The 491,671-nt window shown below is 40.5% G+C and overlaps 48 protein-coding genes, 6 long non-coding RNA genes and 2 other non-coding genes across 131 annotated transcripts; 29 read left to right on the forward strand and 27 right to left on the reverse strand.

Annotated features, from left to right (window-relative positions):
- Nucleotides 1-7,867: 7,867 nt before the first annotated feature.
- LOC143184175 (uncharacterized) lies at nucleotides 7,868-19,929 on the reverse strand. The gene is made up of 3 exons (XM_076386220.1): nucleotides 19,794-19,929; nucleotides 13,102-13,266; nucleotides 7,868-12,287 (listed from the first exon to the last, which is right to left on the reverse strand). The coding sequence occupies exons 2-3, from the start codon at nucleotides 13,242-13,244 to the stop codon at nucleotides 9,788-9,790; spliced, it is 2,643 nt and encodes an 880-aa protein (XP_076242335.1). The 5' UTR covers nucleotides 13,245-13,266; nucleotides 19,794-19,929; the 3' UTR covers nucleotides 7,868-9,787.
- On the reverse strand, nucleotides 19,747-21,448 carry LOC143184203 (uncharacterized). Of its 2 annotated transcripts, none has more exons than XR_013002738.1 (3): nucleotides 21,309-21,448; nucleotides 20,735-20,879; nucleotides 19,747-20,030 (listed from the first exon to the last, which is right to left on the reverse strand). It is a non-coding gene; the product is annotated as an uncharacterized LOC143184203 (long non-coding RNA). The 2 variants fall into 2 exon arrangements; XR_013002737.1 differs by having other exon boundaries at nucleotides 20,726-20,879.
- Cpsf5 (cleavage and polyadenylation specificity factor subunit 5) lies at nucleotides 21,376-25,801 on the forward strand. Of its 2 annotated transcripts, XM_076386238.1 has the most exons (6): nucleotides 21,378-21,564; nucleotides 23,650-23,850; nucleotides 23,939-24,002; nucleotides 24,873-25,038; nucleotides 25,117-25,231; nucleotides 25,310-25,801. In XM_076386238.1, exons 1-6 carry the CDS (start codon nucleotides 21,446-21,448, stop codon nucleotides 25,329-25,331), a joined length of 687 nt encoding a protein of 228 aa, XP_076242353.1. In that variant the 5' UTR covers nucleotides 21,378-21,445; the 3' UTR covers nucleotides 25,332-25,801. The 2 variants fall into 2 exon arrangements, with proteins under 2 accessions (XP_076242346.1, XP_076242353.1); XM_076386231.1 differs by having other exon boundaries at nucleotides 21,376-21,564; nucleotides 24,873-25,231.
- Nucleotides 25,794-26,591, forward strand: LOC143184194 (uncharacterized). The gene is made up of 2 exons (XM_076386249.1): nucleotides 25,794-26,123; nucleotides 26,228-26,591. The coding sequence occupies exons 1-2, from the start codon at nucleotides 26,094-26,096 to the stop codon at nucleotides 26,492-26,494; spliced, it is 297 nt and encodes a 98-aa protein (XP_076242364.1). The 5' UTR covers nucleotides 25,794-26,093; the 3' UTR covers nucleotides 26,495-26,591.
- A 5,212-nt stretch (nucleotides 26,592-31,803) lies between these two features.
- Ets65a (DNA-binding protein D-ETS-3) lies at nucleotides 31,804-79,936 on the reverse strand. Of its 2 annotated transcripts, none has more exons than XM_076388517.1 (6): nucleotides 79,755-79,936; nucleotides 72,348-72,643; nucleotides 48,591-48,650; nucleotides 36,367-36,426; nucleotides 33,352-33,589; nucleotides 31,804-32,272 (listed from the first exon to the last, which is right to left on the reverse strand). In XM_076388517.1, the coding sequence occupies exons 2-6, from the start codon at nucleotides 72,628-72,630 to the stop codon at nucleotides 31,936-31,938; spliced, it is 978 nt and encodes a 325-aa protein (XP_076244632.1). In that variant the 5' UTR covers nucleotides 72,631-72,643; nucleotides 79,755-79,936; the 3' UTR covers nucleotides 31,804-31,935. The 2 variants fall into 2 exon arrangements, with proteins under 2 accessions (XP_076244632.1, XP_076244623.1); XM_076388508.1 differs by lacking the exon at nucleotides 79,755-79,936 and adding an exon at nucleotides 75,525-75,622.
- An 8,820-nt stretch (nucleotides 79,937-88,756) lies between these two features.
- On the forward strand, nucleotides 88,757-101,586 carry LOC143185465 (protein SCAI). 2 transcript variants are annotated; one of them, XM_076388499.1, is made up of 4 exons: nucleotides 88,757-89,039; nucleotides 91,640-92,490; nucleotides 97,272-97,685; nucleotides 100,895-101,586. In XM_076388499.1, the coding sequence occupies exons 1-4, from the start codon at nucleotides 88,846-88,848 to the stop codon at nucleotides 101,137-101,139; spliced, it is 1,704 nt and encodes a 567-aa protein (XP_076244614.1). In that variant the 5' UTR covers nucleotides 88,757-88,845; the 3' UTR covers nucleotides 101,140-101,586. The 2 variants fall into 2 exon arrangements, with proteins under 2 accessions (XP_076244614.1, XP_076244618.1); XM_076388503.1 differs by having other exon boundaries at nucleotides 100,995-101,586.
- Nucleotides 101,587-107,426: 5,840 nt separating this feature from the next.
- On the forward strand, nucleotides 107,427-118,297 carry LOC143188164 (uncharacterized). Of its 2 annotated transcripts, none has more exons than XM_076392250.1 (3): nucleotides 107,427-107,602; nucleotides 109,295-109,646; nucleotides 112,618-118,297. In XM_076392250.1, the coding sequence occupies exons 1-3, from the start codon at nucleotides 107,427-107,429 to the stop codon at nucleotides 116,854-116,856; spliced, it is 4,767 nt and encodes a 1,588-aa protein (XP_076248365.1). In that variant the 3' UTR covers nucleotides 116,857-118,297. The 2 variants fall into 2 exon arrangements, with proteins under 2 accessions (XP_076248365.1, XP_076248366.1); XM_076392251.1 differs by lacking the exon at nucleotides 107,427-107,602 and adding an exon at nucleotides 108,237-108,262.
- Nucleotides 117,490-119,206, reverse strand: Nelf-e (negative elongation factor E). The gene is made up of 3 exons (XM_076392253.1): nucleotides 118,999-119,206; nucleotides 118,310-118,803; nucleotides 117,490-118,235 (listed from the first exon to the last, which is right to left on the reverse strand). Exons 1-3 carry the CDS (start codon nucleotides 119,086-119,088, stop codon nucleotides 117,992-117,994), a joined length of 828 nt encoding a protein of 275 aa, XP_076248368.1. The 5' UTR covers nucleotides 119,089-119,206; the 3' UTR covers nucleotides 117,490-117,991.
- A 57-nt stretch (nucleotides 119,207-119,263) lies between these two features.
- On the forward strand, nucleotides 119,264-125,623 carry LOC143188168 (uncharacterized). Its single transcript, XR_013003498.1, has 2 exons — nucleotides 119,264-119,536; nucleotides 125,441-125,623. It is a non-coding gene; the product is annotated as an uncharacterized LOC143188168 (long non-coding RNA).
- Nucleotides 120,046-126,013, reverse strand: Man1 (LEM domain-containing inner nuclear membrane protein MAN1). The gene is made up of 11 exons (XM_076392252.1): nucleotides 125,344-126,013; nucleotides 124,273-124,949; nucleotides 124,084-124,186; nucleotides 123,809-124,011; nucleotides 122,856-123,070; nucleotides 122,647-122,775; nucleotides 122,424-122,553; nucleotides 121,853-122,126; nucleotides 121,533-121,754; nucleotides 121,280-121,464; nucleotides 120,046-121,176 (listed from the first exon to the last, which is right to left on the reverse strand). Exons 1-11 carry the CDS (start codon nucleotides 125,508-125,510, stop codon nucleotides 121,049-121,051), a joined length of 2,433 nt encoding a protein of 810 aa, XP_076248367.1. The 5' UTR covers nucleotides 125,511-126,013; the 3' UTR covers nucleotides 120,046-121,048.
- A 295-nt stretch (nucleotides 126,014-126,308) lies between these two features.
- Nucleotides 126,309-128,918, reverse strand: LOC143186437 (mitochondrial-processing peptidase subunit beta). Its single transcript, XM_076390113.1, has 9 exons — nucleotides 128,819-128,918; nucleotides 128,486-128,740; nucleotides 128,246-128,417; nucleotides 128,016-128,172; nucleotides 127,741-127,940; nucleotides 127,530-127,673; nucleotides 127,313-127,458; nucleotides 127,029-127,232; nucleotides 126,309-126,966 (listed from the first exon to the last, which is right to left on the reverse strand). Exons 1-9 carry the CDS (start codon nucleotides 128,882-128,884, stop codon nucleotides 126,826-126,828), a joined length of 1,485 nt encoding a protein of 494 aa, XP_076246228.1. The 5' UTR covers nucleotides 128,885-128,918; the 3' UTR covers nucleotides 126,309-126,825.
- A 142-nt stretch (nucleotides 128,919-129,060) lies between these two features.
- On the reverse strand, nucleotides 129,061-132,993 carry LOC143183719 (uncharacterized). Of its 3 annotated transcripts, none has more exons than XM_076385399.1 (9): nucleotides 132,949-132,993; nucleotides 131,932-132,755; nucleotides 131,351-131,557; nucleotides 131,014-131,275; nucleotides 130,814-130,936; nucleotides 130,576-130,737; nucleotides 130,308-130,493; nucleotides 130,051-130,232; nucleotides 129,061-129,977 (listed from the first exon to the last, which is right to left on the reverse strand). In XM_076385399.1, the coding sequence occupies exons 3-9, from the start codon at nucleotides 131,536-131,538 to the stop codon at nucleotides 129,812-129,814; spliced, it is 1,269 nt and encodes a 422-aa protein (XP_076241514.1). In that variant the 5' UTR covers nucleotides 131,539-131,557; nucleotides 131,932-132,755; nucleotides 132,949-132,993; the 3' UTR covers nucleotides 129,061-129,811. The 3 variants fall into 3 exon arrangements, with proteins under 3 accessions (XP_076241514.1, XP_076241521.1, XP_076241529.1); XM_076385406.1 differs by lacking the exon at nucleotides 132,949-132,993 and having other exon boundaries at nucleotides 131,932-132,417; nucleotides 132,496-132,811; XM_076385414.1 differs by lacking the exons at nucleotides 130,814-130,936; nucleotides 132,949-132,993 and having other exon boundaries at nucleotides 131,932-132,811.
- A 2,072-nt stretch (nucleotides 132,994-135,065) lies between these two features.
- LOC143183680 (uncharacterized) lies at nucleotides 135,066-138,599 on the reverse strand. Of its 3 annotated transcripts, none has more exons than XM_076385360.1 (4): nucleotides 138,479-138,599; nucleotides 137,668-137,767; nucleotides 136,966-137,343; nucleotides 135,066-136,907 (listed from the first exon to the last, which is right to left on the reverse strand). In XM_076385360.1, the coding sequence occupies exons 2-4, from the start codon at nucleotides 137,737-137,739 to the stop codon at nucleotides 135,195-135,197; spliced, it is 2,163 nt and encodes a 720-aa protein (XP_076241475.1). In that variant the 5' UTR covers nucleotides 137,740-137,767; nucleotides 138,479-138,599; the 3' UTR covers nucleotides 135,066-135,194. The 3 variants fall into 3 exon arrangements, with proteins under 3 accessions (XP_076241475.1, XP_076241484.1, XP_076241467.1); XM_076385369.1 differs by lacking the exon at nucleotides 138,479-138,599 and having other exon boundaries at nucleotides 135,066-135,936; nucleotides 136,024-136,907; nucleotides 137,668-137,964; XM_076385352.1 differs by lacking the exon at nucleotides 138,479-138,599 and having other exon boundaries at nucleotides 137,668-137,964.
- Nucleotides 138,491-143,222, forward strand: LOC143183699 (uncharacterized). Of its 4 annotated transcripts, none has more exons than XR_013002643.1 (8): nucleotides 138,491-138,809; nucleotides 139,231-139,511; nucleotides 139,600-139,893; nucleotides 139,970-140,297; nucleotides 140,368-140,745; nucleotides 140,820-141,076; nucleotides 141,171-141,384; nucleotides 141,607-143,222. XR_013002643.1 is itself a non-coding variant. In XM_076385379.1 (7 exons), exons 1-6 carry the CDS (start codon nucleotides 138,714-138,716, stop codon nucleotides 141,069-141,071), a joined length of 1,629 nt encoding a protein of 542 aa, XP_076241494.1. In that variant the 5' UTR covers nucleotides 138,491-138,713; the 3' UTR covers nucleotides 141,072-141,076; nucleotides 141,171-143,222. The 4 variants fall into 4 exon arrangements, 1 of the variants encoding a protein (XP_076241494.1); XR_013002645.1 differs by having other exon boundaries at nucleotides 142,114-143,222; XR_013002646.1 differs by having other exon boundaries at nucleotides 142,865-143,222.
- Nucleotides 143,223-144,003: 781 nt separating this feature from the next.
- LOC143183734 (ninjurin-A) lies at nucleotides 144,004-145,078 on the reverse strand. The gene is made up of 2 exons (XM_076385425.1): nucleotides 144,676-145,078; nucleotides 144,004-144,594 (listed from the first exon to the last, which is right to left on the reverse strand). The coding sequence occupies exons 1-2, from the start codon at nucleotides 144,955-144,957 to the stop codon at nucleotides 144,388-144,390; spliced, it is 489 nt and encodes a 162-aa protein (XP_076241540.1). The 5' UTR covers nucleotides 144,958-145,078; the 3' UTR covers nucleotides 144,004-144,387.
- Nucleotides 145,079-146,135: 1,057 nt separating this feature from the next.
- Argl (Argininosuccinate lyase) lies at nucleotides 146,136-149,328 on the forward strand. The gene is made up of 11 exons (XM_076387202.1): nucleotides 146,136-146,156; nucleotides 146,281-146,391; nucleotides 146,600-146,686; nucleotides 146,796-146,879; nucleotides 147,493-147,624; nucleotides 147,693-147,793; nucleotides 147,969-148,162; nucleotides 148,270-148,469; nucleotides 148,565-148,789; nucleotides 148,896-149,002; nucleotides 149,082-149,328. Exons 1-11 carry the CDS (start codon nucleotides 146,151-146,153, stop codon nucleotides 149,227-149,229), a joined length of 1,395 nt encoding a protein of 464 aa, XP_076243317.1. The 5' UTR covers nucleotides 146,136-146,150; the 3' UTR covers nucleotides 149,230-149,328.
- A 191-nt stretch (nucleotides 149,329-149,519) lies between these two features.
- LOC143185571 (very-long-chain 3-oxoacyl-CoA reductase-like) lies at nucleotides 149,520-150,462 on the forward strand. Its single transcript, XM_076388695.1, has one exon. The coding sequence runs from the start codon at nucleotides 149,529-149,531 to the stop codon at nucleotides 150,453-150,455; it is 927 nt and encodes a 308-aa protein (XP_076244810.1). The 5' UTR covers nucleotides 149,520-149,528; the 3' UTR covers nucleotides 150,456-150,462.
- A 197-nt stretch (nucleotides 150,463-150,659) lies between these two features.
- LOC143185563 (glutathione S-transferase LANCL1) lies at nucleotides 150,660-153,089 on the forward strand. Its single transcript, XM_076388683.1, has 10 exons — nucleotides 150,660-150,881; nucleotides 151,027-151,206; nucleotides 151,285-151,464; nucleotides 151,538-151,689; nucleotides 151,755-151,902; nucleotides 151,978-152,118; nucleotides 152,201-152,383; nucleotides 152,459-152,605; nucleotides 152,674-152,776; nucleotides 152,852-153,089. The coding sequence occupies exons 1-10, from the start codon at nucleotides 150,843-150,845 to the stop codon at nucleotides 152,926-152,928; spliced, it is 1,350 nt and encodes a 449-aa protein (XP_076244798.1). The 5' UTR covers nucleotides 150,660-150,842; the 3' UTR covers nucleotides 152,929-153,089.
- Nucleotides 153,090-155,011: 1,922 nt separating this feature from the next.
- Nucleotides 155,012-155,448, forward strand: LOC143188038 (uncharacterized). The gene has a single exon (XM_076392067.1). The coding sequence runs from the start codon at nucleotides 155,012-155,014 to the stop codon at nucleotides 155,303-155,305; it is 294 nt and encodes a 97-aa protein (XP_076248182.1). The 3' UTR covers nucleotides 155,306-155,448.
- Nucleotides 155,449-156,933: 1,485 nt separating this feature from the next.
- On the reverse strand, nucleotides 156,934-162,216 carry Dre4 (SPT16 homolog, facilitates chromatin remodeling subunit dre4). Of its 3 annotated transcripts, none has more exons than XM_076392064.1 (17): nucleotides 161,939-162,216; nucleotides 161,743-161,847; nucleotides 161,249-161,413; nucleotides 161,012-161,164; nucleotides 160,794-160,940; nucleotides 160,443-160,709; nucleotides 160,032-160,367; nucleotides 159,582-159,951; nucleotides 159,295-159,493; nucleotides 158,335-159,201; nucleotides 158,073-158,256; nucleotides 157,919-157,997; nucleotides 157,675-157,837; nucleotides 157,515-157,613; nucleotides 157,345-157,410; nucleotides 157,157-157,219; nucleotides 156,934-157,072 (listed from the first exon to the last, which is right to left on the reverse strand). In XM_076392064.1, the coding sequence occupies exons 1-17, from the start codon at nucleotides 162,005-162,007 to the stop codon at nucleotides 157,066-157,068; spliced, it is 3,339 nt and encodes a 1,112-aa protein (XP_076248179.1). In that variant the 5' UTR covers nucleotides 162,008-162,216; the 3' UTR covers nucleotides 156,934-157,065. The 3 variants fall into 3 exon arrangements, with proteins under 3 accessions (XP_076248179.1, XP_076248178.1, XP_076248181.1); XM_076392063.1 differs by having other exon boundaries at nucleotides 157,157-157,282; XM_076392066.1 differs by lacking the exon at nucleotides 157,345-157,410 and having other exon boundaries at nucleotides 157,157-157,282.
- A 605-nt stretch (nucleotides 162,217-162,821) lies between these two features.
- On the forward strand, nucleotides 162,822-171,761 carry Ptpmeg (protein tyrosine phosphatase Meg). 5 transcript variants are annotated; one of them, XM_076387829.1, is made up of 19 exons: nucleotides 162,822-163,266; nucleotides 164,071-164,282; nucleotides 164,365-164,511; nucleotides 164,576-164,624; nucleotides 164,711-164,878; nucleotides 164,958-165,078; nucleotides 165,160-165,247; nucleotides 165,326-165,478; nucleotides 165,560-165,792; nucleotides 165,863-166,033; nucleotides 166,112-166,289; nucleotides 166,361-166,528; nucleotides 166,608-166,783; nucleotides 166,863-167,062; nucleotides 167,141-167,484; nucleotides 167,563-167,847; nucleotides 167,943-168,022; nucleotides 171,245-171,387; nucleotides 171,609-171,761. In XM_076387829.1, the coding sequence occupies exons 2-18, from the start codon at nucleotides 164,133-164,135 to the stop codon at nucleotides 171,348-171,350; spliced, it is 2,817 nt and encodes a 938-aa protein (XP_076243944.1). In that variant the 5' UTR covers nucleotides 162,822-163,266; nucleotides 164,071-164,132; the 3' UTR covers nucleotides 171,351-171,387; nucleotides 171,609-171,761. The 5 variants fall into 5 exon arrangements, with proteins under 5 accessions (XP_076243944.1, XP_076243912.1, XP_076243918.1 ...); XM_076387797.1 differs by lacking the exon at nucleotides 162,822-163,266 and adding an exon at nucleotides 163,573-163,709; XM_076387803.1 differs by lacking the exon at nucleotides 162,822-163,266 and adding an exon at nucleotides 163,573-163,709 and having other exon boundaries at nucleotides 164,365-164,493.
- A 918-nt stretch (nucleotides 171,762-172,679) lies between these two features.
- LOC143185101 (calpain-7) lies at nucleotides 172,680-174,877 on the reverse strand. Of its 2 annotated transcripts, none has more exons than XM_076387839.1 (8): nucleotides 174,750-174,877; nucleotides 174,408-174,634; nucleotides 174,172-174,335; nucleotides 173,893-174,106; nucleotides 173,493-173,815; nucleotides 173,292-173,424; nucleotides 172,976-173,164; nucleotides 172,680-172,892 (listed from the first exon to the last, which is right to left on the reverse strand). In XM_076387839.1, exons 2-8 carry the CDS (start codon nucleotides 174,589-174,591, stop codon nucleotides 172,816-172,818), a joined length of 1,284 nt encoding a protein of 427 aa, XP_076243954.1. In that variant the 5' UTR covers nucleotides 174,592-174,634; nucleotides 174,750-174,877; the 3' UTR covers nucleotides 172,680-172,815. The 2 variants fall into 2 exon arrangements, with proteins under 2 accessions (XP_076243954.1, XP_076243961.1); XM_076387846.1 differs by having other exon boundaries at nucleotides 172,757-172,892; nucleotides 172,974-173,058.
- Nucleotides 174,878-175,001: 124 nt separating this feature from the next.
- On the forward strand, nucleotides 175,002-176,637 carry LOC143187277 (THUMP domain-containing protein 1). The gene is made up of 6 exons (XM_076391376.1): nucleotides 175,002-175,077; nucleotides 175,263-175,481; nucleotides 175,551-175,709; nucleotides 175,795-176,039; nucleotides 176,115-176,346; nucleotides 176,414-176,637. Exons 2-6 carry the CDS (start codon nucleotides 175,284-175,286, stop codon nucleotides 176,516-176,518), a joined length of 939 nt encoding a protein of 312 aa, XP_076247491.1. The 5' UTR covers nucleotides 175,002-175,077; nucleotides 175,263-175,283; the 3' UTR covers nucleotides 176,519-176,637.
- A 138-nt stretch (nucleotides 176,638-176,775) lies between these two features.
- Trnaq-cug (transfer RNA glutamine (anticodon CUG)) lies at nucleotides 176,776-176,847 on the forward strand. The gene has a single exon. It is a non-coding gene; the product is annotated as a tRNA-Gln (tRNA).
- A 232-nt stretch (nucleotides 176,848-177,079) lies between these two features.
- On the forward strand, nucleotides 177,080-178,140 carry Pfdn4 (prefoldin subunit 4). Its single transcript, XM_076392695.1, has 4 exons — nucleotides 177,080-177,206; nucleotides 177,282-177,386; nucleotides 177,474-177,590; nucleotides 177,777-178,140. Exons 1-4 carry the CDS (start codon nucleotides 177,168-177,170, stop codon nucleotides 177,927-177,929), a joined length of 414 nt encoding a protein of 137 aa, XP_076248810.1. The 5' UTR covers nucleotides 177,080-177,167; the 3' UTR covers nucleotides 177,930-178,140.
- Nucleotides 178,141-178,879: 739 nt separating this feature from the next.
- LOC143188433 (protein-lysine N-methyltransferase SMYD4) lies at nucleotides 178,880-181,986 on the forward strand. 4 transcript variants are annotated; one of them, XM_076392681.1, is made up of 7 exons: nucleotides 178,880-179,307; nucleotides 179,385-180,042; nucleotides 180,104-180,390; nucleotides 180,546-180,829; nucleotides 180,966-181,443; nucleotides 181,629-181,693; nucleotides 181,765-181,986. In XM_076392681.1, the coding sequence occupies exons 1-7, from the start codon at nucleotides 179,121-179,123 to the stop codon at nucleotides 181,771-181,773; spliced, it is 1,968 nt and encodes a 655-aa protein (XP_076248796.1). In that variant the 5' UTR covers nucleotides 178,880-179,120; the 3' UTR covers nucleotides 181,774-181,986. The 4 variants fall into 4 exon arrangements, with proteins under 4 accessions (XP_076248796.1, XP_076248797.1, XP_076248794.1 ...); XM_076392679.1 differs by lacking the exon at nucleotides 181,765-181,986 and having other exon boundaries at nucleotides 178,891-179,016; nucleotides 179,093-179,307; nucleotides 181,629-181,763; XM_076392680.1 differs by lacking the exon at nucleotides 181,765-181,986 and having other exon boundaries at nucleotides 178,891-179,016; nucleotides 179,103-179,307; nucleotides 181,629-181,763.
- Nucleotides 181,987-182,101: 115 nt separating this feature from the next.
- Neos (nuclear receptor coactivator protein neosin) lies at nucleotides 182,102-192,429 on the reverse strand. Of its 2 annotated transcripts, none has more exons than XM_076392684.1 (7): nucleotides 192,328-192,429; nucleotides 186,524-186,775; nucleotides 185,620-186,379; nucleotides 185,458-185,541; nucleotides 185,188-185,387; nucleotides 183,899-184,327; nucleotides 182,102-183,091 (listed from the first exon to the last, which is right to left on the reverse strand). In XM_076392684.1, the coding sequence occupies exons 2-7, from the start codon at nucleotides 186,756-186,758 to the stop codon at nucleotides 182,892-182,894; spliced, it is 1,908 nt and encodes a 635-aa protein (XP_076248799.1). In that variant the 5' UTR covers nucleotides 186,759-186,775; nucleotides 192,328-192,429; the 3' UTR covers nucleotides 182,102-182,891. The 2 variants fall into 2 exon arrangements, with proteins under 2 accessions (XP_076248799.1, XP_076248798.1); XM_076392683.1 differs by lacking the exon at nucleotides 192,328-192,429 and adding an exon at nucleotides 186,870-187,076 and having other exon boundaries at nucleotides 182,103-183,091.
- Lqf (epsin homolog lqf) lies at nucleotides 187,698-197,252 on the forward strand. Of its 8 annotated transcripts, none has more exons than XM_076392692.1 (15): nucleotides 187,698-187,783; nucleotides 189,426-189,477; nucleotides 190,397-190,490; nucleotides 191,651-191,743; nucleotides 191,807-192,065; nucleotides 192,142-192,341; nucleotides 192,416-192,464; nucleotides 192,557-192,719; nucleotides 192,828-192,957; nucleotides 193,181-193,268; nucleotides 193,338-193,459; nucleotides 193,543-193,837; nucleotides 193,916-194,092; nucleotides 194,436-194,460; nucleotides 194,680-194,802. In XM_076392692.1, the coding sequence occupies exons 3-14, from the start codon at nucleotides 190,467-190,469 to the stop codon at nucleotides 194,450-194,452; spliced, it is 1,617 nt and encodes a 538-aa protein (XP_076248807.1). In that variant the 5' UTR covers nucleotides 187,698-187,783; nucleotides 189,426-189,477; nucleotides 190,397-190,466; the 3' UTR covers nucleotides 194,453-194,460; nucleotides 194,680-194,802. The 8 variants fall into 8 exon arrangements, with proteins under 8 accessions (XP_076248807.1, XP_076248808.1, XP_076248800.1 ...); XM_076392693.1 differs by having other exon boundaries at nucleotides 194,436-194,456; nucleotides 194,680-194,796; XM_076392685.1 differs by lacking the exon at nucleotides 194,436-194,460 and having other exon boundaries at nucleotides 194,680-197,252.
- A 116-nt stretch (nucleotides 197,253-197,368) lies between these two features.
- On the reverse strand, nucleotides 197,369-198,169 carry LOC143188438 (protein C10). The gene is made up of 3 exons (XM_076392697.1): nucleotides 197,855-198,169; nucleotides 197,607-197,783; nucleotides 197,369-197,525 (listed from the first exon to the last, which is right to left on the reverse strand). The coding sequence occupies exons 1-3, from the start codon at nucleotides 197,892-197,894 to the stop codon at nucleotides 197,392-197,394; spliced, it is 351 nt and encodes a 116-aa protein (XP_076248812.1). The 5' UTR covers nucleotides 197,895-198,169; the 3' UTR covers nucleotides 197,369-197,391.
- A 54-nt stretch (nucleotides 198,170-198,223) lies between these two features.
- Nucleotides 198,224-199,961, forward strand: LOC143188436 (nudC domain-containing protein 3). Its single transcript, XM_076392694.1, has 4 exons — nucleotides 198,224-198,605; nucleotides 198,678-199,269; nucleotides 199,367-199,555; nucleotides 199,637-199,961. Exons 1-4 carry the CDS (start codon nucleotides 198,508-198,510, stop codon nucleotides 199,727-199,729), a joined length of 972 nt encoding a protein of 323 aa, XP_076248809.1. The 5' UTR covers nucleotides 198,224-198,507; the 3' UTR covers nucleotides 199,730-199,961.
- A 1,083-nt stretch (nucleotides 199,962-201,044) lies between these two features.
- Nucleotides 201,045-221,049, forward strand: LOC143185237 (uncharacterized). Of its 3 annotated transcripts, none has more exons than XM_076388068.1 (7): nucleotides 201,045-201,508; nucleotides 211,665-211,788; nucleotides 217,245-217,355; nucleotides 217,432-217,569; nucleotides 217,644-217,741; nucleotides 218,997-219,162; nucleotides 220,904-221,049. In XM_076388068.1, the coding sequence occupies exons 1-7, from the start codon at nucleotides 201,383-201,385 to the stop codon at nucleotides 221,005-221,007; spliced, it is 867 nt and encodes a 288-aa protein (XP_076244183.1). In that variant the 5' UTR covers nucleotides 201,045-201,382; the 3' UTR covers nucleotides 221,008-221,049. The 3 variants fall into 3 exon arrangements, with proteins under 3 accessions (XP_076244183.1, XP_076244198.1, XP_076244191.1); XM_076388083.1 differs by lacking the exon at nucleotides 220,904-221,049 and adding an exon at nucleotides 218,757-218,782 and having other exon boundaries at nucleotides 218,997-219,113; XM_076388076.1 differs by lacking the exon at nucleotides 220,904-221,049 and having other exon boundaries at nucleotides 218,757-219,055.
- A 2,116-nt stretch (nucleotides 221,050-223,165) lies between these two features.
- On the forward strand, nucleotides 223,166-224,868 carry LOC143186039 (glutaminyl-peptide cyclotransferase). 2 transcript variants are annotated; one of them, XM_076389416.1, is made up of 6 exons: nucleotides 223,166-223,323; nucleotides 223,489-223,632; nucleotides 223,721-223,990; nucleotides 224,051-224,212; nucleotides 224,299-224,524; nucleotides 224,594-224,868. In XM_076389416.1, exons 1-6 carry the CDS (start codon nucleotides 223,207-223,209, stop codon nucleotides 224,743-224,745), a joined length of 1,071 nt encoding a protein of 356 aa, XP_076245531.1. In that variant the 5' UTR covers nucleotides 223,166-223,206; the 3' UTR covers nucleotides 224,746-224,868. The 2 variants fall into 2 exon arrangements, with proteins under 2 accessions (XP_076245531.1, XP_076245540.1); XM_076389425.1 differs by having other exon boundaries at nucleotides 223,196-223,323; nucleotides 223,466-223,632.
- A 1,768-nt stretch (nucleotides 224,869-226,636) lies between these two features.
- On the forward strand, nucleotides 226,637-247,074 carry L(2)gl (LLGL domain-containing protein l(2)gl). Of its 12 annotated transcripts, none has more exons than XR_013003153.1 (16): nucleotides 226,637-226,866; nucleotides 233,282-233,379; nucleotides 236,456-236,546; nucleotides 238,967-239,208; nucleotides 239,530-239,668; nucleotides 240,268-240,482; nucleotides 240,557-240,845; nucleotides 241,030-241,786; nucleotides 241,875-242,031; nucleotides 242,122-242,267; nucleotides 242,343-242,859; nucleotides 242,937-243,208; nucleotides 243,500-243,635; nucleotides 243,933-244,150; nucleotides 244,269-244,382; nucleotides 244,475-244,557. XR_013003153.1 is itself a non-coding variant. In XM_076391148.1 (16 exons), exons 1-16 carry the CDS (start codon nucleotides 226,783-226,785, stop codon nucleotides 244,993-244,995), a joined length of 3,546 nt encoding a protein of 1,181 aa, XP_076247263.1. In that variant the 5' UTR covers nucleotides 226,637-226,782; the 3' UTR covers nucleotides 244,996-247,074. The 12 variants fall into 12 exon arrangements, 11 of the variants coding, with proteins under 11 accessions (XP_076247263.1, XP_076247283.1, XP_076247272.1 ...); XM_076391148.1 differs by lacking the exon at nucleotides 244,269-244,382 and adding an exon at nucleotides 244,894-247,074; XM_076391168.1 differs by lacking the exon at nucleotides 244,269-244,382 and adding an exon at nucleotides 244,894-247,074 and having other exon boundaries at nucleotides 243,951-244,150.
- Nucleotides 247,075-248,601: 1,527 nt separating this feature from the next.
- Nucleotides 248,602-279,692, forward strand: LOC143187186 (casein kinase I-like). Of its 4 annotated transcripts, none has more exons than XM_076391259.1 (11): nucleotides 248,602-248,815; nucleotides 249,090-249,200; nucleotides 249,951-250,099; nucleotides 250,915-251,111; nucleotides 251,199-251,401; nucleotides 251,536-251,797; nucleotides 252,248-252,399; nucleotides 261,624-261,717; nucleotides 279,123-279,264; nucleotides 279,339-279,404; nucleotides 279,473-279,692. In XM_076391259.1, exons 1-11 carry the CDS (start codon nucleotides 248,740-248,742, stop codon nucleotides 279,569-279,571), a joined length of 1,551 nt encoding a protein of 516 aa, XP_076247374.1. In that variant the 5' UTR covers nucleotides 248,602-248,739; the 3' UTR covers nucleotides 279,572-279,692. The 4 variants fall into 4 exon arrangements, with proteins under 4 accessions (XP_076247374.1, XP_076247369.1, XP_076247381.1 ...); XM_076391254.1 differs by having other exon boundaries at nucleotides 279,478-279,692; XM_076391266.1 differs by lacking the exons at nucleotides 279,123-279,264; nucleotides 279,339-279,404; nucleotides 279,473-279,692 and adding an exon at nucleotides 271,843-272,005.
- On the forward strand, nucleotides 252,459-254,134 carry LOC143188250 (uncharacterized). The gene has a single exon (XM_076392409.1). It carries the CDS (start codon nucleotides 252,459-252,461, stop codon nucleotides 254,010-254,012), a length of 1,554 nt encoding a protein of 517 aa, XP_076248524.1. The 3' UTR covers nucleotides 254,013-254,134.
- On the reverse strand, nucleotides 273,971-276,639 carry LOC143187206 (L-xylulose reductase). The gene is made up of 4 exons (XM_076391289.1): nucleotides 276,503-276,639; nucleotides 275,289-275,718; nucleotides 274,374-274,522; nucleotides 273,971-274,160 (listed from the first exon to the last, which is right to left on the reverse strand). Exons 1-4 carry the CDS (start codon nucleotides 276,552-276,554, stop codon nucleotides 274,057-274,059), a joined length of 735 nt encoding a protein of 244 aa, XP_076247404.1. The 5' UTR covers nucleotides 276,555-276,639; the 3' UTR covers nucleotides 273,971-274,056.
- A 340-nt stretch (nucleotides 279,693-280,032) lies between the features above and the next one.
- Nucleotides 280,033-281,802, forward strand: LOC143187033 (UPF0764 protein C16orf89 homolog). Its single transcript, XM_076390970.1, has 7 exons — nucleotides 280,033-280,129; nucleotides 280,265-280,363; nucleotides 280,567-280,716; nucleotides 280,790-281,088; nucleotides 281,159-281,294; nucleotides 281,400-281,502; nucleotides 281,563-281,802. Exons 1-7 carry the CDS (start codon nucleotides 280,033-280,035, stop codon nucleotides 281,702-281,704), a joined length of 1,026 nt encoding a protein of 341 aa, XP_076247085.1. The 3' UTR covers nucleotides 281,705-281,802.
- Nucleotides 281,803-281,906: 104 nt separating this feature from the next.
- LOC143187042 (uncharacterized) lies at nucleotides 281,907-288,594 on the reverse strand. Of its 2 annotated transcripts, none has more exons than XM_076390980.1 (5): nucleotides 288,461-288,594; nucleotides 283,630-283,702; nucleotides 283,368-283,526; nucleotides 283,095-283,248; nucleotides 281,907-282,934 (listed from the first exon to the last, which is right to left on the reverse strand). In XM_076390980.1, exons 2-5 carry the CDS (start codon nucleotides 283,699-283,701, stop codon nucleotides 282,819-282,821), a joined length of 501 nt encoding a protein of 166 aa, XP_076247095.1. In that variant the 5' UTR covers nucleotide 283,702; nucleotides 288,461-288,594; the 3' UTR covers nucleotides 281,907-282,818. The 2 variants fall into 2 exon arrangements, with proteins under 2 accessions (XP_076247095.1, XP_076247105.1); XM_076390990.1 differs by lacking the exon at nucleotides 288,461-288,594 and adding an exon at nucleotides 283,777-283,905.
- On the reverse strand, nucleotides 286,429-287,584 carry LOC143187054 (uncharacterized). Its single transcript, XR_013003138.1, has 2 exons — nucleotides 287,201-287,584; nucleotides 286,429-287,038 (listed from the first exon to the last, which is right to left on the reverse strand). It is a non-coding gene; the product is annotated as an uncharacterized LOC143187054 (long non-coding RNA).
- Nucleotides 288,595-290,814: 2,220 nt separating the features above from the next.
- On the reverse strand, nucleotides 290,815-291,715 carry LOC143188249 (uncharacterized). The gene is made up of 2 exons (XR_013003505.1): nucleotides 291,575-291,715; nucleotides 290,815-291,341 (listed from the first exon to the last, which is right to left on the reverse strand). It is a non-coding gene; the product is annotated as an uncharacterized LOC143188249 (long non-coding RNA).
- A 695-nt stretch (nucleotides 291,716-292,410) lies between these two features.
- LOC143188177 (rho guanine nucleotide exchange factor 10) lies at nucleotides 292,411-331,949 on the forward strand. 6 transcript variants are annotated; one of them, XM_076392262.1, is made up of 15 exons: nucleotides 292,411-292,669; nucleotides 298,357-298,517; nucleotides 299,360-299,625; nucleotides 300,601-300,888; nucleotides 301,373-301,527; nucleotides 325,768-325,981; nucleotides 326,076-326,313; nucleotides 326,644-326,826; nucleotides 326,929-327,225; nucleotides 327,401-327,493; nucleotides 327,563-327,787; nucleotides 327,868-328,029; nucleotides 328,103-328,309; nucleotides 328,386-328,700; nucleotides 328,778-331,949. In XM_076392262.1, the coding sequence occupies exons 2-15, from the start codon at nucleotides 298,410-298,412 to the stop codon at nucleotides 330,647-330,649; spliced, it is 4,623 nt and encodes a 1,540-aa protein (XP_076248377.1). In that variant the 5' UTR covers nucleotides 292,411-292,669; nucleotides 298,357-298,409; the 3' UTR covers nucleotides 330,650-331,949. The 6 variants fall into 6 exon arrangements, with proteins under 6 accessions (XP_076248377.1, XP_076248378.1, XP_076248379.1 ...); XM_076392263.1 differs by having other exon boundaries at nucleotides 300,604-300,888; XM_076392266.1 differs by lacking the exons at nucleotides 292,411-292,669; nucleotides 298,357-298,517; nucleotides 299,360-299,625; nucleotides 300,601-300,888; nucleotides 301,373-301,527 and adding exons at nucleotides 317,979-318,097; nucleotides 318,187-318,595.
- LOC143188179 (uncharacterized) lies at nucleotides 304,490-309,245 on the reverse strand. 5 transcript variants are annotated; one of them, XM_076392283.1, is made up of 5 exons: nucleotides 309,106-309,245; nucleotides 307,739-307,832; nucleotides 305,804-305,906; nucleotides 305,081-305,394; nucleotides 304,490-304,995 (listed from the first exon to the last, which is right to left on the reverse strand). In XM_076392283.1, the coding sequence occupies exons 1-5, from the start codon at nucleotides 309,137-309,139 to the stop codon at nucleotides 304,626-304,628; spliced, it is 915 nt and encodes a 304-aa protein (XP_076248398.1). In that variant the 5' UTR covers nucleotides 309,140-309,245; the 3' UTR covers nucleotides 304,490-304,625. The 5 variants fall into 5 exon arrangements, with proteins under 5 accessions (XP_076248398.1, XP_076248399.1, XP_076248400.1 ...); XM_076392284.1 differs by having other exon boundaries at nucleotides 307,739-307,890; nucleotides 309,106-309,173; XM_076392285.1 differs by lacking the exon at nucleotides 305,804-305,906.
- Nucleotides 331,950-333,355: 1,406 nt separating the features above from the next.
- On the reverse strand, nucleotides 333,356-342,813 carry LOC143188181 (transmembrane protein 47). Of its 5 annotated transcripts, XM_076392289.1 has the most exons (6): nucleotides 339,949-340,056; nucleotides 339,223-339,283; nucleotides 337,409-337,595; nucleotides 337,187-337,336; nucleotides 337,047-337,109; nucleotides 333,356-336,929 (listed from the first exon to the last, which is right to left on the reverse strand). In XM_076392289.1, the coding sequence occupies exons 2-6, from the start codon at nucleotides 339,271-339,273 to the stop codon at nucleotides 336,715-336,717; spliced, it is 666 nt and encodes a 221-aa protein (XP_076248404.1). In that variant the 5' UTR covers nucleotides 339,274-339,283; nucleotides 339,949-340,056; the 3' UTR covers nucleotides 333,356-336,714. The 5 variants fall into 5 exon arrangements, with proteins under 5 accessions (XP_076248404.1, XP_076248406.1, XP_076248408.1 ...); XM_076392291.1 differs by lacking the exons at nucleotides 339,223-339,283; nucleotides 339,949-340,056 and adding an exon at nucleotides 342,562-342,813; XM_076392293.1 differs by lacking the exon at nucleotides 339,223-339,283 and having other exon boundaries at nucleotides 339,949-340,017.
- On the forward strand, nucleotides 342,378-348,565 carry Crebb (Cyclic-AMP response element binding protein B). 13 transcript variants are annotated; one of them, XM_076392269.1, is made up of 8 exons: nucleotides 342,378-342,508; nucleotides 343,190-343,400; nucleotides 343,850-343,999; nucleotides 344,071-344,200; nucleotides 345,194-345,283; nucleotides 345,696-345,839; nucleotides 345,942-346,029; nucleotides 346,155-348,565. In XM_076392269.1, exons 2-8 carry the CDS (start codon nucleotides 343,209-343,211, stop codon nucleotides 346,297-346,299), a joined length of 939 nt encoding a protein of 312 aa, XP_076248384.1. In that variant the 5' UTR covers nucleotides 342,378-342,508; nucleotides 343,190-343,208; the 3' UTR covers nucleotides 346,300-348,565. The 13 variants fall into 13 exon arrangements, with proteins under 13 accessions (XP_076248384.1, XP_076248386.1, XP_076248387.1 ...); XM_076392271.1 differs by having other exon boundaries at nucleotides 345,960-346,029; XM_076392272.1 differs by having other exon boundaries at nucleotides 345,969-346,029.
- An 82-nt stretch (nucleotides 348,566-348,647) lies between these two features.
- LOC143188182 (uncharacterized) lies at nucleotides 348,648-349,857 on the reverse strand. Its single transcript, XR_013003499.1, has 4 exons — nucleotides 349,649-349,857; nucleotides 349,368-349,418; nucleotides 349,137-349,179; nucleotides 348,648-348,951 (listed from the first exon to the last, which is right to left on the reverse strand). It is a non-coding gene; the product is annotated as an uncharacterized LOC143188182 (long non-coding RNA).
- On the reverse strand, nucleotides 349,018-349,093 carry LOC143188562 (small nucleolar RNA Z195/SNORD33/SNORD32 family). The gene has a single exon (XR_013003544.1). It is a non-coding gene; the product is annotated as a small nucleolar RNA Z195/SNORD33/SNORD32 family (small nucleolar RNA).
- Nucleotides 349,858-350,913: 1,056 nt separating the features above from the next.
- Hyccin (PI4KA lipid kinase complex subunit hyccin) lies at nucleotides 350,914-354,757 on the forward strand. Its single transcript, XM_076388670.1, has 9 exons — nucleotides 350,914-351,075; nucleotides 351,421-351,555; nucleotides 351,857-351,982; nucleotides 352,066-352,283; nucleotides 352,351-352,497; nucleotides 352,575-352,705; nucleotides 352,784-352,900; nucleotides 353,416-353,917; nucleotides 354,637-354,757. Coding segments are annotated over exons 1-9 (1,527 nt in total). The 5' UTR covers nucleotides 350,914-350,925; the 3' UTR covers nucleotides 354,638-354,757.
- A 3,668-nt stretch (nucleotides 354,758-358,425) lies between these two features.
- Nucleotides 358,426-360,302, reverse strand: LOC143188117 (uncharacterized). Its single transcript, XM_076392187.1, has 8 exons — nucleotides 360,147-360,302; nucleotides 359,899-360,040; nucleotides 359,623-359,831; nucleotides 359,410-359,556; nucleotides 359,109-359,344; nucleotides 358,843-359,028; nucleotides 358,611-358,773; nucleotides 358,426-358,532 (listed from the first exon to the last, which is right to left on the reverse strand). The coding sequence occupies exons 1-8, from the start codon at nucleotides 360,300-360,302 to the stop codon at nucleotides 358,497-358,499; spliced, it is 1,275 nt and encodes a 424-aa protein (XP_076248302.1). The 3' UTR covers nucleotides 358,426-358,496.
- A 418-nt stretch (nucleotides 360,303-360,720) lies between these two features.
- Grasp65 (Golgi reassembly-stacking protein 2) lies at nucleotides 360,721-363,375 on the forward strand. 2 transcript variants are annotated; one of them, XM_076392101.1, is made up of 7 exons: nucleotides 360,721-360,910; nucleotides 361,150-361,230; nucleotides 361,297-361,500; nucleotides 361,628-361,845; nucleotides 361,945-362,029; nucleotides 362,107-362,404; nucleotides 362,551-363,375. In XM_076392101.1, exons 1-7 carry the CDS (start codon nucleotides 360,848-360,850, stop codon nucleotides 362,895-362,897), a joined length of 1,296 nt encoding a protein of 431 aa, XP_076248216.1. In that variant the 5' UTR covers nucleotides 360,721-360,847; the 3' UTR covers nucleotides 362,898-363,375. The 2 variants fall into 2 exon arrangements, with proteins under 2 accessions (XP_076248216.1, XP_076248217.1); XM_076392102.1 differs by having other exon boundaries at nucleotides 360,775-360,910; nucleotides 361,150-361,180.
- Nucleotides 363,376-363,551: 176 nt separating this feature from the next.
- Np15.6 (NADH dehydrogenase [ubiquinone] 1 beta subcomplex subunit NP15.6) lies at nucleotides 363,552-364,293 on the reverse strand. Its single transcript, XM_076392103.1, has one exon. The coding sequence runs from the start codon at nucleotides 364,105-364,107 to the stop codon at nucleotides 363,673-363,675; it is 435 nt and encodes a 144-aa protein (XP_076248218.1). The 5' UTR covers nucleotides 364,108-364,293; the 3' UTR covers nucleotides 363,552-363,672.
- Nucleotides 364,294-364,499: 206 nt separating this feature from the next.
- LOC143188171 (uncharacterized) lies at nucleotides 364,500-365,496 on the reverse strand. The gene is made up of 5 exons (XM_076392257.1): nucleotides 365,335-365,496; nucleotides 365,142-365,263; nucleotides 364,940-365,061; nucleotides 364,779-364,855; nucleotides 364,500-364,688 (listed from the first exon to the last, which is right to left on the reverse strand). The coding sequence occupies exons 1-5, from the start codon at nucleotides 365,459-365,461 to the stop codon at nucleotides 364,534-364,536; spliced, it is 603 nt and encodes a 200-aa protein (XP_076248372.1). The 5' UTR covers nucleotides 365,462-365,496; the 3' UTR covers nucleotides 364,500-364,533.
- A 462-nt stretch (nucleotides 365,497-365,958) lies between these two features.
- Nucleotides 365,959-371,173, reverse strand: LOC143186495 (uncharacterized). Of its 2 annotated transcripts, XR_013003055.1 has the most exons (8): nucleotides 371,040-371,173; nucleotides 368,465-368,634; nucleotides 368,285-368,361; nucleotides 368,077-368,190; nucleotides 367,905-367,985; nucleotides 367,127-367,358; nucleotides 366,714-367,050; nucleotides 365,959-366,627 (listed from the first exon to the last, which is right to left on the reverse strand). XR_013003055.1 is itself a non-coding variant. In XM_076390180.1 (7 exons), exons 1-7 carry the CDS (start codon nucleotides 371,040-371,042, stop codon nucleotides 366,774-366,776), a joined length of 954 nt encoding a protein of 317 aa, XP_076246295.1. In that variant the 5' UTR covers nucleotides 371,043-371,173; the 3' UTR covers nucleotides 365,959-366,773. The 2 variants fall into 2 exon arrangements, 1 of the variants encoding a protein (XP_076246295.1); XM_076390180.1 differs by having other exon boundaries at nucleotides 365,959-367,050.
- On the forward strand, nucleotides 368,859-370,438 carry LOC143188275 (uncharacterized). Its single transcript, XR_013003510.1, has 2 exons — nucleotides 368,859-369,492; nucleotides 370,212-370,438. It is a non-coding gene; the product is annotated as an uncharacterized LOC143188275 (long non-coding RNA).
- Nucleotides 371,174-372,279: 1,106 nt separating the features above from the next.
- On the reverse strand, nucleotides 372,280-374,131 carry Asf1 (histone chaperone asf1). The gene is made up of 3 exons (XM_076388591.1): nucleotides 373,839-374,131; nucleotides 373,431-373,546; nucleotides 372,280-373,305 (listed from the first exon to the last, which is right to left on the reverse strand). The coding sequence occupies exons 1-3, from the start codon at nucleotides 373,945-373,947 to the stop codon at nucleotides 372,934-372,936; spliced, it is 597 nt and encodes a 198-aa protein (XP_076244706.1). The 5' UTR covers nucleotides 373,948-374,131; the 3' UTR covers nucleotides 372,280-372,933.
- Nucleotides 374,132-377,690: 3,559 nt separating this feature from the next.
- Nucleotides 377,691-381,581, reverse strand: LOC143188429 (uncharacterized). Its single transcript, XM_076392675.1, has 3 exons — nucleotides 379,290-381,581; nucleotides 378,436-378,919; nucleotides 377,691-377,891 (listed from the first exon to the last, which is right to left on the reverse strand). Exons 1-2 carry the CDS (start codon nucleotides 381,385-381,387, stop codon nucleotides 378,492-378,494), a joined length of 2,526 nt encoding a protein of 841 aa, XP_076248790.1. The 5' UTR covers nucleotides 381,388-381,581; the 3' UTR covers nucleotides 377,691-377,891; nucleotides 378,436-378,491.
- A 104,873-nt stretch (nucleotides 381,582-486,454) lies between these two features.
- On the forward strand, nucleotides 486,455-488,200 carry Dpit47 (DNA polymerase interacting tpr containing protein of 47kD). The gene is made up of 6 exons (XM_076392676.1): nucleotides 486,455-486,848; nucleotides 486,926-487,097; nucleotides 487,177-487,369; nucleotides 487,439-487,719; nucleotides 487,791-487,955; nucleotides 488,031-488,200. The coding sequence occupies exons 1-6, from the start codon at nucleotides 486,578-486,580 to the stop codon at nucleotides 488,113-488,115; spliced, it is 1,167 nt and encodes a 388-aa protein (XP_076248791.1). The 5' UTR covers nucleotides 486,455-486,577; the 3' UTR covers nucleotides 488,116-488,200.
- The last annotated feature ends 3,471 nt before the right edge of the window (nucleotides 488,201-491,671 follow it).

Below are 491,671 nucleotides of genomic sequence, written 5' to 3' on the forward strand. Positions count from 1 at the left end.
TAATCAAAGGCTTCTCCTTCCAAGCCCTCTGATGACATTGCTATTCCATCGCAGAAACATCGCGCGTAATTGAGGATCATGTTCGTCGGTGATCGAGTAGATGTAGCTATGAATTTTGACATTCAATAGAGAATTATACGTGTTTACAAGAATTATGATATTATGTGGTGTTAAAGGTTGTGAGGGGATTAATAACTAGAATGATTTGTTGCTTGAGTCTTTGCTCTGCGACTACCAACATCTAGTTGTCAATTACCAACTACCAGCTGCCAGCAACCAACTACCAATTGCCAACTTCCAGCTGCCAACAACCAACTGCCAACTGCCAGTTGCCAACAACCAACTTCCAATTGCCAACTACCAACTGCCAACTGCCAACTGCCAACTGCCAACTGCCAACTGCCAACTGCCAACTGCCAACTGCCAACTGCCAACTGCCAACTGCCAACTGCCAACTTTTTCCTCTAATTCCTGTGAAACTTTTCTGATACCTCTTATGCTTTTTAAGGGAATATCTTTACCATTATTATTTTCGGCGGTTCATATCTCTATAACCCAGCAAGGATGGTCCAGTAGAAGAATATTTATCTATGCAGAAGAAAGGCTCGTCAAGAAGGAATGGGTTGTTGGGTGGAGGGAACCTGGTGTAAAAATGTTCCATAGATAGCTGGTTCTATTCATCGTTCCAGGTAAAGGAGGCCGAACGAAGGAAAAAGAACGGGGCCGTTACCTTCGTGACCCGTTATCGCATTGTCACGAAACAGCTGTGCGTCACATGCGGTACAATACAGGTGCAGGGGAACTGAGAACAAAAGAATGCTTAACGAAAGAGAAAGTATTAACATACTGGGTCACCGTCTCTTAACTAGTTTGCGATTAGAACTCGAGGAAACAATTCAGGTCAGATTGATTTTCAACGTACGTAACTTGAAGCTTCAAATCTAGACTTCTAATGTGTCTCGGCGATGTTTCGCTGGTTTGGAAAGGGACACGGAGAGAATAAATGAAATACTCGATAGTAGGAGTTATCAGAGGTCAGTAGCAAGTAAAAATCCTACTCCTCTGCGACCTTTTATTACGTACAAAGCTCCAGTAAATGGTACGAGCCTACCATTCAAGTAGGACTATCCTCGTAACATCTCAATTCCATAATATTAACCGAGATGACCGCCTGAGATTAAAGTTTGCGCGTCTGACTTCCCGCATAGAAGAAAATTTATTGACCTTATTGCTTGAACGGATGGTAGCAGCGGTCTATTCAATCAAAGGGCCCGTCAATTGATAGCGTTTAACGTCGTTAGTTCGGCGTGTGTCAAAGATGAAGGAAAAAGTGTGGCGCCGTTCAATTATTCCATTAAATAGCGACTATACTTTTTTTAGTAGAACCTCGTATTCTGGCTAAAATCTCTAGGATAATCTTCAGACTCTTGCCATCTTGTTTTACCACGGACAGAACGGCAGTCGACGATTAATTTCAATGAAAACTGTAACAAGAAGTCTCAACATCTTACGTAGTCATTAGATGATGATTAATAATAGCGATGACTGTGTCTGATAAACAAAGGCAATTTTAATCGTCGGTTGGCAACCCTGGGTGAAGCCTCACTGTCAATGGGTATCATAGTTGTCGCATTAATATCAATTTTTTTCAGCCACGAGTTATTCACGGTCGACAGTGGATGATCGTCTCGATCTTTCGCCAACACTTTCGTCTGTGATCAATCCGATTATACCGATAACTGGAATCGCTTCTCCACGGGGTGTCCTTGTGAATCACGGCGCCTCCTGGCCACGAATGAAAACTCTGGGAATGGAACGCGAAGTGAAAGGGGATTCGGAGAGGGATGCGAGACAGCATTGCTTTCTACGATTCAATTTTTAAATATGAAATGTGAACGCTAGACTCACGTGGGTGAAGAAGAATATTTTTAGCGACTGGTCAAGTGGGCTTTAGAAGAAAGATAGAAATTAAAATTTATGATGCTTTAATCTTTGGAATGCTGATCTAAAAGAGGCTTCATTAAATCCACAGTATGCTCTAACAAAAATCCCTATAAGAGCGGTTCCCTTTTCCCAAATCTTCCTCAAGAATCCCCCAAGCCTAGTAATTTTTTAAAGCCTCTGGTGTCCCCAGAAGAGGCAAGACAAGATCCCATGGATTCCCCCTGGGGATAAGGTTACTAGAAAACTATCAGATCTTCTCATCCTCGTGGGAGGAGAAACCGTGTGTGCATCGATGCATAATCAATTAGGCGAGGTCATCTCACCGTGTTCCTTCGTCTGGAGGTGGCGAGCACGAAACCGAGTCCTTTCTCTCTCGTCTCTCCGTGGCCCTTGTAGCTTCGCTGGCCTTCTTTCTCTCTCTCTGTGTCAGCCAACAAATCAATCTATCCTCCTTCTTCGGCCCCTTTCCGCGATCACCGCGTATCCATCGCGAGATTCCTCCTCACAAGCGACGATGCAACGATAACCAACGCTGACCTACATGATACAGCGACACTGCGATCCACCAGTAAAATCGCCTTTTTTCCCTAGGGCACGCTCCCAGCGGGACGAAAGTGATCTGGCTGGTCGTTTCGAAATCCCTGCGAGTCGATAGCTCGTTTCGTTCGAGAGAATCTTCGAAAAGCACAGCGTTCCGAAGGTACACGCCGGGGGGCCCCATGGGGAATAAATTTATTAATTTGTATGCGTCCTGCTGGTTGAGGAGGGATTGGCTGGCTTGAAAGGGAATTTTTCTTCTCACATTTCTCCGTCAGGAATAGTATGTACTTTTGATTGTATAGAATTTTGTTAAAATTTGTTTATGAATAATGTATCTAGCTATCTACTATGTTTCTCTTTCCTAAGATCCTCGTTTTTTATCAGTCGAATTAGTAGTGGTCTAGAGATTAGATTCAATTAAATTATTTTCATTTCAAGTCCATTCATTTTCCTACATTCTTCCTCGGTAGAATAATAAGAGGCCATAGACAGAGGGATCAAGTAGTCCAAACATCGACTTACTCCCATCCTTCTGCAATTTGATTTCAATTTAACATAAACCAAATATTGTCACAGCAAGTGGGCTTATCTAGCTTCGACAGTAATCCCATCGTTCCTCGGAGATGCTCAACAAGGCTTAGGGTGTATTCTTCGAGGATTAATGAGATGAGCTGGTACTCGAAGTCTGGATTTCTCTGGGGTTCTATTAATAGCCTCGGTTTCACGGATTAAATCGTGATCGCAGATTCCGCGAGTGAATCGTGCATTCTTGTACATAAGTGGTAACGGAACATTCGTTCACCCTGGTGGAAGCGGCGAGTTAGCTGTAATTAGCTCTAATGAAATTAGAATCTAATTTCTTCGGAAGTGACTTGCTTCTTTATTAAGATTAGTGTCCAACGCAAATGAATTTATTTTAAGATCCCTCTGAGAATCAATCTATAACAGGTACCATTTTTGTAAATTGTCAAGTAAATTATCAATAGTTTGTCTGAACTTAAAATATACACATATTTTGTATGACTGTGCTTTGCTGGTTTGAGGATTTCTTTACACATTGCCACTCACTTCTTTAGAATAAAATATCCATATACTTTGTTTCCTGTTAGTCATCCTTACTTCATGCTTGTTCATCTTAGCATACATTGAAAAGATTAGTATTCAATATTATTCAATTGCCATGAATGACAATTTTATTTCCTTCTCTAAAGTCTCGTGAAACATCAAGGTTTCAATATTCCAACTTCTCTGTTCGGAAGATGAATTTTGTACACATGTGATCCAATGGCGACCTTCGTTCTACTTCTGAAGCCTCTTTTTATCCTCGATACGTATATGGAACGCACATGGATCGTGCACCCATCGAGATTCCTCTTCTTCTGTACAAGGTACCGATTCAATGGCAAACAAGCGCAAAAATTGCGATCTTTGTAAAAAGCAGAGCAGCTTTTTTGGTATCATCCCGAGAATCTGTTGTTTCCATCAACGTCTACAGAATCTCAGTCAGTCGTTGCGAAGTTTTTTCAACCTTGACCTTCATCGAGCACTGCTTCTTTTTGGAAATGACGAAAGAAGCATCGTGGGTGGAACTGTTTGATTATATTTGCTTATTTTATGTTAACTTTAGTTTCTTTGACTCTGAGAAGTCACTAGAATGTGAATACGATTATTCTAATTGGCTTTAGGCTTAGGAATTTATGCAAAGTACGTATATGAATTTTTTTACATCCTACTTAAAACTTGTATTCATTGTTTAAAGATGACTGAACACAGTCTGTTTCGTAAAATAATACGAAATTCGATTGCATTCTTTTCGAAATTAGCACGGCGAACGAAGGAGGTCGGCGAATCGATGTGAAAGGTAAATACAAATCGATTTCTCGTTTATACGGTGCGAACGCGTTCTTGCGCAAGCCTGACAATGGCCTGGCCACAAATAGCAATCACGCGGTGTTGATAAATTATCTTGATCTAAGTAAAAAATATTTCGTTTCCTTCGCTAAGCTGCAAGCAGTTTCTGTGATTAATCGTAGCTGTGATCAGTTAACTTCTCTGTATCAAACGCGTAAAATTCAATTTTACTCCTGAACAGGATCGATCACTTTAATTATTTCTGCAGATAGTAGCTCAATACGAAAGTTCAACAAGTAATTAATTTTCTTCAAAAATAAAAGAAAATCTTAAAAAATGAAGAATTAACGCATTTTCAAAAACCTTTAAACACAAATCACACTTAATCACCAAATCATATCTCAAGAAAATTACAACTCGACCAGTTTTCTCAATCACAGACTCTGAACCCATGACGCCAGCTAAAGATAACAATATTAACAACACCTTCTTAACACCGAACAAGTCACGTCTTCTTAATCCAATCCTGCGATGACTCAGAAACGATGAGTCTTCCGCCCAGAATCACACTACATAGAATAAAGGAACAAGATCACCGTCCTTTATTCCTTTTGGCAAAGGGAAGGGCACACGAAAGTGGCTCGTTGGCTCCGTAGGGTAATTACGCTAGTGAAAAGTCGAAAAGCTCACTAGGCCCGCTTTCAGGCCGCGGAACGTGTTCGTTCGTCACGGCTTGCGAGACTTCCGTTCTTTGTTCGCAGCCTCTATTCGAGCCTCGTCCTCGAGCGCTCCACAAAGGAGGACCCTTGTTCCCCAACGACGTTGTACAACCATAATTCCCGTGTATTACCACGTAGCTGCGTTTACGTCGCCGACAGTCGCGCGAATAAACAACTAGGAGGCGACGACACGTGTGGAAAATAAAGATGAGTCGATTTCCTCCTCGCCTTGCGGAAAAATCTTGTGAATCGTGGCACGTGCCTTTTGATCTCCAAATTCGATACGAGTTGCTTAGGTGTCTGATCGACTCCACAATAGCGATTAAGGGGAGTTGTGAGGCAGACATAATTTTATTATTAAATTCTCAACAAAAGTATAGTATACGAAATTATAGTAACTTTCCTCTTAAAAGGCAAGGATATTTTTCAATTTTGAATATCAATTTTCTCGAAATAAAGGCACACGCGTGCCTTATGCTGTTTAGTCTTACAACTAAGGTTATTTTTGCAAACGCAAAGATGACTGCAATGTTTAGAGGCGGGCTGGTCCCTGACAGTGCAAACAATGACTGCGATACGTCAATCGGCGACCGTGAGCGACTGCCTGAACTGCTCTAATTCAGTGAGCGAAACGTAAACATGCAAACAATGAGAACGAGAGCGTTTCGGAAACGCCGTGTTTTGGTTTCCTGCGATCGAAGGCAAATCGAACAAGGTTAATGGCCAGCTTCCTCTGTCGATCGTATAATTATGATGGAAACCATGGCGATGCACGCCCTGCACGCTCGTGGCTAATGCATTCAGAGGAATATGTATCGTTCGTTTGCCGCAGCAGTAACGCAATTCTAGATTTTACCTTTCTCAAATTTAATTATTAGTGAATATGTAGGTTATAATAAAAGGCGCATGCCAGAATCCAAAAAAGGCACTACTACTATTATAACATGTAGGTTCTTGCACTGAATGACAGGTTATGAATAATTTAAAAAACTGGTAACTGAATTTTTGAGGTTACAGAAGATGGAATTTACGAATCGAGATTTAGTTAATCTAGATCTACAATAATTCGATAATTATTATGAATGACACTATCACTCTCTTAAGATATCGAAACCTATACAACTGTATACCGTAACACAACACTGATTCAATAATTAACAATTTCCTTGAAAAGAGTTTGCAAAGGCCACGCGAATAACCTCAAATTGCACAAGAGACTTAAAGTCAGCGAAATAGTTCACTTTCATAACTTTCCGCTACTAAGAATGCGGCAGTCTCTGACTTGAAGCTTTGTCACTTATCGGGCGTTTATTGATCCCTTAATGATGTTTTATGGGGCACGTTTCTCGGTAAAGAAGAAACTTGGGCACTCGCCGGCTGCTTGTATGAATTTATGTTTGATGTTAAATGATGTGTTTATGCAACGCAGCCGAGAATGGCCAGCGCTTGGCAGAAAACGCCCTCTGTCAATTCAGCCTCCTATAAAATATTCGGTTGTTCACGTTCAGATAAACAGAAGCTAAAGCTGAGCTTTATTCGAAGGGAAAATGTGAAAAGAATTTTGTATATCTTTAAATTTACAGTCTACCATAATTACATTGATCAAATAATTGAGCTACTCAACCGAAGCACTCGATCATTGAAAAAACTTTGACAAGCAGCTCCTCCCTTAATCGCAATCTCTCTCCGTAGGTGTTACAAGACTCTAGATCTCAGATATCAATCAAGCAAAGTAGCCTGAGCCGTAGCTCAGCCTTTTTATTGTCTATTCACTCTTTCCCACCGAGACTCGTTAGCGAGTTGTATCTCCAAGCCCACACTCCATCTGTGTATTACACGCTCGCGAAATCCCTGGAGCTGAACGCTCGCGATCGCGAGCCTAGGTGCGGGGAATATACAGAAATAGCCCGTGACTCAATATTTAGGCAGCAGTGATTTGCCACAGCACATTTAGCACGAACAGCCTCCCGCGAGATCGCAGCCGTCGGGATCGAGAATCGATGATCCAACGCATGATGACTCCAGTTTCACTCGCGGTGTTTCATCGCGTTCACCGATTTCCTCTCGTGCACTTTTTGGCACCGATCAACGTAGCATCGCTTTCACCGCTGCTTGGAAATTGACTGATCCAAATCTGTCTCCAAACCTGTTCGCGGCTCTAGTTTGCATCAGAGCATCTTTGCTTTTCACGTGCAAGGCTTCTAATGATGTGGAACGAAGGTTTCGCTTATCTTTTATCGGTGCAAAATGAACGCTTGGAATAGTGTTGATGTTGAGATAATTGAAGGTGAAAGTTAGAATACTCATGATGTCTTGAAAATAGATCGTGAATTAGGATCGTTGTGGAACTTGTTTCAAGGTTTGCAGAACATCATTGATATTTTTGTTCTTCCTCTTCTGGGGTCTGATGTGTTTTAAATTCAACTTCTCGGCTTGTAATTTAACGTAAACAGTCTTTCTTTTATTCTGAACCGGAAGTTGCAGTACGAAGTTGAGGAAGCTAGTAATTCGAGGTTACAGATCGATCAAATTTGTTGGATATGTTTGTTCCCATGGAGTTTGTTACGGTTCGATGGAATTCTTCGGATGATTTATTGTATGTAAATTTAGTTGGGCAATAAAAGAACGATCAATCTGCTTTGCATGGAAAATGACAGAACTCGGTGGGCAGGTTACGTGACGCTAATAACCGAGACAGAGAACACTTGCCTCATTTGCATGATTTTGACATAATTTCGACAGCAGTATATCAATTACATAATTACACTGCACTGGAATCGCGACGCTTCGTCTTATCCTGACACAATTTCTATGATTTTGAAGCTTTCTTTTTCGGTATACTTTTGGTTAGCACGCTATGTATATGGTGTCCCTTTTGAACTGGTAAACAAATTTATTTTCAGTAACAAGTATACACGTGGAATTGAGAAAAACATAGGAAATAGTAATGACCTAGGTTTTTCATACATACTAAATTATAATCTTAGGTTATCTAATGTTTTGTATATCGAAACATAAGGAGTATTAGTGAACCAAATTTTTTTATATATATTAAATTATAACTAGGTTATTTAGTATTCTATATACAGAGTGTCTCATTACAACGTGTACAAAAATTTATTTCCACCGAGAAATACAGAATTTAATAAAACATAGGAACTAGTACTGGCCTAGTAATCAATCGCAATTTTAGACTACATATTTAATACTCTATATACAAGGTGTTCCATTTCAACAAGTACAAAAATCGATTTTTACTGAGAACTATTATAGAAAAATGGAAGGAAAATCTCTGATGTAAATACAAATTTATTGAAGTCTGCAAGTACTGAACTGAAACGTACAGTGGAACGAATAATTAAGTACACCTAGATTTTTTTGTCGGTACACTTTTTTTTGTATAAATATTGGTATCTTACATTCATGCGGAGCGTAGTGTTTAACTGTATCCTATATTTATACGTCACTGTATACATATATCGTCTCTATATACAAACCGATGAAACACGGTATATGTAATGTACATACATAATTATTGGTAGAAAAAACGGCGAATTGTTCCCCCTGATTTCCGCCACAATCGACTTCATTTCGTTAATGAAGTCACATTAACGCTGAAACGATCATAAATTGAGTACAGTGCAAAATTCTCGTTGACGCTCAGACTTTGTACTTTTTTTCATTACGCCTGTCTCGCTTATTTATAACTATTTTTTATTGTTCTTCGTGACAACGACTTCGTGATATGAGTGTCTTTCTTAACTGAAAATTAAGTCTGTTATGGGTAAACTTAAGTTCAATCGGTCTTCTCCTTTTTCATCGATTCATACAGTTTTTCATGATTATTCTTTATTGTACTTTTTATTGCGATTGAAATAAAAAGGCAAATGAAAGCTAGACGCTAACGTGACGTGAATTTCGCAATGAAAGAATATGATACACATTTGGAACTGGAGGTGATTCGTATCATATGTACAAGCCTTAAGGCGTAATTAATGGATATGGGACATATTACAATTGTGTCGATCAATGGGATAGAACACAGGGTTATCCCTATTTTAATACAATAAAAAAAGTGAACAGTCGATACAGTTCGTATTAAACAATAATAAGAAAAAAAAGATGAAAATAGAATCTAAATTCATCTCTTAGTCTCGAAAAAAGAAACTCTCTCGAGAAGAAAATGGCACCATCTTTGCCATTTTCTAATGCCTTCTAAAGGAACATTTCCACATGAGCAGTGCGAAACTGTCCTTTCAACAAATATCTGGTCACTGCGCAGGTGGAAACGGGACATAATCCTCAAAATAACGTCAAGTGTTCATCGAACGACAAACATTCTAAATGGTGTCAATGGACAACGATTACTGAACTCGAATGAAATCGAACATCGATGCAAATCGAAGTAGTTCTACTAAAGAAAATTCTCTATGTACAAAATAAAAAGAGGAAACTGAGAGATGCAAATCATGACGAATGACGAACATCTCATTAAACGAATATGGTACAACGAACGACCCTCCTCTTCGTTACGCATCGAAGCAACCTATCCTCCTACTTCCAATGTGCCGAACTACAGCGTCTATCTACAATTGTTCCCGTACAAAAACCATAGATCACTAAATACAATCAATCCGAGTCTCTGTATCCATATGAGCCAAGTAAACAGTCACCACAAAAGGTCATCTCAATGCCTCTCAAAAAGTCTTCTGATAGTCTTCATCTAAACCACTTCACGCAAGCTTCATGTAAATAGTGCGGTCCCTCATCTTGCAATGTTTCAAGTCCCGCAGCGCCCTCTGGGCCTCGCTGGGCGATGAGAAAGCCACCTTTGCATCCCCTGTTGGCATCCCTCTCTCATTGTATCTCCGTATAACATTCTCTCTCTTAACCTCAAAATCACCGAAGAACTCGATGATCTCATTAATATCAGCTTTGAAGGGCACGTTCTCCAGAGACAGAACACAGCCAGGCTTACCGAAGCCCTCCACGTAGTCCATGGAGCCTGGGTGTCGACCTAGCAGGTGTCTGGGCATGCCCATCAACCCTGGAGGACACCTGGGCCCAAAGCCTGTGTTGCCAAAGCGGGGTATGTGGTTCATAGGCCCAGTGAACCGTGGTCGCTGCTCCTGCAGAGGGGGGAAGTGCTGCTGCTGCGTCTCCATGACCTGTGGGTCCACCATGCCCAGCGTTTCCAGCATCTTCGCTCGTGGGACTAGCTCTATGGTGGGCACGTTCTTACCAAATGGTAAACCGTTCTTGGCGGTGGCTCTGAGGGCCTCGTCTGTCGTGTCGAACTCGCAGAAACACTCGCCAGCGGGTTTCCCGTTCTGATTGAGCAGCATGTGTATTCTATGAGGCACGATGCCGATGTCTGAGAAGAAGTCGAGGATGTCACGGTCAATCGTTTGGAAGGGCAGGCCACGCATGATCACGCAGTCAGACGTGGCTGTTTGGTTCATGCTGTTCTGCTCGTGGTCACGTTTCGCTTGGGCGAACTTCTCCTCGGTGATCGCAGTCGCGGTCACTGGTTTACTGCCAATCTTCAGGGTCGCGTTCACCGACGCCTTGGCGTCCTCTATCCTGGCGAACTGCACGTACGCCATGCATTGTGAGGAGTCCTTGCCACTGGTGATGAACAGGTCGTTGATCTTCCAGTCGTGAAAGAGTTTGGCGATATCCATTTCCTTGGTGAAAGACGGCAAGTCAGTTAACACGATGCAAGCTGAAGATCTGACGTCCTCTCCGTCTTCTCTTTCCTTCTCTGGCGAGTAAGAATCCACTGCTTTGTCGAAGAGGCTCTCTTCTAAATGAAGCACCTCTACTTCGGACCCCCGGACGTATCTGGGCATGCTCAGAGCGAGTTCCTTGCCCTCAGCTTTGCTGAACTTTACGTAGGCTATACCGACACGGTTCCCATGGTTATCGTTGATTAACTTCAGTCCATCCTTCCTGATGTAGATACCCGGAAAAGCGTGGCGAACATCTTGGTAAGTGGCGCTCAGTGGCATGTTGCGAACCTCTACGCAATGGCCTCCGCTATTACTTTTGTTCTCGTTGGAGAATCTTGAAGAGATGTTACTGGAACTACGGTTCGTTTGTCTGTCGTTCTCGAAATTGAACTGAGAGCTGTTTGCTTGGAAGGCATGAGGATTACGACGACCCTCCAGCTCTTGCACTTTATTCATAAACGGATTGCTTGGTCTGATACCAGGCCTGTAATTCATGGAGCCATTTGGACCATAGACATCTGTTCCAAACTGTCCAGACCGACCAGGGAACCTGACCTGATCCATTCTCCCTTGTTCAGTCTGGTTCCAGGGCTCCTTGGGTCTGTTCAGTGTAGCCACTCCTGTGCTTAAATTGGGCAGAGCCGGGCTGCCTATGTTCTGAGCCAGCGGGGTCATGCCTACAGTGGTGCCGAGTGTCTGCACGTGTGGCTGCATCAAGCTACCAACTCCATTTATCCCATTTATCGGGAACTGGCCTTGTTGCAGTATCGACTGCTGGCTGATCACAGAGCTACTGAAAGTCATGGAACGTTGCTCGCCGTCTTGCGACAGGGCAGCGACTCCAGCGCCGAGGATCCCGGGAGCTAACATGGCTGCCTGCATTTGTGTCTGCGGAGGGACTTCCCAGATCCCGTTCTCCAATGGCTTCTTGGCACCTGTCACTGGCTTATCTTTATGGAACTGGCCTACGCAGACCACGTCATTATTATCGTCGTCATTGCTGTCTTTGCGTCTCTCCCCTGTCGAGCTCCTCTTGGCGTCTCTGTCTCTGGACCGTGTGCGATCTCGTGACCTGGATCGATCACGTCGACGACGCCTGTCCCGTCTATCGCGTTCCCTGTCCCGCGACCTGCTCCTGTCCCGACGTCTACGGTCCCGTCCTCTGTCTCTGTCTCGCCTGTCCCTGTCCCTGTCGCGGTCTCGGGACCTAGACCTGTCTCTGGACCGCGACCTGTCGCGTCTGTCCTTGCGATCCTTGCTAGATTCGCTGTCGTTGTCCTTCTCCTTGTCCCGTCTGTCGTTCGGGGAGCCAGGCTTCTGAACCACCTGGGGGACAGCTACTGGGGCTGTCTGCATGAAGGATTGCAGGCTCAGAGTCTGCTGTCTAGCGGCCTCGATCACTTTCTGCATCTCCGTACGTGAGCTTAAGAGTAGTTTAATCTTCATCTCCTTGATCTTGCCGCCATCGTGCATCATCGCCTGGCGGGCGTCCTCGTCGGTGCTGCAAGATCCAGCGAATTGCGGTTGTAGAAAGCGGAATTTTTATTGGAGGAAATTTGGGACGGATTTTGGGATGGAATTTAGAGGAAGTGGGAATTTTTTTTCTTGTTTTAAGATAGAGTGATCCTACTTTTTTGTAACTTATAGAATTTAGAGAATCTAATAGGGGTGAGATTCCTTTTGTGACCTAGGTTATTCCTCGCCCCTTTTTTTATCATGGCATCAGGGAATTCCCTGAGACGAAGCAGTAGTACCAACATACGTAAAATTTATGACAGAACAGTAGTACCAACATGACAACCAAAATGTAGAATTATATTAACTAGGTTTTTGACTACTACTGTACATGAACGTCTTAACCACTACCACTATTTTGAATGGCGCTAAATAATGAATTAAAATAAAACGCGGGTGTTGAAGGATTGACCAAACTTTGGATCAGGAAAGCTGGACTTCCCAGAAGCCAGTGCATTGCTCTCTATTTCTACGAAGCTAGCGTTGTCCTGCGCATAAAACACTCAGCCCTGTCGCGACAGTGTCAAACACGAGAGCACAGCGCTGACTACAGAGTGTTCGCACAGGCTATAAATACGAAATCGCAGTGGCAACCACTTGTTGCACTGGAGCGCGGTGCAACGAACTCTAAAACGAGCATCTGAACGTCTCTCGTGGATTTAATGATTGAGATAAGGGATACTTGTTCACCTTTTGCTTCTTCGAGGTGACAAATGAAAAATGCAGAGTTCTTTATTTCTTTTTTATCAGAGTTGTAGGAGTAGGAGTACTGTTTCTTCAATTAGTGGATGGTTGGTTACCTGAAGGCTATGAAAGCATCTCCCAGCTCACCGCCGACAATGTGGACACCTCCTTCCGGTATGCTGAGGCCTCTGAAAAATTGGCGTATGTCCAGAGCGTTGGCGGACCATGCCAAGTTCTGTAGTCTGATTATCACACTCATTTTTGACTGTTAGTCGGGGGATCTGCAACCGAGCCGAAGGATTCGAGTTATAAACGAGGGTGGAATGACTCCAATTTTCGAATAGATTTATTTGCCCGCGAAATTACAGGAATTCAAAATACGAGTAGCTCGAGAGGAATGTATAGTTGGAGAATGGAATTGAGACTTCGTAAATTTTTAGTTTTTTGTTTATTTTTTTAGACGTGTTTACAGACAGATTTATATATTTTTTATTTATGTTTCGTTTTACAATTTTCTCGGGTGTTTTAATTTTTTTTAATTTATTTTTAATTAGAGTTCCATTTGTGGTAATAATCACGCACGTGTATATAGCAAACTGAACAGGAACTTGTTTTAGATTTAAGTTTAAATTACTTTCAAGATTATCGCTTTGTTTCCTTGGGCTTTATTTTTAAACCCACCGTCACGATAAAACGAAAACTTATTCAAAATAATCGTAGCTAGCATTTCAAGGAGGTCAGCTAATCTTTTAACAAAAACCATGTATTCCTAATTTTTTCAGATAAGACCGGTTCCCTAGCAAGTAGTGACCTCATATGTAATAATTCCAAATAAAGAAATGTTACTACACTAAACCATTCTTCAAACTCATCAAATATGATAAACTCGAGTTATAGCGAATATAGAACGAGCTTGTAATAAGGTCTTTATGACTCACTTAATCGCGATCATACTGTGTCAGTCATACTGTGTAGCAAAGTAACTACCATCTACATTTCACTGTTACTCTACCAATTGTTATCAAAAAGATATCCCAAAAAAAAGTAAAAAAGTTTTAATCTACTTATGTTTTCCATAATTGGAATTAATCTCCAAAGAAATTAGTCTTTTTCCATCTGAATTAGATAGAAATAAATCTCTGTGCAAATAAAATGGTCGTAAGCTATCCATTTGCAGGGATTACGCGCTTTTAAGCGCCTATCTCGATACCGGAAGCCGCAAAGCGTTCCTTAACGACGCCGATGCTCATCGACGCGCGCAAATCATGGTAAACACGCGACCTCGATCGCAAGATTGTTCCAGGTACTTTGCTGCGTAGCCTGTTATCACGATGCGTGTCCACGGTGGATGACGTAACGATGTCTCGCAGGACTTTCTCCGTGGATCGATTAAACCGTGGATAATTATGCGAACGAGGCGGTTGGACGACAATTAGTCGCGTTAATTGGTCGAGACGTCTCGTCTGATGAATAAAATATCAACAGGCCGCTGAAGAACCATTAGAAACTTGTTCGAAGTTTTGAAACAGTTGTGAGCTGAATATCCACCACATTAAATCAATTTTAGTTTGAATTTTAATTTAAGTCTGTTTTCTTCTGCATTAATTAACTAAAATAATACTCCTAGTACTCCTAGTTAAATTAAAGTAAATACTCTAAAGTCTCATTTATGGACTTAATTTTTTTTCCTCCAATTTGCACATAATAGTAGTAGAAAATTGAAGATTGAGTAAACGTATACTTTTCTGTGTTACGAAAATAGTTAGACGTTAAATAAGTAAAGAAATCGTGTGATCGTAGCTCTTCCTCTCGTCGAACACCTGTTTAGACCGTCCAAGTTTAATCGAGCTTAGAAAAGGGAGCGAGTGGAGTGATAGATGATCTAACAGAGGGCTATTTCCGGTTGGCTGCGCACTTTTTCACTATTCGCTGTTTGTAAAACGTTCGAAATCAGGCATCTCTGAGGAGTATCGTCGGTCTAGCACGTGTATCGCGAATCATTTATTGTTTCAGCAGACTCTGCATGCTCCAACGATCGATCTAACGTCGTGATCAATTTGAGAAACGATGTACATCTGTTAGATATCTCGCTAATAACTTAACGTTCAAAGATACGAATGTTCTTGCTTTGAATTTATGCTCGAAAGTTCATTCAACCTTAAGTTCAATTGATGTATATAAGTTTGTCTAAGTTTGAGGAGTTAAAAGTTAGTGCAGGACCTCGATTAACTGAGAAAAATTATTCTGCAGAAATGAAGAAGTATTAGTTTCAGATGTGAATATAATCAAGCCAGCTGATCGAGGTCTATATTTCAGAATTAAAGGAACGTGAAAAATCTAGAAAAATCATTTATCCTTAAATGTGTCAAAGACTACCCATTGAACCACCTGAACCGCCATCAGCACCGTCGCCAAAATGACTCAATTAACACGTCTCCAGTTTTCGCAACCTCGAGGCACAGTGCGCGGTGTCACAGTTCAAAATCACCCTAAACGTCGACCAATTTACTCGTAGATGAAATGATGATGAAACTTAATCGGCGATTTAAGCCCGTTTTCTCCAAACTTCCATCATCCAAACGTTGCATCCACAACGTACTGTTGTGGACGGTGAGAAACGATAACGATTCCGCAGATTTATTACTCTTTACCTTTCCCCTCTTATCTGACTTTCACTGTGACGCGTCGCTTGAGAAAGAAGTAGTCAAAATTGTTCGACAGCAAAGTGTGCACGATTTCAACCTGAGGTCTCTGAGGTTCCAGAGACAATCAGGCTCGTGGTGCTTTCGAGTGTTCAAGGTCAAGGTCCAGGTGAACAGTAGTCGAAGGATCGAGCCTCTCTGTGTGCTCTATAATCTTGTTTAGATTCAGAGGTACAGCGATACCCCTGACTTATATGCTAATTATTGAATACTATGCGAGTCGAATGGGACCGATGTAGGTATGCATGTTAATTAATATCTATTACATAAATTTGAGGTTGCTCAAGGCAGGCATGAATATAACTTTCTTTTCTTTTCATTGCCTTGGGAATGATTCTATGGTAAAGTTAGACAGAACCGAGGACTCAATATTTTTAAGTTACTCATTTCGATGGAGTGTTTTATTGTTTGGTGTCCATATTTTTGGTGTCCATATATATATATATATATATATATATATATATATGCACAGAATAATCCTGAGATTAGATACTACTATAACTGGACTATTACAAAATAAAATAAGATCAGCACTGTAAACGTAATTCATTTCATAAGTTACTCCCATTGTTTTAATGAATATTTATAGCATCGAGGAATTAACGTAAGTCAGGGGATTGCTGTAAAACACTGGTTCTCTGATTTCATCTTCTGCACTCCTTCATGTAGCTATCGAAAGCCTTGTGCTATCACTTCCTCTTTTTCTTACAGATTACTTCTCCATAATTTTAGTTTTATTCCAAGTTAAAGAACTTATTAGGTAAAACTGCGCCACTCTGATTTTTCTGCGTCCATCCTCCAAGCTTGAGAACCAGTGTCCACAAAAAGGAACGCTAAAATTCTACGAGCGTATTAATTCAGGCGTTTCATTCTATTATTCCACAGGTTTTCGCTAGCGAAACTAAAGGTGTCACATCAAAACCTGTTCTAATCGTCGCGAGGAGAATGGGAGGGGGAGATATCAAACCAGACTTAGCTACTTTGAGACCCTACAAGAGGGGATCGCTCTATAAAACTACAGAGCCAGAATATCTCCATCGCTAAAGGTTCTCCCTCCAATTGAAATCCTCATTCCCATCAGTCTCTCTTTTATTCTTTAGCCATTTGAAGCAAGTTCGTCGAACTATAACCCTCTGCTCACGTAACGAAACGAAACGTTTCCTCTGATTACAGTTGATCGTGGGCCACCACCTTCCATTCCCGAACGACGCACTTCCCTTCTGCTAAGATCGATGGAGAAGGGAGGAGAGGGATGGGAGGGTAGTCGATGTATCGGTCCGAAATCGCTGTAATTCGAGGCTGGCTGCACGTTCAGGCTCGAACAGAAATGAGATGATAAAAGCACAACGCCGAGCGAGACACAAGGGGGGAGAAGGTTCCAGTTCACCAGGCTTTTATGCCGCCAATCTGAACCTGTAGCTCCATCAACTTACAAGCAGTCGCGACGACCAAGACATCGCACACTCGTCTCTCTGTCTCTCTCCCTGATGATTGACAATCTCAGATTCTTAGATCAGACTTTGAGCCAGGGACTCGTACCACAGTATAAAATACCGGTATTTTTCGGTTAGACTCGTGGAAACTGAAGTACAGAAATACTGGTATGACGTCATACATCACTTTTCGGGTTTCTTTTTTATTAGTATATTTTTAAATAAGACCTTGAGCTAAAGACGGACTTATACTACAATGTAAAATACCGGTATTTTTAACGGTTTCCCTATTTCATCAAATTTTTTAAGATCTCTTAAATAGAGACCTAAAACTAGTATTAACCAATGTAGTACTGAATATCGCTGTAGTACCGAAACCAAAATAATTACCACCTCTAGAATATATTACATGTGGCAGTGTAAGGAAAAGAACACTCCACTCTACGTTTAGTTTATCTTATACTAGAATGGGACAGCAGATTCAGCAATAAAGGAGACGTGATGAGAGCGTGAAGACTCGTCAGACTATTTCCACAACCAGAATACTGAAATAAATATCTATATTATTTTTGGTATTGTAATGGTATCGGTATTTCGGTGATAATCGATTGTAGTACTTAGCTAGCATAATACTAATGTTAAGTCCCCGTGTTGATCAGACTCGACAGAGTTCCAAACATCTTCTGAGGCGCGAATTTTTGAGCAGATTTAAGTCTGGAATTTCGAAAGCTTACGGAAAGCAAAAGATGCTTGGAACTACGGCTCCGAGTAACGATTCTAGGATTTCTAGGTCAACCTACGTGGCTACGACAGTACGTGATCGCTAATAGTATTGATTGCGCGTAAGTGACTTGTAGCTAAACGAACAAAAACGTGTTGTATCTGTTCTCAGAACAATAAGGTTTCGTGTTACACGCCAACGATCTACGTGATACGCGTTGTCAGACTGCATCGAGGTGTGTGCGATGATGGGAGTAAAAGGGTGTACCATGTAGGCAGAAAGTGATTTGATTGCCGTCGTCCATCCGTTTCCCCGTCGCTCTGCACCAGTATTAAAATGTTTCTTCTAACGCGAAGCAACGACTTATCCTAATAAAATATAGAGCTATTGTATAACATGAACGTTTGAACAAGTCTGCACGAAGAGCTGAACGAGGTTCTTTTTGTTTAAAGTTTGATATTTAAAGGCTCCATTTTATAAGATGCTATTTTACGTCGTTTTATGAGTAATTGTTTAATGTTTTTTATAAACTCGTAGACATTAGTATTTTGTTAGATACAGTGAGCTGAATAGAGTATCTCGTATATAGAGATTTATGCATCGGCAATGCATTTTTGGTTTAATGCTTGTATGCTTTAGAGTTGTTATATTCTTGTCGCAACGAGACCGAAGGAAAGGACACTGCACTTCGTATGTGTCAGTGCATTGTATGTAACGGGAAGAAATGTGCATTTGGAAAAGTTTGTAGAGTAATTCGATGACCACTGTATCCACGCAGAACATGCAACGAGAATGCACTTGAATGAGAAGGCGATGACTCCCAGCTCTCAAGGACCTCGTAAGAAAAATGCGCTTCACGGCAAAGAAGAGTTGTGAGATCGAGACGCAGCAAATATCTCACTTCAGCCTTCTTTTTTTTTAGGTCTCTTAACTTATCTATCTCGTTTATCAATGTACTCTATGAAAGCTATACCTACACAACCGTCCTTTGTATCTTTTACTTAGAGTTTTTTCAAATAATTTTTTTTATGATGAAAAAAAAAATCGTAAAACTTAGCTTATCTACTTAAAATAGGAGATATGTTAACATTTAATCATTTTCTGTATTTCAGGAATTGCTTTAGCGACTAATCTGTTGAAACTATGTACTAATTTAGAGGTGTATATTTCAGAACTGTCTGCAAAATACTTTCAACCACTAATAAACTTACCTTCTTTTCAAATAAAATAAATGGATCAAGTAATCATAGTTGCTGCATTCTAAAGTATTCAAGCATGGAAGAAAAATAAAGGTCTAACATAAAGTTTAGTTGATGTGTTTGAAAATGACTAATATATATATACATAATTTTTAAACATTAATCTTATGCAATTATGAGCAGTATCCATGATTACAATTATCTAAATTAATTTTAATCTTTTAACTCAAATTAAACATAAAAAAGATAATAATTCAGATACTTAAGTAAGGAATATTATGTCCCAAGAATAGTTACGATTTTCCCGAAAAAATGCGTTCACCCGCTTTATGTTTCTGAACAGAATATGCATTTTCATAAAAAAAAATTGTGAACTGTTCAGTTATACTAAGGTAAGTTTATGATGTTGGGGTAAATGTGATAATTAATATTTTTAATAAAATGAAGAAAATACAGGATCATCACTTAAATATGAAGAATGTTCTCCATTTCTGTATCTTCTTCTTAGTTTCTTTATTATTTGGATTTATCCATTTTATTTCTTACTTACCATTCCTTTTTTAATGAGAATATATAACGAAAAGAAAGAAAAATATTTCGCATGAAATGTAGAATGTAAGACGGTGCTTAAATATCAACCATCTTGGAGCATTCCAAGATAACGAAGGACTAAATATGAGCCTGTAGTAAAATCACAACACTTCCCTCCAGAATTATGAGCTAAGTTTTATTACGTTACTTATGAAGCATTACCTTCGGCCTTAGACACGTGAGAAATTTCTTCCTTCTTCACCCTCAGTTAAAACGTACGATGAAAGATAAGAAGTCGATGTGAATAAAGACGACCGAGCAGCAAACAGTCCATCAGCGAAGGACAATAAAACGGAGAAGCAGAAAAGGAGTTAACTGCACCGTGTCATTGTATAAAAGTCCACTGATGAGGCTGATACCTGATCTTGACACCTAACACACACCAACTTGCCTATGTTCCTGCAACACACACCATTTTTTCCATACTGTACCTATAACCTCTTACAACAATCGAAGACTGTAACTATAAAACACATTAAGAATCACCTTTATTAAATCTTAATTAAGTACAATATAATTCACACCGTGATTAAACTATATATGTAACAACGCGTGCTGCTTCTTAAGTTATACTCGTTTAAACATTCAAAACTTTAATTTTTCAAACTCTACAAAATTACGCAACTTTTCTTTCGATTAATCGCACTCAGCACACAAGGAATATTTACTCTTTTTGTTCGAGAAAGTTGGAAGTAAAACAAGAAATCTGTATAGTGAAAGTAAATATAATTAGATCGGAAATAAAAATCTTCGCGAACCCTTGAGTGTATTTACGTTTACGAACTTCATTGATACGCGCACGGAAGCATCGTAGTCGATACGCGGAAGTATTGACTCCTAACGCCACGTACTCATCACGAAAGAAATATCCGAAACAAAATTTTGTCGACGATAATGCTATCAATGATATCACGAAAAGTTGCATGAACCAAGGAACTTCGTACACGAGAAAATCTACGTATCGAGGACGCTAAGCAAGCTTCCAAGGCAAAGAGGAAGAATTATACGTTGCGTTACTCCAATTCGCCATTTTCAATGGCATTAGAAACATTCGTCGGAAATATTTCAGAATCACACCAGAATATTTGACTCACCGAACTTACTATGTAAAAACGGCGGGTCTCATAAGGAGAATGCTGAGTATGGATGCCGTAAACAAATTAGAACGCGACGACGAAGGTATTTTCTGTCGAATGAACGCCAAACAGTTCCTCTTGTGAGCGTATCCCGGAATGGCTGACGGAGTCCCTGCGATTCGTCATGAAAACCCCGTGCAATTACTCGCGTCATTACTGCCAACATCAATGCAGCTAATTTTGAAGAAATTTTCTATATTCTACATGGCATTCAAGAAATCTAAGATTAATTCTTAATAAAGATAAATGAAAAGCTTAAAATAAGTTGTTTCATTACTTGCTTAGTTTTTTAGAATAATAGTTTTGAATATATATAAATAGCGTGCGAAACACGTGGATAGTTTGAGACACTTGTTCTTAGAGAACTCATAGTTCTACGATATGAGTTTTATTTTTTTCAGAAAAGTAGCTATTAATTAGTAATAAAAAATTCTGTGCAGCAGAATTTAAGTTTAATTGAATTTCATTTGTTTCAGGTTTTATTGCGTATTTTCTACTAGTAATTATATGGTACTATTAGTTTATGTGGTTGAATAATTACCTAGATTAGGAATTTGCATGTCGATACCAGCGCCAATCTACTTGAGGAACTTCGAGAGATTCGAGAAGGCACGTAGTGATTCGGTTGCGCGGGTAGAAGTTGGATTGTGAGGTTGTGCAGTGTAGCAGGCGAGGAAAATGGCGATGGCAACAACTCAAGTTAAGGGAAGCGGGTGGCCGAGGAGAGCGAGTAACAGTTCGTTTGAGGGAAAAGTGGTACAGAATCAGTCTGTAACTATCAACAGGACAGTTAATTTGTAAGTGATGAAGCCAGTACGGGACTTAATTACATTATTTTTTAGAGTTTAATGTTTTGACTGCCTCTCCTGTAGAACAACTATGGCCGGTTTAAGAGACGCTAGCAATTAAAAATTATGTTCCTAACACCTTTCGATGCATCTTATACGGTACAACCATGAGACGGCTGTTCATCTTTTCGTTAAGTAACGATGGAAATTTGAAGCAGCGACTCGATTGAATTTTATGATAATCGATAATTCGATGAACTAATAATTGTTCCTATTTATGTTCTAATATAAAAAGCATTTGCTTTAAACAATTTTGAGAGTAGTAATATATTTTTAATGCTGAATTAAGAATGTTTATGTTTGCTTGAAATTTCCATGCATAGATTAAAATTATACCTTTCGTGCTTCATTTGCGCAAGGTATATTATATTTGAGCTATACTAAGTTCTGATTATTAAGAGACTTAAGAGAATTTGATTTTCATTGCAACATTATATTTGTACGTATCATTACTGATGAATTTATAAAAGTTGTAGTCAATATACTCGAAGTATATTGGCCTCTTTTATACATCAAGTGTATATTTGCGTACAAAATACCTTTTATTATTTCTTTCAGTCACAGAAATAGTGTGACTGTGAATTTGTAATGCGTACACACCTGAAGATAGTTGTATTGTCATTGTTCATGGCTTTTACTTGTACAACACGAATCACTTTGATGCCTTGTATAAAATAGAAAATGTATAAAATAATTGTGCAAGTCCGAACTACTATGCCCTAAGTTGTATAATCTGTAATTTTTAAACCTAAAGAATACATGTATTCTTTTTATCGGTAATAGGACATGTTTTTATTGGCAATATAAAATACTTTTGTATTTACATTATTATGAACATACTTGTCTTATGCCTTGTAGTTCATAAGAAATAATTATTGTCCATTGGATAAAACAATATTTTGAATATTTTTTTATGAAATTATAAGTGGATTGTCAGAAAACTAATATTAGAGGACATAAGAGCTAACATGTATTATAATCTGAGACTTAACCTTTTGTTGATGCGACTTCAAGTGTGTTCTACATATGCAACAGAACACTGAAAAATGTAACAGATGTACTATATATCTAGAAACATTACAAAGCATCATTTGGCACTTATGAGTGAATTGTACTCTTAATTTGTATAATGTAATGAATCAATTAATTATAAGTATTTCAATGAATTAATCACACTTGAATATGCAAGTATTTACAACTATATAACACATAAACATTAAAAAAGAAACTCGAAAATTATATTACATACAAGCTGTTAAGCTGTTATGAATTTGATAAATATGCAAAATGTATTGTGTTTCAATATCACATTACCATGTGTTATAAGAAAGTATTGCAAAGTTATAACAGTAGCACTAATATGTGTATTATGTACTTCCAACCAAATAACATGAGTAGAGTTGATAAAATTAGTTTATGACCAATGCTGTTGAATGTGAAATGTAATATTATCAACTATAATTGATATTTTGTACTCTACACTTAAGCAACCACAATGTATGTGGTTTCTTTTTAAATAGAAACTTACAGATATAGAAAATGAATCGGAACCAGATTTATTATGTGGTATTTTGTTGAAGATTGTTCAATACTATATTTGTACACAAGCTCTGTAAATCTCACAGGTATAAATTTTATTGATTGCTACTTATCCATAATTTCCTGACATAGATGTTCATTTGTTCACTGTACATACATTTTTATATATTATATACTTTTTATATATAAAAAGTGTTGGACATAAAGTACTTATTTTTATACTATGAATTTGTATGTTATTCTTCTTGCTTGCATGAAAAACAATATTTTTTTGTTTTATTGTATCGAATGTGAAAATTAATATAAGATTATTGGGGAGAAAACATACATGCTCAAATTATCTAATGCATTGTGAGTACCCTGTATAAATTTTTATGATTATGTATATTGTAATATTGTTTGTGGAAATAGTATTCAAGAGACTGGATTTAGTTACTGAAGGATTATATTGAACATACAAGAGCCTAACACAAAAATACAACTCATTTATCATAGATATCCTTTGACAAACTATACATTTGGAACAAAAGAGCCACTCTTCGAGAAAGATCCATCAGTACCTGCGAGGTTTCAGCGCATGAGAGATGAATTTGACAAAATTGGAATGCGACGCAGCGTAGAAGGGGTTTTATTGGTGCACGAACACGGATTGCCGCACGTTCTCCTTCTTCAATTGGGAACAACATTCTTCAAGTTGTAAGTATTAATTTTACGCGAATCGTATAAAATGTTAATTCTTTGTCCTATCCAAAGGCTTATCTTTTTTATCTGTTTCATTTTATAGACCTGGAGGAGAACTAAATGCAGGAGAAGACGAGGTAGAGGGCCTAAAACGGCTCCTTACAGAGGTAACAGTTAGCACGAAGCCTTAAGCTACCTTACAAGGTAGCTAGGAGTGGCACTTTGATATGTTAGATTGTAACACTGTCTATAAACCTATTGTACCAATCCTGAAGACGTTTGTAGAATTTATGTAACCGGGCCTGTAGCTCAAAATAGGGATTTTTCTAATTTTTCATACTAGGACACACATGCTTTTAGTGTGCTGCATGCCCGGACACTTCAATGTTTATAGTGATAAAATTATAATTTATTATGCTATAAGTATCATGGTTAGCTAAGAACATTGTTCTTATTTCGTTCATTATATGTATTAGTTGAAACAAAAGGAACAAACCAAGAAGATTGTAATAGTAAGAAGACTGTATTGTATAGTACCGTTAACTTTTATAACCGCGAAGGAGAAAGATGGGAATGGACAATTGTAATCAGTCATAGATAGTTCTAAAAATTTATAGTAGAAAATAATCGAGATATGTAAGATATCAGTTTTCCCTCGTGTGATCAATAGGCAGTCCTCTTATGCAATTATGCATTCATCAAGGTTCTCATTAAAATGAACTTATGTACAACAGCTGTTTCATTTGATTAGGTATCTGTAAGTAAAGGAAGCCGAAAGTATTTTAAGAAATACTTCTGGCCTGCAACAATGATCATGTAGAAGTTATAGGAACATATTAGGAAACCATTGAAATTAATGAAACTAATAAAACTACAGCCGTTTTAAATATGTAATAAAGATTGTGTAACCATGTTCTTAGTGGACTGAACGAAGAAGATTGTATTTTAAACACACACATATATATATATTAAACATGAACGAATGAAGTGTTGACTGATTAAAATAATGGATGATATAACGTTGACGTAATTTTTAGACCTTCGGACGTCAAGATGGAGTCAAACAGGAATGGGTGATAGAAGATACCATCGGAAATTGGTGGAGACCGAATTTTGAGCCACCTCAGTATCCTTATGTACCACCACACATTACCAAACCAAAAGAACACAAAAGGCTATTTCTTGTTCAGTTACAAGAGAAAGGTAATTTCATTTTATGCTATTTCAAAAATCCACTAGTTCAAGTTCAATTTAACGATACAAGTAATTTAAAATTTGCAGCTCTATTCGCAGTACCGAAAAATTATAAATTAGTTGCAGCACCGTTATTTGAGTTGTACGATAATTCACAAGGATATGGACCCATTATTTCCTCTCTACCACAGTCACTTTGCAGGTAATTAAAATTGATCAAATTGTTAATCTAAAATATCTGCTAGTTGTTTTCTAACTTCTATTTAATCTTATATTTCAGATTTAATTTTATCTATATGTGAAAGAAATGTTAAGTGAAAAAGTGAAGTAATTTTATTTAAGTTAATAAAAGAAGGAAGAACTATTATAAATACTATGTATGTATGAGATGACGAGTGAAACGGCAAAAAAAGACTTCTGTTCTGTGTATAATATATGACGTGCACTAAAAGATTAAATCATTTTTTAAGTAGTACTTATACAATTCATTCGCACTTTTAATCTCTAATCCTTGTAATTTATGTCATTTCTCCACTACGTGCTTAATGATAGAGGTCATTATTATATTGACATATTTAGTCTAAGGTGTATATATATTGTTAAACTTTATCGTTTATATGTATAATTGCGAAGCGTTTTAGTTTTATGTTACAAATCCTCTAGTGAAAAGATAAAGGCCATTTACTATGCATATAATTTTGTGACAGATATAATTTTGTAAAGTTATAATAAAATTCACGAACTTCGATATTAGAATTAAATTTGATATTAAGAGAAAGAATCGTGTTCATTACTATAAATTTCCTTCAATTCTTTCCACTTTTGTAATAACTGTATTCAAGCGTACGCAAATATATTTTTGGAAAAAAAAACAATTATAAAACGATAGGAAGTCGTGCGAAGTACTTCCGGTTTCTCAATCCCGCGGCTTCTGTCGCCATTTTGTATCGATAAGGTGTCTCAACACGTGTATCTGACATCCAGAAACGTCAAAACGCCAGCTTGGAATGTTATCACAGGTTTTTCTTTAGTTTAACTGGAAGTTACAGATATTTGTAAGAAAAATGACGCAGGAAGAAACCATAATGACAAAGGTATAATGAAAATAATGATTCTACTTAGTTTTTCATTGATACACGAAATATCTTATCTAACCTGCTCTTGAAATTTTTTCCATGCCCGACTCTGTGAACATCAGATGCAAAAGGTGGAGGACTCGTTGAGAGACTCTTTGCACAGAGTCGACGTTCTCGAGAAAAGATTAAAAACAAAACTGTTCACGATGGAGACCCGTGAACGACTAGAGACAGAGCTGGAGGACCTTAAGGAGGTACTTAAAAGAAACGAGGAAAAGTTGATGGGCTTGAGAAAGCAAAATACAAAGTCGTTCATGGTCGCAGCGTGCTTGGTTTTCGCATGTTTCCTGCTCTATGGATTGTATTTAATGATTTTTGGGGAAATATAATATTTGGTTAGAAATATTCTGACAATGAATGTTATCTCATATTTATTGAAATACTGTAACTGTGTGTGGGATTATTGAATGATTCTATGATCAATGACTGCCGTGAGTAAGAATGTGTACTATAAGATAATTTCTTTTTTTGTATTATACATTATTTTATACGCATTGTATATTGAACTCCACTGGACCAAATAATATAAATGTGTGAGTTATACTACAAATTTAGTTCTGTGACATTGAGGATTACTTGAATACCCTAGCAGAACTTTTTTATTCTAGCAAATATAGATTTAATTAATATAATACTGTATATATAAGGAACAATAGATTCTTAATGGATGTCACATTTATATAAAAAATTATTATGCGTATAAACTCTTAAAAAATAAGAAACTAGATACTTTCTCTCTATACAGAATCCTAGATTCTCTCTACATTTCAAATAGAATGATAATTACTTTTCCGAATAATAAAGAATTTTCCAAATAGTTTTGAAAAGATTTGAAAAAGTGCGCTCGATCATGGCAAATGGTTGGTGGCGGGAAAAATTTCAGTAACTAATGGAGAGCATACTAGATGTCGCTTATGTGAGGTCATTTTGTTCGTAGGTTACCCTTACTCGATTGGATGGTGGCGACACCATAGTGCTCTCGAAAATTTAAAAGTGTTACGTGCTAGTGTGTGCTGCTGCAATTTTTGCCCATAAAAGGTATTTAAAAACTCTTCTACTATTTATACGATATGTCAATAGTTGATTCAAGGAATAATAATTCAGTGGGAATAAATGTGAGAGGAATTAGTAGCTGTAAATATATTTCTGAGAGAATTTTAAGTAGCTTCATAAGAGGGTTACCTCTGCTCTGTCATTTGCGCGGGAATCAGGACGAAATTGTGTTTTTTTCAAATATATTACAAAAAAATTGAAGATGATTAATTTCATTAGTGACTGAATATTGAAGGGTTCTTGTAACCTATAATGATAGAATTTGGGATACGATATCTAGAGAACATAAATATAGTTATATAAATTAGCGTTTCTCCACAACTCATCGCTTCGCTCACACTCATTCTCTCTTTTTCTCTCGCCCAAATCTTGAAAAACCACCTGTCCATATAATCGTCCGCCTATATCCCAGACACCCAGACAATAAACCGAGCATCAAGTATTCACCACCCCAAAAAATTCGAACTTTCCCGAAGGTAGATACCAATCGTTTCCAACTCCGAGCAATTTTCTCTCTATCAAAAAAACCGAAAAGATAAAGAGTGGTGGGGGTTAAAGCGTCGATTGGTCGCTACTCAACCTCTCTATCGAGACCCAACTTCTATCCAGTGGTAATAATCGTACACACGGAGGATCAGACGGTCGGGTGGGTAAGTGGTAGCGTGAAGGACACGCGTAGGTGGAGATACAGTGGTAGGGGGGCTGGAGGGACGCAGGGTTGCAGGGTTAGAGGGTTGAGGAGGGTGGCAGGGTGGTTGCCCACGGCCTAGGGGCGAGGTGGACGGGGCTGAGGGTGAGGAGGAACGGCGCGGGCGCTGATTGGTAGTAGAATCGATTAGCCGAGGCGAGCTAAACCTCCGGCAGCTTTGGCGACGCCACGAATTTCCCGAATGGGGGTTTCCCGTTGGGGCGGGCCCGAATCCAGGGAATACCCCTGCGTTCTCCATGGCAACCCGACCAATTCGCCAACCGCCGACAACCGACGCTGACCTACCGTGCGTTCCTCCTTTTTCCCTTCTTTTCCCTCTTCTTTCTTTTCTCCTCGCTTCACACCCCTCTCGCCCCTCGCCCTTTCTGCGTCTACGCTTCGTTCCCCCTTTGTCTGCTTCCTATTTTTCCGGCATTCGTTTACGTCCCACGGTGGGGGAGGAGATATTCTGAGGTTTTTGCATCCTTGGTGCTTGCAGCGTTTCGAAATGGTTGTCTGGTGGCGAGAAAAATGAAGTTTCTACTGCTTTCGATTTTTTCTTCTTCTAAGGTCCTTCAGTTTCTAGCTCCTTTAGAGTCTGAGTTAGGTCTGGAGAAATTTTTATCACTAGTGTGATTGAGTAAACCTGAGTATTCAACTTGTGACGAGGTTATAGAGTGTTGCTAGTACCTGTGAAAGCGAAACGTGATTTTTCACGAGCAGACACTCATTTAGAAACACCGTGCACCCTCGTCGGAGGGACAGAGAAGATAGAGAGTCACATCGATTTTGCCGACGACTGATACAACCCCGTCGGCACGTTTAATTAGAACATGGCGACTTTAATACAAGCGCACGACAACAAGAACAACAACAGCGCCCCTTCACCCACCCTTCTGCTGTGCTCTCCTCGCCCGCCTTCCAGTCCTCTCGCCTCGACGATGTTCCACGCAGTTCGACTCGTTCAGCTCCTTCGAAAGTCCGTCTCGTCGCGAGCTCGAAGGGGTCGCTTATCTATACCTAGCCTAACGCAATCTACGCTAGTGCCACACACCCTCTCATCCGTCATCCTCGACGTCATCGCTATTACTACTGTTCATCCCTCGAAAAAATGTTCCCAGACACGCTCGGACTCGCTCCACGATCATCTTCACTCTTTCTCTCCCTCCCACGCACAGAGGTACATTCTCGCGCTAAGACTATGGTTCTCTACACGCCTAGGTCGCTACACATGAAAACACCCTATCTACATTAGAGCCCTTCGACGTTCCATGGAACCAGCTTGGAAAATTTCTCTTGGATCTCCAATCCCTCGCACCTTTCGTTCTCCTCGAGTGCATTTTGTTCCGTGGACCGCTGGAGGGGTTTACGCTAATCGTTAGAGTAATTCTAGGGATGCTTAGATCTTACGAATGGTATGATACAGTATACGACTTAAGGAGTTACGCTTCTTCGACAGAGGTACACCTTCTTCCGCTGCGGGGCGGGCCGCCGTCGCGATTAGAGATTCAAGATGGCCGATTCTCGGTGGCCTACCCCGCGTCTCGCGCGCAGATAGAGCGACCTTGCCTTGTTTGGGTGGTCGATGTGCACGGGGAACGACGGTGAACGCGGATCTCGCGCTCGGCTTTTGATATGACTCGACGTTGTACTCTTTTCATCTCGATGCTCGTAGGTGGGACTCTAGGTAGTCTTCTGCTTCCAATTGATTTGGATTTTTCAGGGTTTCTTCGTATTTTAATGTACGGGGTGTGGGGATGTTTTGAGGAGTGGGTGGATTCGACTTTCGTGGGGGAGTTTCAAAATTACATTAATAGAATGACGCTGATGATAACTCAGAATGAAATATTTTCAGAACAGAGAAACGCTAGGGACATCTGTTCGATGAATTAAATTTGTATCACTTTAGTGTCACTTTTGAGTGTCAAATAATCCAGCATTTCACATCCTGCGGAAGTATTTCATAAAATTCGTCATGCAACACCACTGAACGAGTTATGGACCTAATTTTGTGTTTGAAAAGTTATCCGGATGTTACGTGAGCACGCGTGCCTAGAGCCATCGCGAACCTCGAAACGCATGCCTCGCGACGATTTTCACGGCCCCTCTATCTGCGCCTCGTTACGTAACAAATAAGTTAAAAGGGTTTATAATACACGCATTGCACTTGGACCCGAATCGAACGTGGACACATTCTCAAGAGTCTTTCATTAGCGATTTCTTTAGCTCCTCATTTTGGAGTCTTCTAATTCTCATCTCTGCCTTCTTCCCCCGTTCGATGATTTAGTAAACGATATAAAATGATTTTATTGGTTCTCCATTAACGGGGATGCTTCCCTTAAAGTGTGCACGCTCGATTCCATCCAGTCGGAAGTGGCGACGTCTCTCTACCGGAAGTACGCCGGTTTGTTGCTTCTGTACAAGGCGACGTCCTTCTGGACAGGACGATTCTCAGCAACTGGTTCATCCTTGGCTTAGAGAATCGTTAGTTTTTATGATTTTGAAAAATGGAGAACGAGATCCTCTGTTTCTTTAAGTTTTTGAGAAAGATGCATGGAAAAGGTTCCGAGAACCTACTAATTTTTAACAGTTTGTGATTTTTTGTGTATTAATTATCAGTAGCAGAGAATAATTTGATTTTTTTTCTATTGCAGAGTGCACAGTCTGTGGTGATAACAAAAATTAGGAACAGAATTCGAGGAACCTTTCTAATGTGAATGGATGTAAAAGAGTATGATCGCTTTTGCGGTAAGAATTTTTATGCAATTTTGATTTGGTGCTGGATGAGTATTTTACTAGCTAGGATGAAACATTTGACGAGAATCCTTCTGTGAACGTACCCTGTACTTACGTAATCCATTATATTGTATGTACAATGTTCTTACAATAATTCGAGCGTACCGTCGGCCGTGATCAAGTGTTCTTGAAACGATGCTCGCGTGTGATCGTCGTTTCGCGTTGGCGATCCACGTTGATCACTGTTTCATTGTCAAGGTAGTCGATCGAGTGATGAAATCGACACGGTTGTTGTATATCTGTTCACTCGCTTTCTTGAACTTCAATAATATCTCAGACTTTCAAGAAGGGGAGCACTATAGAATGAATATGAATGTTAATTAAAAATACTTAATAGGTATTTCTTGAATGATGTCTCTGAGTCACTATCCATGTGATAAAATTTTTATTAAATTCAGTGTGATACTGTGATAGGATTCTATGACACTATCCAGATAGCAGCTGTTTATATGGTAGAGTTTCAGACGAATTTTGCCAACTTTCAATCCTTTTAGTGCCAACCCCCTGACATAGATATGGTGAGAATTTATCTAGTTTTCATGCATCAAGGAAAAATTATGTACTCACCATACATGTTACCGTTGAAGAAAATTTGTTTTCACACGTTGATAAATTCCTCCAGAGTACACGAAGCAAAGGAAGTTGTATTTTTCCCACACATTTAGCAGTAAAAAAAGTTAGAAGAGTTTCAAAGTAGGTGTCAGTATATCAGTACCTTGGCACTAAAAGGGTCTAATGCTCGCAATAATTAACAAAGACTCAACCACAATTTCATCAATCTCCACTTCCATCTTAAGCTGCATACAGACTGGGACACAACCACTGGATCGTATACCGACTGCCATCGTTACAGCGATCGTATCCCACTCTGTACCAACCTCCATATCACCAAACACGAAATCAACGTTCTAGAGAACAGCCACGGTTGCCATACGAATTTCCTTCTTGAGAATAGTGGGAGAAAATTAGAAGTTGGGGGAAACAACAGCTGTCCTAACTAGAGTCTAGGCCCAAGACCTAGGGCCTAGACTTTTATCAATAGATCACCCGCTACTTCTCCTTTCCCCGCCCAAATGTTCCCACTACACCTACAGAGGGACTTGGTATGGCAACCCTGAGAACAGCACAAGCCGACGGGCCGCCTGGACCGCAGTGTTTCGGCCTTCGAATTCTCGCGGGGTATAAAGTGTTTTAACGTGGCGTACCCAGGGCGCCCCAGTGCTCGGCGGTGGGTCATGCGTAGTGGGGGTAGGTGCCCAGATGAGGCGGCACGTGGCCAGAGGCCGTGTGGTGGCCCGCGTAGAGGTTCGCGCCCGGGCTGGTGGACCAATAGCTGGACGCCGATTGGAACAGGCCGCCTGGGACCGACACGGAGACCGAGGCGGCGGGCGGCGGCATCAGGTTCAGCTTCGCGTGACCGTAGCCAGACATGAACAGCTCGCTCTGGTACTTGTACGCGGCTGGGTCCGCCGCGGCGGGCTGCGTCGCCGCCGCCAGGCCCTGGAAGTCGAATTTGTACGCGTACCTCTTCCCGTGGACCTTCGTCATGATGTTCTTGTCGTAGTAGTACCTGCGAACAGGGGAACCACTCGTTGCTAGGGGTATCTTTGGGCCTCAGCCTTTAAAGGGCCACATTTCTTTGTATCTTCTCTAAAAACACCAAAGCTACTCTGTTCTATAAAAAGTTTCGTCAATCGTTCCGAAACCTCCATTTTGTTCCCACTTAGGCGACGAAAGACTAACCCATTACCTATTTCACGATTTCACAGTTTGTCTCTTCCCTCGGTTTCACGCTCGTCGAGATACGATCTAGCCAGGTTTCGCCATAAACCCGCGATTTACGAAGGCTGCGGCGCGAAATGGCCGCGAAGGTAGGGGCGGCAGTAAAAATGCGCGGAGGTTAGTTCGGCCGAGTCTTATTTAATAAATTCTATTTGCCAGGGCCGATAACGACGCTGCTTCCGCGGCGACGGAAACGCGGCTTTTTTCGTCGAGTTACGGTCGCCCCAGAGCTCGAAACTTTCTCGCGAACGAGGAGAGAAGGCAAAGAGAGAGAGAAAGAGAGAGGAGGGGGGAGGGCGATGGTGAGGGGTGAGCAGTCGCGTAATATAATCAGTCGATCTGATCGAAAAATAATAGCCGCGTCTGCCGTCGGTCTGACTGTCGGTGATTGAAATTTCTCTCTCCCCTGCCCTCGCCCCCACCCCCGCTCCAACAACGAATTTACTTTCTCTCTCTCTCGCCCTGGATCCTCGACGTTTGCCCATTAAATGTTGGCGTTTGATGGATTTTTCTTCGCTTTCTTTTTCCTCCCTTTTTTTTTCGCTCGTCGCTGGACGAGCGTTATCCTCGTGTTGTTCGAACAGCATAGATTTAGGGGTGGGTCGAAAGAAGCAGGAATATGGGGAGGAGAGGGTAGGGCCAGTTGTGAATTGGTGTTTGGGGAGATCTGAGGTAAACAAAAATTCTCTAGGGACTTTTTTCTGTAGACTTTAAGCGTGATAATAGTGACGAGTTAAGAAGGACATTGACCAGTTTCACAATTTCTATGGAATTTCCATTCTTTTAGTTGAAGTATGAATTTGCAATATCCACAGTGATCAGTTAATTCTTTTTTATGATCTTCTGTATGGTGTTAGTGTCACTCACCTCAAGGCCCTCGACAATTTGTCATAATTCATGTTAGGCTTGGACTTCCTTTCGCCCCAACGTCTCGCCACCTCGTCAGGGTCAGTCAACTTGAATTCACCGTTGGTTCCTTCCCACGTAATGCACGCAGCGTTACTCGAATCCGACAGTAGCTCAAGCAGGAATTGCCAGAGTTGTATCTGACCGGAACCGGAGCTCGCGAGCCGACTGCTCGTCGCTCCGAACATTTGGTATGGATCTAGAAAGCAGTAACAAAATTCCAACATTTTTATTTCGAACTCCATTCAATTTCATCTATATTAATCTACTTCTGTCTCACTTTGATTCTTTACAATTGAACTTGATTCGATTCCAAGTACAAGTCCAAATTTTTTTTACATTTTGTCTCAGAAATTGCTTTTTTCTAAAAGTGAAATAACCTGAAGAGTATAGAATAACAGAAATCATTGAGCAACGCGAGAAATGTATTTTATTGGTTCGTGAAATTCGCAAATTTTTATTCCCTCGCACTCGAGCAGACTCGAACGTAATTTTTTTCCTTTTTTCTTAGTATTCCCCCCTCCTCGAACATATATACCTATCCATTACACGGTTGTTTCCCGGTGCTCCCTGTATCGCCCTTTAAAAGCCTTACAATGCGTCATCACGGTCGTTCGCTACTGCTCAGACCTGGAGTGCCCTACAACCCGTACAAAAGGATATAATCGCAACCCTACAATAGAATAGGAGTTCGTTTGGATCATAATAATTTCAATTGAAGAAACGACAGACCGAGTGGTTCAGAGGGCGGGCACGAATGTCTTCTGAAAGAGCGAACACTGAGAAACTGAGCATCGCGTTTTTATCCTCAAGCGAGCTCGGATAAAGTGAAAAACGAAAATAGTTATTTTGCACAGCCACTTTGCAAACCTATGTTACAAACTTTTTACTCCAGTCACTTTGGAAATATATATTAGTGTTGGGAGTGTTTCAAAATATTCAGTATTTGAAATTTGGAGATGCTCATTTTGTAGCTATTTTATCAAAAAATTAAGATTCTGTAATTTGAGGTGGTTTGACTTGGTTCAAGCTGGCTTCATATGGACAGAACTGTCTGGATCTCCTATTAAATCTGTATTTAATATACCTTCTCAATATTCTCAACCTCTAAAATTATCCAACTCTCTCAATCCTCCTAAAAAAACTGAGGATCTCTCACATTGAAAGTCTCTAATCTCAAAAATCTCCGAAAATACGCAAGTTCCCCAACCTTCAGGATCTCCAAAAGAGCAAATCGTGGGAGATGAAATCTCGGCCGAGCCAAGACGTCTCCCATAAAAATACATTTGGCCGATTATGACATAGGGTCAGAAGCACGCTGGACGAAGGGGGATGGGTCGTGAATTGCTGGACCTCAAAGGTCGTTTCGCCCGATGAATCCCCTGAAATGCGTGGCGGAGTGATCGCCTTTCGATCGAACGGTAATTCACTTACAAGTTAATAATGGGAAAGGGCGCGGTACGCCCATTTATCTGTCGGCCATGGGGAACCGGAATCGGCAAGAGAGACACTGAAAGCGCCACTGTTCCCTGCTTTTCCCGTTTGCCACATGCAAGAAAATGGAAAACTCGATACTGGTGACCCTGTTCCCGAACTTTTACGATTCGAGCTCAGTTTCTCGCCGCCCCGACGAAAATTCACGCCAATTTGCATGGGGCAACGTGGCGTTTCCGCGAGCTTGCTATTCACCCTTTATTTCATGCAAATCCCAGCTGCTGAATTTTCGATCGTGATTCGATGATAATGGTATGCTGATTTCGTGAAAGGGACAGAATAAGCGGGATATCTCTGCTATCAATGGCTTCTCTTCTATTTTCTGCTGGAGACTTAGAGACCTCGATTGTTGTGAATGAGAGAAGCGAAGGTACCAGCAGGTATCGAGGTTTGAGCTTTGGTCAGACTTAAAGTTCAAGTATTATTCTTGGGGTTCGTGAACTAGGGTACCTTGATTTTTCGAGACAGTCTTTTTATTCAATCCTTGGTTTCTCGACCTCTTGGTAAGGAGACAGCTCTAACAGCTTCATCTAAATCACTTTTTTTATTTTAAAGTACTTATAAGAGTATGGAGAACCCGAGGAATTATGAAAATACTTAAATACAGAAAATTCTTTTATAATGAAATATCTATGACTTCTGTTCTGTATTCCCATTTTCATTTTATGACTACCTCTTAGTAATTCCATTTCCTCCCCTTTCTGGGAGGCCTCAGAAAATAACTGAGAACATAAAACCCTGAAATCCACCATTCCTGAGGGGTCACTTCGAAACTAGTCCACCGTTTTTTTCCACAAAATTAACAGGTATCGAGGTTCAATCGTACGTAGTCATGCGAAACCGCCGAAAGAATGGTGATGTAAGAAGTTTATATTTTTTACGATCCTATGGTAGGTTATTTTGGCTAGATTAGATTAACCTCTAGGCCTCACGTTTTATTTTATAATGCTTCTAATGACAGGGGGAGGCGAGCAGAGGGGCCTGCTGCCCGGGGCACTTATTTAAAGCTATTGATCAAGTCGGGAGGAGTAATTTTCGGGCGTGGCGCTAAAAAGTCAGGCCAGGAACCGGGAGGTTTGCGTGATTAGTGACGAACATAATAATCGTAAAGGTCATTCCGTGCAATTGCTTTGGCAAAATCATCGTCGATTGGGTCACGCATCGTTGCTCGCCTCTGTATAGCCAGTGGTAATTCCTCGTGCCCCTTCGTACCCCCGATTGTCCTCCTAACTGCGCAGCTATTGTCGCATTATCACCCTAACTATTGATAATCCAATTTTTCCTTCATAAAAAGAAAATATGAGAGTAATCTGTTACGCGATACAAATTTAATGCAGAAACTAGGTACTGTTTAGCACTAAAACTACCAGAGCAGTGGGATTATTTGTTTCTTTTTTCATTTTCCACTGTCTTCCCAGAATTTCAAGTTAAAGAGAGAGGTGTAGTGCTTTAACTTCTAAAAAATATCTACCTACTACATACCAGGCTGCCTGAGGTGGGTGTGCGTGTCCAGTGCTGACTTGGATAAGCTGCTTCCGTATCCTGGAAAAGAAAGAGTGGTCAAAGATTTATGGGCTGCTCTTCCTGTTACACTTTCTCGTGTAACCGCGGCTTAATGCTCAACCGTTACACAGCAGTTCTTCATTAGCTACCGGTTTAGCCATTTATTTTCAGATTACAATATTTTTCCCCATCCCTCTTTAACAAGAACACAGATATCCTTTTTTGAACGTCTTAAGCCACGTTTCCACATGTGATATTTAGAGAGTATACTGTAGAATCTAGAGTAGTTTTAAAATTCAAGTTTTTATACCTTTACGATTTACAATTTTACACATGAAGCTACTCTAGAAATTTAGTTACTCATATAGATTACTGAATAGTATAGTTTTATTTCCATTTTCCACCCATTTCAACCCCCAAAATCCACCACCCTTTCTCCTGAACGCCAACTTCTCTCGCAAAAAAGCTCCAAAGTCCCTGAAAAAGTTTTTCATCACAATGGACCCATCCTCTGGCGTCCAAACTCCGTCGAACACCAAACGACGGCCGACGGAATCAGTCGTAGACCGTCGGGTCCATCGAAGATGAAAAAGTGCGAGCTCGGTCGAGCGTTAGAATCCGTTAGAGAGGATTTCCGTGTAAGCAAACACGGGGCTGAGTGCTCCGTATACGTTCCCTCCCCTGCCTCGCCCCCTCGCCGAGGTTTTCGTTGGCCTTCGCCGTCTTATCAGGCTCTTCCTCGAGCGACGGGGAACCATCGCCCGTCGGTCACGTTCGCACGAGTGTGCAATCTGTTTAAGGCACAATGCCCCTTAATTTCGCCTCGTTATATGCTCTCGTTACGGGAAATCCCTTCTGCCGATCGGTTTGATCCTCGACGCCCTCGGGACCGACGGGATTCTAATCGCTGGGAAATTGAGCTGATCTCCAAGACGGTGGCGCATTGAATCCAGGATTCGCGTTTTTGTGGAGGGACTGGGAGATGAGTTGAGCTTTGGGAGGCTGAAGTTAAGGTGGATGGAGCTTGGAGGGGGTGTGTAGTTGTGGAGGTATGATTTCTTTCCTTTTTTTTCCTTTCTGATTCCAGGGAATTTTATGAACTGATCTGGAGGAGACTAGATCAAGCGTTGGACTAGATGTAGAATATTTGCTAAGTCCACAGGCTAAAGTGACATCAGAAGTGACACTGTTTTCTTTTTCAGCTCAGGGGCAGCCCAGGAATCCAGCAGCGAGATTGCAGGAGGCAGATGCTACCTCTAAATAGCAGTTGGTGTCCGCTGTGTTAAACAATTTGATTTCGTCTCTGATTGGGACGCCTTGGACGAGGGTCCTGGTCGTGGGGTCCTCCGCAATCAGCGTAGCCGCGGGGCTATGTCTGCGACAACCTTTGTCCGAGGGCGAACTCTGACACCGTGATAACAATTGGTCTACTGTTTTGGGAGCTGAGCTTCTGTTTTCGTGAGTAGATGAATTAATAGATTCAAATATTTTCTTTATATGGAAACCTTCATGTGACTGAGATGTGAAGGAGGCTATAATTATGAAACTATATCTTGTTATCACATATTTTAAAGTAAGATATAACAATAGTAAACTATTATAGTTTCAATTTGTTCGATATAAATGAACAAATCCTAGTTGCTACTGCAGAAACTGAGAGAGAATATTCAGTGAACCCTTCTCATGGTTTACCGCACTAAAATCAAACTCACACCTGTCTACTGCAACTTCATTTGCATTGTCCCTGCAGCTGTGTTGTCCCCTTGCAACTACTCTACCCAGCTTGCCCCCCTCTCATGCTGACGTGCTCTTGCAGGATAGTACTGTAGAGGTCTCTCCTGCTATTAATACAATATTAGGTGCAAATAGTCATTGTCAGTCACCTTGTTAAGATAAACTACATACTGATACCCTAATATATATAGATATGTTTCTCCATGCACCACAAATCTGGATTAGAGATCAGTGATTAAGCACTAGAAAAAGTGAAAGAATATTTCTAACAATAAGAAAAAGTACCGTGGGCATTTCATCTAACTTTTATCCAGCCACCCCTATTCTGCTTCACAAGAGACTCGTGTTGAACACCAGTCAAAGATAAAAGGAGTCGATCAGTCTCCCAGCAAAGGACACAGTGTCCTTGTTTTCCCACTCGAGTGACGATTCGAAGGTCAGTGGCGGAAGAGGAACCGACGACGCGTTCCCAAACACGCATGGATCAGCACTCACATACGTCAGACGTCGTCGTGTCGCCTCGATTCGACGTGCTCCCATTGTCGCGCGTATATCTGCGCATTCACGAGCAATTACTCGGGGCGGGGTAATCCCGTTAGGTGCAGCTTCCTCGGGGGAGGATCAAAGGGCGCCGCTGTTCCAAGCTGCTGCACTCTTTGCCTGTTCCAAGGTACAGTGCTGTGACAGAGGGGGTAGGGAATCAGACGACTCTAAGAACATTGGGCAACTTCCAAAACGCAGTCCTCTGTGCTTCGATAGGCGACTTTGCATAATCGTCGTTAGGACTGATGGCATTGATAGGCTTTGACATTACTCCTAGTGTCTTATTATGGAGGTGGTTTATGGATTTTTGTAGAATTTTTTGAATTTTTTAGTTAAAGGGTGGATTGGAGTATCGAGTTGTGTTCGTTAAATTATGTTCACGTCATAAGAAATCACTTACACGAAAGTCAAGCTTCCATTCTGTGGCATAAGGCCTTGGAACACCCCTAAAATAAATGTCAAAGGAAAGTAGCTTATTAGTATGAAAAACCTAACGACTCACCATAATTTTAATTCTACCAATAAAGTTATTTTTCAAGCACCCCATAAGGGGAGGTTTCAGCTGTTATCGTGGAAGAATCTCTGGTCCCTGATCGTGAAAATCGTCGAGATATCAAAGGCCCTGGTTGATAAGGTGCGTAAAGGGGAGGGAAACGAGAGCTGCACGCAACTCGCTCTTTAAACTCGCACCAGCGAATCGCGTAATCGCGTTGCACGTTACGTGGCGATCTTTCTCTCGGTGAAGCCGCGATTAATCATAATTAAGCGTTCCCACTTCCGTGCCGTGCGTCACAATTTTTCCACTACTTCGAGAAATATACAGAATCTCGCGTGTCGTCCATCAAGCTTCACGAAAACAATTAAAAATCACGTTCGAGGAACTTCACGAGATTTGCAATGACGTTTGACGAGAAAAATTATAGTGGATCTTGTGAAAGTATCTTAGAAGAAATGCTCCTCTATATAATTCTGATAAAACCTCCTCTTCATGAAGTTCTCATGGAACCTCCTCACTAAAACCCTCTCGAGCCTCTCTAACCATACGCGAAATCCTCAAGAAAGCCCTAAGAAATCGAAATTCCCTCCCCATAACTATCAGCTATCGCCAGGCAGAGTGTCGAAACAAGCCCAATGGAATAATTGAATCTCGCACGGCACCACGGGCCAAAACGCTCGCGTCTAATCGGGTCTGAACGAGGTTGAGCCAGCGACACCCGCCGCTCTTATTTACCGTCCGGCAATAAGTCAATTCATCGCTGCCGATTTGCTCTTAAGTGGTATCACTGACTCATACGCGCGGCCGTCTAGACGGGCGAGCCTATTTCGGGCATAAATCACTGTTGCGCCGCGGTATCCCTCGGGCCCGTGGCTGGTGCGTAATAACGAGCGAAGCACGCGACCCTTTCGGGGGCGGCTCTGCTCGACGAGTGGCCCGCTCGTCAGGTAGCGGGGGATTAGCGTGCTTGCTGCGCGTCCCTACTTAATCCCGAGAGTGCTCCGCCACTTTCAGCGATACTCGCCGGCGTATCGAGCCGAGCGATGCAAAAAAACGCGACCTGGCCTTTGCTTCGGGCTTTGTCGGTGTTCTTACGTGCTGGGGCCACTCCTTCGGCGCCGCGCCGCGCCGTTTGTATTTTGGCCCGAGCCTCTTTTCTTCGCCTTTGATACGCGGCGATCAAGGTGGCGGGCGAATCGAGGGAATGGCGAATCTTTGTTGGAGTCTGAAGTTTCAGGTCTGAGGTAAAAGGATCGTCGCGATGGAGGTTTTTGATGGAGAGGAGCGATGGAGGCTTTTTGTTGTTTGGCGATGAGGACCTGTGTGATGTGGGCACCTGGATGGGGGATTTCATGATGCTTGGGGGGATATGTGGATGCTTTTTAGAGACGAGGGAGGGCAAGGTTCACGTCTTCTTACTGGGGAACTTCATACACAGTCAAATCTTCGTAGCTATTTAGGGCTGGAAAATTCTCGATATTTGAGCAGCTGTGGCTTTGTGAAAAAGAACGATCCAGAGCTGAGCCTAGGCTCGTTCTAAAGGGCAAAGTCTTTACTTTAACACTTCTGAGTTGAATTTTTGTCGGTATCCCCTGCATAGTTGGCTGTGAGGCGAGAAGCAGAAGGTGGTTTTTTCCAAACATTCTCTAAGTTCAAACCTCTGTGCAGAACTTAATAAATTTTTTTTGCAATCCATTTTAAGATGAGATTAAAGGTGGATGCCTTTTCTTTCGAAAAAGCCCTTAGTGAGTAATGTACGATTTTTTTTCGCCAAGTTATAGCACTTTGAATGAGATGTATACTTTAGATATCCTTCATTCGAAGTGTACTTAGGGTATCAGTTCACTTAGAGCGCGATAACTCGGCGAAAAAAAATTGTAAAGCATTCGCTAAAGACTCATTCGATAGGGGAGGCTTTATACTTGAAATCTGTTGTAAAATGAAACCCGAAAAAAATTCATCAAGTTTCTGAGAGTCGTCTAAAGTTGGGATAGTTTCGGGAGGAAACCACCCTCTCTTTCTCGGCGTGTCATGGCGTGAAGAATTTTTTTCGAACAAGTTCAACTCAGGGATGTGAAAGTAGAGGCTTTGCCCTTTAGAATGCGACCAGGCTCATCTCTTTGCGATTTTTTTTAACAAAGTTACAGCAGCTCAAATATTGGCTACTTTTTTGGACTCTGGATTGGTGCATGATTCCAAGCCTGGAAGCTCACTTTTCACTCAGAGCGGGATATCTCGGCGAAAAAAAATCGCAGAGCACTCGCTAAGGTCCCATTCGAAAGGAGAGGGTTCCATCTTCAATATCCCTGTAAAAATTGTGTCGAAAAAAATTCATCTGTTCCCTGACAATCGTCTGAATTTGGAGAACTTTCAGGGGAAAACAACCTTCTCTCTCTCGGCGTGTCATGAAGTTGAGGATTTTTTTCGGACAAATTCAACTCAGGGATGCGAAAGTAGAGGCTTTGACCTGTAAAATGAGACCAGGCTCATCTCTCTGCGATTTTTTTTGACAGAGTTACAGCATCTCAAATATCGGTTCCTTCTTCGATCCTTGGATCACTCCGCTACTCTGACTCCAGAGTCCTATTCTTCACTTAAACTGCCATAACTCAGCGAAAAAAAATCGCAGAGCCCTCGTTAAGGTCTCGTTCGACAGAAGAGGGTCCCAGCTTCAATATCCTCCCAAAAAATATCGCGAAAAAAATTGATTAAACTCTGCACCGACGTTTGAACTTACAAAACATTCAGAGAAAACATTCTACAAAATATTCCATAAAATTCCTATAAAAAACACCTATTAAAAAACGTGCAAGCACTCGTATAAACCCAAGCCTATCCTATATCGCCCCCCTGAAAAATGTCCATTGCACCCCCCAAATGCAAGCAACATTCCCAGGGCCAGCAACAATGCGATCGCGACTTTCTGGTATTGCGGTGGCATAGGGTGGTCTGGAAATCGCGGGGGCAGGAAGTGCGGGAGAACCGACCGGATCTAGCCGAGTTCTGGCACGGGTTTCGTTCGCAGGGTCGTGGCCCGACGGCCACGAAAACCGGGGGACACGGATCCGTGGGCAACAAGTCACCGGGAAACGGCGCGTGACCGACGCATTCGCGTTGCAGATTTACGACAATAAAAATGGGGTGCGTCGGGACCGACGATTCCTCTTTCGCCCGGTAAACAATGCCTTTGATGGAGTTATGGCCTCCTTCGATTCCCGATGCAACGGTTTCCTTGAGCAACCCTATTGTTCCCTTGGCGCGCGCTCGCCGATCGATATTTCGCTCGACCGGAATCGTCAGTCCACTAACCTTGCTCTGGGATACGCTGCCTTGGAATGGGGATCTGTGTTTGTTATTATTTTTTGCTCTGCCTGCACCCTGCTGGAGTTTTGATGCACCTATGTGTGGCGAGAGATTTATGATTGGGAAGTGTAGGTACTAGTACAGTGGATACGTATTGGCGGAGGAGGAATTCTTTGGAAATTTCTTGTGAATCGGGAGAGAAAGCTTGGCAGTATTTCTGTGACTCGTATTTTTGTCTTCGAGTTCCTGTGGAGCCACGATTATCAGTGGGAATTTCTGTTACCTACGACTGCGAATATTGGGTACATGTATTAATATATTTATAGAGGGGAATGGAAACTTAAACCAGGATTGTATTGTACTCTACTGAAAATAATAAAACTAGATATCAGAAGAGCTGCCTCAGGGTTGAATCTCGACTAACTTTAGGAAGGTACTCGACTCCCGAGACATTTACCTAACCACTGTCTCGCATTCCCACTTCCACAGACCCATCTCTCTCTCTTCCTCCAAGGGTCAACGCTGGGTCAAAGTAGTCAGAGTAGTCAGAGTCCCGTGGGGCGGTCTCAGTCGTCTCCTGGCCGCAATATTATTCTTCGTACTCGATACAACAGCGCGTAGAATGGGCGTCGGTGAAAGGAAACGTCCGTAGCATATTGGAGGGGTCGTCGCGGGACACGTCCAAGTCGCATGTCGCAGCTCGTATTATTGTCCTCTCGGTGGTACATACACGCCGCCACGTGCCTATGCGTGACACGTTCACGCATCGCTGCCCGCGTTTCCACCCTCTCCCTGGCTCGCCTCGCTCGCATCAGTATCGCCGTGTATTCATCTCTGATTCGTTGTCAGAGGGGAGAGAGAGTGAGAGAGAGGGCTGCGCAGGGATTGCGTTTCCACTTTAACTGTTCGACGTCCATCCACGGGGGTTGCCAGGCACGTTACTTAATCTGGATGGACTTGATAAACTTGTCGACTGAGATTACTCTTTTTTCGGGGGGCGGTCTTGGGTGTTAACACTTGCTCACGTTTTTTGGTGGAAGTCAGAACAGGGGGAAGAAGTTGGAAAATGGTAAATAGAGCGGGAGAGTGTGGGGGGATCGGGGGAGGATAGTGTTTTTTTTTAAACCTTTGGTTTCTTTAATGTTTAAGGAAATTTCTAGACTTCTTGAGATTTGTTTTTTTTTAACAAGAGTTTAAAACTAAGAGTAGTGCAGACTTACAATTTAAAATTCTAGGAAATTCCCAGATACCTATTCTTTTCAATAGATCCTATTTTTCTATTTTTTTCTCAGCGAATCAATCTCATTTTATTACCTCATTTTCTACAATCTCGTTTCCTCAGCCACCATTTCACAAAATATCCGTCTTCCTTTTCTCCGATAAGAGATACGGCCGAGCATGTTGCAAAGCGCGATATCATAATTTCGCAAACTGCACCATTCAGAACATGAAATGTCGCGTTTCTCTTTCCATAAGCGTTGAAAGGATCGCCGCGCAGTAAGGATATTATTTCGAGCGAATTTGTAAGCGCGCTGCTTTCGTGTTGGTATTAATTGAACCTCGGATTATCGAAGCCGAGATTTCGTGCGACGGGAAATCCTCGGCGCGTTAAGATTCGCGAACGAGACAAGCATCCTTTCTCGCCGCGACTGGATTCGCTGTGTCGCGTTCACGCTATACGATAATTAGGAAACGATTAATTTACCTCCGCGTAACACGTTGTTACCACCGAGATTTGCTACAGCTCGCTTTTATCTGATGAACAAACACGAATTGCCGCTGCGAGGCGGAGAAAACAGTGAATGGTGGTTGGAACGAAACGATAAGAAAGGGTTCCTGAGCGAGTTTTGATAATAATTAAAATTAAGAGGCTTATCGGTGTTTTAATTACAATTTACTTGCATATTATAGAGGCACTGTGCTTTGAATTCTATTATTTCGCCTGAGGACTTCATTTTCTGTTTAACAGATTTCTTTGTTATTTGTAATATGTTGGTAGAATTATGGTGAGTTTGATTTAAGGGAATTAAGATTTCAAGTTTAATTATTTTTATATAACAGTGTAGATACAAATCCTTCGTTCATTTTCTATACTTATTGGACCTATAGTATTCGAAAAATCCGATCACCTTTGACTCTCAAAACGAGCTCTCTTCTTCCTCACTTTTCCTTGAAGAATGTGAAACCCCTAAACCATTAGCACACCCTCACTTCAGAGTCCCACCGAAACAAAGCAATTTCCCCGTGACTCGACAAGCTCAAGAGCCACAAATCCTCGACAAGCAACACACCAACAAAGATAAAGATCGTTTCCCCCCGCTACCAGTTGCCATAAGAATCGTCGAATACTGGCGTCCAATCGTGGAAACACGCGAAACGTCGTTACCGCGGGAGAAGCAGCCCTTGCATCGGTGGTGGTACCATCGGTGAAAGCTCGGCTGGTCGACCAGCCGAGATATCGACCCTAGTTTTCAGCGGTTCTGCCCAGTGGCCAGGAAAAGCGACTCTAAGACAACTCGTAGAACAATAAAAGTGGCTCCTCTAGCCCCGACCCCCTTTCCACGTCCGCCCCCGCGTGTCCGCCTCGCGTGACTTCCTGACCCGAGAGACTCGACCGACCCCTGGATCTCCTAGCCTGTGTCTGAGGGCAACCCTAACTTCCCTATGATAATTACGTGCTCTGGGACGGCGCGTGCCTTGGCAGTTCGCTCACGCGTCCGATCACGTATGCCGTGACTATCGTGCACCTCGACACCCTGGCCAACGATCGCGCCAACCCTCGCCTGACCCCTCTATCCTCGAGGAGATCCAGGGTAATGGGCGTTTGAAAAAGTACAATCGACGGCCCTGTTACCGTGATTCACCGGTCAATGGGAATTAGCCCTCGATTTTAGGGGCAAATGTGTGAGGGGGTGGAGAGACTGTGGAGGTCTTGGGCCTTAACCCTTAGATTAAGGTATGGTTATCTGAAATACAGATTTATGGAAATTGGGGTACAGAAAATTTGAGAAAAATAGATGTAGGAAAAGATTCTGGAAATTTGTAAAAGGAGGGAAGGTTTAAAAATAGTTCAATTCTAAAACGAAGAGAGTTTGAAAATTTGAAAATTTAAAAATTTGAAAATTTAAAAATTTAAAATTTTGAAAATTTGAAAATTCATAGAAGGGAGGGTTTAAAAATCTAACGCGACTCCACTTAATATGCTAAGAATTAATTTTATCCTATAGCTTACTCATAAAAGTTCGCTTATTCTATCTCCAATAAACTAATCTCCATTTTCTGAATCCTGACAATGTTTCCCAATCTCTAATCACTAGTATACCTTCACACATGCAAATCTCCCTCTGAATTTTCTACTAACCCACCTCTATTTTTTCAGGATTCCCAAAACCGTGAAACTCAGATCCAACATGGCGACCCCCTGAATGGCTAAACCGTCTGAAGGAGCCAGAAGCCTCGTTCCCTGAATCACGCGAGGAACATTAATGACGCTGCTCGAATTACCACCTCCCGTATATACCTCGAACGTGTTAATTCATAGCTGGTCCGTGCATCGGTTTGTCACTGTCTCGCTATGACAGTGCCGCTGAAATACCGTCGCTGTCTCATCGTTAATTCGGCCAGTGGCATAAATCTGGTCTCGCTGATCGGAAGAAACGGACACAGGACCGCTCAGGATCGCCGTTGCCGCAGGTAAGAGAGAATTAATTCGCTGTCGCCGTTAGAGCGGCCTGTAATTTCAATTTCACGGCGCGGGAGAGCCGCAAAGTGGCCCTGGGGGCCAACACGCGTCGCCGCGTAATTTCGCCAACTTCGTGACAGCCAGCAGCCTCTCCCTTTTGTGTTATCCCGTCGGGCGTAAACCGAGTGGAGAAGCGACGCGGGTTGGCTCGCTCCAGAAGTTAAAGGCGAGTTTATGGAGACGGTGTACGTGGAATGGTAAAAATGGCCCTTGTTGGAAGTGGTTCCATTGGGCGGAGAAAGTTTTCATGGGTCGTCTCTGAAGTTACCGGCTTTTTCAGATAATTTCTTGAATCCTGACTATGCTTAATTTCAATTTATTTGTTATACGAGGGTGACAAGTATTAAGTTATTTCAAATCGAATTTATTTCGAGACCTTTTTTAGTGCCTCTATATTTTTAGGTATCAATCTTTTTAATTCGCCTCTTACATAAATTTACCTATAATTTTTTTTCGATGTACGTCCAAAGTTAAAGAAAAAGTAGAATAAAATTGATTGAAAGACGGCAGCCAGTTTAAAACAAAGCATTGATATTCCGTGGAGGGTTGGCGATGCTGTCACAGATACTTCGAGACTTTACATTAGGAAGGTTAACACGCACTGACACAATCATTTCGCGGAGATCACAGAGAGCTGCCCCGGGGGTGGCTTGACGTAAACGGCTTGCGGTCTCGATGCCTCGTTAGATTGCGATCGCCACGGATCAGCTATCAAAGAGGGTATCACTGATTTAGTTCACGCGTGCATGTCGCCCGTATTGCACCACTGTTTGAGAACGGAGATCCAACGAAAGGAGGGGGAACAATTTCCTCCATGAAACAACAATATTCTTAACACATTACCCTATGGAAACTTTAGTACCATTTCGTTTCTGAGTAACGTCGAAATTATGGGTTTCTATTTTTAGAAAATAGAGTTTCTTACCATTGCAAAAGTTTCAGGATTTTTTAAACGTGTTCCTTATCTTGGAATTATTTTTAATTTGTCATGTAATGACAATTTCAATGAACCACTCATGAAATACTTTGATTAAGAGATTACTCTGTAATCTAAATACAGAAAATACTGAGAATAGTAGTAATCTAGTAGTATGAACCCGTATCAGATCAGACGTATCACAATTTCGACTTACGGAGTACCTTCTATGACAATAGGTACTGTCAACAACTCATCACATATAAAACACTTTCGAACATTAATAATCCAGTAGTACGAACCCATAGCAAGTCAGCCATAAAAAAGTTTCCCCTTTTCCTACCATTTTCCATGCATTACAACTTCAAAATTGCCTGATAAAGGATTCTATTGGGTCGATGCAAAAGCTCGTTCCATTCTTTTGCCAATACCTCAAGAAAAATTACATATAATCAGTATAGCTTGCTCTATCCGACGATCTTTCTCCATCTCTCCAGTATCTGCATAGTTCGACGTTCATAGAAGTTCTGAGATTTCTTTTACGTCGAAGTTGAACTTTTGCACCAGCCCAATATACGAGTCCTCTTCCTCATCCTCTCTCAATAACAAAATCCTTGGTCTGGCGCAAACATAACTGCTCGAGAATAGTGGTTCTAGAACCGAGTAAATTTCGCTGGTGGAAACGGGCGATTCGTGTGAGGCGAACCGTGGCGTTAATTCCCTCTTTGCTAGCCGATCCATGGCGGTGGTGGCCGGGCAGGCATCGAGGGCTTCTGCCCGTTTATAACAACCTGCCCGCGGGCAGGGCTCTCTGATCTCCGCGAGATGATTGTGCCAGCTCGTCGTCCGCAGGGTGGGGCCTCTCTTCGGTGTTGCCGCGCGGCCAAGCGTCTCTACACAGCCCCCGGGGCTTGCTCTCTCTGCCGACGACAAAGGGGCCGCGGTTCAACGCGCCACAAAGCGCCGGGACGCCCGCCCACACCTCCCTGCTCACCCACACCAGCGAGGCTCGTGCACAGACGGAGAGACACGTATAGACGTGGGACACTCGGTCTCGTTCGAACAAGCCCAGAGTCGCGACGCGTGAACTTGCACCCAACGCCGCCTCAATCCACCCCTTTTGCCCCGGGTGTGTGTAGCGAATCGAGAACGAGAAGGAAAATTCAGCGACGAGAGCAAGGTGCCCCGATAAGGTGGCATCGATCCACTAGGGAAGCTTATTTTCTGATGCTCCTTTTTCTGAGGGTCTACAGACGGGCTTGGGCTGATTTTGGAGGGAATTTTGGGGATGAATTCAGGTGGAGTCAGCTAGTGACTAGGCGAAACATAGTGTTCCAAGTTTCTCTATTATACTAAATGTTTAGTTCTCGATATATAAGATATCAAAGATCAAGAAGTTAAAAAGGCTCCCAGAAAATTTCACTTTCCAATACTACTGAAAAAAGAGAATTAAAATTCTGGAGACTCACCCTGTCCAGGAGCCGGCGACGTGGCGTGGCTCCAGCCTCCTTTGTACGAGCTGCTGGCATCTGTAATAAAAAAAGACAAAATTTACATAAATTCATTTAAACACAGACTCTTCCTCACATTAAAATATTTGATAAGTCTATTCACGAAGCTCTTACAATTATTAGCTTCACAGTTTTGGAGCTGAACATTAATCGAGTTGAAGGAAGTAATGAGGCACGCGTTACGGGTACTTCGTGATGCCTGAGTAAAGATTACACTCTTTTTTTAGGTCACGTTATTAGAAGACGTTGCACCGTCTGCAATTGCGAGTTAATCGGTTCTGGGAATCGCGGCTGCCCATAAAATATATATCTGATCGTTGGGTTTTAAGTTAAACCACCCCCTCGTTGGGAAACGATCCTTTGGGAAAATCTTTACGACGCCTTAATGACATTGCCTCTGCGTGATCGCTGTTTCGAAATATAGTTTACGCTAGAGGTAGCTCTATGACTGAAACTTTAGCTAGAACAATTGTTCTTTTTACGTTTTCCTGCGCTGTCTCCCTAATTTCGGACTTTCAAAATTTATAGACTTTCATCATGTCGTTTATGTCATGATTACTTTAAAACCATTTAATATCTATTTTTCGTAAAGAGATATAATATTTAACAAATATCCAAAACTTAGCTAAAACAAGTCACTTTTCAAATAACATTAATCAAGAACATAGAGATTGCAATTATCAAATTTCTATCGTATAATCAGTCCAATCACCAAATATCAAGAGAATCATTTCTCCCCTCTATTTCACAAAGTAAAAAAAAAACAACTCCCCCAAAGTTTATATCACTTTTTTGATCCTTAGTGTATACCTCGCGAAAATATTTGCACGCAAAGGCATCCATCGCGATCACGGAGTCACGCTGGCGAGTATTGGTTTCAAGGAACGAGGTATTCACCGCGGTTCACTCGAGTCCCGTCGCTGTGTGTTTGCGGACAGATATATTTTCATTTGGCAGTTATTGGCACGAGGGTGGGCCCCTGTGTACATACGTAGAGCGGTACATCACGCCGAAACTCCGTCTTTCTGTGCAAACAACGACTTAGATGCACACGACCTTTCGTCTTCACCGCCAACCCCTCATTTCATCCAGAGACGGGAGTCCATTAATGGGGCTTCGGATTTCACGTTCTCCCGAAACGCGGAAGGGACTCCAGTCGGCTAATGTGTCGGTTCTAGACGCGAATTATCTACTTTCGGGTACTCCCTTTGATCTTTGGGAGGGTAAAAGTGGGGGAGATTGAGGGGATGACTGAAAATAGGGAATTCTTTCGATGCTGAGAAAATGGACTGGAGATAGGTGGAGGAATTTAAAAGTGTTTTGAGTGTTTTATGTTTGTTTTTAATGTTGAGAATATGGGGGAGTTATGATTAGGTTTTTGGAGTGTGGTTAGAGATTGAGGTATTAGTGATGTAGATTAGTAATAATTATAATAGAGAAATAGTTAATTAGGTAGGAATTTAAAAGTACTGTTATCACAGGAAGTGAATTTAGAGGCAGAATGGAGGCAAAATGGTTCCTAAAGTGGACATACTGTTGGCTACAGTGGTACCATAAACATAGAGCTAAATAAACCCAAATACTGGTAGAGGAAATCTAGTGAGGTATTTGGGAAAGCGTTTAGATGAAGTATAAAGGGACACCTTAAGTAGTACTAGCCACCAAACGTGCCTTAGTCAGTCATTAGAAGCCCACGCAGACCTGAATGATCTGTTCACTCTGAAGCATCCAAGAACTACTTACCAAAGTTAACCCTGGGGTCCTCTATCAATGTACTATTCATTCACAGTCCATTTATACTACTGTGTATTTCACATTTTTTCGTCCTACTCAATTCTATACTTATATCAGTCATTATTTTGTATCTTTACTGAAGCTACAGCACTACATGTGCTTTTCAGACTAAAATTAACTCAGAAATATTATGAATTTCATTATCACATGTATTTGTAAATCATCACGTGAGTCACTGAAACTAACTCTTCAAATGTTGCAATCACCTATACCTACGCTTCTAGCAAATGATATGTCAGTAATAGAGTAGTACGATCTTCATGATAACACAGTCCATAGTTACAAGACCTAGTGATATGAATATGCCCAAGTCTCGTGACTCACTGAAGTGGCATACTATAGCCAAGTAAGTAGTCCTTTTCTACTTGCTGCGACCTCCATTTTATTCATTTCTATTTCTGGGCTTTTACGAAATTCTCATTTCGGCACTCTTGTTTTTCATTCGCACTTATATACACCCAGTTGTTCGCTGCGGCAGTAAGAACCTAGTGATAGACACGGCGGTGTTCAGGCAACGACACTTCTCCGTACTCTAGCAACAAAATCACCCTGTATAAGTTATAAAGAGTAAATTGCACGACAAGATCTTTGCCTACAAGGGAGAATTTTCTAACGAAAATGAAGAATACCAAATCTGTAACCATCACTCTCCATAGCCTAACCACGAGCTTGGAACAAAGTACCAATTTCCAGTCGAATTCGAAGAACCTCAACTTTCCTTTCACCCCCCTGCCTAGAATCAACCCTCAACCTTTGAAAGCATAAAGGTACTTCACCCTCGTCTTCCTAGGGACCCAAATCTAAAACCCAACCGCCTGAAATTCTCTCCCACTCGTATCCAACCACCCCCATAACCCTCCAACCTATCCAACTTCTCATCTCCTCACAGCACACCCATCTCCGAAAAGCCACAGTCTTGAAATTGAACACACGTGACCCCGTGCCCTTTGCGCCGTTGAGGGTCCACGTACCGGCGAACAGCATCGATAGATTGGTGAACGCCGTGGTGCGTGGCAGTTCCGCGGCGGTGGTCCCGCTGCTCTTGAGGTCCAGCATCGCGCGGATTCCCGTGCGGTGTCGGCCGCTGGTACACGCGGCACCCTTTCACGCGGGATGACGTCGTCGTCTGTCCTCTCTGCGGTCACGGCACTGTCAACGTCCTCGGGGTCGGTGGTGGCCGCGTGGACGATGGGAGCCTGGTCATATCTCGCTTAACCGCGCACGACCGCGAACGTAACCTGGATCGCGGCACAGCGGACGATCGCGACGGTTCCCTCGGATCTGCGACTCGTGTTATGCACTATGAGGCCGCCGATCATCTTGGCGACCCGCTCTGAGTGACACTGGCCGTCGGGAGCAGGCGATGGGGGCTGACCACCCTGGCCCGCCCCTAGCGCCCGAGGGCTCGCTCGACGCTCGATGCTGCTCCAGAGGGTTGATTCGACGGCTGTCTAGGGCTGGGCGGGGACTCCGCTCGAGCTCGACACCCAGTTTCCTCGGGGGCGGAGGAACGCCTGCGCGACGCGGCGCGACCGACGGGAGGATGCCCTACTGCTGTGTTGACTCTGGAGGAGAAGAGGCCTCGAGGGGTTGCCAACCCCCGGGTAGAGGCGCGGGGCAGGTTGCTAGGTGGCTGGCCACGAACGTACCGGACCTCCTGCACTTACCGACCGGCGTTGTCGACGACGTAGTTTGCCCCGGTAACGACGTGCCACCGGTCCCCTTCCGGAACAAACCCTCTGTGGTAACCGTGCCCCGTTTAGAGAGAATGGTCAGGGAATTTTGGCGGTAATGGGCCAAGGTGTTTCTCCATTACTCTGACGACAGGTTTAAGGCGATCTTTGCCTCTTTCTCTGGCCTTTCTTGCGGGAATTTGCTTCTTTCCAGCGGGGTGCAGCTGCTGATGGTTCATAATAGATTTCCTTCAAATTAGGAAAACTACTTCTGATACCATAGTCTTCTTGTAAAACACACCCTCCCACTGAAGTTTATCACAATACGCCTCTTAGAGTCTTTTCAATAATATCAGTTCACAGTACCCTAAAAACAGTACTGTTCCAGTCTTGGATTTTAAATCTACGAAAAACTTGAAAGAAAGTTTCTAGAGTCCTGAGTACACATACACGGATCAATATTTTATGATATCATTAATTAATCCCAGTAACTCCAATATCAGTATCGCCTCTTTCCCTTCGATTTCATTAATCAATCACCTCTCGACGCATTCGAAAAATCCTACACGTGTACTCGAATAAAAACAAGATTGTAAAGCGGCGAGAATTCCATTATCGGAAAGAGGCGGTGATATTTAACCCAGACGTGGAATTACGTTTTAATTTGCCACATTGGCCACCGATCAACGGCTACAGATTCCCTCTGTCAATGAATATCGTTTAATAGCCGAGCCCCCGAGAGGGGGGTGTATTTTCAACCGGGGAAAATTATAATAATTACACGCTGCACAGTGCACCAACCGCGCTCGGCGTATTTCAGGAGAATTACGCGATGACCCCGTTATTAAACCCGATTTGCATTTCGTTGCAATTACTCCGTTGTCTCGTGCCACTCGTGCTGGTGCACCAGGGGGTCAGGGGCGTGCAGAGGGGGCGGTATAACGCTACGTCCCGTTTATTTCCATAAAATCTGCTTCGGCTGGCGAAAACATGAGGTTGTCTTAATTAATTGATTATTTACCGCGATTATAATCCTGACAAAGAATGTTTACGATAACGCCCGTAACGGCAGTGGAAACAGGTGCTGCGGTGTGTTTTATATTCGCGACGGCAGCGGGCCACTTTGCATTTGCAAACGAGGTGACTCTGTCAACGTCCGCGAATGTTTTGCTCTATGCAAATTCGCTTCTGTTTGTTTTTCTGTGACGGCCACCTTTCAGAGTTATTGATCGTTTTGTTTAGGATCTCCTGTAATATTCTGTTATAAGAGGGTTTTTTCGTTTACTTTAACTGCAAAGTGTTAGTATTTGTCTTTGCTATAGATATGTTCTAACTATAAAGCAAATATACCAATACCTAAACACTGAAGATATCAAGGATGTCTAAAATTATATGTCTCGATACTTAAATGATGAGGTCTCAGTAACTGGAAAATACTATTTCATGACACTAATTTTTAATTAGGTATACTAAATACATTACCTTATTTTCCAACACTATCCTACCATATTTCTCAATATTCACACAATATTCCACATTTTCACATTTCCTCCCTCTTGACGAAAAATCCCCAAATCACCTCCTCCCTCATTAGCCTCCTGCGACTCATCCTCCTCGACCCATGCCCCCTCCAAAACCCTCGAAACCTTCTCCCACTGCCTCTCCCATCGGAGGCAGCAAAGTGGCCAGCGAGCCCAACACGGTTACGGCTCCCATTAACCGTTTATGCCCGTGATTCACGCTACCGAGACACCCTGGACTTCCAGATGAGCCTCCATACACGCGCACACACGCACAGCATTTCGTGGGTCACCTCGGGCATCCTTTCCAATAGGAACCCCTGATAGGAAGGCACGCGCGCGACACGCGACCGCGTACGCCTGGCGGCGCATTTAACGCGCGATCGCTCTCGAGTGTCCGCGTGTACGATCGAGCCACGGGGGTTAAAGCGCGCCCAGAGGGGGGTGCCCCGCCACGATACCCTCCCTGCCACATCGACGTCCCCCCTCGATGATTTTGCTTTCGCACACGGCGTACCTTCTTAGGGGCCCACCTGGACGCCGGCGCCCGTCAGTCTTCTGTGAGCGGACTTTAGGGCTGTGGGGTTTGTTGGGGAAGGGTGGGGGAAAGGGAACTGGGGTTTGTTATGAGTGGACCAAGGATTTTTATGTGCTTTTGAAGAAATTTCGGTATGCAAAAAATGCAGTATTCATATTATATGCAAAGACATAGAAAATATAGAAAGATAGGATTTTGAGAGTGAGATAAATTTGTTATTACATTCCACTTGTGTAGGTGTTGAATTTTCTAGTCACTGGAAATGAGAAATTGCATAGACATTCGTAGTATAGTTATACTTGAGTGTTTTCATTGCTGGAAGCAGGGGTTATCGAATACTGAAATTTTTTAGAGGTGAATTGTTGGTAATTTTAGAGTCTAGGGCTGCTGGATCTTGCTTTGAAGAGTACAGTGTTTTTTAAGGCTCCTAATGGAGCTGCTTCCTGATTGTAATTTTAGAGGTAGCTTCATCATTGTATAACAGTAACCTTTGCCAACTGTTCACGCACCTTATCATCTCTGAATTTGAGTTATTGAGACCCTAGCGCAAAAAGGCCAAGGGCTGGCGTGCTTGGTGTCTATTGACCACCACCCTTCTCACCCACCGAAGAGAATTTGAATAATGAATATATTAGCACGTTCAGCATGTCGCATGATTTCGATACGAACCCTTGAAAGGTAGCGTTACAGTGCTCATAGTGAGTCATTTATGAAATACTAACAAAATTAATTCAGCTCCAGTGTGACAGACTCTAGGATTGCCACTTTCAAACGTAAACTCGATTTACTCGATTCATAAACAGAGAAATAACCAAAAACCTTGCCCTCATACATTCATATAATTAACCTTAAAATAATTGATTAATTATCCCTGTTCTTTTTCCCCAATACTCTTCCACTATTCAATTTCCTTCAACATTCTTCTCTTCTAAATACCCCCAGCATAGCTGAAAACCCACTGTCCTCCTTACCCCTATTCCTCCCTTCCCCTGAAAAAATCTCCACAGCGATTACCCCAATCAGGACGCCCCGTAGTGGTCGAAACGATACAGCATTCGAAGTACCATCATGGTCGCAATCACGGTGCTCCTTCGGGGTCACTTCGCCAGGCCCTCGACGCGGGGCGAGAGGGTGTGGGCACCGCGATTCCCCGCGTGCATTATCTCGAGATACCGAAACGGCATTACCGCGGCACTTCGGGGGCTGCAGCAGCGACGAGTATCATTGTGCGCCATGAAACGTGACAGGCCCTGGGCTATTGTGTCTCAGAGACGGCGATGAGAGCAACGAGGAGCCGAGGGGACGACGAGGGAGCCAGTTACCCCCCAGACCAGCTTCCGTCCGCGGCCAAGGCACCCTCCCAACCCTCTGGATGCTCCTTCTGGGCCCCGTAACACGATAAGAAGCGTGTCAATTCGTTATGTCCCGCGAAACGGGAGGGAGAAATCGTGCGATGATAGATACATTCGACCCCAGGCCAGATAATTCCATGTATTCAATTTGTACAATATGCTGAGCGACGAGATAGCTGGAGATAGCTCGCTTAGGGAGAAGTGGCAATCGGGAGGATCCTTCCGAGAGATAAGAGCCTCTCGGAAATGGGTTTCGTTTCGGCTGTACCTGTTCTTTCGGAGGATTTTCGGGGGTTTTGGGAGGTTTCGGGGTTGAGGGAGAGGGTCATTAGGGGCTGTGTTTTTGGTCTGGAAAGAGAGTGTTTGTGGGGGGAGGAAGTTTAATCAGCTGGGATGGTGTTATTGGAGCAGGGTATCTAGTAAGGTCACTGTCACTTAATTAGAAGGGCTAAGTTACTGTTTATTGGGTTTGAGAAGAGCACAGTAGTTTTGGTTGTAGGTGTCTTCTATTACTGATGCTTTGACAGCTTTGTAGTTAACATATGTACCTACTGAGCTATGTATTTTCTAATCATTTCGAAGTTTCTAAAGATCCCACTTGCCAGTAAAAGGTTCACTGGGAGCTCCTATTGAGTAACTGAATCGAATTCGTGGGGACTATTCTGTCAGATTCAAAATGAAATGTCAGTGCACCCGGTTAGGATATATGGAACCTTTTATTGAGTATCTTTGCATAGCATTTTAAAGTCCAAAGCATCCGTAAGCATGTTCCTGTGGCATGTTTACTGACCTGCACCCGGCATTGGCACAAAGCCGAACGTTTACGTTTACAGATACCCCTGTTTCGATCGAAGCCCCTACAATCCGGACGGGATAATGACTCCTTTCGATTGTGGGAGGTGCAGGCTTGCATTCTCGCCTAAGTGGATTCGATGCACTGAATTTCTGCTACGTAGTGTCTGACAAACTTTCAGCGAGAGTATTAATCGAGATAATTAAACTCCAATTTTGGAATTAAAAATAGAGGGTTAAAGATTTTCACTTACAATTAGTTTTAAGAGGGTTGAAAAGTTAGCTTTGGGTTTTAGATCTTGGTATCAATCTCCAAAAGTTATCTACACCTACACTGCCTAATTGTGGAAAAAATCAGTATTTAAAAATCAGTAGATTCTGTTTCCACTGACCTACCTTGTAAGTTGAAAACAACATAAATCTAGTTGGTGTACAAAAGAAGGAAATCTACGATACCCTCGAAAAGCAGATCTCGCGAGGCTCGTCCTGCGTGAATCCTCAGGACTCATCGGTCGAATCGACAAAATCGGTGGAGGAGTTTCGCAAGAGCTGGGGCGCGGTTGCAGCGGCAAAGGCCATTAATTACGTTACGGAAGAACGCAGACGTTGGCTCAAACAAAGGGCCCCGCTTACATTCCCCCGCCGCCGAAGTTACCAATGCGAACGTGCTCGTCGTTCGTGCACGCTTCATATATTCCAGCCTAATTATGGCGGATTTGCATATCTCCAGTCGCGCTGGACCGAACAACTTCGAGCTTTTGTTCCTGCCAACAGGACATCCGTTTCCATCCGCCTCGTTGTTGCCCTCGGAAGCGGACGCTAAGAGATTATTCCGATGGCGTCGTGGCTCGAGGGGGCGAACGATGTGGAAGCTATGAAACAGGAGATCTTTCGCTTCTTCTTTCTTTTTTTTACCCCACTTCTCATTAAACGCTTGAGCCAAAACGCGAAATGAGAAACGGGGACGCGGGAAATTTGAAGGTTTTGGGTAGAAAAGGGGCGGAAATGTTGAGTGTTCCTGAATTGGTTTTTGGGGAGAAGATTTGTTTGAAGCTCTAGTTCTAGAACGAGTTCTGAAACTAAAATCTATTAATTTTCCAATATTTAAACCTGCGAAAATTACTTACAGGGTGTTTCATAAGAGGTGTCGAAAATTTTGAGGTGATTCTACATCTCATAGTAGAACGAAAATCAAAATTGTGTTTAAAGATTCCTTTTCGAGTTACTAATTGCAGAGACAAAGCCAGAATCTAGGAATGCAGGAAATGTGTCTGACTTGTGACTTATTCTACTGACTTCGCTGTATCTGATTTGGGACATATTCTACTACCTGTGCTACGTCTGACTTTCAACTAATTCTCCTGACATTGCTATGTCTAACTCGATACATATTCCACTGTCTTCTCTCCATCTAATCTAATACACATCAGCAGTAGAATGAGTCCCAAGTCAGACATACTTTGCGCATACTTTACACACGAATTAAACTGAATCGATATGAATGATTATACACATTTTAAACCACCTAATTCCCTCAGCCAGACGTCCCAGTGTACCTCCAGAGTTCCACATTCCAATTACTCCGCTGTCTATCTCAGCGACCCGCAACGATTCACGAATTCCCCCCGGTCCGCGGAAAATAATCGTTGCCTCGTGTCGGTGGGGCGGCCGAGGCGGGGTGGAGCGGTTGGTAGCGAGTATCTGGATACCGCGTAGGAGCTTTCGCGCACCGACGCCTCGCGTCATCCGCGCCAGGGACAGGAAGCGGCGCGGAGGCGCGGAGGCGCGGAGGACGCCGTGCAAGACCGAGAGCCGGATAAACGGCGGCCGAAAGGATAGAGTTGGCGAGGCAGCGAGAGAGAGGGGCTGAAGTCAGAGTCAGAGGGACGGAGACAGGAACGGAGAAACGACAGCGTGGGTGGAGGGTGGAGGGTGGAGGGGGGGCGGTGGAAAGACGATAGGAGAGCGGAGAACCGAGAGAGCAGAGGCATCCGCGCGCTCATTTCCGTTTCAGGGCCGTCGAGGGGGACGAAAAGGGGGCGCTAACTCGCGAGATATTAATTCCGTGTTAGCGCTAGGAGGGTTGCAGGGGCGAAAACTACGTGCCGAGGGGGTGGCCAGCCCTCCAGCGTCTCTCGTCCTCCTCCTGCCACCCTCGCAGTCACCGCCGTCGCACCCCTCCTTCCCTCCCCCGTTGGCAGTCGCGCATCAGCCTCCACAGGCCTGCCACCCCTGCGATTCCGGCGCGGCCACCCTCCCCCCTGCCCCCTCGAACGTGGCAGAGCCGCGACCGGGGGAGGCGTTACAAATCGGAGATTAGCCATAGTTAACTCGACTTGCGCAGTCAAACAGTTAATCAATAAACGATTATTTACATCGCCCGCCCGACCGTTCTGTCGCGTTGCCCAGTTCACGCGCTCTCACGCTGGAGCATATTTTCTTTCTGGGAGAAATAACCAACGCACGGCCGATAACGGGACACCGCTGGCCGCGCGCTTGCTGATAAACGACAGCGGGGGTGAATTTGGCTCGCTGAGCTGGGATCCATGGTTGATGGAATCGGTTGGATCCATGATGAGCGGTCGTGATTTTTCAAACGCGCTTGCTAATTTTGGATCCCTGGGACTGAGGGGTGGTGAATGGTCGGGGTTAATATTGTTAATTAGGTGATTTAATAGGTAGGAGAGAGATGGAGGAATTGTTGGAATTGAGAATTTTTGGTTTTGAGTTATAGTTTGGTGTCTTTGGGGTGGTTGGGGTAAACTACTAGTATATCAAAGGGTCTAATATAGCAGTCTAATTTCCTAAATAATAAACAATTCATAATCCTTCAGGATTACGTTTTCTCTGCCCATTACGTGTCCTACCCATTTATCCAATAAACGCTAACTAATAATTTTCCACTTTAAAAAAGAAAGAACGATGAACCTCGCAATATTTTCTAACCAGCCTAATAATATATCCAGTTTACTTTCCTCGTTCATTTGCGCGCGACGAAAGTAATAGAGTAACCCCTTGCCAGCCGTTGAAGTGGCGAGTAGAAAGGGGTGGCAGGGGGTGGGAGTGGGTGACTATGTAGAAATTACTACCATCGATCCCCGTTATACATTCGAGCATACGCTGATCGGCGTTTCGTATCTGCTCCATAATCGAAATGACATATTCGCAGATTTTACATTCAATCTCCATTTGGAGGTAACTCGTGCCCACTCGAACTCTCGTTATCTGTGACTCGTGAAATGAGCGACGAGCCGAACTTTGACGAGAAACGAGCATCGATCAGCTGCACGAGGTCATTTTTCCCTGACAGTATCACATTTCACAGCGCGGTCTCTAGCGCCCCGCTATCTTATCTCGCCTCTCTGACGATCTTCTAGTATCTTTTAAATACGCTACTGTGGGACAAGGGTGGATATACACATTAACAATGAGAATGGGGCGATTTTAGTGTCTATGATTACGGGGCTAAACGAAGCAAGTCATATTTTTTAGAAATTTAGTCTATGGCTGAAGTGAAGACTACAAGATGGTAGTTACATATGGTTTTATGAAAAGAGGAATTTTTTTTTAAAGAACTACGGAATAGAATACAAGCCTATGACAAGCAATAAAGATCTAAACACTGGTTTTCTAGAAGACTCTGTTCCAAAAGAGTATCCGCTAAATTCTAGCTTCAAGGAACGATATTCCATCAAAACACCTATGTTAGATCATGCCAGAGTCAAATACTCAATTTTAAACAAGTCATCATTTCCCATCCTCTACCTCAATTCCTTAAACGCACCGAAGCCAAACACCTCTCCTCCCCTAGGTGCAAGGTCCCATGTCACCCCCACGAGGCTCGACCCAAGCCCACGTCTTCACCCCACCCCTAAGAAGGTACTCTTGGGTAACGTTGATGGCCCAGGACCATCACACGGATATGTCGTCAGCGATCTCGCGGTTCTCGTCGTCGGGGAAGCATAGGTGACTAGCGGAGGCCTCTGTGATGGTAACAAACGACGACGAGTAGGGTTTGGGGTGCAAGGGGCTAGGGGGTGGAGGTAGCTGGATGACTGGCGGCGGAAGCGTCGTCATGGCGACGCATCGATCAGCCACCGCCACGCGAATCGAGTCGAGCCGAGGCCACATCACACACTCTGCTGTTCGCCACACTGGGCTCTGCGCGTGTGGCGCATTCACCGACGCCCACGCACACAACACTCGCGGGGGACGACACGAAGAGCGCATCACACCGCATTGTGTGCCCGCGCCAGGTCTTAATTCGCGAAATCCTCCAGTCCTGTAATCCATGCCCGCCCCCCGCCACCTGGGAAGGGGCAGAGGCTGATGAAGCCGCGCTTAGGACCCTGGCCGAGGTCAGGGTTCTCTTCCACGATGGTCAATGAGCGCTGCGTGCACCGGGGACGTTCATTTCCTCGCGACATTACACCGTGTCACCGGTAACAGTCGCCACTGATTACTTCCTCGCTGTTTGGTCCCGTGGAACCTGGAGTATCATGACTCCTTGGATTCAGGATCGAGGACAGTGGGTTCTTGAGAGTGGCTGGCAAGAATTTGTAAACAGAGGAGGAGTATTGAAGTGGTTATCGAATTGTTTTCTTATGGCAGATGGTGGTAGCTGAGAGAGCCAGGTGAGGAATCAAGATTGATGGGCCTTGTTGAGACAGAGGTCGTAGGAGGATTCCTGTATGAGAGGTTAGGAGTCTGAGGGATTGGTAGCGTTTGTTGGGTGAATGGGAGTGTCTTGCTGATGGAGTCCTATTGGTTTGGGATAGCTTTGTGAGGGTTAGGGAACCTTGAACCTTGAATACTGCAAGAATAGAGGACTGAGGATGTGTACAATTATCGAGGTAATTTGGAGATCGGATCAGATGATCTCTGATCGACATACAGTGCTGCCTTGGAAATTGACTGAAACTAGAGACCATATTCGACCAATTTGTAAGGGTTCTAAATATTCTAGAAAACTCTCTGAAAGTAGTACCTATGTTTTTCTCGATTGGAGTACCTGACCAGCCAAAATCTGACTGACCAGCTGATCTCAGACCTTCACAAAAACGCTTCCCCCTCGTATACCTCTTGCACACAAGGACAAAAGTCAGTATGAAATGGGCAAAAAATCCATACCCCAAAGTGGCTAACCCTAACAGGTAAAACAATACCCATCATCATGTGTAAGTATCCACTCATGGAGACAACATAGTACACTTTCCAAAGTCCCAGACTCAATCTGCAAGGCATTGAAGCAGGTTCCCCAGGTTCCATCGACCATAGACAGCACCTGACCCTCCAGGAGCTTGATCTGGGTCTGTGAAAGAAAAGGTGTACCGGGTCCGTTCGACTGCCACAGTTCAGCAGCTTCCGGTGGGCAGCCGTTCCGGGTGTTACGTCGAAGCGGGCGGTCGATCGATCCTCCAGAGCTCGGTGGAGCAGCCGTCGTCGTCGACGTCGTTCCTACCCGGGTTCTCTCCCTGGCCTTCCCAGCTTGGACTGAATACCGCTGATTGTCCTCCGCTTTCTCGCTCTGTCGCCCTCTTTCCCTTTCCTTCGCGCCGCTCGCCGTCTCCCTCCGCCACCCCCCGCCACCCCCCGCCTGGCCGCCCCCTTGCTCGACGAACCTCGGGCTCTCCACTCGTAACCACCCTCCTCGTCCTCCACTCCAGGCAGAAACCCACCCCGTGGCACCCTATCCTCCACGGTGCCGCGCTACTCCTACCCACTCCACGATAATGATGGCAATCAGACCCTCAGAAAGGATTTCAGGAAATTCTCTCGCCTTTTTGTCGGCTGCCGGGGCGGAGGCGGACGCCACAAACACCGGTCGTCGTCGTCCTGCGACTCTGTGGTAGTTACTGTCGTCGTTCCGCTTTCTGGTTGAGCTCCTTCCTCTGGTGTATGATGCTCGATCGAGATTTTTCTTTGGGATTCATGGGTGCTATGGATTTCGGGTGCGTGGGAGAGATTTGGGGTGGACGTGTGGAGAGTGCAGAGGGAGAGTGAATTGGTGAGGTGAGGAGTAGAGAAGTGAAAAATTAGTGGTTTTTAAGTAATGTCTGAGCTGTGTCTGAATCCCAGAGCTAAGGTTTATTAAGTCATAGAGAAGACGAGTGGATTTAATAGAGATTGGCTTCGTGGTACAGGGAATGCGGTTTGTAGACTTGCACTGTTCTTTGATACATTCGTTTATGTAGAATAGTCGTTGAGTCTTTCTGGCAGTCTGTGTCACAATCTACTACTTCTACTGTAACCTACTTGAACTGATTATAGTCATTAGTCAGCCCACTATTGTTGCCAATTGTGCTGGAGTTGGTCAGTCTTTAACGAGGTTTACATTCTACATTCCATTCTAATGTTTGTTTACTATCTTCTATGTCATATTCGAAGTAATTTTCACTCTAGAACCTTTTTTGATATAATCATACACTTATCATTCATCAAAGTTCTTTGTCTCTAATGAATAGACTGCGATCTTTATGCATTTATCAAAAATTTTAATATACAGAAAAGTAGAGAATCTATATAATATGCAGAAAATCTATCATCTCTACACTTGGCTGATATAGAGCTTTTAGTCATCACGATCCCCAGAATTATACCTTAGGCGAGATTCTTTGTCGCTCCGCTGAACGAAATTCGAGGGGCAGACCTCGTTAGGCCGCGGTCTTTCTCGGTAATTGTACCCGTTCCACTTTTAACAGGTTTAAAAAGGATTTTTGAGAGGGAAGTTGGATTTCTTAGGACGGACGCATTTTTCAGCGCTATAGTGTGCTTCTCCTTGGAGTGGCGTTTCGTTGATCTCCGTTTTAAGAAATTCCTCAAGAGTTCGTGGACCTAGGCTTCGATCTAGACCACATTTTTTTTTATTTGTTATTATCACTTCACAAAATAATTTTTAGAAGGTGACAAATTTTTGAAAATATATCTAATTCCAATTCTTTTTTATTCGTCGATTTCTATATCTTCATATATTAGTTCATTTTTTGTGAACTTATTTTTAATGGGCTGATCAGTAATAATTTCTCATTTGGAGTTTTCCTCCTCACGACACAACATGCTCGATAAATCAGCAACACCTATTTTTCCGAATTCGAAGTTTGCGAAGTCTACGCGACAATTTCGCGAGTTTCCTCGTCGGTAATTTCCTTATCTCGCCCCTTATCGAGTGTTCCAGGAAGACTTACTTACCGGGCGATAAAGCGTACGATAATTAGTTGCACCCCCCTGAAGAAATTAATCACTCGACGGTGGGCAACGACTCAGCTGTGGTCGCAGTTCTTTAGCTGAATGCGAATGGGGAGTTTCGTAGCTCGTTACACGCTAATTCTGAGTCTATTCTCACGAGCGTTGTGTGAAAATGTATAACAACGTACTGGAAAAAAGTTAATGGGGAAAGAAAAGAGAAGGAATCAGAAATAGTTATTTACTTTCCACCTACTTGCAAATATTCCATATGAAAATTCTACATATTCCAAAGTTATACGCACCCCCAAATCCTAAATATCTTATAATTCCAAATATCTTAAAGATGAAAATTTCCTAAAAATTCCTAACCTGAAACCACCTCTATTTTCCTAACTGACAGGAACCATGTACCTTCACTCTTTATTTAAACAATAAATTGATCTACTATTATTACTATTGCCTCCTTTCAAGAGTAAGATGGATGGAGCCAAAGTCTTTGAAAGGTGAGGGTGGAGGACAGTGTGATCTGTTGCTCACGCTGCGGTGGACGCCGACAATATTGACTGGGAGCCAAGAAAAGCCCGAAAAAAAGGGGCTGTTCTCCCTTTACCCTAGGCCCTCACTCCCTCGTCACTCCTTCGTCGACGGAACATTAAGCACACACGATAACGCATGATTAACTGGCTAATGACTTTCTCTATGCCGCTCTCCCGCTGACTCTTCTCGGGGGTGGATCGACGACTTTGGCAGAATCATCGCCACGGGGGTGGAGCGCACCCCTCGTAGAAGAACATTTTCACCGATAAGTGATAGACGTTTTTCGTCGTTAATCGGTTGAATAATTTGTCGTTGACAAATATACGCCGTGTCCTTCGAAGCTATGACGATGCAATGGGGGGTGAATGCCCTATTCGGAAGCTTTTTGCCTTTTTTTGTCTTTTATGAGATTCGGAGAGAGTAGAAGCTGCAGCTTTTTTACTGGATTTGAGAGAACTCTGATTTTTTAGTTTTTGGGTTGCGAGATTTTCAGGGGGTGAAGTTTGAGGGTATCTCCTTGATAAGCCATTTTTGGAATATGAATAATACCAACTTCTCTTCTTTTTATTTAAGTAATAAAGTGTTTCTTTTACTAAATAATTTTTTTTTATTTGAGTATACTTCCCTCTTGAGCTGCTTCCACTATCAGTTTTAAACCCATTTGAAAGTTTCTCCAGAGGGTTAGTCCAAGGTAGTCTATATTTCATCTCCCTGAAATATAGGGGTAGTTACGAGCGTCGAGACATCTGTCGAGGTTCGTGGTGACTAAAATAAGGGATGATTTCTGGAAGACACTGCCATCTATCTGAGGGTTCTCTCAATTTAGAGATAGTTAGACGCCAGACGTCGGTTTTGGTATTGATTTGAACCACTTGCAGGGAAATGCCAGCACTCAAAGGCTCTACTACCGAGGGGTGGCCTCCCTGTGATCTTCTTAACCGATGATCGTTAACTACCACTATTACTCTACCAGGATAAAGTCATAAAGTACTTTGCAACTCCATATAAGCGTGTATAATGACACAGGATTGTGATTTCTAATGGAACCTTAGTATTGTAGAATACTATCTCTAATTATCTTTTAACTATAGAAATTCGTTTTATTATTCTCAATAATAGAGACTCAGGTTGTTAATAATTTGTGTTTTAAGGATTTTAAAATTGAAGAAAAAGTGTGTGGCCTGCAATATAAAAATGTGTTCGAAGAAATATGAGTACAGAATATGTCACTATCCTTCACAATAATTTGTCAATTTTTTGTATATTTTTTTGAGTGTCTTTTACCAGTGAGTTCCAAATAATCTCTAAATTTCCCAAGCCACCATCGCATTTTTCTCCAGCAAACCACCCTCATAAACAAAAGCTCAAAGCACCTGAAAACAACTAAATATCGTCGCTCCAAAACTTATCAATATTCATCGCCTCCGATACGACTGCACCCAGCTCGAATCAGCACAATCCAACCCCGAACCTCCGACGCTTGGTCACTGCACGAAAGCAGCTGGAACCACCCCCCGATAAAATACAAGATTTACTATAATGGTGGGCCGGGGAGCGAACGCGAAACGGGCGAGCGTTCTCACTCGAACTTCCGTCGAGTCACGTGGACTGTCGGTTCTCCTTTTTCTCGCCCCTTTTCTTCGCCGTTCCACCCCTCCCTCATTTTTTCCTCTCCTCGTCGGTTGGCCTCCCGTTCCACCTAGGCCGACTCGCGCCGTGGCGCGGCGAGTTAGCGGCTTAACGAGGTTATTTCACGACGTCGGAGCTGGGTGGGCCATAGGTCGTGCTAGGATGAATAATGATTCCGCTCGGGGTTGGTTGCCCTGTCCGTGCCGTGTACGTTGCATAAGCTGCAGCTCGCCGTGGACACGTGTAAAACTCGGATCCCTTTCGGATAACGTACGGAGATGGATGGCTCGAGGAAACTCCGCGGATAGGTGGATGTCTTTGCGGCCAGGGACTACCGGAAGTCGTCTGTAGAGAGAGGTGGGGGGCTGGGGTTCTTCAGAGTTCCTAATAGTTGAATTTTCGAGTTTCCAAATATGGAAACTGTAAACTTCCAGGTTTATGAATGTTCAGGAGTTCGAGTATTCGAGTTTTCGGAATGATAAATTTCTGAAATTCTTGAATTTTTGGTGTTCAATTGAAAAAGCAAACACTATAACCCTCTCACTTTTTCAAACTTAATCCACTTCAATCTAAAAGCACAATTCTCCACCCCATCACAGTCGCCAACCACCACCTACCAAAACCCTCCCACAAATCCAAAACCAAAACACCCTAAAACATATCGTCCCCCAACCCACCCGCCTAGTTCCCTCTCTCCACCCCTTCTCTCCTCCCTCGAACCTCCTCCACAGACAGAAACCCTCCCCAAGATGTAGAAAAAAAGAACCCAGCATCAGCCTCGATAATGCCTCCCCCCCACGAAAACTCGATCCCAATGTATCCAGGGAGGAACACCGTCGAAGGAAGCTCCGTGGAAGATAGCGGTAATGGGAGGGTAGTGTTGCGCGGCGGGCCGGTGACAGGAGAAGAAAGCCTCGAGGGCTGGAGGGAGGGGGTGCGAGGTGAGCCAGCCAGGAGGAAGATGTAGCAGGAAGATAAGGCAGCGGCGGGCACAGGCCCTTCGATCCCGCGCCACGCTCTTTGTTGCGAAGCGCAATAATTGCGCCGGAGGGTGGCCTGCGAGCCGCGGGGGGTGGCTGGCTTGGGAAAGAGGGCGAGGGGGAGGGAGGGGGTGCGCGCGGCAGCACGCGCCGGAAACGGAACCGAGAGTCGTGTGTCCCCGGCGTTCCCGGGCGGAACTATCATGATTAGTCACGGGGCCTGCAACGAGCCGTAGGAGAACAGAAAGACACGACCACCGTCGCCACGCCACCCCTCCCCCTCGTCAGGGATTCGTTCGAGGGCGATCGACCTGAACGCGACACGGAGAGACGCAATCGATCATTGCTGTTTGAGCGCCGACTGGGATTCCCTTGCCACAGGGATTCTTAATTGCTGGACTTTTTGTCGGTTGCCAGGGGGGGATGGTGGGAACGTAAGAAGTGAGATTGGTTTTGGTGGGAGGGTGGAAGTGAGGGATTCAGCGAGATTTCAGGTTTTTGCTCTTCTCCGGTACTTCGGGGGGTTTTGAGTCTGTGTTAATGCGTTGACTGCTTATGCTAAATTCAGGAGAAACTGTGTCACTTTAGCAGCGACTGCTACTTGAGAAGGAAGTATTTTTTATACTCTTTTTTGTATGTATTCTATGGAGAAAGTGAGCAAGTTTGGAAAGAATCTAAAGAATTCATAGAATGCATGTGGATCATGTCAACTCACTCAGCTACTAATTACAGACCACATTCCCCCAACACTGAAAGCCATCTCCTCCCAAACTCAGCCACCCTCAGTCTCTTCACCATCGACACCCACCACCGAATTCGATAATCCCAACAAGAATTCGCACTCGAGATTCACAGGGGTGTCCCTGGCGCAGGGATCCAGAGCGGATATCCGGGGTCATCCGACCGGTCTCCCCGAATTTCTTTAATGTATTCTTTCCATTTTTTAGAGGCAAGACAGTTACGATCCTCCGAGCCTTAGTCACCCCTGAAGCTGGGAACGAGGGGTGAACCAGTCGCAGTTGCTGGTGGCGGAAGCGAAGGGGCGCGCAAAGGTCCCCGGATGGAGGGCAAAAGGGATCACACCGTGGGGGGTTGGCCGAGCGCGGGGCCGCTGCTCGAGACCCCATAACCACCCCCCACCCCAAGGGTTAACCGATACCGGCAATTATCAACGCGTCTTGGTCACTGTGATCCCTTCTCGAGGAGAACGCACACACAGGGTGAGTCCTAGCAGACGATTAATTGATCCTACCCCCGTGACTCGTTACTTGCGCCAGGAAATATTAACTGTGCCAGTGTCACTGGTCTTTTTAATGGGGTTCTTGCTTCACGTTTTTCTGAGGGTTTGCGCGTTCTGTGAAAGTCTCGATTCAAATATGAGACGATTACGAATTATCAAGATATTTATTTTTCTGCGTTTTTGAGAAATTTAAGTGGACAGAAAATTGCAAAATGCATACTTGGAAGACGAAACAAATCTCTATCTATTTCTTATTATTTTTCAAATTTGCGATATTTATATTTTCGTGGAAAAAGACACGAGTGAATTTCACACCCTAAATAATACCTACGTGCTCTACAGAAAATTGCTCCACTTTTCACGTCAGATCGTAGGTGTGATTCGACCCACTCGATACAAGTGAAATTGGTGTAAAGGGTGTGAGGCTCTTTTATGCCGCATCGTTTGTCTCGGTAGCTGCCCCATTCCGTGCAATTAGACAGAGAAGAGGTGACGTTACCCCTGGCTACATAAAGCGTAGGCGTTCTAACGTTTTCCGCTCGAAAGGCGTTTATGAAACCATCCCAGGCGATACTTTTCTGAGCTTTAATTGCCCGATTTCGATGCTACAGGAAGAATCATCTTTGAGATCTCTGATGAGCGTCGAGATTTTGGCTCGGGGTTTGGGTTACATTAAATTGCTCGTATTTAAGTGGTCACGATCGTTTCTAAGGGTTGGCACTTGTCAGTATTTGTCACAATCATTGTCAGGGTTCGATGGAAAATATTTAAGCTGTAAGTGAAATATGTCTGACCATAGACTTATTCTACTTACATTATTGTGTCTGGATTTTTACATATTCTACTTATTCCAGAATATTTGACCAGGTTAGTACACGCAGTAAGTAGAATAAGTCCACAGGCCAGACATCGCGAAGTGGTTATCATAGTGTTTCAATATTTTCAACATATTTTAGAGTCAACAAATTTTATTTATTTATTTTTTTTGTAGAAGATCAAAGAGACTTTCCTATGAATACAAGCTAGCATATTTAATTTTCAAAATTGTACTATTTTAATTGGCAATATTTTCGCGCGTGACCCCAATAGACGGTATCATAATTCAGAGACACCCCGCGCAAGCATCCCCCCTGGCTTGAGGCCTGGTTCAGTCGAGCGTGCACGATCGAACGCTAGCCCTGCGAACCTTAAAAGGGCTAACTGCCGCCGCTGTGCCCTGGCAAACAGCACGCTGTCGGCATGCGCGTCACCTCATTTTGTCAAACATCAATTACCAGTGCAAACAAGGCGGGATGGTGCTCGACCGACAAACGTTAAATACATGCACCGCCCTCCAGCACGCTGACACAATATCCGACATGTAATGGACCGATGTGGAAAACGAAGTTAAGTAATTTCAATACCTTCTCGTCGACGTGTCGTGACAGTTTCTATAAAAAATCATGAAGTTAGAAATTTGTTCATCTATTGACTTTGGGATAAAGAGATAAAACTTTGAAACTCTGAAAAATTTGGAAGTTTTCAAGGGGTGAAATGGTGAAATGGTATGCTAAGGGTGTTCCATAAGTCTCCTGAGACGCCACTTAAAAACTGCATAGCTGTTTTTTACTCAAACTTAGATCACTTTTTAAACTCAGTAAATTGAATTTCTATAATCCTCTATTTTCTCTCTCTTACCTCACCCCTGTAACTTCCCAAAACCCCCTAAAACCAGCACAGAACATTCATCCCTTCAGTTATATTTCCCCGAAAATTCAGGAAGGCTACAGTTTCCACCACAGAGCAGGAGGATTTCCCCCATTGTCAGGGGCTCTGAAACTCCAGCAAAATTATAGCCAGGTGGGCGCATATATCCATATCTATATACGCCGCGTATATAGAGGCAAGGCACGAAACGGTCCGACTTAAAATCTAAGTAGCTCGAGGGAGCGTCGTCCCCTCGGAGGGCCGCAGATATTCGCAGCGAGATAGAGCGAACCTCAACTGTGGTGGAGGGCTTGCAGAGAGGGCTGAAGACCCAAGGGATGCTGGGTAGCCGAGGGGTGCATCCGGGATCTCGGGAGGGTGGCGATTCGTGGGGCGGTCGGTCGTCATGGATACGTTCCCGGCTAACCCCTAACCGCTCCTCCTCCCTCGTCATCCGCGTTTTCGCGACTACGCCGCCATCATCGACCCACCATCTTGCCAGGGGACCCAACCGCGATCGCTAGCAAAATTTTTCGGCTGCTCGACGACGCTTTCCACGGCGTCTCGAGACTGCCGATGATGACTCGCGATCGATGGGAATATTCTTGAGGAGTTGAAAAGGGGAGGCGGAGGAAGCTATGGTTTCTTGTTCATCAGAGTGTTTTATGATTTTTTTGTTTCTTAGTTGACGGTTGATGTGGAATATTTGTATGTCTTTGGGTGGAATATTGTGATTTTAAGTAGAATTTTAATTAATTAATATTCTTAAGGAGGTGAAAACCTAGGGTTTTCATAGGGTTTTAAATTCTTCTTCTTCTAGAAACTTCTCTCAAAAACTCCTAACTCCAACCTCAAAAATTCCTCCCAGACCACAGCTCCCATTAAATTAACCACCCGAAAAATTTCCATCCCCAAAACTCAGCATTCCCACCAGATTCTATTCACTCTTAAGTCCCTTTGTCCGACCATTCAATTTGGCTCGCGTTCCAAGATACACCTCATCGACTTTTCCCAGTAAAATAGCGAAGGAAACAAGCTGATAAAAAAAGGAAAAGAAGGAAAGGAAGAATGTATAAAGGAAAATCTCGGGCACGATAATTTGTCAGGCCACACCGGCCACGATACCAGCAGAGCCTCACTGTTGCTCTTCGTTGTCGCCGATTTCCGATTGTTTTTTTAAAGCGCCGCCCGCCAGAGGACATTAATTACCCGAGCCAGTGTAAATCACGTTATCTGCCGCCCACGCCCCCGCGCCACAGCGACAACGACGGGGTGGCAGCGAGGGGGTGGGTCGGGTGGCGAGCGTTGCACGAGGGGTTGCACCGCTGCCAACTGAGCAAAACGGTCGTCGACTGTTCTCCACGACCGCACCAATATCCTGCTCGCTCCTCGGTAATTTATCGGCCGTTCCTCCTGTGAAAACTTTACGCGCCACGCTCGAGCGTTTTCCATCTTATCCAATGGTCGCTGGAAATCCGCCTCTCCCGTGAGGAAAGATGTTCATGATTTATTTTTGGTGCAGGATCGTTGGGAGGTGTTTCGGGAGTTACGTGTATTTGTAGTGCAGTAGGACATCGATTAACTAGTTTAATAAGAGAAGCTTTCTCTTCATGAGGAATATTTGAGAATTTGGAAAATTTGAATATTTGAATATTTGAATATTTGAATATTTGAATATTTGAATATTTGAATATTTGAATATTTAAATATTTGAATATTTGAATATTTGAATATTTGAATATTTGAATATTTGAAAATTCGAATATTTGAATATTTGAATATTCAAAAATTCGAAAACTTGTCTTTCTCCAGACTTGCGTCTGCACATGCACTACAATCGCAAGTAAATCACCTACCCGCAACTTCTTACCATCCACTTATAATCAGGCAAACGAGAGCATGTAGGTTTTAATTGCCAGCGAAGAGCAACGTGTGGGAAAGCTTCTAAACCTCCATCGTACACGAACGATCGCGAGAGCCGTCAAGATGGAAAGGTTCGATTAGATCCCCGAATTCGTTAAAGTCGTGAGAAAGGTAGTGACTCAGGGTAACGCGCCCCCGTGGCGTCGAATGACGTTCGCCTTTTCGATCGCGATCAATTTCGAGCACCTACGTATAGAGCAGCACACGTAAAAGGAAAAAAGGGAGCAATCTCCAGGTGGGAACCTTCAAGGGAAAATAACTAATACGAATCAGATAAGAACTCCCATTTGAATAATCATTCGAACGAAGGTTTATCTCCGTAACGACCGCCTCTGCTCTGTACCATTTGCACCGACACGAGCTTGCACGTTAATCGACTCGCGTGTGCTTTTCGACGCGTACTTGCGTGACCCAGGATCAACGTCGGAACAACCACGTTCTGCTGAGTAACTCGTTCAACTTCGATGCGTGCCTAACACTACGAAACATTGCGCATGGAGAAATCATTCTTTCACGCTGGCTGCTACCTACATTCGGGAAAAGCTCGCGTGATGCTAGGCCGAGAGGAAACTCATTATTCCAGTTGGGGTTGAGAGTGGTAAATTCTTGGTACACTCACATGGCTAGGTTACTTTTTCCCTTACACGTTCCACTCCACAGAAATAAAAACATTACACTAAACACATTATCCAATTAGTTAACGTATGAGTAACATGACACTCAAGGATCTCAAGTAAAGAACCTCCCACATAAAAATGCAGTAAACCCTCCTATAAAATGTCTCTATTCGTTGCGTTATAGGAGGGTTGGCTGTAATGCAAAATACGTTGATCTTAAGACGAAAAGCTCATACTGCAAGGACTCACCTGTGATGGAGGCAGTTGGCGAAATGGCGGATGGGTTGGCACGTGGCGGGGGCGAGAACGCTCCAGACAAGTATCCTCCGCGATCAGCGAGCGCCTGTTTCGCTTTATCGACGCTCTCCTTGAGCCTTTGGAAGGTGCTACCGCAGGTCAGGCCGCGATACGGCCAGTTCTCCTGCTTGACACCGGCCGCGGTTACACCTGCGGCCGCGGCCGCGGCTCCTGCCCCGGAGGCTCCCTTTAATTCGAGCGCACCTGCGTACGAACAGCTAGCGCTGTCGTACATCACCAAAGAGCCCCTGAAAATTCCATACAATTCCTTCAGATTCTCCTCAGAAGCTTCTGTGAACTTCAGTCCATAGCAAATGAAAAGCATAGTAATATTTCAGAGTCAAACTTCTGATTGGGCATCTGTGATGAGCTTATAACGTGCTGTGAGTTCGGTCATGAGTTTAGGGTCTGTGAGACGAAGGAAAATATTATAGGAAGTATGATATTGAGGTACTGTATTAAAAATTGTAATTGATTGATAATTTGTGACAAGTGTAGGTGAGCAAATGTGATTGTCCAGCGTCTGACGAGTTTGTAAGGGGTTGTGATTGCTCATTCATGAGTTTACAGCACGTAATAGTGATGTTTCTAGAGGAAAATTGTGATCAATTTTCTGTAGATTGTTTGTCACAAATGTGATTGGTGAGGCATGATTGACACAACTTATGGTGAACTTAATATCGTGTTGTAGACACCTACACTATTATATATACATATGTATATATATTAAAACTGACACTCCCAAGGCAAATTGTGATCGATGAGTTCTTATCTGTGAGCAAGGAAGCGTGAAAGTCAAATATATGAGAAGCTTGTATGTAGCATGTCACACGTGCCCAGTTACGAGTTTATAGCGTGTACGAGAAACCAGGGTAGTTTGTGATTGAAATCTGACTTGTCAGAGAAGCGTGGAAATTCAGCTCATTTTTCGAACATTGAATTAGAAAGAATAACATTTAAGTAATTATGAGTACTCATATATCGAAGTAGAATGATACATCATTAGACAGACATTACACAGTATAAATTTTCACACTTTACATAAATTAACTATGCAGAGCAAGATCTATAAAGACTAACACTAGCTAAAAATAATTGTACAAAATATCTTCAGTCCTCGAAATAAAAAATCCCATGAAAAAGTAAAAAATAACAAGCGAAGAAAAATCAGAAAAAGAGTGAAGACACAAGCATACGAGAGAGAGAGAAGCAGAAGCTACATGTATACAAAGGGCAGCAAGCAGGGTCAGGAAGGAACGAGAGCGTGATCCGTAACAGAGTCCCTGCCGAGCTATTGAAACGCTAAACTTTTATCTCTCAGATTAAATATAGGACTACGATGAATGGATATTCCACTTCGCGCGTCGAATTTTATTTCATTGTTTCTAGCTAATACTTGTCACCGTGAAAGTGGTGCAGGAAAATGGAACGAAGCGTACCACACTGGTAGATCCTAAATTATTTCTGATCAACCCGAAGCGTCATCGTTCCTCTAAAAGAAAAACGCAATCCGTAGACAATGAACGGCGTTAATAGAGTAAGTGTGAGTTACTTGAACCTCTTGACGGCACTTGCATACAGTAGGCAGTGTCGTTAAGGATCATTAAAGGACCCTTGAAGCATCCGGTAAAGTCACGATCGAATTAAATCGAATGGGCATGCGCGCGAGAGGTCTACTTGTTCGTGAATAGAACGGCGAGGGCACCGGAAAAGGGTTCCTTATGCACTCAGTGCAGTCATCGAGGAAGAAAAAAAAAATATTCCTTCTCTGAGCGACCCAGAAACATTCAGTCCCACAAATTCCTAATACTTCTACCAATCTGTTCATTCTTCAGCCTTCTCCAGCTAAGTGATCACAAATCCAAGCCTCTAACAATTTCCATCGTTTTTGAAACACTCAAAACTTTGAGAAGCTTCCTGCCTCCACAGATTTTTATTGAAATTCGATCAGTGAGATTACTTGAAAATATCTATGTTTGGACTTATACAGTTCTTCAACTCGCCGATTCAATTATTGCTGACGATTCCAGCAACTCGGAAGTTTGCAGAATCCCAAACGCGACAGAGAGGAAGCTCCGAAGCGATAGCAGGGTATTAACGACCGTGCCACCTAGATTACGTGCACGTAACAGCCAGGAACTCGTAATCGATCTATCGTAATTCAGCCCTGCCGTCGTGCATCTTCCCAGTGATCTACGTTGCATCGACGCCGCTTATCGCCACGTCGATCCGCATCCGCGAAAGCGATACAGGCCCATGGTAATTTGCATGGCTCTCTATCGATGCGATCTCTACGCGAGATCAATTTTGGAAAACCCACAAACCTACACCACCTTCTACATGTTGATCGGGTTCGCCATTACTTTGCATACTCATCAGAGAGCGTTGCCACGTTGCCAGTTTGACGTAGGGCTGGAAGGAATGATGATGATAGTAGGTTTCTCTTCCAGAGCAATTTTCTATGCATATTGAGAATCGATGGATCAGAGTTTCTGGGTAAATGTGTCGGGTTGAGATAATTGGGAGAGATTGTGGAGAGTTTCGTTGATGAGAAGAAATTGACACGCTGACTGTCATTGTTATTGATATAAGGATGAATATATTTTTACAGAATAAAAATAAATATGTTTCTTTGCAAGTTGGCGTGACAGTCAACGTCTTAAAGAGCTTTTATCTGGTTGTAGAAGGTTAATAGTTAAAAGACAGTTTAGAAATGAAGACAGCTTTTAGTTAGTCGAGAAACAGAGGGAACTTGAGGAGGCAGTCAAATTAAATGAAATTATTCCCAGACAAGGCTACTTGGACACCCTCTATTAACACCTGAGTACCCCTTAGTAACCCTAAAAACCAATTTCTCCAACAAAAAAGAAGAAATATCCAGCAGCAGTTCTCCAAAAAATAATCTCCACCTCGATTACACAAATGAATCTGCTCATTACCTCCTCTCCTCCCCTCTCCTCCGCCCCCAAGAAGAGAATATCTCCATTCGCTGAATATACCATCTCGTTTCGCGAAATCTCTAGCTTCCTCTCCCGCGGCATGAATTATTTTAGCCAGCCGGAAGCGGACAATGACCAGCGCGAAGACGCAGGCACGAACCCGCTCGCGCTCGCTTGCGCTCGCATTTACCTACTGCTGTCGCTGCGACGATTTCCACGATGTGCGGGGGCCTGCGTGCCGAACAGGCCGATCATCGATCGTCCCTCGATACCCTCGACACGCGTCGACCAAGCCCAGGATCCGCCTCGGGACCGCGCGGATCGCGCGCGCTGCACCGTCGCCGCGACGTGCGCATTCACTCGAAACAAGCAAACACCGACGAGTATACGCGCCGCCAGATACCGGCCGCGGATGTCCACAACGTATCGAGGTCAATTTAATCACGTTCACAAAACTGTCACATAATCACGGTGCACCTCCGGCGGCCCGCAAGTATACGGTTTCCGCGTCCCGTCAACGAGACCTCGCTTAATGGCCTCTCCTCGTGATCGCTGCAGACTCGCCGATTGCTTTTCCACCCACTTTTTCCTTTTCGTTAGCTTTCGGCCAGAGGACACTCGGAATTTAGAGAGGTCTTTTCGAGAGAGCTCTTTTCTAGAGGCTGAAGGTAGTGGAGGTTTCTGGAGATTGAACTTCAGGTGAAATTACTTTGGTTTTGGTTCGAGGTATTTCTGGGGCTTGTAGGTGTTCTTGATCTCTATGAACCCCTTGGTCAGAGATCACCTGGATGGTGCTGTGAAGGCTGAATTAGGGTTGGAGGATTGGATCTTGTTGGGTGATTTAGGAGGTGTTCATGTTGAGGATAATAATACTCAGGTGATTTGAGCGGTGGTTTGGAGTCCTCGGCAGATGTCAGAGAGTATTTTGAGGTCTTTAGTAAATGTGAAACAGTGTTTTGTGGTCCTCAGTAGATGTGGACAGTGTCTGAAAATCCTCAGTAGATATAAAACAGTAATTTAAGGCTTGTCACTGCTCTGAAAGCCTCAGATCTAAGGTCTCAACAAACACGCATCTCACTTAAAGTTCTCAGCAGCTTTGGACACTGCCTTCAAGCGTCCAATAAAGTCTATCACACAGTCCTCAATGAATTAGCACAATATCCCAAAATTCTCAGTAGATACGGTCAGTATTCCACAGCCTTCATAGAAGCGTATACGTACTTCTTCAAATCCTCAACATCTGAGTACACTCAGTACACTATTCAAATTTCTCATCCACACCTCCATTACTTAGAGTCCCACCATATAACTTCAGTCCTCGAAAATCTTCAAAGCCCGTGTCTCAGAACTCCTGATCCACGCAAACACCATCCACTGTCCTCAGCAAATCTCTCCCACATCCTCCAGTCTCAATACCATCTCCACCAATACCTCTTCCATCTCAACACAGTCTTCCATCTCAGCCTTCCTCTTCCCTCTGGAACCTCACAATTAAACAACTCTCTGATTCGTCACCTCTCCAATAGAGCACATCAAATACCTCGTACTCCTCCCGTGAAGCAGTCGTCACAGAATCGTCTGTGGCCAGTCGAATAACGTCAGCAGCAAGTTGGTGTCGCGCAGGGTGTCAGAGGCAAGGACTCGCCGACGCGTCGGCTAGCTCGCGACGGACGCTGAACGAGACGTGTATCGTCGGATATATCCGATCCAGAAGAGGCTGGACCCGATATCAAGAAGAAGGTACTCCGGGCAGGTTGTCTCGCGCAACTGCGGCCGCCGCGGCCAGCAAATTGCCTGCTTCCGGGCCTCATTACATCACTCTGTTACTCTGTTAACGCTCGCCGGAAACCCCTCTGCCTACCTCGTCTAAACTCTCTCTCTCGAGCGCGCGCGCCCGTGTACCTACACACACTATTTAAATGCGCTGTCGCGGACGACGCGGCCCCGTGCGAAAGAGGGAGAACGAGCTTGACGAAGCGCGGCGGCTGCATCTTTTCTGATGGATTTTGGATGGAGATATGTGGGCCTCTTCTGGGACTCGGTTTCGAGGGAAAAGGGAGAGGATTGTGTCTCTGTTGAGTTGAATGTTGGAAGGAGTAGTTTTCAGAGAATTTCTCTGTGCGCTATTGCCAAGAGGAGGAGGTTGATATGTTTACTGTGAGTTGAGGAGAGGATTCACTTTCTCTTCCATTTTCAGTTTTGGAAATGTGAAGAGCAGAAATTTACTTCTGTGATCCTCGTTCTTGTAAGTATAAATAATGTGAAGAAATATAAAGCAGAGTGCTTCACAGCTATGTGGCTATAGGAGAAAATTTATTCGTTTAAAATTTTAACATTTCTGTTAAATCAATGGATACTTAAATGAATGAAAATAGAGAGTGTGGAAGAATCGGAAGGATTTGTGCCTTTTTGTAGAGTACTGAGGTAAGGAGAAAGGGAATGTAATCGTCAGACAATGTATCCTTCCCAGTAGTGAAGATTTATGATGATTGCTATAACCTCTGTAGGTCAATAGGCGATTGAACGGATGAATGAAATTCCTTGAAAAGGGAATAAAAATGAAAATCGAACGATAGGAAGGATTAAAAATGAAGGATATTGAAAAGTATCCTTTATGATCCAGAAAGAGATTGGAATTTTACGCAACACTTCGTGATTCCCTTATCATTTTCCTGTTTCCAATAAAAACTTGTAAGACTTAAACGAAGTACAGAATAAAATAAAATATGCACATTTTTCTTCGAACCTATATTAAAAAAATATCTTAAATCTTCCACTAAAAATATTTTTCTTCCACTATTTTACTGTTTTCTTTTTATTAATTTACTATAACCAAATATTTTTAAATATTACCCAAAGAAAAATTCTTCACATTCTTCAGACTCTCCTCGCATCCCTAGAAATCAGCTATCACACTTCACAAGCGGATACCGAAATCGTTTAAGTCGAGAAAACGGAAGTACAAACGTGCCTGCAAAAAGAGCATCAACTAATCGTTAGACACGTCTCCATCCTGTATGGACGACAAAATTATTCTCACTCACAAAACGACGATCGCGAAGAAATCGCCGACATTACCTGAACGAGGCGCTCTTCCTTCTTAAACAGGATGCTTAGCAAAAATCGAAGCAGAAGCTGTCCAGCTAATTCCACGAAGAGCAACGAAAGAAGATATTTAATAAGACTCTTCTAAACGATCCTCTTTGCTTGTAGCTTCTCTCACGCGTTCAACAAGAACAACTGGAAGGAAAAGGTATGATGGAAAACGATGGGAAAATGAATTTTAAGAAACCGTGATCGCGTCGATTACGCTTGCACGAGGAACAAGGATGCGCGGGATTTACGAGGCGTTGAAAAAATGAATAACGACAATGTAGAACGCGGGGAGCAATAAAAGAGGCTGGCGGGAAAAAATTGCTGAGCGCGGGTGGTAATTTAGCGTTGAAGATACGTCCTGGCGTGGTTAATTCGCGAAACATGCGTGTTGCACAGGTGAGAACGCTGTGTGCGACGTGGGTGTGAATCGGCAAAACGCGTGGGAGAAAAAGGACAATGATAACGGCGGCTGGTTTTATTTCGTGGTTATTGGAATGTTGGTCACAATGTGATAAATGGTGGGATAGTTTGGCTATCGATACTTTAAATCATCGTCGCGATTTTTCGCGATACACGCGCGAGAATTTAATCGTGACTAGGTGTTAATGTGCCCTGCCATGCGAGATTGTGCTTTTTTGGAGGTGAATAGAGATATTGCGGCTTTTTCAATGAGAACGTGGTTTTATGATGAAATCTAGGAAGGGTGGTATTGGAGTTCAGCTTTTTTGGTTTGGTTATTGAATTCATGATAGAATTTAGAGCTTTTAGTTGAAGTTTTCCATTTAAATTCTATTCTATTCTATTCTAAGCATTCTTATTTTTCAATGCTATTATCTTAGATTAAATATCTCACACTTAAATGAAATATTTTTGGTTCAGACAGTCCACAAATCTTGAAATTCTAACATATTACAAACATTCTCGCAATATTACATTTGATGCAATAATGACAACCCAAACAATAACCATTTTTTAGTTATTATTCTAAAAAACTGATTTCAGCTTGAAATAACAGTACTACATAAAAATACTGAAAAATTATGATCTTTGAGTTACATCATTATTACATCAAATAAGTAACATTATCCACAGTCATCTTTACCACACGCAATTACTTCAATATCAAATCACCAGCTGAAGCTTAACACACAAAACCTAATACCACCATGCTTCAAAATCCCACAAAATCCACCTCAATCCTTAAACAAAATTAACCACCCCCAAATACCACCCTCTTTGACCCCAAACTCAACTCGCACACACCAAACTCACAAAGCAAACTCCCCAAAAAACGAAATAAAAATCCACATGATCCCAAACTCACCGTCAGTGCGGGGAATCTTACATGGAGCCTTATCCACCACTAGCTCCAGTTCGTCCCTCGGTCCTTGCAAGCTGTCTCTTCAGGTACCTCCTCACCCTTCACTTCGCGTTCGTTCAACCCTTCGAACCGATCCCTTCACACCGTCTCGCGATCGAAGCAAGTACAAGAATCCCGCGAACCACCTCGAGATGAGGGCACCCACGACGCTGGAGCCTGACCGCCGAGGGAAACAAAGGAAACTCGCGTGAGACTCGCCGGCTTATCCAGCCAGGATCCTAGGCTGGGATGTAACGATGTAGCGTGTCGGCGCGTGGACCACCGTGGCGAACTCGGCCGCGATGCGACGGACGCACATTTGGCAGCGTCGTTATCAGTCGCGGTCCGACGATTGGCTGTATCGGAGCCTGCGCCGGAGAGGGTGGAGATGGCGGCGGAGGAGGGTTGGTCGCTAACCCCCGTCCAGGGGGCTCGTGCTCCCGCATGGAGCGGCTCCTTAGAGGCGGGATCATCCACCAGGGTGGATCTTTCCTCTCCCTTTCGCGTCCCTCTCTAACCTGCTCTTCCTTCCTCTACCCCACGGACCCCCCGTCGAGATCCCTCTGTTCGCCCTGGGCTTCCTCTTCCTCTCTCGCGCCCTCTCTCGCGCCCTCTCTCGCGCCCTCCTTCGACCCTCCACTCTACGTGTCCCGTGAGAAGTCCCGTGGAAAGCGTTGCTCTTAATGCACTCCAGGGGACTTCTCGCGGAACACGAATAGTACACGGTTGCACAGTGTCCTTGTCTGGCTGAGCCGTACCTCTTTCCTGTTGCGTTTACGCCACCCCCGACGTTCCTACCCTCTCGACTTCTTCTGGAGCCCTCTCCTTCCGTCGGATGGATGTTCTGCTATCCTCGTTCGCTGTAGAGCTGCTCCCTCGCTGCCACACTCGATGGCCCTTTGTGCAGGTGGCGGAAAGCTTTCCGTCGGAACGTCACACGCTGTTCCGCTGGGTGTTGCTTTCTTTTCAGGATTTCGCGAGCTTCTTTTTTGTTTTCATTTCTTTGGACTATTGGGGATATAGAAATTACGGGGGCGAGGGTGGAGGGGGTGAAGAATAGAGGTGTTTTGGGGGTTTAGAGTTTAGAGGGGTTTTTGCGTGTAAGTGAAAGAGAGTTCCTTAGGTTGTTGAGGTTTAGAGGGATCAGAAAGAGTTTCGCGGTGGGTTTTAAAGAAGAATTGAACTTTGGTGGTGGGTGGTGAAAGTTTCAATTTGCAAAAATTTCATCTAACAATAATCTTCGTTTACCATCTGGTATGAAGTAATAGTATTACAGAATAACACAGGAATTTTTGAGCCAAGAAATTAGAGACTATCTATACCTTCCGCGAGTAATTAAGGGTTGATCGTCAGTTCTCTGTGAACTTAATTTCTCTGACATAACGTCTTCGTTCTCCGAAACCTTCGATTGTTAAGATACTAAGATTGCATTTTGATGGAACCAAAGAGCGTTCGGGGAATATTGGCATCGATTCAAGATGATGGGAGCGATTAAGATTCTGATTGTGGCTCGGATCCGGTGCATGCACCGAAACGATACCGGTCGCGGAATTTATTTGTTACTGAGACTTGTGGCTTTGCTGTTTTTGGACGAGAGCCAGGGGTAAATTACATTTGGGAGTGTTTATTTTTTAGAGGAAAAGTCTCTGGGTGAGATGTGGACTGTGGGGGAGGGATTGAGATAAGATCGAATTTTGAATGAATTTTGGGAGAACATAAAAGATGAAAAATAGAATTCCTTAAAAACAAAACTATAATTCACATTCATTGATACTCAACTTTTCCATACAGTGATGCAAAGCATTAATTAATTAATTCTGAAAACTGCTGTAGGACATTTTCTCTTTCATCTAATCCACTTCTGTTGAAGACTAAAATATCTTTGGAAGTTTTACACTAAAAAATGTTTCTTACATTCTATATACCTATAAAAATAGTTGACCTGGAAACAGTGACCTCCCCATAAATTTGTCAAATGAATTCTGAATCTGTAACCAAGAAACACTGTACAGAAAAAAGGGGAAGAATAAACCCAGTTCCGGGAAGGTCCTGCAATAGTAATAATCCCCTCCCAAAAGCTTCTAGTCTCGATCCTCAAGAAGGTCATAGAGTTCCATGAATAATCGATTAAAGCGATCAGTGTCGGGGGACCAGTCGAACAGTTCTTCTCGCTCGGGACGTTCCCCTCGGTCAGTTCGTTTCCGGTGGAAGTCATGAGCCATGTCTGGCCCATGGCTCCTCTCGTTCATGCGTGAAACTTCCGATCGTGGATCAAGGAACCGGTGTCAATCGTGCGAGAAACATCGAACCTTTTGTACGCCACTAGTGAGTGAGTTCTCATGTCTGAAGTCAGTGGAACCGTGCTGCTTCCGCTCCCAACAATCGTGGAGCCTTCCCCCTGGGCACAGAATCATTTTATTATCTGCTGATCATTATCATTTACTGGTAAGTGAAAGTGAAAATGGAAAAGGAATGTTTGCATGTGAGTGAACAAGAGATTATCAAAGGTGGGGGTGGCCAGTTACCTTCTTGTGCTTAGATATTTGTAGAGGAACAAATTGGACCATTTACAAGTGCAAAAATTTGAATCAGAAACTCTAGTTAATTCTAAAATTGTCAATGGTGAATTTTCTGTGAAGTAGTTTTTTTTCTTCCAAAATTTCTCAAGAGTTTTTGTTAGTTTTATTATTTTCGTTGAAAAAATGTACTCGAGTCTACTTTTCTACGTTTCCATTGCTTGTCCCAGAAATATATCTTGCCTCTTGATCTAACAACGAATAGAAACAATGGAATCTAAGCACTCGACAGGGTTCCACAATAGAATAACATTCTGAACGATGGATACTGCCCTCTCTGGCTATCGATGACACGCGAATTCATGTCGATCGGCTCGTTTAAACGAATGCCACGATAACGATATATCGTTATCGCGAAGCGTATGAATATATACACCGCCTGGTTGCCACCCCTTTGAAATTCGTACCCCCGGGCCACGTGTCCGACGTGTCGCGCCCCCGTTGTTACCGCGTAGCTCGTGGATCAGATAATTTTCGGTATGGGCAAGATACCCGGACATACACGCACCCCGTGACCTTGCATAAAGATCGACCGATACCATTGATATATTAATCGAATTGTACGAGACATGTTCTGGGAATGTCATTAGTCGCGCCACCATAACTTCGAATTTCTGCGCACTATTTCCCTTTCCCCTTCGCTACACTGATTATATCGACACTTTACTTTTGGGAACTTTCGAAAAAGGTGGAATTAATAATTTGGGGTGGGTAGAATTAATTGTAATATTGCTTAAGGTGTCAGAGTACACAGTTCTTGAAAATTTGTTTAAGCTTCGATACTTGGATCAATCTCGATTTTGAATCAGTCTCGATACTCGTTCAACCTCTCAACTTTTCTCCACACAGCGATCGAGTTCCAAGTTTCCAGTCTAGCCCTAAATGTCTCCTTTCGACTTTTGAAAGATCCTGAATCTTTTCTCTTGAACTTCTCACCCCTTTCCTTAAAACAAGGAGTCTTCCCTAACTCAGACACCACTGATGAGCGTGTAAAAAGTTTTACTGCTATTCTACATCGTTAAAACGTTATCAGAAACGTCAGACGCCCACGGTCGTATGCTCCGAAAACGAGTCTATCGGCATTTAGCCCCGGTTTCGTGAATGTAAACTAGGCGTTTCCTGCACGTATCGTACAAAGTGCTCGATTCGCTGGTCTTTTTTCACCAGCGGCAGCGGCCGATCGATAATGCCATTGCAAACACCCTGTATGTGCTCGGTTAATGTTAATGGCAGGGGCTGGCTCGGTTGAACGGGGTGGGCTGCCCCTTTTGCCCGTGAGTTAGAGCTTCCTGAGGCTTTCCTCGCATCCACCCGAACCACCCTCGCGCGGCTCGAGTCCCGTGCTTGGCTAATGGTAACGCCAGGAAATATCAAAAGTCGTCCCAGCTACCATACTTTTCAGACTCACCACCCTCAACCAGCCCCCGTGCACCCCCTTTCTTACTTCTCAGTCTTTTTTCGAGTGTCTCGCGACTTTTCGAACTTCTTGTCGTCTTTCTTTTTCTTTGAGAGTAAGAGGAGGTGTTCTTGGACATTCGAGGGTGTGGGGGCAGTATATGGGGTAGAGAATATTGGTCCTTCGTTGTAAAAAAAATAAATAAAAAGCGTACATATGAATCGATAGATTTTCAATAACATTTTGTATCTTTTTATAGAAATAGTGATGATTTCTTTTTCTTCTAGTGTATTTTTGTTAAATTTTGACAATAATCCTTCAGATTTGTCAACACTACTCGCATTATTTTTTATAATAAAATTACTGTCGCTGTGTTTGACTAATTATAAGCAAAGCTACTTGTAAATAGAGAGAAATTATTTTATCCTATCTTTAGGAAAAGGTAAGATCGATTTGCTTTCACTTTTGGTTTTTATTTTCAATGAAGAGTAAAAGAATAGCGCAATCGCTCGATTGGCGCAATAAATATCAGGGTTTCTCCCTTTTCGTTATTCTTTCCGATCGCGCGCTGCCGGGGTAGCTAGCCGCGGGACCAGAAAGCAATATATTAAGGCGACCTTGATCTACAACGATCCATAGCAGAGGTTTAACGCGGCTATCATCGGTAACACGATCGTTGAAATGATAAAAAATGTATCTAACTCCGGTAGAACAAATGTAATCACTGCTTGTCACGAACACACAATGCATTCAACAGGTTAGAGGCTGCATATTAAAAAGAGTTTATTCGCATGCTTATAAATCCCCCGCGACGTACCACTGGAGAAGTTTCCTCTGTCGCGATGAGGGCTCGTTGACCTTGCGCAACATTTGCAAAACGAGAAGTTCAAAGGGTTACTTAAAATAGCCCTTTAAAACAGAAGTCCTTGTTTGGGTAAATTGCTTTAAAGAAAGACGACGCTATTTTTTCACATTTTTGGGGGACACTTTTTAGAAAAATTACGTACAATAAAACAGTCAAATTTTTAATGTAGTCTCTTATGATCATTGTGTATATAGTTCTCAATTTACTCGCAATTTTTCATTGGTACTTTACCAAAAATCCTAGAATTTGACAAGGGCTGCTCCTTTAGTAACTCCAAAATTTTTCATAGAACACAATATTAAACACTGACAGGAAAAAACATAAAAAAGTTGGGGCACCGATTCAGTGGCCATTCATATACCACTCTCCTTCAAAAGAAAAGGGGTCCCAAGGTAGGAAAGTTCCCGTGGCCCTTAATTGGAAACAATAGTCGCCGAAGATAGATTAAAGCGTTGAAAAGGCGTGCACAATCGCGGCACGCTTCTGCCGCGCGCGTAGATTTCACCCGAGGGAATCGTCGATATCGCGTGATTTAATTTGTTACAATTAGGGCAAAGGGTCCCTTAGGTGGAACAGGCCGAGAAAGAGACAGAGTCGGACGTGGTCGTTAGAGAAGGGGCAGGTGGCGAGAGGGAGAAAGAGAACGAGAGAGGAGGAGAGGGAGTAGGAGCGTGCACCGCGCCCTGCTATTAATATCAGTTAACGACCCGATATGATCGCTCGTCTATACTCAGACAGGCCGCACGACCGGCTGCCAATGGTGGCTTCGAGTCATGGACTCGGACCATGCGCTCGACCCATGGATCCGACCACGATTCAGCGACCATCGATCGAATCTCCACTTTAGGGTGAGTCACTGATTTCAATTTATGCGGTTGGCTGCTGATTTTCATCGGGTTGGGCTTTCTGATTATACAATATTTGGAGTTTACTTATGTGAGTATGTGACCCACCCCCTTTTTACAATAACTAAACTTATCACCCTTCCCGAAAGTGCTTGCTACTCGATTCCAAATACAGTCCCAATGAAATCGAGCCTACCTTCCAATCCACCTCGTCCAAAGACTCCTCCTGCCCCGTCACAATCCAATACCATTGACCGTATCAGGCTCAGCTCTCTGAAATTCGTTCGAGGCGAAAAAGTCGTGGCTCAGAAACGGTGATCAAGCGCGGCCCCGTGGCCGATAGGAAAGGCGACGTCGGGCGCACGTTACCGATAACAATAGGCGGCGACGTGCACCAACCGAGAGGGGGTTAGTGCCCAGGGGTGGAAGGGGGATGGAGGGAGGGCACGGTCTATCTAGCAGGGCATCCGGGCCAGCGTCGAAACGAGGCTGCCGCGCGCGGATTACCATAAGCATTCATATATGCAGCGGCGCATTATACTTGCATACCCGGCATAAAGGTGGCCGTGTCGGCGGTCGTATTAGACAGAGAGGCACGCAGGTATATGTACGGCGGATGGCTGGCTACTTACTTACGTGTACTGGCCGCCTTCACGAGTCGCTGGCACGCGAGCCTGATTGACTTGTAGATGAGGCGACACAGTCGATATACGCCAGGAGTCGACCGTCCGCGATATGGAACCCCTTGTCATGGCTACCGCTGCCCCTTTGCTTCTCGCCTTCAGTCTTCATTCCTGGGGGTGCTTGTGTCTCTGTTTTCAGAGCTGATGAGGTGTCTCTGAGATCCTAAGGCTCGCTTTTTTGAGAGGGGTGCTGGCTTTTGGAAAGTTGCTAGATACATCTGTATTGGGATGAGTAGTGAGGGTGGATAGGGAAATTGAATATAGGATAGGGTCTCTAGTGAGTTGAGTATCTAGAAGATTGTGGATTATTTTTAAAGAAGGTGAAGAATAATTGAAAACCTGATTTATTGCACTTCAGGGGTAGAATTGTACTAATTAATTATCTATTATCGAGTACGTACGACAACCTCTATTTAAACAGGACATCGTTCCTCATCAAAGCATCTCTCAACCCTCCAGCGGGTTCCAAAACTTCGTCGCAAGAGGCGTCTTGAGGTCCCTTGGATAGGGTTCCATGCGATTTCACCCCCAATGAGGATCTTCTGTCCTCCCCCACAGACGTTCGCCGTCCTTTTTCAATCTTCCTCGCAGCCACCGACTGTTATCTAGTTAATTAATCTCCGCCGACGGCGACGACCGACTAGCAGGGCGGCAAAACTCCCACCGCTTCTGCAGCTGTAACGAGCCCCGACAACGAAAGTGTCGACCGCCACCCTCTACGTTTGCTTCAGATACACGACCAATACCCGTTGGGCTGCTCTAAGGCTTTTAAGTGTAGAATATTAATTATTGAAAAGGGGAACGTAAGTTGGGGGCATAAGAGTGTTAGATATTGAGAAAAAGAATCGCACAGCAACGAGTCTGGGCTCATTTTAAACGAGTCTAGGCTTCTTTCGTCAAAGTTGTGGCGGCTCAAACGTGGAGTTTATTCAATTTTCTGACCGAAAATTAGTATTCTTTTAATTTTGTTGCGAAGTCGATTGGAAGTATTTTCCATTAAATTCTGTAACCCCTCGTACTATCATCCTTCTCGATGTCTTGAATCCAGTTGTCAGTGGCGACCTCTCAGCACTTCAACCCTTAACCACTTCGTGAACGCACCCCAGCGCTACGTTCAATAATCGTCCTTGGATAACCCAGTATCAAACTTTAATCACAGTATACAAGATAGACTGGACTGTAAGCAATGCTTTTTTCTCTCCCATGTTTTTGGGGTGCTAAAGCCCCATTATCATTCTTGTATCACGCTCAACATTAACGGTTGTACGTGAAATAAGAGTACAGCGCTATGAGTGGCAAGAATTAAAATTATAATACTGACACAAAATTAAATACAAGGGTGTTCTATTAAGTTAGTAATCAGGGAGGGGGCGGAGGGCATAAAAAAATGAAAAAACAGAAAAGAGGGGCAACAGTAGAAATAAATTCCATATTGGAGCAAAAACTCGCTTATTGTCCAAGATGACCACTGGTCATCGGCCAGCTGACCACTGGTCAGTGGTGTCCAGGGGTCCAGGTGGTCCAAGGCCCAGGGCTGGCCAGGGCCCAGGAGTCCCTCCAGGATCCCCAGGGAGGTCCGCACCCGCCGGAGGACCCGCGGCGAGTGAGACACTCTTGCTCCCGCAGGGGTATTTATACTGCCTCGGGGAAGAAAAACCAATCAGAGAAATTGTTCGGCTGATTAGAACTTCGAGATTGATCTAACGGATAATATTTTGCGAAAAATCGATATTTTTCATAAAATAATCATCTCAGCAACAATTTCTGATACACATATTATTAGGAACAATCACACACAGTGTGCGCTTGTGTAAATTATTGGTATTTGTAAGTGTTAGTTAATAAACGTGGAAATTATTAACTTTTCATACATTATTCTTCGTTCGATTAATCTCGCAATTCAGTGATCGGTTTCCCCTGTTCTGTTCACTTACTTCGGAGCCTCCGAAGAGCGCGGATCATCTTGGCGATCCTCTGGAGGAACTTCCTGGATTATCCTGGACTATCTTAAGCTCCCATGAACCACACTGTCTAGTGACAGCTTGACCTTTGGTCAGATGTCTTTATCTCACTAAAATATCATCACTCTGGGGTAACTTTTCGCTTATAACTTGAAATTACAGGGATAAGTAAAGAGCACAGTCTAGTGGGACACCCTGTACATTAAACGGTACGGTAGAAATATTGTCTCGTTTACTATCATTACATCCACCGCTCGAAAATCGCAGAGCGTGCTCGAGAGCCTCTGCTGTCTCGAGAAGTCGGTATTTCAGAACGCGAGACACGATGCTCCAGCAGCTGTCCAGTCTGTCCCGTGTAATCTTCCCGTCTGTGACATCCCCTGGCTTCGTATTGAGCAGTTACCCTGCCATCGAACCTCATCGATCGCTCCCGAGCGCAGGCAGCCTAGCAGCAGGGCGCACAGATGTCCCGCGGGTCCGTTGCGACGGTCCGTGACGGCGTGTTTCTCGTCGAAGGTTGGTGGCGTGGACGTGCACGCACGCTGCGCCCCCTGATGCGGGGTGGGCAAGTATTGATTGGGTCGTCCGCGTATCGTCGGCGTGCCGTGGTGGTAGTCGGAGGCGCAAGAGGGTGGCGGAATCGGCAGGCGCCATCACGCGGGGCCACCGCGACCGTCGTCGTCTGAAGGGCCGTCCAGCCAGTGGCCGCGATCTCGATTCACCGAAAAGATGGTCATGATGGCTGGCATGGACGACCACGAGCGCAAAGTCGTCCTCGAGTTCTGCCACCTGCTCGAGAAGAGCAAGCAGCTGTTCAACGGGCTACGGGATCTGCCACAGTACGGGCACAAGCAGTGGCAGGGCTACTTCGGGCGGACCTTTGACATCTACACGAAGCTCTGGAAGTTCCAGCAGCAGCACAGGTGAGTGGAACAGAGGCAGGGGCGCGTAACGAGGGACGCTGAGTCGGTGAGTCATCGTCGGGACTGCGCCCCTGACGCCTGTGCTCGCTTCCGCCACGAGGTCCTCCTGTGAGGCCACTCGACCACCTCGACGGAGGACTCTCGTTCTCCTCCGGAAAACGCCGACGGACGGCGAAGCCCGCCTCCGCTGGGAAACGTGGCCCGCTGCCCATTTCTCTTCTTCGGGACACCATGTGACGAGTGGACGAACACTTCTGTGCGCGCGAGTGAACCTTCTTTCGTTCGTGTTGACCCTCTGCTCCTGACTCTGTGGGACAGGGGATATTTATAGTGAAGGGGCTTACTTTATCTTCCTCCTTGATTCTGCTTTTTTCTTCCAATTTTTTTCGGGGCCTACCCCCCACCCTTTCGACGATGTCTGTCGCCCATTCACGGTGAGTCTGCTTACTCGAATTGTACGCTCGGATAGTACGCTAGCTTCAATGTCGGTGTGCCGAATCGCGGCCCGCCTCTGGTCGATCGCTCTTGCATGATCACTGACATGTCTCTATCGCTGCCGGATGTGGCGGGGTACTCGAGGCACATTCGAGTGCCATGTAAAACGACGTACTTGGGATTACGGGCCGCCGAATGTGTTCCTTGTTAGTTGGGATCAACCCCTTGGCGGTTGATAGTGTCTTGGAAAATGCTTTTGGAGATGTCTGATTAGATGTAATGGTTTACCTGTTCTACTGAAATATTTTTACTGTGGTAAGATTGTAGGTATTCCGTTTTGGTTTTAAAGATACTCAATGTTATGTAGATGGAAAATTTCTTTTCATTTCATTTTGGGGGATTAAGGGATTGAACTGAGGGGTGCTTTTTGAAATGTAGTGGTATTATTAGAGAGTCTTGAGAAGCTTTGAGAAGAATTTGGATAAATCCCTATAAACTCTCAGTAATTCTTTAAAGCATTAATCAAGCGCTTTGGCATCCAAATTTTAATATATTCAAAAATTAATCACTTTGGCCTCTGAATGACTCATATGAGAGTCTTCTCAAATACTTCTACTGGTACATAATAGTCCCACCTAAACCTATCCACCCCTAGAACCAAGAATCTACAATCACCAACAAACTCAAAAAAAGTATAATTTTCCTAAATAGCAAAACGCAAAGCTTTCAAAGCACCCCTTGTATTCTCCAGCCACAGTCCACCAAGGAGCACGTGACCAAGCCCTCGTGTATCCTCCGGATGCCACGTCTCGATCTAGCCCTTACTTCCGGTAATTCCACGAAACCTCCCTCGTCCCTCGAACACTTACACCTCACCCCGTTCCCTCCAACCCCTTCTAGCCTCCCTCCAAGCCTTCACCCTCCTTACAGCCCTTTCTTCAGCGTTTACCCCGTCCCGGTTACTTCGTTAGCCCTCTTGCGCGAACGTCGCCCACGTATCTTTATTTACCCCGTCGATTCTGTTGGCCAGCGATGCCCCAGACCCCCTTTGTCCCTTTCCTTTGATCGCAAAGTGGTATCGGGTGCGACTCGACAAAGAATCAATTGTCTGTCTCGGCTATTCACGCGACACCTAAACCGAGTACACGTGCACTGACGTGCACGCCAGTTAATAAATATATCGGTGGGGGAAGCTCTTCCAGGATCGGTTCCGCGCGCACAGACAATGGGAGGGAAAAGTTTTCCTCGACACTCGACGCCGGCGTGTCTCAAAAGTATCGCGACTCGGAGATCGCTGGATTTTTTTTCCCCTCCTCCCTCGTCGCCATTGTCTCCGCGCGCATTCAGCTTCTGTCGCCCCTTTGAGGCTTCTTGCGGGGAACAATCGCGACGAGTGGATCGTCGCGTTTTAGATGCGTTTCTAAAGCTAGCGGGGAATCGACGCCGCGAGGTAATTGAGAGACTGAAGGCTGAGGTAGAGGAGAGGTAATGGGATTTGAGGAGAAGCTGGGATGGTAACCTTGACCTAGACAGAACCAACCGAAATGCGACCCTGATGGAGGCGTGACCTGGGATCGGGCGACCTAGAGCTGGGATGGAGCTTGTTGCAGTAGGGGCAGTTGGGATGGTTGTTATTGTAGGATTTACTCGGTATAGAGTTGGGAGATTATGGAGCTGGGTTTTTCAGAGTTTGTTTATGAGGTGATAGGGGGTTTTAGGGGAAGATTAATGTGGAGGAGGATGGGGGAGTGATTCTGGGGGATGAGGGCAGAGTGATGAGTTTATGGCGAGATTTATGGTGAGCTTAAGCGTAGATGTGTTTGAAGTTAGGAATTTTGGAAACCGCTTCGCAGTGGGTAATCTATTCTACATCTAGTAATTTATGTTTGCCAGTTCTTAATATATCCATACTGTCTAAGTATAACAGTTTTGAAAACAATTTTATATTGGATATTTCTCCCTCCAGAAATGAAAAAAATCTGAAACCCTGTCACGAGAATAACCCAACACAAACTATCCAAAAACTCGAGTCTTTCTCCTAAACACAATACCCCAAACCACCCTATACCCCCAATCCCCAAAGTCCAGACACAACAGTCTGAACCCAGCCCCCAAGCAGCCCACTTTCGCTCTCGGCCAGCCCTCTGACTTCTCTCCTGTTGCAGGACGATACTGGACACGAAGTACGGCCTGAAGAGGTGGCAGATCGGCGAGATAGCAAGCAAGATCGGGCAGCTGTACTACCACTACTACCTTCGCACGAGCGAGACCAGCTACCTGCACGAGGCCTACTCCTTCTACGCCGCGATCAGGGGTCGCGCGTACTACAGCCGCGCGGCGAAGGAGGACAGGAGCGACTTGATGGTGAAGAAGCTGAGGTACTACGCCCGCTTCATCGTTGTCTGCCTGCTCCTGAACCGCATGAAGCTGGTCCGCGAGCTGGTGCAGGAGCTGGACGCTCAGATCGCTGACTACACGAGCACCTACGAGCCAGACGACCAGCTCGAGTGGAACCTGGTCCTGGACGAGATCAAGGCGTTCGTGAAGGCCGAGTCGGCGGTGGGCGTGGTGCACTCGGACTCGAACCCCGTGATACTGACCCACAGGCTGGGCCCGCAGACCTCGCCGCCAGTCGAACGTACGCCACCCATGTGCCTATCCCTGCAGGAGATCCTGATCGTCGGCAACTGCGCCGACCAGGTGAAGTTCAGTGAGTTGTCGATGGACATGTTCAGGATGCTGCAGACCCTCGAGAGGGAGCCCCGCGACGACCCCAACCACCTGCACGACGCCTCGCCGGCGGGCAGGATGCCCTTCAGGCCAGGACCGTACCCCGGCGCGGAGAACGGGGCGCCGAGACGCGACAATCCACACAAGTACCTGTTGTACAAGCCGACCTACAGCCAGGTACAGGTATTCCTAGCGAGCGGGTTCAAGGAGCTGCCAGCGAACGGGGCGCTGCTGCTCTACCTGTCCGCGGACGGATGCTTCTCGACCATCAAGCATCCAGAAGAAAGTGAGTATCTTGTTTGATTGCTGATCTGCTTTGCTAGAGCCTTGGCTGAGTTGTTGCTGATGCTAGCGGTGGATGGGGTTGGATTTGGGACGCTTTTGGATCGGTTTCAGAGAGTTTGAGGGGTTTTGGGTGGCTAGAGTTACTTGGGAGAGGGTTAGGAAGGGTTAGGAAAGAATTGAAAGGTACAAAATGGGTTTTAGGGAATTAGAAAGGGTTGTGTAGGAGTTTGAGCGCATTGAAATAAGTTTGCATAAGTTACGGTAAATTGTGGAGACATTGGACTTAGTTTGTAAAAGTTTGAGCAAGTGTAAGAGAGTCTGAATGATAAAGAACTCAGGAAAAAATTAAAATATAGAGTAAAAATGACCCAAGCACTGCTTTTCATATGTCAGGGATCTAGGATCACTTTTTCTGCCACCTGCTCAAAGCGATCCAAAGCGTTTCGAAGCCCACCACTAGCTGTATGTCCTAGCTCCATGGAAGATAGTATTCTCGCGCGCTCGAGAGCTTCTGTTGCGTTGTTGCTCCTTGCGTTAACTTACTATTGTTCAGTCAAAGAATATCTGTTAACAGAAGTGCTGAACGCTTTATCTAGCCATTGCATTTGGTGTTCCCAAGAGACTCATAGGCCGCAGAAAATGCTAGTGAATATTGAGAATAGATAGAACTTCCTAAATCTTTAGAAGAGCAATTTCTCGATCAGACATAGAACAGAAGTAGTAGCAGCTTACATCAGACTTATTCATAAATTAGTATTACCAAAATCTGGACACTAAAATTGCTGTACATATCAGCCTATCAGCTCTAATAGAAAAAATATTCCTCTTACTAGTCCTACAATATAGTTAAGAAAAGGAACTCTTCCACAAGTGCCAGACAAATACGCAGCACATTCTACTTCCATCTACCTACTGTCAATCTCCTCTAACTCTGAGTACCTATCAAAACTACCCTCCGCGCCACTAAAACGTCAAATCACCAACAAATATTCGTAATCCCCAGGAAAAATCCAAAAGCACTTGCCACGAAAAATAACCCAAAAGCTTCCCTTAAAAAACCTTCAAACCTTCAGACCTTAAAATCCCGAATACTCAACTCCCTTTGCAACCCCTAAAGCGCCAAAGCCCCAAAGCATTCTCCAACCCCTTTATTGCCTTTATCTCCAAAAATAATTCACAGAGACCGCAAAAAAAGAGGGAAGTCCAGTATTGGCTTCAGTATCGGGTCAAAAAAATGACTTATCGCGGTGCAGGCCAGGCGTCGATGGGCGGTTAAAGCGAATCACTCGCTCGACGAAGCCGAAGACGAACGCGTGTCCGTGTTTTCGGTCAGTTTCCTCGGTCGAGCTAATCCGTCGCTTTGGCCGCCGATCTGGGGAGGGGTTTCCCCCTGAATCGGAACAAGCGAACAGATAAGCCGGTGTCGCGGATCGGTGTTACGTGCGCTCGCCACAGCGCGCGTATTCGAAACCGCGATCTAGGCTGGATCCAGCTGTTGTTAATTGGATCAAGGCGGGAGCCTGACTATCGTCTTTCTTCCATTCCCAAGGGCTTCGTGATCGCCCTTCGAACGCTCAACTTTTGGTAGGTGCCTGTTTCTTAAAACCCCTTTCGTAGAACTGTGGATGATTATGTAAAGGAGGGAGAAGACTCAAAAGTGTGTCTCGGAATTGAGGATAGAGAACTGAAAATTTCAGAACCGTAAACCTTGAAAATTTAGTCATGTAAAATATGAGAAGTTTGAATTTTTAATATTTAAACATTTGAATATTTGAAAGTTTGAATATTTGAATATTTGAATATTTGAATATTTGAATATTTGAATATTTGAATATTTGAATATAGTAGAAAAAAATAGCTTGAGAGCTGAAAAGTCAGCCCAAGGTGTTGGATGTGAAAAGGAAGAACAAGAGCATGGTACTTTCTCCTTTTTAGTTTTCCTCTTTAATTAGTGGCCATCCTCGCGAAAGTTTCACGCGAATCGAAAGAAGACATCTCAAGAGGACGCTAGCGAGATGCATGCCGCGGCCGTGACCTCTTATCACGGTGACCGCTGTATTAACTAAATAGAAAATCCAGGTCGTTTAGATGGTTTCCGAATATTCCACGTGCGTATTGACGTTCATCTGTTCTCCAAAAGTAATCGTTTCTAACCATTCTCTCTTTCATTTTACACGTTACCACTTCGTTCCACTCTTCAATCATTCAATTTATTAATTTTTTGGGAACACTTCCAATCTTTGCTATGCTTTTGTGTAAATGTTTTACAATTCCCTTTAAATGTTCTTTTATTACCTGTGGATCATGGTTTTTTATTGTTTGCATGGTGGGTCAGTATGGATGTGTACTGTTGTACATGTGTTTTCCAGTTTTTATTTTCTTTTCAACAATCTTTCATGTCACACAGAATTGAAATAATTTCTGAATCTACTCTGATCCCAAACAATCATAGACCACAAAGGGACGATACGTATTTAGAGCTCTGATTCAGCCAGAATACCGTAAATTTTGGGTTCCTTTGGTCCCACCGATGCACCGCGATACGTGGCTCGCCAAACGTTAGCACAAAGGGGCGCTCGAGAAAGGGGAAAAAAGAAGAAAATCGGAATTGAAGGCCGAGGGTGGTGAAAAATTCACTATCTGACCACCAAAAAGGGGCCGCTATTCAGAGCTCTAAGGTTACAACCGAGCCGAGAAGGCGAAAACGGTCTTTCAACGAAAGTAGAGTAGCGCAACCGTGTCAAGGTCATACCGCGATAGAGATTCTGACCCGCTACTGGATTCTAAAGTTTTCAATCGATATCGAAACACGGGACGGGACGTCGATATTCGCGAGGTCCAGGTGGGAGATTCTTTAACGAACGTTTAGCCTCGTTAAGGACGCGACACATTTCCGAAAAAGGCCACGAGTAAAGTCGTTTGTGAAATAAAGTCGAAAGGTCAGTGAAAAAAGGTAGCATTGGTCAGGCACTAGGCAGTTGCCAAAAGAGATAAAAAAAGATGTTTATTGAGAGGTAGAAAAACTGAAGCGAAATATCTGTAAGCTGTTCAGTAGCTGGGCAATGAGAACTGAAGTGATTTGTATGTCAAGTAGAAAGAGACAGCATTTATCAGACAAGATGATATTAAATATATTCAGTTTCTAAGTTTAAGAAAAAGAAGGTTGCCTTGTGAAATGCATAAAAATTGAAGTAGCAGGAAATTAAGAAGATTGAAGAGCCAGTAGAAAGGGTCTGTCTGTTGTCAGACAACAATCAAAGCACTGTTCAAGGTAGCTATAAGTTAAATCTGAATTGTTTTATTGTCATTTGGGTAACATGAACGCAAAACTATGTTTGAATAATTGTATAAAAATATAACACAATGAGATAAGCGTAAATAATTAAAAAAGTATCATGATACTAGAATTTTGTCTAGAACTGATACTCTTGCAGCCTAAGTAAAAAAAAAAAAAAAAAAATTAATGAGGTCTACTTATTCTTAAAATGTTAGAATCGCATGGTATAAGGAGCATTCTGAACATCAACTTGACCTCTTTATTACGCTCTCCGTGGACCTAATTAACCCTTTCACACCTTTGAACGTGATATTTCGCAGACTTGGTCTTGTCCATCCAATTCTTTGGACGAGCGCCTGGACGTTGTTTGTCTGAGGCCTTGAAAGAGATTTCACGTATATATTTATCAGTGCTCCGTCTCCCACCTTCATTGTAGTTCGTCGAGCGTAATGCATCTTCATCTTCAAATTTTCAAACATACATATTTTAACACTTCAAGCCCCAAATCTTTAATTTTAGCTTTCTGAATGCATAGTTCAGTCAACAAATTTTGCCCTTTTATTTTCTATTTAGAAAGAAATATATTCTCTCTCAGTTGATAGCATTTCGTAATACCTCCTTCTATTCTATTCCTAGCTTTTCTGTCGATACTCCTAACAGAACAGGTTGGGTCAATATTTTTTTCCTAAAGAGAGGAGTTCACATTCTTCTTCCGATAGGTCCATTTTCGATTCTGGGCATTCCTATAAACAGCGATCAGTCGCATCGGTGTCACGCTCGGACGAGCCGAAAGCCGAGGTTCGTTTCGTCGAAACAATGAGAAGCCCATCGGAGCGTGTCAGTTTTCGGAGACGGCGCTAGCCGCTCCGATTTGGAGAGCTACCAAAATCGCTCGCGTCATCCTTACAAGATTTATTTGCGCGCGAATCTGCTCACCGGCGACATTGTAATTTCGTATCGTGTTTGTTGCTTTGGGACTGGCACCGATTTTGAGAATCGAGTATTCGCTGTAGGCAATGGACTCTTGATAAAATAATCGAAGAAAAATAGAGATAGAACATTTGATCATACATCAGTATTTTCTATTGTATTCTACCTATATGTAATTAATCCTGTGATATTATTTAAGGAGATCTAGATGAGGTAAAAAGAGGATCTAGGATTATCTGTCTATCTTCAGGTATGACATGGCTACTCTAAAGATAACTCAGACTACTCCTAGGCATAATTGAAACCTAACCCAAACTCACCTTCCACATAATTCAAATCGATTCCTTCTTCTGAAATAACTTCTCCCTACCCCCGAATACCCTACTTAAATCAAAAGACACCCTTGACTTCTTCTAATCTCCCCAAAACCCTACCCAAAGAAGACACACCCCTTGTCCCCATACCGCCCACTCCTCAGAGAAATCGCAACAAAGCCAAGGTGGGGTCCAGCAGCCAGCCATCCTCGCCAACGAGGCCAGAATTGCACGATGTTGATAAACCTCGCGATCTTGCAGTGGGGTACGACCTGGGCGGCGTGTCGACGTGCAGCAAGAGGGACCCGGAGCACGGGAAGAGGCCGACAGGTGGCAAGGAGCCCCACTGCCTCTACCCGGGTGACCTCTACCCCTTCACCAGGAAGCCACTGTTCGTGGTGGTCGACTCGGACAACAGCTTCGTGTTCCAGCAGATCCCGCGGTACTTCGGCCAGCCTCTGATGGTCCTGATGTCGCCGCAGGACACCCCGCCGACCCTGCGCGACGTCAGACACGGCGGCAGCCTTTTCACCCTGTTCCTCCACGCCCCACTCGCCGCCTTCTGCCTTATATGCAACATCGGTAGCCTGGCTGTGCACCACTGGGAGCGGTGCCAGCGTTACATCGAGCGATTCCTCATCGAGGCCTGTCAGCTCGTCACGCGCTCCAGATGCGGTAAGGATTCGGGGACCGTTGTTTTTCTCATCTCCATGTACCACGGGGAGTCTGCTTTCTAATTGGATCACGACCAACTGACGGGTGGGCTTCTAGAGAGGTCAGAGGGGAAGGGCGGATCTGTGTCGGTGAAACTTTCTTGGCTGGGACGGTTTCCAAGGACCGCTGCCACTAGACGGGGACCAGTTTTTCAACGGCGACGAAAATCGAGACGAAGGATGCCACTGTGTTAACGGGTTTCTTGCTCCCGATACGGATCGAGAGATTTATTGCCGACTCTTCGGGGGTGTAGATTACGGGCTGCTGGAATGGAAGTGGTTCTGAGGGGATTTTGGGGGCTTCAAGAGGTCACAGATGAAATGGGTTTTTGGGTTTAGGGAGAATGGGCTGGTGATGTCTGCGAGGAGTTATTTTGGACATGGTGGAATAGATATTGCGTTGTGAAGAGGAAATTTTTAGAAATTTGAAAGATATATGCCGCAACAAAATCGAAGGTTCACTTATTTTGGACTGGAGAATTGTCGATATTTGAGTTGCTGTAACTTTGTGAAAAAAAATCGTACGGCAGTCAGCATAGTCTCATTTTAAAGGGTGAAGTTTCTACTTTATAACACCCGAATTGAATTTTCTTAAAAAAATTTTTGTAGTCGGCTACAGGCTGAAAAAGGAAAGGTTGTTTATCCACAAATATTTTCCAAATTCAATCCACTCTGCAGGCTTGAATAAATTTTTTTCTGAAGTCATTCCACAGCAGATTGCAAGCCTGAAGTCTCTTCTTTCGAATGAGACCTTAGCGAGTGACCTACGATTTTTTTTCGCTGAGTTATAGCAATTTGAATGAAAAGTGGGAATCTGGCATTAGAATAGCGCAGTGGTTCAGAGGTCCAAAAAATAGACGATATTTGAGCTACTGTCATTTTGTGAAAAAAAATCGTACGGCAGTCAGCCAGGTCTCATTTTAAAGAACAAAGTTTCTACTTTATCAGCCCTGAATTGAATTTTCTCAGAAAAATTTATGTAGTTGGCTGTAAGCCGAGAAAGGAAAGGTTATTTTTCCAAAAATATTTTCCAAATTCAATCCCCTCTCCAGATTTGAATAAATTTTTCTCGGGACTCATTTTACAGTAGATTACAAGTATGAAGCCTCCTCTTTCGAATGAGACCTCAGCGAGTGACTTACGATTTTTTTCCGCCGAGTTATCGCACTTTCAATAGAAAATGTACCTTGAGTACCATTTCATTCAAAGTGTACCTTGAGTATTACTTCATTTGAAGTGCTATAACTCGGCGAAAAAAAATCGCAGATCGCTCGTTAAGGTCTCATTCGAAAGGGGAAGGTTCTAGTTGTAATCTCGCTTAAAAAGAGATCGCCAAAAAAATTTATTAAGCTCTGCACAGCTATCTAAACTCGAAATATGTTCTGAGAAAAACCACTCTCTGTTTCTCGACCTGCAGCCGAGTGAACAGAGATGTCTGAAAAAGTTCAATTCAGGGATGTGAAAGTAGAAACTTTTCCCTTTAAAATGAGCCTAGGCTCATCTCTCTCCGATTTCTTTTAACAAAGTTACTGCAGTAGAAATATCGAGAATTTCTCTGCCCAAAATTAGTAATTCTCTATTCTTGCTTCAAAGCGTAAAATAGACAAAATTTTTATTTCTGCTATTACTTAACCCTTTTACAGTATTAAAAACTCGAAACTCACCAAAAGAATTGAGATTCTAACATCCCCCAAAGAGACATCACTTCCATTCAACAACAATAAAAGACAACTATTTCCCCTGGGGATCGAAGAGGCATTCGAAACAGGTTTCTCTTGTGCACGTCAGACACCTCTTGCACAAAGAAAAAGGCAAAAGAGATAGCAAAAGAGAAAGCAAAAGAGAAATCGATCTCTGTCTAGGAAGCAAGAATCGACAGCGAAGCTCGCTGAAAGGGGGATCCACGATTGCGTTACAACGATAAACAGAGCTGGCCTAAATCCAGCCCGTGTTTATCGCTGAACTAGCAATCTTGGCCTCTCCTAGACGCGTGATCTAGAGTGTCTAGAGCCACAAAGGGCCTTCCCTCTATTGTTCCTACCCGCGACAGCGATATGTCGTGCGAGTTTTCAACCGGTCACGAGTGGCTTCCTTTGTCGACGATCTGATAGCGTACGTAAGCCAGTCGGGGGACGAAGGGGGGGTGTATAAGTAAGGCGCCCACCCTCGCCCCCTTCAAACTTCTCGGGACAGGTTTAATTCGTTCAGCAACGAGGAAGTCTCACCGACATCGATATCGGCTGGCAAACGCGATAATTCGCTCTTGGAAAGTTCGAACAACAGGTCTGTGTACAGAGAACAGCAAATAACAGCAGCAACAGTAATATGCAAATTTGTCTGCCATGCGTCTGGGATCTCAGAGTCTTTCTCGACGAGCAATCGCGGGACGTCAGTGCTGGATGAATGGCAACAATTTCCTTGGGAAACTCGGACGAACGTTTCCTCCCGATTTTCGAAAGTTTCGCGCGCGTACTCCGTCTCTCCTTCCACCCTCTCGCACCCCCTTGACAGAGGGACGAGATTCGCGCCTTCCCAGAGCGTATCTGGAACAAGGGTTATCAACGCTTACGTAATCTCGCGGAGAAGTTTCTTAACCCCTCTGCGCCTGCTGCATCGAGGCCGAGTCGACGTCACGTTTCAGCATTTATGTCGGGCTAAATATGACGCTGAGTTTCGGGAATTCTAGTTTTCTTCGCTGCTTCTGGGGTTAGTCATTCCAGGGCTGGGATTTGGTAATCGGGGGTGATCTTCATTGTGGCAATTTTAACCCTTCGCGTTGAGTTTCAGAGGGCTCGAAGATTTCCATTTTTCTTTTCAATTTTTTCGTCGTTTCCGTGCCTTTTTCTGTACGTTTTTGCTTAGTAAAATTTCCCATAAATGTATGAAAGTTCGCGGTCCCCCCACAGCATACAAAAATGCAAAACAGCAGGAGGCAAAGTCGAATTCGAAGAGCGAATAATTGGTATTTGAAGAGTGACTGTAAAAAACTGACGTTCCCGATTGCCGATCGACCTAGACCTGGCTGCGAATCGCTCACACGCCGCAATCAACTTAGAAAATCACATTGAAATCAAATCCAAAAAAGAACCTAAAAAAAAACAAAAAAAAAACCAAAAAAGAGCAAAATATCACAACCTCGACTGACGAGCGACGTTTTACGGTCCACGGCAGAGACCAGCGTGTTGCAATTCTTCGGCGACGATTTCCTACGACTGTTGCTGGTGCGCTACGTGTTCTGCGACGTGGTGTTGAATCTGCACCGGTCGTTCAGGGGTCGACAGCAGAGGCCCCGCTGCCATCCTCCCCTGCCGGACGCGGAGGTCCTCGAGCACCCGACCCTCCACCACCTGGTGCTCGACCTGGCCGCCTGCCTCGACTGCCGCGACCACTTCCCCGACAGCAACGAGCTCGCCTGACCCAGGCATCTACCCTGCCCGGGCCCCGTCGAGTCGACGTCCCTGATGCCGCCGTACGCCCACGACTACGATGACTACGATTACTGTAACTACAACTGCAACAATAAAATCGTTACGCTGAGACCTCACTAAGAGCCGCGCTCCTCCGCGCGGATTGGAACGCGTGGCGGCCACTGTCGTGGCTCATGGTCGACGACGTCTCAGGGTACACGGCCCAGGGTTTATGGGCGCCGCGCCGCGCCGCGTCTGTCCGCGTCGAGACGCGGAGGAAGGAGGAACGAAGAGAGCAGGGACTGTTCTCTGAAACAAGTTCTATGTAACCGCGATACATACACGTACACGCTGACACTTGGTACACGCGACAGACAGGGGATGAAGCGGGTGGAGGTACGGGGTGTTCTGTGGCGTTCTGTGTGGATTTTGGGGCGGTGGGTTTTCAGGGAAAACGGCCAGTGAAGGGTGATGAGGAGGGAGGGGGTGGGTTAGGTTTTTGGGGAGATTCTGTTGGTGCTTGCTTCGGGGTTCTTCACAGGGTGTTAATATTTTGGTTTGCTTGAGTATTTTCTATGGGGTGTGGAAGTACAGGTATCGGGAGTTTTAAGGGATGATTTTATGTGTTAAGATAGGACGAAATTGTAATTGGGGCTTCGTGTCTGATTAGTGAATGCATTCTACTGATTTCGTTGTGTCTGACTTGAGTCTTATTCTAGTGATTCCTTCTGTCTGACTTATGGCTTGTTGTATTGATCGTACTATGTCTGATTTGGAACATATTCTACTGATTTCCCGATATCTGGGCAGGTAATCTCATCCTCTTTTATGGATACAGTTTTAATATCGGGATACCACAAGGTTCATACAGAAAACTGTAGGACACCCATTCAACACAAAAACAGACACACACGGATACACCGCTGCCAGTTTTTTGCTACGGACTAGTAACGAAACACAAAAATAAAAAGAAAAGAAGTCTATATATATATACTTGAAAAATATATATATAATATATTCTGTCACCGCGTCGATGGTAATATTATTAACGTATGAAAGGGATATATATATATATATGAAAAAGACTATTGTGATTCTGCATGTGGAAGATGAGTGATTTGTACGCACTGGTGCTTTGTACGACTTTAAGCTTTAGCGTGGCGGTTCGGTTCGGATACAGGCTACGTGCACGCTCGCGAGATCGCTCTGACCTACCCTCCGTTCGTGTTCCGTTCACGGCGATCGCTCGATCACTCGTCCAGGGTGCGACGGTAACTGTGAAACTTGGGTAGACTGATTCTTTAGGCAACAAATAGTCGAAAGTATAGAAGAGGATTTCTTCGAGCACTGCTGCGTTTTGGGGAAAATTGAGATGTAAAGATTTAGATAGATAAAATGTGAATGCAAAAGGTTACGAGTACTTTATTCTATTTTATGCCAGGGAGCAGCTTCGTGGGCAACTTAAACGCCATTGCAACTATTTTCATAAAAGTAGATATTAAAAAGCAACACACCTCTTCAGTAGTCTAGTCCCCGGTTTAATGAAACAGAAACGAGGTCCCTCGGTGTCCGTAATCCGGGGAGATCTGTCGGTAATGTAGAAACTACTGTGCATTTACTCGCACTGTTCACGTTGGCAAAGATTGCTCGTCCCATATAAAAGTTTGCACATTTTTGAACAGAGCTCTCTGCGCAATGTATGGTTATTTGCACGACGAGCAATTTCGGTGCATTATTAAAAACAGGAAATACTTGAGAAAATGCATCTGGCCGGGAGCTGCTATCAAGTGGTGGCAAAGAGCCAACACGTGCCAATAAATGGCAGCGTGGAGGGGAATATTGGCCTTCAATATGCCTACGAAGCTGCTGCCTTGTATAATGATTCTGTAGGGTGACAGAAAGGGTGTAACAAGGGTGTAACAAGGGTGTAACAAGAGTTTTTTCTTTTCTAACAAAAATGCATAATAATTGATATATTTTTCAAATATGTGCTTGAATATTTAGATCCAAATTTCATCTTCAGAATCCAAGTTCTGTAATTAAAAAAATCAATTAATCAGCATACTGAAGATACGTAGAATTTCATTTAAAAAATTGTGAATATGACTCCACGTTGGAATTCCATACAAATGAAGCACTCTATATAATTCTAACAATACTGAATCAGTTTTTTCCAAGACAAAATGTTGTTCAAGCAAAAATATTCTTTACTATTTCGACTTACTTCTGCTCAAAGAATGGCCCTACGTACAGTTTCATCATATTTACTGCTGCATCCTGTCGATTCTCGAAAGGAGAGGTCACAGCCTGAACAAGTGTTTCTCGGATGGATTCTTAGTTGAAGCTTACGAGTTGACAAGTATCGATAATTCCTAGAATATTAACTACCAGTCAACTCGAACTCAAGCGTGATACCATCCACCAAGCGCTTGTCTGGGTCACGACTTCCTCTTATTCACTTAAGTGCACACGTACTCAAGGAATCTTCAAAACCGATCTCGAAAATGGAGCCTCGTTTGCAAACCATTTATTCTACGATCTCATTTCACTATTGCCAAATCAATCATCCCTTTTTAACACGTTGACTGTCGGGTTATATTCCATTTTAGGAAATTTTAAATAACCATATTTTTCTTCAATTTTTACTATACGTAAGTGTTCCGAGTTTAATATTTTTCGGTTTGGTGTTATAAGTAAGTAGTATAGAGTCATAAAAGGGCAGTCAAAGTGTTAACGCGTTAACTGGATCATCAACATCAATTAGACATATTTCTAGTGCATTAAGAAAGTTAAAAATCAATGACGAATTAATTCTGAATTTTTAAGAAATATCAATGAATCAATTCGTCTTCGCCAGTTAACGAGTTTAATTATACTATTGTTACGTGGGTCGCAGACGTGGAATATTCTCGACTACTACATTCTGTAACTTCTTAGAAAAATTCGCGGGAGATTCAAAAAGCGCGCGAGGAATTGAAAACACAGGCGCGGGAGATTCAAAAACCCTCGCGCGGGGAATTGAAAAATTTCAGCAGTTTACCATCGCCAAGACCTCTAGAAGAAAATCAAGCGCCTCTTAAAAGTCGAAAAATATTGAAGAAACAATAACTCCACTCTCTGCCACGTCTGCGACGGGATGCATCGCGAAGGAAAGTTGGTCAGCTCCGATCGCCCCCCATTCCACGTTTATATTATCCCGCGTGTCAGACTTGCGTTGGATTCTATTTTCGTTGACGTGTCCGAGGCGCAGATTTTCCGGCTCCTTCGCCCTCCCCTGTCGTTCTCGCTTGTAATCGGCCAAACGTCACCCACGCACGCGACACACCCTCCCCTCCGCTCGATTTTCCCGAGGAAACGCTTCACTCCCCCTCCATCCCGCGATTCTTCTTCCTCCTCCGCCTTTTCCGCCACTCTCTCCTCTCCCCGCCCCCTTAGCCCTCTTAGCCCCCCCTCCTCTCACCCCCAGTCGGTTCGTCGAAAGGCCCGAGGCTTCGTTTATTTATAAGCAAAAAGTGGAACGCGAGCCCCCCAGTTCCCTCGAGTCCGACACACCGGATGACGATTCGCCGAATTGAACGAACCTCTCCTCTCCCCCCGGCCACCCTCGCGAGGGGGAGGCAGGAGGATTTTTGGTGGAACGAGAGGTGTAAGGAGACAGGAGATCCAGAGGAGAAGGATTGAAAAGGGGAAAAGAGTTCAACTGTGTTCGTGTGTATATACAATACTTATTGTAAAATCTAGTCTTTATAAGGGAGAAAACGAGGAATAAGAGGAGAGGGATGAGAGTGTGAGAGAGAGAGAGAGATATAGAAAGTAAGAAGAGAGGGTAGAAGGCAGTGCTTCGGTGATGTCGAGCATTGCCACGTGAACAGAGATCACACGTGTCGCGGCGGCACAGCGTATTATAACGCCCACACACTGTACATTCTCTATGTTTTATAAAATGCCCCACGACCGTCGATACGCGATTATAATGACGATGTGTATAGTACGCTGTGCGCGACCACCAACGGAACGCGGACCGCGTCGATTCAGAGAAGATTCTATATTTACTGTTTATAATGTCCAGCGAACATTAAACGAGAAGATACTGAGACTGTCTCTGTGATATCGGAGGCCATGGCTTTGTGGTTCTGGGAGATAGTCTGAGGAGCTTCGAGGACGTGAGTTGGGAATTTGTTGTTCTGAGGGGTGCTCCTTTGCGTGACTCTTTTGGGATGAGCGTGGGGGTGGCTGAGGCTTCGGGACCCTCTTTGATATTGAACCTCGTGATATTGTTATTATGCACGCTACCAACTGCAAGTACTTGGGTACTTGGTCAAAACTGATTGAAATGTCTGAATTTTTATTTTAATTCTTATTGTGTCGAGCCACTCAAAATTTAAATACAGATTTTGTATAATTAGAATTGAGGAAACTAGAAAAAATGCAGACTTCTTAGAATTTGGGGACTTAAAAATGTGAAGAATTTGAAAGTTTCATAAATTTCTTTTTTTAATTAAAAATATAGATATTTCAATTAGGTTTGATTAGGTGTCGAAGTACTTATGGATGATAGTGTACTTTGTGGTACTGGTACTGCCACTGTTATAGGATTGCGTTACTTTATTGGTACTTTGTGGTACTCTATCTACATATATTCCTCTAAACAGTACAATTCTTGAAAAATGTGAAATTAGTAGTTGCGTTGTTACCATTTCTGTAGTACTACTTTCTTTGCTGGACCACTGTGATCGTGATCAGTACTTTGCAGATAATTAGTATTACATGTGTTACTACCTTTTGATGTATTGTACTCCACTGGTGTACTTCAGTAGCTTGCATATAGATACAGCAGATACAGTGTTATTTCTTAAATATTAAATTTTTTACCATACTATATTGTTTCAATACCTACGTATCGATAGCGCAGAAATCATTAATATTACTACTGCCATTGTCATCGTATTTTTTGGACTGTCATCCAGTGAACTGTAGAAGAGATCACACAGTACTATCAATAATACATTTTCCAAAAATTTCATACAGAGTTATCATAATCAGATACATATTACCAAGCCTCGAAGCCTCTGATAAGAAATCACGAACGCAACAGTAGACGAAATATAAGACAGACCTAAGACTATCGACTAGAAGCACAAGCTATGATCAGCCCTGAAACCACCTCGATCATCCTTCATGACTTCATTCCATTTCCATGATGGAAAGAAGCAAATTTCAACGGTAGGTACAACGTCATTGAATGCTCGTTACACTGTCGAGTGCCAAGACGTGACACAATCGACGAATCTGTCAGTGACGGCAGTCGAAATGCATCAAATAGCTCTTTTGATACGTCATAGTCCAAAAATTGCAAGAATCACCGTGAAACAGACTTCGAGTAAAATTGACAAATTTAGCGAAGATCCATAACGATTCACATTCTGGAAGAAATAATTTCTTTAGCATTTCGTTCCTTGTTTACGAAATTTAGAGCATCAAATTTGGATGATTTTCTGGAATTATGTATACTGTAGAGATAAAAAAAGAGATTTAACTTTGACCCCGGATAACAGACCACAGAGTGCCCCTTTCATCAGGGGTGCCTTTAAACGAACACCCCTCGCAAATTCAAGAATAAAAACCGACAAATCAGAACTTCCAGAGATTGAAAAATACACACGAGCCACTGCACTTGAAAATCCTCTCTACTTGAACGTCCCTCGCGAACTCCAGAATAGAAAAAAAAATAAAATAACACCCTCTCGAAAGAAACTTAAAACCACCTGAAAAGGTCTCCTCAAGAAAGCGCCCCAGTAAACGAAATTCCCGCGTCGCGACGCCTCGCGCCCTATTCCCGAATCGTCCCGCCAGGTGGTACTCTGAGTGCACTGTTCCATCGGTCGCACAGGTGAGAGAAAATTCTGGCGATCGGTCTCGATGCTAGCTCGTCCACCGCGCGAACCTTCTAAAAATACTCGTACGCGTCTGGCCCGCGATCGGGAGCAGGCAGAAGGTACAGAGTCGCCTAGGAGCCGCTGCAGCGGGCTGCAGCTCTCTCCTCTCCCATTCTCTTCTTTCTCTCTCTCTGCATCTCTCCCCCCTTTCTCTGTCCCCATACGTCGAAGGGTCGTCGCGACCTCGGTCGGTGCAGCGGCGACAACCGAGTTCAGCGACGGGAGGCATCGTCAGGAGAGAGGAGTTGAGCGACGAGAAGCTGGAGGAGGAAACGATCGTGAATAGCCCCCAGGCGACGTCGCAGGTAGGCAGAGGAAGAGGAGGCTGGAGGTGGACAAGTGGAATCTAGGGGGGTGGGGATGGAGTCGGAGCAACGAGGACGCGCCTCGCGAGCGTCGTCGACGTCGAGCCTCGGCCGCGAGGTACGTTGCGGCTGTCAGTACTACCAGAGCGACTCGCTTCTGCCGGAACGACGTGCTCTCGTCGGTAGACCGCCGTCCAGGACGATGCAGCAGCCACCTGCGGTCCGCTGCAGGTCAGTAATCACCCCTCGCCTCCTCTCGCCCGCCCCTCTCGCCCCTCCTCTCGCCCACACCCCTCGACTATTCGCGTCTAGAGACGGAGCAAGTTCGCGGTCACGGTGGCCAATGGAACGCTATCTGCTCTGGTATCTGGGCCACCGTTTTCACGATCCTCCCCCGTCCAGAAGCCGAGAGGAGCGTACAGGCTCCTTTAGTTACGCGTACGCTCGAGCACGCTCGCGAAACGCCGCGGCTATTTAAGGTGCGCCCGGCTGGCTATAGATAGAATCCTCGGTCAGCTCGGTTCCGCGTCCAAACTCTGCGAAATCGAGTTCTCGGAGGATTAGAATGTGGGTAGGTTTTCGTGTTTGCTAATGTTTGCGAGTGTTTCTGTCGGTTTGGGAGCGTGTCAGAGAGTTTGTGTAGGTTTGATTAAGCTCGTGGCTGTTTCATACGAGTGGATGTGGAAGCCTGTGTGTGTGGATATGAGGAGAGAGTGGGAATGGGGTGGGGGTAGACGAGCGTGGCACTCGTTCGCGCGCTGACCCCAAACGAGGGGAAGGGGTGGGTAGACGCGACGCGATTAAGTGGGTATCGGGTTGTTGTATCGCGATAATGGAAACATTGGTATCGATGATCGGATGGCCGCGATAATGGTCGACCATGCGGTTCAGGTAATGAAGGGTGGGAGAGGGAGGATTTGGATGACAGGCGGGAGTGGTGAGTGTTTCTGTTGGCTTGCTTGGAGGGGTGCAAGAGAGGGTGAGAGGATTTTAAGGATGCGTAGTAATGGGTATACGAAGATTTGAGGGTGATGGTGTTCTTTCTGCGTGAAGTAGTCTTCTTACCTCATCCTTTTTGTCTCTAAAGGTACGTCCACACCAGCGTTCACGAACGATATAGAAATTAAATTTTAAAAATCGAGTAAGGGTGATAAAAAGTTTGCGAATTGTTTGCAAATATTGCTTGCCAGGAATGTTCGCGAACTGTTCGCTGGTGTAGACCCAGCTTTAGACACCCAAAGACCCTCCAGGATCCCCTCGCTAACAAATTTTCACTGCCTCAGTACTCCTGCGGGACTGACCGAACCACGTACCTGAACAGGCCCACAGAAGCCAAACACAAGCTCAACTAGTGTCTTCCCGCACCACTGCCATCCGAATCATCGATTTAATCCAAAGCACTCAAGACTAACCAGTCCTCATCGCCAGCGCTGGAACCCCCGTCCGACCAATGCACGTTTTTTCTACTGATTCATCGGGCTCCAGTGAAACGAGCGCAAATTGACACGCCTCGTCCCACAGCTCACGTGGAGACTACCTCTAAGACTGATCTAACAGTATTACCTAAGTCACTGCCATTATAATATAAGACTAGTTCTTAAGACAACCAAGCCACACAAAAAACGCACACCATTACCATATTACGAACATGGCAACACATCAGAAACTGAAACCATCCAGCAAGAAACTCTGAATGGACTAAACCCCTTTCATTAAAAGGACTAACTCTGAAGACTCGCAGACACTAACACCGTCCACCAGTAAGACAACCCAAATGTCCTAGAAGGGCATCGACCAAGCTTGCTGTAATCTCGCCACTAACGCTCCAAGGAGTCGCAGGGATATAAAGTGTAAAAGGGATCGTATAAAGGCGGGGAAAATGTCAGTAAAAAGGAGAAAGAAACGGGTGACTTTTTACAATAGCGAGCACGAGTACGAACCGATCGCGCCGCCGTCGGCGTCGCCGAGGCCAGCCCTGGCGCCCGTCGTGCGAATCACCGACACGGATGTGGTGCCCGTCGCGGACAGCGACGACAGCATCGACGACAGGGCCCGGCTGCCCCCGGAGCTGACGCGGGCTGGCGATGTCAGGGTGCCCCTGGACGGGAAGATCGAGGACACGGCGATGGAGGGCAGGGAGCTCGTCGAGACGGGGGACACGTCCGAGGAGCAGGAGACGCCGCAGCAGCTCCAGGATAGGCTCGAGGAGCGGTTCCTGAGCGCCCCGACGCCGGGCGCCGAGTCTAGGACCGACGGCGAGGTCAACACTAGTCAGGTCAGTGGGGGATTGCGTTTTGGGAGTCTACACACATCTTAGTTCTATCATTTTATTTAGTTATAGGGATCTCTGCTCTATAGCATTAGCAGTAGAATAAGTCTCTGGTCAGACACGTCTCACAGATATCTTAAGCAATTTTTAAACGTTGACTCATATGACTTCCATCTTTTACAAGCTCTTGTAGACCTACAATTTTAGACGAATTCAGACAAGTTCCTCTCCGATGCTCATTACTCCAATATATTCGTTCTTAAACAAATATTATTTCTAAGTATTTGTAGATTATCGTGCATAATTGTATCTAAAAAGCAATTTTTATTCATTCTTTTTTATTCGAGATTGTCTTCCAAAAGAATGCTTCCCCCTCTCAGGGCACAAAGGAAATATTAACCAAGGTGCAAATAGATAATCGCGAACGGTATCAAAAGTGCAGAAGCTCAGACAGACGTTTATCGAGAAAGTACGTCGGCATTCAAAAAGAAACAGCAGAGAACGGATGCTCGAGGAGAGAGCTCGAAGAATGTCGCTCTCGAGCGTTTTCCGTTTGTTGCTCACGGGGGACTATATTTAGCGAAACACGCGTATAAAAAGACATTTGGGAGCCAACGTGTCACTGTCCGCGAGGCATTGTGCAATCTCGTCGCAACGTTCCAGAAAGCTCGCCGGTTTTCCCCGCCGATCGATTGCGCAACCTTTTCAAAAATACCCATAACATTAAGGCGACGCAAACGAGGGGAAACGATCGATGGAAATTCATCATGGTTGATTCCACGACGCGCGTTCGTTCGTTATGTAAGATGCTAAATGCCTCCATCTGTGGAAAAATGACACAGTACTGGCATAATCAATGGACAGCGATTCGTGCCTTCTATTTCTGGACCGCGACGTTCTCGACACGCTCGGTCGAGCGCAAAAGTGTCTGTGGTCCATTTAACATTAGTCTGCGCGCTCGAAACCTTCTCCCTTGAGCGTCAAAATCTCTGGATAGCACGTGGCATTAGCAATTATTACAGAAAATTTTGTTGTTGATGAGAAATTGTGAGTAGATGGAACTGGTAGGAATTAAAAAGTTGGTCAACTTTCACTAACGATAACTCCGCGAAAAATCATCGTACGATGATAATCTTTTTTTTAAATTAAAGCCTGAAATCTGTACTTTAAGGTACTGTATCTTAATGTTAAGTTTGATGCCCATTAATTACTGTAACTCCTAAAATCTGAAGGCATGTTCGCCACATTGAAAATTGCAAAGTTCGACGGGGTGCAGGGACTCGCTAAAATTTTTTTCGGCAATGCCGTTTACAGGAGCATAAAGATGGATCTTTCCCCTTTACTTTAAAAAAAAGATCAAGTCGCTGCGATTTTTTTTCGCAAAGTTACAGCACCTTAAAGTAACCCTCGCAATTTTACAGCACATCGGGTAGTGTCAATACATGACAGAAATGCAAGGGTTTCTTTAAAGTGCTGTAACTCTGCGAAAAAAAATCGCAGCGACTTCATCTTTTTTTTAAAATAAAGGAGAAGGTTCCAACTTTATGTCTCTGTAAACGATATGTTCGAAAAAAATTTTAGTGAGTCCCTGCATTTTATCAAACTTTGCAATTTTCAATATGACAAACAGCAAACTTTGACGGGATGCCAGGACTTGCTACAATTTTTTTCCGGGATTCTGTTACAGGTGCCATAAAGGTGGAATCTTCCCCTCTAATGTAAAAAAAAGATCAAGTCGATACGATTTTTTTTCGCAAAGTTACAACACTTTAAGGTAAACCTTGCATTTTGGTCATCTATTGGCACCACCGCGTGTACCTGAAAAATGCAAGGGCTACTTTAAAGTGCTGTAACTTTGCGAAAAAAAAGCGTAGCGACCTCATCTTTTTTTTAAAATAAAGGGGAAAGATCCATCTTTATGATCCTGCAAACGGCATTGCTGAAAAAAATTTTAGCGAGTCCCTGTACCCCGTCGAACTTTGCAATTTTCAATGTGACGAACATGCTTACAGATTTTAGAAGTTACAGTAACTAATGGGCATCAAAATTAAAATCAAGACATAGTACCTTAAAGTACAGATTCCAGGCTTTAATTTGAAGAAAGAATCACAATCCTACGACAATTTTTCGCGGAGTTATCGTCAATTAAATTTAACCAATTTTTTACCTAAAATTTGTCTATGCCATGCTTTTTTCGAACAGTGTATGTTTATTTAATGCAACGTAAATTAGTAGCCTGTCTTTAGAACTACACATGACCACTCTTTTTGTCACAGAAGTCTCAACATCCTCCTCTTATTTTTACCTTTTCCCATTTTCACACCCAAGGGTGCCTATTTCTGAACCAGATAGCATCTCCCCTCTAGCGTTCCCATTACCTTTTTCGAAGCATCTTCGATCAACACCTCCTCCATGCAAGGAAGAGAATTCGACGTGTCGAAGATTCAGATCGACGTCACTTGGCATCGATAATAGCTCATAGTAACTTCATCACGCGAAGTCTGCGCCTTAATCTGTCGAGGCAGTGTATCAAGGCGTACATAGTAGCCATTCTATGAATACGATCTAAATTCCTAAGGCAGTGATATACATACGCGATTAAATCGACATCGCATCGACAATAGCTCACGATAGCCACAAGCATCCTACGAACGCTGCATCGAAACCCTTAAGAGGCACAAAGCGAGTCATGCACGAGTCTTTAGCCACAAATATAATATACAGAATGTTTTGTTTTTCTTGGATACTTTAAACATTTCCATAGTTCATACCTACGCTATATCATAGAAAATGTTATAAAAGAAAGGACTGAAGAAAATGGTATCTGACTAAGAACTTATTCTACTGCGGCATGTACTAGCCAGGTCAGGCGCAGCGATATAAGTAGAATGCGTCCTCGAGTCAGACACTTTATTTTAGGCTTTCTCTAGGCTTGTTAACCTAAAGCTCGTATCTGACGATGACTCCTCGATTCCAGGTAGACTCGTTGGCCCTGGAGGAGCTGCCCCTCCGTCGCGGTGCCCGTGGCCTGCCTCAGAAGCTAAAAACACAGGCTGGCAAGCTACGCACGCGACTAAAGAACATCCAACGACCCACCTTCGCGTTCACGGAACGACAGAAATCCGAGAAGCCTCGATCTACGAGCAGCGGCCGTTCAGACAGATCCAGAAGCGAGAAGAGGCCGAGTCGCATGGATAGGATAAGATCCTCCATCTCAGAGCACTCTAAATTCAGCCTGCCCAATCGTCCTCGGTTCTCCCTGCCTGATCGGTCCAAGTTCCACCTGCCAGAGCGACCGAAGTTCAATCTCCCAGAGAGGCCGAAGTTCCACCTGCCAGAACGACCCAAGTTCAACATCAAGAAGCCCAACATACGGCTACCGAACTCCCTGACCCGCGCCAAGAAGTCTCCCGTGCACGACCAACCCTCCACTGACTCCACCGTCGGCTCCACTCGCAGGAACATCTTCGATTTCTCCACCTATCCACGCATATTCGATAGGAAGTCGAAGATACGAGGTGAATACGCGACCTCCACGCCGAAGGACTCGAGGGCGCAGTCAGCGGAGAGCTCGACCTTCCCCAGGACCCGCAAAGGAGTGCCCATGAACGAGAGATGGGCACAGAGGTATGAAGAGCCACCTTATATAGACGAGGACCGCTCTGACGCTGAGCCCAGAGTGCCTACAGAGGTGGAGGAAGAGGCTGAGATTCCTTGGGAAGAGAAACGACGCCAGCAGCATCTGCAGTATATGGACTACGAGCAAGAATCTACAGAGATGTCGGCCTCGGATCGCCAGCCTCATCCTGACGCGTCTAGGACAGAGGAAGAGTTTGATCAGAAGGAGAGGACTGATGTGGACCCCAAAGTGTATGGGGTGAAGGAGACAGAGGATATGGAGGAAGATGCAGAGGAATGGGTGGAGAAGCGAGAGGACTTCAGGCCTATTCAAAGGTCCAGGTCCTTGGAGGAGGTGCTGAGAAGCAGGGAGGAAGAGGGCTATGATGGGCCATTTGGTATGGTGGACCCTAGGATGTATGGAGTCCACAAGACGCCTTCAGAGGAGGAGGAGTATGAAGAGGAGATGGAGGAAGAGGAGGAGCCTCTCTCTGGCCAGTCTGATAAGGAGCAACAGCACTCTAGTGGGAGCTCCTGTGATCGAAGACGCAGAGGGGTGATCGAGGAGATCGATTCTGACGAGTTCTTCCTGCGAGAGAGTGGGCTGAGTCAGGATGACATGAACCTGGGGAAGTACCTCACCCATGAGATCAGAGACGCCCTGAGGGCTGACATGACCAACGCCCTGGCTGACGAGGACATGGTGCCCATCCCCCCGAAGCGTCCCATGAGGAAGAGGGTTTTGAGGAAGCAGAAGGAGGATTCGATTGAGTCCTACGACATGATACCGCCAGTGAGACCCAAGAGGGACCCCAACAGAGCCCGACGCAGCGAATCCATAGAGGAGCAGTTTCGAGAGCGCACTAGGAGCGACTCTAGACACCGTGTGGTTTATCAGACTGAGGGAGAACCTCAAGACCTGCCGCAGGAGCCGCTGGACGACATCGTTGTCGTGAAGCCTGTGCGCAGGAAGTCGAGGTCCTCTCTGCGGAGCCAATCTCTGGTACCCCAGGATGCTCCTCGGCCACCCTCTCCCACGCCACCCCCGCCAATGGTTCCCACTCGCAGGAAACGCCTTCGCAAAGGAACGCCCGCGCCAAGGAGCTCTGACGTGGCGCCTATTTGCAATGGCCACAGCGATTGGGCTGACTCAGCGCCCGAGAAGCCTCTGCCACTGACTCCCACAGAGCTCGACCAGCTGCCAGACGAAGTCTACACTGCCGAGGAGATCATGGCTGTTAGTGAAGAGAACCTTCAGAAGCGTCTGCAGGACGAGGAGTATATGGAGCCAGCCCCAGTTCCACCGAAGAGGAGGTCCAGGTCCAGAGGGACCTCTGTGGCTCAGGACGAGGACAGGACCTCCCATGGGGCTGAGTCCCTGCCAGAGGCTGGCTACGTGGAGGAGGACATTCCTCGAGATGACATGGACTTTGGCAGAGACCTTTCTGGCTACGCTATCATTGAGAAACGTGAGAAACCACCTAGACCTCCTCCGCCAAGAAGGAAAAGGGACAAGTTCGCCACGACGCCTAGGCAGGTCCCACCCAAACGCCCCCAGCGGGCCTACAGCACCCTGGGCCCTGGGAAGACTACAGACAGTTTTATAACAGAGACGTTTGTTACTGCTTTAGAACCAGCTGAGTCCACGCCTTACATAGAGATAGACTCTGACGACGGGGAGCACAAGGACCTCCGCAGCAGCGAGGTCCTCAGCAAGATGCAGAGGCGTCCGCTACCAGCGCCACCTAGACCACCCAGAGCGAGGAAAGACCAGTCCTTGGATCGTTCTGTCACTACCACGCAAGAACTTATGCAGGAATACTCCATGCAAGAGACCACAACTGCCACGCAAACTGATCCCCTGCCTGATGACATGGTTATAGAAGAGGAGGTGACCCAGGCCAAGCTAGTAGTGGCGCCGTCCAGATCAGGCTCACAGATCATGATCTCTACTGAGAGAATACCCACCCCCTCGAGCATGCCCACTCCTCCTGTGCCTCCTCTGCCCTTGACACGTCTGAGGAAGGAAGACCAGCCAGAACCCCCTTACGACACTGTCTCCTTAAAATCACCCTCGCCAACTCGGGAACTAGAGGCACTAGAAGACAGACACCTGTCCGCGCCGCATTTGGAGGAACCCAGAGACGAGGACGCGCGTTTGAGGTCCATCAGGTCTGCCTTGATGTCCGAGGAGCCTGTAAGAATCAGTAACTTAGAGGTTGGAGACCTCAGAGTGGATCGACTAAGCGTGTCGCAGATCGAGGCAGGAAAGATCGTCGCTTCTGAGGTGGACGCTCTGGTCATCACTGCGTCCGAGCTGAAGAACATGGGAGCACTTGAGGAAAGCCTGAGTCCTTCTATCATCAGAGAGCTGATGGCCATCAGGAGCCACCTGGAGACTGTGGCGCTGTCTCGGGCCCAGGAGAGCCGCGAGGCAGAGAGAAAAGCTAAGGAGGATAGGAAGACAGACATTCCCGTTACAGAGAGCCAGAGCGTAGAAGAGAAGCCGCTCGAGGAGGTCCAACGAAGCACCGCGGAAGAGAAATCAGAGGACCAAAAGGTTGTTAGCAAAGTAATCGAACCGACGGACAGAGAACTCCCTAAACCAACCCCACACACACTAACCGTATCACAAGTAGAGATCGAGGAACCGCCAGTAACCCTGTCGGTATCTCGGATAGAACCCAGCGACAGAGATATTCCAAGCACACATTCACTCGAAGTCGTTGAAGCTACTGAAGATAAGTCGTTACGAATTTTAGATTCAGAATCCCCCCTTTGTTTGAGCCTGGCTAAGGAGCTCACGCTGGAAGACCCCCTAACTACCCCACCCGTAGCGACGACAGAGGAGAGCACTGTGGAACCGAGACTGTCCCCAGATCCCGCCACGGAAGCTGCCAGCGAGCAAACCGAGGGGGCCGACTCGCAGCCGCCCCCCGAGTTCTCGAAGCTGGCTGCAGAACGCAGGGAAGAGGAGAGCTCGGCGGATGGGGCGGAGCAGAAGCCCAAGCGAAAGTCGAGGTCCAGGTCGCCCTCGCCTATAGACATCCCTAGAACTAGACAAACCGCCTCCCCTGTGCGCTCGTTGCCTCCAGCCATCTCCGTGACCCCGGACACACCAGACAGTGTCGCGAGTCACACCACCAGCGAGGTGCAGCCGCAAAGGGCAGTCATATCATACTCCTCGTACGCGGAGCAATACGAAGGAGAGAGCCTGAGAGAATCCTCGCAGTCGCCTATGCCCACCTTCCCTCTGGGAGGCACCCATCTCATAGCGTTCCCAGCCTCCCAGGTACCGTCCCAGTTCCTCTCGTTGGCTGCGCAGACAGGCCAACGCCTAGACAGTGACCCCAGCGTGGTAGAGAGCGCAAGAGAGTTGCTCAGGGTTCTCAGATTGGCTGGCATCAAGGCTATGAGGCATTTCGTTGGGTATATGTCCTCCGTGGTGGGCGAGGACTCCAGGGAGAAGATCAGAGAGGTGGAACTGACACTGTGCGCCCTGCTGCTGCTGGTCATCGGCTTGCTAATATTCTTCTTCACCCACCCGCGGACGGTGACCCACCATCATCACTGGGATTATTTCAATCCGCCTAAATAGCAGGTGGAAGCTGGGTAGATCTGGAGAGTCAGCAGCTCGATGCTACAAGTTTCAATTCCTTGGTCTTGTGAAACGATTTTGTATGCATTGAGGTTGAAGTTGTGAAGAGAGATTACGTGCATGAGTAGAGCTTGAAGAATATAGTGCAGAAATGAGAAATCCAGGGGATGGCATAAGAGGAAAAGGGTATTTCGGTGACTTTAGATGATCCTGTCTGTGTCATTCTACCTAGGAATTGATAAAGGGTCCTTTAACTTGTAAGTATACACGCAGACTCGACTATCAGGATAGAAAAACACTCTGGAGTGTCCGATTCAGGAGAAGATGGACTCTAAGAAAATTATAGCTCCTAATTATTGAATAATTCCTCTCGCTGGACCTTTTCTCATCTCTGCGCAATAGACACCTTGCAACAGTATATGAGGTGTTCTAAAAATAATTTGTGAAGGAAGTTTTGATAGACATACGCTCTTGAAATCCTTTGTACGATGAAGTAGAAGTATGGAGAGTCATGAGAATATCTTGCTACTTGAACGGAGTCAAACCTATCTTCTAATAAATGAGCCAATTATCGGTCAATTACTGAATACTACGTTTAAGTAAGGATACAAATAACATTAGACGAACAACAAATTGAACAATGACGAATTTTATTTTCCGAAAATTCTTAATAAACAATGAGCGACTGATACTTGTGAGAAAATGATAATTGCACATAATTTGTTATGAGAATACTTGTACTTAATGACTAAGCGCTAAATATGTATCGAAAAAGTACATATTAATTACAGATATCTATTTACCAAAGTAATATGTCATTAGAACAGTTTCTTCTTTTGTACAGATTACAAAACCTTTACGGTAAAAATGAAACATTATCGAGAAGCCAGTGATTGTCGAAAAATACGTGGAGACACGAAGTAACGTGACTCTTTATTGTTCGACAGGTTGACTAGATACGAATTTACACTACCAATATGGTATCACAAAACTTCAGATGTACAAAATGAGAAAAATATTTTTTGATGCCTTGAGAAACATCGAAGGCTACGTACAATTTTATTCTGAACATTTTCGATATTGTAACTTGCATAAGGAGAGACTCTAAGAGATTGATAAATTAAAGGTACTCTATTCATATGAAAAGATCTTCCTCGTACACTTTCAGATCTCTCCTATCTTTGTGCGCACTTTTCTGCGAGTAATTAGCTGCGATCGGTGACCACATAGAACTCGAGGTAACGTCGGTCATAGGTTCTATTATAGGCTGTCTCCGCGCTAATGATACTTTTAATTGAATGGAAGACACCATGCTACCATCCATTTCACTTATCGCCCTTTCAGCTGCTTCTGATTTGTCAAATGTCACGAATCCTCGACTAAATAATAAAAATATACATTAATATAATCTCATAATTTGTGGTGTAGTCAGATATCTGGACTTAAGACTTACTTCTTTTCAGCCTCCATCGAAATGTTGATAATATTTCCGAATGTTTGAAAATGTTTCTTCAGGAAATCTTCTGATATTTTATAGCCACATACAAATATAGTATTCCCAGCGCGTGGTTTCGTTTCTTGCTTTACGGGTGACTGTGTATCATTGCTGGTACGATCCTCTGGATCTTGAGCACTCACAAAACTGTCGTACAAATCTTTTACTCTTGGCCGGGCAGTTTCTGTTTCTTCTTCTTCCATCTGCGTAGCTGAGAATGGTTGATAAGAACTTATTGTCTTTTCTGTGCTATTCAATTTCCTCACTAAGCCACGTGGCCTTTTAAATGAATGCTCTGGTCGCTTAGGAGTCTTTGGAGCAGTAATTACTCCAGATTTGATCAATTTTTTGGCAACCTCCCTTGCATCCCTTGCTTCTGTTGGTCGTTTCGGTGTTTGAGGTACGCGTTCAACTTCCTGTTTCGGAGCTTTTAAATCTTGCAATGCCTTTTTCTTCAAAAAAAAGGGGAAAAAAGCATGTAAAATTAGTATTGGTAATTTTATACTGTGGAAAATAGTTTTGAACCCATTCGAATTAAAAAAGTGTCTGATTTTAATAGGACACCTTGAGAAGCATAGATAAATAATCAATTTATTTTATAAACAAACTTAGATTCGACCAAAATATAAACATAACCTATCTCGTACCTTTCTTTTAAGTTTGTTATATTTCGCCTGTAACATTAATTCCTCTTCCGTGAGGTTCGAAGGGAAATGTAAATACACCATATTTTGCATGTAATAGCAAATAAAAATTTCCTTTTTTTAGCACAAATGATTTAACGAAACATTCGAATTCGGTATTTATGTTTTACTTGCTGCTTAAACCATGAAAGATATGTGTACATAGACAGTAGTGATAATTAATAATTATTTTCTTAATACATTTGATACTCTAACATTGAAACGGGACACTTCATATGTTATTAATTTCATAATGGTAATAATTCATTGTGCAAAAATTTCAAATAAAAAAATATTAATTTTGCATATTGATAAGGAGGCGACGCCACTGGATTGCCGAATTTTCAGTGGCGACGCCTATGTCGGCCCCCCCGTATCAGACCCTTGGCAAGGGACGCGCGGGGGTAAACTCAAAAAATTTCTCGATTCTAGATGGCGCCACTTCTACAAGAAGTAACAGCAAAAAAACTGTTACTCAGCTTACCGCTAGATGGCGCTAAAGGTACGTAAATGCACAGAAAAGATAAAGTGGAATATATAGATAAAGATTTATCATTTTATGCATTAAGTAGTATTATCCTGAATATGATCAGGCATCCAGTTAGTATAAGAATCAAAGATAGGAATATAGTTTATATAGTACAAAGTGTTGATAGAAATTAGTTTATTTATTTAACAAACATAGTTATGGTATATATATATATTAAAATATAACGAATACATAATTTGAAGAGAAAATTATAAAACCTATCGAACAGTTCGATTTTTATAAGTGCCTAAAATGAAGTTAATTTCTATTGACCCCAATTTGTACTTGTACATTTTATTACTACTAAGGAGATCAGTATTCTTTAGAAAATGTTTTTTAAGAATAACTTAATTTAAAATTGTCAAACGTTAAAAAGAATTATCCCCATTATCGATACACTTTCAAGAACACGTTCCAAAATGCTTTCTTTAACATTAATAAAATAAGTTCGGACATAAAAAGTTATTCAGAGGTATGCAAAATACAAAAAATTTATTTTATTTATTATTTTAAGTAGCAATATACGATACTATATGTTAATGTGCATAAAATAAAGTACATAGTCAAATATCAGTACTACAAAATATAGAATAAACTGTATTTTACAATACTCATGTACTGAAATACAATAAATAAAAGTTATGAGTAAGGCGTATCAATACTTTAAACGTATTAAGATCATTTCTGGTTTTGTGCCGCCTGTTTATAAAACGCATATTTTATTAATTTATTACCTACACGTTAACTATAGTTATTAAATTCAAATAGTACAAACTACGTTATAAACTACAATAAGACGCCTGTATAACATTACAAATTTTCAATATTGTACTTTGTACACTTTACACTCCAATTTTCTTGGTACATTTTATGAAACTGTCTGAAAGTTAGGAAAACTGATCTCCAGTAAATAGATATTAACAAAATGTAAGCGAATTTTATCAGTTCACGCAACAGCTAGTAATATGTAACACTGATTAGTCAAATGCTTTTTCAATTTCCAAAAAAGTTATATTACAGTATACAAATTTAGATATGCATAGTTTCGGCTTGTATATTGCTACTTGGAAACTTCATAAAATGCATCACTGAAACAATGTCTTTACACTTACTTTACAATAGTTTTATAAATAGTGTTATCGTTGAGTCTTGTTTGCAATTTTTTTCTCCTCAGAAAAGAAAAGAGAAGAAGACATAACAATAATAATATACATGTTATAAAATCAAAATGAAAATGCTCATTAAAAAAAAGTTTCCACTTCTTCGGTTCTTACAGTATTATCATTATAATTACAAATCTTTTAGATTCTGCGTTTCCGCGCGAAAATATGAAATTCTACTCTCTTCTAGAGCAAAAAGTAGAAGTTATCTCGCAAAGTCTGGTCCGCAAACAATCATTCAGCGGCAAAAATTCAAATTCTGCTTGTTACCATGTATATGTACAAGCAAAGAGGTATTTTGTCGATTTATATTCAAATGCGATCCTTAATAGTCCGCTTGCATGGATAATCGTTGATTGTTGCTTGGCTTCAAAGGTATTGTACAAGAACGTGCGTCTGGGAATCTCTCGTGATATCTTTCCAATCTCAGGTACTTTACAGTCACTAAATGGCCTGTAAAAATTAGACACAGTACTTGCATTAACGAATGCAAAACTTGCATAAACGATAAAGAGCGCTTACAATTCCATTAAGATATAATTAAATAAAAACTCACCATCGAACCAACATCCGTGCAAAGCCCTGTAAGCTTTCCCTGCATCTTCTTGCGACATACATTTCATGTAAACACAGCCTTCTCGACTGCCACGATCTACACGAATATGAAGTATTTTCACACCTTCTCCACACTTCTCTAGAATAGCATCCTGTACCTTTGTTTCCCAATCATCCTCAAACTCTCTAGAATAGGTACACAAATAATTAATAATAGAATATGGTGAACATCGATTATTCGTTGAGGAACTTACACGTCTGCATCAAACATGTGTCTTATCTTCAAGCAAGGTGTTGGTGAACAAGTTAAACTGTTAACCGAGCCTTCCATTGTTTCGAATGCTTGACCCTGCCATACTTTAGACTTTTTATTCAATACGAAATTCTGTGTACTTGACTTGTTAAGGTTATTATTAGGCAACCAGCGCCATACGTGGAATTCCTCTCCTGCGACCTGTTGCACTTCTCTTCGAATCCTAGACATTCACATTTTGTTAAGTCAATTTCATATAAAACTGCATAGAAATCAGCAATCTAATATTTCAGTAGTGGAATATAGAAAGATTTGTCTCACCTAGATTCATTTTCATCTAAAAATTTGACTGCCTTTTCCCAAAGTCCAGCCATCTTCTTGCGATCCTTTGGGGGTATGAGATTATCACGGACGTGATTTATAGCAAGAAAACTTTCTTGCGTGCCACCAGGCGAAGCCACAGCTGCATTTTGATGATGCATTTCAACCATGTTAATGATCTCGCTAACAAGTTTAAAAACTTCTCTCTCTGTACTTTTCTTGTACTTTATATACCAAACGAACAATTTCTGCACCCCTATAGCTGCTAGAATGCCTGAGAATATATTGCAATATTATTTATATACATTATTTGCTAAGATATATATACACAATGTATTCTCAGTTGAATGATATCATGCAACATGCATTTCTTAGTACATTACATGCAGAAAAAAATCGCATAACAAATATTGTGGCAACGAAGAAATAATTTACTAATGCAACATAGTTACATCGTTAAACTTTTAACAAAACGCAATTTAATATTAATAAAGGAACAGTACTGCGTTATATAGAAGCTTATTATACTTTCAACAAATTTCTTCCCATAATAAGTCGGTTAAAAATTTACCAAGTGACACGATTAGAAGAGAAGAGACTATGTTGAAAAGCTTGTTTTTAATCAGACATTGCATCGGTACGTCCGGGTTTGCGATCATCATTCCTACTTTTCCATTTAAGCGAGTAGAAAATAATTTATCCTGCAAGAAAAAATATGCCTTTTTCTCTAATTTATATGCATTAAGTGTATACAATAGTATAATTATTACGATTGAAAAACTCTTTTACAATACCAAAGAGTCCAGAACTTCGCCAGGGGTTCCATTATCGTCGCTTATATCTATGAGGGAAATACCCCATTTAGGATTCTTTATAATGAGTAATTGTGCATTCTGTAAGTCCTCCTTCACTTCCAGGCTCGTCTGTAAAATGATACATTAGAATAACTATGATGATATCCAATATGGCAATTGTAATTCTGTTGTAACTTGTTCGAACATACCACTTTAGTGCTAGTAAACATTTGCATGATCTCAGAATCGGTCAAGTAAGGAGTTTCACTGGAATTGTCGCATATCATAGACACAGCTTTTTTCGTTAAAATTGGTTGAAGCTGCTTTAACAGTTGCAGTACCGAATCTACGTTTTCTTTCATTACACAATTAACTCCAGGTGCTTTAAGGTCGGCTCCAAGAAAACAGAGTGGTATGTTGCTATCTACAAATTGAAATAGAAGACTAGAATTGATTATCAATGTTCATAAAATAGTCAATGTAATTTAAATCGTAAAAAAATCCATATTATATATTTCTATATTTATAATGCACATAAAGCAGGCAGACAATTTCAATCTGAACTGAATAAATAATAGGAAAAATCATTATAATGGGAAAGGAAATAAAACATAAAAATTAATACATTGTTAATACTTATCATTTTATTGTACATGTTTAAAAAAAAGGAATAATACACATATCAAATACTTTTATGCAACTGATTACACATTGCTCAATTTTTAAAACTTTATATAAAAGATTATCGAATATTTTACTATAAGACTATTAAATTAGTGAAACAACTTCTATTGCCATTCTCTAATTCTAACTAATAATCCTAATACAATATTATGCAATGTGATGATTATAATGAATTAATGAAACGTGAAATATAAAATCTGAGTACGATTGTTATTATAAAATTATTGTTATAAAATACAAATTCATAAGTAATGTTTGCTAAAAGTTAATCATTGCTACATTTTTTAATACACGAAGAAATTTAAGACCATAAGGCACATTACATACTTTGTAAAATGCTCATTAACATTATGTATAAATTCATATAAAGAACTTTCCAACAAACTATTAATTAAAACATGTACTTTCCATGGTATTTTTTTTTTAAACATTTCCCCATGTATGTATTTTAAACAATACTACAATTTTGAATACCTACCCGTTGAAAGTGATGGAAAAGTTTCCGATTTTCCACCAAGTCCCACGTATATAAAAGCAAGAATGCCAAAAAATAAAACGAGCACTGCTACCAAAATCATGGACACCATATTTTGGCTGTTGCGTATGTCTTCTCTCGTGTTTGATGGTTTGAACGTTCTACTTATGGTTTCTCGCGGTCGGTCGATAGAAGACGGTACATGTCTAAAAATAAACGTAATTCATTTACATCTTGCTATAGTATCTAATGTTTACTTTAATCAAATTTGTACATACCTTGGACTTGTTGTAGAATACAGTGATCTCAGAGAAGAGAAGTGACCATTTGAATCTTTTTCCTTGAATTCCGGCAAATTTGATACATGACGCGATGGTAGATCTAAAAAATATGCATTAATGGAGTGTTAACGTCCTAGTATCATTAATATTCATTCATATATTTCCTATTCACATTCAACAACTTACTTTTCAAGCTGGATGAAGTAGATGGTATATTTATTGATGACCGTGAACTAAGTCTTCTAGTAAACTCTGATAAAAAAGGTGTCTCATAATTTGCCAGAATATCTCTTTGACTTAAGTTGTCCTTTGCACTATTATCTTCTTTTGGAGACTGTATTGGAGAAATATTCAAGTCAAATAATGATTCACTGTACTGGTTGTCTTTCACTGTGTGAACAGATCTTGATTTTGGATCATATGACTTTGGAACATGCTCCTGATCCGGCACATCTCGTTCATATGATTTAGAATCATGGGATTTTCCAACACTGGACAAGTATTTAGGTGGAGAATACGATTTGGTTGGCTCTTCAACAATGTCAGAATCTGAACCAGTTTCCAAACCATCGGTCATATTAGATTTACTAGTCTTCATATATTTCTTCTGCGTAGTTTTTATTAATGTATGTGTTGTGTAAGATGAAGAATTATCATAATCTGGTGCTATAGGGTCCTTAAACTCAGATTGCGTTACTTTATCTTTAGTTGGACTCTTCGATATATTTACATCAGATGGTCCTAGAACTGGCAAAGGTGGGGGCATTGGATTTGCCAAAGTTTGTCTTCTAGTATTCATTGGTACTTTTTTCTTCTTTCCAGTTATCGTACTTGTGTCATCATCTGTGTCCTCGCTACTGTATCTAATACACAAACAATTTATAGTAGAATTACGACAGTGAGTAATACCAAGACTCGAGAACTATTGGTGCTTGTAGCAGTAAACTGTGAAACTTCTCTTCTCATCTCAGCATGATACCATTTCTCATACTTAACCCTTATTATAGACAGGGTTACTCAAAATTCAAACACAAATTTCCAAGAATTAGAGTTCAAAAAATGAAAAAGTGTACGTAAAAAGGCTTCCAAAATTCGTAAACTAGAAATCTAAAGAATTGAAAATGAAAAAACTCGAACTCGATCGTGTTCCCGAGTGACCCCACCTCGGTACACTAAGGGTTAAATACGACAAAATCCAAAGAATCCTCAGTATCCTCAAAAAGTGACAAACTTAAGCAGACAAGAAATTAGAAATACCTGGCAGCCAATGAATGTCGTGACCCTGTGCCGCCTCGAGTATCAATGAGATTTTTCAACTTTTTCACAAGAATTTTCCTCGTACTTTGTGTTACAGGGCCGACTGGATAGCCATACTGCATCAATTTGCTCCGTAATTCGGAGTCGCTCAAAGTGTCCACTGACATTTTGATAGCAGGAGAAAAAGGGCGCCTTTCTCAAAAGAACCCGGTAAGAAAGCCCCTCGTGCCGAAGCGTTCCGCCAGGACTCCTGTGAAGCGCAATTAGAATTTCCCTCGGCCAGTCGGTCGCCTCGCCAGCTATTTGACACTGCCTATCAATTTTCGCGCGTGCCACTCGTCCCGACGTCAGAAACGGTCGGCGTTAGTGCCGTAACACTTGGAAAATAATCGTGGTTATAACTAAAAAATGGCGCAATTTTCTAACGGTCGCGATCACGCGCATACTCGTTCACACTGTTTCACGCTACTCAACCCTGTCATCCTATGGTCATGGAATAGGGTTAATCGAGATAATCCAACCGGTGGACGAACTTCAGACCGCACTATCGTTCGCTTTTTTCTTTCATTTTTCCTTTTAAAATACTTTCGTGGGAAAATATTTACTTTTCCGATCGGTTCAGATGTTAGTATGAACGAAAAGAGTTTTTAATTTGTGTGCATTGGAAGAGAGAATGGATGAGATGGTAGCGTCATTGAAAACTCGTGTGAGTTACACATCATTGATTTGTGATTTTCGGAACGACGTTTTGGAATGTGCTTGGACAGTCAATGCTCATACGCTAATTATAGAATAATTATATAGTTGATATAGCTATATAGGTAGACCGTGCAAACTTGAGGGTTCTGATCAACTTTATCCAAAGGGACGATCACGTGGTAGTGGTCACGTGACAGTCATTAATTGGGTTCTCATTCGATTCGATTTAGAATTCTATAGTTGCAACCTAAGTTATGTTTTTTTAATCGTATATAGTTTGTTGAATTGTACGTACTATGTTTATGTTCATACTGTTTTATCATAGATTCTATCATTTTTCGGTTATATTTCATAGTTTAAGGTATTGAGTATCGAGTGCTCATAATCATGAGAACCCCTGTGGAGCAGAATATGCGTGGCGGGGGTTGATTCTTGTAACTCTCATTTGCGCAGTCTCATACAAATCCTCAAGTTTACATGATCTACCTATATGTAGCAATATCATTGAAATTTCTTATACATTTTGAAAATAACTGCAAATATCACGGTTCTGAATGATAGAAATATATTTCATTTTATTCACCTGTTTCTGTTTATACTTTTGCTACTGAAACAAAGTTATTTTCGATCCTTACTAATCTTTTAAGTTACATCTTGTTCAAAATATTCATAATTCTTATTCCGTCTTAAGTTCATTGAAAGCTCGTGATCCTTATCACGTTTATTGATCATTCATTCATTATTGCTTCATTCTTAGAGGTTTCTAATGATGTAAAATTATATTCAGTATCGTAATGAGTACGTTCCGCTTCTTATTCGATTATAATCCGGCAGATTTTCAATTCGGCCAATGGCTACAATAGCTGGGCTTTGATCGTAGATATATTTCAGAGATACATCCCGTATTTTACTTGCTGTTATCTTCTGTAATCATCATAAAACTTATATAGCTTTCTTTAGACATCAAAGGATTGATTAAAAATTACCTCGTATGCTAAAATTCTTTGCTGAATCGGACAATAACGTCCATATCTAAAAAGGTTTTTAGCGATGTCGAGGAAACGACATAGTGGATCATTTAATATCATTAATTCTTTTGTTATACATTGATTTACAGCCCGTGATACTTCTTTTTGCGTGATAGTTGTACATAATCTCACCCAATCTCGGTATAGTAATTTAATCATATACTAAACAGATGTTTCAATGATAATAATCGCTATTAGAAACAAATAGGCTACTTATTGGTTATTAAATACTGAAAATGTACCTCAAGATTTAATTTGTAACTAACAAAATAACATCCCCAAATACTGGTAGACTGAGACCACTCGTGAAAAAATGATTTATATTTCTCACACAAATCTGTATTGTATGCAATATGTGCAAGGTACGGTGCATTATGATTTATTCCACCTGAAAATATGGATAATCATTGAGTAATCTTTACTTGCTTACTGTTACAAATATTTAGGATATTTGCTTACTGTAACTTCTGTCCCAGGCACCCACAAATTCCTTTGCTACATTAAGAGCAAAGTAATCTTCAGGTTCCTTGTGACCTGGACCTTCAATTCCTAATGCAACATACCCTAATTCTTCGTCATCGTCTCTTAGACGTAAATCAGCACCTAGGATACATTATTTGAAATACTCATGCACTCGAAAGTGTTGCATTCTATTTGAAATTTTCTTCACCTGAGAAGCGATACTCAAGCGACTCCGTACACGGACTGATTTTGTCGGCAAATGACTCTGGTCTTATACCGTCAGCAAAATATTTCTCAACACATTTTTCTAATTCATGTAGATAAACAGATCCAACGCAAATCATGGTCATAAGAGAGGGTTTGAACAATCGATTTCGAAAGTCAATCAATTTGTCTGTACAAAAGTTTCTAAGAATTTCATATTGTAATTATCAAACAAATACCTATTAAATTTCTGAAGTTTCTTCATATCTTAACACTTACTTTATTACATCAGTTTCAGGAAATATGCTATTTTCAAGAGCAGTATCCTGATACGCAATAGTTGGTAAATAATCCATTACAACTAATTCTTTATTAGATTCCATTTTATTAAGTTCATGCAAAATAATACCCTTCTCTCTTTTAACATCATTGTCGCCTGAAATGGTTAAAACGAAGTATATTAATAACCATAGAGATATTAAATTATTTACATATTTTATTCGACTTACATATGACACCACACAAGATCACTTCTGCAAAGAATTGAATTAATTTATCTACTCTGTAGCAAGGTACTGTCCCATAGAAAAGAAAGATATCTCGTGTAGCAATAGCAGCGACGTTTGCGCCGATTTCTTCTAAAGCTATTTCTAATTGCTCTTGATCTTTATGTTCTGTTCTCTATATTAAAGAAAACTCTTTTATATGCACATATGCTCATAAGTTTGCTGAATAAAAAGTATTCTTACCCTGAAAAGCAAATGTTCTAAAAACAAGGCGCTACCACGTTCTTCACAAGTTTCATACATCGAACCAGCTGGAACGAAACATCCTATGGTAGCAGTAAAAGAACTGTTGTAATCGCATACGAGACGCATGCCATTGCATGCAATGCCAGACTCTACTGAATCCTCCAAATTCAAACAATCTAAACCTTTAGTTTTTCTAGCACCTCCGCAGTCTTGAAACTTTTTGTAATGATTGTTTAAGACAGAAACATATCCCTTGAGGATGAGATTATAATAAAGATTGAGTTAATCTTCTTTCTAGAATCGACTTAAGAAAATCAAAGTAACACTCACTCTTTGAATATATTTAAATACAGAATTACTTTTTACACCACATAAATATTTCGAGATTACTACCATTTTTATTCTAAATTATTCATTCAGCAAATAGTTCAGACTATTCATATTGAATACATTTAAAAACTATTCATTTTTATGTACGTAACAATTGAAGATAAAAATGTTCTTCTTTTTTTTCAGTTTACTATCGACTGTATCATTAAGTTTACTTCCAATGGTGTTTCTGTTTACATAATTAAAAAATGTCGAAACTAAAAATTAAAAAACGTATATTTTAATGTATAAATCGGATAAAATTATAAATATTCTTCTACATGTACAATATTCTTTTAATGAAAACAGATGTTTCGTTAATTTAATGAAATAGAAGTTTTATTATAATACGATGAAATCATTAACAATATGAAAAAGTTGTTGAAAACGGAATGATTTCCTACAGCAGAAAATTAGTAAAATAATATTTTATGATACATCTTCCCATTCCTTCAAGTAATGCATACGAAACATTTTATGTATATTTGTATCTTTGTCTTAATAATGACGTTCTATTACGTCTAGCGTAAAGAGACCTAGTGTATTTGTTTAGTTATACTAATGAATGTCAGCATAAAATGTAATATGTTATTAAATTGCACACAAATACTTATTTATAATATTATGGAACTGTAATACTTGCGAATAAATATACTGAACACAGTTACACTAAGATCGTAAAATTCAGATATAAATTTCGAATATTATTCTATGATCCGCTTTATTCTTTGCATTTACTACTTACTGAAACGAAAGAAATTGTTCGTATTTTAATTTTTATACTTATTCAACCTCAGCGGAAAATAGAACTATTCAACTATAAAAGTATCATGTCATCAAAATCCTCAGAATGACTTCGTACTTTTCAGACATTGCTAGTCAATGCTCAAACATTGATTAAACATATATTCAAACCACGTAATTAAATTCACGATTCGTTACAGTCTCTTACAATTATGTCTCGTCAAAAGAAGAAACTATTTTGACATTTGGCTTCTGCGATTTGAAAGTTTCAACGCCTTGTCTTGTGACGGAAGTACCAGTTACATCCAAATATTCAAGACTGGGTACGTTTAAAGCCAAATGTACAAGGCTTGAATTCGTGACGTATGGGTACCTCCTGAAACATTTTTTAAATCGTCATTTTTTTTAGTTCACTTACTGAAAAGTTAAGAATCGATATTAAATCGTACCTTACGACCAATGTTTTCAAATTTGGTTTATTAAATACTAGTATGTTTTCCTTTAATTCTAAAAGACCATCTTCTACATTGTGAATGCATGCACTACTTCCAAAAGTACAAATTGCTCTATCGGTTACTAAGCCGCGTCCTAGAACGTAGTTTGCCCAACGAAATTCATCTGAAACCAGAAACTAAAACCAAAAGAGTAGATGTAGTAATTATGACTTATGTGTTTAATATTATTGTTATTATCAGTGAGTACTCACTTCTGCAAGACTTCCATCTTCATAGACAGGTTCATCCAAATCTTCTCTTTGTAAAGGTTGTGCCTCATGTTCAACTGGAAACTGTAAACTAGAAGGATACTCCAGATATAAATGTGTCAAAGTTTTGGTGTAATTAAAGAACCCTACTTCACTGTCACTTAGTGCTGTGTCTCGTAAATCGAGAATCTGAAACAAGTAGCAATCTATAAATATCTTTTAAAATACACAAATACAAAAGTTAATAATAGAAATATACGAAACGACTTACCTCCAATTTCTTAAATCCAAATCTTGTTGCCAGACCAGCATAAGCAACACATTCACCCAAACTGTGACAAGAATTTAATCTCAGTTCTTTTAAGTTTGGCATTTTACTGATACCCAGTAATGAGTGTGGAGTGAGCCACTGACAATTGCTTAAAATTAAACACTGAAAAATATTAATAAACTTTGCATTGCAGGAAACAAGTTAAAAATGTATACAATTATTAAATAAAATATCTTACTGTTAGATCAAACATATGAAAATTCATATTAAAAAAATATGATTTATTACTGCGTAAAAAACCCATTTTACATCCCTTCAATGAAAATTTTTTAATAGTACGAGGAAAGTCAGTTATATGTATCTGTAAACAGTCATTTTTATGTTTTTCAATAAGGTTTACTTGTATTTATATAAACATAACTGTGTATTTAAATTTACCTTGTCTGCATTAATATAATATTCTTCAATAATCAATTCTTTGAGTTGAGTGCATGTACTTTTAATAGAATTAAAGAACCACGGGCTGAGACCTGCATCTTTTTCAGAATATGAATTCGCACGAATGGCAAGAGTGGTTGTCATTGGTTGAAGAAATTTCATATATTTCTTTAAATCATTCAGTACCATAGGAGATCCACGAAAATCTACTATTCTCCATAAAGTTTTATCTCGTGCTATTTGACTTAATCGTTGACAACACCTAATAATGTATTAAACACAAAGAATATACGTGAATATTCCTAAGTTATAATCATAGCAATGTATTAAAACTTACAAGCTTATTGCCATCAGATCCTGAGGACTTAAATATTTAAAAATATTTAGCAAAACATCATCAGAAAAATCTAATATATGTGGATGAGATACTGTATCATCTGCTTTTGCATTATCTCCAAGCTTTATATGCTTCATGTCTTCTTCACTGCTTGAAGACTTAGGAGACAAAGATCTACTGCGTTTCATTTTTATTTTTTTCTTACACCTGCAAAAAATAAAACAAAAATTTCTATAAAAATTCTATCTCATTAAAAAACATAAGATCTTATTCTCCAAAACGTAAAACCTGAACTGAAAGTTAGCATTCATGATACAAAAGATTTGTTATGCACTAAGTATAACTTTCAAAGAGCACCAGATTAGATTATTAAGTATTTGTTAAGATCTAAAAATTAGTACCACAATATTTCATCAAAACCTAATAGATACAAGAACTGATACCAAAACCCTCCTCTGTTGTAAATAAAAAAATGTTTTCTCAAGACAGGTTACAAAAATTTATAATAATATTGACAAAAATCAACAAGTAACAACATAACCTTATGTCAAAGTACTGTCATTCTAATACTCGATGCTTACCTGACTTTACTTTTTAATATTACACCCGCGTATTGTTATATCTGTTGAATTATTATCTCGAATATTAATTGTCTCAACATAATGCAACGAATATATACAAATGTTTAAAGGGATGCATGTAAAACGATTACACACTATACCGATCAAACTTTGCGACTTACTGTAAGCTTGACTTTAGATAATCTACCAGATAATAATCACGATAGTCTTCCCCAATAAAAACTTTTATTGAACGTATCGTCTGCGAGCAACCTTGCAAGAAATACGCGGTGCATATATTTGAGAAGGTTGAGGACAAATTTTGTATTATTAAATCCTCATTATCAGGAAGCATTCGATACAACTCTGAATATTTTTCAGGCGCGGTATAATGAATGAGAAAAGAAGAGTATTTCTGATATTAAGTTATCATTAATACTTTATTCACATTTTTTTCAATACTGTCCCCAAAATATTGTCAGTACTATATGTGTGGCTGTGTGGTTCCTAAAGCAGTCATTTAATTAAAAAAAAGAGAGAGAAAGAGAGAAAGTTTCCATAATCTCTGACACGTAGACATCTTACACGTAGCAGCATCAAACATATGAGGCCAACAGATGTAGCAGCGACCCTTCGCTCCTAAATTTAAACGCGACGATTTATAACATTTTTGAAGTTCCTCGCAAGCATGGTTTCTAGATCCATAGACCTCTTGATTTTATTGCGTATGTATAGAATCAAATCTCACGCCAGATCTAAGAATGCACCCCCAGATAGTCCCCATCCACTTTTGCACTGAGGTGCAAGGAGGGGCCATCACCAGCCAGATCCACCAATCAGTTTTCCTGAAATCCCACCATCAATGTTAAACACTGCTATCGAAGCATAAATAATGTATTTACATATCATAAAACTCAATGAAAAATATGTGTAAAACACTACATATTCATAACCCAAACAAGTACTATGCACTATCAAAGAGAAACAAATGCACTTGTGTGCATTCTTGTATGCATTATAGCTATAATATTTACTTACATACAGTAATTTATATCCCAGAAAAGATGCAGATCAATGAATTATAGAGAGGAACATTTATATAAAAAGTGTATTATGTACTTATAATATTCTTTAATTTATTATAATATATTTAAATATATCATTGATTGGGAAATATGTACAATGCAATGGGTAAAAATAAATGGTATAAATTTCAAAAATAATTATGTTGGGGCTGATTAGCTAATGTCACTTTGCTGTAAATGTTGCACATATTAAAAGATCACTAACAATTAAAATATTTGTATTCTTCCTGAAATAAATCTTTAAAATATCTGCTCTCCATGATTTTTAAATGTAAACACAAACAATGTAATTGAGAAAAAACACTGTATCTTTGGATTTAATGTCCACTTTACAAGAGTTCAGTATGAATTACAGGCATTCTCGTGCTTCGCAGAAAATACCATCTTTTTAGGAACAGTGCACTAACAGTTTTTTGTCTTATTCATTGGACCATGTTATATACAATATTATCACTATAAATCTATGTACCTTCAATGTACACCTAGCACTAGGTGATATAGAAACACAGTCTTAAATTCATTATTTCTGTTTCAATATATATGTACAAGACTTTATGATAAAATAAAGTCTGACCAGTAATTAAAATAAATTTTTTGTACTATGGAAAGTTTTCTTACATCTTAACAGTTTTAGTCGGTAAAAACAAAATTTTGTTATTATACATACAATAAAAAATCTCTGTTTAAAACATAAATGAAAACTGTAGACTTATCTTAGTAAATAATATGTATTATTGCATAGCATAATATACAACATAAAATTGTGCAATTTAAACTTGTCACCAATGCTTGTTCTGTAACACTGAACGCTGTGAAAAAAGTGTATGCAAACGAAATACCTTGAAAAACAATTTGTAACGTACTTTGTGTGTAATATAAATCTTTTATAATAGAAATCGTATATAAATGTAAAATTTAGTAAGTATATGGCTAAAATCTGAATATGATATCATGGGGATGTCTCGTTTGAAGATATAATTGCCCTGGTTTCAGATTATTCCGTGAAGGGAATAAAACGAAATAGTAACTCAATTAATGATCTTCTCATGATCTTTCGAGTTTTTCTTAACAATTTTGTGAATATAGATTATAAATATAAGAAATTTTAGATAATCATAATTTTACGTACACTTATTCTCAAAGTTCACTGTATGGCACGCTGTCATTTGTCAGAAAACGACTTATGGTACATATTATAAAGTATGTACTATACAATACATACGTATATTATTTACGCTTAACCGAAACTATAATTATAATGGAGTTAATCAGGTCTAATCCTGCCTGACGATATTTCGTATTTAATATCTCTACTTTGATATTATTTACCCAATTTATACATAATATATTATTTCTTTGGTCTTAGATTTTGTTTTGCATTCTAAGTTTGCATACAAACCACATAATTCTAAAATACTTTGTAAAATGGTCATAGATTGTTACAATCACTGGTGAAAAAAATTCGTTAATCTCGATATTTTATACAAAAATTCATTAATCTTGTCTATATATCTAATATATTACAACTATATAGACATATTGCACAAAACCAAATAAAACACTTTGTATCCGATTTTATCGTTTACAACAAAAACAAATCAATTTTTTCATAATTCCATTCATTGTAAATAGAAGTATACTTTCTGTATATACAATAACTAAAGAACTCTAGCTGTTCTAATTTCATCTTAATCTATTTTTATGACTAAAAACAATTAAAATAATACATGATTCTTTGTAAATAATATTCTGGCTTCATATGGATCTAACATTTTCATGTCTCAAATAAATGGAATCGATTATTGGAACAACCTTATGACTATCTACACACATTTAAATTTTGTAGCTCATGTTTTCTTTTTAAACGTTAAATAATAATGTGCATCGTATAAAACATAGCATGCATCATGAATATATATAATACTTTAGTGGTAAAATATATATACAACATATTTTCTGTTAAGCTTTCAAATCACTGAAGATATTACTTTTTCTCTAAATAAGATGACTTATTCAATTTGATGAAAATAAAATCCGTTTTATACGTTATTAAAGTACAAAAATTTTCGTTTCAAGTAACGGTACATGGAATTAAGAAAATATTCTGGCGCGTCATAAAATTTCCCTTGCTTACATAACGACAATCTTGTGATTGTTACCATTTGGCAAGAGAACATAATAGACACGCTTCCCGTTATCTCATTGGAACTCTTGTATATTATTGTGATACTGATTATTAAACGAACCATTTGGTTCTTCAGTTTTCTCAATAACACTCTGCATTTCAACTGTCGACCCATTACTAGACTGTCCATTGCTACTATTTAAATTCCCAGAATTAGTAACACTATTCCCCACTATGTTAACACTATTCGTAGTATTAGATTGCTGCATTGGTTGTTGCTGCTGTTGCTGCTGCTGCTGCTGCTGTTGCTGCTGCTGCTGCTGCTGTTGCTGTTGCTGGTCATTCACGCTATTCTGGCCAGAGTTACTATTATTCTTTGGTCTATGCCTAAGTTTATGAGTTGTAAGATACTGTTTTACGGAAAATGCCTTATGGCAAATATCACACTTATATGGTAGCGGATCTTGACAATTTACACCATCCCCAGTAGCAGTCGATGCATGAGTCGTCAAATGTATTAAGTAATAATGCTTTACTACGAACGATTTTCCACAAGTTTCACAAGTATATGGACCCGATACACCATGCGTTTTACGATGCTTGTGAAGATTATCTTTCCGTGAAAAACTTTTACCACACATTTCACACTCATGCATCTTTTCACCTGTATGGGACACTGAGTGTCTAACCAAATGTTCCTTTCGGCTGAATGCTTTTCCACACGTAGTACATACATACGGACGTTCACCAGTATGCAATTTTCTATGTTGATAAAGGTGCTCTTTTCGCTTGAACGGCTTGCCACAAACATCACAACTAAAAGAATTATTATTAGTTTGCAAAGGATCTTCCTTATCACTACTATCAGAAGTTTCAGTTAAAAACGCTCGAAGCAAACTAGACCTTGAATTGAATGTTGAACTGGAGCATGTGTGACCGTTCAGTTGATTTGGGGAGGAGAAAGTTTTACCACAATCCTTGCAAGTGTTACTTCGACTGTTCTGCGAAATAACTTGTGGATTCACGGTGATTAACGACGTTGGTTCGGGGCCTGACTTGATTCTTAAAAATTCTGAAATTTGCCCGATAGAGTTCCGGGCTATTGCGTCATCTTTATACTCCTTCGTGTCTTCTCGAATAGTCTGTGTGACCAATGGGCCTTCCTTGAATCCCAAATTTAAAAACACTTCGGGTGCAGCCTGCACAGTTGTGTAAGTTTGTACATTCTGTGCTGCACTATCTTCTTTTGGAGCCTCAGATTGTACTTTCTGTATAATTGGCTGGGTTTGTTTAGAATCTGGGTCTGTCTTTAAAATAATATTATTGTTCTGATGCACCACTTGTGGCTGAGGTTCTTGTTTTATAGAGAATTCTTGTTGCGTGGTAATTTGTGCTTGTTGCTTCTCAATTTGCTGAAGCTGTCTGTGTTGCTTCTCAAACTCTCTCTGCTGCCTTTGCAACTGTTGAATCTGTTGAGTTATCTGTGACTGATTCTGTTGTTGCTGACCAACTTGTGTTTGATTTTGTTGCTGAGTAATTTGGGCTGGCTGATTTATTTGTTGAGGAATTGGTCTCTGTGACTGTATTTGCTGACTTATTTGACCATGATTTTGAATTTGATTTTGCACCTGTTGAATCTGTGAGGTAGGACTTTGTTGTTCATTAATTTGATTTTGTGCTTCATTTGATTGCTGAGGTGATACTTGCTGAGAAGTTTGTTGCTGATAACTATAATGTGTTTCTGCTGTTGCTTCTACAACAGCAGCTGCCATACCACCTGGTTGCATCTAAAACAATAATTATTATTAAGTATATAATTGATTTTTTTGTCAATTATCAACAAACCTGCATTGCACATTTGTACTGTTGAACTCTTGCTTGCACTCCACTAATAATTTGAATATTCGAAGCATTTAAATTACTAACAACAACAGGCTGTTGTATTTGTTGATCTGTATTAACTATTTGACTCGTTGTAGAAGGAGTTACCCTCTCTATCGATTTCAATATTTCATTCTCAGGTGTTGTTGGTCTATCCTTCTCTGTGCTCTTCACATATACCTTACCCTCTTTTAGAAAATCTTCAGAAAACCGTAATGAAGTAAAGTAAGATTCTAACATACCCTCTGCACTTACAACTGTTTCTCTAAATTCTATGAAATTCTCCAATTTCATAATACACTCATGACAGACAATCTTGGGTAATGAATCCTCTTCTAAAACCTTGAAATAATGAACAAAACATTAGTGTTTTCCCTTTCCTGAATAAATCACAATTATGTCTTGAACTACAGTGAGGATAATAAAATATACTCCTTCTTATGTTTTTCCTACGAGCATCAGTAGACCTTGCACAACTAGTGCTCGCAACAACACTATTTCTCCACATAATGTTATACTCAAACTGAGCACACAAATACTTTTCTGACTCACTGTACATCAATGAAACAGAATTCACATTGTAAATATTGGAGTAAAGAATAGCCTGTCTGCAGTTCGAATTCCAAGAAATCTTTCCTGATGGCAATGAAAATACACGTTCCTCACCTGTATAGGCAGACAGGTCTGTATTTTCGTCTGGAGCTGCCGTCTACGGCCTTCCTCTAGAAAAATATTCATTTTGCTACCCTCGCTGCTGGTACACAATCTGCACAGTTCGTAGTAATTCACTCTTCGATATCCAGACATTGTTTTCCCGCGGAAAACTCAATAACGCGACCGTAAGGAAATCGCGAGCCACTGTACTATCGAAGGAAATACAGACGTGACAACGATCACTGTCGCGCTATCATCGTTGACGGTGTTGTTTCGCATGCAAAACGAGATTTCCCTTGATATCGCATCTCTGAGTCTACGTGAATTGCACCCGTGGCCATTTGCAGATTTCTGATTATGGCGACCGACGGAGGATAACGAGACGCGCTAAAAATTTAAACTCACTTTTGAGTTACGAAACATGACAATAAAGTTTTGAGACTGATTCACTTAAAAACGTTACAGAGGAGGACGAAAATGCCTTCTTAAGTCTCCTTTTACTTACTTGAAGAAATAGGAAGTCAATCAGGAGGAGAGAATAGAAAAATGAGGCGAATGTAGATCTGTTGCAACGTATTGTGATCGATTTTGGAGAAGAGATAGAGATTTTATATATTAAACGAATACGTGTAACTACTATATGCGCTTACAATAAGAAAACCATAGTTAATTAAGCATTATTAGTAGGAAAGGTCGCCAAAGATACAGTCTCTGTAACGATACTTCATGGTTCCGCGAAGCCCAATCTGATTTAAGAGCAAGGAGATATCGAATGAGGAAACGCGGAACATTGAACCGGATAGATGAAAATGTCATCACCAACTCGTTGAGTTTCCTGTGAGGATAGTATCGAAGACAGCTTCGGTGGGTGGTGTTTTGGGCTTTTTTATTCTACGGATTTCACGGTCGATGTGCACGTTCGACATGTAGGGACGCACGAAAACGGGGCGAGTTGATTTTGAGAATTATGATAGAGCACCTATCGATCGGGAGACTGCGTGCTGTGAGAAATATATGAGTAAGGTGCGACAGGGCGACTATCCTAACCTCGTTTGAAGATGAAGTCAGGCACCATGGACAAACATAGAGGCTCGACACTTTTGAAACCGGAAGAAAATGAGCAGGTCTTCCAATTGATAGGGAATAGATGCCAGGTAAATCATTGGGTCCGTGATAAATGTGGTTTAGAATTCTTGAAAGTGATACGTTAATTGCATCGATTTTGACCTAAATTTTTCGTCGATCAACAGATATAGATAAATACTGTCATTGCGATTTTAATGGTATTTAACTAGTCTTTCTAACACTGCTTGCGTTATTACTGAACTTCAGTTTATCTTGACTCATGTTTCTTCTATATTTATACTAACTTTTAATTGAGAATGTAATGTTAAGTGAACTGACATATTTAATAGTGTAATAAGATATTCATGATAGTGAGATCATTGAGTTACTCATTTTGTGCAAGAATTTAATGACATCATGTATTTGAGTATACAGGTTTTATTCTTTTTATTAGTTTCTTGGTTTTGTTTTGCAGTTTTTAATAGGAGTTATGTGTTTTTATTCTTGTAGTGCTTAGCAGCTGGCGTAATTCAATTGTATTTAACTGAACCTCCTTTGCATAAGGACTGGATAAAGAAAACTACAGGTATTATAACATTGATAAGGGATAATCCTAGGCGTAGTTTCTTTTTTCGTTTATATTGTTTGCAAAGAAAAGCAATGTTATGGGAACACGAAGTGTATAATGCAATGGATTATAAAGCACCATTAGCATACTTCCATACATTTGAAGCTGAAGATTGTATGGCTGCTTTTAATTTTGCAAGCACAACAGATGCTGTTACATTAAGGTAAAGAAATATTTTTGATTTTATAAATATTAAAATTGTAAGAAGCTGTAGTAAAATAAGAGATTAAGCAATTGCTTACTGTTTCTAGAAATATTCTTCTTGGGAAACTGAATGCTAAACGTCAAAGAAGACAACAAAGGCGGTCTAAAATGGAAACAGAAGGTCAACATGGTGCAACATTACCTTGGAGAAATCAGAGTAACACATCACCTATTGCATTCAGTACTGGGTCAACTTCTAATTTGTTAAATGGAACTCCAGCTACAATAGGTGTTAACAGAAGTGCTTCGAGTAGTTCTATGTACAAACCTAAAAAGAAAAAGCGAGATAAAGCTAAACGGAAATTAAAAAAAGAAGATATAGGACCCCCATCCAACTTCAGGTTCAAAGTTTATTAAAATATTATATTGTTTTAATTATTAGTGGCAAATTTTTGACGTTTATCTTAATATTTCTAGACATTTAACGCATTTAGCGTTTAATGCTAATAACAAGGAACTAGAAGTAGAACCAGATGATCCACATTTAAAAATGTTCCTTGATAAAGTGGGTGTATCGGAGCACCAATTTAGGAATCAAGAAACGCGCAATTTTATATATGATTTTATCGAGAAGAACGGAGGAATGAACGCTATTCGAGAAGACATTTCATCGTCTCTCTCAAAATCTAATGTACAGTTGCAGCCAATACAACAACAGCAACAGCAGCTGCAGCAACAGCCACCTCCTCCCACAGCACCTCAAAGGCAGGAATATCCCCCTCCAGTTCCTGCACGAACGATACCTGTTCGTATTTTCTACATAATCTCGCATCAGGCTGTTTCAGAATGTATTACTGTAATTAATTTTATTATAGCAACAGACGAGAAGCGCTCCGCCACTACCTCCAAATCGATTTAACGCGCCATCAACGCCGCCAAGTGCACCAGCTAGTGCACCACCAGTGCACAGAACGTTACCATCACGACCACCACCACCTTCTTCAACTTCTGCACCGACATTACCACCGCCTCCACCTCCACCTCCACCAGCTCCAGCCTTACCTTCCAGAAACAATTCAACCGCGCCCGTTCCACCTCCCCCTCCATTGCCTAATTTAGTAAACACGGACGAAGGAACTATCAATACAAGTGCTACCAACAACAATAATACTAATAGTAATAATAATAACGAAGAAAATCCTGACCCTAGGTCGATGCTCATGGAATCTATCAGAAGTGGTACCACGCTTAGAGTTAGTATTAAGATTGATGAATTTATGACAACTGTATCGTATAATTTTACTGAGTTTTTGCATTTTTATTGTAGAAGGTTGATAGATCTGAACCAAAACCACCTCCTCCTGTTGGAGATTCTAGAAATGCTTTACTGGAACAAATTCGTCAGGGAATTGAATTGAGGCCTGTTTCTAATGAAGTCAAATCGAAGACATTACCAGCCTTTCAGGGAGGTTTAGCTAGTGCTTTATCGAGAGCCCTTGCTGAGCGGTCAAGTGCAATCCATAGTGAAAGTGATGAATCAACTAGTGAAACCAGCGACGATGATGAATGGGATGATTAACTCAGGTCAGTTGTAGACCAGGTCGAATAGAAAAATTGCTTCAGTCTAACAGTGTAATAAAGAAGAATGGTTTACTGATGAAAGCAAATATTATTACAGATAAAATATACAACTTGAGGAATACAATAATACACCACTGTGATAAATCTATTATTGATAAACATTTAAACAGATTAGTTACTGTAAATGTATAATGTAACGATTTTGAATTTGACATCCAAAGAAGAATGAAATTCATATATAAATGTTCCGAAGAAAGGAATCAGTTGAATGTGTTAACAGAAAGTAAAGCACAATCACATGAATAGGGCAGGTAAGGGCAGAATGAAGGTTCTAGTATCGTCCTGGGAATATTATTACGTACAACTATCTAAGGAAATGTATGATACAAAGTAAACGCGATGCTATAAAGCACAATAGACGCCTAAAAGTCAATACTTCATTCGACATTATTTATTTGTTCAATTGAAAATATTGATGTTTGCCAAATGAAGCAAGTATTAGAAAGTAAAGATACTTGTTCACACTGTTTCAGTGAATATCATTAGGAATATAGTGAAGAATGTTATTAAATTATAAGTGATATAACTACATTCTACAGTTAATGCTATTATAAACTTTAAGTAAGTTTACAACTCAAGTGTAATAGTATTGTTTTATAATTGAACATAATTTATGTAATTATACATATGAAAATTTTGCCCTGGTTTGGCCTGCCCAATACGTGCGATTCAAAGTTCGCGTAATAATGTTAAGTTAGCAATAACGTTAATACAAAGAATACTTTTACGATGGAACTAACGTAAACATATGTATGAATTAATTGGAATAGTTTATCAATTGTATTAGAAAAAAAAGGGTACGAAGTATTAGAAATGTTATTAGATTCCTTTTCAGTTTCATACACTGTGAAACTGCAATAATTTCGTTAACAAACTAATATATAAAAGATGCATCGAAACAGTACTAATTCGTAGAAATTATACTTAACAATTTCACAGACGTATATACATAATAATGTATTATACCTGCTGTTGTACAGGTCGACTTTAAAAAGCCAACTCTTGTGTATTATAAAATCTGTTGCATTGAGAAATTAAGGTCGACTTGCCTGATTAAGAGAAACAAATATAATAAACAAAACTGGGAATCGATCTATATGAAAACATATAAGGTAGACGAAAATTCATCGATATATGAAATTTTTATCATGAGAAGCTCTATTTCGTTTATCATTCGTTCAATGACGCGGAAATAATTTTGAAGATGATGTGTTTAGTCTTTTACTCTACTAAGACTACATCCTCTAAATGTTCGTTTTTTCGCTCTTTTATTAATGTGCACTAGTTTGTGTTCATTTAAGGCAGATATGGATTTTGAAGATATCTAAATTACGGCTTTGTATCTAGTCGCTTATAAAGCCAAAGCAGATATCCTGAATTGACTTTAAATGTAATATTTCAAAAGTGTTTCCGAGTCTATTGAACAGCTCAATATGTTACGAGTTGAACATTTTTTTTATATTGCTTTCATGATTCTATATTTTCCTGTCTATATCAATCTATTGTGTGAATTCTATCATTTGTTAACCCTGGTCATCGAAGGAAAAAGCACAGAGATTAGATTATTATACATTCATTATAATGCTAATTTTCTACTGTTGGATAATATAATATAACTGGTTCGTTTGACCAAAACTGCACATCAAATGTCTTAGATATCCTATTAAAATATGTTATAAGGTACGATTAACAATGTAGTAAGAATTGTATATTTTCACGTGTGTGATATAGGTGTCGAGCCCGTGGAAGTGAAGCGCAAACAAAGAAATTGTCTATGGGAAAGTATCACAATCTAGACACAAGCTAGAGTTATGCCACTACGGAGAAATCCTAGTCACACCCAGAAAAAAAATGATGAACATGTTAATTATTAATTATTGTATTTTATTATATTCTATATGATATTATCTAACGTAAAAAACCGTTTCTCGTCGTTCAAACTTCATTCGACCGATATGCAATCATACGTTGCAGGACCTGTTCAACTGCCTCGATCTATATCAACTTGACATGAGCGTAATCAAGATGGTGAACTATAACTGTTTGTTAATTGTAATAAAGAGAAAATAGTGACAAATGTTTTAACAAAGACTTGTTATAAATGAGTAAATGTATGAGAATCAGACTTGAGAAGATACAGAATTATAAATTTGAATGCATTAGAAATATTGTTGCATTTAAAAGAAGGAGAAGAAGAAGAGTGAACAGGAGAAAGTATGTATGTGTGTGAGAAAGAGAGAATGGAGATGAATTTTTAGTTTAATGACTAGAAATACATTCTCTTTCTGAATGTATACTGTAGACATGTTACAAATCGTATTCGATTTGTATTATGACTACCAAATATGACGAACTATAAAAGAACAATTGTAAAAATGAATTTGCTGTAATATGTATCTTCCTTTACCATGTCTTTTTTATATTACCTAAGATAAACTTATATCACGGTTAATTTATAGCGCAATTTGTATGAGTTAACATAGCATGAATGTTTTCTTTTTGTTATTGTAACAACAAAACATGGCACATCTCTAGGAGGAGTAACTTGGATTTGTTATGTGTACATAGTTCTAAAAGATACGTTGAATATACGTTAAAGTAGTGTTAATATTATTTATTTAACTATTATCTTTTATATTGTATATGTACATAGAGAAGTAAATTACACGATCAAAATTTATCGAATTCAATATTTTTGCTATAAATATAAACTGAATGTATAGGAGCTTGAAACTAACTTAAGAACAGAAGTGAAACTGAGGATTTCTAAGCTTATCTTATCTGGTAATTATCAAACGCATGAAATAAAAACATATCAAAGTTTTAAGAATAATAAAAAAACATTGTATAAAAGACAATAGAAAGGAGCTTAGAAAAAATAAAACTGACCTTTAAAATACCTATAATATTTTAAAAAGATATTACTTGTGTTTTTGCAATCATTGGATGAAATCAAGTAAGATAAAAGACTTCTATTTTATTATCCTTATTGGGTACTTAAAACTGCGAATAAAGGCAGACACCATGAAATTTTTCCGCGCAATAAAAACTGACTAATTAATTATCGATCATAATTTATTTGTATATCAAATTGATCGTATATTTTCATAGCAAAGTAGAAATGACACTGTACATTTATTGTTAAACTAAATAGATTCATTTTTGTCTCCTCGGTTAACAATGTCCTAGCATTGTTATAAAAAAACAGAGAGCTATTACAATAATCCTGACTAATCCATACAAAAGATTCGTCACTAGGTAGTATCTGGTCTTTGTTCCACTTGCATTAAAGGTTGTGCAGAAGGAACAGTTATACTAAATGCAGCTATGAAAACATTTATAATCGTTATAAGAAAAACCCCGACGACAACATAATTATTAATCTTCCGTGCTTGCACTGACTTCGATTGCCCTTTTATGTCAAATCGGCCTTTGAAAACTAGACTAATACCCACGGCGATCTAGATCAAAATCAGAACAATGAAAACAAGACAGAAACTTTTTGTTACTTATCTTTTCGTAGAATCAACACGAGTACGTACCTGAAGCAGCAAGCTCACAATAATTAAACTCAGAGTTACGAAGAACGTAGGGCTGTTTCTTTGATACTCAATTAGGTACCTCAACTGATTTGCATTGGCGGTAATGAGGGCAACATCCATCATACCTTGAGCCACAGTTTTCTTCGCCGCATAGGTGCTATTTTGTTTATACTGTTGGCTCTTTTTATCCGTAGTATCAATGGACACAGTGGCATCCTTCACCACAACTTCCTCCACAGCCTCCGAAGTTATTGATTCCTTTTTTTCATCCATGGTTTCCATCGCGCATCGAGGTCACTTTTCTTCTCATTTAAAGAAATCTTTGATCTTCGAAATCTTGGCTCTACCTGAGAGGATCTTCGATCTTGATATTTGGTCCCAAATTGGAGCACGTGTAGGTGGATACACTCGAACAGGTGGACTTAGCGTTTGGTTTTGCAGACTTAATTAATATCCAGAAATGAACTAATTGCCCGGTTCACGCGAGAGTATCGGTAGCAACGGCAGCTAGTAGAACAGTAACGTTTAATTTTATTGTGCTCCCTATCTTGAAAGAGAATTCCAATGTGGTTTAATGAAACCACAAGTGACGTGTGCGCGAAGGATAGCGTTTAAGTAAAATGAATGTGTACATTTGTGTATGTCAATGAAAATATCGCAACTATATTAGACTGTATCAGCTTATCGTTGAGGGCTGCCGTTTAGACGATAACAAAAGAAAGCATCAGCAACAACAGCGATCGTGAGACCAACTATACTAGTTTGAACCTCGTGTCTGAAACTCTGTACATAAGAAAGATAAACCTTAGAGGGAAGAGAATATATCTGTAACTGTAAGGCATGAAGGTCTCTATTCCAATTTCTTAAAAATGTGACATAAGTATAGCCACATATTTCAAGATATTTCAGCTCCAAACATCGATGGCGTGAAATTTCAACTTTTTTCGCAACAGATACAGAGAAATCAATCCGCAACGCATTACTTTAATGATTGCATTCTGAACTGATTAATAACATCTGATAATTGATAAAGATGATTCATTAAATCGAATGCAACTCTCCTGTTTCACTTAACAGATATGCGTGCATCACTATAAATAATTATAGTAGCAATCAACGTAGAAACCTATACGAAAGCTGATAGGAATATACATAAATAAGCTGTAAAAAATGATAATAATAAGAATAATACTGACTGATAATAAAGATGCACTTCGTGCGACAAAAACTGATAGTAATTTATATTTTATTCTATTTACAAAAAAATGCAGTTCTCACTGGTCACTCGTGTTTATTTCATGTAATTTATACATGCATCATCGTTATCTAAGAACGATAGCGCACTGTTTTTCTTAGCATTACCGAGGAACTTGCCAAACTTTCATCATATGGATTTTGGGGCTGGAAGTTTTACGTCTTGAAGTGACAATTCGTACGAGGAGAACGTGTCGTCGCAATTAACTTATCAAAGTGCAATGCAAGTAAGTTCGCCACCTGCAAAGTTGTGCATTTCTCACGGTGATTCGATCTGATATTAAGTCTCAAGCAACTAATCGGTGCAATAGAAGTACAGTACACTAATCCAATGATGATTTCTACGAATAGGGTTGCGAAAAGTTATGGGGTGGCCGTTTTCTCAATGGTGTTGATCCAAAATTTCACGATTTCAACCAATCGATCAGTATCGATAAACGAATGTACGCGGAAGATATAGAGGTTTGTAAAAATTTGAATTTTATATCGTTTCAGTGTCACTAGAAAATTTGAGAAACATTTATACAGTGTCCCACCTAAATTGTACATCTTAATTCCGTTTTCGTAGATCACAGACTCAAATTTATTAGTTGCGACACCTTGTATATTAATATCCTTAACAGTATCTAGTAGAGCTATTCACTACTGCAATTTGTCTTCTTATCTTTAGGGAAGCATAGCGTACGCGAAAGCGATACGGAAAGCTAATCTCCTCTCGGATGAAGAACTACGAGTCATAGTATGCGGTCTTGAACAGGTATTGCAAAAAAATCGACATGCAATAATTCTGTCGCTTAATTGAAGTAAGGAGTATAATTATGCTCGTGAAGAAGATCATATATAAAAAAGAGTGACGTTTCATGCAGGTGAAAGTCGAATGGGAAAAGGGTCAGTTCGCCATACGTGCTGAAGACGAGGACATCCACAGTGCAAATGAACGTCGACTGTCGGTGCATACAAAGCTGATCAAGTTTGACTAACACTTCGAGACTTTTGAGTCTCTTAAGAGATAATGTTGATAATTCCATTCATTAATTAGGGAACCGACTAATATTCAATGATAATCCACAGACACGAATTTATTGACTTCTTACCTAACAGCTATGTGAACTCTTTATCCTGTTGTATTACATTGGCTACAGTTAATGCTATAAGCAACGTACAATGCATTGCTTCAGAATTAATCAAGAGAACTGTGCTAGTATTACGTTTTAGAAAAATTAGTCACTCTGATTAATCACTGCGATACTATTACTTAGCACTTAGTACAATAGGCTCTGTAGTAATCCTTAACACTCCAAAGTGGGACACTTGGGGATTCTATTATAATATTATTTCTTCAACTCCGATTCTGGGAAATCTGTATTTGAACTCTGAGTGACCCCATTTTGGTACGATAAAAATTAATTCATAATTAAATTCTCTCCAATTACAATATTATTGGATTTCCTGCAATAATTATATTCGTATTCGCAACGCGGATTTTCCATTGTGTCATCCTTTGCCATCTTCTTTTAAATATATAACTTCTGACACATATCTAATCCGCAACTTGATCGACAGGAAATAATCGGTAGCGTAGCGAAGAAATTGCACGTAGGAAGAAGTCGTAACGATCAAACGATAACAGATACCAAACTATGGCTTCGAAAATCGATAGATGTACTTATAGCAAGACTACTTAGACTTGTCGAGGTATGAAGATCAAGGATATCATCCGTAAAAAGAAACTACTGGGATTCAAATAATCGATATGCTAATAGGTTCTCCTTAATCGAGCGAAGAAAGATGTGAACATCCTCATGCCTGGTTACACTCATATGCAAAGGGCGCAACCGGTTAAATGGAGCCAATGGTTGCTCAGGTAAATACATCACTGAAGAACAGAACAAGTCCAAAAGCACATTTTAAGATAAATATCTGAAATAATAGCTATCATGGTTTTTATCCTAGTACTTATTCTTCACCTCACCGATTCAATCACTGTTGGGATTCGTCATCCCAAGATACAATTATATCTCAATTCTGAACGTTTGTAGCTACGCCTGGTATGCGAAAGCTGACGTCGAGAGGCTGCAAGAAATTCGTAAACGGGTAAACGTGCTGCCTTTAGGCAGTGGAGCAATAGCAGGCAATCCTTTCCAAATCGATAGGCGTTCTTTGGCCACCGAACTCGATTTTTACGAAATCACCGAGAACAGTATGCAGGCGGTGGGGGATAGAGATTTCGTTGGTAAGCGAAGAATGTCGTTTGGCTCACCCAAGGGAAACACTTATAAAATCTAACAGAGGATACTTCTCCAACTTGCAATATATTTTTTAATATAAATTCCTTTCAAGCTGAGTTCCTATTCTGGTCAGCCTTAACGGCGATCCACCTCAGCCGCCTGTCCGAGGACTTAATAATTTACAGCAGCGAAGAATTCGGCTTCGTGAGATTCGCCGATGAATTTTCAACAGGAAGCAGCCTGATGCCCCAGAAACGTAATCCCGATTGCATGGAGCTGATACGCGGCAAGTCTGGCACTCTCCTAGGAAAAGTTCGTTTAATGAAAATCCTAATCCTCTAATCGAAGACACGTGTCATCGAATCTGTTTAACGAACGATTACGCTGTTTGATACTGAACATTTCAGTGCGTGGGCTTCATGACTACACTGAAAGGAATCCCATCCACGTACAACAAGGACCTTCAGGAAGATAAGGAAGCGTTGTTCTCTACGTTCGATACGTTAGACAGTGCTCTGATTATCGTTACAAGAGCATTAGACACTGTCGAAGTAAATAAAAGGAAATGCAAGCGAGCACTGGCACCGAGCATGTTGACGACTGATATGGCCTACTATCTTGTTCGAAAAGGAGTCGGTATTTGAGGAAGAAGACGTTAATCATTATTGTGACTCGTTATTGAAGTTCTATTCATAGATCAGAATAACTTTGAAGTGACGCAAGTTTCTTTTATTGTAGATCCCATTTAGAGATGCTCACTATTTGACTGGGAAAGTTGTTGCCCTCTCGGAGTCACTTCACGTACCTCTCTGCGATTTGTCTCTCGAACAATTGCAAACAGTGAGGTAAATTTAACTTTGCTAGAATTTCTCATAAATGCACGAAGGCCATTGTCTACCCATCATTAAACCTTCTACTCTTTAGTGAAGCATTTGAAGAAGACGTGCTGCAAATCTGGAACTTTGACAGTAGCGTGGAGCAATACAAAGTCATCGGAGGGACCAGCACAACAGCTGTAGAAGAGCAGATAAAAGACCTCCGAATATGGTTACAACAATGTAATCTCTCTTAATGGGCATCGAGCAGTGATAAAACTGATAATTGAAAATAAATACAGGAATAATTTGGGAAATAAAAGGCGGGAAAATTGTATTTAAAACGGAGCCACTTCCATTCGACTGTTTCACGCTCCTGAAATATGTCATCCCTTTCTCTATCATAACCATATTGCATGAAGAGTCCCTTTCAACCCTTCCCGAGCGAGACGGCGAACGAATAACGTGAGATGATATATAAAAACAGCTGCCTCAGTGTACAGCGCAACGTCCCTTGATATGCACTGAAAGTAGACCGGAAGGCTCGTTATCGCAAATGATGTTGGTCGAGAAAATAGGTTACGCGGCGATTATATACTGGGGATACAGGTTCTCCCGAGATGTACTGTACAAAATATACAGAAGTTTTTTCTCAGCTGCGAGTGTCGATCTGTGCTCGATGGGCAAATGGGCGGTGATCACTGGATGCTCACACGGCATAGGAAGATCTTATGCTGAGGCACTCGCGAAAATAGGTTTAAACGTGGTCCTGGTCAGTCCAGACACGGAGAATCTGAAAACGATCGCCAGCAACATCGAGATGATCTATAACGTGAAGACGAAAGTGATCAAGCTGGATTTCTCTGAAGGTCTGGAGACCTATAACGAAATCGAGAAGGAGATGTTCGGTCTGGAGATCGGTGTACTGATCAACAACCTTGGCATGTCTTATCCCCATCCAGAGTACTTTCTCGATCTTCCACATAAAGAGAAAATCTATATGAGCATAGTACACTGTAACATCGTTGTTGTTACGAACATGTGTCGCATTTTGCTGCCACAAATGGTTGTTAGAGGAAAAGGAGTGATCGTGAACGTTGCCTCTATGGTGGCTGTCTTACCGAGCCCTCTTTTGACCGTGTTCGCAGCCACCAAGGCGTACATCGTGAAATTCAGCAAGGATCTGCAAATTGAGTATGCAAAGCACGGTATTGTCGTGCAGTGTTTGTTACCTGGTACGGTGACGAATCACACAACAGATTCGCCGAGGCCAGGATGGATCGTACCGACCCCTGAGAAATATGTGCAAAGCGCTATAAGAACGATAGGGAAAGAAAACGTGACGACTGGCTTTTTACAGCATTCTATATTAATTGGAATTATCAAATTGATTTATCGAATATCGCCTAATACAGTTATCGTCTGGATGATCAATATTATGGAAGGGAACCGGAATAACGCGTTGCGACGGTACATCGGATGATTTTGTAGAAAACTTTATAATATATTTAATTTAATTTAAGAAATGGTTTGTGTGTTTTTGCGGCTTATCGAGTTTGAAGTTACTATTTTATTTGAATGGGTTTGAAGAAGGGAAGATATATATATGCATGAAATATTATACGTTTACACGTGTTCTCTTAACACATATTCCAAATCCTGATCTCTAGTAATTGTGCTTTAGCTTAATTAGTAACCCTCCTATTTGAATTAGTTCGATATCTCGAATTCGATTTAAAGCGATTCGATACTGCGTTCGTATCATGTACATGGCGTGCATACAATGACAGTTTACCATTAAATCTGTGACGTAAATTGCGAGTTTTTATTCGATATTTTATGTATATTGGAGAATAGAATCAGCTGTTTTATGTTAAAGCAGATTTCTCTAAAATTATTCGAGGGACAGGTTGGTTTCTAATTTGGTTACCACTAGATGTTTTTATAGGCTAAGCCGGCAAATTTACATACGTTGCGTGTTTCGATTTTAAATAAACACTGATTTTGTACGATTAGTTAACCTGTTTTTAAAAACATAATCGACATTATTTCAGGCAAAATTTAAACATAAATTTAAGAAAGAAAAGATATTTGTCATACAGTATATAAACATTATTAAACAAATTAAGAGATTATTTCATACCAGAATGAATAGCTCTCGACATTATGAAAATACTTTTGAAGATTATCCTGCTTCAGCAGCTAATTTGATATTGAATAATAATACAAAAGAGGTAACATCACATATTTCACATAAAAATAATATATTACAAGCTAGAAAGATATGTATTCAATTTATGAATACTTCTTAGCTGAATGAAGACTACAAGGGAACTCTAAAAACATCCATAAAAAGACTAATAGAACATTTGGAAAGTAAGAAAAGTCATTGGACATATAACGATGATTATTCTGTGTATACTGGAACGCCTGGGATTGCATACACATTTTATCATTATGGAAAGTGTTTCAATGAACCTGGATATATTGATGTAGGTACCCTTAAACATGTCTACACCAATTAGAAAGTATTCATTGAAAATTTATGTATACTTTGCTTTGCAGAAAGCAACTGAATTATTAAGAATGAGCATAAATAAATTCAGGAGTAGAAGAGAAGTTACTTTCTTAACTGGCATTGCAGGCCCATTAGCTCTAGGAGCTGTTGTTCTCTATTCACGAGGTAATCAAGAGGAGGCACATACTCTGATTTCTAAGTATGTATACTTGATTACTGTTTCATAATAATTATCTATGAATACTAATTGATACTGTATTTTAGACTGAAATCTTTATCATCTCATGTTCTGGATGAGACCAGCGATCTGCCTGATGAATTACTTTATGGAAGGGCTGGATATTTATATTCTCTTCTTTTTTTAAATGCCAATATATCTCCTCCTCCTATAGAGGATGATCTTATTAAGCAGGTATTATTGTATTACTAAAAACAATAGTACATTAATGTAGAGTCAGTCACATTTACTAAGAGACTATTATGTCAGGTCATTGCACTTATAATTAAATCTGGAAATATATACTCTGCATCAAGAAAGTACAAAACACCATTAATGTATGCTTGGCATGATACAGAATACATTGGTGGAGCACACGGTTTGGCTGGAATACTCTATTTATTGTTGCAAGTATGAAAACTTTTATTTTAGAAAATATGTCTGAAATTCATTTTTTAAAACGTTTCAGTACGTAAATGTATTCTTATTGTAGGCATACAAATATTTGACACCAACTCAACTACAAAAAGAAATAAAACCAGCACTGGATTTTCTGCTCAGTATACGGTATCCTTCTGGAAATTTTCCATCATCAATTGGAAGTCATACTGACAAATTAGTGCATTGGTGCCATGGAGCACCTGGAATGGCTATGTTATACTGTTTAGCCTATGAGGTTATTATTTTTCTATCTAAGTATATATAATTCTCAGTTTTATATGTATAACCAACAGTGTACTCAAATATATAGATATACAAAGATGATGAATATCTGAAAGCTGCTCTACAATGTGGAGAAGTGATTTGGGAAAGAGGTTTGCTTAAAAAAGGCTATGGATTATGCCATGGAGTAGCTGGAAATGCTTATACGTTCTTGACGCTCTTTCAACAAACAAAAGTAATTGATGAAACTTAATATTTGAATAAAGTTATACGTATTAATGGTGTATTGCTTTTCTTGTCTAGGATATGAAATATTTGTATAGAGCTTGTAAGTTCACGGATTGGTGCATGGATTATGGGATACATCAAACCAGGTCTCCTGATAGGCCATATTCATTATTCGAAGGTAATATACATGCTACGGATTGTGTACTTTCTTTCATACTAATATTATACTAATATCTATGTATTATTGTTTTAGGTCTTGCTGGTACCATTTACTTTTTGATTGATATGCAACACCCACTTTCAGCAAAATTTCCTGCATATACAGTGTGAACTTAAAATATTGGAGTAATTCACTACTTTTCATACAGTTCAAATCAACTATTATGCAAAACTTCAATTTTCAATATTCATCTATCCACTACTACGTATTTAAAATATGTAATTAAATGTAGACTTTTTTAATAAATAATAAACCATTACTTCCATCAATTTACAAACTTATGTTTTGAGTGTTTTCCCATAAAAAATTACTTCTATAGTAATAGTAAAAGTGGAACGTCAACCACGCTGTAGTAATAAATCCAACGTCCATCGCAACATGTTGGTCAATGAGCTACTAACATTCATGGCGAGTCGTGCGTTGGTATTTTTAATAGCCTGAAGAGAAATGCTCATAACAATAGCGCCGCTGAAAGTTTGAGCGATCAAGTTACTCTTTAATCGTGCCTTTTTCAACAAAAAGGGCAAATGTAAGCAATTGCAAAGAGTTGAAAGAACATTAATAAAACTAAAAGTTATAGTTCAGCTGTGATTAATAAATAAATCACGATATCACGATTGGGAAACTCGAGAGAACAACAGTTCTCATGGCGAACGAAAGTAATGTGATCATCGAGTGCTTCTTCCTGTACCTTTTAACAAATTGGAAGGAGGATCCTCGGTGGTCGGACAGGAGTGGCATGCTACCACCGTCCAGGTGACCATCTCGAGTATAAAAGCCGCTTCTGCCGGCGCCGCGCTTAGTCTCGCTCGGTGGCGACCGATTGTGAAACGACAACTCTCAACGTGAGTACCATTCACAACACCGATCGCTTTTACGATCTTCTTCCTTTTACCTGTTAGGCTGCCATGTCTGAGAAGCGAGTCAGTCTCTGGGCGCCGCAAATATTCACGTTGAAATTATGTATTTGGGGCCACGCGACATCGCGTAGGCGGATATTTAGCCCTGAAAATCAAGCTCGCGATATCGCGTATTCGGCAACGAACGTATTAACTTTGGAGCACCGAGTGTTACGCGTGGAGTAGAGACGAAAAATAGTTATTATCTTATGACTTCCTATTTATTTTATACGTTTTACTGTGAGAAACCATCCGTGGCTTCGCTCGCGTCGCATTGTTTCGTACCAGTTTATTGCTTGCGAGAGCCCACAGTGAAAGTGCTCACGTATCTTTTCAGAGAACGAAATTACTGATACGAGTCAATAAACATACGAAGAAGCAAGTTAATGACCAAATTAATAACAAAACGTCTAGACACAAGTAATTCAAGTTTACATAATTCCTTTCTATTTTTCTATGGTCCTGCGGGATTATTTGAAGTTGCGCAAACACAAGAATTAACTAGAGATCATTTCATAGCTGTTACCGCATTTCATGATTAAGGGAAAGTAAATTACGGAAAACATTAACCAAAATCACTTTTAAGCTATGGTCGTAATTGTTATCGAAAAGCTTACGAGAAGTTTGAAAATGACGCTAGTCCTTGTGCAAATAAGAAAATATGAAACAAGCAATATAAATATATTTTCAATTTTAATTTTCCAGCTTTTTTTATTAGCTACCTCATCTTAGAAATTTTGAAAGAACTTTTTATTTCGTAAAAATATTCAAACGCATAACAAGAAGCACAAATCTCTAATAATTGTAACTAATGATAACCAAAGTTTCCCGAGTTTCCACAAATATTATTCCTTCGTTAAAACGTAAGAATCTTACAAGATCATGCTCACGTGTCGTTTCCATTGCGTCAGAAGAGTAGTCACAAGAAATCGGATCGAGCATCCCTCTTGCACCATGACGAGACACTCGATAAACATCGCTCTAGATTCCAACCTGTCCCTGAGTAAGGAGAAACGCGGGAACGTTCTCCATGTGCGCGCACTTTTCATTCAAACAAAACGGCTAACGATTCCATACCGAATAATGGAACTTCCTGTATTTAATACGTATTTCTAATAACGAAATTTTCGAAGTTTTAATTAAATAATTGAAAAAATAATTTTTTAGTGAATATAAAAAGTACTGCTTGCTGATTAAAAATCGTACTTTTTAAAATTAAAATTGACACTAGAAATAATTGATTAAACAAACTTATTCACACGATATAATAGAAACAATCGATTACACTTTGCAGATGGAGATTCGTGCAATATTATTAGCGACCTTGCTGATGGTGGGAGTAGCACTGGCGTTTCCGCAAAAGGATGGACAAATTTTTAGTAATGAGGCCATAAAGCAGGCACAGAACACCTACCTTATTCCAAAAGATGCGACGATACAAAAAGTACAAGAAGGAATAGAACTGGCCGCCTACGAGTCGATTCCTGGAGATCAGAAGATCAATCTGTTCGAGATCCTAGGGGAACACGTTCCACCGGAAGTCGTCAACAACCTTCAAGCTCAAATTGATCAAATAGGACGAAATTAGACGATTCCGTTTCCGTATCATCTTTGTGTTCCCTTCTGTAAAAAGATGTTCTAGTTCTAAGTTTTATAACAAGTATTTATGAAATGTGATAATTTTTTTTACCGATGTAGACTTTTGCACTTTTCGTAAATAAATGAATGGAAAATGTAATTACAGTCGTGTAATTTTTCGTTAGACTACGCAGGATTTCCGGTTATCCACGTGGGTTGGTACAAGTTATAGAAAAGATATAAAGTTTATTTGTAATACATCAAACTTTTTTCACGATATTATTTATATTTATACAAAACCAGATAAATATATGAGAAATAAAAAAGATTATATAATTGTGCCAAAAATTGAGTTTTGTAAAGCTTACGTTAGGTTCTCAACTGTTTTCAGAAAAAGGTAAAAGCATTATGACATCAATTCTGGATAACATCCGGTAACAGTGAAAAAAGGTAGTGTCATTGGTGAATTGTGAAACGCTGAACTAAGTCACCTGCCGGAATTATGTATGTAGTTAGTGATGTCGTGGAGAAAGCTGTAGAACCACTAACCAAAGGTTTACTTTCACTTCTCCTACATTTACAGTGTTATTGAAGCAGTCCTTCTTCGGCATTTACTATATAGCCTTAAGGGATTCAAGCCTAACATCACCTTGTAAATTTTATTCTATTTCTCTTCGTTACCAGATGTGTTCATGAAAAATGAAAAAGAAAAAAAAATAAGCCAAGGGTATGAAAAATTTCGCATAGTTACACTTTCATTTTACTTTCACCTTCATCCAGACCTATCGACATTCCCTTCCTCTTCTCTTGAATTTAATAAGAAAGTAATTACGTAAGATTAGATTTCAATTCTGCGACTCATAGTGTAAACGGAGACGAGGTGTTGCGTTTTGGATAAAAATGAATGAAAACGTAATGACAGTGTTACTATTGCCTACATAACTGTAAATGTACATGCGGAATGGCAACGATTCCATTCATAGTCTCGTAACGAGTAACAATATTTGTACATTAGTGATAAATAACTTAAAAAGTATTTATTTTGTTTACCAAGGTACAAATTTTCAGAACTATGCAAACAAAATTATCAAAGATTTTGATCCGTTTCAGATTTCTTTCACTTAGTAAATTAATATCTATGACCTGGATGTACCTTATGTACGATAGTTATCGCTAGTGCATTGTCTTGCATTGAGAGCGTATCATAATTGTATATCTATGAACCTGTCTATATTGTTTATTACAGTCACGAATCAATTCTCATGTTCGTTCACGTTCGACGTTTCCTGTATTTCCTGTTACGTACTATCTGTACAATGAATATTTTCATTTATGAACTTAAATTACGCGTATGTTCAGACACTACTAGCAAACGAATAATGGAATGAAATGTGTTAGTAACTATAGTAAATTAAACTTGATTCTTTTTTTTTCTTTCTCAGTTAAATGAGTGTTTTATATACAAGTTACAAATGATTAAAAAAAGTGTGTTCGTACATAAGTTTACAATTACTCGCGCACACAAGTTCACACATATTACGTTACTATCACCGTACTGCCAAGCTGCTTACCGTTCCTGGTAGTACACTATCGAACTTGATAAATAATATCGACGAACCGTTTGCTAACAGTTTGTAAGTAAATCAATGCAAGAAAATGTACCGTTGTTGTAACTTAATCGATGTACCACGAGTGAGAAAGCTCCGCGTAGAATCAACATTGATGTTCGAGTTTTCATGTGCTTCAGCTCCAATTTCTGACTGACCCTTCTCATTTCCTGTAACATTGTACAAATATATTGTGATTAATCGTAAATCTTAATACCAATATAAACATAAATCTGATGTGTATTTAAACTTACTTGGATTTTTTCGACCCCCTATCGTTTCTTTCTGAGCTGTCTTCACGTGATCGTTTCTTACTGCTAGACGAAGAATGAGATGATTTATGTTTATCATGCTTATCGTGCTTGTCACTCTTCTTGGGACTACACAGAAAAATAAAATAACATGTAAGCTTGTCAAAAGAATAAATATTTATATTAATCACCTGTGTTTGGACGATTTGGAAGGAGACACTTTCTTGTGTGATCCCCCACTCCGTGATCGATCCGATCTTTAATTAATAAAGCATATATTTAATACAATTGTATAGCAAAATTATACTTTTTCTCTATATTTAAGGACTGAGAATATGCTTATAAAATTGTAATTTCTCACCTGTGCTTATCTGATGATGAAGATTTTTTGTCTTTACTACTGGACGAGGATTTGTGTTTGTCTTTACTATTGGAAGAACTCTTGTGCTTTGAATTGTGTCTATAAAATAAAATACGCCGATTAGTTCTGAACTTGGAGGAATTAAAGATAATGGACTTACCTGTCTTTTGATGGCGAAGGTGAATGTTTTCGACTCGATTTCTTCTTTTTGGTGGAATTGTAATCGTCATGATATTCTCCTCTTTCTTTGTCTTCCTCTGCTGCTTCTCGTTCCAAATCCGACCAGTCTTTGCCAGATTCTTCAGAACTACCTAATTCTTCTTCTAAAATGTGAACAAAATAATCAGAAAATTAAGTATAACAAATATTTTTTTTAGTTTTCAAGTACAATTTTCAAAAACTACCTTCGCTATCACTATCTTCAGAGGCTTCAGAGTATTCAGAATCATCATCAGACTCTTCCTCGCTGTCCAAATCAGAAGGCTGAACAAATAAGACAAATATAAGCATTTCTAGTGTTTAGTAATTATTTTATACATCATTAAATATATTTTATACCTCATAAGCGTCATCTTCCTCTTCTTCTTCGTCCTCTACTTCATCATTTTCTGCATCACTTTCTGGATCCAAGAAGGTCCAGCCACCATTATCGAAGAATCCTTCTGGGTCGTCCGTAATTGTTTTCATGATCTTCGTCCAATTTAAAGACTGCACACCTTCCGTGTATCTGATGTCGCAAGAACTAAAAGCAGAAATTCACCGTATATTTTCTTTATTACGAAAATTGATAAAAAATAATGGAAAATATAATTGAACTTACTTCAACCACTCCTTCACATGATCCAGCATGTTCATAGGAATGGCATTTAACATCGCGACTTTTCTATGATAATCTTTGAAAACAAAAATCATATCAAAGTTCTTCAAATGAAATTGTACTCTCTCAAAATGAACAAGTTCAACGTCTTCCAACGTGATAACAAATGGTGGCCATTCAGTAAGGTTAACTAAACATCCACTAGTTGGCTGTAACAAAACGGTGCTTCTAAATGGTGCACCAGGGAATCCTAGCTCTCGGAACGGTGTATCGAATTCGATTTCTTGTTTCGTCATGCTTTCAACTTTCTCGCAGAAGCTCTTAAACGCAGTTTTCAACTTGTGCCTGAGCTCTCGTTCGGACTGCTCAGCAGCAAGATCGTCACGATCGTGCATATGTTGATGCTTCCCCAAGTCTGTCGTTATTTCACCAACTTCTGTATAAAACTGTACATCCACGTGCTTCTTCTTGCCGAACATTATCGCGTGCTTCAAGTGGAAGTGAAGCAATATTATCATTTCACCATCACATGGTTGGAAAAAGGCATTTTTAATATTATTGTAAAGAATATCGACTTTGTCTCCTCTGACCGACGTGTAACGGAAACCGTTTACGTGAGCTTCTAAGCCTCCTGTCATTCTTTTCGAAACTATATTCGGTCGAATGTATAAGTCTTTCAATTTCGGGTTACCCTTATTTTGAGATAATATTAAAGTATCTTGTTTTACAAGGTCTTCTTTTTCTCTTTCTTCCGCTTCTCTGTTTTTGAATTTCTTCTGAACTTCTTTTATCAATCTGAAGGCTGTGTTAAGGTTGGACGACGGTGCAGAAATTTCGCCAGGTTCTTTGGTGTTTGTACTTCGATATGTCCTAAAAAAGTAAAGCGCAACAAATTTGTTATGCATTAGATAATTCTAGAAACAGGAAATTGATGCATTAGACAACTGTAATTAAAATACTAACACTTCTTTAACAAATGTAGCATCAGGCTGGGGATAAGTTCCACCTTCGTTGCGGCCCATTGTGGCACCAGGATGGAAAAAGTTTATTCTAAGGTAGGTATAATCTCCTTCCACAGATTGAGAAATATTTTTGATGGTAGATATGTGGAAAGGTACAGGAATTCCAAAAATTGGTAAAATTACAGTCTCATATTTTTTATCTGGAACACGAGCAAACATGTTAATACAAAATTACGCACATGACTAATGCTTTAATTTTTACAATAGAGAGTTATTAGTTACACTTACCTACGTATAATTTGAGTTCTTTTACTTCTGGTTCTCGTGGCATATGGCTCAGACTTTTGTAGGATACAGTTGACTTTCGTATCTTCTCTTGTTCTTTTCCACCAGATTGTTGAGCTAATCGAGCTTTTGCAACTTCGTTTAGTTGCTGTGCAAGCTCCTTCTGATGCTGCTTCCTTTTTTCTTCTGAACTATGTTCCGTTCTTAGTTTGGATTCTATTACCGCTGTTCTTTTGCCACGACCAAGGATTTCTGGCTTAGGTTCATTCTCCTTTCCACTCCCTTCGTCCTCTTCCTCTTCTTCATCCTTCACAAATATTCCGATATTCTTTAGTTTCTTCTTCGATGGAGTTAAATTCGTAGCAGGTTGGGCCTAAAAATAAATTAGTGCAGGCTTTAGTTTTCAGTACAATTAAACAGAGCTATAAAATTCGACTGGAGAGAAATTAGTACCTCATTAACCATAACAGTATCGCCAACAAAAAGAGCATAGTTCTTTCCTTCTTTGTCAGTGGCTTCTGTATTTGTAAGGTTTGATAGACCAACATTGACATTGAATACCATGCCTTTCCGTACCACTGCATGAGTCTTGGGGCCAATAAGCAATGAGCTTTCTCGGAATTCGATGCCCATCGCAAATCCAAAATTCTTAGTCAAATGGTCTAACATATTTGGTTTCTCATCTTTCACGTACTTAACGCCCGTTTCATAGACTTCGCTTATTTTTACTCCAGCCACTAACTTTTTCAATATTTCCTCTTCTAATTGTAGAAGAAAATTATAATTGTCCTAAAATAAAAAATGTATCATTGTCATATGCGAACGTATCACACAATTTTCAACAGATTTTTATATTAAATTTACCTCAATTGTTTTAGTCGGGTTCACCAGTAATGTTCTTACTATATTAGAACAATAAGATTTGTAACGTGCTCCGAGGGAACAAACGATCACACCAAAATGCAAAGTATTCTTATCGCTAACGACACTGAATTTCAGAGAATAATTTCCACCACTTTGTATTATTGCGGGATAGCACATATCTACTTGAGTGACATCAACGCCAGTTACATATTTTTTGTTTGTTATAGCTGCATCTACACCTTCTGCAAGCTTTGAATGCTTAACTTTCTGAAAGGTAATAGTTAAAAATCAGTATCACAGTTTCCATATGAACAACAAATTAGTTAAAGAAGTTTTTGTGCATTCCTCTACCTTATCAGAGTCTATAATTTCCATGATCTGATCTTTAAGATATTTTGTAAAAACATCCACAGATACTAAACATGCTTTTTTTATTGTGAGAATCTCAGCATCCTCTTTTGGGCACATTACATATGCAGCTGCTGCACTCACATCAACCTGAAAAATTAATATAGTGTAGGGAAGCAACAGAGCTTTAGTATATTGCACCATAAAAATTCATATCATACTGTATCAAAAGATTCTGATTTTAAAGCAGCTCTCCATGCATCCATAAAGGCACCTGGATAATTTTCCTTTGAAAAAACGCCCAATGTTTTACCCTTTTTACTTTGCTTTATAACCTCAATAAGTTTGGCAAAATTGGATTTGTCTTCATCATTCTGTAAAATGAAACAAATGAATAACTTATAGCAAACTGAAATTTTACCTCACAGAAGAGAACACAAACTATACAAAATACATACCCTGTCTCTCACAAGTAATTTTACAGGAGGTACACCAGTATCTTCCATCTTTTGGTTTTCAAGTTTCCTCAAAAATTCAATCTTCTTCTTGCTAGCCAAGAAGTTGATGGACTCTTCTGCCAAGATCATTATGGTATCGGTAAGTTCGTAACTAAGGAGCCATGTCTAAAATAAAACATTCATAATTTCACCATTTTCAACCACAAATGTAAGAGTCAAAAACACAAGTAACACATTAAAGAAAATACAACAGTTTTATGTTACATAATTAAAGCCCAATTTAGAAATAAAACTTTTAATGATTACTTTATGCCTCGTTTATGCACTATATTAAAGAAATATACGAAGTCATTATAAGAGGCATCGAACTTCATAAAATTCTATTTTCAAAAGGCTTAAAAATTAGGTTAAACAATAATTTTTAGGTACAAAACATATCACACAAAATGCAAACAAAGAATTTGAATGCAAGGAATGAAGTACAAATCACTAACCTGCAATGCTGTGGATTTACTATAGACGATATCTTCGTCTGTACCCACAGCAGAGACAAGACAATCCATTCTACTGAAACTGTCATCCGTACCGACTTCTCCATCCTGTTCAACAAATAAAATTTATAAACTGTTTCATCGATATACGATCGAAACGACATTCGTGCAAGAACATAAATAATCGTTAATATCTTACGTTCCATGCAGCATAAAGACGCTTCATACGCCGAAAGAATGTGTCTTTGTCAACCGATACGTTTGCCATAGCTTCTTGTTTTCAACACGTTCAAGTATAGCACGCAACACGCTGTTGCAAAATCAACCCGACATAAAATTATAATAAATCTGTTCGGCGTAAAGGATAACGAACAAAACATTCAGACGATGCGAAACCCTTATGTATTATATCACATTTTCCTTGGTATTCCTTATAAAATACGTAATACTATCGAAATTCGTCGCTCGATGCGGAGATGGCGGGATTTATAACCAAACCGCAACTGTAATCCACAAACTACGAGCCACGCGGCGGGAACAATTTCATGAGGCGTAATTACACGCTCAAAAAATTTACTAGCGCCTCAAACGGTCAATTACGGAACTAATCTAACTTTTCAAGCTCTGTTGGACCAAAGTTATTCAAAATAACGATATAAGACGATTATGATTAGTATTTTACATATTTTGTATAATTAAAATTCTAAAAAAAGATATTAATTATGTTTAGGAAAATAAAAATGTATTCGAATAGTATCCCAAAGCGATTTCAAGCATGTTCACATGTGACGACGAATCTCGTGTGTGTAGATCGTTTTGCATCTGCGTTCTAAAAAAGAAAACCGACTACAGCATCTTAATTCTACATACTCTATGATTGATATTAATACTCACACACGTATAGTTATACGCATGTTTAATCGTTATATATATATGTATACACTGAAGTTCTATCAGGGCGTCAAACAATTTTACGGCAAATAAACCTGCGATCTTTACAATCTGATATCACAAAGTCTAATTATTTCGAAACGATAATACTCTGTACAACATATGTGCACGTGTCCTAACAATGATTATCATCGAGTTGTGAAAGAACATCGGCGGTACTTCATTGACATCGTTGTTTGTTCCGTGCCGATTTATTAGAATGTTACCTTATATGAAACCGAGAGAGTGAAAGAAGTGCAGTTTTACGCGATCGAATATGTTTCGTTGAAAGTGATAGCGAAATGATCGAACTATTGATGTTTTGTAATTTCGATGAATCCCATTTCCGTCGGGATATCGGTCTCGGGCGTCGAAGAGTGTTAATATGCTGATAATAGGAAATAATGAAAAGGGTTTTGAAGAGAAAAAAACTTTCCAATAGAAAATTCCAACACAATCAAAGGGAATTACTTCCTTTGATGGTTTGAAAGGACTTAGCCAGCGAAAGTGCTAACGAACGTTAGCGGTTTTTCCTCTGTCAACTGTGAAAGAACACCTGTGAAAGCGGCATTGGAAGCACTGCAACGGATCATGAATGTAAGTGCTGATTTTATGCTCGTCGTTTAATGTAATTGTGAGACGATCGCTTCGATGCATACAAATAACTATTTAGTGCAACGTACTCGGTTCACATATGCACTGACTGATACTGCAAATATTCACGTCCTAAATTCCAATATAATTTTTCGAAAAGTTTATCGATTCGAATATTATGTGCGTTGAATAACTGCAATTTGTAACGTGTGTTTAAAAAAGAGCGCCTTGAGAAAGCCAGTTCTGTGAAAATGTATATAGTATTCGTTTTTTTACGTTTAATCCCATTTATAAGTATTTTCGTTATATTTTTGATATGATTATATCGTTAGAAATTGAATGAACGTATTTTTGTGTTTATTCAAATGAATTTGAAGGAGGAACTATGTTTTTAGACTGTATTGAAGTTCTATATGCTGCAAAGTATTTGAGGATATTGATGTTCAGTGGGTTCCTTTTGCTTCTTTTATGTAAACTATTTTCAGAATGCCCTGTTCTACATTATTCTGGCACGCAGTAGACATGAACTTGCTTATGTAACTGACGTTAGATTACTGACCCAATAAATTTATTGTCAATGACATCGTCTGGATGTAATTATAATTTTACAGTGATTTATATTTTAAATAATATGTGTGATTGTATAGGAGAAATTTTTCTGTTGCTATTCTTTTCTGAAAATGACAGCATGAGTTTTAACATAACCTTCTTACTGTAATAACAGAATTAGTGATTTTTAAGCAATCATTTTTAATAAATGTTGAGTGTCTAAAACAAGTAAATAAAGCTATGATCTTTTTTGCTTAGGTGGTCAGCATAGCGGAGAGGTGGTGTCGGGAAGGTGGTTGACACGCCTTCAGATCTTTGAGATGATTGAAAGTGTATCACGCAGAGCGTTGAGTGGCTCCAGTGGGAGCTACCACGTTCGTGGTGCAGAACTGGCAAGAAATCGGAGGCTGAAATCATTGTCTGCTGTTGTTGTTTTTCTTGATGACACACAGCATACATTTCAATTAGATGTAAGCTCATAAAACATTAATTTATCATAAAAAAATTGTTTTCTTGAGTATTAATCACATATATCTTCAACATGTGTTTTAGAAAAGAGCAAAGGGCCAAGCATTGTTGGATTTGGTATTTCAGCATTTAGAACTAGTTGAGAAGGATTACTTTGGTTTGCAGTATGCTGAAAATGGTGCTACAGCATGTACACACTCACCTGATGTAATGGTAAAATCACCAATAAAAGTTAGTGATATTTTACTTATAAAATTTTGTATCCTACAATAATATAATTACATCAATATTTTAGAGATGGTTGGATCCCACTAAACCAGTGAAGAAGCAGATAAGAAGTAAGGGTAAAGATCGCGTTCAATTGATCCTTTAATATTCATAAAAGTAAACATTTTTTTTTTATTGAGTTTAATAAACTCTATAATTCCAGGTGGACAGTTTTACTTTAAAGTGAAGTTTTATGTTTCTGATCCTAGTAAATTGCAAGAGGAATATACTAGATATCAATTTTACTTGCAAATACGAAGAGATATTCTTCAAGGAAAACTTCAATTACCACCAAGTACAGCATGTCTTATTGCTAGCTATACAGTTCAATGTAAGTACCTGATGCATGATGACTTACTTTATTGTGGACTTAATTTACCCTATTATGTTTTGCTTTAATGTAATTGCAGCTGAATTGGGTGATTATCATCCTGAGGAACATGGTCCAGGATATCTTTCTAGATTACAGTTAATACCAGGTCAGACTGAAGAAATGGAGAAAAAGATAGCCGAATTACATAAACTTCATAAGTAAGTTAATAAGCTGATCTAATATTAGTAATTCATATATCACTTCATTTAAAATATTATAAATTATTTATATATTCTCAGGGGTCAATTGCCAGCAGATGCAGAATTTAATTTTCTAGATCATGCAAAGAGATTGGATATGTATGGAGTAGAATTGCACAAAGCTAGGGTATATATCAGTATTCCTACTTTTTTGCAGATCTAAACTGCTATAAATCAACAGTAATTTCCCTTATTTCGTTTACAGGATTCAACAAATAAGGAAATACAATTAGGTGTAACATCTATAGGTTTAGTAGTATTCCAAAATGGAATAAAAATTAATGTGTTCTCATGGTCAAAAATAGTCAAAATTTCTTTCAAACGGAAACAATTTTTCATTCAACTTAGGAGAGAACAGGTATTTCAAATATCTAATATTTAAAATTTAAATCACTTACTATACTGCTTTTGTTCTGATGCGGTATAAATTCTGTTGCAGTCGGAGAACTACGACACATTATTGGGATTCAACATGCAAACATATCGCAGTTCTAAAAATTTATGGAAAGCGTGTGTGGAACATCATACATTTTTCAGACTTCATAGCCCTAAAATGAGGCCGAGACGTTTTCCTCTAACATTAAGCAGTAGGTTTACATATTCAGGACGCACAGAGTTTCAAACCGTGGAAGATGGAAAAAATAGAGCAAGAGTCGAAAGAACATTTATAAGGTGACATTTCTTTACTTTATTTCTTTACGTTTGATACCTTAGCGTGTTATCATTGAAATAGTTTACTTAGGTCTCCGAGTAAGAGATTAGTACACGGAGTCACAACAGCTCCAATGATAGAGGACAAAGGCAAGCTAGCAATGCCTCCTGGAAGACCTCCTAGGCCATACGATAACAAAGTCCAATCTCTTGGTGCTCGCGAACCCCGTCAAGCGTGGGGTGAAGGCAACCCCAGTGATGAGTTAGTTGAAAATAATTTACCAATATTTAATACTATATTCTTTTCAAACTGTTATTATACATATAATCTTTTTTATAGCGAAGGCGGTTTTCTGTCCCTTCGAGAAGAAATAACAAGCTCCCATACACAAGGCAATGCATTTTCGCCCGTCTTAGGTTCTAGAGTTTTAAGTTACGCAGACGATGACACGACTGCTGAAAGAAATATTTACGATCTGCCTGACTATAGCGAACCTACGAGTTCACCTGCTCCACAAGTATGCTTCAAGCTTTTATTTCCACGTGTAATTCTTTGAAAAATTCTAATGAAAAATATTGTGACTTACAGATAGTAGAAGATGGATTAGTAACGATAACTCTAACGCCAGACGAACAAGGTCGATTCGGGTTCAACGTGAAAGGTGGTTTAGATCTTGATATGCCTATTTTGGTATCAAGGGTAGCTCCGAACACGCCAGCCGATCGTTGTTATCCAAAGTTAAACGAAGGAGATCAAGTGTGTATTTCACGTAATTACAGAGCTAAGTCAATAACAGTGAGAAATACATTTCTTTTCTGTATACTTACACAAATAGGTGGTGTACATAAATGGTATCGATGTGAGTGGTTTATTGCACGAACACGTAGTAAATCTGATTCGTCAGTCCCGAGATTCTGGTTCTGGTGAATTGACATTGACTGTTCGGCCAAATGCCTTATACAATGCATTAGCTGGTACAGATGAAACGTCTGAAGAAGAACCTCCCTATAGGTATTACACTAAAACGATATTAACGATATTAATAATTACCAAAGGATAAAATTAACGTCTACTTTTTAAAAATTATAAGATATGTACCGGATGCACCTCACGCAACGATTGGATCCGATGCATTGGCACAGTCGATGCTGCTTCTTGCTGATGGTCTAGCAAGTGGTGCTTTAATCGCACAGTATGAACAGTTATATAGAAAGAATCCTGAACTTACGTCTCTCGAATCTAAGAAGCCAGAGAATCAGAGCAAAAATCGTTATCGAGATATTTCACCATGTGTGTATTATGAAATAAAAAATCTATATATTCAATATATAGTAATACAAATAAAAAATTTTTACCTAATATTTTTAGATGACGTTACTCGAGTAATATTAATGGGTTCCACCAATGGCGATTACATCAACGCCAATTACGTAAACATGGAAATTCCAGGATCTGGTATCATCAATAGATACATCGCTACTCAAGGACCACTGTCTTCTACTGTCGCTGATTTCTGGCAGATGGTTTTAGAGGCAGGTAGTACTCTCGTTGTGATGCTGACGACGTTAGTCGAACGTGGCCGAGCAAAATGCCATCAATACTGGCCAGCATTGAATGAAACCCTTACGTTGCGGAATCTTACGCTGACGTCTACGTCTGAAAATGTTGAAGACACCTTTATATTTCGGGAATTCATTCTTCGTGATATTAACGTGAGCAACATTTTGTTTAGTCTTTGATTTTTTATACGTAGTAAGCTTTGAAATATTGATCAGTTTTGTGTGTTTTAGACTGGAGAAGAAAGAGATATAACGCATATGCAATACTGTAGTTGGCCAGATCACGGTGTTCCCAGTGATTGGCGACAATTTACAACTTTTACCGAGAAAGTGAGAGCAGCTCGAACAGGGATAGTTGAGCCTGCTGTTGTACATTGCTCTGCTGGAATAGGCAGAACAGGTGTCTTAGTGTTAATGGAGACGGCTCTGTGCCTCATCGAAGCTAATCAACCAGTGTATCCATTAGACATTGTACGCTCTATGAGAGATCAAAGGGCAATGATGATACAAAATGCTGTGAGTACAAATCTGATGTAATATTATACTGAAGTCTAATACAAATTCATTGATGTAATTCATAAGATCTAAAAGTGGCTAATATATGTTTTCAGAGTCAGTATAGATTCGTGTGCGAGGCTGTCCACAAGGCTTACAGCGAAGGAATAGCCAAACCACTTCCCGAATTTAGCAGGTGAAAAAAATACAAACTGAAATGCATTGTAATTACCATTCTTCTTACATTTTAACTAAAAGCATCACAACGGTAGAGAATAATTTTGTACTCTGACAATAATATACGAGTATTAGCGGTATTACTACGAATTAGAATGGATATACTATTCAAAATAGGTATTTTCTATTCTTTTGGAAATCTATATTTCGTTTAGAAATTTAATTAACAGAAAAATATAACTTTTCGCCCCTTTGATATGATAAAGGTTCTTTAAATTTACTTTTCTAATTTATACGAATGTTTGTAAATAACGAAGTTTTGATAAGTTCACTAATTAATGTTTAAGCGAAAAAATGTAAACGTCAAAGTATTATTTCAAATTACTTTCTACTCTAGTTTTACTATGCATACTAGTAGTATTACTAATTTTGATTTCCATATTATAAAATAAGGAACAGAAGAACGAAAAGTTAAAATTTCAAATGCTATTGATAATCTTTTAAGATCGTAGCACTTAATTCCTTCAATTAAATGCAAGTATCATTATTTTATGAAATAAATGCAGCGCCTTAAAATTTACAAACGAGGTGTCTATACGAAAATATTGCCTTGAAGAAAGCCGCATTGAAAAGTTACAAAATCATAAACTAGCACGTAGTTAAAAATGACTGATGAAAGTTTGAAATAAGTAAACCATTCATAGCTTTATTTGTTTATAAAACAGCTGAACATTTTTGTGTCCTTTTTTAAATTAGATTTAAATAATCTGTAATCACACTGAAAATTGTTATCTGTCTCGTCCTCACTTTTAAACTCACAATTAGAAATAATATTCTATTCATAGCAACTGTAATAATTTCTATCATATACAAAGTGTACAGTTTAGATTTTATTGAAAAATGCTGATAATAACAAATAGAATATATTAGTTAATTATCAAAATGAATGCTCGTCATACGAGAGAAATGCAAGTCTAAATATTACATAGTAAAAATACCGTTCAAATAAAAACATACTGCGATGTTTTAAAGTTGAATGAAATTCAAATTATTTTGAAATAAGACTAATATAAATTTGAAAACATTGAAAAATTTGATGTTCTCGTTTTAGTAACTGTTTAACAATTCAACGAAGAACAAAAAAGTGATTAAATCAAAAGGAGTGATGTTTAATGTACTGTAAAGTACTCTACCTTACAAAGATGCCTCTTTCAGAATCATTAACGTCCTTTAAACCCTCTAATAATGTTAACAAAAGCGTACTATTTTTTATAAATATACCATGTGTTCTACTTTCCGCCCATTTTTGCAATGTAAAAGTATTTTTATGTTCTGTCTATGTAATTCTCGTATCGAATCAAAGAGTTACATATTCTTTATTTTATAACATTTAAGATGTTACATAAGATTAGCTTTCACGCACAAAAAGCATGATCTTTAGATTGTCCAAATGAATTCAAAAATCCGTACTCTAACATAATTCTATTGACAAATATAAATCATTGTATGCACAAAGGAAACGAAATATTGAAAATTGAAGAATCTTAATTATTTGTTTATAAGTCTAATGATGTAATGCATAAGTTATTTACTTATGTAAAGAACTATTCAGATACAATACTATGTACATATATTGTAATCCTTTGCGGTTCTTCAAGGTACTAATTACTACATACTTTTTATTAAATTTTCATTGCATTAATTATTATCAATTAGGATTCATTAAGAACTATGTGTAGATTAGAAATATTTCTCATTCATGATTTTTTTATACAGAAGACTGAACTGCAAAGGATCATCGCTTTATTGTTAAATATTTTCAAGAATAAGTAATTAAGAATTGGGTGAATCTGTTAGGCATATCATAACAGTAAACAGAATAACACAATATCATTTTGATATTTTCCATGTTAATAATAACATTTACCTAAATTATTGACAATAGTGCCTTCTACTATGTGCATCCAAATCATAGTTACAAAGCAAGAATGTATATTCTTAACAACTGTTACATTTTGACAGTTTCACTTGATACAGTTTTCTTTACAATCCCATTCTAAAGTTAATATTGAGTTTCTGTACATTTTTTGTATAATTGTCCATAATTCTTTTTTTATATAATTTATCTATCAACAGTTATGTAAATATATTTACGTTTCATTCAATTCCTATCTCATAAATCAAGATTTCATATAAATTACGTAATTATTTATTTACAAGTACTATTAACATATGTATAATCTTGTAATTAATAGTAATTTTCAACCTAATTACTAATTTGTAATTCAAAATAACACCATACTTTGGATTTTAAACGAAAGGCTATAACAATGCAGTATGTCTGAAAATCAGAATATGTATGTTAAATGTAAACTAATTGACCAATATCTTTATCATTACATCACAATGTATATATCTGCAATATAAAGCATTGAACTTATTTTGAACACAGATGGAAAAGTAGAAGAAGAATATGTAATCAAAAGTAATAGAAGATGAATTGTACAATTTAGAATTAATATTTTATAGTTTTTATAAAGTAGATGCTAAAAAGTGATACATGAAACGAAATTTTTAACATGTTTCATTACATCTGTCACGATTTCTCGTGCAAAACATTAATAACACACTTGTATAAAAATAATTATTGTATTTACATTGCATTTTCAAAGAACATTTACACATGTTACATATATTTATTTAACATCGTGAAAAGCATCATTTGAACTCTTTGTTTAAATACATACATGTAGATAAAAACAGTACAAAGAGCATTAAACGGTGAATTAAAATATTGAGAAGAATTCGTTAATATTCGGCTGCAAATGTGCCAAATGATAGCACATGAAGCGAATGCTATAATTATAAATAAAGTGCCACAAATCTTTAATAATACAGTCAGTAGTTATCTAGTCTCGATACTAATTTGTACTTCTAAAAATATAAAATAAAACATTTTATAACATTTCGCTATTTGATCTCTGTCCCTTAATCATTCATTTCATCAGCAACTGTTAATTAATAATTTCATTATAATTCGTTAGAGGATTTAATATTAACAACATCGATTAATCAATTCACAACAATATAAATTATTTTAAGCTTAATTATTTTGATTTGTTAGTAAGCATGTATAAATATTACATTTTTTTTACATATCACAATTGGTGCGTAGAAATCCAACAGCCGTGTATTGTGTTCCTCATTAAATTGTATGTTGCACTAATATTTTTGTGTCTAGAAAAATGAATTTCATCATTGAAGTCGTTGGAGTTGTATTTTACAAGACGATTTGCAAATTAAAAAGAAGGGACCCTCTTGTCCAGGTATATACGTTGATGGAATAATATTGTACGTTCCAGCTGGCACATCTTCTAATTCCAGGTAAACAAATCCTGACCTACATATAATAGAGTAATTAATAATTTTTTTATTGACACATACACTGTAACTTAATACCTGAATGGGCCAGAACTCTTCATTTTGAATGCACCAGGTGCATCAGTGTCATTTAACACAACCGATACAACATCGAATCCTATTTGATACTGTTTAGGACCTTTCAGAATAATCAATAAATAATTATTATTATTTGAACTTTCCAGTGTTAATTGATATCGCGGATTATTCTGATATGTTGGGTGATTACTACAGCCGCCAGCTGTAACTCCTTTCCACTGGTCATCGGTAATCTGAAGGAAATGATTTATTGTAAGCTCTATGTATTAAGTTGTACGTATAATAAAATTGTTCATAAAAGAAAAAGAATATACCTCCTTTTCGTATTTATAAAAGTTGGGTATCTTTCGTAAAGTGAATGGGCATGTCCCATATGCGCGTAAGGTGTAATATATTGTATTCGTTTTTTCGTATTGCGATACAACTAGAGTATACCGAGAGTCACTTTGAGTGTCGAATTTTATTTTACAGAGGTAATGAGGGCTATTTATTCTCACACCATCAATGTATGGTGGCGGATCGTCTATAAAATTAAATTAGACAATTATAAATAAAGTATGTAAGTATCTACACGAGGCTAATATAATTAAGTCATATTACTTACGCGGATAATACACTTTTTTACCATTGTTTCGATAAACTAATACTGTTATATATTCTTGATTCTGTCGAAAGTCTGCTATGTCTGTAATGTGTCTTGTAAGAAGAATCCATATTGCTCCTGGAACATTATTCTGCACTTCTAGTAAAAACTGAGGATTATCGCCAATATTGTAAGCATCTTTCACAGGGCCTATTCCTGCATTCCACATTCTGCAACAAAATTATTTTAGATACGTAAAAAGAAATAAGAAAAATATACGCATATTAACAACTTACTGGTGAATGCAATATGTATAGTTAAATAGTCCAGGATTCCAGTTCAAATAAAACACATCGAAAAAACGGCATATACTATCGTAATCGATCCAAAACACGCCATTGTCAAATTGAGATGCAGAATCGGGATCGTAATTTAATGTTTCCTTCAATTCTTTGGTCCAGTGTACCGTGTCAAGTTCGGAATAATTTCCTTTCCATCGTAAATGTGACCAAGGATTTTTGAGTTGTAGCAATCTTTCTCCCTATTAAAGTATTTTAGAAAATCAGACTTCCCTTCACTTTATTATTAAAACGTGTATAAATTCGTAAAAAATAATCACGTTTATTTGTCTGACGTCAAGTACAGCGTATGCATGAGTAGGCACAAGACCTGTTCTATCAGCATCCAAATCAGATAGTTCTCCAGTGGCTACTGTCACTAATACATTCCCTTTGTGTAACCGTGACAATAAAATGTTGAATAAGTTATCTTTATTGAAATCTGGTTCTCCTGGTCTTATTGCCCATCGTTCGGGTATCCAACCAGTTAAAGCATGTAAATCTATATTCTAAAAATGAACGGTTCATTGATAAACAAATATTTCGTGATTTTATTATATTAATAATGCATTAAGTAAAAGTGAATTTACACTGTTCGAGCCAGGAAAATCATAACCACCCATCACTTTCATATAAGCTTTCTCAAGTAATGAAATCCACAGCTCTCCTTGATTGCTAGAGTAGGAACAAAGTAATTGGTTGTATCGACTTACAGGCAACAAGTCATCTATTATGACTTTGCGTGGAACACCATTAATGTGTAGTTTCACCATGTATTTTCCTAACATAGAATACTCGCAATTTAATCTCTATTGAAATATGAAGCTCTGCAGAAGTGACAATTGAACTACTAAGCTTTACAATTCAGAAACTTTAAATAACTTGAATAAACATGAAGAAACTCTTACCAAATGGATTATAAATTGGTTCCTTATTTCTATTTTGTGGATAAATAATAGACGTGATTAATCTACGCCCAAATCTCTTTTCATACTGAGCACTCACAGCAAGTGAAGCAACAAAAGAGCAATCAGAGACCACCTAAAATTGAACACTACATTAAAGTAACGAAAAGCCATAGGAAAAAGACATCACTAGTTTTTACTAACTGTTTGTTTTATGCTGTAGTAATCGACATGGTGATTCATAAGCATTTTTGGTTCAGAGAACAATTCTTCTGGCCGACACCATCTTCCAAAATCAGGCTTTTGCTTTGGTGCTAATTCTAGTAAACCATCTTTATCAGTAAATGGGATAGCATACTGAAATTTTTCTCCGAGATCAATGTGCATAAAGGGTACAAATTCGTGGTCATTAATATGAGAACTATGAAGTAGAACTTTCTTCTCCTCTTCCGTGTAATTAGCACTACCGCCGCTCACTTTCAGATGTGCACTACTTCCGCGATGAAGAGGTGGACGAGCTTGTTGCCCTAAAACAGATTAATTGATAAGTAAAATTAATTAAAGAAAATAATATAGTAACTGTAAAATTAAAAATTCCTGTTACCTGCACTGCTAGAAGTTGTTGTAGTTGTTGTTTTAGGTGGTGCATCATCTACATCCACATCCAAATTTGTTTCTGGTACAGAAGGTAATTTAGAAAGTGTTTCGATAATATCATGGCTCTCTTTTGGTTTTAGACCTTTTAAAGATTCTGCTCTGTCAAGAGCAAGTCGAATGAGAGCTGTTAATTTTTCTTTAAACTCTGCATCAGTAGTTTTCTGCAATTACAAAGTGAAATGAAGTTACTTTGCAATGTTTGGAATTAAAAAATGATATCACATACAATTTTAAGTCCCTGTTCAGCAGCATCTGTATATAATTTCACAGCTATATCTTTCAAGCCAGCTTCATCTGCATCTTGTGCTTGATTCAAAAGAAACTTGCATCTTTGTAATTCTGACTGATGTACAGGTTGAGCTTTGTGACTCTTCTGTTCCTCTTCAGTGACTATAAAGTATTAAAACAATATATTACTGATTTGTACACACATACTGTTACATGTATTAACAATATACTTACTAAGATGTTGTATTGTTGTTATCCTGTCCTGATACTCTAAAATTTTTTGATCATATACAGGATCTTGTAATCTTGTAAGACATTTCACAGCAATATTATAATAATACAGAGCTTGCTTATACTGATTGTTACTGTCAAACTGTACAGCTTTTCGTGCTGCACTTTGTGCATCCGCTAAGGTCATTGTTATAAATTCTTATTGTCCAAATTATGCTACAATTAATACTCTGAAACAAATAAATGCTTTTAATATTTAGCAAAATGATTCATTTGCTTCTAATTTTATTCAATTTAAACTGAGTGCTCTCATTGTTTACTTAGCATTACATTTTATCAACCTACCGTGCTTTTTATGTTACAATATTTCATATCACATACATAATTATGTGAATTTTGATATATTTTACAATACCTACGCCTAAAAATTTCATTAATTACGGAATTCCTTGATAATTATCACTGTTTCATGACAAATTGGGTTGGTTAGGTACCACACTACGATACTACTGACTACACTATATTCTATATATATTTATACAAGTATTGGTAGCGTGTCACCTACACGTTTAGCAGTGTCATATACGATATTATCGTAAACAGTACCAAGGAATTCTACGAAAAGAAAAATTTACGAATTCTGAATCACACGAGACGTCTGAATATACAGAGTGTAAGTAATTTTGCAAAAGCATTTAATTTTGCAATTACAAAATGAAATTAAGGTTTGCAGTACTGCTTACATTTGATACAAACTTGTATGAATATTGGTTAATTGTGAAACACATGGCATTGACATAGCATTAAGCAAGGAATCCTTAAGTTTCTCTTTTTGTAAAAAACATAAAATTCTTGTAGAGCTAGTGGTTCACAACAAAAATGGACATTCAGAAAAGAAAGAAGAACTATTACCAAAATAATGGAAATACACAGAAAAAACGTAAGCAGTTTATTCTGGAACCAGGCATTACAGGATTTTTATGCACCTGCAATTTCCATGAGAAAGATTGCGTCCGTGATGCTTATAAATTACTCAATGAATTTGCTGATGAGATTTATGGATCAGATGCCATAAAGGTATGGTGGAATTGAATGACATAAGAATGAAAGGAGGCAGAGAGACATCAAATTTCTTTTTAATTCAAGGATTCTGATAATGAGAATGCTAAAGTAAAAAAAGAAGATGATTCTGCTGCTGAGGCAGAGGAAGATAATAAAGAAGATGATATATCAATAGCTTTAAACAAAGAAATTAATGAATTGAAAGCAGAATATGCAAAACCAGTGAATGCCAGAAGATTTCAGGTAAATATCTTGTGAAGAGCCTTATTTTTCATTTTGAGAATTAAATATAACTTAAGATATAATCTCTTCATGATTCTTTTATCAGGCAGTTGATACAGGTGTGAAAAATGTAGTTTTCATAAGGAGTACCTTGCCTAATCCATTGGAACTAGTCACTAAAATTATTACAGAATTAGATAGGACTAAGCAACAACGTACAAGGTTTTTATTAAGACTACTTCCTATTGAAATTGTATGCAAAGCATACATGAGTGACATAAAACAGAAAGCAAATGCAATGCTTGAAAAATATTTTGCACAAGAACCAAAAACCTTTAGTATAGTATTTAAGTAAGTTTTCCTTAAATATGAGTGCAAATTTTGATACTAAAAATGATGTATTAAAATATGTGGTATGATTTACAGTCGTCACAGTAACAATAGCATACAAAGAGAGGAGATTATTGAAGACCTGGCAGAAATAATAAACAAAAAGAATCCTGGAAACAAGGCTGACTTAAAGAATCCAGAACTTGCTGTGATAGTTGAAGTGATACGTGGTATATGTCTTATGTCTGTTGCACCAAATTATTATAAGTTCAAGAAATACAATTTATTAGAAATATGTAATACAAAGGAACCTTCAAACACTGCAAAGGTAATAAGAAATAGTTTCTTGAAGAGGAAATTTTTGTATCATGAAAATTAATGCCTCTGATTTCTAGAAAAAGGATAAAGAAGAAAGCAAAGATTCTTCAAAATTGACTGAAGAAGGGAATACAAGCGTATCAGAAAAGACAACTGAGAATACCAAGGAATCCAGTGATTAACATATGTAATGAACTTAATAACTGCACATACAGTAACTTTTCTACTGTAATTGTTTTCTTTTCACAGTCATAAAAATGTATGTAACATACAATTCTTTTTTTAATAAACGTTTTATACTCTAAAACGATAAAATATTTTATGACCAAACCTATATCAATTCAGAAGTGTTATAAATGAAGAAAATAATAAAATTAATTAAATTTAATTTTGTTATCATCCGCAAAATAAATAAATTGTATCAAAACTATCATTACAAGGTCCCATGGTGTAATGGTTAGCACTCTGGACTCTGAATCCAGCGATCCGAGTTCAAATCTCGGTGGGACCTATCTTTTTAAAAAAAAAGATTTTTTTCTTTTACTTTTGCTTTCTTTATACTACAGATAAAGATATTAATAATGAGCTTTAGTTAAAAACACTAACAATCCTGTAAAAAGATGTTGAAAACAAAAAAGAAATGCCACAAAATGTTTTCAGTACCACTAATGCCGTGTTCTCAATCAACGATATAACGCCAAGCTTTATTTCATTCTCAAAATTAATTCCAGCTACTGGTGTCATGAAAATACGTCACTTTGTTTTGAAAATTGTCTGGAGCAGTGTTAAATCGTAAATTGTGTAATTAGAATACAAAACAAGAACGTAAGCATGTCAGATCGAAAAAATAATTCTGGGCAATTTCAGCCGGTGATTAGAAATATCAATTACTTCTTCTGTATCTTATATCTTTAAAATCTGTATTTAACCTCCCTCACATTACAGGATTGTGATGTTCATATTACGTATGAAGATCAACAGAAAATAAATAAGTTTGCAGGCTTAAACGTTGAAATGCAACAATTGAAGGATGAATTAAAAATTAAGCAAGTATGAATGAACGATTTAGTAACGAATAATTCTTCCTTGTAACCTTATTTGGTCATGCACTGGACTGTATTGTACTGCTTTTTACAGAATGACTTAAAGAATTTGGAAGACGCTTGCGACGAAATCATCTTGCTGGATAATGACACGAAAGTACCATGTTACATAGGGGAAATTTTCATCTATGAAGATGTGGAAAAGACACAGGTATTCTTTATGGTCTACTATCCCATTTAGTATCTGTATTTATGAATGAAATTGAAGGATTTAGTCTCTCTATGAAACTTAGTATTAAGTAACATGATATAACTTTGAAGAAGTATGTTAAAAAAAATAATGTTTTATAAACTGCAAAGCAATAATAGTTTCTAGTTATTCTGTTTCTGTTTGTAGAGTTACCTCAATGAGATTAAAGACAAAAAACAGAAAGAAATCTTAAGTTTAGAGAGAAAATGTGAAGATTTGAAGAATACCATGAGTGACTTAAAAACACAGCTCTATGTAAAGTTTGGAAATCGTATAAATCTGGAGACAGATGAAGATTAATCTAGTCAAATGTGCATATGATTTGTTTATAATTCAGAATAAATTTTTCATACATTTATTGTCTTACAACTTTCCTGACTTATGTTCTGCATAATACACAACTGCATTTGGTAAATCATTTTTTATTGTATTCACATTAGGTCTTTAACATTTATGAATGTTAATTAATTGTTATAGTGTGATAAAATCTTAATAAAGTTATATTTTTTTCCATATACTTTTCATTAATCTTATTTTACTTTCTAATGTTAACTTTGCTTTTTTTACAAAATAATGTGATCTTTCTAAACATATAAAAATACATTATTGTATTGTGTACAGAAGTCAGTGACTGTATTATTACATTTACTCATTTAATTAAAGGTTGATTTCAAGACTGCAGTAACTGTACTCTTAAATTTGGATACCTGCCAAATTGTTCTCATTGCAAAGTGGTCATGCGATGTGACTGAAAAAGTTACCTCTAAAGTCTATATTTAATGAATACTTCTAATTTTTAAACCTCTAAGACTTGTTTTAGTATCCCCCTTATGCTTTCATTTAATCTGTAAATTATGAATTGTATCCACACTATTTTTATACAAATATTTGATAAGTACATAAATTTTTACGCAATTAAAATGTACAATGAAAACAAGCACGTGGATATTGAATACTAAGTAGCATTAGATGTTAAATTAGTTTATGAACTAACGAGTTAACACGCGTTCGACCGGCATTTTTTGCGCTGCTATCGCCTAAAGACCGTAATTTCTTTTACTACGCGAAATAAATGATGAAGTTGAGAATTGGCAATGAAATTACAAATTTTGTAAATTGTCGAGTTTTCGCCACCTGGTAAAATGTGTATTAATGAATGGTTTCTAACTTAGTTACACAGTCATAGAGTTTCTGCTTCCCTCTATCATCTTACTTGAGGTAATTTTAGTTTCACCTCTCAGTTTGCTTTTGCCAGTACATAGCTAACTACACTCCCTTCAGCATCTCCTTATCTACTGCACCAGAATTATGAGAACAATTCTTTCTTCAAACTATTGAAAACATTTTATTTACCAACATAAAAAATCAGTGAACCAAACTAAATAAGGTATGCTTATATTCTGTTTCAAATGTATTTAATTATTTGTAATGAAACATACGAATTTAAAGACTTTTTATGCAAGATCTCTTTAGGAAAAGTTTGCAGGAGATATGGATATAGCCAGAGAACTAGTACTGACTTTAAAACAAGCCAATCAATCAAATGTGGGATATGGTTTACAGAAAGAGTGTGAAGCACTTATTGGGCACATTTTGCAAAATATGGTACAATCCCAGTTACCCATTTTAATTCCTGAAATGAAAAATGAAGAAGATTCAATCAGATACCGAGAAGAAGGTGAGAAATGAATATTAGCAAATTTAATTTTTGTTTAAAATGAGTATTAGCAAATTATTATGCTTTAAAACTCATAGGAAATCAGCATTTCGTAATGGGTGACGACGTCGAAGCTATAAAATCTTATACGATGAGTTTAGCTTATGCAAGTGATAAAGAACTTATGTCCTATGCTCACGCTAATCGATCGGCGGCATTATATAGAAAACAATACTATAAACAATGTTTAATAGACGTCGATACCGCTCTGAATCTTGGGTATCCAGAAGAAAAACGGAAGAAATTAAGAGAAAGAGGAGCAAAAGCTGTAGATGAAATTAAAAAACAATTGAAGCTTAAAAAGGGTGTTGCAATAGATATACAAAAAGTATTAAACATGTGTCTATCAGAGAAGGTCATAGATATACCACCGACTGTGAAGTACAGAAATGGGAAAATCGAACTTAAAGATGAGATAAAGAAGAATACTGAAATCAATGAAAATAAAAAGGAAGTAACTAATGGTCACAGTGAAGTACCTATGAATATTGAAGAAAAAACACCAAGGTATTTAGCCCACGAAGGTCCTTTAAAATTAATTTATGGGCCAAGTAAAGAGGCTCCTGCTGTTAGCGATGGTATCAGCATTGTGTATTCTGAAAAATTTGGACGCCACTTGGAAGCTACAAGGGAATTTCAGCCAGGAGATGTAGTTAGTTTTGAAGATCCATTATCACACGTTATTTATACACACAGGTAAGAAATATTTAAAAAGTGAGGCATTCATTGACTTGTAACACTTTTATGTGAATTTCAGATATTATACACATTGTCATCATTGTTTAACAAGAAGCTATAACTTAATTCCATGCCCAAAATGTCCGATGGCAATGTATTGTTCCGAAAAATGTAGATTAATTGCTTGGGATACAGCTCATCAAATAGAATGTCCAATTTTGTCAATACTAGGAAACTTATTCGATGTTGACAAAGATAAGGTGCGAATGCTTACCAAAATTGTTCGGTTTTTGATTGTAGTAACAGCAAAAGGCAAAAAGATTGCAGAGTTGCGTGAAGACATGAAAAAAGCTGAATGTAATCCAGGTAAAGCTCTCAAACTTCAATTCTGAAAAGAAAAATATACAATATATGTAAATTATTTCCAAAAATATAGGAAACTACAGAGTGTATCATAAGAAATATTGAATTATAACATACTGTGCATTAATAGATTTTATAAATTATTTCTGTTCTTGCAGATAAGAGAACTGCAGGCTTTACAGACGAAGGTATACTGGATAGCAATAGCGCGCGATCTGCTTTGAGCCTTGCTACCAATATGTCAACAAGACCACTCCTTGGAATTAGTGCCTTTGCGTGCATCTCAGCTCTTGCAACCATCCTTCTAGCCACGCAAACTGATTTCTTCTGCAAGAAATATGAAATGGAGCAATTAAAAGATATCGATAATTTCTCTGAGCTTACGTTCTGTGGCACCCTTATGTTTCGTGCTTGTCTTATAACATCTTCCAATTGTTTCACAGTAATTTCTTTTAATGAGCATTATAAGTTACAATCAGGAAAAAGCAATAACAATTCCTACTAGCTATATACATTCATAATCCTCATAAAATATAATTGTTACAAAACTTTTTGCAATACATCAGATTTATTTTCAGGTGCAGCAAGAACCAGGAATTCAAACTGGATCGGGTCTCTACGTGACGCACAGTTTATACAATCATTCTTGCGCACCAAACACGTTCCGTCATTTTGAAGGATTGACAATGATTACTCGCGCTCTGGAGCCCATATATCCTGGTAATCAAATATTCACAGGATATGGCCCTGCGTATGCACACCAGCCGCGAACTGAAAGAAGAGAGAAGATAATGGAAGACTACTTTTTTGAGTGTGATTGTCCCGCCTGTGCAGCCAATTGGCCAATGTATAATGAGATTCTTCAAGATCACATTGGTTCCATTACTAAGAATAAGGAGCTCGTAGAGAAACTGAAACCCTACAAACAGAGATTGAGAAAAAATATGTATGACATTGATGCTGTAAAATCTGTCCTTGGTATATTATATAAGGAAGTCTCCCAGCCTTGCGAAGAAATTGTACACGCGGAGCAATACCTGAAGAGTTTCTATTTAGGTAAATTTCATTTACAATAGATCTTAAGGAACATGTTTATGCTTATATGCTTACACTTATGCTATACTTATATGCTTACCTGCCATTGCTTTTAAAAATATGCTTACTGATATCCTGCAAATCACTTTCATTTGTATAATTCACATTGTGCACTGGTTTATTTGTTGCTTATTAATATAATAAAGCTGCTTCTAAATCTATGGCTTCAGTTGCTTCATGCAAACATATGCTTAATCACTTCACTGCGAAGGTATGTAAATGCTTTATACATATGATTCAAATTGAAGTTTGATTCTATGAATGATATTTTCTTCTTTTTAGATCCGGTAGAAGATCCGTAAAAATGAGACCTCAGCATATTGTATCCAGTTATCAATAAAAGACACGATGTATTCCTAGAAACGTTTTATTGAAGTTATACATGATATTTATTTAATTCCCTAAAAAATGTGTATGGCTTCTCACGTATATTTGTACAGATATTCAAACGGGGTAATGTTTAAATTAAAATATAAATCTGAAAAAATATGGAATAACTATAATAAATTCTTTTATCTCTACACCTCTTAAAAAACGTAAAATTTGTAGCGATACACTAAAAAAATCAACATTTTATATCATGAATTTATTATAAAAATGAAATGCTTTATAATCAGATGTATATTGTATTTTTTACATTGGACAAGGTTTACAAGGCTTATAAATTCACTCAAGTGTTTCTTAATAATTTGAACTGAAATTACAATTATGTGTCGTATTATCATCATTGGTGGCATAATTTTATGAGATTAATAAAAGCTATAAAAGTGATAGAAGCAACCGCAGCAATTCATTAAAACGACAGTATGATAAATTCTACACTCTAAGTAGAAAATAATGTGTTATTACACTAAACAATGGATTTAATCAAATGATTGATTACTAAGTCAATATGTCACATATTGAAATATTTTTCATCACAACTACTCAGGTTCCAACAAAGCATAGTGTACCATTACACTTTAAACCTCTGTTAAGTTCATAGCAATAAGAAGAAAAGGAATAAAGGAATATCTAATTTCATTTTTTCTTCGTTTACACCACCTATACAAGCTTCACTAAAGCTAAAATATTCCTATTCTAGGAATGAAAGGATCGGACAAACATATAGACAAATATCATTACGAAATGATACAAATAACATCTATAGAACTTACAAATTGTTATAAACCTTATGTTGAAGAGTGTACTATATTATACATACAGAAGCATGATAGACACTTTATCAGAGGTAAATATAAAAATCATTTCTTAAATTTCACTTTGCTAACACTTTGATTCCCTATCCAATACCATTGTATTTCCACTTTATACGCGTGAATCAATGAAGAAAGAATGAAATAGTTTCTTTTATCAGATGAAGTAAGGGAGAATTGTCATAATAAAAAAAGGTAAAGGCTGAAAATGAATTAAAATCGACCGATATTCGAAAAAGCGGCAAACAGAGGTGTCGTGGTTGTAGCCGGTTGCTGATCGCCGATGCTTTTGAGCAAATTGCCTTGCAACAGACTGTCAAGTGCCTTTTGAACGGTCGGATCGTTTAGTAGAGGTGACGGCGAAACTCCCGTAGTGGTAGTAGTTGTGGATGCTGTTGTGGCAGTTGATGCTGCTGGCATAACATGATGTACTCATGTAGTTAGCAGTTGTGATACCAGCAATAAATATTTTCGAAGTTCGTTCGCTTTGATCACTGGCGTCGTGTCGGAACAGTCACAGTAACACTACACGCGCGAGAAACTTACAAAATAAAACCCAAAGCGTACGAAGTTCGTTTTATGATCAATCACTCGTATTCAATGTTTGCATTAGAACATTCTGTACCTATTCGTCTAAACAATTGTTCAGACGACTCTCTGTATCTTTTCTCGCAAACCAGTTCATACGATTCTCATAAAAAAGTCCAGAAAGTAATATAAAAAAATAGGTGATCCAAAGTTCGTAAGATGCACCCAATTATGACCCTTTCAAATGTGCAATTCAGTGCATCAGGTCCATTGAACCGTTTCTTGTATTAAGAACACCCTATGTTTTTGATACTGCTCTTTTGATGTAGCGAATAAATCAATAGCAGTATTTTTTACAATGGACGAAAATATGCACCGCAATTATGGCATATAATTATAATATCATGCAGTAAAAGAAGCTTTGAAATACTGTACTTATGGTAAGCACGTTTTTTCAATTCCTTATTACAGGAATTCTATATTTTTCATTGCTTAGTAATTACTTACGATAATGTACACAATTAATTTTGATATAGCTATGTACTGTAAACACATTTAAATGATACGTCTGCTGCCCCGATTAATTAATCACTTTTTAATAATAGAAATATAATTATTAATAAATAATTAATTACTACTATTGTATACATTTCCCTAGATAAATTGAAAAAGTAAAGTAAGATAAGTTTTACCTGTTCCCCAAGTAGCTGGTGGTACAGGAGTTGGAGCTGCAGTTGGAGCAGGCACTGGACTAGGCGCTGGTGCAGACGAACTCGTTTTATTACTATTTAGAATATTAAGTATCCTGGACTGTAATTCAGCTTGCTTCGGGTCGCTGACTGTTAACGTCGTCGTCGTGGTTGGTAAATCTTTCACGTCTCCTAATTCTACTTGTACTTGTTCTTCGCGTTTGATTTCAAGGTATTTTATAACACGATCATATTGTAATACTGTTAGCTGATGATTATCCGCTAACATATTTAAAAGAACTTGAATGGCATCGGGATGTCGTTCATTCGCAAAAGGTGTATTTAATGGAACCGATCGACCACCAGCTTTATAATTCGCAAAATCTCGTGATATTAAGTTGATAGCATCTTCAACGAGCATGTTTCTGTGTTCTACGCAGAAGAAAAAAATTGTATTAATAATACTTGAAATACTAACATTACTACTTCGCTTCAAAATTAAAGAATCGCTAATTCTCAGCCAAACAATTGTTCGTGTTTCAATTACTGTAACTTTGTCAAAAAAAATCGCAGAGAAGTGAGCCTGGTCTCATTTTAAAGGGTAAAGCTTCTACTTTCAGACCCTTGAGTTGCACTTGGTCGAAACAAATTCTCCCCTCCACGACTCGCCGAAAGAGAGAAGGTTGTTTTCCCCTGAATGTTCTCCAATTTCAGACAACTGTCAGGGAGCAGATGAATTTTTTTCGCCACAATTTTTGTAGGGATATTGAAGTTGGAACCCTCCCTTTTCTAATGAGACCTTGGCGAGTGCTCTGCGATTTTTTTTCGCCGAGATATGGCAGTCAGAGTGAAAAGTGAGCCGCCAGTGTCGGAGTCACGCACTGATCCAAAGTCCAAAAAGGTGGCCAAACTTTGAGCTGCTGTAACTTTGTCAAAAAAAATCGCAGGGAAGTGGGCCTGGTCTCATTTTAAAGGGCAAACCTTCTACTTTCAGACCCTTGAGTTGAACTTAGTCGAAAAAAATTCTCCCCTCCACGACGCGCCGAGAGAGAGAAGGTTGTTTTCCCCTGAATGTTCTCCAATTTCAGACGACTGTCAGGGAGCAGATGAATTTTTTTCGAGACAACTTTTGTAGGGATATCGAAGTTGGAACCCTCCCCTTTCGAATGAGACCTTAACGAGTGCTCTGCGATTTTTTTTCACAAAATTACGCCGGTTCAAAGACTGACAGTATCTTGGCCCAGAATTAGTGATCCTTTAATTTTGTTGCGAAGTGTATTATAAATAAATACCTTGTGGTAAACCATGAAGAATGTTTAATGTGAGGGAATGATGTTCTTGGTTGATAGGTGTAACTACAACTGCATACAAACAGCCACGGCTTGCTATGTTTCCCAGAACTCTACTAAGTAGTACATCTTCATTTGGAAATAGTAAGTCTACGGTTAATCCAATTTTTTTCAGTCGCGTTTCAATACTTTCTGCATACTCCCTATTGTAACAGACAATAGTTACAAAGACTTTCATAATCATAAAGATGTAAATATTATATTTATACATACGTTAATGCTTTATTGACAACAATAATTTCGCAATCATTCTTTTCAGTTGCTGTAGCTGGATACTCGTTCGTTGTATTTGTGTTACTAAAACAAGATTTAATTAATATTAAATATTATTGCTACAGAAGAGTGAATTTACAAAATAGCAACAATTTATCTTACTTAAAACTCATGGTCATATCTCTAGGACCAGAATTCTTGAAATCTTCGTAGCGGTTATTATTATCGTTAAACGATTCTCTGCCGAAACTATTCCCTCTTAGTCTATTATCGCCTTGTTTATGATCCCAATCCCCTCGGCCGCCTTTGTCCTCCAAACGACCACCTCTGTTAATAGGACTGCGATCTCTGAAGTTGTTTGCCGAATTGTCTCTGTTTTTATTTCGACCTTTCCCACCTCTACTGCCTCTTTGCCTACCACCACCTTGATTCCCTCCCCCTCCCCCACCACCACCTTGATTGTTCTGATTAATCGTGTTGCGATTTTGGTTTCCTCCGGGCCTATTTTGATTCCCACCTGGCCCAAATTGATTGGGACCTCTGTTCTGATTATTCAAGTTAAACTGGTTATTTCCTTTATTCTGCATATTATTGAATTGATCATTTCCATTATTTCGGTTCTGGTTTCCGAACTGATCATTCTCCCTGTTCTGATTTCCATCACCAAATTGATCATTTCCTCGATTTGGCATGTTATTTCCCTTTTGACTATCATTCAACGGTGGATCACAGTTAAAACTTTGGTTTGCATTAAAACTTGAGTTCCCTCCAAAACTTTGATTTCCACTACTGAAAGAATCGTTTCCAGGATTGAAGTGATTATTCCCAGGATTAAATTGATTGTTGGGGCCTCCTTGTGGAGGCTTTCCTGGACCCCCAACTCCTCCGCCAGATTGATTGTCCTTTTTTGCAGGTCTAACATCTGTTTCAAAACGATATATCATAACTGAACTGACTATGCATCAACAAAATGTTGATGTGACAATTGATTTGAATAACTCAATTATTAAATATACATTGAGAGTATATACAAACTTGAAAAGAGGATTAGAAGAAATCTGTGTACCTATTCGTCTTCCTTTGAACATAGCACCATCTTCATTCTGAATAGCCTTTTGAGCCGACTGCTCATCTTCGAACTGTACAAAACCGAATCCTCGATTTATTGCTGAACCAACAACAGTTCCATATTTCGAGAAATGTTCCTCCAATTCATGTTTAGTCATATCATCAGTCTGTAAGTGGCCGACAAATATACGGCTGCTTACAGTAGCAGGATCCTTCAAGAGTCTCACGCTCATTTTGCTGTAACTTGCTCCTAAGAAACAGTTTTCAACGATAAATATTTATCGTACAGACAACGTTTCTATCGAAAACAATAAAAAGAATAGAGGTTATATTACAGTACTGACGTTTACTTTTCCAATCAACTTCACTCGAAAATGTTTCGTTGGGCACGAAAATAAATGCGGCGCACAACGCTAAAAATGCCCTCAAACTTTTCCTATTTCATCCCTGGCCGTTGTGAGACAGGAATATTGTTAAAATAATACGAGCTTGGAAACAGGAACCGTCAATCAACAATTGAAAGCTAAACGGATCACTGATGATGGCGCGTATATGTGTAGTATGAAAATTACGTGCCAAATGTGTTCTGTTTCAACACTTGCGAGGAAACATTAAACCTACTTCGCGTTTACAATCAACTACTCATATACAGGGTGTCCCAGATACATGCACACATAGGGTGGCGCATAAGTCACTTCCCCATTTAAAAATTGAATAACTTTCTTGTTTTTTCAATTAATTGAAGTCTACAAAAAATGGATTTCTTTTTGTTAAGATCCTCTCGAAAACGAAACAGTAACATAACCTCATTTTATAATTCTATGAATTACCTTCTCAAATAGTACTACTATTTATCCGACATCCTGTATAAGAATACACACGGACGGAAATTTCACTTGTAAACGCGCTCTTAGATTACATAAAGGGAGACAACCCTTCATTGACAAATTCCTTGTTTCTCCAAGAAAAGTCACGTCACAAATTGACTCGTTCGAAATACTCTCGTGAGCCCCGCGTGCACATTAATTACCGAACGGCCTCAAATCTTTCGATTTCACGACCCTAAATCGAACGTTAAACTCTTCCTATCGCGAACAACGAAACGAGAGGAGGAGGAAATACTTTTCAGCGCCATCTTGCCTCGCAGCTCCTAATTCGTCAGTGCCTGTGAATGGACTTGTCATAAGTGTTTTATGTTATTTTGTTCCTTGTTTCTCGGTTGAAACTTATCCTATTAAATTTCGAGTACACGCCACGGGTGAGTAGACCCTTCCCCGTTCATTCGCAAACGAATTAACTGCCACGAGCAGTGGTTAATACGCGCGAACTACGAGTGATCCCTAGAATGAAAGAGCGTAAGCTCGATCCCGTTCCAACGATAGAATAGTGTCCTCTTCAACGTTCTAATCACGCGTTTTTTTTTCTCCTTCGTCGACTCCATCTCCTCGACTTTATTTAACCTTCATTCAGATTCGAAAAGAATCGAAATAGCGCGGGGTTAAGGAGTCACGCCCGAACAGGGGAAAACATAGGTAGAGTTTCGAAATTGACATATCACATATTTTCATGGACTAGCCTTGCAGCTAAGATCGTATGCGTGTGAGTGTCTGGTGCCTCTAAAAAGTCGGAATACGGAGCGTGTGTGTTTTGACGGTGTTGTTTTTTTTTCTTTTTTGAGACCATTTAAAGGCATTGTTCCATGTCCTCTGATTGCTGTTAATGGACGTTTGGTACGTTAATATATTAAAATTTGTTTTCAAGTTTGAAGTGGTACGAGGAAACGTACAGTAACAGGTTCTGATTATTCTTCGTGCGTGACGGAGAAACGGTGTGTGCGCGGTTTTTCAGATTGAAAATGTGCTGAGCTGTCACGCTAAGTAAGGTTAATTGCTGGGAAGGAAGCGAGTTTATAGGTTTTTTGGATGCAGTATTGTGACGGCGGATGTTTATGCGGATTCCTGTTTTTATACACAAAGTTAGGGAAATGAAATCTCGTTAGAAATTTCAAATATTATAAACTGTGTTTCTTTCACAGAAGCACCTTTCTGTTTATTTGAATTTCCCATAAATGCATAGAGGTCTACAATCTAATTGACAGCTTCTTGTTTTTGATTATTGACTGTTTTGTAGTCTCTTTTGAAGAGCAGTGGTTTTTTAGTGTGAATGATATAATTGGCAATGTTGTGATTTGTATGCGTTGTCTATGCCTGTGCCAAGTTTGTTAAATAGAAAGTGATATCGATAAAACTAAATAGAGACCAGTAATTTCAGTTTCAATAGTTATCTGTGGCTATAATACCTTTTAACTGTATTTTTTGAGGCAATCCTATGATGACAATTCTTGGACAAAGTAATATATAAATATTCTGTTTATCTATTGTGATAGTAATGCCTTGTTTTTGAGGTATATTTACTCATAGAAGCTTGAGAGAGATTAATAAATCTGTATTTGAGATAGTTAATTGAACAAATATTTGAGGACTTCTGACAAATATGAATTTGTATGTTATCTCTCACAGTACTCAATGAAGGCCAAGGACAAAGTTATGAAGTATAATTAAATCTATTTCATAAAAAAAGATCAATGATTTAACTCAATTTAAGTAGTAACAGATATTGTAGATTCCACTAAGTAGGTTAACTTTTTGTATTATATTGAAATTAAATATTTTTATTATATAATATATGTTTTAAATTTTGTATTAAACTCCTCTGTTAAATATTTTGCATTTGTTACATCTTTATAAAAAAGAATTTTACTATTTATTTGAAAATTTCAAAAAATGTGTATCATAGAAATTTTAGTAAACAATGCTATATTGTACATGTATCATGATAAGATAAGATATAAGTATAGTGTCATTATATGTCAGATAATAAAAGTTTTTTTCATATTTCAGTTTAATAACGCTGCTTCCTTGAAGAAAAATTGAAATTCACTATTTGATCGATGTAAGTACATTTATTTTTTTTATTGTTGCATGAAAACCTATTGATTTTCAAGATAGTAGTTTGGTTCAGATTACTTTTCTTTTTAAATAAAATCTACTACTTTTTCCATTTCTTCTTATCTTATCCTAATTTCTATTTAAATTTTGATTAAAAGTGCTTGCAACAGATTCTATCATGAATAAAAGTAGTTTTTTTGAATAATTTGACTTCAAATAATTTTAATAAATTAATTATATTGCTGACTCAAGGCACAATATTGCACAAAAACTGCAACATTGATTTTTTCCATTAATACAGAGTCATGTTTCTTTTACAATTGTATTTGCATATAAAGGAACTAAGTAAGTTCATAGGTTTTCTTTTGCAAAGTTGCTTTCTACAGAATAATACACAGTTTAAAAGTATGTAGATGGTAATATATTCTACTCCAATTAAGAGTATTTGCTTTAAATGTACTCTATTTGTCATATATAGTTTATGTATATTTCAAAATGTTGGTAGTGTTAAATAATTGCAATTTTACTAACATATTAAGCAAAATGTTGTTATTATTTTGAAACCAATATTTTTGTAAGATGTCAGCCAAATACCTTGTATATAATACTTAAGAATTAGTATTCACAGCTAAAATAATAGCATAAATTATGTATTTATGAAACATGAGTTGTGCCTATCTATGTTTTAGACATTTTCCATGTACAGCATATGTATAAGCATTATGCAGTATTCTGTGCAATATTTATTTGCATAATAATTAGTAGGATTATTGAAATCATACACACAAAATGTCCTCATTTAGTTGTATTATCATTTATAAATTAAATAAAGAATCATTCATCATTAATAGGTAAAAGTAACAAATATTTCTTGCTTATTTAGTGAACCATCTAATAGTTTAGGATTTTATTCTGATTTGAAGAGTATTCTGGAGTTTTCTCTATATTTGTGGACAAGAAGTAGCTTCATCAACGACGCCAGCGATATTTCATATGCCAACAATGGCGATGCAAAAGGTAAATTTTATAACTGGCCACAGTCAACAAAATAACGGGAGTTATTACCTTACTAATCAATGAAAGTATCAGGAAATGTTTAAAAAAAAAAAAAGAATGTAGATGTCAATTCTTAATGTAGAAAAAAATTACGAATATTTTGCAAGTTACCTCATTAAATAATAATATACAGGGTGTAATTTGAGATCACCTGCATTTTATGATGAAAATAGAAAACCATTAAATTAAATTCTAATACATGCATTTTGACTGTTAAAAAAACGTCAAATATATTTTATTAAAGCATCCTGTATATGTAAAAAATAAAAAAAGTTAGCATTCAAATTGTTGCACATACTTAAAATCATTTGTGTTTCATTTTCACGTTATATTGTGCACATTATGCAAGTCAGTATTGCAACAAATGTTTTTTAAAAGATCTTCAATATCAACTTTGTAGAATAAATTTAATTACATATGATAAAGAAACCTGGCAAGTTATGACAAAAAGAAATTTTCTCATAACGAATACATCCATTATAATTTGATATATATGAATTTGGATTCTATATAAAGTTAAATCCATTAGTTTGGTTGCAATTCTTCATTCAGGGTGTACATATAGGCACATCTCAAAAAAGAATTATTCTGTTATCATGCTTTTTGTATTAGATGTGAAATAATTGTATTTACCCTGTTAACTTATTGCACTTTGTTATATAATAATTATAAATTGCAAATTATGCAGTAATATACAGTACATAGAGTAAAAAGTCATTATTACAAGTGGTTCTTTATGTTTACATCAACTGTGTTTACTTTAGCTACTTTCATTCATCTTACTATTAACCAAATAGAAAATAGTAGCAACATATTAATTTGGTATAAGTAGACTAGCATCAAAAGTTCACAATGAGTTTTTCGCTTTTTTTTTCACTAACGCATAATTAGTCGCATGGCTTTGGTATGAAACAATTGCCCATATTTATTACCAGTATTTCTTAAAGTAACATTTTTTCTATATAAATATCACTGAACTTATGTTTCAGTCACATTGGAAATTATAAACGCGTATCGAGTCTAATTGAGAAAAGAGTGAATGTATATGATGATAAGTATGGGCTTCTAGAAGGAGTATGAATATTACTATCTGCTTGTAATATACAGTGGTAATCTTTTAGATGAGAAGACAAGGTCAAGACGTCATGCAAGTGAATTTGGCAGGTATAAGGCGAGATATTGTTAATCTTGCCCACAACTACAGCAATGCACAGGTAAATGAGTAGTATTTAACTTGATTACTTACTTAGAACTAAAACAAACTTTTATATAAACAGAAAGCTGTACGAAAAGCCACCAGCAATGATCCTTGGGGTCCAAGCAGCACACTTATGGCGGAAATTGCTGACTTAACATATAATGTTGTGGCTTTTACCGAGATCATGCAGATATTATGGAAGAGATTGAACGATCACGGTAAAAATTGGCGGCATGTGTACAAAGCTTTAGTTCTTCTAGAATATCTAATTAAAACAGGATCAGAAAAAGTTGCGCAACAATGTAAAGAGAATATTTTTGCCATTCAAACGTTAAAAGGTAAATAGTTTTACATATTAATACAAAAATTCGGCAAGAAATTTTTCCGATTACAATTCGTTTTTATCAATTTTAGATTTCCAGTATATGGAAGGATTTAAAGATCAAGGAGTAAATGTACGAGAGAAAGCAAAGCAACTAGTGGCCTTATTAAAAGATGATGAAAGATTAAGGAACGAAAGAGCTAGAGCACTGAAAGCAAAAGAAAGATTTGCACAATCCGTTAGTGGCTTCGGAAGTGACGGACTAGACACTATGTCACCTGTGAGCAGCGACGTATGTGGTGCCAAAAATTTTAACGAAAAAATCGATTATCCTCCCTTTTAGAAAATAAATCTTCTTTGGTACAGTTTCAGGATTGGGAGCCATGTCGCTTGGGATCTGAAGCTGCAACTAGACGTACGAATAACTATTTACTAATGTCTAAATATAGCATGAACATGCTATATATTATACACAAAATGATTAATTTTAACTATTGCATTGTTTAGCTGAATTGGAAGCTGCAAGACCACAGACAGTAGGAGAAGAAGAACTGCAATTGCAGTTGGCCCTCGCGATGTCTAGAGAAGAGGCAGAACAAGAAGAACAGAGGCGACGTAGCGACGATGTTAGATTGCAGTTAGCTCTTAGTCAAAGTCAGCAAGATTTTAAGTTAGTATTCATTATTTTATATCCTTTGATTCCAAAGTCTGTGCATCATAATCGTTGAAGCAAGGTGTCTCTTTTCATTTCTGGCCTAAGAAATCAAACAAATTTCAGAGCGCCACAATCGGAGAAACAGAGTCACATGCTGGATCTACTGGATGTAAACTTAGGAGAAGCGAGTGGATCTAGTGTACAAACTGATCCTTGGGGTGTACCAATTACAGCGCCTCCGCCTAGACCACAGGTATGTAATTTTTAATTGAGTGAAAATCACGTGCTCGCTTATTGCATGTTAATACGATATTGCGAACTCTTTGCATGTTGCATAACAGTCATTGGATTTATCTTTGTTTTATACGTTCAAGGTATGTTTTATCAATGCACTGAAGAGCACAAAAATATTGTGTGTCTGTAGCTCAAAATATTTGGAAAATTATTATTTTGATACAGTGACTTTTCATTTACAGCCTCAAAATGATCCATGGAGCGTGCCCTCAGCGAGCAGTACATCTCCTGCAATTGATCCTTGGACTCCAGTTCCGCCGCAAAGACCAGGTACTACTATTTTTATTTTGTTATATTCTAATGCGTAAAATCTCGATTATCTAATTGATTTAACTCCAGCTACTACGATTGATCCATGGCAAGCATCTGCACCATCGCCTGTACCAGTTACGTCTCCGCCTACGGCGGATCCTTGGTCACCGATACCTTCTACTACCGAAGCAGATACAAGTAAAAAGCAGGTGAAGTATCTTAAAACGAGTTATGCGCGTGCAAGAAGTTTCAGTCAAGATATTTAATTCAATTATTTTAATCTGTTGTCTAGGTCGGCCGAGAAGGTGCAACATCCGTTTCTCCGTCTTTTAACAATTCTACTTTAACACAGAATATTGGTTTCGCGCCCCAAACGCCACAAAACATAGGCTTTAATCTGCCAACAACTTCGAGCGCGACTTTCAATAATACAAGTAACGGTTTCAATGGTACCGGGCCTAGTTTTAATAATTTTTCCATGGGAAATCAGAACAGTTCAGGGGCTAGTCCATTGAGTGATTTAGATGAATTCGATTTGATCACTAACAGAAATAAGCCTGGGTCTAGTCCACAAACAGCAAATAACGGTACTTCATAATGATTCGATGATTTTAATTGTAACATCTAGAATCTGTTAGAATCTTATATTTCTGATGGAATTATAGGAGGTACGCTATCACCAGATCCATTCGATTTGGGAGGTATGGCTGAAACTCTACCTACAAGTACGGGGGCAGTCAAGAAAACACCGCAGTCGTTCCTGGGGGAGAACTCTGCTCTTGTTAATCTTGACAACCTTGTTAGTGCGTCAGCAATTAAGTCAGCAACATCGACGCCTGCAGGTAACGATATTTATGGATACGAAACTTGGCAAATATTTTTAAATTTTGAATTGAAGCGTACTTGTGAAAAATAGCGTAACTGTCAAAATTTGAAATTTTGAAAATTTAAAAATTTGAAATTTTGAATTTTTGAAAATTTGAAATTTTGAATATTTAAAAATTTGAAATTTTGACACTTGCACTATTTTCTACAAGAACGCTTCAATTCTAAAGTTCATGAAATCTGCTGTTTACACAGTTTCATAAATTTGGAATACGAAATTATTGTCAAAAAATTATTCTATTCTAAAATACTTCACGGTAAATGGAAATTTATTTGTAACGCATTCTGTCTACGACATAGCATTTCATTGGGAGTAAATTCGTGAGTATGTACAAATTGGGTTGCAGTATTGCATGAATGCATGATTCGAATGTTATAGTAATTTGACGAAAGTATCAAAATTGTACATATTTCTTCACCATCCTTCTACAGCAAAGACTGATGGTATACTAAAGAAATGTTGATGATTGTTTTGGTGAAACGTAATATTTGATATCGAGATAGTTCTAAAATGTGCAAATAAATATTGGTAATAAATTTTCAGCAACCATGTCATATTCAGCAAACCCATTCGCGACGGCAACACCACCACCACCCCGTCCTTCGATTAATCAGATTCGGCAAGATCCTTGGGCAGCGAACACAACTACTACAGCGAACCCGTTCCTCTCGTAGCTTGGTGATAATCGTTGAAGGCGTCAATCGAAAATCAAGAGCACTGTGGTCTAAAAAGTATTCGAGGTTTTTAGCGGTAACCCTGTACGGTATAAGTTTCTTGCGCGTTATAAAATAGCTTTCTTTCTAAACATAGACGACAAAAACCATTGAAAAATAGTTGGTTCAACATTTCAAAGTAGCGACTACTAATTAAGTGATCTCTTTGGTCTTCAAAAGAGAACGAAAGAACGGAAAAATATACAACGGTAGAATTAAGAGGACACAGCTAATATTAACATTTATTTCTATATTAAACCAAGAAAAAATCTATGTTTCTTTTTATACAAAAATTCGTGTGTCCGCTAAAATTTAATCGCTTGTACTTTATCGCGTGATGATGATGGTGGATGAAAAAATATCTTATTAAGGAGGAAAATAAAAAGAAAAAAGAGACGTAATATCATGTTTCAACTTTGAACGCTTACGAGCTCCCAAGGTGTAACTAGATTTTATAAGCACTTTTTTCATATATATACATATATAGTATATTTTTTAAGTGCGAATCGATTTGGTAATAGGATATAGATCATTGATCGATACTTTCAGTGGGCTAAAGAGTTAAACTAAAAGTGTAACAGATTTGACGTCTGAATTATTTTCGTTGTCTCCTGTATTTATAAATATACGCGTTTTTCTACGGCAAACGAGATCGTGAGACTGTAACCGTGATTTGCAAAAGGTATATTATATCGAACAGGGTTCTTCAATTTGTGTTGTACACTTAACGTGACCTGCATCGACTGTGGTTCGTAAAATATTCATGTAATAGCATGCTCTTTTTAACCGAGAGAATCAACGATAATGTGACACGTTAAACATTCATCTTGTCGAATGAAAAATAAGTTAGGTAACGTCGTTTTACTGATTTACTATGTTTATATTATTAACACCTCGGAGTACTTGCGGACGGAACAGTTAAGCAGTTTTATGATTGCAAAAGTAACTTATAACCATCTTCGCTGTGGAAGATAACACGCGTATGTATGTACAAGATGAATTTAGTTTCGACAATTCGCATATATATTTAATTATTGGTGAATGTTCAATATGCATAAGCTTCGTGCACTGCTGAGATGCAAACGTAAGCGTAACCGATGTGCATTTTTTCCTATCGGCGGAGTCGCTATTTGTTTCAATTGAAGCGTTCTATTACTTTTACGGACACTTGCAATTAACGCGACGATTATGTTGGTTTCTATCAAAAATTCAATGTTCGAGGAGTTTCACTGGAATATTTTCCAAGATATGTAAAATATTTTTATTCGTTCGACTATGAGATTTAATAAACCAACATGATCTTAGAAGGGTAACGAAGCGCGTTAGCTTTCTTTGTACGCGAAACAATTTACAACTGTACCTTGATTTATATAAAGAAAAAAGAAGAATTGTAAATATGTTACAGCATATCGTTCCCCAATTGTCGAGTGTTTTTCCTCTATGCTCATTCGACGTATAGAATATTCCAACGAAACTTGAAAGTGTCTAATCTTTGATTCGTCATTTTTGATTTTCTTCGTTAGAGCAAAATGTTGCTGAGTCCGTTATTTTATATCATGCATTTAAACGAATATAACTGTCCTTGGTGACTACTTTTTATGGAGCATCAATAAGACATTCAATTTTTCAAGATGGTAATCGATAATCAAAATGCATTAACGACCTATTTTAGTGCTACTTTGCTCACAGGTCAATATCCAACTCGGCATTTCCTTTTTTTTATGATATCAACGTATTTTACAATTTTATACGAGATAACGGTTTCGTGCGTTTAGCGATTGGCAAACGGGGAACTGTATTTGCCTGCTTACCTCTAAGTGAATTGGGAAAGATAAGTTGCACGATTATAAATTTTGTTATAAGTAAATATCGCTTGAATAATTCCATTGTATTATTCTTCATTAAATTAACAATATCTGTTTCTTTAAGCATTTTCCAAAACGTACTTTGCTTATACAAATTGGAATTGTATATTTAATGCGTATTTATCCATAACGTTCGCGAAAATATGAAGTTAGTATTATAAGACGATAATGATATTTTGTATTGATTTAACTATTTTTATGATGAGCTCTGTTCTTCAACTATCTTTGCGAATAAGTCACTCAATATTGTTTCCATTCAGTTTGTTAAAAAATTAATAGATTTCTTATTTGTTTATGTAAAAAAGGATATTTTTCTGTACATGCAGGCTATGATGCACGAGCTTCATTTTTACGCGAACAATGGAACACTGTTTAGTTTTTAGAGTTGGTGTAAGTGCAGAGAAAATTCAAAGGACATTTATAAACAAATATTATATATTTTAGTAGATTATTATTATATTATTATTATTATTATTATTATTATTACTATTATTATTATTATTACTATACAAATAAATGTAAAAATTTTTAATTTTTCTGATTAAATATTTAATTTAGAATTCCCTTGTATGTCTTTTTTCTACAATAAATTATTAATAGAAGACTCAAATATTAATATTCAAGAGAGGAAAAATGAAAGATAAAGCAAACTGCTATCATATGCAACTCACTTTATTTTAAAGAGATGCTTCAGTTGAAGAACTTATAGTAACTGGAGGAAGGAAATATGAGCGTACTTGACTATGTAATTGTGCTACTTCAGGGTCATCTCTTTCTAAAACTCTGAGTAACTGTGCAAACTGAACTGTACCTATGAATGGAAAATAACTATAAAGATAATTATACTATGCGTACATTTGATCACTAATGAAAAATATATCAGATGCTAAACCTTCTCTTCCTTCTGGAAAACCATAGTTTTTAATAACATCCATTTGAATTTGTACTACAATTGGAAAGACAAATTGCATCATCTTTAGCATTTCATTTCCCGAATTCTCCTTTGCTTCAGAAAGCTTCTGAATATTCTCTGGAGTGTTTAATGCTGTTAAAATGTCTGTTAGAACCGCTAAAAAGAATTCATTGGTTCAACATTCAAATAGGTATGTAAATTGTAGATTTATAACAAATTTTAAATACCTTTAGCAATCTCTGGAGTAAAATTGGGCATAGTGCTCATTGTATTAGCAAATCTGCACAATTTAAATTGACGAAAAAGTTGTTTACAAGCTACTGAAAAACTGTCAGACAAAGTAGGTTAAGACTATTAAATTACTATTTGGAGATTCTTCACTGTGTTCACATAATCTTATTTTATAAAAAAGCACACTTGCAAAGCCTTTTCGTAACGGCGATCATTTTTATTCCTTATATATTTATTTTATTTAAACTTTGTCACTGCTTTCAGAGCACGTCAAAATATGTAAACAAACTGTTCATTCGAGAGGGCGCTAGTCATAAATAAAATTCCATTTTTCAGTCGGGTTCAATGAATTCGTACAATACGAACTGCATTAAAAGCGAAAAAAGTGTGGATCCTGCCTACCCAAAAAATATCAACATATAGAGTTTAAATTTTTCTTAATTTTTTTTAATAAGTCGTAGTGACTTCATTTGTTTTTTAAACAGTGTTTCTTAAAACAGTTTGCTCTTGCGCAACCTTCGTAAACAGACGATTGTTTATCGTAAAGCGACGTGCAGATCAGCTGTCAACAAATTCCGTGTGATATTTTACAGCAGAGTGTATGTAAACAAAACCAGTACTTGGATTGAATAACGTTTGGAAGTTTACAATGAATTCTGATCACGACCAGGCATTCTTACAAATTTTACGGGAAGAGAAGAATATTACTAACTTCCTGGATGCATTTTTTGGATTTCTGTACAGATGGTATGTTATAAGATTGTGCATGTGATATCAAAGTATGTGTTCTTAAATTTATAAGTTTCTATTCAATTACAGCACAGATTTTTATGTTGAATCAGCACCGGATAAGAAGCTAGGATTTCCTCCTGGTATAACAGAGAAACTTGTTTTGAATAGCTTTCGAAAGTGGAAAAATATTTCTAAACTTTGCAGTCAGACAGATGAGTCAAAAGATTTTAGTACTAATACTAAGGCTAATGCTAAGGAACAAGATAAGTCTGTGGTAGTAGAACAAGATTTACCCGTTCCTCAAGTTATAAAGGAAGTGGAAGTTGAAGCAAGCAATAAAAATGAAACTTCAGATAAACAGACTCAGCCAGTTGAGAAGGATAAATCATCAGATAGTTACAATGGAGCAGTGAGAGAAAATTACACATGGTCGCAAACTATTAGTGATCTGGATGTGTTGGTAAAACTACCTAGTAGCATAAAAACATCAAAGGACTTGAGGGTTCACCTAGATTTTAAAGAAATTAAAATAGAAGCAAAAACATTAGTACTTGCACAAGGTCAGAGTACAGTAGAACCATGTGATTCTGAATGGACCACAATTTTTATGGGTGAATTTTGTTTCAAAACCCGTAAAGATGAGTCAGTATGGAGTATAGTACCTGGACAACACATTAGTGTGCGTTGAGGCAAGATAAGAAGTAGAAGATACAATATTCTGAAACAGTGTGGCTAGCACATAAGTACAATATAGTATATTTCTCATTTCGTTGTAGATCCATCTTGAAAAAGCCTCAGAGAGATGGTGGGAAGCTTTGATCGTTGGGGAGCCAAAGATCGAATTGAGTAAAATCGATTGCTCAAGAAATTTAGATGACATGGGTGCAGAGGAGCAAATGAAAGTTCAAGAATTGATGTGGAATCATCAGCAGAAGCTTCTTGGCAAGCCAACCTCGGAACAGCTTGTAAGGACACAGATAAAATGAAATATATAAAGTAAAATTTATAGTAAGAAATGCCTGAAAAATGGAAAATCTTATTTTCAGAAAATGGAGGAAATCTTAAAGAAGGCGTGGAATGCAGAAGGGTCCCCCTTTGAGGGCACACCATACGATCCTTCCGTAGTAAAGTTCAGTTAACGTATTTGCTAATAAATAAAACTGTACATTAAGATAAGAATGCATGTAAATATATGAGTTTCTTAATTGAATCGTAATTGTATATTAAAAATTACAATTTGTACATAAAGATCCAAACATTAAAAATTATTTGTTCATTTAAAAATATATATTTTAATATTTTCGACAGTTTATTCAAATTTGTCAAGGCGTAATATCAGGGTAACGGTTGTGAAATAAACAAATATTTTGAAATTTTTTTCTAAATCGTTTCACTTCAGTAATTTTCATTACTACCAAATTTTATAAATTAAAACATCTACAGATTAATTAACGATGGTTTCTCAAAGACAGATAATTAAGGTCACAGTTCCATTATCCTTGCAAAAATTTCCCTCACACCTGCATGTGTCCGCGATTTCACGAACCCGCAGGTACGCAGGTGGATAATCCATCATCTGTAGGTATCCAATGGATTAACTTATGGCTCAAAATTAATCAATCCCATAGAAACCTGTGCCCCCGCCAAGGTTGCCGCATCAAGTGGTCAGAGATCTGCGGAGGCACGTAGAATGCAAGGAATTCCTCGCTTTTCCCCGGCGTTTGCATCGACCTTATCTCTCTCATAGTGGGATTGTTTGGTAAAGGAACAAGGAAGGAACGCTTCATGGAAGCAAGTAGACAACTACACTGAGAAACTGTTCTCATTTCGTGATGCCACCATCTTCACTGTCTATGACTCACAAAAAACTGGTGTACTTTAGTAGTATGAATACCTGAATTTTCTCAATTTTCAAAACGTTATACAACCAGGACCAGAGAGGAGAAATATTAACGAAAAAAATATGAAGCTAATCTTAGGGATCCCCTTTCACAACGCTAACATAAAGAACCAAAATTCAATAATGTGAACTCAGTAAAAAAAAATAGCGAGTGAAGTATTGCCTTTACACAAGTTTGGACCTCAACGCGGACAGTGACGTAGCCCAAGACCCACAGGAAAAGAATCCTTTCTATGCAAGCGTCAAAGTCTCCACTCCTAGGACCCCGAGAGAGTCCCAGGGTGCGTGGAAACACTTGTCGCGTCGGTCGACGAAAGGTAAATCCATTCGTAGGGAACCACCCACGGTTTCATTGTTAGCTGGAGGCCGATCAGACCCAGTGGAACGTGAGAAGAGGGGCGTTGAGCACCGCTGAAGGTAAAACAGAGGTAATATACCTGCTCGGGGCTACATCCATCCCCACCTGGGGTCCGGTTCTCTCTCCTTGGGTCCCAGCTTTCCTCCGAGGTGAGTCGGGCCGTTAGTGTCGTTGTCGTAGGAGAGAATGGTGGTAATGTGTATCGCGGAGTACCGGGGACCCTGAAGGACGTCGAAATCGCCGAGTTAGCAGAAGTCTCTTCTTTTTTCCTCGTTCCAACGCAGTGTGTTCTTAACAGCGACTCGATACAACAACGAATACCCTGGCGATTCCTTCTGGGATCGATTCGTGAACGGTTCGTGACCTGTTTCGTGCGAGATCCCTTTTTTCACGGATGCTACGGCGCCTCGAGGACACGACGACGATCTGTTCTTCGCCAGTAACGTAGCCTGAGGTGCTAGGTGGAACGCTGAGAGTGGAGCTGAAGAAAATCGAGGGGATTTAGACGAAGAAGACGAAGCAGAGAATACCAAGATGCCCTGTTCCGCGGTGACGCTGTCCCTCGCGACCATAACCGGTATCATCGCCACTGGTCTCTTGGCGATCGCCTTTTCTACGGACAACTGGCTCTACACCGAGGTCAAGCGCGCCCAAATCCAGGTTCGTACATCGTTCAATCGACTATCAGTGATTTTTAAGAGGGGACCGGTTACGGAGGAGAGAATCCCAGAGTGCCACGTTGTGCTCGAGAGACCAGCCTCCAGGCTCGCCACTTATTGGTCACTGCGTATCGTTCCTTTCCTTGTTTCTCGTTTTACCAGAGGTGGAAATGCGTCTTTTCATCGCGTGCCTTCGGGCTGATGGATTGGATGGTTTAATTTGCTCTTGCGTTTCCACGAAGATGAAGGTTGGCTGGTATTCATGGAGTTACGCGGAAAGAATGGCTTCGTGATATTTTCGTAGTAGAAAAACTGGTTTTCATGTATCATGTATTGTGTCATCCCGGATGCTTGCAGTGAGCTTGTGCGTACATGGATTTTCGTGGCGAACAGTCTTGGGATTCGAAAACGCTTTGGAGATCTTGGAGTACTTTCTACTCTCGGTTTCACATTGGAAAGGGTATCGAAATAAAAATAGTTGAAACATCGTTCAGTTGCATTAACAATGCGTTGCATGGGCAAAGTATGGTCAAGTGCGTTCGAAAGCTTGCAGCATGCTTGGTGCACTGTTGCGTGCTCCTTCGATTTTCCAACTTCTTCGGAAAATGCAATTCGAAGGAGTATCTAGTGAACTGATTTCATAATTGGGTCATTCACCCTATCTCTGCTATTTTTTCCATTTTCAATCCCTTTCTTTAAAATCCATCGATTCAAAGAGATAGAAACAGAGAATCGAATTTAGACAAAATTTCGAGTGTCTGGAGAATTGTCTAGCACGTCGCGAAGCGTGGACGGAAGTGGAATCTCCAAGGCTTCCGTCGTCCTTGTCACATGTGAACGTTCGGGTCGAAGGTCAAGTTCAGTCACGAGGACGGTGAGAGCGTCGAAGACGGAAGAAGTTCTCACGGAGAAGCTTTCATGAAATATTCCACAAGGAAGCCGTATTGCATTTATAGCGAGCGATACCGTTCTTCCGTGGTAGTTGAGTGGGTGAGAGCTCCATTAATCCTGAGTCTCGCGAAATTTTCAACGGAGCTACTTTTCAAGGGTACCTCGATGCTCTCACGAATTCTGATTCTCGGCTCATTAGAGCTCAGCCTGGAATTTTTTCACACTTCCTTCTCTCTACACGCCCTCTTGGATTGAATTAACAATTCTGGGCTCCAGAGTGTACTAAACAAGTCTATTAAGACCACTTTTTTTGAAAATAACATTTCATTTGTTCTCCACGTCAGATGTCAAAGTTTGGAATCACTTTCTATATGAAGGAATCGAAGGTTCCTTTGCTACACACATTATTCAGGTAACAATGAATGACACAAAGAGTGCTTTCAGCTGTTCATCCATCTTTCGATCATCTTCCAAGATCAAACAGTGATTAAAGTCTCTTGGAATTCCAGCTGAGATCAGGTCTCAATCTTGCCTCGAGTGATATCACTAAAAAAAACACAATTTCATTTTATTACCTCTACCTTAAAATACAAGGTCGTAATAAACTTTGCAGCACATAAAGTTCCTTTTAATGAGTCATAAATTGCATAAATTGCATAGCTTTCTTCCTAAACTATCAATTACACTTTCTACTTTAATGTCTCCAAGCTCTGCTAAGATTTTACAACGTTGCGATAGAATTTGAAATAAAAAAACTCTTCTCTCAGATTTCTCTAGGTGCTCAGAAAATAATCTTCCAATTAAAAGTCTCGAAATTTCTGATCGAACCTTGCCCCATCGACGAACCGTTAATTCTTTCGAGCCTCTGACGAGGATTCCTCCACGAGGAGCTTCCATCGACCCCGCATCGTTTCGTTATGCTAGAAAGCGCGCAAGAACCGTAAAAATTTCTGTGTCACCGATAGTCGTCCAGGGAATCCGATTTGCCTCGAGTCCTTCATTTCGGACGCGTTTCGCTCGTGCTCAGTCTCCTAAGTCCCTTGGAGTCTGTGGAACGATCGACATTCCGAGCCGCGCCCATTTTCAGCCCGTTGACTCGACGAGTTTTGCGTTTAGCCGCTACGAGTTACACGGTGCACCGCAATCGTATGCACTTCTCTTTTATGGGAATCGACGAGGCTCGAGAGAACGCGAGACTTTTCTCTGAAACGCGCGGTTTCGTCGTCGCACAGTTTTCTTTCGACTCTTTATTTGGGATGTCGCGAGGCAATGACCAAACCTATGTTTTTGCTGGGACGAGGTGTCTTAAAGGAGCGCGAAAGAAAGAAAGGACTTTTCAGAGTGATACTAGTAGTCTAATTAGGGGAATAAAAAATTAGGCTTAATAATCTTTGGGTTAGTTATAATCACTCTCTGATTCTAAACGAAACAAAGTCGAAAGTCATTTGTACCTGTTCCTCTACTCTTCCTCCGTTCATACCACAAACGCATCGCGAGTACGATCGCTCCCAGGGAGGAGATGGTGCAAGTAACATAACTGTACGTACGAGGATTCTCTGGCTGGATCGACGACGACGGGGGAGCCGACATTTTTATTCTAATGCGTACTCGCACCGGCTGCGATCGCCAAGGTAAACGCGCCACAGAGGCTCGCGCTAGTGAAAATAACAGAGGGGAGTACGTAATGCGTTCTATCGATACCTTGCTCACGCTAAGATCAAGAAATGCCGTGTTTTCTCGTTAGAGGCTCAAGGTTCACTCGCGATGAACTTGTTGAAAGACAGATATTAGTTGTTAATCGAGCGTTTCCAATTTATATCTAATGTTAAGTGAGTCCTAATCATACGAATTAGGTGGAATTTGTATTCCTGTGTATTGGTAGAGATAAAATATGCAGTTGTTTCTATTCTCCTTTATTATCAATCCTCAAAAAACACTTGCTCAGGTTTGCATGAGGCTCTACTAAAAGGTTCTTGGCACAACAGTGATTAACACGTGCACAGTCCCATGACCCACAAGTGGGTCAGGAGAATTCCTCACAATACCTGTTTTTTAGATCTCTGCTGCATTTCTCTTTAAAAAAAATAAACTATTCTCGACTATAGAAATGAATTCGTTCTCTAATTTCAATACTTTCTCAAGTATGGCAAGGGACGATGCATTGAAGTAGAAACGTTTCTTTCTTTTGGAAGAACTTTGAATCGCTCCGTGCGCCGACGAGCATACAGGAAGAAGTGTATAACTTGAAACCACGGTAAAAATAGCTTGAAGAATGAAGATCAGAGGGCTCGTGTTCCAGCTCCAGCTGTATCGCGAAAGAAGCCACGCGTCGAGGCAACAAAATAGAACGGAATTCGCGCGTCCGCGCCTGAAAGCCTTGAATCCTGAGAACGAGCCTTGGCTCTCGCTCGTCGACGTTCCATGTCGTTCGGTCACGCTCTGGAGAACCGAGTAACATCAGAAGGGTTATTCGCGATCGTAGTGCCCGTGTGATAGGAGCTTCATTAATTAAAGTGTCACTTCTTAGGTCTTCCTTGGACATTTTTTTCCAGAGAATCCATAGAACATTCTTCATTGAGCTTTTGCAGGCATGTTTCTTCATACTTCAGAAATATGGACAATTTTTTTGAGGTGTAAATAGGTAATCAAAGTTGCGAGAAGTATAGGTGGGAGTTGAATGCTCTTCTGATCCTTCGAGAACTTTAATTGCTGTTTGTACAGCCAACAAACTAAAGAAGCCAATCGCTGGACTGCCTCGGTGTCATTAGTTGATGCACAAAACAGGAATCGCAAGGCGAGTCGATTCTTCGGCTGATAAAAAGGTCGCTGTGACACGGATTCAGCTGTTGCGAAATCGCTTGTCCTCGGCAGCACGCACTGCTGGAATTCCGTACGATTTGTTGCGCCAGAGTATGTGTCGAGAAAATTGGTGTTGGAATTTTGATTAGTCATTGAACTCTGTCGTGATAGAGAGAATCAGTGATGAGGGTGAAAGCATTGGAATGCTGATCATAAATGAAACTATTTTTTTGTCTACAAAAGAGTCTAGGATTTCTGCCCACTGAATTTCAAGCGAAAACAAAAAATATTCAGCCAGTCTCCAGTTTGCAGAAATAAAATCTGTATAAGTATCCCATATCTTACTCTGACTATTCATAATTTATGTTTTATGTCGATTCACATACAGAATAAGAATGAAGTTGCAAGGGTAGCCAGTATATTAGGAACGATTGGAACGTCGTTTTCCACGTCAAACATTGTGCTGTGTACTTTCGTTATTACGCAAGTCGCGTGTCTCTCTATTCAAACGAGACTGTGCCTCAGACAGTGTCCTTTCGCGTATTTATCATCCACTTCTCGCTGTTGGGCGTGAAATAATTTTGCGCGTGGGCTCCTGTGTGCTCGGCGATCCATCATCCTTGCAAAGTGGTTGCAATCTTTTTTACATATATGCTTCGAGCGTGAGAGTCACCATGAGCAAATCATTCTTTGAGTCAATCAGATGAAAAGGTATCTCATTAAGTATTCCAGAAAGTGAAGATGATTAAACTCATTGATAAAAACGGATAACAACAGGTGAATCTGAAGGCGCTGCACAAACCTACTGCAGCGTGTATAAATTGTACAGAACCATGTGTTTATGTCGACAGACACCAATTGAATTGCAATCGTAAGGCGTATAATTGCGCTTCCATTGAAGAAATCGTGACATAACCGGAAGATCGATTCAGGCCACGAATCGTAAAGGAACAGATAGCGTGCAAGGTCCTCGCAGTTTATTATAATACAAAACGGACCGACTGCACTTCCTTTTCTTTTTTGGCGAGGTGGATCATCAATTAACACCCTGATTAACGCGTGGGCTATAACGTTTACGGAGAAGTGGAACGAGGAACTAAAAATTGAAGCTCCGACGAATGTAACTTTCTCGGGACTTTCTCGTAGGCAAATACTAGAACCTAACACTTGGATCTATTCTCGAAATTGAATATTCCAAAATTATAAAAATATTTTACTGCGAAAAAATTTGTATAAGAGTTAATCTAGGGTTATGAGAGATTTGCTAAGTTTCTAATTTCTTAGCTGCCCAAAGGCAACACTGATAGTTAAACAAACATTAGGATTTCCTGAGTACTCGAAAATTGCAGGAATTTCCGGTCGCGTGATCCTTGAACAGTCATAAGATGTGATTAGGCAGGAGGAACTCTAAGAACAGCTGAGAAATTATACCCTCGTGTTTTCCTGATGGATGCACAAAATTATATTCCCTAGGATAACGGAATCCTCTCGTCCTGCGTCTGGAATACGCAGTGGCATGAGCTTTCTCTAAGAATTTGTATGGAACTGCTCAGACACAAATACAGTATTTTATCTGTAGAAACTTACTGCTGTCTAACGACGAGTTTACAGCGTACAGTGCTTCTGAAACGAATTTCTTTTAGTAATTCACTTTAAAGTGAGCAACCTTGTATCTATAACCATTTTTATAGGTAGAAGTCCAGTTTTCTTGTGCAGAGACACAAAAACATGATAATAATAATAATTGCTAATAGTTCTGGGGTTGTTGGAAGTGCGTAATGATACTATAACGATTAAAAGAAGATGTTGAAGCGGAATATTGTGTAATTACCAGCACTACAGAAACTCGATGGTTGGTTCGCTACGCAAGGGTGTCGAAAAATCGAAATGAAAGTTGCCCGAGGTTTGCAAAAGTGAGATATTACTCGAGGAACGAGTTTCAACGGTAAATGGTTTCATGCTATGACTTTTTCAGTCGCAAGTTTACCGCCGATAAGGCAGCTTAATTAATACGGAGACAGGACACTGAACCGAGTTTGATTGCTTTTAGAAATTTACCTATCGGTATTAGCCGACGGAAAAAGAAGAAATCGGAGGCTTTTATTTGCCCCTGTTATTTCTTGCTCTAAGTCGATTTGCAAGCCTGATTTGGAACTGCATTAAGAACTATAACTTTTTCTTCATACAAGAATGGAGAAATAAAAGTATTTAATATATCGAAGGTGAATAATTATGGTGGCAAAACCTATGAGCCAAGATAAGAAAAGAGTCTTTCGCAAGACAAACTGATCAATTCTAGTTTTTGTAAAAATTGTGATTTTATAATCCAAGCAATTATTCCGAGTAATTATTATAATAATTGATCAAAAAAGAAAACGTTTCCATGTATAATTATCTAGGTAACTACTATCGTAGAATAATGGTCAACATCTGAGCTAACAGTTCCCACAATGAACCTATCCTTATATCCAATAATCAAACCTGAAGGAAAATCTTGAAAAAAATCTGGCAGCAGTGATTTTCCAGAAAAACCAAAAAGTGGACCCACGAGGCAATCGATGCACTTTCATCGCGATATCACGCGTTTTCACGCTGAGAAAAAAAAAAGAGAAACGGAGATTTAATCACCGCGGGATCGTTTCACCAGAAGTCAAAGAGTCTCGAACTCCTGGCTGTGTCTAATCGTCAGTTCGACGACAATCAGCTCCTCGATGCAGAAGATAGACGATGTTTCTGTTCGAGCAGCGATATTCCCATTGACTCGCGCGCACGCCGCGTTTTCCTTTCTATGTCAAAGAAATCGCCGAGGCTCGACGATGTTCCCGCGCTCGAGGCGAACGACGGTGGCGAAACGACGATGTGAAAGCAGATCGGAATCGACCTGGACAGGCCTCGACACAGCCCTCTTCGAGTCTCTTCTCTTTTTCCACGCACGTGACAAACGATTAAGCTTCGTGCACGAACGTTATGCACGCCTGACGACTCACGTGCTCGCTGCACGCGTGCCTCCTGCTCTGTTTTCGTTTAACAATCACCTGCGTCCTACAGGAAGTTCGATAACAGGTGTGATCAATTTTGAGGATTGTTTTAGAGTTATTAATCTCCTTAGGACAGTCTTTGTATTTTATATGGATTCCTAATTTTTTCTCGATCATTTTTAGATAACTTACACTTCATTGAACCTATGCTGAATGTGTATTCAGAAGAAACGAAAGGAAAGTTATTCAACTCTCCACTGTCTGGACAGTGTAGTCGAAAGTTTAGAGATCAATCATTTCTCCTCGGTGAAGTTGTTCCCGGAAAGGAACAATTTTCGAGATAATAAATATAGAATTCGTTCCCAGCAATTTTATGGACAGGATTCAAGCGTTACTGGCAGTGCAGCAATAAAAACGAGAAAGTAAGATTCTCACCCACTTTGCATGCATCTCTACTAGCGCAATCTGTTTAGCAATGATCATACAAGTAGGTAGAGAAAAAAAGGATACAGGCAACGTGATTCATCGACGATTATCAAGCTGTACTAATTTTCCATAAACACCTAACATTGATAAAATAATAAGAACATACAAGTGCCGGAGTGAGAAGCCTGCTCCAATTTGCAAGGGACAAGAAGATAACGCCTGAAATCGTGAAATCTTGGCAAGGAGAGTTCATCAGGCTCATTGTAACATTCCCTGCAAAGAATGCAGCGGGAGGTATGGGCGTCCAAGGTTAAGAAGATCTTGTAACTCGCGACTATTCAACGTCCGATTATCGCGTGGTAATCAAGGAAAAACGTGGGACGCGGAATTTCTCGGGTTTCCTGCGTGGCGAGAGTGGCTCTCTTGCATCTTCTTGAAGGTGCCTGTAATCGATGCACCTAGTCCTCGTGCGTGCATATTATTACGTGAAAATGTTGAAGGAAATTCTGTTTTCTAGTTCCATTGAAAAATCATCACCCTGTCATCTGGAGATAATAATTCCCTCAGCTGTCAGCAAGACCCAGAGCTTGTTACGCGAATGGAGTTAATTATCGACTATCACCAGTCTTAGCATTAACTAGATGAGAACGTTCATGGCTGACAATGAAACCTCTGTGGCCGTGAAACAGTGAAAACAGCTGGAAAGGGATCAGTCGGAATAAGTCACGCACGAAAGTACGCGTTTGGGTGTCGTCTGTTGGAATAGTGGATGTCTCGTTTCTTTCTGTTTACACGCGATTCATATGGTTGAAGATTTCCCGCGTGACCTCGGGCTCATTGCACTTTCTACACGAGAAAGATACATGGTATATCAGAAAATCGACTTTCTAGAAAATGGCCCGTTGGATGGGTGTCCTGGAAATTAGCGGCTCGTTCCCCTTACAAGGAATTCGTCGTGAAAAGGAAAGAGAGAATTACACATTTCACTTGATCCTTAATCCATTAAGGTTCAAAGTTGCATAAGAGCAAAATTATTAAAAAATATATAAAAAACAGTAGACAATATAAGATACTAAGATGAGTCAAAAAATGTTATCAGACTCTTTAATGAAAATGAGATGATTTACCAAGGAATGAAAATAGGGGCAGAGCTGGAAGTGTGTCACATTTGTGACACTGGAATTTTGATACCCCAGTGACATAGAGTACGAAGATGTGGCACGCTCAAAGTCGTTTATACTACTTATTCACGGTAGATTTAAGTAACATCGTTGTCCCCGTTCCGCCACATCGGTAATATTAGAAATAACAGTGGTTAGGACGTTAGTCAACCATTGGTACAGGGTCGATAGTTAGGGCAAGTGGACCAATCTCATTACGTAGAGATATTCTAGGTCCTACCATTAATGGAGATGGATGAATGGGAACGAGATAAATTGTAAAATTTGGAGAAATGTAGATAGAAGGAAAATTCAGAGAACAAACGAGATATAATTGGGTACTGCACAATGAATCACATTGCACTTCTCAGGTCAAGTTTCACTAGCTTCTTGTCACACGATCCTTAATTAACCTTTCCTCAAACTCTCACTCATTCCCATAAATTAAACAAATCCATTTAACTCTAAAAGTAGGCAAGCGCTATATCTTGAAGGAAAACACTTTTCTAAATAATTCCACTCTCTAATATTATCTCGACATCTTAATAGCATACTAACTCACTCTTGTATGCAGGAAAGTGATGCGAATTTCATAAAATTGTTACAAGTGTCAAAGGAAGAAAAAAGCAGACGGAACTATTGGTCAAATTGGCCTGACCCATGTGTGGACCATGGGACTATGAATGTTTCGACAATCTTCTACACTAATATACAAATTAATTCGATGAGCTTAGATTGAACCATTTGTTTTTCTATTTCTATCGATAATCAATAGAGCCAGAAAAATAATTTCTCAGGGCAGCGTGCATGGGAAAGGAATGACGAGAGTCTGAGAATGGACAGTAGGAAAAGAAACCAAGAAACTAGTCGCCATGTTGGAGCGCAGTTGTAAAGAGATCCTCATAGTTGAGCGACGATGCAGAAGAACGGTTTTGCTGTCATAAGATCTGAAATTACATTTAATTTCGAGGGCGGCATGCGAGGCGCATCCTCGATCGCAAGAAAGTCCGGAACTTGAGCCGCCATGGCTGAGTAAACACGCTCTCTAAGCCTCCTTCTCTGTTGGTCGTTTCTTCAGGAAGCGTTTCAGCGAACGCGACTGGAAAATTCGTAACGCGCCTCGTACCATTTCCTTTCTTTCCGCAATTTCCTGCGATCGTGCACCGTGGATCATGCTAGCTCTGTGTCTTCGATAATCTCAGTTTTTTTTAAGACCCATTCCAGTGGATGCACCACAGTCTGAACTCTTGTTCAATGAAATTAATTTCGTCACAAGTTAAAGTCTTTTATTGCTTGAGGAAATCCAACAGGAGTCCGTAAGAATCCTTGTTATGGGAATAGGAAATTCCTGAAGATTTCACGAGGTAATTCTTTCAATACTGCTTCACGCTTCCAGAGATGTTGAAGGGTTTCCCAAGTCACCATTAACAAGTAGCTCCATTAAAGAGCCAATCTCAAGAAAGGTGGAATACAAGCGGTAGGTTCTCCGAAGTTGGGAAACAGCTTCCTGAAGTCGACTGGGAACGTTTTACGAACAATTTCCTGCAATTCACTCGGCGATGCTTTTCCAGCTCCTTTGAAAGGCGCCTGGACGAGCCACGAAGGCTGTTCCCTGAATTAACCATCTGGGGGAAGGATCGAGGTCCTTACTTTCTTACTTTCTAACGATCATAGCATTACCATATTGCCAGTCAGCTCATCTGGATTCGAGACCAAACCGTCCAATTTATTCCCTCGATGGAGTCGTTTCCCTTCTATCGTTTTCATTGATTCTCACGTGATCCACCGATTTACAGTTCGATCATCCGGAATGATCAATTAAGAAAACAGCGGTTGCGTAAGCACGAAAGGAAAGGGACTCGTGGATAGCGTGAATCATTCGGTTAAATTGTTTTTGTTGCAGCAATATGCAGCCAAGCATGCCGAGCAGAGCCACTTGGTGGAGCAAATGAACACGAAGTACTATTACTACACAAGGACGCAGGGTCTCTTCAGGATATGCTATCCCAAAGAAAGGCCACCGACTGGTAAGCTAGGAAATGTTCCTGTAGTAATTAAATTGCTAGTTCTAACACACTAGAGACTAATGACCCACTCTTTGGATCATGATAGCTCAGGTCATTATCCGAGAGCACAACATCTGAGTCATTTTTATATACTTCTTGTTAGAAAACTTATCGGATGCTGAGTAACAAGGTTTTACTATATTATTAGCAGCAAATCCCACTTTTTAATTCTTTTACTTATGGATTCAGTTACCTCTTAGAATCAAAGAACTCTAGCCAAGAGACACTCCAGCCAACAAAAAGCAAGATTAACTTCAACAACCGCAAAACTGTCATTTCCTGGTTCTGCCATTTAACCATGGCCAGTTCCACGTCTCACTTTCGACGATTAATCAACATTAATGGCGCGACGAAATCAAGCATCGCTCCTAATCGCCAGAACCGTGTCTCGAATAGCGGACAAGCGTCGTTCCAGCGTCGACTGATTCGCGAGTTTTTGGGGAAACCGGCGTGACAGGTTCTCGAAAGCGGTTGGATTTCTCACAAGTGCCCTGGCTCCCCTATGGCTACTACCTCCGTCTTTACGAGACTTTCTACGTTACGATGCCGTGGTGTCGTGGGTTACCTGATCCCTACGTAATAGGTTAAGAGTTTATAATCCGTGGCTCGATTGCACGCAGGGAGAAAGGAAACGTTCCTTGGATAGGAGCATCGCGAAATTACTTGCGTACGTGATGGTCCAGTCTTCCGAGTTCCTAGGGTCCCTACGTGTTCACTTGCTGTAGACTCAGGTGCACCATGGGAGTTAGGATGAGTTTAGGTAGATGTTTCTAGTAAACGGGATTCACTTTCCAGGTCTCAGCGTGACGTAACTTTTTGCCTACTTCGAGTATTAAGGCTCGTTTAGATTAGCCAAGTTACTCGAGTCCAAGTGGTTTTAGGCAAAAAGAATTTGCTGAATGGTGATAGAAAGAGGATAAAAAAATGACTCAAATGAGAGGTAAAGACCGCAAGGATACGTGAGACATGAATGAATCTGAAGGAAAATTTCCTCTGCTCTCACGGAATGTCCCACTTCCCTCGCGTCATCGTCTGGAAAATGGACTAACCATGCTATCGATTTGCAAACGTAAGAAACTATAAATATATCTCGTACAGTAATCACAAATGTTCTCAATCTTTTTGCCGGCACCTAACTCGAGGCATAACATTAAAGTCACATTTACCTGAGGCTCGACAACCGTTAGACCGTGAACGCTCTGAAACACTTAATTCACAATGAGACTAGCTCGTCCGAAGAACCTCTGGACGCTGTTTTTTCAGAGCGAAACTCGACGCCTCGACCCGACTGTTGTCGATATTAATTGAATAAGTGGACCGTTGCGATTGCAATTGCTTTCCTAACGGCGACCAATGTGGCAACCTTTTTTGCATATCGTGGAAAATTATGCCAAGGGAAAATATTTCGATGTTCAGTGACTCACGTTTTCAGAGTTTCCTGCTGGAAAAAAAAGTTATTCAATTACACAAATGGCCAGTAAAGAATTCTCGATAAGCCCTGCTGTGCGGAATTATCCATTGCGTGAAATGAGACGAATGAAAAAATGTGTAATACGGTAGATGGTTTCTTAGCAGCTCAGCGAGCCGAAACGCATCGGGGAACGATGAAAATCTGTCGTGAAAAATTCCTGGTTAATTTCACGTGATAATATCTATCAGTTACAACGCCTTTTCTTTCGTTTAACTTTCTACGGTAATGATGCGTGGTGAAGCCGTGTCTATCTGCTTTCAATGAGGCAATTGGGGAGCTTGTAAGAAATTCAAAGGAACAATTAAGTTCGAGCTTAAAAATTAACGAAGAATGATTCTTAGATAGACTTCGTCTCACGATCGACTCTGAGATGCGTGACGAAGGAATTTCATGAATCTTATTACAATATTAGCCAATAGTTTACCGTTACGTGTGTTAACGAAATTATGTAAACCATTCAGTTAATTAAAGAGTTAAGCCAGGAGTTCGTAATAGGCTTCGCGAAATTTCGAATTCCTTAGTACATATCACGCCATTCCTTTATGTTTTCTAAAAAATCCTCGTACAATGGTTGGACAAGTGGAAAGTTCGTTTGCATAATAAAAGAAACCAGGCTCGTGAAGGGGAGCAATGTTCAGTAAGCACTCGTTTGCCAATTTTCGTGGTCTATGTAATTCAAATTGTCGCTTTTTCTGCATGGTTACACGTTAAACTGCTTCGTTGATTAAGTCTGTCGAAGATTAGACGAAGATCATCACCTCCCGAGTCTAGAGATAATAACTTTATGGTTGGAGTTATGCGTGCCACGTAATACAATTGGTTTGAACCTAGGAGCCGCACCTGACGTATGCAATCAACTTGGGTTTAGCTATTCATAGTTGCATATATTCATGACTATTGTATATGAAGTAGAAGAATTTGAATTATGTAGGTAAAATGCAATAGTATTCAACGCTTTGACTCGACAAGAGATTGCTTTTCTCTTGCAGATAGGAAGGAATGTTACTGATATGCTAATGGCCTCAAAGCTGAGTGTTAAGAATTGAACGTTGAACTTTGGTCAATTACAATTAGCACCTGGAAGACAACAGTTAATTAGTAACTGGTAATTGACAGCCAAGGGTTAAAATGTTAACACCAAAAGTGGGCAATCGACAGCTGGAAATTGGTAGTCTCGCCAAATTACATTGCCAGAGTTGCAGTCTCAACTTAGCCGAGCAAGCCACGATGGAATTTCTACATACTACATATTTCACTGTACAACTGAATTGCATGTTAACTGTAACCAAGAAATAAGGTACAAGATTTATGCAGCTACTGTTCACTTGTACCATTTATCAACACGGACCACATTCCCTTGTACTAGAGCCCACCTCGGAATCATGATTGGTTATAACCTCCTGATTCCAAAAGGTTCGCATTTTCTCACGTGAAGACACATATTCTAAAACATCATTACCTTCCAACAGTTCCAGTTTATCCGGAAGTCTCGAGTTTCGTGAAGAACCTGTATGCTTTCGAGGATCAACTGTCCCACCTCAATTCAAAAGACCTAGCCAAGTCTTCACTATATCGTGCCATTCATATTATTCAAAACGATTAAATTACAAATCGGAAGAAAAAGGTAGTAATGTAATAGATTCGTTGCGATTCTTTCGCACGAGATTATCAAGAGGAATGCAAATGAGGCTCAGGGGACAGACAGTTAAATAGAAAGTACCGAGAAGCTCTTCAGGATTTGGAACAATGTCGTTGTTCCCATCGTTCGGACGGGAAACAATCGAAATGATCGATACATCGCAAGTACCGCTATATACCGTTCTTCGACCGCCAGGGCCTTATCGGTCTCGACGTTCCGTTTGCTTCCGGCGTTCCACTTCCGGCTGTGGATTTGATTTACTTGTCGTACGTGAGCGTACGCGGTCCTCGACAGACGAAGAGGAGGGTAACACGTCATGAAAGGAACAGATATTTAATTATCAATATTTTCGAACAACTTGGACAAACAATGATCGTAGAAGTATTCAATGAATGAAATGATGGCACACCTCAGAATATTACCTATTCTTTCGTAACTTGCTTCAGAGCGTTTGAACATTTCAACCGTTCAGAACAGCAGAAGACCAACCAGGCACGCTCTAATACGGAGGAAATATTTGGATTTAATGCAGATTCGAGGTCGTTCGGCAGCGATGCAGAATATTCGTCGATATTCCCACCTTCGGGCAGAAATCGTCCTACAAAATGGAGGTCAGGCGTACAGCTTGAACATCGTCGCTGCACGCGTGAAAAATTTCGAAGAAACCAGACAGTGACCGGTTCCAGGGTGGAATTTTTATTTCATCCTAGATTTTCCTGCTTTTCCCTCTTTTCATTCATAGTCACTACGTCATGGTGTCGATTAGACATACCGAGGATTCTGTCCTACGAACGATCGTGGTTCCTGTTCCCCAACAGTGAGGTGTTGTTTTAACTGGTGTACAGTTAGCCACAAGTCAACGATCTTGGCATGGCGCCTCGTTTAGGAGACTAGGTTCGAAGAAGGTCGAGGAAACGGGCCCATCGCCGACTGAATTCCAAATATTTCAAACGGCATGTGCGTTTGTACGCATCCCATACGCTCCAACGATACTGTATGCTTGAGCAATGATAGGAAATTAGTAGACAGCATTACAAAGTTTTGGAGTTAGAGACGTTCCGAAGAATGACAGTAACAGAGACCACGAAGACATAGAAAATTCCAAGAATCCTTCTCCATCATTCTGATCGATGAGAGGTAGAGAAGAGAAGAATAGCATCGAAAGCATTGTGGAGGGGTTAATACTGTGCAATTAATCTGATTGCACTTTTCTCCATTGGGATTCCTGGAAAGACAGGAAACCGTGAAAGCCTCGTGACACCAGACCAGCTCTTTCTTTTCACCGCGCGTGAAATGTGTTTCGAAAGTAGTAGGTATTTGGTAGATTAGGAATGGCCAAAGAGTACCGTTGCCCATGAAAAGGCAAGCGAGCGGGTTGTTCGGACGCGAGACGGCTCGAGTCTGTACACAGACACCGTATTACTTTGCAGCCGGTGATAGCGCGTTGCATTCTGGGTCACGTGCTTTTCGATACGCGTGTGCACGATATGCCAGGGCTGTATCGTATGCCGACACTTTCTGCAATCTAGGATCCTTGCGATACGAGTTTATACTAAGACATATTTGGACAACGATTAAACGGAATGACAGTTAGAAATAACGAGTTTGATTTGAAAAAGGAGTTATGATTGAGCCAATGTTAGTGATGTTACTAGTTTATTGAAAATACTCATTTTTCAGAGGTGTTAGGCACTCGAAACCCGCTACTAGGTACTACTAGGTACTCAATAACCGCTACTAGGGACTACTAGGCGCCCTTAGACACTCGGTGATCGCTACTAGGCACTACTAGGTACTGCTAGGTGATCAATTCCAGCTACTAGGTACTAATAATCCAAGTACCTGGTGTGATACATCGCAAATCACATACTTGCATTATACCTGAATTATTAGGTACTAGATAAAGAGATCCTAGACTATAGTATATTCTTAAAGTATAAAGGGTGAGGTTCAACTACAAACGAGTCGATTACAACACCTACATATCTCTATTAATCAGCGAATTGGAGAACGTTTTTAATGTTTGCTAAACTATCAATTTCGCTCAGTCGACCTACTCTACGTTTAATCAAACGCAGACGTTCAGCGCGAGCCGATTTTGCAATCACACACGTGCACGCTTTACTTGGCTGAAATTGGTACGTCTCTATGCCAGACATCTATGACTACCTAATTAGCAGTTAACAGCCATGAAATTTCCTAATTTGGCCACATCGATTTTCGCAAGTTACACAGATTCTAAGCCTAAGCAGACGTGAACCAGTTAAATGCGAGTGAATAACTCTTGTCTCTTGTCATTTGTTACAGTTCAAACGTACCTAAGTCCAGTGGAGACCCATTGTATGAACATCAACTACTTCATCCCTGACGAGGAGAATCTCACTAGGGGCTTCTCTGACGATGCTATGACTCGACTTCGTACGTAGAATTGCCAATAGAACTATTTACTCGACTCGAATGGTACTGTTCATTATTGCTTGTTGCTCTGTTTCAGATATGGGCAGATCTGTGATAGCTCTGTTTATAGTGGGATTCGTGGCGATCTTCACTGCGTTCTGGACAGGCGTGGTGGGTTGCTGGAAAAGGTCGCCTGGGAATATCACAGCAACTGCAATTCTGATGTTGCTAGCGTGTTAGTATATGTTATCAATACAACGTAAATTTCTTGATTCCTTTTACGTATAAAATTTGTTTAACACAATTTAGGCTTACTGAGTGCTAGCGCTATGGGACTCTGGCACGGGGTGGAGTACTACGAGAAGGAGAAGATCGTCGGAGAAGAGTATTACCAACAATGGAGCAACGTGAGTAACTTTCCACAATTTGTCGAACATTATTTTTGCACAAGAACGTTCGATTTCCAACTGTTCGACGCCTGTTACCACAGTAAACTCGTTTACCACACGGAAGAACTACCATTGACATTCACTGACATTTTCACTTGGAGTCGGCTGCGGGCTTCTAAGCAATCTAATATGAAAATTGTTACATCATTGTTTATGGACTTCCGGCGTCGATACGGTATTCATTAATGTGTTCATCAAGACGCGATAAGCGGTTGCAACCACATTGGACTTGTGTAATTTAGAAAGTGCCAGGTCGTTTTAAATACCATATGAAAAGCTTCCTATCTATTTGTGAGGAGGCGAGATCTGGATTGGTAACTTAATCGAGCAGTAAACTTAGGAGTCGAACATTATTGTAGATTTGATGCTTTTTGAATTTGGGTGAAAGCAAAATGAACCAATATGCTTACACTAATCTTCAAGTTTAAATTGTACCACTTGATCAATATTGTCACTTAATATTCAGTGGTTTTCTGAAGTAAAAATAGACGTATGAAATTCTTGTTATTGGAAAATTAGAGTAAAAGATATAGATTTGTGTTCATTTTGCTTGTTAGTAGAAAGAAGTCTTATTCAGCTGCCTGGAGACTTCTTAAAATGTGAAGATGTTGTAGAAGAGAAAAGGCCATGAAATGCCTCCAATCAAGGAGCTAAGGGAAGACAGTCCACGGATACTGAGAACTCCAAACCAAAAAAACCATAAATATTTACAGATTCTAATTAAGGTGTTCTAATCGTAGAAGACAGCCCACGGACATTGAGGATTCCAGACCGAAAAACTATAAATATTTACAGGCTTTACTCAAAGAGATTCAGACAGAGGAGACAGTCCACAGACACTGAGGACTCCAGAGCCAAACTATAAATACTTTCAGACTCTACTTAAGGTGTCCCAGAAGGAGAAGACAGTCCACAGACACGGAGACCTCCAGATCAAAAACCTCTAAATGTTCACAAAAATGTTTGCTCACAGGTTTTAAGGGACAACGCGGTGCAGTGGTACGGCTGGTCGTTTTACCTCGCCTGGCTCGGTGTGGCGACGTGTTTAGGCACGATGACGCTATTCCTAATCGCGGCATCCTGCCTACGGCGGGAGCATGCTCGCGAGCAGGCACAGAACGTTCAGTACATCATGCCAGGTGACAAGATAACCCTGAAACGACTGGACTAACTTCCCCCGTGTCTCTTTTTTTTTCTCGGGACGCGGCTCTAGGTCCTAAAGGACAACTCACTAATCTCGTACGACTGGTCGTACGTGGTCGCTTGGGTCGGCGTCGGTTGGTCGTTGGTCAGCGCGATCTTGTTTAGCGCCGCGGCGATATGCTTGAGGGGCGAGAGAATGCGCGAGGAGGCGATGAACATGCAGTACCTCATGCCTGGTACAGAATTTAACACCTTTTGCTTTTGCAACGTGACCTGTTCGCGCAGACTCCTCACTGGGCTCCAAACATCCAAATTTTCCAATAAAATCGAATTTCATTCCTTATTCAAACTAAGTATCCTCTTTGGGACGAATTTTTCTTTTTACTTTGCTATCAGTCTTCCATAAAAAAAATCAAACATCTAATGACCATAAAAAAGGAGTTTGCACGTGCATCGCGTTCCACTAACTATAGTTTATAGTTATGGTTGGTCCAGAAATATAGGATGGTCGTAAAATTAATTAAATAGTGAAATGATCATGTTTGAAGCAAAGAACAAGTGAAAGGATAGGAATATTGGACGATGAGAGTTTCAGCCTCTGGCAGAACCACTTAGGCGGTATTTCCACGCTATAATTCTGGGCAAACTATACTGGGTCGACCCCGAAGACGATGTTCCACTAACTCAAATCAATTTGGATAATGATAGAAATCCATACATATACACTGATTCAAAAAAAAAATTAAACAAAGCATAAATAAGATTACACAAAATGGAAATTGGTAGTATAAATAGAAGACTCCCACACTAATCGATAATGGTGCCGAACGAGGGTACTGACACCCCAAAGAAGAGATGAAACTCGCTTGTTTAACATCTTAAGTAGAGATACTACCCTTATACAGAAGTAATATATTGTATATAGAGTATTAGTCCATAGTCCAGGTGGAATAACGCTTATCGATTAAGATAGAATCGATAATCGAGCAGTGGCAATATCGTGGGAAGCTTTGCTCGATATTCGTCCCCGTGAAACTCTTACTGTTTCGAATCACGCTCTGTTTACAACGCGGATTAGAGCGAAGTCACGCTCTGATCCTGAGGAAAACTTTCTAGACAGAATGGCCTTCGTCCATCATCGATAATCTCGTTTTACATCTTCTTGGAACATCACTTTATACTCCATGATTTAAATCGGTTTCATTAAGCTTTTTTTCTCTTGTAGGGAAAGATATCAATTAAGGTAGTCTCATAAACATTCGCAGCAAAAAGAAATAGCTTCAATAAATATTCTTTGCTTTCTCAAGGAGTCTCACTTTGCATTTAAAGTGTTAGAAAAGAAACTCATTTCCAAGGATCAGACTAAGATATGTATAGAAATAGAAAACATTTATTGAGTAGAATTACTAAAACCCGGAAAAAACTAGTGGAACTGTAACAAATCCAGGCTGCGTTTTAAGCAGCCTATTGGAAAGCGGCACACTTGCCTAAGTTTACGCTCCATCCCTCCAAGAATTTCCAATTTTCCACACGCATTTAGTAGATACGCATAGAATTCAATTTGTATTCGTTCCATCCTCACGAGGACAAATAATCGAGTACGTGTTCCCTCTCGAAAGGGTATAATCAGCTTATCTCGATTCTCTCGAACGCTCACGAGTAGAGGTCATTTCATTTTTAACTTCCCGCGGGATGCATTATTTAACTGATAGATTACTCGATTCTAATCTTTACGAGAGAGGAAATTATCGATCGAGGCTTTAGAGCAAACGATTGAATGCCAGGGAATTGAGTTGACTTCAAAGAGAGCAGAATTATCCTCGTTTATCCGATAATTCTCAACTCGTAAATAAATGAACAATAATTTAGTTCGGGATGAAAGAAGATAGGAATGGAACACGTGGGGAGAAATTAGCGCTAAGAACCATCAGCAAAATGAAACAACTAAAGTAACCTTCTTTTTTTCCATATTTCCAGTGTATCCTCAGAAGCAACAGTACGCGTACGCTGGGTATCCAGCGCCAGCAGCCTATCCAGGACCTTATTACCATGGATCGCAATACGGGCCGTACAATTATTGACAAAGGATAATCAACGAGGAGAAGAGTTTCATTGAGCGCGACGTTTCCCATGGGGAAACGATAAAAAAATACATAACGAACTATACGAAGGACTACGAAGCTGATCGTAAATCCACAGTGGTGCCTGCGCGAACAGAGAAATAGAAGATGGACGAAAGGCGATCTTGGGCCCCGCCCTAGACAATTTATCATTTACTTTAGGCTTATTGTTAGTTATGGACGTTCTGGTGCACACTCGTGGGACCCACGGTCTCTGCGAGGTCCGTTTCTCTTTCGGCAGGTACCCGTTTGGTCACATCATCGTTCGAACCGAGACTCAGTTCGACTCGCGAGAAAGACAGTTGCTCAAAAAGCCCGCGTATTTACTTAGAACTGATGATCTTATATAGGAGGATCCTGTAATTCGTGGCCAGACTCGAAACGACTTAAGGAGGGAATCTCGTGCGACAGTAATAAAAGTGAGTGATTTTTGTGACATTTTCTTCAAGAAGAGTTCACAAAAGTCTCTTATTTCTGGAACACTATTACAAGAGAACCTCTCCTTAATTCCCTGCCCAAAAATAAGTCGAAAGTGTGTTTTAGGGCTAGGCATTCTTTTTTTTTTTCGGAGATGATGACCACGCAGACTTGGCGCGATGGACTAACCTAATCTAAAGTAGAAACTAGATACCTTCAAAAGTAATAAAAAAAGTAGATCTAATACTTACGAAATTATGTAAAATTGTTTTATAGTATTTACCAGAAACCTATGCATATAAGGACGACGATAACCCTATTTTCCAATTACTCAAGCGCGATGATCGCGCCAAGTTTGCGTGGTGCGCCAGTACCTTGAATTGCGGGACAACCTGTATATGTACATTTTTCTCAATCTTCTTTTGTACCGTATCATTTTACGTGCTGACCGTGTTAGGACAATAATAATAAGAATAGTAATAATAATAACATTAATAATGTGTTTCGAGCGTGGGAGAGTTATGTACTTGATCGCCTGTTGTGCGTTTGATTGACTACGTGATCTTTCTTAGGGGAATGAGGAACGTATGACGTTTTTCTTTCAATATTCAGGCATAATCATGTAAAACAATCATGGTACTTTAGAATTAAAAAATACAATGTTCAGTAAAAATGAAATACTGAATATGTTTAAGATATGTCGAACGAATAATGACAAACTTTCGTTTGCTCGCGTTTTCGAGAAAAACTTCGAGAAAAATTCAGCAATATGGTGCAAGAGAAATATCTGTCAGTCAGAGTGATGTATGTAAATGGGCAGAAAGCGTAAAACGGATGCGTCGTTTCATTTGCAAATACATATCTCGTTTCGTATAAGAACGATTCGCATCATCGACTTGCTAGACTTTCTAACGCGTAGATTCCCTCTCGTTCTCTGTACTTCGTTTTCTAATAACGTCGATTGTAAGACTTCCCATTGCGCTATTTTTTTATATAAGGTATTAAGATGCGAAAGATATTCCAGTTACTTTATATATATACACATACTTCTTTAAACAAATAAATTAAATCGGAATCACATCACTCTCTACTTTTCGTGTCACAGTAATTTTACTACTTTTCTTATGGTTACACAAATGCTACTTTAATGAAATGAATTAAGTGCTCAATCCCTATAAAAGCGTCTCAAATAACGAGTTCACAAGGAACAGAAAATAACCTAAGATCAATTTATGTGTCGATCCACTTCTGTCTCCTCTGAGACGAGAATGAATTCAATAAATTTGAATTATGAATACAGTAAGAACATAACTAAAAAACAAATGATTTTCTTCGACTCACCCGAATTTCACTTTCTTCTGTCTCTCCTCTCATTCAAAACGGGATGAGGTCCGTGAAAGTAAACCAGTTCGAAGATCAGGGATACGCTGTACTTTCTATTCACCATAAATTATTTAAATTAATCCTGCCGCGTTTACGAGGGAGAAAAAAAATTATATGAATTACGCGAAAGAGAACTGTCAAGGAAACGCGGTCACTAATCCTTTTGACAATTGTAACCGTTACGCGTTGCGAAGATTTTGAAGGATAATGGCGAGAGATCGACCAATGAAAGTGCGTCGTTCGACGTCCGACCAATCAGAAGTAAGATTCTCTCCAGTGATCACGTGGACAACGTTTCAAAATGGCGATATTATTTTAACCACAATATGATGCTGCGGGCTGCGGCGACATCAGTTCACGATGCGTTTCCCACGAGACGTGACGATGTTTGTCCTTTTAAAAATTTTTCTGATTTTTATCGGGCCTTTTATAATTGACGTAAATGCATTGTCGCAAACATTCTTTAAAAATGCAAAAGTATGTAATACACATAAATGTTTTGTTCTCTACTTTTCCTACTTTTCGTTGTTAAAATACTTTCACTTCTTTATTCATGCGCTCATTTCGTGTCATCTTCCACAAGACATGTTCCTCATTGACAGTCATTGACATACGTTAGTTACAGTCATGCAATGATTCCAGTATCATCACACGCCACTTATACTGTCGAAAAGTCAAATGCGCGGGTTGTCAGATCTGACAAACGTCGATCATATGAACGAAGTTTTAGATAACATATGTGTGGTGAGAATCGTCGGCACACCAGAGCATACGAGTGTAAAAAATGTGAGTAAGAACAGTGAATTATTATTCAAAAGTATTCAATAGTATTGATTTGTTATAATGTTAAATTATCAAATCCTGTTTTTTTTAGTACATCAAGAAGTCAATGCAAGAGCTCAATTGGACAGTTGAGTCTGATGTTTTCGAAGAGCGTACTCCAAACTTTGGTATCTTACAGTTTGAAAATATAATTGCAAAGTTAAATCCTAATGCTAAAAGGTACTTGGCATTAGCTTGCCATTATGATTCAAAGTATACCAGGGAAAGGAATTTTGTTGGAGCTACGGATAGTGCTGTACCGTGTGCTCAAATGATTAATTTAGCTAAAGTTATGAAGGATCATTTAGATTCTATAAGAAATGTGAGTAATAGGTTATTACTGAATTGTATTCAGTTTTTTATAATAAAATTTTTTTTTCAGAATGAAGTTAGTTTAATGCTTATATTCTTTGATGGAGAAGAAGCTTTTAGAGAATGGAATGCAAAAGACTCTATCTATGGAGCAAGACATTTAGCCAAAGTTTGGAATAATAATTATACTGTTTATGAACAGGGAGAAAATATTTCTGAATTGGATAAACTTGTGAGTATTTTTTAATGGAAATAAAATTCATGTGTGTTCTTGTTCAATATATTAAGTAAAATAATTTTTTTTTTCTTTTGTTACAGGATATACTGATTCTCCTAGACTTGTTAGGTGCACCAGATCCAACTTTTTATAACTATTTTAGTAATACAGAGAAATGGTACTCCTTATTGATGGCTATTGAAAATAAATTGTCTTCCTTAAAGAAATTTGAATCGTATTCTTATGGACAGCCTGCACAAAGATATTTTCAACCTTATTCCATGGAAGCTGGGATAGAGGATGATCACATTCCATTTTTACGAAGAGGTAAGTATCTGTTTTACCACACTTTCTAATTCTATGTACTATAGTCTTATTATTAAATTTGTATTTCAGATACTCCTATATTGCATATAATACCATATCCTTTTCCAACAGTGTGGCATAAACCAAGTGATAATCGCAATAATATTGACTTAAAGACTACAGAAAATATTAATAAAATTTTAAGGATTTTTGTAGCCTCATATTTGCATATTAACGTTTAATTATCAACTGTATTACTCTTTTTAACAAAGATGACAGAGTATTAAACAAGATCAAAGAAATTTGATATAATTCAGTGCTTAATACTTTTTAATAGAATATAGTTTTAGAAAGTTGTAGTACAACCAAGTACTCAAACATGACTATAGAATATAATATACATTTTTGTAACATCTATACAATTTTTGTAAGATAAATTATTTTTTAATGAAACAGGGTAATTTCGATTGTACTTAGATTTCTTTACACATTGATGTACATATATTGAAGGTAAAATATACATACATTCATACATACATACATACGTATTTTAACATTCCATATAAATTATTTTTTGTAATCAACATAATTTTAATAAAAGACACGAATACCATATCAATACAATCAGAATTACAAACATTTCATCGACGAACATATGCAAACAAAAGCAACACGGAAAAGGTATACTGCGCAGGAAATCGCTTCGACACGTGACTTCCTGATACACGCGTAGAATAAGAATTCCAATAGCTAAACTACAATCAAATTCATTAGGAAACATACTTCTCCAATGTCGAACTTCCTCAGTAAGTACTCAAACATTTACTTCTATTGCAGCAATCGTAATATTATTCATCAAACTTTTTAATTTAGGAATTAAAGTTTTACGCACAGTACTATCGAATTTAAATCCATTTATTCCCGCCGTTGCATTTACATGAAGAAAAAAAAGAAATAATTCTCAATGTCTGACACTAGTTCATTTACGTAACTCAATAATTTGCAGATCTTACTGGATCCAATTAAGTTTCAGCGTAAATACAGACTTAAGAATACCATCGTAAAATATATTCATGATCTTACGGTCGTGTGTACTCCCACGTTTCAAACCATGTAACTTGTGCGTATATGTACACGTATTACACAAACACGCAGCGCACTGCACTGTAACCGCGGCCTAAAGGCTCGTCCAGATTAGTCACCCTATTTGAATTCGTCTCTTGGATTCAAGTAGCTTCACATCAAGTTTGTATTCGCACAAATTACTTGAATCCACGTGCAATAGTACACATCACAAATGTATATTCGAAGGTAAGCAAAAACGAAGAGGACCTCAGCTTCACTCTAACCTCACGGTGCTAACCTCGAAAAGGCATTTCCAGTAAAATAAAATAACACGTTCACATCGATGAAGTAGCACAAAAGCACTCGAATCGAAGTAACAGAAGCAGTCTGGACGAGCCTTAACAGTCGATCGAATCGAGTGAAAGTGGGTATTCGATCGGCAGCATTGGCAGGCCTGATCGAGGTCATTGTTCGTGCGGGCGCGCCCGAGCAGGCTTTCCTCCCCGACTTGTCCCGAAGCTGCCCGACGTTAGCCGACCGTGGTCGAACCCCTCCGACCGCCGTGATTGGCCGAGAGCCGACGCGACGGCTAGAGACACGAGAGACGCGAGCGACAGACGTGGAATGACTTCACGCCTCTGTCGTGCCATTTCGATGGTTTTTCCGTGTCCGTTCGTATCGTGAGCGGGACAGCGCGTCAGGCAATCCCACAGTCCGTCGTCCGACACTGTTTCCGCGGGCCAGCGAGCCGATTCTCGCGGTACATCGTCGAAAAACGCGTAGCGGCTGACACATCGGTCAGGCTGGATTGGGTGAGCGGCGAAAGAGACGGCGAGAGAGACGGCGATACAGCGTGCGCGCGTGTGCAGGAGAGAGAGGGACGGAAGGAAGGAAGGAGGAGGATACGGCAGCGTGAAAGACGGGAAAGACGGAGGGACTGACGTGTTGCAGGCGTATCAGACGGTGGACGTGGTGGCGGTGCCGAGTTTGCCGACCGAAATATTGTGCGGTGGTTGGCGCGCGCGCGCTCTCCAGAGGACAGGTATCGCCAGTTCCATTCAAGAATGTTTTAATCACGGGAGGTGCCGCGGTCTTAGCCCCCTAGACGGGAGTGGATGAATACGCGTCGTGTTAGTGCCTCGCACCCGGCCCCGAGTGGATTAACCGTCTTTTAACGGACGCGTGTCGCGCCGAGAGGAAGCAAACGCCAGGAGATGCTCAAGTTCATCAGGGGGAAGGGCCAGCAACCCACGGCCGAGCGGCAGAAGCTGCAGAAGGATCTCTTCGCCTTTCGAAAGGTGAGTCCTGTTCCTCTTGGAAAACAAGGCTCGCCCACACCGGCGAAACGCCGCCACTTTCTTCCGTCGAGTTCACCTCGACTATCCAGCCACTCTTCCTTTCTTTCATTTTCGGCTCTTGTTCGACGTACACGTCGCGATGTAGAGATTAGCTTCCTCTCGTGAGAAAACAGCGTTATCGGGGCGTTTGAACGATAACGCTGTCCCAATTCTGCCGTGAAGGTGAGCACACGATAGGGGAAAATTCTGCTCTGCAGGCGATCTGAGCGTCACAGGATGTTCTGAGATGATTGATCAAGAAACAAAACAAATTTTCAGTATGTTCAGCATCAAATTTTCTTGAGGATACTTGGTTGAAGTGGTATTTGTCTGGGAAAGTTGTTTAAATGGAGTCATTTTTGCCCAGAAGTCTAGTCAATGCGAAATGGGTGAATTTTCTGCGAAGAAAATATTTCTTCTACAATCTTGTTGTTTAGTTCAATATCTTAGTCTTTTCTTCGCACACTTTTAAAATTAAATATCTATTCTTTCGCGCTCAAGCAGCCGTTTCGGAATACTGTGCATCGCAGAGGAAAGTGAGAGTGGAAATCGAGAGGAACTTGTTTTCTTTTGCTGTCGGCTGAGAAAGACGTGGAATGTAGAATGATTTTCGGTTTTCAGGTCTCGGTGATACAATTCTGATGCGTTTAAGTAGTCTCGGCAGTGTTTAATTCAGAGGACGGGACAGCAGATAAAAGTTGGACGTTAGAGCTTTATCAGCCGGTATCGGCTCTCGGGATCCGTCTTTTTTCCTGCGTTTTATTTGCACGTTCGTTATTTAGAAGTCGACGAGCTCGCGATCGAAAGTTTGTTCTGTTACCAGCTCAGATAGCGATCTGTTGCTTCGCGATATCGTGATGTTGACACGCGATGCATTTTACGGGAACACGGGTTTCCTCGCGTATGTGCATTTCTCGATTGGTTCGAGGATGAATCTTTGAACGGAGAGTGAGAGAACTCGAATATCGAGCCTTCGAGTGGGTCCATAAATACGCGTCCCGTGCGATACGATTCCATGCATAATCGAAGAAAAAACCTGTCCCGAATTAACTCGCGATAAAGGGGAATCGAACGAATCCGTCGCTATTTCCTTCCACCTCTGTTGTATGTGGCTAATAATAGGCGATAAGGTACGTGGATTTGACGTTTTTTTATGATTCGTTGATGGTTACGAGAAACTGCGACGGAGAAAATATGTACTACTAGTTGTATATGTATACTGGGTGTTCCACGAATCGGTCGCCACGATATTTAAGCTAGATTTACTTGCATAAAGTGTTTCAGTTTCGTTTGAAAATTATTTACTACTAATGAGTGTAATTATTATAACTCTTGGATCATCGAGAGAAGGGTAACTTTTCACTCCAAAGTTTAGATCTTTTTTTCTTCAGATTTTTTTTTCTCCCGTATATATCACCTGCACATTTATCACGTTAACGTAAACACATCCGGTTACTCCTCGTTGTACCGCTGTGCATGGAAGTAATAAAAGTCATTCGGTTACAAAGCGCCTAATATTTTACGCCGAGAACACAACGGTGAGCGTTGTGTCAATACGGATTAGGTTAGGTTCGCTCGCCACGCAGCGCGCGCGTATCACGCATTCATCTTCAACTCGAAAACGAAGGCTACACGCCCTACGTATTTATAATACATTCTCATCTCTTTTCTCTTATTTCTATGGTTAACCGAAAATTGGTCTGATTTACCCTAACATTTTTTTAAACTGTTCGAGATTCAAAGCTTCAAACTTCACCGTCTTAAAAATAAAAAAAATATGATTTATACAGGCTGCCTTGCGACCACAGATTCGACCCATTATGAATCGTCCTGTATAATGAAATCGCGTCGTGGAGAACACGATACAGCGCGCCTTAAGAAAGAACTAGCGCGGAATCAACAGGTCGATACCCGAACGTAATCGATACCGAAAGTCTAGACGACGACTGGCCCCGAGACGCACGGTGTATCCACAGTCAGGATTATTGTGGTCGCGTCGTGTGGTGTGTGGCGGCGCGTTTCCTCGCCGGTTCTGCCGTCTCGGGTACGATTGTCATCGTCGCCGACCATTCGAGTCTCCCCGTCGCGAAACCCTACCGCGATTTAATTCTCCGCTCTGCGGATTCGAAGTTTGACGACACGTCGATTACGAAAACGATCGGGCGCGCGAATCAGGTCGTGCCGAGCACTGATCGATCCGTGATTTTTCAACTGTCGATCGGCTGCTGAACTGAAATCGCAAATTTTTCTACTTTCGATACCTCGGTTTTTTCACTAATCTCCATTACGAATTATGCATGAAGGAGATAGAGGGTTTTCGAAATTTTGCCATAACCAAAAAGGTTATGTATGGGCAGGAGTAAGAAATTGAAGAACATTTTTTAAGAAATTTTTGACTGGAATTTTTTGCCCTTCCTTTTTTATTTTCCCTGGTATTATGTTTGTACTGTGTTTGTTTCAATTCGAAACGATTTGAATCTTTGAGAAATTGAATAGCGTTGAATTATTTCAACATAGAGGTTCGAACGCCCACCATGTTAGTCTCGAATTTCGTAACTAGTGGAGAACGTTCTGTAGTTGTTGAGTACGAGGTACGTACCTCCATTAGGTCAGAAAATGAAATAGGAAATGTGGGTTAATTTCTTTGTCGGGCAATTAGAAGCGGAAGTAGCGCGGGTTGAACATTAAGACGCACTCCCATGTAAAGGGACTGCATAATTATAAACCCCTCCAACTAGAGGGCACTATGACCATTAATTAAACTCGTTTTTTTAAACCCACGATGCTCTTGCCCCACTTTAAAGCGACGAAGGACATACAGTTACATAATTAATTGTTACTATTTTGTTGCTGAACCGGAAAAGGTGTGGAATACTTATTTACGACAAAAAAAATAAGAAACAAAAAAACATCGAGGTGACCCTAGTGACATTGGAAGCTGATGGAAGTTTTCGAAATAGATATTAACTCGATAGTTTACCAAGAAATAATACTTTCATATCAATAACATGCTTTAGAAAAATTTCCAGTTTTTTATTCTTGGCTCAGGTGTAATTAGATATAACGCTGTATAAGGTACACTGATTAGATATTAATCGTGTTCTGTGATTATTTCGATATTCTGTGCCCCACCTTAGCTGTCCGTTTCATCGATAATATTACGAACTTCCTGTGCCAAAAAGGAAAGGAATATCGGGGAACCGATATTATCGGGTCTATGTGCAAACATTAAGTACGATAAGGTTGCCTAGCCCTTTTTACGTTTGCTATAATATGCGCTTGACTATGTACCGTTAGATACTATGAGTTGTACCAACTTGTAGTGACAAGCCTGCCAAGTGTCCCGAAAGTTCTATCGCGATCCCGCATCTCGATCGTTGACTTCAGCTCCATTTTATAATCGGCTGTTTTTTTATTCATTCTTAAGCGTGGGTGAAATGAATATTTGCAATTCAATTGATATACGACATATTGTTTCTCTACGTGATTTTAATAATAAATCAAATAAAATGTGTAACAAGCAGTTACACGAACTTCATTTATCCGCGTCAGAGAATTCAATGGCGTCTTGAAAGTTCTAGAAAGCTAGTTATACATAGTACCAACATGAAATATTCATGTTCGTTCGGCAATGTCAGTGATATCGATCGAGGAACAATTTTTAACATTTCAGTGTACCTAAAATAGCATCTTTCTTATTTCAAGCTCATTGGTTCATAAATCTGGACTCCATAGTCAGAATCCATTAAGTCCACTTTTCTCAAAAGTGATTTTTTTATATTCTAAGTTAAAATTATTACATTTTCAATTGTTCCAAATTCTAATTAGAAATTATTTCTTGGGGGGATCTTAGATTTCTTTCCCTGGGCCTCAGTTATTTTTTCTAGCTAAAATTTAAACCAACTGAAAGAGGGTACGTTTGATCGATATTCGGTTCACGCGATTCTCGAGGTTAGGGTAATCGAGATTAAGTTAAGGTTAGTCCAGATTAAGACTTTCTAGGGAATCCTTTGTTGTGCACTCATGTAGGCTCGTGCCAGTCTTTTTGCCTCTAATTATTGCGAGATTCCTAAAACTAGGAAGCAGTGACACCCTTTCTCATGGAAATTACCTGGGCCAAGGTCTTACCCCTCTTTCCTTCCCCGACAGTGGACCTTGTTGCCACACCAACCGTTAACCGTTTTTCTGATCGCATGATGGGAACATACGCCAAATCGATATTGTGGACAGCCTCAAATTTGAGGTTACCACTGTACGCTTATGGCTCTAGCAAGAATCTTCTGAATTCAGGTAGAAAGGTGCTTTGAAGTTTGTTCAGTCTTTCCTGCGACTCATCACCTGCCCTGTTCAAATATTTTACCAAGAAGCACTTTCCGAGCTAAAAGAATTCACATTATTGAAATAAAGACCATTCCTCCTTTAACCTAGTTCTTGTTTAAGTAGGCAAGTCTTGTATGTAAGAATCGACGAATATTGTAAGTGTACTCGTTTTCTAGATCACAAGATTGGCTAATCCACTTTTAACGACCTTACGCAGTATCTATACTGATATTATACAAAGAAATTTGATAACTTGTATTAACACAATCATGCTATCTTTAAATACGAACACTGATTATACCCGTATTATAGTTACGAAACAGACGAATCACTGATTTCAAGGTTTCGACATTGTATCAATATTGACATTACGTATTTTAAATATCCTTGTTATACGATTTCTTAATGGGAGCAGGCATTCATTAAGAAAGAAAAGGAATTTTTTATTTTAACCTTCGATAAAGAACTTTAAAAAACCTTAACTTCAACAATGAAATTAGGTATTCTATTTAATATTTAAAAAATTCCTCTCTCAAAAGGTTAACTTTCTGATACATCGAAAAACTTCCAAAACTTTGTTGAAAGTTGATTAGAAGAAAGTAGTTTGAGCGACCTCTATCGGGAGCCTCGTCTCTGCTTACGAGGGTACGAATGTTAGAAAGGGTATCAGAAGGTTGTAATTGCTGCTCGTTAATGAGATCTTGATGACCCCATGTGAGTACGCGTGTACCATTGGCTGATAAAACCGCTCGATTAACGGAGACTCGAACGTATCTGACTCATCGATGACTAATGTCGCGCAACTTTCGCCCAAAATCATTGCCGTGGCGAGCAGACGTCACCGAGTCGAGAAAGCCGGAAACGGTTGACGCGCGTAATTACCGTTAATTGCATCCGAAACGAGTCGCGGAAGGGAGGCGTAGGATCGTTAGTCCAACTGTTTAATTTAATTGAATCAGCTTTACTTTGTATTCTGTGTAAATACGACACCCACGGAGTTTCATGTACTTACAAGATTAATTTAATTGAGAGCTGTAGATGTTTTTTTTATCATACAGAATAATATTATTTGTCGATTTTTTTAATATTCTGTATTGGTATTATTCTTTGTATTCTTATCATTTGGAGGTATAAAATACAAGGTGGATAAAAATGAACCGGAAGTTTAGAAATTTCTAACCTTAATTACGCCTTCTCATAGCGCTTGAGAGAAAGCATTTTAAAAATTTAATAAATTATATTTCTTTGGGGAAAAAATCTTTTTTTTTTTATTTCAATACATAAATTTTTTAATTTAAAACGCTTGTATCATTTTTGTATCTACGTTAAGTTTATTTAGGTTAATTCTAAGTAATTGCGTGCACGTAGAAAGCGAAAACCGGATGTGAAACAGAGTTTCCAGATCTTTTTCACTCTCGATTTAGTATTTTTTTCCCACATGAGTCGATTATTCGTGTAAATTGATACGCATCGTGGATATTTTTCTTTCATTCGCTCGCAACCAGCGGCTGTAGATAACGCTGCCACTATCTTTAGCGACTTTCTTGTATAAATAGTCCACTGATTACGGTGGCCAGTGCAATTATTGCAACAAGAGTCGATTCATGAATCGTAGAACATTGTAACTTAATTCATTAAGAAGAAGGAGTTTCGTTCGTGGAACATGAAACTGGGAGGCGTGCAGACTGACGCATGAAATGAAAATAAAATTTGTTTCTCTCTATAAATAGAGTGTTGGCGTTTTATTGTTTCAGGTCTGAAAGTTCGTTTCAAAAGGAACTATACACCGAAATTTTATTTTGGTTTTTATAGAGTTATCTTGCCCCGTGTTTATGGTGATTTATTTTTTCAACCCTTTTAGAGGTTATTTTTGAGGTTATATAGCGAAACACCATAAGTCGCATGGGCAAAAAGAGGGTATATTTTATTGTTAGTTAAGACGTACAAGATATAATTAATATTTCGAGAAAATAAAAGATTAAAAGATCTAACATTCTATTACGTAGTTCGACGTGGTACCATCAGCTCAGACTAAACTATTTCCTGTTCTTTCCAGACGGTGCAGCATGGGTTTCCAAACAAACCCACGGCCCTCGCATGGGATCCAAGCCTGCGGCTGATGATCATCGGCACGGCATCCGGCGCCATCAAGGTGTATCCTTTTGCTTTTCTTGCTCCTTCTTTCGCCTTCTTTCTCTTCCTCTCTATTTCTTTTTTTCGTCGTTCAGGTATTTATAATCTGGTCTCAAGGCATCGCGGCGGTTCTCGATGACGTTCGTATCTGCTGATAAATCCTCGAAAACCTTCGATGCAGTCCCAAGCCAAGAGAAGAGAGAAGTGATTGACGCAGATTTCCTCTGGGTCCATCTTCCTCTCTCTGTTTATTTGCTCATTTTAAATATTTTGCGATTCCTTGAGGCCACTGTTTCTCATGTCGATCCTAAAATTATTGTAGAATGTGACGACAGGTTTCATTGAAAACTCTCAGAGGTCCAAGTTCAGTTGAGAATTTTCGTAGTTTAGCAACTCGGGCTTGACAGAAGCTTATCATTAAATAGAACTCAATTTCTCTAAGCCATGTTGAAGAAGAACACAGATGTTTCCAGGAGACACTTATTACAATATTTTTTTACCATTTCTGCGTGTTTTAGCGGGGTTTCCCTTGGACGAATTCGTCATAGTTGCTGCGTAAGCCCATTTTCCTGGTGTAAATCGTATTGGAAAGGATTTTCCTATTTGACTGGAATCGAGTTAGAGGTATTCCGATTGCGAGTTGGGAATATTGGGTGATGCAAGCGGCTGGGGATTAATTGAAGGTTAATTGAATAATTAGGTTTAAGGGTGTAGATCTATTGAGACACATAGAAGTGAAGAAATGTGAGAATGTGAAATCTAGGCTTTAGATGAATTAAGAGTTAGGATTCGACCATTGTTGGTCCACTTAGTTGAGTTCCTTCGCGACCGAAACAAGGCGTAAAACTGGAAACAGTAATGCAGCATCTCGTTGTCCTCATAACCGGTTCGAGTACCACAGAATCGTTAAATCATTCTGGGAACACGTAGGACGTATTAACTTAATATCACATGAACGTCTTCGTTACTTCTCTACACTTTTGTTTTCAGAAGAAAAAGAAAGTGTCTTTTAGATTTAAGTAACAATGAATGTAGTAACTGAGCCCCTTGTCAAGCTCCCTTTTTTTAATAAATTACATATGTGCAGTTGTAGAATACCTAATATTGAGCATGAACTGTTGATAATTAATATTTATCATTATTTATTTCTGACTTGGATGAGAATACTTGGTGTATTAGAATATTGTTATTCAGCTTTGATTACGAAGTTACATATTTTACTGTTTCTTATCGTAGTAGTGTATTGTTATTCAATGTTATTCAAAGATGTTTCTGGTTGTAGTAAGCTCTTATCAAGTTACCAAACAAACGTTTGGAGATCAATTAACGTCGTAAAGAGACTCGAGGGTGTTGGAGTACACCTCGTACTTATTGGGTACGTGTTGCTGTTACCTCGTTACCCAGTTTGTGCCTGGTCAGTTATCGATTCAGCAAAAGGACTCGTGTCAGAGGACACCCTCGTTTATATCGGTGAAACCGTGTCAAGTGTCATCGATTCGAGAATATAGTCTGTTGACGGAGAAAGAAAACACGATAAGAGAGAAGTATTGTAAATTTGCAGTGTCGGTAGGTCCATACAACAGAAGTCACTTTGATGAAAAATTATTTTTCGTAAATAGGTGCTTTTTATTGATTTTTATATTCAAAATTTTTTAGCTCTAGTTCACAATATCCTTACTCAATGTAAGAACCACTCTTTCCACAGTAAAATTTAGCATTGTGTAACTATTGCAGCAAATGACCAGAGCGCAAAAAATAATTCAGGAAAGCAATTCGCATCGTCGAGTGGATAAGTTTGTACATCCGTAGGGTTCATCGAATTCTTCCTGAGCGTATCGAGCACACGTCATCGCGCTTGAAAAATGTTAATTACGAGTGTGCAAAAGGTCTGATCCCCGATGCAGCGACGCGCGTTTCATTGGCGTGCTGCTCATTTTATTCAGGCAATGGGCAACGATGGCAGATGTTCCAGCGGCTACGTAATCAGTAGACGATCATTATCATTTCGCAAGGCGAATGCCAGGCATCTTATATTGAAGAAAACTCTGTTCCATGTTGGGAGAATTCAAGTTGTTACGCTTTTTAAACTCTTCGCTGAAAATTGGATCTTTGTATAGGGTGATTCATATAAACAGTTATAAGTTATTATCTGCAGATATAGAAATAAAAGCGGAGCATTAGAGAGAATAACAATATACAAAGCTTCGCAAATCTAAATAGCACTTTTGAAAGTACCTGCAAATTACCTTTTCTCTCTTGGCGTGTCGTGGAGTGGAGAATTTTTTTCGAGCAAGTTCAACTCAGGGGTCTGAGAGTAGAAGGTTTGCCCTTTAAAATGAGACCAGGCCCACTTCCGTGCGATTTTTTTTGACAAAGTTACAGCAGCTCAAAGATTGGCAACTTTTTTGGACTCTGGATCGGTGCACGATTCCAAGCCTGGAAGCTCACTTTTCACTCAGAGCGTGATATCTCGGCGAAAAAAAATCGCAGAGCACTCGTTAAGATCTCATTCGACAGAGGAGGGTTCCAACTTCGATATCCCTACAAAAGTTGTCTCGAAAAAAATTCATCTGCTCCCTGACAGTCGTCTGAAATTGGAGGACATTTAGGGGAAAACAACCTTCTCTCTCTCGGCGCGTCGTGGAGGGGAGAATTTTTTTCGGCCAAGTTCAACTCAGAGGTCTGAAAGTAGAAGCTTTGTCCTTTAAAATGAGTCTAGGCTCGCCACTTTACGATTTTTTGTCACGAAGATACAGCAGCTTAAACATGGACAATTTTTGGGTCCAAAAATTGGGTCCCGAAAAGTCTTCAAGGTTTTAATCCTTATTTTACTGGGGGCTGTGAGATGCCTGGCACTGAAAGTAACCGTGAACTGTTGCATGGAGGATCTGCACAGAATTTGACGACGGTGCAAGAACTTCGCGTGCATTCCGCAGATCGCTGGCCGAGCACAATCCTTCTTGGTCAGCGCATTAAGTCGGTCATTTTCGAAACAAGAGCACCGTTTGTTTCACGCTAGAAACAGGTCGCGCCTCGTTTTTAGAACACGTATACACGTTCTGGCCTCCTGTTTTCCTTGACTGATCCACCCTCACAGATTCGGCAGACCAGGTGTCGAGTTCTACGGGCAACACACCATCGAGAGCGGAGAAAATGCTGTCACGAAGATCGTCGCACTTCCTAACGAGGTAAGTCTCATCTTTCTTGCAGAGTACTCTTTTCATTGCAGACATTTTACTTCCAACAGTTTGTTTAACATATTTTAATCCTCTGCTGAGTATGGGATTGTTGTATAGGTGCATTTTATTATCTCTGGTGAAATAGGATAGTCAGAGGTACAGAGGAAGTTAGATACATAGTGAGAAAGAAAGGAAGTGTTAAGTATGACTTTAGGAACATAATTCAGTAACTAAAGAGACGAAAACACTATTTGGAGGAGCAGTTCATTATACTTAATTCATGTAATACACTATACTTTATCTATTGGATGCTCTTGATATTGCTAGACAGGAAATCGCTCCAGTTATCTATTTTTCATCAATTCAGTTATCATTGCAAGGATTTCAGTATTCCTGAGGATTTGTAGGAAGAGAAAAATAGGAGTTAGTGGCAGTATTCGAGAGAACTCGGTAACATTGTAATCAAAGGGACCTGAGGTGCGAAGTTATGGTTGTTTTAAGAGTCACACACGTTGCACAGGTAACGCGACACCGTGTTCGGCTTATACGGTCGCCGTTGCTGAGTTGTTGCATAACTGTGAGCGCGACACGCGCAATGCTCTTTCGCACGTGTGTTTGCGAATAAATAATACATATGAACACATCGTGGCGAACACCATTGTGGTCTGCTTCGACCGTAAAAGTCTTTTCTGTCGCTTCGTGACCTTAGGCGAGGCTCTTCAATCAATTTTTATTAGATACAGAATGTACTTGCGTCAAAATAGGTACTTTTTAAGACCACCAAATTACATATATTATAAAGATTAATATGAATCCTTTTCATTGGGAATAGGCCAGGTTTTTCTCAAGTTCTTCTAAAATAAGTAGCAGAGTGTTTTTAAAGAAGGGAGATCCTCTTGAAGAAGCGAGTAAAAATGGAAGTAGAGGCGCTCTTTCAACCTCCACACGTTTGTATGCAAATCGTATAAAGTTACGGCGTAATTTAATCCTTAATCTGTTTTTTATTTGGTTAATTGGAGATCCAACGAGTCGTGTTTCAGACGAGTAGGAGGGTGTCTACCGGTTTTCAAAATTGTTCATCTTTAAAGAGGAAGCTTCCATGAACATCTCTCCTTCCATATTTGATAAATTCAAATTTTATAATTAAAGGCACAATTATCAGAAGGAATTCGTGGGCAGAATTTTTGCCACAGCCCTTGAATGATCACTCGAAAATTCTGAAAGCAGCACGCGAGCGCCGCGAAGAACTCTAGAGATAATTAATTACACGCTCGGAAGGCAGGAGAAGTAATAAGGAAAAGCGGTATATAATTACAGACAAGGAAAATAGTGCGAGATTACTTCATCGCGAACGCGGGTAACGATGAATCTTTTCACGTTCGTCTACCCTAGCGGTAAACCGTCTTTTAATAACTCCTTCCCGTGTTGGAACGTAAGATAACCAGCGGTGATAATTATCGTATATCGTGGAATAGGGCGTGTTTGATTCTGAAATCGTGAACTCACGTTATCGCGATAATTGTTCAAACGAATCCCTAAACCGATAAGATACCAAACGCACGATTGTAATCTATCGAAGTTATAAATTATTTCTTCTTTATATTAGTCACTTCAATGTCTAAAGATACAAACTGTGTAATAGAAATTAGCATTTGTAATTGGAGGTCTAATAGTATCATTATCTGAACACTATTATCTAACAATAAGTCACTATTCACGGTAATACTTGTTCAATTATAATCTTCTTACAAGCTTATGTTAGTTTCTTATCTCCTAAGGATGAGTCATATTTAGTGGCGTTGATTAGGTATCAGAGCAAATTCAGGTCTTAGAAAGTAGATTCAGAGGCGAGGCACTCTCTGAAAAATATGGCACGTAACAATGCCAATTATTCAATTGCCCACGTTAATAACACGCTCTCGATTACACAAAAGGCGTTTTCCACGAAGTGACGGTTCGTGAAAAACACGCTACCGGCTAGATTCGCGTGAAAGTAAGGAACAGTTGTAGACCAGCTCAACCTTGCGTTTTCCTTGAGTTTTCACTTTGCCCGCTGCGAAGAATCGTCTTAGGGAAAAAGGGACGCGGGAGCTGGCCCGTGAGAGACGATAGAATTGCGAAAGTTGGTTAATACAATAGATATGATTTTCCTGTTTGCCTTATGGGCTACGAGCCTTGCGAAATTTCACGTTTTTATGCATCCACATAATCGGCGATAGAATTCTAAACAGACTTTTTATTTCAAGTCTTTTCTTGTAACTTTTCGTGATACAATTTTGAACGATATTAAAATTAGGGAACTCTGAAGGATTAGAAAATGCAAAAATGATTTTTAGTTCTTGTTAAGTATAGTACTCTGCAAGCATTGATCGCAAAAGTCTTGAAAAAAGACTATGAAAACGATATTCAATATTGTTTCAATTTTGCAGGGTCGTCTGGTGTCCCTTTGCGACGACAACTCCCTTCACCTATGGGAAATCAACGAGAGTTCAGTGGTGGAGACGAAGTCACTTTCGTTGGAGGGTAAATTGAAGAAGATCTCAGCGATGTGTCTCGAATCGAGCGGCGAGCACCTTCTCCTGGGCACAGAGGGTGGCAATATTTACCTCCTGAACCTGAAAACCTTTGTAATGCCTGACAATATCATCTATCAGGACGTCGTGATGCAGAAGTAAGAATAACTAACTGTTTCTGTTTTTATTTCAAGGCGACAGGTGAATACTACGTGGATATTTTGCAGTAAAACGGAGATAGACTTCCTTGAACAACGTTTCGAGTGATCTATCGTTGGTAACTTATCTTGAATTTGTAGTAGTGAGTTGGTTGGACATGTTCGAGTAACCTTGGAGACATAAGGATCTTGCAGTCGTGCTAATATCTCGATTTTCATTGTATCGAATTACCCTTGAGGGATAATTTATTGTCATCTTTTATCTCGAATATTTAGCACCGAGGTTTATATGTTAGCTATAGTAGACTGATGTTGTTACAGCGTGCCAGATGATTATAAGAAGAATCCAGGAGCGGTTGAAGCCATAGCGGAACAACCTGGTCACCCAGACAATATTCTGATAGGCTACAATCGTGGCTTAATGGTACTGTGGAACAAAGCGACTCCTGGGGCTCAACAGGTGAGCCTTCGTCTCATTGTCTCTGTAGTTTCTTACACTCGTCGCTGTCTACACAAGACCATATGCTATGACACACTTACAGAACACTTAAAACATACATGCTTCTGACATATATATTTGTGAGAAAATGCTTAATCCATTGGTGCTGCAAAATTGATATTCTGTGAACACTTGGGACAGGAGGCATCAACCATTTGCTAAAACAAATTAATTAAAATGATATATTAGGTTATCCCATAAATAATGCTTCTAAGAATCATTTTATTTGTAAAGAACACTATTTCGTACTTATCGGATCACTTTTGAGGCTCTTTGGTAGGAGATGATCTTAGAAAAGTGGAGAAAATGTTTTTTTTTTGATACAAGTTCTAAGTAGAGAGAAACCTAGGAATAATTTTCCGATATAAAAATCTCATGTAAGATACTTTCCATGCTTTTCATGAAATATTGATGCTTCTTAGTGAGTAATGAATCCCTTGTTAAGACTGTTTATGTGGACCAATGGGTTAAGATCGATAAAACCAATTGTGAGATGTGGTACCTGCTCGTTCTGATTGTCGTTTGTGTCTTTGGTGGTTTTGGCGGACGTGTGCGTGCAGCTGATGGGTTTGTTTTCGCGTACGCAGACATTCATCTCCACGCAACAGCTGGAATCGGTCCACTGGGTCTCCGAGACCCGTTTCGTTTCGTCGCACAACGACGGATCGTATGCTTTCTGGAGTCCAGGCAGCGATAGTATGCTGGAATCGACCACCGTCTATGGTCCCTTCCCCTGTAAAGCAGTAACTAAGATTTTTGTCTATCCCACCGCAGAGTAAGTAAGAATTTACAAGAACCACGTACAATTGCTGTCGAAGACATCGAGTTTCCAAAACGTACTTCTTCTAGGCATGGAGAATTGGTACTGTTTTCGGGGGGAATGCCACGATCGACCTACGGCGATCGTCACACCATCACTGTTATGGCGAAGGAGAACGAGAAACATGTGGTCTTTGACTTTACTTCGAAAGTGATCGACTTCTTCACTGTTTTCCCTAAGCAAGAGGATGGCAAAGACGCTGATAGTCCAGAAGCACTGGTGGTACTAGCGGAAGAAGAAGTTGTAGCCATCGATTTGACTAATCCTGAATGGAAGATGATGGCGTTGCCTTATTTAGTTTCCCTTCATGCCAGCGCGGTAATTACCATCTTAATAAATAAAGCAGATATTCAGGGTAAGATCGAAAGAAGTGATGCCAAGGATGGAAGATTCTTATAGAATATGCTAACAAAATGGGAGCACTTATTTCCTTGTTACTCAGCAGAATATCTTCTTCATTCTCCTTTCTTTGATATTAACTTTGTTCATATTACTGGCTCAGGTCACCTGTTCACAACACGTTCCAAATGTCCCTGAAGAACTCTGGGACAACATAGTTGCCGCAGGGAAAGCGCAAACCGAGCACCTGTATTCGGACAAACCATGGCCTATAGACGGCGGAATCATCCTCTGTCAGAAGCCAGGTAGCGATAAACCCAAAGCCAGGGAATTACTGCTCACTGGTCACGAGGATGGAACCGTTAGATTCTGGAACGCATCTGACGTCGCTCTGACGCCCCTGTACAAATACAACTCATCTGTTCTATTCACTGGCGAGCATTTAGATGTCCTTGAGCAGCCACCCGAAGACAACGAGGACGAGTGGCCACCGTTCAGGAAAGTTGGAACTTTCGACCCGTATTCGGATGATCCTCGACTCGCTGTGAAGAAAGTTTTACTTTGTCCTCTCTCCTCGACGTTGGTTGTCGCTGGCACTGCTGGTCACATAATCACAGCTACCATATCGTCTGAGCCAGTAAACAAAGAGATCAAGGCCGTCACGATGAACATCGTGAACGATCGTGATGGATTCGTTTGGAAAGGTCATGATCATCTACCAGCTAGAACAGCCAGCATATCGTTCGCGGTTGGCTTCCAACCGCAGAATCTTCTTCAATTATACCCACCAGCTGCGGTTACCGCGCTGGCTATTCACAGCGAGTGGGGCTTGCTAGCTGCTGGCACTGCTCACGGTCTCGCTGTTTTCGATTACACGAGGTCGAAGGCTGTTAGCGTCAAGTGCACACTTAATCCAAATGGTACTTGCAATTTTATACAGCACTGATGACTGTTACACATCTCTCGCCTGTAGAGATTTAGTATGGATTAGTGTATCGTATTTTACAGATCTTTCTGGATCGGGAGACACACCTATTTCCAGAAGGAAGTCGTTTAAGAAATCGTTGAGAGAGTCTTTCAGGAGATTAAGGAAAGGGAGGTCTCAGCGCCGGACAAATGCTAGCAGTCCAACGAGAAATACGGTGCCAGAGAAGAAGAAGGAAACGTGAGTGTTCTTTAAATTTTAGGTTTTATTTATTGAGTTTAGAATAATTCGGTTCTTAAGGGGTTAAGAATTTATTCCTGAATTCAATAGTTCCAGTGTCGCTTCTTCTCCGAGTGGCGATCTTTCACCAGTGGAATTGAAACCTGTGGAGAGGCAAGTTGAAGCGAGACCCGTGGACGATGCTTTAGGTTCAATGGTCCGATGTTTATATTTCGCTAGGAGTTATATTATAAGCAGTAAGCATCTTCCTCAATAAAAAGATACAAATTGTACTATGTACTGAATATACTAACACTCGTCTCCTGTTCCAGTGCAAAACACCACACCCACGCTTTGGGCAGGCACCAACAACGGCACGGTATACGTCTTCACGTTAGCGATACCCGCGGGTGTTAGAAGAACAGAGGAGGATGTAAATTGTACATTAGGGAAAGAGATTCAATTAAAACACAGAGCACCCGTAATCGCGATAACGATTCTCGATGGATCCAGTGTACCCCTACCAGAACCATTCGAAGCCGAAAAGGGCGTGAGTCCTGGCCCAGACATGGCATCTCCACATAGAGTCGTAATCGCCAGCGAAGAGCAGTTCAAAATCTTCAATCTTCCATCCTTGAAGCCATATTGTAAATACAAACTCACCGCGCACGAGGGCTCTCGAGTAAGGAAAACAGGTTTCGCGAAGTTTACTTGCCCCATGGAACCAGCAGGCACACACGAGGAGACCTGTTTGCTTTGCTTGACCAACCTCGGAGATTGTTTAGTGCTCAGTATTCCGGAATTGAGGAGGCAACTCAACGCTGCCGCCATTAAAAGGGAAGACATCAAGTGAGTATCACTAGTTAACTGATCGTAAGTAGTTACTAGGTTAAATTACTGATTTACCAATCCACTCTTCCTTTCAGTGGCATTTCTTCATTGACATTCACGAAGGCAGGCGAAGCTTTATACTTGCACTCGAGTTCAGAACTCCAACGAATTTCATTATCGGCCAGCAAAGTTACGAAAGCGCATTGCGCGTTGAATTTGCCGCCAAATGCTAGATCCTCCGAGACGAACACCGAAGAAACTCAAGAGGAAATCGTGGAAGGTACGGCTGAAACGGAAGGAGAGACACAAGCGAGTCAACAGACTTCTGTGCAGAGGACAATCACGGAAAACGGTGTGGTGGGTTCCAGTGAGTATGTCGCATCTTTACGATGAATTTCTTTCAGTTCTGTGTTTAATATAAGGATCGAATAATTTTTAAAAATGAGAAGTCACCATAGAATGTTTAAACGTGCTACAATTAAGATATGCGTAATTGCTTGGCATATTCTGTAATAAGTGTTGCTTTGCTACGATCATCTGTGAGTCATTAAACAAGCTAGCCGCTAAATCGTAATTTAAGCCAATTAACAACTTCATCGGGGAACACTTGTGTGCTAACGTACCCTCTAGTACCAATTCCTGAATACATGTCTTTTAGCCGGTGGCGAAGAGTCTCCGAAAGAACCTTCCCTACGACCAGCTGCGAGCACCACTGACGTGAACGGAGAGGACGATCGTCAGGACTTGAGTTCTATCGGAGATATAACGATCGATAGCGTAAAGGATCATTTACTGTAAGTAAAGACGCTGTTCATCGTTGCAAAGCTTCTTATCGTTTTATTTTATACCCGCTCCTTGCTTACATATTCATAATCGATAATTCTGTCTAGCGTTGAGACCAAAAAGTAGCTTGCAATTGAAAGGAAAGTAGACTTTGAATTGCTCGAGTTTTTCTATAGACGAATCTGATCTCAACGCTACTTATTTCAGGAGAAGAGTAAATTAACTTCCGCGCAAAAGCTGGCTTTGTAACAACTTTGTTTTGCTGTGCTAATGGACATGTTTTCGTGTACTGGCCATGTTCTTGGCAGTAACAGTTCACTTTTCAGAAATGCAACGTCTTCCGAAGAACTTCACAGTCGTCTTGCAGGACTTAAAATGGAGGTGACCTCGCGAACCTCGGAGATCTCGACGCAGAATCAGTCGATGGTCGTGAAAACTACGACCGTCGTGTCGCAGACAACCAACAACACCACTGTTAACGGAGAAGTCGAGACAAGTCAGACAAACGAAACGCAACAAATGAACAGTGAGTCGATGCTATTTCTACTTCGAATCAGTGAAATGTTTTTTGATTTTTGAAACGTTTTTTGTATTCTTTTCGAAGGCACTTTTAAATCCACGTTTTTTAATTGAATCTTTTCTAGGTCGTCCGATCTTACAGTTCTCGCAGACTGTAAATAATCGAAGTATATCCCCGTAAAATATTTGAATAATAGTTTACAATTCATTGCTTAAGAGTTTTCGTCTTCCATTGCTTTGTAATTTTCATTTCCTTTCATCTTCACATCTCCTTGTTTTCTTTGTATTTCTTTTGTTATTGTTTTGTTTTGTGCTTTTTATTATTGCGCAGGCACTACGGTAGAGAGAGAGATACGCAGCGGTACTGAGACAACAACGACACATGCTACCATCACTCTACCCCCAAACGTCGAGGTCAGCAAACGGCACTGAGCGTATACTGATATAATTGGTGTCGGACCTTACCTCGATATTAAGCCTATGATTAACGCTTAGCATATTGTGCGCTATTAATACACTAAACAATGCGATTCGCGTAGTTCTTGTTCATTAAAAGATTGGGTATTCGGTTTATTGGCTTCAAACGATAAATGAATATTTTTCATATTATAGTTTCTTTTTTTAATATACTAACAACTTGCCTTTTTTCTAAACGAAGGCTTTCTCTAACCAAAAGTGTGTCGGTAGTTATTGCAAAACATTGATGAAGCAATATAAAGTTTAGAGTAACGTTGCATGTTGGTATTACAGATTAGTGCGGCTGACTTGGCGAATCTGGAGGTAACAACTACCACAGTAACCACAGAGAAGTCCAAAGCTCCGTTGGCCAGGCCTGAAGAAGTTGGTTCTTAGGAATATTCCGAATCGTCCTTATCCCCTAATCATGGATTTTGTTGCTCTAAGTACGGAGCCACAAATAATTAGATATTTTTACTTAACGGACTCACGTGTACACAGCGGCGATAGGTAGAGTTTATATATCGTAGATTTTTTAAAAAATCTAGATTTGTACGCGGCATTAGCGTTAGCCATATAAACGATAAGCGAGAAAATTGAATTTCGAATACTATGAACGACGAAACCGTTTCAGTTTCAACTGCCAAGATCGTTAATGCATTTTATTCTTTGTCCAACGTTATTGTATTTCACTTGATCAAAAACTTCGCATCGTAACGAAATTCGAGACGCATCCAAGTTCATTCAGTGGGACTAGGCCTAGGTAATTTTAATCGGAGATGCATTTTATTTGCAAGCGAGCATGAAAAATCTTTCGACTAAAAAGATTCCAAATGTTTCATATTGTTTTAACCGAAAATCGATTTTACTGAAGTAATATTCAGTTTTTATGGAAGGAATTTTAAGTATATCATTACAAAAAGTGTAATAGATTTAATGAACTGCTTAGAGAAATTTCTAAAATATCAGAATTTGTAAAATTTAAGGTCGGAGTAATTAAGAAATTGATAGTTTTTTGTACAGAGAACCAAGATACAGAAATCGTGAACATGGCAGCCATATTGTAACGCATCGCGTATGTTACGTGATAATATCGTATTTCTAAATAATAAAAGTAATAAAGAGGCGACTTAAACCATTTATAGTATTTCATATGTTATGGGCGTGTCATTGTGCAGAAGATGAAATGGAAAGTTAAGTATGAAATTGATACGCCTAACGAATACAAACATAGCTACTTAAGTAGTTTTACGTTATAAGGAACGTTACAGAGATTAAGTGAGGGAAACTTAAGACCCGACTATCAATGGCCATGACGTAGAGAGCCGTTAAAAAATATATTTTTTATTGACGTTGGTTAATCGTTAAGTTTCCTTGTTTCATCCGCGGACGACCATGGTACAATGAGAAACTTTCTCTATCGGAAAGCATCGAAAGACGTCGAATCGTATTAACTTAATATACGAACAAAAAAAGTATAATACGTAACTACGTTACAGCACCGCACGTATATTCGATCTTTTAGATAAAAGAACTACTACTGTTGATTATTCTTTTCTTTCTTGGTGGAGGACAATTGCTACATATTACTCTTTACGCGGCTAATTTGTAAAATTCCATGAATCTACTATCATATTCATTATGTAGTGAAGTACTACGTAGTTTGTGTTGCGAGAGTACGGATCGTATTTTAAAGCATTGCCATTTTGGATCTCACAAACGTTTTAAACCGAGTAGAACTCCATTTTCTGGAGCAATTTTGCATTTAAATTTGTATTTTATAAGATATCACCGATTTTCTATAGGAAAAAAGTAAAAGTGTCATAAAAATAATTTTATCGAAAACAACAGACTGACGAGTGAAAGGCATATCCGTTTCTTTTGCATTGAACCGATAGCAGTTTACAGAAATTCGAGTAAAGTTCTTTCTCATCGATCATCTGTCTCTCGGGACCCATACACGCGCTGAGGTAACTGTCGATTTTATTATTCATCAATGCGATTTACGCGAGGCCTTTGTAGATAGATTTTAATCTTCCTCAAATTCCGCAATTTCCTGTGGCCATTTTACTCTTTTTTTTAATTGATCGCTTTGCAGAAAGTATGTTTCTTGTATGCGGTTTACCAGGAAGTAATGTTATACATGGTGTTCCCAGGATAGAACGTGCACACTTCCTATTAATTATGGATGAAGGTCCAAATCTTGTTTTTGATGGACAATTGTCAGGAAACAATTTCTATTTCAAACAAATCGAATTCTAATTTCTTTATTTTAATTCAACGTCATAGGAAAACTACCACAGTAGTATTGTGTGTCGTGCTTCTGGAGCATCCTGTACGTTAATTTTATTGTAATTGTAAAATACGTTCACGAAGTGATCGCGCTAAGTAAGATACAAATGTACGAAAAACGAACGTGCTTCTGCCACTGTAAAATTATTGGTTTTTTACCTTGATAAAACATTGACCACTGTACTCACAGTGAATTATCCAAACACTGCCCCCTTAAACTTTCCCTACTTGTTATTTTTTCAACTATCAATTACAATGATACCTATACACAGAATGTCTATTTCTTAAATATATACAAATGATTATTAATGTTCTGTTTTGTGAGAAACTTTATATTTATCTTATTTCATATGGTATTTAAACTTCATAGGACACTGTAACATATATTTAACTTGCTTCTAAATAAATAACGTTTATATTTATAAAAAACCGAGTACATAAATAGAATAGAGATAGCAAAATGTACAATCTGATTTTTTTTTAAAAGAATTGTTTTTAGTTCTAGAAAAAATTCAGAGTACTGTACATGAAAAAATAAGTATAAAATCTAGAGGTGCATCTTTTTCCCTAAGTTTCGTTTCTTAAATAAAATTACAAATTTTCCGTTAATTATAAAAAAAAGGATAACTCTACCTGAATGAATTTATTTGAAATAGGTAAACATACATGATTTTTACTTAAAATACTCTGCAACTTTAAAACGGTAATATTATTACCTTTCACTTGACCAACAAGCGCAAATGCTCTCAAACTCGAAGTGAATTTAACATCATCTGAAGATTTCCTCGCCTCTAATCCAAGCGAGGAAAATCGAAGTTGGTGAATAAATCCTGAATCCAGCTGGCCCTGCGATCCCCATGGATCCCCGTTATCACTCGTAATTTCCCCTCCGTTCACCAGATGCCGCGAAATATTCCAGGCGTGTCGGACTCGCTCCTTGGTCCTTCTCGTCGTGCCTGTTCGTGTTCAGTCGTCGACAGTCGTCGATCGTCGCGGTGGTCGGGAGTGGTGTCTCGCTGCTCGCACGCTCGCTCGCTCGCGGAACGGTACTCGGTCGAGTAACGGCGTCGTAGAAAGTGAACGAAAGTGATAGCAGTGTTATGATAAATCCGAAGGTTCCCCCGTCGATCCATCGATCGTTATTCCCCTCCTCGGCAGGGTCGGCCTAAAACGCGTCGCGACGCGTCTCGGAGAGAAGACAGCATCGAGGGGCTTAGGAAGCAGTGGACGGCCATAACTGTGCCTGGCATTCGGTCCTCGTCGCGCATCGAGTTCGCGAGGGGGCAGATGCCCTTACGCGGTTCGCGCTCCCATTGGCGGGTACTTGGCGCTGCTCCGTCCGGATCCGGCCCCGTTCGCCGCGGCTCGCTCTGGGGCTCGCTCTCGGGCTCGGTAGACCCGCGGGACACGAGTAGTTGTCACACAAGGACGAGCGGTCAGCCGCCCCCCGTGGGGGGCTCTTTCGGTGGTCATAGTCTCCTGGTGGTAGCTCCCCGTCTGGCAGCAACAGCGGCGCAGCCAGCGCAGCCAGCGCCGTCAACAATAACGGCGAGAGCGACAGCAGCGACAGCAGCGCCAGCAGCGCCATCAGCAGCGCGGCCGCCATCGCAGCGAGACGAACCAGCAGCGATTCCTTCTTCGAGGAGAGACAGAGGAAATGCCCGTAGGTCCGCGAACGGCGACGCGTACGAAAATGGAGGCCTCGTCCAGTTTCTAACACGGCGGCCAGGTCTCGTTTAAACGCGCACCACCAACGGAGCCCTCGGAGCGCGACGAGGACTCGGCTGCCGTAAAAGTCGTCTTTTCCTTTGCCCCGTGCCACTTTTCTTCGCGAGGCCCGCGAGGAGGATGGAGCTGCGCGTTGGTAATAAGTACCGGCTCGGACGGAAAATCGGGAGCGGATCGTTCGGCGACATTTACCTAGGTAACGACCATTTTTTCCGATACTTCCTTTTCGACGTTTACCTTTTACTTCTGCCCTCTTCTCCTCCGCTCCTCCCCTCTCCACTCTCTTTGCTTATCCACCCACCTACCCATACACAGCAAACGGTTACATATTTGCCCTACGGCACGCATGAACGCGCCAACTCCCTCGTGCACATGCACACTTCATTTTTTTTCCTTTCCTCCAAGTTTCTCGATTCTCACTCTGTTTCTTTTGCTTCGAAACCTCATGGCCCTTTTTCTCCTGTCCTCAGGTACCAACATCTCCACCGGCGAGGAAGTCGCCATCAAGCTAGAATGCATAAAAACGCGGCACCCGCAGTTGCATATAGAGTCGAAGTTCTACAAAATGATGCAGGGAGGCGGTGAGTGAAGTTTCGTTTAACTTGCGTTTCAGTTGCGTTTCAGTTGCGTTTGTGCTTGAGAGTGTGAGCGATTGAAGTTTTTCGAGACTTTCCGACGGCCGAGAACTGTCAGAATTTTGTGTTTGTTTGTTGTACAGCTGGCTGAGGCCTGGCCACTGAACCTTCTCTTATTCTCTTTCTCTGTCTTCTTGCCTCTCCCCTCTCTTGCTCTCTCCCTGCTCTGCCTCTCCCCTTCTCTTTCCTTGTATAACTCCTTTCTTCCCCTCCTTAGAGTGTGCTCTTTGTGACAATATTATGCGTAAAATTTACTGGTTCAACAATGGCATGTTTATGCTTTGGCCTCCTCACTTTAATAATTTAGGTCTTTGCTACTTCTTGTTCTCTAATTTTAACAGTTTATACATTTCAAATGAAACGCACAATTTTGTTGCACGGGTTGAGTTCAGTGTTTACATTGGTTCTATTTATTCCTTTGTTACTTAATAGAGTCAAGGTCTTTGCTGTAGATACCTTGTCATTTTATCTGCAACATGCAAATTATGATGTTTTGTAGGACGTGTTCTGATGCTTTTTTATGCGTGTGTTCTTTTTTTAGTCCAGTAAACATTTTTTTTAAACATTATTATTAAGCTAAATAAAAAAAGTGGCAGTGATATTGTCATTTTTAGTTTTATTATAGAAATGTCTAGTTTCAGTGAATTTTCAATATTTTATTTGTAAATGGTAACGTAATTTGTTGTAACTTTTCAGTTGGTATACCTACTATAAAATGGTGTGGCTCAGAAGGTGACTATAATGTAATGGTAATGGAGCTACTTGGTCCATCTTTAGAGGATCTCTTCAATTTCTGTTCACGAAGATTTTCTTTAAAAACAGTTTTGCTTCTCGCCGATCAACTGGTAAATAATAATTTTTATTGAAATACAATTCTATTTATTGTAATTGTAGCATGTCTGTTCAATTTTTTTAAGTAATCTTTTTGTCATTCAAATATTATCTCTTGTAATCATTTGATAAGTTATCATTGTACATATCTGCTGTATACATAGAGTAACTTTGTTTAATCTTGAGCTATAGTTTGCCTTGTTAACTAAATAATAAATGTTTCTTATATTTAAATAACTATACAGTAAGTTATCTGAATGTTTTCCAAATTAATGATAGAGCATTGAAGTTTTAGAAAGAGTGCTTATTTAGTATGCAGTTGTCCTTGAAATCTGTTGCTATATGTGTTAATAAGAGTTGTACAAATTTATCCTTTAATCAAGAATAAGAGTTTGAGTGTGTAACTTCATCTCATTGTTTTCTTGGGATCTTTTATTCTTTTCGTGTTTCTGTAATATCATTGTAAGCACAAAGCTTACATTGTGCTGTTCAAAGTTCATGTTGTGATTGTGTGTTAGTATTTATTATTCTGGTTTCTGTTGGTGAAATAAATTACAATATGAGTAACATGCTTATCAGCCAACGACCGTGTTGACTGATAATAAGGCTTTACAATCTCAATAAAAACAGTGTTCTAAAAGGAATTAAAGCTAGTGCATAAAGCTCTGGTTGTAAGCAAAATGCATTAAGCAAGGAACTATTTTGGTATTGGTCTAAATACAGAACAAGCGTGGAGTTTCTTAGTAAACAATTTCAATGATCTAATAAATCTTCAAGTTCTGTGTTATAATAAACAAATTAATATTTCTTTGCACTCTCCTTCCCACAGATATGTAGAACAGATTATATTCATAGCCGCAACTTTATTCATCGAGACATCAAGCCGGATAATTTTCTGATGGGACTAGGAAAGAAAGGAAATCTCGTGTATATTATAGACTTCGGGTTGGCTAAGAAGTATCGCGATGGTCGTACTCACAAGCACATACCCTATCGAGAGAACAAGAATCTAACAGGAACAGCCAGGTTTGTCGATTAATCTACTGCATTTCCTCGAATACTGCTGTTTTGTTTACATATCCCTGACGAAACATCTCATGTTCACATAAACAGATACGCGAGCATTAATACACATCTGGGAATTGAGCAATCACGGCGAGATGACCTTGAATCCCTAGGATACGTTCTCATGTACTTCAACAGAGGTAGCTTACCCTGGCAAGGCTTGAAAGCAGCGACTAAGAGACAAAAGTATGAACGTATCTCCGAGAAGAAAATGTCCACACCCGTCGAAGAACTGTGCAAGGGTTATCCTGGTAAATATCTTTACAATTAATATGAATATTAATCCTTACCCTGTAAACGATTTTTCGGTTCTCTTGGAGTACGGGTTAAAATAGTCGTCATCCCAGTGTTTCACAATTCAATTGAAAATTTTCTGTTATTGCAGTAGAGTTCGCGTCGTATCTAAGGTATTGTCGAGCGCTACGTTTCGAGGAGAGGCCGGATTACTCATATCTGCGACAATTATTCCGGACGCTGTTCCACGGACAAGGCTTCACGTACGACTATGTCTTCGACTGGAATATGTTGAAGTTCGGTAACGTCAGGCAACCGACGTTACCCTCGACGCAGCAGGCACCTATGCACTCGCAGCAGACGAACGCGGCGCTACCGTCTGGGACCAATAACGATCAGGAACATCGATCAAGGTTGGTGTTCGGTCTGAATTAAGCAGGACATCCGTGGAAACAGCTAGCGCACGAAATCAGACGTGAAAATGTTTGCGATAGCGCGTGTCTCCACCATACCGTCCTTTCATGTGTATAAATAGCATGGTCATTTCATTACCCAGTACGTTCTATTCTCGGCGGCTGGGTCAATGAATCGGGAAACGTACGCGTTTAACAACAGGATAAATCAAATACAATCCCTTTCTTTGGAGCCTTCATATTTTTCTTGGAGGACCTTGGACAGTTCTTTAGACTAGGAGAGAGGGAAAAAGTCAAAGTTATAATGTAGAAAGCTTCTAGTAGTTGAAGGATCATTTGATAGGTTGACAAGACTCCCTAAAACTAACTCCCTAGTAGTAAATTGGAACCAAATTTCAATTATTCAATGTAGTCAAGTATTCAGTATCTTAAAACTAATTTTCCTTACAGGCCCTACGCAAGGCAGTGTCTAGCGAACGCGTCAGTGGCAACAGTGGGCCCGACGGTAGGAACTACCTCAAATCTGAGAAGCATGCGGCAGAAACGCGAGGCGATGGACGCTCTCCGCGACCAGGACAATCAGGACAAGAGCGATCTCCAAGGTAAAATCCAGTTCTACCAAAAATTATGTTTTACCCAGCAGCCTATAACCGAGCATAGAATGCGACTGTTAGTCGGCCACACGCAAGCTGGCGACCTCGAGACGCCACGCGCGAATCCCTGTCAGTTTAGCACGTTCAAATCGTCGCCGTCTGGTCGAGCAGCGGCCGACGTAGCGTCCCTAGACCTAACAGGTCTAAACCTAGGGCATCGGGACACGGTGGCGGCTAACCGTGCCACCGAGCTCAACTCTAGCACCTCTCGCGACTATTATCAGCCGATGAATAGGCTTAGAGAGAGGAGCCCGAACGCGTCGTCTCGTCAGCTAGATAAGCAGAGTTATTTTTTTCATGGGCATAAAACTGAGAAAGACATAGATCGCGAGGCGGTGTTGTTCGATTGCAACACTCCCGATGAGATCAAGTTCGATTATACGGTCGACGATGTCGCGGCTTCCGTTGGCTCAATGAATTGCTTCGGCGGCGGCGAGAAGGAAAAGAGCGCTGACCACGAGGAGAAGAAGCAGAAAAGCTCTGCTTTGGGCAGTCGTCGACTCGCTGGCCACGATTCTCGTCGTGACTCGGGAAACGTGGAGTTTCTTGAGAAGGAAGGGGAGATCTTCAAGAAGAGCAGCAATGAATTATTGCAAGAGACGTCCACCAAAAAGAAGAGAAATTTTTCTTTTAATAATAAGGAGAAGACTCACAGAAGCTTGGAGTCTTTGGAGAGAAGCGTAGATCTGTCTGTGGTGGATTGTAAGAGCTTGGTCTTGTTAGATGATCAGCCGAAAACGTTCTTCTATGGGAGACAGAAGACCCTGGACTTTTCCCAGAAGTCGAAGAAGTCCATGGACTCCTCCGCGAACAAGGCACGGAAGCGGCCAAACTTCTTCCAACGTGTACGCAGGAGGTGGCATTTTTTACTCAAGCAGCGAAGGATCAGAAGACGGAATAAATACGAGAGGCCTCAGAGCGCTCAGGAGAAGTGCGAGTATTTTTTACAGAAGTACCAGAAAAACGATTTTTTTGAGCGCATTCCGAGCCTTCCTCGTTCTTCCACTGTTTCGGAGCTCCGTTTTTTCTATGTGTCTCAGTTTTTTCGCCATGAGAGCAAAGATTCGAAGAGTCAGAAAGAGGTCACAGCTCAACTGGAAGATAGTACGTTTCGTGTGAAGGCCGAGGAGAACAAGTCTTCCAGTGCTTCGGAGAAGCAGGAGCAACCAGTTGCTCCAGCCAGCGACTCTCACTCGGAAAATACTCCAACTAACGTGGAATCGACTGATAAGAAGCTATTGGAGACTGTCACGAGCGTCACCACGCAAGAGTCTGCGAGTTGCAATAAAGAGAGTGTAGAGATTGGATATTCCATCAGCCAGCTTAGCAAGCTGTGCTTGCAGAACTTGCAAAACGTGAACCGTACCGACGCGCTACACCCTCAGGAAGTAGCTAACACTGATAAAAAGGAGCAATTCATGGAGTGGATAGTCAGAACTGATTTAGACACCTTGAGCTACTGTACCAACTCGAGCGATTCTTTGGGCAACGGCAAGCTGCAGGGTAACCTTGACATTCTAAAGGGTATCCTGCTCGACATCTTCCTCTGTACTTGTATTTAAGTCTTTCACGCGTATTTTCGTTTATATTTATAGAGAGCAAGTTTTTTGTACCACTGATAGTTGTTCTTTGTATGTTGTTACGTCCAGAACTTTTCGTTTTCTTGATTGTCGAAGAATTATTTATTATGCTTTCTGGTGTGGCCTAATTGTAGTTTTGGAGAAGAGATTTAGAAGCTATGACTGAAAATCTCTAAAAATTCTTTGGAATTTTGTTGAATTTAGGTTTCTTTGGGAAGATTCATGAATGGCTATTTTTGTAATATTAAGTGGGATCTGTCTTATGATGGGACTTTGTAGAATTAGAAGCATAGTGAACTGAGATGAGGCGGAAGGATTGCAGTGAACTAATTGTTAAACTACTGACTATTTTGTGTTATTGTTGGAGCTTTGAATTTTGAGTTTGCTAAAAAATAGCACCGAGGTTTTATTAATGATTCTGAGTGGTAAAGTGTAAAATTTCTTTCTATAAAAATCATTATATGGAAATGGACCACAATTTTCTCATTAAAAGAAACAAGAATAATAAGATCCACAGCACAAAATATGCTGGATTCTTCTTCTAATTTACTTCATGACTGTGAAAATGTAAATAGAGGTTCTATTGTATCTCTGTACCACAAAGTTCTTTCCTGTTTCCCCTATTACTACAATTTCATTGCAATTCTTCCATGAAGTACACAGCCACTGGCATATCAACATACATTTCCGCCCAGGATTTCAGTGTTCAACCACTCGAAGCATAGCTCATGGAAAGGGTGATTCCCCTAGCGAACGAGACCACGCGTTTCGCACGCGTATTTTCATACAATCGTGTTACGCAACAGTACCAAATACCAGGCGTCCCTGCGTTTCGTAGCGAAACATCTCGGACCTTGAAGTGCAGAAAAGGAAACGGGTTGCCTTAGAATATAAACACGCACAGATTGCTGAAGAACGAACGATCGAGCTAGATCGAATCGTGCACACGTCCATATGATCCTCTCAGGAGACAAACTGATCGACTCTAATTTCTTTCCATATTCCATTTTTGTCGTCAAAGTATGTGACTGATAGTCAACTTTCCATAAACTTCACATAAACTCGGAATAATTCATTACAAAACCTACCACATTTTCCTAAAAATCACGATTTGTTCTGACTGAAGAATTTAGTATCTTAGGAACAAGACCAGTCATCTCTTAAATTAAACAATTCACTGTAATATTATAAATCACATTGATTCTTCGTTTCTAGCTGAATTTGATTTTAAAATACATTCCTTTGCTTTCTGTTCTACAGAGTCGATCAGTTTGGCATCTGAGAGTCTCATGTAACGCCTAAGTTAGACACTTTCCTCTAACTATACGCATTTATCCGCCTCTCTATATATAATACGCATATATAAGCGTACGTATGCGCCTGCACTCGTCCCGACGTGCACGTGCATACACGTTGACAAATATATTACACTTTGTATGCTACGGCCGCGCTGATGTATCGTGGCCGAGAGCTGGAGATGTCCGAGACACGCGATAAGAGTCGTTTTATTAAGCTGGATGTATTATTCGATAAGGGAAAGTTGAGTTGCTCGAAAGCTGTTCGACTATCGAGAACACTTCGAGTGTACCGTCGCATATACCAAACCACAGTAACCAACGTATGTTAAGGAACCTATCAGTGTATATAGGAATTGAGTAAGAAAGACATGTGGCGATTTGGTTGATATTAATGGACGATTTCGTGATCAATGGCGATGGTGCGTGAAGTCCAGACCTAAAGCTATGTCTTCATTGAAGTAACAGGGAGAGAAGGATCCTGTTTTTTCTTGCTGTATGTTTTAAAATGCTTTCAACAATCACTGATTCATGGAAAGATTTTGTTGACATTGTAGGAATATTTGAGTTTTTAGTTTTTTATTTGGCAAAAACGTGCAGAAGCACTTGGCAACAAGTGGCGACTTTCTTAAGATATAAATGGGGAACAGTAATAGAAAGCTTCTTGTTGCTTCGATGGAGATATGGCTTAAGTTAAGGGTGTCCACTTGAGAGTAGGATTATCTGGAATTGCTCTTGGGAGTCAGATTTACTAATTTATATAGTATTGCCTAGTCTCAAGTGAACATGAACTTCAACCCTTATCATACCAGAGTAGGGTCATTCAGAGTTTGAATGCAGATTCCCAAGAATTGAAGTTCATAAAATTGAAACAGATACGTAAAGAGGCTTTACATTTTATACTTGGTGAATTAATATCAGACTTTCTGAGTGGCTCTGCCTCGGTATATCAAGATTTAACGAGCGACTATAAAAGAGTGTGAACGAGCACAAACCAGCACTTGGTTTGTCTTCACAAATCAAAGAGATCCATTAGCATTCGTCTTATCTCGGCTCGCTGGTGCTCGTTCAATCTCCCTCGTTATCTCTGGAGTCGGTCACTCTTCTCTGTCCACGGGGAAGCACCTGTCGCACAAATCACGCGCGTTCCCCCCTAATTTTTGATACTCGCGATTATTGAATAGGAAATGAGATATTTTTTTAATCATGCACAGAGGACACTTTTTACCGCTCTCGCCTTGACGCGGCGTTCGACTTTGTTTTACTTAATTTTCTCGGTAGAATTAGAAGGGATAAGGGACTATTGATCGCGAGCTGTTTAAACGATCGTTCAGCGAAGCCAGCTCGTCGCAGACCGGAAGCGTTCCGCCTCGACGACACGGCGAAAGTCCCGCGGCGCTGGTCGATGAAGTGATAAAAAATTGAGTGAAACTTACACGAGAGTTCCTCCTATATTTTTTTGCTGTCTTTTCGAGTACTGCAATAGCGTCTCGCGAGAACCAAGAACTGATATATACGTATATATTCGTCAGACTGATTTTTATATCGCAATTACTGAGGAAATTACTAAGCAAGCATTTTTATACGGAACTGTAATTCGTTCTGTTTTTTATCTCCTTTTATTCTTCTCTTTTCGATTATATAAGTTATACGAATTTCGTTCATTTTGTTATCTTTTCGAGTCCCTTTTTTTAAGCGATGTGATTCAAGGACGCGTTCATTCAATCAAGTCATGTTCACTTCATTTTTACCAATACGTTCGCACGTTGAATCGTCAAGCAAGCCGTTCACTCTCTCAGAATACAAAGAAGATTCGTTTTTTGTCGCGAGTTTAGGCAAATTTCGTGGGAAAGTATGTGCTAGGGAATGAGAACGGCTGGTATCAACTTTCGAGGCGACACCGGAAGTTGAAGCTGAAGGTCGAGTTCCGTCGCACATGGAGTGATTCTTAATTTTATGTCGATAGTGAAGGGTGCATCAGGATCCAAGAAACTACAGGAAACACTCAGTAGATCATAAAACCAGGAATACAATATCTTAAGAAAAGAATTACTTACAGTCGAGATGAAATTAAATTACAGATGAAGTATTTATTTGAATTTTTATTCAAGTAGATATGATAATTTACCTTTTGTGGACTATTTAATTATTTCAAAGAGTAATCAAGCAAAGAGTTAATAAAATAGTGACAGACTAATTTTTTCAGATCTTAAATTTTGAATCATTTTTTCTCTTCGTCTATGCCCTAGATTCACTCTTTCCCAGCCATCATATTTTGCAATTAAGAATCACTCTGTACCGCCGTTTCCTCAATAGCCCACAATGAGCAGTTTCGACCTAATTTTTCTAGCGATCGAGACTTAGTTCTCTAAGGTATCGTTTTTTTCACGAACGCACCGATGGAAGCTCGAAACGCACAGAAGTCGTTTGTCATCGACTCGACTGTCACCGGAGCCAGGGTGTTCGTGTTTGTTGCTTCGCGAATGCTATGAAATCGCCATTGTCTTACTCTTGAATGCAGCGAGTCTCTAGAACTCTGTTTCGCCGAGAGAAATGACGGCTAATCGATATCATTCTTGGACTTTAAATAACACCACGGTTCAAAATGGCATTCTACAGGTGGTCCAAAATCTGCTGGCCCTAGAGACTCCCCTGTCTCCATTTCTAAACAATTCTATCCATCTTCGTGCTATATTATAGTAAAATGGGAACGAAAGAGGGTCTCCAGCTTTCAAACTAAAGATTTGGTATCTAGAAATTGGAAATTTTCTAAATTACAGATATCTAAGTTTCTATAAAGATCTGAGGAATATTTTCAGACAGGTTCATACCTCGTAGGACCCTTGACCCATCTGATTTTGGACCAGCTGTAGACGAAGCTGAAGCACGAACCTCAGAGCTCATTTCACTCGCATCATGAGCAATAGTTAGCTAGCTTTACGAGATAACACTGTCATTATTCGTTTTTATTTAATCGTTGACGGTTTCGATTATTTCGCCGCGATACTTATCGTACATTGTAATTATCCCCCAGCGCTTTATCGTCGATTCACTCGCTCAACAAAATCCCTAGCCGCGGTTTCTTCGACACCATCGACTGTCATTGGTCATTCGCTAGGGTATCTCATTCCATCGGTTATAAATCAGTATTATATTAATTTCTCTAGGAAAAAAAGAAAAGACTAAAATTGTGTTAGCTCCGTGACAGTGGACGAGTCGAAGGAAGCTCAAAAATAAAATTCCGCGGCTGCGAGCGTGTGTCAACTCTTTTGAGGTAGGATCAAACGAGGAAAGGCCGATTTATTGTTCGATGGTCATGATAGAGAGTTTGAGCCTCATAGAGTTGAGCGTTTGATTCCAGGGATTCTAGTGCGATGGAAGAAGCAAGGGTCATTTAAAAGCGAGAGAATTTATAATTTAAGAGGGCAGATCTTTCGATTATGAATAATATCCAGGGTTGCATTTACATTTTTGGCGGCCCTAGGTGCAGTACTGTTATGAGGTCTCAGAAGAATGAACTTGTTTAATCTTCCGTTAATCTTCAGTTAAGTTTTGAACTGCAACCCCATAAAAAATGAGGTCCCAGTTTGCGCCTAAATTGCCTCATATTAAATGCGGCCTTGATATTAATCTCTCATCCAAGGATTGTTGCAAAAATCAAACGAATCCAATGTTGAAAGCACTTTCATAAGACGAAAGAAGATATTGTTTAATTTTTGCAAGAAACCCCATCGATTCGCATTGTTCCTCGCGAACACAATGGCTCGTCACACGTAGAAGCCTCTCACGTATCTTTTGTCCGCGGAGAACGAACGAGTCCTCGGCGACCGAAGAATCGTGGCCAACCTCCGTTCACGGCGATTTCGATCGCGACGAACAGAAGCTCCTCGAGACCCAGAAAGGTTACCAAAGCTTAGATAGAAACGATAAAGCATAGTTTTCTACTTTTTCTACCCGCGAATCGCCAACTTCTCCAGGGCTTCTTTCGTCGCTGAATTAATTCTCAGTTCGGCAGCTTCTTCCGAAACGCTGGGTCCTTGCAACTAACGTCGTTACTCCCTTAATTCGCGCATTTCTCCTCCGCACACTCTGTTTTTTCTCTCCGCCCAGAGAGTCTTCGCGCATCTATTTGTAATCATCCTGTTTTTTATTGATAGTGACGATGGTGATGATGATGATGAAGAGAAAGTAGCAAATAAATGTTTTTCCATTCAAGGACTGGTCTCTTTATTTATTTCACCACACGACATTGTCGATTATCCTTGTCAAAATTTGTTTTCTCACTTGGCTTGAATGGAAAAACCAAAATCGTGCGACGCGCCACTTAGAAGGGCGATCAATTTCAAATTCGCCGCGTTACTCTTTTTCAATTCGCATCATCGGTCTTCACGAAGGCGCGTCGCTCTTTTTGCGGCTTTTTCGAGTCTTCGAATCGTAGCTTTTTTTGGATCATTTGGTTTTTTTTGTACACGTCGACAACTTTTTCCATTTCAATTGCCAAGCGTGAAAGATGTCGTCCATCGTTCCTGCGCCGTCGCTAGATTGATGACTGATTGTATTAGGTCATACCTATACGTGTATTAGGTTTTCTGTTTTGTATTTTAATTCAAAAAATTGAGAATTCTTCGAAAAGGAGTCTCAAAAATTATCTCATACAAATTGGCATTTATTTTTTATGCATCAGTCTCGCGACGATTTCCTGTAAAAGAACTCGATCCTCGAGGTCTATCAATGTTCTATTTTGCAGTTCAGTTTATCGATCTTCATCTGGTGATGTGAGTTTTAATTATCAGTATTTACGAGGGGGTGTCAATCAGACATTTATATCATTATTTTGGTATTTTTGTCTTATCGTATTTAAAGTGGAGAGAGTATTCATAGTTACCTTTTGTGGAGTCAGTTTCATGTGATGTCCCCAGTTGAAGATCGATAATCAATATTGAAAACTCAAGGAGCTCATCGAATGGCATCAAGAGACATCGAGCCTGAACGTCGATCTTCCATTAATCGTTCGATTAGTTAAGGAACAAGCAATTTAAAAAGAAGAAGCATATTGAATCAGTACTCTCTTTAATTGAGCCACTCATTTGCCAAATTAATTAACTATAAAAAATAAGTCTGAAAATTTAAAAAAATTAAGAAACTGGAGTTAGTCATTTTGGTCTGTGAATGGCTCACTTCAAAATATTCGATATCTATTGTAAACTAGCGTATTAACTCGTTGACTGCCATTCCACCCACATACAGATGACAATTTTTACATCACCTGAAAAGAACGCTGTAGAATAAATCAAAAAATGAATGAAAAATACTTTTTTCTTCAAGCTGAAGTCACTACTGTAGTGATAGAATTTTTCCTGAATTTAATATGGTAGTCAAAGTGTTAATTTATTCTTAAATCGCGATGATTCCTCGAAGAACGCTCGACCCCTAATGACTGAAAGAGATTCGGCTGAACGTGGGTCGCGTACGGTGGGTATATGACTCTTAACATACGTACTGTGGTCATTTAAGACGTGTGCTTTTGTAATGCGAGTGCTGTCCTATGCTTTCGACACTCTGTGTTCTCCTGTTTCCTTTTTTCTCATTCGAGCTACTGCACGACTCTTCTGGTAATCAGAGGCGAGACTCACATCATAGTGGAACCTCCAGACACCACCAAAAATATAATACGTGTAATATGATTATTTTAACTAATTTTTCATCTATTAAACAAGAAAGATGCTAAAGTATTGCTCCCTGCAAAAAAAAATGAAGATTGATAAGTATAGTTTTTGTTATGGGCTCCCAAAATTCTATCAATTCTTCTTATAATACTGTATACAGTATTTCCTCGATATAGCCTTATTGTTCTATTCCCTATAGACTGAAATTCTTTAAAGTGAAGGAGTTTTTTTATAAGATGAAATGGGATGCAATGAGCATGAGCTGACTTTAAAGACCAGAACCTATATCGAGGAAATACTGTAGATACTAATATTAGATAAATTCTATTAAAACCAAGGTTCTATCAACTGTTCCCCTGCAAATCAGAATTCAGACATGGGCAAGTCTATCCACTGATCAACGCTGAACAAGACAGTCTCAGACGTGCAAGAATCGATGATCAATTTTTTTTTTTCTTTGTATATGTAATTAATGCCTCAATATTTGCCCTATGTTTGTTTTGTTCAACTGTTCTGTTTAGTCCTTGCCCAGCTCTGACAGGGGTCACAAGTCGATCCTTAATCGCGTAGTGAAGTAGTTGTTCATTTTCGCGGTATTGATGCATTGTTTGTTTTCTGCTGGTCTCTTTCAGCGTCGGGCGCGGTCGGCCAAGAACGAAGGGTCAGTATGAGGTTACACCGTAGGGATGCGGCTGCCGCTGCAGGGGAAATGCAGCCCAAGTCCAAGTGAGTTTCTATATTGCATCAAACCTCGTCACAAACACAGAAAGCACCTACAGTGAGTTAAACAAGTATTTGCATAGCCAGTTTTCCTACGACACCATTCCAATAGGAAAATATAATAGTATATTTAGTAATAGAGAGTATTTCTTTCAATAATTAGAATGAAAATTAACTTTATTTTCTATGTGACTTAATACAATTTGTCTCTGATGTCTAGAAACGCTATTTTCTGTATAACATGATTATTCGAAAACTGATGACGCAAATACTCTTGACTCACTGTAGGTCTGACTCGCTCTGCTCTAGCATCTACCAAGGTGTGGTCTCTCGCTGTGCTCTGCGCTAGGAAGCAGCTTCGTAGGCGTCAAGGCCACGCTCCTTCCTCCACTACTTCTGGACCCGCAGGTGTCATTTTCACCTGGCTCTTGAAATTGATAATTCCTGCGATAGTGAAAATGAATTGCTTCCTGTAAAAGTCTCTTGCCGTTCTTTTCTCTCCTTTTTCTTTCTGTCGAACTTGCGTAAGAGAGGAGAAAGTTATACTATGTTATTAGAAAAAATGAAGATAGTTGAGAAAGTGTGATGCCATCAATGCTGGCAGGAAAGTGGAGCGTGGTAACAAGTGGCAGAGGGGAGAAGCCTATTGAGCTGCTTTCTAGTGGTATTTTATTAACTTCAATTTTAATTATTTCAATTTTAATTTATTAACGTTCGACGTTGTATGGGAGCTTTTAGATTAATACACTTTTAATGGGAGTCACACAGAGTAGATCTTTTTTTAACGTTTTGCACTCGACTTTGCATCGTTTGTATCGTATTTTTATCAAGTACTGCAGTTCTTTCATTCTAATCAGTCTATAGATATATTTCACGATTTTTTAATCGATTCAAACGATGCAATATTCAATTCTTCTTGCACTCGAGTATACAGGGTTCATATCAAAGTCTCAGCAAGCTTTTGTCTTCGTTTTCACTCTGGTTTGACGTAGAGCTCCCTTGACAGTATCAGCGATAAGTTTGCACAAATTGAGCTGGTTACACTTGGTGCTGTCATTAGAGATTGCATGGAACATCGCACATTAGCAGCAGACACTGAATTACCAGTCAATTCACGAGATATCTTTATCAGTAGCAAAGTCAATCGCGTCATTCATTTCTTTCATTCTTACTTCTTTTTTTGCAAAACAAATTTTTTTCCATTTTCTTTCGTTCATTCTCAGTATCGATTCGTGGCGTTCTATTTCAACCTTTTATCGTCGACTTATGATACGCGTTGAGAATTCCCTAGATTTATGGCCTAGAATATTAACAAAGAGATCGTTTATAAGAAACGTACACGAACAGTCTCGTGACTGCAGTTATCTATGATTTCTTTCTTATGAACCATAGAGACTCTTGCTTGCGAACTAGATCCTCGATGTGTGGATGTTGGTGTTAGTTACATTCAACTCTAATTTAGCAGGTCTTTTCTTGGTAGATTGGTGTCTTGATTACCGTGGCATGGTTCTCCCTTGGTCCTCCAAGATCCAGGGAGAAATTGAGAGGGGAGGGTACTGCACGTTGCCATTTGGAAAGAACGTTTTATTTCTTTTTTACTATTTACAGAATCTATAAAAACTGTAAAGTGTAGATAAATTCTTGAACTAATCTAATAATAATATTCTCTACTTCTCGTATATTTTTCATAAAACGTCTTTCCAAAGGGGATGTTGAAGATTCTATTTGCCTGCTGTCGGGTGCATTGGGATGGTATTTCCTTAAGTCACGTTTACAACAAGCATCCGTAGAGTTTGCATAACAAATAGAAACGCGAGAATTCACAGAGCTTCTGTCTCTTACGCTGATGGGCCGAGTATTTTCGTAATGTTGTTCCACACTTTGTCACATTGGCGGTCTTTTCGAATGCGCCACAAGAACGATCTTTGAATACTCTAATGCCAAAGCTATTGACTGGCGCTTAACTTTTGATATATAATTAACAAAGGATCTCTCCATCACAACGACGAATCGTTCTTGTCGGGATGCCCAATGCTCTTAGAGGAAACGCGAAGCTCGAACATTGCGAAAACGCCCTCGCGCTTAGATTTCGTAGACTCTTGCCATCGCGGTTCAGGAATAGGAGCGTGACAGAGAGAGGGAAGCTGGATCGTCAAGTTGCCGATTACGAAAGCCCGCGCTTGGCAACTGGTCGCCTCCGCTTTATCGCCTCCGCTTTATCGCCTCGTAACCTCTCTATGGAAAATTGCTGGGGATTTTTCTGCCGCTGAGGCGTTCCACTCGTCAACGAGAAAGGAAGCTCGTGAGTTCCCAACTGGGAAGCTTAGCAATTTTTTTCGGGATGAAACTCGAGTTAAAACGTGAAGGGTCGATGACCTATAGACTCGAGAAGTTTTATTTTGGAGAATATTTATTTTATATTCACAATCCCTTATTTAAAGTTACTGATATTCGATATAAGAGACGATGGAATTTCACTAATATTAGATTGGCAAGTTCTACTACTCCTGCTTTTCTTTCCTTTGTTGAGAATACTTGAGGGAGTACTGGATCCTGAATAACAGAAAACTCAAAAAGCATTGGGCAGACCGCTGCACTGGCCATTCGGAAATTGTGCATGCACCTATGCACGTACTTCTTTCTATCTTCCAATTTTGCCAGCTACCTATCAGGGATTAGAAAGAGCGACAGTTTAGAGCGTTCCTAAAGACCACAGACAATCGTTTAACCCAGCAACCGAGAAATACAACCGGAATCCCCTCTTTATGTTCTTTCGTTGACTTCTTTTTCAGGTAGCCGAAAGCTAAGACACTAATTCTAAATCGCAAAAGTAGGCAAAGACGGGGCGAAATAATCTCCTGTGCCACGGTAGCGGACGCCGCCGGCGAAATACTGAAATCGTGGATAAACGTTCGCCTTGCGATCCTTCTCTCTGACCTCGCCGCCCTCGTCGTTCTCCAGTCTCTTGCTTTCGCCTCTTCGATCCGATCGAAGTCCCTCTGTCGATCTCGAACCTCCCGAGCCAGCTCGGGCTAGAAGCGAGAAACAGATGTCTCCTAGCGAAACGACGCCCATGAGAAAAGTAACCATGGATAGGTGACTGACCTTCTGCGACCATAGACACGAAGTACCTAGGGACATTTCCTAGTGTCATTTCGGGGAACAGCCTAGGACCAAAAGGACGATTCTCCAGTGGTCCAGGAGAGAATGGTCTCGGGACTGTTTCCGAGAGAAAGCGAAGGGAAGAGAGGGCTGAACACTAGAGCTGAGTACTAGGGCTTTGGACACTAGAGAGAAGGAGATGCAGAGGACGAGTAGGGGAAATAGAGCGAGGGAGTGGAGAGTTGAACGGTGAATGTGTTGTATTGATGAGGGCGGTGGCGCGCTAATGTCGCTGTTTTGTGTGTCTTTTGTTTTGGAAGCATCAAAGCGATTGTGGAAGCACTAATGGCCCCACCCATCCTGATGGGCAAGCTGCCAGGCATACAACACAAGTGAATCAGCAGCAGCAATAACAGACTCATCGTCATCGTCGTCGTCGTCGCCTCCAGCAGCCTCATTGCCACCAGTGTCGACCACTGAACACCGAGCGATCGTCAAGACGATGAACTTGACGTCGCCTCTGACCTCCACGGGTCGCCTGACCCTCCGCCGAGACGTGATTGCGCGCTGTCCGTACCTTGTCAAGGATCGCCACTCGCTGAATGCGCTCTCGATTGTCCACACGTCCCAAAAGGTCCATGGGATCGTCTAAATTGTCCTTGGTGTCATCCACGTGGCTCAGGGGTCAGTCAAGTGGTCTTTGGAAGTATCCAAGTGCTCTATAGAATCGTCTAAATGATCCATAGGGCCATCCCCGAGACTCAAAGGTCATTCAAGTGGTTCATGGGATCTTCGATCCAAGTGGAACCGAGTCAAAGAGAATCTATGAGTATTGGACGATCCATGGGTCCCAGGCGATCCTCCTCGTCCAGCGGAGTGTCCAAAAAACCGACCAGAAGCGGCAGAGAATCAGAAGAGAACCGAAGGCGTCTGAGAAGGACCCAAGAGAATCCAAGGAAACTCAAGGGATCCCACCACTAGGTGGACCTCAAGTTTGCCACGTTGCAGAACAAGTGGAAGTTAGATAGACCACGTCTGGTTTCTTTCTTTTTTTTTTTATATTATATATATAGAACAAAATTGAGCAACCCTGGCATATGGATAGTGTCCTCGTGAACCACGATTGCCTGGGATGCAGTACTCACGTGCGAACTCGCTGGAACCTCTGAGAGTCTTCGTGCAAGGTCGGTTAAGAGCGAAGGGCGCAGAAGTGTGATCTTTTAGAATGCCAGCGCGAGTGTACAGTACGCGGCTTCGATGATGGTTCTTGTAGTCGTTGCTACCTTGAACAGTACCTTCTTGCCCAGAAACGAGCCGAACCTGAGCCTGTGAGTCTGTGTTTCTTCACTGCTCGGGCTTCTCTGTATCTAGACCTCCATTTATAGACATCCAGGTTCTTCACCTTACGATGACTACTTTGAGAGACGATTAGAGATTAGGTAGGACCTCTGTTATCTGAATTAGTAGATAATTTCATGGCTCTGGCATAGCAGCTTAGGATTGAGTAATGGGTCAGTCATTGTGGGTCTAGGAGACCTACAGGGATTTTTGAGAGGATTTTTCTAAAGATTCGTGGGTGCTACAAATATCAATCATTTCTCTACTATCATTCAACATAGCCTTTTATCATCGATACATTTTCTATGTTACTAATTTTAACATTTTTTATCTCTCGTTCTTGCCAGTTTTATAACATTTACTTATCTTCCTCCCTCTTTATTTTCTTCAATTTTCAATTCTACTGCTGCATTTCTGAATCACCTTATACATACAATCATGGTCAATTAAGATGAATACCATATGGTACTGGAACCCTTCAAAATCATTCCATTCGCCCACTGTTCAGATAGCAGAGGTACCACCATACAAAACCTCGAACGATCATGTATAAATATGTACTATAGCTTGTCCGACGAGCCTCAGTTTGTAAATAGCCAAAACCGCCAAGGATCGACGGCTGGATATCCCTCGAGGGACTTAGATCCGCGTAATCGAGTCACCACAATTCCCTCCGAAGCTGTCGCGGTATCAGACGATCGCGAATCGAACGACTCTCTCGCTGTTCCGATCCACCGATCATGCGTGTACAATATTCCCGAGGAGAGAGCTCTAAAAACGAAACATAGCTGATAAGGAAAAGGAAGATAGTGTCCGTCGGTTGTGCTAGACGTTAAGAAACGCCCGCGAATCATCGATCGAGCGTACTGTACAATTCGTGTCACCTATAATTTTCTCCTCGCGAATCGATTGTCAACCGTCTGGGCAGGAAGATCGATCGTCGATCGAAGGGATGCGATTTCCCGTTTCTCCCACTGCAGCACCTCTTCCTCGCCCAACCACGCCTCGCGTTCTTCTTTTTTATACGATAGATGCTGATTTTCCGCGATGGGAAAATCGGGGTAGAACAAGTGACAAAGGTTTGGCTCTGTTCATGGACATACCTGGAATAAAAGAGTTCGTGACCTCTTATTGGAGTGTACAGTGTTTCTTTGATATAGTCTAGTTGCTCACTGGCGGACTCATAGCGTGGAACCTATGGTGGTCAACTCAGGCTCATAAAATACCACTTTGATCTTCTCAGAAGGGGGGATAATGTTATGCGCAAATGAATATACCGAAGAAACACTGTAATTGGTTCATGGAATGTGACACAGGTAGCTCTGCCTTACAGCCACAAAATTCACCACGCCATATTTCTGACTAAATAGTATGTAACTGTCTGTCGTGACGAAAGGGTCGTGAACAGTGGCAAACCAGGAATTTTTGCTTACAGTGTGTCCTGTGTGCGTGCACTTCGCTGTCCTGTGTGCTTGTGTCTCGTCTTACGTGTATGTGTGCGAAATCTCGTCCTAAGGGTGGCGTGGGTAGAGGAAGGGAGTAAGACATCGCTCTTGGATTTCTGCGAGAGGAGCCGACGTATGTTTATTTTTTTAATCGTGATTTATTTTATCGATCACCGTCATGTTTCCTTTTTTTTTTTTTCCTTTTTTTGAAAGTGTTTGAATTTTTCATAGAGATATTGAGGCGATTATTATACCTTGGCGAATTGTGGAATTAGATGAGTTCGGTGGCGTGATTGGTACGGGGGGTGATAGTTTGTGGCGCAATTGGGATGATTCTCGGAACGAAGAAACGATTCGACAGTTTTTAAGTTACAAGCAATTGTTAATCTTGTTTTTTGCAAGAATCGACGGGATCATGTGACATCAGTTCTTGCGATGCATTTATTTACCAGTAGTGTACGTTTTTATATTACGTCGAGAATTGTTCTGGATTACCTGTCCTTTGCAATATACAAAATTCTACTTTTTATTGTTCCCTTTTTTTTATAAGAGCTTTGGCGACACAGAATCGTGGTCTTCGATCTCTTAACGATTTACGTTCATTGTAAGAAGATATTTAAGTTTTCGTTTCACTGGAGCAGTTTTCCGCTATCTTCAGAATGTGTTCTATGAATAAAAATCAGGCTACCTATTAATCTATTTAGGTAGCCAATCAGCTTACTCGATGTCCAATCTCCGAAATTTTCTCTAGAGAATACTATTTTTTTCCACAAATTGTAATACCTTGTACAGAGGGCTATTTAAACGAACAGCTGCTACTAATTATGAAAGTGGTTCAAGTAAAAAATCTGAAGAAATTTCATTTATTTTGTATCGTAAATCGAGGCAATATCAAATAAATGATGGATTTAATTCTTTTTAGAGTTTTAACTTGGATCACTTAATTACTAGCACAAACTCACCGGAAATCGAATGCGTCCTCAGCGTAACTATTGCCTTGATTCCTCGAATTCCGTTGAACGTACTTATAATGAGAAACAGGAGAGGGAAAAGAGTCCAAGAGATAGCGAAGTGCAAAGAAGGAGAATTTTACACGGGAGACGCATCCATTAAAAAAAAGGCAGAAAAAGAGCCTCGAGAACGATCGACCTAGATCGAATCCATAAAACATTATCGAAGTCAAAGAAGTTAACATCTCCTCCATTTTCCCGCTTCCGCCAAGTACTCGACGCCCTCAACCCTCACTTCCTCTTACGCCACTCCTCCTCCCCCTTCTCCTTCACTCGGATCGATTTATCTTGTATAAAAAGAGAGAGGAAAAAAAACAAAAAATATATCGTCGACGCGTTGCATACGAAAGGGACAGAAAAAGAGGCGAAAAACAAAAAAACGTGATAAAAAAGGTTATATATAAATATATATTATACCGACACGTGTTTTTCTATGTATTTTTTTTTTCATAGGGTACTACTACCGCTACTATTATTACTATTACCATTAACTATTAACTAATTAACTACTACCAACTATTACTATTACCATTACTACCGCTGCTGCTACCACTAATTACACTATTTACTATGTTGTAACTTGTATAGAGACGAATTTTGATCGCAACGATCCACTCGGGGACAGAACGGATATCTCGTTAGCCGATTGGGAAGGGAAACGACGGATCCAAGGGAACCTCCGTTTCCTGTCCTCTGTGCTCGTACGGAATTAGGGATGAGTCGAGTTTAACGGATTTCGAGCGTTTCGAGGGCTGTCAATTCGTTTTAAGTAGGTGAAGCTTCGAGATTGATAATGAAAGATATATGTATCGTAAATTTTGGAACACCTTGTACGCTCTCATTTCTCTTAAGTCTGATTTATATTTCTTTATATACTTTACAAACAAACTTTTCCTTAATCCAAGTTTTTATTACTTCCGACTAGTTCTATTGATTTTTCTTTTTTCTTTTTTGCTCGACCGGAAGTGGCAAAAATTTCAATATTAGAGGATTAAAGACTGGGTTTTTTTCGATGAAACCAATGCTGCCCGGGCGCGGAGGACATTTTTTTACATTTTTTTTTCTTTTTGTCAAGCTCTTTTTTACTCTTTTTCCAATTATAAAGTATCGTTTTTACGTGAAAAGATTTCTTGATTCCACAGTGGTCAGTATTATTTTCGAAGGGCAATGGTAGTCTAGCTGGAAGTTCGGTTTCATTCTATTACCTCAAATTCAAACGATATCACTATGGAGAATATCGATGTTTTATCACAAATTTCGAAGTGTTTAAAGTAGCTAGGAATAATTTTCTGAATTTTTTGAAACCTGAAAGATTTTCAATGAGAAATTACATTTATGGAGATCGGTCTTTAACGTATCATTGATCGATTAGGGTAATCAGAAATTTGTGGACTGTGGGAACCAAGAAATATTTTCGCGTCTTCAGATTTGAGGAAACAATCACTGCCAGCGCGAGCGAAAGTCTTTGCGTTTTTCTGTCACGACTGAAAGATAGAGAAATATGGAGACTGTTCTTGTCTCGATCCGTCGTTTCCCCTATTCGCAAATCGTCAATATTACTCAGGAGAGAGAAAAAATCATTCTCGAGGTGATCGATGCCGCTATAAAGAGAGGGAGGATGCGCTATAATCCTCTGTGCTTTAGTTTTTCTATTATTCCTTTTTTTCTTTTTTTTTTTTTTATGCACAGTTTGTGTCATACTTGTCTTCCCACTATTAACAATTCTAAAACGATCTGTTTTTTAATTTACAAATCCTTTAAATAGTACTGCGTTTAGGATATTTTCATGACTCATAAATTGAAGATTGTATTTTTCAAAATGACCGCGCAAATCGTTCAAATTTCCCGCGTAGAAGGCGATCCTATTCTCCAAAATGGCCGCCTCTTCCGCGGGAAATTTAATTGCTCGAATAGGAAGGCTCGTTGTCGCGAACTGTGCACAGTCGAAGAAAGTTCCGATTGCGAGGACGCGAAGAGAAAGATCTTGCGTGCTTGATTTCGCTCGGCCTAGAGGAGCTTCTTCATTTTCTTACCAAGGAGCATTTTCCACCGCGAGATTTCTCGAGACGAAGAAGACTCGCGAAAGAGACAGAGAAAATTGAAACGAAAAGAAATTGGTCTTTGGTCGAAGTAGCGAGGTAATCGTCTACGAAGACCATCCACGAGGCGTCACGACGATCCCCGGCATCGAGGTATATAATGATTCGTGATTAATTGTATTTTATCTATACTAATCGTAATTGTATCGAGACGAACCGTTTGTATATGTATATACAATTACTATATGATACATTAAGGAAAACAACAACAACAAAATACTATATAATAAATGAGAGAAGCGAGTGAAAACGCGGTGCGATCGTGACGAAGGGGCATGCGTGTCCTCTTCGCGAGAGAAAGGGAGAGAGAGAGAGAGAAATAAGGAGAGAAAGAGAGTGCGTAGTGTGCGTGAGAATGAGAATTATCTAAAGAGACGAAAGGAGAGACACAAAAAAGAGTATGCGAGAGAAGGAAGAATCGACAAAGAGTACTCTATGAATTGTCTTCTTTGTGTACTATAATACGTGCGAAAACGAGAGAAAGAGAGAGAGAGAGAAAACAACTGGAAGCGTTTTTTAGGGCGTCGCGAGTCGAGCTGCTGCGGGCTTGCCTTCTCTTTCATTTCGCCATCATTTTTTTGCGCCATGGATAGATATATTAATGCGTTCATTTTTCTGGCTTCTGCAACAACTAGGAAAAGATTGAGACAGAAGATTGAGGGGGGGCAAGAGAGGAAATGCGCGTAGGGTAAAACACCCAATTGCTGTAAGTTCTCGTTATATATTCATCTCTTTAGGCCCATTGAGAACATGTATCACGTACAGGGCAGGCAATTCTTACCTTCCCTGAACTTGAGCTGATTGCTCTTGTCGAACAGAGTCACGTTTTAAGAGTGCTAATCTTTTTTGTAAAATTTCGCATGGTCTATTTGTTATTTTAATTAAGCTATCTTACAGTGACAGTAATTGGGTCTTCTACCTTATGGACGCCAAAAATTGAATCACGCGCGTGCATCATCAGGAAGAAACCGCGGAGGGAGATATAACATTCGTGGCTTCTGTTTGCACTCCAGTACGACATCGTTCTCGTTTTTTCTTCTTTTTTTTTTATTTCTCATCGCACAGCCACCTCTTGCCATCTCTGAGACGTCCCGAGGAATCTTCTTCCCCTTGCATTCACGTTTTCTTTCTTTGTAGGTTGATGAAAAGCACGAGCGGCTAACGATCGACTAGCGTCCCTAGGTAGCCTAAGGATAGAATCGCTCGAGTTAAACCATTTCGAGGAGAGTCGTGAATGGACGAGCCGGCATCTTATTCCCAAAGGACTTCCATTTTGTTTTACCGTCGAGTCCAGTTTCTCACGGTTATCCTGCTTTCTTCTTTTCCTTTCTCTTCTTCTCTTTCCTTTTCTTTTGAAAACACCTGCGAGGATGGCAAGAGCGCACTGAGGAAGCAGCCCCGCGCTGATCGATCTGCGGTGACCTTTGTCGAGGTGACGCGATATTAGCGGCGATTCTGAGAAAGGAAATCAAGTATAAATTGCTGATATTTAATCTATTGTTCGCGGCCAGAGCGTCGATCCGCTGGGAATCTGTTTTTTTTTTTTCGCGGAACTTGGGGTAAGAGAGAATGCTAGCTATGGGGTGTACTTGGTGACTTTGGTGACCTTGAAATGTGATAGCAGGGTCACTGATCCGAGTGATTTTTATTCATGACGAAAAGTAGTAGACTAAGTAATATTTGACAAATTAAAGAAATTCTGAAAAATTGGGTAGAAAAGAAAGAATATATTACTTTTGCCAAGGAAATATTTAACTAAAAATATCGCTATTTCCAAACTTCCAAATGGAAAAATGTGTATAGCACAAAATTACTCAGGACATTGACCCTAGAAGCACACCTGATGGTCCCTGAAATCTGTGAAAAACCCTTATGATCGAAAAAAGGGAACCTTTCGTTGTTGTTGAGAATCATGTTGACATCCTTCGTCCCTCGCCATGTCCAAGGACGAAGGACCGATGGTCCCAGCGGGTCGATCGGATAAAATTAAGCTTGCATTGTCTTGAAATTCTTGATGTGAGTTCGTTAAACTCCTAACTGAAGTGCAATTGTAAAATTACGAGCATCGTTGTCCGTTTGCTTCTTCTTAAGTTTCGGTGAGTGCTCGTCGACACCGAATTGCGCGTGAATGCCAATTTTTGTCACTCTTTTTCTTTCTTGTTTTTGTATTTTGCTCGAAATTAATCCTTTATGCGACAAGCTTGAACAAAATGTCTTTCGAGAGAGCAGCTATAATGATTTAATAATATTTTTTAAGATACTGAGGTGGAGTCACTCAGAGACTCTAATACTATTTCCTTAACATAATTAAATTCAGTTTTTCAAATTTTTAAAGTCTTTCTATTTTTTCTGTAGCTCAATTCTTGGGAATCTGCATTTGAATTCTGAGTGACTCTATCTTTTGATAAGAATTAAACTGACTTATGGCGTTTTAATTTAGAGTGGAGCACTTTTTAAATAATTTTTTATTTAAGCATCGTTTTTGAAACGAAGAACTCTGTAGAAGGGGTTTCTCGAAAGGTACCAAAGGCAATTTTGCTGTTGTCTTTGGACTTAAATTGGGAGCTTAGAGTTACAACTCATTGTGGGTTCATAATTAGGTTTAACACCATCATACACCAACTCTGGCTGCTATCTTATTGCTGAGGATCTCCAATAATTATTAAAAGCCGCTGGCATAAAGGATTAATTCTTGCAGTCGTGAATCAAATAACTCGCAGCGTCTGATTTTAAGTAAAAACGCAGAGAAGAAATTGTTGGTGCAAACAGGTCTAATTTCGCGTTTTTCTCCGCCATTCTTTATGTTTACCGTAGGGGTTAAATAATGCCGATTAGGAGCCGGAAACGAACGTTTGTTTTAGATCAGAAACGGCGGCGTCGGCCGGGCTGAACCGCGAAACGAGACGACCCGCTAAAATATTTTCGAAAATGCGAGTTTCTTCTTCGACGCGCGCGGTCGTTTCGCGGTTCCTCCTGTTGTTTGCTCGCCGAATTCTAGTTGAATAATAAAAAGAGGAAACGAAGCATTTTTTAAATTAAACGAGATAAACGAGTAACTACGTCGATCCTTCTCTGCATTCATCCCGGCCCTCAAACTTCCATTTTCCTTCTATTTTTCTATGGAATCGTACAGGTGTGAGGGAAAATTGAAAAGTAAAGGCAAAACGCCAAGAAATTTGACACAGACTCTTATTGTTCTGAGTTCTTAAATTGTCTTTAGTTTTTAATTTTCCCTCGTATCGTTTCGGAAATATTTAATATTGAATTGTTTGGCAAAAATTGTGTTTATTTAATACGTCTGGAATATATTGTAGAAATATTATTGCCAGTCCATTGCAAACGAGATTCAACTTAGCAGGCCAAGAATCCACCGTCTACGGGTAACATGATGCCATTGATCATGGAGCTGCGATCACTTAACAGGAACACAATAGCGTCCACCACCTCGTGTACTTCTGTAAATATAATGATATAAGAGTCAATATTCGTAACAGAGGTGGACATGACAGCAAAATGATTACTTGACGGATTTGTAATACAGTACTTTCTCGTTATAAACCCACGGCTCACTTTATACGTCTAGTAGTTTGACTACTTTATAATCATAGACATATTTTTGAAGTGAACACAGAGGGACACGTTACTTGTAAAGTGAAACGAAAGCATACCACCAAATCGACCCATCGGTATTTTACTCAGCATCGTTTGGGCTTTTTCTGGGTCACTCCAGCCTAGTCTTCCCATTTCTGTCATAATTACTGTGGGGTTCACCGTGTTCACTCTAATATTGTGTGGTCCAAGCTCGAGAGCCATCATCCTATGAAAGTGATATTTATTAGCTTCGATCCACCGAACTTCGAGACTCTTCAAAAAGAAATGAAGGATCGTTACTCATCAACGCGGACTGGATAAAACAGGTAACAAATATTAGTTACGATTTTTGAAATATACTTTATTGCACTTACTTTTGGGCCAAAAAGAAGTCGATCTATGAGTACAAAAATTTTTCTACAAAAATTCAATGCAGGAGCCATAAAGTAGAGGCTTTACCCTTTAAAATGAGACCAGGCTCACTTCCCTGCAATTTTTTTTGACAAAGTTACAGAAGCTCAAAGATTGGCCACTTTTTTGGACCCTGGATCGGGGCATGATTCCAAGCCTGGAAACTCACTTTTTACTTAGAGCGCGATAACTCGGCGAAAAAAAATCGCAGAGTACTCGCTAAGGTCTCATTCGAAAGGGGAGGGTTCCAGCTTCAATATCCCTACAAAAGTTGTCTCGAAAAAAATTCATCAGTTCCCTGAGAGTCGTCTGAAGTTGAAGAACATTCAAGGGAAAACAACCGTCTCTTTCTCAGCTTGTCGTGGAGTGGAGAATTCTTTTCGGACTAATTCAATTCAGGGGTGTGAAGATCGAGGCTTTGTCCGTTAGAATGAGACCAGGCTCACCTCCCTGCGATTTTTTTCCGCGAAGCTACAGCAGTTTAAATATCGTCATGTTTTCGGTCCAAGATTTTGCTGGGATAAGTGGCACTAATACCACACCAATTAAAAATTAAGTTAGATTTCGCATTAGATCCTTACTTGGTCAACATATCTACTGCAGCTTTGGAAGAGCAGTAGACCGTGTGATCCTTTAAAGCAGCCATGCTTGCTTGGGAGGACACATTGACGATGCTACCTGCGACCTTTCTATCGATCATGTCTTTCGCGACTACCTGAGAGATATTCATCATTGCTTTCACGTTTATATTGAAAGAGGTGTCGAAATCCTGCTCGGTGGCATAGAAGAAGGGCCTCAGAATCGCGATGGCAGCATTGTTCACCAAAAGATCGATAGGCAGGACGCTTTGAACAGCCTTCTTGGTGGCCTCCCAATCCCTAATGTCGACGCAGACAGTTTGAATGGTAGGATCCTCTGCGCACAATTTATCTAGGTTCTCTTGCGTCTTGGATAATGCTATCACTTGACCTTTGTACTTGGAGAGGCGAAGTGCCAGGTCCTTGCCAATGCCTGCAATTTGTTGATGTTCGAATTAAGTATAAGTACTAGAGTTAATTTTTAATTTATGTTGACATATGCTAGTTATCTATAAATTGTCAGTTTTTAAAACTATAAAAGACCCATTATAAGTTCTATATGTTCTATAGAGAACTCGTTATCAGTGGACAAATTGATCATGAATAGGTGCTAATTGATTCAATGCAATTCACAAAGCAGTCGTCTGGGAGACATTACAAGGTCTGTAGAAAAACATTAAATTCTACAGAGGATAAAAATAAAAAAATCAAATCATACGAACACTATTTCTCTAAACGCTACAAATCTTAAAATAACGTCATGTCAATTTTGCTAACTTTCTCAATTTTTGTCATCTTTAATCAAGGTTGCGTCCTGAGATAAGCATTATCACAATTTATGTTCACTTAAATAGTACATATAGTAGCTGATTCTAATTGGTCCGATTCAAATCCTCGACCAATAAGCGAGTTTGTGTTGTCAACTCTAGCTTGGCTCAGAATGCGCAGAAGCGAAGATCGGCAAGTTTTGAACACGTTATTTTCTCTATTCGTTCCAGTCTAAGGGCTGAAAAACAGAAATGTCTAGTAATTTAATCGCGTAGTCAGTAATTTAGTAACTTTCTGTATATGGACACTAAAATTTGGTAAAATAGTTCAGTTAGTGTCCACTCGACTAGATCACTGGATGTATCTGTACCAGCCTTATATTCGAGATTTTGGAGTTAGTAAAATTTGAATTGCCTGAAAATGACGATAATATGATTAATGTAAAGTACCTTGTCCGGCACCTGTCACCAGGATACGTTTCCCCTCGAAGCTGATATTCATGACTACTAATGCGTTGCTACAGACTGCGCGACTTACTTATTAAGCGTGTTGCTATTCCGTCTAACCCCACCAGCTACCGTAATTGTGACATTCATCTCTATGTGTGTAGGGTACTTGATGCATACACTGTTATACACATTCCATATCATTTTTTAGTTCATCATTTTATAACCTAGAGGGCGGGATGAAGATTTGGCGCTTATTTAAATTAGCTGTAATTTTTTGAGGAAAAGAATAAAGACCAAACATTAAAAACTGGGATTCTGCTATACTCTATTTATCAGTGACAAAAAAGATAATAAAAGTTGCCTAAAACTTTAGAGCTATAGAATTTTCAAATTGTTCTTTTCAAATTCTGTATATCATTCTCATTTTTCCAAATAATTTAGTTAGTAGATGTCATTGTTAGATGGCTGCAGTAGGCTGCAAGTGTTTTCTCGATGCAATGCATCTAACTATTGAAAAAGTGAATACGTATTTGTGAAATCCTTCATAAACGTTTCTCTTCACAAAAATATAAATAAACCAGACATAATATTTATCAAAGTAGCAAATACTTTAGAAAATGCTGCATTTTGAATGCTTCGAGTGTGAAGAATTATCAAGGTTTCACAAAACTTAACCTCAAAACCGTAAAATTTTGTCTAACCAAGTCTACAGAAAGTACACTTTCGTTCCACGAAATTTTGGAAAGTAGTACAACAGAAACATAAGTTTCTGGCGAGACGTCAGAAGAATCTCTAAAGAAAAAAAGAAACATCAGTAGCAAATATAAAAGTTCATTCTTACATGACTGCAGTAATTATGAAGACAGTGGCATCAAGAATTTTCTTAGGGAACGGCGGTATGTTTCATCGTGCACTGATGTTTATGATCAAACTTGGATGGCAGTCACGGTTTCGTCTACCAATGCTCCTGATCATTGTCTTTGCCGCTATGGACTACAGACTTCAGCTGGAGATGGAGTTTGAAAGCAACCCGGAACAACATAATCATTTGTGATTAAAGACTTAAGTTATTCCATAGGTTGCACAATTTGAGAAAATTGTAGTTCTATGCAGAAAGTATGAACAGATATTTATTTTTAAATGTATATAGGGTAAGGATTTTATAAATGAAATATGTTGAAGTCTCTGTTGGATCCTGTTACGCTTCAGTTGTAGGTAGATATTGCATTGGAATTGTATAGGCTAAGAAGATGGGCAAATATTAGAATATGTATGAAATTAGTGTAAGATTTATGTATAAGGAAATCTATTGAATCTAAATTATACAGGGTGATCCTAAAGACTTGAACAAGGTTTAAGAATTAAATATAGCTTGTTCAAGATTATAGAATCGCTGAACCTCACTTAAATTAGTATTTAAACACTTGAAATTACAAATAGTGTCTTTAGTAATTTATAGTAAATTATAGTATATGTTTCTTGTCAGCAAAATAGTTGAAATACAATAATCTGCTATTCATTTGGTTATCCTCTGCTAAAGGATCTCTATTTTTATAATAAGTTGCAAACTTGAGACTGATGATTATACAAGTAGTGTATATCTACATGCAGCATAGCTAAACATAAGTGCGGTACAAGAAAATGATGGAGCATAGTCATTATAATGAAATTCTAATAATTAGTAAAATAATTACTAATAATGTATTCATATACTAATCTATGCATATACATGTGTATATGTTTGCACAAAAGGCTGGTGATAAGTTGATATAGTTTCAGTAATAATTTTCCATCTATATTTTAATATTAGATACAAAACATTACCATAATTTTATAACCAATTAATCTATTGAGATTCTAATAACTTATAAATAACTTAGGGAAAGGAAATGAAGGGTATTACAAGACGAATAAAAATTGTAAATAAGTTGAAAGTATAATTCCATACAATCAATGAATTAGTTTTGCCTTAATTAGTCTGTATAAATATTTATAGTAGCAAAGTAGTAATATTACATTCGTGGACCACTGTTTTATATTAGCCAGAATGTATCACAAGTACTTCATTTTATATTATTATTTATTAATAATGATTCATGGTAGCAATATCATATCATGGTACATACTCAATCCATTTGACATACTAAATGTTAAACATTGAACAGATCGTTCGCAGTTGTCACAAGTAATATTGTATTCGATGTTATCAAGCAAATAAAACGACGAACAACTATTTTTATAAAACGTCTTATTTTCTATTACTCACTATTATTTGATCAGTAATGAGTGTTCGAGTGTTGCAATTTGTCTATTTTAAATATAATTGCGACCCTCTTCGAGGAACGATCATGCTTCTGCAATCAAAGGGAAATTTGTTGGCTTCTCAGTTCTAATATAAAAGATCTGGAGCTAGAAGAGCATTAGTACAACCTCGTTCTTCGACGCTTCCGTTTCATCTACGTCATACATGTGAGGATATTTAACATGTAAGCAAGCATAGTTATCAAGAGACATAGATTTCTTCTTTAATTAAATATAAACAGTTTTTATCATTTTTGCAAATAATGTTGATGAGACTCAGAAAACTTTTCACTAGTATTATTTATAATTTTATATAAAGGGCATCAAGCTTTGTCCACTTCGTCATTTTAAGTACGTCCCTCTTCTTCATTACGGGGCTCGCTTCCACTACACTAGAAACAGCTGAATTAATGAACAGTGTTCAAAGCCCCATGATCATGACACGCAATTTCCCTACCATGGTAAGTAAATAATTCACAAAAGCTCATAGACGTTTTTTGTGAAAATTCTTATTCTGCTAGTCTCTACATTTTAGATGAAGTCTATGAGAGATAATTCGAACGAGGGTGGCGATAAATTTTGTCAAATAGAATACCAAGTCGTAAGTTTTACTCAGTTCCTTGATGAAATTTTAATTAGCAGTGTAAAACAGAGGAACTTTAATTACAGACCAGGAAGAGAACAGGAAAATGTGTGAAGTTGAGTCACGGAATAAATGGGTGCATCTCTGGAGAGTATATAGATCCTTTCCACCCCCATTGTTTCTAAATCTCAATAAGGGAGCTCATACTATTTATATCTCACAAATTGTCATGTATTGTAAATTTTTAGCCAATAAAAATACATATAAATGAGGACTAAATACTCAGATTTAATTTCTTAATAAATTTTATAATTTTACGAAACACAAGTCATTCGATATTTGCTTCTTTATTTGGCAAATCTCTCCTTTGTTCTCTCCAAACTTAATCAAACACTCTCAAGTGAATGGGAGAGTCACTTTAATCCCAGAAATTTGCTCTAGTAAGACGAATGGCCAGGATTCCACGCGTCGAGTCTCATGAAGAAATAGTAGCCATTTCCGTTATGTGTGAGGGGAGAAAAACCGATTCGCCACCGACTTGGTTGCATTCCCCCTAAACCCTCCAAAGGTGGGGCTACCGCTATAAAATCACCAAGAAGCTGAAAAGGAGCTTCATTAGGATCACAAGCCAGCTATGGAGAGAAGAATGAAGGTCCTTCGAAGGGTTTCGAACATTAAGATCATTGTTTTCCTTTTCTGTTCCTTACCCTGCATCCATGGAAAATTCGTTCCTCAGGATTTTGGTAAGGTTCCAAAGTTCTGAACTCTTTTATATTTAATTTTTTAATTTTTTTATGCATTTATTCACTTAGAATCAATTTAAGTTGAATTAGACTTTAAGAAAATATTTTCTTTCTTGGAATTTCTCTGTCTATCAGAAGAGAACTTGACAGCGCTTGCTAAAGTGGTCAATTACGTATATCAGAGGCCTCAACAAATGAATGCAGACGCAACGTTCTCCATTACCATTGTTGAAGGTAACTGATAAAAAAGTCACATTATGTTTGTAGCATACATATGTATACGTATATTGTTACCTTAAAAATTCTGGACTGAAACGTATGCAGGTAGTGTTTCACACAGAATTAATATTTTATTAACTATAGAGCTTAAGTAAAGCATTTGTCAATTTGTATTATGATACGTACTAACTCTTAACTTTGTCTTCTTTTTATAATAGCGAATGTGGCTGCCATGCTTTTTCATAAAAACGCTCGGTACCTCCACGATGAGTACTGGGAAACCCTTTTAAAGGTTTTAAAGATTTGTGATAGAATTCGACGGTACCTACTCGATACCATTGCCCCAGAAAACGAGGATATTCAGCTACGTAAGAAAATAAGAGATCAAATAATAACTGAAGATTATTTTTTATTCTTTTTCTAATAAATATTCGTTTTCAGTGCACGAGACATTAAATGATCCTACTTTATGGATGCAATCGATATCCTGGAAAAATGGCACGCTAGATACCGAAAGCCCCACTCTTGACGAGTTAATAAACCAAAATGTTCGGGAATTGATAATGCAAGGCACACCCAAGGAAGAAGAAAGCGATCGATGCTTGGCTGAGATTATTCGCAATAAATTGAGCCTAAATTATCGAATTCCTGAAGTTTGTCTAGACATACTGCAGAGACGCGATGTCACTAGAGGATACCCTCTCACTCACAGATTATTAATTATCCAAGTCGCTAAAGCGGTTAGTAATGCGATTTTATTTCATTTTTTGAAAAAATATTGAGTGTTTTTTTGAAGTAGCTTTTTTCCAGATGAAGTGTGATAATAATTTATCGACACGAACCTCTGATGTGATATCTCTCTACTGTTCTGCGATTCTTCGAGATCTAATTGACATTGAAGCATATGGATTTCCTTATAATACAGCAGACTTAATGATGGAAGAAGGTAATGGAAAATAGTGTCTAACAAAATTCCCTAAAAATTACTTTATTTTACTTTACATTAAACTTGCTTTACTTCACATGAAAATACATTTTCCTGGTCTTTAAGTCCTTCTATGTGGCATGGAAGGCTTCCTCGAGTTCACTGACAGACACTACGAAAAGTTACTCCTGAATTGGTCTCATCCCAGTGGCTGCTTCAGTTCTTTCGTGTAAGTAAGTTCAACACGCTATACTGAAATAAAATTATTAATTATTATTCTTTTTTTCAGAAACAAATTTTCCAGGCAGCCCCGACTGGTTCGAAGGTCCTCCACATTAACTGACTTTGGCTGTGACAGTCATGCCACCGGCTTGGCCGCTGCATCTCTGTCTTTATTCATCCGCCAGAACGTGGAAAACGCATTTAAGTAGATATTAGAGGCGCATTCATCTCAGATATTCCATGTTCTTCTGACCCCAAGGTATTTCCTTATGATTTCAAATCTCTTAAAACGTCGAGAAATGTAAAAAACCGAGAAATGAAAAAAAAAAGTAAAAACAGGTGACTTGTGTTCGTTTCGTGATCACTAATTTCTAAAGGAATTGTAAGGAAATGTAAAAACGAAGAAACGAATTACAAACAAGAATAATTTATTCCACATTGTGTAACAACAGTTACGAATCATAGATCGTGCGCGATACAAAGAGACATTAACGAGTACGAGTGAGTAAAAGTTAGGAAAGTGGGGTAGGGAAGGAAAATAAATAAGTCAGTCGTTAACCTTGCGTAGGAGAGACTGGTTCTCGACTGTGAAGCAACGCGTATATTTTTGCATACGTTTAACATTTTCGTTATCCTTGAAAATGGAATCTATTTTCGTCAGGAATCAGCCTCGCCTCTGCGATACCGCGGACTGGGAAACCAGCGAAAGATCGTGCGGAAAATAATATAATATCGATTTCTTGCTCCCTCGAATGATAATCATGTCTTACTTTGTATTTATATATGTAGAAAATTAGAAAATGCCCTGCTTTACTGGTTCATGGTGAAAATCTGACTCACTGTCAAAAGGAAGTCCTTGTACTCATAAAAAAGGTGGAAGACTAAGTATCTTATATTTGCAAACAAATATAAACAAGTATCGTTTACATTTTCAAAGTTTTTAAATATAAAAAAGTACTTAAGTGTTATTGCTATAGTCTAGGGACTCCTAAAAAATAACCACTTCTTCCATTCGAAAAAAATTAAAAATAAATACTCCAAAAATGGAAAATCACCATGGCAGCTAGATTATCGTTCGAGAGAACAATATCTTTGCGAATAAAGATTACGTGGTTCTCGATAAATTCTCTGTCCTGCCTGAAGCAGAGAGCTCGGTGCTTTGGTGCGGTCGCGTTAAATGAACTGATGTGACTTCTTTTCAAACTAATTAGAAAGTTTCTCAGCTGTTAATCATCCACGTCGAAGAAACAGCCTAACTCATTCGTAAAACAATGACTTCTCGATTGTTCTTGACATATGGGGACCTCCAATTAATTTCGGGCTTCAAGGGCGTCGATAATTGTATGGTTTCCCATAGGGGCCAATTCTGCCGTTCATCTTGTCGTACCTCAGTTGCTGGAAGTGGCTGTACACTACCAACCACATGTAGATGTAGATCACTGTAATCGAATTAAAAAATTTAGTTAGACATTTTCAGGGACTTTTCTCCCAATTTCGACTCCAAATAGGGTAGGTTCAGGAAATGAAAATTATGGTAATCTTGTCACTGTGCATTTAAATAAAACTATAAAAGGCATTGACAGAATGAAATGACCTTACCAAGCGATATAAAACCAGTGACGAGCCAGACAACACCGCTTATTACATCATGGTTTATAAAAAACATGATCGCAGTGTACACGATGCTGACCAGCAATCCAACTGCTAGAATCAAGCCTAGGATTACCCATGGTAGCATCATGAACGTGTTTTTCTGTAAAAACAAAAATAAGAATTATTACAAAGAGAGTACTTCCTTAAGTTGGGATGCAAAATCATGTAATACTTAGTATCTGTATCACTTAATCAGAACAGAACTGGAAAATAGCTTACCTTATAGACACCTACTAACAGCAGGACCGCAATAAGAATCGTCATGCAGAGATTAATCGCATAAATGATCTTGACAATATCCTGATCCACGTCGAGCAGTATCGTTTTCCATTCCACGTTCAGAACGAAAATCAGAACCAACGAAATAATCGAGAGGATCTAAGTAAAAATGATGGAAAATTGTTAAACATGTTCCACTGTTTAACCAAGATCATACTGTCTTCATTTTTGCAGAAGAATTTACTCTATACTTAGTACTTACTATATCGAGGATTCCGATTATTATCGTCCCCGTCCTGACGGAGTAACAGCCGCAACATGATGTCAGCTGCATCCTGCGAAGAATAGCAATGACGTAAAAATTCGAAAAAAGATGATTACATGATCAGTTCTCTTGTCCCTTAATTACTTCGTGAATCAACTCTTCCTGAGAAACATCGAACAGGGACTCCAATAGAATTCAGACCACGAGTAGATTTAGAAACTCGAGTCTTGCTCGCGTATTTTTAAAGCTGTTCGATACCTCGTTCCCAGTGAAATAGTATTGAATGAATGACATAGACAACTAGTTACAAAGTAGTTACGAAATTCGATTCGGTGGAGAATACTTCCTTGAAGCTTGAAGCGTGTTTTAGTAGCGACAATATTTGCGCACATGGCGTGATGGCAATGATTAACATCTTTCGCAGCACTTGCGTCGAGACTGACGCCACGTCGTTCACCTTACTCATTTTCATTTCGAACGTGATAATGTCTCACGAATATACAAATCAAAACAGCATGATGGACGGAGTACATATGTATATCGATCGGGTCAAGAAATAGAAGGATTAAAGGAAGCAGAATAAAAGAAGAAGAATTTACCAGAAGAGGTCTAACTTCTCAAATTTTATCACTACTATCTGATACTGTCTTCTCCAGCTAGTTACATTTGTATTCAGAGAAACGAAGTGAAATAAAAATCGTGACGAAGGAACAGTGACACGATCCCACGTTCGTGATCTCGAGTTTAATTCGCGGCATGCTGAGAATAGAGGGAATATGGGTCATTGGCATAGGTGGCCAGCGTCTATTTTAGCTTCTTCAGCGACTGCTGTCTCCCCGTTGCTGACCTTCCTTTCCGCGTTTGTTGTTCCTCCACATCCGGTCTCTAACGCAAAAGAGAACTCGTCAAGAAGAGAATTCGTTTGTCAAATCTTATCAGACTTAGGTAGTAGAACAGAAAATCGAAGAAAAGTATTAATCCAAATACAAAAAATTGAGGAGCTCAACTAAGAAGAAATCTATATCAAATTCTACAATTTTTAATCTAAAATTTGAGTACATTTTACTAGTCAGAAGAAAATTTCACAGCATCGAGGAACCTATACCACAGTACAGCACTTTCCTGCCACTTTGGAGGACGACAAAAATAATAAAAACCGCAAGACACGTTTCTTGCTCGAGTCTCTTCAATAAGTTCATTAAAAATGGCAACGCAACATAGTATATAATTCGACAAGTGTTGCACGACCTCGTAATACATTCTTTTCTTCGGTCAGCTCGTGTTTCACGGGACAACGGACCCGTTGATACAAAGATACTCTAAGCGGCAATTAAGCGGTTCGTAATTAATCGAGAGCCACAGCTAAAGCGAGATCTGGAGCGAGGCTGGAAGCGAAACCCAGTCACGGTTAATTCGCCTTCCGCAATTGGATGTTGTGTCACTGGAGACTGGAGCGCCGATCCTTAGAAGGCCCGTGGATAAACGGAGGAAGTGAGCTTCGCTTCATGGTCGACCACGAGCCTCGCTCTCATCCACCGTAGATAGAAGTGAAGAAATTGAAAGCTTTAGAGTTTGAATCGTGTTCCTATTCGACAAAAGCATCACGAAGTTTCAAATCGAGGAAAAAGAATACATAGTCGAAGTGATTAGACAGTGACGCATTCGACGCGATTAGATACACAAATCGCTATAATTTTTGTAAAATGTCCCCTTTGACATGACCCCATCGAGGTCGAATCACCTAAGCTGACCTAATTCGATGTATCACCGCCGGTTATAGAATCGAGCGCGTTAATGTTATTCCGTAACGCGTTAGTGAGCGCGTAATTCGTGTAACAGCCTTCACTCTCTTATGACTCTGAGTACACATTAAGTCAGACTTGGACAGATTGTATAGTATAATCTTTCAGATTAACTGTATCATAGCAAAATGGTGACATTGTACCATCACAAGTAGTGACATTAACTTCTTAAGGAACGAGGAAAAATAATTTCTTCGTCTCATTTTGAATACTTTTAAAAGTCTCAAAGTTTATTTCTTTAAAGCTGTAACATCCTGTAAAGGATCAGGTTCCATATCGGTTGTCTATCGAACGTGAATCACTGATCCATGGATCCTAGCGAGTAGGATCGACGGGCAAGCGGTGGCAATGTCAAGCGAGTGGCTCTTCCTTTTTGCGCGAGGTGAACGAGAGAAATCGCGGGAACAACGGGCCCAGATGCGTTTCCTTATGGGGCACGACAGGCCTCGACGACTGTTCGTGCTCACCCTGACCGTCACGGTCACGCGTGTCCATCGATCTCTCATGGCGATCTTCTCTGCTGATCCCCATGGACCGATATCTTTGTCTTTCCATTTTTTATCGAAATAACACAGCATAAAACTTATAATAAGGATGGCTAAGCAGTGTAGGAAAACCTATAAGAAATCCTATGTATAACTCAAAAGGTAATTATTAATAGAATTAATCCAACTCGAAGCAAATGAGAGGAAAACGTCACGTTCCACGTTAAATTTAGGCGGGCCACGTGCCCTAAACCTCGAGAAAAAATAGGAAACCACTTGACACGTGTGTTTATAGGGGCTGTACAATTATTTCTCGACCCAGATACGCCCATTAATCGAAAGCAACGAAGGGGCGGACTGGCCACTTAGCAGGGCTTCCTCTTCTTCGATCGGGGCGCTGTCCTTTCGTGAAGGATATTGTAGGATCGATATGCTAGCCGAGCCCCTTATTAACAGAGAACTGATTTCAAAGCATTTATGGGAATTTTAAATATGTTAAAAAATTACAGAATACATGTAATATTCAAAAATACAGAAAATACGAAAACAAAAGTGCAGATGAAATATGAAGCAAGCTCCAGAAATTTCACAAAAGTCCTCGGTCGATCAAGACAACAGAAACATTTTCAAGAATCGTCACGAAGAATTTCCAATTCAGATCATCGTGGGACCTTCGCGCGCGCTGCATCCTTTAAGATCCCTGACTCAGGCGCTCGCGGAATATCGATTCGGTGTCGTTCTCTTTCGTAATCGATTTCCGCGTGCAATCGAAGAAAGAGGAAAAACGAACAGTCGCGAAAAACAACGTCGCAACCGATGTTCACGCAACCGATCGATTTCGCAATCGTTCTTCGCAGCCGAGGAGCGAGGAGGACTGAAAGGGATCCTTGATTCCGTGTTCGATCGAGATCCACGTGATCCACGGTGTCTGCACGGTTCATGACGCACGGTTCTGTCGAGGCACTTTGCTGCGCACTTCGTGCACACGTATTTTCATGGGTCGCTCGGGAACACAAGCCTGGCCTCCTTTTACTTTTCGCGCCGCCCCGTGAACATCCTCCTGCATCCGTTGTCTACGATCTTCCTCGTGGACCATTCGTGGATACGAGCCTACAGGGTCTTTCAAAATTATGGGAAGATATAATCTTTTAGGAGATCGACTTGAAAACTGGAAGATTTATACATTTAAAAATTTGAATATTCAAAAATTCGAATATTTAAAAATTCGAATATTAAATATTTTTAATATTTAAATTTCTAGAAATTTACATGGTTAGATACCTTCCTACTTAGTCCATACACCAATTTGTTGGTAACATAAGAAAGAAATTCAGAGCTGCAGAACCGCCTTATCATCGTGAGAAGCGTTTGTCAAGACTTCAGTAAGGAATTTCCAACGATATTTGCATATCGTGCAGCGTTTACGATAAACAAACACACCGGTGACAATTTTTATCGCGCGACCTCGCGTGCCATTACAATGCGATATTATTACACAAATGTATGAGGAAATTGGGGAAATCGCTGGTAACAACCATTATACAATTCCCAACGATTAGCAGCAATCCCCGAGTTAATGGAGAGTATCGCCTACGCCGAATTCATTTTTACTTCAGCTTTTTACGAGGATGATTTCACAGTGAACAGAAAGAAAACAAAACGCAATTTTGCAGAGGCGTCAAACGTCGGAGCTGTCGGAATATTTTACATAAGATATGAACAGTGGTGGTCACATTTTTCGCACTACTCTTTTGAACTGTTTTTCTCGTATCGATTAATCCTCGCGGTTTTGCGCTTTGGATCGAGTTACATCTGTTACCTTCTTCAAAGATACTGACTCACACACTCTTTTTTCATTTTTTATTTTTAGAAGATTGTTCAGTTAGAATGACAGTGTATAATTAAATTCCTTAAGATGAAACACAGGAAAAAATTTATTAACTTTTTCACTTTGAGTAAATTAGTTCTTCAAGAGACTGAAGCTGCTCGATGGTGTCAGTAACTGAGGATTTTTAGTTTTTATTAGAGATAATCGAAAACTAACTGAAAAATAATTGAACCATAATTTACACTTCAGTTCACTGCAGTTTTTGCGACGACTACGGTCGCGCGAAGAACTCGTTCTACGCAGTTCCATCGATCGTGAATCAGCGATCAACAGCGCGAAAATGAATTTAAGAAGAACCTTCATCAAAACTGAATGAAAATTTCTTTGAATGAAATCCAAAAAATCAATCCCGAAGAAATGAAAAAAGGACCACATTGTACCTTTTTATAAAGGCATACAGAAACTAATAAGAAGAGAAAAGGAATTCCAAAAGAAAACGAGAGAAAATCCATTTGCAATTGTTAAACTACAGGAATAGTATCCAGAGAATCGTCACTTTTATCATTCACTGTTCACCGCAGACAGCCATCGAACATTTCACCTTCACTTGTTCTCCACTCGATTCGACTTTCGTTCTCGTAAAACTGTTCTTCTAAGCGTCGCGATTTTCCCTCTCACTGGGCCTTCGGTTTCATTTTTCGCGCTCTACTCACTTTTCAGCGATCCTCGAGACCGTCGAAAACGAGCGTTCCCTCGGGACGTACAGAAGGCTTGTGCCGGCGAAAAGCAGTGGCGACGGACGAGAGATGCCGAGAAGAGGTGAGGAACGCTTCGGTCCCGCGAGGCGTAACGAAATTACGCTTAGGTCCAGCGTGGTCCGCTCGCAATAGGAGATGGTCAGAAACTGTGCCAAGAACAGCACGCCGCCGCGCCAAACCGCGAAGCTGTACACCTACGATCCACGGCGACTGTACACCTACACCGGTGGCTAACCAACACACCACCGCGGAAACCAACGCGCTCTCCTCTCGTTCCTCTCTCGCGAGCGCGATCTGTTCTTCGACATCGTCGGAGGACACTTTTGTGGGGAACCTGTTGACGGAGGATGGCTCAACTTGTCAGCTGACGTCTCTGTGTCGGAGATCGCTGATGGATGGTGGATTTCAAGGAAAGAGACAGTAGAATGTGATGTAGTACCCGGTATAAGCTTGAGACTTGGCAGAGAGATGAATTTTTAGAGTAATATGTGAACAGAAGCGATTTTCCTGAGGAAAATGGGAGTAAGAAAAGTAAGACACTAGTAGTGAAAATTAGTCGAAATAGTACTGAGTTTATAGCGAAGAAATAGAGTAGAGAAGTTGTTTAAAATTGTAGTATAATTGGAGTTAGAATTCGGACTTGATTTTCAGTCATTTGAAAATTCCCTCTTTCTAACGATTTATCTGGACGCCCCCTAGGATAGTATTATAGCGCCAAATTTAAAAACTTGAATTTTAAGGTGTGTAAGGTGATGATTAAAGTTTCAAGACGCCAATTTGTTACCCGTTATTTTTTGCAACTTCTAAGTGGTGCTGATTGAAAGAGAAGTAAGAGAAAGTAATAAAATTAAACGAAGCACGATTGAAAGATTTTAAATTGGCATTAATGAAATCTATAGAGTAAACAGGAACTGCATTTAATTAAGTGCATTAAGCTCGTTGAGGGCCGCAATAAAACAGCGGCATGGAAGATCGAGCGAATTGGATGAAGCTCGTTTGAGAAGGTCATTCGTATCAGACATGAATTTTTATTAATCAAATTGTCGTTAAGAGGATTTTGCATGATTTTCAATATGAAAATTGTATACAATATCGTTGTAGATCTTTTATATTATTTTGAAGAATAAGTTACATAATAAATAAATAAATAAATAATAATAAATCAAGAACATAATTAATTTATAAGAAAATAGGGCAGATAGATGATCTTAATTTTACAATTAATTAAATATAATTTGTGAAAGTACACGAAGTCTTTGCTCCTAAAGGTATGCAATTCTCCTTGCAGACGTGTTGAACATACCCACAACTCATAGGTCATAGTTACTCGTGGCTGCGCCTTAGATGTTAGCAACCACGCCTACAGGTCTAAAATCGGGGTTCGAGTCAATCAGGGATTCTCAGCCCCTCTCCAATCTCTTCTCTTTCTGTCCATCTCCCTTCTCCAAATCCCCCACTCTTCAATCGACTCGTTGATTCTTCTCCCTTTCTATTTCTTTCCAGTTTCCCTTCTCCAGTATCTTCATACAGCTGCTCTCTTCACCCCTTTTTCCAAGATAGACCTTATCTTCCCACTTCTTCATCTCTCCCACCAGAAGTATTATCGCAGAACTTAAATATGGAGAGGAACATATGTCGGTCCATTTTATTCAATCTCCAATGATAACTTTTGATATTTGAAAAACAGTACAGAGTAAAAATTTCTAAAAGAAGCATCTCTTTCACTCCATTCACCGCTGAGCTGTGGCTGTGAACAAGACAATGATTTCCATATCATAAAAATTTAGAAATCTGCAAGAGACAAAAAATGAATTCCTCTAATGGCTGAGGTAACGAAAATGCAGACCCAGCGAGGGTCAAGTTCGAGTTCGGTTGCTCGACAGCGTTTTCCCTCTCCATGCCCTACCTCTCGGTTCCCATCTCACGCTCCCTCTCCAATCGCTTCTGTCTCTTACCTTGCTCTCCCTCTCTCCCTCTCTCCTCAGCAAACAACATATCTCCCCCTCACTCTTATTGCCTTCACCATTCCCCAGGGATCACCGGGTGGCGTCGAACCGCTAACAGTGAATACGGCGACGGTGAAATTGCCCGAAATGACGGCAAGGTCGATGTGGAAAACAGCAAGTGGCGGAAGAGGGGTTTAGAGGGCTAGGGGTTACAATAAATTTTCATCACTGTCTTACATATTTAACTCGGGTTTCGAGTCGAGAGGATCGAAAGTCGAGTCTCGAGTCTGTCTCGTAACAAGGAAACAGGAAAACTGAATTAAAGTTAAGAAGGAACTGAACCTTTTAACGAAACACTAACATTACAATTTATTTTAAGAACTCTACATACACAATAACTTCTGGATTATAATTATGATATTTAGAATCTACAAGTCAACATCAATGCATGTTTTCACTCAGAGCTCCTCTTTGATAAGCTTCTTTCCTTTTCTTCTCAGCGTTTGCTTTTTCTTACTAAACTCCGCTCCTCTTTAATAAATTTCAATATTGATAACGCCTCTGAAATCGCTGACGCTAACACGCGTGGCCATAAACCCATTCTCTGTGTTCGTGGTGAGTTCGGGTCCGGTGGTAACCGGACCACACATTCATACACGAACGAGAGATCGTGCGTGACTGGTCGGTCGGTTTGCAGCTCGTGTGCGTGTCCTAACCTGCTCGTATGCATACACGGGTCGTAAAGGGGTATTGGTCGGGCGTGCACGTGCGCTGAGTTGGCTGTGTGTGCCATGCTCCCGAGCCAGGAGCAACGAAACAATGGAACGTCGTCTCTGGTCCGAGCTGCGCGAGGCGAGCGGGTGGACCACACTCAAAGCTGGGGAAAATAGCTATTTAAAATAGAAAACCGAAATAAATACACCTTGGTCTCTTTTTACATGGTGGATATGTATTCATTCGAATGCAACTTATTATCAATTTATACATGACTCTACATGACCTTTTTTTAAAAGAGATCTACAGTGTAAAAAAATTCTCAGATGTATTTCTGTCTCTTGTTTCTGTATCAACAACATTTGTTCGAGGCAGTTGGAACTGTCTATTAACGAATAAGGACAAGTACCCTCGTTACTAATGAAAGTGAAATAGCATTTGTTAGGGTAAATATTTGAGTTGTCAGTGAAATATTCCCCAGGTCTGTGCCGCACTGGTCCGTCTCGTCCCCGTCCATCCACTGCCATCCACTGAACCCGTAAGCTGGGCACCGAGGATCCGAGCATCCGAGTCCTCAGCGAGGACGGTTTTCAGGCTCCCGGCTTCGAGAACCGCTTGCTCGTGACTGCCCCCTGGCGTACTCGTTCCTCAGTAGAGGCCGGGCCGCGGCCAAGGAGGAACGCTTTGTGTCGTGGGACTCGAGCAAAGGACGACAGAGCATCCACTGTGGCTGGTGCGCAATCTCCATACGCGTGTGCTCAGTGCGACGATCTCCACGCACGTGGAGGTGACCGATCCAGTGATCTATCACCGCCCAGTGATCTCGAGATGCCCCTCGGCGCGCGTGAGAATCGATCGACAGTGGATCCTCGGTCCATGCAAGTGCTAAACCGCGCATGCGTCCGATTCGTCGCGCAGTGTTTATCCAGCGGGGCGTCGATTTTCGTGTGAAATCGGTATCGCTCGTCGATCTTCGGTACCCTGGGGACGAGTCGCGAGATCGGCACACGAGCCTCGCCGAATACTCGCCGCTGCTCGCCACCGGTGCCCCCGTGGATCGGGAAGCCCTTCAGTGATTATCGATCCGCGCGAACAAGTGAATCGAGTGGAGTGTCTTCTCTGCGGTTAAGAAATCCGTGCGGGCGACGCGCTCGGCCAGTGTCGTCGCCACGGCTCTCGCTCCTTTCGTCTTGCATTCCCTTCGATCCCTCTCTCTCCTCTCTGCCCCTTTCTCTGGGCTCCTCTCCTTCGCTCGGTCGACCGGTCTCTCAAAGGGGGCGTGCTTCGCCACATTCAACAATGAGCGAACGCAAAACTATGTAAGCACGAGGCGCGAACGAATGATTCCCGTGTTTTCTGCCCTGCGTGTGGCCCCGCGAGTGTTTACGCGCCGAAATTCACGAGGGAACAACTATTCGACTCTTTCGAATGGATCCACGAAGGACGTACGGATAACGAGGCAGAGAGAGAGAGGATCGCGACTTTAAGTACACCGCTGGCCGAGGTAAGTGTACCGATGTGTTATTACCGGCGCTCCTTTATTTTCCTAAAGATCCCCGTGCTTTTTGCGCGAGGTTTTCGAGGGGGCGCTCGACATCGACCACCAAAGCAACTGACCGTTTCAATTAACTTTTTTCGAGAACACAGACGAAAAGGGAGGTGGGGTCTCTTTAAGGCGAAGCGGAAAGGTCAGAGTATTAGCGGTTCTCTTTCGTTTCTTCTGCGAACGATTTTCAGGTCTGATCGAATATTTTCTGGCATATTGTATACATAAAGGAGCTGTGGCAAAGTGGTGTACGGGTGGTACTCGTTGTAAGCTCGCGAGTCGATGCGAATGAGCTTGCGAAGAAAGGAAGATATTTTTCTCAGATCAATTTATATGTTCTGATTTATTGAGAATGTGAAGGAAAGTGAAGAATTCTGAGAAATGAAGGGACTAGAGAGGAATTTATAAGGACGAAATAGTGTAATCTGATGATGGATTCTCATTGGAATTTTTTTTCGGGTGTTGTGTTTGTGTTTGTGTGTATACAGTGACTCATACATTCGTTTATGTGTATAAATTTCGTGTATCAGATATAATTGCGGAAGCTACTGTGGTCTGACTTATTTACTTATGTGTTTATTTTGAATTCCAATTTACTTATATTAAAATACGAAGTGTTCTTAGGAATTTTTACAAATTCTTACGTGCGTTAATTTTAATGGGTAAAGGGTGACAAATATTATGCATTTAAACAAGAATGCCTTGCTATACAGTGAGGTAATCCATAATTTTATACAATCTCGCATTGTCAGTAACATAACCTATAATTGTTTCGCGTCCCTTCCATTCTTGAGATTGATGATACGTTTGCGTGTAGAGAGCACGTTATTTTTGAACTATCTGTACAAAGTTATTACTGTTACTATCTTTCTTTTAAATTGTTGTTCAATCTTTTTTTACGAGTCTCTTCAGATGAGGTAGAAACGAGTCATTAACTCAATAATTGGCCACAAGAACGTGTTATACCTTGATTTTATTAGTTCGTTGCCAAATAATTAAATCGCGAAGTTACGACTATAGACTGTATCATAACCTGTGTCACATAAAATACCGAATTATATGTGCTGGTAATTATTAAAAAAATTGAATTCACCGAACTACATTCTAAAATAAAAACTCATAAAATATATTCTCTATTAAAATCTATACAATTTCAAATCAGATACTTCATATAACCTAAACATGAATTCCAAACCCTAAAGTCCCATTCACATTAGACAAGTAATTTAGCTTTGTAATCCAAGTAGAAACAACTGAAAACAACTTTATCACTGTTGAACCTATAGTAAACCTACTTGCCTTGAAATATCCTTTCAAGCTTCTCCCAAGCCTTGAGTGAAGTAAACAAATTCCCATTGCGATAATAGCTCCAAGTTCCTCGACTTCAAATTACTGAAACCCAAGTAACAATACGAACCAGACTTTGGGGAACGTCGTTCCAAACTTAATCATATTGTAAATTTGTCACGCCTACTGTCCACACTGTCGAAAACTGTGAAGGTTAACCAGCAAAGTTTTTGCTAATTTTCTTAGAGCTCCTCGAGCCAATATATGTTGCGCGCGCGTGCAATGTTCTACCACTGTCTACTTCGATTCATAATCGCTGAGTCAATAGGTTTCGCGTTCCCATTTCGAAATACCATTGCTCCGTGCGAGATAGATCGTGAGAAAAGTTAGACGGGCACGTAGGTATTCGTCTTCGAGAGAAATCGATAGAAACATAGGGCGACACTATGTTCGACGTTTTTCTACGCCCTCATCTTTCGGAGGCTACCAAAATGTAACTGTTCTTGTTATGCTATTTCTCTTATTTCTTATAATTATTGTGTTATCGTGGAGTCAAGCTTAAAAGGTAGCCTTGCTGAGGTTCCAGATCTATGTGAATCAGTAATGAAGACGTTATGATTTTCGTCTTTATTAAGTATCTTAATTGACCTCCAAACCATCAACCATCTACCTTCGCTTGTGTAACCTTATTGGTAACTAGACACGAGACTCTAGCTAGCAAATAAAAGCCGTAATGGGCAATATAGAAGCAAATAATTGACCATCAGACACGTGTCTGAGAGTCAGTCTCTAAACAAAATTGGACACGCTTAGACGAGGGCTCTGAACCCTCTTTTGAACTTAAATCGGGGTGAAAAGCTGGCATAAGAGGCCACTTGCTCGCGACAGGGGGATTAGAAGCGTGTTTTCGTGTGCTCGAAGTCGTTACGCGGTTGCAAAGTATTTTTGGTTGTCTCGTCCAGAGGGAATCGACATCATCGAGCCCTTCTTCCTATCGCTTTAGCGGTCGTTGGATCGCTTCCAAAAATACCGACGGCCATCGAAGGTATGCGTATATTCGTGGCCCCGAGAGTACATACCGGAAATAATATTTCAGTTCGAGGAAGATCACACTTTTGATCGTTATGCGCGCCCTTTGCGAGGGTTGGCGAATATTGGCACTACTGTAAAGTGTTTCCATATGACAAACATGAAAATTTCTTTCGTGGACATTAAAAATGAGTTTGTGTATTTATAACAAAAACCTGGAATTTGAAAATTTATTGTTTATTCTTATCTAGAGGGCAATATTTGCTAGTTCCACTTGAAATAATTTTTTTATAGCTAATAAAAAAGATTAAAGTTATAGAGGTTAAAGTACTAAGCACTAAATTCTATTCCTGATTCAACAAATTGGAAACTACCAAAAAACGGTTATTTATTTCTAACTAAGCAGGCTTGTCAGCAAATTAACCCCACCTATTTCTTTAATTTTCAAACTTACAAGATTTGTTATCTCGTTTCAGAAAAACAACAGTAAATCAATTCCCGTGGAAACCTTATTTAAGTACCTAACTCTGTTATTAGAGTTCTCTGTTTCATTCGTCGAGTAAACATTAAATAGCGACCAATCATGGCTAAGAACGCGACTAATTGAATGAAATGTATTCGAAAGTTGACGAGAATCGTTGAGTACGAATCACATGGAGGTTATTACTAAATATTTACAAGTTCAAGTCCCAATCGTTGGGAATCTCTAAGAGTAACGATTTTCCAACAGAATTGAAAGTTTCTAGAGATTCACTTTAGAAACGGTTAGTCATTTCGAGTCCTCGAACCTCGCGAGAGCAGAATGCAGCCTACGTAATTAAGGCAAATTGTTTGTCAAGTTGGACAACGTGAAGCGGATGCAGTGAATTCCTTTCTCAAATTATGTTGTCGCGTTTATGAGGCGGAATGTTTTAGGTAATAACACTTTTTATGACCTCGGTGCTTTTGTGGTTATGGTGGATATAAAAAATTTAACGGTGGATATTTAGATACTTGCATATAGATACATTAAAACCTCGATTAAGTGGGTCTCGATTATCTCTGGTGCTTTTTATTCGGTAAAACACCGATTGAGGTTTAAAATATGATTTTACTTTATTAATGCTCAAAAGTGACTGTTAGTGATTGAGTATTAATAATATAATGCTCCATCGAAAATAACGAAATGCGCCATTGAGAAATTAGTACAGAAATATAAAAATCGAACAGTTATTGGATAATTTGACCATATTGACATTTTATTAGAAAGTACATAAGTAAGTAGTATCTATAATTAGACGAGAAACGTTGGCTCTGTGGTTACCAGTCTGGCGCATATTGTTTCATTTTCGTATGACTGTATCAACCTCATTGCTTTCGAATTGCAACCGTCGTCCATGAATATAGTGGCCGAAGGAAGGGGCTGGAGAGAGAGAGGGTCAGCTACATTACACTTTTGATTACAACTTTGTAGCGTGCCGCATGTATATTACGCGAATTATAGAAATTAACATAATGATACAAATTACTATGTGAGCCTCTTTTGACACATTATATACGTACTCCATGGCAGCAGTGGTCACAACAGCCATGCATGATATTCGAATATATCACAACGTTTGAAGGCATAATGATGCAAAGTGCTGGATCTATAAAGGTGTCCTGTCGTGGTTATTCGGATCCGCTAAAAAAAACGAGGTTATGTATTCGCGAGGAGTTAGGGGATTCTGCTTCGGAAATTGGAATCTGAAACGATGTTTATTAATAGTCCGCGATGAAAATAGTAACTATTATCGAAGAACGTCATATCTGCAACACAAGAAACAAAAATATCTCATTCTATCTTGGTTGGGGGTCCCGTATCGACACCGTTTTCTCGTTCCAGTACGCGCGCGATCCACGTTCAATGTCGGTAATTTCGATCGAAAAAGAATTATGACTCGAACCGAATCACTTTAGCCAGTAATTGACTGCATTTACGTTACGTGGGCAGGTGAAGATAGACACCGGTCGTTTATCATGCGAGGCCAGCGAGCACTGCCTTGTCTCTGACCGCGGCGTCTGCATTCTCTTGCGCCTCCTACACAGAATGAATTTCAAGTTCGTTCCCGCGGATACAGCCTCGTTACGGTTCTTGATGCTTTTTACTAGGCGCGGGGTCAATATCGTCATTGACGACCTCGTTTCTTTTAGATTGGATGACGTTCGCTTTTTCTCTGTCGATAAGCGTCCGTCTGAAACGTTAATAAGGACGTAGGTGGAAGAATAGCGGCGAGGGAAAGTTATCCAAAAGACCTCTTTCCTTAAACGATGAGATAATGATGAGATTACAGTGAGGTGTATTTTTTTAGGAGTAGTATAGTCAAATTTTAAATATGAATCTCCTAAAAATAAGATTTTTAGGGTTTTCAGTGTTAGGTTAGGTTTGGTCTGGCTTGCGGCTCAGTCTTAACCTAAACTTTATGTTCGATTAGATTCTATTTCTCTAATTTCATAATATTTGCGGATTTGCATAAACGTCGATCAGTCTAATAATATAACTTATTAAAACCATAGAAATCTGAGTTATTTCGTCCGCCAGATCTCGAGGCTTTTGGTAGTTTCTTGCATCTGGCCAATTTTTCATAAAATAATGGACACTGATACATGGCTTATTATTCGTAGCGATAAACAGGCTAATTTCTATTGTTATCGCCATGACACGCGAAGGGACGCACACGCATCGCGGCCATCGGCGAGTAACAACACGTTTATCTCGTTAGCTGGATCTCACACCCGCTCGGGAGAGATTATTACACGTCGTTGAGCGTGTACGGCGTTAGCGGATTACACGCTACGTTTTGAATCTCAATCGCGGCACGATCACGCCGTCCCACACCTGCATTCTTTTTTCCGCCAGATATGTTCTCTGCATTGCACGATCTTATCACGCCTAGACTCTGCTTCCTCTTTTAATTTCGTTCCCTTCCCCTGACTGATGGCAAACTTCCGCTTTCAAGGAGCACGAGACCTCAAGTTTGTTCAAAAACTTCCGGTTCCTAGGGCCACTTTTCAGTCTTCAAAGGTGACGTTGAAAGTAACTTCCACTTTGCTAAGGAAATAGTTTTGTACTTGAAATGGTTAAAGATTGGTTAAAGACCACTTAGAAAGGCATTAAAAAAGTCTGTCCTTTTTGCAGAAGATGAAATTTTTAAAGAAGAAATGTTTGTTTGTATAGATTTATATTCTGTGAATGTCGTAACATGATTTTGCATTTAATTTTTTTAGTTGAGAATCTCTCAGATCAGGGTATTGTTGTATAGGGATAATCCTCTTTCTTGATCGACAATTTTTTCGTGGTATTGTTACAGAGAACTGGAGGAACAATGAGAAAGAAGCGCATTAACTAGCGAAACGATGCATCATGGCTTCGTCGTTAGGGGGACCAGGAATGGCGTCAGGTGTTCCAACACCGCGAAGAGTCAACCTGGAGTTTCCACCACCTCCGCCCTATCCACCTCCTCACAGTCAGGTATAATTCGTGGCGTGCAATGCTAAATTATGCGCGGCGCGTGTCTAGCGGTTCTGCGTAACCCCGAAGATCTTAGAATCTCCTTCTCTTCTATTGTTTAGAGCAGCAATTTGAAAAGATCGAGTTAACCCTTTATTCACGGCCTTCACAATGGAGGTTATTAAGGATACACTTCATTATTTACTTGAGAGTGTTAAACTGTGTTAGTTTTAGCTTTATATTAATGAGGGTTAATTTAATCTATTATAAAAGATTGCACTTGGGTAGATTACAGAACCCTCGAAGGGTCCTCCAAGGTCAGATACGGTTCATATAATAAGAATTCCAGGACCCCTAGGTTTAGCATATAGTAACAAAAGGTCGATGTTACGAAGGAAAACATTTTTATTCTGTATTGCTTAGAGCCTTAGAGCGTGAAAAGATTAGAGAAGCTTTATTATAGAAATCGATTAGAAGCTTTTAATGACTGTGAAACGTGTAACTATTTAGTACTCGCTTAGGTATCACCTTATATCGCAGAGCCTGAGAACCATTCTTGACCTCTTAGTCTATGTAAAGGTGAGAGTGACTTGCGTCAAGCTTTATGCGCATGACATTGAAGAGCCTTTAGAAGCGGTAAATTACAGATAGAACAAGCTCAATTGGCCACTCAAGGTCATGGAGGTGGTGCTTGTTCCACCACCTCGCTATCATTACTCACTTGCCTTTTTACTTTATTTTAGTGGCATACACTTTTTCCTCTTTCATTTACAAGAAAAACGAGAATCACTTAGAGTGATTTTATTCTAAAAATATCACTGAATATTATTCTAGAGATTAGTAGATGACTATATTTTTTTTAGATGCCTTGCACGGGACTGGTAGATCCCACGTCGGTGACGTCGCCCATGCCGAGCTCTCCTCACCAGCATCCCCTTCAGGACTATTCGTACGCTTACTACCAGCCAGGTCCGAGTCGGTTGCACGGTGCATATCCGCCGGAAGTAGGCCTGAATCGTATGCAGCCGCAGCAGCAGCAACCACTGCGCCCAGAGACCTTCAAAAGGCACACGTACATGACTCGATATGGGACCGAGGAGAACATTTACGAGGAGATATCGGAGATCAAGTGAGGAACAAGATATTTGAATTGAAAATAGGAGAAAGGAAAAGAGTCATTAAATCCACGACTTAAAAATAGCAACAGTAAAGAACAGGAATTGAAGGGAACATAAAAATTAGATCAGTCATATAATGATTCAGGTAGACATCAGGACTTAGCAATCTTAGTACAGGAAAGAATTCCAAGTTTAACGATGGGAAGGGTGAACTACTCCTTTCTGCTCGGTATCCTTATGGGAAGTTTATGATTTCTGAGGAAAGAACGCACTTAGTTTCTTATGTGGCAGGGAGACTCCAACGATGGTGCGCAGAATTACGATTCCATTCAGTCTAAATGGTTGATGAATACGCACGTTCATTCGCCCGACGCGAAATGAACTTCACTTTAACGCGAGTAGATGCGGCTTAAGTGGACAACAAGCATCTGACCACTTGGTCCGATTCCCTGCCACCGGATGCCATGAGACGGTGATCAAGTTGCGAACAATAAGAATAGAAGCGCCTTGGATTGTCCGTGTACGATCCGCGTATTGAGTCATGCTTCGGTGTAAGATAAATAGCCGCTCGAATTGAATCTGATGCACCAGTGAATTATTATGCTATGAGCCTTAAAAGTGATAAGCCAATGGTGAATGGGATCCACTATTGGTGGCCGAGGCTATAGAACTTGTGGAATTGAAGGACTTTGAGTAGAAGAGTAGGCCTTAGAGAAGGATAATTAGCAATTCATAATAGATCTTGTACAAATTTCAACAGAATAAGTTAGCAACCAGTAGAATATATTTAATATATTTAATATATTCATATAAAAGGTCTGGGTTATCATTCCCACCTCAAGTATAATTAGAAACAAATTATAATCAGCTTTAAATTTTTTAATGATAAGTTTAACCCTGAGTCATCGATCACTTAAAATTCATTTTACGATTCACAATAAACATACTAAGCTGTCACGTATATACTAATCGACTTAATTCATTAGCAGACAATGTCACCGAGCGTTGCACGGCTCGCGAAGATCGCTGGTGGCGGAGGAGGTGCGACGAGTGCAGTCACGTCATCGCCGTGTGCTCGGGGAGCTGAACCTGAGCGTGGAGGCGATGCTGATGCCCACCGTGGCCGATAACAACGACGAGGACGAGCCGCAGGATCAGCGCGGAGTGTCCACAGAGGAACTGTTATCCTCGGTCAGTCCCACCGACGACCTTCTTTCGCCAGTCGGCTGTGACATGGACAGCGGCTTCAGTGGAAGCTCCAGTGCAAGTTACAGGTTCATAGACTCTGTGATTATAGGATTAAGGCTTCTCGGAGGAAGTGTAAACAGTTGCTGCATTCTGTGGCTTTACTTGTAATTGCAATCTGTGTACACTTCGGTTAGATTGCAATTCTTTGGTCTTGATTAGTGTGTTAATGTAACAGAAATTGTGTGGTGAAATTACTGTAGTCTCACTATAGCAGCGCTTGTCCAGTGACGGGGACTCTCATTCTTCTGCTTCCTTTTTTGAAAATAGAGACACTGGTCTATCATAGCGGCCTCTACATCATTGTGTACATAGTTTCTTTAACGATGGGGACGGGGAGTAGGAGAGCTAGTAGGATTCGTGAACACTGGTGTGGACAGCGCTGCGCTAAACAATTTTTTATACTATTTTATAACTTTCTGTGTCTTTGGTTCGCTAGTTAAGGGTTTATATACCTACCTATTTTTCTAATCATCAAGAACTGAGACTGAACAGTGATTGCTGTTTCCCCAGATCCGGACTAGGCTCCCTAAGAAGAGGAATAGGCAAAACGAGTACTCCAGAGCTGGCTGGCAGTCAGCGTAAGACGAAGGCTGCCATGATCTGGAAAAAGGGTTGGAAAGGCTGGAAGAAACTGCATTCTTTCGGCAACAGCAGCAACAAGACTGGTGAGTCACTCTTCAGACGTTCTACTTGCCTGCAATCTAACGTGTAGTATTTAGAATGCACAAATGTTCGGTAACCACAGATAGGAACGTAAAACGCGGCTCCAGACCTTCGAAATTTCTTCGAACGATGAGACACCGAATGATACTCGATCGGTGGATGTCGGCGAGTGATGATTCACCGATTTCAGTTTTATTTCTATGCCCACTGTCCAAGGATAACGATAAATCGTAGCCACGAAAGTCGAACTGCGGTCACGAACCACTCATGGCCACGAATTAATTACACTCGTAGCTGGACCTCGTTAAAAATTCTTGCCGCGCGACCTGTGACTCGCGTGCCGCGACTACGAAGCGGGAACAAGGAGAGAGGGACGCACAGAAGTGCCGCTCCTTCTCGCTGAGCAATTTCAAGAAGCATGCGAATGCTTGACACTTTTAGTCATACACAATCGACGTGAAGTAACCAAAGCAATGCACAGTTCTCGGTTCTGTAGTGAGATGGCGAAACCTGATATGTCATGATATTCAGTAGGTAAACTCACAGATCAAGAACTGCCACCTTGCTTTAATCTTAAATTCATTATATCATCTTTTGCAAACTGATAGATTAATTCTAAATACATAGCGAGGTTTTTTTAGTATAAGTAAGCAATTTTCTAATTATAACGATTGCTAAACGTGGTGTTGAAGAGATCTAGAAAGGAGAGCAGTCGGTCTGCAAACGAAAGCATGCAAATTGTCGAGCACCTTTTGTTACGCGTCTATTTCATGGCCCTTTGTCGCGCATAACTGCACAAGTATGCACGGGGCCTTTCTTTCATGAGAACACTGGTCGGCGGAGTATGACGCAAGCGTTCCCCGTGCGCTCGTGTGCATTTGGCGCACGAACAGAGTTAATTATTGGTACTTGGAAGGGGTCAGCCGCGGGGTCACTCGGTGGAGAAGCAGATGCGAGACCACGTGCACGCCCTTTTCTCCTCCGGCTATGATCTCTCCTCTCTTTCTCGTCTCTCGATTTCCATCGTTCCTCTCCACTCCAATGCTTTAACCGCCTTAAATTTTCAGCCCACTTTTACAGGGTGTTCCTCAGTGCTCGTGTATTATGAAACACCTTGTATATGGTTTCTATCTCGATTGCGTCTGCCTCTGTCGACCCTTAAAATTCAATCTGCAGTGGATTGAATTTCATTAGGGTGGTAGGTCCCCTCTGAGATGAGTTTTCGTGAGACACTAGGACTTGAGGAATCGATAAGGCTGTGCGGAGGATAGAGTAGGATATTACCTGCAGCCTTGAGTAACGAGAATTGAGATTTCCTGAAAATTTTACTTCAGGAGATCGTTTAAGCATTTAAAAATTCAAAAATTCGAAAATTCAAAAATTGAAAAATTCAAAAATTCAAATATTCAAATATTCAAATTCTTCAATTTTTTCTTCAAAATTCCAGATTCCAAAGAAACCATAAAAAATCTTTGCCCGTCTCTTTCTACCAGAGTCGCTTCAGTTATCCTCGCCACCCATCTCTCGGCGTAATATAATTGATATTGTTGAGAAAATGATAGATTATCGTTACGCGGCAGCTTTCCCGTGATTTCCAGCGTTCGTCTGCTCGACCTTGAAATTCCGAGAAAACTCGCCGCATCCGGCGGCGGCTGCACAAAGCAGGGCATTGTTTGAAAGCGGCGCGAGTGTCCCCGATGGTCGGTCCAGAGATTAGGGTAGGCCCGAGGGCGTTCAACAGCCTCTCTCGACGGGATCCCGGAAACCATATGGCCGAACGTAGAGAGACTGCTCTTTTTCGGAACATCTGCCCCCGTACCTTCCACGATTCTTAGTTTACAATCTCTGCGAGCTGTCATCAAAATTCGCCAGCATAAAGGAGGTCCTTGCTGAACAGCTGACGTATGCCCAGAATGCTCACTAAACGCTTCAACTGAGGAATCACTCATCCGAGGCGTCGTTAGTTGTCTCTGAATTAAAAATACTAAAAAATTAAAATTTAAATAGTAGACAGCTTCAGAAATTAAAAGTTTCTCTTATCATAGACAAACATTCTATTTTCTTCAACCTTGGGCTCACGTTTTCACGAATACTACAAATTATACTTAATTTAAACAAAAAAGCAATGATTTCTTTGAAATACTAGGACTTATCGTTGACTTCTGATATGGAAGGATCGCGAGAGCAGCGGCGCGAAGAGAGGAGTAGGTTCAAAGGATCGGGAAGAAGGCGAAACGCATTAAGGATCGAGAGAAAGGCGCCAGACGGGACCGCAGCCGCTATTATCGCGATACTTTATTGGTATTCGTTTCGACAGCGTGTAATATTCGTATCGTAATCGATCTACTCGATACCGCGTGCTTCCCCTGCCCCAGGGAGCGGACTCTACGATCGGTCGATTTCGTTGTTCCTTTTCACCCGGGTTCGCCGACTTTTTCATCGTCGTAATGCACCAGCATCGTGCTTGCGAGAAAGCCAATCTGAGCGTTACGGAGCCACAATTGCTCCGGTTGGTGGTCGACGTGACTAATTTTATTTATTCTGAGAAGTTTCTTCGCGGTCCACTCGATAACACTGTATAATCCTATCGATTTCTGAAACCAATTACGAATTCCAGTTGATCTGAATTTTATCGGTACTTGTCGACCTTCGGTCGCAGGTTCCAAACGTACTGACTCGGTTTTCGATGAACTCCACCATCCACATATTTTTAACATTTTAGTATTTTTAGTTTTATACATCTGCTGTAATTTCTAGCGGGCTTAGGACTATGCAACTACTAAGTTATGTGAAAAGTACCCTGTACACAATGTTTGACAGAAATATTAACTCCTGCAGATTGATCATGAACTCGTTAACAATAAAGATAGTGTCCTGTAAAGTGATTCACAGCTACATCTATCACGCTCTAATCGCTAGATAGCCAGTTGCATCTGAACAGGTTTCAAAGAAGCAAAGCCGATATGCGATACCAATTTCTTTAATTAAAATAGGCAAAACGCCTTACAAAGAGATTCACAGCTAACTTTATCATACGTTAAATAACCGATCACGGCTGAACATTATCGAAAAGTAGTATCTTTTGTGCCATTGAACAGCGTCAAAGCTTGCTGGCGATAGTTTCCACCGCGTGCATTATTCGGACCATGATAGATCTATCCTCCTCGTCCCTTTGCTTGATGTACTCGAAGATCTGTTCGATACGACGTTCAGTCCGTGACTCGTGATCCTCGCGATAGGGGCCCCTCGTCCTCCTCGACTTTCTCGGCCTCTCCACGTCGTCCTCGTTACGGGACTCTTTGTCCCTGGTAGAATCGACCAGGTCGCTTCCTCGTGCCCTCGATGGGTCCTTCGAGCAGTCCACTTCCGACGTCGCTTTCCTGATCGCCAGCTCCGTGGCGCGTGGTAGCCGTGACACTAGGTTCCCTCTGGGCTCCCGTTTCCTTCTTGCGAAGCTTCTACTGGCTTGCCTGAAAGAGACACGAGGCCACTATTTTTTTCACTCTTCAATGTAAAATTAGCTAAAATATTTGAAAGTCTCTACTATTCTAATACCTGGTGATTTCGCGAGAAGGCACCCTCTCTATTTCTAAGGAGCAGTCATCGTCGAAGGTGCCCAGCCTTTGGTCAGGCAACAGGTCGCTTCTTCGACGATCGATTTCCGGGTTGGCTCCTGCCGGACGCGCGTCCACCGAGGAGGTGGGCTCTTCCGGTGTGACAGACACGCAGAGGAATTCATGGGGATCGATGTACTCGTCGTTGCTTGGGGTGGCGCGGTCATGTCCCAGGATCTCGTCGATCGCGTTGTAGAAGGGCCAGGAGACGTCGTCTGCCTTGCTCCTGTCTCCGTGCACCGGGTTCCTCAGATCCTTCAACAGATCGCTGTGGCAGATGCATAGTAACAGGACGAGCTAAGCGAGCTGCGCTCGATCGTGTTGTTTGCTCAAAATTTATTATACTATAATTGTAGCAAAATTGTAGCTTTGTGGATTCGGTTTTTTTATTATTGAAGTTTTCTAGCATTCTCCCAACAACGAATTCCACCGACAGAAAGAAAAATCTTGTCTAAGAGCACGAATTCGCGATATCCCCGCGACCGTTCATTCTTATCCGCGTCTTTTTTCCCTTATCTGTCGAGGGGAAAGCATTTATTATCCCCCTGGTGCGGAGAAACACAAACAGAGGCGGATAAAGCAAATCAACACACTGGTCGCAGATAAAACGGAACGATCGTGGTTAATCACAGGGGTAATAAAAGCCATCTGCCTTTCGTCTCACTTTGTACTGCTGTAACAGGTTCGACCATTTCTTCTTGAGCACTTTGTAGTGCACGTTAGCCATTATGGTGGGAAATTCTTCTCGCATCTGTTGCAGAATGAACCTTCAGTAAAGAAACAAAAAATTAATGAAAAGAAAATTCTACAGGTATCTAATCGATATGGTGCTTTACTTATATTTTAGTATCTTACTAAATTATAAATATTGCAACACTATAATTATTAGTATAATTATAATAATATAATTGTACTATTAAATAGTCTGTAATTCCAAAAAAATGCTGGTGATAAAGACAAACTTATAACGTGAAAAATACTAGCAGTATTCAACGAAATACGCCAAATCCCCCATCTTCGGTCGGCTTAACTCCTCAGAGTATTCCAAGAACCGAACACTGAGCGCACTATTCGCCGTGGAGAACAAAATCAGGCTATTGTTTTGCTCTTATCTGCCGCCACTCTTCTTGCGATAACGAAACACGCTTGAAGAGCGCACGGTCGATAAATAACAGCCTCGCTCGGATTGGATATTGCAATATTACTGGGCATTTCCGTTTCCGTTCCTGTGATGTATCGTAGTTGAAAGAGTTAGAGTGTCATCTTAATATTTCCGCCGAGGAGGAGGTACGCCTAACCGAAGATTATCACTCTATTAAATGACTGCGTGATTACATATTTCATATCACGGTTCAGCGCGAGATCTACTATTTCGATCAGTTAATGACAGAGTAATAAATTGAGTGAACATGTCCGCGAGCGATTGGCAAAGTACTAATTATCAAAGTTAATGTGCAAGGTAACGAGTGGGAGTTTCGCGAGAACGATTTTTTAAGAAAAGATTGGATTATGGAGGGGAAATTAGTTGTAATTAATTTATTTCGTGCATTAGTAGAGTTTGCACTATACAGGGTGTTCCAAAAGTGACGATACAAAAGGAAAGCTATTGATCACTGCCTTGCCACTTGAACCGCCAGTTCTGAAACACCCTGTAGGATGTAAATACTTTTCTAAATAGGGTGTTCGCCTACGTGTGGCAGGAAATTGAAATGGTGATTCTAGATATCGGAATAAGATAAATTTTGGTGATGGCAAGAACAAAACGAAACAATTTTTGAAGCTGTACTAATGTTTACACCGATGGTTCATTGACCAGCTGGTTTCAGAAACACGAGGAAACAGTCGGTCGGTGAAATCGCAGCGGCGATCTATAATGGAACGATCGGACGAAGAAGCGGGGCCAAATGTTCCTCGTTTTTCTTCCAATTTTCGTCGTGGCCGTTAATAATAGTGATCTGCTGCCCGTGTCCCGATATTTCGGTGGTCCGAGCTATTTTAGACGACGACTGATCCTTTGGCATAGCCTCCTTTTCGGTTTCATGCGCTGTCGCAACTCTCCCGAGGCGACTTACCTTTTCTCCGATTCGTTACGTCTCGATAAGGAAGTAAAACGCGAAACGATCTGGCAATCGCGTTTCAATGCGCTGAGAACATTCCTCGTTAATTTCTTAGAAGACAGATCAAAGAAAAGGGCCTAATCTCGCGTAAATAATCATACGACTTCATATGTTAAAGAATTGAGTCATTTAGTTGACAAGGTGACAAAAGTGATTGAAGAAAGTTGTTAAAAAATACCATTCAACCATGAAAGATGTAAGATGTCACATCAGATGGAACATCTTATATGTAAAATAATACACAATTTCTATTGCATACCTACTGCTCATTCTGGCAATAAATTCTAAAGTCTACAGACTTACGCTACTTGTCAATTAAGAGACTCAATTGTACAGTTACCATACTACTAACGTAGAATCGGCCAGCAATGGGACTCAATAAAAGTCGGCAGTGAAAGATTGTTAATGTCACAGGAGGATAGTAGAAATTCTTTTCCAAAGTGCCGTCGCTCGAGAAGAATGTTTTATACGTGTGTACTTACTCCCATCCTGCCTGAGCGGAATATTTGCGGCCGGTGAAGAGCTTTCCATTTTCCTTTCGTAGCTGAATGAACCGGCAGGTGAGATTCTCGGTCCCTGCAGACATTCGTGACAGAGGAGTGGGAGGTTGGAGAGTTAGGGTCCGTGTAACTACCTGCGTGACTCAGGATTATTATCGCGTAACCCGAGTGCGTTTGGGATTCCACTATTATACGCTTATTATTTCGCTGGTGGTATGTCGTACACCGAAGTGAAAAAGATAGCAAGGGGGAATAACAATAGAAGCATGATAAAAACGACCCTTGTCGAATGTTTTTTTGAGACAGTAAAAGAAATATTGTAGCATATTTAATTCTTGTTCAATTGATGAATGTTCTTGGTAATAATAGGTTAGGTGGGTAGGTTACATCAGGTTGTGAATCTCGTTTCTGACTAGTAGAATGTATCGTAATTTAAAGAATTGAAAATCTGACAAGGGCTGTTTTTGTTCTGAAATCTGCAACTGGGCATGCGCAATTTAAAACGCCGACACGTGGTGTGGTGGGATGCGCGTGCGCAAGCTACGCACACTCCACTGTGCGTTTCTTTGAATCGCTCGTGCGCAGTCGTAAAAACGAGAGCGCAATTCGCTGGTTATGTACATGGAATGTTACTGTTAGGTTAATTGACTGATTCTAAAGCCTTATCGTTCGATTCTTGAATTCTTGACTAAATTGAAGGTAAAATAGGAAATTCTGAGTTAAATATGTATTTTCAGGCGCCAAGCACTGTGTTCCCTGTGAACGCTGGAAAGGTTCAATACACTACTTAACTCTTTCGTGGCCGACTAATTTTTGGGGGCATCATTTTATGACATATACATATGTCCCACTAGTCACGAAAGGGTTATGAAAAAAATTAAGTTCGGGTTATACGCAGGTATTCCTTGCTCAAAATGTATACACACTGTCAAATGCTTAACAAAATGATTTCAAAGGACACAGCATCTTGAGCGCGATTCCATTGACAGCTGTCCGAAAGATTAGACAATAGTCTGAATCGAACGACGCAGGATGGCAAAGTTCAGACCGGCAGAAAACGAGCATCGCAACGGGCGATGACGCAAGGAGGAACGCGGCTGCTCGCACTTGCGTATCGCGGTTCGGATCTACGTAGCAAAATGGATAACCGTGACTGACGTATGCGTACGCGGGACGATCAAACTCCTGAACGAAGCTTCATCTCGTACAAGCTAGACGTTATTGCGTCTAATAACACGGTGAAACGGCGACGCAACAGCGCGAGAGACACCACGGGTAAAAATCGTATGCACATGTGCACGTCGAAGCAACCGAAAGAGCATTCTGTATCGTTCGAGCGCAGAACTCACATCGAAATTTGGTCTGCTGAGAAGCCTGCGTCATGGTGGCCACTCGACACGATTCTTCCGTGGACGAGATCACCCGTGTGAAAGCTTCTCATAGTCGAGATTCTGATGCGTACTAAAATCTAGACCTGGTTTCAGTCCTCACCGCGAGCCTAGGGGGGAGCACGCGGAGATCACGGGCTGCTAACGCCCGTGGTGGAAGCTGCAAACAGATTTGGTGGGGACGCGATACTTAGACGGTACATATATACGTGAGTTTGTGAACGAGTGTAACCGGCTGCTCTTTGGGTGCATGCCAAGCGAGAAAGGAAAACAAACCGCGTCGCCATCTCACATTAGGGACATACAACTGCTCTTTTTCCATCTCTGCCTCGGCCATCTCTCTCTTTCTTTATTCACTTGTGCATCAAGGTGTAGAATAGATCTATCGTCTTATGGGAGCATGCCAGATGGTCTGAAATATTGACTTCGCGAAAATACGCGGAAACCAGTAGTTTTATTAAGCCCTCTGCATTTATGAACAAGAGATTTGGAAATCACATATGAAAAGATGAAGCTCGACAAGTTACAAGATATAACTAATTCGTAGCGCCCTGGAAAAACTTTTAAAATTGCTCTCGTGTCAAATTTAACAAATCTGACTTATCGAATTCTTCCACTATGATTGTCATATAATTCAAGTACTAAAATTAAACCACTAATGAAGTAAACGTGGAAACTTTACATTTTATGAGGGTTTTGTGTCTGTAGAAAACTGCAGTACCAGCTCTGAAATTCAAGGATGCGTTTAGCGTCCTCTACTCACGAATTACGGTCAGTTGAAGAACTAATTGAAGTAGTGAGTGACAGTGGGACTGTAGTGTTCGTAAATACGTGTGGTTTTGATAGGCATCACAGATCTGTGAGATCAATTTTAAACTTCAGTCTTAATTCCATGGATAGTACAGTTGTATCATTTAAGAAAAGGAAAAGTCAGATTCTAATATTATCAGTTTACAGAAAATCAAGCATGATTCCGATTGCACTTAAATTCGATCTAGGCAGCAGAAAAGTAGGGAATGGGAATCTATTGAAAAAAAGGTACCTATCCTTCTCACAATCGCATCGAGCGAGGTGGCGCCACTCCGCGGCCATTCCCTCAAGCTCCTACAAAACGCCACGATCTCTGTTTCCCTCGCAACGCTCCGATTCCCCTTCTCTCGTCTTCTCTCGTCTTCTCTCGTCTTCTCTCTCTCTTCTTCCGTTCCAGACCCACAGAGAACGTTCCACTCTTTCATTCTACCTCCCACTCCCCATCCTCGTCCCACAAATCCGTCTCACTCATTCGACTTCCCTCGCCACAACTCCACTCTATCTCCCTCCAACTTTCTCTCTCGTTCACGTCGCCCTCCCTTCCCTCTCCCTCCGTCTCTCTCGTCAATCGGGCCCCTTCCTCTCCCTCTCCTTCCCTCGTTCTCTTTCTTGCTCGGTCTCTCCTCCGTGCCCTTCGTTTCTATGCAACTTCCCTCGTGACGGGTCCGCGGAGAGCCAGAGAGTCGCGCGCGCGCGGCCATGTTTACTCGGTTTCGGTGGCGTTTCTTTGTCGAACGCGACGCATTCTTATCGGTGCACGGCGCGATATTAATTATGCCTGCGGCAGGCCGTCGCGCGAGCACGTGTGCGTCGTGATTCGAGCGATCGCTCCTCCTGCCCGAAGTGTCGCGTTCTTCGACTCGAGAACGCGAGCGTGTGCGCTGCGCTCGGTCGCGTATGTTGCTCTCGCAAGCACCGTCGCCGAGCACGTTGCACGGGAACGTCGGTAACGGCAGAGACGGAGGACGACGATTGAACCTGGAGCAACCGACGTGAGGACGAACACGCTCGCCACCGCGAGATGGACGAGCTGCACAACGGTGTCATCCTGATCAAGTGTAAGTTTCCACGTTCTCTTGAGAGAGTGAGGTATCGGAAAATATCGGTAAAGAGAGGTGTACTGCGCCCCTCCGAATATAGTGACTTCGTGAAAACAGCAGGGGTTCGAAGTTCTTCGGGCTTTTGACAGTGAGAGTTTCGGTGGCAGGTCACTCGGGAACGGTACTGGGTTCTTGGAACTTTAGGGCAGTGTTGTCCAGGCGAGGGTGAGCTCTGTAGGGATTAAGGAAGTGACTAAATAAAATACAGTCCTGAACCAAGTAGCAGAGAAATCATTTGATGGCTGGTACCCACAGGGGTGTCACACATGGGGTTTGAGTGAGTTTCATTTCAATCGAAATATTTCTGGGAGGCACCGTATTTCATTTGTTACACATAGTAGTGATAGGTATGATCAATTTGACTAATAAGGGAAACGTGTGCCGTCCTTAGGTGTTTCTCTGCAGAGTCAGTTAGACTTGACTGACATCTTCTTAACTCCTAACAGTACTTGGTCACGGCTATTCCTCAGCAAGTCTTTTTGTGGGAAATTGTAGTTTTGTCTCTCAGCGTGTCCCTCGCGATACGCGTCGCGCGCTCGGTGACGGCGTTGGAGCAGAAACAGAACGTTCACCCCTCTGTCAGAAGCGATGATTTAACCTGCTGGATTGTTAGACCATTTTGCACGTCTTTAGTGCTCCGCATCTAGCCTGATAACTATACAAGGTGTTTTCAAACGTGTGGGACATTTTTAGGAGTAGATTCTAGAGAGAAAGATAATGAAGAAAGGCTGAAAACACTTAGCTTTTTAGTAATATGCTGTTTTATATTGTAAACAGAATCCTCGTCAAGGCCACGCGAAGCTAGGGAAGTCCCTTGCCTTTCTGTACCTCTTAGTTGACTATAAACTGTGACCTCTGTACAGTACATAACTCGAACCAAAGTTTTTAGTACCTAAACGATTTCGTGCGTAATACATAGATCGTATCTGTAAGGATGGGTCAGGGTTTATTAAGTCTTCGTAACGCAAAAGTGAGTCGATGCAACCGTTATTGCGACACGGTCGATCATTGTTCCTGGTATGTAATTGGCATCGGTTGCGTAGAAACGACGAAACGCCCGCATCGTGCAGCGTCAGCTTCAGGACAGTGCCCGTTCCGCGTTCTTGCTGCACCGTCCATACATCTCTCTCCCTCTTTCTCGTTTATGGTTTCTTCCTGCGAGCAATAGTGGTCTTCGATGCTTCATTCTCTGGCTTCGTCGATTCTTTCGATGGTAGGAACGTGTGCGTGTCTCTTAGCCGATCGGCGAAGTCCGTTGACCGCCCAAAGGCGTTTGATGAATATGGTTAGTGACTAATGATCGGCTGTTTCCGCGAGCGGAAGGCGAGGGATAAGATTAAGTTCGATATCGTTGGTTCGTCAGAACAGTGACACAGCCTGGAAATTGTCCATAGAAATAAATGGACGAAATTGCATATCAGACGACTGACTCTACTTTGACCGTCAACTGTACAGATTTCAGTCACATTAAACACTCTAGGATTATGGATTTTGCAATTTTATTTCCCTTCGATATGCTCGCGTCGTAAATCCGGTAACTGGCGACCACAGGCCGACCATTATTGTCGCGGAACAATGGTAGAACGGTTGTAGTCGTGTGTAGCCATCGCAAGATTGAACCCAATGTTTTCAACACGGTGTCGGTAGGCGCATCGTAATCGACACGCCTCTAGCGCAGTTCGAGCGAGCCCCGAGTACGACACCTGTGAAACATCGACCGAGTAACATTAGGATTCGTCTTAATTCGAGACGTCGCGGACACTTAACCCATTTGGGACACCTCCTCGCGGTTAGTTAATATGGTAATTTATGCCGAGCGGACGGTATGGCCTTATAAACCGCTTGATCGCGGGTATCGAGCGGGTCTACTAGATCACCAGGACCTGTTATCCGCGCGTGGGCGTGCTTTCTCTCGTAAAAGTGCTGATTGAAATGTCATACCGACGCCGGTATTTCACCGGTTATTAAAAATCTCTGTCTGTTGTATTCCGGTCGCATATTGTGCCACGTAGATGAACCGGTCGAGATAGTGAAAGGGAACAAATGCCCGCTAATTTGTACCGTTCGAAGCGATGCGGATAATTGTACACTGGCCACGTCCAATAGAATATTCATAGATGATAGGAACACATCGTGGTTTCCGTACTGAACTGAATTGAGGCGCTGAGATGACAGACTGATCGATCACATGAAAGAAAACGCAAAGACGAATGATAAAAATAATGATATTACATTTTTCAGTAAGGACTTCAAATTCGATTCAATAATGGTAGATATAACCTCACGTTCATCGAAGAACAAGCACGTGACCCCATAGGCGCTCTAAGGAGAAACCTAACCTGCTTGTATCGAGAGTATAAATTCTATCTTTTAATCTTCAATTAAGCTAAAAACTCAATTTTCTTGAAAATAGGAATTACATCGTATTACAGTCTTAAATCCTGTCTTTAGCAATCCGAAACGAGACTTATTACGTAAGCAATGTTTCGCTTTCCACAATGGTAAATAATTACTGAATTATCCAGACCGCTAGTTTCTCGTTATCGTTCTAGTACTTTAATGAAATATGCCTTCTGTTACGTGCAGCAGAGGCGAAAGAATCTGGCCGAAGTGGTCACGAAAGTGCGCGGAGAAAAAACGTGAAACGAGAGAAAAATGGAACACTGACCGTGACAAGCATCGCGTGCTGCTGCGACCGTAAAAGGCAATTCGTAACGATAATGGCACGGCAGATACACGTAATTCGATCGTGCCCGTGTGTTGTTCTGCAGGATGCGAGGCTACCTCGGCTTTCCTAAAACCTGTTTCGCTTCACTTTTCCTCTCCCACAGGGATATCATTAAACAAAGTTCATTGCCTCAAAACTCGTGTTTACTCCTGACAGAAGTCTGTCAGTACTTCTTTTTTCGATATTCTCGATGACACCCTTTCGTCCATTTGTAGAATGGGATCTGGAAAGGAATTTTCAGGTTAGAATGTTTAGAGATTTCAAAATTTTGAAAGTTCAAAATTCAAATATTTCGGTTAGAGTATTTAAAGATTTCAAAATTTTGAAAATTCAAAATTCAAATATTTCAGTTAGGATATTTAAAAATTTTGAAATTCAATAATTTCAAAATCTTAGTCGTAACTAACAGAGCACTTCTATGTGTCGCCGCGAAAGGCTTAGCATACATCGTGTTGCCCTGATCCCACCAGACGTCCTCGCTGTTATAAAAAGAGTAGATTTCCTATGTCTCCCTGAATCTTTGTTTGCATCGATCGAGGTCATCGGTCGATTATGCAATCGTGGTTTGGCATTCACAGTCCAGACCCGAAGGAATCTGCAGGAAACGCGCATTCATTGAAAATCGGGGACGAGTAGAGTCCGCGATAACCGGTGCGCGTCGACGGATGAAAACAGTCGTCCCTAATCTCAGTTATGCGTGTTTAAAGGCGAAACGCACGCGAATGCTCGGGGACAAGGGGGGTCGCGCAAGTCGCAGTAAATTCGGCTCCCCTGGTGTCGAAAAAGGAAGTATTCCCGTGCCGATGACTCCTCGAATCGCGGACTCTGTCGTCAGAAATAAAGTTAGTGGGAAGCACGTGTGTCACTGTAAAAAGCTGGCCTCTCCGTGAGCGGCTCACACGCGGCACGCCGCTGCTCTACGTGCTCACAATGAGCATTCAAGTGGCGCGCTGTTGCCAGACTTACATTAGGCCCACGTCCAGTACCGCTGTATAGTTGCTTTTAACTAATTGACGCACACTAAAATTAATACCCACGTCTCGTGAACGATGCTTTTTTTCTCCTTTAGTTAGATTTGTTACTGAATTCAGAAGCAGAACTTTTTAAGACAGTTTTCTCTACTTTTTATTTTATGGAGTCGATCAGTTTGGCATCTGAGCGGCTTCTATATTAATATAATGTAAGAAGAAAGACGATCTTGAGAAATATCTTAAAGAAACCGTGAGAGTATCGGAGAACAAACATGTTTAGTGAATAGAAATAGAGAGAGAGATCAGAGTAGAACGAATCATAAGAAAAACGTTTCGCGTCGGAAACGAGGATCAATTAATGGCCACGTCAGTCTGCAGGGATAACTGACACGCATGATGATTAATTGGGCGCGTAGGTATAACACAATTTGACGTATGTATACACCTGTGACGCAATTCGTTTTACAAGACTCTTCCGGAAAGGCAAGGACAGCGTTGTGTATCCTCTAATCGAATTGTCCTCGCGATTAGTCGTGGCTTCCGGCTTCCCCACCCTCACCCGCCATTTATCTTTCTAAAAAATAGTCTCCATTGCCTCGACTAGACTTTGTGTATTAAATTAATCGGTGTTTCTTTCCTCTTCTGAAATTTTTCTCAAATTTATTCCTAGTAGCATATCTATAGCTAATATCTACAGTACATCCAGCGTACCCAATGAACGAGAAAGTTCATCTCGTCGCGTGGGACGCATCTCGCAAATCTCAGCCGCTCAGTGCATCGGTGAGAGAACGATGGCGTCGTGTACCTGCTGTTTGTTGTGCATTGCCGCATTGCACCTGCATGGTACGCCTTATCCGTTCGGTGTGCCCGTTCCCATTTACCCAGACAGACAACGATGCATTGAAGGGACCGCGAGAGTCAAGGGGATGCGCGTTCTTCTATTTTCGCAAAAAGGAAACAATACGCGGCTCCGTAGGCGAACCACGTTTAAGTGGGTGTTCGATACGCCAGGGGAGCACAACTAGTAACTGGTTCGACTGGCTTCAATTGTCTTGTGCAGGTTTCGCGATACAGTCAGCCAAGCATCTGTTCGGTATGTCATTTGAGCATGGTTAGGCGCAAGGGCTACTTCACACTACCAGTCTAACCACCCTCAAATTTTTTTGAGGAAGGAGACAGAATGAATTTTTTTTGACGTCTGTTGATCAGTGAACAGATGAATCTTATCGTAAAATCCAATAGAGAATACCTTACTAGACGGATAGTGTGAAGCAACTTTAAGTAGCTCTCGCGGTTAGTTGATATGCCTTTCAATACGAGTGGTGAGGAACGAGGTTTCTAATGAATTCCTCGTTTTAGGGGAAAGGCGTGCTGGTTTCTTGGGGAATGCGAGCGAAGAGGGCAAGGGTGAAGTAGATAGGAAATGACCTTTGTTTTAGTTGGGATATTTAATCGCTGATTACTTTAGAGTGCAGTGCAAGCTGTTGTGTCTGGAAAATATGTAGCAGCGCGTAGATATTTGAGGGGAATGTACTACATACTACGTGTGTAAGCAAAACGTCCTACTATGGGTTTAATAAAAACGTAGTACTACATAACTAAAACAAAGTACTACGTTCTCCAAAAACACGAATGGCTGTGGAATACATGGAACAACAATAATATACGAATGGCTACAGTAACACATATGTAGTTAAATCATCCATAATCCCGAAGATAGCGTTGAAAAAAATGAAAGTAGTGCTTTCATGAAGAGGAACCTGATCGTTGCACCTGTCCACATCGTTCTCCGTTTATTTTAAAAAGCCTCCGTTTGCCGTGCATCGAAGGAACAACGAAACAACGTTTGCACGCGCACCTGCTCGCAGCTCCCCTAACGTTATCGCAAACGATAAAGGAATTCGAGACGGAGGTTTTAAATGGCGCTTTGTCGCGCGCCAATTTCGAAGCTTCGCGGGGGAAAACGTTCTGCTGAACCTTCGGCCGCGTGAACGCGCAATGCGTAATAACGTTTTAAATAGTTCCACACGCGGTCCCTGCCGCTGTCCTAGGAGCTCTTTGTGGCGCGAACGGTGACAATGATACATGTTCGCGAGTTATTTTATACGCTGTCGAAAATAAGAAAAGGCGAACGGTATTCGATACACTTTTTTCTCCTCTCAGCGTTTAAATTATCCTCGCGGAGAATTAGTCGACGCCTCTGTCCCGCTGAATTCCGTTCTTATGAATTACGATGCTAGAAAAAAAAGTCGAGTACGCATATGCAGAGAAATATCTCGCGCGATAATTCGCGCGTATTTCATCCAACGCGTAATGTCTACGCGTAGGATTAATAAATAGGCCAGGAGCGCATGTGATAATACGTAGCTGGGACCATATTGCCTCGATGTGCCATTAACAACTAAGTCGTGTAAATTACACACACTCGGACCGATACGAATCTGCGCGAATACGTGTCCCGTCGTGTACACACGCGAAGATAAACGGCGGCAGGATACTGATAGCCGCGATTTCATAACTTTGATACTAAAGATCGCTTTACGCTGCGTAACACATTTCACGCGGTGCCCCATTTTGAGCCCCAGTTGAAAATATCGTTGTTCGATTACATTTTAAATATGGACAGATTCAAATACAAGATTAAGCTTACTAGAAATGTATGCCATGTTAGCACAGATTGCGATCTCATTATACCGTATAAATTAAAGTATAAAACAGACCCTGGTAGCATTGTTTCTATGTAATATTCAGGTACAATAATAATGAATCAAAATGCTATATTATTTCAATATCTGAAATTATTTCCATTAATCTTCCAAGCACTGACCCTCCAAAATGCCAAAACATCGCCTCAGACGCAACAGGAGGGTTCTAGAGAGCGGTAAGCAGATTAGAGGGTAGCTCCCCTCACCCCTCACAGAACACTGTCGTTACAGATCCATTTCCACCCCGCTGTTGCGACAACGGAAGGTACACAGCGCGCAGGGTGCCGTCAAAACGCTAGAAGGTACTTATGCTTGTCGTGGTGGGGGTCACGTAAAACGCATGCGCCCGCGCTATCGCGTGCATCGCGCGAGACAAACTCCTCGTCCCTCTGGCTCCCTTCCGCGGCAGAAGACGCGTGGGCCGAGTGGTACAGAGAATGAGCGACGCGGCCCGCGAACGAATAGTATCGATCGTGTGCTCCAGCTCGACGGTCGCGTCCCTTCCTATCTGTGTTTACACTCGGGATCCACTCGATCCGAAGTCAACAGGTGCGTGTCAGTCGTTGGCGAACCGCGGTTGTGTAGTTTTAGTGGTCAAGTGTATTGTCGAGAATTGTATAGCATTTCCTCCTTGTCAAGGTAAATTTACTAAAAATTGTATTGCCTTGGTAGTGACTTCAACTTCAAAAGAAATTTATTTATCATTCATTTTTGCATTTATTGTACAGTGTTTTTCTGTAACTTTTTGGTCATGCTGTAATGATGTCAAAATTGTCACCTATGTATTAGTGACATGGTAGTTAATGTGTTGAATGATTAAAAAAGTGAACGAGTTTCACTTACGAGTACCGTCAGCCACATCTTTGATTTGAGATTAAACCAGAGTGAACTGTCATGAAGATGGGTTGGCCTGAGAAACGTCAACGTTTGTATCTCTCATTATAAACATCTCGGTGAATTGTGAGTCTATATCGAGGAGACACTGTACCTCTAATAGTGTGACTGTGAATCCTCAAGTGTGATTTGAATATTGAGAATAAGAAGCAGTGGTGTCTTTAGTTGTCCTATTGTTTGGGAGCAATTCGCGAAGTCTTCCTTTGAGGCACTTCATACGTAATGTGGAGCAACGTTCAAGTGGTTAGTATGAGTATGCTTGTAGTACAGCTTTTCTCGCTATAAAATCATTTGGAACAAGAAACTGGGTTCTGAATCTGTGGGTTACGACTCTCGAGGGAAGTCGTAAAGTTTTTTCTCTGGAACCTCCATAGTTATTTCTAATTGCAATTATTTGTGCCTTTCCTAACAAAGTGACCATAGTTGCGAGTTAGATTGTAAGTCTTACTTATATCACTGAGTTTATATCAAGACAGCAATGCATGAATTCGGTGTTCTTGAAAACGATGAGAAGTGTACGTATGAGTAGGCGTTTAGAGGAATCACTTCTAACGTGAATCTTTAGAATTAGATGCAGTGGGTAGAATTAGTCACTTTTGGTTCTTTTTAGAAATTTGCGTGAATGATTTATCATCTATTAAAAAACATTTTCAACGTTGATGAAAATATTTAATAAATCTTTCTGAAAAAGAGCAAATTTACTTGCGTTAGTTTTACATATTTTTTAATAACGAACACCTCTTCATTTAATATAGAAAAAATACTAGCTCTATATTTAAAGAACATACATGTCCCTACGATAACCTGTCTTGTTGCGTTTTATAACATTCGCGCTCCAACGATGTGGAATTGTGAACAGTATTGGACATTCTCGTTTCCCCTTGTATTTGCTAGTGAAAAGGGTACGAGTGGGCAGTCGAGGGAGGTGGAAAAAAACGAGGGAGGAATATTCTTTATACCTGTGTCATAATAAATCGGACAGTTATATTTATTCGATCTCAATTCCCCAGAATGAAACTCGCTGCCTGGAAACAACAGAATCGATACAGGACAGGTGGATCTCTGGGTTACCTAGATATAGCAATCACAGTCACGTGTTCTACTTCTCTAGAAATCAAAACTCTCCATAGATTCTTAGTTCACTATATGAGCAAACGATTCGGTAAATTTAACGTAAGTAGAATTTAGAGAAAATCTTTCCGTCCCGTTTAAAATTTTCAAATGCTATGCCTCGAGATTACGAGCCCTCTTGTTACGAGAAGCGGTTTGCTCTTTTGTAGAGGTTCTGGGTCCTTCAGACGACAGCCTCAAGATCACTTTGCCCCGCGTACTTAGCGATGAATAATCCGACGGGTGTGCAGTCAGTCATGAGTTTCTTTTGCATTCCATGGGAATTTCCCCCGAAGCAGTTCAAAAATATTTCCTCGTCCTGGGGGTTCACGTGGTGCTCCTCCGCGTACACGTGCCCGATCGAGATATGCTTGTGCTCTTCTCCGTTCACTCATGCGTGGCTGGCGTGGGTGGACGCGACGATATGTTTCCAATGTATTTCCCTTCGTGAAAGTCTGTGTTGCGACACGACGCAGAAGGGAAAAGAAAATAATTCGAGTGGTCGGTGAATCGAGGAAACGAGTCCTCTGGCACGGTGGCCCTCGGTGATCGAGTACCATCGAACTGTTCCCTGTTTGCTTAGTAAAGAATATTATGTGGAAAGGATTGGGTCCGTCAGAGAGCTTGAAATTTCGGAATCGTATAATGAAGGGTGCTTTAATAGACAAATCGGTTATTCCAGTCACTTCTACCTAGCAGGAAGGATCATAGTACTGCATGACAACTCAAATTTTATCTGCATTTCATTAACAATTCTTGGAACATTGTATCAGTACTTCAATCTTTATGGTCTTATCGAAGTCCTCATGTTCCCTAGTATATCGCAAATTTATAGGGTGTCCAGTAATATCGGTGACTAACCTCGCATCAACTTATTTCATAACTGAAACGAGTTCCTTGTAATTTTCATGAATTATGCTCTGTTCAGTCGTAATCCCAGTACATATATAAAATGTTCCTAGCGCACAGGGGAAATTTATTGACGGTCATAAATAAGATTGAGCACGTTTTAAAGACACCCTAGCGGTCGGTCCACGCATTATTGGACATGATTTTCTTGATCACCGCGCGCGCGATGCATAGTGGCGCGATAATCGACTTCCTGCGCGCGAGTAAAATGCAAGAAGAGCAGAAGGGGGTGTCCCGGGACCGGTCGTGCTTATCTCTGAAGACAGTAATGACCGCCAAGTCCGTCGATGGCTGACGGTGGCAGCGGATGATTTATCCTTTTAAGTCCCGGGGATCTACGACTCCTCGTTTTTTCATTCCTCGAAGCCCCGTTCAAAGAGCATCGGATGCATTGTTCCTCTGCAACTTCGATAAACGTTCTCGCGAGAGGGCCGAGATAAACCGCGACGAGAACTTACGTTTTCGTGGCGATCTTATCGTTGGTCTACCAAGGCTCCGCGGGATTGAATTATCGCTGAGATGTTTCAATCTCGAGGGAGGACGTGTAGGAGCCAAGGAGATCTCAAGGAAAACGAGGGAACGCGCAAAAATTTCAACGAATTCGGTAACCTGTATTTATTCGTAACAATTAAGGAGATTAATGACCGAGATTTACTTGACCGGGTTACCCTTTGAAATTCAGACTTTTTTTCGAATTCATCGCCCAAAGTACAGCAATTTTTGTATTCCTAGTAGTTCACGAAATACGAAAGTTCCGGGTGTGAGTATTAAGAGGTTAGGTAATTGAATTTCAAAAGAATTTCTTTCGAAATCGTGAACCGATTACAGAGATTCTTAGAAACAAGGGAATCTTTGTTTACTGCGTTCGATTCTTATTTTCAACATTGTTCTCGCGAGATACTCGAGTTCTAGAAGCGAATCAGTCTCGAGGCCAAACTGACGTGTTCAGTGTACATTCTGAATACGTTGTGTCTCGTTCGTGACGACTTCCGGTTTGCGAGAGGAAAGGATAGGAAGATAGCGTTCTTTTCACCTGTGATATTTTTATTCCTTGAATGTTTTAATCTTCCTAAAATAATTCAAGCTGGACTATGTAACATGATTTCTTTGGCATTCTAGATTTTCTATGTATTAGGATGTCAGATCATTAAAATTTATCTAATTTTCCCTTTTTTTGTGTCATTATCGCGAAATATTTGCAACTGTTGCTGAATCTCACGACCACCTCCACAGAAGCTTGAAAAAGAGGAATTCTCTATCGGTGTAAACACGAGATACTAACCCCTGGGGCGACGGAATGGCTTATCGATGCTGCTGTGAATACAGCTGCATCCTCCATTTATTTTTTCCAAGCATGCAATAAAGAAATCCGTATTCTGAATGCAGATCGTAATGCGACGCGCGTGAAGAATACAATTACTCCATTGATCGATCGTGCGAACTCGGCTAATATACATAACCTAAAAACTGAGGGAAGGCAGGATATCTATTGGCCTGAATATAAAGAAAATTTGATTACACTTATTTTTTTTCAGTAAGAGGGAAGAAATTTGTAATATTCATTTTTTAGTACTTGTTTATTTAAGAACTTTATTTCACTGATAATAAGAAAAAGCAGAAGTCAAACACTCCGCCGGAAACAACGAAGTAACTTTGCTTATCCTCGTCTGCGCCATGTAGGGAAAAATGACTCACGTCGCGATCGTGACCGGCGATAAGTGGCATCCTTTGGAATCTCACCGTTGCTCAGTAACAGATTCGACGCCGATCGACCTTGCGTTAAATGTCAACAGACTTTTCTTTTCGGGGATATCGAACGATGCGTTTAAAACATGTTTCGCGCATTACCATGGATAGATTAGCTCGAGGACGCCTTTATCGAGCACGTAAAATAACTTCGATCCGTTTTATCGTGATACGCGCGGGAAAACGATTAAAACGGTCTAGGATAACCTTAAACATGACATAGCACATGTTTTTCCTCGAATCACCTGCGATCTTGGTAAAGATCCTCCCCGTTGGGAAATCGAGTTCGATCTACTGCAATATTCATGTCAGGTTGATAGCTTCAGATGTTCGACGATGCAACACGCTCGGAAAGATTACGCGCTGTGTATTATATAATGCGCAGAACGCAGCGTGACGAATGTCCTAGTGGTTAATTCCATTAAGATAGAGATCCAAGGTTCCTAGAATATAATGGTAAAAAAGAAAACATTTCAGTCATACCGAGTGAATGTGTAGTGTACTCGTTCAAAATGATACATAACCTAAACTTTTTTCTCGGATTTGTAAGAAGATAAGATTCAGAAGGACTCTGAAGTGAGGTAGGTGTGCAGGATTTTGTCAGTGTTTTCAAGTTTTCGACCTACAGGAAATTTGTAAAATAAAAATTAGAATTCGAAAATTTTATTTCGCGAATTCTCCCACGAATTTTTGTAACTATTTCTGACGAATCAAGTGGAAAAGATAGCCTAATGAATTCTTTCTCATAAGTCACAGAAGAACTTTAAACTTTAACTTCCGACAGTCACCGCGTGTCAGTCGTTAAACGTTAAACCTGCAACATCCTCATTGAGAACTGTTGCATTTGCATAATACAAATGTACATGTGGTATCGTAGTTGCTTTCCTAATCTTCATCTCGACCTGTGGGCATTGCACCTTCCAGATTTCTCCCTTCTATTATTTGTAATGATACCTACCTATATCTTTTAGGTTAGGGGTATTAATCATTGAATACGTATCAGATCTCCACTGATTTATTTCAAATTTTCATCATTTTCTGCTACAATTATTATACAAATGTCTATCGTTTCGTGGACAAACAAATTTGATTGCGACTTAGGCTGTTTTACTTTATAATTAGAGATCTATTTACGAGAGTATTTCTCAAAGTTATTTAAGATGTTGATGTCCCTTGTACTTCAACTTACTGTCCTTTCTCTCGTAATCAACGATATCGTGGCGATAACGAGTGTCCCCCGTGCGGAAGTGGCAGGTTGCATGCGTAGTCGGTTTTATTGGTGCTTCCGGCGTGCGTGGCATGCTCAAGTTACCCAAGTGTTAACGTCCAGGGTGACTATCTGTCCAACACGGCTCGCACGCTCCTTTCCCACATTTATAAACGACGCGTGAACGTTTTCACGCGTGTTTACAGCGATCTCAGACAGATTCGACGCTAACGCGACTCCCCATTTTTCCACTTTACACGTTTGTGCGTCATACTTGGTCTCGTGGGTTTCAGAGCAGTCACTTTTCTTTAATTCTTAATTCCTGACACTTCGGTACTGGAGTCGATAGATTTCACTTGAAATATATTGTTATTAAGTACTTAAAGAAGTAGTACATATTACGTTACGCAGGGTCAGTGATTCCAAAGGTCCACTATTCTTAAATCAAAATCAAAATAGTGTATCGATGAACTCTAGTGTGAATACAATTTTCATAGAAAACTTCTTGCTGTGCAGTCATCCAAAGGTCGATCAAATGAGATCATCGGTGATCTTACAGTGCTTGACGCTGGTTGCACGCCAGAAAATAATCACTTCCGAAATCAACTTGTTTCTGAGAAATAACTCAGGCGTAACTATGTCAAAGCTCGGTCAATCGTAGTTCGCGATAATATAAATTTCTATCAATACTTAAGCTACTCTCTAACTCTTTAACTCGACATCAGAGGTCTGCTTAGAGAATATTCGTGATAATTAGTTCGACAAATTTTCCTGCCATATCAGTTTCGAAGTGTTATTTTTTATTTTTATTTTGAATCAAATTTGCTGTCTTATTACAATGTATATTTTATTTAAATATAAGCCTCTCGTGCAATTGGCTGATCGTGGTAGGAATAAGTAAACGTTGACCATTGTCTGCGTTTGTCTCCCAAACGTGGGAACCAACCAAGTGTTTAACTCGGAACGATTTGCCGCGCGACAGACGCGGGCGGACGCAGAACCACGCAAACCTCATAAACGACATTCAGAATGAACGAACTGAGCCCCCGCCTCCCTTGCAATCCTCTATACAGGGTGCGTCATTAAGTACTCCGCGTTGCCTTTGAACTTAGCTCGATTCGAACCGGTAATGGGACGAGTATTATTCTTCTTTTTTTAGAGGTCAGTAATCCTGAATTGTCCAAGGCTATGCCCCTTCTTTTATCAATTGAGTCGGTGAGATCAGACACAAAACAAGTCAATATTTTTTAATCATGTTATTACTAACGATCCATATAACGGTTTTTTAGATTCAAAAATTCAAAAGTTCAAAAGTTGGAAAATTTAAAAATTTAAAAGTTTAAAAATTTAAAAATTTAAAAATTCAAAACTTGTGTACAGCTTGAAAAATGTGATACTTAGGTGTTTCAAAAGCCCGCGAGATTTAAATGAAGATTATGATCAATAGATCAGTGAAATTTCTGTGAGAACAGGCAAGATTATTATGCGAACGCGTGAAGGAAATAGCAAGTAGGAAGCGCCTATTGCGAAATCGATTGCACGATGACGGTCGCTCGCTTCGAGAGACGCCAATGTTGCGAAACGATTTCGAAGACCGCCAATTGATCATTTCTGAATTTGTGAGGAAGATGAAAGCGATACTACAGAAACTAGGCGAGCCTTATTTCGGAACATGAATTTTAGCAATGAATCTATTAACTTTCGAAAAAAGGAACAGAGGATAGGTGAAAGAACAAGAGAAAAGAAAAAGGGCGATCGAGTCTTGAACTGTTTGACACACGTTGTATAAATAGAAACTGTCGTCACACGTTTAACAAAAATATAGTCGTCTTAAGGCGTATGGTAATGAGTCGATCTCAGGGAGGTTGTTTAGTGTGAACGCTGATGTTACGAAACTTGTACCAGTTTACATTGGATTCGCAATACTGTTGCTTCTCTAATATCAAAGTCTCGGTTAAGAGCAACTTTTTGTCGTGTTATTCTAGCATTATTAGTGGGATCTACTTAATTAAGCTCCACATTTCAATACCCAATTAGATAACTATATAAAACATACAGATACGTTGAAACAATCATTTTTCTGACATTCTGTAAAATTCCTGTTTTGTCAGATACGTGGTACTGGAATAAAGCTTTTGATATGTAACTATAGTTGGAGTAAAATCAATTGACTGCTCAAGGTCTCCTAACAGCTACCCCCACCACTTTATTGGCCACGCCCACAGTCTTCTATTTTCCCCCACTACATACTCCCACCTCTTAAACAAGATTCCCTCCTATCAGCCACCCAATATTATATCGACTACAGAAGACAATACACCTTCTACTTAAGTTCAACCAGCCGAAGTAGAAGGAACCACCTCAGAAGCGTGTGAAAGAATCTCTCTCATTATTCTCCTCCGGCGAAATTACTTTGAAAACATCGTTTATCTCTCGGTTACAGATGAACCACGTTCAAGGTGCAGATCATGGGATGACGTAGGCCCGACGAAAATGGAAACCGTCGGCCAAACGCACAGACAGCACCACCCATCTTTGGAGGCGACCAGGTCCAACACCTCGACGCAGTCGGCCAGAAGCGAGGACTCCTGGTGCTCGGCGTCGGATCATGACCTCTCCTCGGACGACGAGAGCGAGAAGAGTAATATCAGTATTAAGTAAGCGTCTCAAGATACAGCGTACAGGTAACGTCTTGTCCCTCCTATGGCCTGCGTGAATTAACCGAGACACGATGCCGCTGGTTCGTTGTAGAAGCAATTGCCAATTGAGGAACACGTTGCACAAGGCGAGGACGCTCTGCGACAAATGGAGGTCGCAGAACATGCGAGTGAACAATGCCGACCCCCTGGACTCGCCTGGGAACCATGGAAGGCTGTCGAGATGGTTCAGCATCCGAAGAGGATCCACGCAACAGTACGACGTGGATTCCTCGGACACTGTGTCCCTCACGAGCCCGATCAAGGCACCACAAATGCCGCAACTTTGCGAAGTAATTATTTTCCCTTGGTCACCTTTCTGAGCCAAGGTTAACGGAGACTGTAGATTTATTTCAGGCCGGGATATAGAACCTTCGGCTGTCGCTATCCTCCTGCGACTAAATTCATTTGTCTGACCCTGGATTAGCTGAGGGTCACGTGGAGATATTCAACTTATTTTTGCATGGGCAGCTCCTTTGATTATGTCTACTGCCAGGGGAAATATTTAACACTAATTCTGTGGGCCTTGTCTCTGTATAAAATTAATTACGTTTTTTGAGAGTTTGTAGCTCCGTGGATATTATTCATAATGTATAGTTCTAATGAAGAGGCATTGATTTCAGGTCGAAGAGGAGAACAGTGCAATGGTGCAGTTCCAGTGCATGCAGCAACGCAGGCAAACTCCGCCCGCTCTTCCCCCGACACCTCCGAATTTAACTCCTCAGCAGTTGAAGCGTCGACACATAGTAGCTGCTATAGTACATTCGGAAAACAGTTACGTGTCGACGTTACAGAGGCTAGTGAACGTACGTACTCACCTCCTTGAACTCTCGAAAGGGACAAGCGCGTATTCACCGCCTCGTTTCGGGGAATTTTAGTTTTCGTTAAAAATACCTACTCCGTTTCAGGATTATAAGAAACCTTTGGAGGAATCCTCGCCGCCTATATTAAGTCAGGCAAAAATAGCAACGTTGTTTCATAGATTGCCCGAGATACTGCAATGCCATACGTTGTTCAGAATCGCATTAGCGGAATGCGTGCGTTCCTGGGACAAAGACGAAAAATTAGGAGACGTGTTTGTAGCGAGTTTCAGCAAAGCAATCGTTCTTGACATTTATAGTGGATTTATAAATAATTTTTCAGTAGCTATGGATTTAGCTAAACAGGAATCGAAAAGAAAGACTGCACTCGCTGATTTTTTCAAGGTACGAGTGTCTCATTAATTTTATCTACTTTTAAATGAATTTTTATGCATTTTTTAAAATTGGAAGCGTGTAAAAAATTGCAAAATCGATAAAAATCCGCAGGCTACTACTCATTTCCATCCAATTACTGTAGATCTGCTCTGTGAATTACTTTATCCTGTTAATTCTGCTTCAGGTTAAACAAATTAGCGCCCACGACAGATTATCCTTTTTCGGGTTGATGGTGAAACCTGTCCAGAGGTTTCCACAGTTTATATTATTCTTGCAAGTAAGTGAGAGCTTCTGTTTAATCTCATTCGTCGATGGTTCTGCTGGAATGACGATAAACTTTTATTAGGACTTATTAAAACATACGCCCCAAGGACACCACGATCGAATGTCGTTACAATTAGCGTTGACCCAATTAGAGAGCTTAGCGGAAATGTTGAACGAGAGGAAGCGGGAGGCGGAACAGTTCCAGGCGTTTAAAGAGATGTTACGGCATGTTTCTGGAAAATTGTCTCATCGCCCTCTCTCCTCTTCATCTAGGTATCTCATAAGAGAAGATAACGTTACGCAATTGGTGAGTGCTAATTTCTAGCGATATTCAGGAAAATAAGATTTCATGTATGCACAATGTATATAATTAATCAACTTTTACAGGAATTTAATCAAAATGGTATGATAACAAAATCGAAAAGACGAAGGTTACTGTTGTTAAATGATCTCGTAGTGTGTGTCTCTGTGACTCCAAGATCCGCGGAGGATTTCAGCGGAAGTGAAAGACTAACTTTAAAGTGGACATATCCTGTGTCAGACATAGAGGTATGTAAAATGAATTTATTATTTAATCGTTAAATTAAAAAGTGGTTATGAAATATATAACGTATCGTTTTAGATTCAGGATACAAGTACATCACCAACGTTAAGTCGTTTATTGACCGCTGGTCTAAACAAAGGTGGGAGTTTAAAGTCTGACAAAAGCGGGGAATGCGGACAAGTGGGTGCAGATAGTCTTTGTGTAGAAATGAATGATCTTATGCACGATTACGAAGTTATGTCTAGGATAAGTGATTTAGTTGCGCAGCTAAAGGGTAAATACGAGGTACGAAGACGTTTATTTACAAAATAAAATCAATTAAAAAATGGCATATATAAAAGTCGTACATTTAAATTAATAGGGTATGACACTCGAAAAGACCAAACAAATCCTTCAGTCCATACAACTTTCCATACAACAAAAGGATGAGGATATGGTTTGGGCAGATAGTTGCTGTTTGCAATTAGTAACGAAGCAAGGCCAGATGTACACGTTCCAAACTGAAAACCCTTTGGTGAAAAAAGACTGGATAACTGAGCTCAGGTTAGCGCAGTTGGCACTCGATCCAAATAATTCTCCTTCCTGGGAAGTACCTGAACAAGAGCAGAGACCATCTACGAAGATGCCACTGTTCGTTAGCTCGCAACAGGTGTATCATTCGCAACATCAGACAGAAGTAAGATACTTAATATTAGCGATTCTCTCACTCTCCCCTTTCCTTAAAAAAAAAAATCTAATAAAAATCCTTCTTAGGTGCGTTGCGGTTGTTACTATACAACACAAAATCCTCGTCCCACCAGGCGTCGCGGCAGGAGTCAAAGTTACTTATGGATTTGCACAGGAGACGGTATATCCAGTCATGTGACAGTATTCGGTCAGTCCACAACAGCTTCCGCGACTTCTCTGAAGCAGATCACAGCGTTCGACTTGGTAGAAACCAGAGTGGGTGCTATAGAATTCGTGAAGGGTGCCTCTACCGATCCACTTACACTAGCAGGCGATCTCGTTTGGATGGGTACCGACTCTCGTAAAATCATCATCTATGCCGCCTCTGAACCCGAGAAACAAGAGGAACTAGGCAACTATTCCGTGTCAGGCCCAGTGATACAAATCAAATACCACTGCGACAACGTTTTCGTCGCATTAGGCATCGGTCTGCTTCTTCTCTTCAGACGACAAGTGGACGGCACTTGGAACCTCAGAGATCCCTTCGTAATAGCCTTAGGTAGCGAGCCAGTGTCCTGTCTGATGCCAATCAACGCCTCTGTCTACGCTGCCTGCGGCAAAAAGGTTTGGGTACTTAACGGAGTAACAGGTGATATCACGAAGAGCTTCAGCGCGCAGCACGAGCACGTCGGCAGCGTGAAGCTCATGGCCCACTCTGGAGTCGGCCTCTGGGTCGCTCTAAAGAACTCTAGCACCGTCTGTCTATACCACACAGAAACGTTTAAACACTTGCAGGACATTAACATAGCGTCCAACGTACTCAGAGTGACCAGATCGAACAATAGCTCGAATTCCTGTGGCGACAGTTTGAACAATAATCAGATGACTGTTACAGTGACAGCATTGCTAGCGTGTAAAGGACTTCTCTGGGTCGGCACTAACGTAGGGATCAGCCTGACTATTCCTCTTCCAAGACTCGAAGGAGTGCCCATAATCAGTGGCAGGGTTAACATCTCTTACCACGCGCATTTTGGACCTATCACGTTCTTATTGGCCATCCAGAACCCAAAGAACACGATAAACTGCGCGACTGAAGAGATCAATGATGATGACAGTGTGCAGTTGAGATCTAAAGAAACTGAAAGCAGTAGAAACAGCAGGGACAGAGCTAGTCTGGACTCCTCCATGTCGAATAGCATCGTGAAACTGAAGCAACAGTTGGCAAGTAGTCCAGTTATGCTAAGACGGAAACGAAGTAAAGAGTACGAGTACAGGGGCTCGAAGACGCTACCAAGAGGTCTTGGCTCTGGCGGAGGATTTCTGTCTAGTTCTATGTCAGGATCACAGAGTTCTGGAGAAAATTGTGACGTTTACGGCCTGTATGGAGAATTAATGTACGTAAAAGACTACGAGAATGAGAACAGCTCTGGCATCGATCCAATCTACGAATCACTAAGGAGAAGTGATCCAGAGCTGGCGGCCATACCAAATAAAGTTAGTACCTTAGACCGTAGGCTAAAGATGAAGATCACCAGACCTAGGTCCCTGGACCTGTCCAACTGGTCAGTTGATTCTCACGCCAGTTCTCTGTATACGTCTTCTGGCTCAGAGGAGAATCTTTCATTGAAGACTGGGAAGCTGTCTCGCAACAGCAGCACTGCTAGTCGAAACGGTCCATACGACAGCACGACTGCCAATAGTAGCATCGTGCAATCGACTCCAGAGACGATTCCACCGTCTAACAATCTGAAGCCTAATGGGAAAAAGATAAACAAAAGCCTACAGCAGGTGGAACAACCGAAACGAACTGTTCTGACGCTGATGGGTGGCCGTGGTTACATTAATTGGAGGCAACTGAATTCGCAATCGGTTCCTGAGAAGGGTGCAAAGTCTGGTTACACGTTCAAAGATCCCAACAGCAACGATGCTCATATCGTGCTGTGGGAGATGAAGTTATGATACTCAGTTATGATAGGCCTGTCGTTACGCCTACGTCATTATGCATAGAGATGTTATATACTTGTTCGCAGGCCGGTTACGATAAATGTTTCACGTAGTATCGGCGAATAGGACCAAAAAGTATGTCGAACTGATGTATCTGTGGCTGTAAGGCAAAAATACTTAAGTCGCAGGTTTCTCGGATTTTGGTGTTTGAACTTTTCAACTTTAATACTGTCTTAGGTACTTGTGTCTTCTCGAGCCCTTATTTTTAAGTAAGAAAGTTCTTTTAATGCCCTTCCTTCTTTCTGAAGAGATATTTAAACTTTGTATTCTAGATCTCACAATTAAGGCCTTAGCTCGAATTTTCTGAATATCTGACATAGGTCGTGTCGCCTTATAGCCACAGATAGTTATATATACATATATCTGTTTAAGTAAATAGGGATTCTCGATAAAAATCTGTCGATTAAAATTAGCGCTTCTTATTAAGTCAGTCGCAAGTATTCGTTGCGAGATTGTTCTTACGATTTACTGTGTTGAAATGGTACTGAGATTCACAGACTCGATTTGTCCTTGTCGACAGCGCAAAGATCTAGTTTCCCACGTAGCTCTCTGAAGACAAATATTTGTATTTTACAACAGAGTTTCATTCTGTAGCGGCAGATCACCTTTTCTGTTGTAAACTGCCGTCGTGTATACTCGTATGAATTATTCTGTTACGCTTTAGATCGTTTTCTGTGATCGGAAATCAACTGAGTACCTAGAATTAGAAGTATCAGAGCTATTTGAACAAAGAGAAAAATATATCCTAGAATCAGAAAGATTGATATACGAGGGCACGCGTGTTATTAGAGAAAAAAATCGATTTTCGATCGTCTATTTTAATGAATGCTGTTGCATCCGAGGTTGAGAGTTAAAGTGACTCAGAAATTGTGGTATTTCGTGGAAATATCGCGTTTCAGTGGTGCAACACGATCCGCGACCGATTCAAGGTTCCTTGTATTAAAATTTGAAATAAGACTTTCGGTGAAACCGCAGGAAACGGGGTTGTAAATACCGCTGATTTGAAGTTCGATTTCCCGAGTTTTAATTACTCGGTGTTACTCGGCGTTCGTGTGATGTACACACATGAGTTCGTAAGATATAAATATGAAAATGTTTTCATACACTTTAACATACGCAGGACGTTTCGCATCGTGGCGCAAAGAATACGATGGAATTTTTAAACGTTTCGCATTTTTGTTCGTCTTGTTACGAAAGTTTCGAACGTTCTCATTTTTGTTAAAAGGGGACAATAAAGAAGACACAGAGCAGCGCCTGTGGTTTGTTCGTTTGATGCGTTAATCTTGACCAAGAATCTCTGACAATATCAAACATTATATTTCTTTTTTATTTTTCCTCGCACAAAGTAGAATGAAATGGAAGAGTGAACGAGTAAGTTCGTTTAGTTCTGTCTTTGATAAAGATAATAAAAAAGGAAAAAAAAATTCAGTGAAAGGTGTGGAGTTTAGTTTTGACGCTTTATTAAAGAAACAAGTCTCATCGCTGTTATACTTTAATATCGGATGATGATGAGAATCATCTAGTATTTAAATAGCATTTTTTTGAGGACGCGTAAGATATTTTATATCTTTTATAAGCGTTTACGCGTGAGGACATTTTTGATAAATATATATATATGTATTATATATATATGTATATATATATATATTTTACTGCCAAACGCGATGATAAAAGATTTCTCCAATGAAAGGAGGATCAAGGAGAGAGGGAAAGAACGTGAATGGAGATTGATGGATCGACGATCGACAATGTGCGTTGTCTCTGCTCTCTATTTGTGATAGATAGATCGAGGACGAGGGGTTGGAAATGGGAAATGAAAAGTTTATATCAGTTACCCAGTGAGAGAGGTATATCGTAGTTTTTTGTCGCAAATGTGCTGTTAAGTTTCCCGCTATCCAGCATAGGACAAACGAAAGTCTGCGTGTACATATATATATTTTCCGAGGATATTAATTTTTTTATATCGAAGTGAATCCTGGACAGATTTATATTTTGTACACTACCTTTTTTTGTTTAGATTTATATAAATATAAATATATATATATACATATGTAATCTTATTTTGTATTTATACGGAATGATACACATGTGGAATATATTATTCAGCAATACTTTATTACACGTACACGCACACAATTATACACATACATCCATGTGCACATGTATTTATTACATTAAAAAGTCGCGTAACGTTGGTCATTGTTATATATAAACAAATTTTAGTTATATATAAGGAAATTTTGTTACGTTAGCAACGTTTAGAAAGGCTCTTTAATACGAATAATTTTCACTCTTTGTATTGATATATTGCTGAATATTAATAATTATTTAAAAGTGAACGAGAGATTCTTTGATTCTTCTTCGCCTCCTCTTTGATATCTTGCTGTTTTGTACAATTTTCGTTGCAATTGTAATAGTACGTTTTCAGAAAAACACAGGTAGTTTCAAAAATTGAAATTTAAAATTTAAAAAAATTCAAACTTTAAAAATTTTCACAATTCGCTACTTGAATATTACAAAATTCGAAAGTTAATCGATTTGACAAATGAGCAGCTATGTACAAAACTTAAAGAAAATATGTAGATCTCGGAGAACACTTCTGTATCCAGGTAACAGTTTTTGAACTAGGTATGTATAATAGGAAATATGTGAAGTACAATATTATATACTTCTCAGGTGTATAGTTTATTCTTTGTACAATATTACGATATGTTTACATTGTAATATGGCGCATAGATAATTTTCTTCGTATAACTCTACTGATATCGCTTTGCAACATTTCTGACGAGGAGAACGAATTTACAGACTTTTGCTCGCTATGTTTTGTGACATCTACTACGATATGTATGAATAAGTACGATATGTATACTATACAACGTAAGGTGTTGATAAGTATCAAGTTAGTTACTTTCCTCTATTCTGTCAATGGAGTAAAAATAAATCTGTCTCATACAATGGATTTTCTACGGTTTCAAGTTCGCCTATAGCAACTAAGTGTTGAAAGTTTTGTTCATTATAGCATACAAATTAGGAAGTAATCATCGTAGAAATAGTTCTGTTCAGAAAAATCAGATTTTCTGCCGTATTTTTAAAGAATTCTTTAATGTTGCATAATGTCAAACATTTTCTGTCTTTTTTATGCATACGACAAAAAATCTGTTTCTTATTTAAACTGCATACACGTAACAAATAACTATAATATTTTTACTCTGGTATGGTGCTCTATTAATTCTACATTATATATCTACGTTTGCTTAATTACACAATCGCCTCCTCTTTTTATCCATAAATCTTATATGTTCCATGATAGTAGGGTAGAAAACGATGAACTGTTATCTACATTGCAATTCTAGTACAGAAATACGAGCTTATAACAAATACTTAAAGGAATAATATAATAGTATTCTTATTTGGATTTATAAATTATGCCCATTCAGATTGATAATCGAAAGTTTCTCACTGACAAAATGATCATTTTAGTCGCCAATTCTCAATGCACGAGCAATCCATTATTGTAAGAGTAAGTATGCGTAGCTTAATATCTTAAAACTTCAGTATCAGCCTTATTCCTTTCTCAATCAATTGAAATTTCGTTCTGTTGATGTACATTGACCTGTATATTATAAATCTCTTAATTAACGTATCAACGATTCGCCTGGTTTCTCATCTTAATCATATTTCAAATACTCGGTTACACTTAGTCTTAGGCAATACTCTATTTCATTAAAAGTATCATATCAAAAGTGAAAGGCGCAAATCGACAGTGTTCGACAAAAAATCAAACCCACTGTAAATCCTTAATTTTAAAACTTCGATCCCTTTTAGAAAGCATGACTGATCTGCCACGTTATGCAAAGTGCATGTATATTCGATTTTTGTTCCATTTAGACTTCTCTTTAGAGTATCGCGATAACTGCAAGTGTATCATTCTATTACATGTATTTATAAAATACCTATATATACATATACGTACACGTATGTAATGCAGATAACATAATAGATAATACCTGCCCGAGCTGCCTCTATTCCATAGCACATGTAAACATTTGGTGCTGTGTTCAACTTAAACTGTACTCGATTTATGGGGAAATGAAACATTCTTTTTTCTTCTACGTACGATGGATACAAACCAGAAACATTCGTTCGATTCAAACAAATGAAAGAAGGAAGAAACTGTTACCGATCAAGAGTCACTATATCGATACGTAATACTGCTAGAAAATCGTATCTTTGTCCAGCTAGATTCAATGAATTTTCAATATCACCCTTCTCGCTTATTAATGATATTGAAAATATCATCTCGAACTTCATAACGCGTACATATGTCAGCTCTCACATTGCATACATGTTCTGTTCAATGGTAATAATTTAGATTAAGTTCACTCTCGGCATGATAACAAGTACTAAACTTTCCTTCTATGAAACAAAAACAGAAAATATTGGAAGTACTTAAAAACTATCATGAAAATTCGTACCAGCCTTGTTCAATTATTTTGGAACATTTTGTTAAAGTGCAGATCAACAAAAGTTAAGTAATACGAATGATTTTTCAGTCAGTAGAGTTGCCTTAAAGGAAATGTTACTGTTATTACTAATATAACGCATAAAGTAAATATTTCATACAAATGAACACTTAAAAAATCAGCCAAAGGCTGATTTTTTGTACAATAGAATGAAAACATGTTTTCATCGATTTGGAAGAATTGCAGGAAATTACATTTTTTCCCTTTACTTTCTTTCATGCACTTTTTACGATTGCAGTGTTCGTAACTTAAAAGCAATCACACTTGAAAAATCCGGATTTAATTGGAGGTAGCATCTGCATGTTTCGTATCTCGATAGAAAACATGTATATTTCCATAAAATAGGAAGACTTTCGTGTTCATAAAAATAACATAATTAGTGTGTTGCAAAAGCTAATGGTTTTCAGCCATTAGTTTTGTGATAAATGCAAATATATGAACTCAATTATTTCGCATACTTTCATGAGTTTTTCAATTCACAAATTGGTTTGTCTCTAATGATATTTCAAAAACACAAAAATAACCGACGAAGTGTGCCCAAGCATGCGATTTTAAATTTCAGTTTCTTATGACCCACGATTAATTTTCCCCAAATGTTCATCGTATCATTCATATACTGTGCGTGTATATAATCACAAGATATGTCACTTACAACAATTTTTGGCCAAGAGTTATTGCAGGGTATGTGGAAGTATAAGTTATAAATATTACCCTTGTAATGTTCTACCAAAAATACTGCTAAACATTATTATAATATAAATCATTTGATTAAAGCAAATATCACTTTCAGTAATAATAATAAAGGAAAATACGAAAGCGAATAATAAATTATTAGTCTAATATACATATGTATATGTACACACTATAAAAAACCTATCAATTATAATAAATATTAACGAAATCAAAGCTGCCATTCTTTACGTAAAAATAACAATAATTAATGATTTATCATGACTAAAAAAAGGCAGTGCTTTTGTGTTCTGTAGATCATATTGCTCATATATTCGTTTTTAGCTATTAATTACGGAAATTTTTCTCCACATTTTCAAAGATAAGACAATATAATCTCGTTAAGTATACCAGTACCGTTTGCTGTTCCAAAGCAGCAGAAATTATTTTCAAAGTTAGCCAAACGCGCTAGTTAATGCAGGCACAGTAAAAAATTAAGACAATATTATACTAAACTAAAAGTAGCAATGGTCCCAAAATTGTTGTCATGAGAAGTTGGTAACCAATGAATTGAACTATTTCAATATCCGTCAAGTTGCAGACCTTTTTTTGTTAGATATCCAATGAAAGATTGACGAGATGTTTTACACATCCTCTGTCGAAGTGATAGTTAAGTCCAATATATGCTGGTGTAATGATTACATATAAAAACCATTCACTCTTACACGTGTGTACGTTTTGATTTACGAATGTATCAAATCGTGAGGACAGAAAAAGAAACAAGAAATTAATCATCTAGAGAACAACGTCGGGCAGGGAGCAATGCCACTAGGCCAATTGCGTCCCACTTCGTCCACCATGATGTCCCATACCAATCATAGAACCTCCACCGCCGATATCGTCGCGTACAATTTTTCTTTCTTTGTAATAAATTTCTTCACTCTCCTTATCGCATAATAATAGCACTGCTCCGCCAAATAAAAATATTGCTGCTCCCCAGCCGACTCCATATGCCCAACCAAATTCCCATATTGATCTATTTCCTGTAAAATTATTTATCGCGATGACTTTTTTGTTAGAAATGCAATATCTAATTTTTTATTCTACATATTTAATATTTCACGAAACTTGTTTCTTAGTTTGATAAAGAGATAACTTACCACGATTTAATTCTGCAGCAAAACACACTGGATATATCACTAGAGCTATCAAAAGTGATACCACTAAAATATAAAACAATAAATACGTAGTATAGTAAAAAAGATTCATGTCTTTACATACATTAAATTATCATACTTACATGCAAAACCCATGCAGAAAACTGCAAGTCTATAGTATTTATGTTTATCACGATTATCTTGTGATCTCAAGCCAAGGCCTGTTAGTATTGTTGCAGCAATGTCTGTTAGTAAACAGATCACGCATAAGGCAGCAGCTGCTTTTATGTACGCTACAAAAATAATGAAGATAAATAAAAAATTCTAACTTTAGGCTCATTGTTAAAAATCAAAGTTGATCGTACCAACGTCTCTGGCTTGATAACAGCCTGGTGGATCTGGTATGTCAAATGGGAATGGCGTAGGTGCATCCTCATCAATGCAATGTGCAAATAAACCTTGCCTCCATCCTAATGCCATTAGCCAATCAGTAGAGGCTAAGCCCATTATCATTAATAATATAACTATTACGCCACAGATGAATGCTATCACCTGTAATAGATAGTAATTATTGTGAGCTTTATTTGCAATTCGAAAGACATCAACATTTTACCTAGATACAGTGATCCTCTCATTGGGGGACTTAAAGACAGCACTGTCACTATGTAAGCAGCACTGTTTGAGTTCTCAGTGAGAGAATCACTCTTCATTAAATACCATTTTGTGAGGGTTGAATGAGTGTAATGCCTCCACTCTCTTCGCCACACAATTCTGCCAAAGAAGGACAAGTTTTCGAATGCTGTCACAAAATAATCAACTATCTTGAGTCTTCAAATAATTTTTTAATTTTAGAAAAAGGTTGAGATCCCTGGAGGCACAAGACAATCAATTCTTCTGTGACTGCTTTTGAAAACTTGTTGGGAAAGGTGTTCTTCCTTGTTGCTTCAGTGGAGACACATGTTTAGCACAAGAAATTCGCCAAGGAACACATCTGGAGCCTACCTGTGCGATTTCTGTATCGCCCATGTGATCATCGGCGACTGTATACATGATCATCGTATGTACACGATCTATTTTCAAGATCAGTCGAAAGGAACAGAAATGTTAACTTGTTACTTGATCAGGACAGAATCTGAGTACTTCACGCGTTCCTCGGCTTCTTCAACGAACACCATTTACGGAACATCGTACACTCTTGCACGGATCAGCCCCGATGGGCGACAAGAAAGCATTTAGAGACTGTCCCAAGACGCGAAACCTTCTTCACGAACGACAAACACCCCCGAAGTAAACATGGATTATGTTCTCGCGCATCTTCGCTCGAGTTCGCGAAACAACTCGTTTCGTTGCATTCAACCGCGAACATTACGCGAACGGCATCCTCGTTGCAACTTCAAATGCTGTTAATGTTTGATGGAAAACCTCGAAAGATTTCGGTTCACTCGGCGAGGTCTGGCCAGGGACAAAGTGACAAAGTCTCTTCGTCCGAGGTTGGGGGAGTAATTGGGTTCCAGGGAGGCTGCGCCCATTACAGGTCGTGGCGCACTGCGCGTACATGATAGAGAGTGCTTTTTAGTACAGACGAAACTTGAGACGTACTCGAGTCTTCCGTTTAAAGAAACTTTAGATCGCTTAGTTCGAAAATTGAAGAGCTTGTAACAAAAATGACACTTGTCGATTTTTTTTGGAGCGTAAAAAAAGTACTGCAGCAATTCATTACTATTTTTTAACAAAATATTTATTATAGTGGTTGCTGTCTTCTTAGTAAAATTATAAAAGTTCAAACAATTTTTTAAGTTATTCATTGAAGTCATTCTTGAGTGGCTTCAAAATAATTAATATTGCATCAATGGCTAGCTATTTGTTAATGAGCCCTTCAATTGATATTTCATGTTGCTCATTTTTATTTCAATGGTATTACAAGCATATATTACTCTAAAATAGCTATCTTATAGCGTATACAAAAGCAAAAGAAATAATAGTTTATCTGTATTTAATAGACATATATCCATGAAACAATTATTTGATAAAATGAATGATTGTCTCTCATATTTGTGTAAATAAACATTAAAACACATTAGCCATTATTGTCCGCTGATATTAAATGAGTTATGAAGTGTATATTTGTGTGTTTGATACACGTTCAAAACCAAAATCTCTACCAAAAACCGAAGCTTACCTTCAGTGGCCTAGTAATAGTGATTGTTTCAATGGTAGTTGTTTGTGGCATTGTTGTTTAACTGAAATAAAAGTAAAAAAATTTTGAAACAAAACCAGAAAGAGTAACTGTATCAAAAGGAGAATGAAATAAGATAAAAAAGCATGAAAATTGTGTTAATGATTATCTTAAAACAAATGCCATAGGAAAAGGTCATCAAAATGTCCCATAGATCTAATAATATTTATTGTACGTATTTCATGGAAGTTGCAGAGACTTTATTATTCCCTAAATTTTATTATTCTCCTACAAAAGGAGAATCATATTGCATTATTAATTCTGTACTTGAGAATTGAACTGACCCAAATATTTTATTTATTTTTTAGAAAACTGTTCCTTTGACAAAATAAAGGGAAAGCATAAAATAGTCTATAAAACTCAATTTCGAAAGAAATGGATTTGGGTTGCCTTGACTTTCAAGTACAAGATTGTTATAACATTAAAACCTAACAAATTACACAAGAGAAAAATCAAAGTACTTAAATCATCGTATATAAAGTTACGAAATACACCCGATTACACAGTTAAAGATGTGTTGCCTACATGAACAAAGGATTAGTCACACTTGTTGCAAATGGTATCTAAAATTCTGCAAAATATGTATTCCATTTTCCTTTGCGCATGAAAGCATTTTTTTCTTTCTTTGCTCTTAAAAATTACATAGTTCGAATGAAACAATGCACTTACGACGATCGATATATTCGCTGAGGAACCTTATCGATCAGTACTCTATCAATTTATCTAGATATAATGCGAATCTTGGCATATGTAAACACAAACACGATTGAATTCGAAGGGTTATGTTACTAGAAATGTCAACAACAGATTTCAATAATATATTCGCTGTATAGTCGCGTACTACTGGCACGCATACAACGAGAAAATGCAGATCGGGCTCAATGAATAGTCACTCGAAAAGCTCGCAAAGGAGAAACGTTCTTATTGGCTCTCGAGCAAGAGAGATTTCTAACCTCGACGCCGATTGGTATTTCACTCGTTTACTCCTTCGACGAATAAAATTCTATGCTCGCTGCACTCTCGTTTCGTCTAATAAAGAGCGCTTCGACAATCACAATATTCACAATAAAAAAAAAGTTACCAATACTCAATTTTTATAGTCTTTGGCTACTACACCGTTTTTTGCATGTGCTCGATAGAAATTTTGTATCGAGTAACCATAAAATTATTGTAATAATAAAATTGCTATACAGAAATGAGACGTAACATGTAGAGTAGAACTTTGATTAACCGGATCGCAATCAATTGTAGACTATTTTATTCAATTTCATAACTATTCAAGATTCAAATATCGCTTTTATTATCTGTCAAGTTTTCCATTGTAATCAGTTGATTCAGCTATTATGGAAAATTGTAGTCTAGGTATAAACAAATTGCAAAAGAAAAAGTTGAACTTATTGACCCGTGCCACGTGCTTGAACGATAAAAGATACGGATCCACGAAGAACAATGCTTGCATTATTAATGTAGATAATTAATTTTTATAACACAGCTTTGAATAATAATTTCTCTGTACTTTTCTCAAAGTTATAAAACCTGTTAAAAGAAATAACCACGATTGGATAAAAAAAGATCTGAAGGTGACATTTATATATAGTACTTAGTTTTTAAACAAAAAAGATATGCACATATCGAGGATAACCTTTAAGAGCGTTGTATATTGATTGATCGTTTGTTATAAAAGAAATTTCAAGAACACTGTCAAGTATCCAATACATAGTCTGTAAAACACGTGTGTGGATATAAATACGAGAATGACGTCATCGAATGACGTCATAGCACACGTTTCTTCGAGCAGCACATTATACTCTTGTATGAAATCGTAGGTTTCAATATTTCTAATGATCTGTTGTACATATTTATTTGCATCCTTGCTATTTGATGCACAAATTCTGTTTATATGAATAATCATAATTAGAACATGTAAATATAATATCGTATATTGCGAAACGGATCTGTTAATTTCTGTTTCCTGCACAGTTTAATACATTTAATGATATATACATACGTATATAAATATTGCTAATGTATTGGCGATATATCGATCGCTACTTCTACACAATTACATAAGTCCATTAGTGTCACAATTTAGATATTACATTCATGAATAATATAATACCCAGTAACAGTACATTGGAATCTTTAAATACTGAAGTGTAATTAACGTATTTTTATTTTCGAGGTACCGCTGTTCAAAGTCTGAATCTCTGAATTTTCTTTTAGTCGATTCCCCTTTTCTTATAGATTTGAATTAAATGTGATACTATTGTAAAACAGATTGCATATGAAAAGACCGCAGAAGAAAAGGAAAACTCAAAAGTGGCCGATAATTGGAAAACGTTAAAAGATGATGTTACCGATAGAACTGACCTCGCATTTATAAATGTTATCAAATTCGATTCAGTGCATTGCAGTAATTCATACATACATATTTCTAGTGATAAAATACTTTCATAAATCATCAGAAGAGCAAAATGTCACGTCCCAAGGTTTCGAAGAAAAGTATATCAGAATTTTATTAAAAATTACATTGCGTTCGTGGTTGACACGTGTACCGAATTAAATTACGCCGTAATTAGACATTACTGTGAACCACGTTCATCAGCGATAGCTAATTTAGATATTGTTAATTTGCTGCTTCTACTAATTCATTGCCCTGTCCATTTGAAATGATTGTTACATTCCTAGCATATTAACAGGAGACTCGTTAACTTGCGAACTACTGCAAATGTCCCACTACACGCGATACGTATAAAATATTGAAGATAAAGCAAAAGTAAGGCAGCATGATTCGCGAGTAATCATGAGTCATAAATATGTATTCAGTTTTTCGAGCCAGCCAAAGACCCGTACTCCTTCCTATACTATATGAAATACGTTCTACGTAACTAAAAGAGCACCGACGAACGCAACGAACCGATCGATCCTCGCGAATTATTCTCAGCCAGATCGATCGAATTCGGGCAGAGCATCGAGTCGAATTTGAACGAGAATGCGATCGGTATCAGCGTTGCACGAGGATATCGGTTCCATCACTATCCGATGCACGATCGAGCCAGCCAGCGAGGGGGTGGAGGGAAACAGTCGGCCATTTTGATGGTGACGCGCAGCGCGCAGGTCGTAGGCTCCACCAGTGACGAAGCCACTGGAGTTTTGACGTGGCTGCTACGTACCTACCCGTTTGCCCACTCCGATTGCAGCAAAGTTGGTGACGAGAAATACGTAACTGGTAAGTACCCAGCTGGAGAATAATAACAACCGGGCATGGACCACTGCACTTACCGTACACCCGAAATGCTGCCGAAACGATCAGCGTCTTGTTCCGTGAGCCCGGTACGGACAGTTTTACGTCTGCTATGGAATATGCCGTAAAATATGGCGCACTAAGAAAGATGTGCGAATTTCTCGAAAAGGGCAATGGGGGGTTGCGTGATGTTCCTTGACATCTCTCTCGGCCGCGAACAAACGCACGGGAATGGCAATCGGTGCGGTTCTAGTCGCGTTCGATCGTATTTTTCGCCTCTTTTCGACCACTTTGGCCCTCGGAGCGCAATACGAAAGCATCTTAAGTGTTTATTGTTCTCTCTCGTAGTATTTTTAGATCTGCTTATGTAAATGACGCAGTAGCACTGCCGATTGTCGACTGGCGGGAAATTTAAATATCGTGTGTTTTGAGGAATGGATCTTCCCTTCGGTCGATGTGGTTATGAATTCTTGTTTTTGGTGTCGTGATGTTTCGTTTTAAGATGTTCGAATGTATTTCGGATATTGTGATTCAAAATTCTTCTGAATATTTTTATATGATTGAAGAAGATTTAATCTTCTACTTAATGTGTGGCAGATTTCTTGCACAAGTGTATGTTAAATTAAAAAATGTGCATCATTGTAACTTTATTTTTTTTTTTTGTAGGGTTTGAGGTTCCCAGGCTATGGAAAGTATGGTTGAGGAAAATGGATCAGCCGTTGACCCATTGTCTGGAGGTTCTCAGAGCGGGGACGCTGCTCCAGCAATAGCTACATCGGTACAATCTCTCAATAGAACACATCAGCAGCAAACTCATCATCTGGTAGCTTCTACCAGCATTGTGCAACTGACACTACCATCGTCAGGAACAACACAGGTATACAGGAGAACCTCCTGTGTATCTATGTCTGATTATTTACTTCTTTTGTTTGAAAGCATGCATATATCATTTATTTATGCTTCCATTATAATTATAGATTAATTAGCAATCACTACATACATATGCGTTCAATCTTGCATAATGCTGGTTCAATTTTGGAGATTAGTCTGGACTTCAGGTTTATTTGTCAATTGAAATTTACTTAGTTCTGTATTTATGGAAACTATAAATTTCATTTGTTGTATATACTTTACTTTTGTGACTGATGTATAGTTTTTCTGTTACTTCATAGTGACTTGCATATGCATGATAACGTTAGTAGATTATACAAGTTATATATTTTCATTTGCATTTCACTATTTTACAAATATTCATATTCATATATTTAATAATGTTTTTACTGAAGCTTGCATTGGTAACATTGTATTATTTATCTGTTAATTTAGGTACAATCTGTTATACAACCCAACCAACAATCGGTAATTCAGACAGCAACAAATATTCAGCCTGTTGCAATTTCAAAAGGAAATGTCATCCTTGTTAGTAAGCCCAACTCTGTTATACAAACAGCCCAAGCAAGCTTACAAGCGCTGCAGGTAATTTCATCATTCTTTGTATTTTTTTTATGAGTTTGATTTTTACCCTAATATCCATGTTTTTATAATAGGTGGTGGAAACAGGAAGTGATGACAGCTTTTCAGACTCTGAAGAATCTCCAGAACAGAGGGGAGGTATCCTTACCAGACGACCATCCTATAAGAAAATTCTTAATGATCTAGGTGGTGGTGAAATTACAGGTACCGTACTTTTTTTTATACTGTCTAATCCACTTGCATAATTTTAAATTGAAACATTTTCTCATAAGTGCATACAGGTTTTCAAGAACACATATATTCTACTTTTTACATAGTTTTAATAAAATAATTAAAACTTAAATAATAATAAAGTGCATGTCAGTTCATACACTGTACTTTAAATAGATCTCTTATATAATTATTGAATCAAGTATTGTTCTTATTTAGTTCTAATTAATTTTTACTTGAATGAGTAACTGCAGTTACACGTTTTATAAACTATTTTATATAGATTGAACATTTCAATATGAAGAAGTATGACTGCGACACATTATGCTTTTTAATATTTTATTTCATACATATTCTAAGAAGGAGTGCCATACCAAGCTTTTAGTATAAGGGTATAATTTAATTTAGTAATAATAAACAACTTAAAATGACAAATTCTCCTCTAACCATTATTTGTGCGTATTTAACATTACATTAAAGAGAATAATCCTTTTTTTAATTAATTCGAATCCTACATACGTTTGTTTAAACAAAAAATATTTTTTTATTTATAGATTTCCCTTAAAGCGTAAAATCGAAAGTTAAATAATTCAGATATAGAAAAGATGTAAAATATTTAAGAATAAATCTTCTTCTTTTATTTGCTGTTTTCCACACTTTTGTAATTACATATACTTATTCACATTAAATTTTTAAAGTACTTTAATCTATTTCCTTTTTGTATGAGCTGACTGCACAGCATTGTAATATAATATAAATAGCAGCCAGAAAGGAAATAGTTTATAGCTGTATAATCTTATTTGTATTTTTATTTTTTTTTAATTATATTAAATATTGTTTCACTTTCTGGATGCAGTACTTCTTTCAAAAATGAATCATGAAATTTATGTTGATCTGTGGGGATTGTTTAGAATCATGTAGACCATTTAAATCAACACCGATAGAATTGCTATTTTAATGGGGGGTTGTGTTGATTCGGTGTTACAGACGGTCGATTGCCCCCCCTAGAATCATCTTCTGAGTGTGATTCTAACATGGACAGTGAAGTGTCTTCCCACTCGCTCCATTATCAGACAGGTTGGTTATTTTTTCTTCTATCTATCTTTCCTGGCTGTCCTTTGTATCATTTGATTCTGTGTACATCCCAGCCTTCATTCCTTTACATGAAATAATGTTAGAGGAGTAAATTAGATTCATTAGATAAAGACAATTCTTTTCATTCTTCTGTGTGTATTGCCTAACATGACATTTTGTATTACATATTCGCTTGGTGTGGCATCTCTGCTTATGGGATTTTTAATTCTCTTCTGATAGATACATGCACATGCAGTGAATGTTGTATGCATCATAAATGTATCATTAGACTCATGTATATTCTCTTTATGTCTAATCTTTATATGTCTAAATGCACATTAAAGGGTTGTGTAATAATGTACGTGCATATGTATTAATGAAAAGTTTAATAACTTCAAGTTACTATGTTTTCTAGTAATCCCTGCTGGCACTATTCAAATTGCAACCCAAGGAGAGGGTGTTCCAGGACTTCATACGCTAACTATGAGCAACGCGACAACAGCAGGTGGAACTATAGTGCAGTATGCACAAGGACAAGACACCCAGTTTTTCGTGCCAGGTGCGCATAACAAGCAAAAGATGTTTAATATTATAAAATAATCAAAATTTTTATCTTAGTTATGAATTATGTGAAACAACGATAATAATTTAGAGAATACAGTTTCTGGCAATGTTCCAGATTATACAGGACATGGTGTTGTAGTAGAGGATGCAGCTAAAAAAAGACAATTAAGGTTGCTTAAGAATAGGTAAGATTGGAACTGGATACAAATTCTCCACTTTCCAGTCAAACCCTTTAAGAACTCTTTATTTTATTATTGTGTGAAAGTGATTAAAACTCTGTTTAATGTGAAAATTTTCTTTCTGTTCATAGGGAAGCGGCCCGAGAATGCAGAAGAAAAAAGAAGGAGTACATAAAGTGTTTAGAAAACCGTGTCGCGATATTGGAAAATAGAAATCAGACGTTAATAGAGGAATTAAAGTCGTTAAAGCAACTATGCGAGCCGAAAACAGAATGAGGTTGGTGTTCAATGTTGAGACATTGTATCGAAACTATTAACCAGCTAAAAAAACTTGTACATGTCTTCTTTGTGTACATTATCCTAAACATTGTTAGGTAAGCAATGGTGATGTACATGCATTCTTATAAATAAGTGTTTCTGTAACATACTGTATTTAAGTGCGAATACGAAGGCTTGTGAGACTTGCTATTACTAAAGCGAGAAGCCAAAGGTGTATGAAATACGAAGGCAGCAAACTTATAGGCAATATTCAGGAAGTCAATCTATATTTTGGATAAACTAACAATCATACAAATTCAGAGTAACATTTACATACTCAAAATATGCGTTGTTAATGAAACAGTAACATCAGTGTTGAAGCATATTCATTTAGATTACAGTAAACTATGTGATGTTGAAGAACAATACGTTAACGTTAACGTATTTGTTTTATCTGTACATGAACATTATATTCGTGTAGTTTCGCTCTACTTTAGACAAATTTTACATTAGTGAAAGCTCGCAAAAATGACGACGAAACAAGGAAATATGTTTATTAGTAGTCAATTTCTAAGGAATAATTGGTCGTTGATATAAATAATTCAGAAAGACGCCTTATACGCGATATTTGCTAATGTAATGTAGAAATTATTAGATACAGCTACGATTTAAAAATCACATAGTTTCTGCGTAAGAAAAATGTGTATCTGTTAAACAGTAATGTTTATAATCGTTTTATTCGCTTTTCCTTTATACTTGAAAGCGGCAAAACCATTGTTGAAAACGAAGCTATTAACATTCTCTGAAACTATAATACATGATCGAAGAGATCCATGGTACTTGTAAATAGATCGAAATTTCGGTGATTTAATCATTGCTGCTATAATATGTATATGTATAAAATATCGCCTCGGTATAATTTTTTACCTTAAATACAAGTTTCAGAACGTATTACGAGGGAAAATATAATTTATACTGTAGGAAAAATGTGCTTCGGAGGAAGCATTAGTTGAAATGCTCTCATCTGATCTTACTTTCTTTCTTAAGATGCCTCAAGTGCGAAAAGTTAAAGAACAGAATTTGTAAAATATGAATGTAATATATATCTGGAGTGCCTTGAAGATTTCTGTATACTTATCGTATACAAATACACACGTGCGACGTGCGCCACAGACACACATATACACATACATTATGTATGTATGAAGTTACGTTTTAGGTAAATATGGGTACATATTATATTTTTAAACTACTGTATTTCGTTACGGTTTTATGTCTCGGGCGAAGACCATAGAATTACATTAATATTTGAATTTTTATTCTTATCGCTCGTATTTTCAAAAATTAAATGCAATTTCCGAATCATCGTTGTTAGTTTACGCAGTGTATTAAAAATTACACGCAGATGTGATCGAATTTTATGTCGAAATAGAGAAGAGCTTATTAATTGTTAACTAGTAACACAGAATTTCAATTCTACAAAATCTTTTTCCCAGTACATTACACATATTTACCACTTCATAAAAAGAAGAGTCATTCTCCAATGCATTTCTTCTAATAGAATCGATATTCTATGACCTAAGTATACAAATTATTCGATATATAATTTTGATTGTTATATGTTTATAAAAAATATAATTTCGTATATTAAAAGTCCAGTTTGATCATTTGAGAATTTGATACAAATGTTTTATGCTTTTTTGGTAGCTCGTATTAATACATTGAGAGGAGCAAGAGTAAATTAATTTTGCTTTTTTATATTATGAAAATTTATTGTTTATACGATAATTCATTCAGAAACATATAGTTGATTTTTTTCTATAAAAATAATATATATATTTTGTACTAAACACAGTTTGAGATAATTGATCAGACTGGAGAGATGTTTGTGACGCTAACTACATGATCTTTCAAGTTATTCTCTTTAAATTTGTCAGTTTATCTCAATGATATTTCGAATATATGTTCTTTCCGTAACGTACGTAATCTATGTACAATTGACGATTGTACAACATTTATCAAATTAAAAGCTAGATCATTTCCGAATTACTCCCTATAAGCAGAAAGTACAATACACTTATAGTGAAGTGTAACGTAATAAAAACGATTCACTATAAGTCCCTTCTTTGTTGTAGACCGAAATCTTATTTGAGAGAACCGATACTCCGTACATTTACATCTGTGTTCTAATGTTAAATTATATGTATGATATATGTATATCTTGATTGCTGCACCGATAATATTATGAAATGTTGTATATAGATAATATATGTATTTTCACATATCATCTGCCTTTAAAAAATATAGTTCATAGACCTCCTTCAAATGTAACATTTCTGGAAGAAAAGAAAGCTATGCATTCAAATGAAGACAAATACTTTTGAGTACTAAAGTAAAACAAATTAAGATGCTAAATACATCTATGATATAGCTATTTTTAATAACATGTAAAATGATATATGTAAAAATATCTATCACTGTGGATACAAAACAAATGAAAAAGAACTTATACAAATTTATAGACTTTATTATTCTAATTACACATAATTATATATAATTTTACTTTATAATTTCGTGTATATATGTATTTGTTACAATTTAGTTATTATTGTAATATGTTTAATTTTGAAGAAGTACAAACTTAATACCATCTTGTTGAATCTTCATCACCTAAAATATAATAGTAATATGATAAAATACACGTACTAAAGTTGTAATGAATTTTTACTGTATGTTTTAAATTCAGTTGGTAGTGCATGTAAAAAATAATCACTAATTCATAATGTGTGGTTGAGGTATCATCACAATTAAATAGTGTAAACATTACAATGATTTATGCATATGTGTATACTAACCATATATTACACTTTTCTGTAGTTTCAAGTACTCTTCTAATATCTGCAAGAAAAAACTCAATTAGATTTCCATTTATGGCAATCACAAATATAAATTATTTAGAAAATTCTTCAGTTGGTAGTGCATGTATTAAATAATCATAATTATCATGAAAGTGGTTAACATTTCATCATATATTTTATTAAGCTCTAATTATCTTCTAAAATATAAATAATATATTTCGTACATACTACTTCAGACCTCTTAATTAATCCCGAAACGTTGAGTTCACAGCCGCCTACCTATAAATAAATAACACTTTGTTACTATTGCTACAACAATACTTGTAAGCTAAACTGTTAAAAAATATGCACGTGAATCTTAAGTGGAAAAACATATCAATCAAAGACAACTGGTTTAAACAAATATTATGCTTCATTATTAAGGATTTTTTTGGATTAAAAACTTCATAAAGAACATGTATAAAATGGTACTGAGAAGTTAGAGTAACTTTGTATCATTTTGTACTTACACATAGGAATCACAAGTCATTTAAAAAGCGACTAGTAAAACGTGTCACATGGTTCAGCTTCCACGCTATGGTATTTCTTCCAAACTACTTAAGTTTTTTCTGTTAGCTTCTTCATGTCCCATAAAATTTTCTCAGAAAACATTCTAAGCAGTCCCACGTGTATCGCCATATCCACTTTCGAAATGATCGAAGGAATAAGGAAACGAAGCAACGAAATATCAGATATATCAATTGAAAATGCGACTTTACCTTACTTTAGGTAACATTCTAATGCAAGTGATAACACATATCAAATATCCTTAAATACTAAAAGAAATAATATTAAAAAACAGCTATTTTAAAGAAATACATGGTTAATCCTTTACCTATTTTAAAATTAAGTTGTAATCTTGTTATAAATGGAATCTATTTAAGCTATTTAAACTCTCCTTAAGTTTTACGACTCGAGTTTTATATAAGGCGTTCCAAAACCAGTGATATAAGCTTCTTATAAAAGGAAGATAAATCATCCTGTAGTTTACATTCTTCGAAAACAGCTTTCGTGTGCAATACAAATTAATTTGCAACTTCAAATTTTCTCTATCGTTAGCTACACTTCAATGTCGGACAAAAATTGAATCAGATAACAGTACGAATAAATGACTCAGTTGAACAGGAATTTATGCTTCTAAGAATTTATTCGGTTATTATTTCAGATAAACGTTTAGTCGACACTGGTCGACACCAGTCGACACGATTCGAATAATGCCGAACTCTGTTTCATATCTACATAGGCGCGCATCTATGTGTAGCTATTCAATCATAGTAGTTACAAGTGTCAGACTCGCGAGTGAGAATCGAGTGTTATTCGAGGAAGGCATGGAGGTAATTAAGAGGTGTTACAGTATGAATCCGAATAAGTTTAAGCTGTTTTGATTTTCGTTGGTTGAGAAGACAGTGAGCATTATCCGAAACGAGAGATTCAAATTTAAGACACTGAAATCACGGATGACAGCGACATTAAGCGATGTTAACGTTTTATGTTATCACAGTTGCCGATCGTAAACCGTTTGATACTTGAACTCGTACCAATTTCTTATTATCAGTTCGATAATATTCTTATTGATTTGAACATAAGAATCGCACGGTCGCAGCATGATTTCCAGGAATCGCTTGTCGGTGGTGAACGACCTTTGAAGTTGGAATGATTATTAAAGCGTTAAACACTTTGCTTTGGATGCCGAGATTCTTGATCAACAAGATCCTGATTTATTGACACAGGCGAGACGAAAGTAAAAATGACGGAGAGTTTAATAAACGAATGGCTGACAGACTGTGCGGATGTCTCACCGTCCAAACTGCATACTTTTGCCACCACTTTGCTGCAAGACAACGAAATTGTTAGAGCCTTGTATGTGCTCCTGGAAGAGCGTAGTAAATATAGCCAGGTAGTATGTTGTGGTACATAAGAACAAATTAATAATTTGTTAATCATTATCATACCAAGGTAAAATCACCTTGATGAGCTTGGAGAAAGATTTTTAAATTTTAAATTTAAAAGTTTGAAAATTTGAAAGTTTGAAAGTTTGAATGTTTGAAAGTTTGAAAGTTTGAAAGTTTGAAAGTTTGAAAATTTGAAAATTTGAAAATTTGAAAGTTTAATAGACTCAGGATTTGCAGTTGTACATTTGAAAATTCAAAATTGCTTGGTATGCTAAGGGTTAAAAGTAGAACTATGTATTTCTGAATTACATTTCATGTTGTTTCATTAATAATTTCTTTATTGATTACAGTTAGTGGACACAGTATGTGACCAGTTGTATAATTTCTGTCGTTCCCGGGAAACAGAATTACAGAGGTTTACCTTACAGTTCTTACCAACACTGATATACATTTACTTGAATTCTGCAGCTCATGGTGATATTAAGGTAAGAATATGTAATTATAGGTGGAGCATGATTGCACATAGACCTTGTTAATAAAGCTTTATGAGGCCATAATGTTAGAAGTGTATAAAAACCACTGTTACATAACACAGATTAAGTAGAACTGCATAAAACAACAATTGTATCATTCATTTGATTCTAGAGTAAGAGTATAAATAGCAAATGATTTATAATATTACTGAAGAATTACTATTTTCATAGTAAAATAAACTATAATTTTTATCTTGCTTTTTAAATGCATAAAAAATCAGTCTATTTAATTTGTAATTTATACTTTTTATAGAATTGTCGATCTGTAGAAACACTACTGATTGGATTGTACAATCTGGAAATAATGGATAAATCTGGACAGCAGAAGGTCATTTCCTTCAGATTACCATCACTTGCCATGTATTCTATATTTCATGAGGTATACACTTTATTATACATAGATATTTACATATCACTTCATTGTAATAGTTTTACAATTAATTATTTATGTATTGTTTACAGCCTGCAAGTTTAGCACCTGCTTCTCTGACAGAGAGTGCAGTACGTAGATTTGAAGAATGCAATACAAAACTAGTTAGCTGGGGACCGTTGCAGCAAGTGGAAACATTAAATGCTCAGAACAGATTGAAAGTTATGACTGCTCTTCTGTTCATTTACAATCAACAGCTCGGTTATATGAGCAAATTTGCTTTAGAACAATTGTGTAAAGTCGCTACCAAGTAAGAAAACTTTTACGATTTCCTCATGTTCTATCAGAATATCGGTTCATTTGTTGATTTATTATAGGCTCGTTACCCAAGGGTTTATGAAACCGGGACATCATCAACGATCTTCTTACGGAAGCGAGTCTAGTTTCGTCCCAAGGCTTCTACCTCGTATACCCGTGTCCAGTCAATTTCTCCTAGAATTTTTACACGCTGTTTATTTTGCTATGTGCGTGATACATACTACTCTTTTATTAACAACACATTCGATTTCTGAAGAAAGTGAGAAATAATATTTGTTAACAGGTATAATGACTGTTGGTATTTAGGAAATCAGGCAGTAGAAGATATTCATAATCGAGCATGTTATGAGACATATCCAGACGTTATGCTAGTCACGAATGCTATACGTAATTCTGCCAGCACCGGACCATCGGGTATGTGAAGTTTAGATCCGAATACAGCCATCTCTTTTTCAGAAGACTAATTATAAAAAAATATTTCATTTGTTTTAGGTCAACCTAGTGATGGACCAATTGGCGTTAGTGTTGCGTTATCGCCAGCAACTGCAACTGCGACGATATCTAAATCCATGATTACGAATGCTTCGTTCCGCGCTAAAAAATTACCAGGTATGTGTCTAAGAATTATAAATAACTTCCTATTAATATGCACAGTATAAAGTCTGGTTTTTTTGTTAAATTATTTATGACTATCCAGCATGTTGTCGAGTGTTGTACAGCAATTGCCCAGATAGAATGCACTAAAATAATACTTGAATAACGATTAAAAATTTCATATTGGGAAATCTTGTTTAAATAGAAATTTAAGATGAATATATCATGTGTACAATAACGTATACAGAATCGAAGATGCATGAATATAATGTATGTCTATTATAGGAAACATTTCGCATGTGAATTTGTCCTTGTACATATATTTTAGTTTATGTCTAGGAATTAATGTAATCGTTATTAGGGATTATCTTGTCCTAGATTCGCGTTAGTGAAAATTGTTTCTTTTCTATGAAAATTATTCTTCTATCTAAGAGATATATCTTGAACGCATGAAACTCATATTCGAGCACACATTTAACAAAGTACCTGGATTCAGCAAATATGCATTGGTTGCAAACATGTGTCATTAGACGATCTGGATGAGAAGTTATTTGCGGCTGAACTGAGCGCCACTCAACTTGAAAAGCAACAGCAACCGGCAGTATCCAGCAGTACGAGGCGGTTCCCTTGGCATTGGAAGCACTCACTTCCGATTTCAAACGAGGAAGATGCCGGAGTGAGAAAAGTCAGTTCTTCCTCCTCGTTGGAGAACGCTAGACGGGGGAGCGCGTGCAGTGTTCAGAGTTTACCAAACAAGTCCTCTCCCAAAAAGAACAAAGAGCATTCGAAAAGAAATCGATCTGAGAACTATGAGGATCACAATTCGAAAACTAAAGTGAGAAAAGAGCACAGAGAAAACGCTGATTTAAAAGCTTACGAAGAGAACAAGATGAACTCTGGTTCACATTTATATAGCGTATTGGAAGAGCAAGTTCTAGGAGAAATGATCCATAAATCGATGGAAAATTTATATTTGGAAGACAATAAATCAGTGAATTTTCGTACGACTGCTGCGCTGTCAACGAATACATGGTACTGGTGGTTCAGTTTCAGCACCTTAGGATCACTAAATTTTACTTTATATAAACTTTCTTCAGCAATCACGCGGCAGATTAGCTGTTACACTATGTAACGTTAAGCAGTTTTAATTAGCAGCAATTTATGCATTTATTCATGAATTCGTTTCAGAGGTACCATCATTCTTAGAGAAGAGAAAAGTCAAGCCTAACATATTTTGTATATTCAAGTGCACATGATGGGAAACTGCATGCAGTTTTGGCACGTTTGTTAGCACTGAAGATATTGAATTTATTCTAGTGCAGGTTCATCCTAATTCCTTCACGTTTCCTTTCCTATTATCCTTAGCTTAAATCGTTTCAATTTTTACGTTAAGACATGAATAGACATAATTATATTATCACAGTGTACGATCTACCTATTGCGCCTGTTTTTTCTTGTCCGATCATCTTTCGTCTGTTTACGAATTGTGTACAAAACAATTGCCTTTCTTATATTATACGTATGAAACAAATGTGTGTACATATCATTATCAAAATAGAATATAATCATGTTTACTTTAAATTCAGAAAGCTTAGTATTGTGAAGTTTATGCTATTTTTCGCTTTACACAAAATGCCTAAATCCTTATATTTGCTTCAGTTCCACAGTGTTTTGATATATACTTTTAACATACTTTTGTCGATACAGGGAAATAATGTAATCCTGTATAATGTTCTTTTTTTTTTGTTTAGATGATATACCCATTCAAGTAACGAAAGAAGATTCTGGAGTAGGAGAAGGTAAGGGTAATCTTGTATCGATCACAGAGGAAGAATCTGCAGAACCAAACAGAGTTACCTCCATTTGACAATCGAAGGAACAAAAGACTGTATCAAAGCTCACGAATTTCCCAGTACTTGGGAAAAAGCCTCGGGAGAAGGACGTTAAGGTAACGAAGAGTGCTCATATTAATATATCTGACAAAGAAAAGAAGCTCGGATTTCAGACAACTTCAAAGGAGATGATTAAAGGTAGTTCCTCGATGTTACATAGTGAATCGACAGAAATTGATGGAAATATTAATGGGTGTTCGATCAGGAAACGGAACAGTAATGTAGAAAATAATCCAATTGCAGTAGACACTAACGTTTCATTAATTGATGGAGAATGTCTTGCGTTGGGAGGCGATATAGATAATACTAATATTGAAACTCCTATTAATTTAAGAACACATAACGAAACGGAACCACTGACTTCGTCTATTCAAGTCAGCACGGTTTGAATTAGATTTATATAAAGTGAAAACAATAAATCAGTAGTGAGCTATACGACTCACAAAAGGTGAGCAAAACTCCGCTGTTTCCCTCGTACTTTCATTCTTGTTTTTTTCAAAATCGCCTCAAGTATCTGAAGATTCAGCAGGAGTAAAGGATTCACTTTGTGAACCAAGTAACCACGATGTTTTCTTTTTGCATCTCTCGTACATAGTCTTTACTATTCTTACAATCCAAGTAATGTGACTTTAAGTAAAGAATATTGTACACAGAGTTATTCCAGAAATGGCTCATTACTATACTGATCTCTGTAATTAGTTTAAACGATTAAGAGAAAAACATAATGGGGAAGGGAACAATAAATTAATAATACGCGTTTTGTTTAAATGGGGGTAAATCTATGTATACTAAACATTTTTCTTAATGTACATTCACAATGTATTTGATTATGCTTCTTAGAAAAAACATGGTAGATACTTTTCTTGATAAAAAGAAACAGAAATGATAATTGATCTAACATTTCACTGTTTCATTGTAGACATCAATATTTTCAAATTATAGAGAATGTACTTATTTATATTATTCCCTAAATTATACTTATTATCAAATTAAATAGTATTGTATTTCATATTTAAAACGTACAGTTGTATTGTGCTTGTGTTAGAATTTTTTTATTTGCAAGATATAAAATACTATACTGCAAGTGAGAAGAAGGCAATTATATTTATATGAGGGCCAATGATTTAATTCCATATTTTATGGAAAAAAATGAATCAAAGGTGTTTCCTATTTTCCTAAAAAATATGGTTTATTATTTCATCGTCAAAATTTCGAGTGCGATTAGAATGCTGTGACTGACTTGACTGTTTCAACAGCATAAAAATAAACTTAAAGAAATCTTGCGATTTTCCTAACAATTCTATTTTCTACAATGTGTCTTTATGCTTAGAATTGCCTGTTATGTTTAGATGAAAATGTGTTTTTGTATAAATTTCTAAATGAAAAAATCTTTTAACTAATGTCATGTCTGTGTAGTAGCAGATTTTTAATGATTTGTATTAATACTTTGCCATAACTATTATAACCATAGACCTAAGGTCTTTTAATTCATAAATTTATTTACTCTGCATGATTTTCATTGGTATTCCATTAACATAATCATGTAAATTATACTGAATTGCACTTGAAGTGAAGCTGAACAAAATTTCCCAGAAAATTAATCTTAATTCATACAGTATTTGAATTCGTGAATACATGCTGTGATAGCAAATATTTTCTTTAAGAAAAATTTAGTTTAACATTACTCAAATATCGAGAGAAGTTAGTGGACTTTGATTAACACAAAAAGTATTTTAAAACACACAATAAATGGTAAGATGAAAACTTGGAATTGGTATTTACTTGAAAAGACTGTACAATTGCATCACGTTATTAATTAGTCTAATATAAAGGTAAAAGTTATGATTTTCTTAACTAATCAGAGTGTTCAATGAAACGTTATACACGTGTTAATATCAAAATAACAAAAGCTATACAATAACTTCACACAGACGTGCGTTTAAAGTAATTATTTAACTCCTGAAACTATGGATGATATATACTTTTTATAAAAATTACAGCATTTTGTTTTTATTCCTTTTTTATTGTTAAATTAATCTATACTGTGCAAAACATCCACATTAAAAGTAATCTATGAGAAAGTCCCTTATCATGAGTAAGACTTAAACAAAACTAGGTAAACTCTTTCTAATAACTATATCTAGTATACTTTGTAGAACAATGGCAAATTTGAAACAAATAGTTTTTTATGTCATTTGGAAATCCTATATCGATAATTCATTGTTAATAATCTTCAGAGATACAAAACTGAAAAGTTAATAGATTAATTGATTAACATAAAAAAAAGAGAAAAACAATTTAGTTTTCTGTATCACTGCCATATAGTGTAATTTAATCAAATGGATTATACCGACGACTTAAGTTTACAAATTTAGTTGAATGTATACTATATTGTATTCGACGTATACACCTGGACGCACGCATACGAATTTGCGAGAAGCTATAACATTTAAACGAAATGAATAAGGAGTAATGCAAATTGTAAGAAGTAACATAGAACAGCACAGAAAAAAAATAAGAGTAGTATTGTAAAGATAAGTTAAAATGTTCATTGTATTTATCGAGGCGTACTTGTACAAAACGCAGAAGAAAGGGGAATTGGTAAATATGTAAGAAATGTAATATTTGATGTACATTTTCGAGCTATTCATTGTTTGGCAAAGAATTGCCCTCTACTGTATAAATATGTGACAAATTTTTTTGTGCACTTAGCTCTTTTGTGTATTAGTATTATCTTTGCATACAGAAAATATATGTACAATGCGATTTCACGAGAAAGATATTAGTGTTATTCATAGAATATGGAATAATGCAGATTATATATAATCGTAACAATCCATGTATATGCCAGTATAAATATTGTACATTGTTTTAGTTTGTAATCATGCTGTTAATGCTTGTTACATTGTTGAAGCTGTCAATATGTATATAATATATGAACTATTGCACAGGAGACTTGCTTAACTTTACTCATATATTTTTTTATCTTGACTATATGATTCAGTAAAAAATGAAAACGACATTTTAAGATATTGGCAAAATTTTATTAAATTATTGCAAAATTGAAATAATATTTCAATCCACAGCACAAAATGTATCACCTGTTTGTACCAGCAATTTTTTATTTTAACGTTACCACTTAGTTATTAATAATTCATTAAACACTAAATCAAGAATCGAGATTTTCAACGAACAATAGAACCTTGTGATTACAATATTTTGTACTTTGAATTCTGTGTTATCTCTGTACATAGAAAAAATTAATGTTTTTGTTTCTGTAGCAATTTTGCCTAGATTTAGTTGCGCTAAATGCTATGCATTTGTTAATAAATATCCTTATAAATTAAATTGAAAGATCATTGCAAACGCTAATGGTAAGATAATAAATATGCTAATAACGAAAGTGAAGTACTTATATTACTTCTTGTATAAAAAATATACATATATTATTGTCATCTTGCGTATTTATTATCATTCCAAGTATTACTGTTTCACAGTTACTAAATGACACAATAAAAATACTATTAAGCGAGTAGATGCAGTTAAATATGTATGTACATATATTATTGATTCTGTAAAAATATTGTTAATATATGTAATTAAACAATTTGTGAAAAACAAATGCTATTTGAACCTTATTTATTACATATTTACACTACATTTTGTTACTGGTTTTATCAAAAAAAAAAAATATATATAGTATTTTATCTCACTGTATCTTACTCATATGTCCATGTTTTCCTCAAAGCCTTCTCCTATTAATATAAAAAATGTATAAGCTAAAAAAAATAAATAAACATGTGTATGTGTTTCACTCTTGAAAGTAAACTTACATTTAAGATCTCCTTATCATAGAGCTCTTGATAATTCTTAATAATTACTGCCGTTTCTTCTTCTAGTTTTTTTATAGCACTTTGTGTTTTCCTCAACTTTGAACTGTCCGTGTTATATTGAAGTAGCATTTCTTCTAACTTTTCTTTGCATAACTTTTTCTCACTGTAAATAATAACGAACTTTTGAAAGTGTAATTGAAAATATGATTACATTTATTGTAATTTAAAGTACCTTAGTAACTGGGAACTTAAACTACGTAAGGGAGAAAGGCGTTCTTCACATTGTGCTTGAAGTGCATCTATTTCCTTCTCCTGTTTTTCATTTTTTTGAGTTTTTAATTTTATTTCAAATTCCTTAACATCTCCTCTAAGTATTTTAACTTGTTTAGATATAGTATCTTCCTGTTCATTTATCTTTCTAAAAACAGATATACAAATTGTGATAAAGCAAGATCTTAATTTAATTAGATATATATTAAAAAATAGCTATATACCCACTTCAATTTCTCATTTATATCTCGTACTTCACCAAATTTCTCTAACTGCTTTTTAATGAAATTTAAAATACTCTCTTTTTGCTCAATTGAATGTTTCTTATCTTGAACTTCCACTTCCATTTTTGTCCGCTCTTCAACTTTGGAATCTTGCTGCTTTTCTAATTCATTTAAACGGTTTTTGTATCGTTCAGGAGACTTCACAATCTTTGATTGTAATTCAGATATGGTTTTGCTTAACTGCAACCACATTTAAGTTAAATTGTATATATATTTTCAACTTTATTTTTCATTTGTTAACTTACTGTCCTAGCCTGTGCCTTATAAGATCTACAAAGCTCCAATGCATCTTGTTTTTTCCTCTCTGCTGTAGTCAATTTTGTTGTTAATTCAATTTCTTGCTTCTTATTTTTCTCAAGTTTTGATTGTACATTTTTAATCTCAGCAATATACTAAAAACAAATAATACAGATACACATTCAAAATAAAGAAAGAATAAAGCTTATTAGATGAAATACCTTATCCTTCAATGACAATTGCTTTGCTGTGTGCAGTGCCCTATCATTCCTAGATTTTAACAATTCATTCTTCTTTTCTAACATGTCTTGCAACATTTTTGCTTTATTTTGAATTTCATTGATTTTGTCTTGTATATCTGACTCTTTATTAGTTGCATACAATATAAAATTTGCAAGAAATTTTGCTTGTTTACGTATTCTTTTTAAACCTAGACAATGGGATCATATTTATCACTTTCATAATCTTAAAAATTAAATACATTTTTTAAAACAAACCTGGACTAATAATGTCAGTAATACATAGGTCTTTGATGTATATTCGATCACATATCTGTACCATAGCAATATGCAAATTTATAAGCCCAATTATATCAGTTTCTTCGCAATGTAACATTACATTCTGCTGTTCCATTGTTGGCTAAAGAAATAATTAAAGTAATTTAATAAAATGAAGATTATTATTACTAAAAAGAATGAAAGTACTCTAAACAATATTATAAATAATGTCAATTTATAGTACCCACTTTGTCAATTGCGCTAACATCAATATAAAATCTTCTTAAAAATGTGGTAATGAGGTTGACAACAAATTCTTCTGTAGGATTTTTCAAATCATCTATACTTGATGGGAGATTGGCTTCGAGTAGAACATTGTGAATTTGTTCTATATCTGAGTCCATTGTCTTTAATAAAAAATGCTATTTGCTACTTCTTTTATACGATCAATATGACTTTCAAAATTATCGTGATAGCCAGTAAAAGAGTCCTTTTATCAACAGTTCGTTTTTGAACTGATTCAAACATAAAACGCATGCGTAGGGATCTCACATCTCAGACTGCAGACTCTGAAAGTTATGATGCATTTTCAATATTTAAAAAAGAAGGTAGAGTAACATATAGAATGTTTAAATATCTTTACATGATTTTAAAGTAAGATTATGGAATATTCAGTTGCATGATAAAATGTAACGAGTATATTAAAGTAGAATTAGATTATATCAAGGGATTAAGGTGTGGATATTTTGTTTTTACAAAAAAAGATTGGTAACACTGAATGAGTCGTATATATATCTCAATTGCTGCATATGATAGGCTACGTCACCAACGAGTTTCCATAAACTTTGTTACATATTTTTCTATTTCAGTTATCAATTCTTGAATAATAGATATTTTGATGTTTTTTATTTCTCTAGACCAAGTGACTTAAAATACTTTCTTGTCAAAAATGGGATCTTCCCACAGTATCGAAATACCAGGAGGTGGTACAGAAGGTTACCATGTACTGAGAGTAAGGACTTGTCAAAATGATCTTAGAAAATTAGGAACGTTCTTTACAATGAAACAAATTGTCCTATAACTTAAAAAACAAAACTACTTCATAATGTAAATTGACAGAGATTTCTAGAAGTCTAGAATAATTTATGTACCTTAACTTAAAATGTGAACTTTGACCTATTCCAACATTGGTGTGGCTATTTATTTACAATGTATTTATTAAACTTGATTTCATTTTCATCATTCTAATAGGTACAGGATGGTTCTCCTGGACAGAAAGCAGGTCTGGAAGCAGTCTTTGACTTCATTGTAGCAATTGGAAATACTCGCTTGGTATAATTTCTTATTTATGTCTTCAATGAAAGAAACAAATCCCTAGTAAAAGATTTCTTTTTTTAGGACCAGGATAATGATACACTAAAAGAACTTCTTAAAAGTGGTATAGATAAAAAATTAACACTAACAGTATATAGCAGTAAATCACAATCTGTAAGGCAAACTGTTATAGTACCTAGTCTTACATGGGGTGGACAGGGTCTTCTTGGAATTAGTGTAAGGTTTTGTTCTTTTGAAGGTTCCAATGAGAATGTTTGGCACGTTCTTGTAAGTATATAATGTAATAAAATAAAGTTATATATGAATTATCTCCCGATTCACTAAAAAATTTGAAACAGTGTATTTACTAAAAAATAATACCATTAAAGGAATTCTTGTCAATTTTGTTGAACAGGAAGTACATCCATCTTCTCCTGCTGAAAAAGCAGGATTACGACCATTTACAGATTATATCATTAGTGCTGATTCTGTTTTACATGAAACTGAGGATTTATTTACTTTAATAGAGGCACATGAGTCTCGTGCACTGAAATTATATGTATACAATACAGAAGATGATTCTTGTAGAGAAGTTATAATTACACCCAATCATTCTTGGGGTGGAGAAGGAAGGTATTTACTTCAGTTCTTTATAAACATACAGATTTTGTACTTTCATTAGTTACATTGGCAACTATATATCTTTAAATATCATTCTTAATGTCTTTGTAGCTTGGGTTGTGGAATTGGATACGGATATCTTCATAGAATACCTATTAGAAACGTGCAGGAACATAAATCCAATAATTCATACATGGTATATAATTGTATTCCAAACATTATATTATGCAGAAAGGAATATTCATTTCATAATGTCATTTCCGTTTGTTTTAGAGTAATATCAAGTCTATGGCTCCAAGTCAGGTAACAACAACGAGTACTACTCACACTGGAGGAAGTAACATAGTAACTAGCATACCCCCAGGTTTTTCTATTCCACCTAATTATATTACGTCGCAAGAAAGCACCACGAAATCTGAGCTTGAAATCGCAACAACTGCGCAAACGGTGTATACACCAAGTGTACAGACATATAGTGTACCCCAATTAAATCCTGCTACTGTTGGCGGATCTACTACCACTAATTCTGTGCCTCACGTCGTGCCTACTCAGAGCACGACTGTTCCGTGTGGTAAGCCTTTCTAAATTATCTTCCAGTTATCCCAATCAAACTAAACAAAGGCTGTAGCTCTTATTTTTGGTCTCTCTAACTAAGTTAACGCAACAAAATTTTCTTGAAGCATACAGAAGAAATATTGTTTTCATTCTTATGTTTAGGTAATACTTCGTCTCATCAAAATGAAATGCCGAGTATACCCGGTATGCCCACCACCCTGCCTTTACCAACTTTTCCCACCAACGCCACGATTGTAAACGAAGCAGCTGGTACTGTTTCCCCGGCGAAAGACTTTACAACTATGCAAGGTGTACCGTCGACTGGAATACCGTATAATGTGCCTCAATCTCATGTAGTGACGACCCCGATTTCGCTGCCTGGTATGCCACCTATCACCGTCAGTGCAACTTTGCCACAGAATACATCCTTCTATGCGTCTGTTCTTCAACCAAATCAGTTGACTGGTGTTACTACAATCCCTACGTCTACAGTAACGCCAAGCCAGTAACGAGTATTTTACGTCTACGGACGTCTCTTTGTTTTATAACGAGATACAGAGTAAACGATGAAGTTAAAGTAAGAGCATAATATACATACATATATATTACGAATATGTCATTACTCGGCGCGTTTATACTTTATTACTTGTCTAAACGCAATGTACACAAGTTCTCGGTTACGTCACGAGGGATATGTAATTCTGTACATAGACAAAACTATTGATTAATCATGTGCATTAGAATTTAATTAAAAGCATTTGAAAGGAAAGTATTCTTATATGTTAACCATTCTGCATTTTACGTAACTTTGTTCTGGCATCTTCTTCTATGTATAATTTTTATCTTTTTAATCATAATGTTTTAAACAAATATACATGTAATAGTGTATATGTTACATTTGTGTAATCTAGATTATCCTTGTTATATAGGATTATGAATTCTAATACTTTATGAATAGCTAAATAAAATATTTATGTACCACTCACTCAGCTAAAATAAATAAAATTTCAAATTAATGTTATATAATCTAATGCCGAAATTGATTATTGTTTAATGTTTCTTGCATCTTGAATATACTTTAGCTTTCTCTACAAAAACCTAGGAAACTTAGACCCTTGAAACTGTCTTCCACAAAAACTTTGAACATTCATAAAAACAAAATGTTCGTGTTCACTAATATCATTTTATTATATATTACAAAGACTATTACAAGTTAAATCATTATCATTTAAATAGGACAGCTAGGACTTTTTCTCTTTTATGTACATAGTAGTTTAGCAAAGTTTAAATGATTATTTCAGTATCACCCAACTCTTCGTCGCTAGGAAGAATAATCTTTGATGGGTCTATAAGATTTGGATCAATATAAGGCAGACCATGCTCTTCTTTGTAGCGAATTTGCAAGAATGCTTCCCTTTGGGCCCAATCCTTTAATGCTGGGTCTGGCAAATATGCCAATACAAACATTCCGCCAATTAAACATATACTAACGCCTACGAAAAATGTTTGATGCATCATATGACGATCCTTTTTCTCGTCCTCCTCGTCAAATCCGTAAGAGATCCAAGTCCTCTTCACCGGATACGACTGTTCCGAAGAAGCTTCGTTTGTTTTCGGTGTAGACGATACATTACGGCACACTCTGAGACCTTTTGATGCCAAAGAGGTGAGACCATTTCTAATTCCTTGAGGACGAACGAGTCGAATCAATGTCGACATGGTTTGAATGAATGTCTTCTTGAGTTATAAGTCCGTATGTGTATATGTATAAAGACACTCGAATACAATATATGTTCGTCAACTAATAATATATCTTAACAATTTCAATAACCAAAATTAGGCATTTCCGTACATGCAATCGTGCGTACAATCACATATAATATAGAAAGGATCACACAGGTTAGAAACTGCGTCAAGCTTCGTCTAGGACATAAAGCGACATTCACAAAGGTGCCTTTTGTATTTGAGGCGCCAATTTTAAAATTCCATATAGTTAAATTTAATTTAATGATGATATTCTAATTACATAGTAAATATAAATTAATTTAATTCGTTTTTATTGTACAAATGTAATATAAAAATTGTTCATTTCTTTCAATATTGCTAATACTTAAATATTTCTACAAATACAATAACATGTTATGGCTACTGATTTTGTACTACATTTTCTTTGTTATGTACATCATTATTGTCCATGCAATTTGAAGATTGATATATTTCTTGCCACAGTAATTCAGTTAAATCTGTATTTTCACTTTTGTAATTAAAGTGATGGATATAATCTCTATTATTTGAAACATCTGTTACTAGAATTAAGGATATGTTTCTATAAATTCAGTAATGCTTTTTCAAAGAGCCTAATAATAATAAAAAAATAATTTAAAGGATACATCCTATTATGCTTTCTCGAATGTTTTCATAGTCCCAGCGTATCCTAGTCAGCTGTCTGTATAACGTTAACTTCTTTCTACAATGTGAGAATAAATTATATACCCAATTATCCATACTTTTACAAATACAAAAAACTGTACTCTTAATTTGTATCACAAACCTTCCTTTATCCAACACTTCTTGGTCATGTAAATTCCGTTTACAGCATTTAAGTTTATTTCTCTGGACTTCCAATGACTGATTTTCTTCTGAAAGTTTATTCTTCTCTACCTCCAACTCTGCCTATAAAGATATTATATTACATCTTTCCTTTTGTCTATGATGAGAGAAATAATTGTAAAAAACGATATATAGATATTTACAATAGAATCTGAATGTTTAGATAACTCGTGATTTTTGTGCTGCAATGTTTGTTTCTCAGTTTGAAGACATTGTTTCATAGAGGTTACTTTCGATGTTAATTCTTTAATTTTCAATTCATCTTCTGAAAAAAAAAGATATGTGTTTATTTACAAATAAAAAATGAAAACGAAAGAAACAGTGCAAGAGAAATACCGCTACTTAATTGATTTTGCTCTCTTTGAACATAATTAATTAACTTGACTTGTTCTTGTAGTAACTCTTTCATCTGCAAATCTGTAATTTTTAAGTGCTTGTTTTTTAAAGCCACCATGTCACCCATTCTGCCTGTGTTACTATTATTAAACAAATTATTATAAAAACATAACTTATCGAAGATAATTTCTGTTGTCAGTTAAATTTCTGTTGCTTCTGCGAAATTTAAATTGTCACTATACAGTACTGCCAATAGTAACACGAAATTTTACGATAAGCAGAGACATTCTTAGGAAATTATATTGCCTGGGATAAAAGTTATGGAGGGAAATTTAATTTTTTCTAAAGGAACACGGTTCTAGGGTTAGATCATGTTGATATCATAGCCCACCTTTGTTTTATAAAAAAACTGTAAGTGACAGTACACGACAATAAAGCTATTTTGTTCTAAATAATTTCAAAATATAACGAATAGGTGACACATAGTTACTATATAAGTAATTTCAATTTTTGAGAATAAAAAACAATTTTTACTGCTTCATATTTTATTTTTGGCAATATATATATGTATATATATATATATATATATATATATCATAAAACATGTCTGGCTCACAATAATTGCATCAAACGTTTGAGATTATATACACTGTATAAAAGTAGCATGCAATTCATCTGTAGTATATGCTATCTGATATTGATATGATGTTTAATTAATTTGTATGCTATTAATTCGACTACATAAATGCGAAACGTAATAAATTGATATTATATGCAGATCCATTGTAAAATCTTATGAACAATTAATGAATAACATTTACGTCAATACGTTAACAAAGTCTTTTAAATATCACCTTACAATCTATTATACTTAAATGATTATAACTTATCATTAGATTACAAAATGATGTTGTCACAAATATTGGAAAACTAACAAAATTGTAGTTTTAAACTTATCACATTGCCATATAAAAAGTTTTACAGGCACTTTGTGTCATAAAACATTGAGCATGTTTCATACTTTTAATCTCAAAATAATTATTTAGAATAGGAGTATTTCCTTATGATACATGTAGGATACCCCTGTGTATTATCTAAAAATAGCAACAATAGAATGTTATTTACTCTTTAAAAGAGATAAATTAAACCCTTTTACCGTTTATCAACATCAAATTACGCTAATACATGATGTTCGTGTTTCTGACACACTAAAACTCACAATTCCTATTTTTACGCATCAAATCTCGAACTTTGATTCATTTTTTTATCAATGGCACGTCATTAAAGTTAGAACTGCAAAATAGTAAGAATGAGTAAAATGTAATAGTACAGTAATAAAATACATAAATGTTAACCAAATTCTTTTTCAGTATCTTTACCAAATAAATTCGATGACTGCTCCTTCTACTTAGGCACTTGCGTGATTAGAAATTTTTATACTACTTGTATTTTTCAAATGGTAACAATCTCCATAGAACATTTAAGTTCATGGACATAGATAAAACATTTGAAGCTCGAACATGTTCTCTATCATCTTCTGAATTATTTTCAGACGTTGAACTGTTATTGTTATTGCTATTAGTATTACCATTGTTAGTGTTATAATTGCGACTCTCATTTGTTGAAATATTTTCACTTGATAAAATGGCATTGGCATTATTATCTACTTCTTCTATTTCATATTCTGTTCTAGTTCCTCTTGCAGGTGTTAATTGCCTGTAAATATATAGTGATTATACATTTAGTAACAGGTATAGAAATAAATATTTCAGTGTGTTAGTTATTTACGTACTCTGAAGTCCAGGCATTAGAATTATCGCCATTTGATGATAATTCAGTAACAGACTGTAATTGTTCCATTACATTCGTACTATCGTTATTTAAATTGGCCTCGTAATTCGGGTTCGAATTAATCCAACTCGGCGCTTTGAAGCCAGAAGCAGAAACTAATCTATTTTTATCTTGCAAGTTTTTGTTATTAAACGGCACGTATGGTAATTTTCGCCCATAATCGATGAATGGACCTGTAAACACATTGATGTGTTAGAAAATAACAAGTCAAATATTATATTAACACTGTTGATGTAACATACATAATTCTATGTAAATTATTACCGCGCACTGAACGGCTCGCAGTTAATGCAGCATTCAAGTAGGTAGGTTTACTGTAATAAAATAATTGTTTCCTTCGTAAAAAAAAAAAAAATAACCGTTTCCAATCACGGTTAGTAATTTTAATCATCTACAATATGTTAAAAGTGAGCAATAAGGAAATGAAGTAAGCTATATAGTGCTTCTATATGTATCTCTCTTAATTTATGCTTTGCAATCGCTTTGCTGAAAGTTGTTTTTATTACAGAGCACTAGTTGCAGAGAAAGAGAAACATTAATGAAAGATTTGTCTTCAAACAAATAGCAAGCTTTTACTCAATTCTACCTACTCGTGAAAGTACACGCGATTACTGTGTCTTGCACTACTTACAACATTTTTTGCGAAAGTGCTGTACTAAATGGTGTAAATTGTGTTTAAATGGTGAACAACATTTGCAAGAATATTTCATAATACTTACAATTCTCTATTGGTGGGGCACTGGGTTTTACTGTGCACAAATCACCATACTTTTCTAGATCTCCCTGATGCTTTGGTCTTCCTAAAATATATTTGAAATTTTGTTGATATAAATCTATATTATTACATTAAGAGCATATTAAACTAAACTTTAATACAAAATTATTGCATACTTCGTGACCATCTCTTGTAGAATATGCCAATGGCCATAGCTAATAAAATGCAGATTAGAAAAATTCCTGAACCAGTTAAATAACTAGTGACATTGTTGCCCGTTTGAGGTATATCTATGCAACATGAAAAAAAAAATGTGAAAAGTATTATGAATATCTAAACAACATGAATATAATTCATCTAATTGCATGTGATCATTTCTCTTACCAGGAGCACTGCCATTTGCATTTATCTTTCTGCATAGTGTTGCTATGTCTCCTGTGCTAAGCTTCTCTGCAGCATAACTGAAAATAATTATATTAAAATCAGTAGGCGTACAAGTAATGCAATAAATGTATTATTTGAAAGAAACGAAATAAAAACAACAATTTAAAGTAGTAATATTACCCAGGAAGACATGGTCCACATTGCGAAGGATTGCGAGCCCGTTTTTTATTCTCTTCTCGATTGTATCGATTGCATATCGTGTAATCGACGCATCTCTCCGATACTTGATAACAATATTGTTCTGCCGAACAATCACTGTCGTTATGACAGAACCCTTCCTCTATCGTAACCTGTAAAAATTATTTATGTACATATTCCGGAAGATAAATTTATAAAATTTCATTAAAATCGACGGATACCTGGTGTTTCTATCGAGACTAACTAATACAAATTAATTTAAAAAAAGAATGTAAGGTAAAAATAATATTTCAATGCAAGTATTGAAATAAGAAATAATAATATTGAAATGAAAAACAATTTTATTTCTGTCTTTATTAGGTTTTAAAGATTGGATGGGATAATGGCATGCATGGCAGTTCCGGTCCAGACCTCAAGGACTCTCGAACCTACATACGATCGGAACTAAAATTCAATAAATTCGTTCTCCGAATAATCTAACCAAAACTTCTTAGGAATACGATTACTAATTACTTTAAACCCTAACTAATTACTTAAACAATAAATGTAACAAAAATTACATAATCGACCTGCCTATATTCGTTAACTGAAAATATACCAAAACCTTTTGCGTTGCTGACAATGATGACTACGAAACATCTAAAAACTTGAAACATTAATCACAGAATGTAGTTGTACAAAAGTATAATTAGCAATTAGAAGAAATATTATTCATAAAAAACGAACTCTTTTGAATTTTTATAACACTTTCATTAATAAAAAAGATTATTCTCCGCATCTAGGTGTTGCTCTACAATGGATCATCGCAGTAACATTGAAAATAATCATATTAAAGCCTTAGTGTATGGGAAATGTTTCCTAAACCATAATTTTGTAATTATTATTTGCGAAATGAACGAGGGCCCGAAGGGTGATTCTGCAGATTTTGACGAGCCGCTGGACCGCCATTTTGTGGACGATAAGTGGCCGCCATCTGGAAACGCGTGCGTTCACCGTGCAACTTAAAATAGGTACGGGTTAAAATCCGAGCAAATAGGGGTTCACTGGGCGAAACACGTAATCGTGTCGATATTATTGTCAACAACGTCAAAACGCGCGCGTTACATCTCACGCGGTACATTCAACGTAATAAGTATTCTTATCAAATTCTACTCGATATATGAACATTGTAAATTACAAAAATAATTCCTCTTTTAATATCAGATAAACGTAGAGGATTCGACAATCTATGAATCAAATATTACATAAAAAATCTACACGTTTGTTAATCACGGATAAATATAATACACAATTATATAGTTATAAGTAGGAATAATAACTAAAATTGTGAAATTTTTTTGCTTCAGTAAAGTATTACAGCATTAGACCGACAGAATCTTTCAAACAATTTTCTACAGAATTTAATTTTCAAATTTTGAATTCGAATTTTTGGTTATAAAAAGATCTCTAATAAAAAATGGTAACACAAATGACCGAAAAAGTAAACATGCATGTAACTGAAATTGGACGATACGATCGACACAATCACAACACACGCGTGTCAAAATAAAACACAAACATAGCGGCAAAAAGTCTTATCTACTACGCAATGGCTCAGTCCTTTGAAACGATATTCTGTTTAAATTCAACTTTATAAATAGGGTCAACATTGCTCAGATTATCCAGGGTGCGATATACGAGAAAAAAATCGATATTATAATCGGTCCTTTTCCCTTGTACGATATTCTAGGCCCCGTGATGCTTGCGGAGATTCCCGGCCGAACAAGAAAACGAGAGGCGACCGAGTGACTCATCGCTCAGCCAATGTGGTATCGAGAATTGTGGAGCACATATTCCGGTTCTATTTAGCAACCACAATTTCATCTGTACGAAATATTACGCACTAAATTATTTCGCTATTTTTTGTCTTTCTACTCCTAATTAATAGAGAAGAAAAAAAACGGTAAAAAGCTGGTATTGTTATTAAGAATCATGTCATCCATCGCAACTCGAAGAATTGTTTTTCATTACTAAAAAAAAGACTTCTTTAAAATGAACACGGGTGCATATGCAAATTTATATATTAAATAAAATCTTAACCTATCCAAAAGATGATGAAATCCCTATAAGATTTGACGTATATTGTATAGTTTACATAGTATAAATAATAATATAAATAACAATATAAATAATTCTGTAAAACCAAATCCTTTGATATAGTTTCCACAGAGAGAGGAACTAAAAAAATCAGGAAAATGATTAAAGAAAAAGTATTTTAATCTAGTACTCCGTATCTCGGTTTCCTTGCACCCGTTCCGAAAACCCTGTGCGTCAGGTTACCACAGATGCACTCCCGCCGTTTACATGCAAGGGTTTTGCGCTCCTTTATCACCACGCGATCCTCGGTGGTCCCGTCAGACCACCGAGCGCAACAGTTAATCCCAAAATTGATCCTGATTGCTCGATCCCCGCGAATGAAGATTGAAGGTATCGAATCGTCGGGTTCGTTTTATTTTCCGCGAAACAGCCTACATAGGATCTACGTACTCGTACGCTCAAAAAGATTTGTTCCACTCACCATTGGTGCATTTGATGAAAGTGTTTTCGCGGCGTGCTCGTCCGACTGCTGACAGTTTCATTCGAGCGCACGTGACGATTCACTTGCGACGTTTGGAATCCACCTGTGATCTGACGCTGCCTCCGATCGCCCGAACCAGCGCACACTGAGCGTGTTCGAACCTGCTCCCGTCAGATCAGGTAGTGGGGGCGGCGGCAGTGGTGTACTCGTATCATTGCGGGCCTCGATTTCCCGTAAACAATAGAACGACTGGCTGAAGTAGTCTGGACCCGGGGGGAAAAGGGCCGCACAAAAGCTAAAATCTTGGCGGGACGAAAAGTACCTTGCAAAAATCGATACGGGGCTACTCGTTATTTCAATCGAAATTTTATTTTGGTGCTAATGATCGTGACGGTAACTGCTGAGAATTCGCGCGGAGTCGCGGCTCAGAGAACCTCGATTTTTTAGCTGAGATCGTGAAGAAATTTCGTGAACGCGCTTCTATTGTTACGAACTTTCCTAAAAATAATAGGAGAGACTCGAAGCCAGTTAGAAAAATGTTCCTTTTTCAGTTGCGTCACTTTTCTCGCGACTGTGAATGTTTGGGAAAACTTGGAATCGTTCGGCGTTTGAATATTGGGGGTGTTCGCGGGGAATTGTGGGAAGTTTCGAGATGCTAGTCAAATTATGGTAATAGTATAGAATATTTATACGTTTCAGCATTAGTGTACAGTGTATGTACACACTCTTACTTATTGGTACTTCGATATAATGTACGCAATAAATTTTTTTTTATTACCATGAATACTTTCACGTAACCTGACATTCGCGTTATTATCTTTTAACACTATAACACTATCGATAGTGTAATTACATATACATCTTGATTAATGTATATTTGCCAATAAAAGAGGAGGTGATTATCCTATTACTTAGACGAGTTGCTCGCTTGGTGGCATTGCCCGAAACTGAGACTGTATTGCGAGCCATTGACTGCACGAAGGTCATTACGCAAATTGATATCAATATCAACACATCTAAATTGCCAATCGTTTTAAAGGACATATCTTACCCCCACACACGTCGACATTAACGTTATCTTATACCCTTTCGACCCTGTTGTATCATATTCTTTGTTTCTTACCGCCTTTGTGGTCTCGTTATTACAATTGTTTGGGAAACAATTATTGTAGAAAATGTGCTATCATAAACTTGTGAAAGGAGAAACTTTTAAATGCAATAATTAATGAAGTAAAAAACATAATGTGTATTTCTCATTTTAGCATATATGTACATACACTGATAAAATGGGAACAGCCTTATTTCTATAATTTAGAATATAATGATAAGCCATAATACATAATACTTAAAGTATTAAAAACATAAAATTTCAAACGTTTGTAGAATATCGTAACACAATCGTCTTTAAATTATAATGATTAAGAATTAATGTAGAAACAAATTTCCCTCCTTTTTTTTAATAATCTTGGAATCAATAGTTTTCAATCTGAAGCATATATTGCAGTATACTATTACTGAAAGGGTTTTAACACAAATTTTACATAATTTAGCTTAAAGTTTGTAGTGGCTACTGAATATTTATCTAAATAATCAAGGTATCCATTCAAGTAATCATTTGTTGTCTTTTTGATGCAAATAATTATGCATACAGACTCATCTTCTTATGAACATTACAGTATCACACCTTCTAACAAATAACTTTTTTAATTAATGGACTCTTTCAATCAAGGAAAAAGCAATTAACATACACCATATAAAGGCAATCTGTTTCCTTCAATGTCCTTCCTTTGAGGTATCCAAATATATGAACTGTTTCAATCTCTTCCCAGGTACTACTTCATTCTTCCAATTACGATCTCTTCTAGCCTACTCATTATTGGCAATAAACTGGCGTTCACATCACTTCCATACTGTTATGTGTATTCTCTGTGAAACCCAACGTAGATGTGGGTGCATCTTGCGATGTTTCTTCTAAAGATTGCGCATCCATGCCCTCTGGTACATTGTTCGTTGTCGAACTTTGTCCATCATCCCAATTTATTTTAAATCTAGTGACACGTGGCTTGTCTCCTAAGATATTTCGTTGTACTTTATCGAACTGAGGTTGTGGCGGTGGGTTTTCCCTAAGCTCTGGATCCATATATTCATTATTTATAAAATAACCAACACGGACAAACTCGTGCCCTCTATATGAACAAGTTAATAATACAACTGTGACACCTAAAGCATCGTTAACTGGGATTCTACTGACGTCTGGAGGGTCAGCCTGAAAATACAAAGAAAACATAACTGTAGGGTAATAGGACACAAATTCCTAGATTTCAATTAGATTTTTAAATATTTTTTGAAAATTTCTAGATTTTTAAGCCAGTCTAAGTATCAGTTATTTACCTGAAATATGAACATGTGCCTTCCTTCAGGAATGGGCCCAACATATATTGTGTCTAAGACTTGGTCGAACTCTTCGGACTCGGCACTGCCGACATAGATCATCTTCCATTCTAAATCTGTAAGTTCATTGTTCTTGCATCAATATCGCAGAGTTCAATGACGCAATAATGCATACTGTCGATTCAAAAATAAGGAACACACATTAAAGTCGAACGATACAAATATTTTTCTAATAGTAACATTATGAAAAAAAACCGTTACGTTACTACGTCCTTGGAAAACAAACTATTGTGTTGAAACTAACCTAGCAAGGTTCTAGAAACATTCAAAACTGTGTCTGTCCCAACTATTGTCGACGAAAATGCATAATTGTGTTCAAAGGTACGACTAAAACTGCAAGCAAACTACCTTCTTTCAGTTCTTCGATACACTCGAAAGTGACTTCAAACTGGAACGGATTTAGAAACGGCGAAGGATTGTCGAGAACAGCTACATTCACTAGTTGAACTTTGGCCATCGTAGACTTTATTAAACTGTTAAATATTATTGACGCTTGCGAATCTCACTGCGACTTGGATAGACCGTTTCTTGAATCGGTTTCTTTCGATGGAATTACTGAATTAAACTGACAAAAGAGGCGCAGAATCTCGAATCAAAGGATAAACAATTTCATCGCAACACACCGCTTACTTTGGCGGCAAACGAACCAAAGGACGTTTCCGGTGTTTCAGGAACTACCAAACTTCTTGCGGCAGTTACGGCGCCGTGCGAATCGGCGGCTACACGAATTTCAAAAATAGCTCTTATTAATTTGGCGCCTTTAAAAGATGCTTGACATCATTTTATTTTTCATTTTATGTACATTCTAAATATTTTTACTGTTTTGTGGAAATTAGTTTGGTAAGTTAAAAGGAAGATATTAGTCGTTTTTTGCTACTTTCATGGAAAATACTAGGGGTCAATCCCTTTCGATTATTTCTTGTCCAATGAATCTTAAATAAAGATATATAGAATTGCTGACAGTAAATGGGATAATATAACTAAATGTATTAAATGGTAGAAAAATATGATTTTGATAAATTAAATCTTAGTATTTTGAAAGAGACTCGCTAGAAGTAACCGTTCTTAAGGGTCATTTACAACGCAGGAGGGATGTAATTGGTGGGATTGTAAATTTTTTGCAGCCAATTATGAAAGACTGTAACGTTCTTGGACAATATTGAAGGTAAATTTTCTGCTGCGATATCAAGAATTAAAAATAATTTATTATTAAAGAGAATATTAGAATTGTATTCAAGTTTTATTTAAAAAAATGTACGGTTTAGTGCGAATAGTAAACGATGTAGACATCTAGCGGTAATATCTATGAATTACGGAGGGATTTAAAGGACATGTAGGAATGATTACCCTATGTACTCTTTTACCGACTAAGATTGAAACGAGATTGCACAGACAGTAGAAATAATCCTCGGTAGATGGCGCTAGTGTACCATTTGAAACGTTTTCGTAAAATTAGGCTGTGTGGACATCTTTACTTTCTGTAATTGCATATAAATCAACAAAGGAAGAACTCTATTTTTTCAATATTTAATTTCACGGTAACTCGTATTTAATAGTTCTCCATATTTTTATACCCCTTTTAAACTGATACCTCTTTCATTTAAATCTACATTAAATTAATAACTTTTCATGAAATACGTTTAACAAACGAAACATTAGCAATGTTTGATCATTCCTTCAGTTCCTTCTTTTGAACCAGCAAATGAAATTATTATGGCATACCAAACAAAAAGTAAACTGTACATTGAAATTTTATTAAATATTACTTTTTTATTTACATTGCTGTAGCCATGCTTGCGTTCTCTATACAAGATTGCTTGCTTCACAACGCGATGCCGATCTACAGGGAACAAGCATCTTCGAACGAACTCCTTTCTTCTCTTTTCCTTAATTAACGTTACGAAATAAGCAAAGAGTAAGTAAATAAACGCCCACGACTGTACTTTTCTTCGTACCGAATTGCGCTGTTTGATGTATAAGTGGGTCACGACGGTTAAGCCAATTTTACCGGAATTAAGGAAATTAAAAGTTTATGCTTGAAGCACACTGTAGAATACAAATTCACGTTGCATGCGATAATAAAGCGGGCTCCTCTGAAATGCGGAAAAAACGGGACGAAAATAGAGGTAAAAAAATTTCATTCCTTACGAGGCAGTTCTTAAGTGAATTTCAGATTATACGACGTACAAACAAATCGAATCTGAACAGAAATATATAAAGGGTATACTAGAATTGTTGACACAATTGCGACGAGAATGATTCAAATATTTTCCTGGTACGTGTACACTTGGTTATATCTCGACTTTACGGATATTCATGCATGACCGATCGCTGATACGGTTGCGCACAACACGCCCGCCAAAATTCAAATCCCATTTTTGTCATACCCTTTTTCTTTCATATAACAACAGGACAGAGGCACAGGAATATAAAAATCCGATACGTGTATCGTGAAGTCGGGATCACAAACTTTATAACTGTTTCGCAAAAAAGCTTTTTATTTACATTTGTTCCTCTTTCTTTCAGCGCCTATGTTAATCTAAAATTGCAATAAAATCCCACAAAAGAAAAATCGATCGCAATCACACACTGATCACCTCTGCTGTGGAATGTTTCATATAATAAATACAGTTTTCTCCGATATAAATTAAAAAAGGGAAATAGAAAAAAACTGAGTCTTGCATTTACAAAACCGAGACTGATGTGTGGGAGGGCAGGTGTGTTCGATGCGTGTACACGTATAATTGTATGACGACTGTTTTTTTTTGTCTGTATAATATGTACTCGGCGCGTACGAGAACGTGTACATACGAATCTTGGGGTGCATGTCAGGATAGAATCTGCGCGGATTCTATCGCAACGATAAATCTACTCACGACGAGCCCGTATACCTTATTTACAATGTCCATAGAAACATATACATTGCGTTGACCGCTTACAACCTATCGATACACGAACGTGAAGAAGGTAGAAAGTACCATTTTTGTACCTTAGGTTCTTGCGACGAAAAAATAAAATATTTATATATATTTATATATAATATATATATTATAAAAACAGAGGTGGAAGGGGTGGAGAGAGAGGTGGAGAAGGAAATGAAGTTATGCTGGCCTGTGTGCGAAGTTGAATCCTTCGTGTGTAATACGTGTTGTCTCCGACGCGGAGAGGGAACATCGTTACGTGCTTGCTGATCGCTCGACATTGACTTTGTTAAACAGAAATCGCTGATATCCGTCGTCTCTACCGAGCGCAAAGTAGCTCCTACCCGGCTACATCATATCGACGTAACTTAATATATGTATATGAACAGGGAATCCTTAATTCAACCTTAACTGCTAAATAAATCTTACAATTGGACTGAGTGATAAATTATCGACTGTACAATATATATGCCGTAGTCTTTTTCTTCTTCCATCTTTCTTTTCATTCGTTCAGCTCGACAGAGAATCACAATCTTGACTCGCCTCGAACCGATCTTCCTAACGCGAATCGTATTCTTTCTTTCTTTTTGGACCACGTGAACAAGTTTCCCGTTTTTCGTTTCATTAGAAAATATACTTCCTGTCGGTCGCGATGAGGAAGGAGGACGCTTGTATCGGTCGAACAGGTGATGCGTCAACGCCAGTGTCTCCTTAAATATTTTATAATATTTCAGAACAAGCTCCAAGAAAACAAGGAAATTGATCGCTCGCTCCTGGACCGAAAGAATGAACTCCTTTGTTATTAAATCATTCTAGGGTACACGAAAATTGTGAGACATTAAAGTCGCCAGGAAACGAGAGCTTGCGTTGGAAAGTACTGGCATCAATTAGCTACGCGATAAAGTTCAAACACTTAAAAGGCTGCCTTGAGTTTGCCAAGCATCACGTGTTGCATCGATACGGTTCCACAGCCGAGTTTCTTCCTACTCGATGAAGGAAAAACGAGAGAAAACTTCTACTTCTCCCTCTGACCCCTAATTCATCTCCCTTCAGTTCCTTTCTTTCTCCGCGAGATATAACGAGTTTCGTTTAATCACATGAACCTTAATAAGTACCAAGTGCCTAGATGTGTAAGGTCAAGATTCGAGATACCCTGCAACTACCCACGGTAACAGGTAAAAGAAGGAACTCTGACGCGACAGAGTTCGCCGTATACTTCAATTATTTTTTGCTTTCTTTTCTTCGCTCGTAATCGAGAACCTTCAAATAATAAATATTCAATACCATAACGACCAAAAAGGTTCGTCGGCTCGGACGTTAGATGCGAAGCGAGAGAATGCAAATGGCAAGTAGAGGTGTCTATACACAGGAGATATCTTACATAGATTAAGGATAAAATTAGTTCTTCGTGTTTAGAGCATAGTCACGACAGCCCCTGGAACCATGTATCCTATAATTCGCTGACGATCCATGACTGCATCTGCAACAGAAGAAAATAGAGTTGTTAGTAAATTGTACGATGACGCGAGAACTATGGAAATATCAACGCCATAATTTCTATATTCATCATTTTTCTTCTAATTTAAATATGGATTATAGAACCTTATTCACAATTAGGAAGAAATTCTCTAATACTGTATCTCAGCATAGGAGCAAAATGATCGTTAAACTCTATCTAATCTAAGAACAGGTTCCATATCTACTAAATTAGGAAAGAAACCAGCTCATCTCCCTTAATCACGAAATCCCCTTTATCTTTAATACCTCCAGCAAAGCGTCTGTGATCAAATCACAGCTCCCATGAAATAACTTCCAATACCAGTGTAACAACAACTTTAATCTCCCTTCCTTAAACTTTATCAACTTTTTAGCGGTGCTGAAATGCCCGCAGAAATCTTAACTTTTAACGATTCGCCACCTCCTCCCGGTGAGTTTCATTTTATAACCAAATTACGTTTTATCCTCCGACGCGGTTAACCGCGTTATAATCGTTACTTCCGGTTTAGCAGGCACGGAGAACTCACCAGGAATCGAACAGGAACAAATTTCTATCTAGCTGATACGCAGACGAGCACAACTTTTACGTGTTGTTGTACAGTTGATGGTGAGCCTGGTGCTGGCTCGGATGGGGATGTTGAAGCGAGTGCTGATGCAGTTGCTGATGGGTGTGCTGATGCTGCAGCGACGGGTGTCTCGCGTTGAATCTCACGCTTCCAGCCAGGGAGCTTCCTCTACCATGGGTGCCAACCACGCTGGGCGTGTCCGACAGCTCGTCCTCCTCCGCGCCTAAGCTACGGAACCTGACAAATCCGTCCTCGGCGACCAGCATCGTCGAGCCTGTCGTCGGCGTCTGCTCGTGCAGGCCCTGCACAGGCGTGTGTCTGCCGCGGCTCTCGGTGTTCATCAGCGTCTGGATGCCATTACCATGGCGGTTTAACGAACCGCGACCCTCGTGCGGGAAATGGCCCATGGTGCCTGACTTGCGAATGGAATGTCTTTCAAAGGTACCTGAAGATAACAAAAGGTATTTAGTTGATTTTTTTTGTACTGAAAACGGGGAATTATAATTTTCTGTTTTGTTTTGCTGATTGTGTTAGGCCTCGTTAGGGGAAGATACCATTATTAGTATTAAGCCTTGCAATACTAACGGCGTGGCTTGGAGTCCACAATTCAGGACACGCTAATGTTAATTTCTCATCCATAGTTCTTCGCAGACAACAAAAATTTATAATCAATAGTCTACTACTAGGACTCCTAATCTACCCTCAAGATTCCTCCAACTCCCAGTTCGAAATTCTCACGAGCCATTGGAGTAGGAACTAACGGGCCTAACGATTTATCTGTCGTAACGGGCGATCAGCCAGCAATGCATCGATACCTGATATGTTCAAATGCTCCGGCAGCGTATTCAGCGGGAAGCTATCATCGTAAACCTGTTTCCCCGTTCTCATCGTGTAATTCTGAATCGCCTGGTTGGTGCTACAGATAGCTGGGTAAAGCACGTCATCCATGTTCTCGGTGGAGGTGGAGCTACCGCAGGGAAACAGAGCGAAGCCAGAATGCACAGTGTGCTGCTGAAGCTGTTTCTCCCTCAGTGGATACTGGGACAGGCTGGCGACCCAGGCCAACAACCCGCAGACAGCGAGTTCCAGGAGCCTGACCGAGAACTGCCAGCCCCACCAGAGCCAGGGATAGGACTGAGGTCGTTCCTGGACATTCCCGAAGATCCCATAGAGCTGGACGAAACCCATGAGGATGAAGAACAGAGCAGTGGCGATGCTGGTGGTAATGGCCGTGTTGAGGGCCATGGTTGTAGGGTCCGCGCTGACGATGTGGTTCGCCCCAACCGCTTTATTGCTAGTCACGTGGATCTGCGAGCGCACCACTCGGTACACATACATGTAACCCAGTCCCAGAGTCACGCAGACGACGATGTAGATGCACTGGCAGATCAGCGGGAGGATCTTCGCCTCGTCCTTGTACCCTAGCACATGAGTGGACACGTGCAGGGACACACACAGCACTATGTGTACCGTAGAACACAGCACCAGCGCAGCTGGCGAGAGGAACCTGTTGTTCAGCGACGGCGCTTCCGAGCAACGAGCAAGGTACAGCACTAAAGTAGCGAAGGCTGTGGACAGCAGCGGAGCGGGTAGATACATGAGGACTCGCGACAGCGACTCGGGCAAGGACTGGCCCAGATTGTAAGCGTCGTAGAAGAGGTGGAAACACCTGAGAGTGCACACTGTGGTAAGCAGCAAGTGGACAGTTAGGAAGTACGACTGCGTCAGTAGATTCGTTGCTTCGTTGAACCGTACGATCTTGTAGATCGAGTAAAGGGCCATGAGGGTGAACATGATGGCGGCAACGTAGACGTGGAGGGACCACGCGATCCTCCACGTGGACTCGAGGGGATGGGTGTCCACGTCGGGCGTTAAGTGATCGTCCTCGCTAGGCCTTTTAGGAGGCGGTCCAGGAGGCTGTGGTTGTGGATAGGGTAGCCTCTCAGTGTCCACTATCTCGATATTCTCTGTCTTAAACCCATTCTCGTTCCTCAGCCCGTGGTAGCCATCATCATCGTGCCGCCTTGTGTTAGGAAGATTGAAGATAGTCGGCTGGGTCACAAACTTCGGGGAATCTGTGCTGGGGGTCCTCGTGGTTGTGGTGGACGGTGTGGTCATTTTATCAGTGGTGGGAACCACAGGGGCATTCTGCGGCGGGCTCTTCGTAGGCAGAGGCTTCAAAAGTATCTCAGGAATATCCGGCTTTCGACCGTTGCTCCCGGAGAGTATCCTCGAGATGCTGGGGTAGTGCAAGGTGGGCACGATCTCGTTGGTGCTGTTCCTTCTATCCAATTCGGTGGCCTCGACCACATTCTGCTCCTTGCTGGGGCTACTCGGTGGCTTGTTCCTGGAGTGGGAGTGTCTCTCAGGGATCTGAGAGGGTCCCTGAAGGTCGGGAGGCCTGATGGGTATCCTTTCGTGAGCTGGTGTCCCGCTAGGCGGCGGCACGGGTCTCTTAGGTCCCTGATGGGTGTCCGAGTTGGTTCCTCTCAAGGTCGGCTTATTAGCGAAGGGGTGGAGGTACTCAGGAGGCAGGGGAGGTGTGAAAAGGGCGCGAGAGGGTGGTGCATACGATGGCATCTCGCGGAAAGTAGGCGACATGGTCGCCCGAGGCACAGGGTACCTCACGAACGGTACCGAGCTGGTCGTGGTGGAGGTGGTCGTGGTGGTCAGAGGCGACGGTACCGTGGACAGGGTCGTACTGGCCGAGACTTGAGCATCGTAAGCTGGCACGCTGCGCTTGGTCGTCGCTGAGTTGTGCGCCACCTTGATGAAGATCGCCGCCAAGTTCTTCTCGAGCGCCGTGTTGTCCAGGTTGAAAATGGGACTGTTGGGCCCGCCGTCGTTGCTCGCGGTGCAGACGGTCGAGCAGGACAACAGAAGCAACAGCAGAACACGCATCATCGGGGTCATGATGCCGCTCGAGGGTAGTAGGACCTGGACCTGCACGAAGGACAGTGGAGTTCAGCCGGGCATCGGCGGTTCATTCCATAACCCGAGGTGACGAAAGAAAGCTGGCGCGTTTACTAAGGACACTTGTGAAGACGTGAACGCAGATCTGACGTGATCCCTATCTTCGTCCTTCGCTGGTTGCCTCGGTATCTGAAGCCTCGAGTCAATCTACCGGTCCTAGGTGAAATATTACATTCCTAAGCGTTAATCGCGTCGGCAGCCGGCGTATCCCGTGGATCCCTGTTGCGGATCGGTTGCGCTGATTGTCGGCATCCGTTGCATTTCCCTTTGGTAGAGCGTAACCGAGTATCACTGGCCTGATCTTTGGGAGCGGTTTCGCAATCGATTCTACTTCCTTCTGGATTCCTCTTAGGAACACGGCGAATGTCCGATTTCTGTCAATATTCGACCCCTTTGCACTCTGGTCGCAGGGGTATCTACATTTTCTATGATGTCTTGAGCTTCCACGGATTCGCTGATGACATAGAAGGGGGTTGGTCAAGCGAGGGAATAGGCGAGCTGACCGTCCAAAGACTCTCTCTAAGTTCGTTGCCTTCCAAGATGCGCTATTACCGCTTCGCCTGGTGCACGTCCATTATATCATCGGGATTCAATAAGCCTCGTATTATTTCGCCGTGGTAACGGCGTTATGCTGCCTTGTCCCGAGCACAGACTCGATTTCAAATCTATCTCTACTTTTACGACCAATAGACGGTAGAGGCGTGCTTGTTAGCCGGGCTTAATCCAATATCATCATTGCTCGAAGCCATCCCAGATTCGCGAGAGCCTCGGCCGGAACCTGCATTCCTGCGGGTACATTTAATGTCTGGAATCAGTCTGAGCTCCTTCGCGATGGGATGCTTCCGTAGTTACCCGGAGTCCATTCATCTCCCCTCCCCTCGGTTACGTGTGCTTCGCTGAGCTTTCGCCGCACGGCCTCCAAGTGGTTGCGAGCACCTGTGAAAAATGGTCTTTATTAATTCCTTTGTTGGCGTACAAGCCAACTACTTGTCGAGACAGAAAATAACTATGATAGTGGATTTTCAGTATCATGTTGGTATTATTGATTAACTCGGAGGGGAAGAACACTCGTTAGTAATTACTGAAATAGAGTTTATGTATACGTATTGTAGCATACAATGCAGAAACATTATTATTTGTACTAACATACATCATTAATTGAAACTAGTGGACAGTTAGCACACAATTGCGCTAATTGATTGCCTGAATCCTGACTGGGGCTATCTATTTCGTAACCATTAATGTGTCGACGAACTGTGCCTTCTATTAACTGCAAACAGTTATACAAACATAGCTTTAAACGTTATAATTTTTATTTTGCTTTTTACACGTTTCAATTTCTCGTAATTCCCTCTTAGTAACCTCAACAATTATTTAAGCATAACCCCAACAGCCCATAAGAGATATCGGTGGCGCGAATAAACAGGTCATAGAGCAAAAAAACTGCAGATTGGAAGGGGGTTCCCGATAGGCCCCGGGAAATATAGGTTCCATTAAAATAGCCCCTTCAGAAAGTAGCATAAGATAAGACACGTAAGTCAATACAAAGTCAGACGAGGAAAGTCAATGAGCAGACTCCACTTAGGGCGTCCCCGCATCGATGACACAATAGCCCCTTCGTCTTTGAAGATTATAATTTTACGTCAACATACGATCGTAAATTGAGCTACACCATGGTACAGACGTGGGTGGATATTAAATTTCGAGTATCCAGTTGCACGGAAGCCATTCGAATGTAGACGAAACGGACGGTAAGAGAGGATGGAGGAGGACGGGGGGGGGGGGTTGTGGTGCAAGGATGCAACATAACAGGAAATTACTCGGCTTGGTAAAAAGGGTATAAATACGATCGGGAGGGTGTGAGTCAGTTTCGATGATGATTGGTAGCGACCAGTCGATCTGCAACCAATTACAGCAAGTTGCATCCCGTGGAATGGGCATTAATGAAGATACAATTTTCATTTTCCGGAATCGGTGCGGTGAATCTTCCCCCGCCGTCGTTTCCAATGGATGCGATGGATGAAAATTTCGATGGAACGATGCACGGAACAGTGCATAATACGGGATTTAAGCTGATAATCGATAATGAATGTGCCGCATGGATTACGCCCGATCGCGTGTAAACGCGGAAAATCACTATCATAATAAACAATGGGGCTGTACAACTCTATCGGTAAAACAGATTTCGATGAGAAGTCGTTTCGCCCGGTAATAATTCAGTTCGATTGGTAAATTCGTATTCAACCCGATCTCTGCTCGCTGTAACAACCCCAAGATAATTACTTCTGAAAATTGGCAATCACGATGAAATATTAGTTTTTACGGTGAATTATTTATGTGACGATTTCGCGGTCGTTTCATCGAAATCAGCCTTTCAGCTGTGTAAAGAGACCATGCGTACAATTTGCTAATGTGGTCCTTGTTTCGTACACTCCGCAGATTCAGACGAGAAGGGGAAAACCCGCCCATGGTGCTCGATGGAGTTTCACATCGAAACGTGAAAATCGACGTAACTGTGCTCGCAGTAAAACACCGACTTATCAGCCTGTCTGTCCATGTCACGTGGAAACAATAGAAATAGTAGAAACATGGGCGTTTCGCATAGAACAGATTTCCAGCAAGTAAATAGGGCACCTTCGCAAATTCTATAAATTCAGTATTTCTGTTCGACGAGGATAGCAGAAGTTCATTGGGAATTAGAAGCTAGTTCTAGAAGCAACTGGTTCTTAAGAATTCTTTAGAAAACTTGAGTGGCGAATTCTCTCTGGTACTTGCAGATGGCGCCATCCATGCGATCAAACGCATAGAATTAATTCTAATCACGCGATAACCTTAAGCTTATTTCCATGAAAAATTGTCAGGGAAAATAATGAAAATGCAGGTGTGTTGCAGATATCAGGGATTCGACGTAATGTATGAAAGCAACAAAGCGAATTCGATTCGTGTTGAAGTGTAATTTACTTTCGAAATTTGATATTTTCGCGAGATTCTGGCACATAATACGCGTGCGTGACAGAGTGCAAAGACAGACGGTATTTATAGAGATAACAAGTTTCAACGTATACGTGTTCCAATGGACCGTGTTCGATGCGAAACTTATAACACCCGAATATTTCATCGTGTACGCACGATGATCCGATTTCGAGATCGAATCGGTTCTTTCAATCGTCGACGGCTGTTTCTGCAACAAAATCGTAAAAATTCGCGCTCACTAACGGGCTTCGAAAAAAAAAGTAACGTTTTGTTTGAGACCGTGCGACAGATAAATTAAGTCACACATGGCCGCCATTAAAAAAATTCACGATCCATTCGGTACATACAAAATGGACACGAATAAAAAATGGTTTGCAATTGCATTTACACGATGAGTTTTCCCGTTACAAACGTTTCCGTGGAAAAATCGCACGGTTTACGAATAATCTTCTATCAACCTGTTCGAAAAGCTTTCGTTTTTTGATCCTTTTTTCCCTATATGGCAAAGCCTTTTCAAAATACGCGTGAAATTCATTGCATGACATGAATAATTGCAGAAGCTCTTTGGAGTCGTTTTGGCGTCTTCAAATATTGTGACATTTCATTGATCTTTAGGTGAGGTATTCAAATAATAATTTCAGTTCTCTGAAAATCTAGAAATGAGACTTAACCTTTCTCGAAAAATGATTATTTTCCATTTCAAGAGACCTTAGAATCAGGTTCCGCTCGGGGACTCCCAACCGCTTAATTCATTCCTGAATTTATCATTAAAGTACTACGCTGATCGCTGACACTAACTGAATTTCCCTGAAGTTACGGTTTAACAGCGAAGTTCAAGTGGAAGTTACGGTTTCGACGGTTATTCCGGAATTTCGAAGTCCCGAGCCGGGGACACGCGGATTCGAGAGTACTAGGATATCGGAATTCGATGTAATTTCGTTCGTAGAACAGTTTCAGCCAGTTCGGGGCGACGCTGTTACGCTTCAGTCATGAACACACAACACGTGATCTGTATCGCACATTCGAGAAGCTGTTACTTCCACTTATACCAAAGGATCGAATGACGTCACGACTGCGTCGCGACGCGGAATTCGTTAAACTTTCAAAATTACTTTTACTGAGTGCGACGGTATAAAATAAATTTCGAATTTGCCCGTACGCTATTCGTGAATTCGTCGAAGCGGAAGAAACTTAATTAAAATACGCCCGACGGAAATGAGGTTTAACGAATTAACGGAAACTTCTCGTGCTTTCACGTGCGAATGACGATGGTGGTTTCGCTCAATTCGAATGTTCTCCCAATGACGTTGTGCCAATGTATAGGGAAATCTGTGTTCAAAATCTTGGGAAAAGATGAAGGTACTACAAAATTGGAGAAAACCGTAACTAAAATTATAACTAGAATTGCTAAAACACATAGTTACAGATGTACAACATTAATTGTGATTTTATGATGATGCAAAAGTGACGAGGAATATATTAATCTTTATCAGCAGTATTCATAAAGGGTCACCCAAAAGTCGGTCATGACGTCACTACGAGGTTCGATTTTTTCAAAGCGCCTCCTATTGGTTCGTTTCGGAACGGACGGCTTATCGACCATGATTTAGCGGGTGTACGTATACTTGGTTTAGTTTGGCAAACACACGTTGCGTTACTTGCGCATCTGCGCTCCCTGCCACCATTATTGGCTTCTCTATCTCGTTTTGATTCCAAAGGGTCGATCGAGACCGATCGCGTGACCGACGTTGGTGCAACAACACATGCATAGAGTCCAGAGGCTAAAAGCACGCGGAGAACGAGAGAGATCTACCCTCGATTAATTTCGAGTCGATATAGATAATAATAGGTGGATTAATGGCGGCTGCTCCGCCACGGTCCGAAGTATAATGAGAATCGTTCTAGCCACGCTTCTAGCCCGAGGGAAAGTGGTTCGTGGAAGTTAAAAGCCCGAACGAGGGCTTTTTGATGTAAGGAAACACGGTTGAAGGAAGATACCACGGAGCCGCAGAAAAAGTCGAGTGGCGGAACGAATTTGACGAATGGGATTCCCCCTTCTCTAACCTAACCTTAACTATCTCCGGTTCTTCCATTGAGTCCGAAGCATTCGAATTTACTGCATCTATATTAAAGATTGTAAATCAATTTGTTGTTTAAGGTTAGGTTTATTAGAATCAAGTAAAATCGCTACTTTTACTTAGGAGGAAGCACTTAGACCATCAATTAAATAAAAGAATTGAAAAAGGAATCCCCATCGTCTGAGAGTATAATAGAGGATTCGCAATTCGATTCCAAGATAATCGTTCGGAAAGGAAAGCGTCTTTAGATGACTGCACAGCCTGTAAAAGTATCCACAGTATGCATAGACTTAAACTTAAATGCTGCACGAATAATTATTTGGAACTAGCTCTCGTAGTCTACGATGGCTTTAAACACAGTGACGCTGAATTTATGATTTCCGTGTAAACACTCGTCTTGAATGTTGTGTGTTGCGATTCACAGATCGCGCTGTGATCAAACAATGGAAAAACCACCAAGCGACGGACGTAACGAACTGACTAATTTGTGTAACCTGATACGAGAGTTTTTACGCCGGATGGACCGGTTGTTTAGCGTATTGAGCATGTTCTCTGGCATAAAAACGCTGCAGGGAACCACATCCTGGAAGAACGACGAAAGACGAATAGAGTTTGCGCGAAACAAAATCCCTGTTTGCTCTGGCGCGATGGATAATGCTCCGAAAGAGAGAGGGATGCGTTTCGTCCGATACTAGCAGGTCCTGGTTACGTTACAAGCGAAGTTAAATCGCTACTTGTAAAATAATATTAGTTATAGGTTATTCATTTACTAACAGCAAAATAACTAGGGTGAAATAACTAAAACTGTTGGCAAGTCGCTATATATACATCGCGAACGGGTGGTTTGAAATCCGCCGAAAAATTATAGGTTCGCGTTTGAATGGCCAGCACTATGTATCTCGGTAGTCGAGAGGCCATTTAACACAAAGTTTTAAAGATAGTCGATGGCTCTTTCGAGGCAGACCAGCAATTCTTCATAGGAGACTAATTTTCGGCCCATATGAAAAACTGTCTGAACGGTCTGTTCGAGGAAAAAAAGAAACAAAGGGAAACGGGTGGACGAAAAAACGGGAGCACACGCGAGGTAGCAGATGCGCGAGAAGACGGATTCCCGTTAAAACACGGCCGATATGGTCGAAAATAATGGCCTGGAAGGAGCGGTTTCTGGCACGACGTGCAGCCAGATACCGTGGAATGGATTTGAGCCAGGGAGAATGATATCTCTTAAACAAATTTTGCACCCGGCTGTTATCTTGGCCACGAGCGGACGAGAATTTTTGTCCTCATATTTCCTGCGATACTCGAGGCACAAACCTTGTAACGTTGCTAATGGCAATTATACTTCCTCACGTATCTGAGCTCTTTTCGTGATGCTCTTGCGACTAATTGCGTTTCTCCCTTGGTTCTAAAGGTGTGTTTTTAATGCAATTACAAGTTGCAACGGGAGGCAACAAAATATCTATTCAAGTATACGACGTATATATATCGGTTTACAGAACCGATGGCACAGTAGACCGAAAATAGTTACAAGGCTCATCACCCTGACGAAATTGGCCCCTGCGAAGCCCTAGTATGATTTATCTTTACCACACTCTCTAATTTCCCCCATATTCCCTTTCACGACGCACAAAGCACCATAATCCACGCAAGATGGCGTCAGCACGCGCCTCGGTGCCATTAAAATCGACTCTTGAAGGGTTTCAACTGTAATCTGCGAGAATATGTTGCGCAGTCGTGTAAACCTGCCCTAAAATGTGTATAGGTGCCGCGAGTCGCAGAACCAGCTGGCTGCATCGGGCCGATCGGACGAGCAGTCGAAGTCACGCGAGGAATTCACCTTCGCGCGGTGAGCGCGCGCGTACACACTCGTCCGACTCACCGTCGGGATTAGCGACGTTCACTTTCACGTACAATTATCTGCCTTTACGAGCTTGTCTCCCGAGAAGCATTATCGCGCGAGGGAAAAGAGCCTCCCACCGGTTCCTCCTTTTCTAAAGGACAACGGAGACGAGGAACATGCAACCGGTGCACATGGCGAGCAAGAAATTTTCCCAATCGTACTTTGTTGGTCGTAACAGGTTGTTCTCTCGTGATATCGAAGCGTTTACACGCGATCGTTGCTTTATGCTGCCACGACACGAGGCCCCTTGGGAATTTCGTTTAACCTAGTGGTGGCTCGGAACGTACGTCGGTGCTACCACTGTTAACGAATATAATTTTTAAGATGCGCAACATGATTTCTAGGGACTTTTGTGTTTGCTACAGTCCGTCAAAACGTTGGCCTTTTTCTGCTCACCGTTACTAAACTAATCTACAATATTGTAATAAACTTGATAAAGCACATCAAAGGTTGGCTCCCCTGTTGCAGGCTAACGCGAGATCATATGCGGTGATGCAGCTCCCCTAAAAACTTGCGCTAATTAGCTGGCGAAGAACTTCTCCGCCGTTGCTATTCGCCGGAATCTCTTGCGCAGATTACCATCTATTTACAAGTCTGTGCAACTTTTCACAAAAACAAGTAACTCAAGATAACTAAGAGAGTGTCTTTTGAATCAGGGGATTACGCAAGCTGTTATTCATTAGCGAAATTGTATAGAAACTAATGATGCATAGCTCGAACAATAAACGAAGTTTTTAAGATTAACTACGCGCGGAATTTTTAATACGGAACCTAGGGAAAATTTTTATGGCTAGCTTGTATCTTAAGCATTGCTGTTACTGCCTTGAAGACGGAGCGAAGTTTTAAGTACAATGACGGTGGAAGAAATAAAAATTTTGTCTGTACATACTGTTGGTACGCCCGAGTAAAATTCCCTAGGAATTCCAGCTCAGCGTACAATGTTTATAGAGACACAGCCGCTTTTATTTTCATTATTATTTCACACCGTCTTGCTTCCATCTTCATCGTCGCCTTGCGTACGCTGCAGTTAAGCATATCTCTACGTTCCTCATCTTCGTCCCCGTTTACCGCCCGCAGAGAACTATCCCCGAGGCATATTAAAAATTCTTCCTTCCAGATGCTACCGAACGAAATTTTTTTCTTAATGGAAGTCACTCTATTATCTTACCCTAGATAATTAGGTCGAACGCGCTAGTTATTTTGCTTGTTTTTTTCCTCACGGATGCGTTGCAGCGGGGATAAATTGAAATGTGAATTAATGCTGGCAGAAGCCTTAATGGAGGTGGCTCAGGTGGATCGAACAAGGATTACTTTCGCGGGAAATATAAAATTACGCGGGCAGAGTTCCTTTGACGTCTTGTTTTATCAAACGCCTCCGACCTCAATTTAATTTTCTTTAACCAATCATATTACCGGAAGAAAGGCCCTCAGAAAAACCACGTTAAAGTTTCCGGCACGAGGTGCCGAAATTAATTGCGCTAAATTTACTGAATGCTGTTGCAAAACAACCAGCAGTAAAATCAACCGAGACAGAATTATTTTATGCTCCAGAATTGTTTGAAACTCGTATCGTGTTTGAGTACAATTATTGGCTGGCGGCGCGATCGCAGGGTTCAAAATATTTTTCTCTACGTTTCATAAATATTGCGAGACATGTTTCGTCACGGTTTCGAATAGCACCCAAATTGTGAAGTTTCTACTATGTTGTGAGCGGTGGTTTTAGAAAAAATAATGTTATCTTCATATGGGAGATGAAAAATATTTCTGTTCTCTATTTTGATCGCGATTTTACGCGAAACGTGAAGCAAAAAGGACTGTGTGTAACCATATTTGCTGGAAAAATTTCGCTGTACGAAATTTCAAATTAGAAAGTACTTCAAATTTTCAAATTCATAACTTTTGAAATTTCCATTCTTCTTCCTCGCTTTAATTTCTGCGCCAGAATCGGCCACTTCTTTGCAAACAGTTTCACATGCAGCCAGAAAAAACGTAACCATAGCCGGACATTCTATATATCACACTGAAGAGGAACCGGAATATCCCGACCGTCGCAATGGAAACAAGCCAACGGTCCAAATTTCTTTACGTTACGTTTACTCGTGCCTCAGAGAAGTACCAACCTAAATATGCACCAAGAAAAGAATTAAAAGATAACGTCTAGGTCGTCCGCGCGCGCTTTCGTTGCAGAAGTTCCTGCCACGCCCAGTTTTACGCGTAGATAGGACAGCGCAAAAAGAAGGAAAAAGGGAAACGGGGAAGTAGAAGCATCGGTGAAGTCTCTAGAGACAAAAAAGGGGCGTCAAGGCTACGATGTGTCGTCCATTGTCCGTGACACTGAACGAATTAGGTTAGAAATCGCGTACGGCTCGATCGGTAACGATGTATCGACAGGTCGTAGAGGCATCTATACATCGGCGATTAATTAGGTAAGACGGATTGGAGGGAAGCTTCGATTTACCGGGCTGTGAAAAGTGCATTCTAGGCAAAATTGCGCACGGTCGGTCGACGAAATTGCATTCGGCAACGATCGATACGCGCGATAAAAAAACAAGAGAGAGGGAGAGAGAAAAAGACGGAAAAGGAGAGGGGGATAAAAAGAAAGAATACGAATAACAGAGAAGTAAAACAAACTAGGGAACGAATAGAAATTGCACGTCGGTGAGGAGATCGCTCGACAGGATGAAATTATTAAATCAAACGCAAAGTGGTGGGAACGCGTCAAAGTGATACATTCCTCCTAACGATACTATTTATCAAGGACCGATTTATGTATATGCCTGTAGCTTCTCGCATAGCTAATTAAATTCACGCGACTCTGACGCGAAAAAAGTGTGCTCATTCGGAGGAGTCCACTTAAATTCCGTATGAATCCGAGAATAAAGTGCAGCTTATGCACAACTCGACCCCCAGCCTGCAATGGTGTCATTTTCGTACGTTTATTTACTTTGCGAGTTATAAGCGTTCTATGTTCTCGAAGCGTGCTCAGAATCGCGATGTCGAGAGAGTGTTTGCTTATGATGAACTTTCGTTTATTTCGCTGCGCGAAAACAGCGCCGCTTTAAATGTGGACTTTTCTGCAGGAAAATGAAAATGTCGAGTCATGATGAGTTAATTGGAGGTTATGTGGAACCCTCGCTTCAACAGTTTTCAAGGGTGATGGAATGTGTAAACGAAGTTGCAGTGTTTATAAACCACTTAGCTAATCGAGTAGAATAAACGTGTAGGTAATGTATAGGTTAGGTTTCACAGTAGTTGTTTGGCTATCTCCCCCTTTTTATGCAGTAAACCACGTAGAATTGAGAATTTTAAATAATGTTACTTAAACGAACGATCATGTGATAATAGACACGTAACAATAGTTACAAGTAAAACTCTGTTTCCCTATAGATATAATTTCAAGTTACAATGAACATATCGGCGGGTTTAGAATGAAGGAATATTACACGCTAACCTTTGTACCACTTCGTTAGTTCTCTAGATTGCACGAACTTCATACTTGGGTCATTAAAGGCGAAGAATGCGAGGGGCACTCTACTGTGCAATAAAAAAATTGTTAAATCTTAACGAAGCAGCCGTCCTCGGACAAAAAGCCAACGAGGCAATATTAAAAGCGTCGCTGATAATTTCGTACGCGCGTCGAGGGCGATACACCAGGTGGAGATAATTAATTACACCTGGAAATAATCAACTGCACCGTTGCGACTGCACTCTAACGAATTCACGCTACATTTACCCTCGCAACGAATTATTTCTCCTGCCCATGGATGTGGAGAAGGATAAAGAAGAGGGGATGAGGGGTGGTTCTCCAGAGCAGAAGGCGTCGCTTCTTTTGAAAAACAAAAGGCGCCGTAACGGGCATCTCGACGCGCACAATAGCACAAGGAAGCTCGTCGAATAATGAAATTAAAATCGCTTCAATTTAAACTCTTCTTTGTAAACTTTCGCGGAATGATTTTAAGTCGCCGCAAGAATCATCGTAATCGTGCCTCGGAAAACAAAGATACTCTTCTTTCCCCTCTTCTTTCCCCGCCCCTTGACCCATCCCTCGACCAATGCTGTTCGCCACACGGTTCGTTCTTTTCTTCTCTGAACAGCCGTGAAACGTTCTATCGAAAACAAACGATTAAAAAACACAAGCGAACTAAAGGGGGTCGCTCGGTTAACGATGATCGTTAACTTCGGAGAATCATTTAACGCTCGATCTCGTTTCTAAGTGTATGTTACTGGAGAGAAAAATATTTGGAGGGAGAGGAAGGGATATTTTGATATCACAGAGAGAGATCTTTGTTTATGCTACATTATCGCGATAAATTTGCTCGACGTTCATTATCTTCTTGTCGGATTCGGTAATTGCAACGTAATCCGCTGAAAACCTAACGAGCATTAAAATTTTGCTCGTTATCGATATTAATCGAATGACATCTACGATTTAATGTTCACTTGCAACCATTTGTTAAATATTTTCAAAAAAATCTGTTACGAGTGTAATATAACCTACCTAAAATACCTAACAGTAGCATAACCTGTAACTTCTGTGATCGATCGTAGGTGATCAAGAAACTTCGAATTTACTACGATAACTTCTCTAAAAATTTGATTTTGGAGACCCATGCAGTTCGGCTGCTCGAATGAGTTCGACCTGATGGTAAGAAAAGGTTTTTCCAGAATAGTATCTCGGTGAAGGAAAATTCAATTTTAAGAAGAACTTTACAAGAACTCTCTCAAATCATATCGAAAAGAACACATAAAAATAGAAAACAAAGTAATATAACCTATAATTGGTTCTACACGTGTTTCTTTCAGACTTGTGGATTACTCGAACTAACAGTTTCATAATATGGAAACTATACTATGAATTCTATAGATACCTATAAATTTTTCGCAGCACGAATCGCGCCACCTGGTGAATCAAACAATCGTTTTCACCAAGAATGTTTCATCGAACATAGAAATACACGTACGGGTCCCTATCCTGTGCGTACACGTATGCTACTGAGGAGTTACGAGAATCGTAATCATTCTTGCCCCTTGGGGGACAAACTCGCGAGTGATTGGACGAGGTGGCGTTAAAGGGACTCGTTACGCGCGAGGGACGTCTCTTTAAGGGGTCATCGTCACACGACTGCTTATCTTGTCTATTTATAGCCTGACGAAAAATTGATCGCAAAGACAGACCCTCAACACGATTCGCTTTCCTCGGTTGCTCAAGCTCTGTTACGTGACCAGGCTCTATCGTTTCCACAGTTGGTAGGGCTTGCTAGCTAACGAGAGATCGTAATGCGTCGATAATAACGACCGACTGGATTCTTGGCCCCCGATGTTCGGTGAGGAATTTAGTGGATGAAAGGGCGGAGAAGTCGATACGAATATTTCCTATTGTTCGGGCGCATACAAGCGGCAGGGGAGCCGATAAAAGGAAATGCCAGAACGCAGGCTTCCACACGACGCGCGAGTTTACTTCGCGAAGTTTTATCGGCTGAAGTTGCCGCAGTCGAGGGTCTCGAAATTCGATATTCCAAGGCTTCGCAAGAGCCTGCCACCGTGAAACGAATGAAGCTGACACGTTTACCAACCGATTTGTATAGTCGTACCAACTTCGAGAAGTTCTAAGATTACGGTAGAGGACGCAGGAACTTGTGAAATTCACCGTCGGAAAAAGAAAACTACACTACATATTTCATTTGTCTCAACGATGACCGAAAATTGTATACTGTGACTGAGGTATCAATATCCTCAACAACAAATGGACGATAAAAGACAGATGATTCAGCCGGGGAAAAACAGGAATTACGCACTATAGAAAAATCGATGAGAAATGCTTATCATTTAGTGACCCACATCCCTGCTAGTGGGAATGTGGTGTGCCTTCATTGAAAGCTGATACGGTTTAACCGGTTTTCAGGCCGTAGCACGCGCCAATAAAGTATACACGTTTTCTCGTACGTAACAGTACCATCTACCAACCGGCGCGCAAAGAAACGAACGCAGATTCAATTTTACTGGGAAACAGGTTCTCAGCCTGTGCGTTTACATAATTTTTCCTGCCTTCGACCGCGTAATCGAGTCACTCGAGAACAGGTGGAGTCGGATGTTTTCAGGACTTACAGTACGGATCGATGAAGCGTCGTGGACACGTGACATCGTCTCATTTGCGGTATGCGAATGATTATCAAACGGACTGTAAATCTTCGGGCAAACGCGAGGATCGTTTTGCCAACGACACATTTTACGAGAGCCACAATTCCCACGGAGGGCGCGACAAACCATTTGCGGGTCGTTTCACATCGATTCGTTGTCGCTGCTACCGTCTTCCCTGGATCAAGCGAGCGAGCAACACAAATATCAAATATTCTTAAGGGTGTGAATGTTAGGAATGCTTAGACAGCGACGAACTTCGTGAAGTAATATTAAAAGATAAACAGTTTTGGAAAACACGATTTATCACTAGAAAATCACTATTATAGGGAATTCCCCAGAAGATACCAGTATTACCTACATAACAAAATTTAGAGCTAAATCAACGTATGAATCCACGGGACTACAAACAATCACACAAAATAGGTTCTAAGACAGTGCTTACTATTTGTCATTCTAGGGATTTTTGTTCCACTAGAAATCCCCGGTTAGATCGCAAAAACACCTCACAGTATGGTCAGCATTCGTTCCGCGAACGTCGCCGAGTGCCTCTAAAGTTATTTAAACGACTCAATAACGTCGATTGCGGGCTGCATTACTCACAGCATTTAAAAGTTCCGCGATGAAACTAGCCGAGAGCTTATAAAACCACGCGCAGACAGGGTGGGCAACGACGCATTGTCGATATTGCGAACATAAAGGCCGTCGCGCGTTTCACTTAGATTTTCAGACACACACGCCCGGTTTTATTAAACCGTCGTTCACGTTTATACTGCAGGAATATCCAAAGGGTGAGGACGAGGAGCAGGGCAACGAATAGACCTTTTCGCGTGGCATTATGCGTTCCTGCCTCGATTTACCAGGTGCCCCCGAAGTCAGGTGAAACTTCAACACGAGAATCAACCTTCCTCGGCAATATAGAGGGCATGCATATTATGCTGGCGCTGGTATCGCATCCAAACTCAAAACACGTTATCCCGGAATTACCTTCTTACTGGTTTATAAGCCATTTACGGTGCTTCCTCCACGAGTTTGGGATTTCTGAGAACATAAACGGCCAAGGAAATGTGTTTAACCTAAATGAAAATCCCTCATCCTCACTTTCCTTCACTTTCTCTTAAAATCCATGCTGTGCTCATTTCTTGTTGCAAATTTAAAGTGCAAAAACATTCAGCCATAAATTAGCAGAGCAGTGTGATCGCTTTAGATCCCTAAGTGATCTTAATATTGAAAGCTGGTTATGTTTAATACCACTGATTTATGATAGGGATTCCGACTAGGGAATTTCTAAAGACTTTTAAAGCCATTTCTCACCGCAGCTAAGTAATCTCATTCTCTAATCCACATATGTTCGGTGAATAGCGTCTTTTTTAAGGCGAGAGTTTCCAAGCTTCTAGAGCACCGATCCCCACTCACGTAACTCGATCGCGGAATACGCTCCGGGGAAAAAGATATAATTTTCAGGAAATATTTCGTTACGGTGTATCGGGTAATTGAGTTAACCAGCCGAGAAGTAGCGTGCGCGCGCGCAAAGGCAAGCCGAAGCTCGGATACGAAGGTCGAGGGATACGGAGAGAGGAGGCAAGTTCGAGGCAACTTCGGATCAGGTTCGGGTCAGAAACCTGCCTGAAGACGTAGCGTAGACAGCGACGGGGCTAGAAACGGGACTCTCCTCTGTCCCTCACTACCCTCGTATTATAAAATTATCGAGACAGTCTGGAGGACGAGATCATCACGAAATTTTCACTGCATCCCACCTCCTCGCCATAATTTAGCATAAACTTTCTGATATACAGATGCACAGGTGTATACATGTGTACACACACGTTTCTGGCATATTGGAGGGATCACGTCAACTTTAATCGTGAAAATTTAAATCAACTTAAGCCTAATTTACGGCACCTTAAACTGAAGATACATGACGGAATCGAGGGTCATTGTAAATTGGGCTTAAGCCGTAGTTTGAGTTCTCCAATCCTCCGTTGAAGCACGGTGCTCGCACGAACAGAAGATCACGTATGTTAACCATGTTAACACGCGAAATAGTAACGTCGTTTTCGATAACGAAATCACGATTACTTGCATAAATTATGCTAAGAATATATAAAGCGATTGAGTGCTAGGCTTATGAAAAATTATTTTCAGGTTTTAGAACACTGAGAATTTTAGACATGTTCGATTTGAAATGAGACACGCCGTATATGGATGTAATAGAGATATTTCGGCGTGGCGTAGTACAATTAAATTTCTGTCGAACCAAATATTTTGAAAAACCTATTGCGGGAGATAATACCCACGGTCATTTCCTCAACAAATTGCATCGTTGTGGCGCCATTTGTTCCAAGAACCATCAATTAAACATTAAACCTATCAGTGTAGCAAGTATATCCTTCTTCGTAAAATCCTTAGACAGCTACTAAAACCGGACTAATCGACGGCAATTTACAACCGTTTAATGTAATTCGATATTTTTCTTATCATCCGCCTAAGTACATCCCTTCCGCAGGAAGTCACGCCCTAATCTTTCTTCCTCGGTTGGCCTGAATATCCCGCTAAAGCCCATCTTCTCAGAAAGTTCCGGCATCAGTTGAAACTAGGCGACCGCGGTGGCAGAGAAACCAAAGAAACGGCAAGAAAATACATAGAAGGCAGGGGAGCTATGGGAGAGCGCAGGACGAAAATAAAAGGAAAAAAAGTAGGCACCGAGCGAAAAAACGACGGTACAATGGGAAGGGGCTGAGGAGAAAGGGATGGGACGGGTAAACGCTGCGGACAAGGTCCGAGGAAGTAACGGGAGAGGAGAGCGGGAAACAGGAACACGGGAGAGTGAGCGAGGTAGGGAGCGATTGGAAGAGAGATGAGACAAGAAGACGAAAGCAAAAAAAGCGAGGTCAGGCAAAGGGGCAGTGAGAGAGAGGGAACGAAGGAGGATGAAAGGAGCAAAGGGATAAACAAGGATCGTCGGAGTGACAAAACGCAATAACGAGAGAGGAGAGGAGAAGCGAAGGCTGCCGATACGCAGCAACTTGTCTCGCGAGTACAGGGCAGGGACTACGTTTACTTTGGATCCGCGGTGTGTACAGAGTGCAGACAGGTTTTATTAACCTCCTCGACCACTCGGCGGGACGTGTACCCCGGATATATGCGCTTTCCCTACGAGTTGCTTCCTCGATGTTCAACCCAAAGCCACACGCGGCTACCCCCGCGTGCCCCCTCGCGATCGATCGTTGGCACGACGCCACCGCGGTGCTACCTCTCCCTTCCTTCCTCTTCTTCTTCACCGTCCACCAGTCCCTCGTCCTTTTCCTTTTCTTCATCGTCCTTTCGCCGCGCTGCCTCTCTATACCCGTCCCGTCTTATTCCCCCTTCCTCGCGGGGCTCGACGCATTCCTTTCCCACGAGCTATGAATTTGCTTTCGATGATATTGTTCTAGCGTCGCTTGTGCGCCCTCGATAAAAATCTAGGATCGTTCTCAGGAACACCCAGGCATTATGGGTAACCGGCCCGATAGCGGGGCTCGGAACTGAATCTTAACGAGGCGTTTCGGACGATTCCACGAACTTCTGAGCGTTACGGGTCCCTGGATAAGGGCAGTTTTAGGGCTGTTGGAAACTTCAGTGGGAAGCCTCTGGAGATCGATTGTACTTTAATAATATAATTTCGGTAGCGTTTCCGTAAACAATAACAGGTGATACCGAGACCTAATGGTTACTAATCTCTCTATATGTATCTGGTATGACATTCTGGGTATTCCTTTTTGAGGTTACGAACACACATACTGAAACATACAGCAGGCAAGTAACGCTGATCCCGTCTTATCGTACATCACGTAAACTCTTGTGTATACATATTATTGTTTTCGCGTTCTGACCTCACCACTCAAACACCACCCCCACATTATGAAACACCCTGTATATTCCGAGTGCAGCTATAAACACATTATTGTTACTACTAATTTTACCATATCAAAAGAACCGTTTAGTTGCAAATTTCGCGTTCCTAACCTCAAAGATCCCCTAAACAATGGCGCCCAATTTAAATCCAAATCTCATCAACAAAGCCCCCTGTTGCGTTCGAGTGCGTCTGCTTTTGTCCGATTGTAATGTTGCCCTGGTTACGTTCAAAAGAACAATCGTCCTGTTCCTAATTATCTTTGAGGAAACAATCGTTAGAGCTTGGTACGCGAGTGGTGGCAGGGGACAAACGAGCTCGTGTTAATGAAAGCGACCCTGGTGCAAAGGGGGCTGCCCTGGACGCTGAATAAATATTTAGCTCGACGAGAGAGTATGCAAATACGTTCCTAAGTGCATTAAAAAATTATTTAAACGCGCCCGAAGGAGGCATTGTACGGAGAGTACACTTGATACACGTAGTAGCTCGGCCTTAATTGCTCCATGTAAATCGGCTGCGGGGCATGCCGAACGTTCCCCCGTGCCAGAGCATTCTAAAACGGCTGTCCCACCACCAAGAATTATATTTTAGCTTCAAACTGTTTAAATCGTTAAGAAGAACTTGATTTTGATTGATTATTTTTAATCTGTTTCTGGTAAGGTTATGTAAGGTTATATAAGACGATACAGATGACGTACAACCGTATGAAAATAACCAATTTAAAAAACTTTTATAGGCAAATAACATTTTAAATAAGGATCCCCAAGAATTTGAGAAGCTGGAGACACCAAAACTTAAATAATCAGAGATAGATAAAATTTTGTCTTTCTTCTTAGCTGCATATTTTGGAATATTATGTACCGGTTTGCTTCGCTTTAATCGACGACGGCTACGAGAACCGACAATAGCCATGACCCACGGTGCAAACGGTTACTATGACGACTTTTGATTAAAACGCCGTCTCAAATTGGCTTTGTGCGTTTGCACTCGACAAAGCCTTCACAATATTCCCTTTGCCGCCGAAAGTTTAATATAATGGGTATTAGCGATGTTGCGAGAGAGCCACTCGAAGGGGTTGGAAATAACCCGGCAGGAGGCACACTCACGAGGGGTGCACAACTGTTCGGCCTCGCGAGGGTTGCCGCCGCTGAATGCTGAAGGATCGCGCGGAACGAGATAATTTAAAAAGGAGACGAAAGAAAAAAAATGTGGAGTGGGAGGCAGATGAAGCGAAGAATGCCTACTGTGCTGCTGCATGGTGGATGAAGACAGAACTAAAGAAAGGAAAGACGAAACATCAAGAAAAATTAATAAATATCATTGTTTCTTTAAAACAGTGATACTTTTACTGATTCTAAAGTACTGCAAATTTATTGAATACTCATCTACTGAATATCTTAAAACGTACGAGCACACATTTACCTAATAGCATACGAAATTCGAACTAATGTTTGCCTTAATCGATAAGTGTCGATTCAACCAGCTGTTTGCTTAGGAAGAACAAGAAGAACCAATCATACGTTATATTATATTCTACGCGTTTTCCTAGGCCAAGAATGGTTGAATTGGCAAAGGTACTTTATGATTGCCTGATCGACAAGATGAGAATGAAAAAAAGATGTAGAAATCGAAAAGAGAAGTAAGAAGTTCCTTTTTCCAGCAAGAAAAAAAGTCGAAGGTCAAGAAGAACACCAGTAAAACCAGTAAAAAAGAGAAAAAGCATTGGCTCTTTTACTCCCCCATCGAGTGGCATCAATTTTCTAGCTACGGGCATCTACTATCGAGTTTGAGAACTAAATCGACTTAAGCGATGGAGAAACTTTTCAGATGCGAAAATCCTCACTCCTTTCTTTTGCCCGATCACTTTTAGGGAATTTCATCCTACAAAAATGATTGATTCGGTTACATCGTTCTTCCAAAAGCTCTCGAGTTAAAAATTGTCCAATTACACCACGTCAACTCAATACCGAACATTTCTTTTACTAGAACTCAAGTTGAAGTGAAGCAAAAATTCGCGCGAGCCACTGAATCCCATCACTATCCTCACCAAATAAAAAGCCAACAGCACTGCTCAAATCGGTCGGGTTATCAGACAGGGGAGGAACTGGAGGTTTCCCTTGTCAAGGAGTCTCGAAGCCGCCCCTCTTTTCCCCGAGCCTGGTACAAGGCCTTCTATTTCTCAACCTGTTGAATTTCCCACTTACATGACGCACGATTTGTTTTCTCGTAACGTTACCGCCGGAATGCTCGTCGGCATTCCCTGCACGGGCGAGAGAGCATAGGAGCCGAGGGAACGAGCCAGTGGATGGATCAACGAGAGCGTGAACGCCGATACAACGTTCATCGAGTACAAATCGCGCTGACAATTTCATGAATGTTAACCACGGCTACTTTACATATTTTCGATCGGTCGGGTAATCCATTTCCCAGATATAACGGGTCCAGGCCGACCTGAGCGGCCTATCTCCCCTCTCTTTGGGCGTTCTGCCCCTTTCCCCATCAGCCTGCAGCGTGAAACGAGGCAGACAGGAACAGGAAGCACGAGCAGCAGGAATTAGCGAGAGGAACACCGGGGAGCGCAATCTTATTCCGGCGATTTGTTGCTCGGTGACAATTGCAGATGGCGCGAACAGAGAACTTGAAACTGTGCCCTCACTGAAGCGACAGCGAAACAGTTTTTGTGATTATTTCATGTTTCATGAAAATGCTGCTAATTATTGTCCAATTATTCTCCAACTTATTGCTTGTTTCTGTCCTGTTAATTAAGTTGCTTCAGTGTGGACAAAATGTTTCTATAATTTGATATATATTTGTGGAACACTCTCTGGAACATGTACCAAGAGCAAGTAACAGAAAGTTGCTGGTTGTCAGTGAGAACACAGCTTGAGGGCCACAACTTGTGAGGACCAACATTTGACTCACGTCTTCCCACCACCCTCTATCATTCGACACTAACTGCACTTCTGTGCACATGTACTTATCGTTAAATTACCTTCATACGAACAGCCCGCGAGCCAAGATATATCATGCACGCGCGCGCACGGAGGGGTTGAAGCTACATCGCAGAGAGAAGGGCCTTTGCGTCTGTGTGCAGTACTGTGCAGTAATGCTCGCTGTTCCGGAGCAAAACGACCTGACGGCATATCTGAACGCGCAATGATACGAACCCCTCCCCGCTCTATCCCTTCCCTAAATGGAGTTGGCAGCTTTCCTTGGCCGTTTTCACAATAAAGAGCCGAAGTTGTTCTCCGAGACTTCTCGACCAGACGGAGAATTTCATTAAACCGGCGATACTCCCGGAGTTCACGGAGTTAATGCGAACCTTTATTCTAACTGGCCGCGTCGGACGCGCGCACGGGAGTCAACCGAGGAATTTCTTTTATAACTCGGGTGACCAGCTCGCGGGGCCATCGACAAACACTCAGGAGTCTTCTGCGCCACTTAGCCAGGCAACAATATACCGAATCCGACCTCGGCTCCACTGAACTTTCTTTATTAAGCTTTTTAGCGGACTAAAATTTTCAGCCTCGAGCTGTGCATCGCTGGACCGATGCAGGAAATTCTACTACTTCTGAGACTTTCGAAGTCCACTGATGCTTTAAGGAAAAACAATTATTCCATACTTGAGGAAGAGTGCTTGAAAATGTTTGGTTATTAGTAAAGTGAGCTGTGGTAGGTCATGTGCGCTTCTGCAAGTCTGTGATTTGTCAAAGCGTAGAACCACAACCAATTGTAGGTTACATGTTGTTACAGCAGCACATTCATGTTGGAAAACAAATTATTTGTACAGATTGTATAGACAAAAGTCTGTTGTGATGTAGTCTATAGACGTTACAGTCATTGCATCGAAATATTGCCAGCAGATAACAATGGATAAATATGGTTCGCGTACTCCGATTGATACCCGACCCCTATTGGAATTGTTAATACGGTTCTACAATTTTTAGCAATGGTAACAAGCGCATTGAACAAGAAAAAAGCCGAATCCGGTATTACGGATTCAGCAACAGTAATGACAGTACTCGTCGACGATAGTCGCAGTACAAAATTCAGCAATAAAAGAAATCGTCTGGGCGGGTTTTAAAGCAAACAGTGGAGGAGAGCCTGTCGATAAACGAATTGAACTCTTCTCTGGGGAATTAGGTGAAATACACTGCTGAGCTTGACGATCCGTAGTCATTGGAAGCTCATGAAATTTCGAGAAGCGACAATAAAAAAGATTTCAATTCCCTTTAGGTTACCTACTGACGAAGGAATGGTGACACGTGCAAATATACCTCTACCCTTCGGGCTTCCTTCTTAAACCATCCTCGAGAGGTGCATCGATGTGAACCGATGAAAACGCAGACTCGAGGGAGAATATCTTCTTATCAGGCTGCGAGACGGGGAGTCCTCAAAATCCTCCTGGGCATTCTTAAATGGCAGCAGTACCTTACGGTCACAAATCTTGAAATCGTTTAACCTTATTCCGCTTCCTTGCATAAATAACGAAATTTCTACAAAATAAGGAGTTCCCTGTTTCCCTCGTTTCTTCTTGTTTGTCTTTCGTCTAACCCCTCCTCTTTTGACTCCGCCTCCTCTTTCGCCCCTCCCATTTTTTCATTTCCAAGTTTCCCTTCATAAAAACGCTTCAATAAATAAAAAAAAAAAATGTTTCTTTTTTCATAAACATGCACTATCACGTAGCTTCCGTTGAAACGTTAATAAATATCATGGCATCACGATAGCTCGTTTCTCATTATCAGAAGTCCAACTAAAAACAGCTGGGCTTTTGTGATGTTTCAATTAAATTTGCATCGTATGTCAACGGCGTCGAGGTTATGCTCCCGTAAACAGCGGTACTTTTATTCGATTACCGTGTATCAGATTGTTCCGCTTTGTTTGGCGAGCGTTCTGGACACACGAGCCTCGCTCATAGGAGTGCTTTGATATTATACTGGGGGCGTAACAGAGTGGGGATGGTAATGGGCCGCGTGCACACTTCTGCACAGGTACCAATAATTTATTTATTTATATATTTTTTTTTTGCTTCACGTGAGCAAGAGAAGATAATCGTGATTAATTCGTTGTTTGCATTCGCTCAGTCGAATCAACGAGCAAATTAACCATGATTATCGACGCAAAAGCATTGAAGCCATCGGCCATTGATTGACGCTGTTTACAATGTCACGAGCAAACTGTGCTGATTGGCGGATGCACTTCATAATGGAGCGAATATTGTTCCAGAAACGATATCGATGAATTCTCGCTATGTTTTTCCCCGATAAATTGCAGCAATGCTCTGAAGTTACATCCCATTTGATTTCAGAATAATTGGGATACGTGTATGATATTTATTTTAGTAGATGGCAGAGTTTTATTTCATGGCAACGTGTAGAGATCGGTATTCGTTTTGAAGTTAGGATCGTTCGAAACGAGGCCTTCTGACGAAACGATACGGTTTCAGAGCCAGACGTCTGCCTTTTCTTCCTCAGAATAGTTTCTCATCGCTCTCACGGCCCACGGTCTCCTTCTACTTTCGCTTTTTCGCTCTTGCAAGAACACCTAGCTACCAAAAGCAGCGCGAGGGCAGTGGCGAGGGGGGGTCTAATTGTAGGAACGCGTTCGAGAAAGGTACAAAGCGGCGCCGCTTCATCTTGTACACAGTTTTGCACCCTCAGACGCCAATGCTGGAGAGGATACTTGTGTCCGTCTCTATATGAACGACACACGCGCGATTACACGCTTTTTCGGGATCCCATTCAACGTGAAGGGTCGTTTGGCTTTTTCCCGTTTTAATCTAGCGGGAACCGATAACCACGTTTTCGAGAGGCTCCCTTTTCTTTATGGCAGCGTTCATTTGTCACCGGGGGACTCGGGGCACTATGTTTTTCGAATAAATAAGAATTATTTTTTTTTTTTTTTTCAATACCTGCGGCTGCTCCATTTTCTCTAACGAAATTGGATTTTCCTGTTCGAGATTTATAGTTACGATATATTTTACGTATTTCAATCATTGTGAGTAATGGATCCTCCGCTATGTTTTCAGAAAATGTAATAGATTTATCATACACCGGAAACATCAGCCTGGTTCATCGATGAGAACAAAGATCTATGAAATTCCGTCCGTTAACCTTAAGGTCGTCACGCGCTATTGTCTTCGTACGGTGCTATTTTCGTTGGCTTCGTCACGATTCGACGTACGAAAAAATCGCTCTGTTCCCCTCTTGGATTACTGGGCAACGATGGGAGTGTCGGTACGGCGATAAAAAAAAAGAGACGTGTGCCTTTGTCTTCCTTTAATCAATAGTCACGATTTTTTTTAATCACGATATCCAATCTTCCTATACTTAGACAGGGTGTATCTTTAGGAAACTAATACTGCCTTCCAGAGTTCAAGGTATCACGTAATAACACGTTGCGAACTATAATAGTTTCCCTAAAGACGTAGTTTTACGTAAAACTTGAACTGCAGAGAGCGTAGGGTTACGTAATCCAAATATTCCCCTAGGGAGTTAGTAATACTTTGTAAAGTCTACAGAAGATTTTTTGCAAACACTACTCTTATTCCAGTTCCTAGAGTAATATATGCAGCAGCGATGCTAGAAGCAAATTTCTCTAACACGTAGTAATTCGTCCGACGTCTTCATTGCAGACGTAGCACTACGTGTTTCACACGAACGAGAGAGACGCCAATCGCTGAACGTAATAATAAAGCACGAGGTTTCCGACTGTTTATGGCGATCCTCGTGGAAGTTAACATGGCCATTTAAGTCTGCAGAAAGTGCAGACACAAGATCGTTAACGCGCGAAATGCAGTCGTCAATGCATGAAAGAAATACGTGTTAATACGCTAGCCGGTAATTTCCTTCCTTTTTCCCCCCTTTTTTCTCACGCCGAGATACACTTTGTGTCACCAACTTTGCGTTATTACGCGAGTGAGATTATCCATTTATCAGCTGCATCGGCCACGCGAGGGCGCACGCTAGACCACACGTTGTACACGTAATCGACGGCGTTGATAACATAACCTATTGTAATCCGAGTCGCAGGTATATGTTAATGGCGAGAAATCGTCCTTACCCGTTGAATCAAGCCACACGAGTGTCCTCGACTATTAAGGTGGAAAATTGCGCTGGAACGAGGAAAAATTGTTTCCCCTAACGCTCTTTACCGCGCATTGGCTGTTACTGCTCTTCGTCACGTATTCCATTTTCTTTTTTCTCTGCTGCCTTCCACCCGACTTGAACCTGAGTCGCAGTTAATCGGTAGGTAATTGTGGCCCAGAGTCCAATTTCACTTGGACTGGTATCTCGTCCAGGAGTCTGACCTCTAATTAACTCTTCCGCTATTCACTGGGCCATGTGCTGCTGAAACTTCTCTCATAGTTACAGTCAAATACGAGAATAATATATGTATGCTATATCCGTGGTTAAGGCAGGAGATATAATTGACTGCTAAAATTTTGAGTCTCTTTTTAAGAGTCTTTTAATTCAATTCCTTCTGTTGGCAGTAGAGATTTTATATTTGAAAATGCAATAAAAGAAAAAACTGACGTAGCTACACATAAATATAGTAACACCGCAGTCCTCTAAACACGTGCGCGTGGAGATATTTACTTGTTTGGATAGAATATCGTAAAAAAAAAATTCTTAACGTTCCCACAGAGTACTGTTTTGACATAGAAAAAATTGGCCTTCCGAAGAAAAAGATTCTGTCAGTGTGTAAGGCTCATATGTCCCTGGAGACAGATTCGATAATTCGACGTGTGTGAGCGCGCTGAGCACGAGCGTCGCGTCGCAGGGAACCCCTTTTTTTTGTTCCAAGCCCGAGAGATTGTTTACCTAGTGTAACCTGACACTTCTCTGGCTCGCCTTTACCAAGAAACGATGACCTCCATTTAGGACAATAATTCTCCTCATGTGAGACCATTGCTAAACAGCGACGCGTTTAAATTAGACAATTTTCTCCTTTTGCAACGATGAAGCAAAAGCACACGCGAGTTAAGTTGAAAACTACATTTGCGTCTGAAACGGTGGCTAAGAAACACGAACAGAGGGCGCCACGTTTTCTCGGGTGCGTTAAACTTAATGACAGTTAACCTTGTTTAAGTTCACAACTGTTTCATAAATTTGCGTAAAGATTAGCGTTCATTAAATTGGAGCCTTGATTTAATTCTTTACCGGGAGCGTAATATCGTAAAAGTTTCAGTCCTGAGGTCATAATCAACCTGTTCCCGTACTTAAAGTATTCGCAAGTATCGTTAACGCGCTGGTGTTCTTGGCCTCTGAACTTCACCGTCAGTGAAGAAACTTTTGTAGTGCCGGTGACATAGTTGGTCGTCGTCCTTCCGACTGTTGAGAGCATCAGCCGTCACTACGCGACGCGTCGCAGTTTTTCGACCGCAAAAATAGCTCGAACTACCAGTCGAGTTAATTCACGAGCGAACCACGTCTGCGGCCTGTCTGTTCAGTCGCGAGAACTCGAGTACTATTTCCATGTTGCCTCGGCATTAGTGAGCTGTAATTGAGCGAGCACTCCTTCAATGGACTTACGCTCGTGTCTGTACGTGCATTTACAACGTACTGTTGTAATTACTGTTACGCAAAATTTCAGCCACAAGTAGAACACTTAATACTCTTAATCATTTCGACATGCCTACGAGGAGAAAGACCTCATGCGCGACTTCTCTTATATAAACTGATACTACCGTGCAATTACCATTCAAGTTGATATTTGATATCATTGCCGTATTAAAGGGGAAGTACTGGTAGTTAAGTATCTGTATATAGAGTACATATGTAAAGAAAATATATATTTTTAAAAGGATTTTCGATTGATATTTATTAGACATTGTTTTGTCACGAAAAATATTAGGCAGAGAGGTTACATGTCACGTGACAAGAATGGTCTGCTTTAAAGTCAGATACTTCTTGGAAATAGTAATTTACATTTTAACTCACTACGTATTACGTTCAATACGCAAACCACGCATCACGTATTACTACGTGTTTACGAGAAACGCTCCCACTGCACCACGTGATTCCTCGACCTGTGGGCCCACGGTATTGTCCTACTCTCTCAAAACTTGGAATCACGTAGTACTACGTTTTTTTCGATCTGCGACGAATTACCTTCTGTCGTAGCATAAAACTTTTTTCCCCCGTCGTCGCGGCTCACCGCGAATCACGTAACACCATGTTTTTTGCTGCCTATCCATAGACCGTCAATCACGCACTACTACGTTTTTGCCGGTTAAAAGAGGAGTTACACGGTATCGCGAACGTAGTTGACTGGCAGGTGCCTTTAATATTCGTGGCTGTCGGTTGCACGACAAACAAATATACCGCGGTTTATGTTCTTTTTCTTTTTCAATTTCACCGCTCGTTTATTATTGAATTTCTGTGCTACGACCGTTTTCTATCGGGAACACGCGGTAATGACTACAAATAGGGCATTAAATGGATTTCGTGGACAATGATAAGTTGTCTTTCCAATACTTTCCAAACGGGATTATGTTCGAGATTTATTTTAAAATATGTAAACACGAACTACACAGACAATTGAATTGTTCGGGGGTCTCGCGAAACGCGTCAATTGAGATTCACTCGTCAAACTGGAAATGCTATTTCCAAATGAATGTCGTGCTTCGACAGGGAACTTGATTATTCATCGACACGTCGCTCAGAGTGTTGCTTTGAGTTGCCGATTTCCTCGCGCCTCACAAATTAAAAAATTGTAGAGGCTAACAAAACCAGAAACGAGAAAAAACATATTGAAATATCACGGGAGTACGTGATGAACAAAGACGATAAATCTTTGAGACTCGAAAAGGGGAAGGAAGGTAAGAAAACTAGTAGGGCGGAAGTTTACCACCGACCGCCATTGTGAATCGGGACGTTCTCAGAGCTTTCGCCATTCAAGGCACAGTGCATCGTCGCGTTTCAATTTAAACGAATGCGAAAAACACTACCTCCTTGTTTGTTTGTTTTTCCATTTAAATGGTATGTTTCTCGCTTCGACGAGTTTTCCAACTCGCTTGACCGACTCACGTGCAGGATTTCCCTCGAAAAAGCACCGGTATTGTCGAACAGTCACTCCCTTCTCTGTTTCTTCTCATAACAACACCAATAATAATAACAATAAAAATAATGTTATTTTGGAAGTTGGTCGTGAACCTAACGCAACATCGGTGCTCAAGCAAAGAAGCGTACAATATTCTCTTGATAGAACCTCGTCGTTTAAACTTGGTTAAGAGGGTAGACTATGCAGGAACGTAAGTTTGCCTCAAAACGAAGGTCTAGATAAAGGGCCTAGCCGAATAAGGGGGTCAAAAGTGCCCCCAAACCAAATCCGACTTCCAATGAATCATTCGATAGCTTATTACAAAAAACTAGTTTGTGGCAATTTTCAACCCTGTAACTCAACCTGGGGGGTAGTTATGAGGGTAAATAGAAAATCAAGTTTTTTGGAAATTACTCGCATCTTACTGAATAAAAAATTCGACAAAAAATCAGAGATATATCAGATACCAAGACACATGTTGTGGAATTTTTTGAGATTTTTAAAACGATAATTGAAGCCGTGAAAAATAAAAAACGCAAAAAAACGCCAAAAAACGCGAATTTCGCATTGAAGCAATCGCAGAACTACAATCATATTATTACAGTAAATACATAATGTTGTTACTAGTATCCCTGATTTTTTTCAGATTTTTCGGTTTGGTGCGCCATTGTCAAAAAAATCAAAAACCGATATTTTCGTCGTTTCTTTCGCGTCAGAGTAACATGTACGTTGAGTTTCCGTACATTCTTTATGAAACATATGTTTTGTGCAATGTTCAATGCTTTTGCACTCAGAAAAATAATATAAGAATTACAGAAAATAAATAAACTCGTCCGATGAAAACTATGTCGAGCGCGGTATGTTTCGAAGTGTCGACGCTATGTCTGCAACAGCGTCAGTGGCGCAGCGACAAAGCGTCCGCTTGCCGGACCGCTGCATGTTTTTTACCTGCAGGTTCGAGTCCTTCTTGGACTCATAATTTTTTATGTTCATTATTATATTTTTTTTTTAGTTTCTAACTATGTAATGATGATCAACATTTACTTTTAAATGTTTTTTGAGAACATTTCAAAATATTTTAATCTGAAATGCCTATAAAAATAATTTTGGAGTGTTTTTCACGATTCCGCTTTTCTTATTATATATATGTTGTAGGTGTTTACCACAGCTTCAGTATCTAACGGAAGAAGCTATAAGGATCATTCCACTCTATATCTACTATCCCACTCTCAGTCAATAATACTTTTTTTTTAATAATCACATATTTAAGTACCTGTTTGATTGTTCGCTACTCATTTGTAGAAAAAAGTATTATTGTTCGATGGAAACCACGGGAAGGTGGTGGGCTTCTTCCATCAGGAAGGGGTAAGGATTGGCCTGGGTTAGGTAAAACACTCCAAAATTATTTTTATAGGCATTTCAGATTAAAATATTTTGAAATGTTCTCAAAAAACATTTAAAAGTAAATGTTGATCATCATTACATAGTTAGAAACTAAAAAAAAAATATAATAATGAACATAAAAAATTATGAGTCCAAGAAGGACTCGAACCTGCAGGTAAAAAACATGCAGCGGTCCGGCAAGCGGACGCTTTGTCGCTGCGCCACTGACGCTGTTGCAGATATAGTGTCGACACTTCGAAACATAACGCGCTCGACATAGTTTTCATCGGACGAGTTTATTTATTTTCTGTAATTCTTATATTATTTTTCTGAGTGCAAAAGCATTGAACATTGCACAAAACATATGTTTCATAAAGAATGTACGGAAACTCAACGTACATGTTACTCTGACGCGAAAGAAACGACGAAAATATCGGTTTTTGATTTTTTTGACAATGGCGCACCAAACCGAAAAATCTGAAAAAAATCAGGGATACTATTAACAACATTATGTATTTACTGTAATAATATGATTGTAGTTCTGCGATTGCTTCAATGCGAAATTCGCGTTTTTTGGCGTTTTTTTGCGTTTTTTATTTTTCACGGCTTCAATTATCGTTTTAAAAATCTCAAAAAATTCCACAACATGTGTCTTGGTATCTGATATATCTCTGATTTTTTGTCGAATTTTTTATTCAGTAAGATGCGAGTAATTTCCAAAAAACTTGATTTTCTATTTACCCTCATAACTACCCCCCAGGTTGAGTTACAGGGTTGAAAATTGCCACAAACTAGTTTTTTGTAATAAGCTATCGAATGATTCATTGGAAGTCGGATTTGGTTTGGGGGCACTTTTGACCCCCTTATTCGGCTAGGCCCTTTAGGTATCGAGACAACACTACGCAAACTTCAAGCACTCAGAGCAAAAAAGGAAGACTGATCGTCAGCTAAATGGCGCATGGTCCGCTTTTCTCCGCGATGAGCTCAACACGCAGCAATTAATTATACTTTTCTCAGTCGCGTCGCTTTATTTTCCCCCTCTCATAGCACGGCGTAAAAAAGAACTGTATCAATCATTTGACTCGGGCAGGTCCCAACCTGTCGCTGCCCCCCTCTCCCCCCGTGTCCACGAAGCGGTTCACCGGGCAGAATCAAACGAAAGAAGGCACTTGGAGTGGTCCACCGGTCGGTCATTATCTAAAACGTTCCGAGGTAAGCTATTAAATGCCGTCGGTATCTTTCTCGGTGGCCCGCTTCGCTCTTGTCGTTCCTGTCGTTCTCCTCTCTCTCCCCCCTCCTTTTATGTCGACTTGGCTGCCTCGCGCGCTCTCAACGGCTTTCATGATCCTCGAGAGCCTAGAAGAGACATGGGTGGCCGTTCCTTCCTCCGTTCCGTGTTATAAAGAACGAAATCGGAGAGAAAAAACGAGAGAGGAGATGTAGGAAGAGGAAGGAAAGAGAGGTATGTCTCCGCTACCGACATTCCAGCCGCCTATTTCGAGAATGACTGGACCCGTTTTGTGTCGCGACATGTACCTCTATTTTCCCCCTCCTGCACCCCCCAACGCGACTTCTTTTTTCTCTCTTCATTGGAATCACGCCAGTTTCGCCGGCAGCAGACTCGCCCAGTATTTCCGTCCCGCGCCCCCTCGCACCCTCGCCCCCTCGCCCTTCTCGACGAGCTCTCACGGCTACGCGTATCCTCCTCAACCCCCTTTTCCTTGCCCATCGTCCCTCTTCCTCGCGCTCCTTGCAGCGTTCGTTCGATACCGGGGCGCGTGCGACTACAAGTCGACTCTCTGTGTACCATCCCCCCTTCACCCTCTCGCGCTCGTACCCTGGTTCTCTCCCTTTTCCGTATTTGTCGCTTATTGTCCCTTTTCGTCTTTCTTTTTGTCACTATACTCTGTCTCTCTTTCTTCCACTGTATCCCTCAACCTTGTTCTCTATTGCCCCCTTTGGCTACTGCGGTGTGCATAGAACGAGGCAATAATTATTAAGAGGGGAAATGAATCGTTACAGAAAAAAATGGTTGGTGGTACGTTTGCGAGACAGCATAGTCCGTGTATCGCAATTTTTCTTTCATCAACGCCACACAGTTTTTGAAGGTTTTTTCTATGTTGTGGTTAGCCCTTTAAAATAGATGGGCATATTATTTTCCTCTGGGTATGCGATATGTTTCAATTTCGCTGCGCTCGAGGGTGAGTCGAGGTGCATGTTCGGGTTTCGAGACACTCAATTCGATATTACGGCTGCGAAATGGATTCCACGGGGATGCCAAGTCTAATAATGTCGAGATTAAAGTAAAATACGCGCGGTGGTATGGGCACCCGCCACGCTCGGGGTTTGCACGAGTGCGATCAGGGAAAACAATGGGAGGAACGATTGTATTTGGGTTGCGAGTGTTTTCCCCACTGATAAAAGTGTTGAACCAATTTTTTATTCAACTCTGCGGACGGAATAACGATTACTAACCAAGCAGTGGTCATGGAATAACTGAATTGAGAAAAATAAATACACTAACCGTGTGAGAGGAAAACGTAAAGAATAAATTTGATACAATGACGACACCGCGTTTATTTCCCACCATTTACCCTCATTCGCGATGCACGTTAAACCCGTGGAATCGTCTCAGCTTGAAGAACACCAGCTACTGAAATCCGTGAAACGGTGCAAAACAACAGAATTCGTTACGCGCGAATTATCTTCTCCTCGACACCGTTCAATTCGCGCTACGAACAGCTTTTCCACGGTAACAAGGCAACGAGAGCACTTTCGGAGAGGGAATAGTTACTAAGCCCCACCCCTTCGCGCTCTGCTCCCCCCTCTGACCCACTGTGCCATCTTCCTCGCACAACCCCCGAGCGCACGTTTATCCGTGTCTCCTCTGCATATGTGTACGCGCGCGCCTATGTGGATGTGACGTGGATGTGACGTGGATGTGACGTCCCTGTACGTGTGCCTCGCGATGAAAAGCTCTACGAGTTCTGCGGAGCACGAGCAACGGGCAGGAACCATTCAAAAAGCGTATTGCAACATTTCTGCCTCGCCCCTGTAGGATAAAGTTCTCTTTCTCTCGATGCATAGGCAAATCTGGTCGAGCCAAGTGACTCGGAAACGTAATTTCGACGGAGAGCCGAAAGAGGAGTGGCGCGGAAACGAGCTGGGGAATAGTTAACCCTGATATTCTCACCCAGGGATCACACGCTGCCCTTCGACTTTTCCGAGTTTCCTGCCCATGTCGTTATTGGCTGTTCACCTCCCACCTCGCATCGAGCCTGCCCTACTCTCGTCGATACGAGATTTCTGCCGCGCACCTGTGGTTTGCGCGCGCGATCATAGCTGACACGTTCTACAGATTTGTCTTGATACCAGATCGGGATGGTGGGATCAGGTCAAAGTTTGGGGAATGTGGAAGACTCCCTTCTGGAATTAGTTTGTGCACTGGAGACTCGAATTTGTCCTAAAGACGAGGATGTAGGTTAGGTAGAATACATTGCTTCGATATAAGATCACAACTTGAAATCAGTTTAGGGCTTAGAAAGTTTAACAGACTAGGTTTTCAGATCTTGCTTTCTGGCGAGAAACCTATCTAAACTGAAAAAATGCAGTATTGCCTCGATACAAGCTCACTTCAAATCATCTGCGACTTTGGATATGACGAAAATATCGTTCTTAAGATTCATATAAGTGAAAGAGTAATTCTAAGAGGGCATAAAAGAAAAGCAGATCTCGACCTTTTATCGATACTAACTGCCTTTCCTCGCGTTTCGGTCACGAAGGCTTCGCACTCATTTGCATCCATGGGAGCGCGCGAGTCCGTGGATGCGAGTTACTCATAAAAGAAAAAACGAAAGAGGAAAGGGGTGGGGCGAAGGGAGACGAGCAAAAGAAGCAGGCCGAAAGAGAGTTATGAATAAAGCATTTAATTACACTTTTTCGAGTGTCCTCCTTTGTGAAGCCAACCGTGACCCTTTATCCACAGGATTCGTTAAGTGGTTTCACCAGCTGCCCCCCTCCATGATGTTACCAGTAAACGTGACGCGGGGAGGGGGTACACGGTGGTTATAATTTATCCTGCACTTGCTTATTTACCGTGCCCATTATCGCTCTAACGCGGTTTGCGTGCTCTCAAGAATTTCGATGCAGGGAGAATGGAGGAGCTGAAGATCGGGGGAGATAGGGGCGAAAAAAGTAGATCAAAGCTGCAGGGCGGACTTAAAAAATAACTGAATTGCTAATAGAGTTGTTGGTGAATCAGAAACTGCACTTTATATTAGAAGAAGAAAGTAGAAGATTTATCTGGCCGAATTTGAAACAGACGCAACCATAACCAATCGCTTCTACACCTCATTCGTCCCTAATCGTTAAAGGTCCATGGCGAATTACTTTGTCTAGGTTAACAGGTTAAGGCAACACGGACGTCATCTGCGGCGCCAAGACCATGCGAACATCTCTCCCAGAAAATTACAACCGCGCCGCGTTTAACGGTATTAATATCTGTCCAAACAATTTACGGTCTGCGAGCTGGTGGCTGCTCGTGTTAATAATTCTCAGAAAGCTAGAGTAAAGCCGGAGCTCGAATACTTTTTACTCTGGCGCTCATTATTCCGAGCTAGCGTAGAAATAGAGGTATTCGTCAAGAATATTTCACTGTCGAATAATAGCGAGCACACGCACCGTGTGTCCCCTGAGGAGGGCTAGAGTTAACGAGAGGGGAGGGGCAGGAGGTTGCGCGAGGCGTTGGACCAGAGCAAAGGTGGGACGGGGTAGAAAAAATCTCGACAAGGAGAAAACAATGGGAGAGAACTAAAGAACGCGTATTTATATATACATCTATATAGGCTGACATCGAAATAGGTGGTCCCACTTTGATGGTATATTCTACTTTCCCCAAGGATGAAAAAAAGGTTACACTCCTCTTGCGTTATTAAAGCGGGACCCTCTATTTTGGCATCACCCTGTATATATACATATATATATATATATGTCCTTACTTTTTTGTTGAAAGGCCGACGATTTTGCTGCTTATTGCGGTCGTCTGGTATTCAACGGCCGCCTAATAATAGAAGGCAGTTTTCGTGGAAGGAAGCAAGGCAAGTCGTTGCTCCGAATTATTCCACGCCTCGGACCTGCAACAAGGCGCATAAAACGAAATTAATGCGGCAATAATCGTTTCTGGCATAGTGTAATTCGCTAAGCCGGCCCTCCTCCCTTGAGGCCAGTTTAATTCCGCAATAATTGTTCTACACGGCAACTAATCACTCCGATATTACTTCCCTGCGCGCGCCTGCGCGCGCCTGCTCGCGAGCGTGTATCCGTGGTTCAAGACCGGTCCACGCGACATCGAAATAGGTATATCTGGGTTTACCCTTCTCGTTTAATATCAATTTTCACGCGTTGTCGCGTCTTCGGTGGATCGTAATCATTCTACAGTGAGAAATCCACTATCTAGGTTAGGTTGGGTATGCAGTATTACGTAGATACGTGTACCCTCATTATTTGCACCATGTCGAATTATTTCGAATATAACGAACTGTAAATGAACTCTGCCGATCCACGTTCAAGTTTTTAATCGTGCATTTTAAACGACGTTAAATCAAAATAAGCATAAATTTATCAGGGAATTAGAATTTTGTCATTGTTCTTCACCATACTGACCCAGTCACCCTATATCTAAGACCCTAAACAAAAGAGGTTAGTACCATCGTAAAGAGGATACATTAAATTCGTTATTCCTCGCGTTGTAGTCATTATTGTCCTCGCCACTGTTTCGTGGATTATCTTAAACGCGACTCAACGAGTGTTTTCCACGGTAAATATTAAAATCGAGATAGCATGGTGACGCGAATTCTCGCACGGATGCCCGAGGAACACGATCAAACGATACATAAAATGCGGAATAAACCGAGGCTCGTGTAAAAGCTAGTCTATTTACTGGACAGTAGTGTTTCGAGAAGCGTGAAACAAACATCGACGCGACGACAACAAAAGAGCGAGCTGATATTACAAAGTCTATCGGTGACTATAGAATCCTTGTGTATCTTCGAATCTGAAATGACTACAAATGTCTCTTCCTGCGATAATTACTTAAGAATATGGCCGACAGAGGAGCAATCAAATTTTATTTCACCTCTTCGTTTCGAGTATGGTTTGTACGATTATGAAGGAATAATCGCAACAACTAAACAGGATGGCACAAAAGGAAACTTTGAATATCTTCTGCCGTACGAGGATGTGAATATTCCCAAGATAAAACCATTGCTTTCAATTCAGACTATTGCTAAATGTAATAAAACTAATTTAAATGATCCTTTCTCTAGGGAGATGGAAATTTCTTAGTTATGGAAGTTACACAGAAGGTGTGGTTTTTCAACATTGTCCGCCATGTGTGTCGATATGTGTCGATGTGTGTCTATATTTTATTACTATGGATTTGCGATTTGGAATTATTATTATTGTTATTACCGTTATTATTAACACACCAAAATGCAGTACACGTAAACTGATAAAGGTCGTGTTTAATCTATAATTAGGTATAATTATAATAGTAATTATAATTACGTGTTCTAGATTGTTGTATACCATGTTGGGTTTTGCTATTAAAGCAATAAAATGAAGTTCTTTTCTCAATCTTTACGACATTGTACATAAAGAAATGTTACTCAATTGCGTTGTGAGGTTATCTTGCGCCCTAGCAAGACTTGAATTTTTTCTGAAAAATGCGAACCAACTGAAGTGGTAAAATGGTACCAAGAAAATCGAGTTTGTATTAGGTCGACGTTACAATATTTTCATTTCTTAGTATTATTTCATCACCTTCTTTTTTACCAAGATAAGAACAAATTATCTACGTTCAAGCTGGCTTCTCAAGATTGCTTCGCATTCTTTATAGGTTATATGCTTTGTGTAGAAACCGTGGATGCATGGCGAATGAATAATAACATAACCTCAAACTGCTTCATGTTTGTACAGTTTAACAAATACTATCGACAATCAATGACACCACTTCATCGAGGGCAGCACTTCGGCAGAATAAATATTTCAGCTCGCAGCATTAACACAGGAAACGTAACGATTAATAAAATTAGTCGTAAGCACTGTTAGCGCGCGGGGATGAATTATATCCGGCGGTGTGCATCCAATTACATTGTACAGGGAGTCGTTATTGCCGTAACGTCTCATCCCCGGGGAACGGAAGCCTGTTCACCTCGTTCAGGAACTGCTATAATGTGGGCCCTCTATTAAACTTTTATCTGAAATTCGTGGAAGGTGATTCGGGAAGAGGTGGTTCGAGGCTTCCTTAACGATTGGCGAACGAACACGCAACATCTGCATTATGCATTCACCGGGGAACGATCATAGAAATCTCGTCCACCCAACTTCCACATTCCTCTATTCATACATTTCTCAGCTTGAAAATAAATTTCAGCCAGTGCTTTCGCTAGCGTCGCCACTCGCAACTGGAGCGCAAGAAGCGTTAAACAACGGGCCAGACGTCGAATTAATTAGCCGCACGGTGGAGCACGAGCTATTGTCTCGTTAACTAAATACCAAGCAGTCCAAATCGACAACACCACTGTCCTCGTGCCAGGAACAATAGGAAGCCTTCAGATCCTCGACATCGACGGAACTGCGATTAATTTCGATCAAATTCGCGATCCAAGCGCGTTCGCCTAATTAAAGTTATCCCGAGATCGTCAAACGTGAGATCGCAAAGATCGCAAGTGGATCGATAGACGCATTAGGTTACACAACTGCGTTTGTAACGTTAATTAAATTTTGAATCCCTGGAATACTAGCGTCCCCGAGCATTGTTCCCCATCAAAACGGCTCGCGGCATCATGGGACCGACCGAGGCGCCATCTATGAAGCTTCTCGTGGCGTGCAATTACGAAGCAATAAAAAGGGACAGGAAAAAGGGACGGTTCGATAAATGGTATCCCGTTGACGGCGTCGAATTTTAATCGCCAACGGAATTGCTAGTCTCGTCGGCTAGGCTACCAGATCATCGTAAACTATCCAATTACTAGAACCCCCAACATGCGTGCTCCCATCCGTGGAAATGGTGGGGAAACCCCTTTTCACTACTGTTCAACTCTTCGTACAGTGATCCAGAACGTCGTTTTAGGAACTGAACAATTTAATTTTACAAAACACGTGAATTGGAGAGAAAACAGTTTTTTTAGTAAAAAAAAAAACAGCGTTTACCTATTTTTAATCAATGGAAAGCAGTAAGTAGAACAAGAATTAAAACATAAAACTTTTATAGCCTAATACTACTTTCCAGATGGCCTCAAAAAAAACCACTTTAACTGATTTTGAACTGGTAAACCTTAATACCTATTGGATTACTAATGCCCCGTCTGCGAAATCGCTCTATACTTGGAAGGTAGACGACTTCGATCGCGTCTATCCATCGATCGGTCGCTCTGATTAAAATGGTTCGCAGAAATGGCTGAGGAACGGATTCGGGTGCAGGTCGAGCGGGGCAACTGTATCTCGCCGATGAGATAAGGCTACCTCTCGATGGATCGAAAGAGTAGATACGGTTGATACGGAGGCTGGTGGGAGACGAAACGAGGGAGCGAGAGACAGCAGAGGGGAGAAAGCAGTACGATGCAGGTATTGGATCTGCGAATACGTTTATCTCGATCCATCGAGGTCGCATTACATGTTCGCCGCCACGAAGCGTTTCATCAACGTCGTTCTCCTCGCGTTGTTCCCTCATCGACGGCGGATTCCGTTGCCCCCGCCACCCTCCTTTTTTTCTTGATGCTAGATGGCCGTAGGCTTACTGTTGTAGCCGGGCTGAAGGATTGGCCAGGGCTTAAGTCATTTTTCTCCGAGGCGAGAATTACACTAGGCAAGGCCAGACACTTTTTGGATCGAGCTGGGGGCTCTGGGATCTCGTCGTTGGTGTATAATGAATCTCTGGTTGCCCTCTGGAATCCCAGTTTCTGGACTGGGAATGTTAGAGTCTGTGGTAAGGGGAGTTTCAGTCAAAAAGTCCAACGATTGACTGTCCTACACCTCTAAGGTCCCAGGAATAAAAAGCACCTTAGTCAACATATGCAAGATCCAATGAAGTATCTACTATAAAGACAGACTCCACTTTCCGCCATTCACTCCGTCCAACTCATCCGTCACGAATCCTTCCTTTCTATCTCAAAGCCGAGTCGTATAACGAGTTAACGATTGTGTTTCAAGCAAGACACCCTTGATTTACCCTCGAATCTCTCTTCCCCAACCATCGCTTTTCTGTCTGGAACACGAGGTACACGCTAGACGCGCATCAGTTCACTTTCCAGGAACGAACCCGTGTTCTATCCATCTATCTCGCTTTTGTAAACAGCGGTATAGCTCGTCGGTGTTTATGATCGCCAGTACGATCCAACGAGTAGGACGCCGTCGGGTGTTGTTCAATAATTAACACGTTTTGATCCAACATCCTCGTCTCCTTCATCCCGGCATGAATTTCAAATTGAACGAAAGCAAAACCACCGAGGGTGTTACGATTGCATTCTCGTTTCCTGTTCTCGATGCGGGCTTTCTGTTCGCTGCATCAGAGACGTACGTGATAACTCATAATTTCCGAGGGAGCGAGATATCGATCTCTCGACGAGCACGGGACTCGAAAGAATCGCCATCGGCAACGAAAAAGCGAGGACAGATTCCCTCCAGAACCGATACGAGCTCAAAAAAACCAAAACAGAAAAATAGATCTCAGAGGAAATCTCCATCTCGAGGAATATGAAACAGATTTGTAAAAAAATTAAATTGCATATAACTGATTTTACTAAAAAAGATTAAAAGGTGAAATATTTTTCCAAGTATCGTACCGCAAAGTACCCGATAGTTGATTTCCATCCTTAACCTCGCTATGAACGATGCGCAATATTTTATCCTCGGCTAATGAAAATTTCAAATGAAACCGCTGTGGGATGAGTTCTAATGAAATCTTCAGTTTAATCGAAACCGTACCGTGGTCTGGTTTCCGTTTCGTTCGGACCTTAGTGGACCAGTTTCATCGTTCGAGCGTGAGACTGGAAGAGGAACGACTCAATCTATTTCACCAAGGATACAGCACGCGCATCGACGAATTAACCCCGTTCGAGTTATTGTGTCGTGCGGGAAATAGCGAAACAATAAAAGGAAACGCTGCGATCATCAACCGCTGCTGCGGTTATTAGCGTCTCTCCCTTGTCCCTCCTCGCCCCTAAACCTCGCGTCCTCAACTACCCCCTTCTCGTTCGCTGTAATCCTCCCTCCCTATCAGTCGCGGGATTCGATAGCGTTATAAATACGAGGTATAAACGCGGAGAGAACGACCAGAAGACCCGTATTTTTATCCGATTCACTGCGAATTCCTCTGTCACGTTTCCCGATGGACGTCGTCCATCGACAGACTCGATGCGGCTTTTAAAATGCACAAGCTTCGACCAATCGACGACATCCGCGAGAAGTAATCGTCCCGAGCCGAGACCCAACGAAACGGAATAATTATAGCGATATTGAGATTCAATGGCGCCCGATGAAATATCATTGTTCCTCTGATCACATCGGGGAGCATCGGTCAAGGTGGATCAGACCGACTCCGCACAAAGTGACGGTCTGTAATTGGGCAGTGAACGTCATTGAAAATGATTTCAATTTTATGCTTGCGATATTTTATGAGGAGTTTGTGCTTTCAACCCGGTGAATGACTTAATTATTACTTAGTCGTTAGAAGCACGCCACAATTCCTAACATTATTCTGAAACGTAACCACATTTATAGGTCATATCCATCATCAGATAAGCGTCTGTATTTTGTAGTCTATAAACTCATTGCTATATAACAACGTGCGAACTTACGACTAAAAACACTCCCACATAAAACTCATAAAACCTATCCATTCAGTAAAAGTACCACACATTCCTTTCTTCTGACTCCCATCACCCACTTTCTACAAAACAAGAATAACGATTCATCTTCCTCACGACCATCACTTTTTCCGGAACAAGTAAATTCACCGAAAGCTTCCACGTATTTCAACTTCGCCTCTAGCCAAGGTGTTAAACAAGCAATAACAATGAATTTCCCGGCTACATTCATCACGTTCTTCGGGACGGTTTCCAGCGCAGCGACGTGGTACGTTCAGCAAAGAAAACGAGCGTGAAAAAGGAGAGGCGCGAAAGAGGGGTGCGTTGAAAAGAAGGACCGAAGCAGAGAGGAGCGTCGTTTTGATAAAAGGTAAAGCAAACTTCCTCGGGCGGCTCTCGTCATCGGAACTTTTGTCTACGATCTCGGCGAGATGAGCCGAGGCTCATTTTCAGCGGGATTCCCGCTCAATGAGCAAAGCGAATAAGTGGCGTGTCGCCTACTAACACCGATAACGACCCACCGACTAACAATTCGGTAAACACGATCGAGTCAAGAGTAAGAGCGCTGCTTTCATCAAACTTTCGGAGATGCACAGACATGTGATACAACATCGAGCGTCAGCGTGATATTTTTTCTCCATATTTCTTTTTTTCGGCCTTCTCCAACGTCAACTCTCACGAAGGCTGATTCGCAACGACAACTTTAACCGAGACTTGGAAATTCTAAAGCGGCTTGATGCTACTTTCATGTGTGCAAGAGAGAAAAAAGGAAAACAGAGTGCGGGGTAAACGAACCTGCTTGTTTTGAGGTTAGGTCCTGGTATGGAGGATCGCTGGAGGACTGAAATTCGGTTGGGAATTGGCCTTAAGATTCTTTTCACTTTCTGACGTAAAACATTCAGAAGCATCCCGATTATCAAGTCGTTAAATATATTTCTAACTCGAAATTCGAATTTTAGAAAAACCCCGTACAAACAATATATATTTACAGGAAAAACAATTTCGTTGGATTATAGATGTAGGGCAAACAACAATGCACAAACATGCACAATATACCATGGAGGGAAGTCATCACAGAGCAAAGGCAAAACAAATTCCAGGGAGCTGTTTGATTTTCCCGTTACAATGCAATGTACTGACTACACGTATTTGTAAATGCACGTATTCTGCGGAAGTTCAGTTTATTTCGTCATCGCGAATTGAATTTCGATATGGCAGGACCGAACCTTCGACAGGCTCGAATTACATAAGCGTTATCGTCGATACCCGCGGCGCACGTACCCAGATAGGAAGGATATTTCGTTCGAATAACTCTCTTGTCGTGCGTTGGCCTTAATTTTGCGCGCAGCTGGGACGGGGATGAAAGAAGAAATCCGCTTTTCTAGCGACGGAAATTCAATTTTTCAATTTCTATAAAAGCGCTCGCATAGTAATAACACGCGATCAGGATGCAATTTCCGGTCGAAAATAGGTTAAGTGCGACCGCTAAGCTGGACAGACGAATTTGTTTAGTTTCACGCGATTCGAATGTCCTGGTGGAAACCAGCCGACGTGAAATACCAGCACGCCACTAGTCGACCCGCGAAATCTTTCCAATTCTTTGGTCTACAACACGATTGAGGTTCATTGGTCAAGGTTTTGCTAGTGGGACATGTACAAACAAATGGAGAACGCTAATATATGTAGATTAAAAGATTAATCGTTTCTACGATATTCAAATTTTGTTATCTATTAGGTTAAGTCTTGTAATTCTGAGATCTCCCGTTTTATGGAAATTAGAGAGAGAGAGCGCGTATCAAGCTACATTTTCAAATACCTTAGATATTCAAGAATGTTGTATAATTCATTACAGAATTTTATTTCTCATCACTTAGGTTATGCTAAGCGCGAGATTAGGTAATTCAAGCTAATTTCCAAGCGATGAATTTGTAAATATTCAAGTTTTGTTAAAAGGACCCTATCTTAGAATATAGAAAGATATTTCTAGACTACAGAAATTACGGTTGTGGAAGGAAGAGCCAGAACCTTGAAACCCAAAGAAGAAAAAATGTTTTCTTATCTCTAGCCGCACCCTCTTCTCGTCGCCGTCGCCATCTTCATCGGCCCGAAGACCGAACGAAAAGCGACACCTCAACTAAACGGTAACACTTTCAGCGCGAGCACCATGTCGCGCACTGTACGCAAGGACGCAAGGAAACGTTCGTAATTTTTCTGTGCACATTAGAGCGAGGTACAGAGGCTGGCGCCAGTGGCACGTTCGCGCGAACCGCGACAGAGACTGTAATGGAACGCTCGAAACAGATTTCCAGCGGAGCGCGCGGAAGCGAGCAGTTAAAACAGCGACGACAGCTTTTAATTGAGGCTAGGATACCGAGTGAAATATTGGAATTAATCGCGAAGCCTGCGCCGGCTAACGAATGGAGAGAACCATCGATTTACATCGGTCAACGGAATAATGGAAGAATCGATACAATTCCAACCTGCCCCTCCGCCGCCTGCAATCATTCCTCTTTTCTCTCGCGCACCATCGACACTCGTAGATGCGTTTTTGTTCTTTCGTGTTCGATGCAACGTATAAATATATGTACAGGGTGTCCACAGACACTGCGCGGAAGCGCACAGCCTCGCCCAGTGTTTTCTGCTGATAAAAGTTAGACTAAGGTATCGTATAACGAAAAGTCTGTAAATGGGTTATTAGAAAATAATAATAAATTTATCGAATATATTTAGGATAAATGCTATCTATGGAACACGAAATATTTTAGGACACCCTGTACATGTAAACGCGTACATACACACTGTAGCGAGGATAGTATCGAAACTCAACGGTTTTGTCAGGAATATTATCAATTCCATCTCGCCTCCGATGAAAATCTATTGAGCCCGTGGTTCCGTAGATGGCGCCAGTAATTCGTGCGAAGCGATCACGTGACTGGTTCAATTTAAAAGCTACGGGCGACCGTTATTATTCTAACGAAATGTATTGTTACGACGCGGGGCACAATAGATCGCGCGATATATCGATGCATTTTGTCGTTTTCGCCACGAGAGAGGCCGACGTAATGGGGAATTTTCGTTATTCAACCTCGAACAGGTCCATCACGTAATTTGACGTCGTTAGCCCGAAACGCGGAATTTTCAAACGTTAATCGAATCCGCCGCGTCTCCTATCCCCAAATAAATACTTTACACACTGGACTTGACGTCTCGAACGTAAATATTTCATCGAAGCAATTTCCGTGGCACAGCGGGCGAGAGGACGAATTATTTTGCAAATCAAGTGAATTACTCGGGATCTATTATTTACAAGAGAAAATAATTAGACTGTGCTAAATGATAAACGAAGCTGCTGGATTTGTTTTTTACGAGTCTAAATAATTCTGTGGGTTCGCTATTGGTAAACCTTTTGCATACTAACAACATTTCGGTGCTGCTGGTCAGAGTTATAATGACTATGCTAAGTAAATCTTATACATAAGCGAGTAGATGCATTGTACCGGGCTTGTTAATTGATAATAATTAAGGTAAAACGATGGAGGAGAGAAAATACGAAATCTGCGCAGATCTCTACCACGCAGTAACGTCACGAGTTACGTGACATAACCGTTACATGTCAGATCGTGAGGAACTTTAATGTTACCATTATTAAGTTTAAGCAGACTTGTTTCTTAGGGTGCACTTTGTACTCTGCGTGCGAGTGGAAATGGAAGCCATCGCGATACCCTATCCTCAATGTCAACTTTTCTGAATCTCCTCACATATAACAGTCACCCTGTTTGATATCTAAGTCACCAAAGTACGCGCCAAACGCAACCATGCTTCTTGATTGCTTCAGCTCACGCTTGCGTGAAAAGCGCAATAAAATGCTTTGCTTCAACAACTCTCAGAATAGGGTACTGCATTTACTCTCTCTCTCTCTTTCTCTCTTTCAGGTCACGCAGCACTTGCTCAATGTCTAATCCTAATTGATTTTAATTCCTGAACTAATATCGAAACAATACTGTACAATTTAATAAATCTAGACTGTGATTATATTCTTTTAAATTTGGTGGAATTTACATTGTCTAAGCTTTTAATTACTTCCAACTCACGATCTTCTATCCAAATAGTTCTGCAGTTCCAAGTAGACAGGAATGAACTCTTGACCTCGTATCAAGCCAACACTGTACAAGTTCCATCACTTAACCTATCCCTCGCCACAAAGTAAGCAAATTCAAGTTTCTAGTGCGTAAATTAATCTTCAAAATGAATCTCACCTTCTCTAACCTCCCAACTGTTCGCAAACCATGAGCTTCTATCGAGACAAAATTCTATACGCCCACTGCACCTGACCCTCGCTTCCTAGAGATCAAACTGAACTTCTTACAGCATAAAGGGAACCTACAATCACGTTCGTTACGTCCTCAAAGCGACCAAGTGATTCCAAGTCACGAGCTAGCACCGAAACAGTGCTGTGCCACGTCTCCTATGCAAAGGACCGACGCGTACTTTTAAACGCGCCGTAATAATACCTTACGAGAAGCAATTAAGTGCAAATACAACCGATTGGGATGAACGTGCACCAACGGATGCATTCGTGGGGGTCGAGGGGAGGGTTGGACACTGGGAGATGGGATGAACAGGGAGGAAGTGGTATTGGAGGAACGAAGGGGGGATGAAAGAGAGGATAGAGAGAAACGAACACAGAGGATAGAGCGAGGAAGGCGGATCGGAAATTGCTTCGAGCATGCTCGCTCACAATAATACCACGCTTGCTTGTATACGTGTACCACCGAGGCACTGGTCATCGATGTGCCGTGTGCGCGCGCGTACCGACGCACCAATACGCGATGGGAGGGCTAAGAACAAAGCCGACGGCAAATGACAGCAGTAATTTTCGCAAACTGTTGTGGGATACGCGCCGAGGCATTCAAGGTACATACTGCGCCCCATCCGTGCTTCTTCCCCCACCTTCTCTCTTCACTCCGTCTTTCCCGTTCGTCTTCCCCCTACCACCCATCGCCACCACCCTATCTATCTCTCAAGCAAAGTTTCGCTCCTCCTGTCCTCCTCTCGCCAACCCATTCCTCCCCTCGCCCTTTAAAGGATCTGCTTTCTTTCCTTCCTCTCGAATCTTTATCTTAATCCTCTCTCCTCGTTTCATTTGGTTTTGTTTCGGTCATCCCGATGTTATTCTCTTCGCCCGTTACTTCGCTTTTCGATGATGGCGTCCTCTGTCTTCTCACGTTGTGGTTAAGGGGTTCTTTTAGGTGTTCGAAAGATTGATTCGCTCGAATTATCTAATGCCCAATTCTGCGTTCAATATCTACAGTAACATCTTTTCCAAATTTTCAAGCAACTAATTTCTAATTTGATGAATTTTCATCTACTGGACCTTAATATTGTGCCACCAGTCCTTGTCTCCATCTTTGTCTGTTCTATTGCTGGGTTCATGGAGCTGACGAGCCTTCTCTCACGCTCACCAAATCTATCATAGTCTGTCTCGTTCTCTCTTCCCCTCTTTTTCTCTCTGTCAGTGTCACCGTGGGTTCGACGAGGCCAAAGCTGGATTTACGGTTCGCGGGAATCGGAATCGGTGGCAGACCGAGGCTCCAATTGACCGTCCAACTGTTAGACCGCCCTTGATTCCCCGTGGATATCCGGTAGCGGGCTCAAAGCGCAAAAGCCCGTGTGTAATGGACGACCATGAAAGAAAAAGCTCGGGAAATTTCGCTGTGTCGCGACCACGGCTCACCGGAACGCCCTATTTGCCCCCTTTCATCACGATTGTCCGCGCTCTCGACGTTTCTCTCAGGAACACTCGCATAAGGGGCATCGCGAAAAACGTGGACGATAAATTTCTCGAGGGGCTAAAAAAAGAAGGGGCAGGCTACAGTTGAACGCACTGTCACATCGGCAAGCCGATATGCTTCTTTTATGAGAAAAGTGAGGAAAAATAGATGCAGGGGATGGCGAACCATGACACCTTGCAACTTGGATGAATTTTTATGCGACTGAAGGTGCTGATGAAAATTTGTATTTTTTTCATTTTTCAACCAAGTAGTCACTGAACTCTTCTGTTGATTTCGAAAAGTGGAAAGCCACCTCAATCACTTGGGTTTATACGGAATTCAAGAGACAAGCAAGAAACAGAGCGATTTAAACTGTGGACCGTCGACGGCGACATCCGTCCGTATCTCTCGATAAAGTAATCGCCGCAACACTGACATTTATCGCGTACAACTGGAACCTATATCGACGGATTCAGGCTGTCTATGGTAACACCTTCCAGCTAGTGAAAATAATTCACGGCTGCATTCGAAACTCGAATACTTCTTCGGTCTGCACAGTCCGAGGATGTGTAGCCAAGAAGGAAACGGATGTCCGACCGCGAGGCCTTAGAAAAAATTCAAACTCTCCTTCTACTTCCATGTTCTTTCCTTCCCTTATTCGCTCGGCGTATCTCCGACAAAAATGCATACATAACATTCATATCGCTCGGTCTATTCGAATCCCCATCAAATATTCGTGTAGCGGATCATTAGAGTAGCCCTAGCTCTGGTAGGAACGAAACCGAGAGGAGACCGAGAGGAGACCGAGTATGTATTTGGCTAGTGGCTTTGGGCTTTTGCTCGCGAGAGTAGAGGACACGAGTACAGAGAAGGATGGGACGGGAAACAGTGGGAAGAGAGGTTAGGTAGGAAGAGTGGGAGAGTATAGGAAGAAGGAAGAATCCCCTGGAGGAATTTAACGCATGGATGAAGCCATAGCAGTGTGGAAGGAGGGGAAAGGACGGGCACTTGTGCGTGCACGCGGGCATATGTATACCCGTCTCTCTATGTGACGTAAAGTAAATAAGCTTTCCCTTTTTTCTTTCCCGATATCCCTCCCTCTCGCCGTCCTACCTGCCGTTTGTCTCGCTCGGCAGTCTCTCTCCAATTACTTTGCCAAGTTGGTCTCAGTGCCTCTCCTCCTGCCTGGCCTGAGGCAGGTTTTGAAACTTTTAAGCGGATTTCGTCTCGTCGCCACCCATAAGGATGGATGCGGCCGTCAATCTTGCCTCGCGTAAAATTGGGCATTATTCTCGAACGATGTGTACCGCGTAGTCCTTGGATACTTGATTGGCTACGTGGCGGCACGCGAGCGAATCCAGGTGCAGAGATATTGTACCTAGGCTCCTCTCTCTCCCTGGAACCCTCACTTTGCCATCGACAGCTCAATGCCGCGAGCATTCTTCCTGCTCGAGCTTTCGAGCCTGACCGATGCTCTTACGCGGAAGAATGCGCGAAGCTGTTGACGTTACTGTGTAGGCTTCGTGTGTAGCGAAAAGTAAGTTGTAGAGACTAAAGTTTGCGAAGGATTCAAATCTCGGCAAATATACTTTTTGCTGCAGTAAGAGGAACAGTACATGCATAGGAGTTTGAACCTCTGACCAACAGTTCTACTCCTGATTACTCTCAGTACCCGTGGCAAGAAAATGCGTCGTCACTCTACTGAACCTTAACGCCGTACTTCGCCCTGTAGCGCGTTGGGTACACGCTCGCGTTCGTTTCTTTTTCTTTCGAAGCAAAAACTGACAGAAGAAAGGGGCTACGAGGCGCACAATCGGGGAAGGGTCAGTTCAAAGCAAAGGAGTAGGTAGAATGCGGGAGGCGTACGATGACGAACAAATGCAGCTTCTCTATATTAAACCTTTCAAGGTGGCGCTTAAGTCGGCGTATAAACTGACGAGCACCTGCCTCTTCGTGCAACTGAATACACGACAGGGGATGTTCAAATTATTCTGCAAGTTAATTCTTTCTTTCAACTCGTAACCTGTAGCGCGCGCACACACACACACACACACACACACCGACCACGGGAGCGAGTGACGTTTTGGAAGGAACATCCGCTTGGTTCGAAATAGCCCGCACTGTACATGTACAGGATTTTTCAAAACAAGGGTGTATAATTTCAAGTTTGGCTATAAAGGAACACGAAATTAATTCCAACTTGTAACAAGGCCAACTCAGACATTTACTCTCGCCAACTTCCCTCACTATTTTCATGAACTGAAAACAGATTATGTCCACATCTTTTGAAAGAATCTATATAAATGCTCTACGCCTGTTCCACGAGAAGCATGCAGTGTTTTTCTGTGTAACATTGGGCGACACCTTGGACTACCGCCATCGAGTGGAACGAATTTCTGTTGTGACCTGTTCCGTCCAGTTTGATGACAGCTCCCGTGCAGAGATGACAGGCACCGAGGGATGGCGTTTCAAACTTTTTCTCGTCGGTCTGAGCCGTTCCATAAATTTATCCAACACGTGTTGTAAACACGCGTAGTTGTTTACTCTTCCCCTATTTTTGTACGTAACTGAAGCTACTTTCAAAAATTCATCAAATATTATTTGACTTCTTTGAGCACTTAGATCCGTGCTTTTAACGGGTATAAAGTATCTAACAAACAAACTCCGCGGGTAATCACATTCTCGTTGGTGCAGGAACAGGCTTTAACACAATTTAATTAAAAATCGTATATTTCAGCCCGTGATACCCTTGCGCTCTTTGTTCCGCGATTCCCTTTACCAGGAGAAACTCATTCAATCCGAGGTGGTGCGAAAAAATAGGAACCAGTGAACTGTTGTTCGCGTAGATGCGCACCCGACGCCTGTTTATGTGTTTATTCGTTTAGCCGAGTTCAAATTGGAGAATGAAAAATTCGAGAAAACCTCCGGAGAAAAGTTTCCGCTTATATAAACTGCGCGTAACTATGAATCTTTCATGCAATTTCCTTCTGCATGCATAAACAAGGACGAGTAATAATGGTCGACTCTATCTCTCGGTACCGTTACATATAATATCATAGTCGACACCTCTGGCGCGCGTATCCTTAGAAACCGCGAATCGAAAGCCGATTTTGCTTCGACGAATTATTTTTCCGATTCCCACGTTATCCGATGACGCTAACCCCAGTGGGACGGCGGATGGGCCTGCGGTAATTGCGGGAGAAAACGCGTGCACGCGCGTGCATGTTGCTCGAGAATATATACCGGGTGTTCCAAAAATAGATATCAATAATGTAATAATTGAAAATTAGTCCAAGTGAAAAATCTACAATAATTAAATTCTCTCATTTGGCACTGCAGCGACTTAGTAATAAATTCAGCCTTTTTGAATTTTTTACTTGGACAACCTTCATAATTACGTCACCACCGTAACATCCATTCTGCCCCATTTTTAGCCTTCTTACGTTACACAGAAATATCCAATTCGGTTTCTACAATCAGATCCTCGAGGAAATAAAGCCTCTGTGATCATCGGTGTATGTACGAAGAAAAATCCTAAATCCTAATCCTAGCTAAAGACGCGAATATGCGTGGGTGTTAACTGAGTATAGGGTACACGGAACCGTGCCAGCGGGGAAAAAGGGTTAACGAGTTACCGTGGCAAAACAAATGAATTCGAAGCACCGAACACTGTTCTGATTTCCACGGGAGCAAGAATGGACCGACCTCGACACCGAAAGGAACTGCCAACCCTCGCCTCCCCCCGTCCTCCCCCCGTCCTCCCCCCGTCCTCCCCCTTATTACAAGAACGCATTGAGAGATTCAGGCGACGTAGCCGTACTCTCCGGTTTTGTACGGCCAGCTAATTATCATTCGTGCACGGTTCCACTGTGCGCGCGCTAACGAGTCGCGTTACGCCGTAAATGGAATCACGGGTATATACGGGGTGTCCCATTGGGTAATTGCTAAGCCAGGCGTAGCTCGACACTAAACGAGGGCCATTTTCAATCGAAAGGGTTCTTTGTGTACGCAGGGGATCTTCCTTAGCATAAACTGTACTCGATAATCACGTACGTTGCTGTAAACCTAATCTATGATTCGGTGACTGGGAAAATTGTACAGTCGTTTCTTGGTTTAGTATTGCATGTATATACTTTTGTGAATCCTCGAAGACCCATTGGGATCCACTTTTCTTTTTCATTTACAAAGTTGAGTCTAACATCGAGGTCTGACTTCACGACGAGTAACAAAAGACTCCTGTACCGTTCAAGAATCACCCCTCAAGGCTAAAAAGACTGCAACCCTCCCACGCACTAACGGATCCACACGCGGCGTCACGTGACCAGTCATAATTTTAATCATAGAAGACCATACGCTTCGAATGGAACTGCCCACGCAAAGTACAGTACACTGACGAAAGTCCAATTACCAAACGTAGCTTTAAGCATCCGTAATTAAAAAGAGTCTCGTATTCTGAATACGATGCAGTTTCATCGTTTTAATAACGAATAGATTAACGAGCGCAACCAGGGGAGGAGTTCGATGATCGGGATGGGTTAAAGTGGCGAAAGCATTCGATCCAGAGAAGGGATAGCAATTTGACGTAATCCGTTGAAACATGTGAACGACTCGAAATTAATTCCAGAACCCTCCCGCTGCATGGAGGACCTTCATGGGACACACTTGCGCCGGACAACGCACGCTGGCGACAGAGGGTCCCGTTTAATTAGCGTCCCTGCAGCGAGAGCTATCGCGAGCCCAATGCCAGGGAAACCGAATGCGCGCGCATAACGTTTGCCGGCTTTTTAAGATCCGACTGGGTGGTATATCTCTCATTTTATTACCCTAGGCTGCTGTATCACCAAAAAACTGTTAAAAAGAGGACCCGTTTTAAATCGAGAAATTTCAAGGTTTCGAAACTTCAAAGGTAGAGGGTTGAAATACTTGAGCAATCAAAAGTTACAAAGCTCAAGCATTGAAATAAATGAAGATATAAAAATTGATATATTTAAAAATTTGAAATTTGAGTATTTGTAGGTGATTATATTTAAAAATTTCAAGGTCTGGAAATTTGAATATTCGAAGGCTGAGAAATTTGAATATTTAAAAATTTCATTTTAAAACTTTGAATCTGAAAGCGCGTGTATAACAGCCGGCATTTTAATATCTGACTGGGTGGTATATCGTTGATTTTACAACCTTCGGCTCCCCGTGCCCCGAAAAACCGTTAAAAAGTCTCCGCGTCTCCGTAAATATCGCGGAATGGGCCCCTCGGTCCGACAGTAAAATCATCGTGCGCAGCTTTGTACGCCGCTCGAGGCTGTCGGCATTAAAAAAAACACAGGCTGCCTACGGCTGGACGATAGGCCAAGGTATGCAAGCGCAGCCTGGCAGGTGAATATCGAGGGGGAATCGAGAGAGGCGCGGGTGAAGCTACCGCTGTCCGACGATGCTGATAGACGGATGAAGATGGAGATAAGAAGGAAAGGGAACCTGACGAAGCAGAGGACAGGGGAATGGGCGGAGGGAAAAATGTGGTAAACGATGGAGATGGGGGAAAAAGACCTGAATATTAAGGAAGGTATAAAGTACTTCGAAATGTGTGTTCGTGGATTCAATAGGGAATGAAATAGTTGTGGAAAGTGTGGCAGCTGCGGATTCTCTCTTTTCTATGTTTTCATAAATAAAAGATATAAAATACAGTAATTAGAATTTTCTGTAATGGACATCGATTATCAGATCTCTACTACCACTTCAACTAAACATTCAAAAGCATAAAAAATGACAGGATTTCAGACCTCTCCGTTTCCTCCATTTCTCACAGACGACAGTCTAATAAGCTTCACCCTCAAGCGTTAAGATTATTACGAAAAGAAATCCATCCAGCGAAGGGAAATCACTGAGATGGAAAAATCTGAGTTCGTAACGAAGACAGAGAGAAATACGCTCCTCTCGCGCAGAGTCACGGAGATATCTCGCGAGCGAGAAGAGGGACGAATCGAGGATCTCGATTATTCAGCTTCGACGACATTTGCAATCGACATTCTCTTCCTTTCGCCGCTCGTTACCGCGCGGATCTCTCTCTCCCCCCCATCTCTCTCATTCCATAATCGCACCGAAAAGGGGGGAAACGAGGGAAGGAAAGCACGAAGAAGCAGCGAGGCACGAGGCAACGAAGAATGGAAAGGGCGCATCTTCAAGACCTCGACCACCCCCACCAATTAACCGTGCCTTTACCCACCCTTCTCTCGCTGTCCTGTCCCCCTTTGAGATTGTCGCGACTCGGAGCCGCTGAAAGGCAAGAGATGCGCCTCAGGACTGCACGGTCGTCTGCGAACGTGAAACATACCGCGGATTTCAGACAAATCCGTGTAATTGGTATTAAACAAAGGAATCGTGAGGGTAAGAAACGACTCAAGGGGGTGAGTCAAGTGGAGGGGACAGAGTTACGTTTGGTGCAAACGTCGACTTTGTTCTCAAGAGTCTTTGGTCGATTTCAAAGACGAAAAATGGCTTTTATGTATTCAATAGGGTGGGAGAGAGAGAGAGTGGGGGGGAGTGGGGCTGAGTGGGGGAAGCGTGTTCTTATTCGATGACAAATTAATTTCTCTTTATTAGAGAGAACCCCCTTCATGGTGCTTGGTCGCACAAAGGCTCGATGATATCGATACTTCGATAACGGTGCTCCATAGTTTCGAGTCCCATTGCCATTTTTCGTCGGTAATTGCCCATTCACGCGAGCATTCGCGAGAGATTTGAAAAGTCCTCGAAACGCGTGGGAGGATCTCAGTAGGGGGAGTCGGAAGGCACAAAAGTTGGCGGCTGTTTCATTGGCTACTTGTTCAAGATCCTTCTATGGAGGCAGCTCAGGGACACCGCCGTCCCTCTGCTCTTTGTGTGTCCTCTTCCGCGCGTGGATCGCTGATCCGTTTATGTAAATGCACGGGGGAAATCCTTTCGCCTTACATTTACACGGTCCGATTTTACTTTCTAAAGCGTTTAATCCCGTAATCGCGTTAGAAAAATAAATAAATAAATAAAAGCGCTACCTCCCCGGGTGAAGATCGTCCATCACCCTTTTGATCTACTGCGGCTTCCAGTGTACCGTTGGGTTTCAATAGAACTTGCTTTTAATGAAGTTACAAATATTTTCCGTTTCATGGCAGAGAAATGGTTCTTCGATATTGATACTAAAACAGTTTTAATCCCGGATTTCATTCGTTGTGGTTGAGTCAAGAGAATTAAGTGAATCCATAGAGAATGGAAGGAATATCTAGTATGTTTCTGATGTGTTTTTTTATTATTAAATCTTCGTTGAAGAAAAATGAGAAGGCAAAGATGGCGTGTGATCTGATTCTCGAGTCGGCGCTTAAATAAAAAAAAGAAACAAGAACAAAGTGCGCAGCATCGGTAGCCCGTGGAGCTGTAGCCGTTTTTTGTCTCCCTTCAAAGTATTTTGCACACTTAAAAAGTTTGAAGTTCGCTTTGTAACGAGCTTAAGGCCTCGCCGCGGTTAACGAGCAATGATTTACCACGTTCCCTGCCATATGGCAGGCACACAGAGCAGCGGTCGCGCACGAACGATCGGTGTGCGCGAGCGCAGACCAGCAGCCACCATGTATAAATCACAGCGGGCGTACGAGCCTAATATAATCGCGCCTAATAAAGTTGGCAGCCAGTAAATTTTCTTAACTCGGCCCTGAGGCCGGTCCACCGTGCTCGATTCAACAATGTAATTCACATCGAAGTTGGATGTGAGCGCGCGCGCGCGCAACACTCCACAGAGTCGATATCAAAGGCGGTGGACACTTGGGGAACAGGTGGAAATTAAGTCGCGAAAAAGCGAGCGCGGAGATAAGTTCCCTTTGGCAAACAGAAGAGGTTGGACCTCTTTTCATCTCTTTCACTGCTTCTCTGAATGATGCATACTCGCCGAGGCAGCAGACGGAGGAATTGTGGAAGCTATTCTTTCGAACGAGGTAAACGTTGGAAACTCGTTGCATTTAGTAAGTTCCCATTTTTCTTCGCATCTCTCGCGGTGAGTTTTTTCACGGAAAATCGCGGGGATAAGTTGCTTCAAACTGGACGAGTTTTATGTATGTTAAGCCGGAATCTTGATGACTTTACGCGCAACTCTGCGCAACCACCTGCTGGCATAACTGTGGCGATTTAGCCTCGCTACGCGTGGTCGGTGAAGCGTGGGGAACTAATACATTTTCGCGAGAAATTCCATGAAAATGTTCCTGGAGTGTTCGGAAAACTTCAATAGAGGGAGAGGCAATTCGATTCATAAAATGAGAAGGCTAGAGAGGTTAGGAACACAGAAAGATCTGGACGCCATTTTTGTCACTAGACTCGAATATTAAAATTCCCGAGAAATGTCGAAAAACTTGAGCAATCAAATACTACTAGAAACAGAAGCTTATCCGACAGTTTTTGTCTGAAATTGAATAAATTGGAGGCATTCAGAAAAAAATATGGTGTAAAGGATCCCGTAGAGTGGTCGAATTCCACGGATGAAATTGAGAAATTAACCGTATATCCCGAGGGATCGTGCAACATATTCGAAGAAAGCCACGAGTTGTGGAGAAAAAAAGCAACTTCACGGTCGTGGAATATCGAACTGCCATAAATAAATCGGTCCCAAGACAAGGACCGCTTTTCGAGGGACGGCTTAGTTAGGGGACCGGACTCGTGTTCGGACCCGACGCTAACCCAGCCGCGTATTTACATGGAAGATTTACGGTAGGCTGCTACCGATCCCTATACCATGTATATTCCCGGTGCATTAACGCTGCAGCGGCTGGAGAACGTCGCCAGCAGAAGCGACTAGACCTGACCTTTCGGACCCGAGGCTGTTCCTTTCCCTGGGAGCTGCTGCATCAGCGAGCCTTCCAGGCCACGCGATTACGTTTTCGTTTGCTTTCTATCGATTCGATGGGCTTGGAGGTACGAGTCTCTCGCGATCCATCTACCATGTTCAATACAATATTTCTGGCTGTAGAATCACGTGATATTTTAATTGAAGTTCAGAAGATAGAGATTGTATTATGTGAGCAAGCAAAATACTTAAATCTCATCGCGTCCCTAAAAGAAGCAAAACCTCATCTCTCCCTTTTCAGACACCACCCTACGATATCAATCACCTGAAAAAAATTCTCTCCGAGACAAAGCAAGAATATACACGCACGTCCACGTAGATACGGTTCGTTTAAAATTCATTCGACTCAAGAACCATCACGACGAAAGAGACGAAGCGCGGTAGAAGGAATGCATTATCCTCGATTGTGTCGCTCCCAGTGGCGTCGAATCACCTCGAAGGAGCCTATGTCCCATCTGCGCGATGCTTCGTTCACAGGAGCCCACGCACCATTATCGGCGCGTCAATTAAGGCCGAAAAACGTGAACGTCCCCAGGAACGGACGGCGAAAACGAAGCGCAAACAACGATAATTATTCTCCCTGGGCGTGTGTGCTCGCGCGAGCGCGAGCGCGCGCGCGCGTGCAGCGGCAGACGTCCAGGCGTCGTGACGCATGGCTGCATTGTTCTACCTACTCTACACGTCCGACAATACGTCTAGGATGACTAAGGCGAGGACCGTCTGCCACGTACACTTTCACCTGCGCGCTCGTTTGATATTCACCGGAGATCGTACCGACGAATCATCTGAAAAAATACTGACGCTGAATCGGTGAAGGATGATGACGCATACTTCAGAGAAAGGAAGAAGCAGAGAGAGGAACGACGGCTGGTGAATGGCTCAACGATTCCTCCCTGTCGTAGAGTTCGCTTAGAAGGATCGATTTTGGCCGCCTCGCGATGACATTTCGATTTTCGATCCACATTCCCTTCTCGAGAACTTAGATCTTGATTGACTATTTTCAGCGTGCTTTTAGAGAAAACTTGGACTCTGTTCTGAAACGCTTCTGGTATTCCAGAGATCCTCGAGGCTCTTGTCTGTCCACGTTCTCAGGGATTCTTGGAGCAACGTGAGTCCATTTTGAATGAGCGTGACCATGAAGGAAAAGAAAGGATCGGCGATCGTTCTTGGATGGCGTAGTCACGTCCCTTCCATGGGAATTGAACTCTACGCAGAGTGGGGCTCTCATCGATTAACGACTTCATCGTAGATCCCTTTCGGCTACATTCAAGGTTTTCTCAACCAGGAATCCATTACTTCTTAGTAACTTTCTCGATATCAAATCTTGGCCTGGAGCACCACTTTGCCTCGCGGCGAATCCTCTGAACTTGGATGTATTATCCTTTCTACCGAAGTTAGTATGTTTGAGTGAATCGCAGGCGAGGCGAGGAAATGTAGTCTTTGATGTAAGCTCGGTTCTGTATTCATTGGTAACTCAAGATTGGGAAGTGGAAATGAGCTGCTTTCCTCGAGCACAGGCAGTTACATTTTTTATGGGATAAGGTGGAGTAACAGAGCACACTAAACAGTTGGTACCGATAAAAAGATCTAGGTATGATTGGTAATAAGTTGTAGTCTCTGACAACTCGATTTAATCGGCTCGGCTAATCGATGTTGGTACTAGCATGCAAAAACGTGGATACGAGTGCAGAGAGCAAAACGCTGATTCCTGTGACTTCTCAAAGGGTTCCAGATGCTCCCATCCCTTCGGCCCGCTGATTTTCACGGACCATGCTTTTTAATATCAAACGGTCGATGATTGCCAGAGGTTTCCGCGTCGAAGCACCATCGGCCTGAATACGGGAGGACCCCGTCGGTGATCACGATGCGTGGCCATCAAAGCTAGATGTCCCAGGGACAGGCTGGACCATTGAGTCGCAAAAGGAAATAAAGTAGAAGCAAGCAATTAAGAGCCAACGAGTCAGTCCTTTCCTCCCCTCGACCCCGTCTCCTATTCTTGCTCTGTCCTCTCTCCAGAGAGCCTTTGCATCATCGTCCAATCAAGGTAGCCGCGTTTCCACTTGCCAGTCCTTCGGTTGCGGGCACACGTACGAGCAGGACACGTTTCCCAGCGAGACCGTGTGCGGAGCGGATCGGTGACGGGGCTTTCCGTTTGTGTATACAACCCGTCCGGATCCTTCCCTTGTTAGGAGTCATTTCAAACATTTGCCATATCACGATCGCTTCACGATCGCTTCACGACCGTTTCTTGCCTAGCTGGCCTAGCCTCCACAAAGGGACATTCTAGGACAAGTCCACCTTCTTCTGACGGGGATCAACGTCAGGGGAATTCGTTTCAACGGTGAATGGTGGTTTCTTAAATTGCCGAGGAATTCGTCCTAGTTCCTCTTGGCTGGAGTACACAGTGCTTTTTCAGAAGGTAGAATAGTAGGCTTAACTTGTGAGCTTTTCAGGGTAGTCAGAGAAGTATTGAGATTGCTTAGAAGAAATGAGTCTTGGATGCAGCGTCACTTGTATTCTTTATACGTTAATATGGAGGAATTGGTCTGGGAAACATGGTTCACGCTACAACAAGCTCGTCACTGTGGAATTCTCAAATTCTACCAAATGATACAAGAACGCATCTTATTTTTTCTAGAACTGACCTGAATGTTATGCGCCGATGACAATAGCCAATTTAAATAACCCTTGCTCTATCCACTCTTTCTTCTCTTTTCAATACGATCTCAGTAACTACTTAGTCCTTCCAGGTCTCCTCTAATCCTCTTTCCTTTCACGGCGATGGTCCCTCCACACATTGTCCCACATCCACCAACCTTTTTCCCCCCGACCCTTTCCCTCGCACCTGTATTCTTTCCCTACCTTTTCGTCTATTGAAACTGCCTCATCTTCGCATCCCTACCAATATGTCCCTCGCTCTTTCTCTCCCATCATCGTTCGATATTAAAATTTAATCGACGATACCAAATTGCTCCATTTAAACCAATCTTAGTTTTTCCATCCCCTGACATTTCATTTCCTCTTCTCGCTCCACCCTCGCCATATTGTCACTTCATCCCCAACGAATATCGTCACTGCCCCCACAACATTCTCTTCCCTCCTTTTCACCACAGTTTATTCATCAGCTTCTCTAGCCGGGTGCAACAATTGGGAATTACTGTGTCCTACGAATTAATTCTCGCAACGTCGCAAACAATTGCAAATTATGCAGTGCATAAATAAGCACGACAGAGGAGCGGATCGTCACGTTCATCAGTGTGCGAGGGTACAGTGGATCATCGTTGACCCACGCTGTCTCGTGACAAAGCCGTGAATCACCGACGACCCACGTCAACCTAATTGACGGACGAGCCGCTGTCCACTAAAAACAGCTTCTAGTATCTATTCACTTGGCCCTCGAGGGTGCCATTTTCCGATAACTTTGAAAATTTCTTTCGTTATCGGCGAGGGTCGATACGGGCGAAGAAAGGCGAGTGAAACTTTTGTCAACTGAGTCATCGTCCATAAATCCTCGTTCTTTTTAAAGTCCATGTTTCGTGTTTCCATAAATCAATTATGAAAAAGGGAACGGAAGGGTTGGGAATTTGAGAAAACCTTTGCTTTTTTGGTGGCTACGTTGCGCAAGTTCAAAACTATGATTTAGTGGACATTGGTAATCCATTAAAGAGCACTGTTAAGTTAAGGGAATTATTTAGTAGGAGCTTTTCCTACGCAGTAGGATTCAATTAAAAATGAAATCTTTTAAAAATGAAATGTTTTATAAAATCTTGCTCAGTGACCATAGGAATGTGTCTTTTATATGGCTTCAACGCCCCAAGAAAAAAGTTGATTCCCGTTTTAGGATTTCCTTATTCGAGAATTCCGCGGTGCAGTTATTCGATCAAACTTATCTGGGCGAGATTCAGTTTTCCGGGCGCACGAGCCATGGCATCCGGAAAGCGTATCTTCTTTCCTCGCCTCGTTGTATCGCGATAAAATTAATCGCTTGCACAGTTTGATCACGCGCCACGAACGAGGGGCGACCAGCTCCGTGTGTCGCGGCTCGTTTTTATGAAAATTTATTAAAATATCGATTGCGATTGCCGCCGTCGGTGGCGTCAGCATAAATAATTCATGAAAAGCGCGAGAACGGGACAATCAATAAACGCATCTCGTACAACTGCAGCTCTCGTCACTGCATCGATGGAAATGCGCCTACACACTGGGCGAAGCCAACGATAAATTATACTCTATTTAAATTACATTCTGTAGTATAATATAATTACATTAATACACTGGCTCTGTTAAAAATCGTGATAAAATTGGAAAAAAGAATTTGACGAATTTAGAGAAGAAAGATTACTCTTGCAAACGAATTTTCAAGTCCTTGTATGTATCGATTGGTCCACAGTACGCAGTGGGTCAATCAGACTCGACAATCCCTCGAAAAGTGAAAAGGCCAGCAATTATTCGGATGCGCCATTAATAGCCGTCGATGATCTCACGATAAATGAAAGTGGGTGATCAGCATCGATCGCTGTAATTTTATTGTCGCGATAAGCGCGGACAGGGCAAGAGTAGCGTGAAATTCCGGGGCTGACGCGTGGGCGGGAACTTTACATCCTCGTAAATCGAAAGGATAACACCAGAGGCGCGAGGACAAATCTTCATTGTTATTTTAACACGCCGCGCACTCGTAACCAGTGGTGATAAATTAGCCTGGTCAACTCTCAAAGGCGGTAATTACAACCGTTGGTCAACATACCGACTGCTTTAACGATACCTAGCGTTCCCACATATTCAGTAGCCCAGTAATTTCGGTGTTTGGCCCTCTTGAGCATGAATGATGGTGTATTACGGAGAAGGGTGAGAAGGGGAATGACAACATTTTTTCCATTTTTTTTGACCCGTTACCTTCTGTGAATTTTCAAACTCGCATGCCCCGCCTCTTTCTCCTCCTCCTCTCTCTCTCCCGCGACCAATCACGTTACTAGTCGGTGGTACTTGCGTTATAATCATACGATCAATCTCTGATTGGTACCGGTCCCCACATTTGGCACTCATTCAATTAGGTACACAACGAGATAAAAACAGTTCACCACAATTCCCTGTCTCAATTTCGATTACCTCTAACTCCCCAATGTCCCTATCACCCTTTTAAACCTCAACATCCCCAAAACCATCGAACTCCGTGAAAGCCCTTCCTGTCCCAGTCTGAATCAGTTTTCCCACATATAAACTCTACTCAATCTCGACTCGCAAGGGAAACATCGTTCCCATTCTAGAAGCACTGAGTCAAAGGATTTCACGCGATCCTGGCCGTAACAGCGTTCTCTCATTTCGATGCGGCGGCCACGGCGTCGAAAGGACAAAAATCGCCAGGGAGTCAGTCGACCCCCACGTGTTGCTCGCCACCGAGAATGCAACCGGCCCATGAAAGGGCCGCAGTCAGCAGACTCGAAAGGTCAGTGGTGCATATGAGTGGCTCCACTGCGCTAACACTAGCGCAACCCTCCAAGACAGACAAGCTTTGGCAGAGAGGAGAGACAGAGGAGAGACAGAGGCGAGCACGCTCTGTGTGCACAAGCCCTCCAGAGTCCCGAGTTCCGATTCAAACACGGTTCTCCGAAAAAGGAGCCCACTCGGCCATCCCCTCCCTCCTCCCTCTGCCTCGACCCCCAGGTTTTATCGGCTCCTATCGTCGCACAAAACCGTAAACTCCACTCGCGTTTCGCTCAGACGGAATAACGAATCGTTTGTCCCACGAATCTTATCGCCGCTGACTCTTTACTTTTTATGCCTGCCACCGAGTTTTATGATCGTTACGTGAACGCAATTTTTTTCCCTCCCCTGCGACTCCGCGTGAAAGGGTGGCCTGTGTGGCCGTGGTTAGGACATGAAATCGAGGCATATCGTTTCGGGGAAACGGTTGAGAAGCCGCAATACCAGGATCTTTTTCATGCGTGTTCTCGAAAGAGAAGTTTCTATGAGGGAGGTGGTCAGTTCTGGGGAATCTGATGGTTTAGGGACTTGTTGAGGCATAACAGTTTAATGGGTAGTTAAATTTAAATATTTTTAAATCCGAAAATTTTCAGTTAAGGAAGAAAGGCTTTTAAGAGAAACTTGTTCCCGAATTTTCTATTCATTTCCCAACCCAAAACCTTAACTACCTACAGCACACAATCGACACACAAAACTTCTCCACTCCCCAGAAGCCTTCCAGAAGCATCCTCAAAAGGATGCAGAAGTTCTACGCGTTAATTTCTATTCATTAACGGACGCGATACATTTCCATAAGTTAAACGACTCACCGTTTCATTTGCACTTCAAGAGCGGACGAAAATTTCCTTTTTCCCCATTCACAGTATTATCCCCTTGTCCACCTTCGACGCTAGACGTTTTTTTAATCATCTCGACCGCGTATCAAGATATGTAAATACGTTGTATTCGTATTATACTCGCCACCATGCCAGAAGTAGCTACGATTCTAGGTTTGAATTACGTGAGGGAGGGTGTAACGTGTTCATCGAGCAGGCAACCGTTCGGTGTATTCACGTAGCTCGTTTATATTTAAATGAGCCGTTGATTCGACATTATACCGAAACGCTCTTTTCCTTTTGTTCCCAGGGACCTACATCGAAGCACATCCTTTGATACGAGTGGAGAATACGAAATTTAGGGAATTTGTATGCGAGAAGAATATCTCTTTCCTCTAGCGATGTAACCCCCTAGAAACGGCGCACTCTCGAGCCCCCGACAATGGCGCCATAAATCACTGGCGTAATTATTAACGTCGCAAAGTTTATCCGGTCGTGAATGTAAAAAACGCGGAAAAATCTCGTCACTCGCTGTCGCTCAAGAGAATTAACTGTCGGTGAATTTCGCGTTCCCTTGTTTATTGCTAATATATTATCGCTGGCGTGTTCCCGTAATTTCTGTCGCGAGATACGATGCGACGCCCGCGGCGGGCTCGTAACTGGGAGATCGATTTATGGCGATGTCAAAAGGGCTCGCTACCTTCGTTACGCTTTCGTGTCGATTGGGGTTGGAACTGCGGCTACTGATAGCGTGATGCATGGAAGTATCGCGGGGAAAGATTAAATGAAATGGAAGAGACAAAAGTGAATGAAGGAAACTGGAACTAAGTACAAGGAAGATTAATTCTAGCTATATTCCCTTAGGAAGACTTACGTGAAACAGTTTCTATTACTCAACGTTTCCCTCCAAATTTTTAAGAAATCAACTTACTGACCAGAAACTAGGGGGGCACTGCATCAGAGTCCTCTGTTCACTTTAAAATTAACCTAATAGCCTCAGAGCTCTGATTCGAAATCAGTACGCAACAGCTTAGAGAGAGTCTCTTCAACCTATTAACCCCAACTATCGATCCCCAATATCATTACGAAAATGATGGTACGAGGTGGATCGAGTCAGAGCGATACAACAGGTGTCCTCGTGTCGTGGCCGACGGAAAGGTCAGTGGAAAACGCAGGTAAAGGTATATCTCCCTTCGCCAGCGCTTCTAAGCGCCATTACCCTCGATACCGTAAATTCCTGGTTTCGTTTCAGCACGAACCATTTCCCCCGATCACTGAACAACCATCCTCGACCACCCCTCGCTCTTCAATCCCTCCTCGACCGACTTGGCGGTGCACAGAACACGTGGACTGCGTGGAACAGGAAACAACGAGCTTGTGGCAGGAGGTAGGAAGAGAAAAAAATGCAGCGTCGGCGGTTTTTCCAGGCCACGGACGACTAGAGTATCGTATAATCGGTTCTTCGATGAGTTTTCTCCAGTTATCACACAGTCGAGAGAAAGCATCGGAAGTGGAAGTTAGAAGGATGGAGAGGGGGTGACAGCCAGAATCTCAACAATGTGATTTCATTATGGAAATACAAAACGACTGGCGAGAAACTTTTTAAACTTCTCGCGAACGCGCCAAACGGAAGAGGGAGGGGGTGAACCGGGGTGAAGCGTCGAGAATCATAAATCATTCATGGGAGACAGTAAAAAAATGGAAAGGGAAAAGACGGGAAGGGGTGTTCGTCTGGTTCGCTTCTTCCGCAAGATTGACTGAATAAATAATACCGTGACGATAAACGCGTGCTGTACTCTTTTATCGCTGTCGAGGTCGTGTGACAAGAGACGGGGGGTGATTAGGAACTCGCGGGAAAACTGAATTTCTTTGATACAAGCACAATTCCTGCAGGATTTCAATTCAAGTCGCTTGGGCACGAGAAGTGATCTTAGAAATGAATTTTCACCAATATTAATATACATGGTTCTCCTTCAAAAGGTGCAAAAATGGGTCTTGGATCAGTTCGTGATCTGAGGGAGAGTACGTCTCTAGTGAAAGGGGCCGAGGTGTTAATACGTGAGATAGAGATGTATGATTGATCATGAGATACATGGAAAGTGGGTCTACCTAGGGGAAGACAGGACAAAGTCTGGGGACAGCCAAGATAAGCAGCCCAAAGCGACCTGTGGGAGTCAACCCTCCAGTCTGTTTCAGTTACTAATCCCTTTGTGAAGATGTGACTTCAGGGCTCTGTTTTTATGAATAGGGAAGTAGATTTAACCTACTTTGAATTGGTATGATAGGGCAAGTGATAGTACTGAGTTTGTACTGATTCGCTTTTAAGGATCTTAATACCAAAATAACTAGTGGAAATTAAATTGTCGCATTAAATCAATGTTCACGACAGTACTATTTGTAAAATGGAAATTCATCTCCGAACGAAAGTTAAAACCGACAGGTCAGCAGAAATAGAATCGACAATGGGACCCGACAGCGGAAGTCCTCCAGATCCCCAGCTGCATCGAATCAAGCCCATCTGTGTCCCATAAAAGTCCCCAGACAGTGCTGCAAACAAGGAACGAGGAACTCGAAGATCCCCCGAATAATGTTAAATAGACGCAAAGAATATTGACTACCATCGCAATTAATGGAAACACTTGCATAGAAGCTGCAAAAGAACATAAGCCTCAATATTCGTTTCAAAGATTGAAGAAACAGGCTTTAATTTATCACCAAGGCTTAAAGGCAAAGCTGTTAGCGGAAACAGCTGCTAAATCAATGCTATGTTTATTCAGTGAAGAATATAACCAATAAATAGAAAGTAATTCCTCTAGCAGATGGCGCAGCTTTTCCCCAGACTTTTCCCAATATTTCTATCAAAGATGTGTATAAGAGTATCAAACTAACCATTATAACAGGTACGAACTGACATATGTGAGTTACGAAAGAAAGGAAATTACGCAATGTTCGCAGCAGAACAAAGAGTTCGATTCATCGGAAAAGTAACGTGTTCATTCGAGTGACAGTCCATCGCGAAATCCGTCAGTCAACAGCGCCCCTCGAAACGAGTTTCCAAAGCGCAACATAGAGGGAAAGAGAGAGGAAACAACAGTCATAGGTTGAAATTTAATTAAACATCAGTTACACGCGGGACTGTTCGATGAAAGGACGCGAAAAATGAATCGAACCACCGTGAAACAACGAACCATTTAGCGTTTCCGAGAGTGCACGCGCTGATCCATTGCTCGCTTTTCGCTACCAGATACGACCCATGATTGCCTCCGACGTCGCTTCCCAGAGAATTTTCAGTTCGACTGCCAATTTCGCTCTTCCCCAAGAATATATTGCGAGACTGAACGCGAACTGGGGGGAAAAAACGAGTTTCTACAAATTCCCCTAACTAGTTCGCGCTCCCCTGCTGGATTCGATTACTGTTGTCCTCTGTGACCGCCTGAGGGCGATATTTCATCACGTGACCAAACAATTAATTTCATGCGAAGATGAATTTTAAAAAGAATACAAAATATTTTGCACTTTGATCAGGGATATTTTTTATATTAAATTTTCTTCCCCTATCATTCCTTCTACAAAAAGCGAGTCTATTCGTCTCTCGTTAAAGATCGCCTCTAACGAATGAGCCTACAATAACCGTCCTCTACACATATATCTTTCTCAACAATCTCGCTCCAATAATCACGCGCCCCATCGATTGGTTAGAGTTTCCCGAGGAAAAAACGCCGACAACCCAACAAATGCACCAAAAACACCGATAGTCTCTCTTTCACTGAATTTCGAATAAAATCTGTTTTCGCGAATTCGCACGTTCGAACCGACGCTTCACTAGAGAGATACTATCTCGCGCGTGATCGATACTAACACCGAATATCCATCGAACGCGAAAAAGAATCGTCAAGTTGGTTGAAAAAACGGGGAGAAAGGAAAAAACAGGTAGTATAGGGGGAGGAAAAAAAAAAAAAAAAAAAAAAAATAAATAAAAATAAAAAAAATTGCCACCGTGAAACGCGCAACATTCGTGCACAGTCCTTCGATGGCGTGGACGCGACTCGCGTGGGCGAACGATCGGATAGCGGCTTCCGGAAACCGAGAAAAGTCGAAGGTAGCAATTCCGACGGATGGCTGGGTCGCGGGCGCCAATTATCGGTAACCTAGGCGGTCGGGGGCATAAAAGAAGCGGGGCTTCCGCGACAGGCGTCCGTAACTCCTGGCCGTATGGCGAGCGGGTTCGAGGAATCCTCGCGTGAATTCAACCGACTGTTCCTCCCGTTTAAGTCATTACACCAGCTGGGACCATCGGGAGGTCACCCCACGAGCGATGCAAATTTTCTGATGCTCGGGGAATCGCGATGGGTGTCACGTAAATTACGTTACACCTGGCTCCTACAAGTACTGCTCGAGTGCTGAGCAGGAATGTAGTAATTATCTGGTGGGCTTGGATGAAGTTCGCGATACGCACGGGGGCTGAAGTAACGAAGTTCTCAAGCAGTACTTGGGTAGGAGTTATAATAATGCGTAGCTCGAAACATATACAGAAGCCAATAATTAAACACATAAATCGATATTACCAACAGATCTATCACCGTGAGCAATCAATTCTCTCAAAGGATTCCCAAATGACGAGCCCATGATGCAATGTATCCACGAGGCGTTATCCTATCTATCTCCTCGTTACACGGTGAATATATTCAAGATCATTATCGTGTCGGCTAAATGTAACAAACCGGCGCGCTCGTCGCGGCAAAGAGCGAAACCGGCGCGACGCGCAGAGACGCGCAGAGACGCGCGGAGACAATGGCGATAGAAGAGCGTGACTCGCGCGGACGGTCGCGCGGACGGTCGCGCGGACGCTCGCGCACACGAGAGCGCGATAATTGATTAAATTTACGACGGGATCCGTTTCCTCCTTCTCGCCTTGATAGACACGCTCGTCCTACCAGGGTAGGTATCCGAGGAACAATGCCCGTCACTGTGATTAAAATAAAGCAAACCAGATTAACGTACGGGCGGGAAGGGCGGGAAGGGCGGCTTAACAACCGTTCACAATGGCCGCCTTTGTCCCAGCGCCTCTTGAAAATTTCCCCGAACGAGTCGCGATGAATATAAACACTGAATGTAACAAATACGAGTTGAAATATATGAAAGGGCAGCAACGCGCAGAGTTTCAAGAGAACAGAAATTCTTCTGCACCAAAATGTACAATCTCGCTTCATTTTAGAAGATTGGGAAGACTTAGATGAATCAACGACCTGTGCTGGTATACTTATTGTCAAATAATATAGAAAGATCGGATATTTTGCCATGGAGTGAGTTTCCCTACCTCCTGGCCTGATATTTCAGGATACGTTTAATGAGGATACTAATTTTTGGGTTAATTTCGACGCAAGATATTCTCTGAGAGAGCGTTCGAAGTAAAGTAATGATAAAGGAGGATCTTCCTTTTCGCGATGAAAGGCTATCTCTCAAAATGTAGAAGAAAAATTAAGGTTGATCCTTCTAGTGGTTTCAAGTGTTAAGAAATGAAACTTTTGAACCACCCATATATTTCTATTTTAACATCTTAATGAACACTTAACTAACGAATAGCCTTCCACTAGCCCGAGGGGATTTAAAAATATCTCAGTAATAGCGTCAATCTACAGGATGTCTCGAGCATCCCCGCAGGGACAAACCAAAGCCTGTAGACTAGAACTAAAAAAGAATTCTTACCTTTTTGCGAAGACTTCCCTCAAGAGCTGCACCCGAATGAACTCCTCAAGTCCAAGGAATCCTCAACTTCCGTGGCGCGTTAATTTAAACGTCAGCGGCACTCACACGCGAGACACGAATAGATGCACGTTCACGTACATGGAATAATCATTCCATCACTGATCACTGCAACAAATAAAACAAAAAGCACCGTCACTTCACCGAAACTTTGACTCGAATTTCTGTGAAAGCAGAAACCAGTTTCAACAGATATTTCTGAGGACGGTTCCTCTCAGTCACGCGGTCAAAGCGACACTGACTGCCTCGCAGTTCCGACCTCGGTGGGGTGTCAACGGTTATCTCAAAATTCCAACTAGACAAAAACCGTGGGGTAGGTAGGTACGAGAAGTGGGAGAGTGGGTCAGTGATGGCAGAAGTTCAAGAGAAAGGTTTCGGTCATTCCTCTGCAAGATTTATGACGGGACAAGGTCAGAGAAGTGTCATGGGGTTCGTTCCGCTGTAAACACGTCTCTTTCTCAATTTCTCCAATTTTCGCCTTCCTCTGGAGGCCCATCTTGAGCCTCTTAATGAGGACAGAGACCGGAAGATGCACAACACTTCTGTGAAATTTGAGCTCTTCCTGACCCACAAATTTCGCAGGCAATTCAGTGACTCATAGTTATTACTTTCCATAACTTTTTATGAAGTTTAGGAGTTTAATATTAATGTAGATTTATACGGTGGTTCGCAGGTTCGTTCACGTTAATTCAGAATATTACTGCGATGGTATTTCTGTTTTATCTTTTTTACCTTTAGTTTTCGTATTTAACTTTCATCCAGTACTCTTCATTTGAATATAATAAATGGAACATTTGTAAGGTTTGAATATTGTGAAATATAATAAATGGATTCCTGAGTTACTGCTTATGTAAAATATTGTTAATTATAGCTACCATTTGTTATATTACTCCTGATTTATTTTAGAGGATTAATTAGGAAAGAGATACGGTTTTGATATCTTCCTATTCAAATACACAGCGCTAAGAGAGATTAAGTAGCCTTATTTAACGCTCCCTAGGTGACTATAGAATTCAAGAATCCTGGTATAGATAGATATACTATGAAAATCGAATTTCCACCATCATCTCGTTTAAATGACCTGTACCGACACTGAATAGTTAGAAGTTCACGGTTTAGGTCATCTATAGTTTACGATTCCTATGCTAGAGACTAGATCCTTACAGGCTCTGAGGCGGATAGACCATAGTTCGCAGAGTTCACTACTCCTCAGATTATGATCTCGGGTACCAGTGACCTATGGCACCTTAGCTTGTAGAATCCCAGTTTATAGCGTCTAACGTTCGCATCGTCTATATAATTCAGTGTCCATAATATGTAGTCCTCGCTACGGAGTGCCATTAGCCTTTGCCTCGCAGTCTGCAACTACACCAATCAACATCTACCGAGACTCCCCTTCTTTAATCTCCTCTGTGGTCGATTTGGAAGAGGAAGTGGCAGCTCAACTGCCAGTTATAAATCGAAAATAAAATTACGGTATTCGCTATAAACTCTGTAAGAATTTTATACATAAAAATGGATTTATATGGAAAAGTACGCTATTGTATAGCAACGACCCTATAACAAGAGTATACATAGACTTCCCTAAAGGTAGGACAAAGCCAACCTTCAGCGACACGATTGCAGGCGTCGCAAAACGATCAAGATCGGAGCATTTTAGACCAGTGAATCAGTGGGGGAGTCGAGATGAATCAACGCAACAGCCCGAGTATTTTTCGATGCGGTTCAGAGCGAAATTAGGATAATGGACGTTTTGGACGGGCAGGTTTCGTGCAGCCTTTTCTGGCGATTCACGGTTAGCAGAGGATCCTGACCGTATAATTACTGGCGTCGAAGCAATTTCCAATGTTTCCCGCAAGAAGCGAAACGCGGAGGCCCCCGGGGGCTGATTCCTTGAAATTGATTCTCTGGTTCGAACCCACCATCTGTTGGCGGCATCCCCAAACGAAATAATCGAGGAGATTAAGGGCTTGCGAAGACGGGTGGCTGCGGTGGCCCCCCTGCTTCCTCTATTCCATCTACCCCCCTTCTTTTCGCAATAAAATTCAGCCACGTATCCGTTCAATATTGCATCGTCGAGACAACACGGACTCCAGCTGGGGGATTCGATCTTGCATGAACGTGTAATGTTTCCTCGATACAAGCTCGATAAACATTCAAGTTTCCTTGGAATTATTCTTTCAGTTTAGCTAGAAAATTCGACATAAAGAAGGCAAATTCGAGCTTACGTTCCTTGAACAGGTAGGTAATGATAAGAAGCGAACCTATGTCACGGAAATACGCGTGTGCCACTTTTATATGTTCCTCTGCCGAGCCAATCAAACCTCCTGACATCTTCTAAGCTTCCGCCAGTAGGTACATATTTCCATCCATCGCGAGTCCTCCCCTTCCTTGTCTCAGGAATCACTGTTACACTTCCTGTGGCGGGCCAGAGTCCAGGCGACGCGTTCCAGTTATGCGTTTCCTGCGATCCAAGGGAGAAAAGGGGCAGAAGGAAAAGAGAGGGAGACAGAGAGAGAGAGAAACGGTGCGTCAAACTCTCTCGCAGTGCTAAGAATAACCGGCGTAATCACGTGCCACGCCACTTCTGCTGAAACAGTTTTAACTCGGTGCTACTGAATGGAGACGACGAGGCGTGTCGTGTGCCTGTCCTGCACGTGCGCGCGAGCGCTCGCGTTCTCTCGCCTGCCTTGCCCCCGTTCATTGAACGGTGTGTAGTATTTCAACCGGCTAATGATTCACGCGAGCGTCGCCCCGTCCCACTGCTATCGACTGCTCCAGACGCCACGGGGAAGGTGAAAGATTCCCTTTCGCCGCAAAGAACCGTCACTTTTGCTCTCGGGAAGCAGTGTGTCATCAGTAGCTTTAGGAAAAAGAACTGAACGACGCGAAACGCCTTGGGATATAAATGCCTACACGTCTTGGCTATGGAGGAGGCAAAAGTGTCTTCGATCATGTCGACCACGGCAGATTAGAAACTTGTATCAACCTAGCCTTGCAATTCCTTTTAATATCATTACAGGAGATTAACGCTAGAACTACCCTATTCGTAGCATCGTAAACAGAATGCCAAAAAAACTGGAAAACCGACCACCAGAGGCACTTTTCAGTGAAAATCAGGTTTAGGTGTTTCTCGACCAGCAAGTGCCTTTTAACCTTGTGCCTTAGTTCTCAATGGAAGCCGTCGTATAAATACTGTACGAAGTCGAAAGAATAGAAAAGGGAGGTCGGTCGGTCGGTCAGACTGGTTCTGTTAAATCAAAAAATTTATCGTAAATGCGGACGCGAAACTGTGCCACCGAATGTTTCCTTCCCCCGTTCACAGAGTTCCGTGCGAGATTAAAATTCTTCTCACGTTCGCGTCGTTAGCCAGCGAGTGTTTTTTGATGCGCGAAAGGCCACCGGCGGAAAATGTTTTTTTTCGCCCCCTTCCTTTTCATCTTTTTCCCCTTTTCGCTTTTATTAAGAGAACCACCTGAAATTATCGATTGCGTCGCTCCCACGAGTATCGTGAGCAGACACGCCGCGAAAAACTAAAGAGTGGAGTCAAAACTTTCGGCTAACTTCTTTGATATAATTACCGAGAAAACTTTCTCGGAGCTTTTTTTACTTGTCGTGCCGTCGTTCTCAACGACAGAGCTGCTTCTGCTATGATATCAATAGACGATGATCCATTTACGAGCTTTTTGTGTCACTGAGGCACAGTGGATAAACGAAGTATAGGAAATATGAATTTTCGAAAGAAATTTATGAATGTAGAAATATGAATATTTGAAATCTTTCGAATTCCAATACTCGAAACTCACGGTATTTGACCTCTTAAATATTTCGGGAGATTTGAAATACATATGTACAATGTAGAAGGTGGAACATCTGCGGAGCTAAATATTTCATATTTTAGTTGATATAAATTTAAAGATAGGGTGATATAAAATTTACAGCACCTTAAAACCTATTTCTTTCGCAACTGATTACCGAACGACCGAATAAAAACGATTATCGTCCAGAAGGAAGCGAAACGGGTTATCCTCCTAGCGTGGCGGTAATCAGCCCCGGAGGCTCAGACGCGAAATTCCACCGTTTAATGATTCGATAAAGTTTTTTCCCCAGCCTGCTTTCAAGCATCAATGGGATATCGCGCGGCTGATTATCGGCCACTGTAATTACAAACCGCAGCGAACGATGATTGAACAGGCAAAAATATCGCTTCGTGTACATTCTTCCCTTCGTCTTCCTCTCCCCCCTCCCTTCACTTTTACGGTTTTTCATTAAACCGACTCGCGGCAGCGATGGGACTGCGCAGACCCCGAGAGCGTTGGAACGAAACATGACAGAGGGAAGATTAAACTCTTCCACGCTTAACCGACAATGCCGCATGAAATAAGAAGAAATACGGTTGGAATCAAAGGAGGGAAAACTCCGAGAAGCAGGTAATTACTAACGTTTATGGAGAAAAGCATATCTGTGATCAAACACAGAAATGGTTGCGCTATCGCTTAAACCCGGTCGCTACGGCAGAAAGGGGATTTCAATTTGCATTTAATGTGCTTTGCTTAACTCTTAAGACTACCATTTTATTTTGAGTACGTTGGTAGGCGGGGCACTGTTGTGTTAGAAATTATCAAATGCTCAGAACGTAATTTAAGATTGATTAAAAAATTTAGCGAGAAGTGTCTTCAATTATGCAAGCTGCTTGCAGAGGTCCCTCGTTAATCGACGAGTCCCCTTTCCTTGTTAAATTATCAAATTATAGGAAAATAATTTTGGATTAACCGAAAGGTATGACCACCTTTAAATAAGGATTTTAATTACTAAGATTATTCCCCATTCTCTGTAAATAAATATCCAATTTCATAAACAAATGCAATTAACTCCTGTACCTAATAATCCAATATTAATTGCAAAGTTCAAGCCATCCACAGTGGTCCCTGGGTAACTGAAAAGTCTGGCCGAAAATCTAAACGATCCCAAAATTGATATTTCTTCGCAATGACGGTGAAATCGAACGCGCCCTAAAGCCAGACACGATTATATCAAGTGTCAACGAGTTTCCCTCGAATCGAGAGCAAAAAGAAATCACAGTAAATATTATATTAACATCCAGCTGAGTCGACGCTGAAACGGTGGAAGCGGAGAGTCCACAGAGTGTTCTCTGGCATCCATAATTTAAGGTGGCGGACAGGACGGCTTTCCTTGGGAAAATGTGAACGCGCTCGTCGAAAGAACCAGCGCTATTTCACAGTCGAGAGCGTGCCCGGCGAAACTGACGATCAATTCACGCTACACAGCGAGCAATCCAAGATGTATCTCGGGGAATTCTCGAGAATTTGCCGCGCGGCTTGGCAATCGATAAGCTCTCGTCGGACGTTCTTGCCCGTCGCCGACAGCTTCTTATATTGCATCCGAAATTAGAGTAGAAGTTAACGAACCTCCCCGCTGAACTGTGATCAAAAGCTACCTCGAGATGCTCAGGCAAAAATGATTACGTCTTACTTCGTGTACTTAACACTTTGATTGCCGGGTTTTGTTTGCGTGGCTATTATTATGAGAAAGCTTGTTAAGGAAGATGGGAACTCTGTAACAGGTACTTAAAAATTAGTAAAAAATTGCTTTATTAAAGTTTCACTTCTGAGAAGTATTTTTTTACTTCAAAGTGCTCGATGGTATTAATTGCTGATAATGGATATTAGTATAAAGTGTGGATATTACGTGAAATATTAGAGTAGGGATTTTGAAATCCCACTTGGATTTTAAGTATGTTTAGGTTATGGGAACAGTTAAATGCAAGTGGTGCAGTAGTCAGGATGTAAAGGATCGAAGAAGAAAAAACCTCTTAAACTCTTTTCTTAAGGATAAAAGCTTCACGTGTTCTTAAAAAATCAAGATTGAAATGCAGATATATTTGAACGAGAATGTTCGACTATGTTACCCTTTACGTGCTAAAAGAGAGTCAAAAAGGGGCGTCCTCGCCCATCGAGATTAGTTTCAATTTTCCAAAATTCTTTTCAGCCAGACAATATGGGAAAAAAGTCATAAAAACGAAATCAAACTATCAATTGGAATTCAATTGTCAAATATTTCTTCTCGGAACTAACCCATACTGGATTAAAAAATGGCCCTAAAAAGGGGTCAAAAGCATCGGCTTAAAAATCTGCATAAAATCTAGTCTCGCGGCTCCGTTTATATTCGCGAGATCTCACCCCCACCTCCAGTTGGAGACGAAACTTATGTAACTCGATATCCACGGAGGATATTACTTTCAGCCCCTGGAGTCGTTCCGACGATTAAACGGAAGTGAGAAAGCGAGCGGTGGACACGACACGGGTGGGTGGAGAAACGGCGGAGGAAGGTTGGGAAAAGGGTCGGATAAGAGGACAGCGTCGACGTTGCCGCGAAGCAATTGGAAATAATGGGATTCACGGAATGAGAATGAAATATCTGCGAGCCAACGGGCGAAAAGGTTGCGATTTGAAGGAAGAGATGGCCCGCGTAATGAGCAGTAAACGTCTCCACTCCTTTGTCTCCCGGTCCCTCCGCCGTTCACCCGCTGTTCACCCGCTGTTCACCCGCTGTTCACCCGCCATTTCCCCTCCTTCTTGTATCGCTCTTCCTGTTCCGTCTCATCTCGCCGTTCCTATCATCCGCTCCCACTATTCCACATTCCTTTTATTTCGCCTTTCGCCGCCTCTTCGCGTTTCCACCGTCCCTCGTGCAGCTTCAGTCCCCGCGGTTCCGTTCCACTTTATTCCCTTCGTCTCGCTATTCCCGCGACATCAGCGCCCTCGCTCTATTCTTCGCTCTTCGCTCTCTATTTTCTCTGACTCGACTGTGCCTCCGTTCCGTCTCGCTGGCCGTCGACGAACGCGCGACCCAATAAATAATTCATTCTTGATTATTTCCTGATATTCGATTCGGTAAGCCCGGCACGTACGTTCGACTTCTACATAATTTATTCCCAGTAAAAGGGCGCGTATAAATCCCAAGGAAAATATAGGAAGCAGATCAGGGTGAAATGGAGGCGAGAGGCTGCGTGTGTGAATGATGTACAGGGTGACGAAAAAAGGGGGTTCAGGAAGTTGGAGGGTTTAGAACTATCTTTCAATATTCTAACCTTCAAATTTCCAAACTCCAAACTTACTTATGCTACCTATTTATCTTCAGTGTTCTCAGAGCCCTCTTTTTTTATCACTCAGTATATCAGAATTTATCTTGATACGTGGATGTTTCGTGTTTCGATCGAAGGTAGCTTATAACGCGTGTTCATTCAAACTCAATTAAACACGGACACCTGCCATGTTCGTGTGAACGCTAAGTGGCTTCGGTCGAATAGCGAATCGCGTCGATACACGAATCAAAATAATCATAATCGCTTTGGCGTTTTGTGCGTGACCACCGGCCGAGTACGTATGTGCGTAATTACGTGTTCCATTCGCGTCAATGGTCGCGGTGATTCGCGAGTATCTGCGGAATTCGTTTCATTAATGTATAAATCGAAATTTATAGTTTTGAGTTCGGTCGCGAACAGAAATTCGATTATTAATTCCATGCATTCTTTACTTAATTTTTATAGAAAATAGAAGTAAATATAGTAGAGCGTTCTTCAATTATATAGAATCGGAAATTAATTTACAGATCATAATTGCAATGAGAGCTGATTCAGGTTGAAATACTGATAAACTAAATTTATAGGAACTCTTAAACTGAACATTTAGCACAAGAAATTTCAACATATAATTAACGGATATACCGAATAAAAAGTATTTTAAATAGAAAATAAAATGAAATATTATGCTACGTATCGTTTAACATAGCGCCATCTGTGCCTGCTAAAAGTCCGTATCACACGACGCAGCATGGGAATTCATTTTTCCAATATTTTTTAAACTATATTCCTATTAACAAAATATTTACGTTTTACTGATTGAGTATTTGCGAGTAGCCCTATTCAAAGCGCTTCACTGTTATTTCACCATTTTGCAAACAAAAACAATTGGAAAAATTGTGCTGTCAAGTCGCAGTGACGAGAATTGAATTTTCTCGAAAATTCGACAGCCCGGAACGCTGGTGGCATTGCTTCGATTTCACCCAGAAAATTCGATGGGATCATCCGTTATGGGTCGCGAGGGGCTGCGAAGGGAGTAATTCGATCGAAAATTCCGTGATTATAGCCAGCGAGTCTTACTCGTAACACATAAATATCGCTCGGTCAGGGGAACGTACCCTGACCACCACACAGCCTCAGGAATCGCATTACTACCCCCCTCTACACGTATTAATTGCCGATGTGATCGCAAACAAATATATTTGTCCGCGCTAAACTTAATTAAATGCATTGCGCCACTGGTTTACGCGACGCCAGTGTACAAACTTCGTGCACAATTTAACGACCGTTTACGTTGCCGATTGCGAAACGTCGAGATAGGCTCTCCTACTATGCAAATATGTAGAACTACTCTTGACGAACATATATGGTTGAAAATCCTTGAAACAACATGTACCTGGAAATGTTAGATTTTTTTAATTACACACCTTTTTTCTGTTTCACTTAACGCGCGCTCTCGGTGGACGAGCGTCGAGAAACGAGCCTCTTTGTGAAAATGAGATCGAATACATACGTGAGGCCGTGTCAAACGGGACTTCGCTGGATGAGAGCTATGCTTGCGGGAAAGTGAGTCTGAAATGAAGTGATAGCAGACAACGTGTAAAATCTTCCAATTTTTTCAAATATTCATACGTAGAACGAGTAAAATTTTTCAAATTTTAAAATTTTCAAATTTTCAAATTTTAAAATTTTCAAATTTTAAAATTTTAAAATTTTCAAATTTTCAAATTTTCAAATTTTCAAAATTTTAAATGTTCAAATTTTCAAATACTCAAAATACGCAGAGTAACATAAATATCGAATATTTCCTAAACTATTGATCCCACTTTCCCTAAAGTGCACATCAAAGTATTCAGAATGACGAGTCCTAGAAACTTGGAACGACTTATTAAAAGTTGGCGTTATACTTCAGCAGCTCTCCTCGTGAACGAGGGTTATGGGTCGTAGGCATATATTAAAGAGACACGTGTATAAGGTATGTACATATTAAAGAATCTAAAAAGACCTCGTCCCAAATGTCCACATAATTATGAGTTTCAATCTCTGTCCACGCGAATACAAAACCTTTGCCTTGCACCTGTACTTAAATACTCCTCTAATTTAATATTTACTCAGAAATAGCGATCTCCCTCTCCCACCTTTCATCTCATTGTCGAACTGCGCCCCGTTTCGAGGTTATGTCTCTCTCTCCCACTACGCAACGGAGAAACAGGGGCAATCGTTGCAACGGAACAAATTCTAATCTCCCGATCTTCGAGGAGAAAAAACTATACACATGGTCGGCGCGTGCGAGTCGCAACCGTCGAGGGAAAAAAGGCAAAGAAAGAATTGCTAAGAGCCAAACGTTAACCGGTGGACAAACAAGCCTCGGTGGAATCGAAACGGGCACTTTAGGCTCTCCTTTTTAACGCTGAACAAGCAAACACAGCAGCAGGAGAACGAATGCCCTTCGAACGAGAAACGTAAATATATCGCGTTTCAAACGATACGTAACTACGCGTGTACGCAATACGTAAATCGTTCGGCTTACCATATAAACCAACGTGTCTCTGGTAACGAGTGCGCAATGCGCCGGGGGATCACGCAACGATAGCACGGACACTCGTCGGTTTTCAAAGCAAATACGCGAATCCCTGCGCGCGATGGACCGATATACAATCTTACGATCGTTGCTTTTCAATACTCTCGCGTTCACGCGTTCACTATGAAAACGTACCTTCACCGATCTGAATCCCTAATGAACACACGGGGTCCAACAGATTATCCCTGCCACAGCTTTTTACGCGAGACGTGAAACACGGTCTCTAGTCCTTTTTTTCATCGCATTATCCGTACGTCGATAAGACCGGTCGACAGTCGGTTAAATATATCAAACACTCGTGACACACAATTTTGCATAGCTTACTCTCTCCCTTCTTTTTTCGCCGTACACAAATCGTAAATCATTGGCCATTAATCGGCTTAGGTATCAGACACGAAACAGAGAAGTCAAATAGGACGGGAGAAACGTTCCGTGCCTCGCGATATTAGAAATTCCAGGGAGTATTATATTAATAACAGAGATTTCGCCTTTCCCACACTGATTCAGTTGAAGAGTTAAACCGCGCGGATGAACTGCCTGCTGGCATCGCCAACGGCTGGATACGAGGAAAGCTTGGATACAATGCCTCGAGCTTAACGTATTACCCAGCTTTGCCCTAGAAAGTACAGAGTCACTTACTGATCGCATCGACGAGCTCCCTCGAACGATAAGTCTGACGAAGTAATAAGTTGAGTGCTCGGTGAGAGTTCGATCTTTTCGAAGCGTGTCGCTGATTATTATTTACAGGAAAATCGGGTGAATAAAATTTTATGATCTCGAAGAAAAGTATTTCTCAAATTGGAAAGTTGGCTTACCGGGTCAGGGAGATTTCTCGTAACCTATATGTTGTAGGCATATAGCGTACATAACCTATAACATATCGGTTCTACTCAACAACTTTTCTTCCACTTTCAAACATTTCTATCCGCCTTCCAAAAATCACAAAAAAGCCCTCTCATAAAAAATTGCGTGTCGCCAGCGGAAGAAGAGCAATTAAAAATAATCGAGACAATATCCTCTGCCGGGGCAGCTTGCTCGGTCACGGATCATGGATCGTCCGATCGCTTGGAATTCTACGCGATACGGTCAAAGATAAAGCATTTTCCACGTGTGCTTAGACCCGCGGCATCGAAAGCGGGACAGTAGAGAGAGGAAGAGGGAGATAGATCGTACGAGGAGAAGGGATGAAGCAGCTAGCGGGCAGAGAAAGGCAGAGATTCACATCGACGGCCAGGCATTTGTTTCTAGATGATCCCCAGATGCTTGATCGCTCAAGCAGATACAATCCCACGAGCGGGCGAACGGGATGATTTTAAACAAAGGAAGGCGCACCCGTTCAAGCATGATCGAAGTTCGCCACGGTACGTGGTCGGTTCTTTGCCTACTCTTCGGACGCGTTCGAAACACTAACGCTGACTCGTACTTGTACTTTGTACTCAGACTGTGGCAAAAGCTTTAGCCGTCTCGTAGACACTCAAGCTCTATCTTCCTCTGTTCGATACGCTTCGAAGTTATAATGCACCCCCTAAGACTACGCGCCACGGGTTGATATTGTCTACTCTTCGAAGGTAGAGTCGTTGAGAAAAAATCTACGGAGCTTTCTACACTTCCACAGTCAGCTAACCCTAACGTTTTCGTCGTGAGATCACCATGTACCGAACTAACCTCAATGTCTCGAAAGGATTACGAGTCGACACATAACCTTTACTTAGATTTCACGAACTTACGAAAAAGAGTTGTCCTCCTTAAAAACTAAATGACATACCTGCCGCTGTCTCCAAAGTACCAAAGAAATAACAGCCACCTTATTAGTTTCATCCAGAACGTTGAAGATCGTTCTTCGCTGCATTCTCCGCTCACAAAACTGTATCTCATCTGGGTACACATCGTTAAACGTAGAACCGTTTCGCGGAGCGGATAACGAGAACAGAAACGATTCTTTCTTTTCCCTCTCGTCACTCTCGCGCGCTCAATTAACGGTAAACGAAAGGCTGCGTGCTTCCACGACATTTGCCGTGTCTCGAGCAAGGAGGGCGCGCGCCCGAGACTGTCTTTATCTCACGATGAATCGATATCGGCGTAGCCGCGAAAAGAAAGCGCGACACATTAAATCCTAGCCCGGATCTCTTTCGAATCGCGGTTTCCATCGTTGCTTTCATTCTCCAGACCCGCCGCTATACGCAGCTTTTTATAACCTCGAAAACAGCGACGACCGAAGCACGCAGGTAGAGACTAGCGGAACGAGGTAGGGAAAAAAGTATACTAGCGCGCTCTACAGATATTTCTGGATAAAAAATTGAACCTTCCTGCGTGCAACGTTCTGTAAGCATCGGCCGTGTCACATGCTGTATCGAATTCTTTTGATGTTTCCTCCGCGGAGCGATGGGAAAAACTGGAGGTTCATTCGTTTCGCGGCGACACATTTGCTTTGTTCATGTTAATATTAGAGCTACCGCAAACAAATCAATTTGTTTTTTGCATGATAATTCACTAGGAGTTACAACAAAATTTCTTTTCATACTTATGTGCCTAATCTGTTCTAAATCTGATTTATGAAACGTCAAATCAAAGTGACTGTATGTCATAACAAAGGACATTGTATATCAGAGTAAGTTATAAAAAAGTTAAATCGAATTGTCATTTTTAATGACAAAGATAATGAATGTTTTTCTGGCGCTTTTAGTTTTACTGCAACGGTGAGAAGACGAATAAATGCATTTTATCTGAGGAGCGTTCAGAAGTTCATTACTTGTCAACAACCGACTTCCTCCTCGAGGAAATAGAAATCTTAATTTCGAACCGAGACCATTCTCTTGCGCAGAAAAACAACCGAGGTGTACGCAAGCGCGCAAGATTAATTAACCCAACAGTTGAGCTTCGCATTTCGCATTGTTTTTTCATTACACTGTTGCTTTTTATTATTTTTAATAATAAAAGGAAGTTTCAGTTTCAGCAGTAGCAGTAGAGTCAACCTCTCAACGCCACAATTTCGCGCACAGTGATTACTGGACGAAATTGCGGTGTCCTCAGTACAGAAAGTTATTTTCCCCCGAGGGCCTTTGGTTTTTTCTTTTTCATCCGATAAAATCAAACGTGGGATCAACCGGGATCGTTCGAAAATCCGAGCAGTGGCCTCGGGAAGCCATTACTGCTGCGAAGGGTCGACGAGCATTAGCTCGAGGTCTATGGATTTCACGTAGAGCTCCGACGCGAGTTCGTGTTACCTTGACGAGGCTCTCCCGACAATGCATCACCGGCGTCGCTGGCTAGAATCGTATTTCGTTTTTCGTTCGAAGAGGCAGCATACGGCCGCCATCTTTCTCTCGCTCCCTCGCGCGGCCACCGAGCTGGCGAGTCCTCAACGAAGGGCAGAGAAAGAGTGAGAGATACCATCGACGATCGAATGTTTCTCGCGAGTGGCTCACTATCAAGCCTGGCTTTTTGTTTCTATCCCACCGACTCCCTTTTGTTTTCGTTTTCTTTCAATCTGTTTTTTTTTCTTTTTTTTTTTTCTTTTTTGGCACATCAGTTGAAACGATGTATGCGATTTCGAGAACCAAATGGGACTGAAAGTGTTCACCTCTTTTTTTCCCAGGCCTCCCCTCTGTGGCTTTTTTTATTCATTTTTTTTGTAACCTAGCCTGGTTAAAAATAAATGTGATTTTTCAATTTTCATCTTTTCAAAGTTTTACATTTTTTTATACTTTCAAAGCTCGTAGATATTCAAACATTCTATCGCCAGACTTTTTTTTTAAATCTTCAAAAAAATTCTCATGTCTTTTCACGCGTTTCAATTTCTATCTCTAAAACAGAATAGTTTACCACCTCTCTAATATTTCATCCTCTGAGTTCACAAAATAGAACCATAACCGGGTATCTCTGCACACAGATAATACATTCGAAACAAGGACGAGCATTTTTTCCAGGCTCTGAATATTTCGCGTCTCTAATTAGAGGCTCTCCATTGTGTGTGACACTCATTTGCACATTCCTGTGTATAATTCTCAGTAATCCGAGAAGATATGTTCCCTAACAACGAGAAGGAGAATGATAGTACGTATCACGTGATATGTATATTAATATACCACAGATACCACGCCAAAGATAAAAATGCATTCCTAGCTTTAGGGGTCCTTTTTTACTGTTTTGGTAGTCCTTGAAACCTAAGCTAAAAAAAATCAATAAAATCTCTTAGAGGTAGATATTCCCTAGGAAATTCAGCGTTCACCGAATTGCGTGCAGCGCCATCTATGTGGATGGCGCAAGCAAACCAACAAACGCAACTCGAAGTTGATCTATAAGGCGAAGTTTTCACGCGTGGAGTTAACGTTTTGGTGGCACGTTTATCAGTCCCTATAGATAATGAAATTCCAAGCATCCGAATTCCTAGAAGGTACTTAACAAGTTCGCCCAATACCCACGGGCAAATAAAATTCCTGGCGTGTATACTCGCAGCCAATCTCCTACCTTCCCCAACTTCGTCCCAGTATTTACACGTTAACGGAACATCCAGCGGTACGTGCGGCCTGTAATGCATATCAAACGAAATGAACCTCTGCCCCACGACACGCGAATAAATCTGAATCGTCTTGCCGAGAAATATATCCACCGACGTTTCTCATTACACCATCGCCGGCGTCAGGTCAGACCAGCAGTGACCTTTCCACTTGCGCAAGCCCCTCTCTCTCTCTCCCCTCCAAACGATACACGCAATAATATCGCTGGCACAGAATCACGGCGATTACGAGTGACGCGTGTGACCCCGACGGGGAACATTTTTTGCTCGTAGTCGAGCTGGAGTCGCTCGTGGAGCTGCAACGAGATCGTAAATTAAGCGAGGCGCAAAGGAGGTTGCGAGTAAGTGGCCGAGGGAAGGACGATGGAAGGAAAGAGCCAGCTTTTCGCGCTTTGTGTTACGAAGAATCGACTGTTGTGTTTGGTAGGCGGATGGAAGAGATGGCAGAGTCGCTGGAAGCTTACAGAAGCTTCATCGGGCTAATTACGGAAACGAAAACACAGAGCAAAGTGGAACTGTTCTGAATTGAATGCGAAATAAGAATTGGAAAGTAGCAAGGAGAGGCACTTGCAAGGGGACTGAGTTTGTAATCTAAGCAGGTTTAAATGTGATGCAGCTCAAGAGGTCTTGGTCGCTCTGGGGTATTTTGGGAACAAGGACCTAGGGGAAATGGGTCGTCATCCTAGAGATGGCGCATGGGCAGATGGGGCAACGTGTAATCAAAAATATAGATATTCTTTCTGATAATTAATAGTCTCGCCTCTAGTCCACAGTTGACAATGATGCAAGGAAGAGCCACGAGCCACCGAGGCGTTGGCAGTAAAAGAACGCGATGCTTCGCCTCTTCCACTGTTTCTCCCGGTTTGCAAGGACTTTTTTTCTCGCTCGTTACCTTCGACTCGAGATTCGCACTCGGCCCGACGAAGAAGGCGCGCACTTGTGCCGCCGCGCCTTTTGTCCGATCGGGAATGGCAGCGAGAGGGGCTAGTCATCGTGGCGTGACTCAGCTTTGCAATTCGATGAAATCGAATTTACTTCGACATACGTTCCTCCCATCGGCGCATCTCCTTTGCATACTTCCGTTAATTCCACGGCATTCGACTCACCGCGATGTGCATTCGATCGCGAGATGGGTTGTTTTTCTGAATTGCTTGCGAAGCTCACTGGTATGGGAACTATTAAAGGAGCTTGAAAATGAAGAAATTAGTTAGAATTGTTTAAAGCAAAATGAATACTCGAGCTTCAGTGAACGAGAACGACTGAGAAAATTTCATTTCTCTGAATGATCTGATGAGGTTGAGTGACTGAATAGTTTGATTCATTAGAGGATTGAATGGAGAAAATAACAGGAACCCCTTTGATATACTTGAGAAGTAGAGGGTTATTTGTAATATCTTAAAGTATTTTATTACCGCATTCACATATGTGAATCTATTAATACTTTCTATAATACTTTCTCTCATGTGAAATTTATTCTTCGTTACTTTCCTTTCTGGATCATTTCCAAACAAAACGTATTATTTCTTATAACAATATGAAATGTTAGTTATTTATACGTAGAGGCTTTCTTTTAATTTCTATATATTTTTTTGCGTTTTTATTGGAACATAATAGGACTGCTGCTCTTAATTAATCCTTTCTATTTAGAATTATGCTAGTCTCACTTTTTACTGATTTCTCTATTTAAGATACTTCAGGAATTGTTCAAGTAAGACATCTATTAAGTATAAGTATTTTTCTATGAAATATTTGTAACTTCTCCGAAGATGAATCTATTTCCCAACAAACATTAGCATCACTCAGAATTTCTAAGAAAGTAATTCCTCAAAAAATGTCCCCCTACACTTCTGACGTATCGACGATAAAACTTAAGAACTGATCACTCACCCATCGTTCATAACTCTCGACATGAAAAAGTCAAGCTTTCCAGCCAAACCTCATCCACGGCGCTTCAATCAAAGCCTTCGTCTCGATCTTAATTGTTTCTTATCGACTGGTCTCCATCGCAATTAATTATCGCACCGAGATTCTCGTCCCAAGCTCTCTCGAATCGCAGAGATATCACAGAGCCGGCGAAACACTCAATTTTACACGTGAACTCGCGTCAGTAAATGCTTCATTAGCCTCGCATCCTCGAGGCGTATCAAAATTCAAGCGTCTCTAACAATCCTCTCTCTCCACTCCATCCTCACTCCATCCGCCAGGCGATGTAGCAGCTCGTTTAACTTCGCGAGCAATCGGGGAACAAAGCAGGGGAAAAAGAAGCTCGCGTGTGGAGGTGCTACAGGTGAAAAGTACAAAGTAACATCGCCTGAAACGGCGAATTCCACGAGCGGTTCGAGGAGCAACGAGCCTCGTCAATCGCCATAAATATTCTCGATATTTCGATCAACCTGGACAATGCTCTTTCATTACACGCTGCCATTCAGAATTCACGCACTGAACAGTTCCAGCCATGATTTTTATTTCAATGGAGAGGAATCGATAAAAAAGGGGAGAACGGAAAAAGCAAGCAATCGATGGCTGTTGAAACTCTGATGGCAACAATCTGCGGCTGGTGGGCCAATTAATTTTTAAACAAGCTTCGGCTCCTGTACGGGGGGCGTAGGATCATCTACGATTAATTGCACTTCCAGGACCATCAATGATGATTGGATATTATGTATACATATATACAGGGAGCGCACAGGTCTGTATCAGAAACGTTGTCCGAAATTTTCAAGCTGGCCGAATTTTTGGAACACGACTAGCATCGCTATCTGCGAAGGGAATTTCTATACATATTCATAAGTTTGTTTAGTCGTTTTTGTGCGCGAATAGCGAGTATTTGTTATCATCATTGCATGAAATAGTTTGTGGAAGCATTTTCGTTCCCATGTTTCATCAGTGTCGGGACATGGATGGATGAAATAGGAGTTACACGAGGAGATAGACAATTTTGAAAAACGAAATTTCTAGGGGATATTTATGGGAATATGTAATTGCTTGTCGGTGGAAAATTGCGTTAGAGGTGCGTTGGGGATTAATAAGTTATGATTCGGGCGTATCTCAAAAGCGTTAAATTTCTTGGGTTACGTCATCGTTGCAGCAGCTATGGCATAACCTAAAAAGTGATCTGAGAGGAATAAAAAAAAGTGAAAGAATGAAGACAAGAGCCATATAAAAAGGAAGCATATCTCCAGCAAAATGTGGAAGTATCACCGAGACAACACTGTATTATACAGCTCCTCGAGAAGAGCATATACATGCATAAAAAAACGCAATCAACGTCGGAGAGAACGCGGTGGCAATATCTCTCGCTTGCCTCGAACAGAGAACAGAGTTGAAAAGGCATCGTAGTTGAAGGGGAGGGAAAGGTGGCGCACGGGTCGAGTATCGGTTATGTCGGTGAACGAAGAAGAGGCTGTAAAGGGCACTGTCTTCGCGCAGAATGTACTTCGATTGCATTCACGAGCGTTTTTCTAGCCGTGCCGAGCAGCCGGGAATTTAATGATAAATGATAAACCGCGCGCCGAAAGAAACCCCTCCAGTTCGAGTTGCCGAAGAAATATTACGGCGTTGAGTCACGTCTTAGGGCGCCTCGACGAGTGTCCCCTCCTCTCTCTCCTTCAGCGCGTAAGAGCTACGCTGTCGAGTGGCCCGCACAGAGGCCCGCACAGAGGCCCCAGCGCAAATGTCGAAGAGTCGAGGGTAACGAGTGAGAAAAGATGAACCGTGCATTCTCTGGGGAACACGTTTCTCCTCCCGCGTGGAATGTCGAAGCCGCTCGAGAATCGAGAAGAACCGTGAACGATGCTTCTGGCATCGACTCTTCTCTCGTGACCCCTTTAGCGGTGCGCGACTGTTAATTGAATCTTAACTAAGCGTTCGCGGGAAATGCGAGCTTGATCTCGAGGACGCGTTGTTCATACCTTTCTTATCGAGTTCGCTATGTTCCTGTAGCTCTTATGGATCGTTTGAATGCTCGAAAACTTCACAAATTCAACATTTCTATTCTAGTCATTTCATTCAGCGCAGCAAATTCTAAGCAGATCGACAATTCACTTCCTACGCAAGTAGCAGTACAGTTCCCCCGATACCTATAAACTCAGATCGATGACAAGCTCATAACGAAGGCTCCACTTCTGAATTCAACTCATGCTCCCAAACAAGTGGTACAATGCAAACCAGTAGACTACTTCGCTCTGCAACAATTTCAAGTTAGCAGCGATCTTATAAGGAAGCAATCCTATATAAGTAATAAGTTAATGCGAGTTGTGGCCATCCGTGCGCATCAGTCGGTCGAAATGCTGCGCGTTCCAGTGCTCGGCTATCCGTTCACTCGCGCGAATCGAATAGGGAGGCTTGCTCGCGTGCGCGCGCGCGCGCAACCGCCGTAATACGGAGACGAAACACCATTACCCGTGGCGGCACAATAGCCTGGGAGTCTCAGCAGACGTCGAGTGGAGAGTGCGTCTGTACGGAAAGATTCTGATGCACGAGCGAGATTATGCCGAGGATCAAAGCGCAAAGCAGACCCGCTGTTGCCTCCAGAGGAATGGATCCTCGCGGCGGACGAAGATGGACGGCGCCACTGTCGAGACTTGGGACAAGGACAGGAATAATGGAGGCAGAGGCATTATCTTATCCAAAAGGAAGCCTATTTTACCGGTTTTCAATTTTCTTCGGAATTAACTCGATGTGCATTTTCCTTCAAAATCGTGAGAGACATCAGAGTCAGAATTGGCGTCGTTTCTTTGACCCCTCGCCCCTTAGTAATAGGCCCTCTATCTTATGCGGACTTCCAATGAATCTTGAAATCTATAAAAGTATCAAAAATTTATAGCGAGTGGATACTGGAATCCTTAAGGAGTCTCGACCCCTCGAAGAATGCATTTTCCAAGAGACACGTTTGCGAAGCTGCTTGTGAACGTAGACGTAAGCAACGATCACGATTCTACGCGCGTTATATGCTCATTAGCGTTCCCTTACTCTATCTCTCTCTCTCTCTATCTCTCTCCGACTTTCTCGGTCCGGGTTCGAATACTGTAGTCAGCTTCCACCGTGCATAACAAGTTAGTCGAGCCTTTCAAAGTACATACACTCTTCTCCTTTGTCCTTCTCCCTTCTCGTTTCAATTACGTTAAGTCTGTCTAATTCATCCAATCGATATTTCAATATTCTAATTCTGGAATATTTGAAGTTTTAGGCACCTATTCCAACGTTCAGACTCACGAATATTCCAATTTTTAAGTCTCGAAATGTTCCAGACATTTAAAGTATGCAAGTTCTCGAACACTCAAATCTTCCACTCCAACGAATCAGTTATTCTTTTCGAAGGTCTCCTGCCTCTTTCCCCCTTCCTACCCACTTCGATTACATTACTTCCATCTAATCCAACGAATCGATAGAGGATAACCCATCCATCACTGTTGCGCGCAATCCAGCCTGCCCCCTCGGATTCATTAGGAATGCCGACCCCGAAATCGCGTCTTGATAAATGTCAGGCCTCGATCGCTGCGCTTCGTTTCGTGAGCCAGAGGGAACGTACATCCGTGGAGTCACGACGGTGATGCATGACGACGTTCGTCATTCGATTGTCTCCATGACGATGGCCATTGCATCCCGTCGTGTATCTCCATTTTCAAATGCTCAGCGACTCCTCTCGGGCCCCTCGATCGAGGAAGAGGATCGAGGAAGAGGATCGAGGAAGAGGATCGAGTTGCGCAAGCGTCTCGATCGCTTCGGCCTAGTTTGAGATTGGTATTTCAGGCTGGAGGAGAGAGGATCTGTTTGAACCTGCCCTGATGAGCTGTTTATGGGGCATTGTGTTTCACCTGTTTCAGTCCTTAACGAAGTAGCTTTTTTGTGGGTTCAAGTGCTGGTAGAAAATAGGTAGAAAGAGGGGCCCGAGATATGTTGTGCAAAATTCGAGCAGCAGACCCGCCCGTGGTGCACACTGAGTAATGCCAATGCAAGGGTTACTTTCAAGTGCTGTAACTTTGTGAAAAAAAATCGCAACAACTTCATCTTTTTTTTAATTTCAAGAGAAAGGATCGGACTACATGCTACTGCAAACTATATTTTCGAAAAAAATTCTGGCAAGTCCCAGCATTTTGTCAAACTTTGCAATTTGCCGTATTGAAAATTGCCAACTTTGGCGAGATGCACAGACTTGACAAAATTTTTTTTGGAGATGCCGTTTCCAGCAGCATAAAATTGGAATCTTTGCCTTTAATTTAAAAAAAAGATCAAGTCGATGCGATTTTTTTTCGCATAGTTACAACACTTCAAAGAAATGCTTGCATTTTTGCCGTACATGGGGTAATGCTAATATAGACAAAAATGCAAGGGTTACTTTGAAGCCCTGTAACTTCGTGAAAAAAAATCGCAGCGACTTGATTCTTTTTTTAAAATAAAGGGAAAGGTTCGGGCTTTATGCTACTGCAAATGACATCTCTGAAAAAAATTTGTGCTAGTCTGTGCATTTCGTCAAACTTTGCACTTTTTAAGGTAATAAAGATGCCCTCAATTTTAAGGTGTTACAGCGGGAGTTGTGCATTAAATTTAAAATTGAAGTATAGGGCTTTAAAGTGAAAACTTCAAGCTTCAATATAAAAGAAAAATCATGATCCTACGACGATTTTTTGCAAAGTTATCTTTAGTCAAAGTTGGCCAATATTTTACCCAAAATTTTGTAAAACTAAGACTAAATCTTTCCTTTTCTAGTTTCAATTTTTTATTCTGCACGCCTATAGCCTGAATGGGTATGACTAATTGGAGAATTGTTGCCATTAATATGTTTTTAATAGTATTTCATTAAACGTAAAAACCGAAAAATCATAAATCTATGTACGTAGGTATGTACACCCTCAAAGTCTATTTTTACATAAAAATGAAATGTTCTCTGCTGATAGAATATCGACAAGTGATTTAAATTTTCGCGCATGAAATTCCAGACTGCGAATACTATATCACTTTTACTTCCGTTTTAGCGTTCAAAATAATTTCACAATGGATTGATTTCATCTCTAACTATGCATATATACAAATGCAGATTCGCCATTCAGAATATGTCTTTCAGTTGCTTAATTATTTACGATATTTATTATTCATTAATATAACTTGTTTCATAGAGTGAATGATTTCAAACGAGATAATGAGATTAAATTCTGACATAAAGGAATAAATGTGAAATTATGAAATGGACAAAATATATCTTCTCTACGTTCATCTGCCAAGCTATTTGTCAATTAAATGTTAAGAAGACTTGAATGACTGACGCAAAGAATTTTTAATGCCAACTTTAACCCCCCACGTTTCGATATAAATTATTCCTCAGGAATATGAGCTGCAAGCGTTGAGAATCAGTGATCTCAGTTGGTATTCATAGAATCAGAGCAGCAACCAGTATGAGTCTAGCCAGATAACATCTTTTGGTTTCTACGTACATGCATTATACAGGGTAGATCTCTGGAAAGAGGTTACTTTTAATACTGTCTCGATGGGCTTATACTATGAATGAAATATGTTTTAAAAAACGCGAAGAAAACTGTACGTTTTTCTCCATGCTTAATAAAAACAGTTTAATAAATTTTTTTCGCAATCCGTTTCGGGGTGAAATTAAAGCCTAAATTCTTCCCTTTACAATGAGCGCAGGCTCACCTCATTGCGATTTTTTTTGACGGAGTTACAGCAGCTCAAAGATTGACCACCTTTTTGGACTCTAGATCGGGGCATAATTCCGAGCCTGAAAGCTCACTTCTCACTCAGAGCGTGATAACTCAGCGAGAAAAAATCGCAGAGCACTGGCTCAGGTCTCATTCGACAGAGGAGGGTTCCAGCTTCGATATCCCTGCAAAAATTGTGGCGAAAAAAATTCATCAGTCCCCTGAGAGTTGTCTGAAATTGGAGAACATTCAGGGGAAAACAGCCCCTTCTCTCTCTCGGCGCGTCGTGGATTGGAGAATTTTTTCCGGCCAAGTTCAACTCAGGGGTCTGAAAGTAGAAGGTTTGCCCTTTAAAATGAGACCAGGCCCAATTCCCTGCGATTTTTTTTGATAAAGTTACAGCAGCTCAAAAATTGGCTACTTTTTTGGACTCTGGATCGGTGCACGATTCCAAGCTTGGAAGCTCACTTTTCACTCAAAACGCGATATCTCGTCGAAAAAAAATCGCAGAGCACTCGTTAAGGTCTCATTCGACAGAGGAGGGTTCCAGCTTCGATATCCCTACAAAAATTGTGGCGAAAAAAATTCATCTGTACCCTGACAGTCGTCTGAAATTGGAGGACATTCAGGGGAAAACAACCTTCTCTCTCTCGGCGTGTGGTGGAGCGGAGAATATTTTTCAGACAAGTTCAACTCAGGGGTCTGAAAGTAAGGGCGTTACCCTTTAAAATGAGACCAGGCCCACTTCCCTGCGATTTTTTTTGACAAAGTTACAGCAGCTGAAATTTTGCCATGGTCCAAGTGAACTACTCCCTATCCCTGCGATTCCCCGAGGAAAAGTAAGTGAATAATGAAAGTCTCGAAATTCGACTAAACCAATAGCACACACCTCTCATCACGACTCAACTCCCACGCTGCAATCTCAAAGGGCTGACATTAGTAATTCGAACAGTCAGTGACCTCGGGTTTCGAGCGCGGTAAAGAAACCCGACCGTTCCAACAATTACTGTTACATAAAAGTGGCACTCGACTGTGGAGGAGAGTAGAATCGATAGGCAGAGGCAACACGAGCCGCGAGGCTAGCCAGTGGAACGTGGCACGACGTTCGCGGGCTGCTCGTCGACCGAGGGAATATTTTCGAGCGTCGAATCCCTCGCTCTCATCCCCCATTCGAATCGCATTCCGATTTCAATGGACTCGCGCGTTGCTTTTACTTACTATCCAACCTTCCTCTCTGTCCCTCCTTCTCTTTAGGGAGCCTCGATTCGCCTTGGGTATGTTTTTGGTGCGCTGCCAATGCTTCTATTGCGCCTGGAAACGAACAACAGTAGGAACACACAAGGTGCCTGGTCACGTTGCGAATCAGCAACGTTCGCGTTAGCGATTCTCTCTGGGACGACCACTGCCATCGTCGCTGCTTTCCTATTCTCCCTTTCTTCCCTCCTTCTTTGGTCATCGACCGTGGTTTACCGCCTGCGACGTCGTCTCCCCACTTCCTCCCATTCTACGTCGGTACTTTCCAATTGCCGTATGAATGCGTAATGGTCATCGACGAATGCGAACGCGCGCCAGAACACCCTCCAGAGAGAACTGTAACAACTTCGCAACAGACCGACAGCCAATTATGGCATTAATATTGCACCGACATCCACTGCGGTCTGCGGACTGGAAATTCTCCCTTGGATCTACGCTGGCTAATGAAGCCGGAAATGACGCCGCTCCCAACGTCGCGTGTCTTAGAGACACGTAGCTGGTCCTCGCCGTTAATAATTCTCTAGAATATCGTCGGCGAGACGCGGGGGAGCTGGAGCTTTCTTCAGGCGATGGGCTTTCAAGGATCTTCAAGGTCTGAATGTGAAATTCGAGTATTCAAATATTTCCTATTTCTTCAGACCTTAAAATTTTGCAAAAATTCTATGCGTCGCAATAAGATCCAAACCCGCGACGATTGAGCGAGCACAGCTCTATAGAGTCTTCTCAATATCCGCGCTATCGTGCCACCAATGTATTAGAGATAGCAATTCTTTCCTTTATGCAGTGGGGCGAGTGGGAGATACAGTATCTGGAAACTAAAGTACGGTACGGATAAACACCAACTGCCATTTCATTCGTATGCGGGTGGTGATAGCCTTATTTACATGATTACGGAAAATACTGTTTGACAAAGCTACAAATAATCCTACCACTTCTAAAACTTCCTTCAATCCGATTTTTCTATAGAAAAATGCAAATTCTACTTTTTCAGCGGCACAAAATAACACACCTAACAAAGGAAGCTAATAATGATAAAAAAGTAACATTTTGAAAATTCAGGACACCTCTCCAAGCAGTCAGTGTCCCAAATCTCCCTCCCAAATCCACCATTATCCTATCATTACAACCCAGCCGTCTTTCATCGCAGACATTAATCCCCGCCACGTGACAAAACTGCTCAGAAGGTTCTGCTGGACCCTCGCGGAAAAAGTCTCAATTCAGGCGGCTAACACAACACTGCAGTTTTCCCTCGGTTCCCACCGATCCCCCGCGCACCACTTCTGGTCGGCCGAGCCACCAGATGCTGCAGATGGACCCTAATCGGGGTCCAGACGTGGGGCCTGATCACAATGGCGCTCGGCTCCTTTCGTCGTTACCTGCTTCGCCGAACCACCCTGGCGGGCCTCCTTTCACGAATTTCCGCCAGGTAGACGAGGATCTGTGCAATCTGCTCGAACAATTTCCCCATTTTCGGTCGCTTCCTTTTGTCAGCCGACGACGACAGGAAGAGAACACGGAGCCTGACGACATAATCTAGCTCCCGAGGGCCGTCGACGGCTTAAGCGTATCCCTGGCGAGAGCCTATCTCTCTTAACTTCGTTTTTGCCCCTAAAACGCTTTTGGCTCCCGTTTAGTAGCCGTTACCGGTGGCTGGCTTTCAAGACGCCGAGGGATTAGTTCTTAACTCCGTGACACAGATTTCCAGACGGGGCTTTTCCACGAATTTATGACTTACTGCCGAGGACGCCTGCGTCGGATCGCAGCTCGGCAGGGAACACCAAAGGAGAACAACTGTATTGCTCCGATAAAGGACCGTGACTAAGGAGTAAAGCGGGAGAGATAAGGTCCTTCAAGTTTATCAATTTTTGGATACTTCAATATTTGATCTTAAACAGTACTAGTGTCTCGACACTAATTCAACACTTGTGTCGATAGAGCACTGTATTCTTTCACTTTGTCTGCCCCTCTCTATAAAGCAAATTGAAGTTCTTACTGCATAGCGGATGTTATTGTCAGAAACGAGTTTCTCGCATTCTCTAAACTTTTAACTGATTCCAAGTAGCGAGCTTGCATCGAGACCCTCCTGTACATAATCGAATCCTAGGAGCATCCTCTGCGTCCGTGGGGACTACAGAAAGGCTGATGTTTCGCGTATCTTTCTCCTCCCTCTCTGTCTGGTAAACCCCTTTTCTTGCATCGTTCGTGGGGAATTCTATTTGAAAGTAAATGGACGGATTTGCGACGAAAATGGAGCGTTCCTTTTGTCTAGTCCCGCGAATTCGTTGGGAATTTTCGTTCGCCTGTTGGCCACGGTACAATGGAGTCGCGAGAGCGTTGCGCTATTTATCCACTTTTCGAATACAATGGAATCGTAAACCTCGTAATGGCATTGCCACGAGCTGCGTATACACTGGCGTTTTATAAAATTTAGATACGACTTTGGGGGGCTGGGCTGAATATTCTGCCTTTGGTTATGAAAAAGTGTTCGCACAGAATGTTACACAGTTATCTGACCTTATTCGAGGGGGTTAAAAGCACTTTGCGTTTCAACATGATTCTCACGGGGGTCTGCCTGGTTTATTGTCGTTAGATAGTGAACTACGTTCGAAGCGTAATGCTGAGTGGGAGGCTGTCGATTTGCAGGTATTTGCAAAGGAATGGCTCGGAGTGCCCCTAGCTTTGCTCGAATTGTAAATGCTGGTTGGCTTTCGATTGATCTCGTGAAACGGTACGAGATTCATGGATGATATTTGCGATTCATTGATAACTTTGGTCACTGCTGCAGAATATATACCCGAATATTGTTTGAGGTTACCAGCTTTGAATCTGACTACCAGGTAAGACGAAAGTGTGAGGATATCTTGAAACAAACGTACAAGTTCCAGCGAGTTTATGTCAATAGAAGACAGTACCTTTCTAGTATCCGCTGTGTCCCACAAAGATTCATTCCATCTCTGCACAGTAATAGGTGTCACTCCAAAAAGACCACTAAACTCCTTCAGTTTTTCAGCGCAGTACTTTTCTCACCACAACACCTATCTCGTCGCTTTCACTCCGCTAATTAGACCCCAAAGAGGTTGGCTGGGTGTCGAACGAGCGTGGCTCGCGGGTGCCGCGAGGTTTAAAGGTCGCCTCTGAAATTTTCAGCAGCGTCGGCGACGGCTTGTGGACGCGCCGCTTTTCAAAACCGCCTGCTGCCGCTTGTCCGAGTTTCGGCCGCACGCTTTAACGCGCGGAACATTTTAGGGTCGTGTGTATTATGAATGAACACACAGACGGCAGGACCGTGAACCATATGGCCCGTGGAGGAGCATTCAGAGGCCACTGAGGAAAAGAAAGAGAGAGAGTAACAGAGATATACAGGGTGGTCCAGAAATCGAAAATATGGAATACAAAGTTTTCACAGGAGGGCTCAATTTTTCAGGAAAAATTTAGATTGAAAGATACTCGGAAAGTACCTGCACCTGTAGTTAGATATTATTTTTCCAAAATTATATCACATCTTGAGTATCGAAGCAAAGAAATAAACAACTGAAAAACACGATTTTCATAGGGCTTCAGAAACGATACCCCGTATGAAGAAATTTTAATTCTCTATCTTCGGCTTACATTTACTTTAGCTCAGGAATTTCTTTCCTTTCGATCGCACCATAATTTTGGAAACACTCTGTATAGAAAAAGGAAGCCAGAGGGTGCTTGAGGAGGGTCAGGTCAAGAAGGGGAGAGGAGCAGCGAGACGTAGAGAGATGTAAAGCGGAAAGCGGAACGGCGACACGCGTTGAACGAGGCCAGGCCACGGTGAATGGCAACTTAGGGCCGTTTTATACGGGGAATTCGACGTGCCGTGTAATGCAATTTGGGAGGTGACAAATGGATGGCAGGTGGAGCCAAAGCAGCCCGCACATTGTGGATTTTTCCTCGTTCCCCGTGAGCATAGGTGCCGCTTCCTGGAATGCTCGGAAAACGTGTCGAAACGGAATGATATATCAGGCGACGCGTTCCCTCGAGCCATTGTGGGACCTCGCGACCCTGTGAAGAAACCTTCGAAGCGGTCTGATGCTAATTGTGAGGATCAGCGAGCTTTGCAAACGGTTTCGAGAGTGCTTTTCTATGGAGGAATTGGGGACTTTGAGAGCTTCGGATGACTTATTTTCTGGCCTGCGTGGGCCATTGAGGAAGATCACTTGTGAGAGATGCAAATGAGGGTTGGGACGTTTTAAGCCATGTTATAAGACATTAGACAACTTATCAACTTTTTTTCAATTTCCAGAATTCCCTCTCACTTTATCCCTAATTATCCCATACTTACGAAGAAACAAATGGTGCGCAACAGGGGTCATCAGAGTTATGACACAGGTGCAACGAACGAAATTATCCATTAATGCGAGCGTAGGTACGCGACATTTTTTGCGCGCGTTGTCGTCCTGTTTTCAACGTCAATTACCTCGTGGTACGCGATGATTTCATATTTGGGGAATTTCTGCGTGCCTAGCGTGCCGGCTACTTTAATTATTTCGACGACCGCGCAGCTCCGCGCAGCTCCGCGCAGCTCCGCGGAGTCGTTATAAATTCCACGCAGGAAGCACTCCACGCTGTACAATTGTGCCCATAATAAATACGTGGGCGTCTCGCGGAAGATGCAAGCTTTCTCGTAAAGGGGTTACGCATGGCCTGTACGCGAGCAACTCTCCTACACGCGTCTCTGCACCGCGAGAATCTCGTCTGTGCGAGTACTGGGAGACTATCTCTAATCTGCGAGTCTCGTAAGCCAAGGATATGTGTAGAAGAGGTGTTACCTTTTCAAATTTATTTTCATAGAATGGTAATAAATATGTTCTTAGGAGAAGGTAGCTGGATGCGAATATTTTTAAATTTGCAAATCTTTAAATATCCGTTAAATAATTTTTGAATTTTCAAATTTTCAAATATCCGTTACATAATTTTTGAATTTTCAAATTTTCAAATTTTTAAATATCCGTTACAAAATTTTCAAATTTTCAAATTTTTAAATATCCGTTACAAAATTTTTAAATTTTCATATTTTTAAATATCCATTACAAAATTTTTAAATACCTATTCCTATTTTAAGCATTGAAGAAATTTAAAAACAAATTATGATGTAACACTCGCTTCACTTTATACACTCGTGCTTGATAAAACCATACAGAACTGTATCGAGCAATCCTGCGTTACGCCTCCTCAAAAAATTAGGATAGGTTAGGGCACAGGCAAAATTATGCCTAAGCCCATCAGAAAGTCGTTCCAAGCGTCGTGTCAACACGTGACGTTAATTTATATGCAACGGATGCATCGTCATGCGGCATGCGTACCACCCGTATAACGCGTGCGTGAAGGGCCTAGATCTGTGACGTATTCACAAAAGACGGGATTAGCAGGCTTAGACATAATTCAGAGGCGAATGTTGTCGCAGTGTTCATGGAAATGTAGCGTTTTAAACTTCCACGGCTATGGAATTGAGAATTCTAACAGCGGCTCGATTCTATAGCTCTGTATTAGTGAAACCGACATGTTATGCTCGTAATACTCAAAGGATCTTTATTAACAGCGCATTGAAATTCCTTATACCGCATTCGATGGGTACAATCCGACTACCATACTAAATTCCTCTTCGCCTTTAGAAGCTACGAATCCACTTATCATCTGCCTTAAAATTGGATGAAGACTGTCTTCCCAACTGATCGTTCAAATAAAGATGATGGAAGAAGGTAAACACACCACTTAAGGCGCTATTCATCGCACCAAGTGTCCCTACTTTCTTCTGCCACCCTTAGTTTCTTCAAGGCATCTATCCCCCTGGCGTCCACAATGCGTTTGAAGGCAACTAAGGACGAATTAATTCTATCCACAAAATATAGAAGAAACTCGCAGTCTAATTCGTCATTCAACATTAACATAAGCCATTGTCCGACTAATACTCTTCGGGTCTTTATTAACAACGCATTGAAATTCCTTATAACGTATTCAACAGCTGTACCCTGCTGCACACTTAATTATTCATCGCGTTTGGTGGCACAATCCACTTATTTTCGGATTCAAATCGACTTAAAGCCTCTTTTCGCCGAAGAAAAAACGAGATCGTAAAATAGGGAAACGCTTAATTAAAGCTTATCGAGGAACTCCTCCATGAATTCTACAGCGCTTCAATCGACAAAGTCATCCGCGGGTAATCACGCGTGACAAACATGAAATATTCGTTGGAGACGCGCATACGTAATGTTTATCAGTGACAAGAGCCCCGCGATTTGGTAACGCAATTACAAACGCGCGCGCGCGCGCAAATATGCGAGGGGGTGGCAGGAGATGCGTTGTTGCACCGTCGCGCACAAGTGCAGTACGCGCGGCGATATGCATCGCGACCGAAAAAGCTCGGAAACCGGCCAGGGAGCAGGCTCAGCGGCTTAAGTGATTTGCATGCGCGACAGGTGCACCGCGGGGTCGCTGTATTACGTGTTTAATTCACGTGTCTTGCATACTCGGCACTCTGATTCCACTGATTTCCATAATACAACGGGCGGGGAGAGTGTAACACACGGTCCCTAGATCCGATGGGCTTTTTTCTCGACGCAGCACGCGAGCATCGGGCCCGATATCGTTTCTACGCGTATATCGATCGTTCCGACCGAGCGGCGTCATCTGCGAGACGCTCCCTTCGAATTTAGTGCCTGGGATTCGCCCACTATCGCGTCACTAGATGCTGGGGACCCTAATGGGGGAAACTGGCGAGAGAAAATACCACAATTGGCAAATGGTTTCTTTCGTTGAGTTTCTTTCCGCAAGATAGTGACGAATATGCTCACCCTCGAGGACAGCTGTCTTCAAGTATCCCAATTTTTAAATCTGCATGTATTGAAACATTTAAAAGTACAAATACTAGAGTACTGATTTGAAAAACATATTTTTCTTTCTAAACTCGTGAGTGAGTCGTGAATTTATAACAAGGAGACACTGTATGCAACCTCTCTCGAAGTAGCACCAACGAGACCATCCATCTCAAGTAGGCAATACTTCAATATTTAAGCGACACGTACCCGCGGGTGGTTTAGCTCATATTTCAAACATTCTCGACACTGCGCATGCTCGCCAGGTACTTTCAACGTATCGGAAATATCACGGAAGAAACATGTATTTATTAACTTTACACGAGCACGGACTTTTTCCTGCCTGTTTGGGCCGAAACGCCGAGGATTCCAACGCGATGCTTCATACGCACATATTATAGAAGAGCGAGGGTGAGGAAGAGAAAGATAGAGGGGGAAGAAACCATGAAACAACGCACGTGCTTCCCCTCCGACGTTTCAAACTTCTAACGACCGGTCTGCTCGATAAAACGTGTACGTGTGCGCGCACACAGGTGGCAGGAGCGTGTGCGCGCGAGCGGCTGAAAGTCCATGGGGTCATCCACCAGTAGGGAGGCCGAGGCCAGGATGCACCGCTCGCTGGAATTACGTTCTTCGGGATTAACGTACCGAAAACTCGTTTACGTGTCTTCTAATTGCCGGCAGAAGGAGCCGAATGGAACCGATATGCCGAGCCGCCGCCACCACCGCCGCCACCACCGCCGCCGGGGCTCCGTGAGAATCAAGAAACGATAGTTCGGACCTCTGTGCCCCGGCCAACTTTTTTACGTCGCGAGCATTCACCCGCGCCGACTCGTCTATCCTACGCTTCGACGAACTTGCACCTTGCGAGCTGCTGCGGCTGCTGCGAGCGGTATCCAAGGCGCCGATAGCTCTTCGAGTATCGGGCATCGATCAACAAACCTGCCAAGATTGCCACCAGGGGAGCAGTATTTTCTCGTTATGAGCACTTTAGGATGGTCACTGGCCGCTTCAACTTATTTAGAGGAACGAGATTCCTTTGGATACGTTTAGGACTCTACGGTCAATTCTCGAGTATCGATCTCCCAATCGCCACGTATCTGAACACGTTATAAAATGGACAAAGTCGAACAGAAGGACCTCAGCAACGATCACTACACAGTCAAGTTCTGTGTATTAATTAACGTTGCACCGCGCGCACGTAGAGGGGACATGGCAATGGGCCAGTTTCGCGAGTCACGTTGTATCGGCGAAACAACCGCGGCGCGGACGTGATTGATTTCTGAATAAAGCCTGGACATTCCATCGATAAAAATATCCCGCAACTTCTGTTATTGTTTGCAATTGCTTGGAATCTTCATTTCAATTACAGCCCGCCGATCGACGCCTATCGCGACTCGTATATTCCGCGCGCACTAGGGAAATTTTCAGTGGAAATTGCAAGCCCCGTGGACTCGATGGGATGTATCGACTGGTGCCTAGGGAAATGAAAATGGCGACGTGAAATATTCATCGGGCCCGTGATTAACCGTTACAAACTTTTAAAGAGGCTCGCAGAAATTTGCGGGTTCTACGGAAAAATGGGAACTCCCCAGAGGTCGCCGACTGTAATGAAAACGAGATTATATACCGACGAGTACAACGTTTTAATTAAGCGTCCTTCGTATTCCATATTTCAAGAACTGTTTTCATACCGCGGGCGTGAAATTCCAAACCCACCCGAGGTCCAAGCAAAAAATATATCGACGCGAGTTCCGTTCGATGGGCGAGCTCGAAAATGAAACGAACGATGAGCGTATTTAATCGGTAAAATAAACACAAATATACGCGTTATCGTGACCAGCCGATAACGCGCCGATGCGTGACTCACGCGTGGCGTGGGAACGCTAAATTAAACAGAACTAACGTCACGGAAAGAATCCCTAGATACAGGCGTTCAACGGGGAGTGATATTCGACTTAAGAGAAGACGCGTAGCTGGGTGGATCAAAAAATTAACTAAAAATTCTCAAATTTTCTTTATTACAGCAAGCCATAACACCTTGAATAATTACAGAAACTGGTTTGAAATTTGAAATTTCCTACAATGTCTTGCACCACACCACTTCTATATGCTACGTACAATTATCGAAACGAAAGTAAAGGAAAATTGTTTGTGTTTCGGTCTCTCCAGCTATACAGAGTTCGGTATTATTCATCGAGAGGGGGATACAGGGAATAACCGCGAGCGATGCGAAGAATGCGAAGTTCACGGATACCAGGAGTGTCGGGGAGCGCACGATTGAAAAATTTCTAAACGTATCGCGCGCATTATGAAAAGTTTCAGTCTGCGTACACACATACGCAATTCCCGTCTGCGCGCCTCTTCCTAGATTCCTGGCGAGCCTCGTAAAACTTTTAATATGCGCTCCCGCTCGAGCATCGATAACGCTACCGGGATAAATAGAAAATGACGGGAGACCAGTTGAAGGAAACGTTGTTCTCGAAAATCGGGATAAACTAATGATTCAAATTACGTCTGTGAAACAAAGTAGCTTAGAACTGATACCAGTCTTCACACCCTACGTAAGTTACAAATCTACAAACAAGATGAAGAAATAGTCGATAGTGATAGAACCGATACCAGTCTATACACGTTCATTTGGTATCGAGTATGCAACGAGAATTCCAGTTTCTCCGTTAGCCGAAGAGCTTCGAGCGTCCAGAGAAAGAGAAACGAGGGGGAAAGGAAGGGGAGAAGGCTGGTGGGGGGCAGAGAGGGAACTCGAAGAGAGAAGAAGACAGAGGGGCATGGTGAGAAGAGAGTCTCGGGGTAGAACGCAGGCAAGAGCCTAACTCGTCGAGGTCGGGTCGAATAATAAAATAAAAGAGCACGGGACGGGGTGCAAGGTGGTGGCGTGGCGAAGGTAGAAGAAACTTTCTGGTACGGGGCCCCGATGGCCGCCGACGCCGCCGCGGCAGGTCGCTGCTGGAAAAAGATGCGCCCGACGAATCGAGGCGAGCCTCGGGGGAGAAAGAAACAGAGGGATCCGGCGTTGCCACATGCTCACTGAATTTCCGACCGGTCAAATATAAAGCCCGTCTTTATAAAGGCCGACCCCTGTCCTTGCCCCCCTCGCGCGATTGCAACTCTCGCCGCGAAACTCGCATCAAATTCTTGACGTCTCATTAAACATCGTCGGATTTCAAGGAGTTGAGGTGCCCTTCGTGCCCCTTTAAACGCCGCGGCCTACGCCATGGGCTAGACAGCCCCTACTAACGAATTTCTTTTACACGCCTTCTGCCTCCCCCCTGGGCCCCCATCGCTCGAGTAAACGCACCAGAGTATCTGTACTCGGCGTAGAGTGTTTATTTAGAGAACTGTAAGCAAAGGATCACGAACGCTGCCAATGACTAGAATTGACGGCTGCTGGAGAGGAAAGGCTGAAGGCACGACGCGTCTCGTTACAAGTTTTTATCGCTGCGCGCGACATTTATGAGTGTATAACGAACGGGCGACCACCGGCGGTCCATTATTGTTATTGTTGGATAAGGCTCAAAAGGGAGAGCAAAAAATCCTAATGTTCAGTTATACTCGTCTGAGGTTCCGTGAAGACTCTTTGTTCTTTGGATTAGGCATAACTCGAAACAATCTATTAGCTTAGGTTATTTATCCTCGTTTGTTTTTTCAATTGATTTTTAGGTTTGATGTATGGTAAGAACCCGATCGAAGTTAATACAAATTTTCGATCATGAAAATAATGGATTGCGGTCGGGTACTCTTGATATATTGCGCGTTAATTTTTTATGGTAATTAGAATCTTGCAGTAGAGTTAAATATGTATACGAAACGGTAGAGAATGCGTAATGCACACAACCGCACAAAATATTCAAAATAAAGTGCTCGTTATAATGTTTAACAATTAGCGGGTGAGAGAGCTGTATTTGGATTTCATTTCTTTCATTATACCGAGAGGAATATGGATTTGCATAAACATTCGTAGGCCGGTAATGAGAGGGAGAGTTACTGACGGTGGTATTTACGATGATATTAATAGAATGTCATTTTAATTGGTGTGGCTGAGTGATTGTAATGTTGGTAGCTAAATGATGATTCTTCAATGTTTATGGTGATTGCCTGCAGATGGCTGGGGACTTATTAGCGGTTCTAGAAAGCTCTCGATTGGAGGTTAATTAATTTTTATGTGGAAACTGTATCTGACGAACAAAAAAATGAATATTAAAAAAAGGGCAAAAATGAAATGATCGTGGAGCGTGGATATACGCTTCAATTGCTTTCATCGAACGAGAACAATGCTAATAATAAAATAAATTGAGAGCTTGTCTATATCTGTCTCATACACCGCCAGGGGGGGCATGAACCGTAACTAATTTCCGCGGTTTTCCATCGATCCACGTTTCATACTTATAGGGAATTCTCGTTTTGTATTCCAATTGTATTTCAAATTGAAAACCATGGGCAGAAAGGAGGTAGAAGGCAAATTGATTTTTTCTTCATTTCCTGATTTTTATATCGAAAGAAGTGATTTAAGTGGACCAACCTGTTTGACTTTTTCGACTAGCAGTAAACAGTAGAACAAGTAGACTGGGCAGAATATGATAGTCATCGGAAGTTCAGTCAATCGGGGTTACCCTGAACACGTGCCTGTTTAGTGCTTTCGATTTAACTGTGGAAAGTTGACCATAGAGCTATCCCTTGAGAAATCCTCGCTTCACCAGCCGAATAATCTCTCTCTCTGGACTTATTAGCCGTATCAATGGGAGCTTCTGCTTTAATCGCGGCCCTGCATAAATCACGGCAGATTAACCGAAGGCTACCGAAAACCAGCCGATGGAAAAGCTTTGAAAAGCCGCACAAGTCGGTTTACGCCGACGAGTACGCGCAATCAACGTCAAAAGAGAGTTTTTCAGCGGGTAGGGAACGAGAGAGCGGCGAGCGAGAGCGAACGAGAAAGAGATCAGTCGAACGTATTCGAGAAGCTCGTCATATCGAAAGCTCGTTTCGTCAACCCCTACGGAACAAAAGTGCCTCCTCGTATAAATCGATCGATGGACGCTGGTCTTTTCATTAACCACCTTCCGGCTAATATTTATTTTGGTCTCGGTTCACGCCGCTCGGGAAATAATGTGTTTGGTCACCTTAGCGCGAAATGCGATTCTAATTGGACCTTTTGTCGGGGCCCATTGTCACTCCCCGTTCCCTGGCTAATTGCTATCCTTTCACCCTTTTATTGTCGCCCAGTATAATTTTGACAGTTAATAAGCGCAGACTCAATCTTTACTTGAAGACAGGCTACGTTTCTGTCGACTGATTATATATTTTAAACGCTTTGAAACCAGTTCACAGTAGATACGCGATTCGATTGTAGATTTAGTTAGGAAGAAGCGTAATTAGGATCCTTTGATTGTTGCTATTATTCAGAGGGGAAAACAGTGACTACCGACAAGATACAGTCTGCATGTTCCTACGTATCAATGTTAAAGGAAAACTGTTCGCTAATGGGAAAAAATAGTTTAGATAAAAATCCTGTGAGGTTTAATAAATTTAAACTACTAAAACTAGTCTGTTGTGAAATTCAATAATACAATAACCAATCAGAGTGACTCTATTTTCGTGAGGATTATTTTCTGGCACAAATGGAGGTTGTTGTATCTATCCATTAAATCTTCATAAATGTATAGACCGCTAAATTTATGATATTTTTGTTGGAAAATTGATACTAGATTTGACGCAAATCGTTTTAAAACTATTTCGACAGGATAACCTCAAAATTCAACAAATCTTTTTCTCTGAATTACGAATCGTATTCTATTTACTTTGAAAAAAAGTGATACATATATCAAATCACATCGTTTTTCTCTAAAGACTATAAAACTACAGAATGCGAAATTTTGTCAGTAAATATCGATTCAAGATCCTTGTGTCTACGTTTGCATTGTTCTCGAGGGTTCCCGCGAGCGAAAGTCGCTGGATCCTAAGTAAGCAAAAAATAGTGGTCGACATGGTCCACTGCGATGTCGATATGGAAAAAAAAAAAAAAGAAACCGACTTCGACCGAAGTAATATTATGCAAACGACAAAAGATAATGTGCACGTTCAGACCTAAATGTGTCACGAATTCGACCAATCGCAGGTATGGAAGAAACGCTTAGAACCGATCACAGGTTGTGTTGCTAAAATAGCGTAAGAAACTACTACAATTGGTTTCTAAGTGTTCTTTCTAGGTCTGTGATCGGTCGAACTGGCAATGCATTTGCTTTACAGCGATAAATTCAACCTTCCTAAATTTTTTACTTTCATAATTAGCGGCACATATAAAAAGTGTGGGATTAAAGAACTCGCATAAGCTTTCGCCGTCCAAGAAATCAAGCTGTCCTTTATAAATTGCCGCTAATTAACATATCCTGCTCATAATTCATGGAATTATGCACAACAAAGCGCTCTGCGTCGACAAATCAAAGAACAATCGAGATATTGGAATATTTGGAAAATATTAAATCAGTGGAATACGCCTAGCTCTACTTCCACTCCCATCGTCTCGTGCATCCCACAAGCGAAACATCCTCGTAAAAGTAGATCGCGTGAAAGAGCAATGTATATTCCCCGTTACCCATGTTTCACATAGCTGCTTTACTTATACTAAACATCACGCGCATTATCGCGTCCGTAAATAAAGAAGTCGCTCGACGCAATTTCCGGTTACCCGAGGCACGTGTTCTTTCTCGCAAAAAGGCTGGAAAATCGCGAGAGGAGGCACCTGTTACCACTGCGATACATTATTCTGTGGATATCTTAATATCGTCGTTAAAGTCGGCTAAGAGGTCTAGGTTAGGTTATTTACAGAAGGAGGGGGAAGCGGGTCATTTATTTCCGACGAAACCGTGGTAATTTCGTCGAGTACGTTCCTTCGAGACGCTTACACGCCCATTCGCCGACGTACAGAAGATACTCGTTGAAAACGCGATCGAGAACAGTTGTCGATTCCGTCTGACGTCGCGAAGGTAACCAGTAGAACGATCAAATCCTTACTGTCTCGCGAGAATCGGAGATGACAGTAGAATCCAATGCGTGAGTAACGAGAAGAGACATCAACTGAGGAAGAGTCTTTAGTTTCCATAGAAACTGACGATTTACAATGCTTTAAACTTCGAATAAAGAGGTTTTTAGATTTCCAAAGTGACATAGTTCAACAATCGCGATTTCTGAAACAATTTTATAAGTACACTCCTGTTTACTGTAGAGAGAGTACCAGGCTAAAGAATTCCTCAAATAGGTAATTACAAATTACTTCCAATTTTGAAATAATGTGGACGAAATTGACTGACACTCAACTGACGCTTCGATATCCCCTCTTCCATGCAACATAGATCCTACCCATATCTTCTACCTCTAGAACCACACTGTCTCTTCCTATTCAGAGAACTTCCCTGAGCCCAGCACAGATTTAGCAACAATAAAGCAGCCCGAAGTAAGGGCGGCGCGACATCTTTTGCAGCGTGCTGGTAGATCTTCCGAAATTGATCGTGCTTCGCAACGCGCACACTCTCATTACTACCTGCATATGACAATAAGTGGACCTTTCCCCCCTGTGGGAAGGGCATCGGTACATGTGCGAACTATCGCGGCGTTCGAAGGGCAAACCGACACGATCTAGACGCGTTACGAGCATTCCGACTGGAGCGAATACACGCGTGCCGCGCGACAGGCCGAATGTCACCACCGAGATTGTTTTGCACAGTGGCACACGTACGAGGGTGCGTCTAGTAGACCAAAGCATCGATATAGAGGTACTCGGGGCGGGGGTACACAAGAAATGACGAAAAGTGACAGAGAAGAATACAATTGGAATTGAACTCCGTTCACGGTCCAAATTCGATTTAAAAGTAATTGATAAAATTAAAGTATCTCACTCACCGATCCTCGCGTCGTCCAGTGATCGAAAGGCTAGAATCCAACAAGCACATCGAGTTGTTAATATCCCAGAGCGTAGTCAGGATTTCGTTGATCGGCACACTTGCACGCTCGACAATGGCTGGCACACATTTAAGTACACTGACGCACTGTGCTGTTGACGTATCACGCACTCTTCTTCACCGAGGGAAGGTGGGCCTTCGAACGAAAACTTCGGCCCCGGGAAGTTCGACACACGCGAGACGGTATATTTTCACTGAGTGGATCGGGCCTCTGTCGCCGCGTGCGTATCCACGCCAAGCGTCCCGATCGAAGGGGATACGAAGCGCCTCTCGTCGTCCGCTATCCTAGGCCTACGGTGGCCATTACACTCGCCGCCGCGACGAGAGAGCGTGTTTTCCTTTTTTCCAAAGGGACCGACAACTCGCCCGCTGCGAGGCCGTGGAAGCGACTGTTCTCGGGAGATTCGCGGTGCGGTCTCATCGACCAATCGTGGACCAGCTTTCACCGAGCGCCATCTTGCCCAGCCGACGCACAAAGGGGCCAAAACCCGAATGTTTGCGTAAACGTCCGAACCTTAGCCACCCCTACCCGATCGACGTCCACGGACTCGCTCATCCCCGACTTTCAATACGGGTTTTATTGTAGGATTAACCGGCCCTCTACTCCCTTATACCCCCTCTACTCCTACCGACAACTAATTCGGAGCTAAGAATTCTAGTTTCCCGCAATGCCTCTCACAATCAACAATCATTCTAGACGAGCCTTTTTATTAAGGGGAACGAATTATTCGAAAAAGGAACTTCCTTCATTGTTTTTTCTGCTGTACTTGGGGGAGGGTGTTGTGGGAATTTCTTTAATTATTGAGAGCCTAGGCATCAAGAGGCTTGGTTATTAATGGGGTGTAACGAATACGAAGCTTTTGTAGGTTTTACGAATATTTAGAATATCGTACAGCAGAATATTCTTCAGTATTTCATATTTTTTATTTTTTAGTATTGTATTTTGATCCTATCTTTGCTTTTAATTCATTATTCTTCATTTTTTATGTCCCTTTTAATATGTATAACTGTTCTATTATACATTTAAAAGGACGAAATTGTTTTTAATCCCCTTTTGATGATACGCACAGCGCCATCGCAGAAATGAAAACAGAAGTATACTCCATCGGTAACAACTGCTAATACCATGTTCTGTCACGTGAAATTTTTAAGGTTATGTTTCGCACAGTGGAATTATTTTTAACGCCGGTTTTCATTGAAAAATTTTCTATATTTTCTTCTTCTACGTATTTATCAAGCTGGAAAATTATTGAATAATGGAACAGAAAAGTGAAACTAACAATAAAACATGGAGCGAAGAGGAACGTTTGGCGCTTGCCGCGAAATTGGATGCTGAATTAGACGAGTTTATAAACAATTTGGAGAAAAAGAGTTATACCGAAGGATGGCCGGAGGATCAATGGGAAAAGGAAATGGAAAAGCATCCTTTCTTCATGAAGAAACCACCAGAACCTGGCGAAGAACTGTCTCCTTTGATGGAGGGTTTGCAACAACTTAAATACGGAGAAGATGAAAATACACCCGAGGGTTTGATACAATTTATTTCTACTTGCATTTTTATTCTCCATACGATGTAGTTTTAGGCTTGTGTTTTTTTTTTATAGAATTAGCAAATAATTATAAAGAGGATGGAAATTTTAATTACAAGTATAAAAAGTATCGATTAGCTGTTCTGAGTTACACAGAGGGTATAAGAACTAAGTGTAAAGACGTTGAGTTAATGGCTCAGCTTTACAACAATAGGGCAGCTGCACAGTTTATGTTAAAAAATTATCGGTATATAGATATATTGAAAATTAATAAATTATTGAGTTAGCTCTAGAAAAGATTTCTGTTACTTCAATTAAAATTACAGATCGAGTTTAAATGATTCTAAACATGCCCTGAAACTGAAACCCAATTATCCAAAAGCTTTAAATAGAGCTGCCACTTGTTGTTTTCATATTAAAGACTACGACCAATGCATTGATCTCTGTGATCAGTTTCTTGATCATTCCCCAACAGATAAGACAATATTAAGTTTGAAGTCACAAGCTGTAAATGCAAGAGTAAGAGTTTATTTCTATATCAATTTTTCAGAGATGTTTAAATATAAAACATAATTTTGGTATTAATAGGAACAGTTAAAAAGAAATAAAAGAAAGCAGGATAGATTAGAGAAACAAATGAATAAGGAAGAAGAAGAGCTAATAAGTATCATTAAGAATAAGGGAATTAATTTGGAATTAGTTGATGGAAAGAAAAATCCAGACCTTAAAGATTTAGAGCCTCAAGTTCCGCAAATAGCACAGAGTAGAGTCCACCTCGATGCAGAAAATAAACTTGTTTGGCCAGTAATGATCTTATATCCAGAAACACATCAGACAGACTTCATACAGAATTTTCATGAGGATACACTGTGGGTTTTTACATCATATAATTGTTTGAAACGTTAAGAGCCATATTTATTCGATAATTTTGTCTACTTAGATTAACAGAACAGTTGGAACAGCTCTTTAGCGAACCACCTGAGTGGGACACGCAACATCGTTACACGCTTCAAAATATAAATGTATATTTTGAGGGTAAAGACAAATGTTCTATACATAAAGTGAACATACTAGACTCTTTGGGAAAGATCTTACAAGATAAGCGGTAAATTCAGACATTAAAATCTAGTAAGAAAAATACCTAAATTAAAATAATATAATTTTTGAAAATGAATTTCAGATTCATTGTACGTGGAGGAACCCCAGCATTTCTAATACTCGTGAAATCTAGTGAAGCAGAAAAACGATTTTTAGCTAACTATTAATTCTATTTATTTGTAAATAAATTTCTTGTTAGAATAAGAATATAGTATCTTTGGTATATCAATAAAAAAACTCTAAAATATTGAATTGTATCTCTAATTAAAAATAATGATTCATAAGAACCCATAGACCTCAGTTCCCCTTCAGTTCCTAACTACAGATTACCGTAAAGAAGGCAAATTAATTTAGCATGCACTCGACTAAGTAGCACAATAGTTGCAACCGTTCGATCATTCTTTGTCCCTTTTTAACGAACAGAAATTCGCGGCAAGTGGGCCCCACTAGGCGCCATGCATGGGACCGGCAAAGGAGAGGCGAGGCAAGCGCGAGAGGTGGTGCCACCTGCAGCACCTGCCAGAGCCAGGTGGGCATAAAGAGTCAGGGCCTCGGCCAGAAATTCAGTTCAAGAGACGCTGTAGAACGCGCGGCCAGATCTCGAGTCAGTCATTCGCGAAATTGTTACATCGAAATTGTGTTAGTACGGTGACGAAAAGAGTGCTGTGCCTAAGATACTATCAGAATCAAAAAGAAGGACTGTGTTCTTTGCCAGTGGATGTTGAAGGTCACTCGGTTCAAGTTTGAATCGAGAGGCAAGGGGACCTCCGTGGCGTGGGAGAGAAGCGGAACGAGGCCCAAACGATGCCAAAGCAATGCAGGCAAATATTTTTTACTCTTACATCCTCCTTTTCTTGCGATCGTTCCACTAACCGAAGTCTGATCAATTATACGCTTGATTCAATGGTTAGTTTCTAGACCAATAGCTTCCTAGTCACGTATTTGACCAACGAAGAACAGTTTCTTCGGTGAAAAAAGAATTTGGTATGTTTGATCATGGATTGTTCGAGATTAATTGAATAGATATTGTTTTCTTGGAAGTTTACTGAACTAGTAATTGTAGAATTTGGGTTCCTTGCCTTGGTTAAAGTGGGTGAATAGTACATTACTTTAATTAGGAGAATTTGATATACATCCTTCTTCCATGGAAATTATTTTCACTGTTCCCCTGTGATTCTTCACAGACTTCGATAGATCTATTGTTCTGTTATTTGAAATACGGCAAAAACGATGAACGTCGTGGTCTATTAATACTGTCGGCTCGATAAAAATCGCGCATCCGGGTTCGATAGTTTTCGACAGCACCGGTCACGAAAGAGCGGATAGGAAATAAAGAAGAACTGCATTCATGAAGTGAATCAGAGTCGGATACGCTAGAACTGACGTGATGTTATTAGTACATACCGATGAGACAATGGCGTGTGTTAAATTATTCATGAGGTCATTGTTGCATCCTAACACAGATTCAAACAGAAGCCAGTTGAAGCGTGATGAAATCGCTGCGTTTGACACTTCGAAATGCGACCGAAATTGCCAGTAATTTCCATCGCGTTAGCCTTAATCGAATTTCTTCCTCGCCGAGGAAAAAAAAATGATCCGTATTAGTCTTGAACGAACCTCGCCTCGCGGGAGATGCTCTGCAATCGAATTATCTTTGGATGAACCGTAAGGGAATTACATTTTTCGATGATGTATACTCTTTCTATCTTTCTCCTGTCTTTTTTCTTCCTTTCGTTCTTTGCCTCGCAAGATGGTTGTCCTCGGATCAAGCGATCCCATTTGGCTGGGATAAAAGAGAAACGGGAACTCGTCGATCTTCGTTCTCAATTAATTCATTTAATTCAATCGGTAATTAACCCTTTTTGTATGAAGAGTGAATTACGATTCTAGTCGTTTATTATGAAAATAGTATGTCCATTTTTTTTACTTTAAATTATATGTAAGTTATTTGAAAAAGTTGTCATTTCGTTAAAAGTCCATAAGGCAAGATTAAGGTTACAAACTTGAAACCTGAACACTTCGAAATAGAGATATGTGATTTGGGCTGTTTTATTTTACAATTACAGTTATGTATGTACTTGCATTCTCTTGATACGGTGCACCTCCATTCTCGTTAATGGTAAAAAAAGGTCACATACCGATTTATCTTTCAAGAGTGAGGCATTCCAAACCATCTTCGTTGCACATTCTTCTGAGTTCATACGTGATCGCGCGAAATCGATACGCGGGCCCGTTCGATCGGAAGAACCGGCTCCATTGGCATAATCGGTAGATACAGGAGGACTCAAAAATGATGCTCACAAATTCCGAATTCAATTGACTCCCCAGACCCAGATAAATTTTTTTCGACCCTTGTTTTGCAGTACACTCGAAGCTTGAAGCCTCCTCTTTCGAACGAGACCTTAGCCAGTGCTCTACGATTTTTTTTCGCCGAGTTATCGCACTTTGAACGAAAAGTGTGACTCTGGCATCAGAGTAAGCTTATGATCCAGAGATCGAAATAATTGTCGAAACTTGAGCCTCTGTAACTTCGCGAAAAAAAATCGCAAGGTAGTGAGCCTGGTCTCATTTTAAAGGGCAAAGCCTCTACTTTTTCACCCCTGTATTGAATTTTCTAGAAAAAATGTTCCTACTCAGCTGCAGGCCAAGAAATAGAAGGTAGTTTTTCTTAAAATGTTTTCTAAATTCAATTAACTCTCCAGACCTAGATAAATTTTTTTTAGGAGTTGATTTGCAATAGATATTAAGTTTGAAGCCTCCCCTTTCGAACGAGACCTTAGCCAGTGCTCTACGATTTTTTTTCGCCGAGTTATCGCACTTTGAACGAAAAGTGTGACTCTGGCATCAGAGTAAGCTTATGATCTAGAGATCGAAATAATTGTCGAACTTTGAGCCTCTGTAACTTCGCGGAAAAAAATCGCAGGGTAGTGAGCCTGGTCTCATTTTAAAGGGCGAAGCCTCTACTTTTTCACTCCTGTATTGAATTTTCTCAAAAAAATTCTTGTCCTCGGCTGCAGGCCGAAAAAGGGAGGGTGGTTTTTTCTCCGGCAGAAATTTTTCTAAGAAGGATGTTTGAAACCTAGGAGGCACAACAGGTATATAAAAAAGCCACATTCGAGTCCTTTGCCACGTTTTTTGTTAATGTTGTACTAGAGTAAGTATCTACGGCCATAATTTTTGAGTGACCCTCTAGTCAACGCAAATTGAAAGTCAGGGTACGAATTCAGAGGCGTGAATCAGCAACCAATGCTCGCAACTTCATTATCTGTGAAGCCGTGTTACGCGAGCCGAGCGGTCAGGACAAGCAACAACGGCAGGCTGACTTTCGAGGTGGTAGGGGCCGGTTGTTGCGTGTCCTAGTTTCACGGGCCACACGGTGGACCATGATGCACCTTTGTCCGATGCCCCGAAGCAAGGTATCCGCGTCGAAAGAGTTGCGTCAGGCGGAAAAGAAAAATCTGCGGAACTGAACCGGTTTCCTAACGACGAGTCAATCTATCGAACTAGAGGAGAAGAAAAAAATGATTTCGAGACAGCGTGACGGGAGAAGGCATCGCGTTACCTCACGGAGATCGGTATCTCGTTTGCTGTGCACCAACCAGCGATGGAAAAAATAGAAATTCTCTGGAGGAAAGAAGAACGAGCTCGCTGGGAGAATCGTAGGAGTGCGTTACGTTGCGTGCAATTATATGGGCAGCCTTTCGTTTTTGCTTGGAATTAATG

The sequence above is a fragment of the Calliopsis andreniformis genome, chromosome 2 (assembly GCF_051401765.1).
Source record: "Calliopsis andreniformis isolate RMS-2024a chromosome 2, iyCalAndr_principal, whole genome shotgun sequence".
NCBI classification, from domain to species: domain Eukaryota; kingdom Metazoa; phylum Arthropoda; class Insecta; order Hymenoptera; family Andrenidae; genus Calliopsis; species Calliopsis andreniformis.

Bases quoted from the DNA above. Each gene is read 5' to 3' on its own strand.
- LOC143186437 (XM_076390113.1), bottom strand. From the start codon at position 128,884: ATGGTAGTAATCTCGAAATATTTATGTGGTGTAAAAAGTAATTCTGTA. The intron at 127,233-127,312 runs GTACATTTTCAG...ACATCTGTTTAG, and splicing joins GTTACAAATTAAATCTTGAG to TATATGATTAAATTACTATA. The intron at 126,967-127,028 runs GTAATTTTTAAT...TGATGATTACAG, and splicing joins AAAGAATTTTAGCATACGAG to AAGATAACAGCAAGTAAAAT.
- LOC143188250 (XM_076392409.1), top strand. From the start codon at position 252,459: ATGCGACTGTTAGTCGGCCACACGCAAGCTGGCGACCTCGAGACGCCA.
- LOC143186039 (XM_076389416.1), top strand. From the start codon at position 223,207: ATGCGTTTCCCACGAGACGTGACGATGTTTGTCCTTTTAAAAATTTTT. The intron at 223,991-224,050 runs GTGAGTAATAGG...TTTTTTTTTCAG, and splicing joins ATTTAGATTCTATAAGAAAT to AATGAAGTTAGTTTAATGCT. The intron at 224,525-224,593 runs GTAAGTATCTGT...TTTGTATTTCAG, and splicing joins CATTCCATTTTTACGAAGAG to ATACTCCTATATTGCATATA.
- Ets65a (XM_076388508.1), bottom strand. From the start codon at position 75,589: ATGATCGGCCTGTTCGGCACGCAGGCCCCCGCACATCGTGGAAATCGT. The intron at 33,590-36,366 runs GTATGTAGTAGG...ACTGCTTTCTAG, and splicing joins CACCCACCTCAGGCAGCCTG to ATCCATACCAAATGTTCGGA. The intron at 32,273-33,351 runs GTGAGTGACACT...CCCTGTTCGCAG, and splicing joins AAATTGTCGAGGGCCTTGAG to GTACTACTACGACAAGAACA.
- LOC143183734 (XM_076385425.1), bottom strand. From the start codon at position 144,957: ATGGAAACCATGGATGAAAAAAAGGAATCAATAACTTCGGAGGCTGTG. The intron at 144,595-144,675 runs GTACGTACTCGT...ATTTTGATCTAG, and splicing joins TTGTGAGCTTGCTGCTTCAG to ATCGCCGTGGGTATTAGTCT.
- LOC143185563 (XM_076388683.1), top strand. From the start codon at position 150,843: ATGTTAAAGCAGATTTCTCTAAAATTATTCGAGGGACAG. The intron at 150,882-151,026 runs GTTGGTTTCTAA...ACATTATTTCAG, and splicing joins TAAAATTATTCGAGGGACAG to GCAAAATTTAAACATAAATT. The intron at 151,207-151,284 runs GTAACATCACAT...AATACTTCTTAG, and splicing joins TGAATAATAATACAAAAGAG to CTGAATGAAGACTACAAGGG.
- LOC143187042 (XM_076390980.1), bottom strand. From the start codon at position 283,701: ATGCAGCTGACATCATGTTGCGGCTGTTACTCCGTCAGGACGGGGACG. The intron at 283,249-283,367 runs GTAAGCTATTTT...TTGTTTTTACAG, and splicing joins TGTTAGTAGGTGTCTATAAG to AAAAACACGTTCATGATGCT. The intron at 282,935-283,094 runs GTAAGGTCATTT...ATTCGATTACAG, and splicing joins CACTGGTTTTATATCGCTTG to TGATCTACATCTACATGTGG.
- LOC143185571 (XM_076388695.1), top strand. From the start codon at position 149,529: ATGATGTTGGTCGAGAAAATAGGTTACGCGGCGATTATATACTGGGGA.
- Argl (XM_076387202.1), top strand. The intron at 146,392-146,599 runs GTTTGTAAAAAT...TCTTATCTTTAG, and splicing joins TGTACGCGGAAGATATAGAG to GGAAGCATAGCGTACGCGAA. The intron at 148,790-148,895 runs GTCGGTATTTGA...CTTTTATTGTAG, and splicing joins ACTATCTTGTTCGAAAAGGA to ATCCCATTTAGAGATGCTCA.
- Grasp65 (XM_076392101.1), top strand. From the start codon at position 360,848: ATGGGATCTTCCCACAGTATCGAAATACCAGGAGGTGGTACAGAAGGT. The intron at 361,231-361,296 runs GTATAATTTCTT...TTCTTTTTTTAG, and splicing joins CAATTGGAAATACTCGCTTG to GACCAGGATAATGATACACT. The intron at 362,030-362,106 runs GTATATAATTGT...CGTTTGTTTTAG, and splicing joins AATCCAATAATTCATACATG to AGTAATATCAAGTCTATGGC.
- LOC143187186 (XM_076391254.1), top strand. From the start codon at position 248,740: ATGGAGCTGCGCGTTGGTAATAAGTACCGGCTCGGACGGAAAATCGGG. The intron at 252,400-261,623 runs GTAAAATCCAGT...GGTCTCTTTCAG, and splicing joins GGACAAGAGCGATCTCCAAG to CGTCGGGCGCGGTCGGCCAA. The intron at 261,718-279,122 runs GTGAGTTTCTAT...TTTTATATAAAG, and splicing joins GAAATGCAGCCCAAGTCCAA to GGCATCAAGCTTTGTCCACT.
- LOC143188164 (XM_076392250.1), top strand. From the start codon at position 107,427: ATGGAGTCGGAGCAACGAGGACGCGCCTCGCGAGCGTCGTCGACGTCG. The intron at 107,603-109,294 runs GTCAGTAATCAC...TTTTTACAATAG, and splicing joins CCACCTGCGGTCCGCTGCAG to CGAGCACGAGTACGAACCGA. The intron at 109,647-112,617 runs GTCAGTGGGGGA...CCTCGATTCCAG, and splicing joins GCGAGGTCAACACTAGTCAG to GTAGACTCGTTGGCCCTGGA.
- LOC143188438 (XM_076392697.1), bottom strand. From the start codon at position 197,894: ATGAGCACTATGCCCAATTTTACTCCAGAGATTGCTAAAG. The intron at 197,784-197,854 runs GTATTTAAAATT...AATTCTTTTTAG, and splicing joins TACTCCAGAGATTGCTAAAG to CGGTTCTAACAGACATTTTA. The intron at 197,526-197,606 runs GTTTAGCATCTG...TTCCATTCATAG, and splicing joins TTTTCCAGAAGGAAGAGAAG to GTACAGTTCAGTTTGCACAG.
- LOC143188171 (XM_076392257.1), bottom strand. From the start codon at position 365,461: ATGGGTGACATGGTGGCTTTAAAAAACAAGCACTTAAAAATTACAGAT. The intron at 364,856-364,939 runs GTTTGTGATACA...CTCACATTGTAG, and splicing joins GAAGTGTTGGATAAAGGAAG to AAAGAAGTTAACGTTATACA. The intron at 364,689-364,778 runs GTATCCTTTAAA...TTCTAGTAACAG, and splicing joins TCGAGAAAGCATAATAGGAT to ATGTTTCAAATAATAGAGAT.
- LOC143183699 (XM_076385379.1), top strand. From the start codon at position 138,714: ATGAAGTCAGGCACCATGGACAAACATAGAGGCTCGACACTTTTGAAA. The intron at 138,810-139,230 runs GTAAATCATTGG...TTATTCTTGTAG, and splicing joins TGATAGGGAATAGATGCCAG to TGCTTAGCAGCTGGCGTAAT. The intron at 139,894-139,969 runs GTTCAAAGTTTA...TAATATTTCTAG, and splicing joins GGACCCCCATCCAACTTCAG to ACATTTAACGCATTTAGCGT.
- LOC143188433 (XM_076392679.1), top strand. From the start codon at position 179,121: ATGGATATAGCCAGAGAACTAGTACTGACTTTAAAACAAGCCAATCAA. The intron at 180,391-180,545 runs GTAAAGCTCTCA...CTGTTCTTGCAG, and splicing joins AAAAGCTGAATGTAATCCAG to ATAAGAGAACTGCAGGCTTT. The intron at 181,444-181,628 runs GTAAATTTCATT...AATATAATAAAG, and splicing joins CCTGAAGAGTTTCTATTTAG to CTGCTTCTAAATCTATGGCT.
- Ptpmeg (XM_076387797.1), top strand. From the start codon at position 163,649: ATGTTTTTAGACTGTATTGAAGTTCTATATGCTGCAAAGTATTTGAGG. The intron at 163,710-164,070 runs GTGGGTTCCTTT...TTTTTTGCTTAG, and splicing joins TTTGAGGATATTGATGTTCA to GTGGTCAGCATAGCGGAGAG. The intron at 165,079-165,159 runs GTAAGTTAATAA...ATATATTCTCAG, and splicing joins GAATTACATAAACTTCATAA to GGGTCAATTGCCAGCAGATG.
- LOC143188038 (XM_076392067.1), top strand. From the start codon at position 155,012: ATGGAGATTCGTGCAATATTATTAGCGACCTTGCTGATGGTGGGAGTA.
- LOC143187277 (XM_076391376.1), top strand. From the start codon at position 175,284: ATGGACATTCAGAAAAGAAAGAAGAACTATTACCAAAATAATGGAAAT. The intron at 175,482-175,550 runs GTATGGTGGAAT...TTTTAATTCAAG, and splicing joins ATGGATCAGATGCCATAAAG to GATTCTGATAATGAGAATGC. The intron at 175,710-175,794 runs GTAAATATCTTG...TTCTTTTATCAG, and splicing joins TGAATGCCAGAAGATTTCAG to GCAGTTGATACAGGTGTGAA.
- LOC143185465 (XM_076388499.1), top strand. From the start codon at position 88,846: ATGGTCATGATGGCTGGCATGGACGACCACGAGCGCAAAGTCGTCCTC. The intron at 89,040-91,639 runs GTGAGTGGAACA...CTCCTGTTGCAG, and splicing joins AAGTTCCAGCAGCAGCACAG to GACGATACTGGACACGAAGT. The intron at 97,686-100,894 runs GTAAGGATTCGG...GGTCCACGGCAG, and splicing joins CGTCACGCGCTCCAGATGCG to AGACCAGCGTGTTGCAATTC.
- LOC143188177 (XM_076392262.1), top strand. From the start codon at position 298,410: ATGGCTTCGTCGTTAGGGGGACCAGGAATGGCGTCAGGTGTTCCAACA. The intron at 298,518-299,359 runs GTATAATTCGTG...TATTTTTTTTAG, and splicing joins ATCCACCTCCTCACAGTCAG to ATGCCTTGCACGGGACTGGT. The intron at 300,889-301,372 runs GTTCATAGACTC...CTGTTTCCCCAG, and splicing joins AGCTCCAGTGCAAGTTACAG to ATCCGGACTAGGCTCCCTAA.
- LOC143183719 (XM_076385399.1), bottom strand. From the start codon at position 131,538: ATGAAACGCAGTAGATCTTTGTCTCCTAAGTCTTCAAGCAGTGAAGAA. The intron at 131,276-131,350 runs GTAAGTTTTAAT...ATACATTATTAG, and splicing joins GATCTGATGGCAATAAGCTT to GTGTTGTCAACGATTAAGTC. The intron at 130,494-130,575 runs GTAAGTCGTTTC...TACTTGTTTCAG, and splicing joins TTGGATTTAAGAAATTGGAG to ATTCTCGATTTACGAGACAC.
- Nelf-e (XM_076392253.1), bottom strand. From the start codon at position 119,088: ATGCAAAATATGGTGTATTTACATTTCCCTTCGAACCTCACGGAAGAG. The intron at 118,804-118,998 runs GTACGAGATAGG...TTTTTTTTGAAG, and splicing joins ATAACAAACTTAAAAGAAAG to AAAAAGGCATTGCAAGATTT. The intron at 118,236-118,309 runs GTAAGTCTTAAG...TTTATTATTTAG, and splicing joins TCGATGGAGGCTGAAAAGAA to TCGAGGATTCGTGACATTTG.
- LOC143188436 (XM_076392694.1), top strand. From the start codon at position 198,508: ATGAATTCTGATCACGACCAGGCATTCTTACAAATTTTACGGGAAGAG. The intron at 199,270-199,366 runs GTGCGTTGAGGC...ATTTCGTTGTAG, and splicing joins TACCTGGACAACACATTAGT to ATCCATCTTGAAAAAGCCTC. The intron at 199,556-199,636 runs GTAAGGACACAG...TCTTATTTTCAG, and splicing joins AGCCAACCTCGGAACAGCTT to AAAATGGAGGAAATCTTAAA.
- Pfdn4 (XM_076392695.1), top strand. From the start codon at position 177,168: ATGTCAGATCGAAAAAATAATTCTGGGCAATTTCAGCCG. The intron at 177,387-177,473 runs GTATGAATGAAC...TGCTTTTTACAG, and splicing joins ATGAATTAAAAATTAAGCAA to AATGACTTAAAGAATTTGGA. The intron at 177,591-177,776 runs GTATTCTTTATG...TTCTGTTTGTAG, and splicing joins AAGATGTGGAAAAGACACAG to AGTTACCTCAATGAGATTAA.
- LOC143184194 (XM_076386249.1), top strand. From the start codon at position 26,094: ATGACGCAGGAAGAAACCATAATGACAAAG. The intron at 26,124-26,227 runs GTATAATGAAAA...TGTGAACATCAG, and splicing joins AAGAAACCATAATGACAAAG to ATGCAAAAGGTGGAGGACTC.
- LOC143187206 (XM_076391289.1), bottom strand. From the start codon at position 276,554: ATGAATATCAGCTTCGAGGGGAAACGTATCCTGGTGACAGGTGCCGGA. The intron at 274,523-275,288 runs GTAAGGATCTAA...TCACTTTCATAG, and splicing joins GCAGTAGATATGTTGACCAA to GATGATGGCTCTCGAGCTTG. The intron at 274,161-274,373 runs GTATGCTTTCGT...TTATATTTACAG, and splicing joins ACCGATGGGTCGATTTGGTG to AAGTACACGAGGTGGTGGAC.
- LOC143185101 (XM_076387839.1), bottom strand. From the start codon at position 174,591: ATGACCTTAGCGGATGCACAAAGTGCAGCACGAAAAGCTGTACAGTTT. The intron at 174,107-174,171 runs GTATGTGATATC...TTGTAATTGCAG, and splicing joins CTGAACAGGGACTTAAAATT to AAAACTACTGATGCAGAGTT. The intron at 173,816-173,892 runs GTAACAGGAATT...AATCTGTTTTAG, and splicing joins AACAACTTCTAGCAGTGCAG to GGCAACAAGCTCGTCCACCT.
- Crebb (XM_076392269.1), top strand. From the start codon at position 343,209: ATGGAAAGTATGGTTGAGGAAAATGGATCAGCCGTTGACCCATTGTCT. The intron at 345,840-345,941 runs GTGCGCATAACA...TAGAGAATACAG, and splicing joins CACCCAGTTTTTCGTGCCAG to TTTCTGGCAATGTTCCAGAT. The intron at 346,030-346,154 runs GTAAGATTGGAA...TTCTGTTCATAG, and splicing joins TTAAGGTTGCTTAAGAATAG to GGAAGCGGCCCGAGAATGCA.
- Np15.6 (XM_076392103.1), bottom strand. From the start codon at position 364,107: ATGTCGACATTGATTCGACTCGTTCGTCCTCAAGGAATTAGAAATGGT.
- LOC143186495 (XM_076390180.1), bottom strand. The intron at 368,362-368,464 runs GTAATATTACTA...AATTATTTTCAG, and splicing joins TGTGGACCATGTCTTCCTGG to TTATGCTGCAGAGAAGCTTA. The intron at 367,051-367,126 runs GTACGTAAATAA...ATATATTTACAG, and splicing joins TCTAATGCCTGGACTTCAGA to GCAATTAACACCTGCAAGAG.
- LOC143188117 (XM_076392187.1), bottom strand. From the start codon at position 360,302: ATGGACTCAGATATAGAACAAATTCACAATGTTCTACTCGAAGCCAAT. The intron at 359,832-359,898 runs GTTTGTTTTAAA...CCCATTGTCTAG, and splicing joins TACTGACATTATTAGTCCAG to GTTTAAAAAGAATACGTAAA. The intron at 358,533-358,610 runs GTAAGTTTACTT...TTATATTAATAG, and splicing joins ATGATAAGGAGATCTTAAAT to GAGAAGGCTTTGAGGAAAAC.
- Lqf (XM_076392685.1), top strand. From the start codon at position 190,467: ATGCCAACAATGGCGATGCAAAAG. The intron at 192,342-192,415 runs GTATGTGGTGCC...TCTTTGGTACAG, and splicing joins TGTCACCTGTGAGCAGCGAC to TTTCAGGATTGGGAGCCATG. The intron at 192,720-192,827 runs GTTAGTATTCAT...AACAAATTTCAG, and splicing joins CAAAGTCAGCAAGATTTTAA to AGCGCCACAATCGGAGAAAC.
- LOC143188181 (XM_076392288.1), bottom strand. From the start codon at position 338,099: ATGATCATGTATACAGTCGCCGATGATCACATGGGCGATACAGAAATC. The intron at 337,596-338,045 runs GTAGGCTCCAGA...TATCTATTACAG, and splicing joins GCGATACAGAAATCGCACAG to GTGATAGCATTCATCTGTGG. The intron at 337,110-337,186 runs GTAAGTATGATA...TTTATATTTTAG, and splicing joins TTTCTGCATGGGTTTTGCAT to TGGTATCACTTTTGATAGCT.
- LOC143185237 (XM_076388068.1), top strand. From the start codon at position 201,383: ATGCCCTGTTCCGCGGTGACGCTGTCCCTCGCGACCATAACCGGTATC. The intron at 217,742-218,996 runs GTGAGTAACTTT...ACGCGGCTCTAG, and splicing joins ATTACCAACAATGGAGCAAC to GTCCTAAAGGACAACTCACT. The intron at 219,163-220,903 runs GTACAGAATTTA...CCATATTTCCAG, and splicing joins CATGCAGTACCTCATGCCTG to TGTATCCTCAGAAGCAACAG.
- LOC143187033 (XM_076390970.1), top strand. From the start codon at position 280,033: ATGAAGGTCCTTCGAAGGGTTTCGAACATTAAGATCATTGTTTTCCTT. The intron at 280,130-280,264 runs GTAAGGTTCCAA...TCTGTCTATCAG, and splicing joins ATTCGTTCCTCAGGATTTTG to AAGAGAACTTGACAGCGCTT. The intron at 281,295-281,399 runs GTAATGGAAAAT...CTGGTCTTTAAG, and splicing joins AGACTTAATGATGGAAGAAG to TCCTTCTATGTGGCATGGAA.
- LOC143184175 (XM_076386220.1), bottom strand. From the start codon at position 13,244: ATGAGTGTGATAATCAGACTACAGAACTTGGCATGGTCCGCCAACGCT. The intron at 12,288-13,101 runs GTAACCAACCAT...TGGATCTTGCAG, and splicing joins GATGCTTTCATAGCCTTCAG to CACCGACGAGGACGCCCGCC.
- Cpsf5 (XM_076386231.1), top strand. From the start codon at position 21,446: ATGGCGATGGCAACAACTCAAGTTAAGGGAAGCGGGTGGCCGAGGAGA. The intron at 24,003-24,872 runs GTAACAGTTAGC...CGTAATTTTTAG, and splicing joins TAAAACGGCTCCTTACAGAG to ACCTTCGGACGTCAAGATGG. The intron at 25,232-25,309 runs GTAATTAAAATT...CTTATATTTCAG, and splicing joins CTACCACAGTCACTTTGCAG to ATTTAATTTTATCTATATGT.
- Neos (XM_076392684.1), bottom strand. From the start codon at position 186,758: ATGAGCGTGAGACTCTTGAAGGATCCTGCTACTGTAAGCAGCCGTATA. The intron at 186,380-186,523 runs GTACACAGATTT...GTTTTGAAACAG, and splicing joins GTTCAAAGGAAGACGAATAG to ATGTTAGACCTGCAAAAAAG. The intron at 185,388-185,457 runs GTATGTATAAAT...CTGTTACAATAG, and splicing joins GTTGTCAATAAAGCATTAAC to GGAGTATGCAGAAAGTATTG.
- LOC143188179 (XM_076392283.1), bottom strand. From the start codon at position 309,139: ATGACGCAGGCTTCTCAGCAGACCAAATTTCGAT. The intron at 305,907-307,738 runs GTAAGTACACAC...TCTTTACTGAAG, and splicing joins TCCGCTCAGGCAGGATGGGA to GTTCATTCTGCAACAGATGC. The intron at 305,395-305,803 runs GTGAGACGAAAG...GATCTGTTGAAG, and splicing joins ACCTGTTACAGCAGTACAAA to GATCTGAGGAACCCGGTGCA.
- Dpit47 (XM_076392676.1), top strand. From the start codon at position 486,578: ATGGAACAGAAAAGTGAAACTAACAATAAAACATGGAGCGAAGAGGAA. The intron at 486,849-486,925 runs GTTTGATACAAT...TTTTTTTTATAG, and splicing joins AGATGAAAATACACCCGAGG to AATTAGCAAATAATTATAAA. The intron at 487,720-487,790 runs GTGGGTTTTTAC...TTGTCTACTTAG, and splicing joins AATTTTCATGAGGATACACT to ATTAACAGAACAGTTGGAAC.
- Asf1 (XM_076388591.1), bottom strand. From the start codon at position 373,947: ATGGCCAAAGTTCAACTAGTGAATGTAGCTGTTCTCGACAATCCTTCG. The intron at 373,547-373,838 runs GTAGTTTGCTTG...ATGAACTTACAG, and splicing joins TATCGAAGAACTGAAAGAAG to ATTTAGAATGGAAGATGATC. The intron at 373,306-373,430 runs GTAAATAACTGA...TTGTATTTTCAG, and splicing joins GGCACATGTTCATATTTCAG to GCTGACCCTCCAGACGTCAG.
- LOC143183680 (XM_076385352.1), bottom strand. From the start codon at position 137,808: ATGTCTGGATATCGAAGAGTGAATTACTACGAACTGTGCAGATTGTGT. The intron at 137,344-137,667 runs GTGAGGAACGTG...CATTATTTCAAG, and splicing joins AGACCTGTCTGCCTATACAG to GTTTTAGAAGAGGATTCATT. The intron at 136,908-136,965 runs GTTTGTTGATAA...TTATTGTTTTAG, and splicing joins AGTACAAATGTGCAATGCAG to ATGCAACCAGGTGGTATGGC.
- Hyccin (XM_076388670.1), top strand. From the start codon at position 350,926: ATGACGGAGAGTTTAATAAACGAATGGCTGACAGACTGTGCGGATGTC. The intron at 351,076-351,420 runs GTAGTATGTTGT...TATTGATTACAG, and splicing joins AGCGTAGTAAATATAGCCAG to TTAGTGGACACAGTATGTGA. The intron at 352,498-352,574 runs GTGCGTGATACA...ATTTGTTAACAG, and splicing joins CACGCTGTTTATTTTGCTAT to GTATAATGACTGTTGGTATT.
- Man1 (XM_076392252.1), bottom strand. From the start codon at position 125,510: ATGTCAGTGGACACTTTGAGCGACTCCGAATTACGGAGCAAATTGATG. The intron at 124,187-124,272 runs GTAAGTTGTTGA...CATATTTTTTAG, and splicing joins TACTTCATCCAGCTTGAAAA to ATCTACCATCGCGTCATGTA. The intron at 121,465-121,532 runs GTAAGTTCCTCA...TACCTATTCTAG, and splicing joins CACATGTTTGATGCAGACGT to AGAGTTTGAGGATGATTGGG.
- Dre4 (XM_076392063.1), bottom strand. From the start codon at position 162,007: ATGGCAAACGTATCGGTTGACAAAGACACATTCTTTCGGCGTATGAAG. The intron at 161,848-161,938 runs GTAAGATATTAA...TTTGTTGAACAG, and splicing joins GTCTTTATGCTGCATGGAAC to GATGGAGAAGTCGGTACGGA. The intron at 160,368-160,442 runs GTAAATTTAATA...TTTTTATTTTAG, and splicing joins ACCCGACTAAAACAATTGAG to GACAATTATAATTTTCTTCT.
- LOC143188429 (XM_076392675.1), bottom strand. From the start codon at position 381,387: ATGACCCCGATGATGCGTGTTCTGCTGTTGCTTCTGTTGTCCTGCTCG. The intron at 378,920-379,289 runs GTATCGATGCAT...TGTTATCTTCAG, and splicing joins GGAGCATTTGAACATATCAG to GTACCTTTGAAAGACATTCC.